This window comes from Balaenoptera physalus, assembly GCF_965194825.1.
Source record: "Balaenoptera physalus genome assembly, chromosome: 2".
Classification (NCBI taxonomy): domain Eukaryota; kingdom Metazoa; phylum Chordata; class Mammalia; order Artiodactyla; family Balaenopteridae; genus Balaenoptera; species Balaenoptera physalus.
In genome coordinates, this window is record NC_138883.1 from 10,973,257 (window position 1) to 11,529,284 (window position 556,028).

The following is a 556,028-nucleotide window of genomic DNA, read 5'->3' on the forward strand; positions in this document are numbered from 1 at the left end:
TCTGGGCTGCCATTTTTCCTTTCCAGCCCCTACCCTTTCAGTGGGCAGGGCCTGCCACCCAGGCAGCCCTGGGATCAATCCTGTTTGTGCCTATAACCCATTGCTGTTCCTTCCCCAGACAGTCCCAGTGCCCTCCAGAGGCCAGGCCTGGCTCTGTGGGCCTGAGGACACCCAGGCCAGAGTCCCTGGTCCCTGTTCTTTCCCGGGGTGCCCGTAGTTACTTCTGCCTTCTCTGTCTCTCTGCCTTTGACTGTGAGCCTCCTGAGGGCAAGAATGGGTCTCATCCAGTGGCATAGCCAGGCCCTGGCACTCACCCCAGGGCTGAGAAAGTGCCCAGTAGGCATTTGTACCATCTCTCCTCCATCCTGCCCTCCCTACCCACCAAGATGTCATGTGACCCCAAATCCAAGCCAAAGCGTTCTCTGGCTGGAGCAAGTCACAAAGCAGCTCTGAGCCTCACTTTTCTCAGCTGTAAAATAGGGATAAACCATCCCTGTTCCACCTTCCCTCCAGAGCTCTTGTAGGTGTCAGAACAAGATTACTCAGGTGAGAGACCTTTTGAAAAGTAAGCAGCCCTCTCAGTCTCTCTCTCTCTCTTTATATATGCACACAGGAAAAGTTTTTTAAAAATGAATTTTAAAATATTAGAATCCTTTGCTCACTTTTTGCCTATTGAATGTTTTGTTTTGCCAAATCCTTTAGAGCTTGAACTCTTGAATTAACTTTAGAATTTTGATAACTCTTTGTACGTTATCAAATGTCTTCACATTATCATCTACACTGACCCTCCCTACACGGCAATGGTTCACATTACCCCAATATTACAGCTGAGAAAACAGAGGATCAGAGAGGTTTAATGACCTACCCAAGGTCACACAGCAGGAAGAAGGCTTGAACCCACCCAGATCTTCTTATTTCTATTGTTGGATGAGCTTCCTTGCATCCTGCTGAGCTCTGAGCAGAATCCCAGCTGATTCCTCAGATCAGTAAATGCTCCCCCCAGCCCGTAACAATAATTCTGACTCTGCCAAGTCTCAAACCTAGGCTAACCTAACCTACGCTAAGAGGGTCTCCACAGCCAGCCTGTAGGCAGGGGTCACCCAGGGCCAGGCTGACCTCAGGGAGGAAGGCAAGGTCCCACTCTCGAGAGACTCCCAGGTGACAGGACACCGCCACAGAAGCCAAAGATCGCAGACTAGCGGTGGGAGGGCCTGCTCTAAATAGCTCCACCTCTAGAGGAGCGGCGCTTCTGCATAATTGAAGCCCCTGCGGAGCATGAATTACTCATCCCCGCAGTCGTCGGCCACCTTAAGTCTAGGCTACCTGGTATTTAAGTGGATGGGGGAGTGGTGTAAATGTTTACTTGTCCGCTTGTGCCCAGGACAAATGCAGGCGAAGTCACCTTTATCCTTATGGAAAGGGGACATTTGGACGCAGACACGCACACAGAGAGAACACCATGTGCTGAAGGTGGAGACTCAGTCTCCGTGATGCTTCTACAGCCAAGAATCCCCAAAGATTGCCCGCAAACCCTCAGGAGGCGGGTGGTGGCCTGGAGCGGATTCTCCCTCACAGCCTCAGAAGAACCAGCCCTGCTGATAACTTGATCCCAGACTCCTGGCCTCCAGAACTGTGAGATAATACGTTTCTGTTGTTAAGCCGCCCAGCCTGTGATGCTGTAATACTGCAGCCCCGGGAACTAATACACCTCCCTGTCAGACATCGTCAGTGTGAGAAACTCCCGTGAGATTGGAAGGGGCCCTTATTCTTGAAAAGCATGAGGGTTGGGACTGAAGTCTTCCGCAGACATAGGGCTCCTCAGACACCCCTGAGAGCCTGCTGTGGACCCCCTTGTCAACTACAAACTGTCACTTGCCATTGGCACCTGCCATCTAGCTCTACGAGGATTAAACCATGAACTGCTGCAGCTGCTGACTTTCAACACCCCTGAAAGGAGTTCAGGGTGGAGGGCAGAGATGAGGCCCTCTGTGCTCTGGGAAAAACTGGCAGAACAGGCCTCCAGATAGTTAGATATTTTCAGGAGACACTTTTATGAGCTCAATTCGTGCATCTCCTCATATCTAGAAAAGCACTAAAACCCTTCATGGTGATGACGTCTGCTTCTTCTGACTAGCAGCAACCTTCACGAGATTAGCAGAAACCTGCAAAAAAATATGTGCCTGATTGCATGCACTCCCCCTTCACCAGAATCACATGTATACTGACCTTCCTCCCACCTCTTTGGAGCAGTTTCTCAGAGCTATCTGAAATGCTGTCTCCCGGGCTATAGTCCTCATTTTGCCCCAAATAAAACTTAACTCACAACTCTCACATTGTGCATTTTTTTAAAGTCAGCACCCTTCACACTTGTGGATGTGGATGTGCCCTCCCCAGAGACCCCCTGGGATCTGGGGCTCCCCAGTCGCTCCGCCCCCTGGGGTCTCGGGCTCAGGCTTGGTGGCGTTTCTCCAGTGCCCCCAGCCCCCAGCCCCTGCCACACCGTGCAGGCCTCCCCTCCCTTGCTGCAGCCCTGATGCTCGTGTCACTGGCAGTGACTCTGGTTGCCTGACCAAACCCAGGCTGATCCAAATTTCAGAATGCCACGACGTGGGTGCTCTTGCTGGGCCAGATACCTGCCTAACGCTGCCCTTGGCTTCCAAGGTGACACTGTCTTCTTCAAAAAGGCAATAAACAGGCCACCAGGAGTGCCTGGCAGATCTCTGAGCAGTTCCATCACAGTGACAGTCAAGGTGACAGGCGCACTGACAGATGAATTTCCATCTCTCAGCTGTTACGGTGACCCCCGGTCATGTCCCCACCCCCGCCCCAAGAGAGCCCTCTTTCTGGGGCGACTTCATCATTCACCTGGCAGAAGCAAGGGCTGCATCCTAAAACACCCTGTCTCTGCTACTCACAAGCTGGGAGGGGTGAGAAAGCTTTCCTAGCCATGTGGGGGGGGACCTGCCACAGATGCCATCTGGGCTGGAGTGTGGCGAGGGCAGTGAGCTCCCGTCAGATCCCAAGCACACCCTGCCACTCGTCCTGGAAGAAGGTTCCAAGGAGAACCAAGCCATCAGGCAAGTCACCCGGTGAGGAAGGGTCAGTGCTGAAGTTTCTACAGATACCTTGAAGTCCTGGAAACCCAGAGGGAGCCGGATGGGTCTAACACAAAGCCCACAAGGGATCCTCAGACTCTGAAAGCACCCACACTTGCCCTTGACCTCCCTTCCACCACCCTGAGAGCCACTGTGGGCCAAGAGGCAAATATTATTATCCCCACTTCCCAGAGGGGAAACTGATTCCCAGAGGGGCTAAGTGATGTGCTTGACATCCCGCAGGGAGTAGGTAGTGAAACTGGGGACGAGCCTCTGCTTTCAACATCAGAGCCGTGGTTTTCAAGATTTGGTAAGTGGGAGGTCGTGCATAAAATGCAGATTCCTAGGCCCCGCCCAGTGATTTTGATTCAGAGGGTCTGGCTGAGTTTCAGGAACAGCTGAATCTGTTGCAGCCAGTCCATGGCCCACATCTGGGGAAGGGCTGTGCTAAATGCTTGTCTCCACAAGGACGTTCCGTCCGCACATGGCCGCCTTCTCCAAGCGGCTTGCTGGCAGGAATTTCTCCCTCTGCACATTCCAATAGTGCATTCTGGGTGAGCCCCCTTTTGTTGAAAGTGGTTCAAATCCCACCTCCTCCATTTATCACCTCTGTGATATTGTCCTGATTTTCTAATCTGTAAAATGGGAAAAATACCATGACCTGTCTCAGAGTTGTTGTAAGCATGAAATGAGTTCATATAGAGAAAATGCTTGGAACAGCACCCAGCACATAATAAGCGCTCAATAAATATTAGCTGTCATTATTATTGTAAACATTTCTGTGGTTATTATTACTACGGAACTATTTCAAGTGTATCTGTCTTGCCTACACAATAAGATTCTAAACTCCTGAAGGGCACAGGGCTTAGCACAGGCTGGGATATGCAGCATATACTCAATAAATACTCATTGAGTATATAAAGTAATCATTAAATGCTTAAGTAATCAAATCTTATCATTAATGTATGGAGGAATAGATAATAATGATCATGGTAACAATATTATGAAGAATAATATTATTGATCACTTGTTGATCACTTAATACATACCAGGATTCCCACTAAGTACTTTACATGAATATCTCATTTAATCATCCCATTACACATGAGGTGGGCACTACTTGCAGTGAGAAAATGGAGGCACATAGACGTTAAGCAATTTGAGCTACTAAGTAGTTGGGCTGGTATTTTACCCCAGATTTTCCTAAGGTAAGAGCTCATTAATGCAAGAGCACAACGTTGTGTGTTCCTTTTTTCTTGCTAGACTGGAAGCTTCTCCAGGGGAGTAACTGAATCTTGATCATCTTGTTTCCCTAGGGCCAGGCAAAGGACTTCATATAAAGTAGGTGCTCAAGGAAACTTCTGTTGGTTATGTTTGCATGTATGGATGGGTGGGTGATGGATGGATGAATGGATGGGTGCATGGGTGGATGGATGGATGGATGGGTGAATGGATGGGTGCATGGATAGATGGGTGAATGGGTAGATGGGTGGATGGATGGGTGCATGGGTGGATGGGTGCATGGATAGATGGGTGAATGGGTAGATGGGTGGATGGATGGGTGAATGGATGGATGCATGGGTGGATGAGTGCATGGATAGTTGGGTGGATGGGGGGATGGATAGGAGCATGGATAGATGGGTGAATGGATAGATGGGTGGATGGATGGATACGTGGATAGATGGATGGATGGGGGTATGGATGGGTGCATGGATGGATGGGTAAATGGATAGATGGGTAGATGGATGGGTGAATGGACGGGTGCATGGGTGGATGGGTGCATGGATAGATGGGTGAATGGATGGATGCGTGGATAGATGGGTGGATGGATGGGTGGGTGGATGGATGGATGCGTGGATGGATGGATGGATGGGGGGATGGATGGGTGCATGGATAGATGCGTAAATGGATAGATGGGTAGATGGATGGGTGAATGGACGGGTGCATGGGTGGATGGGTGCATGGATAGATGTGTGAATGGATTGATGCGTGGATAGACGGGTGGATGGATGGGTGGGGGGATGGATGGGTGCATGGATAGTTGGGTGAACGGATGGATGTGTGGATAGATGGGTGGATGGATAGGTAGGTAGGTGGATGCGTGGATGCATGGGTGGAATGATGGGTGGATAGCTGGGTAGATACTTAGGTGGGTTGGACGATTGGGTAGATACGTCTTTGGGAGAGCAGGTGGGTAAATGAATGAATGTTCAGACAGAAGGGTGGATGAATGGATGAATATGTGGGCAGATCGGAGAACGAATAAGTGCAAGAATGAGAAGGTGGGTGATTAGATGCATAAGTGAAAGAATACCCTCCCCATGTTACTCTGCAGAGTAACACTCATAGAATCATGAGACAGGGAAATGTAGGAAGCAGATGTGTATTTTTGGATAAAAGAAGCTGAGAAATAGTTGTTGGCAATGCTGTTCCTGGAAGGAAGATGGGGGCAGGGAAGGCACATCTGGGTTACAGGAAGAGGTGTCCCCTAGTTCGGCATCTTTAGTCTGAAAGGGCCAGGGCTCCACAGCGAAGGCACTAATTGGATTTCATTAAAGTGAAATAGATTTCCTAGCCCTGGAAAAGCTAGTTCATTAATTTAATACACGCTCTACTGGCAGAAGGCAGGGGGAGGGGCGGCCAGCCCCAGCTCACCTGGGCTAAGGTCAGAGCTGGGAACGCTGCAATGCGATGCCACACTAGGGTTCTGAGCACCTGCTCTCTGCTAGTGCCTGGGCTGGCCACTGGGTATGCAATGACAAATCAGGTACAATCACTACCTCCAGAAACGCCCAGTATCGGGAGAAGGCAAACACACAACAAGGTGGTTCGTGCGCAGTGGCAGGGCACTGGACAAAGGGCAAGCAACATAGAATGTCTGCTCTACGCCCCTGGGGGTCCTCGCAGTTGGGTGGAGGTATGGAGTGGGGAAGGATGAAGCTGGCACAGCCGGTATAAGCGTCATGGGCCATGGTTCGCAAGAGGAAAGCTGTTTGCCCAAAGTGGTGATGATGGTACAAAACCAGTGGAAAAGAGAAATGGGGTGGGGGGGGGTGGGACTTCTGTTCATCCAATTGTTCAAAAATATTTACTGAACACCCACTTTGTATCAGACATGTTGTAGATAGTACTGGACATTGGATGGGAAAAACGGACTTGATACTGGAGCTAAGGAGAGTGGTCTTGGTTGGAATTTAAAATTGGGGAGTTTTGAACATATAAAAGGTGGTTAATGCCCCAGCCCAGGTGCAGTCACCTGGGGAGAGAGTAGGAGGAGTGGTTCATCTGAGTTCATTCTTCCTCCCAGAGCAAGAATTACTTCCACAGCATCACTGACAGGTGGCCACCCAGCCTCTGTTTGCATGCTCCAGTGACAGGGAGCTCACTACCAGCCAAGGCAGTCCTGCCTACCTTTGGAAGTTCTGGTCGTTAGTAAATTCTTTCGCATGCGAGCCCAAACCTCCCTCCTGATTTCATTCCTTTGTCTTGTTTCTGTCTTCTGGAGACCAGCTCATCCAGTCAACTCCCTCATTGCCCTGATCTGCTAGAATCAACTGATGTGGTCCACCATATCTTCCTTCTTTTTTTTCCTGATGGCAGGGCCCCAGGTTTCTTCTGAGGGTGCCATGCCTTCCCCACTGCCATCTCCCATCTCAGGAAGTGACAAAGTCTTATTGTAATTTCTGAGTCGTCGCCTTAGAGACAAGAAGAAGAGACACTTAACAATAAGACTTTCTTGCTTGTTCCTTTACTAAACATGCAGTTCCTTCAGTCCCTCCTAGTGGTCTGAGGAGCTACCTCAGCTTGCTTTTTTCTCTGGGTTGGAGATCACCTCACATGCAACAGTGGCCATGCCAGGGGCCAAGGATGGCTAGCTGTGCCATCCACCTCAGCCCCCTCCTGGTTGCCCTTCTTCTTACACAGCATCTTTATAACAACATTTGACCCAGTTGAACATCCCTCCCTGAATGGAGGCGCTTTGGTCCTCCCAAGTGCTTTCCTGCTTTCAATCCTCCCTCGGGCTAATGCAGTCGCAGGTCTGGGTAAGCAGTTTTCTCCTGCCAGCTGTGGCCCAGCCGGACCAGCTTCTCTCCTGCCCTCTCTCTTCACCCAGTCTTACCCAGCAGGGGAAAGAAATCAGGCTCTGAGTTCTCTCTGAGTTCTGCTGGCAAAGGCTGACTTGCAGCAGATCAGGGTTGTCCACACCCTGAGAGGTCTGGCCTTGGACCAGCTCCTGAGAGATAACCTGTTCACCCTTGAAATATTCTTCCTGATGAGAGTGACTTTGGGCCATGCCAGGTAGTCTACACAAACAGTGTGATTTATGGTGGGGGCTTTGGGCCATGGGGTACCAGTTTGACCTCTGGAGGGGCTGGAGACTAAGGTCAGCCATGCCCACACAACTGATGCAGACACCAAAGCTCAGGTGAGCATCTTTGGTTGCCACGCGTTGCTACGTGAATTAGCTCTGTCTGTAGGACTCTGCCGGGAGAGGACAAATGGAAGCTCGTGCCTGGTCTCTCCTGACTCTACCCTGTGCCTCTTGACCCATTAATCTGTGTCCTTTCACTGTTATAAACCATAACCATGAATAAAATAGCTCTCTGAGTCATGTGAGTCTTAATTCTAAACCTAAGCGTGGCCTTGGGGACCCTTGAATGTTTCTGCCACCACAGCATTCATATCTGCTTTGTTACATGTCTGTACCCCGCTCCCACCCCCTCATCCCATGAGCTAGGATCCCAGGTATCCAGATCTTCATCCCAAGATCCCACCATCCACGTTGCTCCCTTGTACCTCAAGCTGGATTCAACAGACAAGGCTCTAGCTTACCATAGATTTTTCCTAAACTGCCTTCTGATTTTTGCTCGACAAATGATAAACCTGGGTTTCTCAGGCCAACACTGTATGTGAGGGGCAGTTACACGCAAGCACTGTGGATTTCATTCCGGGATAACAGCTCCGTTGACAGCTTTTATGGACCACTCCTTGGTCTGAGATCCTGGATGGAAATCCACAGTGAGCTAAGCTGTACAAGCTCAGCAGAGCCTTGGAGCCCTCCATCACCATCCCCGTCCTCATTGCTGATTGAGCCGCCTCCCTTCACCTCACAGCTCTGACCCCTGAAAAAGTCAGAGGCCCCTGGGAGCTCTGAATGGCACTTCCGCTCACATCCCAAGCCATCGAAGTCCAGAGGTGACCATGGCCCTGTCAGTATGGGAGCCCTTGGGTACCCCCAAAAGGAAGACCAGAACTCCCCTCTGTAGGATGGAAAGAGTGCAGAATCTTCCAAGAGCTGGTTTCCTTGGCAAGACGTAAAAAAAAAATGGGAAAGAGCCAAGTCTGAGAGCAAAGGAAATCTTATTTGGTGACTTCATAGCTGGGCCCGAGCCTGGCCTGGCCCCAGCACAGGCTGGCTGGAAAGGACAGCTGTCCTCATGACCCGTGGCTGTGACGAGGCTGTGTCCTCCCTGCCTCACCCCCACCCCTTCTCCCCGGCATCCCTGACCTCTCAGGGAGGAGACGGCCTGAGATGGTTTTGCCTGTCCCTGGTTAATGGAGGTCTGGGGATAGGAGAGGGGCGTATTCAGATTCTCCTTCTTTAATTTAATTTTTCTGTTTAGGCAACTAGCTCAGCTTCTAGAAGCAAGACTGGAATCTAAATAATATTTGTGTTTTATGAAACGTTTTTCCAACCATTATCCCACTTGATCTTCATCACAATCCTGGAAACTTGGCAGGAATTATCACCCGCTCCCCCCTCCCCCTCCGCTTTCCGCCCTTTTCCAGACAAGAAACAGGATCAGAGAGATTATGTGACTGAGAGGGCAGAGTCAGACTAGAATCTGGTGTCTTCATGCAGGTGCCATGGTGGACACTGCCATCAGATGCATTGGCTCCAGGAGAAAGGGAGCTGGAGGGGAAAACGGGTCCCAGCCCCCTGGAGAATGGCCCTGGGCTCTGCAGCTCTGCAGCATTTGCTCATGCTGTCCCCTCTGCCAGGACCCCTCTCCCTGTCTGCAAGTTGAGCTCCTACTTATCCTGCAGAGCCCCACCTAAATGTTAACCTCTTAATAAAAATCCCAGGGTACTTGCGGGCCAGCTGGATTATGTGATTCCCTGGGCCGTCACAACTCCTAGGATGACTTTATCACCCTGGAGTGTCATTCTTTGTTTGACATTTACTTTCCTCATTGGATCCTAAGCTCCATCTTTCATCTCTGCAGCTTCTGCCCCTAGACAGGGCCTGTCCCAAAGGATACACACTCTTTAATGTTTATTGGCTGAATGAGTGAATGAACGAATGAATCAATCAAACATATCAAGCTGCCACCCCACGTATTTATTATCCACAAAGCAGATTTGCTATTTGTTGTTATTATCTTATGCATTTATTTTTAATTATTCAAGAAGAACATAATTATATTTTTGCCGTAAGCAATTCAAACACCACAGAGAAATCCCAATTCCCCCTTGTCAACCCCCCCTCCAGCCATCACCCTATGCCCCCCTTCATTCCAGTGCTTTCCCTAGAGAACGCCATCATCACTTTGGGGTGTCTCTTTCCAGACTTCTTACTATGCATTGACACACACTTATAACTACATACAGAAACATAAGGCTTTGTGTGTCTTTTAATATAAATGACATCCCATTTTACATCATATTCTGCAACTTGCTTTCATCACAAAATGATATATCTTGGATTTCTCTCCTTGTCAGTTTCAGAGAGCTCCCTAAGCCTTTGTAGTTGCTGATCTATTGTTTATTTATCTAGACTCTTCTTGATGGGCACTTAGGCTTTCCCCAATTCTTCGCTCTGGTAAACGAAGTGGCGGTACCATGTTCAAGTCTTATAATTTCCGTTCCCAGGTGAGTTCCTTCCAGATCCACGCTGGAGCCCCAGGTAAACTCTGGTCCTCCTCCAGTCCATATGTGCAGCAAAGGCCCGGGCTCCGGCCACACTGGTGGTCTAAGGATGGTCAGAATCAAGTGCCTGAGACCAAAAGCATTTTGTGCAACCCTCCTCTGAGGTTTGTTGCCATTAATACAACAGCCCGAGTCATGGCTTCCACAGCCCAGGAACGAAGCCCTCGTCACCCGCCAAGGGAAAGTCGCTTCACTGCAGGACCAACAGGGTTTGCATTCAGACACACTTTGTTTGGGGGCCTTGGAGGCCTGGGGGCTCAGCCTTAGATCCCTGTTCTAAAGATCGAGGAGGCAGCCTGCAGGGCTGCTCTGAGGGTTAAAGGAGATGAGACGTCCACCGCGCCTCGCGCTGGGCCAGCTCTTCCCAGCCGCTCACCGCCATCAGCTACTGGCTCCATACCCGCCTTCTGAGGCTGCCCGTCTGAAGGCCAGCTTAGCCCCACCCCGAGACCCCTTCCTTCCCGGCCCACCCTGCTTCACCCACTCATCTCATCTTGTCCCTAACGAGGGCAGGTCATAGCTAAGGAACGGTTTTCTGGGATGTTTGGGAATATGAACTTTGTATTTCCTTATGTAAGACAGGATTGGAAACTCATCTGCCACCAAAGTGGCTGACGGTCAGTGTTCCAGGATCCAGAAAGATCTGTACAGGGGCCAGCTCCTTACCCCCAGCTCCTCCTGGCGTAATCGAGCCGAGGCTGGAGAAAAAGAAGATAGATCAGCAAAGAACCTGCCAGGGCCGGGGTGCGGACTCCCATCCCCATGGCCCGGGCCCCGACTCACCACAGGGGACTCTGGAGTCATCTGTTTGTCCGGAGTCACCAAGCTAAGAAGACTGGGGCCAGGAGGAGGGTGAGAGAAGTGACACTTTCCTCCTAGAGGGAAAGTCCCCTCCCCCGAGGAGGCCATAGGTGCATCGGGGCGGGGGAAGGTGGTCAGGTTGGCTGACTTGAGCTTCACTTGTTTACTGAGTGATGCTGGGCAAGTCACTCACTCTCTCTGGGTCTCGGTTTTCTCATCTGTGTAATGGGAGCAGGGCTGCTCTCTCACTGGGTTGTTGCAACAGCGCGTGTAAAGTTCTTGGTGACATCTAAAGTCTAAAGCATCAGGTAGATGCCAGGCCTACCTGCTAGGACACTCTCAGAGGGCAGAGACACGTGAATAGCTTGCAAAAGACCAAGGTAAAGGAAGTAGGGCCTCAGGCAGAAAATAAGGAGAGGAGTTATAGGGTAAGTGACAGGAGAGAGGGGAAGGAAAACTGTGGACAGCAAGACGATAGAGCAATGTGCTTTCCAAAGCCCATTTTCGCTCTTCCCCCGTTTTATTGCTGTTCATGGTACTCCTCGGCCCCTGTGGCCCGGGTTGATCTCTGGAGGTGTCTGGGGAAGCCAGCGGGGCCGGGCACCACCCCAGTCCTGCGGCAGGTGAGCTGACCCCACGTGCTTCCCACTGCACTTGCCGCTCGGGACTTGGAAGCACACGTGGTGGCCGCAACATCGTGATCCTCTGGCTCTCTTAGCGCTCCACTGGAGACTCCCCTCCACTCGGCCTCACCCTGACCCACATAGCTCACCACATCTCCCTCCCAGCCCCCTGGCTTCCGGGAGAGGCCAAGGAACCCCCATCCCACCCTGGGCCTCAGGCCAAGGCTGTCCCGAGGAGTAGGGGACACGAGACCGAGAGAGAAAAAGAGAGAGAGACAGAGAGATGGGGGTGGGCTGGGGGAAGGGCAGGTACTCAAGAAAGAAAGAAACAGAGACACAGAGACGAAGAAAGGAAAAAAGAGAACTGGAAAGGCAGAAATATCAACGAGCAGGGCCAGGGCACAGAGCAGAAAGTCTATGATTATTCTGCGGGTTGTTTGTAGGTGTTTGCGGGTGGGGATATGGTTCTGTTTTCAAACAAGTCAGGTGGAAAGCACAGGGTAAAACAGGAACCAGAAAGGCTTCTCTTCTGCAGGGCAATACTGTGCTTTTGACGTGCTAATGTGGGTGTCGCGAATCTCCAAGAGGGGGCTCTAGGGTTTCCCAATACATGTCACCAAAATCCGGCACCGTGACACACGCTGACACAGAGATTCAGAGGAAGACATGGACACAGAGAGACGGAGGCTCAAAGGTAAAGGGACAGGCAGACAGACAGAAGGACACAGAGAGACAGACATAAAGAGAGCGGGGACAGGGAGAGACAGAGACAGAGAAACGCACGCACAGTGATTCAGATTTCAATGCAGAGAGAGAGGCAGGGCCAAGACAAATGTGAAGGCACACGAAGAAAGAGAGGGGCAGAATCGCAGGGACAGAGGAATAATAAGAGAGAGACAGGGACCCAAAGAGAGAGAAGTGATGGGCAGTGCTGTCCTGAATTTAAACCCAGAAGGGCTCTCGCTTGTTCTGCAATGTAAAGCCCAGCAGGTCGGGCCCCTCCTGTAGCTGGCCCAAACACTTCTCCTCTCTCAGCAGGCAACACAGAGTCTGCCAGAACCAGAGGGCAGACTCCCTGGGGAAAGCCACTTGACCTGCCACAAATTCAGCCACCCCTACGGAGAAGGCCTGAAAACTACACAGCAGACTGAAGAGTGTTCCCTGCTTCTGGAAAACTAAGACGATGCATCAATAGTTGTCATCGCAGATGCGGCTTGGCTTCCGGAGGGCAAGGCTGAAATAAAGCTCCGAGAGTTAACTGAACTGATTTTAAATGATTTGCCATTCATTTTATGGGTTTGCAAGAGCTTTCGAGAGGAGAGATGGACTGCGAGACTTCAGAGACTGTATTTCACGGGCGTTAATGCCGATTCAACTCAACAGGCCACCAGCTCTTTTAATCCCTTGAATTTGTGCCTGTTCTGATGAAGAGCAGTCCTAGGGGATTTCTGTGGACACAAGTCCCCGCCACGTCGGATCTGCGTGGACCTTTGTCCCGAGCAGCCCCACCTGTCTCCATCTGTGCTCCAGGCAGGATGTACCGGTAGTCTGTCTGCTGCCCTGGGGTGAGGGTTCACGGTGGTCACACAGCTGCTCCCTTCCCCTCGTGAGATCTTTCCAAAGCACAGATGTAAACGGGCTTCTCCCCTGCTCAAATGCCTTCCAAGACTCCCAGTTACCGCTCTGTACGCCTGATCACCCTTCAGCCCTGGAGAGACGTTTAGGCAGAATTCTTCACTGCCCTACTGTTCTCTTACCTACTCTGAGGCCGGCGTCTCCCTTGTTCTCAATAAACTCTGGATCTTTCTTCTGCACTGGCTTCATGTTCTGTGTTATGGATTGACTTGTGTTCCTCTCTTCCTTGTCTCCTGGCCCTCTCAGGCTGGCCCCCTGTTTCTGGCCCCACTAGCCTCTTGGACACAGTGATGGGCATGGTGATGAGGTCCAGCTTCTCTGGCTCTGGTCTGCAGGCTCACCCTTCAGTGCTCCCCGATGCTGGCTGCTCTGGCGGGTATACGCTTGGTCTTGTATTAGGCTACAGGCCGAACTACTGTAACACGGCATCCAAAAAGACAGTGGCATCCAAAAAGACATGTGATAGAGGTTTCATTCTTTCTCATATAATTGTCTAAATGTAGGCAAACATAGTAAATTATTGGCCTACCTTATCACCGCTTTCTGTATTTGTCCTCTTTGCCTTGTGTCTTTACACTTTCCCCACTAGAGGTGCCAGGTATTTTACTTCCTTGCACCATGACTTAATAATACTCAGTGAGTTGACTTGCCATGGCCAATGGCATGTGGGTGGAAGCCACAATGCGCCAGTGAAACGAGCTCGTGAGAGGCCTTATGTGACTCTCAGCCAGCCTGCAGACACATGAATGGAATAAAAGCTGATTGCTGTGGGCCACGCAGATTTTGTGGTTATTACAGTGACAATCCAGGATGGGCAGACAGCTGTGCTTCATGAAGTTGTCCGTGGGCCCAGGTTAGCGGTGAGCTCCACCATCCTAACGTGTGACTTCCACCTGTGTCCAAGGCAGCTGCTCCAGGGCCACTGGGAGGGGAAAAACCAAAGACAGGCAGCTGCGTGGCTTGCCTTTAGGGAATTGACCCGGAAGCTGTAGGAAGCTGTGCACAGCACTTCTGTGCATAGCTCATAGGACTGAATTTAGTTACGTGGCTTGCAAGAGGGCTGGGGAATGTAGGCTTTTATGGGCTGAATTATGTCCCCTTAAATTCATATGTTGACGTCCCAACCCCCAGTACCTCACAATGTGACTGGATTTGGAGATAGGGCCTTTAAAGAGGTGATTAAGTTAAAATGAGGCCACTGGCGTGGGCCCTAACCCAGAATGACTGGTGTCCGTATATAAGAGGAGATTAGGACACAGACACACACAGAGGGAAGACCCTGTGAAGAAACAGGGAGAAGACGGCCGTCTGCAAGCCAAGCAGAGAGCCCTCAGAGGCAATCAACTCTGCAAAGACCTTGATCTGGCACTTCCAGCTTCCAGAATTGTGAGAAAATAAGTTTCTGTTATTTAAGCCTCCCAGTCTGTGGTGCTTTGGGATGGCAGCCCAAGCGAACGAATGCAGGCCACAACTGGGTGGCCTTGTTCCTCACTTAAACTTAGGGGAGAGTGGTGATTCTACTAGAAAGAAGAGAAAAGAGGATGCTGGGGGCAGTTAACAGTCGCCACCAGTCTCCCTCGTGTGTTGGATCTGACACATCACCCCCACCTTCCCGGCTCCAGGCCCTAGTGACATGGGGGTCTACCACGTATCCACTGGCTGTTTACCCAAAGCCAAAGTCATAATTCTCTGCACTTCACTGTGTGCATTTACAAACGCTATTCTGAGAAGGGGTCCGTAGGCGTCACCAGATTATGGTCAAGTGTCCATTGTTTGTGGTGCTCTTCCTGGGTCACAGACAGGCCCTGTGCTTGTGCGTTAGTGACATCATCTTTAATTTGGTGACATACGCGGCTTGGGGACCCCTCAGTCATTCCACCTCCATTATCCAGCCCCAGGATTAGGCAGAAAGAGAAGTTGAACTCTGATCTAGATGCAACAGGACCCCAACCGGTCCCACAGGGGCTCCAGAGCTGGGAGGCCCTCCGAGTGTTCCATACTGAGGCAAGGGGCTGGGCCTTCCCACCCCACAGGGACAGTCACTGGATGCAGCCCAGAGAGGAGGAGTGGCCTTAGGGGGGTCAGCTCGCTCCAGCTGAAGGCAGTGCCTGGCGAGGGACTCAGCTGTGAGCCCCAGCAGTCGGAAGTCCCGGCAGCCGGGAGAATGAGGGAATGCCTGGCTCCTGCACAAGCTCTTATTCTAGGCGCTAATTCCAGCTCTGACTACCCGAGCCAAATGTGTTTCTGTCTTTGTGTCCTTTTTGGCAGACCCGGGGCGAGCTTTGGCCCATGGCTCCAAGAGACACAAAAATACCTAGCCATCAGCCTCTTGGGCCTAGGAGGAAGCATTCCCTTTTGAATGTCAGATCCCTCGAAATGTCCACCTAAAGGACTCTTGCTGTTGGAGCTGCCACTGGCCCGGGTGCGGGTACTGAGGAGGGAGCCTGGCTCAGCTCGGGGCTCTCAGTGATGGGCTCTCCTCTCCTTCCACGTCCCGTGAGACTCGACTTCTGTGCGCTGGGCTCATAGGAGCAGTGGGTGAGAGCGGCCGAGCCAGCCAGGGCTGTCTAACCAGAGCTCAGCTCTCTTCCTGGGCTTCCGGACACTCTGGGGCTGCCCTTGTAGGCATTCTTAACCATCTCTGTCCATGGACCCCTGAGTAAAATGTGATGGACCCGGTTGACCCCTTCTCCGAGTAATATTTGTAAGTGCATACAATAAAATACACAGAATTACCAAAAAACCCTAAAACAATGATATTGGAATAAACTTATCAAAATATTGTAAAAGCCAATTTTGTGATCTAGTACTATATATGTTTTTTCAGTGCATTAATGGTAAGACTGGACAAGAGTAATCTATATCTAACACTATCTAATAACAGTCATAATATCAAAGTAGTGAGGAGCATAAATGATATTTTGAGATATCTGTGACAACTATAATATGACACAAAAATATCTGTGATTTTTCTTGGTTTCAAAGTACCACTGGTTATCAAAGTTACCGTGGTTTGTTGCCTATGATATAATTTTTCCCACCAAGTTCATGGACACCCCTGAATTCTATCTTCAGACCATTTGGGGGTCCAGAGAACCCAGACTGAGAACCCCTGTTCACTAGTGAGTTAATAGCTAGAAGAAGCTGAGCCCAGCCTTGGAGCCAGGAGCTGGATTCTGCAGCTTAGCTGCAGTTCCTTCCTCCTCTTGCTTGGCAGCTACAGAGCTCAGGATTGGCCATAGCAGTCATTTAGCATGCCTCAACGTGCTGCCTGGCACTGATCATTACTTGTGCACCCATGCATCCATCCATCTGTCCATCCATCCATCCATGCATCATTCAACAAATATTCATAGAGATGAGCTCTGGGCTGATATCTCTATCCCCAACATGCTGGGGAAATTTCAGGATGCAGGGGGCAAAAAGAGGAGATGTGAAAAGAGGGAAAAGGATGACAAATCCAAATGTTGTTGGATTTCTCAACAGCAACAACAGAAGCCAGGAATAATGGAGGAAGAGCTTCAAGATTCTGAAGAAAAATGACCTCCAATGTAGAAATGTGTAGCCAGTAGACTATCAGTTAAGTTTATTCCAGTTAGACTATCAGAAATGCAAAGTCTCAAGTTGTTTGCCTCCTGTGGTAGCCAATGCCCAAGATGACCCCCGTGATCCCTGCTTCCCGCTATTCCACCCCCTGGGGGAAGCCAGCTGCTCTGCTGTGAGGGCACTCATGCAGCACTGAGGAGAGGCTCATGTGATGGGCAAATCAGAGGACTTCCGCCAAGAGCCAGCAAGGAACTCAGGTCTCCTTCAACAGCCGTGTGAGCGGGCCTCTTGGCAATGCATCCCTGACCCCATGTCAAGCCTTCAGATGACTGCAGCTCTGCCCGACAGCTTTACTGCAACCTCATGAGAGACTGACCCAGAAGCACCCATCTAAGACACTCCTCGATTCCTGAACTGTAGAAACTGTATGAGATGACGCATTGCGGTAATTTGTATTATATATATATATTTATTTATTTATGATAAAGAATTAGCTCACACAATTAAGGATGAGCAAGTCCCAAGATCTGCAGGGTAAGGTGGCAAGCTGGAGACCAAGGAAAGCTGATGGTTTAGTTTCCATCCAAAGGCCGGCAGGCTCAAGACCCAGTCAAGTCTGAAGGCAGGAAAAAATCCAGTGTCCCAGCTCAAAGGCAGTTGGGCAGAAGGAATGCCTTCTAACTCAGCCTTTTTGTTGTATTCAGGCCTTCAGCTGATTGGATGAGGCCCACCCAACACACCAGGGAGTGCAATCTGCTTTATTTAGCCTACCAATTTTTTTTTTATATAATTATATTTATTTACTTTTGGCTGAGTTGGGTCCTTGTTGCTGCGTGAGGGCTTTCTCTAGTTGCCGTGAGCAGGGGCTGCTTTTCTTTGCTGTGTGCGTGCTTCTCACTGCGGTGGCTTCTCTTGTTGTGGAGCATGGGCCCTAGGCATGTGGGCTTCAGTAGTTGTGGTGCGTGGGCTCAGTAGTTGTGGCACTCGGGCTTAGTTGCTCCACGGCATGTGGGATCTTCCCAGACCAGGGATTGAACCTGTGTCCCCTGCATTGATAGGCGGATTCTAAACCACTGCGCCACCTGGGAATTCCCTAGACTACCAATTTAAATGCTAATCTCATCCAGTTATACCCTCACAGACACACCCAGAATAATGCTGGCCCAAATATCTGGGCACCTTGTAGCCTAGTCAAGCTAACACAAAATTAACCATCACAGATACCAATGGGGGAAAAGTCAGCTGAAAGAGTTGAAAGTGCTTGATTCAGGGCATTTGAAAATGGTGGTGAGAGGCATCAGGGGGCTGCCATTTCCATAGTAAGCTTTTTAGAACTACATAATTTCATAGATTCTAAGACATCTTTTTCACAAGTTAACATCTCTGAAACTAAGATTCTGTTTAACCGTCAATGGCATTGTACAGTTACAACTGGTAGCATTATTTTCTTTCTCACTGGTATATAAAATTCGAATTCACCTTGCAATCAATATCATCCTAGATTCAATGAGATACAGCATTTGACTCTTTATGTTCAAGGTATAAATTTAGTATCAAAACAAAAACTGAAAAAAGAAAAGATTGTGTCCATGAGACAATTCCCTCACTGACACATGCCTAGGCCAGCCTGGACCAGGATGGAGCAAAAGTGACAACACAGTACCAGTATAATGTAGAAGAATCACGACTTTTTTTTAAACCACTGGACTTTGTTCATATTTCTCTCATTATTAAGGGGATCACATAATTAGCAATCAAACCAGAACCCTTTTGAGAGTAAAGGAGGGCCACTATTAATGATTCACTCCAGGACAACAGGCATAAAATGAGACTGTCCCAAGCAAACTGGGACGTATGATCACCACTCAGAGTGCTTACCCCACACTAGCAGTTATCAGCCAGTTACAGATCTGCCTCCCAATCTCTGAAGCCTGTAATCTTTTGTAACTTTCATCTTTGTACTTCTCAGTGTCTAGCATGGTGTCAGGTACACAGTTGGTGCTCAATAAATAGTCACAGGATGAATGAACAAATGACAGGGTTAATGGACTCTGGTTAAGGAATTAGTGGTGGACCACAGAATCAGACTGTAGCTATTACTTTGCATCAGTTATTTCTATGTTGTTCACTACGTAATATTCATGCTCAAATGAAGTCTCTCTGAAAGCATGTATAAATACAGGTACACTCAGTTCTTGTGAGTTCAGTTTTTCTCATTTCTTTCTTTCTTTTTTTCTTTCTTTCTTTCTTTCTTTTCTTTCTTCTTTCTTTCTTTTCTTTCTTTTTCTTTCTTTCTTTCTTTCTTTCTTTCTTTCTTTCTCTCTCTTCCTCTCTTCCTCTCTTCCTCCCTTCCTCCCTTTCTTTCTTTCTTTCTTTCTTTCTTTCTTTCTTTCTTTCTTTCTCTCCAATTAAAAGAATTGCTCCAGGCCCCGATAAAGCCAGGTAACCCCCTACAGTGGAAACAATACCTCCTACAGATGCCAACACATCTGGATTGCACACCAGCTCTGCCACTAGAAGCCATGTGTCCTTGACAAGGCAGAAGCTCTCTGAGCCTCAGTCTTCCCTTCTGTAAAGTGGTCAGAGAACAGTGCTGGAGCAGGTCATAGGGTGAGGCTGGTGGTGGGTGAGTCGGGGGGCAGCACCCTGCACATCCCCTGTTGAGGAAAATCCTCAGGCACACGGTTTCTCTGGGCCTCAGATGCCCACAACAGCCGAGCAGTGGCTGCTGGTACCAGGAGTCTTCCTCCACTGTGACACTCTGATGTGACAGAGCTGGGGCAAGTAAGACAAGCCTGGAGTATTTCAGCCTTGGAAACTGTGTCCCAGTTGACCTCCATACTTTGAGAAACAGGAGCATGTCTTTTCCTTGATCTACCCGTGAAATTGCCACAGCTTCATTCTTCAAAGACAGGCAGTGTCTGAAACCCAGGCTTGACGAAGAGGAAAACCCCAGAGCATTCTCCCAGTGACAGTTCCTGGTCACCTCTGTGTGAGAAATCTCTGCTCCTCCATCTCCCTTTCCTGCTTTGGGCTATCTTCACCCCCAGGGACTTACCTGCTTAAATACTTGGTGTTAATAGCTCTCAGAATGTATCGTTAATGTGTCTGTAAGCCAGTGTGCCTTTTCTTCAGTCTTAACGAAGACTGATTTAAACACGACCACAGACCTGGGGAAAGTCTGGGGGAAAGGCGAGGAGGAAAACTTTCTTAAACTGTTTAGGCTCTGAGGACCCTCTGAATTGCATTTGAAAATCTCTTACACTTAAATCCATCTTAATTAGAATGGATTTGGTTGCAAGGAATCACCCAAACTCCCATTCCTTTAGTGAAGCTGTGAGCATGTTTGTATCTCACAGCAGGAAGTCCAGAGGTGGGTGGTTCTGGGTGAGTTAATCAGTGGTTCTGATGCTCCCAACAACATCAGCAAGAACTGGATTCTTCCCATCCTTCCCCTGGGCCATCCTCAGGGCACAGCTTTGGCCCTCAAGCTGCTGTCCTCTGGACACAGATGAGGAAGAGCAGACAGTGGATCTAAGGACAAACAGACAAATCACTGGCTTGGATTAGTTTCTGCACTTGGCAGAAGAAGAAACTGAAGCACAGAGCAGTTAAGTAACACGCTCAAGGTCACACAGCAGAACCGGATCAGTCTTCTTTTGAAGACCTCTTTCTACTGGATTATGTTGCCTCCCATCTCCTACCTGTCCTGTCTCCAACCAGAGCTCATCACCCAGCTCCTTGCCCAGGAAGGAGCAATGGAACAGGACAAGAATCTCCGAGATTTGGGAAATAGCACCCTCTTGTATCATATGACTATGGGTTTAATGCTGAATGTTTTAAAGTATCTCTACAGTTGCTGCCTCCTTTGTGTCTGAGAATATAGTGAGCCCAAATAAGGCCTCAGAGAAATGTAAATATGAACTGAATATCAGGCTATGTTGATGAATTATAGTTCATGTTATTAGATGAAACACCAAGGTTACGTAAGAAAACATCCACACACCCCTCTTTGCTGAGATGCAAATGCAAGTATTCATGAGTGAAATGCAATGAAGTTTGCAATCGGCTTTAAAATACTCCAGGGAAAGATGAGGTGGGACAAAGCTATGGTGGCAAAGTTCTGATGGCTGTTGAAGCTGGGTGTTGGGCACATGGCAGCTCACTGTTCTCTCTACTTTTGAATGTTTGGAAATTTCACAATAAAAATTAAACATAAATTTCTAAATAAATAACATAAGAGACTCCCAGCCAAGCTAGGAATTAGTCCTGTGGAGTTAGTCAATGGAAACAGAGGGGGCTAAAAATAGCAGAGAGATTTATTTGGTTTCTCCACATGACATCTTTGATAATTTATCATCCATGCTCACATTTACCACATTTGTTCTCTAGATGTCCTGGATGGAGCTTGGTTTCAAGGAGAGAAAGAAATATTCCCCCATCCCCACTTGAATAAGTGCTCCTGCAACTTCTGATGGTGGGTTGGAGGGAAGTGCCTTTCCCTGCCCCCCACTACTGTGAGCCTCAGTTTCCCCAAAGAACATTAAGCATGAGGGTACCTGCTTTGACTCTCCAGTAGGGTCCTTGAAAGGAGCAGAGGAAATGATATAACTGAAAATACTTTTTTTAAAAGCCTTAATTTTCTTGTTCATAAGTGAGACATACTCATTGTAGAATATTTAGGAAGCAAGATAATCAAAATAAAGAAAATAAAAATCACTCACAATACCACCTCCCAAATATAACCAGTATTATTTTAGCATATTACCTTAAGGTTGTTGTTTGCCATGCATATGTTCTTTTGTTGTTGTTAATTTACAAACAGGCTCAAATTATGTAACATTTTATTTTCTAACTTAACACATTGGGGACATCTTTTCATATTGTTACAAATTCTTCCACAATATTATTTTACATTTTAATCATTGGTATGTTTTCCATTATGTGCCTATACCATAATTTATTTAACCAGTCTCATTATATTAGTTTCCTAGGGCTGCCATTACAAAGTGCCAAAAACATGGTGGCTTAAAACAAAAGACATGTATTTTCTCACAATTTTGGAGGCCAGAATTCTGAAATCGAGGGTTGATTCCTTCCTGGGTATTCAAAGGGAGAATCTGTTCCATGCATGCCTCTTTCCTAGATTCTGGTGGTTGCAGGCAATCCTTGGGATTCCTTGGCTTGTGGCAGGATAACTCCACTCTCTGCCTCTGTCATCACATGACTTTCTTCCTTGTGTGTCGCTGTGTTTCTTCTTCTTTTCTTGTAAGGACACCAGTCATACAGGATTAAGGATCTATACTGCTTCTATATCATCTTAACTTAGCTAATTACATCTGCAGTGACTTTAATTCCAAACAAGTTCATTTTCTTTATTTTTTTATGTTTTATTTTTTTTGGCTGCATAGGGTCTTAGTTGAGGCACGCGGGATCTTTGTTGAGGCGTGCAGGATCTTTCGTTGCGGCGCGCGGACTTCTCTCTAGTTGTGACTCATGGGCTCCAGGGTGCGTTGCCTCTGTAGTTTGCGGCACGCAGACTCTCTCATTGAGGCTCGCGAGCTCAGTAGTTGTGGCATGCAGGCTTAGTTGCCCCGCAGGCATGTGGGATCTTAGTTCTCCAACCAGGGATCGAACCCGTGTCCTCTGCACTGGAAGGAGGATTCTTTACCACTGGACCACCAGGGAAGTCCACCAAACAAGTTCATATTTTGCAGTTCAAAGAGTTAGAACTTTAACATGTCTTTCTGGGGATAGAAATCGATCATATTGGTGGGCTTTTTAATTAGCTCATTTGCTTTACCTTTATTTCTTTTTGCTATTACTAATGTCTCAAAATTTTGAACACATCTATGATTATTTTCTTAAAGTAAATTCTTAGAAGTGGAATTTCTAGGATAAAGACTGTATCCGTCAAAGTTAGGTCATGAAAAGAGAAAGCATAGGTATTGCAAACAGAGGGGATTTAATATAAGGAATTAATTATATAGGTGTTAAGAAGATGAAAAGCAAAAAGATGCTGAGATAACTCAGAGATTAATAACTGCAGGAAGCAGTTACCATCCCCAGGACTTGGGGAACCAAAGGAAAGAGTTGATGTTATTAGAACTCAGGAGTGTGGAGGAGGAGCCCCCCTAAATCTCATGCTTAGATTCTTACAGGAGACACCACAATGTCAGTGCTTGGAACTCTCGAGGGAGCACTGACAACTGGTGCTCAGACATCTAAGAGGAGGGCCCACAAGTGATCTCTGATGGAGCACCACGTGTCTGATATTTAGACTTCCGGATGGTGCTACTCCAGAGGGTACAAATGGCATGGCTGCTGCTGGTGGGGTACAGACCTCAGGTGGAAGCCAAAAGACAGTCCTTTCTCTCCTCCTCTCACCTTCCAGTTTCCACTGGTTTTGAGGTCAGGCTTTTCAATTTATATGTGGTCAAACCTATTAATCTTTTTTTTATGGATTTGCCTTTGGTTTCATGCTTAGAAAGCTTTTCCCCAGGCCAAGATTACATAAATATTTATATTTTCTTTATTCTTCATGGTTTCTATATTTTTAACATTAACTTTTTAAAATTTTAGTCATTATATGGAATTTATTTGGGAATATATCAATAGTATAAAGTTAGAAATTATTGAATAGTCAATTTTCCTCTATTATTTGGAATGCCATCTTTATCCTTTATTAAATTTATATGCATATACATGTATCTGTGTCTATTTCTGGACAATGTCTTTTATTCCATTAGTCTGTCTGATCATTACATTTTATTACATTCTCATAAAAATGTAAACTCCATGACAGTCATCTTGGTACCACCAGTGGCTAGCTGGAACGGTGCCTATCAAAAAGTAATTACTCAAGAAGTACACATTGAATGATTGAGTGGACTATTTCTGTGCCAGAATCATGTTCTTTTTGTCTTAAAGTCAGATTTGTTGGGTATTAATTTACCTATAGTAAAATTTTCCCTTGTTAGTGTCCAGTTTAATGAGTTTGACAAACACATATAGTTGGGGAATCACCATCACAGTCAATGTATAGAATAGTTCCACTACCTCAAAACAAACTATCATGCTTTTTTAAAATTAATTTTTTTTAAGTTATTTATTTATTATTTTTAGCTGTGTTGGGTCTTCGTTTCTGTGCAAGGGTTTTCTTTAGTTGCGGCGAGCGGGGGCCACTCTTCATCGCGGTGCGCGGGTCTCTCACTGTCGCGGCCTCTCTTATTGCGGAGCACAGGCTCCAGACGCGCAGGCTCAGTAGTTGTGGCTCACGGGCTTAGTTGCTCCGCGGCATGTGGGATCTTCCCAGACCAGGGCTCGAACCCGTGTCCCCTGCATTGACAGGCAGATTCTCAACCACTGCGCCACCAGGGAAGCCCTAAAATTAATTTTTTAACTTTAAATTATAATTTTAAAAAACTCACGTAACATAAAATTTGCCATCTTAACTATTTTTTTAAGTGTTAAGTATAGTAGTACTATAGTACTAGCCAGTAGTGTTAAGTATATTTACATGGTTGTGCAATAGATCACCAGGACTTTTACAACTTGCACAACTGTAACTCTGTACCCATTAAATACAACTCCTCATTCCCTCTCCCTTCAACCCCTGGCTACCACCCTTCTACTTTCTGTTTCTACAAATTTGAAGACTTTAGATACCTCATATAAATGAGATCACACAGTATTTGTCTTTTTGTGACTGGCTTATTTCACTTAACCTATGTCCTCAAGGTTCATCCATGTTGTAGCAAATGTCAGAACTTCTTTCCTTTTTCAGGTTGAATAATATTCCATGCTGTCTACCAAGTCCTTTTGTAGTGAATGCCTTCCCCACCTCTCAGTCCTCTGTCTCAGCAGTTTGGCCTTTTCCAGGCTGTTACATAAATGGAATCTGACAGTTTGCAGCCTTTTGAGTCTGGCTTCTCCCACTCAGCATAAGGCATCTGAGGTTATCCATGTTGTTGTAACTATCAGTAGTTCATCTCTTCTTATAGTTGGGTAATACTTCATTGTATGCATGCATCACAGTTTGTTTATCCATTTCCCAGCTGAAAATAAATTTGGGTTGTTCTCAGTTTTAATAATTATGGTTTCATAATGCATTTTTATAGTGAAACCATTCAGTAAGATGCCAAACATATACCAATTGTAGCCAGAACTAGTGGAGAACCAGGTGTCCCTGGAACATGGAGATAAGATTTCTTTCTGGGAGTGAGAGCACGAAGAACTCACTTGTGATAAATGGGGAGAGCATCAGTGATAACAGAAGACTTGTGGGAAACAGCCAGGTCCTGCCAATAAAACTGGGCCAAGTGAGCTCACCAGCAGTGTCGTGGGGAGTAGGGCATTAAGGACATGAGCTCTGAAAACAAGGAGCTCTAGATGTGGCTCTTTCCTCTGACGCTGCCTCGCTGGTGATGGGGCGACCTCCTGGCCTGCTGGAAGCCTTGGTTTCCCATCTGTAAAATGGGAACACGATAGCACATTCCTCATGTGAAGTTGTTCGTGCAGCCAAAGTAAGTGCTTACTAATTGCTTCTTTTTCTTAGCTATTCTCTTGGGAAAGTGAGGCTGGATCATGAAAAAGAAAGCCACCTATGGATTCATTCAGCTGTGTTTTTTTTCTAAAGAAAGAATGTACAAACAATGCAGGTGATTACGGTGGTTTTGAAACACTGCTGTAAATTCTTCAACATTCTTCCTTTCAAGACATGAGTCTATATTCTCTCTGCTGGAATCCGGATGCACTTGCAACTGCTTCCACCAATAGAGTATAGCAGAAGTGATGGCATGTGACCTCTGAGGCTGAGCCGTGAACAGCGATGTGGCTTCTGCCTTGTTGGCTGGGCCTCCTGCTTTTGGAGCCCTGAGCCACCGTTAATTAGGAGTCTGACTCTCCTGACGCCTGAAGCTGCAGGGGTGAGACTGTGACTGAGCAGGACCCTATGGGGCCCTCCCAGAACAGGCCTTCCCCCATATCCTCTGCTTTAGCTCCTCTCTCTGAAGTACCTAGAAAACAGTATTGGATGCACATTTCCTGACTTGTTTTACAGATGGGAAACCATACCCCCTCCCGCCCCCCACCAAATGGAAGATGTTAACAACTTGATGACCATGAGCACACAGCCCCAGGCCTCCTGGAGCCTAAGGACTGGCAATGTGAACCCCTGTGACACTGTTCCCTCACCATCAACCAATCTGAGAATTGTGCACTAGCTGATCACGTATCCTCCCTCACCTGGCTTTTAAAAATGCTTTGCCAAAACCCTTCAGAGAGCTCGGGGCTTTTTAGGACATGAGCTACCCATCTCCTTGCTTGGCCCTGCAATAAACCTTTCTCTGCTCCAAACTCCAACGTTTCGGTTTGTTTGGCCTCACTGTGTGTCAGGCACATGAACTTGTGCTAACAAGACCACACGCAGACCACACAGAAAAAGAGACCCAAACAGGCACCCCAGCCCAGGAACCAGACGTGTGAGTAAAGAAGCTTCCAGATGATTCCAGCTCCCAGCCATTTGAGTCATCCCTAGCTTTGGGGACTCCCCAGCTGAGGCCCCAGACATCGTGGAGACAACCCATCCCCTCTGTGCCCTGTCCGAATTTTTGACCCACAGAATTTGTACTTGCAACAAAATAATGGGGATTTTGTCACTAAGTTTGGGTTGTTTTGTTACAGCCATAGATAGCCGGGACGGTGGTCTAGAAGGGATTTAGGAAAAAAAAAAAAAAAAAAAAAAGGAAGGCAAAGAGGGAAGATTTATCAGTGTTCCGCTAGCAGCTGGTGGAAGCCTCCACCCACCCACTAGAGGAGCCTCACACACGTGGTGGGAGAATTAATCAGGCTTTTCCACAGCCTCAGTGAAACATCCCCCAAGAATGTGTAACTTTGCTTCCTCTGCTTTTGTGCCTACTGAAAACCAGAGGCTGACTAACTCAGCCATGATGGCCAGGAGTATTCCGGAGCCTGGAGAAGTTATATCAAAGCGGTAAACCAATAACTCTGCGTTCTGGTTTGTACAACAGTCTCTTATGACTTCATATGTGTGAATCCCTTAAGCCCAAAGCTTCTGGACCTCCTCAGCGGCACAGTGGAAAGTCACGGGCTGAGGCTCTGGATCTAAATCCCAACTCAGTTACCGTACCACCTTGGCAAGGTGCTTGGCCTCTGTGAGTCTCAGTTTCCCTGTCTGTAAAACTGAGTCAAGAATGTCTCTTTCACCCAATTGTTATGGGGGTTAAATGAGATAGTAAATATCTGAAAAGGATCTAGCACAGAGTGTGACTCATAATGAACCAACTGCTGACATTATTTCTTTTTTTTTTTTAATTGCAGTATAGTATAAAAAAACCAAAAAGACAACCTACAGAATGGGAGAAAATATTTGCAAATGATTCAACTGACAAGGGCTGAATCTCCAAAATAGTATTTCTTAATTTCTCTCCCCACCTCCTAAAAAGCTTGAGGGCAAGTTCTAGACACAGTGATTCCTCCTAATTCCCCCTCCCCGTCTCCAGGCATTAATCCTCAGAAAACCTGGCAACGGGAGCCCAGCTTGCTCCTCTCCGACCCCTCCACCTCTGGCTACAGTGGTGCCCGCACAAGTGGAAACTCTTGGCCTGGCTGTTGGAGCCAGGCTGGCTTCCTCGGTGGACCCGGAGATGTGTCTTGACTCTGCTCCCAACCCCACAGGCTCCGAGTTGACAAGCTGAGGGAGAATCAAATAGGAGGCAACAGAGAACACATGGCTGGGATGACAGAGTATATAGTCCCTGAAGGTAAGCAGCCTTGTCCCATCAATTGGTAGGATGGGAGAGAAGATGGGGCGTGGGAAATTACAGCCCCATCAGGCTGCCATCATCTCTTGCCTCTCATGAAAGTGACCAACAGCCCTTCGACTCTCATTTTAAAGATTAAATGGGAGGAAGGATGACTCCATCAGATTTCAGCCCAGGCCGCTGGCAGCCCCAAATGCCAGAGAGTGTGATGGATTGAGTGCCCGAAACACAGAAAGAAAACATGAATCTCCATATATCACTGGAAGACGCCAGTCAGATCTAAGGAGGCACGTGGTCCCTGCATCTTCCGGCCTCAAGACAGATCCCTGTGCTCTATTGAGGGTCCAGGCCCAGGCTCTGGAACATCAGTTTCAGGAGAGCAGGGGACAAAATCCATTTTGTTCAGCACACATTAGGCACTCAGTAAATATTAGTTGAATGAGTGAATGAACGAACAAACACTTGTTCTGTCTTTCTAGCTATGTTTTGGTCAAGTCACTTTGCACAAATCAGATGGCCTGTCTTGGCCTCAGTTTCCTCATCTGTAAAATGGAACCAGGATTATCTACTTCTCCAGGGTTGTTGTGAAGATGAAATGACATCGTACAAAGAAAGCACAGTGGCTGACATCCAGTACAAGGTGCCCAGGCAAGGGAGAGGCCAGGTGGGAGAGTCAGGTCACGAGCCAAAGTCCAGACGGGTAGGATGAGAGCCAGAAGGCCAGGCAGGGCGGGGGGAGTGGCTCTGTGGGGCACAGTCCTGAGACGTTTGGGGCAAAGATGACTCAGCTCTGACTCATCATCTTCACTCTCCGCCCAGCTCTCTGTCTGTGTCCCGTCTGCCTCAGAGGAATCATGCAGAAGGCTGTGACGCGTGGTTAGCGAATCCTTCACTCCCGGTGACATGAGAATGGTATTCACAAAGGATTCACGGAAGGGGGTCCCTTTGTCAGGAACAGTTCTGAAGGCGTCGTGGAGGGAGGGACATCTGTACCCGTCTGTGACAGGCAGACAGGGCATGGCTGGTGGGGCTGGAACCCAGGAATGTTTGTGGGCTAGGTGCACCTTCTCTGGAGGTTCCAAAAGGCCAGGCTGAGGACTTCACACTTCACATCAAGGCAGTTGGGAGCTATGGAAGGTTCTAGAGCAGGAGTGATTACTCCAAAAAAATTCCTTACCTTTGTTAAACAATTAGTGTTTTGACTCCTCCACAGAAAGGGGTCAGCAGTTCAACATTAGCGCCTACCATCAAGGTGAAAGGAAATAGCAGGGACATGATGGCAAGAGTCACAAGCTCTGGGTTCAAGCCCCAGCTCTCCTGCTTATGGGCACCAGTCCCACAGGCAGGTCACTTCACTGCTCCAAGCCTCGGCCTCCTCATCTGATTACTGAGCTGGCTGCACAAGGATTCTATGTCGCAACGCCAGGCAGGCTCCAGCACGGTCCCCACTTGGCAGCAGAAGCAAGCAAGTCTCAGCTGGATTTTATTAGTATTCGTGTTAAACAGAGAAGGAGCGGGAAATGTGGTGAAATAAGTTATCTTGAAAGGGGAAAAAGAAGACTTCCCCGGTGGCGCAGTGGTTAAGAATCCGCCTGCCAATGCAGGGAACATGGGTTTGATCCCTGGTCTGGGAAGATCCCACATGCCACGGAGCAACTAAGCCCGTGAGCCACAACTACTGAGCCCACACGCCACAACTACTGAAGCCCACGCGCTCTAGGGCCTGCGTGCTGCAACTACTGAGCCCACGTGCTGCAACTACTGAAGACCGTGTGCCTAGAGCCGGTGCTCCGCAAGGAGAGAAGCCACCATAATGAGAAACCCGTGCACCGTAACAAAGAGTAGCCCCACGCTCGCCGCGGGCAACTAGAGAAAGCTCACATGCAGCAACGAAGACCCAGTGCAGCCAAAAATAACAAAATAAAATTAAAAAAGAAAGGGGGAAAAAGAGGGGCAGGCAGGACATTGAAGTTCAGGTTGTCAGATGTGGACGTCACCAGGGTGCCTTTTGGAAGTGTCCTGTGGGTGATGGCGCCAAAAAATAACTGACGCTGGGTAGGAGGTTAAGTTCTTCTTTGCCCCCAGGATTCTTCTCCTGCCCCTCCAATTTTTCCAAAGCCCTAAGGGGCCTATTGGCTGAAAGAGGCAAGGTGTGGGTTTCTTCTCTCAGTGGGAGACGGGCTGGTTTGTGGTTGAATCTTGGGTTTGCTCTGGCCAAGGGCTGCCTGGTTACAGATCCCATCTGAGCGAGGGGTTCCTGGAGATGCACCTTCACTCCCCATGGCCGACATGGCATCAGGATCATAAACTCACTTTGTTTCCCCATAGATGACAAACAGAGAAGGGGAAGGGAGCGAGGACGAAGCCCAGGCTGGTGCCTGGAATCTGGGATCGTGACGCAGCCTGTTGGAATGGGCTCCTTGGTCCAGAAGGCACACTCTGCAGCCCGGCAGCCACTGGCCTTGGCAGTTGGCCGATGTTCCCAGAGCCCCTGGCACTGACTGCCTTTCTGCTTAAACAGGCTGTGCCTTTGCAGAACGGGGAGAGGACTACAAGCCCAGTGTCCACCTCAGCTTAGCAGGACGTACCCAGTCCACAGGTCCAGGCAAGGTTGGCTTAAATAATCACAATGAGGAAAAAAATCTAACTGGTCACTCATGGCTTCTCACTGGGACCTCCCTGCCACAGCCCCGTAGCTGCTATTTCCTAGCCCTCCAGACTCACTCCTTGCCCCGTTTACACCTGAGCATGCTGCCAGATTTCTCTTCCCAAATTACAGCTCTGGTCAAGTTATTCCCCACCTCAAAATGTCTGCTGTGCCACTATGGAGAACAGTATGGAGGTTCCTTAAAGAACTAAAAATAGAATTACCATACGACCCAGCAATCCCACTACTAGGCATATACCCTGAGAAAACCATAATTCAAAAAGAGTCATGTACCATAGTGTTCATTGCAGCTCTATTTACAATAACCAGGACATGGAAGCAACCTAAGTGTCCATAGACAGATGAATGGATTAAGAAGATGTGGCACATATATACAATGGAATATTACTCAGCCATAAAAAGAAACAAAATTGAGTTATTTGCAGTGAGGTGGATGGACCTAGAGTCTGTCATACAGAGTGAAGTAAGTCAGAAAGAGAAAAACAAATACTGTATGCTAACACATATATATGGAATCTAAAAAAAAAAAAATGGTCATGAAGAACCTAGGGGCAAGATGGGAATAAACAATAAACAAGATGGGAATAAGCAGGCCTACTAGAGAATGGACTTGAGGATATGGGGAGGGGGAAGGATAAGCTGGGACAAAGTGAGAGAGTGGCATGGACATATATACACTACCAAATGTAAAATAGACAGCTAGTGGGAAGCAGCCGCATAGCACAGGGAGATCAGCTCGGTGCTTTGTGACCACCTAGAGGGGTGGGATAGGGAGGGTGGGAGGGAGGGAGATGCAAGAGGGAAGAGATATGGGGATATATGTATATGTATAACTGATTCACTTTGTTATAAAGCAGAAACTAACACACTATTGTAAAGCAATTAATTATACTCCAAGAAAGATGTTAAAAAAAAAAAGAAAACTGTCTGCTGTGGCTAAAAAGTACCTGCACACTCCTCACTGTTGTTTCCCAGGCCTCTCTGCCTCAAGGCCAATCGCAAATGCTGTCTCCTCCAGGAATTCTCTCCTGATTTATTTTTCTGAACTGCATGTGACTGCCCCCTTCACAATCCCCGTCAGCTTTCACTTATCAGAACCCGTCCCAAGGCCTGGGGTGTAACACACAGAGCCAAGGAAGAGAAGAGGCAGTCCTTCCCCAGGGAGAGCTGATGGCTTCCCCAAGAGCCTACAACCACACTGCCATCTGTCAAATAAAGAACATGGTCACACAGAGAGTTACCCACCAAAACTGAGAGGCCGGGGAGGCCAAGCACTGGGCAGCTTTGGTGTGTGTGTGAATGTGTGTGTGTGTGTGTGTGTGTGTGAGTACGTGTGTGTCAGGGAAGCCCGGGGGCTGGGAACATCCCAGGTTGACAAATTTAAATCAAATTAGAACGTTAGAACTGAAAGAGACCTCAGATCGTTCAGTCCAGCCCTTTATAAACAAGGAGGCTCCAGAGAAGGGGTGGGGTGGATTTCCAGTTAGAGATCACAAGAGTCATCATTTAGTTCATCCAATCACATGGTCATTTGTTCTTTCAGTTATTCAACAACTTTACTAAAGCCCTGATAGATTCCAGACCTCCTGCCACACTTTGGGAACCCAGAGCTGGAGAAGAAATGGCCCAGCCCGCACGAGGCTGAGAGTCCATGGGGAGTGACAAGTGCCAGTCTGGAGGTTAGCCCAAAGTGAGAAGAAGCAGAGAAGGGAGCAGAGGCCCTGTTGGGGGTGGCGAGGTGGGTGGACAAAAAGTGATCCCGGAAGGCTTCCCAGAGGAGGTGACATCTGGTCTGGGTGTGAGGAATGTGTAGGAGTTTCCTGCAGGGTCCAAAGTAGAGTTAGCAGAACCCACGCATAAGCACTCCCTGCCCACTGCTCTTCCCTACCCTGCACTGTAGGATTTTAACATCTGAGCACAGCCTGAAGCTAATGGGAAGAAATGGGCCCTCTGTCACCCCAGCTTGGCCCAGTCTCCACAGAGCCACAAGCCTGAGGCTGTGTAAGGTACGGCAATGATTGGTCCAGAGTGACTCTGAGAGAGTCTCTGCAAGGAGACAGAGAGACAAACAGCAACTCTGGGGCAGACCTTGTGTTCAATGATCCATCCACACTGCAGCGCTTGACCCGGAGTGGAAAAGACTGGGTCATTTTACAGACAAAGCAGCTGAGGTCTACGCAGAGAGAGCCTCCTGCTCAAGCTACGCAGCAAGTCAATAGCAGAGCCGGGACTCAGAACAGGCTTCTCAACTCCTAGGCCAGCGTGCTCCCCTGGCGGGGAGTCAAAGAAATCAGGGAAGCATCCCCTAGGGAGGCATCAGAACACATTATTTTAAAAGTCTTTATAAAACTCACAACCAAAAAAGATCGAGAGCCTGATAAGAAATACAACCAACACCAAATGTAGAGGTTAAGAGATGAGTCGAGACAATTTGTAAAAAAGTGGTTTTCAGGGCTTCCCTGGTGGCGCAGTGGTTAAGAATCTGCCTGCCAATGCAGGGGACATGGGTTCGAGCCCTGGTCCGGGAAGATTCCACATGCCGCGGAGCTACTAACCCTGTGTGCCACAACTACTGAATCTGTGCTCTAGAACACGGGAGCCACAACTACTGAGCCCACGTGCCACAACTACAGAAGCCCGCGAGCCTAGAGCCCGTGCTCTGCAACAAGAGAAGCCACCGCAATGAGAAGCCCTCACACCACAACGAAGAGTAGCCCCCGCTTGCCACAACTAGAGAAAGCCAGCGGGCAGCAACGAAGACCCAACACAGCCAAAAATAAATATATATATATTTTTTTAAAGGTGTTTTTCAGCCTGAGGGTCATTGATTCCCCTTCCTTCAAGAAGCATTCTCCCTTGAAGATTCCCCTCCGGTTGCACTGGGTGTCTCCACCAAGCAACCCGGGAACTGAGTACTGTGTATCCTCATCTACACTCGAACTTAACAGACCTCTTCTCCACAGCGGAGGAGAAGCTCCTTGAAGGCAGGAATGGTGTCTCTTTTATTGCTGTGTTCCAATTACTCAGCGTATTGTAGATGCTCAATAAACATTTGTTAAGTTAATGACTGCATTAAAAAAAAAAAGAGTAATGCTTCTTCCTAAAGACAAGGTCTCTGCTGTAAATTGAATTTCCATCCATCCATTCATCATCTCTCTATCCTCCCATCCCTCCTTCCAACCACCATCCTTCCATCCATCCATTCCTCCATCTTTCCATTCATCCATCATTCCCTGCCTAACCCCTTCCTCCCTCTCTCCTTTCCTCCCTTGCTCTGTCTCTCCATCCTTCATCATTTTCCTCCCTCTCTCCCTCCATCACCCATTTATCTATGTATCCAACACCATTTTTTGAGCACCACCATGGGCAGGCCGCTGAGTTAAACAAAGAGAAACGGAGTCCGGTCTCTGAAGTGAAAAGCTCTCTGTTGGCAGGGGCCTTCATAGAAAACCATCATCAATGTTTTGGAGAAGACAGCAGAGTAATTTAGAGATGTGATTTAATCAGTATTTCCTGGTCCCTGAAATCGATCTCTATTAAGTGACCAACAAAAGACGGAGGCCAGGGAAGTACCACTGACAAGTGAGAGGGGAGAAAACTCAGTGTGACATCTGATGGGGAAAAGATCCACCTGCTGGGTTAGGGCTGCTAAAACCACCAGACACCTTTGTTATTAGTAATCACTGTACAGGGGCTCCTGACAATGAATGCAGTGTCCCCATGCCTGAAGCTCTGCAGTGACAACAGGTCTCAGATAATCACCTGAAAATTCCTCCTTGTGGGAAGCTTTGCCTCCAGCTCGACTCCAGTCGGTCTCCACACAGGTCATCACCACTCAAGACCCTCTGCCCCCAGGGAACCTGCCCAAGGGCAGCAGTGATGGTAGTAGCTGCATATTCTTTGCAGCAGGACATGCCTTCACGTTCTTTTCTCCTTTGAGCCCTTTGAAGATCCTAACTGGGAAGTGGTATTAGTCTTCCCATTTCCCAGCTAAGAAAACAGAGGCACAGGAGGATGAACCGACTTGACAAGGTGATAAAGTTTGCAACTGTCAGAGGGAAGGCAGACTCGGTTCCCTGACAGACTGCTCCCCTCACCAGGCTTTCTGGGGACTTGACTCAGTATCAGGACATAATTAAAATCCTAAATGGCATTTTCCAGGTGACCCCCCAGAGTGAAAACAGCCCAGTGCTGGCCTGGAAACTAGGAACATTATTAGGACTTAAAGTCAACACCCCAGCACGGTGTCCCAGTACCCAAGCTCACGATGGGGGTGGATGGCCCCTGAGCCCCGACTGCCTTTCAGAGGCTAGTAGAGGCCTTAGTCAGAGTTTTGTATCATCCGTTTCAAAGCAAGAAGGCATTCACGAGGGCTGCCAGCTGTCATTTCTATAATGGAATTTGCTTTCAAAGCCCCAGGCCATGCTAATGACAAAATAAAGCAGACGCAGGAGAAGTCGGCTCAAGCAAGGCGGGTGGGAAATGCCAGGACACCTCCGGTGGGGGGCGGAGCACGGACAGTCGTGACTGAGTTGCCTACACTTGTGTCCTTGCACACACACACACACACACGCACATGTACTCACACACACTCCATGGGGAGGTTCTGGAAACCAGGGAGGGGGGATTTAACCTGGGATGGAGATCTTGGGGGGCACTCGAGAGCTGTAAGTACTTTAAGGGATTTTTACATGGGAGAGAAATTAGAATTAATTTGAACAACGGTTGCTGCTCATTGAATGCTTACGATGTGCCAAGCCCTGCACTGGGGGCTTTTATCTTCTCAGTCAATCCTCACGGCAAACGCAGGAGGGATCCTATTCATTCCCATTTTGTAGGTGACAAAGCAGCGGCTCAGATGTAAGACCTCTTGCCCAAAGTCAGAGCACGGGTAAGGAAGGGAGCTGGGATTTGAAAGCAGATCTGTCCTCCTCTCCTTACTACTCCACCTCCCTGCAGGTTGAAAAAACAAATACTATAATAAAACAAAAGGCTGGTGTCTCCCCAGGGCAGAACGGAATCTGATGGGGAGATGCCACAGAGATGAAGCCGCTGTCTCAATCCAAGAAAGAACTAAAAGCCAGGGCTGACCCCAAGTGGAACAAGTGGTGAGACAGCTGCCCCAGGAGGTATGCAAGAAGCAGCAGCAACCGGCCACTGGGATGACCCGAGGGTCTGTTGGCTCCTGAGGCTGAAGCCAAAAGAGCTGTTTTTCAGCCCCCGCACAGAGCACACCCCCTCATTGCCGACTAGCCCCCGAGCTCCCAGGCGGAGGCGTCGCCCACATCCCGCGCTGCATGGCTCAGGGAGCTGCCATGTGACAGTCCGCCTCCGAGGGCACCTCGACCCGTGGGTGGAGAGCCCCCCTCGCCAGGGAGTTCCCACGCAGGCTCCGCCCCGCAGTGGCTGAGTCAGGAGCCGCCTGCAGCCCCGCCCACGGCAGGCGCTGCGGGGAACTGCCCCCTGCTAACCGCCCCTGAGTGTCACGGTGCCACCCTCACGCACTCTGCCCCCGGCGCTGTCTCCTGCCTCCCGGCTCTGGAGCACTCTCTGAGTGCCTGCTGTATGCCGGGGCGGTGCTCAGGAAGCGGAGTCCGGACTTGGACTTGGAGCCCACCGGTGCATTGCCAATCCGGCTTCCCCAGGATCGCCTCATGACTCAGTTTCCCCATCAGCAAGACTGAGTAATCACAGCCATGACCCAGGCTGGCAGGAGGACTAGAGGCGCTGATGAACATGAAGGGCAGAGAAGGGTGCCCAGCACACACCGGACAGCAGTCACTACAGCCTCGCTTAGTGCCCCCAGCAGGCCAGTGAGATCTCGCTTTACAAAAGAAGAAACTGAGGCTCAGAGAGGCAACACCGTGCTCTCACGATCACACAGCTGGCAAGGGGAGGAGCCAGGACTGGAACCCGCAAAGTTCTGACACCAAGTCCAGGCTCCTCATCACTTCTCCTCTGCTCAGTCCCAAAGCCTGACCACGCCTCAGCCATAGCCAGCAGCCCACTCCCACCCCAAGCTTCGGGTCACACCTGGGGTGGCTTGCTGTGACCATTTCCTCTTGGCTCTCCCGACCTGCGGCCCCAGCAGGGGTTTCCCATCCAGCTGGAGGTGGGACTCTCATCAAAGAAGAAGCAGCGTGAAAGGTTTGGGCCAGATAGAGGACAACCACAGAGGGCAGACACTGGGGCAGGGGCACCAGGAGGGAGGGGGCCGAGGGCTGAGGCTCCTCCAGTTAGTCACTGGTAACTTGGGACAAGTCATTCCACAGTTTTTTCATCATAAAATGAAGACTAAGAATTCTTGCAGGGCTGTTGGGAGGATAAAACGGAACGATGAATAGAAAGTGCCTAGCATGGGGGCTGGTATAAAAAAGGTGCTCAGTAACTGAGAATTGGAATTAGGGGTGGAACAAGCAGGGCTCACCAGGTGATCAAAGGCACCATCTCTTAAACTTGCTCTGCCCCAGAGGCAGGTCCACGGCTGTTCTGCTCCCCATAAGTCAGTCTTCTCTTAGTACTCCGACCAGGGATTGAACCCGGGTCCTTGGCAGTGAAAGAGCAGAGTCCTAACCACTGGATCGCCAGGAGATTCCCTCCCCATAGGTCATTCTACTATTTATTGAGCACCTACTATGTGCAGGGTTTCACCATCTGCAGCATTCTGCATTGAGGCTATGGAGTGAATGAGGTGGGATTCCCAGCCTCAACAAGTGTCTATCTGGGGAGCTCAGACACACAAAAATAGCTCCAATACACCGTGTGATGCCTCCGTGAAAGAGAAGCAGGTAAAAAGCAGTGAGTACGTGGTGGAAGGAAAGCGCAATTCCAGCTGTGGGAGGAGGGGGGAAGTGGGGAGCTGGAGGTCAGGGAAGAACTCTAGCAGCTGGGCTTTAGGGGATAGGATTTGAATCAGGAGATGGGCGAGGGGCTTTCATCGTAGCAGGCACAGCCTCGACAAAGGTGTGGAGGCTGGAAGGGCTGATGGAGCTCCAGGAGGGCAGAGCCCTGCGCTGGGAGTCTCTGTCCTTCCAAGGCAGGTGAGGTATGTTGTGAATTCTGCACGTTCCATGTGGACAAGGCTGGGCCTGTACCCAGGGCCTGGCATGCATTAGGCACCCCACAGAGATCTGTGGAATGAATAAGACGTGAATCAGTGTCCATTTCCTCTGAGTTTCGTCCAGCTGTTTTCTAGAACACGTAGCTGAGTAGCTTATGGATTTAGTTTCTGGAAAAACTGCTCTGGTCAGAGTTCTGTGTCTGACTACCTTGAAGAGTTACCTAAATTCACCATTAGTAGTGAAAGCTAACATTTATGGAGCCCTGTGATGTGACTGGTTCTGTGCTAAGCGGGTTCAAGGATTACGCCTTTAAGTCTTTATCACGACCATTTAAAGCAAGGGCTGTTGTTTGGTTTAATTTACAGATGAAGAGATCAAGGCCCAGAGAAGCTAAGTAACTTACCCAAGGTCACACAGCTGATAAGGGCAGGAGAGAACTTGACTATAAATAAAGTGTTCATGCTTTTCACCACGACATGGTGTTGCCTTCTCTCTAAGTTGCTGTACTTTTGTGTCCAATATTATTTGGGCTGGAAAGAAAATGCATACTCAGAGAAATGTTTCTGCAGTGTAGATTTTTAATTATCTTTTTTTAGCTGTAAAGTAAAATAGAGGTATATGTAAAATACATAAACGTGTAATTATATGTAATATAAGTAAAATAATATGGAATAATAATTTGAAAGAAGAACTAAATGACACTCATTTAAAAAAAGATCGATTCACTCAGTCAACACTCAACATTATTTTGCGCCTACTGTGTGCCAGTGAGGCATTATTCTCAATGCAGTGGTGAACAAAGCAGACAGTGCCCTCAGAGTTTACATTCAAAAATAAATGATAAGTGGATGATGGAAAGAGAGAAAGATACAGAGTGTGATGAGTAAAAAACTAAATAAGAAAAATAAAAAGTAGAAATAAATCTGAAGTTTAGTATTGCAAAGTATTAATCTAGGGTGAAGTAACAAAAATAGGGTGAAGTGATACACAGTGACTCGGTGATTACTTCAGATGGGGTGGTCAGATCAGGGAGGCCCTCCTGGGGAGGGAACAGTTAAGCTGAGAGGTGACGAGAAGGCAGCTGTCTGACCATTCTAGAATACGGGAAAGGGCAGTGCAAAGGCCCTGAGGTCAGAACCACTTGGCACATTCCTGAAAGAGAGAAAGAGTTCTATGTGCCGAGGTTAAAGAGGTAGGTAGGGTACATCACGGGGGCTTCCTGTGCTGGACGAGGGGGCTGGATTCTGGTCCAAGTGCTGGGGGAGGTTTAGAGGGAGTTGATGGGTTTGACTTCCACTGTTTCAAGGTCACGCTGGTTGCTGTGTGAGGAGGATTGGACTGCAGAGGGCAGGAGAGGAAGCTGAGGTCCAGGTGAGGTCCAGAGTAGTGACAGTGGAGATGGAGGACAGGGTCACATTGGGGACACACTGCATTTTGGAGGTGAAGTCAATGGCTCCTCCTGATAGAGGAGATAGCAGACAAAGGGGAATGGAGATATTCTCCATTTCTAGGTGCTTTGCTCAAACCACCAGGGGGACGGTGTGCCTCCAAAGGCACATCTGGATTTGGGGAGGGGATGGTAATCAAGAGGACTCCTTCCGATGCCCACTTAAAGTCCATTCTGGAAATACCAGCCTAGAGCTATGGATCCAGTGGGGCAGAGACGTCCATTTGGGTGTCATTGGCATATGGATGGTTCTTAAAGCTGTGAGCCTGGGTGGGGTCCCCTCAGGAGGGAGGGAGTCAAACAAAGGAGGTGGCCCAGGTGTGCAGAAATAAACAAGAATGAGGGACCACGATGCCGTGGAGGGCTTCTCAGAGGAGGAAGGGCAGCACTGAGAGCTGAGCTGGGCCGCCAGAGAAGTAGGGAAGGCCAAGAGGAGAAGGAGGAAGCGGCCGGCTGAAGTCACTTGATGACCATCAGCAAGATGCTGGGAATGTGCTTGACTGGAGTGAGCTGGGGGGAAAAGGAGGTACTGAAGTAACAAAGATGGTAAATGGAGACTGAAACAAAGCTCAGCTGAGCTTTCCATAATTTTTGTGCCGTGAAGAGTAGCAGAGAAATGGGGTGACCCCTGCAGGGGGATGTGAAGTAAGGAGAGAACGTTTTAAAGCTTGGAGATACTAAAATATGTTCATGTGCTCCTGGGAATGATCCAGTAGTGAGGGAGGAATTGCCAATTTAGGAGATCATGGATAATCACAAAGCTGTACTGGGAGGGAAGGCAAAGGGTTTGGGCACGGAGTGTACCCATTGGTTGCTTTGAAGCCAAGACAAGGAGGGAACCCCTGTCCACTTGACTCCTGGCTGAGGCAAGGCCACCAGCTGAGAGAGGGAAAAGTATGCATTGTCAACTTAGAGAGCAAAGAGAAGTGTGGGAGGATTGGGGGCAGGGTGGAGGCACCCAGGGGCTCATGTGTGCCGATCACAGGCTTCCATGTGCTCAGAGCGGTCCTTGTATAAGTAACATTGCGGTGAACATCTTTGCGTATCGACCCGTTTCTATGTTATGCGCTGTTTTCTCAGAATTGAGTCCTCGAAGTGGCTGTGGATTAAGGCATGTGAACATTCCACAGACTTGTGACAGATGTTGGAAGCCTGTTGCCAGGTTGCTTCCCAAGCAGAGTTGCTCTGGCTTTCGCTTCCCCAGTGACTTAAGAGAGAGGGTTCTGGCCCCTGCCGCACCATCACCAGAACGCTGTCATGTTATTATTTTTTGAAATCCCTCCTAATTGGATAGCAAAGAGGAGTATTCCATTGTTGTGTGTACAGCTTTTCCATTTATCTGATTCATGTTGGAGTGAAGCATTTTTTCATAAGCTTTCTAGCTATTTGTCTTTTCTCTTACTGTAAATTGTCCTTTTGTGGCATATTTAAAGAGTCTCCGAGGTAATTCTCAGTGAAATGATGGCCACACAGCCCATTAGGAGTGAAACAGGGAGTAAGCTTGCAGAGAGGGATTTTGTGGCTATTTCTTTTCCCGACAGTTGCAAGGGGGTAAAAAAACAAAAAGCCTGTAAACTGAGTCAGGGCCATAAACAGCATATTTTGAAGCTAATTTAAAATAGGAGGCTTCTTTCAAACTGTCACCTCTCTCTTTCTTTCTTACATAAACACAAACACGCACACTTATGCTGATGATAGCGAGGGATTATTTACGGAGTTCTATCTCGGCTGAGCTTTTTGTGATGACTTTTATTAATTATTGAATCATTCGATAAATAATTCATGATTTTCCTGCTGGTGAAGGCATCATCAAAAACTCGTGAATACCTGTCAAGCCCACTCCTGGTCTTCCTGAAGCCGCAATAAACCCTGATTGTATTTCCATGAATGTGTGAATGTGTGTGTGTTTTGTGGGTGTGCCTGAGTGTGGGCCAATGAGTGTGGAAACCTGGTGTGAACAAGCATGCGAGTGGTTATGCGTATGAGTGTATATCGAGCATGTGGTGTGAGTGTGCCAGTGGGGCGGGGCGTCTATAGCTGGGTGAGAATGAGTTGAAAAGGAATTTCTCTGTGACTCTATTCTGCACATTGTTATAATTTCTTTGGCTTCTGGTGGTGGGAGCAATAGTTTTTTCCTTGTTATCTGTATAGATCGTTCCTTAATAAAAACAGATTTTGGATAGAGGAAATTGTAATAAAAAAATATGTGTGCCTTGGAGAGCAGTGAGGAGCTGGGAGGGCAGGGGAACGATGGGGAAAATAAGGAATGTCACTTCCACCAGGAAACTTTCCCTGATTCCCCAGGCTGGCCTTCTCAGTGCTTGGCACATAATAGTTTTGGACAAATCACTGAAGACTATAAAATATAAAGAAAAGGAGAAGCTCCTTTAAAAAGGGAGACAGACCAGGCCATCAATCTCATCAGCGGGGCTTCTAGTCTGACCCCTTTGGAGGAGGGGCCTGGGGCTCAGCCTGGAGACGGAAGGGAGATGGCTATGCTGGCCAATTTGAGTACCCTGTGTACTGGGGTTGTTAGTTAACATGTCTGTGCTTCTGCCTATAAAATTACAACAAGAAATCCCTGCCCTGTGACCACTGGGGGCTATTGTTAGAGCCTTGAAGAGAAGTGAGTGCTTTGTGCCCAGGGTCCCCAGGGCTTCGTGGGAGCGGAAAGAACAGGAGACAGAGGACAGTCTCAGTTCCTGCCTGGTCTCTCTACCACTAGCTGGCTGTGCAGTGAGGGGCAAGTCATCTTGTTTCAATTAGGCTCAGTTTCCTCAAGTGGAAAATGGGACACCATTAACTATGAGATGGGAGCAAATGAAATCAAGCAGGACCATGGTGAGAATTAAATGGCTAACCCTGGCACACAGGGTCTGCACACAGCTGGCTCGTGGTAACAGTTTATTCGTTCCCTGTTCATCCCCAGGGGGCAGCATCTGAGCCCACAGATTGCCATCTAGTTGCAGTATCAGCTACTGAGAAATAAGCATTACCATAACCAACTCTGACTGTGGATGTGTCCACTTCATTATGTTCTGGCCAGTTTTGTTTTATGCATTTGGAAGCTATTATGTGCCACCACATTTAGGATTGTTACGTCTTTTTGTTGTATAGACCTCTTTATCATTATGAAATGTCCCTCTTTCTCCCTAATAATAGGCTTTGTTCTGAAGTCTACTGTGTCTAACGTTAAGACAGTCACATATCAGCTTTTCTTTGGTTAGCATACACATGGTACATCTATTTCTGTCCTTTTAATTTAAACCTATGTCTTTATAGTTAAAGGACATCTTTTAAAGGCAGCATATAGTTGCTCTTTTATCCAGTCTGACAATCTCCGCCTTTTAATGGAAATTTCCATCCATTTACATTTAGTATAATTATTGCTGTGGTTGGGTCTATGCCTACAATCTTGCTTTCTTTTTTTTTTTCTATTTGTCTCAGCTTTTTTGCTTTTCTATTTCTCCTGTACTTTTGTTTTTCTACTTCTCCTGTTCTTTTGTATTAATTGATTTTTTTTTTTTAGTTTTCCATTCTATATCCTCTATTGCATTTTTAGCTATACTTCTTTTCATTATTTCTACTGATTGTTCTGAGGATTCTAATATACATCTTTAACTTACCACGTCCCCTTGGAATCAATATTGTACCACTTCATATTTCACTCTTCACATTTCAAATTTAAGAACATTACAAGACTACAATTGCGTTTATCTTCTTATCCTTTGTGATATTATTGCCATATATTTTACTTCTACATAAGTGATAAGCTTAACATTATAATGTTATCATTTTTACTTTAAGCTGTGATATTTTTTGTTAAAGAAATTAAGAGAAGAAAGTGAAAGCTAACGTGTTATATTTACCGACATCTCTGTCATTCTGGTGCTCATCATTCCTACCTTCAGATCTGAATTTCCCTCTAGATACATTTCCATCCAGCCAGAAAAACTCCCTTTAGTGTTTCTTACAGCACAGGTCTGGTGGTGAGAAATTTTCTCAGCTTTTGTTTACCTGAAAATATCTTTATTTTCCCCTCATTTTTAAACAGCTTTATTGAGATGTAATTCACATCCCACATGATTCACATATTTAAAGTGTACAATTCAGTGGTTTTTGGTATATTACATTATTGATTTTTTTAAACTGTGGTAAAATATATATGACATAGAATTTGCCATGTTAACCATTCTTAGTGGCATTAATTACATTCACAATCTGCGTGGCTATCTCCACTATTTCCAAAACTTTTTCATCACCTCAAATGGAAACTGTATCTATCAAGCAATAACTCCCCATTCCCCACCCCAGCCCCTCTAATCTATTTTCCGTCTCTATGAATTTGCCTTTTTAGGTACCACATATAAGTGGAATCATACAGTATCTGGCCTTTCGTCTATGCCTTATTTCACTTAGCATATGTTTTTAAAGTTCATCCATGTTGTAACATGTGTCAGTACTTTACTCCTTTTTAAGGCTGAGTAATATTCCATTGTGTGGATAGACCACATTTTGTTTATCCACTCATTTGTTGGTAAATACTTCGGTTGCTTCCACCTTCTGACAATTGTGAACAATGCTGCTATGAACATTAACATACAAGTATGTGTTTGAGTCCCTGCTTTCAATTCCTTTGAGTTCGTTCTTCTTTCTTAAAGATACAGAACTCTATGTTGACAGTTTATTATTTTCTGTGCTTTTAAGACCTTATTCCATTTTCCTTTGGGTTTCCATTGTTTCTGATGAGAAGTCAGCCTTGATTTTTGTTGTCCTCCTGTATGTGATATGTCATTTTTGCCTGGCTGCTTTTAAGATTTTTGTTTGTACCTTTGGTTCTCAGAAGTCTGACTATGATGTTTCTAGGTTTGCTGAGCTTCTTGGACCATTGACTGGTGATTTTCATCAAATTTAGGAATTTTCAACCATTATTTCTTCAAATATTTTTCTACCCTATTTTCTCTCTCCATGTCTTCTGGGACTTTAAATACATGTGTGTTACACTGCTTGATATTGGCTCCGAGGTCACTGGGGTACTCTTCATCAAAAAAAATTTTTGTCTCTCTGTTCTTTAAATAGGGTAATTTCTGTGAACTGTCTTCAAGTTCACAAACTCTCCAATCTGATGTTAAACCCGTCCAGTGAATGTTTCATTTCATTTCATGTTGTATTTTTCTGTTCTAAAACATTCATATGGTTCTTTTGCTTCCATTCCTCTGCTGAGATTCCTCATCTGTTTACTCAATCAGAGCATCTTTTCCTTTAAGTCCTTGAAAATATTTATAGTAGCTTCTTTAATGTTCTTCCCTGCTAATTCCAACATCAGGGTCATCTCTGGATCTGTTCCTACTCACTCCTTTTTTCTTTTTTCTTTCTTTCTTTCTTTATTTTTGGCTGCATTGGGTCTTTGTTGCTGCGTGAGGGCTTTCTCTAGTTTTGGTGAGCAGGGGCTACTCTTCACTTTGGTGCTTGGGCTTCTCATTTTTGGTGGCTTCTCTTGTGGCGCACAGGCTCTAGGTGCATGGGCTTCAGTAGTTGTGGCTCGCAGGCTCTAGAGCGCAGACTCAGTAGTTGTGGTGCATGGACTTAGTTGCTCTGTAGCATGTGGGATCTTCCCGGACCAGGGCTCAAACCCGTGTCCCCTGCATTGGCAGGCGGATTCTCAACCACTGCGCCACCAGGGAAGCCCCCACTTCTTTTTTCTTAATTATTGGACACACAGGGTTTCAAATCCCATCTCCTCCACTTTTTACATGTGTAACCTTGGGCAGATTAACATCTCTTAGAGTATTTCCCCTTCTATCTACTAGGAATAATAGCAGTTACTTTGCAGGATTGTCAAAGGATTGAATAAGATAATGTATGTGAAGAGCCTAGCACATAGTAGGCGTTTAATGCAAGGTGGCTATTATTGATCTTCAAGATTAGGCTCATGAGACATCTCTCCCACAAGAAGGTCTTTCTGATAACTCCATCTGGAGTTGGTTGCCTCTTCTCTGTGCCCCTCAATACCTTGGGCTTACCGCTCAATGGCACATTATTGTACTATCTACTCACCCCTGTCTCTCCTGCTAGACTATGATTCTTCCAAAGTAGGAACAGGTTGTATTCAGCTCTGTGTACCTGGCTCACAGTAGGTCCCAATGCACATTTGTTGCACCCAACCAAAGCAGCCCTTTTCTGAGAAGCCAGGAGCAGTTTCACAGGCAGCACAATTTACTACAGTCTGTAACGTGGTAGAGAGTTGCAGTAGTTCAGGAATTCCCCACGGGCCAGCAAACCTGGGGTCCCTTGTGCCTCCAGCCCTGTAAAACTATAATTGAAGCTCACGCTGCATTAAGCATTGCTTGTATTAGGCCTCGAGGCAGTGCAGTTGCTCCTTGCCTCTAATATGCTACTGACATTTCATTTTTGTAGCATCAGTGTCTCATTATTACTCACTGCTTCTGCCACGAGACCATAAATACCTGGTACATGCATCAGGCTTTTCTCGCCACGTGACACTCTCATATCTGAAATTGTTCCCGATCCTCCCCCTCCCCTGTAACTCAGATACCTGACGCCTGGTCCACTGTTCTTTCCAGTGAACTTGCGAGGCAGATATCAGTGATGGTGAGAATGATGATAAACGGGCTGATGAAGACTAAAGCTAATGAACTGAGGGATTACCGTGTCCCAGGCACTGTGCGTGTCATCCCACTTAATCCTCATCAACTCTGAGCAATGGGTGTCGTGATTCTCATATAACAGAGGAGGACTCTGGAGGCAAAGGGAGATGATGACTTGCCCAAGGTCATGTACATGGTAAGAGAAAACCCAAACTTGCTGACTCTTTGTCCAGTGGTCTTTTCTGTTGACCGTTGATGGTGCTCAGCAACCCCTGACTCCGTGGACAGGTGCATGTGCCCAATCTTACCAGTCACATCAAGATGCTCATGGCTCTGAAAGCTCTGGGGAGTGATGTTTTTTTAAAAAGGGATGTGCTTATCTGTGATGAGTAAGGTAGATGGGGTGACCTGGGAGATCTGGAGAGGGTGAGGTCCACAACAATTGTAATGACAGACTTGTTGAGGACCCATTGGAACCAAAGCATACGCTGGGCAACTGATTTATATTATCTCAGTCCTCACGACAATCCTGCAAGGTAACTATTATTCCCATTTCACAGATGTGGAACTGAGGCCTGAAGAGAGTCAGTAACTTGCAGCTCCCCAGTGGGCCTGCTCTCCCCTATCCCCAGGCCTGTGTCCAACCTCTGCCTCTTTCCCTGCCTGGTTCGCTCCTGGTCACCATTTGGTTGAACTGAGAAGTCACCTTCCTGGCCTGTGGCTCCCCTAGGCTGGGTCCGGGCCCACCTGGCCCCATAGCAACCTTGCCCTTCACCTCATCATGTAGCTTCACATACTGCACTGTTCTTACCCATTTTCTACCCCGAAATCGAAACTGTGAGTTTGGCTCAATATGTTTAAATGAACTAGTAAACGTGAAATGGCTGGCGCTGTCTCTGGCGCATATTTGGGGCTCAGTAAATGCTGTTACTTTTTTTTTTTTTTTTTTTTGGCCACGCTGTGTGGCATGTGGGAGCTTAGTTCCCTGACCAGGGATCAAACCCCCACCCCCTGCACTGGAAGGGTGGAGTCTTAACCACTGGACCACCAGGGAGGTCCCAATGCTGTTACTTTTATTGTCTCTGTTGCTTACCAAGATGCCAGGCACACAGCAGGCCAAGAAACATCTGTTAAATTAAGGAATGAATTACTACCGTACGGCTATGTGTTCACAGAGCCAGGGATATGATTCCTCTTATCCCCGAAATCCACACATGGCCTCTGTCACCCAGGCTGGATATGCGGGATGATCCCCATCTACCTGTTGCCGACGTGCCTTGACCTCCAGGCAGCGCCCCAACTCCTAACCCACCAGCAGAGGCAGGTGAACACATTGGGAGCAGAGCTCTCCGTGACAGAGCTCAGAGGCCTCAGGTCATGCCTAAGACCACTGCCAAAAGCACCTCGGGAATGGAGGGCCCAAGCTCTGTCCTCTGCAGGGCTCGCGGAGGGAAGGGGACTCTCTGCAATTTTTCTTGGAATTCTCCAACATAAAACGCTGACCTTTCTCTTCTGAAAGAACAGGGTTTTAAGGCTGGATTTGTTAATTGGCCTTCACTGGTCATCTAAGCAAGCTCCCTCCTCTCGCTCTCCTCCCCGAGCAAACCTTCATTGTGGTCCAGGCCCTACTCTCTGCCCATCCTCCATGCCCATGGCCTCTATCATCCTGAGGTAGCCCTTCTTCAGATGCAAATTCCAGGCTCCTTTGCTCCTTGTTCAATCTGCTCTAATGATGCATGCCCCACCTCCTGCAGTGAAGCCCAAGGGAATCCCAGCTCCTCCCACCCAAATACTCACTTTTTCATAAAAGGGGGCCACACCGCCAGATCCTTGGCCGGTCCCGACAAAAGCAGACCAACCAGCAGGAGGGGGCTATGACTGCATTTCTTGCCCAAGCTAGGAATCGTGTGTCCCAGGCATACGCCCTGGCACCTGGGGGTCCAATGGACCTCCTCCTTCAACCCCATTTCGTTGGCCAGTTCTCCTCTTCCTCTTCATCCTCCTCCTCATCACCACCACCATCATCATCATCATTATCATCACCATCACTGCTAACTCTTATTAAGGGCTTACACCGTGTCAGGCACTGTTTGGAACACATTACATAGGTAAACATCATTTCGTGTAACTAGATCCCTACGCTACTTTGGACAACTAGGGCCTGATCCTAGAAAACAGGTCCACTTGGTGGAGGTCCTGAGACCTCCACTCAGGTAACTAGACACTGTAACCATCATGGACAGAACACCTGGGACTTCATCCAAACTACCCTTCTAGAACCGAGGGTGTTGATTTGCCAGGTTCACCCACGAAACTGAATTCTCTTGAGCATTGGCACTAGACCAGATCGGGTCCAGGTGTGTTCTAATACCTGGATCCTGGATGTGGGTTGTGGGATCTGCCATTAGGGCCAGTCCAGCAGGCCAGGGCAGCTTTGGCTTCCTCCGCTTACCCAAGTCATGCCTGAGTTCCCAGCCTGCATCATGGCCAAGCCCACCTGGGTTAGGACATGAATTCTCCATTTGACCATCCACAGTGATCAAGTGTCCCTAGTAACTGAAGAACTACCTACTTGAATTGTCTTGGTGGCGACTGCCATCTTGAGCTGCCTCCCCAATTCTTTTCCTCCCTCTACCCTCTCAGCTTTTATAAAAGGCAGGATGGAAACATCATGGGTGTGACTCTTGTTAAAGCTGAAAAAGTCCATGTAGAGACATGGTTATCTTGTTAAACCTATTCCATTTTAGACCGAATTTGAGGGTCCCCCATGGAGAGGATGGTATTCCAGTTCCTATAGCTGCGAATCGAAGTATAGCAGCGTCAAACAGACCTTCGTTATGCTCATGGATTCTGTGGCTTGGGAATTTGGGAAGGGCTCAGTTGGGCAGTTCTTCCTTGGGGTCTCTAATGAAGGTGCAGTTAGATGTTGATTGGAGCTGCAGTCATCTGAGGGCTTGACAGGGCTGGAGGATCCACTTCTAAGGAGGATCATCACGTGGCTGGCAAGTTGGCACCAGCTGTTGGCTGGGAGCCTTGGTTTCTCTCCACAATGGCCTCTCCATGAAGCTGCTTGAGGGCTCTCATAGCATGGCAGCCAGCTTCCTCCAGAGTAAGATATCCAAGAGGCCAAGATGGAAGCTGCAACACATTTTATCACCCGGTATTAGAAGTCACACACTGTCACTTTCACCATATTCTATAGGTGACACAGGCCAGCCATGATTCAGTGGAGGACGTGTCTACACAGGCACAAATACCAGGAGGCAATGATCATTGGGACCATCTTGGAGGCTGGCTGCCATATACATCATTCCCAAGGAGGAAGCAGGTCCCCCAGGTGGGAATGGAATTGGGGGCCAAGAGAAGATGCCACATCCCTCCCTGGGTTCTGGATTTGAAGGTGTCAAGATGTCCAGCCATGATCTCCTAAACTGTGGGTGCCACAATCCTGTCCACCATGCGAAATAAGACTGAGGAGGAGATAAAAGGACCCTGGAATGGAACCCAAACTGGAAATGGGTAAATGTCACTGACATTTTTGGCACCTGCCCTACCCCCCCTCACTCACCTCTGATGCCAGCTGTAGCTGTGGTGGACAGTTCTGGGCACGCTGCAGAGTGTCAGCTACAGCGCCAGACACATGTTGCTTCCCTGCCTGGTGCTCACTTGGTCCCCACACAGGGCAGCCCAGAAATGCAGAGGGGTAAACAACTCCTACCAACAGGGGTGGTAGTCAGTGGGTACAAGCCCCTGCCTCCTTTCCCTTCTGGGAACAATGCTGGGCTCCTTAGGGGTCCTCAGTGAAGCTGAGCCCCGGTGGCCCACAGCAGTGTGATAAAGCACTTATTATTGCCTGTTTCTCCTTCCCTGTTCTCTCCCCTTCGGAATAAACACCTTTCACCCAACTCCTTGACTCAGACTCTACTTTGAGGGGAACTCAAACTAAGCTTCACCTCACATTCTTTGTGGGCCCCATTTCCTCAACTCATAATATCCTCTGCTGGTTCTTTTATTCAGCAGACGCTTTTTGAGCACTTGATCTGCACCAGACACTGGGACGCAAAGGGAATGATCTCAGTCCTTGAAGAACTCAGCCTTGCCCACGGCAGCCCTAGACAAAGGCACCGACTATCAGAGCACGTTGATGAAGTCAAGGACCCGTGTGTGAAAGGAGCCCAGAAGAGGGGTCTCTAAATCAGACAGGGGTCTGGAAGTCTTCTCAAGACAAATGATGCTCGAGCCGAGAGGTTCAAAGGATGAAAAGTTGTTAATGAGGCAAAGCATGGGGTGAGGTTGGTTTGAGCCAAGAGAATTAAAAGGGAACAGCATTGCCAAGGAACTACTGCTAAGGCTCTTTGTTGTTTTTTTGAACACTTCTGGAGAGCTTTTCCAAGTGCCCAGCCCTCATATGGATTATTTCACGGAATCCTCATGACACTTTATGCGCTAGGCATAATTGTCGCCATTTTACAGATGAGAAAACAGAGGTAAGAGTTAAGTAATTTGCCCATGGTTGCCCACCCAATAAGTGGCGGAACCATAATTCAAACATAGGTCAACCTGATTCCAGATCCCAAAGTCTCAGCCCTATGAATGCACTTGCTTGCACGGTCAGTGGTACATGTGGAGAGTGGTGGGGACAGAGCTGGGACAGGAGGCAGGTGCTAGATCACAGAGAGCAACAAACTCCGAGAGCTTAAACGAGGGAGTGACAAGCTCATGTTTGGTATTTTCCAAAGATAATTCTAGGCATTGTTAGAACATTCTCTTTCATGTTCCAGAGGATGAAAGAAAGGTTTTTGTCCATATTGGGCCCAGAGGGGTAAAGGGCAAGCAGCGCCCCTGTGAGGCTGGAGTTGGGTGGCAGCAGGTGGGTAGCACCATCCCCCTCCCAAGCACAGGTGACTTCTTCCCAGCAAAGCTCAGCAGTATCCCCCCACCTCACCCCGCCCCCGACCTTAAGAAAGTGCCCTCCAATGCGAACCTTCCAGGGTCCGGGATTTTATTAAGGAAAGTGGCATTTTCTTTCAGGTTTATCCCTCTTGGAAAGCCTAATAAGCATCACCTAATGAGCGTCAAGGGCCTCCAGGGTGCAATGCTATACACGATGACTATTTTTGACTCACCCTGTTTTTTTCCAGGACAATCTTAATTAAGTGGAAGGTGCCAGTAGCTCTAAAAGTATTTATCAACTGCCTCTCAAAGTGACTCTGATTAATAGCAGAGGCGCAAATGTGTCGCCATAACCAGGTCACATGACATAATACAAATGACTGTCTGTTGCTATTTTTAAATAATGTTTATTAGAATCCCTTGGTGCGTAATAAATTTAATTTACAGCAGCTTGCAGCCCAGCTTACACATGACCTCCTGTGGCTTAGCTCATTAACACACTCAGGGAAGAAATGAGTTTTCTCCTTAATTCTCCCATTCCATTTCTCCTTTCTAATGAGGCCAGATCGTGAAACTCTTCAGGAGAGAATTTCTCCACCGTCTGCAGTAAAAATCATTCCTAAATGTTCAAATTTTTTAATTATCACAGAGGTACACAGCACAAATTCATGTTAGACGGCTCGGGGCAGAGCTGGAGAAATAAACAATGAATCATCCATTCTCATGTGAGTGGGCGCGGGCCCTCAGAAGGGAGGATAAAAAGAGGAGGCCTGTGGGTACCAAGAACATGCCAGTTGGAGATTTGGAGGCTTTTAAACAAATCCAACTAGAAAGTCCCTCTAGAAAGCAGTAGAAGAGCTCTGGGCTAGGAGACCAGAGACCTTGAGTCTAATTCTGCCTCTGAGTTTTGATTAGAAGACCTCTGAGGACCTATCAAGCTCTTAACTGTCTGATTCTTTCCATTTCTGGGCCTGAGGACCAAATTCAAAGACCAAACATCTCAATCAAACTATCATATAGAACACGAGTGTACAAACTTGTTCTGTAAAGAGCCAGAGAGTAAATATTTTAGGCTTTGCAAGCTAAGAGGCAAAATCAAGGATATTGTATAGATACCTACATAATAAGAACAAATTTCCACAAGTAATTATTGATGAAATTAGAAATAGAATAATTAAGTATACATTTTGAATAATAAGTCTACCAATGAGAAGAATGGAATTCCTTTTTGTGGGGTAGCATTTGTTTAATTGAGGTTCAAAGTAACTGTTCCCTATCATCAAACCGATTGAAAATGTTCATCTATAATAACCATTCTTAGCTCATAGGCTATACAAAAACAGGGGGTGGACTGGATTTGGCTTGCAGGCCATGGTTTGCCAACAGCCAGAATAGAAGAGCATCTAAGAGTGTGGGCTCTGCAGGCAAACCACCTGGGTTCAACTCCTGGCTGTACCAATGACTGGCTGGGAATTTACGTAATCTCCTGTACAAGCTATCCAGTGTCACAATAATGCTGCTAAACCTCAGTGGTGTACACTGAGAAATATCTACCTAGCTCCCAGATCTGTGGAGGCCCCTCGATCTGGGTGGGCTCTGCTGATCTGGGTGGGTTTACTCATGCACCAGGAGTCAGTTGCAGTTTGGCTAAGTAGCTTTGCTGATCTTGGCTGGGCTCACCCACAGGTCTGAGGTTCAGTTGGCTGTTGGCTGATCTGGCCTCAGCTGGGAGCAACTCAACTCTGTTCCATGTGTCTTTCACCTCTGGCAAGCTAGCCAGGGCACCATGTGACCATGGGAAGAGAAGCAAAAGTAAGAAAACCCAGTTACACAGCACCCTCCAAGCTCTGCTTACACTACACTTTCCCATGGGTCCAAAGTAGGTCACAGAGGCCCAGAGTCAGTGGGAGGGCAATACCAAGTCACATGGCATAGAAGGTGGATGCCGTAAGGGGCACACTCTGGAACCACTGTTGCAGACTCATCATTCTTTCCCAGTTTCCTTATCTATAAAATGGTGACAAGAACAGTAACTACCTTGTAAGTTTGCCATGAAGATATAAGGAGTTAACACTGTAATATCTTTGAAACAGACCCTGGTGCTTAGTAAACAGCCAAGAAATGGTAGTCATTCTTATTGCCTGCTTTACCTAACTCTGGGTACCAGCATCTTAATTCTATGCATGCTAAGGATCTAAAGATAAAAGTACCTGGAAAGAATGATTTACTCTGGGGCTCTTTTAAAGCTTTCTCTATGCTCAGTGAGGTATAGACCATGGATGCCAGAAGAAGTCTGGCGGTGTCTGGTCTCAGCCTGCCACTCCACCCATTAAGGAAGTGCAGAGAGGCTGGGAGAGAGGAGCTGGGCTTTCAGGGAGACATCCCCGTGTGTTTCAGGTTGTGTGGCCCCATGCTGTCTACATGGGCTGGCTGCCTCTGGTTTAGAGCCTCTTTCACACTCTTGCAAAACTCAAAGGTTTGCCTCCCTCCTGACGGTCCACCTGGCCTGCTGCTGCCATGGGCCCCTCAGCCCCCTGCCTCTCTGACCTGAGCTCCATGAGGCTGCCCTCTGTCTTGCTCATCATGGTTGCATCAACACGAGGGGCTGCTCAAGCCTCCCCCAAGCAGGTAGGTGTCACTGTCTCCTCGGAATACGATCCAAAAGAGGGCCCCCATTACTGGGGAAAAAGGGACATCCTTGAACCTCTTATATAACATAATTAAGCACCCTTCCTGCAACACTGCCTCTGGGGTTGCTCTTTCTTGTCTAATGTCCTATGGGTGACATACATTTCACTTTTAAGAAATCTAACATATGAACTCCACAGTGCAAATCAAGAAATTGCTAGTTGTCTGGTTGTCCCCCAATATCAGTCTCTCTCTTATTCATCAGTAATGGCATCTCTGATTTTAAGCTGGGCACATAGCTGCTCTGAAATGTTTTTCCCAGCTTCCCTCGCAGCTAGGTGTTGTCATGTGATTATGCTCAGGTCCATAGGATGTAAGCAGAAATGTCATTTGATACTTCCAGAAAGTGTTCTTAAAGGGAGGAACCTACCCTTCTTTTTCTCTTCCTTTTCTCTGCTAGTTGGAATGTGGATCTGATGGCTGGAGTTCAAGCAGCTATATTGGACCATGAAGTAAAAAGAAACCTACATGCTGAGAATTGCAGATCAACAAGCTAGAAAAAACCTGGACCCTACTCTGTGGAGCACCATACTAGCCCCAGGCTTCCTTTTACCAGAAATAAACTAACATGTTTAAAGCCCCCACTGATTACTGATCATGTCTAGTACTTGCATGGTATTTTAGAGTTGACAAAACCCATTCCCATTTATGTTCTCTTGTGATCTTCCCAGGAAAAGAAAGTAATTTCATTGTTCCCATTTTACAGATGAGGAAACTGAGGCTCAGAGAGTGTAAATGATTGCCCAAGATCACACAGCTTGGTAAAAGCTGCTATTCAAACCTAAACCGTGTGACTCTAAGTCCAGGCTCTCAGCCATCCCTCGGCTTGCCCACCTTCCATCTGAGCACCTCTTCACTCATATCCCTCTTCCCCGTGATGCCAGCATGGTCTTTATAAGTCACAACTGTACGATGCCATTTTCTTGCTTAAAACTGTTAAATGCTTCCCTACTGCCCCCCAAATGAATTCCAGATATGTTAGCATGGCTCACGAGGCCCACCGCGGTCGAGTCTTTCCTTCCCGCAGCCTCTATCCTTGTACTTTCCCACCCTCTTCTCCAGCCATGCCCAGGAACACATAGCCAGGAAATAGCAGTACTGAGATCCAAACCCAGCTCTGTTTGATATCAGAGTCAATATGTTTTTCTCCCAAATCGTGCACCCCACCCCTACGCCATCAATTACTCATTGCTCACACAAGAGGCTAAAAAGGGCAGCTCCTAAGAGGCAGGCTACAGACAGCACGGGACAGGATGAGGTTAGTGGGGTGTTGGGATAGGGGAGGGAATCTTTCCTGGGCAAAGCGATGGAAGCCAGGATTTGAAGGATGACTAGGACTTTGCCAGGAAGATGGAGGGAAAGCATTCCAGGTAGAGGAAACAGTACATGCAAAGGCAGGGAGCTGTAAACAGCAAACGTGCGCAGAAAATCCCAGTTTGGTTAATCTAAAGCAGAAAGTACAATTATGCCGAGATGCTGAAAGCACTAGGTTCTTCCTGAAAGTTTGCAGCCTGTGCTCACCTCTATTACAGCCCTTCTCACACCATGTTTATAATCATCTCTTCCCTTCTCTGTCTCCCCCACTAGCCAGGAGCTCCCAGAGGGAGGGCAGGGACCCTCTCTCAGGCAATTCTGATCTCCAGTGCTCAAGTCTGGCACATAATCTGTATTCTATAAATGTTCGTTAAGTGCCTAAATGAGCACAGATTATCTCAATTATTTCAGGGACAAACACACCAAGGTAATCCTTCTCATCAAACTCTGAGGTAGGCATGCTCTTTGAAAAGTTATAACAAATAGCTGAGTGATGGGCCAGTCAACGCGGGTGTTAGCAGATCTTCAAGCTCCTGGATGCTTCTGACATTTCTGACTAAAGTAAATGGCAAAAATCCTCATTCCCTGAAAAATCTACAAAGCTCAAAGACAGGTTCCCAGGCAGAAGGCATTCTGTGAAAATCCTAGTGTAAACAAGAAGAAACAGGATTCAGCAAGTTCACCTTATGATAAAAAATAGCCACCCAAACATTTCATCAGAAAGCAAGACGCAAAATGTAAAATTCTGTTAAGTTGTCTCTCTTTCCATTCACTCCTTCAACAAATATGTACCGGGCGGTCGTAGGTCAAGCATGCTCTAGGCTTGGAGTGTGGTGGCCTCTTGGTCTGCGTTCTCCCAAAAGCAGAGCGTGAGACCAGGACGCATGTGGGTGATCTGTTGGGAAGGTGAGCCCAGAAGGAGGAGGGAGGAGCCACTTAAGGCTGTGTTGATGGAGACAGTGACCCGGCCCCTCCCCGCAGTCAAAAGGGCCTCAGTCCACTAAGGGGGGGACCCCCAAGGGACTGTAAGAATGAGCTTCAGAATAGTCTTCAAAGAAAGGCAGGCCAGGGTATGTGTCCACAACCCTACTCCGTTGTTCAGGTCCTTCTGGAGGCCCGGCCCCCTGCACTTCTGGTTTTTGCCTGCTTTCCTTGGCTCTCAGGCAGAAAAGTAGAGATAAGCAGCTTACTGGGGGAGGTGGGGGGCGGGGGTGGGGGAGGCGGAGGACCCCAGTGTGCAGAGGAGCTGCCATCGTGGCTGTGCTGAAACCAGCGGTGTGTTGAGCGGATATGGTGCAGAATGCAGGAAGTATCTGCTCCAGGCTACGAACAGAGGAGTCCAAACCCCCTGCCCTCAAGAAGCTTACATTTTAATAGGAGAGGAGACACATACTAATCACAGGAAACAAGTTTTAAAAGTGTGTATTAGGAAGCAATATATACTAGCGAGAAAAATAAAACAACGTGGGAGAATGGGGAAAGCCAGCAGGCATGGGCTATCAATTTAAATAGGGTGGTCAGCCTGGGTCTGGGTAGAAGAGTGACAGGCAAGCAAAGACTTGAGAGGTGTGAGGGAGTGTGCCCTGCTGAAACGGGGGAAGGGTGTTCAGGCGGAGGGAACAGCCAGGCCCAGGCCCTGGCCCTGAGGCATGCTTGGGTCTGAGTGTTTAAATAACAAGGAGGTTGGAGGCGGGGTAACAGGAGACAGTGAGAAGGGAGGTTGGAGAGTGAAGGAGACCCTTGCACAGAGGTCCAGTGGCACTGGGTTCTACAGTCACTCTCAAATATTTACAGAGCTCCTATTAGACGTGGGGGGCTGCCGGGTGTCTGAACTCAAAGATGAATAAAACAGAGCCCCTTCCCCCAAGGCCCGCACAATTAGGAGAGGAGACAAACTTGCACCTAGATGAGATGGACAGGATTTCTTGAGGGCCTGCGCTGTGAAGGCACTGGGCTCAACGCTTTACGTGCGTTATTTCTAGTATTTCCCACTGTAGCCCAGCAAAGTGAATGTCAGCATCCTTGTTTTGCAGACAGGAAAAGTGAGGCTTAGAGAGCTGAAGGGAACTTTCCAGATTCCTCCCATGGTCAAGCAACACCAATACCAGAGTTCTTTCCATTAAGTCCACGCCCTGCTGCATCCCTGACTGCCCACGTCCTAATAATTCGAGTGCCATGATGGAGAGGTGTGTAAGATCGGGAGAAGGGAGACAGGGATGACTGTATAGGAATTAGCCAAGTTAGCAAGAGGAGAAGGGATTCTCAGCACAGGAAACAGCGTGAGCTGAGCCGGGAGATGTGAAACAGCAGGAAGTGCTGGAGCACCAACGACAAAGGGGGGAGTGAGTGCGGAGTGGCAGGGGCTGAGGTTGCTTGGGTGCTGTGTGAGAGTCTTCTGGGGACCTGAAAGCAGAGAAGAGAAACGGTCCTATTTGCAGCTTAGGGATCATGTATGCTTCTCCTCCCTCTACTAGAATGTGAGACCTTGGGGAGGAGGATCTATCTCCTTCATCTTGATGGCTCCTGCTTGGCCCAGCACATGGAAGAGAAGAGATGAAGCCAGCTCTCCCAGCTGGGCTGGCATTTGGACTTGACCCACTGGGCCAGAGGGGTGGCCCACCAAGCAGTTCCAATCAAATGTTCTCTTGGATCATATCTGTTTGGACTCTCCTGTGACATTGGAAAATGGCACTGGACCAGGCTGTGCCACCAAGCATGCCCAGTCCTGACAATTTTTCCCAAAGTTTTGGTCCTTTCTTAGGATTTAAGAAAGGACAACAAATGAGGGAAGATACAAGTGGTTTTAAACAAAAGTTTAAAATCTGGGCTTCTTCCTGACTCTCCTCCATGTCCCCTCCATGTGTGTTCTTGCTGTTGGAGACACATCTATCAACTCACACTGCAACCAGGAGAACAATGGCCCAACCCCACAGGTGTTGTCTCCAAGCTGATGCCACAGCTCAGCCTTCAGCAGACCAAGCCATCGTTCAGGGAAGCGCTAAGATAGCCAGAGGGAGAGGCTGGCTGACTTCGCAGGCTGGGCCATCCTGTCCAACTGATTGCTGAGAGCCCCTCGGCAATGCGTGCTCCCTAGTGAGTATGAATACGAGGCAGGAACATCCGTACTTTTGTGTCCACTCCTATGAGTTCATCCATTGACTATTTACCTGCCCTCCATGCCCCTGAGCTTTCAGTATTGTTATTTCCATAAACAATTAGCTGAGCCACTTCCCCCTGCAGACCCAAGATTTTCAGTCTTGTTTGCCCAAATATTCCTATTCTAGATCACAAGGTCCAACTCTTTCCCTATCAGAGCCCTGATGTGAACAACTGGGTGGCTGCACGTGTCGTGTGCTTTCCAGTTCTGCCAGCCTTGCAATCAGATCCTGAGCCTATTTTTCAGCATAGTCTGCCTTGTGGATGTCAAGAGATGAGAGTGCCCTTAAAGCCTTCACAAAGTATGCCTCAAGTTGGCAAACAGCTTCCCTATCACTTTCTTTCTGCAGAATCTCCAGTGCTGTCAGAAGAAGCCATCTAACCTCACAATCCTTATAATTATCGTTGATCAAACACAGTGGCCACTTGACCTCCCATAGCCTTGCTTTTTACCCACATCTCATTTCACTTAGCCAGAGGTGAAGCTTTACAAATAGTAATGTCAAATATATGCGTGATTATGACCTGCTTCCCATCAGTAATGGGGCCCCTGTGGCTTCCAGATAGATGGGAAATCCAGCTCCAACATCTGATCCTGAAGACTTGCTTTCTGGACCACCTGTGGTACCCACTGCCCCTGGTTCCTTAGGAGACAAAGCATGAAGCAATGCTTGCTTGCTAACACTTTATTGAGGGCTACAATATACCCTGGCTGGCTTAAGTGGAAAGGCATTAAAATACCGTGTTATTTTGACCTCAGCTGACCAGTAGGGCTCATTTTGTGCCTCATTCTCCTGCTTCAAACCATTGGTGAAAGCAAGTCATCCAGGAAGCCCCTCCTGCCCCGACACCAATATTTTCTTCCCGTCCCTCCTCCCACTATAGTGGGCCCCTTAAAGGCAACAAGAAGATCTGATTTGTCCACTGTTGTATACCCAGCATCGAATGCTCTGTCTGGCCCTTAGTAGGTGTTCCGGACACTATGTATGGAATGAATGAACAAATGAACAAGCATCTCCACATCTTTGCCCAGGGGGTTCCCAATGCCTGAAATACTCCCCCACTCCCGGCCGGTCACCCAACCTTGGAAGCCTTTCCTGACCCTCCCTCCAGTTTTCACTGCTCTCTCCTCCCCTTATAGTGCTTTTGTCACACACAGCTGACAGCAGAACGCCAGTGGACAGTGGAATGGCTGGTTTTGTTATCTGTGCCCCAGATCAGACCTCAAGCTCTTGGAGGGAAGGGACAGGGCCTCATTCACGATTGCGTCCGAACATCTCGCTGGTTCAGATGCGGCTCTAAGGAGTTTGCATGGAGAAGAGCCTCGGGTCAGCACTCAGCATGAAAAAGGTCGCTAGGAAATTGGTCTGAAAGCCGGTTTGCAGAGCAGTTTATAGAGTGTGTGTTTACAGGGGGTGACTTAAGGGTGCCCAGAGAGGTTGGGGAAAGGAACTAAGTAAATGTTCCTTCGATGAATGAGCTATGGTGTCTGACTCTCCGCTCTCTGGTCCTGACCCCCTGGTTCCTTCACCCAACCTAAAAATAAGATTGTCCATGCCTTGGGGGCGGGGGCGCTCTGGAGAGCCCCTCTATCAATCAAAGCGCTCGCAAGGTGCTCCCACCCGATCAGCCGAGGCCGTGCATACCTGTGGCGCGGCCTGGCGGGGCCCGGGGCAGCTTGTTTGAAAGAAACGTAACGCGCTACTTCGCCACCGACTTGTTGATAATCTCGCCTCAAACAGGAGTTTGAGATGGCTGACGAAAAGCAGTGGTGGAGAGGTCCTCCCCGGGGCCGTCGGCAACTCCTTCCAAGGTGCAGTCGTGTGGCTGGAACGGTCCCCCCGCCCGGGACTACAGAAGGGAGAACACAGCATTTGGCCCCGAGAGTGGCGGCCTGCACCTCGAGCCCGGGCAACCGGGGCGCCTTCGGCCCCGTCCGAATGGGGTGGAGGAGGGGAGGGATTCCGCAGGGATCGAGCGCAAAAAGGGGTCTCCACGAGTCAGTCCTTACCCCCTTCCCGCCCCCTCGGAGAAACTTGGCGGGGGGGGACGGCAGGCAAGGAGCAAGACCCTCGGGAGCTGGAGTCCTCTGCCTCGCGGGTGGATAAATAAATTATTAAGCGCCCAATACACAATAGCCTCACTAGATGGAGACGAGGAATCACTGCAGCGGCGCTGGCGGCAGCTGCGGCGGCGGGGAGCGCGGGCGAGAGCGCAGCCCCGGGCGGGAGGCGGGCGAGCTCTGGCTCGGCTCACGTCTGTTTTCCTTTTTCGTGCATTATTTATTTCGCCTCCGCCCGCGGCCCTGCGGCCAGAACAGGCGCTCGCGGCCGGCGCCTCTAGCCCCTGCTGCTCGCGAGCCGGCGTGACGGGCGGCCCGAGCTCGGGCACCCCAGCGCCCCGGGCAGCCGCGCGGCGCCACCGGGGAGGAAGGGGACCCGGGGAGGGCACGCACCGCCCGCTCCAGGCGGCTAGGAGGAGACTTTCCCCGCCCTCCGCCTCCGCCTCGGCAGCCCGCCCAGGCCCTGGGCGCGGGGTGCCGCCCCTCCCGCCCCGCGCGCGGCCAGGCGCAGCCCGGAGCCACCGCGCCCTGCGCCCCGTGCGAGCGCGCCCTGCCGGGGCCCCCGGCTCAGCCGCCCCGGAGGCCCAAGCCGCGCGCAAACTTTTGCTCCAGTGCCCGGCGCTCCTCCCAGGCATGTGAAGCCCCCAGGCACCCGCGCAGTCGCCAGGGTGAGGACCGAGGCCCCGCCTAGAGGGCGGGGGACTGGGGAGGCGGCTGGCTTTAAATGGGGGCCGTCCGGCCGCTCGGGAACAGATTCTGCCGCGGGGGGAGCGAGCGCCTCCCTTCCTCGCGCCGAGGATCGGCTGGGGCCGCCGCCAGGCAAGGTGGCGTAAGGCCCCGGAGGGGTGCGGGCGGAGAAGGAGACGTGGGGGAAGCTCGTGCCCTGAGGCCGGAGGCCGGGGCTCGGCAGAGCGCGAGGGCAAACGGGGCGCGCCCTGAAGTGCATGTGTTGCAGTGTGCGCAGTGAGGGCCGGCGGGGCAGAGAGGGTGCACGCAGCGTGTACATGCGGGGTCAGCGAGCGTGCGGGCAGGAGTCGCTGGGTGTGCACGGCTGTTTCTGTGGGTGTGCACGCAGGGTGAATGGTGCCCGCCGGGTTTGAAGTGTGCTCACAGTGGGAGAGAGTTGTGCATGGCTGTTTCCGGGGAGGTGCACGGGGCTCGGTAAGCGTGCTTGGCTGTTTCTGGAGGTGTGCATGGGGCCAGGGTTTGCGCGCAGGATTCCGGGGGCGTGCACCACGACGGACTGTAAGTTCTTGGATGCCGGCCCCCGTGAGTGTGCATGAAGGGTCAGCGAGGATGCAAGCTGGAATGAAAGGCCAGGCTTGTTTTACGAGGGTGCGCCAGGGTGCGGGGCGTGCCCGCCCAACCTGGACTGCTACGTGTGTGTGCGGGTGCGCAACCACGATGGTGCCAGCGGCGCCCGCCTGACCCGAGCTTTGCTCCCCTGACAGTTCGCCCCGGGAGCGGGTGCCGCGGGCCGAGATGCTCCTCCGGGACCTGGTGCTGCGCCGTGGCTACTGCTGGCCCTCACTGCTGCTGCACTGCGCGCTCCACCCGCTCTGGGGCTTCGTGCAGGTGAGCGGTGGCGCGGGCTGCGCGCGCCCGAGGACCTCCTGGTCAGGACCGGGTAGGGGGTGGTTGTCACTTCACTCCCACGACCCTGGCTTCCTGCAGTCGCCCCTGTGATTGGTCCTGGGAAGAGTTGAGGAAAAGAAAGGATGCATACTCTCGCCCTGAAAAGATAAGAAACTCCGGAAGGAGGCTTCGGTCCTGGCCTGCTGAGGCCTGCAGGACAGCGCCTTGGAACTGAAAGGGCTGAGGGAATGCCTTCTTGATGACAATATTCTATTGCAGAAATGCAGACAACAAAACCTTAGAGCTTTTACAAACTTAAAAAGAAAAATGATACCAAGAATATACCTTCTTTATTTCCCATCAGAGCCACTAGTAAACTTCATATTAGCCTTCTTAAACTGGACTTCAACACAGAAGGGGTTGTTTCTTGTAGGTGGTAGAGTTGAGGATGTGGACAGATTTTGCGAGGGGGCCACTGGTGGGGGAATGTAAGAAGGAGCTGTCCATCTATAAGGACTGCCTGCAGATGGAGTCTTCACCCTGGGCCCCCCAGTCCCCAGGGCAGAGACCAGGTAGCCACCAACTCGAGGGACCTGTGTTAGGGTCAAAGAGATGGTAAGACGGGATGGTGCCTACTCCCTCCCAGAATGCACACAGTCAGCAGTACAGTGGAATGGTGAAGAGGTGGACTTTGGTGTCAGCTCTGAATTTTGAGCCCCAGCTCTGCCCCTTACCAGCTGGGGGACTTCAGACAGTGCGCTTAACCTCTCTGGGCTCTGGTTTCTTGTTCCTCACTGTGCTATTATAAGTACTTGATGAGATAAAGATTACTTAGCGCAGCTCCTGAACCATAATAAACACTAAATGGTAGCTGTTGCTGCCATTATTGATGGTAGTAATAGTAACGTCACTCATCTATCTGGCTAGCCAGGTACTCTGTTGATTGCTACGTAGTCTGATCAACAATTTTGAATTGTTTTGATCGGCATTTTTACCATTTCAGTCATTGAAATACCCACTCTGGGGTATTTGCAGCTTCATGTCCCCCTGGTGGCATTTTGGGGCTTGGGGACTATTCAGATAGTTGCCCTGAGTAGGAGGTGACAGTCTAGAGAAGATGGGATTGAGCAACACAGCTTGCCAGGCTGCCAAGGTTCATGAGCTGTCCCAAGTGATGGGGCGTTGCTGGGAACCAGGGTGGTCAGTCCTGCTTGTATGATAGCGCTGGTGACCCCTGGAGAGAACCAGGGGCTCTAATGCTGGAACCAGCCAGCTGGGGGGAGAGCTCGAGTAGGGGAGGGGCATACCCCCCTCCTGCAGCGCCAGGCCCATCTTCTGCTCTCTTCCCTGGCTTGCCTCTGTGTCACTCACAATTGTTTTCCTTTCGGAATTGACAGCTTTGTTTAATGTGTGAAATGGCACTTATTAAACCCAGCTGGGCCTCCTCGGGATTCAGAATTTTGTCACTTCTAAACACTTAGAAGTGGTTAGGGTGGTTTGGGACCAGTTTCTCTTGTTCAACTTTTAGCTGAACCTCAGGTGTTAAGCTCACTTCCTTTTTGTATTCATTTGTTTACAATTTTCCCTCTTCTGGGAGACTTTTTCAGCTAGTACGGAGAGCAACATGATGATGTTGTTAATCTCCAAGAACTGGAATTTTCTGCAGGAACTAGCAGGATAGAAACAGCAGATCCACCACCTCCCTACCCACTCCCACCACCAAAAGAAAGGATTTTGTAAAGTAGCTTCGTGTTTTAGCAGTGTTCTTGAGCCAGGTGGTACTCACACAAGCAAGTGTGTGTGTGAGTTTGTGTGTGTGTATTTCAGATGCCGTTACTCAATACAAATCAATTTTTGTGAAAATCAATTAGAAAAGAAATCCTCCAGACAAGTAGAATGGGCAAAATCTTGGCTGGAGGAGCTGGAAAGATTAATCTACAAATGATAAGGACTGAGAAGTCAAGGGAAAAGGGGCTTTGGAAGGAATGGATTTGGTTTTTGAGCAAAAGAGCTGAAACCAGGAGAAGAGAGGGGAGAAGAGGAAAAATCAAAGTGCACAAAGCCATGTGTTTCCCTTTAAGTGGAGAGAGTATCATTTGTCACGTCATAGGAGTTTCTTGAATATTAAGAAATCTATCTGTGCTTTCATGAGCTTTTTGCCAGAAGAATCCCTCTAAGTCGTAAACATCTGGAAGGGTGAGACCAGCACAATAATTGGTGAAGCAAGAGGTCTGTGGTCCCTCAAAGCACCGGGTTCCAACCTTGAGATCAGCCCGGAGTCTCTGGCTGCTGCCTGGATAATAAGAAACGTAATCATTACAGTCAGATGACATTAAGTAGCCACAAGGTTGGTGGGGGCGCTCTTTAGGCTCTTCCCTTTTTTCCTTCATGTGTCTGGAATTGAGATTTTGAGCTTTTGTGATTTAGGGTTCTTCTAAGTTCACTTCCAGATGAGTCCTTTTTTTTTTTTTTGCAAGTGAAGAGGATGACAGGCTGGTGAATTTATTAGGTGTGACAGGAGTGTGTCTCATCAAGTTACTGTGGTGCTGGCCTGTCTCGATAAAAGATACCAGAAGCCATCATCCTTGTGGGCGCCCCCCTAAAGCAATTGTCATGGAGACAGGCTCTGATCCGGGCCTGTGGGTCTCTGTGTGGCAATGAGGAGCCATCCCAGACCCAAGCGATGAAGCCATTACAGCTTCACTTATTTAGTCAGCTGCATTTATTGGGCACCTACTGTTTGCCAGGTCCCCCCGTGTTAAGTGCAAGGGATCTAAGGATCCCTGCCTTCATGGCATTGACAGTCTAGCACTGGAGAGATTGTTAGACAAGTCATAATAGGCAAGAGTGCTCAGTAGGAGCAAATAGCTTAGAAACAGGAGCTTGTGGAAGATTCAGAGAAACCTCGCAGATGCAGTGCTTCAGCTGAGACATGAACAAGGAGAAATCAGGAGTCAGGATGCTAGCGTGAGTGAAGTGTCCAGGCGGTGGAGGGAGCAGCCCCGAGGTGGGAGGAGAGGGCAAGGCATTGGAAGAACGCAGGTGAGGCCTCTGTTGTAAGCCACTAACATCGTGTCTTACAGTTTGGACTTGATCCTGAGGGCTCTGGGGACTGTGGAAAGTTTTAAGAAAGAGACGATACAATCTCAGATTGGCATTTTAGAAATCTCAGTCCAGCTCCAGCACAAAGTTTGGATTCAGGGAGCAGGCGAGGCAAGGGGCACAGGGGCTGGTGAGAGTAGGGTTGCCAGATTCAGCAAATAAAAATACAGGTGATCCAGTTAAATTTTCAGATGAACAATGGATCGTTCTTGAGCATTAAGTATATCCCATACAATATTTGGGACATATTTATACTTAAAAAATGTTGTTGTTTCTCTGAAACTTTACAGGGGTGTCCTGTATTTTATCTGGCAACCCTAGGAGAGAGGCAAGGCTACCCAGTGGAGGTGTGATGGTGTCCTGGTTTAGGGCTGTAGCACTGGGAGTGAGGCGAGGTGGATGGATTCAAGGACTATTTAGGAGGACTGGGCCAGAGAGCTACACTGGTTGGCCAGAAGTGGGAAGTGGCTGCCACAGCACCATGTCCCCCAGACCACAGTGCCAGGGACCAAATGCAGGTGAGTGCAGGACCTCTCTGTGCCTCAGGATTCTGGCCCCAGGAGAACGCTGCAGAGCAGGGACAGGAAGGCAGGAGATGGCACAACTGGAATAAAAAGTGTTCACAGGAAGTCGCGATACCAGCTTTAGGCGGGTCATTGACCTCTCTGGGCCTCTGCTCCTTCTTGGTCAAGTCTAGCTAAGAGCAAGTGACTTCAGGGGCAAGTTTCTTCTCCTTGTAAGACTCCCCAGGATGTAAACCAACCAAGCCAGGCCTTGAGACAAGCTCGTGGTACTGAGATTTCCTCTCTGCTGGTCTAAACACAACACTGCCGACCCGCAGAACCCCAAAGTGGACCCGGAGCTGAGGGATAGGGTAGATCCCATGTTTCTCCACTGCTGGGCAGACAATCCCCAGCACACATTTTTACTGAGCACCAGCGGAACGCCGGGCCCTGTGCAACTTTGGTGAATCACTTAGCCTTGCCAAGCCTGTCGTCCCAGCCAGTAAGTGTGGATGACAAGAGCTACCTCTCTTGATTATCCTCATGGTGAGAGGAGAGCCTGTTTCCCATGACTGACACACAGTAGGGCTCAGGAAGTCACACTTGGTCAGGTTTGATAAAGCACAGACCCACCCACCTTTCTGCTCCAAGATGCTCACAACTTAGTGTGGGAGGACATTAGCAGTGGGAAAGGTGCCCCAAAGGGGAGGGTTTACGAGGTGAAGGGGCAGCACTGGGCAGCTGGGTCTAATCTGGTGGGGCGTGGGGTTCAGGACAGCTTGCCTGGGAAAGCCATGTAAGAGCTGGGTTTGAAGGATGCATAGAAGTTGGCAAGTGGATAAAGGACCTGTGTAACCAGCTGTCAGTCTAGGGAGGCTCAGCGGCCACAGGCCTGCACTGGACCAAACCAGTGAGGAGCCCGAGGGGTCCCCGCCTCGGGGAGAAGGACAGCCCGCCCAGGCTGGCTAATTTTCTGATGACCTTTGGGTAAACAGTTGTGCCCGCTCACATTTCAGTGGGACCGTTATACGAGAGACCACAGATGTTTAACACACAGTGTGTGCCTTCACTTCCCCCACTTCAGCCTTGAAACTTGGCCCTGGTTTCCCTGCCTGTAATTTCATCACATTAAGCACTCTTATACGTATGTGCCCTTACAGCCTCTCACGGAAATAGGTCATTGTGTTGGGCCAGGTTAAAGAAACGTGCTCCCCTTGAACGCTCTTGCATAAATTGCACCTTGGAGAGTGGGAAAGTAATTGCTTTGGCAATGGCATTGCTTGAAGTTTGCACACTTGGTAGAGTTCAGCGGAGAAGCAATCTCAGAGGCCAGCCGTTGGGAGAAGGGAGATTTTGAGCAACCGCCATGGTCTTAGAAGGTCAGAATCCAGATGGTGATGGGAGGGCTGACAACTACGCTGGGGGAGAAGCCAGTGGATTTGCCATGACGTCTAAGGAGTTAACCATCTCCGTAAAATAACAGAAAAGGCTCACCGTCTGAGGATATGCTCTTCCCGGTGGGAGGTAAGATTGCCTTCCAGAGTTTGAAATGCAGTCAGTGGTCCTTTAAAAACACTAAAAGGTGGTGAGCAGGAGCTTCGTGGCCTCGTCAATATTAAGTCAGGGCTGTAAATCAGTCCACCGCCTGCTGCCATTCCGGTAGCCATTACCCATCCTGTTCACATCTGCCAAGTGGCAAGGGAGCAGCCGAGCCCTGCTGGCTCTCTCTGCAGGCCTGGAACACGTGCAGCAAAGGGTTTGCACTGGCCTCCAAAGACAGGCCTTCCGTGGCTGGTTGCAGGGAAATTGGGGTTCTGGGTTTCTACTCCCTGGAGATGACAGCCAGAGAAATGAACTGTGGGCATCACTGAAGTAGGGGGTGACCACCAACTCTTCCTTCATGTCTTTACATCAGCTGTTCTCTGGACAGGCAAAAAATGCTAGGTTCAAAGATTTATGGCACTCTGCCATAGAGAGGGATGCTGGCAGTTGGTCTAAGCCAGCCATTCTCTCACTGGCTACACGTTAGAAGTTTAACCTGGGATGCTTCAACAAAATACACATGCACAGCTCCACCTGTAGAAATTCTGACTTAACTGGCATGGGAAAAGCTCAAGCATGAGTATTTTTTAAAGCTGCCTGGAGATTCTAATGTGCAAGAAGGGCTGGGAACCACTGGGTGAACACAACCCACTTTTGCTCCCCTTTTTAGTTTACAGATGGGGAAAGTGGGACTGGTGTTGAAAGAACACCAGCCCAGGAATCAAGAGGTGTGGATTCTGGTGAATTCCAGGCATTTCCTTAGGTGTTATGATGGCGAGAGAAAAAATAAAAGGCCTGACCCCTGACCCCATAGACCTTAGAGTCCAGTGGTAGATAGGCGGATGAGCTAGCTGAACAGCCCAATGTGGATTTCTGCCACCCAGAGTGAAATCCGGTGCCAGGAGAACCTGTAAAATGGAGATCTGACCTGGTCGGGGGGGGTCAGAGACGCTTCCCTGAGGAGGTGAGAGCCAAGCTGAGTAATGGGTAAAGCAGAGGGGAAGGTGTCGGAGAAGATTCCAGGCCACTGGAGCAGCGTGCTCAAAGGGAGGGAGCATGACCAGGGGCCAGGCACTGGCAGGAGGGCTTCGAGAGCAGAGCAGGAGGGGAGGGGAGCCCTCCCTTGCAGGGCCCTGTGGCCTCATGATTCCCCTGAGCTGTGGGTGAGCGTTCGGGCATGGCGGGGCGGTGGGTGCAGGCAGTGTGGTCAGGTGTGTTTCCCTCAAGGCCACTCGGGTGGCTCGTGGATCACACTGGGGAGGTTGTTCTGCTCCCCTTCGTCACGTGCACCGCCAGAGCAGAGGCCTGGCCGGGTAAGGTTCCTCCCCCAAGATGGGGGGACCTTGGCCCAGAGTGGACATAGAGAGGCCATCAGGAACTGTGGCCGGAGAGGAGGCGAGGGCTTGGTCCTGCACCGTAGCCGGGCAGACGGGAGAAGCGGTTAGGTCAGGTTACGCAGAAGGTAAAATCAGTGCCCTGTCACCATCTGGGTGTGAGAACCTCAGGCGGCCACTTCTCCTGCCTGGGCCTCAGTTTCCTCATTTGCACGATGGGGAGATTCTAGAAGCCTCTCATGAATGCCCAAGCCAACTGCCCCAGTCCCACAGAGCTGGAAATACAACCTAGGTCTCCATCCCTGCCAGGCCAGCCCCGCATAACACTGTTCCCTGTGAACCAGCCCAGCTTCTGGCTCTTCTTTCTGCCTAGGTCTGCAGGGGTGGGTGGGCCGCGGTGGTTCCGTTTGGGCTCCCAGTTGCCGCATCGGCTTCTCTCGGGCGCCCGTGCCCATTCCTGCAGGTGACGCACGGGGAGCCCCGGAAGTCCTGCTCCAAGGTGACCGACAGCTGTCAACACATCTGCCAGTGCCGGCCCCCGCCCCCGCTGCCGCCGCCCCCGCCGCCCCCGCCGCCGCCCCGACTCCTCTCCGCCCCAGGTAAGTAAAGGCTCATCCCTGGTTCCGGTTTCTCTTCGCGTTTTCCGGGGCCCAGGAAGGACCTGGGAAGCAGGTTCCCGGGAAGCCAGGAAGCAGAGGGCAGCCTTGCTTCCTTTGTAATTTTCCACTGGCCGAGCAGGAGGGAAGCCAAGACCCAACTTTTCCCTGCAGTCTGCAAAACGCCTTTCCCACAGAATGTTCCTGTGAGATGGAGAAAGATGTTTCTCCATTGGTTAATCAGATAAAAGTCAATCTCCATTTGATGAGTGGCTCTGCCTGGACTGTTCCGAAGGCCAGACCTTGAAGGGGGGCAGCCATGGGCGCTGGTCTGAAATACCCCTCCCGTGAGCATGGTTTCATTTTTTGATTTTAATTCATGTGTAAGGGAGCAATTAGTATAGAACCGAAGTGGAGGCTCTGAGAGCAAAGTTACACGGGTGCCGTTTAGCTATTTGCAGCGAGTTCTGCTACACACACACACACACCCCCGCATCCCCTCCCCCGCCCGGGTCCCTTCTTTGCCTTGATTTCATCTCTGAACAATTTGATTGCAAACAAAGGAGGGTTTCTTTAGCCAGAAATGGCTTCAGTCCTGACCCGTAGGGGTTAAGTTCCCTGCTTACAATTGCCAGTTGATAAGGTCTCTAACAGGAGATTCTGTATTTTGGTTTGATCACTCCAGTTGCGCCTATAGAATGCCCAAGCTCATGTGTGGATCCACCTCATTAAACACATCTCCATTGAGTTACTTGGGGCCATATTTTAAATAACTTTGACGAGGCTTATTCTCTGGTAAGCCGTGTTTCCAAGCTTGCGGTGTGCAGGCAGGGATGCAGTGTTCTGGTGGAATCTTTTGCAGTTCACGTGTGTTTCTGCACTTTGTCTGCTAGGCCCCCACCTGTCTCCATTCTTCCCTGACACCCGTGGCTCAGTGCTTCTCAAAGTGTGGCCCTCAGCATCACCTGAAGCATTCGTTTTAAAGTGCAGCTGCACAGGGCCACTTCAACCCACTAAGTCAGAGCCTTTGGGGTGGGACTTAGGAAGTGGCATCCTAACAAGTTCTGAGATGATTCAAGTGCAAGTTAAAGTCAAGAACCTCAGCCTACCAGGCCCTCTGCTCCAGGCCTCTGCAGGATCCTGCCCTCCCAAGATTCTCACCCTCCTCCTCTCTCCTGAAGGAACCCCTGGGCTGTACTGTGGGGCCCCGCCTCAGGCCCCTGGCCCCTCACTCCCTTCCCTTCCATGAACTTCCTTCTCCCTCCGCTACTCAAGCTCCAGGCCCATGCTGCTTCCAGGTGTGTTTGTACCTGATGGATCCACATCCGCCAGTTACAGTCTGTTCAGTTCATCCTGTGCGAACCGAGCATCTGTGCCAGACACAGACCTGAAAGACCGTTCTGGTCTCTGGGATCTCTCGGCCTCAAGGAAGGCCTTCTGTCAGCAACCCACAAAAAGTGACCTGAGAGAGCACAGAAATTGTTCTCCAGGTGCACTGGAAATCCTTGAGTAGTTGGGCCAAACTACAGCCACAGTAAACAGCAACATTGACTTGGGTCTTCATGATAAATGGAATTGTTCTAGGTCATTGGAGGGGCGGTGGGGAAAGGGCGTCCAGGCAGAAGCAACAGCAAGAGCAAAGGCTTGGAGGTGTGACTCTATGGGACTTCTCATGGGAGGTCCAAGCCCCTCAGACTGTGAAGGGCCTTGTGTGCCTGGCCGAGTAGATCACATTTCATCCTGTGAATCGTTGTTTGCCAAACATTCACCTATCCAAATACCTCCTGTTGTTTGCCTTATTTTTTTTTTCTTTAAACAGACTCACTTTTGTGTTTATACAAATTAATCTCCAAAGAAAACTTTAATAACTACCATCAGTGAAAAACCAGAATCACTTGCGTAAGTAGAAGGTGACCATAAAAACAAATGCAAACAAACCAGTGTTTTAAAGTTCTAGCCTGTCGTGGAAAGTTCTGAGCTCGAGGCCTTCTTTCTTTCTGCTAAAAAGGGAGCGCAGCAGGTGATAGAGGGGTGGCAGAGCTGTAGTAGCCCCGTGCGGAGATATTTCTCAAGAAAGAAATCAGAAGGTTTGTGAAAGAATCAAAAGGGGCCTAAGTTTCTTGTTCTATGTTTCTGTGTGTCTGAGCACCAGGTCCAAGTGTCATCCAAAACCAGCTCACTTGCCTGCAGGGACACGTGTCCCATCCTTTAGGAAACTCTGCTCTGGGCAGCGATGAGCCCACGAAGGTATTAAGCAAAGAAGTGACACGATCCCACATCGTCCGCTTCAGAGTCAACTTTCCTGACAATGTGGAGGGTGGATTGGGGTGAGCTGCCCGACTGGGGTAAAGAGGGGACCACTGAGATACTTCAGGCCCCAGACCACCCACGAAGGCCTGAAGCCAGGTGGGGGGCTGTGGAGAAGGGGAGGCAGGTGGCGGTGCCAGGTGTGAGGGAACAGAGGCCTCCTGTGAGCTTGAGGCCTGAGGGCACTTCCAGGTTAGAGGACAGCAGGTGTAGTTTGATTCTATGGTAGGACTTTTTCAGTTACAAGTAGCAGAAACCCATCTTGAAGTGGTTTAAGTGATGCAAAAACTAGAGAGAGATGTTCGTTTTTTGGCTCATGTATTGGAATATTCCAGCAGCAGGTCTTATATGATGATGGTACTGGGTTTCCGTCTCCATCTCTCTCTTCTGATTTCTCCTGGGTCACCTTTTCTCTCGGGCAGGCCCAGTCTCTGTGGCTCCAGGCTCCTGGATTCCATCAACCTTACAGTTAGTAATCTCCCTACAAGGAGAGCTTCTCTTTCTCAATCATTCAACTAAAGACCCGGGGCTGACTTTCACTAGACCAGCTTGAGTCACACGTCCATCCTTGGACCAATCATGATGGCCTACGAGATGGAATGTGCTGATTGGTCAGGCCTGGGCCATGTGACCACGGTCGACAGTTGAGGTTTATGGATAGAGGTTAAGAGGGTGGTGGCTTCTGAAAGGAAAATCCAGGTAGAGGGGTTGTAACCCAAGGATGAGGACGTGGACACTGGGCAGGAGGACAGCGGACGCACCCCACAGCCATGGGGTTCCGGGCAGACGAGACCAGTGGCAGAGAATGTGTTTTGTGCACTGTCTTGGTCCTCACTGAGCTCAGCCCAGAACCCCGCACACAAGTACTGCCCGGTCAGACAGCTATGGCCACATCCACGACTTCTGCCTATTCTTTAATCCCTGAGGAATTAGCCTCTCCCAGAGGGCATGGGGCTTCAGCAGGTGTGCACGGAGCTCCCCAGGTGCTGGCAGGGGCTTGGAAGTCAGCTATGAGCAAGAGAGGAGCAGCTCCTGCCCACAGGGAGCTCACGGTCCAGTGGTCCATCATCTGCAGAGGGTGCACCTAGGAGTGTCCTTTCCTGCCATCTTTCTGGATCTGCCATCTTTCTGCTGGCTCCAGGCACATGCCAGCCTTTGCTCCTTTGGTCATCAGATGTGCCTGCATCCCTGCCGCTCACAAGGGCTTCTGATTTACCTGGTGAACGTTTGCCGAGTGTCTGCTCTGCGTCCAGCCCTGTGTTGGGTGCACTGGAGGCCCACGGAGAGTTGTTCTCAATGGCGGGGCCCGGGTAATGAAAAGACTGAGAACACGGCTTAAGAGGTCGAGACCCTGAGCCTGGGTTGGTGTGCTAGCCCTGCCACTTCCTCTGCGTGATTATAAGAGGGATGGTAAACTTTTTTTTTTTAATTTTTATTTTATACTGGACTATAGTTGATTTACAATGTTGTGTTAGTTTCAGGTGTACAGCAAAGTGAATTAGTCATACATATACATATATCTATTCTTTTTCAGATTCTTCTCCCATATACGTTATTATAGAATACTGAGTAGAGTTCCCTGTGCTATACAGTAGGTCCTTGTTGATTATCTATTTTATATATGGTAGTGTGTATATGTTAATCCCAACCTCCCAATTTATCCTTCCCCCGCAGCCTTTCCCCTTTGGTAACCAGAAGTTTGTTTTCTATGTCTGTGAGCCTATTTCCAGTTTGTAAATAAGTTCATTTACATCATTTTTTTAGATTCCACATATAAGTGATAGCATGTGATATTTGTCTTTCTCTGTCTGACTTACTTCACTTAGTATGATAAGCTCTAGGTCCATCCATGTTGCTGCACATGGCCTTATTTCATTCTTTTTTTATGGCCGAGTAATATTCCACTGTATATGTGTACCACATCTTCTTCATGCATTCATCTGTTGATGGGCATTTAGGTTGCTTCCATGTCTTGGCTATTGTAAATAGTGCTGCAGTGAACATTGGGGGTGCATGTATCTTTTCAAATTATGGTTTTCTTCAGATATATGCCCAGGAGTGGGATTGCAGGATCATATGGTAGGTCTATTTTTAGTTTTTTAAGGAATCTCCATACTTCTCCATAGTGGCTGTACCAATTCACATTCCCACCAACAGTGTAGGAGGGTTGCAATAGGGCTGGTAAGCTTAAGCCTGAGTTTTAGGCGTGAGGTTTTCACCCACCAATGGGGTTGACTGGAGGAGTCATGTAAACGGCAAGCGCTTTGGAAGACGGGACCGGTATCCACTGCTGCTAACCACTGTGTGAGAACCATTCTGATAAAGAGCAGCCTCTGAGTGTTAGACTTCGGGAAAAAAGAGGTGCTTCGGGGGAAAGGTACTTAGTTCCAAAAAGGGCAGGAAGGGAGGATCAGGACAACATGAGAGAATTTCCAAGTAGACCTTGGATAGGCAGGAGCACAGGGAGGCCGGACAGTCCGTGGAGGGGCTGAAGCAAAGGCCCGGAGTTCGGAGCCCGAGGATCAGGCAGGAGGCGCCCTGCTGCAGGAATGTCCTTCTGCAGGAGTGTGGACTTCGGTACATGTGTCAGGGGTAGAGGGAGAAAGAGGACACAGGGAAACCTCTGTACCTACTCACACAGACCTGTAAAGTCGCCTGTAAAAGGAAGGGCCAGAAACATTTGCCAGAATTGTTGGGCATCCTCCCCGTGGCCAGGCAGGCCTCCCTCTTCATCCAAACAGCACCTGCTGCTGCCCTGCTGCTCTGGGCTACCAACGTATCCCGAGTTGGCCGGGACTCTCCTGGTTTTAACCATGAAAGCCCTGCATCCCGGGAAACCCTGTAGTCCTGGGCAAACTGGGATGGTGGGTCACCTACTGCTGGGCCACCCTTCTGGCAGTGGCAACGTGGTTTTTCAATTTATTTCTTCTGTTTTATTTTGTTTTACTGTGAAACTTTCAAGAGCACTGTCCCCTCACCCCCCGCCTCCAGCTCCATTCTAGAATGTGTTGATCATGGGGGCAGCTCAGCCCCACATTTGTCTGTGGGTCCCCAGCTCGGCTGCCCCCCCCCCCAGCCGCCCTGGGACGTCTGTTGAGACAGCCTTGCCCTGAGTCCTACTTGCCACCGAGAAGGAACTTGGAAAGGGTTCTTGTGATGTAGAAGATTCTTGGCCAGCATCTCCAGTTTCTGCCCTTTGTTTCCCAAACTCTGCCCACGCCCTTCACACTTTAGGTGGCGACTGCCTAGGGCAGCTGCACTTTGTAAACTTTTGCAAACAGTGGGAGGCACTAGACTGGGTGATTCTCAAATGCAAGTGTGGTCCGAATCCCCTGGAGGGCTTGTCCAAACACAGGTTGCTGAATCCCATCCCCAGAATTCCTGATTCAGTAGGTCTGGGGTGGGGCGGAGGATTTGCATTTCTAATATATTCTCAGGTGACACTGATGCGCTGGCCGGCCAGGGCACACCCTTTGAGAACCAGCGTCCTAGAGAATGGCAATCAAGTCAAGGGACTTTGGAGTCACATGCAGGTCTTCCACTCCTAGCTCTGCGACCCTCGGCACATCTCATCCCTCTCAGCCTCAGTTTCCTCATCTGTAAAGTGGAGCTAATGATACTTAACCTCAGGAGGGATTGAAGTGAAGACTGGAAATTATACAGCCTGTACTTGGCAGAAACTACAAGCTGAAAAGTGGTGTTACAGCACAGTGGCTCAGCCTGGCTGTCCTGCCCTCTAGATCTGGGGTCCACCCTTGTTCATGAGCTAAGTGATTTGGGCAACGTGTCCTTAACAGCTTGGGACCTCAATTTCCACATCTGTAAAATGGGGCTAATGACAACACCCGCTGCATATGGGCTGGGCGGTTGTGAGAAATCCATGCCATGAAGTTAACACAGCGCAGAGCCTGGAACCCAAGTAACACTCACTGAATGGCAGCTAATAAGTAATACTAGTGATAACAGTAGTAGTAATAATAATAATACTAGGTCACTGACGTTCAGGTCGTGAGTTGTTTAAACATGGTTCTGGCACCTCGCTGCTGAGAAAGGAGCATCTGAATAGAAACTCAGGGAGGAAATGAGCGCTTTAAGGATGTGTAGATGCCCCTAGGTATTCAACAGAAAAGAAAAGGTCTACTGAGAACACCACTCTTCCCCCATTAGGGGCAGCTGTCACCAGGCTTGTGATCCCCAGGGTCAGCCCCAGAGTCCCTGGGTGAAAGTATTTCTGGAAGGCATGGGCAGGGGTGGACACTGGCAAAGCAAAGGAACAGACGTGCTCGAGGGCCCGACCAAAAAGCCCACGGCAGCTGCCAGGGCTCAGGACTGGGCCGACTTTGTAAATGTCAGCGATGGCCCACTCGTCCCCGCGCGTGACTCAGACGCTGCGGCCGAGGAAGGAGATGTGTACCAGCCCTCAAGGAAGAGCATGTACACCCCCTCCACGAGACCTGCTTCTGAGGCTGATGGGGCCAAAAATAGCTGTAGCAGAACAGAGGCGTGAGCCTGCATTCCCATAGTGCCTGTCTTTAAGGAGCTCAAAGCACTGAGATAGATTTGATTTTTTGCGTTTATTTTATTCTTAGAAAAACCCGAAGAGAGGTTGACTCCGCAAAGGTCACACAGCAGTGGCGGAGCGAGGAATGGGGTCACCTGGTTCCCCTCCTATGTGCCAAGGGCCACGTTTTAACAGAGAGAAGCAAATGGGACTGTGGAAGTTCTAGAAGGCTTTTTTTACTCAGCCAGAACACTAGGAGGAACTGGTACTCAGCCCCCGGTACTGAGGTGGAAGCTCTGTGCTTCTCTTCTCGTTTAATCCTCACGTACTCCTTTGTAGGAGGTCGTATCAGCCCCAATTTCCCTTAGGAGCCTGGGACTCAGAGAGGGTGACTTACTTGTTCCCAGCGGCCCAGCTGGGAAGGAGGGGAAGTACTTCCGGGTCACCGGATTACTTCCTGCTGAGTCCTCTGCCTAGCTCTCCTCCTCCATCTCTGAGAGTCAGCTTCAGGGGTCCCCTTTCCTTTCCTTGAATGGGCCTCGCTCCTTCCCGTCTCGGAGCCTCTTGTATATACTAGTCCTTGTGTCTGCCAGGCATCCCCTCGAAGTAGTTAACCTCAACTCAGGCAGATCTCAGCTCAAATATCCTCCAGGAAAACCTCCCCTGACTTCTACAGAGGTCACTCCGTTCCCTGTTCTGGTTCTCGATGGCTATGGAGTCAGTCACGCCAAAAGTTAGTGGTTAAAAAAGCAACCCAAGTGTACTGTCCTTTCCTCTCAGCAGCTATGGGGGGTGACGGGGCTCCACCAGGAGGGTCTTGCTCGGGGTCTCCATGCAATCGTCATCAGTTGGCTGGAGCTGGAGCCATCTCGAAGGCTCCCTTGCTCGTGCCTGGTGGCGGATGCTGGCTCCTGGGGGGGTCCCCAGCTGGTCTTGTTCCTCCACGTGGCCTGGGCTTCCTCACAGCATGGTGGCAGGGTTCCAAGCTTGAGAAGCAGGTAGAAGCTGTACGCCTTTGATGATGTAACTGAGGAAATCATGCGGCATCATTTCCGCTGCATTCTGTTCCTTGGAATCAAGTAACCGAGTCTGCTCAACTTCTAGGTTCAGGGAATTCGATTCCACCTCATGGTAGAGGAGTGTCAGGGAATTTGTGTACATTTTAAAACCACACACATACATACACACACTCTTTGAACTTTTTCTTTTCCTTTATAGCAATCATCCTACTCTTTAAATATCTAATTAATTATTTGACTAATGCCTGGGCCTTTTGCTAGATATAAATAATTGCGTGTGTCCGCCGTGTCCACTTATAGCCCCAGCTTGTTAGCATATGCCTGGCACATCATAGGTCCTCAGTAGCTACTAATTTGTTTCTTTTGCAAAGATTTTTATGCTCTACTGTATGCCAGGCACTGTGCAAGGTTCTGGGAGTGCAGTGGTGAACAGGATGGAAGGGTCCCTGTGTGTGGGACAGAAAATAAACAAACCAATAATATCGCCAGAAAAATAGAAGATAATGTATCCTACAAAGGTAATTAAAATCACAGGATCTGATAGGGGGTGACTGGGTGGTCACTTAGATTGTGTGGTCTGGGGACAGGAGATGACATTTCAGCTGAGACCCGATTGAAGGGAAGTTGTGGGCAAGGAAGACGTGGGGGAAGAGCGTTCTCAGCAGAGGGAACAGCAGCGCGAGTTCCTCGTGCGCTTAGGGTGTGTGAGGGACCACTGTGGCTGCTGGCTGAGGCGAGGCCCAGAGGGAGGGCCTGGGAGGCCAGGGAAGGGGTTGGGGCTTTATCTTAAGTGTAAGCAGAAGCTTCGAGAGGGTTTTGAGCAGGGCTGTGGCGTGACCTCACTTATACTTTACAGAGCCCGGCTCCCAGTGTGGAGACTGTCCCTTCAGTCCAGGTGGTGATGGGGGAGCCTGTGAGGTGGCCTGGATGGGGGGAGGGGAGAGGTGGCAGTGTCAAGGCCTGGTCTGATTTAAGATGGTTTCGGAGGTGAGGTGATGGCTGCGGTTGTAGGGAGCGAGGGCAGCAAGGATGCTGTTAGGTCCTGTGGAATGAACAAGCGGGGAAAGCCTGAGGACATCACTCACAAGCTCCCCCTCCTTGGTCCCCTCGGGTGTTTGTGATCTCAGCAGCGGGATACTGATGCAGACGCGGGTGGTGCCGGGAAGAGGTGAGCGTGTGACGAGGGACTTTGGATATCGAACACAGGCTGTGTCACTTGGGTCGTTTCTTGTTTCACGGGTCATGTTGGTGCCAAGCTGGTCTTCACTGCCGCCATTGATCTGGACCTTGGGGTATCGGATGTTCATCTTTTGCGGGAGGTGGGGTTTCTGTGCTGTTATCTTTGAGCCACTTGTCTGGTCTGTGAGTAGTAGGATCTGGTGGCTGGGCCCGGCTCTGTCTCTTACCAGCTGTGTGCTGGTCACTCAACCTCTCTGAGCTTCCGTTTCCTCATCTGCCAAAGGGCGCTCAGGATACCGTCCTCAGAAGGTACCTGTGGGAGCATGAATAATATGTGGGCCTGGCCCAGCACCCGCTACGTCCCCACTCCCAGTAAATGGGCTCTCTTGCCAATATAATCCTTGCTTGAGCAAATCTCTTATCCAAACCAGTCTCAGCTCTGCCATCACTAAAAAGGGCTGCCTGGCTCTGCCCTGCGTTCCCCTCGACACTAAGCATCACGTGTATGGTAGCGTGATTTTTTTGTGCCCAAACTTGAGTGTCTGATATCCGTAATATCTTTCAGTACATGGAATTGTTTGTCTTCCATGTATTTGGGCATATCCAGCAAATAAAAGATTACAAATTGATGTGGACTTTAATTTCTTAACAAACCTATATTCGTTGATTTATTGGACAAACGTTTGCCAAGAGGTTGTGCCCTGGCAGGTCTTGGGGCTGCAGAGATGAACTGTGCACGGCCCTGCCCTCGGGTAGCCTGCCTCTGGCTGGATGCCTGAGCCCTGCTGCGTATCGGCATCCCCTGGGAGCTTTAGAAACGACTGATGCCCGGGCCCGCCCTCAGTGGAGGTGCTTCTTGCATGAATCAAGGTCGAGACCCTCGGCTGTAACCAGAGGCCAGAGGCAGGAAGGGGTCTGTGCCAGAAGGAGGAAGAGGTGAGGGCCCAAAAGACTGGTGAGGCTTGCACGTGAGTGACCTCCTGGTACCGCTACGGGCGCTGTGATGACCCCAGAATTGGGGCCAAACAGGGCAGGGAGGGTGCGGCCCCCATAACGGAAGGGGAGCCTGCTGGGTGGGGGGCATGATCCTGGCTAAAGGGCCCCGCCTGTAGCATCGGGATGGAAGGCTGGTTCTGACGCCCTGTGACTCTGGCCTCACGTGGACCTCGTTTTCCTCATTGGGCTGTTGAGAGGGTCACATGAGTTTGAAGGTGACGGTGCTTAGAACAGTGCCAGCACGGGGTGATTGCCCTGCCAGACTTAGCTATTTCGTATTATTATGGAAGTCATCTAGAATGTCCCACTTACGTCCGGGTCAAAGCAGCCAGCCTGACCTGTTTAATTTCTGATCCAGTCCCTGAGGTCGGGGACTGTTGATTCGTCTTTGTCCCCAGAGACAGCTCAGAGCTTGACATGGAAAGTGCACACTGAGTGTTTGAATATATGAATGCATGTGTGACTAAATGAGGAAGACTGAAGAGAAACTGTCCAGGACAAGGGGGTAGAGAGGGGACTGACATTTTTTTTAAGAGTCTGCCATTTGCCAAGGAGCATTTGGGACCATGTCTTATTTAGGGCTCCATGGAGGGTGGGGTGTCGACTTACCCAGGCAGAGCTGCAGCCCTGGCCGTTGGAAGCCCAGCCAGCGAGCCCAGGAAGGGCACCAGCAGCACCTGGTACAAGCTGTCACCTTTTTCCACTGTGATTGCCACAGGTGACCTTGCCCCCTGTCAGACCCAGATGGATCCACACCTTCTAGCTAGGAGTCCACACCTCTCTTTAGCACCCAAGAAAGCACATCAGCGTTCAAGCAAGTGTTCTCCTTTCAGAAGGATACCTAATTTATATACTTAAAGAGCGGTAAATCACTCACAGACATTTACTCATTCAACAAATACATGGAGAGCTCTCCGCTGAGGCCACAGACTGAGGAGGACACAGTGGGTAAGACAGGGCGGACCCAGGGAAGCTTCAGTGGGGGACGATCGGGGCTCTGTTTTTTCTCATGTGGAGTTTGGGATGCCTGTGGACAGCCAGGAAAGGCAGAACACACAGGAATTGTAGACTAAACGGAGCACCAAGTGTCCGCAGGCCATCGGTCCCCTGAGAGGAGAGGGTCTGTCCTAGAGTAGGTGTGCTGCAGGAGGCGCTGGCTGAGCTGAGGGGGGATGATTCTCCAGGTGAGGGCTGGGCGTGCTCACAGCAGAGACAACAGCAGGGGCAAAGGATGGGAAGCCACGGTGATGGGAGGCATGGTGAGAGAGGAGTGGAGGCGTGGCAAAGCTTGACAGTGTGCGGGAATCTCAGACTCACTCCCCAGGCGGTGCGAGCCCTAGAGGGTCCGACTGGGTCCGACTGGAGAGCTGCCACCTAAGCTGCCTTTACTCAGCCCTGGCTGGGGACAAAGTAGAAGGAGGCTGAAGGCAGAGGGCAGGGAGGAGATGGTGGCCTGGGCCAGGGAGCAGCTATGGGGGGGCACGAGAAATTTCAGGGCTCAGTGACCAGCCGCTGTCCAGGGTGAGGGCAAAGGAAAACTCTGTCTGATCAGATCCCCCTTGTGGACACAGGACACGAGGGAGAGGGATGGCCTCAGGAGTTCCAGGCTTTGTCACGTGGCATTGGAGGTGGCACAGGACAGCAGGGGAGATGGTTGGCTGGTGGGTCTGGAGTTGAGGACAGAGGCCTGAGCTGGCCCTAAGAATGGGGTGGGAGCACCAACGGCCTTGGGGCCAAAGCCACTGGAGATCAATCACCTGGGGAGAGCATGGGGAGGACAGAGCCTGGGGTTCGGGGGAAGAGGAGCCCGAGAAAGGGCAGCCAGAGGGGAAGGAGGAAAACCGGGAGAGGGGAGGGGGCGAGGAGTCGAGGGCTGGGAGGGCTCACGCGATTCGTAACCAGGCGCTGGTATCCACCCTCCTGCACCCATTTACCTTCTCCTCCAGAGTGGAGAAGAATGAAGGAGGAAGAAGCTTAAGAACTGAAACAAATGCGTGGCTCCCACTTAGGGACCATTGGAAGTCAGGTGGTGATAAAGTTAGTCTAATCCAGGGAGGCTTCAGGGAGGAGGCGAGCTCATTGTGCACACCTGGAAGGTGGGGAGAGGTACGATTGGCCTCAGGAAGATGAGCTGAGTGGGAAAGGGCATGAGCAAGGTAGGGGAGCTAGTGTGGACGTGGCTGGGAGCAACGAGGGGCCCCCAGTGGAAGATCTGGTCTGCGTTGTCACAGGTGGGTGTGCTGATCAGGGTTCAGAGGCAGAGTCCCCGGGACGCTGGGAGCTGAGGCTGGAGGAGGGGATGGCAAGACCGGGAGACCTATATTCATTCAAACATTTCTTGAGCATTTCTACATTCCAAGAGCTTGGGCTACACTGTGGAACAAAGTAAATGCAGACCTGATACTCTGGCAGGGGAGAGAGAGCAGAGAACAATAAACTTGATGAAACTTTAGGCTGTAGAGTGTGCTAGAAATGTAAGTGCTGTGGGAAGAAAGTGAGCTAGAGCAAGCTGGGCTTGGGCCACGTGGCAACCTGGACGGAAGATGGCGGTGGAGCGAAGACTTGGAGGTGAGGGAGCGAAGCTCACTGGTACGTGGGGAGACTGTCCCTGGTGGAGAGCACAGCCAGGCTGAGGCCTGGGGTGGTTGAGGAGCAGCCGGTGGGGGCGCAGCGTGGCTGGGGCAGAGTCAGGTGAGGAACATGGTCAGATTCCAGATGTGGGCCCTTCACACTTCTGAATAAGCTGGGTTCCAACAGGTGGTGTCCTGGGGGACCAGGGCAGGGAGCAGCGAGGGGTGGCCGGACACTGCAGTTGCTACAAGGTGAGCAGCTCCAGTGGGGTCTGCCCCAGAGATGCCGAGGCCAGGGCTGTCCTGGAACCAGGACAGACCCATCTGATTGCAGGTCCCAGCCAGCCCCTCAATGAGCGCTCTGATTCGAACAAGGCTCTGGTGGAGGGCTTTGTAAGTGGGCTGGTACTGGTGTAATTAAAAGAGGGAAATGATTTATGCGTCTGCCAGGTGGGGGATGAACGCCTACCACCTGGTGCTTCCGGGTGAGAAGCCTGAGTCCTTCATCACTTTCATGGTGCTGTGATCGGCTATGCAGCCCAGATCTGCCCCACCTGTATCTCCAGGGCCCTGGGACTGGCATTCCCAAAGCCACCTCTTGGGTCTCAATCCTAGCGCCCAGGGCCGGCCCAGAGCAGAGGCCTATTGTGGAGGAACCATCATGGAGGTCGTTTCTGTGGATACAGGAAGAGAGTTGAACTCTGTAAGAAACATGGTGATAGTTTCTCTGAAGTGAATCAATGCTGACAAATGAAAATAACACTAAAGAGTCTAAATATACTCAGACACAAGAAGCCAGTCTCTCTTTTTTTTTTTTTTTTTACTGAAGTCTAGTTGATGTACAATATTATATGTTACAGGTGTACAATATAGTGATTCACAATTTTTAAAGGTTATACTCCATTTGTAGTTATTATAAAATATTGGCTATATTCCCTGTGTTGCACAGTATATCTTTGTAGCTTTTTTTTTTTTTTTTTTTGATTTATGGCTGTGTTGGGTCTTTGTTGCTACACGTGGGCTTTCTCTAGTTGCAGCTAGCGGGGGCTACTCTTCCTTGCAGTGCGCAGGCTTCTCATTGCAGTGGTTTCTCTTGTTACAGAGCACAGGCTCTAGGTGCGTGGGCTTCAGTAGTGGTGGCTTGCGGGCTCTACAACGCAGGCTCAGTAGTTGTGGCTCACGGGCTTAGTTGCTCCGCGGCATGTGGGATCTTCCCGGACCAGGGCTCAATCCCGTGTCCCCTGCATTGACATGTGGATTCTTAACCACTGTGCCACCAGGGAAGTCCCTGTAGCTTATTTTATACATAATAGTTTGTCCTCTTAATCCCCTACTCCTATATTGCCCCTTCCCCCCACTGGTAACCACTAGTTTGTTCTCTCTATCTGTGAGTCTGCTTCTCTTTTGTTACATTCACTAGTTTGTTGTATTTTTTAGATTCCACATATAAGTGATATCATATAGTATTTGTCTTTCTCTATCTGACTTATTTCACTTAGCATAATGCCCTCCAAGTCCACCCATGTTGCTGCAAATGGCAAAATTTCATTCTTTGTTCTTCTTTCTCTAGTTGCTTTAGATGTAACATTAGGTTGTTTATTTGAGATTTTTCTTGTTCCCTGAGGTAAGCTTGTATTGCTATAAACTTCCCTCTTAGAACTGCTTTTGCTGCACCCCATAGGTTTTGGATCATCGTGTTTTTGTTTTCATTTGTCTCTGGGTTTTTTTGATTTCCTCTTTGATTTCTTCAGTGATCCACTGGTTGTTTAGTAGCATATTGTTTAACCTCCACGTGTTTGTGGTTTTTGCAGTTTTTTTCATGTAGTTAATTTCTAATCTTGTAGTGTTGTGGTCGGAAAAGATACTTGATATGATTTCAATTTTCTTAAATTTACTGAAGCTTGCTTTGTGGCCCAGCATGTGATCTATCCTGGAGAATGTTCCATGTGCACTTGAAAAGACCGTGTATTCTGCTGCTTTCGGATGGAATGCTTTATAAATATCAATTAAGTCCATCTGGCCTAAGTATCATTTAAGGCCTGTGTTTCCTTATTGATTTTCTGTCTGGATGATCTGTCCATTGATGTAAGTGGGGTGTTAAACTCCCCCACTATTATTGTGTTACTGTCAATTTCTCCTTTTATGTCTGTTAACACTTGCCTTACATACTGAGGTGCTCCTATGTTGGGTGCATATATATTTACAATTGATATATCTTCTTCTTAGATTGATCCCTTGATCATAAAATTTCATTTTTTTGTGTGTGGCTCAGTAGTATTCCATTGTGTATATATACCACATCTTCTTTATCCATTCATCTGTTGGTGGACACTTAGGTTGCTTCCATATCTTGGCAATTGTAAATAATTGGGGTACATGGGATGAACACTGGGGTTCATGTATCTTTTAGAATTAGTGTTTTTGTATTTTTCAGATATATACCCAGGAGTGGAATTGCTGGGTCATATGGTAGTTCTATTTTTAGTTTTTTGAGAAACCTCCATCAAGAAGCCACTCTTGGTTTCTGCTATAAAAAAGCTCACAACCCAAAACCCTTCTAACTTTTTGGTCAAGAACCAAATGAAACTAGAGTCTGGATGCCCAGTGGGAGATTGTTGCAGGTGTTCAAACATCTGCTGAACTCTTGCTCTGGGGTGGATGCTGTGGCAGGAGCTGGGGATGTGAGCATATAGTGGTGATTACAGGGCAGAAACGGAGGCTACAGAGAGGGCCCTACCTTGGACAGAGTGGCCAGGATAGGTCTCTCCGAGCTGTCTGATATTTGAAGGAGAAGGAACTAGCCTTGTGAAGACTGGGGAGAGCATTCCAGGCAGAGAGAATAGCATGTACAAAGGCCCTGTGGTGGGAACAGCTGTTGTGCTGGGCATGGAGATCAAGGGGGAAAGTGGTTTAAAACGATGTTAGAGAGGTTAGTACCAAATCACGCAGGGACTTGAAAACCATACTTTACATACTACAGAGCTGGATTTTTTCCAAAGTGCCATGGAAAACCACTAAAGAAGTTTGGACCAATACGGTGGCACTAACAGGTTTACTTTTGAAGACAATCATTGGCGGCCGAGTGGAGAATGGGCTGGGGGGGCAAGAGAGTTATAGGGAAGACCAGCCAGGAAGCTATCGCTGTTGTCCAGGTGATGGGAGATGGTGTCCTGGACTGGGGCAGTGGCCAAGGGGAAGGAGAGGTGGACAGGCAGCTCCCAGACACAGTTTGGAGAGAGAGCCAGCAGGATTGGGTGGAGAAGGATGAAGAGGAAAAGGAGAGAGTCTAAGGAGGAGATACAAGGACGAGAAGTTGATGCCAACCAGTGTCTGCCAGCAGTTTGGTGGCCCTGGTACCATCTGCTGAGCAAGGATGCTGATTCACTCAGCTCATTTGTACGGAACACCTCCTCTACGGAACACTTACTGGGTGCTAGGTTGAGCAACATAGAGATAAGTAAGAACTGTTCCCTGCCCTGGAGGAGCTCACCAGCCAGGGGAGGGGGGATAAAAAGCTATCATCCAGCGCAGAGTACAATGGATACGAAGTGCTGCTGAGCCCAGAAGCGGGAGCTCTGAGCGGTCAAGGATGACTGCTTGGAGGAGGTGGCATGGAATTGAGAGCAGTTAGGATTTTGAAGAGCAGACGTGGGGAGGGGTATGAGGGTTGATGGAAAAGGTGCTCCAGGTGAAAGAAACAGCATGAGTCAGGAGTCTCAAGGCCTTTTGGGAACCTGAGCGTGGTCCCACTTGTTGGGAGCGTGGGATACCGGGGCAGGGTGATGGGAGTGGGCACTGTCTCGGGATGGACCGGCTGAGGGGTCTGGATGTGATTCGAGAAGAGCTAAAGCTTTTGAGCAGCTGAGTTAAGCCGACCAGGTGGTGTTTGAAGACTATTAATCTCACAGAGACGGGAAGGAGGCCGAGTCCACTGCACATTTGTGTGTCTCTTTCTAAGATTGTGCCAAGATGTTGGCCTTGTTTTGTTCCCCTTTACAGCCCAGTTTATGGGGACTTGATTTATGCTGGCTCTCCATCCCATTCCTCTCTCTAAATATGGTTAGGTTGCAAATGCGGATGGTATCTGTTAGTCCTGCAGCGTGGGCCTTCCTTCAGTTCATCAAGATTGGACAGGACCTGGCAGTGGCACCCATGCTCCCCTTTGCCCTTTGGCCTCCGAAGAAAGAACCCAGTAAAGGTTCAAGGTGTATGGGACCAGCCTGGCTGGGAAGCTTCCAGACCATGATGCTCGCACTGGGGCCTCTGCCAACAACCAGAGCAGGTGGTGACGGCAAGTACTTCTTCTTGGTCACTCCTCTTCCAGGAAGGCCTCCCCTCCTCCAGGTCTGGAAGTTGGGATTACAAATGGGTTGCTCCAGCTGGCTTGTCGGGCTGCCTGGGGAAGAGCTGGTTTTTTTTCCTTTCTTACTCGGCCAGGAGAATTGCTGGGCTTAAGAGATTCTAAACTCTGATTGTGCTGGAAATGCAGTTACCTTGACTACTCAAGAGTATTTTGATTCTTTGAAACAGGCACTTTTTCTCCTTCCCCTCACCTCCCTCTCCAGCCCTTTCCCTCGTACTCCAAGTTCATACTTTTCCAAGTTCAGATGAATCTCCCCCACCCAACACACACACACACACACACACACACACACACACACACACACACACAGAGGCAGTGCCCTGCCCTCCGACACCCTCTTTCCCTCTCTCACCTTGAGCTGACTTTGATCCTACCTGTGGTTCTCAGTCAGGGGTAAATCAGCCCCTTAGAGTCCATTTAGAAAAGTGGGGGAATTCCTGTTTGGGGGTGGGTGGGTGAGTGCTGCTGGCATTTGATGGTCAGGGGCCAGGGATAATAAATGTCATGCAGGGGACAATTGACACGACAAAGTCCCTCCCCATAATACTAATAGGGATCCTGCTGAGAAACTGCTTAGCCACCAAGCCTTGTTTTGAAGCAGCCAGACTTCAAGTCCTAACCCGGTGTCCCCAGGAGAGTTCACTCTTTCCATTTTTGGAAAACTCAGTGACCCGCATCGCTACCCTGGAAGACAGTTACTGTCTCTTTCAATGATTCTGTTTCACTTTGCATAATGGCTTGAGGCTTGTCCACATTCATGTATCAACCATTTATGAAACACCTTGCGAACAACAGAGAGATGCAGAATAGGCGAGACCTGGCGCAGGTCCTTAGAGAGCTTGTGTTTACATTGCTGAGTGACTCTAGTGGTCTTTGATGACCCCACCAACTCACAGTCCCCTGGAAGGCAGAGGATGGGTCTACTTCATTCCCACGTCCACCCCACAGAGCTGCTTCACAGTGGCCTGCTCACAGACAGGATGCCATTCATGCCTGTTGGCATTCTGGTTGGCTGGAGGACAGGGCCCTTGGTTGTCCATCACCAGGACTTTTGTTCTCCCCTATGCTGTCAATGCTGATGTATGAAATTGAACTTTGACGCATGGTCTTATGTGGTCAGGTACTTGTATTAGGCTGTGTCTTTATAGGCGTTATGTTTTTCTTGACTTTCATTGGTCATCTTGTCTTATATCGGGTGCCCTAGGGGCAGAGCCTGAGCTGGGTTCAGGTGTGTTATCATTGAAGGAGCATTCTCAGGAGGGAAGTGAGGGAAACAGGACCCAAAACAGAAGGAGCCAATCAAGGGTATGGTTTCAGGGCAACCCACAGGGAACTCAGGATGTGAGCAGCTCCATCGAGGAAGCCGTGAGGCAAGGGGGCAGCCTTTTATGCTTCCAAATCACTGACTGCCCCCGTGGTCCATGGGGGACCCCAGCAGCTTCTCCTACATCACTTAGAAGCAAGGAGCATCTCCATCAAGTTAGGTACCACACAACATGCTCTCAATTTCTTGGCCCAAATCTGGCAGAACCCTTTGCTATAAAGACCTACCCAATTTTGTCCTCCTACCTTTGAGATTTTTAAATGTTTCCCTCAGTGTTTCTCCACTTTTGTTCCTTTCATTCCCTTTGTCCCCCATTTCAACTGGTCTCCTGTTCCCACCAAGACAGAGCCCGGTGCCCTGAAGTGCCCAGCTCACCTCAGAGACTTGGAGAGCTTGAGGGGTGCACACAGAGGGGGATCAGTCACCCCAGCCCTTAGCCACAGCTGATTTGCAGCGCAAAGCCCCCTCCCTCAGGCCCCACCCCCAGGCCAGAACCCTGCATTCCTTTACAGTGAGAAATACACAAAAGATTTTTGTCTCATCTCTGAGAACATTCTGGACCTTATAACCAGTAAAGCAGTTTATCTCCTTTCTCAGCCCTAAGATGCTTTCTGCGGGCCCCTTAAAGCCCTGTGGGATTACCGGCTCTGACATTTACTGCTCCTCGTTCCGGGAGAGACTATAGGAGTGTGAGCGTGGTGCTGGCTGATGTTTATTAAGTGCTGCTGTCTCCGAGGTGCAGCCATTAAGTAATACCGCTAATTCCTTTCTTGCTTTTTTTTTTTTTTTTTTTTCTTTTAAACGCACATCCCACAACTTATCCATCCTCCCCTTGGAAGTTATCCCACTCTGTGCTGGCTCTGGCAGTTCCGTCACTGCCCGGAAAGTTTCTAGATTCTTCCCTATAAGGGTTTGAACCTGCGTGGCCAAAACGGGGAGCAAAGTTAGGCATTTGATTTACAATTTACAAGGAAGATTCTGGCAGCTGTGTGGAGGATGGATGGGGGGAAGGGAGAGACCAGTTAAGAGGCTGCTGTCAAGAGGGCAGGTGAGGGCGGAAGGGACGGGAGGCCAGATTCGAAGGAAGAAATGACGAGACTTTTGTTGCATTGAATGGAGGGAACGGTGAGGGGAGGGGGGATGTCAGGAAAGACCCCCCAGTTTCTGAATTGAGCAGCTGGGTGAATGGATGATTGGAGAAGGAGGGGGTTGAGGGGTGAAAAGTGAAGAGTTGGGTTTGGGACACGGACAGTCCAAGTTGGCCTTTGGACCACCTAAGTGGAGATGCTGAGTCAGGAGCTCAGGGAAGATGCTGGGTCTAAAACCGTAAATATGGGAGTGGCTGGCACCTGGCTGGTGTCTGAAGCCCTGGGACTGGATACATCTTCTGGGGAGAGAGACAGGCATGGGAGAGGCCGCCTGCAGCCCTAGGACCTAAGAACGCTGCATTCACTTTCTCTCTGTTTTTCAAGAAGACAGCTTCCTTTCCTTCCTTTATTCCCAGAGGAATAAATCTTTAAAGCTGATCCGTTACTGAGGCCATCACCTGGGTCATTGCCCCCCAGAAGGATGAGAATGGCAGCAATATCAGATACCACACTGATGGGCTGTGGCCTCACGGGCCACACCCAGTGTTTAAAAAGAGAAAGAAACAATATGTAATCATCAAAGATAGTTCACGTTTTAAAAATCCTGATTTCTGTGTTCTCTTAAAAATCAGCACCTCGCAGTGCTGTGGAATGGAAGTGTGAGCTAAGGCTCAGAGTGGAGTCCTCGAGGTGACGAGGGCAGTTTGAGGCAGTGTGGGGTTGGGAGGGGAGAAAAGTAGAGAGAAGGAGGCTGGAAGGACTTGGGGGGGCGGGGGCAGGGGGGGCCTGGAGGGACTGGAGTGAGTCTTTGTTCTTTGCTAAGCTTGGTGATCCCTTCGTGCTTCTCTAGGGAATCTTCGGTAAATGCTCGTTCCTCATTACTGCCTGTGGGTTGGCCCCGGGGGCTGGGGGCAGGAGATGCTGAGTTGGCCTCAGGGTGAATTTGGGACAGGACGCAAGGCCCCAGGAGCCCATGGCATCTGGTTTACCGTCTCTGTCTAACAGAAGTACTGGAAAGGCTCCGTATCCCTTATCTGAAACTTGGGACTGGCTGTGTTTTGGAAATCAGAATGCTTCAGATTTTACAAAAGCAGTAGCATATATCAATATATATCATATATCAATGGATTAAGTAACACCTCCAGGCAGTCCAGCACCCAATAATATTCCTGCAGTGAAACATGTGGATAGTCACACTAAATGAGACAAATCACAACCATAAAGAAACCCACTTCCCCACAGCTCAAGTTTTGCTACCAAATTAATTTTGGCAGCAAATGACAAAGAGTTGAGGTCCTGCATTTGAAAAACATCCTCTTCTGAACTGGCTAGATAAATCGTAGCATATCCATACCTTGGCACTCCATTCAGCAATTTTTTTAAAAAGGCAGCTCTGTTCATACTGACGTGAAAGCATTGCCAAAATATTTTAAGTGAAATATATATTATATCTGATAGCATCCCTGGTGTACGTATAGGATGCTGTCTTAGTCTGTTCTGGCTACTATAATGGAATAGACTGGGTGGTTTATAAACAACAGAAATTTAATTCTCACAGTTCCAGAGGCTGGAAGTCCAAGATCAAGTTGCTGGTAGATTTGGTGTTTGGTGAGAGCCCCTTTCCTGGTTCATAGAAGGTGCCTTCTTGCTCTGCCTTCACATGGCAGAAGGGGTGACAGATCTTTCTACAGTTTCTTTTATAAGGGCACTAATCCCGTTCATGAGGGCTCCACCCTCATGACCTAATCACCTCTCAGAGGCCCCAACTTTTAACACTGTCACTTTGGGGGTTAGGATTCTAACACATGAGTTTGGGAGGCACACAAACATGCAGTCCATAAATGGTGTTCTCACTTGGAATATGTATAAATACAATAGGCCTGGTGTCTTCAAGGGACACATAAGAAATCGGTTCCAGTAGTCTCTGGGGAAGGAAACTGGGTACCTGAGCTAACCCTTAGGCCTCCATTTCCTTTCACTGACCAGCATCTGGATGTCTTGAGAACCTTCAGGGTTATTGATCATATTTTACACTTCAGATTCCGTAGAACTGAGGAAATCTCAGCATCAGAAGAGCTTTTGAGACTCCACCTCATTCTCAGGTGAGGGGGCTGAGGCAGAGCTGGCCTCTGCCCAGGGCCGTGGCTACCATGGCATTTGTTTGTGGTACCTTGGATTTTCTGAAGCAGGTGGACACAGCTGGTTCCTAAAGTGTCACCCTGTCTGTATGAGGCAGCCCTTGCTTCAAGGCCCCATTGATGTCCCTGTCAAAGGCAGATGATGGGACAGTTGATTATGGTGACCTGTGTGGCCAGCTGTCATGAAAAATAAAGAACAGGCGACAGTGTCTGGGTTCTTGAGGTGCTCAACAGCCATTGGATTTTGGAACAATGTGTCCAGGGAGCTTGTGACTATAAGGAATTAAAGAGGGGAGTATTTATCCTGAATGTCGTATAAAGAGTTTCTCCCAATCTCTCCCTTGCTGAGAATTTTATTTCCCTTTTCCATCACTCCTGGGGTCCAGGGTGGGCATGATTGTGTTCCCAGGTCTTGTGCACATCTCACGGATCTTCGGTTGAGTAAGTCCTGCCCTCCACCCTTAAGAGGAGTGAGTAAAGGGCTAGAGAAGGCTGGGAGTGTGGCCGGGAACACTCCCCATGGAAGCCATGGGTCTGAGGTCGAGGCATCCCCCGGCAATGTTCCAATCTGTTCTTCCAGCCGGGCCAAGGTGCCCTGCCGCCAAAATCCAGTAACAGTGGTCTTTGCCTGGTTGGCAATAGGATGTGGTAGAAAGAAGACGGACTTTGACATCCGATGGTCCTGGAATCCTGGCTTCTCCGGTGACCTCTCCTCACTGAGCATCTGTAACTGGGGACAGTGACACCCATGTCTCCTGATGGGTCAGGAGACCTCAATCAGATGATACACACGCACGCAACGTGGCTTAACAAGCACTTAGCAAAGCAGGGGCTGTTATTATCATTATAGTTGTATTAAGCTCCTTGACATATTTTTAAGACATAAAAGTAGTCCTCCATAAAATTTTCTGAAACCTTAGGCATTTGCTTGTCTGCCAATAGATGACAAACACAAAACACTAGTGAAGGCTCAGAAACAGTCTGGCAGGCCCAGTCTGGAGGTCTGACGTGTGTGAACGCAGGCGATAGTGGCCGTGACTTTGTGTAGATGGCGATCACAGCACCTTTGTACGATGGGCAAGTTGTTCCTAGTTCACCTTGCGGGATTTAATGCATCCTGGACTGGACCTCCTGCACCCGGACTTTGAGTTGCTCTGCCCGGAACGGGACAGAGACACCCTGCTCCACTGTGCCTTCCACTCTCGAGGGAGTCCTGTTTGAAAAGAGGGTGGTATCATCTCTCCAGTTAAGAAAAGGACGGTGTCCAGTGGCTTTTGAGAAGAACCACTATCGTTAAGTCTCCTCCCCAGGAAAAATGACAAAGTTCTGCCTGGAGGGTCAGGGAGGTACGTCCATTAGTTTCTGTCCCCTTCTTTCACCAGAGAAAAAACAAGACAATATGAGCAGTGCCTATTCCCAGCTCGGAAGTTTCTGTGTCACCCTCACCAGCAATCAGAGAAGGCCAAAGGCTACCGTTTCCTGGAAGAGATGTCGGCCTGCCCCCCGCCCCTCCCGAGAGTGAATGGGCTCCTTGTTCTCCGATTTAGAATGAACTGGACTGTGGGTGGCAAGGGCACATTGTCTCCTGCCTTGGCAGAGAGAATTATGGATGCTTTGGAAAATAATGCCTTCGCCTCTTCTTGGATGCTGTTACGGGCAGTTCCGCTGGGCAGCCTCTCAGTAGCTGGGGGTCGTCGTGGAGGCAGTTGGCTTGGAATCTCAGGTTCCAGCTGGGAGGCCATCAGGCCTAACTCCTTCCGTTGGCTGGGACTGGTGTGCTGGACTCTGGGAGGCGGGTCAGGGCTGCACTATTGGCCGTGCCCGCGTTGGAGGCATCTATCTCTGCACCACGTGGTGGAGCCAGGGAACAGCCCTGGAGACCTTCCAGTCCCCTGGTTTTCAACCGGGAGATTTTGTTCCCCAGGGAACATTTGGTCATCACAGTTGGGAGAGGGCTGCTCCTGGCATCCAGCGGGTAGAGGCCGGCAGCTAGCGTGTCCAGTGCACAGGACAGTCCTCACAGCAAAGGATGATGCAGCCCAAAATGTCAACAGTGTCGAGGCTGAGGAACCCAGCTCTAGGCCAAGCTCAGCACTCCCATCTGGCCTATGGGCATTTGAAGTCCAGACTGGTGAAGTGACTTTCAAAAGTTCCAGGGGTTTCTAAGCAATGCCACCAGGTTGTGTGGCCTTGATCTTGAGAATGAGCTGCTTGTCCAGAAAGAGAACAGAATTCCCAGGCAGGAGCCAGCTGCCAAGTTGAGACCTTCCGCCCAGGGTCAGCTTGCCCCATCCTTCAGACAGGCCAGCGTCACGGAAGTTGTCCACGGGGAGTGTGATGGTGGGGTTCTCGTGGGCCTGGCCCCATTTCCCTGCAGTGAAACCACTGCACAGCTGCTCATCACGGAGGGCAGAGCCACTGGGCAGCCTTCTGCTTCATTATCTCAAAGACAGAGTGACCACTCGGGGTCACGTGTTCCACTCACCAAGCCACATGGCTGTCGAGTGTGCCTGCCAAGCGTGGGTGTTAGGCTGCGCCCCAGCACACTTACCGCTCTTCAGAGACCTGACCTCTTGGGCCTCCCAGCTGCTCTCATTGTCCTGGAACCTCCCAGCAGTGGCAGCGGAGGCCTTACAGCTCAGAAGCTCTGACTCTGTGACTCTGCCAGTGGTTCTGTGGCTCTGCCTCTTTGGTCCTTAGGAACCCTCAGTTTCCTTACCTATAAAATGATGCTCATAGTTCCTGCCTTGGCCTATTTGTGGGGGGAGGAGAAACGAGAATGAAATAAAAGAATCTGAAGAAAAAAGGGCTTTGAAAAGAGCACAGTCGTCATATGTGTGGCTATCTTATTTTGCTTTCCATGAGGTACGAAAACTACTCTCAGCTGCCTTTTTGGAAAGCGAAACACAACATCTCACCTCTCGTCACCCTGGACACCTGGAAGTGCCATCCAGTAGACTTCCTGCAATGATGTAAATGATCTGTATCTGTGCCGTCCAGTATGGTAGCCATTAGCTACCTGTGGCTACTGAGCACTTAAAATATGGCTAGTACAAGTGAGAAACTGGATTTTTAACTTAATTTAATTAAATTTAGGTGGTTACATGAGGCTAGTGGCTACTGTGTCAGAGCACAGCCATGGACCATCCGTATAGGTTTCCTTTCTTCTCAATACTATGGTTTTGCCCCAAAGCTACAGACATTGCAGGTTTCTTCCTTTTTTAACAAAGACCAACTGAGCAGCAGTGATCTTTGTCAGCTGTGTCACTGTCCCTTTGTAGTCGCATCCAGGACAAAAATCATCCTTAGGTTAACCCAACAGGGGCCTTTTAAACAGGACTTAGGCTCAGTCCAGAGAACTAGCAAAGGGTGGTTCTGGGAAGGAATCTTCCAGAACATAGAAATCACACATGAATCTCGTTGGGATGTAATTTTATTTATTTGAGGCCTTAGAAGGCAGGCCACGATCTTTCAGTACCATGGTGACCTCGAGTCTAGGGCTCCTGACGTGGAACCTGTCCTCAGAGACAAGGATTCTTAAAGGAGGCGTTCCCAGGGGAGACTGGAAGGCACCAGAGGAGGGGGGACAGGGCGGGGAGGAAGCCAAGTGAGAGTCCAAGAGGCCTGAGCCTGACCCCACAGGGGGCTCTGGAGGCTTAGTGATGTCTCACCATTGTCCCCAGCCGGTGGCAAAGGCTGACTGTCCCACCTGGTACCTGTCACTGGTTGAGGACTCTCTGGGCTTTGGGGGAGTAAATTCCCAGGTTCTCCGCCTGTGCTCGGCCACTCCAGCAGCCCCAGGCAGTCTTCTAAAGAAAGTACAGGTGCCCAGGAAAGTCAAGGTAGCTGCATGCCCCCTGCACCTCAGTGCAGGTGGGAAGCAGCTCCCACCTTACCTCCCACACCTTCACAGCCAAGTCTGGGCAAGGCAGCTGCAGCAGCTGATGTCCAAATGCCCAACTAATAAAAAGACCGCGAGATGTACCCATGAGAGGGGCCAGTGGGAGGAAGGAGGGGCCAGAGGCTCTTCTGTGCGCTTAGAACTGTCAGAGGAGGAATGGAACAGAGCCGCCTGTGCCACTGCTAAGCTGAGGCTAACCTTTCATCAGAGCAGGAGCCAGAAACGTCTTGGAGCCTGACGCCAAAGTGGCGGGCTGTCCCAGCCTTAGGAATCAGCCTGCTCCATTGAAGGACAGTTAGTGTAGGCAGCTCCTGGGGATGTCAGTCCTAAATCTGCCCCAGCCCCATTGCCTCTACTCACGGGCCCTAGACCTGACTTGAAGAACCACCAAACATGTTATGGTGGTAACCCTGCCCTTTGTTGTTTGCCCCTGCAGCAGGGCCCCGGATGATACCTAGCATATTACCACAGTAGATGCTCCCCACCAACCTTCCAGGGAATGTTGTCCCCCCGGCAACTGACCACTTAGCAGGTGTGGTGTGGCCAAGTCAAGACTGTCACTGTTAAAACTCCCAGACAGAACAGAGCCCCGTGTCACATGTCTAGACAACTCCCCACCAGGGCATTGGTGTGACATTTGAAGTAAAGGGACTTTCTAAAATATAAAATGGAAGGAGTGGAACGTTTACTTGTAAAATGCAAATATGCGGTATAATTTCAGGGCTCTCTCAGATCAATTTTCTAAGCTTGTCTGAGAATCTCAGGTGAAGACCACCAGAAGTTAGGGGGGGGTGGACACACTCATTCTATAAAAGGCCAGAGAGTAAATAACTTAGGCTTTGCAGGCCATACAGTCTCTGCTGCAGCTACTCAACTCTGCCGATGCAGCAAGAAAGCAGCCATGACAATATGTAAACAAATGGGCGTGTGTCTGTGTTTCAATAAAACTTTATTTACAAAAGCAGGTGGTGGGCCAGATTTGGCCTGTGGGCCCGAGTTTGTTGACCCTTGGTCTGAGTTGATCCTGAACCCCTCTTCACAGTGATGACAGCTGTTTGGACCGAGCAAATTCTACCTGACTGGGCAGTCATGGGACCCCATCATCTAAGTGCCCTCTGGAAGGGGAGAAAGTTATCCAACATGTATTGAGTATCAACTAGGTGCTGGGGCTCTGCTGGGCATTTAACATAAACCATCGGGAGCATGTTCCTGTCCCAAGGTCATGAGCCTCTCACGAAGATGAGCCCATTGTGCTCCGTCAACCTATGTTGGGTCTTCGTGTTCGGGGAATTCTTACTTTTTGTTCTGTAGTTTCCTGCTGTTTGTACCTAAGGCACATGCCCAGTATCTCGGTGAGGCAGGAATCAAATGTGCATTTAGCTGGTGGTTAGTGAATTAGTGTCCATTCTTCAGCAGACTGAACCACAAGGGCAGTGTGCCTGTGTGTCTTTGCCAACCTTCCTCTCCCCAGCACCTAGCCCAGTGCATGGCATGTTGTAGGCTCTTAGCAGATAGGTGTTGAGTGAGTGAATGGATTTGTCCTCGAACGATGAGGAGTCAGGGCAATGAGGGTGGGCTCAAGTGGTCCCCCAGAGCTTTCCCCTGTGGCACCGTCTCCTCACTTCTGGACAGCGCTGCGCTGTTCTAAGCTGGCTGAACGTAGCCCTTCCAGGCAGCAGTGCATCTGCAGCCCTGGGCGGGCACCGAAGGCTCAGCAGATCTGGGGAGGGTCCCCAGGGCAGGGCACAGAGAAAGGGTGGGCTGCAGCCCCTGAAAGACAGCAGTGCTGCGGAGTACAAGTCCCGGCCTTGAGGAGCCTCACAAAGAGGGATGTTTGGGCGAAGAACAAGGGGAGACGTGTTCTGCAGTCTCCATCAGAGGCAAAATTAATTGCCCCAGGCAGCGGCCTGCTGTTCTCAGCTCCTGCCCAGCCTCCACCCAGGCCTCTCCCTGGCATCGGGAAACACCAAGGCTGACCCCACCATAGACACTTCAATCCAATTCATAATTTTCCTCTCCTAATTAGGCATGGGAACGATGGAGACAATTATTAATAATGTATTGGGTTTTTTCTTAATGCCCCCCCCCCACCAGGAGCCGATCCTGAGAACCGTGTCCTTTATGATAAGCAGCCACACTGCCACCACGCTGGGCTCCATGCCCGGGACGCCGGGCAGAAATAAATAAATCAGAGGAGTGAGCATCTCGTGGAGCTCAGGGAACCAGCTGGGACTCACAGATGGAAGGGCCCGGAGCCCCTCACCAGGGCTTTAGCAGAGTGGTCCCATCACCAGGGGGGAAGCAGAGGCTTGGGGCACCAGCTGCCCATTCCCCATTCTTTCCCTTGCAGCCTAGGCCAACCCAGACAGGACCTTTCCGTAGGGCTGTCCCCTCTCCCTAACCCTATAGGGCTCAACCAAAATGTCACTTCCTCAAAGAGGCTTCCCCAAAGCCCAAGGTGACACCGATCTTCCCTTTCCACACCCGGCATTGCTCCCTCTGGATTTGCTTGCTCGCTGGCTTTTGGTCTGTGTAGCAGTTACGGGTTGGCCCTGGAGCCAGATGTCTGGGTTCAAATCCCAGCTCCACCACCCACCCAAGTGGAGTTGGGCGTCTTCACGTGACCAGGTTGTGTGCCTCAGTTCCGCCTCTGGTCCAGCACTGTCTTCACTCCCCGGGTGCACCCACTTCATCATACACGCTGGGCAAACCCGGCTGCCCACCCGTGGCAGCTGAAGGCGGCTGGGCACAGTGGCCAACCTGGAACTGGACTCGCTTTCACATCACTGGCCCTTCAAGCTCCTCCCTTCCCCAGCCAGACCAGTCACTCACCTGCCCTCCCAGAAAACCAGCTCACCTTCTCTGCTCCCCTGGAACGCCCCCCCGCCCCATCCTGCTCTCAGCCTCGTGGCGTTTGTCCGTCAGCTGCAGTGGACACAGCGGACTGTCCCCTCCTCCTTGACGTCCTGCTCTGACTTGGCCACAGGACCCCACATCGCCTTGGCCCCTGTCCCTGCTGGCCTCTCCTCCCAGCCTCCTTTGCTGCCTCCTTCTCTGTTCCTTGGCCTCTTCCCTTGGAGCTCCCCAGGGCTCAGGCCTGGACCCTCCTCTCCACTCTGCCCACGCTCCCTCACGTGATGATCTCATCCCCTCTCGGGACTGGGTGCTGACAGCTCCCAAATGTATGCCTCCAGCAGAGCCCTTGCTGCTGAACTCAGAATCTAGATCCCGCTGCTGGGTTGCCATCTCCCTTGGGTGTGTGATGGGAATTTCAGGCTTTACTCCCGACCTCCACACCCAGCAAGCCTGTCCTGCCCCAGCTTTCCCCATCCCTTGATGGCAGCTCCATCCTTCTGCTTGCTCAGCCCCAAATCCTTCAAGTCACCCTTACCTCTTCTCTGTCTCTCACACCCACATCCAAGCTTTCATGAACCCTACCTTCCAAACATATTCAGAATCTACCTTTTCCCACCGCCTCCACTGCTGACCCCCATCTGAGCCACCGTCAGCTCTCTCCTGGGCTATCGGCAGTATCCTCCCAGCTTCCCACACTGGCACACACCCCCTGCCACACACACACACACACACGGTCTATAGTCTACTCTAAACACAGAGTGATTGAGCCAACGTGTAAGTCACACCTCACCACCCCTCTCTCCAGACCCCTCAATGGCACCGCATTTCTCAGTGTAAAAGCCCAAACCTCTCTCATGGCCTCCAGACCCTGAGCCATCTCATCTCCTCCTGTCCTCCCCTTGCCCACGTCATGCCAACATGCCAGGCCCGCAGTGACCTCAGGGCCTTTGCTTTGGCTCTTCCCTCAGGTACCTGCATGATGAACTCCCTTACCAAATCCCAGTCTTTGCTCAAAAGTCGCCCCTGGAGGCCACCCTACTTCGCATTGCAATCCACCCACCCTGCACCCCGGCACCCTCAGCGCCCCCAAAGCTGCTCTGTTTGGTGGTAAAGAAGGGCATGGTAGTGTCCACAGGGAAAGAGGCCTGCCTGTTTCCATGCCTCTAACAGCAAGGAGACAGTTCTGGAAGCGCCCAGCAGACTGTTCCCCTCGTGTCATTGGCCAGAACTGCATGACGTGCCCACCTCTGACCCAATTAGGGGCAGAGGGCTGGAACAGCCAGGTCTGGCTGAGACCACTGAAAACCCACCTCCTGGGCTGGTCCCGCCTCCCCAAAGCCTGGGCCCTGTAGAGGGGATCAGGGACACAGGAGGAGAACTGGGGCTCTGCGAGGGAGAGGGGGAAGGATGCGGGGGCAGCCGAGGGGTGTCTGCTGCGAGCTCTCTGATCTCATATCTCATTTAATCCTTGCACCAGCCCCGTGGAGGGGGTGCTGTTGTTTCCTCCCAGTTTACAGTGGAATTGAAATTGAGATTAAATCTAAAAGATTAAATGATTTTCCCAGAGTCGGAATCTGGAATTTAACCCCAGATCCTTCCAGGTCCGTTGAAGAGCCGCCGTGCTGAGCTGGGGGAGGTACCGCAGGGAGGAGGGGCCTGGTTACAGTGATAACCAGACAGGGCTCCCCAGGAGTCAGGGAGAGGCAGGTGGAGAGGAGGTCGGAGCTCTCAGCCACACTGGCCGCTGGTGGCCTAGCTGCAGAGCAGAGGGCGTGCTGACTCCCGGGCTGGGGCCTGAGCCTGGGAGGAGGGCAGGACAGGAAGGGGGCAGCTCACCGATGGATGCTTCCCGCACAGAAGGTGGGGATTTGAGAGATGCTGTACACACGTAGCAGTGGCGGAAAAGAAGCCGAGGCGGAGAGGATGTTCGGGGGGCCACTGGTAGCGCAGTGAGGGGAGGGCCAGGGGCCCTGGGCAGCCCTCCCTGTGAAGCCCAGTGAGATGTCCAGCCCGGCTGGCCCTTGTGGCTCCAGCCCCTCTGGAGTCCTGGTGGCCAACTGAGGTCTGTCTTCTGGCAGAGCCCCTCACCAGAGGCTGGCCAAGGCCTCCCACGCTTCCGTAGACCAACGAAGTCCACCTACAGCGGACGAAAGCCGGGGAATGCTCAGCTGCAACAGCCCCCAGAGCCCGGCTGGCAGGAACAGGAAGGGGGCTCCCGGGCTGGGTGTGGGAGGCAGTGGAGACCAGCGATAGGACTACGGGAGGGGTAGTGGGCAAGACAGATGGCCCTCCGCGCGGGCCCGGCACACCACTGCTTCCCCGGAACACTGCCCCTCCCTGGCCGCCCTGGGCTGGAGGCCAGGGACCCCCATTCAGGCTGCAGTGTCCAACCTGCAGGGTAGAGAGGGAGGGGCCCTGGCTTCTGGAAAAGGCAAACTGCTGCGGCCCCCCAGGAGCAGGGAATTCACACCTTCTGCCTGCTCTTACTAGGCAGCCTGGGGCTTCCTGCTGTGGGAACCTTGGGTCTGGGGGAGGAAAGGGGAAGACTTATGGAAAAGGGGGGTCTCTGTGCTGCACCCAAAGCCAGATTCCCAGTGGCCGAGATGGGGTGGAAGGAGCCCCCAAGCTGAGGTGCCGATGCTCACTGTTTTCATCGGGAGCAACTCAAAGGAGACTTTTCTCCTTTCTCTGCAGAAATAGGGGCAGATTGCAGGGCGTTGTGTAAAGCATCAAGGTCTGAGCTTGTATCTGCGGTTTAAAGTCCGGCCACACACGCTGGCAACGTGCCGGTAGGAAACGAGTGAGCGCCTCACCCCAAGCTGGCCCAGGCAGGAGGGTGGACGCCCCTGGCACAGACCTCGCAGTGGAGGCCTGTGCCCGTGAATGGAGAGCAGCGGCCTGAGTTGGACCCTTGTGTCCCGGAGACAATGGGCTCTGTGTGGGGCGTGAGAGGGAGGGGCCGTCGCCCTTGGATTTGGGGTCTGTGTCAAGCAGCCCAACAGAGGTGGGGCTGGGGACCCCGAGGCAGTGAAGGGAAAGGGCCGTCAGCCCGTGAAGGGACTTCTGAGAATCCAGGTCCTTCACGGTCCTTGGGGGCAGCACATAAAGCAGGGCTGGGGGACGGGAAGCCCAGGTCTGCCCCTCCCCTCCTCCAGGCCTCGTGTCCCCCTTTGTCTGAAGGGTCTGGGGGCCGGGTGTTGCCACCACACAAACGTACTAGCAAAGTTCCTGGACCCCTTGCTGTCCTCGTGAGCCACATAAAACCAACAGGGGTTTCAGGCGAGCAGGCAGAGGCAAGACGAGAGTAAACATCCTCTTAAAGGCTCTTCAAACACGCCATCAACTTGCAGTGTGTGCACGATTCCTAGACATGCTGGGCAGAGTCTTCAAGACCCTCTACGGGGGCGGCAGGGTGTGGAAGTGAAACGGAGCCCACCCACCCTGAGGGCCAACTGTGCCCCGAGACTGTCCCTGGGATCAGGGCTGTGGGGCCCCCTTCGCATCTGCTCCCAAAGCCCAGGGCAGCACCTGACACCCAAGGGTGACGAGTCCCTGGCCGTGTCGTGAGGCCCGGGCCAGCTTCAGACCTCAGTTTCCGCAGCAAAGGCTGAGCGTGTCCGCTGTGGTTTGGGAAGCATGTTTACAGACATCAGCCCCTCGAAAGAGACCGGTCTCTGCAGCTCAGGGGACCCTTGACACTGCAGCCCACGCTCAGTGGCTGTGATCTGCCCAGTGGGCTGGGAGCTGAGCTGCGAGGGGCAGGAAGCAGAGTGGCAGCTCTCTGTGCAGGTCACACCTCCTCACCTGGCCGTGACCAAGGCCAGCTCCTGGGCATCAGTCAGGAAGCCACTCGGGTAGCCTGGGCCTGAGTCACCAGACTGTGAAAGTTAGAGATGTCTAAGGATGCCCTAGAGGCTACTGCATGCCCGTGGTGTCACCAGCAGGGCCTGGCAATCAGGCTGCGCTCAAGAAACACTGAGCCACGTGAGCATGGGGCTGGCCTCCGCAGGTGGCCACACGCGGGTCCAGAGGCCGAGCCAGGGATAAATCACAGCCTCCATCTCACAATGGAAACGTCAGGTTAAAACAAAGAACGTGGCTCTCACTCCCTCCCAGCAATCCTTGAAAAATATCTTGCAAAACTAAGGTTGTTTCCACCCAACTCGCTGTTCCTTTGATTCATTCATGCCCCACTCAGTTCCGCTCCTGTCAATCAAACATCTCCAGTGCACAGCGGGCTCTGAAGAAGAGATGGAAATGGCAGGTCCCAGGTCGAAGGCAAATATGCGCTGAGTTGGCCATGAGTGTTGTCACAAGGCACACCTGGTTCCAATTCTGGCAGGCCCCTGCCTCTGTGTCCCCACTGCAGAAGGGGGACTAATAGCGGCCTCAGAGTTGGTGCTGCGCAAATGATGGTGCTACTCCTGGTACCCTCGAGAACGCTGTCCCTGTCGTCCCATTCGATAGACACAAATACCCCAGTGAGGAATACAGGAAAGGCGCTTGTCCCAGAGAGCAGCTGACCTCACGCAGTTCCTCTGTGACAGCGGACCTCAGGCAGGTCCATGCGCCCCAACAGGAATCTCCTTGGTCTGCTCAGCCCCCGTGATACCGTTCAGATGGGGACATCCAAAGCGACCCCTCTGCCCCCAGTTGCTTCTTTTCCAGACACTTGTGGGGGCATCTTGGCCTCTTCTCCATTTCCTTTCTAGCACTTGCCATAATCTGTAATTATTTATTTGTGGCTGGAATTAACTTGCGTGCTGTTGGCTCCCTCTGCTTTTCTGCAAGTTCCCTTGGGGAGAGGCCTCATCTGTCTTGCTTACTCTCAGCCCCATTTCCTTGATGCTCTGAGTGGGCCGGACCTGGGCGGCATCTCCCTTCCAGGACTGATACTTAGAAACCGTCTCCAGGCAGTAAGCTGGGGCAGCTGTACAGCTCACCTCCTTTGTTTTTGTTTTGTTTTGTTTTTTGACTGCGCCACCCAGCTTGTGGAATCTCAGTTCCCCGACCAGGGATTGAACCCAGGCCACAGCAATGAAAGCCCGGAATCCCAATCACTAGGCCTCCAGGGAACTCCCACCTCCTTTGTTTCTTGTCTCTCACTGCCTTTTGTTCCCTTGATGTCCATTGTTTTGAAACCATTGTTTTGTATATTTGGTACATCTTTTAGATGTTGGGAGGGGATGGGTAGTGGTGCCAACTCTGGGCCTTGTTACTCCGTCTTGGCCAGAAGCTGAAGTCCCAAATATAAGCTTTTAACGATGCATTTCTTGACTGAAAAGATAGCGGCTACTTTGAAAAAGCAAAACTGAGTCCGTGTTGTTCTAAATCGCTCTCTGGTTGTCAGTCCCATTATCTTTACAGGCATCAGGAGTGTTTAATGAATACAGCAGACAAAGCCTCATTGAGTCCCAGGAGAGAGGGTGTCGTGACCCCTGATATATCATGACAGCTCCTGCCTTTCTGTCGTGTTTGCTGAACTTGGCGGGGAGCGAGGGGGAGTGACAGAGGAGTCAGCGCTGCGGCAGCCTCGTGTCTGGGACTTCACACTCTGGTGGCCTCAGCCTCCTCCTCCGTCTGACCACCTGTCTCTCACAAGGCATCACCCTGCCCCTTGAACCTTGGCACCAAGTGGCTTCCTCTCCTCGGCCACAAATGACCTTCACCTTGCACATCAGCACCTCCTGTGTCTCCTCTCCTCTTGGAGCCTGCTGGGTCCTTGAGCAAGGTGATCAGGTCTTGGGCAGCTGGCATTAGACCCGGGAAGGGCACAGTTTACATCTAATTCATCTTTGAACTCCCAGCTCCTAGCACGGTGCCAGGCACAGAGGGTGATTAGGAAATATTTGGTGAATGAATGAATGAATGAGTGAGAACCTTCATGATTCTGTCTTCTCGAATATGAGCCATCAGTCTGCCCACAGGGTAAACGGTCTTATCACATCTGGAAAGTAGTACTGGCCACGCCCAGTGAGAAGGAAGTTCGGGCAGGGGCAGACCTGGCCTGCAGCCTACAGATCCTGGGGTCCTAATCCTGGCCCCTGGGAAAGCTGCTTGATCCTGAGCCTCAGTATTTATTCTCTTTTCTGAAATGACACCTCCTAGGCTTCCTCAGACTCCAACATCCCCTGATCTTTTCTAATGTAAAAATAATGAGTCAAGCAAGGATAAATAAGGATGCATTCTTTGAACACAATAGCTGTTTTCTTGGCAAAATCCAAGATTTATGCCTTGGACTGTTTCACAAAACACCTGCCTCTTTTCATATCTGGTAGTATTTTTGCTTGGGGTAGTTTCCTCACATGCAAGTGGTGAGCAGTACACTGCTGAATATTAGAGGGGGACCCTCTGCAGAAGGACCCTCTAGAACAAACCTCCCTGCTTTCATTATCAACTGTGTTTGACAAAAGTCAGCAAGAAGGAAATTCCCACCTCATTAACAGCGAATGTAAAGAAAAGAACATCAAGAGAGGCACTCTGAAATTTAGCATCTAATTCCAAATGAAGTTTAGAATCAACCCTTTCTTCTGTTTCAAGTTGATGGAATTTCTCAACAGGGGCCCTGGTGGCATTCTGGAGGGACAAGTCTACCTTGTGTGGGAATATCCGGGTCACCGTTGGTAACATCCATAGCTGCTAGGCGACCAAAGACAGCCCCCACCCCCGGATTTCCAAATGCCCCCAGGAGGGGTGCTGCCCCTGGCTGAGACCACACACTGGTAGATGACTGCCCTGGCCATGGGAGTGCTGCGTAAATTGTGGGCCACTGGTGTGAGGGTTCCCAGGGGCTGCGGGCTTGGCCCTGGACACTTGCCCAGAGGTGTCATAGCCTGGGTAGAATCGACAGAAAACAAAACTGCTTCCCTTGGCAGTGAAAATGCAAACCATTTGGGGCCGGGACCCCGTGTATCTGGTTGCTCTTCTGATTCTCCAGCAATGACCACTGCTGTGGGGAATATCTGTGCCCAGTGACCCCGGGGAGACTCCGCGAAGCCAGAGACACCCCAAGATGAACAATTAGGGGGAAGGATTTTGTGTTTGATATTTCACAGAAAAAGCACTGAAGAAGTTCATCATGGGGAAAAATGAGAATCCTTTTGGATTGCCTCTCCGTTATTCTAGAGTTTATTCCCCTTTTGAATTCTATATTCTCTATCTTTTCAGTGTTGGGGTTTCTAAAGGTCTGCTTTCACCGGGCTGAGAGCAGCCACGTGGCTCAGTGACATCCTTGTCCCAGTCATTTCTTAGGATGCATTTCTGAATCTGCTTGGTCTCTGTGAGGCTCTGAGCTCCACCTCTGGGGACCTTGCATCTGTTAATGGGGCTTTAGTACCTGTTCCCTGGGAAGCACATAAAGGCTTCCTGGATCTCCTAATCCAGATGCAACAATGCCACAATTTGGTAACAGTTTGGTAACCTGTAACCACTCCCTTCTCTCCATCTTTCCTTGTTCCCAACACGAGTATACAAGAGTACAAGCACTTGGGGAAAACAGCATGGCAGTTCCTTACAAAGTTAACTATACACAAACCATAGGATCCAGTGATCCCACTCCTAGCTGTTTATCCAAGAGAAATAGGAACACATGTCTATATCAAGAAAGTAGGCCTATACCATGTTCGCAAATGTTTACAGGAGCTTTGTTCACAAAAGTCAAAACCTGGAAACAGCCTAGGTGTCCATCAGCAGGTGAACAGGATAAACAAATGGCGGTATATACATATAATGGAATACATCTCAGCTATAAAAGGAAGCAATTACTGAAATATGCAACGATGTGGGTGAATCACAAAACCACTGCTATACAAAGGAAGCAAACAAAAATACACACTGCATGATTCCATTTATGTGAATTTCAAGAACAAGCAAATCTAATCTGTGACTTTAGAAAGCAAAACAGGGTTTTGCTGGTTGCCAACAGGGTAGGGATTGACTAGAAGGAGGCACAGGGAAGCTTTCTGGGGTGATGGAAATATTCTATGTCATGATAAGAGGTGTGGCTTACACTGGTGGACGCATTTGTCAAAGCTGATCAGATGGTGCACTTAAGATGGGTGCATTTCACTATATGTAAATTACACCTTGATGATGATAACAATAAAAACATCATCAATAATAGTAATTTAATAATGAAGCCACCCATGGTATCCTTTGGGAAATCTGTCACTATTCCCTGTCATTTTCCTTTCGGAAATCTGTCACTGTTGTACCCTTCGAGGTGCCTATTATTAAGTCTGGGGCATAGTTTTGATTCTTTTGCATATATTCACATCTTGAAGAACTGCCCCAAAGTAGTAATGTCTGTATGTCTGTCTGTCCATCTGTCCTCCCTTACCAGCCCCCTGTTTCTTTCCCTCCCTTCCCCTTTTCCTCTCTCTCTTTCCCTCACTTCCATTCCTTTTGCAATTCCAGGCAATTCTTTCCAGGTGGGTCTAGGTGTTCCAGAGCCTCTGGGATAAGGCTGTGTGATGTCTCTGCTTTTCTCAGAGCAGAGGAAACCGGCTCTGCTGCGAGCCTCATCTACACCCGTGTGTGGGTCCACCCACACAGCTCATGCCAAGGGGGAGGACAGGTTCACCCCCAGGACCCCACGGACTGAGTAACGACAAGGGGGCCCTGCAGCACCCATGTCATATGCTTTCCAAATTGTGGCCGCCCTGTGCAGGCTGAGACAGCTGCGGAAACCCACCACATGGACCAAACCCAAGAAGGGAGAAAATCTGCCTCTTGCAAAAAATCAGCTTACGAAACGGATGTTGACAGGCCTCCCTTTCTCTGCCCCGCCCAGTGTGCTCTGCGAGCCCTGCTCCTCACCCTCACCTTCAGAGGAAGCAGATTTAATGCCCCAACTGAGAGAATGAGATGTTCTGTTATTTTTCATGGGAAATTAAACCCGACCCTGCTGTCAGTTAGCTCATGCCAAGGGAGGATGGATGGCCCGGGGTGCGGTGCTTAACCCCAGCTCGGAGCACGTTGCCTGGCTGGAGGCCAACCATGATGTCACCTGCCGCTGGGCGGGGGTGGGGACAGCAGGACAGGTTGGAGAGCCTTCACCCGGGTGATGGATGGCGGTGGTGTCACCCACAACGGTCCACCTCTGATGCCGGCTGGGACCCACTCATCCAGGGGACACTCAGGCTGCTCCCGTCTCTTTCAGCTCCCAACGCTACCTCGTGTCCCATTGAGGAAAGCTGGTGGTCAGGGCTGGTGATCATCGTCGCGGTATGTTGTGCCTCCCTGGTGTTTCTCACTGTGCTTGTCATCATTTGCTACAAAGCCATAAAGAGGTGAGTGCTCACCCAGCTCTGAGCCCAGAGGGGACCCCAGCTGGGCTCAGGGGTCCTCTGCCCACCCCCATTCTGGTTTTGGTTTTTTTTTTTAATAATAAAAATTGTTAAGCATTTAAGAAGCAGAAAGAATGTACAATGAACGCCCATCTACCTTCACCCTGATTCAACAGTTACCAAGATTTGGCTAATATTTACTCTCTTTCCTTTTCTTTGTATCTTTTTCTTTGCTGAAGTATTTAAAGTTGATCTCAGATATTATGCCCCTGCCATTTTAGGGGGTTCAGCGAGCATTTGATGAGCGCCAATTATATGTCAGGCTCGATGCAGTATAAAGCTCCCCTATCCGTAAGTCGCAGGCCCTGCTGTTAAGAGCTCTCTCCAGGCCTGGGAGTATGGAAATAATCCTTGCAGGGTGGGTGATGGAGCGGCTGGAGGGGGTGCCATGCTGGTTTGGAGTGGGAACTGGGTTTCGGAGTCCGATCTAAATTCAGACTCCAGTTCAAGCTGTGTGACCAGGAGGAAATCAGCTCTCTGGCCCTCAGTTTCCCTATTGGTAAAATGGGGATAAGTAGTAACGGTCTCACCCTGGGGAATGGTGAGATGCCTTCTGTGAATGGCCTGCATAATATGTATACTCTGCAGTGCCTGGTGTACAGTACGTGCTCACCAACTACTGCACCAACTTTCACTGTTTCCATAGTCAAAGACAGAGGAAGAAGGCTGACAGAGGAGGGAGTGAGGTTCTCTTGGGAGGAGAGGTAGCGATGCCTCAGAGAAGGTTTTCCGTGAATGTGCCACCTCAGCTGGGTTTTGAAGGATGAATAGGAGTGTTCCAGCAGGATCATGAATGATCCAAACAGCAAATTATCTTTCAATAACACTCGCCGTCATTTCTGTTAACTACCATCTCACTTGAGTTTGGGTGTGCAGCTCAGTATGGTTATTGTTGGGGCCTGAGGAGGTTTGAGGTGTGTCCAGGGCCCTAAGTACGGCAGAGTAGGCCACGGTGTGATACCCCCTGCAGTTACAATACAGTAGCTCTGGCTATGTCCTTTGATTTCCAGTTCTTAGCCTCCTCCAAAAAAATGGCCTCCCTGGCCTTGGGGGATGTTAGGGGAAGATAAAATCAAAAGACAAACAATAATGCTGCAAAACGCCAGCGGGCCATAGGGATTGTTAATATGTTTTTAAGAAAGTTTTTAAAAAATTCCCTAAGGCCCAAAGTTAGAGGATCTATTCAGAGCAATCGTAAGACCAAAGTTATTTAACTTTACCCGTTTAGTCCGTTGTTCTGTGTGATTTCACTTTAATAATTCAAAAGCAGAAAGAGTAAAATATCAAGTCAAAAGTCTTAAAACATGCATATATGGTCAGGCACACAGGGTGAAGGGCTGCATCAGGCCAACAGCGTGGGAGTGTCCTGGTGACCAGGCAGGAAAGGCAGAAGTCATGTGAACTCTGATGGGGGTGAAACAGCATTTGAGCTGAGAGCCTGCTGCAGCCAGAGGAGGATTTTAAGAAGCAGAGCAGGGGAGGCATTCCAGGCAAAGGCAGCTGTGTGCCCAAAAGCACCAGACGCCAGGAAGCCCCCGTGACGGGGCAGATGAGGCTGGAGGGAGCCCTGCGCCCGACGGGGGAGGCGTCTGCCCCACCAGGCGGAGCGTTGGCCCGTGATTCAGTAGACACAGGGAGCTACTGAAGGTTCTGGAGGAACAGTGTGCAAGATCCACCCGGGGCACTGCCAGAGAACGGGGCACTAGTCCCCTCAAGGACCCTCCTTCCCCCAGAGTCAGGCTGCACCATCTTTTTAATAAGCTCAGGCTCTTCCAAAAGATACAGCGTCGCTTCCGCCTCTCTCTCTCTGCCCCAAACTCTCCTGAAGAAACGGGCTACCTGCTCCAAGGGCAGGAGGGCAGGGCGAACCTATCAGAAGAAGCTGACGTTCACAGCTCCGCACTGTGGCGTTTCGGCCAGCGGTGGCCTTGTTTCGGCGGAGCGGCGGCCCTCACAGAAGGTGTGTGGAGGCCCCGCCCTCACCGCCCTTGGAGGTACCGGAGGGGCCTCCCGTCTCGTTCCGCCGGCTCTGGGCTCTTGGTTCCCGGGTCTGTCAGCCGCCTGGAAAGACAGAGAACTCGCCCCAGATGGCTCAGTGGGTCCCTTCCATGGTGTGGCTGAGACTCCTTCCCGGAGGGTGGGCGGGGCTTCCTCCCAGGGGTGTGGGCGGGGCCTCCTCCTAGGGTGTGGGCGGGGCTTCCTCCCAGGGGTGTGGGCGGGGCCTCCTCCTAGGGTGTGGGCGGCGGGGCTTCCTCCAGGGGGTGTGGGCAGGTCCACCGAGCGGTGGAATTCGTGAAGCGTTTCAGGACTAAAAGCGGTGGGAGCTCTTAGCACCCCTAGGACAACGGAAGTAACACACAGGGAACCTAGAGAGCCCAGAGACTGGAAAGAAGGGCTAATCAGCAGGACCTGTGGTTGGAACTGCTGGAGATGCAGCCCCAAAACAGCAAGTCGGGGGAGAAAACTCCCCACCCTTTCTTTCTCCAGGCTCCCAGGTCTCCTGAAGGTGCCTCCCATTGGCCAAACCCAAGAAACAGAGGAGCCCAGGAGATACTGCATAGGTGTCAGCCTCCCGGGCCCACGTAGTAAACGGAGCACAGTCCCTTTTCTGCCCCAGCGCCAAGATCAGCAGCCTCCTCTGGGTGAAGACCCAGCCCTCTGCCGTCCAGACCCTCACAGACCAGAGAGGGCATCCCTGGCGCAGGAGGACGGATAATCGGTGACCGGAGGGGCTGCTGCTCACGGTCAGTGGGGGCAGAAATAGAGGCCAGTTCTCCCAGAACCCTCCTGGAAGGAAGCTTGACCTGGGGAAGGTGGATCAGCCTCTCGTGGGTTGGGGGAGAAGGAGCAAGCAGAAGTTACACCCGGTGCAGGAGAGCAAATGCCCCCTCCCGGCTCCCCCAGTTGACCTCTGTAAGAGATAGCCTGGCGCAAGCAGCTGTCTGTATGCATTTCTCTCCCGAGTAAAGCGAAGATTTCTTGCTCACAGTCAATTCTTTTTGGTTAATAATTCATCTGAAACATGCCTTTTCTCTCAGGAGACAAAAGCATTGCATGTCGCTATAAAACCATTAAAAGGAAAATTCAGTGATAGACCCTGCTTTCTTAAAAAAAAACACTCTCACAGCCTGGAGTCCTAGGGGAGGATTTCCAAGAGATCTTTGTGAACGGCCACAACACAGCCTTTTGGAGCTAGATTGCTGGGAGGATCGTTCTAGGATCAGCTGGGATGGGAAGGAGATGATTCTGGAGATGCCAGCTCGGCTTGGCATGTGGGGTGTGGCCGCAAGGATGAGAGGAGACGGGGGTGGGGCAGATGCAGAAGGAGCCACCCCGATGGTGCCCTCACTGGGCATTGACCTTGATGGGAGGTGGGGTCTACTTAGCACTTTCCACACACAGACTCAGTGACTCAAACTTCATCCTGTGACTCAACAAATGTTCCCAAGGTCCCAACTCTGTGCTGGGAGGTAAGGTGCTCACAGGGCATCCAGGTTGGGGGATCCCAGAGGAGGGTGTGCCTCACCTAGATCTGGGGTCTTGAGAAGTTTTTTGGAAGGAGATGAGTATCCCACGTGTTAGTCAGTGGGACTAACACGTGCAGTGGCCCCCAAGTCCCCTGTCAATAACCCACATTCTGGAGGGTTTCCAGCCATGGGGAGCCCCCGCGGTCTGCATTCCAGTGGCTCCTTGCTCTGAGCTTGCTGTGACCACAGGATGGTCAGGCCCCAGAGCCCTTGGGCGTTCTGGACCTCGTGCTCCATCCAGGCCTCTTCCCCACCCCAAGCCTGGCATGTACCTGTCATCAGACAACAGGACAGCCTGGAGCTGTTAAAAGAACCCAGAACTGGGAGTCAAGACCCCCGCGTTCTGTTCCCAGCCCCAGCCCAGCTCAGTGGGTATCACTGCCCTCATCTTCAAAGTGAGGGTCCCTCAAGTCTCTGTCCAGTTCCCTGAGCCTTTGTTTCTCTGTCCTGGGATGGCAGGCGGACCACTGCCAGTAGGTCCTTCCACTGCCCGGACGTGTAAATACTGGGCCAGGTGCCGGGGCTGTGCTTGGCCTGGGCGCTTTGGTGGTGGGTGCTTCAGGCACAGCCCCTGCCTTCACTGCACACATCCCTGGGGGGAGAAGTGGGTGTTAGTCAGATTGCCCCCTGAAGGACCAGGAATTACAATGGGAGAGGACTGCCTGGAGGGAAGACCAAGGCTCTGTGAACAGGGACGACAGAAGAACCTCTTGATCCAGGGCGGGACAAGGACCTCAGACAAACCGGAGTCAGTGAGAGGCGTGGAGATCAAGCTCCAAAGTGCGGGGTGCCCAGTGCCTGAGTAGGAGGGCCAGGTGGCACCCCACAGGCCTGTGGGCCCTCAAGAGTGAGGTCGTTCTCCTAGGTGGGTTTGCAGCTTCTCTGCCGGCCACGCCCTTCATGCAGAGACCTGTGCTGCAGAGACGGCCTCACCCCTCCCAGCCCCCTCCCTTGAGCTACCCCCCCCACTCCCAAGGCACAAGAAGAACACCCTGCTTCCTTTGGTGGTGCATGGCACGGGTCCTTCACCCTCTGCCATCGATTTGCCATTAGCCACTTGACAGCCACTTCCTTCTAATTTACAGGGTATTGGCTGAAAGACCAATAAAAGGCTGCAGAACAGTTTGGCCCATCCTGCAGGCTGCTAATTGCAGCCAATAAGCAAGCATGCTGTTCCCTGGGAGTGCGCTGTGGTGTGCACACCTGAGAGTGCCTGGGCACCCACATCGTTGCTGGGCTCCCGTGCGCATCAGCTTTTCGTGGTTGAGTTGCTTCCAGGAGAACAGGCACTTCTGAACACCCAAGTCTCCTTGATGGGCCTTAGAACCCACTGACTGGCATAAGCTGCTCAGTGAGCCAGTGCTGGTCCACACATATTTATCGAGCACCTACTGTGTGCTGGGGCCTAGACTAGATGTCAGGGATGTAGCGATAAACAGGACTGGGTCCCTGCCCACCCCCTCCTTCTGGGGGAAGCAGATCAAACACACACACTGGCAAATTAATAAATGAAGTGCTTTAAAAGACTGAGTGCTATGAAGAGGAAAAAAGAGAACCTCGGGGTAATGAGGGAGAGGAAGAGAAGGGGGTGGGAGAGGTGCTTCCCCTACCCCAGTGTCAGGAGTGCCGTGCGTGCCTCTTGAGGCGGCTTTATGGTTAGAAAGTATGGTTAGGGCTTTGAACGTTCATTATCACTTTTTAATTTAATTTTTATTTTTATTAAAGCAACACATGCACATAGTTAAAAATGTCAAATGAGTCACAGCCTATTAAGAAAACCAGCAGCCCCCTGAGTGTCCCTCTTTCTCCCCAAATCTCATTCATAAGAGGCAACCACTTTTGAGTGTTAATTGTTCCTTCTGGTATTTCCCTCCATGTTCTAAGTGATGTGGATACTCTATTTACATTTTCTTTCAATTTGAAACATTATCAATTGACTTTTAACTATAGCAGATACAGGGTTCAGGACCCTAACACTACCCACAGACGTACAAAGCACTTCCCATCCACTTCCTATAGGTGTCTCCAGTGAGAGGTTCAGTGACTAGCCAGTGTCTCCCTTAGTAAGTGATAATGTAAATATTGATCACAGCTGAGTGTCCTATGATTTGTTTCCTTCCCTGGAGTTAGCGATGCCTCTTCCCAATATGGTCAAATACATCAGGTGATCAATCTGTCAGTTCCATGCTTGTCTTGGAGAATCCGTCCTCCTCTCCAGGTGGTTGGTAGCTCTCTGGACTTGATGCAGAGCCGTTGCGTTCTCCAACAGCCTTTCAAGCTCCCCTCTGGGAACTTGCTGCACTCAGCTCTCTCCCTCTCCTTCTTCCACTCCAGTTCTTTATTTCTTTAGCTTGACTCCATCGTGGAATTTGTCCAAGATCTTTCCTGAATCATAGACTTGATAGCAAGTCAGTTTAGTGAAGTTAGTTTTCTTTTTAGAATTGACTTTCTTTTTGGAGCTTTGGGATGGCCCAGAAGAGGGTTAGCTCTTACTGAGTGTATGGCAAGTCAAGAAGACCTGGTTCCCGGGCAGCTGGAATGCCATGGAGGAGGGCAAATGAGATTCCTGTGATGTCTGAGCCAGAATAAACCTCCATGGTCGTAGGAGGAAGCTGAGACCTGGATGGGGACGAGACGTGGCTCAGGTCACAGAGGTTTCCAGCTCTCCTCTCACATCCTTTGAGGACGCAGGGAGCTGCCCTCCTGGCTTCCAGCTGAGTCCTTACTGCTCACTCAAGACCCAGCTCAAACACACCTCCTCAGACATGGTGCCCTGGGCTGGGTTAGATCTTTCTTCCCCACCAAGTGCTAGAGTTGTAGCTCTCCCTGGATTTACATTTCCGCTTTCTGCTCTAGGTCGGTTAATGTCGGTGTTTGCATGTGCATGTGCTCGTGCACGAGTGCGTGAGTGACTGTGCACACGCACGCACACACAGGCACATTAGACGGGGGAGTGGTCGTCCTGTCTCACTCATCTCCTCTCTCTCCTCCACAGAGCCTGGCACACGCCTGGCACGTGGTAACTCTTCCATGACTTCCTGTGGTGCGAATGGAGGCTTGTTTGTACAGACTTGCCAGAGTCTGCCTTTAAAAATGACAAACTCTATGTAGAATTTCAGTAAACTTAGTCGTTTTGTTCCTCTCCCTCTGGGTGAGTGAAGTAGAATCTGCTATTAGAGTGAATAACGTGTGCACGGTTTTAATGCCTGGCCTCACCCCTTCATCAGTTTCCTGACCGTCTGCCATCTCCGCCCCCTCCCGCCAAGCCCCTGCCCAGTACCCAAGCTCCAGTGCACGCACACTGACTCAGCAGCCCGCTCTCCATGCCCGGAGAGGCCTGGCCACCCTTCCACCCGTACATGACACACTCTCGGCTGAGACTGCCTCAGAGGAGGCAGGCCCTGCCATCTGCTGCCTCCCCTGCCACCCCAGAGGACACACCTAGCAGCCCAGCCCTCTCTTCCCCGGCCTCTGCTGAACTGCCTAGTCGGGGTCAGAGCAGGGGCCAGAGGAAGACAGGGTGGGCTGGGTCCGGGATTCGGAACAGGAGTGGGACCTCTTCATCCAGCCTCAACTTGCCATGAACTTCCAGGAGCAAGAAATTCACCTCGAATGCATCTTGCATCCCTGGGGTCTTGAGACTGGGGTTATCTTTTGCACCAACACCTCTTGGGACAGGTGGGGGCCTAATGCAGTGATTGGGTGCTTGAGACCCAGCCTTTCCCATCTGCCACGTCTATAGCAATGCCACTCCCCACAGGCCCCCAAATCCAACCTCTCTGGCTGGAATTTGAGACTATCATGTCTGACTGTACCGTGAGTTAAGTTAGAAGTAGCATGCTCCGAGGAGGGACCCTTTTGGCATCGGTGCTGAGCACAGATGCGTGGCCTCGGCTGCTCAGAAACCATCTTACTTCCTTTGGGACCTGGGCTGGATTCGGAGAGCTGGTTCCAGTGCTTTGCTGCAGGACCAAGACTCAACCTTCTAACTCCTGGGCCAGCACTCCTTCCCCTGAGCCACGCTGCCATCCTCTCGGCTGTCCCAGCGGTGGGATCAACACACAGATTTCTTTTGAGTCCCAGATGCCACAGTATCTCTCATTGTTTTTACCATCACCACACTGCTCCCTCCAAGAAGAGATTGGGCCCAGAAGGGGCTGGGGCGCAGGGTGTCCTGACCTGCCTTGGGCTCAGATACTTACTTGGGCTTATTTGTGCTTCTCCCCCGCCCCAAGGGGTCCACATGCTGTGGTGGGTGATGAAATCCCATCCTGGTGGTAGGAGGCGGGCTGTAGGGACCAGCTGCTCTGTCTGCCCGGGATGCTTGGTTCAGGAGCCTTGCGGGGTGCACCAGCGGAAGGGAGACTCAGACGGGTCCCTGCTTCTTAGGCCTTCTTCTTTTGTCACCAAGAAGCTCCATCCTCCCTGAACTCGTCTCTCCAGACATGCCGGGTCAAGGTTATGGGCAGGGTGAGGGGATAGACAGGAATCCCCGACGCAAGGAGTCCTCTGATGGCTCCCACTGCACTCACAATAAGATCCAGATGCCTTGTCCTGCCAGCCGGGTCCCGAGGCGGACATGAGCCCCACAGCCTCCCCGGTGCCATCCTTCGACTTGCTCAGCAGATGTGGCCGAACAAGGACGCCCTGGTGGTTGGTGGGGGGACGGTGAGCACAGGGGACGCGACTGGAGTGTGAAGTTGTTCATCAGCCACGTGTCTGGCTCGCCTTCCCCTGGTGATGGCAGAGGATGTGGGGTGGGAAATGGGGCTGCTGCTTCTCAGTCAGGGACACCCTCTGTGGCCCAGAAAGGCTTGTCTTTGGCTTCTTGACGAGGTTTGGAGAAATCTGCAGTCTACAGAGGCGTCTCATGGTGGAACCCTGTGTGTGTGTGTATGTGTGTGTGTGTGTGAGAGAGCATGTATGTATGTGTGATATACATGTGCATGTATGTGTATGTGTGTGTAGTATGTGTATGTATGGGTGTGGGGAGAGCATGTATGAGTGTATATGTGTGCACGTATGTGTGGGTTTGTGTATTGTGTGTGTATATGGGTGTGTGTGTGTGATGTATGTACAGTGTGGTGTGTGTGTGTATGAGCGTGTGTGTGTGTGTGTGTGTGATATACGAGTGCATGTATGTGTATGTGTGTGTGTAGTGTGTATGTATGGGGGTGTGTGGGGGCATGTATGAGTGTATGTGTGTGCATGTATGTGTGGGTTTGTGTATTGTGTGTATATGGGTGTGTGTGTGATATACGTGTGCATGTATGTGTATATGTGTGTGTAGTGTGTGTATGTATGGGTGTGTGTGGGGGCATGTATGAGTGTATATGTGTGCATGTATGTGTATATGTGTGTGTGTAGTATGTGTATGTATGGGTGTGTGTGTGGGCATGTATGAGTGTATATGTATATGTGTGCATGTATGTGTGGGTTTGTGTATTGTGTGTGTATATGGGGGTGTGTGTGTGACGTACGTGTAGTGTGGTATGTGTGTGTGCGTCTGTGCGTAGGTGTGTGTGTGTGTGTCGGGAGTGGGCTGTGGGGAGGGTGAATGCCTTTGGAAGAGGGAGTCTGAGACTTTTAACCTCACTTTGCTGAGAATGACCCTCCGTGGGGTGCGCGAGACAAGAAAGCAGCCGGCAGCCCCCCCTCAAGCCCTCACAGCTGTTCTTCGCTTCCAGTTACCCCACAGAGCAGGGGCTGCGGGTGGGGCCTGTGGCAGCCTTGCCAGCGTTGACCGAGAGGGCTCCGCCCTGCCCAGGCTGGACCAGCCGGTGTTCTGCAGGCAGTGAGCCATCGGCGCCGCCCTCCAAGCAGAGAACGGGGGGCCCCCTGTGCGCCAGGCCGGGGTGGGGTGGGCGTGGGGTCTCAAGGTGGGAGACCTCACCCTCCGACAGCTGGGAGTCGGGCACAGGGCCAAGGAAGAGCTCACTTCCCTTTCTCTTGGTTTTAGGAACCAGGCCATGTAGGCAGCCATTTGCGCCCATCTCTTCCCACACGAACCGGGTGGAAAGGCCTCTCTTTGGTTTAGCGGGACCTCCCCGGCTGGCTCACGGAGGGGCCCGGCTGGGTCCGCACAAGCCTCCCTAGCACTTCAGGAGCCCTGCAGGGTGCACACTAGGTGGGAAGTCTGTACGGACTGGAGACCACTGGCTGCTCCCCGCTGACCCCTTTCCAACCGCAGTACTGAGAGCTAACACACACTTATGGAGCACTTACTGTACGCCAGATGCTTATCTAGGGGCTTGACACGCATTAACGTATTTAATCCTCCCAACGGGCCTATGAAATGGACACCGTTATTGTGCCCATTTTATAGACCAGGAAACTGAGGCCTAGAGAGGTTAAGTGGCTTGCCCAAAGTCACATGGCTAGAAAGTGGTGGAGCTGTGTTTACTGAGCCTGATTCTTCCTCCCAGCACTTCTGCAGCGTCACACTGAAGAGCCGTGCCTAGAGAGAGGATGGAGACAGGGTTCAAGGTAGAGCCTTGTCCTGCCGTTGGTAAAGCTCCAGCTTCCACCGGGCTCCAGTGAACCCCGGAAGGGCTTCAGGACTGGGCTGGGGCAGCAGCCCAGGGAGCAGAGTGGATGGGGGCTCAGCTCCAGTGGGGGAGGGGAGCAGGCCAAGTTCACATCTCAGAAAAGCCCTTGGGACAGCCACTTCTCCCCTCAGCGCACCCAGGCTCTTGGACTGCTCCTGAGGCAGTGCTGCGCCCGCCAAATGTTGCCTTCTTTGCTGGGTGGAGCCCCTGCCGAGACCCCCTTTCCTGTCTGGGAAGCTGGCTGAGTCACTGAGAAGGCCCTGGAGCTCTCTCCTGGCCCTGTCCCCAGTGTCCTCCCAGCCACGCCCTCTGAGCCACCGTTCCCCCCAAGGCCCCGGGAATGCAGAGGGGTCTCCCAGCCAGCAACCTGTGTTAGAAATCTCTCCTCTCCTCCTGGCAGAAGGAATCCTGCTCATTTCCTACCTACTCCCTAAAAAGCACAGGAACTCTGTGCCCCCCAGGCTTTGTCCATTTCCCTGTGAGTTCCAGACCCCCTTCATCTCTTCATTATCCACCCCTTGTTTTTTTTCTTTTTTTCTTTTTTTGGCTGTGCCACGAAGCATATGGGATCTTAGTTCCCTGTCCAGGGATCAAACCCGTGTCCCCTGCAGTGGAAGCGCAGTCTTAACCACTGGACCACCAGGGAAGTCCCTCATTATCCACCCTTGAAGGCCCTTAAGCCTCATCTCCCCTGCCCTGGACCCATTGCAGCTGACTTTTCAGACCTAGCCCAAGATTGAATATTTATTAGGGAGAAAAGCAGAAAAATCTTTGGGCCCAGAGATTTTTGCCTCTACTTTCTGGAACCCTGATTCTGATGAAATCCCTCTATATTAATGATGAATTTAGGAATCTCACTTAAGTCCATCGGTGGCCTCATGTTGGCAGCAACAAAGGATCTCACTGTAAGAATATGCATCCCCACACCCCATTTTCCAGGCCAGGTAAAACTCCCTGAGTCAGAAATCAAGCCCACCCAGCAAGGTCAGAGCTGCTTGAGGCCCCTGGAAAGGGGTGGGTGGGACAGGAGGAAAGGTAAAGGAGACAGAGGGAGAAAGGCCCAGGGGGAGAGGTCAACTCAGAGTCTGTCATTTCCAGGAGCCCATCACAAACACGGCAGCTTGTCTGAGCCCTTTCTGAATTCCAGAAAGTGTCTGTGAGCATCTACATAAATGGGGTTTTCAGACCCTAGAACATAGCATGTGCTGGGTTAAAGCAAAATGAGACAGGCTTCTGGGAGGACTCTTGAGAACTTTGGGGAATCTCCAAGAGGAGGATGGAGGAGGGCCTTCCTAAGGTGATTGGACCACAGAGCCCATTTGGGGGGGAATGCCTGCTTTATCATCAGTAGCAGCAGGATGCTGATTTAGCAGAAAGATGTCTGGACCAGGACATGGTAGTAGTGGGTGGTGCTTCAGGTCCCGCCACAAACTAGCTGGGAGGTCCTTGGGCAAGTCACAGCTCTCCCTAAGCCTCAGCTTCCCCATGAAATGAATCTCATAACTTCAGGCCTAGCTTCTTCAGGGGACTGTTGTGAGAGGGGACGAGAAAGTGTGTGGCTGATAGCCATGTTGCCTCTGAACAGGCCTGGTAGTCCCACCCCATGAAACTCCTGATAACCCGCTCACAGACCCTCCCTCCCCTAAACTAATCACCAAGGGCCTTATCCCATAGGTATCAAACTGTCACCACCTACCAGGCCTTCTCCTGATGGGTTTGGGGAGGCTCTGAGGACATTTGAGAAGGCAGATGCAATCAATCCCTAGGCTTTCAACCATGACCGCAAGCATTCAACTTAGACAACACACAATGAAAGCCAGTTCAGGTGCAGCCCCAGCGTTACTGGGGATACAGGAGGTGTCTGAGCTGCTGCCTCATGGGCCTCAGATCCACCCAAGAGACAGCAGGATTGTGGCATGGGGTCGGGCTACACAGCATGTATGGCATGGACCTGTTGGGAGGCTGTGGCCACTCAGGCCTGGGGCTGGGGGCCGAAGCCTTCCTGAACCATGCAGGAGAGGAGGTGGGATTTGAGCCAGGCCAGAAAGCAGTGCTGTGAATTCAGAGTCTCAGCGAGTGGGCACGAGCCTTCTCAGAGCCTCCCTCCCAGCCTTCCCGATGCCCTGCGTTTGTAAGAGGAATGGCTCCTGGGGTTAAAGGGCCTCTGGAGTGAGTTTCAAATGGCTCGATGTGAAGTGTTTGAGAACCACTGGGGTGCACTAGTTTAGTGCGGACATTCACCGTCACCACCACCACCACCGTTACCATCTCTACCATCATCATCATTACCACTACCATCAACTGCACCCCCATTACTATTACCACTGTCATGGTCATCATCACCGCCACCATGACCATCACTATCTTCACCACCATCAACTCCACCAGGACCTCCACCCCCATTACTATTACCACCGCTTCCACCCACCATCACTACCACCTTTACCATCACGGCCACCACCCCTGTCATCACCATCACCGCCTCCACCACCATTACCACCAGCACCACCATTACCACCAGCACCACCATTACCACCAGCACCACCATCCACTTCATCACATTTTCCACCTGCCTTTGATCACACAGAGATAAGATTATAAAGTCCAACCACTAGCACCTCTCCTCTTTTAACCGTCTGCACCCCAGATATTCATCGTCACGTCTGTTGGCTCATAATCAGAGAGACCAACCAAAGCCTGACCAGATATCCTACTAGGCTGAGCGTACATTCTGGTTTGTCCAGAACAGTCCAAATCATGCCTGTTGTCCCTGCTCCATTATTCCCGGCTCCCCTCTTTCACTGTCAGCTACGTGTGCATGACATTATATTGTCACCCTAGTTTAAGACCACATCCCGCTTCTGATTGAGTCCCACGAAGACTAGCACCCCAAGGGTGCTGACCTCGAACAGAGCCTGGCGGGAAAACTAGGAGGGTGAGACACCCCCCGCCAGGCATCGATAACTAATGGATGCCCCTGCCTCCCCCTCCCTTGCCTTCCCGCTGCTGCACCGGCCCCCAGGAAACCCCTGAGGAAAGAGGAAAACGGCACCGGTGTGGCTGAGTATCCCATGACCTCCTCGCACAGCAACAAAGGGGTGGACGTGAACAGCGCCGTGCTGTGAGTCTGCAGGCCCTGGGCCGCTGGCCAGAGGGGCACCTCGGCGGCACTAGTGGACACAGGAAAGCAGGTGGACACGAGCTGACACTGGGCCTGTCGGGACTTCATTGCCTTGCAGGCCTCGAGCCTCCCGAAGGAGAAACCATACTCTGCCCAGCCTCGCCCCTGGTCAGCCCATGGGCAGGGGCAGCGGACACCATGCTGAGCCGGGCTCACCTGCGTGCAGCACCCGGGGCGGCGCTGCCACCCGCGGCCCCGTCTCTTCCTTGTCTTGCGTTTGATCCGTTGACTGTCTCCGGGCTGCTGTCTAAAGCACACGCTCTGAGAAGGCAGGGAGTCTGTCTGCCGGGGCGGGGAGGCATCCCGCTTTAGCCAAAAGGAAACCTCTCCTCCTCCCCAGGAAGCCCGCCTGCTTCTTCCTTGACCAAGCTGTTCCCAACAGAAGCCATGGGCGCATCCGTGAGACGTCCCCGTTCAAAGGTGCTTCCCACACATCTGTCCGCCGCCCCATCTGCAGCTGTCTCAGTCTTCAGGGCCTGCCTTCTCCCCACCCCCGTCCCCACCGACGCCTGGGGCCCCTGACTGCTGACCCCCTGCCACGGAGGGCCGTGAGCCCAGCCTGCAGAGTCCTCTCCGGACCCAGCAGAGGGGCCCACTCACACCCCGGGGTGGAGTCTGGCCGTCCAGGGAAGAACGACTCACTGAACCTCAGGCCCGGGGCCCGGGAAGGACAGGGGCCACTACGCCGGTCCTCAGATTCATTCCCCCACCTGACCCTCGAGGAACCAACGCTTCCACGTGAGCCAGGCCCTGCCTTTGCCCCGGCAGAGGCCACCACTTGTGCCAAACCCACCGCCGGCCTCTGGGCTGGGCCCACCCTGCCTGGCGCCGGGGCCCCTGATGCTCCCCTGAGGCCTGGTACCCAGACCCTTCCCTGAGAGTCCCCAGGCCTCCCGTCACCCAGAAGGAGGCAGTGTTCTTCCTGTGGTTTGCTTTGAATGTCTTTTATGTTCTAAAAGCGCTGAGCCCTCCGGAGTGGTTGGTAGATGAAGGGAAGAAAAGGAGATGTGAGGAGAGGGACCCTCCAGGCCTGGGGACCCCCCTCTACTGGCCCAGTGACCCCCATCTGCCAGCCTCTTTGGCAGGTGGCCACCTGCCCCGTGGGCGCATTGCTAGGCCCTTGGAGACAGCAGCCTGTGGTTCTGCACAGCCCACGCGCTGGGAGAACACGCCCCGCGGTTCCCTCACTGCCACACACCTGCTGAGAAGGGACCCGACCCAGCCAGCGGCTCCACTGGCTGGCTATGTAGGGACTTAGCCTGGGGACCCTGACCGCCTCCTAAGCCATCAGTGTCGTTCTCTGGGGGGTGTTTGGGCCACAGGTGAGACTTTCCCATCCAGGGGAGACTGATAGACTGAAAACCAGTCCCCATTTGGGCTGAACCTTGAAACATCCATTGTCCAGGAGCCCTGGTGCCCACGGAATTGACTGTGGGCCGAGCGCAGGGGAAAAGGTGAGTGTGCTGTGACCCTGACCCAGGTCCTGCTCCCAGGTCAGCGGGTACAGGCTGAGGGCAGGTCCAGGGCAGACTCTCCCAGAAAGGATTTTTCCTGCTTTTCCATTTTCCCCGCGCGTGAGGCCTGGGTGTGGTGTGGATTGGGTTTTGCTCTCCCCGTGCACCTTAGCACAGGGCCACCTGTGGCCTTCGTCCCTGGAGAGCACTTGACAGTACCCATGGTTCATGCCCTCCAGTTCCCAAGGATGCAGATCTGGGTGACAAGCAGGCCAGAGGCTGTGGGTCCTCAGCGGGGCACACCCCACCCCAGCGCACTTCCCCCCACTGCCTGCAGCCTCCTGCTGAGTCTCCCCTGATCCCTGAACAGAGACCCAGGCAGGACCCCAGCCCTAAGCACAGGCCATCCTGGGTTCGGAAGTGATAGGAGAGCACCTTCAGCCAGAGGGAAGGATCCGGGCTGAGGGATCGTGGAGTGCCGGACAGCCAGTCTCGGGGGGGACCCCGAGGGGGGCAGGTCGCAGCCCGGCTTTTGCACAGACCTGCTGGTCCACCTTCCCCAACCTGAGCTTCAACTTAGGAGGCCCGGATTTTGCAATTAGCCTAATCCTCCAGCCCCGACGAAGCTCCCCACGAGGAACCCCGGTGAACCATCCATCCATCACCCTGGGGCCAGTACCCCCTTCCCTGGAGACACACAGCCAGGGCTCCATGAAAAGCTAACGTTTGTGCATAAATTCCCCCAAATTGGGTTTGTCAGATCTCCTCTCACCAGTTAGTGAAAACTGAGAGAAGGGCCCAGTTTTTAAAAGAGAATTCACTTGAGAACAAACCCAGAACCAGCCATTTGGAAGACAGCTCTCACGGGTGCAGGGGGAGAGCCCCACTGGATTTTCAGCTGAAGCAACAGAAGCAACCAAAACCGCCCCAGCCTGGTGTTTGAGCTTAGAACTTTAACTTAAGGAATGTATCTGCAGCCCCTAAACACGGACCAATCCTCAGACTAGTCTGAACTTTCGAGAACGAAATGCACATTCCTTCTCTGCATTTTCTCAAATAGATATTTTTCAACCGTCTCCTAGTTGAGCCCAACTTTAGAGTGGCCTATAGATCTCCCAGAGTTTTCAGGTGTTCCTTAGAAGCTTCTAAAGCAAGTTTTGGAAGAAAGACTAATAGCTGTAAAAATATAGACATATATATTATATATAGTTATATATATATTTAAAGAGATATCTATATCTATATATATATATAATTACTGTACTCTCTGAATCTGTACAAAGTATGATTTAAACAGCCCAGGTAGTGTGAGATATCTAATGCATGAATGTAAATACCCTGAGACCTGCCTTCCTAACCGTGTGCCGAGAGTGCCTGGGAAGATGGCCCTTATTCCCAGGAGTTCTGTCTCAATGGACAAATATACACATCGGTGCCGTCCTGCCCACCAACAAGCCACTGATGTCGACTCTGTGCTGAGATGTTGCACAGGAAGCAGCACCGGCAGCGCTGGGGGGGGCTCCATGATACTTATGAGGAAGAAAGCACCATGCCTTTTTATTTTCAATAAAAATATACTTATAAAGATGGCTGTCAGTTGTCATTTGTAGCAGAGTGGGGAAGGAGAGAGCGGACTGAGTGTGGCGGTGTGGTCCTTCCTTGAGGCCCTGCTAATAGACCCGGGTACCTTGGGTACCTGGTTGGCCGTGGTACTTTGCTTGCCTGGTTTCTATATGGTTTTATCGTAATGCCCCGAGGCTGGCATTTATGGGGATTCCAAGGTATCAAGCTCTTCCCTCGTCCCCAACCCGGCCATCTTGATCCTTGACTCAGTTGAGAGGAGGTTGGCCAACCATCCTAGTTCGCCTGGGACTGGGGGGTTTTCCTAAAATATGGAACGTTCAGAGCTGAAGCCGGAAAAGTGCCTGGCGGACTGGATGGTGTCTTCAGCATGCAGCCACTGGACACGACCGAGGGGGACCCCAACCCAGACTGTCTCCCCACAGTTGGGGTGCTGCTGGACCCCATCACCTCTGCCTGGGTTCCCCACGGCTTCAGAGTCAGCTCCGTGGAGGCAATTGGGAGGGCCCTGTGTGCCCGGAGTTGGGGGCCTGGAATTTCTCCAAGCTGACAGCCCAGGGGGATGTCGGCTCAGTGCAGCGGCTCTGGAGGAAAGGGCCTGTGTCTCAGGCATCTGGGGTCAAGGCAGCGGAGGGGAGCCGTGGAAGTCCCCGCTGAGAGTCAGGAGGCTGTCCTCTCAGTGGCACACAACCCCCCGACCTCCACCTGGGATTCCACAAGCTGTCTTTAGCCGAAACTTGACACGTGTCCTCGCAGACAGGAGGCGCACAGTGGGTGGTGGCCGTCATTGCTGTCACTGTCACTGCTGTCCTTAATAAAAGGCCGCCACGCAGGCCACAGGGAGAGCTCCTCCGCCCACTGGCCACCTACCCGGGTCCCCTCTTGGGGGCTGGTGAAGATTCGGTGGGACACCTCCGGCCTCGTACTCGCTCCCAAGCACCCCAGCCTGGCCAGACTCACAGCAGCAAACCCCGAGGCCAGCAGGGCATGAGGCAGGGAGCACCAGGCCTGGCTGTGAGGCTCTGCTGACCCCTGCAGGTGCCCGGCGGGCAGGAAGCGCACCAGCCTAGGAGAGGACAGGTGCTGGGGAGCCGTCAGCCTAGAGCGGCAGAGTCCCCCTGCCACTTCCCACCTCCACCCCGCCTTTCTGGGGCTTTTGGCCACGGTTCCAGCTCCGGATGGAGACCAACATGGCAAACAACAGCGAGTGCCCCGGCCGCCTGCCAGCCCCGTGCCCACCCGTGAGCCTCCCGCCTCCTGCTCGGGGTCCTGCTGCCGCCACCCAGGTGTGGGACACGGTGGGATCCACAGGTGACCGGGGTGGCCGCACGGACGTGTGCTGGAATGACTGCCCCTGGCCAGTGGGGGACAGCTCTTCCTCCTTCCTTCCCTCAGACGCCGCCCTGAGACTCACCGTGTGTGACCTCACGAAGACGGTCCTGTGAGGTGGAGGGAGCGGCGGCACTCTGTTCCAGGTGGTGGCCTCGCTAGGCCTCATCTTTGGGCTTGCCCACCCACCCCACCTGCCGAGTGACCGGCCCCACTGGACGTCCATTTCCGTCCTCCACCCTCCCCTGCCACCCCCCCCCCACCCCCGCCCAGGAGGGAGCCATTAAGCTCCCTCCTCCCGCTTCCCAAAGTAGCTGTCAGGAAAGCACCTGAACAATTCCTTGACATAGTAGTTTTGATGCCCTGTCTCCTGTTTCCATCCCTGGCACAAACAGTGCCACCAGCCCAGACTCCGGGTGCCATTGTGACTGCCCTTATCCAGCACATCCGACCCCTCGGGTCACCTCTCCTCCCCAACCTCTGCTGGGGAGCGGCTCTCCTGAATGTACAGCCTCAGGCTCCTGACTTCAGCTGTCAATCTTTTGCTCATTCATTCAGTCATTCCCCAAATACTAACAGAACATCTGATACATGGCAGGCAGCACACTGAACACTGGGGTTCAGCTTCCCCGATGCTTGAGGTCCCAGCTGGAAACCTCAGAGGTCCCAGTCCTCCCCGCCCTCAAATCCGGTGGGTCCTGCCCTGGCCCTCCAATCTGCTCTCCAGTCCCACCTCCGCTGTCCCAACCCCCAGCGCTGGTCCCACTCCCCACTCTCCCCAAACTCTGCCTCATTCCATCCAGCCTCTGTCTGCCCACAGGAACTTCCTCAAACCTACCCCACTGACGGCTAGGGACCGCTCCCTGGCCTGGCTGCCCTTCCCCGAGCCATCCCACACCTCTCCCCGCAGCGCCACTCCACGTGCACACCTCCCCGTCTGCAGGTTTCAGGCTCCCCTCCCCCACCCCTTGGCTTGGCTGCATGGCCACATCTGATGTGCTGTGCAGATCCTCTCAGAAGCTGCCTCTTCCCTGACCGCATGGACCAAAAGCCCACAGGTGCACGGAGCCCAGTGACTTCTGCCTCCTCTGGACGGCACAGACAGCCCTGCGTGCACAGCTCTCATGTCTGCCCTCTCCCGTGGACACTTCCAGAAGCTTTCTCCTCTCTTGTATGAACCTGTCAACCCCTGGAGAGCCTGCGTCCACGCCTACCCTAGGTGCTGACCATGCTGTGTCCTGGGGATTCAGAGAAACAGGGTAGGGCCCCGCCCCCAGGAGCAGTTTGGTGGTGGTGATGCAAACAGACAGTGACACCAGTGTGGAGATGGAGGGACACCCAGGGTCGACTTGCCAGCACTTCACATACATCATCTCTTTTAAGGCTTCCTGCAAGCCTAGGAGGATGTAGATCATCCCTGTTTCACGGAAGAGTAAACTGCGGTTCAGAGGGGTTCAGTGGCTCACCAAAGGTCAAAGAAGCAGTAAGTGGCAGAGGTGACATTCAGACCGAGTTCTGTGTGGCTATAAGTTCTAGGCCCTTCCAACCCAGACAGGCCCTCAGATTTCAAATGGTCCATCCCAGCTAGATTTACATCCAGTTATCTTCCCAGCCCATGAAAAGCAAACAGGACACTCAGCGTCCCCAGCCCCTGGAAGCTGGAGTCAGGGATTCATGGATCTAACATGGATCAATTTTTGTGATTTCTTTTTTTTTTTTTAATCGAAGTATAGTTGGTTTACAACGTTGTGTTAATTTCTGCTGTACAGCAAAGTGATTCAGTTCTACATATATATACATCCTTTTTTAAAAATATTCTTTTCCGTTATGGTTTATCATAGGATATTGATCATAGTTCTCTGTGCTACACAGTAGATTTTATTTTTTTATTTTTTTTAAATTTATTTATTTATTTATGGCTGTGCTATACAGTAGGACCTTGTTGTTTATCCATTATGTATATAACAGCTTCCATCCGCTGACCCCAACCTCCCACTCAATCCCTCCCCCAACCCCCTCCCCCTTGGCAACCACGAGTCTGTTCTCTATGTCCGTGATTCTGTTTCTGTTTCACAGACAGGTTCATTCGTGGCATGTTTTAGATTCCACATATAAGTGATATCATATGGTATTTGTCTTTCTCTTTCTGACTTACTTCATTTAGTACTAACATGAATCAATTAATATGTGATTCTGGCAAGTCCTCTCCCCTCTCAGAGCCTCAGTTTTCTCACCTGTAAAATAAGAGTAATAATCCCTGGCCAGCTACTTCTCCAGGATGTGCACATGGAAGGGACTGGAAGGGTCCCAGCATCACCAGATTGAGGTCACAGCAGTTGGGTCCTCATTCCAAGCCTGCAGGAGCCTGACGCTCTCCTGTCCTCTCTACCCATCCCTTGGGGACTTACATCTGGCTCCAGACTTCAGACCCTTCAGGGTTGCCCCTGGTCCCCAACAAGCCGGCCATCACGTGACACCCAGTCCCTGCTTCCTGGGTCTCCACAGAAGATTCTCCAAGTCCTGTGAGACATTCATGTACGGGACGACTTTAGGGGAGCTCTGTGTATGTGGGTGAGGGGAAAATCGCCCTCTCAATCAGTACTGGCACCTGGGCCCTGAGATGCCCCCCGCCCCAGGGAAGGAATCAGAGATGGGCCTGAGACCCAGGCAGCCCCTCCTTTCTCAGTCTTCAAGAAGGCCTCGTCACAGACTCGGGGAGCCCCTCCACCAAAGGTGGGGAGCCCACGCCAGGCCCCCCAGGGGTAGTAGGGACTCCCTGAAACCAGAGGGGCCTGCAGGGCTGTCCAGAACAATACGCATGGCAGCCCTGGACCTCCTGACTCCCCTTGGCTGATGCAAACAGCCTGCTTCCCGCCAGGCCCAGCTCAGTGCTCGCCGTTGGGCGTGGGGACCTGAGGCACCCTTGGCCTCGCATTTGATGGCTCCCTATCGGTGGCCGTGTGGCCTCAAGAGGGTCTTCCTGGGATGGCTCCTCAGGAACAGGAAGCAGAATCCTGCCCCCACAAGGTTGCACGGGGCTCTCATCCTCCCTGGCCCCTGGTGGGCATTGTCACCACTGCCTTGGCTGCAAGGTCGGTCATTCAGAGTCATTCCCTCAACAGAAGCCCTTGACCTTTGACCTCAGCCCCGTGCTCCTGCCCTCATGCCACATCCCTATTTCTTCTACTAAGTTTCCTCAGGGGGATGGGGGTCCGCTCCTGTCAGCTAACCACAGTCAGAGCCACCTGGAGCCAATAGAGAAGCTCTTCTAACAGTGAACCCCAGAAGGGATAGGGTTCAGGCTTAATTCTCTTCTCCCAGGAGCTTCCTGTGGGAAAGCATCCTCCTTGTTTTTTTTTTTACGAAGACAAACACAAGCCACCCTTTCCCATAGGAAATGAGCATCTACTGACTCCCAGCTAAGAGGGGCCCTCAGGAATTCCTCCCAGAGCAAAGAGGTAACTTGCTGTCTCCACCGTTAGAACTAGAAGAAATCAGGAGCTTTTGTTTGTTGCTCCTCAGGTCCCCGCCCTACACCCCTTAATTTAAAAAGAAATGTCCTCCTTTCCAGACTCGCTGATACATGGGGATAATGCAGTTATGAAAAGGGAGTCAGGCAAGGCCCCCCCCCCAAAGAAAGAGGCGCTCTGATGGTGGGCGTGCAGGTTGGGGGATGTCTGAGTAGGAGGCACTGCACCCCTGACGTGAGCGCAGCCCACGGAAGTCCAATCCCTGCCCAGGAAGACAGAGGGGTCCAGAGGATCGTGACGACACAGCTAAGCACACAGACGATGGCCAGTGAGGCCGCTCTGAACCTGTCCTCAAAGAGCAGCGCTGAGGAGGGTCTGGTGGAAGGAGCCCTTGTTCTGTGGAATTCCAGGGGGCTGGCTTCATGCCACTGACTTTTGCCTGGAGGTTTGCCCTCAACCTTTCAAATGGGACGTATTCTCAGCGGTAAGTATGTTCTCTGTGAGAACTTGATTTTTGATTTCATTTTTAGTCAAACCTAAAAAAAAAAGAGTATAATAAACATGTCTGGATCATAGAAATACATACTGAGATTTCAGGCCCACATGTGTGTTCACTGCCCGGTGACGACAAACAGCACCATTTTAGTCGTCGTGGGTGATGAGAAAAGAAGCCGGCTGGGCGCCGCGGCTGGCTGGCCTCCCCGCTGCCTGGCCTCTCCGTGCAATCCCCCTCCTCTGTCTGCCACACCCTCCCAGAGAGCTCATCCAGTCCTGGGCTTCACACCCCATCAAACGTGCATGACTCCCACGTTCGTACCTCCGGTCCCCACTTCCCAATCATCCCCAGACCTGAGTGCGTCCAACTGCACGCTTGCTGTACACGGGCATCTCGTCAGAGCCCGGAAGGACTCCTGGCTCTCTCCTTACGACCTCTCGTCACCCCATCGTCCTCACCTCCACACCTGGCCTCTTCACCACCACTGTTTCTCAGCCCAAACCCTGACAGTCAGCCTTTATTCCTCTTTGCCTCTCAAAAGGGACATGTTCTCAGGGGTGATCACTTGTCAGTGGCCAATAAACCGGCAAGGCCTATCAACTCAGTCTCCAAAACACTTAAATCCATCTGCTTAACTCGGCCCCCACCACCCCCATCCAAGCCACCATCACTTCCTGCCTGGACTACAGTGACAGCCCCTGCTTGGGCGCTCTGCTTCCACCCCTGCCGCCCCCAGGATCGTTCCCACGAAAGCCAGAGGGATCCTTACAAAACGTAAGTCAGACCATACGTGAGTTAAAAACCTGCCCATGACTTTTTTCATACTGAAAAGCCACACTCCGTACACTGGCTCACAAAGCCCTTCCTGACCTGGCCCCTGCTTCTCCTGTACCCACGCCCCCGTCACCTCTTCCCTTCTGTCACCCTCGCCTTCCTGAGCTCCTCACATGTGCCAGCGCCTTCTCATTTTAGGTCTTTTCAGCCACTCTTTCCCTGGTTATCACCTGCGGCTTTCTTCAACCAGCCCTAGTCCTTCTCTAATCTATCGCCTTAGTCTATTTTCAATACAGCACTTGTCGCCAGCTAAGGACACTTGTTGAGAAGTGTATGCACTTCCTGTCTTTCTCTTCTCACATGAATATAAGATGCGTGAGGACAGGGGCCTACTCTGCTTTTGGGTCTTAGTCATTGCCAGGTCTCTAGACCCCCAGTGTGACTGACACCAGAAACGTTTGTAGGATTAATTGATTAATTGTGGGTTACAAATTTAACACCGTACACGCAGTGTCAAGAAAAGAAACAGCATTTTATTTCCCAAAACTGTTCAGAGCCCCACCTCACTGGGTGTAGGGGGGCTGAGGCGGTAGAAAAACCTGAATTTGCAAATTGATGGTGCTTGGGCCTCTTCTGGTTTCACTAGTTCCTTTTGGATGACTCTGTGTCTTTGGGACAGATACTCAAACTGTGAGCCGCCTCCTCAGCCCGGCTCCCCTCCAGGAGGCTCCCAGGCGTGCCCCTGAGGGGGTAGCCGTGGTCTCGGGCACAGGCAGAGAGGCAGGTTCAGACCACGTGGTACCTTCGGGGTCCTGGCAGGTCTCGTGGCCGGCCTGGGCTGCTTCCGGGACGGGTGACTGCAGAACTGTGCCTGGGCCCTTCCGGTCTCCGAGGGTGACAGCGCCTCCAGCTGCAAATGTCCACACTGTGGCAGGCTCTTTCTCCTGACCACAGGCCCTGCCCATCTTCCTGCTCTCTCAGCTCCAGCCACGGGGACTCTGGGACCTGCACGCTCCCGCAAGCCGGGAGAGAGCTGCCGGAGCTGGGGTGCGGGGCTCTATTTGCAGCCCCGAGGCTGCCCAGGGCTGCCGGCTCTTCTCCTGGAGGCTTGTGCACCACCATGCGGTGGGGATCCCTGGGACATTCCCATCAGGGCATTTCTACAACGTTCTCACCCCCAGCAGGGAAGCTGCCGACATGCCCACCTGGCCTCTCTGCCCTGCCCTACATTTGTCTCCCTTTTTCTTTGGCCAACAGTCCACTAGGGTCCAGAAGAGGTGGGCTCTCCATTCCCTCATCCTGTCTGACCAGAACTTTCCCTGCATCTGAACCTCCTGCCACCCACGCCATCCATGGAGCTAGGCTGGGGAAGGCGATTTCCTGGAGAAGAACAAAAGACATATCCATTTATTATTTTCAAAATATTATCCCCATTACAAACACAAGGATGTGTTCACACCATGTGAAGTCCCAATGATGAGAGAACACACCATATGGAGGAGGATTTCCCAGTTGCTCATTCAAGCAGAGAAACGCGGGGGAGCCTTGAGTCACCACATGCAGCCCAGCAGCGTAGGAATGCCGCATTCCACAGGATGGGAGCCAAGGTCCCATTGCAAGCTGTGATTTCATCTCAGCAAAACACCAGCTGTCACATGGCATTACAGTTGGAAGAAGAAATGGCTGCGTGAATGTCGGCTGCTTAGCCCAGAGCCTGGCATTCCTAGGAGTAGCGAGGTTTCCTTAAAGTTTCACTCTTATTCCTGTTTATGACTCCCTCTCTGTGCTAAGTACCTGACAGACATCATTTTGTTTACTCTTCACAAAAACGTCAGCAGAGAGGAATTAGCATCTCCATTTTGCAGCTGATGAAACTGAGTCTTAGCGAGATGAAGTACTTGCTGGTGGTCATAGAGCGGGTCGGCGGGAACGTCCCCAACTGACCTGGCTGCAGAGCCTGTGTCTGTGTTCCCCTCCAGCTGCCCCCCAGCCCTGAGCCTAGCATTGGGCTCTCTAGATGAAGGCTCTGGGCACACCGTGCTGTCTGAAACTGGCCGATCCCCTCTTCGGAGCCTTCCCACCACCATCCCCCAGCACCCCACCTGGGCAGCGTGATTGTCCTCACCTGGAGTGTTTCTGTCCTTCATGCCTGATTACTTGCTTGTTCCTTTCTTTTCCAAGTGGCCACTTGAAGGAGCGGAAATCAGGGCATCTGCCAGGCAGCCCCAGGAGGCTCCCCTCTCCACCGGCCTGCGGGCGGGGGCCTGTCTGGACTGCGTGATTAAAAAGCCAGTTCTTTGTTCGACCAGATCCGTGCCTTCCGCCAATGTCCCGCGCACCCTGCAGGGAAGAGCTGCCGCCAGGGCTCACCTTGGAGGGACCAGCCCTGACTAGAAATGAGGTCGAACTGATGGGTCGGGGTGTGGAGGGGGCCCATGGCCATGCAGATGGGGTGTGAGTGATGCCAGGGAGAGGTGGGCCACTGTGGCTGAGAGCACGGCCCCAAGTCCTGCTTGGCCACTGGCTCGCTGAGTGACACTGGGTCAATCCCACCCCCTCTTAGGCCTGTAAAATGAGACGGTCGGTCTAAACTGGGCGGCAAACTCACAAGCCTGCAGGGTGGAGCAGGTGAATGAGTGAAGCACCAACTCAAAGGCAACAGGATTTCTGCCGAGAGGCAGTGGGGTCTTCCTGCTTGGGAGGCAGAGATCAGTAGTTAGTGGGAAACGGTACAAAACTGGAGACTGCATGCTCTAGCGGAAGTATTCAAACTGAAAGGGGAAATGGAAAGTTCAAGCTCATCAAACAAAATATGCTGTGGGCCAAGTTTCACCAGCAGGCTGCCGGCTACTGACTTCTGGTCTATGTGATTCTAGGTTACCTTGTGGTCAGGTGAGTAGCAAAGGACTCTACCTATCATTGACCTGCCAGAATTATGTAGTAGAAAGGGCCAAGGCTTTGGAGGCAGACATATCTGGATTCAAAGTTTGCTCTGCCTCTTACTGACTCCTGCAGATATTGTCTCTCCATGCCTCAGTTTCCTCATCTGTAATATGGGGTTAATAACAGAAGTACCTGCCTCACATCACTGTTGAGAAGACTAAATGAGATTACTGTATCTAAAGTGCCTGACATGCAGTAAGCCCACACAGAGGGTAGCTATGATTATTTGAATTAGGGACAAGTCTCAACAGGGCTGAGTGAACTCAGACCCCTAATCTAATAGAGTTCATCATCTCAATCTGATGAATTCAGAAAATTTTATTCTTTGCCATAAAACTATTAGATTAAGTGGGAAACTAAATGTGATTTAATTTGTGAGCTATAATTTTTTGGCAAGTAAATGAATTCCCAAAGTAAAGGAGAAAATGCCTTTGTCAGATGAAGTGACAGTGGCTCGATGGAAATTTATTATAGATGATTAATAAACAGAGAAACCAACAAGACTGAGCTTCCTCCAAAAGAGCCCTCAGATTGCTTTATCCCATGCTCTTGGCACATTTTAGCCAAAAGAGGCCAGAACCAAAAAAAGGGAGAGAGAAATTAACATTTACTGAGTGAAGCTCTGATGAAGTCAGATGGCCTTCTGGTCCTAATGCTACTACTACCAGCTTGACCTTGGATGAGTCATTTAACTTCTGGGCCTCAGTTGCCTCACCTGCAAAGTGGGAATATTAACGGGGAAGAGAGGGCTAAGAGGAGTAAAGATAATGTTTGTGAAGTGCTTAACACCTAGTAGATACTCAGTAAACGGTGGCTCTTGTGGTTTCTCTTGAACCCCCTTCAAAAGAGGCTCACTGCTGTCAGTGGAAGGAACTGGCCAGCCTCTTACTGATAACACTTCCCCTCCCAGAGGGTTTGACTCTCATAAAAACATAGTTTGGTTCTATTCCGTTGAGTTCCAACCACTCCCTTCATTCTTCTTAAGACCATTACTGTTAAAACACCCAATTTGCCCAAAATACATAGTTGCAAATTAATTCTATTAAAGAGGTATATTAAATGATCTGCATTGTCCGATTAATGCCAGAAGCCCTTGAGTCCCAGCTCACGAAAGAGTCTTGGTGGAAAACCCGTCTTCTCTGATCCAATCCAACCTTATTTGTCCTGTTGTAGCTTGGAAATGGAGACGAAGTTGCTGCGGTCACTTGGCCTCAGATGAGACTCTTAGGGAAGAGAGTTGCTGAAAATATCCCATTGTCAGGCAGAATGGCACGCTTGTAAAGACTGGCATACAACGAAGACTGGACACCCTTGGTTAATGAGCGTGTTTCAGCTCCCATGAGTCCTGTAGGTCTTGCTTCTGAGGGACTGGCTGAAGGAAAAACCAGATGAGCTGCAGCTGTGACCTGTCCCCTCGTTTGGTCTTCATAAGGTGGCACAGGTTTCCTTGGAGGTCCATAGAGTCTGGTACGGTCTCCCAAGCACCACCTCAGTCCTCCACTCATTTGCGCGTTCCATCCCCCCAGGGAGATGGGTAGACAGCTCCATTTTACAGATAAGGCAAAACAGAGGTCCAGAGAGGTTTAATAACGTGTCCAAGGTCACCCAACTAGTAAGAGGCATGCTCACTGCAAACAATCATGGAATCTATGCATTTGCAGATTTTGGCCCATTCCACCCTTGGGAATCTCAGAATGTTCTGTTCACATCCTGGAACCAGTAGGATTCCGTGAGGGAAGGAAAACTGAATTTATTCCTGGCTCTTCTCCAAGCCAATAATCAGAACTGGCCAAATCTGGATTGGAGTCTCTCTGCCCTCTCTGCTGCTGTCAGAGCTGTCACCCGGGGCTGGAGTGTGGGGTAGCAGGAGTCTATATGGACCGTGGTTGAGGGCACAGTCCCTGGGGTCAGACAACCTGGGGTCATGTTCCGGCTCTGCCTCTTACTAGCCGTAGACCTTGGGCAAGGAGCTTTACTTCTCTAGGCTTTAACATGAGAATAAAAACAGTAACCGATAACTTTTATTGAGTGCTTACCATGTGCCCGGCATTGCTTTAAGCTCTCTCCTTGCATTCTTTATTTCGTCATCTCAACAACCCTGTGAGGTAGAATGTGCCACTGTCCACATTTTACAGACGAGGAAACACTAGTAATGCAACTTCAAAAACCCTGAGGCTTTGGGGAAAATATACCCATGCAAGGGTTCAGCTCAGTGCTCCTCAGTGGCCTTCACCTAGGCCAGGGGTCAGGAGACTTTTTCTGTAAAGGGCCAGATGGTAAATGTTTTAGGCTTTCAGGACTATTCAGTCTCTTTCATGACCCTTCAACTCTGCCGTTGTAGCACAAACACAGCCAGAGACAATGTGTAAATGGCTGGTGTGGTTGTGTTCTAGTAGATTTTTTACAAAAACAGGCAGTGGGCTGCAGTTGTCTGACTCCTGACCTAGGCGAATGGCTTCTCCTCCTCCTTGTAAGGGCCAGTCCTGCTAAACTTCCATCTGTCCCTTCTTTTCCTGGCTTTTTTCTTCTAAGTGCCTGAGCCCCACTTGCTGGAGAGGCTACCACAATGACATAACAAAAGAAGATGAGGATACTGGGTAATGAAGTGGGCAGGGGGGAGTGAGTGTAAGCCAGAGAAGCTTGCTGGTCTCTATCAACCAGTGAAGTGGCAGGGTCCCAGCAGGGGCAGTATTTTGGTCAAGCTGGTAGGAAAACTGGTCCCACAGTTCTGAGGGGCAAGGAGGGAGACCTGCCTGGATGGGACCAAGGACCCAGCTTGTGACTGGGGAAAAGGAAACAGATCCAGATAGCAGGAAGCATTAGAGGCGACCCAGTCAGGAGGGCTGAGCTAAAGGGTCATCTCCAGCCCTTGGGGGGATGCAAATACAAAGGGAAATTGAGGCAGAAGTTCATTCAAGGAACTGGGCAAAGAAGATGGAGAAGAAGCTGTGGATGACTCTGGACCTTGTCTACTGGTAGAATAGGGCCACCAAGATCCTGGCCACCTGTGGCAGGGTGGGCTCAGGACCACTAAAGAGCTGGGCCTACAGCTGAGCCCAGATGGGGAAGTCAGTTAAACCTCCAGGGAGAGCAGCCAGGGCCGCCTGCTCCAGCCGGTTTCTGTAACCCCCTCTAGGAATCCCTGCATAAAAAAGAGAAAGTCACAATTTAGCCCTTGCTGAGCCCACTGGGTAGCTCAAGAAAGACCTGCTGCTTAATCAAATCCGTTCAATTCAATAGACACTAATTAAACATGTACTATGAGCCAAACCCTGGGGATACAGAGACAGGACATATCCTCAAAGCTGTCACAGTTTACAAGCGAGATAAGTACATGCGCAACTTTTTATAATACAAGACAAAATGTGCACAGAAGCATAACCAAGCACGACTGGGACAGAGGATAATTCTGAATAGGGGAAGGCCTTTCCAAAGAGTTCGTTAGCAAAATATGAAGAATAATCATTTCTATACTCTTACTATAAGGACCTATTGGTTCCCCACAAGTTTTCATAAGAATGGAGATCTGCCACCCTGTCTTTCTAGAACTCATGTGAAATACTTAACATTTGAGGACTTGTTTTCCCCTGAGAAGCATTAAGATATCAGACTTCCCAGAAGAAGAGAGAAGCTTCTTAAAAACCAACATAAAAAAAAAAAAAAAAAAGTCTCATGCCCTCAAAGTCCCTCCTAGAGAATGGACTTCAAATAAATTGTGTATTTCTCTCACCAAATGATCTTAAAGAAAGCCTTTTCCTCTTAAAATTGTACTTAGTCTTAATGGAAGTTAGAAGTTTTAAAAGTTTAGAAGAAATGGTTGTCAGGAACCAAACTCTAGCTCTATAAACTGATTTTAAAAAACCCCAGGCTCACAAAGATAATAAAAAATGCATTTAATAGCATGTCAATATACAGCTTAAATGTATATTAAGTCTTCTTTTAGTCAGTGCATTACAGGGATAGAGAAGAGAAATATCATTTGTGAATGCACAGTCAAATGCTAAATAGAAGTGCTGATAAATCTTGGTGCTCTTAACACTATTAAAATTCCGTTTTATGAAACATAGCTCCAGGTGCAGTGTTCTGTGCCAGCGTGGGGAATCGTCTGGTCCAGTATGCAATCTACAGTTTTAAATTGAATTGTATACAAGTATTAACAAAAGAATAAAATTTATTATTCACAAAACTAAAGTGGTTGTCATAAAGCTTACAAGAAAGTACAGCCTAGGACTAATGAGTTGAAAAACTAGTTTTAAAAATAATAAAACTTACTGGACAGTCCTGGAAAATGATATTATAAAACAAAGAAAACAGTTGGCACAGTTTAACCACCTAATTTCTAAGTGCACTTTGTAATGGTCCTTGCAAGCTGCCACTTTTCCCAGGATAATGACAAAAAGCTTCAGTCAAGTGTCACTGGCTTATGGTGACGGGGTTTTTTATTGCATTGCCAAGAGTGGATTTTAAGAAAAAACACTACAAAGGTTTCAAAAACCCTATTTATTCTCTATCATCAAAAATAGCAACAGGGGGACTTATACAACTTTTCTGTGAGTACCCACCAGTCTATTTTTTTTTTCTTAAAAAAAATAGAAGTTAGTTAAAGAAAAATGATTTGGTTTTTAAAAAATAATGTAAGGAAACACTTAATCAGATAGCCCAAGGAGTCATCAGAAATGTGTAGCAAGAAAGCTTCATTTTGGCCCTCTCCGGCCTTTGCACGTCTTTTACTAAACTAGAAAGAGAATGTACAGTACCAATATGTTCCCCAACCTGCCTGGATCGAATTGTTTTGTTTTGAAACCCATTATTGCTAAACCAGAGTGTTGACACTGAGAGCCGAGGAGTCCGCTCATAGAGGATAAAATTGAGAGGCTGCTTCTGAGGACTGGATCTCCACCTGGGCCATTTTGAACTGGGTGCACTGCAGCCACTTGCGCAGGGCCGCCAGGCTGGCACTGCTCTGGGTGGAGCCCGGCAGCGTCCTGAGGCTGTGGTGGTCCACGTTGTTCTGAATGGCCTGGAGGCGAAGCTGGAGTCCCGCAGATAAGTGCTGTAAGAAAGGGCAAGACGGTAGTTTAGTTTCTTTCCTGCTCGGGTTCCCGGTCAACCCAGGGAGTGCCGGCCTGGACTTCTTCTGCAGGCGGAACTTACACGTGGCACGGGGGCTGTCTGGCCTGAAAAAGGCCAACTCTCAAATTTTGGGAGGGCTCAGGACAGAGGGCGTGGGCCGGTGCCATGTCCTTAGAGCCCACCTGGCCCAAATCCATCCAAATAATGCCCCTCCCATCTCGACTCATTCATTGCAACACCAGTGCAGGGGCTGACACTTAGACTTGTCCCCCAAGAGCTGTTTGCTATGTGGGCCTGGTGTCGCGGGCTCTGCTGCCGGGCTCCCTGGGTTCAGATCCTCGGTCCCCCGTAAACAACTTGGGGAACAAGGTTTTTCGGTCTGTGTTTGGATTGCCTCATGGGCAAAGTGGGGATAGTAACACTCACCTGACGGGGTTATTGTAAGGATAAGTGAGTTAACAGAGGGGTCAGAACAGAAGCCGGCACATAGGAAGTGCTCAGGACATTTTCATCATGATTATAGTCTCTCTGTTCTCACGTTCATGCACACGAAGGAGCTAGGTTGTAAGCTTTTCTTATTCTTCTTAGCTTTTCATGAAGTTCTGTTGGCCTCCACTTAGCACTCTGGGCAATGTCAAATTGCCACAGATGACCGCCAAGCAGGGGGAGGGCAGTTTGGAATGCCTCGGGGTGAAAGTCCAAGCAGTTTTCACCATAGAGGCTAGTGGTGCAATGAGGTTTCCAGCAGAGCCATTGGCCCTACCGGTGGCCACAAACAGCAGTTAGGCCATGAACCAGTAGTCAAAGCCTGGGGGCACTGCTGACAGCTGTATATCTCTCTTGGTATCCCTTGAAGTCACCTCCCTTCCTTCCACAAGCATCCCTCCCCAACTCTGGGAGGAAATCCAGCAACAAGGCTTCCATCTTCTCCCCCTCCTCCCTGATACTCCCAGTGCCTTAGACGGGACCCAGTTTGGGATGGAGTGGGTGGTGAGCTTTGCCATCTTAATGTTAAGCCCCAGTAACTAGATTTATAGCCATGGAGTATGTCTGGCCCTGCAGTGACAATGAGTCACTCAAGGCGGGGCCTGGCAGTGAGAAATACATTCTGTCTTCCCCTCCCTGGCTGTGGGACCCTGTCCAAGTTACTCTTCCTTCTGAGCCTATGTTTCCTCTTATATAGAATGAGGGGGGGGAGTGGGCAGGTCCCTTCTAGTTCAATTCTGTCATTCACTGAATGTTATCCTCTCTTAATAGAATTCTTCCCATCACAAAAATTCAGTCCTAGTGGCCAGGAAATAGCACTGGACATGTCTGGGACCGGATCCCATGGGTGTCCTCTGAAGGTAGAGTAGCTTTTCAGCCTGTATTCTAGTCAGTAGCGGAGCCTCGCCCAGACTCTGGGATCCTCCCCCTTCAATCAACGATGAGTAGTAGGACAGCGGCTCCTGCTGTCACCTCGGCCCACAGGCCCCCTACCTGTCCCGCAGGGTCTCCTGCGTTATCAGCCCCCAGAGACCAGGAGGAGGTAACGAGCGGAGCATTGTGGAGCCCTGTGAATGTTACGAGCTTCTCTGGAGGGAACTGAGCTTCCAGTACACCCGGGGGTGGCTTACCTTGATATTTGACTGAATCATTGGCAACCACATAGGTATCAGCTGTATGGAGAAACACAGAAGGCCCATTACTACTGTTCCCCATTCTCCCACATAAGCTCCGCTTACTGCCTGGCAAAGCAAGGCACACGGAATCCCTTTAACATCACAAAAGGATGTGGGCCTCCACTGCAGAGTTCCCCGCTATCAGACAAACGTCTCTCTGAGGCCAAACCCTGCTGAGCTGGTGGCATTTGGAGGTTAATAAGCGCCCCATGAGTGCCTGAAACACACACTGTAAATGACTGATTGTCTCTTGAAAGCTACCAAGCATGGGAAATTAAATGTGTATTTATTTAATTAAATCCTCCCTTTCTAGAAATAGAATTTCCTCCACGGGATCTTTAGAACTGAGTCTCCAAGTAGCATGGCGAAGCTATCTGCCTGTGGTCGTTAAGAAAAGATCACTGGGAAGCGGTTAAAATGCTTAAGTGATGGACAAAGACAAGCCCTGAAGTTGCCTGGCTGTGATTTGGAAGACGGGACACAGCAGGAGTGAGTGCAGGCCGGGGTTTCAGCAGTGTGGGTGCACGGGCAGGCGAGCAGCGGGTCCCTGCTCCAGCCGGGAGCAAGGCTCTCAAATCCTGGGCATCTGGGGAGCCCTGCCCCTCCGCTGCCTCTGATTTGCCCTGAGACCCTTCCTAGGAGGTCACAGGTGCCCCGCCCGAGCTCCCCCAGCAGCGGCTCTCCTCTGTCCACTTTGGTCTCTCGCCACACTTCAGCCCTTCCTAACGCAAGTGTTGACTTGCGTTCGTGGCCTCATAAATCCGCAAGTCAGGGACAGAATACATTTCCCAAAGTGTATTCCACACAACTCTAGTTGGGTGGGATTTAAATGGGGAAGGAGGGCTATGATCTAATAACTCTGGAAATGTTAGTTTCTTTCAGGACTGCTCAGATCTTTAATATGCTCAAATGCATCATATCATTTCACTCCATGCTCTTTCTGACCCGACTCCAATAGAGTAGAGTTGATATGGATTGCATTGTGTCCTCTCATATAGCCGTTGTAGTCCTTGCCCACACAGCCTCAGATGTGACCTTATTTGGAAATGGGGTCATTGAAGATGTAGCGAGTTAAGATGAGGCCACTCTGGAGTAGGGGGGACCCCTAATCCAATATGACTGGTGTTCTTATAGAAAGGGGGAAATTTGGACACAGATAGATACACAGGGAGAGTGGCACATGAAGGTGAAGCAGAGATCTACAAGCCAAGGAACGCCAAAGATGGCCAGCAAACCCCCAGGAGCCAGGGGAGAGGCTGGGACAGATGCTCCCTCACAGCCTCAGAAGGAATCAATTCTGCCATCACCTTGGTCTCATAACTTCTTGCCTCCAGAACCATGAGACAATACATTTCTGTTGCTTCAGTCACCCAATTTGCAGTGCTCAGCAGCCTAGCAAACTAACACAAGGGCACTCAAGGAAGCAAAGCCCAGAGGTGGGAGCGTGCAGAGAGGTGAGGAAGCAGTGGAGGTTCACGTGATGCTGAAGGGTGAGGTTCTTAGCATAGGGTCATGAAAAACAAGTTTAGAAAAGCAGAGCAAGGCCTCTCCCCATCTACCCACAGATGATCTAGGATGCCACATAAGGAGATATGGGTTTTATTCCAAATTCAGTGTGCTTTCTGATGAGGGAAGCCCCATTCACCGTGAGGAGAACGGTGCTCCAGCAAGGTCACTGTGGCAGCAGTCTGGACACTAGGATGTGGAAGGACATGGAGAACGGAGGCAGGGTCCCAGTGTGGAGGCTGCCTTCATGGTCCAGATAAGACCAGGGACGGCTTCCGGGATGGAGAAGGTTGCTGCCTGCAGTGCCAACCTGTGAGGGTCTGAGGACTAGTTTGCTCTTTGGATAGGGGAAAAGGTTAAAAGTGAGCCTGGGATTTGTTCACAGCAATGCAATGACCAAAGCGAGAGGATCAGGAGGAGAGCCTGCTGGGACGGGGGATAGCATATAAATAAACTCTCTGTTCACTAGTCACGGCCATAGCTGCTAGTCTCATTTAATTCATCAAATCATTAAAAAAACAACTTGGTGAGGTGATGATAAATTATATTTCCTCTCTATTCTTTTTTTCCCAAGGCTAAATCTGGCGGCTGTTCTGCTTTCAACGTTCTATAGATACAAACAATTTGCTAATTTGACTTCCATTGATGTTTATTCCTAAACACAGTGTTTCTATCACAGCCATTTAATACTCTGTCGCTAACATGACTATTGTGTTTGGAAATGGAGGATGGTGTGTCCCAGAAGATGTGATGGGACTGAAACTCAATCAGAAAATGACACCCTTTCATGCCTCCCCTGCCACCCACCTTCATAATAAAACTGTGGGATTACGAAGGTTGGTGGCAGATAAGGGTGTACTCTCTGGCGTTTAAGAGGACCGGCTCATCTGGATATTCTGAATGGAAAAAATAAGTTAGTCTAACCGCCTTCTCCCTACTGTCTGCAGGGCAAAAACAAGCCCTGAGGGGTCCTAACGCCTACAGACTTTTGTTGTCCTTTGACCCATTTAATATGGAAGCAGGCCCCTATGCCTCTTGATGTTTGGGAAATACCTGAACTAACCTCTTGTTAAGAATCCTGAGGGACGGAGGAGGGTTGAGACCAGGGAACACTGAGTACTCTGCCCCTGGGTGGACACCTTTCCCAGGGTTGCCCCAGGGGCTAAGGGCCTTTATGAGGCAATCAAGGGGAACACTGAGGCTGATTTTAGAAGTGCTTTTGTTATTTCCCTATTGATGTAACACAAGACCATAAGATTCTAAATATACCTGCAAGGGGCCTTCAGGTTTGTGATTTACAAACCTGACTGAAGGCATCAGGTTAAAGTTCATTGCGAAGGACAGCACTATACAATCCAGCAGTCATCCTATTTCCGGAATGCTAATTTGACTTTTTTGAATAATGTTCATTTCAGTACCCTTTTGCTAGTGGCTCCTACAAAGCTGTCAGTAAGAATTAGATGTAATTTATTCTGGGCACTGTAATGTTATAATAAAATTGGTTGGTTTTTTTCTTCTCCAAAAACAATATCCAGAAAACTAAAGGACATTTAAAAAAATATGTTGTTTTTCATCAAAATCAAAGGGATACTTTTCCTCTTATCTCGGTTTATGTTATGGGATAAATTGAAGACTTCCTGCTCAGTTGGACTATATTCATTTCACTCCATGTTTTTTCCAGCCCTCAAAATAAAATTAGTCATGAAACTTTCTCTTTCACCCAAGATGGAGTAACAAAGACCAGATTTACAATCCTGCCTAAAACAAAACTAAAATTCCAGATGAAGGGTAATGAAACAATGATTTTCAGACATTAAGCATCAGCAATGCAGGACAGTGATCGCTGAGGGAGAGGAAACAGACAAGGTGACCCCTACAGTTATCCTAGCTCACTGCCTAGAAAGTGTTTTCAGGCAGTAGCACAGGGAGAAGGAACCCAGGTACAGTCTGGTGGTCTTCCTGAGGTAAGGAGATGGAGCTGGGAGTCCAGGGAGGCCAAGGGAGCTAGAGTTTGTAAGGCAGAGTAGTGGAAAGGAGAGAGCTATGTATAGAGAGAGAGAGCGCTAACTCTCTGAAGATCTGTAAAGGGTTCCCCTTGAGTCTTCAGCTCAATACTGACCAGTATACACATGTGAGAAAATTATCCAAGGCTGAAGAAAAAATAACCTAAAAAGATTAGAGGGAAAAATCCCTGGTAATCACATAACAATAGTTTGTGTTTCCACTAGTTACAGTAGAAAAATCTTGCAAATCATAGAACACCAAGTAGAGTACTCAGAAGGCTATTACCTTACCAGTGAAGAAATAGTAGCCCTAGACAAACTGCTGCTCCGATCCTACCTAACAAAGCTTAACACCAAGTTTCAAAGGCATAAAACTGTTTCTAAGTAATTTAACTATGTCATAGAATACAGCTCAAGAATGCTTGTAGGAATAAAAAATATCTAGCACCCAAAAAAGTCAAATTCAAACTGTCAAGAATCCAATAAAAAATTACCAGGCATGCTAAGAAGCAGGAAAATGTGATCCATAACAAGAAGAAAAATCAAGTAACTAGAAAAGACCCCCAAATGATACAGAGAACAGAACTGGTAAACAAGGACATTAAAACAGTTATTATAACTATATTCAATATGGTCAAGAAGGTAGAGGAAATACTGAGTATGTTAAATAGAGGTATGCAAGAAAATTTTAAAGAAACAATAGCTGATACTTTTCCAGATATAATGAAAACTATAAATTCACAGATCCAAGAAAGCCAACAAACTCAAGCACAAGAAACATGACGAAAACTACACCAAGGCATATCATCATCAAATTGCTTAGCAACAATGGTAAAGAAAAAAATCTTCAAAGCAGTCTGAGAAAAAAGACGTATCATATACAGAAGAAAAGAAATAAGAATGACAAAGATTTCTTCTCAGAAATAATGGAAGCAAAAAGACAGTGGATGAATAGCATCTTTAAAATACTAGGGGGAAAAAAATTTTTGAACCTAGAATTCAATAACCACTGAAAATAGCTTTCAAATATGAAGGCAAAGTAAAGACTTTCTCAGACATACAAAAGCTGAAGGAATTAAGCTTCAGCAGACCAACACAAGAAGCAGTAAAGAAAGTCCTTTGGGCAGAAGGAAGATGGAAGTTTAATTCTATAGAAAGGAATGAAGAAAACTGAAAAATGTAAATATGGCAATAATAGCAAATATAAATAAATATAAAACAAAATTTAAATTGCTTTGAGAGATAATTGTTTAAAGCAAAAAAATATTATGGTTTGGTTTATAACATATGTAGGAGTAAAATGGATGACAATCATAGCACAAAGTCTGGAAATGGAAGTATACTGTTGTACATTCTCATACTATACATGAAGTGGTATATTATTACTTGAAGGCAGATTGTGTTAAGTTAAAAATGTAAACTATAAACTCTTAAGTCAACCACTAAAACAACAACAGCTAAGACATATAGCTAATAAGATAACTGAAAAACACATTTAAATAACCCATGGGTCAAAGAAGAAGTCAAAAGGGAAATTAGAAAGTATTTTGAACTGAATGGAAATGAGAATATATCAAAATTCAGAGGAATACAGCCAAAGCAGTACTTAGGAGGAAATTCAGAAAACCAAACACTGACAGCTGAATAGAAAAAGGTTCTCAAATTAATGACCTCAGCTTCCACCTTAAGAATCTAGACCAAAAAGTGGAAATTGTATCCAAAATTTAATCACTAAAAACTCAATTAGTCAAAAAGAAGGTAGAAAAAGAGGGAATAAAGGACAAAGAATGGATGGGAAATAAAGAAAACAAACAGCAAGATATTTTAAGCCAAATAGTATCACAAAACACATTAAATGAAAATGGTTTAAAAATCCCAATTAAAAGGGATTGTCAGATTGGATTTTTAAAAAAGCCCAATACCCAACTACATTCTGCCTATAAGAAATATACTTTAAATATAAAGACACAAATAGGTTAAAAGGCTAGAAAAAGATATACCATACTAACACTAGTCAAAAGAAAGCTGGACTGCCTTTATTATTACCAAAGAATATTATCGAGGATAAAGAGAACCATTTCATAATTTCAATTCATTAAGAAGATATAACAATCCTAAACTTTTATGCACCTAATAAGAGTTTCATAATATGTGAAACAAAAACTGGTAGACCTGAAAAGATAAATTAGGGAGATATTTCAATACCCTTTTCAATAACTGACAGACTAAGTGGATAGAAAAAGAAGGAAGGACATGAAAAAATTGAACAATACTATCAACAAGCTTGAATCAACTGACATAGGAAACTATATTCAACAACAGCAGAAGACATATTCTTTTCTAGTACACACAGCATTTACCAAGATAGACAATATCCTAAACAAGACTCAATAAATTTAAAATGAGTCAAATTATACAAAGTATTGATATTTTCTCTGACCATAATGGGATTGGATTAAAAATCCATAACAGAAAATCTCTAGAAAAGCCTCAAATATTTGGAAACTAAATTATTGCCTCTAAATAAGGAATGGGTCAAAAAGGAAAGCAAAAGGGAAGATAGAAAGTATTCTGAACTGAACGAAAATGAGAACACAACTACCAAATTGTAGGAGGCTGCTAAACCAGTGCTTAGATGGAAATCTATAGCACTAATCACTTATGTTATAAAAGAAAAAAATCTCAAATCAGTGAATTCCACTTCCACCTTAAGAAACAAGAAAAAGAAGAGCAAATTAAATTGAAAGTCAACAGAAGAAAGAAAATAATAAAGAACAGAAATCAGTGAAACAAAAACTGCAGAAAAAATCTATGAAAACCAACCAAAAGCTGGTTATTGTTGTCATTGTTTTAAATCAAAAGCTCACTAAAATTGATAAACCTTTAACCAGATTGATCAGAAAAATAAAAGTGAGATCACAAATCACCATTATCAGGAATGAAAGAGGTGGCATAACTACTGATCCTACAAATATTAAAAGTATAATAAGGGAATATTATGAGTAACTTCATGCTAATAACATCAACTATTCTGATGAAATGGACAAATTCTTTGAAAGACACACTGTCAAAGATCACTCAAGAATAAGCAGATAACTTAAATAACCCTATATCTATTAAAGAAACTGAATCTGTAGTTTAACACCTTCCTGCAAAGAAAATTCCAAGCCCAAGCAGTTCCACTGGTGAATTTGACCAAATATTTAAGGAGAAAAAAAAATACCAAACATATACAAACTTTTCCAGAAATGGAAAAGAAAGGAATACTTCCTGACTTACTCTATAAGGCCACCATTACCCTGATACCAAAACCAAATATGGTTATTACAAGAAAAGAAAATTACAGTCCAATATCCCTCATAAACACTGATGCAAAAAAATTATTTTAAAGTGTTAGCAAATAGAATTCAGCAATACAGAAAAGAATAATACTTCAAGACCAAGTGGTTTGTCCCAGGAATATAAGGTTGGTTTAACATTCAAAAATCAATCCATGAAACTCACTGTTAATAGTCAAAAAAGAAAAATCAAATGACCATCTCAATAAATGTAGAAAAAGCATTTGACAAATCCTACATCTATTCCTGACAAAAATTCTTAGCAGACTAGGAATAGAAGAGACCCTTACTCAATCTGACAAAGGGTATCTATGAAAAACTAACAGCTAACATTTGTATTTAATGAATGCTTTCTTCCTAAGATCAGGAACAAGACAAGGTTTCCAACTCTCATGACTTCTATTCAACTTGTATTAGAGAATCTAGCCAGAGCAATGAGACAAGAAAAAGAAATTAAAAGTATAAAAATTCAAAAGAAAGAAAGAAAACTGCTTCTACTTGCACATGACATTATTGTCTACAGAGAAAATCTGATGAAAGCTACGAGAAAGCTACTAGAACTAATAAATGAGTTTAACAGATTGCAGGGTATAAAGGCATAAGTCAGTTATATTTCTAAATACTAACAATAAAATACCAAAAATTTAAATGTAAAAAACCATGTTATTTATAATACTATAAAATTACTATATACTTAGGGATAAATTTGACAAAATATTCTAGTCCTGTATATGGAAAACTATAAATATTGCTGAGAAAAATTAATGAAGACATAAATAAATAGAGTGATATACTCTGTTCATAGATTGGAAGACTCGATATTGTTAATATCTCAATTCTCCTTAAAGTGATGTATACATCAGTGCAACCCACATTCCCAGCAGGCTTTTCGTAGTAATTGACAAGTTGATTTTAAAACGTATCTAGAATGCAACGGACCTAAAATAGCCAAAACAACTTTGAAATAGGTGTAGAAATTTAGACGAGTAACACTACATGATTTCAAGGCATATTAGAAAGCTATAGTAACCTAGACAGCGTGGTACAAAGGTAGACAAACAGATCAATAGAAATGAATTGAGTATCCATTAATAGAACCATACATGAATGGTCAATTGATTTTTGACAAAAGTGCAAAAGCAATTCAATGGATAGAATTTTTAACAAATAATCCTAGAATAATTGGATAGCCACACACATAAAAAGTACCTCAATCCATACCACACACATCCACAAAAGTTAACTCAAAATGGATCATAGATATCAACTAACACCTAGAAGAAAACATATATAATACCTAGAAGAAAACACAAAGAAAACTCTTTGTGATCTTGGATTAGGCAAAGATTTTCTTAAATACAACATCAAAAGCATGATTCATAAAAGAAAAATTTGATAAATGGTATTTCATCAAAATTAAGACTTTCTGCTCTTCACAAGTCACTGTGAAAACAATGAGAAGACAAACACAGAAAAAAAATCTTTGCAAATGACATATCTGATAAAGGACTTGTATCTGAAAATTCAATAATAAGAAAAAAACCAACTTGAGTTTTTAAATGGGCAAATAATTTTAATAGACATTTTACCATGCAGATATATGGATAGCAAATAAGCACATGAAAAGATGTGTATCATTTGTCAACAAGAAAATGCAATTTTGCAGTACACAGTTCTTAGAACGACTAAAACTAAAGATTAACTACATTAAGTACTGACGAAGATGTGTAGGCACTGGAATGCGTACTGCTGGTGTGAATGTAACAGGGTACAATCACTTTGGAAAACAGTTTGCCAATTTCTTTAAAAGTTATACACATATCACACAGCCTAGCAATTCCACTCCTTGGTATTTATCCAACTCACATGAAAGCCTATAGCTACACAAAGATTTGTGTATGCATATTCATAACAGCTTTATTTGTAATAGCCTCAAACTTTTGGAAACAGCTCAGATGTCCATTAATTGATGAATGGATAAACGAAATGTGTTATATCCATATAATAGATACTACTCAGAAATAAAATAATCTACTGATACATGTAACATGGATTAATGGTAATATAATTATTCTGAGTGAAGGAAGGCAGAAAAAAAGCATAACTACTGTATGAATCTATTTATATGAAATTCTAGAAAATGCAAACTAAGCTATTATGACAGAAAGCAGATCAGTAGGTGCCTGGGGATGAGGAAGTGGGGTACAGGAAGCGGTGGAATAGAGACTAACAAGTGTGTATGAGAAAACTTTAGCTGGGGAGGACATTCATTATCTTGACTGTGGGGATGGATGGTTTCATGGGTATAATATGTGTGATGTGAAGATATCAAATTGTACATTTTACATATGTAAAGTTTACTGTGTATAAATTATACTTCAATAAAGCTGTAAAAAACAAAATCAGGTATGATCACCCAAGTGTCAGTCATGTAGTTTCTCTCATAGTGTTGACATTTGCTATTGACTGTCAAGCTAGATAAGCTATATCTATCCCATTTGAACCAACTACCTTGCAGTTTTCTGGTAACAGTCAAGTTTTCCCTAAAAATGTACTGCTTTTCTTCAGCACTGTGTGAGTTAACTTTACAAATGTCCTTTATTGAAGAGAGTCAAACCAAGGAGTGAAATAGGAAGTTATAAGGTTCTAAACTGATGCACTCTGTGGGGGGGGAGGGGGGAGGGGGGTGGTGATGGTGGCTGGGATAATGGAATATAGACTTGGAAGGCAAAGAAGGAAGTGGTACAAGAAGAGGAAGGACAAAGAATCAGTGAAACAGAGAGGTGGAATGATAGGAAGGAAAGGAAAAAGAATGGAAATAAAAAGAGAAAGTGAGTGAGCAACCACCTTTTCCTTTGTTCTTTTATCTTTTTATCACACTAGGATGTTTCTGATGTCCCTCGATAGATAACAAATACATGAATTACTTTCACACACTGTACAGTGATTTAGAATAGTAATATTAGAAACTAAATTAATTGATCTTAGAGAAAAGTATCAGCTACCAAGTCAAACAATGACAGAGTATTTTCCTTGGTTTTCTGGATATCTTGCAAGGTGAGGCTCCACCAAACAATTTCTATGACTCTAGGGTCATTTCCAGATCAACGTTTCTGGTAATATTTTAATTACTTATGTTGCATGCCATCATGGTGCGACATATTGAACCCAGCTAGAGTTGGTCACAGTGGTGGAGCAAGAGCAAAAATTATACTATAACTATTTGGTGAAGGCTTGTTATGTGAGCCCGATTCCTCCAGCCCCATCTTTGAATGTGAAAATTAAATCAGTTTTATTTTCCTCTTCAGAAGGTACATTCAAAATAAATCCACATTTGTTTTTAGAAGCAAGATACGGTCTATAGAAATCATAAGATTTTCCTACCTTGACAAAAATTGTTGAATTGCATTCTTGCAATGCCTCCATTAAACTAATCACATGGAGACACACCATTTCTACCATCTGAAACAACAAACAGGAAAATCAATTCCACTCAAGGTGATACGGAAACAGTCTGCAGCCACATGCCCTGTGCCCACGAGGACATTCTGCACAACAGCCAGGGGGGACCAGAGGTATTTATTCCTCTCTAAAACTTCAACCAGAAACTGAATTTTATAAGCTGCAGAGGTTTCGCAGTTGCCATGCCTTCCTCATCTAACTTGGGGCTGCCAATGAATTCAGGTATCAATCTCACTAATCTGCACCACACTGCGATTCACACCAGAGGATAAACAGTTTCTGCTTCCTTCATTTCCAACTGCAGAGCTCTTGGGTTTGGGTCTTTTCTCCATCTTGATCGATCCTTTCTCCAGTTTCTTCACTTGGAGCGGCTGTTTCATTTACTGCACCATCTGTGTTTGAGGCTTTATTCTCCGTGGAACAAGGCAGTCATATTTACGACAGTTCGAAAATACCATAGAAATGATATCCCTCATCAGAAATCCCTATGGCTAGGTTTTAAACACTCCAGGGGGGATTTTACCAGACTGGCTTATGTGACTTAACAAAATTTTCAGAATTTAAAATTAATTCAAATTCATTTGTAACACCATTTGTACAAGATTCACCAGTAATAAATTCATTTCCAACATTTGAATATTAAGAGAGGTTTGGAGGAGAGGTATTAATGGTATCAAAAAACTAGCGACAATAGAAGGAAACTCTGAATCTCTAGTTTAAATTTAAGGTCCCAGTTTCATCGTCCGTAAAAGAGCAGAATAGAATATTTGACCTCCAAGTGCTTCTTCAGTCCCAGACTCTATGATCTAATAAATGTAATTATCTATGCGCTGGTCAGAACTGTTGGTGCACCCTAAAGTTTTCACATAAATTTCCTTTAAGTTGAATTAAAACACCTCTTTCCATACAGAACTGCCTTATAATATCTGCTTCTCTAAAGAAAAGAAAGTGCTTCCCTAAAGGAAAAATATAATCCCCTTTCCAATTACAACAAAAAGAAAATGTTTCTTAGACTAATATTCAATCAGTCAAAACCATTCCAGAATGCATTTGTGAACAGTGCATTGTTGGGTTTCTGGGCACATTGGAATCATCATTATGGCATTCTTTCAGGCCCCTTGCCCTTCACAGATAAGAATTCTACTGATGAAGCCCCCATAACCAAGACACTGGATGCTGCTTTCCCAGCTGAGAATCTTCCACCAAAGTAGCAAACTAAACCAAAGGACTCCCTTGTAAATTCCTTCCATACACCCTCCAATCTTGACTCCACAGGACTAAGCTAAGCTTGTTCAATGAAGTGGGCTCATGCTATCCATACCTCAGATATTTTCCAACAAGGTGAGCCATCCACATTAAAATGGAACTGGATTTGAAGATTGAGGAGCCTAGGTCCTCAGAAGGCAACTCAAAATGGTGAGACTCTTTTCAGGTTTGGGCCCTAACTAGAATTAACACGTATAGTCAATCTGCTCTTAAACACCACAAAGAGATGACTTAACTGGCTATGGTTTTTCCAAATTGCCTTAGAATCCAAAAATAATATAAATCTCCCTCCTCACTCTCTGACTTTATAGCACAAGACAACTCTTAAAGGTAGAAGTTTCACATAAATTTCCTTTGGCACTAGGCAGAGAAAACAAAAACGGTTTTTACTGAATTTATTTGTCTGCATTGTTTTTCATCAAAATTATTATGCAGGTAGAACATCCAGGTTATAACGTAAAAATTCACCAATCCATTTATGTACTGTTACAACTGAGGTCTCTAAAGAAACATGTGATGTGAGGGCTGAGAGTGGTTTTTGAGATTCTGTCCAAGAGGGGAAACTCATTTGTGAACTCACCACTTTGTTATGGGCCATCAGCTGAAGGATGCTGGGTGTCACCCTACTCCAAAATTCTAGTGCTGTCAGTATCGCCGTGAAGCTGAATTCATTCTGACTTTGAACATTTGTAGCTACAGCACTTTGTTCACAATATACGGTCCAGAGCTGAGCAAAGATAAATGCGTGGAAAAGAGAACACATGTGCAACACGGAGGTCTGAAAAGGAAGAAAACAGGGAACCGTTACATTCTAGTGGGCTGTGGTGCTCCAAGGAGCCCTCCCCGCACGGCTTCGGCTTTCCAAGGAGCACAGCCAAAGTACATGTAATTCAAGTGATCCGAGGCTGGAGGAGTTGTTTCCAAGTTACAAACTCATGATTCATCACCTCCAAACAATCTGCTCTTCACTCAGTCAGTGGGAGTGCGCTTAGAGACCAAGCATCTTTTCAGAGAGAAGGCACCATAGTTTGCAGAATAAATCTACCCACCCCTTTGCCCTTTAATGAAACTGATGTTCCTATCCCTACACTAGATTACGAAGAACAATCATTCTACCATTTTAGGGTGTTTGCTCATCTGTAACATGGAGATAACAGTCCCCTCCTCAAAGAGTTGTAGTTAGGAGTAAATGAGGTGATATACATGAACGCACTGCCCAGCACTTAATAACTATACTACTACTAGTAGTGACAGCAGTAGCAGCAGCAGCAAAGATAGTATTCCTAACTAGCAGTACTGATAGTATTCCTAACTAGTAGTGAGTACTGATAGTATTCCTGACTAGTATAAGTGCTGATAGTATTCCTAACTTGTATAAGTGCTGATAGTATTCCTAACTAGTAGTAAGTACTGAGAGTATTCCTAACTAGTAATGAGTACTGCTTGAGTAAGCACCTATAATGTCCCAGACACTGTGGTAAAGACTTTTTATAGATCACCTCCATAATTCTCAAACCATTTCATCTATTTTACAGATGAAAACCTGGAGCTCAGAGAGGTTAAGTGACTTTTTCAATGTCACAGAATTATGAAGTGCCATCATTCGGAATCAAACACACATTGGGTTGAAATATTAGGAACTGACCGCCTAATTCCTTTTGCAAACATCGTTCAGGTCATTTGGATGGGTGTTCTATTTGATTTCAGGATAAATTTATTGCAGGTCAGCTTGCGCTGGCCTAAATCCCAGCTGTTCCCAAACCCACCGTGACCTCCTAGAGTCTGCCTAAGCTCTGTGAAGGGACCTTGGCTCCTCATAACTGATTAGTACCAGTGTGTCTAGTTTGCTTGTATAGGCTCATGATTGATGCTTGCCTTGGCTTGACTTTATTCTCTTAAGCACCTCATCTGTCTCTACAATTTATAAGTTCCTCTGTGTAAGTGATTCCAACATATACTTTAGTGAGCTCCCAACTGGCCTTATTTTCATTTTGTATCTTCATCTATCTCTAGAGATTTAAGTTGAAAGGCAGTGCATAAAAAATTAGAGTGTAAATTTTCCTCCTCTTCATATTTGGTTCTAAAAACCGATCACAGAATTTTTATTATATTTCTATCCTTGCACTGCTCTTCATTATTTTGAGACAGAAATGCCTAGGAAGCTAACTCTTGCTTGCCTCCATAATTTATCTTCATAAAAGTAAACCGAAAAACAATTTAAGGGGAAGAAAAGATAGGCTGGGAATTTGAACAACTTTAAATAAGGCATTAGCACAAAGTTGCTTTCCTAGCATCCACAGGAGGGCAAGTGATAAGATGCATTTTCTTCTCAGAAGAAACATAATTGGCTGATAAGGGTTTCCATTAGCAATTTTGATGCATATGGTTTTAATCTTGCAGAAATCACTTACCTTTGATTGCTCTGGAAATCCAATCAGGATAACAATAAGATGGTCTGCAATATGGGAACCTGCATCCAGAGGTATTGGCAGGCAGGGAAAGGAGGCATTTGGACACACTGCATTATGAGTGAGGGAACCCAGAAGCAGCCAGGACAGCAGCCGGATGTGAGAGACACACTCAATGAATTCTTTTGGTCTATTAGGGAGGAAGGAAGTGTTAGAGATGTTTTCGTGTTTTCGGTTTCGCTGGGAGCTTAACAAACGCTTACTGATGGAGGGGTTTAAAAGTGTGGTCTTGTAGGCAGTTACATGAAGTAAAACACCAAAGCAACAAAGTGAGAACAAAATGATAAATCTGTTTTTCTTGTTTTGCACTCTAATCCTGGATCTTAGCTTCTTGAGCAAAGAGCAGCCTTTGGCGACACAGGATTAAACATCATTCTTCCACAAACCTGGCTGCCATTCTGACTAGCTTCTCTTTCTAAACTCTTTCCTTTCTTCTCATTAGAAAGTTCTCGGATATCCCCACCAGAAGGGAAGGAATAGAAGAGGAGATAAAATACACAGCCACCCACATTCCTGTTCTCCAGTAATTTTCTCCCCCTGCCCCCCTTACACCCGACTCCAAACCTTTCCTCTAGCCGGGAAGCTGCCCATGCAAGATGGCAGGTCAAGCCTGCTCCAAGGTCCCAAGTAAACTAGCCCACGGGCACCTCTCTCTTCTCAGCCTCCCTTACGGGCAGGGTCAGGGGCTCACACCTCCTTGAACTCTATTTCATCTCTGATGTAGATTCTGTTCAAGCTATAATCTAAGCTCCCTGAAGGCAGAAGCTATGTTAAGTGCACAAATAAATACCTATCAATTTACTTAACTAGTGGATATTAAGAGTTAAAGTGATAGTTCTAAGCTCCAAGTTTTCATCATCCATCAGGATGACGGAGGTCTTTGTAGGAAGGCAACTTTTGTCAGCATGTCATGAAGTACTCGTGTTCAAAAAGGCTGCCGGGTCAGCAAATAAGTATGGAAATTGGTCTCAATTCCCATCTCCCTAACCAATCATATTCTATTCTCATAGATCTTCAATGCATTCAGTAGCTCTTACTGAGCCCCAGGACGCTCAGGGGCGTTTCCTGCCTCATGGCCCGAATAATAAGGGTCTTACCCTTGTTGCATTGCAGAAGGGGGATGATAGAGCCAAGGCAGATAGCGAATCACAGCTTTGTTATCTCTGTGGTTGCCCCGTGAGATTTCCATGGCTGCAATCTGAGCCAGCCCAACTTTGAGATGGCCACCAAAAGTATCTTCATGCAGAGGCTGGGAACATGTCTTCATGTGGCTCTACAAAACCAAGTGGTATTTTGTGACTTTGGCAGAGTGACTGGGGATGTTCCAGGGCACTCTTTAAGAAGATCAGGTTGTCATTTCCACACCTTCTATCACCACTCCCAAGCATACAACCCATTTAAACTTCTTCAGGGGCTTCCCATTGTTCTTAGGATAAAGGGGAAAAAAATTCCTTAGCATGGCCTAAACAACCTGGAATGATCTAGATACTGCAGATTTCTGCATCTTACCCCTTCATCCTTGTGGTCCAGCTACATTGGCTCTCCATGTTCCCTTCCATCACTGGCCTTTGCTTATGTTGTTCTCTCTGCCTGAAATACTGTTTCTGCCTCTCTTCGCCTAATTAACCCTATTCATTGTTCAGATTTTAGCTCAACTGTCACCCCCTCCAGGAAGCCTTCCCTGACCTACTCTAGGAGCCTTCCTAACCTCCCTGGTAGGTCATATCACCCTATTAGAAGCTCTCATGCTGCTGTCTACCTCTTCTTCATAGCAATTGTGAAAGTCACAATTTCACTTTAGTTTGTATGAAATTTTCATTTAAATTGGCCATCGCTGCCAGACTATAAATGAGGGCAGCCACTGTGTCTGTTTTTGCTGATCATCACATCCTTAAATGCCTAGAACAGTGTCAGGCATGTTATTGGTGCTCAATACATACTAGTTGAATTAATTCAGAAAAATTTCGTTGCTCAGTGTGGCTTAGTGGAAAGAGCACTGAACTGGGAGTTGAGACCTAGGTTCTAGACCCAGTTCTGTCCTAACAGTCACACGGCCTTAGCTAAGCCACTTGCCACTTGACCTTTCTGATCTGTTTCCTAATATGTAAAATCAGAGGGTTGGATTATGTCTACAGTCCCTAACCTTTTGGTCATCATGGATCCTTCTTATTATTTTTCTCTGTATTTTGGAAGTGGCTATAAAATTATTTAGGTAATATTGTTTCCTCTTCAGACATCAAAGTGGTTTCAGCGTGAGCAACCAGATTCAGCAATCAGTAACACGTGCGTGAGCAAACACTAGGGGAGCTTACTCAGAAATGACTGGATTTGGATATTGTGAGAAATCATCAATTTAAATTTTGATTCTACTCTCCACAGAGTATTTGCAAGTCTATCCCTATCCCAAGAAACACTTGGATCATCTGAGCAGAGTCTGGAAACTGAGTTGGGTGCTGAAGGGACCGTAGCTTTAGCTGATGAACTTCTGGGACGCCTAGATCCTATTTATCAAAAAGCCGCATTTAGTGCTGGGCTGCAATCTGGCTGCTCATCGGGCCATGTCTGGCTCCTCTTCCGCTCTTTGTCCGGGGCCTTCCTCAAATCTCTCGGACTATCAATCTTTTAGCTCCCTAGTCTTCTCGCGGCAGGGAAGTTGACTTGCATCAGCAATTCATTCCACCCTGCAAAGCAATCAACATCCTCAACAACCTCACTGGGATTTTATCCATATGCAAATTAAATGTTGTTCTGTCTTTAATTATCTTCTGGAAGGAGATAGCTTTAATGCAGATAAAAACCATGAACAACTTATGTTTGCATAATGTATACACATTTCATACAAACTAAAGTTTACAAAAGTGTCTTCACATGCATTGTTTCACACCAAATCTTGGAAGGGGCAGCAAAGGTAGTAGGTTGATTTAGGTGGGTTTATTAGACTTCCTTTGCTAATGAGGAAACTGAGGCTCAGGGTAGTTAAATGGGTGGCACAGTGAAAAGAGAATGGATTGGGGGTCACTACAGTCTTAGGTCACCCCTGTCTCCACCACTTAGCAGTAGCGTGATCTTGAGCAAATGACTGCACCACCTTAGGCCTCAGTGTCTACATTGGTAAAATGGGAATATTTTACAATAGGGGTGTTGCGAGAATTGAATAAATGGCAAAAGTAAAGGTATGCACAGAACTGGAGCCGCCATGGAAATATCCTTTCCTTTCTTCACTCCCTCTTCACAGAGGCGGAACTCGGTTCTTCAGAATCCCAGGACATGGGCTCATTCAACAGTGCCACCACGGCCTCTCCAGGTAATGATACATTTCCATCCAGTCTGCTTAATTCCCTAAAAATGCCTCTCCGCCTCGCTGACCTGAGGGATGAGGGGACGCAGGCCCTCTTACCTTCAGTTTGGTCAGCATGTGCATGTCTGCCATGAAGTCCAGCACGTCGCTGATGTACTGTCGCATGCACTCCATCGCCGCCGTCCCGCACTGAAACGCACAGAAGGACACGGAGGGGCACGCGCTCTGAGTCACGGCCTGCGCTTTTGCCCTGACTGCAGTGATTGTCTTGCTCTGGTTTCACGCTGTTTACTAATGAGTTGTTTCATTTTCTGGATTTCTGACTCACTTCGTTACTCTCAGCCATAACCTGTGATTGTCAGCCCCAACTTTGGACAAAAATTAATAAAAAGGTTTGTGGTGGAGAGCAAAGAAATGGGATGGCCTAGGGAAGACAGGGTTTACAGGCTTTTTTCCACTGGGTCATTGAACTGATTTTGTTTGCTTGTTTTTAAACTGGTTGGTATATAAAGATTTAGCCTATGTAAAAGTCATTAGTATCGGTCTTCATGACATGAATCACCCCAAAACAACAGTAACACTTTATCCCTCCAGGGAGTCTTAGACACACAAAAATATGTACCACCAAATTCTACCACCATAATCTTAGATGTCTTTATCTATCAAAAAAAAAAAAGGACATAAACAAATATCATGTTTGTTGAAAGAGTCAAAAATTCTTATAGTCAAGCACTTACAACTTCTTAGACATAGTAGGTACACTATTAAATAGAAAAATTTATCATTGTTGAATTCTTGCTAGGGATAATTAAAGAAACAAAATGGTCATCTTCCCCCCATACTAGCAGTGTGTTTGAGAAGTTTTAAAGGAAAAAAAAGCATACTTGTGTTTCAGGTTATTAAATGGAATAAACCTGCTCTCTCAGGGCAATGCAGTGAATTTAGGATTATAAACAAAGAAAAGGAAAATGGACAGACAGGCTGCTACATCAAAGCTGTATGAGAGAATCCATACATAAGACTGGATATAATGTGGATCAAAAGCAGGCCCTCTTTGAAGCCATCTGAATACTATGCTAAGGCCTTTCTTAGCTTTCTTTAGGAAAATCTGGAACATTATATACTTAACTAGCTCACCCAGTGGCTCTCATTTTCCCATATTCATGTAAATCTGCACAGCACTGAACTATATCACCTTCTATCTCTTCTAGAATGTTACGCCTGTCAGTTCCTCTGACAGGATAACAAACAGTAAAATAAGGTCATTGGCAGTTCTGTCAAGAGTGTTTTCCAAGCATTTCATATGTTTTAAGGTTTTCTTCTTTTAATTTAAATCAAGTGAAGGAATTATAAAAGGTTATTGAGCTCCTGCTTTGGGAATATTAGTCCCTTAGTGCAAGAAAGGATTTCCCCCCCAGTTTATTCCATTTTCTCTGACCTTTCACATGTCATGCAAATAAGAGCATATACTCTGCTCCTGAATTTCTTGAAAGGGATTTGTTTCTTTCATAGGCAATACTTTATACCATTTCAACTAGGCAAATGTCACAGAAAATAATTACTTGGAGCATTATTCAATATTTGTCTTTTACCTTTGAATTTCAAAAAATGAGAGGAAAGAATTTACTATTACCAGTTACTTTTGCTCTAGAGACAGTAATTACATCTAATAAAAGCCTTAAAATACACTTTCTAGTCAGGATAACTTCAGTGAGCCATCTACACTTATAAAACAAAGCATATAATTTCCAATCGCCCCCCTTTTTTCTTTTACTTTGCAAAACATAAGTATAACCTTAGTGTGTTATTTTAAAAAACCAAAAAACATAAAGAGTCTAGCTCAACTTGTTTCAAAAGACTTATGTTTATTTCAGTGGGAAAAACTGATGATAAAGGAGTTGAAAACATACTCTAATCTAAAAAACATGAATTGAAGTGAGCCATATCCAATTCTTTCTCAAAACTTGTATCTGATTTTAAAGTTACATTTCTTACATTATAAAGATAACACGTGTTCGATGTAGAAACCTTGAAAAATATAAATTAATAAAAAGAAAAATCACCATAATCCTAATTCCTGCTCTCCAACTCTGAGACAGCCACTGTTAATATTTCCAAATATTTTTAATGCATATAATACACACACATATATAATTTTTTATAAGATTGAGATAATTTTTTTCCAACCTGCTTTTTAATTAAATTCATCATAAGCATTTTCCAATTAATTAAATATTCTTTGAAAATTTGATTTGGTCCACATAATAGTCTATCTTATAGATGTACTTTATTTTATTTAAATAATACCCTACTGTTGCACATTAATTTTGTTTCCATATTTTTGCTATTTTAAATGCTACTTTAATAAATATACTTGTAGATAATTCTTTATGTGCTTGTAGATAATTCTATATTTAATTACTTTCTCAAACATATTCCTAGAAGTAGATTGTCAACTCTTTTTCAGCAAAACTGACTATCACCAGTAGCTTATAAGAATGCTTGTTTCACTTCATCATCAGTAAGTTTCTTTGTTAAGAAAAGCCTGCTGATTTGCTAGCTGATTTTAATTTTTATATTTTTAAATTTTTATATTTTATATTAATTTACAGCTCACTGATTGCTAGTGAGGGTAAAAGGCTTATTTTGAATGGCTTATTGGTCATTGGAAAGGGTTCTATATGTAGAGCTATAACTGTTGCTATTTTGTTGTTTTGGAATATTTGTCTTTTGCTGATTTCAATAAACCTTTATGTACTAGGGATATTATCTTTTAGCTATCGCATAAGTAGCATATATTGAGTTTTAGAGAATTAAATAAGGAAACCAGTGAGTGCTGGGCAGAGACTGGCTAGCTACTCACAGAACCATTTTTCTTCTTCCCTAGGATGCACTAGACCACATTTCCCATCCTCCTTTGCAGTCGGGTGTGGCGGAGTGACTGAGTTCTAGCCAATGGAACGTGAGTAGGAGAAATGTGCACCACCTTTAGACCTGGCCCATGAAAACCTTCCATGTACCATATTCCCTTCTCTTTCCCCAACCACCAGCTGATTGCAGAGGACTGCACATGACAGAAGAAACCTGATCCGCAAGTGCTCATGTGGAAGTCCTCCTCCCTTTGTTAATCAGGACACCCGTTTAAACTTCACTTGAGCAAACAATAAACTTTTTTGGAGCTAAGTTGCTAAGAACTGGTATTTTATCTCATAGCATCTTGCATTACCCCAACTATTGTCAAGAACCTTTAAAAAAACCCAGAATCTATTAATCTACTCCTAGAAACCTATTATAAAGAAATAGTCTAAAATATGAACAAAGATTTAAGCACAAAGATGTTTATCACACATTAGTTACAATTGCAGAATATTGAAAATAATGAAACTATCCAACAATAAGTAGTGTTTGTAATAGTATTTTTTTTACTTTTAGTTGTATTTTATTTTTTTATTGACATATGTTTGACATATAATGATGTAACTTTAAGGTGTATAACATGTTAATTTGATGCATTTATATATTGTAATATGACTGCCATCGTAACGCTGATTAGTACCTATATCACATTATGTAATTATCCTTTCTTTTTGGTAGGAATAATTAAGTTTTAGTCTCTTAGCAAGTTTGATTATTATAATACAATATTGTTGTCTATATTCACTGACCTGTGCATTACATCTCTAGGACTTTTTTACTGCTCATTGTAAGTCTGTACCCTTAAACATCACCTGTCCTGTCCCCCTACCTCCATTAATATTATTTTTAATAGTTAATGTTTACTCAGCACTTACTATATATTTAGCACCATGCTAATGTGCTTTACATGCATTATCTCATTCAATCCTCAACCTAGACCATAGGCCCTATTATATCCCAGTCTACAGATAATACAAATCAAAGCATCATGGGTTAAATAACCTTCCCGATCACACAGCTAGTAAATGTCAGGCTTCAAACTCAGGTGTGAATCAAAACCCATATTGTTAACCACTATTATATGGTGCAGTCACATGAGGTAATGTCACTTTGGGGAAAATGCTTATGACATATGAAGCCAAAGCTGCATCTATATTACAGTTCGATTATGTTTAAAAATATACATAGAAAAAGAAGAAAGAAAATACATTAACATGTTAGCAGTAAAATTATCTCTGGGTTGAATGACTGTTATTCTTCCTCTCTCATAATATTTCTCCACATCAAAAAAAAAAAAATGAAGTAATGTTTAGTGTGCTGTGGATAAAACTGGTATACTTATAAATGTAAATGAATAAAACCTTCTTGGAAAGCAACATGGGAATATGTATTGTGAAGATGTTCCTGCCCACTGACTAAGGAATTTATCCCAAGGATATCATTCAAAATAAACATGAAGAGGATCTTTGTGTATATGCTATATACTATGTTATGCTATACAAGCAAAGAAACTAGAAAGCATATAGATTTCCAACAATATGGGAATAAGCAAATTAGGATACTGAATAGATCAAAACATGTAAAAATTTTCTAGAACAATAGGGTTCTTATTTTAGGGCGGAAGGATTATAAGTCATCTTTTTTCCTTATTAAAATTTTTCTCAGACTTCCCTGGTGGTGCAGTGGTTAAGAATCCTCCTGCCAATGCAGGGGACACGGGTTCGAGCCCTGATCCGGGAGGATCCAACATGCCGCGGAGCAACTAAGCCCGCGAGCCACAACTACTGAGCCCACGTGCCACAACTACTGAAGCCCGCGCGCCTAGGGCCCGTTCTCCGCAACAAGAGAAGCCACCACAATGAGAAGCCCGTGAGCCACAACAAACAGTAGCCCCCGCTCGCCGCAACTAGAGGAAGCCCACGCGCAGCAACGAAGACCCAACGCAGCCAAAAATAAATACATAAATACGTAAACAAATAAACTAAAAAAAATTTTTTTCTCTACTGAAAATTTAAATAAATTTTTTCCATTAATAATTTATATCTCTAAGGTTTCTCAGTTTGTTGCAATAAGTTATTGTGGTTTCTCATATTCAATCCTATCTATAAGAATCTTAACATATTTCACCAAATAGTTCACTAGTTGATGATAATAAAAGTTTTTTCAATTTTCAGAGGAAATATTACGAAGGAAAACAAGGTATTAAATGCTTATTTCTTTCTGGCAGTAGTTAAATCAAATTGGTTAACAGAAGCCAGTGTAAGAAAATTGATTCTGGAAAAATTGAACTTTAATCAAATCTATTCTGTATGCCTGGTAATTTCTTCCCTCTCCTTAACTGGCTGCTTCAATTTTATTCATGTTTCCTGGAATTAAAAGTTTCCAGGGGCAGAGATTAATTTAAATTTTCACCAGTGCTCTTTCAAACAAGATACTAATGATTTCAATTTTACAGTGTTTGTTCTATCAAAAGTGAACCAGGACACAGGCCCAAAATACCTCTTGGCTAAATGAGGAAATGAGGAGTAACAGAAAATGTGGATAATTAATTCGGTCAGGACTTACTCCAGGTAGAGAGGCGATCATCTGCTTGCTCAGGATTGTTGACTCAGCTAGTTTGGTTCCAGCATCTGCACAAATAAACTAATAAGAAATTGAAAGGATAATTATTTTTAAGAGCATTTGGACAGTAATAAGTAATTTGTAATTTTATTAACTTGGCTTAAATTCATTAGCGTTTACTTTGGTGACAATCTGCCCTAGATATATGGGACTTGCTAGTCATGAAAGTTCATTCCTACCAGAAATTCAGAATCATAGTACTGGGACTAACACACAGATTCTCACTTTAACCAGACAGTAGTTCAGTGGCACTGAAATGCCACATTCAATCAAGGACGAAAGGAAAGATTTCAGCATTGTCAGATTTATTCTGAAGTCATGCTATTTATTCTTCAGCACTTTTTGACAGTTCCTGAATTTTCATAGATTTTCCGGACTTCTATCATTATACCATACATTTAGAATGAAAACAGAAAAACAGTCAACTTCAGAGTGAGGACTGTACCTGTTTCTTCCCCTCCGAGGCCCCTCAGTATCTGGTCTTTCTCTTCCCACTTCATTCACGCCTATCCTCTGTGCTGATAATGACCCCCGCTCCCGCTCTGTGTCCCCACAGGACTTTCCACACATTTCCATTGGAACAGTCATCACATCAGGTTGCAATGATCTACAAGTCTATTTCTCAACCGGCTACAAGCTCTTCGAGACCACAGATTTGATGCAGCTCGCTCCCGGCGCTAGCTTCATGCCTGACATCTCGGAGGGGCTCAGCAAGAGTTTGTGAAATGAGATGATTAATCAGGTATGACTCGAGATCATGGTGAGGATGGATTTGTCAGCTTACAACTTAATTTGCTTCATTACAGATTTTTACAGGTGTTTCCCACTTAATGCAATGCCCAACTATTTATTAATGGTTTTAGGGGAAAAGTTAAACATGAAGTCTGTAGAGTTTGCTATGAGCAGCTAGTTGCTGGTTAGTTTCTCTTTCCTGGCCTCTGGCCCCAGTGACTTGAGGATCCAAAGCTGCTGCTCTCCAGAGCTCAGAGGTTCTGAAAGAAGCTTTGACCCTGACAGCTCTTCCTTCTAATTCATTTCACTCTCATCCTGGAAGAGCATGGTAAATTTAGGTAGGTCAGCCAGGCAGGCATGGTCCCCGTCAAACTGAGGAGAAGCAGTACGGATCGGGGTAGTAGAAAAAGTCTCAAGGAGGACGAGGAACAAAACCCAGCATGTTGTCAGGTTAGCCAGAGATCGGAATCTAAGCGTTATTAACAGGCAGCAGATTTTGGCCAATAAGGTGAAGCTCTAACCTCAGAAGACTTTCTGAGGGTCAGGGGCCTGTAGACTTCTCATCTGGGGCCATGAGCTGGTTTTCAATTGTGGGAGAGGTGGTCCTCCCTGAAAGGTATTTCGGGACAGGTAACCGAGCTGGAGCTGAGACGACAGCAAGCAGAGCCGTCCCTGAAAGCCGCATGGCAGGAGGGGACACAAATCTCCAGGCTCACATTCTATCCTCTCCATTTGCCTCACAGACAGTTAGAGAAAGCTGAAGAATCTATTTGGCTATTAACTCTGAAGACCAGCTAGTAACATCTAGGGAACACCTAAAATTTTCTATTATTTTATTCCAGAATGCTTATGTCTGCTCTCCTAACTTGGACTTATTTCTAATAAGAAAAAGTAAATAAATGAGGATAAATAATAATAATGGAGCCTATAACCTTGGCAAACCTCTAAGTAAAAAAGGAAAATATTTGAGGGACTTCTCTGGTGGGCCAGTGGTTACGACTCCACACTTCCACTGATGGGGGCACGGGTTTGATCCTTGGTGGGGCAACTAGGCTCCCGCAAGCCACGCAGTGCGGCCAAAAAATTTAAAAAAAAAAAAAAAAGTAAAATATTTGATAGAGGTACATAGTGAAAAGAAGGAACACTCCCAACCTCCTGGCAGATACTGCATGTTCTCCCATAAAACGTATTTTCAAAAGCTATCAGAGTCTGCCATCTAAGACAAACGACTTATAAATAAGTTCCAAAACGTCCGTCAGGACTCCAACATTTTAATTAATTTCTTTACAGCAGAACCAAGAGACTGCACAGCTAAGAGAGGCCAAAAGAAGAGAGAGATGCATCTAAGCGTGAGAGAAGCGGGTAGGAGTCCTCTGCAGGGTCCTATGTAAGGATGGTGCAGACCCTGACCCCTAAAGTATGCTTGCAAGCCTGGCTGTACCCCTAAGGGCAAGAGAAAATTTGTGAAGAAGCAAAACTTCAAGTGTCTGTATCTCCCTCAGCAGAAGCCTTTCTCGCTCACCAAACTCAGCAAAGTGAAATGAGTAGCAAAACGTAAGCAGGTTGTCAGCCATGTGGTGTTAAGATTTGAGGCCAAATTCAAACGTCCGATCTGCGAGAGCTAATAGATAATTTCAGAAGTCAGAATTAATTTTTTTAAAAATCACTCTAAAAGTTATGGAGGTGTCTCAGAGAGTCTGGTGTACTAAAAGGCATAAAAGTACATAAACCTCTAAAATCATCTACTATTTTTTATCAATGTCTTTTCCTCCAGTGTAATTTTACATAATATGTATGACTAAAACCTTAATAAACCTTTCTGTCTTCATTTTATATAGCTGCCAACTGAAAAACTCCATTATTATTTTATAGAGTTGCTCCAGATATAAAGATATAACAAAATCAGAGGGAAAAAGAATGATGGCTATAGAAGGAAGAATTCTGTACTTTTAGATAGAAATAAATATGCCACTGAAATAGGTACTCCCGCATGAATACAAAAGAAACGCAATACCCATTATGTGTCATTACTAAAATCATTATCAAAATGACACTCAAAATAGGATCGCCACCTCTCATCCCAGAGAGTGATCAGATTATTACTAACGGAACAAATATTAATTACCCCACATCAGTAGTATTTGGGAATTAAAAACAACAGCCGTAACTCTGCCGTTTCTTTGTCCTCCAGCCCACAACTAAACTATCTTTAAAAGAAAACCTATCACCCACATGATTTCTCACAGCTTGAATATGCAGGTATATCCCACACAGTGGGAGTGCTACATGCAAATCAGCAGAATGTCTACTCTTGACACATAATAGGAGCTGAGGAAATTCTTTTGGATTTGAGCCTATATAGATTTTATGGTAGCTTTCAATGAGTTATCACTCTATTATGAAAACTCTAATCCATCTTGAGAACAATAATAATAGCTTATTACACATAAAATATCTACAGCATGCCAGCAGAAGAGAAAATGTTATAAGTGAAAGCAAAAATGTCAACAGATCTGAATTAAAACAAGATAGGGCATCTGTCCAAAGTATAAAAGGAGAACTACACCCTGATGGTCAACAATAGTAGATTCTGAAGAATACATATATTTTTTCTATTTGGAAAATTCTTTCCTGTCTCCATGCCTCTTTTTCCTTTTTTAAAAAATCCACTTGAGGGCTTCCTTGGTGGCGCAGTGGTTGAGAATCTGCCTGCCAATGCAGGGGACGCGGGTTCGAGCCCTGGTCTGGGAAGATCCCACATGCCGCGGAGCAACTAGGCCCGTGAGCCACAGTTACTGAGCCTGTGCGTCTGGAGCCTGTGCTACTCAACAAGAGAGGCCGCGATAATGAGAGGCCCGTGCACGGTGATGAAGAGTGGCCCCCACTTGCCACAACTAGAGAGAGCCCTGGCAAAGAAACGAAGACCCAACACAGCCATAAATAAATAAATAAATAAATAAAATTAAACTTAAAAAAAAAAAAATCATTCTCAAAAAAAGAAATAAAAAAAAATCCACTTGAACATTTAAGGCCACTTGATTGTATATGTAAGTTAAAACAAATAACAGGAGTGATCGCTGAACAACCATAATATAGCAGACTGGGAGACACCCCACAGTGCCAGGCCTCCAGGAAGAAGTTCTAGAAATTGAAAACCAGATTGGTACCTGTCACTGCCTTGAAATGTTTAGAACTTGAATGACCCTGCATCCCTTGGGCAAGTGTTCCATTGTCCTTTAAAGGAACACTCTTACTGCCAGAATATTTGGTAAACAACAAAAGTATGGTTTACCCATGAAAAGAATTCTAAACAGCATCTCATATCTGTGAACTCATCTATCTACTAAGTTATTAATTAGAGAAGTACAGTAGTAGAGGGAATATCCTAGTGGTTCCCTGTGGGGTGAAAGAACGAATGGTAAATCCAAGGTCTGAGCAACTGACTCTCTTCTCGCTAATGGGGCTAGTGTCACTCAGGACGGATCACCAGGGGACTTTTTTTTTGTTTTTTACTTCTAAACTTTAAGAAATTTATCTTTTTTAAAATTTTATACTGGAGTGTAGTTGATTAACAATGTTGTGTTAGTTTCAGGTGTACAGCAAAGTGATTCAGTTATACATATACATGTAGCTATTCTTTTTCAAATGCTTTTCCCATTTAGGTTGTTACATAATATTGAGTAGAGTTCCCTGTGCTAGACAGTAGGTCCTTGTTTTGGTTATCCATTTTAAATATAGCAGTGTGTACCTGTCAGTCCCAAACTCCCAATCTATCCCTCCCTCTCACCCTTCCCACCAGGGGACTTTTTCCTTCCAGTTGTTACTTTCTTTTCTTTTTCCAAGTTGCATTTTCAGTTAAACAGAGCTGCCTCCAGTGTCCTGAGATGACGGTCATGATATCCAAGAAGGAAGTCGCTGTCTGCCTCAGACACATTGTCTGTTCATATTGTGAATCTGGTCTTCCAGCTACCAGGAACTGACACTGCCCACCAGTAAAGGGGAAAACTTCTCTCTGACTCCATGCTAGATTCTCTGGTTTAAGAGAAACTACCAGAGAACAGGCTACCACTTCTGCTACCCGCTTGAACATTTGTCAAGGGCAAGAGAAAAAGGAACGGGGATACCCTGCAGAAAGATGCACCGCTTTCTGTAGAGAGACAAAAGATGCTTCTCCCTCATCCCATGAGTGGCCCCGTGGCAGACTTTTCTCCACGACTTAGCCAGGAAGCACAGCGGGGAAAAGGGAACTACTTTTGTTTTTTTTAAGGTATGCCTCACTTTTATTTCTCTCAGTAAGTTTTTCATTACTGGTTTATTCTGAGTTTATGGAACAAGGATATGTTACTTCAAAATGGCATGGTGTTTAATAGTTTTTGTTGGAGAAGGTCGAAATATTACTCACTAGGTTGTTCCTCATGGGCATGATCTCAAAATGTCCCCCCGGATATCTCTTTGATCTAAATAATTTTACAATTTGATTTTTAAATTTAACTTAATGACTCAATGACAAATACATATTTGTTTTTAAAGATGAAAATGTTATACATTTGAAATGGCATGAGAGAATCCAAAATACACAGAAGAATTTACTTTTTTGTCTTCTTTCTTCCTAAAGCTAATTTGTGTTTGTTATTTATTCACCTAGCTGTGATGCAATAATCACTGTTTTCATGGTCTCCTTAAGCACTGAGCAATTTAAACTGTCAGTGTTCTTTCACTGTCTTGTGACAAGTGCTTATTACAGCCAGCTAATGTACTTCAGAGAAAAACCCGCCCCCAGATGCAGTCACAAAGTGGGGTGCTAGAACCCAAGAAGATCAACCACACAGATCTGCTCTGCTCAAGACTGAGGGCAATCAAGGGATCAGCCTCCGATGCCTGTAGGAAAGTACCTTCAGGGCCTGGAAACTGAGGTTGTTTTGAGGTGGCATGTCCCCAATCTAAACGCTATCAGAAGCAAGTGACTTCCAGACACTGTCAACCTGCTGGCCTTAACTCTCTGGTGGGCTACTTCACCAAGCCTAGTTCACCTGCCCTCTCCTCCAAACCAGTGTTGATCTTATTAACCTTTATGGTCAGTTGCATCAAAGTTACTTGTACTCAAAAGTGATGTTGCTGCTGATGTGTGAAGAGGTAGGACTGGCCAATGGCAATCCACTGGAAGAGATTCAATCTGTCTCTTCTTAGGAACACAGATATTTCCTGGCTATGCTTTGCTTCTGTCTCCCTCTTGGGCTGTTCAGCATCTTGGTACAATGGGAGCCATTTCACTCTGACTATATCATGCCCAACATCCACTGCCATCATTTTCCAGCAGTCACTCCTCTCAGAAAGCATCATTGTGCCTGGGGAAAGTATACCAACTTTTTATTAAATCTCAAGCCTTTGAGAAAAACTCCGTTCTGTTCCCAAGGATTACTAGTATAAGGTGGGGGAAGATGGGGACCAGTTAGTGGATATTAAATGGTTAATGACAAGGGTGTTCCTCCTCTTCTCCCAGGTAAACCCCCAAACTTCTGCACGCCCTTCAAAAACATACAATCCCTTTTCTACACCACTCCCCTACTCAGTACACACCTCTGCTACCGTACCCATTACACTGCGCTGGGAATTTTTGTTTCGATGTCAGCTACTCCTATCAGACAGGAAACTCCTGGGAGGAAGGGGCCATGACTTATTCATCTCTGTTTCCCCAGCACCTGGGCCAGGTCAGGGCTCATAACGGTTAATGAGCTTTCCTCCATTTCCCAGGCTGAGCTGGCCACTCCCTCCTCTACAGTAGTTTATATACTGTACAGACTTTCAGTATACTGGTTAGCACGTTATAAGGGTAGGGCCTGTGCCTTTATATATCTATACCCCCAGAACCTAGCCGAAGATAGGTGGTCAGTAAATATCTGTAGTGGGAAATAATGCCGAATAGTCAAACATGGCCAGATGATGGAAGACCTTGACAATTCGGGTACCACAAGGTCACTGGAGGTTTTTGATGCACAGAGTGATATGATAAAAAGCAGAGCTTTAGCAAAATTCCTCTAGGCAGCCATAGGCTATAAGACTGGATTGACGTGGAGAGAAATGAACGGTGCAAAAAGCTAAGAGCTATTATGGTAATCCGGGCAAGTGATGTGCGGGGCCTGACTAGGCTGTGCTCTATACTGATTAGACCCTGTGGTCAGGTGCTTACGCTACTTATGCCAGCTGTGTGATCTTGGGCAAGTCACTGAACCCCCCTGAGCTGCAGTCTCCTCATCTGCGATACAGGACCAATTCCTCTCATGGTTGTAAGGAGTTAGCGAGGGGGATATATAAAGCCCAAGCATGTTGCCTGGCACTTAATAGATGCTCCATTAATTTCCCCTTCTCCCTCATCTCTCCAAATGGCACCCAAGGTACCTAAGATTCAGGGAAACCTGTCTAGTTCCTTGATATCAAGCTCCCATTTTCCTTCAGTCATTTAAGCTCAACCTTGTAGGCCCAGACTCTGGGACATAACACTCAGCAGGGAGAACTGAAACAGCTGTGACACACTTCCTGGGTACTTTGCACAAAGGCAGTCGGAATGATACCCTGATCCCAGCTGCAGCTCACGACCAAGTCTTTAAAACCAGGCTCAACCTTTGGGGTACGAGGCAGGATCCCAGTTTACCTGATCCCTTGCTGACACCCCTGGCATGGCCAGCCTTTTCCTAAACCCCATCCTCATGTCGTTATTCCTAAATTTATTCCACCTTTCTGCTGAAGCCTCCCTTTATTGCTTGAAGACGGTCAGCCTCTGAAGCTGAACTCCAACCCCAGGCAGAGTTTGGCCTGCACCCACCAGTCCTTTGCGACCCAGTTCAAACGCCACTTCCTTCATGAAGTCTTCCCTGATTTCACACCATATGAGGTAAGATGCCTCCTGCTCTTAACTCCCCCCTAGGACTTTATCTACGTCTCTTTCTCACTCATGGCACTCATTGCAGCCTGTCTTGTGTGATCAAAACCTGCACACTTGCCTAAGATGCTGAGCTAAGGATGCCAGGGATGGAGAGCTAGAGCCTCTCGTAAGCAGCCCTACAACCAAAAGCATTAATCTTTGCAAGTTCTCTAGAGCCTGTCTGGTATGTGTTCAAGCCCCGCCCCCTGCCTTAGGGCTCCTGTGGTGCTGGTTCTTTCACACCCACCTCCCACCCTGGTTGGACTCGGCTGGTCCTGCCTTTTGACCATATCTGGCTGGGCCCACCCTCACTTTCACTTCTGCTTCACAGAGATTTGGCGACCCATCCATACTCATGTGACTCCGCGATCTGACCTCAGCCTCCGGGTCACTCATTTTTGGCTCCCTTAGTCCTGCCTCAGCTCTGGTAGCCATTAATGAGCTGCCCCTCCAACCTACTGGACCATAAACTTCTCACGGACACATTGTCATTTCATTCTTCTTTTTTGTCTTTCACAGAACTAGTTCCACAGTAGGAACAAAATAAATACTCCTTTTCTGGTCTTTCTTAGCCAGTGGAAGTGCCAAGTGCATAGTGACAGACAGATCATGGCTTACGTAAGATATATTATTTCTTACCTCTGGACAGACATTTAATTTATGCGTATGTCCCACACCTTCCTTAAATTTTCCAAACGTAAGTGAATTTCATGAAAAGTGAAATGAGGCATAAGCCTACCTGCACAAGCAGAAGAAGGTTTGTATCCGGTAAAGGAGATTTAAGCTTCAGGGCCTGCAGGAGTTCTAGAACAACACTACGAGACAAATAGAATTTATCCCTCTCCTAAACAAAACAAGAGAGAAGAAGGTAAGCGATTTCTAAAAATTCAATTAGAATAGACCTATGTCAAAAGAGCTTCCAAAAGATTCACAGATCAGAAATAAGAAACAGTATTTTAAAATGCATAGTGAACTGTCCTTAAGAAATAAACCCAAGAAAAAAGAAAAAGGGCATTTTTGTGTTTGTAATGAGTTTAGTGAAGCACTGAGAACACATAATTTAATGGATAAGAAAAAGATAGGCTATCTCTTAAAGACTGAAACCACGAGATTTGGTTCTTATTCACAGGGGAGAGGTTCCAAAAACTGCAGAAACTAAACAAATCTAAAAGGATTTTTTTCAATAGAAAATGATTTAGAGAAAAACATGTAACACTGTTGAAAGGGTCTCATATCCTCTCAAAAGGAACTTACTTTTTAAGTGGACTATTTCAAGCATACAGAAAAATAGAGAGATGGAATATATCATATACCTATTACCCATCTTTGTTAAATCATAGCATTTTGCTTTATTTGATTTAATACTTTTTATCAAGAATCAAACATCACAGACATAGTTGAAGCTACCTATACAGTGCTCTCTTTTCTTTCTCCTTTCCTTGAAATAGCCACTATTTTGAATCTGGTGCTTATTATTTCATGTACTACACTTTTACTACATATGTATACCTCCATTATAAGGCTCACTATTATTTTTGCTTGTTTTTAACTTTCTATAATGGTATCATACAATGCATATCTTTCTGCAACTTATAATTTTTTACTCCATTATATTTTTGAAGTGAGTCCCTGTTGATACATATAGTTCTCATTCTTTCAACTAAACAGCTTAATGATGTTTTATTGTATGAACATACTGAAATTCATTGATCTGTCCTTGTTAATGCAATGCTAGAATATTTTCAATTTTGGAAGCTTTTTTTATTGTCAAATATAGCACACATGCAGCAAAGTACGTAAAATATAAGTGAACAGATAAACAGAGTAGCATAGATTGAACACTCATGAAATCAGCAGCCAAGTTGGGTACACATCACAAGCACCTTCAAAGTCCCCTACGTGTCCTTTCTTGATCACAACCAACTTATTGGAGACCCTGTAGGTCTGTATCCACTGTCTTTTCTTTCTACTCATTCTCACTTGTGGTGTCTTGCCTCCTCATATGTCCGGTTATCTTTGCATGGTGCATCCTTTATTTTTAAAATATTTTTAGAAATAATTTGAGGCCCGAAATGTTATCTTCCTCCAGAGAGCTTTCTGTTCATGTTTTACCAGGTACTGGAGGCACGAGTGATCCAGGGTTACCTTAATACACGTACAAACCTTGTACTATCTTATCCTGGGCCACCAAAGGTCTTGACAGGGATCTGTGTCCATGTGAGGACCACTTTACTTCTGGGTTACCTTTACTTAGTTGTCCCAGCCAAAAGGTGCGGGAGGTGCAGGATCAGAGAGTCTCCACTCTTGGAAGGTCCTGGATTCTGACTTTTTCCCCCTAGCCTCCTGGATCTTCCAGAATTGTCACATCTTTCAGATAGGCAAACACACCCCCAGGGCAAAAAAAGGTCTTCAGTGCTAGGCTCACATCTTTGCATTTCTGTGTTCTCTCAGATCTTAGCCTGGTAATTCTATATCTGGTTAGCATGTTGTTGATTTTTTAAAGTTTTCAGAAAATAGTTTGTTCACTTTTTTAAGAAACTTTTCAAATCCAGTGGGAGGATACGTTCAAATTATCTAGTCCATCAGTATCAGGAGAGAAAGTCTAGGATATTTATTGGAATTATACTAAATTTATAGGTTGTTTTGTGAGAATTAGCTATCTTTATTATGCTGGGTCCTCACTCATGAACATGAGATCTGTCTCCATTTATTTAACGTTGTTTAATAAAATTTTCTGGTTATCTCCATAAAATTCTTGCATATTTTTGTTAGATTCATTTTTTGTTGCCACAATAAATGCTATTTTTAAAGTATATTTTATAATCATTTGTAGCTGAATAATTAAAGGTAGATGATTTCTGTATGTTCATTTGTATCAGCATCCTTGCTGAATTCTCATAAAAGTTATAAAGAGGTGTCTATAGATAGATTCTCTTCAGTTCATTTGTAATCACATCATCTATGAAAAGGGAGAGTTTTTTTCCTTTCTAATCCTTATACTTTGATTTATTCTTCCTGTCTTACTCAACTGAGCAGGACTTCCAGAACCATAGCAAATAGAAGCAGTGATAACGGCCATTCTTGTCTTAACTTATGATTTTAAAGGGACTACTGTTGGCATTTCACCATAAGTATAATGTTTCCTAGAGATTTCTGGTAGACACCCTTTATCAAGTTATCCCTTTTACTCCTAGTTTGACAAGATTTACCATAAATGGATGTTGAATTATATAGAATGCTTCTTTTGTATCTCTTGAGATAATGATAAAAGCTTTTCCTCCTTTAATCTGGCAACATGGTAACATAAATAGATATTCTAATATTTAAACCAATTTTATATTATAAGAAAATCCTCACTAGGTCATGAGGCTTTAGTTTTTTTAAATTTTTTAAATTGAAGTATAGTTGGCGTACAATATTATATAAGTTCCAGGGGAACAATATATTTAGTCACAATTTTTAAAGGTTACACTCCATTTATAGTTATTATAAAATATTTCCTATATTCCCCATGTTGTACAATATATCCTTATATTTTATACATAATAGTTTGTACCTCTTAATCCCCTACCCCTATATTGCCCCTCCCCACTTCCCTCTCCCCACTGGTAACCACTAGTTTGTTCTCTGTATCTGTGAGTCTGCTTCTTTTTTGTTATATTCACTAGTTTGTCGTATTTTTAGATTCTACATATAAGTGATATCATACAGTATTTGTCTTTGTCTGATTTACTTCACTTAGCATAATGCCCTCCAAGTCCATCCATGTTGCTTCCAATGGCAGAATTTCATTCTTTTTTATGGCTGAGCGTGAGGCTTTATTTTTAATGCATTAACTTGGGATTATTCATTCAGAATTTTTGCATCTTTGAAGTATAACTGGCCTATAATTTTCCTTTCCCCTATTGCCCTTGTCTGGTTGGTATCAAAATTCTATTGGCCTCATAAAATATGTTGCAAATTGTTCCCTTTTTTTCTATTCTCTGTTTTAGTTTGCATAAAGTAGAGATCAATCTGTTCCTTAAATGTTTAATGAAAGTTGTCTTTAAAATTGGAATGGTTTTTAAACGTAAAATAGATAGCTAGTGGGAAGCAGCCGCATAGCACAGGGAGATCAGCTCGGTGCTTTGTGACCACCTAGGGGGGTGGGATAGGGAGGGTGGGAGGGTGGGAGGGAGGGAGATGCAAGAGGGAAGAGATATGGGAACATATGTATATGTATAACTGATTCACTTTGTTATAAAGCAGAAACTAACACACCATTGTAAAGCAATTATACTCCAATAAAGATGTTTAAAAAAAAATTGGAATGGTTTTTAACTACTGATTCCATTTTTTCATCATTTAAGTCTAGCCATCTTTTTTCTGATTGTTACATATTACATTTTTTCTAGAAAATTGTCCCTGTTTCCCAAGATTTCAAATTTACTGGCTAAATCTTCTCTTTATATTCTTCATCTCTTTATTTCCCTTTGCTGCATGCTGTATAATTTCTTCAGATCTATTTTCATTTCACTAAATCCCTCTTTGGCTATGTCTAATTTGCTCTCTAACCTGTCCACTGAGTTTTTTTTATGTCAATGATTATTTCATTTCTAGAATTTCTACTTTGTTCAAATCTATCTGGTTTTTTTTTTTTAAGTGACTACATCTTTTCTCATGTTTTTAATTCACCTTTTAATGCTTATCATTCAGAGTATGTCTTTATAGTCTCTATCACATTGTTCTAATATTGGAAGTTCTTAGGGGGAATAATCTTGATTTTTGTTGACTATGCTAAAGTAGCTCATGGTGGATTATTTCTTCACGTTTTGTAATTTTAGATCATGATCTCATGTTCATCCAGATTTTAATTATGGGAATCCTGTTGGGCCTAGGTTGAAGGCATATCCCTCCAGAGAGGTTTGAGGATTGATTTTGAGCTTGTTTCTGCCAGACACTCCAATGCAATTACTTGCCCAGCACCAATTTATTTGACTTTTGGGGGTTCACAGAGCATGCAGGTATTACAAATTCAAATTCTAAACATGTTCAAAGATAGGCTCATGTTTACTAATTCTCAAGGGAAACTACAAATCTTTCAGTTCCCAGGCTCAGACAGAGCCCATTCTTTGTCACCTCCATATAAGAATATATCCTTTCCAAATCAAACTTTTCTCAAACATATAGCCTTTCAAGGGTTCTGGCTTTCTCCTGGGGACAACTCAGCTCCAACTCTCAGCCTGAAATAGTCCCAAGACTTCATTTCCTTTCTCTGTATGGGCTTTAAAACTCAAGTCACTAAGGAATATAACAAAAAAGAAACAGACTCACAGACATAGAGAACCAACTAGTGGTTACCAGTGGAGAAAGGGAAAGGGGTAGGGGACTAAGAGGTACAAACTATTGGGTATAAAATAAGCTACAAGGATATATTGTACAACACAGGGAATATAGCCAATTTTTATAATAACTATAAATGGAGTATAACCTTTAAAAATTGTGAATCACTATATTGTACACCTGGAACTTATATAATATTGTATATCAACCATACTTCAATTAAAAACAAAAAACTCAAGCTACTAAATTACCAAAACAATCAACTTCTCTACCCCAAGACTGCTACAATATCAGCTTATATGCTTACCACTCTGGTTCTCAATTCCCTTTTCATTTTTGCAACTTTCATTCTTATAAAATTTGCTATATATTTAAAATCATGTTTATTACATTTCATCCATCACTTCTAGCATTTTAAGTGGGAGAGTTTTCAAGTTATTGGGACTGCCCGATTGCCAAATAGTCTCCAAAGTTATTACCTTTCCATGTCTTTTCTTGGGCACATGAAAAGATGCTCAACATCACTAATTATTAGAGAAATGTAAATCAAAACTACAATGAGGTATCACCTCACACCGGTCAGAATGGCCATTATCAAAAAAATCTAGAAACAATAAATGCTGGAAAGGGTGTGGTGAAAAGGGAACCCTCTTGCACTGTTGGTGGGAATGTAAATTGATACAACCACTATGGAAAACAGTATGGAGGTTCCTTAAAAAACTAAAAATAGAACTACCCTATGACCCAGCAATCCCACTACTGGGCATATACCCTGAGAAAACCATAATTCAAAAAGAGACATGTACCACAATGTTCGCTGCAGCACTATTTACAATAGCCAGGACATGGAACCAACCTAAATGTCCATCGACAGATGAATGGATAAAGAAGATATGGCACATATATATAATGGAATATTACCCAGCCATAAAAAGAAATGAAATTGAGTTATTTGTAGTGAGGTGGATGGACCTAGAGTCTGTCATACAGAGTGAAGTAAGTCAGAAAGAGAAAAACAAATACTGTATGCTAATGCATATATATGGAATCTTAAAAAAAAAAATGGTACTGATGAACCTAGTTGCAGGGCAGGAATAAAGAGGTAGACATAGAAAATGGACTTGAGGACATGAGGTGGGAGGGCGAAGCTGGGGCGAAGTGAGAGTAGCACTGACGTATATATACTACGGAATATAAAATAGTTGGCTGGTGGGAAGCAGCAGCATAGCACAGGGAAATCGGCTCAGTGCTTTGCGATGACCTAGAGGGGTGGGATAGGGAGGGTGGGAGGGAGGCTCAAGAGGGAGGGGATATGGGGATATATGTGTGCATGTGGCTGATTCACTTTGTTGTACAGCAGAAACTAACACAGTATTGTGAAGCAGTTGAGGAGAAGCCTCAATTAGATACTGCTATTTCTTTAGCTATTTCTTCTAGTTTCTCATTATCTGTGAAAAAGGCGGGAATGCCCTAGATCAAAGCTTTCTACAACTAATAGTCATTTTGAGTCGCAGAATGAAGAAGGGTCGATGACAACCGGAAGAGAGAGGGCACTAAAGTTATGATAGATTATGAGGGGATATAATGCATAATGAATATTTAAAACCAAAAATATCTTGAATTCAAAATAGTGGAAGGTCCTCTGTAATCAATACTTATAGTACACAGCATAGAAAGTACAAACTCATTATGATTCCTCCTCTATAAAATATATAATCTAAACAAATCAAACATAAAGAAAATTAAGAAATAAAGTGACTTCTAAAAATAGAATATCTTTTCATTGTATTTGCTGCTGTGTCTTACAGATCTATTTTTTTAAGTGAAAAAAAGACAAAGAAGTTATTTTTCAGGAAGGATTTGAAAGAAGAAAAAAATACTGATTATTTTGGTAGTTAGAAAACATATTGTTCCAGGCAGAGTAATAAACAGTTTATAATCAGAAAGATTAAAGAGAAGGTTATCATGAAACACTTAACATGGTGGAATGGACACAAGACGGTAAGAAAGGAGACAAGGGTGTTTTAAATAGAATGAAACCTTGATAAAAATTAGATTTTTAGGAGAAATTAAAGGGCTTGTAGAAGTGGACAACGTGAATAAAGGAGTATTCTGAATGTTTAAGAGGGAACAACAGAAACAGAAACCCCACTGAAAATAAACTTGGAAAATTTGGAAATTGGAAAAGTAACATTTGCACATTGTTCTTAAGGACAGAAATGCTCTCAATTTGTCCCGCCTTCTGCTTTTCCATTAGGATAGTGTCTATCAGCACCAACAAGGCTGCTATATGCGCTGGGCAAGCAGTACTTTTCCACTTCCTCAGTAGTGGGGCAAGGGAAACTAAAGATAATGCAATAGAGAAACCATTATCAAAGCAAGATGACAAAAGATGAGATTACAGTCTCAGAGGCCAAGAACCCAGAACTGGGGAGACAGACAAATGATGAGAATTAAGGAGCTCTCCACAGGCTTTTACAAATGACAAGCTGATATTTTTCTACTTTGGGTATAAAATTGATAGGTACTGATGGCTTGCCCACTAATCATAGGATGGTGAACTTGAAAAGGACATTAGAGGTCATTTAGACCATTATCTCATTTCATTCAAAATACCTCTTCTCCTCTAAACCATATGACCCTCAGTTCTCCAAATTTGCATATTTAACGTATAGTTTATATATTTGTGTGTGCAAAGTGTTTCCTTCTAATGATTTTTATTAGACCTCAGTAGAATTACTCACTTTTAACTATACTGAGGCAAATTAACCTAAGAGGGATTTGATACTGATTAGAAAGAATATGATTCTGCCAGTTTTTTGTTTCCCAGGGACACATAAACACACATGCAACCTTACCTTAGTGAAAGCTCGGTAACATAAGCCACACACCTCCACGAGGTAGGCCAAAGTGAAGATGGCATTCTGAATTACAAAGCTGAGCAGTTTTGAAAATGGTTCCAACAAACTCTGCAATGAGATTGGGGCCAAAATAAAACCAAAATCAATTGCTGATTCTTTCATTAAAAAAAAGTACTAAAGTCTAATGATACCTTAACTAATGGGATCACTCTTTCTTAATTTCAAATCTGTTGCCGGGTGGCTACTGTAGCAACCCTGTTTGTCTAACAAGAACAGAACTGAATCTTCAATCAATGGCTCAAAGAGCATGACGTAATCATTTTATTGCTAAAAAATAATCCACTTTTTCCATGTGGCATCATTTATAAACCTACCTAACTCCAATCTTATCCTCATACGCACCCCCAGCAATCAAGACTCTGTGAGGTTTGCTTTAGGATCTCCCACTCTATTTCTCTGAGTCTTTAGGCATGTGTGAGTTCATCAGACACAGCTCCTCTAGAAGCCTGTCATCTCAGTTAAGTAGCACAAACCACCCTTGCACGTAAGTACCAAAGCACTATTAGCTTAGATAAGACACATCAGGACCCAGCTTCCTGCCAGTGTTTACCAGGAAGGCTGTCAGTTTTGGTTTCCCCATCTGAATCCCACCCATAAAAGGTCAGTTTTAGATCCTTATGCTTTCTTAAGTCATTTAGAGACATTTATTGAGCACCTACTAAGTATCAGGCAGAGTTACACGCTTTTGTATCATTTATCTCATTTAAATTTCTTATAACAATCCTGGGGAGACAGTATATTATAATAATTAATGACACAAGCTCTAGAATTTCACACCAGTGTTTGCAAACTTGAGCTCTCTGTGACCTTGAATAAGTGATTTAACCTCTCTGGACTTAATTCTCTTCCCTGTAAAATGAGGATAATAATGACCTCCATCTCAATAGTGTTGTGAGAATTAAAGAAGATAATGTATGTAAAGCACTTGGCAATAGTAAGCCTTCCATCACTGTTAGTTATGAACTGCACCATAACTCTGAAGCTTTAATATCCCCATTCTTCAGCTGAGGCAGCTAAGTAGGCAAGTAACTTGCCTAAGGCCATACAGCCATTGAATGGAATTCAAACTCAAATTCCAGGGCAATTTTCCAGAGGGAGAATTGCTCTGTAGGGAAGACAGGATTTTAATTGGGCTCCAAAAGACTTCGATGCTGTGATTTCCACTACTTCTCAACCTCTATGGTCCTAACTATCTGGATTATGAAAGTAACACATGCTCAGTGTGCAAACGCAGGATCTGTAGCAAAGTACAGATAAGGAAATAAAAGTCATCCACATTCCCATCACCCAGTGATAACATTTTGATATATTTCTCTTCTTCATCACACACCAGTTTACTCAGTTGAAATCTTACACGTATATATAACACTACATTTTGTTAAGATAATAACGTACGAAATTTCCAATGCTATTTAATTCTTCATAAAGATCCATTTTAATGGCCACAAGAGTCAGATTTTATTATATAGAACATCTCAATAAATATGTTTTTGCATGAAATTTGCATTTTCTTCCTTAGAATAGATTCCCAGAAAAACAATGACTAAATCAAAGAATATGTGCATTTTTGAGGTCCTTTTTCCTTACGGATACAAAAATGAATTCATTACGTGTTAGCTGCCTCTGAGGATAGGAATTATGTTTGTTATTTGTATTACCCGCGAAACCATGTAGTGCTTTCCATACAGAAAATCTTAGAGACACTCTTTGAAACAGTACTATTGATTCAGTATTGTTTGCTTTGTATAAATGTTGTTGCCTTAAAACACTAATAATGAATGAACAGGGATAGGGATAGGAATATGTCTCTGGTTGATATACAACCTTATTGGTCAAAAAAAGAAACCTGAATTCAGACCTATATAGAAACTTGCTCTTTTATCTAGCAAAGCAGCGTGGTGATGGGGCAATACGGTACAACAGACAAATAAAAAAGCTTGAAATCAAAGGACCTAGATTCAAGTCTCAGATCTTCTAGTAACCAGCTACGTGACCTTGGCCAGGACACTTCATCTCTCTGAGCCTGTTTCCTTATCTGTAAATGAGCAGACTAAACCAAATGATCTCTATGCAATTTTCCAGCATAAACCATAAGCCTATGCAAGCACAGTCAAGGTAAAAAGTTACAGGGGATGTGCCTTCTTGGTATATTAACTAGTAGCTACAAGCCATTGCAATACAAACTATTGCACTATTGCATATAATGCAGCCTGGGAATGTAGCCAGGAATACAAAAGTAAATGAGACACAGTGCTGGACTTCATAAAGCTCACAGGCTCACTGGGGAGACTTCAGTATAATATAACTGCTCATATAGAGAGCTCTGTCAGGTATTGTGGGATCTGATATAGGAGGAAGTTGCTACAGAAAATGTGAGCTTTTTTAAAATTGGATTGGAATTCAGATTCTCATCTTGAAGAATGAGAAGGAGTTCACTCAGCAGCAAGGGTATAAAGCATTTCAGGCAAAGGAAATGGTCTAAGCAAAGGCAAGGAAGTATGAAATTAAATAAGATTATAAATGTACAGCAATTAGCACAATGTCTGCCATATGGTAAGTGCTCAACAAACAGTGGTTATTGTTTCGATGATGATAATGATGATGATTCTGAAAGTACGCAGGAAGCACAGGGATGGGACAAGTAGCCAGAGACTAACTAGGAAAGGTAGGCTTGCAAGTTAATGAAGTACCTTCTTGTATGCTCCATTAAGGGATTTGGACATTATCTTAAAAGAAGTGAGAAGTTATCAAAGATTTTAAACAAGGAAGCAGTGCGATGAGATCTGTGTTTGGAAGGATCATCTAGCTCATAGTACTGAGGATGAACTGGTGGACATGGCCCAGGACTAAGAGTTCATAGTACTGAGGATAAACTGGTGGACATGGCCCAGGACTAAGAGTTCATAGTACTGAGGATGAACTGGTGGACATGGCCCAGGACTAAAAGGACCAACGATACTGTAATCTATTAGAGTTCTTCATACTAGGCACTTTCAAAAGGTTGAAAGTGGCAACTAGAGATTATCATACCAAGTGAAATAAGTCAGAAAGAGAAAGACAAATACCATATGATATCACTTATATGTGGAATCTAAAATATGACAGTGAATCTATCTATGAAACAGAAACAGAACCAGGGACATAGAGAATAGACTGTTGGTTGCCAAGGGGTGGGTGGTGGGAGAGAGATGGATTGGGAGTTTGGGATTGGCAGATGATAACTGGTATATCTAGAATGGATAAACAACAAGGTCCTACTGTATAGCCCAGAGAACTATATTCAATAGGCTGTGATAAACCAAAATGGAAAATAATATGAAAAAGAATGTATATATATGTATAACTGAGTCACTTTGCTGTACAGCAATAATTAACACAACATTGTAATTCAACTATACTTCACTAAAAAATAAATTTAAAAAAAAAGGTTGAAAGTGAAGCATTCAGTATGTGATAACTATTTCTTCACTATTGCTTGCTATATGCCTGTCTTTTTAGGTTAAAAAAATAACCAAATAACCAATTGGTTATGTTTTTCTAAAACATACATACCCTTGTGGCATTGGTAGAGGGTATCTTCAAGAGGCAGATCATAATTCTCAAACTGGAATCTAAAGAACACTATGAACAAATACAAAAAAAGTAAAAGTCAGTACTCTTCTTAACATATCTTTTGCTTCAAATATTTCCTCTAAGCATTTATTTTAGGAAAAAAAAATCTGAAATATAGCTGCCTCCTTACAGTTTCCCATGCCATATATTCATGTTGAAAAAATAATAATTCTTAGCTTTAAAATTTTAATTAAACCATTAATTAAACAGTGTTAAACAGTTAAATAATATTAATTGATATTAAATGTGCCCAATCCTAAAGAGGTCTATTAATTTGTGAAAGGCCATGTTGAAAAAAAAAAACCTACTTAGATCAATTTAAAACCATTAGGCTTATTAGTCCAAATAAAGAACGTTTCATCTGTCATTTCTCTGCTACAAAAAGATATAACAATAACCTAAGAAAAAGCAGTAAAATTCCTACAAGAGAAAATCATGCCTCACAAATCAAGTAGCATATTTTGGCACAATTCCACATCAAAATGTACTTTTTAAATAATGTGTACTGGGTTCGGGGGAAAATGTTATAGCAAGAATAAGCAATGATATTATTTAACATTGTTAAATATATGAAAATAGCAGGTTACAGTGAAATCTCTGCAGCTGTGTACAATATGAACCTCTTTAAGAGAGTACAAACGAAGCCAGTGTTTCTCCAAGTATGACCCCTGGACCAGCAGCACCTCTATTACCTGGAAACTAGTTGGAATGCAAATCCTCAGGTCGCACCCCTACTGAACCAGAAGTTCTCAGAGTAAGGCCCAGGAGTCAGATTTTTAGCAAGTCCTTCAGGGACACTGACACACACTGATGTTTGAAATCCACTTCTCTACATTGATGAGAACAAACTACAGAAGGTCTTTCAATGGCTTAATATTTTCCCCAGAGATTAAATACACAGCATAGGATGATCAGAGGCAGTGCCCAGACAAAATCCAGCAGGGCAAGTTTTCAGGTAAATTCTGAAAGCATTTCACAAGTATCAATACCTTCTAAGGGAACCATTGGTCTATTTAATCTGCTCAATACCCATAGGAGTTGATGTGACATTTACATTACTTTAAACCAGGGGCTGAAAACCGGCTGCTCATCAGGTCCCCACAGTGACCTATGAAGGAAGTCAGGAAATATCTTAGAAAACATGGGGAGATGAGGACTGCATTCTCAAATAACAATTGGCTGGAGTGGAGGAGCAGCTGACCCCATTAGAAAGGACTGGTGCTTTCCAGTTCTCAAGGGTCTCCATTCTCCTTCTTATCTCACTCCGGTCCACTCATTAACCTTGCAGTCAGGGTCCCTTTGGACAGGACTGATTGTTACAAATCAGGTTTACTAATTGTTTCCAGCTGGCAATGCTTCCAACTAGTCCATGTTCAAGTTAAATATTTTCATTATAGCACCGCCCTACAGGCATTTGAATTTGCCATGCCTGCCCCACCCCTTCTCTAAAAGTGTGTAGCTCCTAAGCAATGAATGGCCCTGAATGGCTCTCTGCTCCTAGGGAGGGTCCATGTGGTCGTGTTAAAATGCATGCACTTCAATATTTTGGTACATGACTCTTTTTGAATTATGGTTTTCTCAGGGTATATGCCCAGTAGTGGAATTGCTGGGTCGTATGGTAGTTCTATTTTTATTTTTTTAAGGAACGTCCATACTGTTCTCCATAGTGGCTGTATCAATTTACATTCCCACCAACAGTGCAAGAGGGTTCCCTTTTCTCCACACCCTCTCCAGCATTTACTGTTTGTAGATTTTTTGAGGATGGCCATTCTGACCGGTGTGAGATGATATCTCATTGTAGTTTTGATATGCATTTCTCTAATGATTAATGATGTTGAGCATTCTTTCATGTGTCTGTTGGCAATCTGTATGTCTTCTTTGGAGAAATGTCTATTTAGGTCTTCTGCCCATTTTTTGGATTGGGTTGTTTGTTTTTTTAATGTTGAGCTGCATAAGCTGCTTGTAAATTTTGGAGATTAATCCTTTGTCAGTTGCTTCATGGACTTGAGGATACGGGGAAGGGGAAGGGTAAGCTGGGACAAAGTGAGAGAGTGGCATGGACATATATACACTACCAAACGTAAAATAGATAGCTAGTGGGAAGCAGCCACATAGCACAGGGAGATCAGCTTGGAGCTTTGTGACCACCTAGAGGGGTGGGATAGGGAGAGTGGGAGGGAGGGAGATGCAAGAGGGAAGAGATATGGGGACATATGTATATGTATAACTGATTCACTTTGTTATAAAGCAGAAACTAACACACAATTGTAAAGCAATTATACTCCAATAAAGATGTTTTTTAAAAAATGCAGGCACTTGATTTCCTAAGTGTATATGTACAATAGCTATGTACATGTATAGTTTCAAAGTACCAATTCTCTTTGCTTGGATTTATTCAACTACTCTAGATTTCTGGATAGACAAGAATCACAGGATGTGAGAGATGGCAAAGATCTCAGTATTCCTGCTTCTTACAGTAATTTCAAACTCAAAGAAACCAGCATACACCAAGGTAAGGGTCCCTGAATTATCATCCTTACAGACCTTATTTGGGGGTCGCATTTTCCAAATTTGCCAATTTGGGAAAAGGTATTATCAGAGGTGGTTGGTCTTTTTAAAACATTTTACATATATGTAATATTCATTTCAGAAGTAGTGCTGCCAACGTGTAACTTCACTTGTCAGATCCAGTTTTGCTGCAAGTTGAATATTTTTATCTGTGACCTGGATAAAGCACAAAAAGCTTGTGGAACCAATGAGGTTCAAAGACACAGCAATGGCCACTACCAGCTACCTCCTTTCTCCCTGCTATAGAGACCTGAATGCCTCTAATTCACCTTTGTTCTAGAAGGACTCTAGGAGTCTGCTAGTAAAAGGACACTGGATTGGGAGTCAAAAGACTTGAGTTCTAAACTTTACACTGCCACTATCTCTCTGAATTTGCAGTTCTCCATCTGGAAAATGGGAGCATTGGAAAGGATGGTTTTTATAGGTCTCTTCCAGTTTTGACAGTATAGGATTCTGTTTTTGCATTTAATGGGCTCATATTGAAAATGTTCCTTAGGCTACCAGATTTCTAGCTAGGTAATTTTGTGTGTATTCTTGGAGGGTGGTATGGCATTGGGCAGGGGGTGAGGGAGTAGGGGGAGGAGGGGTAAAGCTGTCAAATAGAAATATCATCTTGGTCTTTCAAGTACTTTATTCACACACACAAAAGCAATCACTTCCCTTAAGATAATGCTCTAAAATTGAAGCCTTACATTATATGTCTGGTCTCCTTTTAGATGAAACTATTAAGTTTTTATTTAATATCCTTTTGAGAACAATTTCTAGATAAACACAATCTACTAACCTCTTCCTGAACTTTTTTATTTTTTACTCAACTGGAAACATGAAATCACTAAGTCAAAATGTCCACTGCATATTACTGTCATTCTGTAACATTTGAAGAGAAAACCTAAATAACAATCTCTACTCTGTGGCTAACAGAGACTCCTTATAGCCCTTTATGAAACATTAAATCACCCAAGACCCAGATGATCTGCAAACAGTAAGGAAGTAATTTAAAATGAAATCCTGGGTTCAGCTTACCTTCAGAGGCAAAACACAAGGCAGCTTGGCAAAAAAAGTCTGAAACTGGTTGCTGATGATTGTCCAGAGGCTACTAGGAGAATCCATGGGCAAAGCTTCCATGAAGGTAGCAATGTTTTCCAAACAGCGTATCATAGCACCCCCTGCTGGTAAATTCTTTTTGTTATTTAGACCCTAAAAACACAAAGCATAGGCAATCAACTGCTGAAACAGTGTGGGAATTCATACAGCTATTTGGTGAAGATCAGTTTTTAAAAATCATATATTCACACTATAAACATGTGTCGTGTGCCTGCTATAAAGGCTAATCATTGTAACCAGCAGGAGTACAGGGAAAAATTGACGAATCCACACCAAGTTAGGGGGGAAAATTGTGATCTCTGACTCAGTGAGAAAGGGTGAAATGTGAGCAGGAAATTAGAAACACCTTTTAAGGATCTACAATTGGTGTGGTTAGGTGTTAAGAAACGCAGTGAATGATGCTTGTTGGAAACTCCACCGGCCAAAGACTGAGGATGACTACTATAGCAACAGCAAAGTCCCCACGGCAATCTGTCGACCCTCCAAGCTAACTGAAAAAAGCTAATAAGCAGAGGACAGGAGACAGACTCCAAGTAAAGCGATACAGCGAATAAGCCGTGGAGGTGAGAAGTGGCTTCAAGTCTCATGATACAGAAAATAAGCAGACCTCGAACCCAGATCTCGTGATACAACAAACAAACGGTGAAGCTGAAATCTGAATCCAAGTCTCGGGATACAATGCACATGGATCTACGCACCACCCATTTTGAAAGCTGGAGAGTTTTGTGGAGGTGAGTGCACCACGCCTGGCATTCGCCTCTTAGTGAAGGGGTCCAGAAGCTTCAAGTAAATTGTAAGTCCACACTAAACAGCAGTGTCCAACTGACACTATTCTACGTGTTGGCAATTTTCATTTTTTTAATGTTTTAATTTTAAATTACTTAAAATTTAATTTGACATTTAAAATTTAATACTTAAATTAAATGACTTTGAATTTCTCCCTCAGCAGTGATTTCGGCAGGGGCTCAGAGTGCCGAGAAAGCAAACCTACCTCCAAGAGCTGACTGAGGACGGCAACAGAGCTCAGCTCATTGAAGTCCATCAGAGACGTGGCCAAGGTCCGTAAAAAAGTCCCATCTGGAAAGACAACAATCAGATTTAGTAGCGTTTGGGTTTCAGCGACTAGCCACGTCTGTGGTGTCTGGATTCCCCACGGATGAATTACCTTTGATAGTGCTCTGGAACAGCTGCGGGAAGATGCCATTGGGAGCCAGCTGATGGAAGATACAGCGCAGGAACTGCTTGGCCACCCCCGCTGCATTGCCGGGGACCATCATGCTGGCGTTGACCAGGGAGAGAAAACACAAGGAATCTTGGAGCAACCAGCATGAGTTCAGGTATTTATTTACTTACTTATTCACATACACATCAGTCCTCTTACGGAATATCCCACTGTCATTTTCATTAGTAAGATGAAATATTCTAGTCACATGGAATCCCTGTTAACGATACATTTTTAGAAAGAGGGAACCAGGTAATGCCAGAGTTGGTCTCAGACTAATTCCAGCCACCCCACTGTACAGATGAGGGTTCCCAGGCCAGAGAGAAAAGGTGACCTACAGAGGCTACAAGTCCAGAGAATGGCAGAGTCAGGACTAGAATCCAGGATGGGGATTATCAGCAAGATCCTCTCAGAAAGTGTCCTTGGCTGAGAGAGAGAGGCAGCCCCTCTGAGGGAAAATGCAGGGAGGGAGATGTTCATTCCTCCTGGAAGATCTGGGACGTTTTCTTGGGGCATCTGAGCTGGTACTTGTAAAAAGGTTAGGACTTTGATATGTGCAGTTTTCCCCTTTACCGTCTGCACTACCACTGCATGTCAAAACAGGGAGCCAAGAGATGATTATTTGGCCTTTCCCCTTAGACCAAAGTATCAGAAAGGATGTTCCCAGAGGTGATTGTAGCTGAGTTGCTGAAAAGAAGAAGGAGGAAATCAAAGAGCCCAACTGGAAAACTAGTAAAAAATCCATCTTACCTAATTGTTTCTTTCTGCCTTGTCTACCCTGATATGCTGGCTCAAACTTATAGGTCAAAAATGTTCTTCAGGAAGAAATGACACCAAACCCTCACAAACTCTTTCGAAAATTAGAAAAGGAGGGAACCCTTCCCGGTTTATTTTATGAGGCCCTAAAACTAAAATCAGATAAAGCATTACAAATAAAACAAAACAAAAACCAAGAAGGAACAAAATGAAAAGAAAAAGGACAGACCAATAGTCCTCATGGACATTGACTCCAACTGTAGATAAAAAGGATGATTGACGATGACCAAGTAGAGTTTATCCCAGGAATGTAAGAATGACTTAATATTCAAAACCCAATCAATGCAATTCAATATCTTAAAGAATAAAGGGCAAAAACCATAGTTATTTCAATAGATAACAGAAAGTGCATTTGATAAAATTCAACATGCATTCATGACAAAAAACTCTCAGCGAACTAGAAATAGAAGGAACTATCCTCAGTCTGGTAAAGGGCACCTATGAAAACCTATAGCGAACATACTTAATGGTGAGATATTAAATGATTTTCTTGTAAGAGCAAGAACAAGGCAAGGGTGCTCATTCACATCTTTAGTATTATACTGGAGGTCCTAGCCAATGCAATAGGGTAACAAAAAAGTAAAAGGCATAAAACTCAGAAAGAGGTAAAACTGTCACTATTCACAGATGATATGACTTTTTACATACAATTGCCTTTACATTCTAAGGAATCTAAAAAACAGCTACTACAACTAATAAGTTAATTTAGTTTATTACATTACAGTATTAATACAAAAAATGGTATATTTGTATATCAGCAGCAAAAAGTTAGAAAACAAAAATTTTTTTAATTTCATTTACATTGGCATTAAAAAACCAAAATTCCTGGGAATAAATTTAACAAAAGCTATGCAAGATCCCTACAATGAAAACCATAAAACATTGCTGAGAGAAACAAAGACCAAATGAAATGACAATAGACACCATGTTTATTAACTGAAAGACTCAATATTTTTATGATATCATTTATCCCCAACCTGACTTAGAGTCTGAATACAATCCTAGGAGGCTTCCCCCCCAGATTGAGAAGCTTATTCTAAAATTTATGTGGAAATGTAAAGAATCTAGAATTTCCAAATCAACCTTCTTTGAAAGGATGACCAAAGTTGGAGAATTCACAATGACTTCAAGACTTACTATACGGCTACAGCAATCAAGACAGTGTGGTGCCAGCACAAGGATCAACATACAGATCAGTGAAACAGGATAGAGAGCCTAGAAATAGACTGAACCTAATACGGTTATTTGATTTTAACAGACACCAAAGTGATCCAATGGGGAAAGGGAAAGTCTTTTTTTTTTTTTTAATGGTGCTGAAATAACTAAGGTATTCACATGGATAAAATGGAACTTCAACCCCTACCTCACACCATACATAAAAATTAATTTGAGATGGACCATGTAAATGTTAAATATAAATGCTAAAACCATAAAACTTCTATTGGGAGACATTGGAAAATATATTCTTGACTTAAGGATAGGCAAAGGTTCCTTAGACAAACAATAAGAAGGAATAATCGTAAGTTGTTTTAATATTTTAAAACATTAGACTTCATCTAAATTAAAAACTTCTCATCAGAGCTTCCCTGGTGGCCCAGTGGTTAAGAATCCGCCTGCCAATGCAGGGGACATGGGTTCGAGCCCTGGTCCGGGACCACATGCCACGGAGCAACTAAGCCCGTGGGCTGCAACTACTGAGTGTGCGCTCTAGAGCCCGTAAGCCACAACTACTGAGCCCGCGTGCCACAACTACTGAAGCCTGTGCGCCTAGAGCCCATGCTCCGCAACAAGAGAAGCCACCACAATAAGAAGCCCACGCACCGCAACGAAGAGTAGCCCCCGCTCACTGCAACTAGAGAAAACCCGAGCGCAGCAACGAAGACCCAACACAGCCAAATAAATAAATAAATTTATTAAAAAAAAAAAAAAGTATTTGTTGACTGAAATGAGTGAATGCAGGATTGAATAAATGAAGGTGTGAACAGAAAATGAACGAGTGCCCTCTGGAGCTGCAACTGAACCTAACCATATTCCTCCTGTGGTAAACGCTCTGGTGTTTTAGAAATGGATGAACATGCTCAGGGGACAAAAAGAAAGTGAGATTGAGCTCATTTTAGGACCTTACCTTTCTGCCTGATTAGAAAAAGTTGTGCTGGATGCCAATCTAGGAAATAAAGTAAACAGAGTCACATGAGTATCTTAGGTTTTCATGATGAAATGCATGAGTACTGTATGCCGCATTGCAGCTCCCATTTAGATGGGGGACATGTAAAACCATTGACAATTCCCTTGACCAGGGACAGAGGATCCACTCAGGGGTCAATCTCCAGGGTTCAATTTAATCTAGTTTCTGAAATCTGCTTTCTGCATCAAATCAGATATTTCCATGGAGATGCATACAGTTGAGTTGGTTGAATAGCACCCAGTCAATCTACAAACATGTCCTTTGCAGCCAGGTTAGACAGATAACAGAACAGTATTTGACCCAGTCCATCCCCATATTAACTCAACTCAAAATTTATTTCTTTGTATACAACCTCTGAAACCTCACTGCAGACAAACCACAAACTGGAAAAGCCTCTGTAAGATAGCAAAATAGGTAATGGATATTTGTCAGCTAATTGTTGGGATGAAATGACATACTGAAAAGAGAAATGTATTAGGTTAAGTAATCAATATATAACACGTAATTTTTGAAAAATATAATTATATGGTTCTATATGCATGGACATATTCTAGATGTATAGAAAGAAAAAGAATGTAATAAATTCGTGGGTTTAGAAAAACATGTCTTGATCAGTGAGATATTGAAGAAACAAACAAGGAGAATGCTAAAAATTTATTTACTTAAGACCACAACAGTGAATCGAGTCAAGAATGCATTTGGACAGGAATAGAGGGTCCAGCACCAGTAACACCAGACATCATTCCCAGTTGCTTTGGTTATGGTCTCTCTCATACTAATGACACTACAATGAATAGATAAGCATTGGCAAATGAAATAAACAGTAATTAAGGGTGCAGCCAATGTGATCTTGAAGGCCGCATCTAGAAAAATGGGTGGGTAAATTTTAAGAGACATCTAAGTAGAGAGCAAAATATGAAATCATATGAAAAGGCTTGGGTGATAAATGAAAGGGATGTGCTGAACTTACTCTTAGAACACGCTGGGAATAGTTCCTGTGGGACTAGATAAACTTAAGTGCTCATAAATCCACATTGCCTCACCTGGAATTGAGGTATGCAAGGAAACCCTGAATCAGGTGACTACTGAATCTGCTTTCTTGGTAGGTTTGGTTGCTAAGAATTGGGCAGCTTGCTTTAATGCTCTCCCTGTCTCTTGCTAGTCTGCCCAAAGGAGGTACAGATTTAACGATTTTTATATGTAAGTATGTAAAAATGTATCTCTATTGTTTTTCCTTTGCTTTTCTTCAAAGCTTGTTTGTTTCCATCCTAAGAATTGGCAATGCTTGAACATGATTTATTCTCCCTTATGTTAAAACAAAAACAAAATAAAAACCCCTCTATGTATCTATTACAACTTAGACCAGCTATTTTAAGGAGATGGTAACAGACCAGAACAATAATTCTGTCTGTTCTAAAACTGAAAAGTATTGATAGTAGGAATCGAGACCTTGCATTAATAAAAAACTTTCAATTTCACAAGTATTGCTGATAGCTGGTATAACATTTATTCCACGTTTATTATGATTAGGTTAAAATCAAGGGCTTAACTCATCTTTTCTTATCTCTCTATCTCCCTGTGTTCATCACTTACTTTACACATTGGCTATTTCTAAGTATTAGAGATGAAATAGTTATACCAAGTCTGACTGCATACTCCTAAGGATACACACACCTAAGGATACTACAGAAAAATCTGGGGAAGGGTGATAAGGGAGTCACATACTTCTGGGGTTGAGGGGTTTTTAACGCTTCCCTGTTTGTCTTTAACTTGAAATCATCATTTTTTTCATTGAAAAGATTAAATTTTAGCTCCATGAAGATTCATTCTCTTTCTTCCATCAAATACCAGGAATTTGCAGAATCCAGTTTTTTTCTCCAACCTCCTCCATAGAGACCTTCCCTAAGAAATCATTTCCATCCTGACCTCCCATAGCACTCACCGCACATATCACTCATGAATACAGCTCTTAATCATGTCCCATCTTTTATGGCTACTCAGTTATTCCACACATCACTGTCCTCTTCAACAACTAAGCCATAAAGCATTTGAGGGCAAGAGCTAGGTGTAATGCCTGCAACCTAAAGCACCTAGCTCTGTGCTAGCACAGACTGGAAACTTAATACATTCACGGGGAATTAACTCAGTCCTCTCCTATACGCTGTGTATGCTAGGACTACAATTTGTTACTGAATTTGAACTTTACTTATATCCATGAGGTACATCACTTTTCTTCTAATGTCCTATCCACTAAAGGGAATTTTCTTAACATGAAAATTCTCAAAGCAGCTAAGTTTTAATCAGTCGGGCTGAAGGCTCTGTTCCCAAAATGTGTGCATCTTTCCTTTTTCTGAGTCAGAAGTATAAAACTACTATACTTCCATTTATCCCTTCACATGACAATGCCGCAAGTTGCATAATTAAGTGAGCCACCCTAAGATTACAAAGTGCCTAGAGAACCCATCTTAAAACAGGTAAAGAGAGGGACTTCCCTGGTGGCGCAGTGGTTAGGGCTCCACGCTCCCAATGCAGGGAGCCTGGGTTCGAGCCCTGGTCGGGGAACTAGATCTCACGTGTGTGCCGCAACTAAGAGTTTGCATGCCACAACTAAGGAGGCTGCCTGCAGCAACAAAGACCCGATGCAACCAAATAGATAAATAAATATTTTTTTTAAAAAACAGGTAAAGAGAGATAATAATAATAATATCTAAAAGTTACAAAGTGTTTAGTGTGAATTAGGCACAGTTCTGAGCACTGTAACATACATTGGCTCACATAGTATTTAATAGAGTACAACAAACAGTAGGGTTTTCTCAGTGCAGTTTCCTCTAGCTCCACTCTGACATTGTGACTCATGACCCTACACGGCTGTAGAATTCAACCAAAAGTTTGGTACATTCAGTTTGTGAAATTAGTCTGAGTTGATCCCACAAATATCACACATCTGTAAGGTTACAAAATGTTTCACTTTTGAACTGGTAGTTTTTATTTAAGGATACAGATTGAGTAAGGCTCCTTCCTACCAAACAAAACAGAAGCTGACATTCACCTTCCCACAGACTGCATGATATCCAGCAACAACGGGGCTGCCAAGTCTGGGCTTAAGTGAATGAAGGTGGAGAGGACCACAATGGCCAGCCCAAGGGTTTCCTCATCATACTCTTCAAGAATGGCCCCACAGTCATGGCATCTGCAAAGAAAACAGAGGAATGCTTTCCATGAAAGCCGACAATGGTTTCAAGGTGTAAGCACATGCAGCCATTTTTGGTGAGTCTTGGAAAAGTCCCCAAAAGGAGGTCAGCGGTCCCACTCTAACAATAAATAGAAAACTCCAGCACCACCGTCACCTTAGACACAGAAATAGCACACACACCAGAGATCAGAAAGGTTCCGCTGATCACTGAAAATGGTCTTTCAATTCATTACTATCTGGCCTCTACACGAATTAGTGCTCCCTTTTACAGTGAGCGCCAATTGGACTAATAGTTTGAAGTTCTGGTTGAAGGATTTTCTGCATGTGAAATTATTGCTGGGGATAGTCACTAACTAGATATTTTTTTCATTTGTTGAAATTAAAAGTGAAAAATGTCTAGACACAAATGGAAGCCTTCCCAATCTTTCAGATTTAAAAACATCCTATTAATAAAGACATAGACATAGAGAATGTACTTGAGGACACGGGGGCAGGGAGGGGGAAGCTGGGGAGAAGTGACAGTAGCATCGACATATATACACTACCGAATGTAAAATAGATAGCTAGTGGGAAGTAGCAGCATAGCACAGGGAGATCAGCTCGGTGCTTTGCGATGACCTAGAGCGGTGGGTTAGGGAGGGTAGGAGGGAGGCTCAAGAGGGAAGGGATATCGGGATATATGTGTGCATGTGGCTGATTCACTTTGGTGTACAACAGAAACTAACACAGCATTATGAAGCAATTATACTCCATAAAGATCTATTGAAAAAATAAATAAAACAAAAATAAATAAAAATTTAAAAATCCTATTTGTGGGTGAGAGACAGAATAGTCCAGTCAATAGAACCCTGTAGAAAGCCTAGGGAGTCTGGATCAAGTCTCTTCTGTACCAGTCACTCCGATCAGTTTATGAACTCACCACGCCTACTGAGAGTGCAGTCTGTAAAAACACAATGGTCCCTGCTCTTAAGGAACTTCCAGCTTATTGCTCTTTGTAGTATCTAATGTGGGTTCAACTGACGTCATCTCAACCAAAGCGGAGCTCTTTTTCTCAGTGGCCGCTGAACAGCTTTATACAGTGAAGGGAAAAGCAAGGGAGGCAGAGCAAAAATGGCTACTGTGACCTTTCCATCCGAAAACTTCCTGATATACATATATATCCCTCCTTACAAACTTCCCAATATACATGTATATCACTCCTTACAAACTTCCTGATATACATAAATATCATTCCTTACAAACTGACTTTTTAAAAAAATATAGGATTCACACTTGTAACTACAAACGAAGATAAATGGAGTACACACAAAGGCAACCGGGAAGACAACTAGGAAATACTGAGACTTGGAGGAGGACACAAAACGAGAAAATTATACCAAAGAAAGAGCTAAGAAGAGCCCTCCACAAGCAACTAGGTGCCCCCCACGTGGACATGGTAAGGAGCTGTTCAAGACGGGCCTTTCACTTCTTCACAAATGGTGGTCAGCTGCATGGATCCTCAGACCAGCCCCTTCCACCTCACCTCCCTCTCCTTTTATCACAAGCCTACTCAATTTCTCACATGGGTCACCTTTACCAGGAAGCCTCCCCGGCCCAAGGGATCCCTCCAAACTTGAAATCGTACAAGTCTAACTCTTTGTCATGTTCACTGAACAGCATTTATGTGCCAGGCAATGTATAGTGAGCTCAGAGTATAAAGTACAGAAGAAAGGGTACTAGTCCCTAAGGAACTCACAATCTATTACAGAACATGTGTGTATAAACACCTAACGATTAAAATACAGCGTGGTAAGTGGTAGAATAGAGAGATGTATCAAATACTGTGGAAACTTGGAGAAGGGCATGATGCATTCTGCCTTGTGAAATCAGGGAAACTTGGCCTCAAGCTGGGTCTTGATGCATGAATAGGAGTTCACCAGGCAGAGAAAGTACAGAGTGAAGGGCACCTATGAGATAACAGAGGAGAGAACACATCAGGCATGCTCTGGAGAAGGTGAGGGGTCTAAGGAAGGAGTTCCTGGTGAGGAGTGGTTAAGACCATACCTTCACAACCTAAAGGGCCTTTTACAATAAGCTAAAGCATTTGGACTTTATCCCATAAGAAATCTGGGGGTATTGAAGGCTGACAGACAGAGAGGCAACGTAACCAATCTGAGATTCAGAGAATGAATTCTACCAGCTGGATCATGTCTCAAACTTAGTCCCACTCTTAACAATTTGAAGCTTCTGGATGAGAGATTTTAGTTGTGTGAAATTATTGCTAGGAATAATCAGTAAGTGGACATTATTTGCATTCATACAAATTAAAAAAGAAAAATGCCTTGGCATAGATGAAAGCTGCCCATACAATACTGCATTTCTAAGGTAACAAATGCTTACCAACACTTATGGCTACAGCCATTTGAAGAACAAATTATGACTTAAAAGCATAGCATGCCTCCTCTGATATTTTCTCACAACCATGGTGAGCAACTTCTCAAATTCTGTAAACAGTGAAGAAAATAACTGTGAGCTTACTTGTCTGTCATCACCGTCGGCTGCTCATCTGTGAATTCTTCGGGTGCTGGTACAAACATACTCACAATGCTGGGTGCTGACAGCAGGCTGGATTTCGTGGCACCTGGGTAAGCAGCAAAGAAACAACTGGTGAATAAATATGTGTGTCTAGGGGCCAGGAAAAGCCCTATTCTCCTCTTATAAATCCTCCAAAGATCACATTCACAGGGACAGCCCAATTCCATTGTGAAAAACCGTCAGGAGTGAAATGAATTCAAGAAAGACTGATTTGTTTTGGCTTATAACATTTTAAGAGCTAGACTCCTATGGCTCATTTTGCTTCTTGACTCTGAAAAAAAATCAGAAAGAGTTCAGGTGTGCCAACAGGGTACTAAAACAGAGAGGAAAAAAAGTGTGTGCGTGGGATCTATTCAAGGGTACCCTTAAATGAGTTACAACCCTTAATTGCTAGGCATAAATGGAAGCCGCTCATACAATACTACATTTCTAAAATCACAAATCCATGCCAACACTAAAATGTTGCTAATTTGGAAAGGGAATCAGATCCTAGATCTCTACACACCTAAGCAAGGGGAGAAGTTTGAGCTAAGAAATATCTGGACAGTTTTCTACTTTGTAAATTAATATAAGCCCCAAAGCAAAAGACTTCATTTTTCAAACTGAAATCTTTATGAATGAAATATGAAGTTTTTTTGAATGAACCATCTGGCGACTTCAGCCAATCGATATCACAGAGTTTAATACTTTGGGTTTTGATGCCTTCAGAGAAATCTGAGGCAGGAATCTAGTGCTCTAGTGGTGAGTAAATCTGGAGATCCAGGAGACTGTTCTCCATTAAGAAAACCACCAGTGCTGGACAGATTCTCCAGGAACTGTGGAAATAAGGCACTTCAAGAAGAATCCCAGAGTGACAACTCAGAATAATACCATGTTCTACAAAGTAATAACTGAGACTCTGAGTTCTTCAAACAGGAAAGAAGGCAGAAAAACCCAATGGTCATTAAAGAATCTGTTTTTCATTAAGGAACTGCTAACTTTGTGCTGAAAAACAAAACAAAACTGTCTGGTCTTTCCTTAAATAGGAGAAAGATAATGATTCAGAGAATTGGTTTCTAAAGGAATCAACATAAAAAATTTTAGAAACCTCACCAAGTGGGCAAAGTATTTCAATCTGAGAGAGAAAAAAATGGTATCAAAGCCTTTGATGCTTCCATACTATACAGACTCCCTTGTCTGATCAAAGGCTACAAAATCTGTTTATAAGGAGACCTTCAGACCCAAACGGCAAAGGAAATTATCTGAAAATATCTTGCTGTCACTTCTGAAGATCCCAAATGGGAATCTAAACTTTGCTACTATATTTATCAGCTATCTCTGAGATAACACTCTTTCCAATTGTATCATTAACAAAGATCTCCAGCTGTTTCATAAAGATGATGCTTTGAAAGGAAGCAACATATTTATTATAAGCAAAATTACAAATCGATTAATAATAGAAAAGGCAAGAACTGGGCGAAGATAAAAGAAGACATGATTGATTATTAAAACAGTAAGGTAAACTGCATGAAGTTGCTTCAAGAAACCAAAACACAGAAAGTTCAACTCCAGTACTCCACATTTCTTGAACATTGACACACCACACCTGCCAGATGCCAAAATGCCTGTGCTAAAAGTGGAAACTCAGCCCACAAGATACATGGTGATATATATATATAGTCTTACTAGAAACATAAGCAACTGATTTTTTAAAAAACCAACAACTCTGAGTCAAGGCTTTCAGAAGATGCTTGCCAATTACTGTTGCATACATAGAAATCACAATTCAAGTCAAGAAAAGAGTGGGAGTCCAAGTCATTTGGGTGGTTTCAAGCCAATCCTTACCTAATACAAATGCCAAGGAACAGATATTTTTGACAATAGCATCATGAATTTGTTTTTCCACACGACAACACAGAATGTACAAGGCAATATTTATGACAGTCATTTATAAAAGCAGATAGGTTAAGTTATGAGACACTGGCCACCTTATGGCAACATTAGCTGTATCAATGGATTTCTAAATACTGCTTATGATAAGGGGGCAAAGAGTAAGATACAAGGAGAAGGTGGGCAATGCAAAAAGGAAGCCATTGGCCTCAGCCACCTTGTGCTATAGCTGAGTCAAAACTAAGTCTGCAGTATTAAGGGCAGTCCCATTATCTCCCATTATCTAGGGCAACACTTCTGGTGCCACCCCTACTGGTTCCCCTACTGAATACCCAAAGTGCACTGTATATGGAATTAGGAACAGACACAGAACATTCTTAGAAACTTGAATAAAGAGGGCACCTCCTCCAAAGCCCAACTTCATAGCTGGAGATTTTGGCAAAAGCTTCTTCGGGAGTCTTGGAGAAAGTATACGGGTGCTGGTTTGTCTCAAAGCGTAAATGCACACATCAGTCCCCTAGCTATATCAATGGACTCTTCAGTTTACCATGAAAGAGACTTTCTTTGTTCCCATTACCTCATTCCACTTTTGCTTCTATTGACTGAGTCACTAGATCATGGACAAGCACCAGAGTTTGTTCAACCACCCTGACTTCTGCTCATAAAACCTTTTCCTAAGCCCATAAATGAGAAGAGTCTCATCTCATTGGATAGGGGATAAAACTGCTACTCAATGCCAAATAAATGTTAGCCAAAGCTGGAGATAACTGTCTCCTCATTCCTAAGGAAAATTAGAAGTGATATGGTCCAGGATAATAAGTTTGCTTGATTTATGGGACTAGCTAAGAGATGTGGTCATAATTCATTTTTGCTTTTTGGTTGTCACAAATAATAGGTTAACCTGCCTTCTAAATTAAAAACAAAAAACAAAAAAAAAGAACAAAAGTAATGATTAACCAGACATAAGATGAATTTTAAAAATACATATTCTGATTATCTTAGCATAGATTTATTCTCAGCTTGCTCCTATGATCATCATAAAGTCAAGTGTATATTTTGTTCAGTTTCGGATAGCTGAAAAGAAGTTATTCATCTATGATCTCAATAATCTAGAAGGAACATAGATAAGCTGGGCCATGTTCAGAGAAGTAGATACAGGATGATATGGAAAACTGATACATATTAGTAGGAATATTAAATGACCCAGGGATGTGTGGTCTAGAAAAGCCTGAGGAAATAAGCAACTGGTGGCTTTCTTCAAATATCTAAAAATTACATGAGAGAGTCCAGATTTGCTTTGTGTGGCCCCAAAGGTTAAAAATTCACTATAAGGAAGAAATTTTTGTCAGTCATGTTCAAAGATGAGATGGCATACATTCCCAGGTCCTGCAAGCGTTTGAGCAAAGGTTGGATCCACTTCATGGAGCTGCTGAAGAAGAGATTTCAGCACCTGCTGGGTGACTAGATGATTGACATATACGGTTTCTTTCACCCTTTCAGTCTGAGATTCTGCGACTCAGCTCACCTCTCGTTCTCAGCGGCTGTCCCTCCAGGTCAGGGTTTAGGCACGTTGGCACATTACACTGGCGTTTCCCAGGCTGTATCTGTTCTGTGGATAAATAGAACATTTCAGTCTTCATTGCGATCAATTGCGCACAATTCACAATACAAAGAATTTAACCAATAATCTCTTGGGGCCATTTTTTGGCGATTGTTACTGTTGATTATTAACATTTACAGGAAACATCCTAGATTTTAGGGTAGGGTTGCTTGGGGTTTCACTACAAACCTGCCATTCAGGTGTATGAGATGTAGCTGAAAGCAGGAGAGTATCTAAAACCATCCCCAAAAGTCCAGATTCTCTAATCCCTCCCCCACAAAAGCTCAAATCCCAAATCTCTTGATATGAAATGAAAAAAATGAAAGGTTAATGTCACAGCCATGAAAGACATGTTTTATGCAAATCAATAAATACATAAGTGATCATTTGTGGCAATGACCAGATAGATCGTACAGAAAACATGTGGAACTGGTAGCAAGGAAATGACAGGCATTTGACTGAGGGCTGCAGAACAGGAATAAGGGGACAGGGGCAAATGGAGGAGTAGTGCTTCAGGAACATTTTTTTCATGTGAAAGATGAGGCAAAGAAGCAAGCCATCAGATACGCATGGGTGGAGAAGAGGCAGGTATTCTCTGAGCGAGCAGGTGCATGCTGAGGCGAGTTGATCGTGACCCATGCTTTAGGCTGCCTTTCTCTGTGTGTCTGCATGACCAGATTTGTTCTTTTGGAGACTAGCAAGTCACTGAATCAACGTATGTGGTATAAAGTGACATGCCACCTAATAAAAAACTCCACACTCATCGATTCTCTCTGGTCTTGGATTTGGGGAGAATTTTTATGACACTAATAAAAAAAAGAATATTGAGATGAAGCTCTAGTAGGACTTGGTGACTAGCGAACCAACTTGGAGGATGGAAAACAAGCCTAGGAAAACACAGATGAAAGAAATTCAGACAGCATGTAAATGGTAAGTATGAGATGATAAACCAGAGTGACATGAACAAGGCTGAGGTTTGGTTGAAAAGTGAAAAATTCAGTTAAATGGGTTATTTGGCATCATGTAGATTTTTTTTTAGATTAAAATTTGGATTAGAAATTGAGATCTATTTGCTTTTTTATAACTCTACAGAGTCAATCAAACTAAGTTGTAATTGTAGTCAGAATCTAAAATGGATAGCTTAGGCTGAGCTTGCTATAGAGAACAGCAGCATGGTAAAATAATCTTCAGGTCAACCTAACGAAAGATGGGCATTTAATTCTCAGAGAATGAACCTAACAAAAGCTTCCATTCTCAGTTTTACATAGCATGAGCTCAGTAAAGAGAGGAACAAAGTCCTCTTTGGTGTGAACAAAAAAGCTTCACCCAAACCCAGTAAACTCTCAAGGCTGGTTATTCAATGCCTTTCTCCTTGTCTCCCTTGCCCCTTGGCTTTTGGCCATTTCATTATTCATTACCACTTATCACTAAAAAGAAGACAAAACACTAAACCTTTAAAACGTTAAGAACCTTAATAAAGGCCAGGAGAGTTGAAATTATCTGTTAAATATAGGATTGGGTATGGTGTGTAGGATTTAGTTATCTAGACTAGCTCTCTTTTTTTTTTTTGAAGAACAGTGGGGAAAATAAGATGAAATATATGTAAATATTATGGTTATGAAAAATTAACAGTATCTCAATATTTTGGTTTTGTGGACATTGTAATTCCTGGTCATAAAGAAGGCTATTAAAATAATTTCATATAACTGTAGCCAGAAAGTATACTAACCAAGATACAAAGATAGTCCTATCCAAGTGCTGGCCCCCAGAGCATGTCACAGTAGTAAACCCTGACATTTTCACAGTGCATGCATCTTGCAAAAAGCTTTCACATATATAATCTTGTAATCAAATGACCCATTTAATTAAAAAAGAAAAAAAGAAAAGGCAGGCACTCAAAAGAGCAGAATTGCGGCAGTACTACTGGCTTGAGAAAGTAGTACGTGTGCAGAACGTGGTAACAAAGTTTAGAAAATGCAGAGTGATCATGTTTAAAATAGACATGTCATGGCAGTCAATTCTTACTTTAAAATTGAGGTTAGAGGCAGTTCCATCGTATGAGCATGAGGGTGTGCGGCTGCAACCTGGTGACCCTGCTGACTAAAACACAGAGCTCATATTCCCAAACCTACCGGCAGATCATGACGTCACTAAGCTGACATTTGTTACTACTGTTATTATTACTATCAATAGTCCCTTATTTTTGATAATTCAGAGTTTATAAAACAGAGAATATTGATAATCTGGTGTTTTGTTTTGTTTTCTAATTTGCATCATGAAATCATAGTTCCATTCCCTCCTTTATGCATTTATATCATTTAACCCCCAAAGAGATAGCCTAACATCTGGAATCTGGGTCTTAGAGGAAAACAAACAAACAAACAAACAAAAAAAGAGTTGGACCAGCTGAGATGGAAGAACCGGTGGCTCTAGAACACTTGGAAAGTTTAAATAGGCTTATTAATTACCTTAGGTTAAAATAATTGTTTGAACCACAGAATATGAGAAAAAATCTATTCCTTCACAAGGAAGCAGAGGGGACACAGAGAAAGTGGCATTCGCTAATCTGAGAGGTAAAACAAGAAGAAAAAGCTTGACCCACCAGTGTCCCAGTTGCTGATGTTATGGGGGGCGCTAGACTGATGTTCCAGCTGTCGCTTCATTAACTGGCTCATTGTCAGAGCTCCCAGGGATCCCCTTTTCATCTGCCTATACTGAGCTATATGGAGGAAATTAGGAGATAATTACTAGGGGGAATAAATTTGCACAGCACACAAAGGCTCTACACATCCATACAGAATCTTAATTGAACCTTCATTGGCTATTCGTCATTGTTTAGTAAGTTGTATGCTCCTGTCCAGGTGAAAAACTAAGGCACTATGCTACTTCTGGTGCCTGTCTTCACTCGATAAAGAAAGAAACGGTGCCTATGAGCACTTATCTGTAGCCTGTAAATATTTACCCCAGTTACAACAATATGATATTTTCATTTACTTTTGAATGTATATACTCTGCCTTGTTCCCAAAAGGATTCAAGACAGATACTACTACTTTGAATTTATAGCTTAACTTTCTTTAATGGAGCAGTGCATACATACATAGTTTCAGTCTCCATTATATCCCTCTGAGGCCCCCGTGCATGTGTGTGTGTTTGTGTATGTACATGCATATTTTGGAGTAGGATGACACATATCAACCCCAATTTTTAGAGAGAAATTGAAGCAAATGAAATTATGTTACTTGGAACCAACCAGCAAATGAGGTGGTCGTAAAACCAAAACATGTTGACTCCAAAGTCAATGCTGTTTTCAATCTCTGTATGAGCCTCTGCCTACTGTTGGAAAAATGTGAATTGAATAACATTCCACAAGTATATTCTAGTACACATCTTTGTTTTAAAAAAAAATAGTGGTAACATTTTTATCTTGCAATTAGGCATTGACAAATATCTCATGATTGATAAGTCACATACATAAGCATCTCCAAACCGGAAAAACAGTGAAAAGCACTTCTGCCAATAGACTGCTGAGTGAGAAAGCAACCTGCCTCCTACCCTCCTATTCCTCTTCAAGTGGTCCCACCAATCCCTGCCACCAGCCCAGTGAGAAAGGAAGAGCATCACTAACAGGCCTTTTATACATGATCCCAAACGACTGGATATTTGAGAACTTGTGGTTATTCACTCTCTTATAAGGACAATTTCAGAAACTGAAGCTCTGAAATACATTGTCTAGAAGGGGATGGTAGAAACCGAGATGTCTTTATGGCCCTAGAAAGCCTTGCATGTTATGCACAGGTTTCACAATCATGGTACCAGGGCAGCAACTTGGTGTGATGCAAAATCAATTATGACATTATTTTTAATGTAATTAGCATGCTGTTTGATTCATGGTGGTCATGGCATGTTTAGCTACAAAATAATCAGCTGATAAACTGAGCAAAAAAGAGGGGTGTGATGAGAATTCTTGTGTCTTGGAGTCCATGTTAACTGAATTCATGGAAATGACTATGCAAACTAATGAAAAACCTGATTCTTGTGGTTGATTGGTAAATTTTGCAATTTCATGGTTCACTTGAAAGTGCAGCTCCAGGTAAAATTCAAAGGCAGAAATCTTTTAGAAAATTTAACAAATTTCAAGTAAAATTCAAAAGCAGAAATCTTTTAGAAGATCCGACAAATTTAAAAATTAGCAGCATCTATCAGACAAAATCAAAGAAGGTGATTGGTTAATTTCTCCAGTCCGCAGTATTTTTTTAAAGACAGAAGAATTCCCTGAGAGTAAAGTCCCTTAATGTTTAGCTCAGTGTGTAAAGCACCTGGCATTATGTCTCTAAGAACACACCACCAAGAGCTATCCCATACATGCTTTAAATGGAGAGAAGGAGGAAGGTGGAAATTTAATGATGCACTGTGCTGAGTCCAAAAGGGCTAGATTCAATCATGACTTCACGATCATGATTCATTGATACATTTATTTTATGATACATGTAACTAGCACTGAAGTCAAACTGACTTGAGTCATCCTATCTCAAATTATATCCAACTTGGAATTCTAACTATAATTCACTTTTTTTCAGATGACTCATGCAAATTAGGAGAAGATACACTTTCATGATTTTAGTATGTGGACTTAAAAATGGGCATTTTTCATGTTATAAAACAGATTCTTTGTGATAAACGAAGAACAATTAGATTCAGAACGAGGCGTTTTTGTTTGCTGCCAAAAGGGCAAATAACTGTTACTTGAAAATGCTTTCTTAGAATTTCTGTAATCTCTATTATAACTGAATTTGAGTTAGTCTAAGGCAGTGTGGTATACTAAAAAACACCATGGGCTTGAAAAATCAAACAGACCTAGCGTCAATTCCTGTCTCTATCACTTAATAGCCGTATGACTTTAGGCAAGTCACTTAGCCTCTCTGAACCTCTGTTTCTTTAAAACTGGGTCAATAATACCTGCCATGCAGTGCTGACGCAAGGATTTAATAAAATAGCAAAGTGTGTAAACCACTTAGCACGGTGCCTGGAACATGGTGTCAAATAATTGGTAGCAATTATTACTATTATTTCTGTAAATGCCTGGAGAACAAGGGGTGTCTTATTTATTCACCTTTGATCACCAGTACCAAGCACAGTGCCTGGCACTCAGCAGACACTTAATAAATAGTTGCTGAATGAATGAAAGCATGAATAAATGAATGATGAAGATGATGATGTCGTTCCATACTACCAGTCCAGCATTTAAGTTAAGATCTTTATCTGGTTTTCAGGATCATCTTTATTTCAAAAGACTGTCAAAGGAAAATTCACTAGCCCTTGAGGCAGTGGCCACATGGAACACAAAATATACCAGCACAGATGACAAGGGTCTGCAGAAGTTGCACCACTGTTTGTATCTCTGATTCCTACTGAGAATTTCCCATGCTAAAGTCTTTTAATTGACTCCACTGAGCCAAGTGGACACCCTTATTTTCACCTCAATGGAACTCAAGCTCCTCATGGGCAAAATATAGGACCCAACAAACAAGGCAGTTTCAAAATACTGAATAGTTGCCTCCAGTAGGTCCAGTAATATTTCATGCCATTTTAATTTTCCAATCCAAACGCGCTACATTCAATAATAACTTTGGGATCATGATATATCTGATACATTTATTTGATGATAACTTAGATAAAAATTTTGTCAATGATGGAGGTGATTCAAATTAAACAAAGGTGTTTCATGTAAAATTCTGTCACAGACAATGTTTCTCACTTGTCCCAAAACCAGTTCCATGTTTTATGTTTAGGCTAGTCAAACATAATACTTATTTTATTGAATTATCCAGTGATTATACCTTAACAAATTAGGATTCTTGGCCTATCAGTAACTGTACTGATTTATCAAACACTTGAGATGCTGACAAAAGTGGGCCTATGTCTCAGGGTCTCTGAGAACATACAACATAGTGTTACCTAGGAAGCTAACACAACGTTAAAAAAAAAAGAAAACAACAATATCAAGAGTGTGAAAACTGAAAACAATGCAGCAGATAATGTTCCAAATCAATGTACAGGTGAAATGATCACCAAAGGAAGTCTTACTTGATATTGAAGAATGGCTACTTGTTTCTGGCACACCTGCTTCTAATGTAGGGGCAGATGAGGATTCTCGTGGCATTTCCAAAGTTGAAAGTCCTTTAGTAGCGGGATCTACAAACAGAAATATTATTTAAAACTCAGGACATTGATTAAAAGCAAGTTCAAGAAGCTTTTTCATATATTTTCCCCTCTTGCCCAATTCTCCCATTCAAATCATTATATACTTTCTGGCCCTACTAACTACTTTAATGGAATCACATACACACTGGTTTCAAAGTTCCATGGGAGTTGCTTCCACATTACACTCTGCATGTGTTGCTATGCCTCTCAGAGATTAACGACAGCACAATTACCAAGCTAGAGCTCGGCACGCTCATATCACGTATCCTTGGACCTTTCCAGAACTGAATTTCTTTTCATACAAAACCCAAAGACACCTACAGTTGATCCACCTATATCATTCCACCACTCCGCCTTTGGCTGGCAATTTCCTACTCATCACTTACATCTCAATTTATATAGACACTTCCTCCTCCAGAAAGGCATCCAGGACCCCCACCCCCAGATTCAAACAAAAAACGGAATCATGTGACCCTCTTATGCAACCCCAGAGCACCCTGTCCCAACCTGTACCAAAATGAACACGCCACAGTGTAATTGTCTGTTTACCTGTCTACAACCTTTGCTAAATCATAAGTAATTTCAGAGCAGGGACTGTATCTAACTTGGAATAATTACTTACCAATAACTCAGATTTTCGATTTTATTAGTTGAGCAAGAAAGACTTGTATCATTTGCTTCTGCTGTTGACAAATGCATCTAAGGTAAAATATTTTCTGCATATAATATTGTCTTTTTAATCTATGAATAAGGGGAAACAAGCTGTCCCACATTATTCTAGGTAAAGATTATCCTTTAAAGCTTTTTGAAAAGTTTAATGGTTTATCATGGCAAACCCCTAAAACTTTTTATAAACTTCCTTGACATCTTAAGCAACACTCACTGTATATTGAACTCAATGAGCAGCCTGGAATTACCACTATGGGCTTCTATGATTATAACACATCCACCCTAAATGGCTTCAAGTTCTTAAGCTTCATTATATCTGTCTCCTTCTTTTCATGTTATCAATTGTTTTTCTTGCCACAGAACAAGTCACCATACATTCACACATACATACAATATAAGTATGCAGATGCTATTCTACTATTGGGTGATCATTAAACTTATTAAACTGTCAGAAATCAAAGTAAAATAGATCCTAGGTGAGGGCTGAGGAGAAAAGCTTTTAAGCACTGATTTTGGAACATCTATTTTTGGTTCTCAGAGGTCTTTCTGAATAGATACATTTGCCAGATGAATACTTTCTTGGTAACAAAAAAAGTATAACTGTTACATGTTTCCCAAACTCTCCAAATAAAGCATAAAAATAACTACCCATTTAAAATTCCTTAGTCATTAAGATATTAAAGATTAAGCTATTGCTTTTCTCTTAGGTATTCTCCACAAACCACAAGTTTAAAACATGCATAATTACCTGCCTTTCCCTTATCTGCTTCTGTTTTACATTTGCTGCTACTATGGCATAATAATCCCACCGATAATGTAGAACAAGAAAGCTTAAAGACAAGAATTCTTTAACAGATTATTGAGACTTTTAGAGTCTCGATACGCTTATTAAAATCCTTGGTATCTTTAATTTTAAAGAAACGTCATAACTGTAAGATAGTTATTAATAATCATTAGTGTACCAAGATTCTTTAAGCCAGGCAATTTTTGCTCAGTCCTAAATCATTTTATGACGCCTTCCATTTGTATATAGTTTAAGACAACAAATATTTGAATAGAGCTATATACTTAGCTTAAAATTTTTCTATTCAATTTTTTATACTGATGTGAAGAAAATGTCATGTTATTGATTCATTCATTCATCAAATATTTGCCACCACTCTACTAGGTACTTGGGATACAATCAAAGAACAAACCAGAGAAAATTTCTTGCCTTTGAGAGAACAGTGGGGACAGACAGACAATAATTAACATACATAAAAGTAAATAAATTATTATATATTAGAAGAATAATTCTTTATAGAAGAGAAACAGAGCAGAGAAAGTGATTCTAAGATGCCAAGTAGGGGTGGAAAGGTGGGGTGTGGTCCAGGCCTCATGGGGAACCTGATGTTTGAACAGAGAATTAAAAGAAATGAGAGAGGGAGCCAGGCAGGTATCTGGAGAAGACAGTTTCAGGCTGAGGGACCAGCCGGTGCAAAGGCCCCAAGGTAAGAAAATGTAAGGAGTGTTCAAAAAATGGCAGGAGGCCACTGTGGCTGAATAGAAGAAATGTGGAGAGAACCATGCAAAATGAAGTCAGAGAACTAATGAGAATCAGGACCACGTAAAGCATCTTAGGAATTTAAAGGACTTGACTTTTTACTATGAAAGAAATGGGAGCCAATGGAGGGTTTTAAGCGGAGTAACGGTCTAATCTCATGTTTTAAAGGATCACGGTGGCTGCTGCGTTGGGAAGATACGAAGGCAATATGGGTAAAAGGCAGGAGCCCAGTTAGGAGGCTATCACAGTTGATCCACGTGAGAGACATTAATGGCTCAGACCAGGGTGGAAGCAGGGGAGATGGTGAGAAGGGGTAGATTTTGAAGGTAGATTAAGGTGGCCAGATAAAAGAGGACACCCAGTTAAAATTTAATTTGGGATAAACAACAGAAAATTTTTTAGTATGAGTATGTCCCATGCAATTTTTGGCAGATGAGGCCCCAATTCTTCACTCCTCTCTGAATCAATGACCGTTGCCATGTAACTTAAAATTTCCTCCCACTAAAGAGGCAGAGTGTATTTCCCCTCTTGACTTTGGCTCCAGCCAGGTGATTTGCTTTGGCTCATGGAATGTTTGCAGGCATAACATGACCAAAGGCTTGCAAAGCTCCTGTGCAGCGGGGCTTGCTCTCTTGTGCCTCTTCCATCACCCTAAGAAAAATATTTCCAGGCTTCATGGGTCCCAGGAGGAGGCTGGCCACACAGTCCAGCCTAGATTAGCTCATCTGCAGATAGCCAATAGCCCTTGAATTGAATAAATGCTTATTGTTATATGTTGCTGATATTTGTATGTTTATTTGTTACACAGCATTATTCCAGCAGTAGGTACCTAATAGAGTTGTCTCAGTATACAGACAGTATGTAAAACTACAAGAGTAGATGAGATCACCGACACACTGAGTGTAGACAGAACTGAGAAAAGGACCAAGGACAAAGACCCTGGGGCACTCCCTCATTAGGGAGTTAAGGAGGAACCGAAAAAAGAGATTGAGAAGGAGTGACCACTGAATATGCAGAAAACCAAGAGAATGTGTATCCCAGAAGCCAAGTGACGTGGGGGTGATCAACTCTGTTAACTATTGAGTCAGAAGATAATATCTAAGAGCTGACCATTGGATTTAGCAGTGGAGGCCACTGGTGACCTTGACAGGTGAGGTTTGGGTGAACTCTGGAAGCCTCATAGGAATGATGAGTACTTTTTAGAAAGAATAGTATGGGAGAAAATTGGGAATAGTGATAGTACAGATAACTCCTTAAAAAGTTTTGCTAAAACCTAGAGGGTATTATGCTAAGTAAAGTAAGCCAGACAGAGAAAAACAAATACTCTATGATTTCCCCTATATGTGGATTCTTAAAAACAAAACAAGTGAACAAGCAAAACAGAAACAGATTCATAGATACAGAGAACAAACTGGTGGTTGCCAGAGAGGAGGGGGATGGAGGGATGGACAAAATAGGTGAAGAGGATTAAGAGGCACAAACTTTCAGTTATATAAAATGAGTCATGGGGATGTAACACACAGAATAGGGAATATAGTCAACAATACTGTAGTAGCTTTAAATGGTGATAGATGGTAACTAGACTTATCATGGTGATTATTTTGTAATGCATATAAACATTGAATTGCTATGTTCTACACCTAAATTTAATATAATATTGTATGCCAATTATACTTCAATAAAAAGGGGGGAACTTTTTGCTAAAAGGGAAGAAGCAAATGGGATAATAATGGGGAGAATTAGGATCAAGAGCTTTTTTTAAAAGAGAGAAATAAGATGATGTTTGTATATTCAAGTCAAAGATACCTTAGAAAAAACTAAGGGAGGAGCAAGAGGGGAGATTTCTGGGCGTACATCCTTGAGTAAGTAAGAGAGATGGAATCATGTCCACATGTGGAAAGGCTGACTTCAGACCAAAACACAGTTCACTTGCAGCCCCAGCTAGGAAGGGCAGGTGTATGGGTGCAGATGATGGAAGGGAGGCAGAGGAAGGGGTAGGAGGATGTGGAAATCTCTTCAGATTATATCAAATAGGAACAGATACTGAAAGTTTGGAAAGAAAAGTAGCTATGAAATAATCAGGAGAATGGAAACGTGAATGGACCAGGGAAATATGGTGTGATGCCAGGTAGCTTTAAGGACCCAGTTGAGGTTCATGGTCATGAATTTAAAATAAGACCAGTCAATATTGTTATGCGTTTTTTTCTCCAGTCACACTCATCTGATAGGTACAGGTGTTGGTAGATGGAAAGGCAGATTTGACGAGGGTTGTGTTTAGCCAAGCAAGTCTGAAAAAGCAGAGGTCAGGAATGATGTAGGCAAGGGACTGTAATGATTGACTTGAGAAGGGAAGACATGAAGAAGGGGAGGAACAGTGAGAGGCAATAGGATCAATACAGTGCTGTCCAGAGAGAGAGGAAATGATAATCAGAGAATGGGAGACATTGGACTGACACCATGGACAGGCTGCAGTTATTGATAATAACAAGTTCTGTGACATGACCATAGGAATAAGTAACTGAGTGAGGGTGGAAGATGAAAAAAAAAAGTCTCTGGGGAAGACAAAGTCGAGGAACTGAGAAGCCAGAGTGTCAGAAAACACTGTACTAAGACACTTTACTATGTGTATTAATACTGAAATCAACAAGAATTAAGACAGGAATAGTTTAGGAAAGAGTAAAAAGAGCCAGGAATTAAAATTGTCAATAAATGAGAAAGTCAGGGTAAGTAATGTGAGATTCAGAGCTGGGTGTTTTTAAAGACAAGGTGGGAATGGTCTGAAGGGGGAAATGATGAGCAAGGAAGATGCCTACACCCTGGCCCTAGTCCAAGGACACTCTTCTTCAGGGAAGAGCTGGGTTTCCATTAGACTAAGAAGGGAAAGGAAACAGAGCACATGAAGGACCATGAATTTCTGATGGAGGAAAAGTTTCAGGAATTGCGATAAGGTGGGAGAAAGGATCTGGACAGGAGATGTGCAAGGCCTTATGGAAATTAGAGTGAGAGAGATGAAGGGTGATCTGGGGCTTCTTGCAGGGACTGACATGAACAAAAGGAAAGTACACAATGCCATTAGACTTGGTAGACTCAAGGCAATTAGCAATGGCAAGGCTGTGAGTCTGGGCCTCCCTTGACTACCACTGATAGAGGCAAGAAGGTCTGGGGAAGCCTGAGTCTTACTCTGAGCACATGGCCCTCCTTCTAACACTCAGCAAGGAAGGGTAGCTCTGCATGTCTGTGGCAGGTGGGACACTATGCAGATATAAAATGATTATGACAGTATAACCTATATTATAAAAATTTTAAATACATATCATCTTAATTGTCAGATGCTTTCCTTCTTGCTCTGGTAACAAATATATTAATATAATACCATTCTCCTCCCTGGTAGCCTGGGGAACAACCTGACATGAGGATGAATAAAGAAGGCAACACACACACACAAACATACATACCACAACCTATATACAACCTATATATCATATATACCCACCCTATTGACCTCATATAGTTTCTTATATACCCACCCTACAGACCTTATATGGTTTCTTATATACCCACCTGTAGACCTCTGTAGTTTCTAGGTCAGTGCTTCGCTCCATCTATATGCAACAATTTTCTTGGCTCCAAATAATAAAAAGGTGTCCCAGTTTCCCTAGATACCTTCTTACACTTTCTTGTTATTATGAGGATCTTTTTCTTCCCCCTGCCTGGCTGGAGCATTACCTCTTCCCAATACATTAATGTTCATTTGACAAGTTTTTACAGAGCCCCTCCGAGGTACACAGCTCTGTTCTATGAGGCAGAGAATGACTGGAAAGCTCAGGAAATGCCCGAGGCAAATAAAAGGGCTGAGCCCTTCTCTCAGGAGTTGCTTTTGTTATGCAGTAGGGGGAGAAGTGCTGTGTGACCTGGGGCGGGGCACATCACCTCCCCAGAGTGTCAGCGTCCTCTTATAGGAAATGAGGGATTATACTAGAGGTCCCCAAGATTTTTGCCAGTGCTCAATGTTCTGTAGTCTATGAATCTACTAAAATAATCATCCCTGGCCAATCCCATTTTTTCTAGAGATTCACATACTTTGTTTTTTTTTTAAAATATGGGCTGAGAAATGAAGAAACATTCTGATCAGTATTAATGATAACAGAGCAGAGAACTGTGTTTTAGGATGAGGTGGGCTATCAGCTTGTCACTTTTTCAAGTTAATCTTTCTTGGAAACAGTGCCTCCAAGGAAACACAAGAAACGGCATTTGAGGCAGGAAGTGCTCGTACTATAACAACTTCACCATCAACTGGTGACCATGGATTAGAGTCTAGGTTGTAACTGGGCTGTTTTTGGTTCCTGAGGGCACACAATGTCTGCCAGACTGCTGATATTTGCTTAGAATATGTAATCAGTATAGACCCTAAATGATTATACAGTCAATTCTTAATCATTCCAAGCACTCTTTGCTTTATTTTAGCCCTTCATGATATTTTAGCTGTATCATAATTCACTAAAGTATAGCAGGAAAAAACAGAAAGCAATAAGAGTTCAATGAATGACTTTTGCTGTTTGAGGAAAACAAAAATGATACTTGGGATGTCTTGATATGAATTAATCATTGCCTCTTGTTGTCAAGGATGATCAAGAATTGAGTGCAGAGTTTAGAAACAACCAATACAGAAACATTTATGGAGCCAACAGAACCACATCTGAATCCAACACACTCCAGTAAGCAGGAAGGGTTCAGAGTGATAATGAAGCAATTATAATGTCATTCCTTGACATTATAAAATTGAGAGTTTGATGCATATCCGTGCCAAGACCCTAACAAGTAAAATGCAGAAACTTGAACGTTAAGGCTGGGAGAAAGAAGAGAGACGCGCTCACCTGGATCTTTCTGATCTCCCAATTTGTCTAGAATGTTGAAGGAAATGTCAAGGTACTCTCTCTGGATGGCACTGACCGCAATCTTCCTCTGTTTCCTCTGCCTGGGGACAATCTGAATCTTAAATTCAGATTCCTCAGCTCCCTCCTCTTCTGCCTTCCTTTCAGGGTTCTGTTCTGCGTCTGATTCAGCACTGGCGTCCGGCTTCTCACTTTCCATCAGATTCTCCGAATCCTCAGGGACTTTGAGGAGGACAGTTTTTGCCCCTGAACTTGGCATCAGCTCACCGGGCTTCCCTTCCTCGGTGCTGGGCTCAGGGTTATCGTCCAGTGACATCTCAGGGAGAGCAAGCATCTTCTGAAGGAGGTCTCGTTTTTGCTTAAGCGTAAGCGGGCTGCCACAGGAAAACTCTTGCAGCTCCTCAGGCTTTGATAATTCTTCGGAGTCTCTGGGGTCTTCCAGAGCTATGAGAGGGGAGTCCCTGTCACCCACTGACTGGTTATTTCCTGAGTCCTTAGAAGAAAAGTCTTTGGAACAGTCTTCCACACTTACTTGCACGAGGGGCGTCGTACTGAGGCTGAGGACAGAGGGGTGGTTGCGGATGGAGGGAGAGGAAGCAGCATCCTTACCAGAGGTACCGTCGTCCCCTTGGTCCATGGTCTCCTCTTCATCACTCTCTACTATTCGGAGAGGGGGAAGAGGTTCAAACACAAGGGAGTCGCTGTCCGATGTTGAGAGCGTAGAGCGCTTTTCAGGCCCAGATGTTGAATCTGAGGACAAATCTATCAGATCTAAATCCTCTTTGGGAGCAGTCTTTATTGGGGAGTCCACTTTCACCTCAAATGTCTCCATGCAGTTTAACCTAACTTCTGGTATTACAGGCCTCCGAGCTTCTTGAAAACCTTCCATAGCCGGGTTCTCGGGGATTTCGGCATTGTCAGGCCTCGTAGCAGAATTCTGTCTAGACCGTCCATGGTCATGCTGTCTTTGCATGAAATAAGCAGCTTGGGCTGGAGGCTTGTCTATGTCACACCGGTCTATGCAGGACTTCCTACGGTGCTCATCTAGTGTAAACAAGAGGGAGTCTGCATTCCCTATATCAAGAGATTTTTGTTTTAAAGAGCGCAGCTTTTTTTTCTGAATGCTTTCTTCTCTCACACAGTGTAGAATGTTGTCTTGTAATGCACCCGTCTCTCTATATTCAGCCAGTTCTATTTCACCTGATTAAAACAGAAAAAGCTAGTACTATTTTACTTGGAGATTTCACCTTTCTATTCCCCTCAAACTTGGGCATACAATTGGCATCAACCATAATCATAATCCCAGCTCTACCAGAAGGTAAAACTGAGTTCCTGGCCAAATTTTCATAAGGTTCATTCTAATTGCAAAAACCAGAAAACTTTGGAATGAGAGAACCCCAAAAGGCAGTTTAAGATCTTATTTCTGAAATCAGGCTTCGGGATATTTCCTCAGCTCTGTTCGTTTGTGCACAGGAGAGGGGATCGCTTTTGGCTGAGGCGGATCTAGGAAACTTTATTCAAATTGTGTGGAAGAGAAGCAAACATTTTGCAACAAATCAAATCAAGCAATGGCCCTCTAAGACGATCATGACGTTAATGATGTACCTGTCAATTCACGTATATATATAAGAGCATATATATATATACTGGTTGTGCATACATATATATCAAATCAACGGTATTAAAAATGTGTAGTAACATAATAAAATTAAGATTTCACCCCCAAAAAACGGTAGAGTACAACATTTCTGCATAAAATTACTAAGAGGAAAAAATTCATACTTCTCTGAATATTCATCTCAACCGGCTGATATTTCACCATTTTGCTGCCGCCTATCCTTTTCAATCTTGCAAAAAAAGTTTGAGACTCTTTATTGCAGGGTCCAGTAGGTGTATCATGAATATCAGATTCATCAAAAACACTATCTTCTTCTAATTGGGGAGAGAAAGTCAAAATTACACTTAAGAGGTTATTCTCTCTTAGGCTGTATCTACACAAGCATTTCATTGAAAGCATTATGGAACACAGTCTGGGGTGGTTCTAAACCAGCCCAAGTCTAGCCTGGCTTGGCGTTTCATTCAGGTGTCAAATTATTCATACGTTGAACACAGCAACTGCTACAAGTCTGCCCCTCATACTCCATGTCACAGTGGGCAGCATTTTCAAGAGAGGCATCTCGATATTCCAATAGGACCTTCATGGGAAAACTTTTCCAATGTACTTAAAACCAGATAACCAATACATGTCAGGAATCTGGGACACTCCTTAAATGTGCCTGCTTTTGGTGAATTTTCAGGCTAATTTGGCAAAAGAAAATTAAACAAAATGAGTGGCTGTTGCCCCTTCCAAAAATATATGCCTTCCTGGGATTTGAGAACTGGCATAGACACAGCCTAACAGTACATGCACCTTAAACTTTGTCAATGCAAAATACTGTACTCTACATTTGGCAATGAAACACACAACGCACAGAAAAAGCTTAGAAAAGCCACTGGTCATCTCAAAAGCTCCACAAATGATTATGGACTGAGAGAGTAAACAAAGGAAAAAGAAAACAGAAAATAACATTTCCCCATATTAAAGTAAGAGTTTGCCACAGGTAGCTATTATGAATCCCAGAAAGAATCTTTGACTCTTATGGTCATGAGGCTCCATAAACAAACTGGTCACTTAGAGTCCTACCAAGCTTGTTTCTATGTTCTCTTCTATCCACATTTGGCTACTTTTAAATCAAAGAGAAACCCAAAAACACAGTAATGAGGAAAAGGTTGCTATTTTGCAACCCATGAAGTCCACTTAATAAATTTTCTTCTTGCATCCTTTAGAAAAGCCAAAGCCATGTACAAAGCAGCAAGAGAAAAGGCTACAAAAATGCATTTAATACCACAGTAAATGGAATCAACCTACTCTTCAAGTTGAACATCATTGAAATCATAGTATTTGGCCTATATTTATATCTACCTATCTGACAAAATGAGCCTCAGGTGTGATTATGATTAAGATTTCTTGAGTATAAGGGGAGTACAAGCATAGGGTTAAGTTTTAAGGACCGATCCTGTCTTAAAACACAAGATTCTATAAGTTAATGAAATTTGAAGCAGTAGATGTTAGACAAAGTAATCATAATAATCTTTTTGGTCAAATAAAAAAATAAGCGTTAATGATCAAAATGGATACAAAACTCCCAGTGAACTTCTGTGATGATGAGGAAGCCTATCAACACAATGATCTGTTTTATTTATTTCCTTTTTAAAAATACTCTCCTTTGAAAAATACAGTTTTTCGAAGAAATCATTGTGTAACTTCCCTTACATAACTTTGAAATAATTCTCAAAATGTACTGAATGAGAGAGATGGAAAGACTTCAAGATGGCTCCTCCCATCCAGAAACGTTCATCTGGGATTGGCCCAAATACTGAGCCCACATTGACGACATTCAGTTCAACTGAATCTGTCTAATTTCCCAGAAACTAGGACCTAAGATATTCTTCAGGAAGGATCTGAATGGTACCAGAACTTAATGAACTTAGTTCTGACAGCTCTATCTCTGGCCAACCTAGGCTCTTGGACCTTTTGGCAATAAATGAACAGTGGAACACTGGGTCCAATCCCTCCTATCCAGACATTTCCAGAGCAGTCCCACCAAAAAGGAATCTATTAACACCACAAAGGGCCATGGGGCACTTGGCTTTCTCCCAGGACTGGATTGATGTTGTCACCTTTTACGAGTCTAGTCACCCTGTGACATGCACTAAAGACACACACCTTGGCTCTTCAGCTCTCACCTGAAAACATCCAGGCTGGAAGTTTATCTAAAGTTTCATTCTACTGCCTCCTTTGCAGAAAAGCTATCAATATAAAGAGTGTTGATACTGGAAATAATTTAAACCTATGCAGCAAAAATGTTTCATTTCAGTTGCTTGAAATTAATTCTTATTGAATAAGGAGGCTAGGAAAAAGCACTTCAGCAAATTTAGACTCCATTCAAATCTATGAGCACAAGGTCAGGAGCAAACTAGAGATGGACAAGATTATGGCTCCACTGAGTGCCGACCAAGATTTACTTCACAGTCCAAAGCAAGATGTTTCCAACATGTAGGAAAAGGTTTACAAAGCCTCCTTAACTAAACAGCAGACAATTTTTTTTACAAAACACGATTTCTTATGAAGGGGGCTTTAGAAGCATATCAATTATTTCTCTTGAGTGTTCATTTTAAATAATGAAAGCAGCAACATTCATGGGAAAGTTGGAAAATTAATGAAGCAGTAGGTCATTTTTTGACTCCAGAATGATATCTGGGGGGGCTCCTCTATCATCTAAGAAAAACATTGTCCAGAAATGTATTACGTATGCAAGCTAAGTTTGAGATAGAATTGAGATATGTAAAGTACCTTTTTCTTTTTCGCTGTATCTGCTTATGTTACTGTTGTCACTGTACAAAGGTCCTGCCGTGGCATGGGGCTTGCAGCTATGATACTGTGCATTGAGTGTATTGACTGTTATGTGAATCAGATGCAGCAGAACCTTGCTGATATCACAGTCTCGGTATGGATACTGCTCAATGAAATGGAGGGAGAAAAATATAAATGGTTATTTTGAAGGGTAAGTTTTTCCACTTGATCTTGCTAGATATTTTTCTCAGTCTCTTCTGGGTATAATAAAAAGAAAAATATAGAAAGGCAAAAACATAAATTCTTATCATGGCCTTATTTTGACAAGGGACTGTATTCCCTTCCTCTTGTACCAAATCATGGATGGCAACGCATGCCATTTTGTAGTTATAATTCCTTTCAAGAAAATTACCTGGCATAAACATTTGGTGTATGAATACAATTTTAAATAGTTCTCTTGTTTTCTGACATAATAATTAATACATAGATAAAATATGAGGTTCTGAGCATTAAGGAGAGATTATTGATCAATATTCATCAGATTTTGCTTTAAGCATTTTGGAGTATACACTGGCATGGTCTACATTTCTATTTTCATTCCAATGGCTCTTTACTTCTCGACACTAATTGTGTATCATGCATCTTCCTCTGAAGGTCAAATTGCTATCCTACAAAGATCTCTTAAATGTTCTCTCTAAGAGAATCATTCCACCCAAAAAATGAGTGACTACAGCAACTCACCTTGTAAAGGATGACAAGCAAGGCCTTCAACCACATCTGCCGGATGTGAGGTTTTAGGGACCAGAGAGAACAACGAGGCGGCTGTTGGAAATAATGCCGCAGTTGAGGACAAGAGCAGTATTTGAGCACCTGAACCACCAAGGGGAGAAGGTGTTTTCCCAAATTAATGTTATAGTCCATAACCTGAAATAGGAAAAAAACGTAATAACTGAAGGAAAACTATAAAGAACATTTATAAGCCAAAAGGAAAACTTTGAACCATCAAAACACGGGCGAAATATTTTACAGGTATCTCACAAAATAGTAATAGTAATGGCCAGTACACATAGAGGGGGAAAAGTCCAACCTCACAAGAAATTTAAAAACTTGTAACTTAAATAGTTTTAATCTACTTACCTATTTAATTTATCTACTTAATTATCTGTTGAAAATAAATTTTATCTTTTAAAATGTCCTATTAAACTATTAACTAGAATTAAACTAGAATCAATGAAAACACATAGTATTGGTAATTATGTAGGGAAATGGGCATTCTCAGACACCACTGGCAAGAGTATTTCTCAATACGTTTCAGGAGAGCAATTTAGAAACATGTATTCAGAAGTAGGAAAAAGCACATAGCCTCTAATACAGCAATTAAATATATCCTAAGGAAATAATCTGACAGGCATTCCCAGATGTATGCATAAAGATATCCAGCATTATAGCCACCGCAAATTGAAAACAACCTCCATATTCAACAATATGGAATTAAATAAAAGATTGTTTATATGACAACAGAATACTGTGTAGCCATTAAATGGAACATGGTACAAATTTATTTACGTGATATGAACTTCATAATAAGTTTTAGGTTTAAAAGATACATATATGTATATATATACATATTCATACACACATCAGTCACATATATATATATATCAGTATGCATAAATGATCCCATTATTATAAAAAATATGTGCACATATACACACATATGTATGTATGCATGTATATATGAATGTATGTAAATCTGGAGCCAGCGACATACACCAAAATGTTAGTAAGTTGTATTTGTCATGGGTTTCCTGGAGATTTGCATTTTAATTTTTTTCTTATATATCTAAAATAAATATGCATAACGTGAATACGGAAAGAGAGAAGCGAGGGAGGAAGGGAGGTGAAGTTTGGTATCTGAAGTGCTGTACTCTCTCTCCGTCATAGACAGCTGAGGATTAGGGATGATCCATCTAGTTATCAACACCAGCAAGAGACGCACGTATTGCTCCCCCTTTGCTTCTCTGTGTTCATTGTATTAATGACCTATTTGAGCTAAATAATAACAGCTACCATCACTGAGTTCCTACCATGAGATAGGCACTGATTAAGGCGTTTGCAATATGTTGTCTCTAATCTTTCCCCCCAAAATCTATTACCAGTGAGCAAAGAAGCAAGGATGCTTAACAGTTAATAACAGTGGCAGAGCTGAAATTCATATCCATTTCTCTCTAGCCCCAAGTTCTACACCCTTTGCAGATTGGGACAGCCATTTCGGACAGTGAGATTTGTAGCACTGGTCAAATTAGGCATAGATATACCCAATGATCTGTTATGTCTGCTCCTGGACCCATATCCCACAGGAATTCTCACGCTGGTGAATAAGGTGCACGTACAGAATGTTCATTGCTGATCTGTATGGAGTGGTGAGGAGTTGGAAGCAATATAAGTGTCCATCACTGGGGGAATGGATAGTTAAATCATGGAAAATGTATACCATGATGTATAATACAGCAGTTAGAAGTAGCAGAGAAACATGAAAAAAACCAATGATGATAAGGTGACATGAAGTAAGTTGGATGATTAACTCAACTCTCCACTTGAAGCCAAAATAGGAAAACGATTTAAAAAAAAACACAACCTACAAACAAAAATTCCACACTCCTTTATTGTTTAATGGGTAGAGTTTCAGTTTAGGATGATGAAAAAGTTCTAGAGATGGACAGTGGTGATGGTTACCTAACAATGCGAATATACTTACTGCCGCTGAACTGTACTCTTAAAAATGATTAAAATGACAATGGAATATTACTCAGCCATAAAAAGAAACGAAATTGAGTTATTTGTAGTGAGGTGGATGGACCTAGAGTCTGTCTGAGTGAAGTAAGTCAGAAAGAGAAAAACAAATACCATATGCTAACACATATATATGGAATCTAAAAAAAAAAGGTTATGAAGAACCTAGGGGCAGGACGGGAATAAAGACGCAGACCTACTAGAGAATGGACTTGACACGGGAAGGGGGAAGGGTAAGCTGGGACAAAGTGAGAGAGTGGCATGGACTTATATATACTACCAAATGTAAAATAGATAGCTAGTGGGAAGCAGCCGCATAGCACAGGGAGAGAAGCTCGGTGCTTTGTGACCACCTAGAGGGGTGGGAGATAGGGAGGGTGGGAGGGAGGGAGATGCAAGAGGGAAGAGATATGGGGATATATTTATATGTATAGCTGATTCACTTTGTTATAAAGTAGAAACTAACACACCATTGTAAAGCAATTATACTCCAATAAAGATGTTAAAAAAAAAAAGATTAAAATGCTAAGTTTTCTGTATATTTTACCCCCCCAAAATCCCCAAATCCCTTTATGATGTCAGGCTGTTGATGTCCTCCACGTACCCCTGCCTAATAAAGTAACTTGTGCAAAACTTTACACTCAACCAATGTCAGCTAAATGGAATTTAATGACTTGTTTGTACTAAAAGCCTAACGGCATGACTCCTGAAAGCTTACACTTACTTGGGCAATTCCTGCAATAAACGCATTAAAACAAGTTGACAGGCGCATTTTTTGAGGTGCAATCATGAAGCAACCTTCCTGCTGGTCGTAGCCAAGTAAGACATACAGGTGCCGCTTGACCGTGTTGAAGGCCTTGGCGCTGCTGATGTCTGACTCGGCGCTGCTCTCATCCTTGGCCATGAACTTCATGAGCACTGTAATCAGCTGGTGCACTGTCTGGTGGTCGATCCCAGCGTCTTCGGGGAGCAGGTCCTTGATGGTGTTGTCATTCTCAGGGGATTGTTGGCCTGTCAGTACAAGAAAGGCCATCGGTGGGTGGTTCCCCCACAGGTAAGTTTACACTAAAATCTCACTGATCAGTGAAGCACCATAGCACCCTATTTCATTCTTTATATCGATAAAGCCTCTAAATATTTAAAGGTCTGTTCTAGACAAACTTAAAGGCACAATATGGCCTACTGAGCAAAGCACTGGTCCCAGGGTGGAAATTACAACGACCAAGTAATTTGGGAAGAATAAGAATAAGAATTACTTGGGAATTACTTCCCAAGTCATTTGGGAAGAATAAGGGAATGCAAAAAAAAAAGGGGACACTATAAAGCAAAGTTATCTTCAAACAGCAAGACAAATACCTACACAAACTTTGCACTTAGCAAATTTTTGAATATCTTGGCAAAGGTTTATCCTCACTAATAAAGAGAAGTTTCCCTTCCAGCTTTGTAAAATAAGCGTGTAAGAATAACCACAAAAATCATTTTCCTAAAATCTACTGAGCAACTAAAACATCCATTGAGTTATTTTGTTTAAATTATAATCTCAATTCAGTTATGTTCAAATATCAGCTGATGCAAAAAGAAAAGTTCTCTTCTCCAAATCCTAAGATATTAGCAATGTGTACTCTGAATGATATAGTCAAAATTAGAAATAGCAAATTATAAGCCCTGCTGTATGTAATGAGAAACATATAAGGGGTGGGAGGGCACAGACAGAAAGAAAGAAGCATGAACTTTTAAAAACAGAGAAAAACACCACATGAAGGTGAGCTGAAAGTTCACATGGAAAGAAAAAATATCTTAGCCCTTGACTTACTCTTAACCTAACAAATAATTATATCTGAGTAGGTCCCTGACATTGACTTTCTCTGTTATTTCTCAAGGTCAGAAATTATACCCTGTCTCCCCTTGTTTTCTGCCTTTTCTGATCTGGTTTAGTTTAGGACTTTGAGGGAAGGAAGAGTGAGATTTGCTCTTCCATATTTATGTTTATGTTTTGGGCCTTATTCAAAATACCCTATATGCATTCTTGTCCTTCCTTTGACAAGCAACATGAGAATTTCTAAATTGGAAACAAAGTTTTTGCCTGGTGGGTTAGATCCACACACCAGCATTCTCATCTCTCATCCTGAGAGGAAACGTTCTAAATGATGACAAGCTTTGGTTACAAATCATTACAAACCAAACTTTGATTCTATCCATTTTAATTATGGCATGCAGGATACAACCAAGAGCTAGGTAGTAATTTATATCCTTTAACGCCTCAACTAATTTGGCAAAAATCTCAATCTTCTAGGACTAGCCAAGAGAAGCAAGATAGAAGAAATGTTTCCTGGGGACCACAGATACTAGCTGTCTCAAGCCTAAACACTTTCTCTGAAGCAGTGGCATGAAGGTAATGTCAAATTCCGAATTTACTAGTTTAGAACTGCACATAAGGTTACATGCTTGGTTGTCTAGCTTTCCCCAGATGATCAGAAGAATGTTGATCTGTTCAAAAGTGATACACTGAGATGGGATAGTTGACAATGAGTGAAGAGGCAGCAGAATCAACTAAGTCTAAGAACCTCTAGTATAGGGGAAACCATCTAACAAACTTCAATATGACCCTCGGACATTAACAACATTTTTCGGTCTCATAGAGTCTGTTCATGAAGGAATAAATGTATGCAATGTACTTTAGAGAAGTTTTAACCAAAAATTATTCAAATAAAACCTAAGGATTTGTTTATTACACTGTTTCATATGCAGAAAGTGGTCAATAAATTGTTACTATTGTCATTATTTACTTGGCATGCATGACCCGTCAGGAAAAAAATCAATTCACGTGGAACAGCCTATTTCACGAAAGGTCATAAATGTAAAGCATTACTGTATATTATAATTAAATTAAATGTCTGAAATAGAAGATCAGACCAAATCCTTATTTTAAAAGTTTAAAGAACTATCTTTTCAGCATTGAAAAATATTTAGTCTTGATTTTTTTTTTTTTTCCCATCGGAATATTACTTTACAGCTAGCAGGAGGGTATTGCTCTGGGCAAGCTTGGGCCAAGAATGTGACAAGTGTGAGAATCTAGGTTACCTGCAGGGTTCAGTGTTATTGTAGCAGCAAGCAATGGCTGTTACGATGATATAGCTTCATTCCTCAATTTGTTTTAGCTCTGGGGGGCAAGGTTTAGGAGAGCGTGTATCACTCAGCCCTGCTCAGCCACCTCAAAGTCTAGACTGGCTTGACTCCAAAGTTAAAAACGGAACTGAGGAGCATTTGAGAAGGAGATGCACCTTTGTTTTATAGCCCTGAGAGTCTAGGGAACTCAAACAGAAGAAAGGGAGATCCAGACAAGGCCCAGCTAGGACACCGGCTCCCTATTTCCTCCTATCTAGTTCAAGTCTAGAAAATGAACAATCAGGCTTCAGCTTTAAATATTTCAAATCTCTTTGCCCCATTGCAAGTAGACATTCATTTTAAAAGTGTGTAACCTTAGTTTTTCCCATCAAATCATATTTTCCTAATGACTAAGTATCATTTCACAAAGGCCGCATCCTCATTTTGGATTCATCTTCATTGATCTGCAGTGCTTAGCTTTAAGTTTGCTGCTTTTTGCTTTCCCTGAACAGCCAGTAATGAGTGATTTTTCACAAACCATTAAATGTATTGAAAAAAGAACTAGTTAATGGAACTTTTTGCATAAAGTGAAAAAAATCTCTTTTCATTGCAATAATTTACCCCTCCAAGTGTGGGCTTTGCAAGTCTGTGCTTTGTATATTGTCTTTCTTTAAAAATAGTGTAAGCATGTGACTGACACCACTCTTCATCAAGAAAAGTTACCTTAATCAAATCCCTAAGAAAAATGAGCTTAGGAAAGCTGAAATTTTCTTTATGGATAAAGACAATATTACTATTTTAGTTATCTATAAAATATATAAAATTTCCATTTTAAAACTAAATGCCTATAATATTTTCTCTAAATGTGACACTTAAAACACTTACTTTTGAATTCTAGTCTGTGAAATTCCTATATCTGTTTTAACTATAGAGATTTAACAGGCTAAGGGATTTGATTTTATCATTTTTGTAAAGAAAAATGTAAAAATCTTTATTATTATGGGGGCAGAACTACCCTCACTTTAACATGGACGGGGTCCATCATGATCTGTCCACAGAGTGGCACAACTGATTGAAACGCCACAGTATAATACAATTTTATTTATTCAGAAGATTTGAAACCAGGCAGGATCAGGATCTGCTTTTCCAGACTTATCTGCTCTTGCTCCACCCTAAATGCTCCACATCCTCACACACTGGGCTACTCCTGGATCTCAGAACGGAGCCAGCCTTTCTCCACCTTGGTGTCTTGGCTCATGGTGCTCTCTTCATCTTGCAAGGTGGTCCTCCACCCACACCCCCAACTTTATCCCATGAATCTGGTCCCCAGAAGACATTCTTATTAATATGCCCACCCTCCTCTCAGCAACTGGGGTCCCTAAATTCTATACATCTCCAAAAACAAGAAAGGAGGGAAGATGGGTGGGAAAGAGGGACGAGTGCAGGAAAATTTCCTTTAGCATTTCCCAACTCTCATGTGGCAAATAACTATTATGCGAGGCAGAACTTTTTATTTATCCATTTGCTGTATTTCCCCTGTAAGAACAAAGACTCCTTGAAGGCAAGTGCTATGTCTTATCCAATTTTACATCCCTCACAGAATACGGGGCAGTGTTTGATATATAGTAGATGCTCATTATTCGTACATGTTTAAAGTGCATTGAATTCAAATAAATATTTCAGATCTTTTCTACATGGGCGAAAACCTGATGAAGTCCCCAAACAGCAAGGGAGTGGGTAGGGAAATAGGGAACATTCCTCTGTGTAAGTTGACTCACTGACCCCTCTGTCAAGCTGACAAGTGACAATTAGGTAGTGGAAGGAAGTTTCTATGAGTTTACTCTACATTTGGTCCAGAGAAACCAATGATCAAGCACTATAAATGAGTCTGCATTATGTTGGTAGTTCTAACTACACTGCCTCACCGGTCTCCGTGGCTATCCACCTGTCTAGGCCTGGCTGAGTCACCTGTCCACAAAACCTTCCTTGTTCCCTCCAACTCTCCTCCCATTGCATTTGACATGAACGATCCTATAGTACTATCACTTTCACACGAGATGAGAGTTCACCTATGTTCATACTTTATCTCCCTTACTTGACTATAAGCAAGTTGAGAGTACAAGAATTTCTGATGTATCTTTACATTCTTCATATTTTCTAGTACAGCAGGTGCCCAATAAGTGTTTGTTCAATAGAAACTGTCATTTTCCGAAACTATCATTTCAGTCAAGGGCATTCCTATAAAAACAATTGAATTCTTTGATTTATTGGCTCTTAATGATCAATAGGCATTTTGCAAGTTAGTGAAGACATGAAATGTAAACCACCTCTAGAAAGAAAGAGCCCAAAGAGAAGTAATTTGGAATTCTAGGCTGGACATTGAGGGAGGTGGGAAATACAAGAGAGTTTTACCAGTGCTACCCAGTACTGGGTACCTTCTCATGTTGACACAAATTCAGACCAAGAGATCTCAAGATTTCTCTGCAGGCTGGAGTAGAATTGAAAGTATATATGTCCCTTTAGGGATTAGGATAGCTCTAGACCAATCTATAAGTCCTAATTGGTCTGGACACTCATGGGCTTAAGTCACACTGTAGCAGGCCTGAATGCCCAAGTCAGCTCCCTAATAAGACTGGCATCCTCATGTACCCCAGGGCAGGAACACCCTAAGCCCAATTTATTGAGAGGTAGCTGTAGTGGAAAGAAAGCAAATAAAGTCTCCTGGACTCAAGTATCAGTCTCTATCTAACTAACTAGTTATATGTGATCATGAGCAAATTATATAAGCAGAGTTACTTAGTCCCTCAGGACCTCAGTCTTCCTGTCTGTACGTAAAGTGAAAAAAAAAAAAATACTTTATATATATGCAGAGTTGTTGTGAAATCGAAATTAGATGATTTGCATTAAAAACACTCTTTATAAAGAGGTACTATACATATATAAAGTGCTATTGCCGTTGTTATTAACATTATATACCTATTGTTTAATTATTCATCCCAGGGGATGAGGAATAAGATATAACTAAGTTTCCCGTGATCACATGGGGTTGATACCAATTTTCCAGTACGGTCCAATTGTAACCTACCATAACTGCTGCATTATATTCAATTAATATTCAACAGGTGTTCTGAATCACCAAAAACAAAGAATTCCTGGTTCTCACAGCATCAGTGAAAAAACAGCTAATATCTAATTATAATTATACCAAATTCAGACTAGCAGGTAAAATTGTATATTTCATCAATTGGGATTAAATGAAGGTGCTGAGCTCCTGCTAGCATTACCACACATGCCTTGCAAGAGAGATCAAGACATCTGGGCTTCAGACCCAGATCTGTCACCGACAAGCTTGTGAAACTTGTTCCTTTCTGGGAACCTCAGTTTCCTCTTCTGTAAAATGAGAATGTTAACATATCTCTAATGTTTCAGCTATGATAGTCTATGAATTTTACTTATATGCACAAAGGCCTTTGATTTGACTCATAAAAGTCACAGAGGAATGCAACTCTTCAGTAGCCTTGCAGAGTTTACCCTCTATACAAGTGCATTTCTGCTGCAAAATTTGCTGTGGGCAATATGTAAATGCTAAGATCAGAGAGCCATAAACTGTAAATCCAGTGTCCAAAAGTTCAGCCTAAACAGCAACTAAAATTAAGTCTTGCTGCATGATTAAAGGACATCTGCTTTATTTCAGGCCTGATCAATAAGAGGTGTTGCACAGAGGAGCTCATTACTTGTACCAAACAAAAGCTATTTCGTTAAATAGCAAGGTCTCCGGTTTCCATTTAATTACTATCTTAAACCACTCTGTACAATCTTGTGATTATCCTGGCGTATCTTTGCTTCCAAAGTTAAAACACTCAGTGTTCAGTAAATAATAATGCAAAAATGAAAAACTAGTTTGAAATTGCCTTATAAGCTGAGCCACATGTTTCCAAATCTAAGCAAGTTTTGTTTATGGTGGCGTCATGTAATTATCTTTCCAGAAGCTTTAGCTTTATATTTAATTTAGACAATACTGTTATCTGCCCCTTTTACATCTGATCACTTTTGATGGGACAATTAGACGCCTAAAGGCTTTTCTTCAAGAAACATATGTACATGTTTTTCCAAAGAGATGTGAGAGGACTCCTACGGTTGGATTGTTAAAATGGATAATAATAATTAAAGACTAGCTTTTCAACTAAGCCTTAAGACAAAAAGAAAAGACAGGGTAAAATAAAGGTAACTTACGAAATTGCATAAGACCAATCTCAAAAAGACCTAACTGAAGGGAAAATGGATATTTTCACATTTTAAATGAAGCTCAGGATCAGAAATTCTTATTTTTATTCTTTTTTTTTTTTAATCCCAGCACAATTGAGGCCCAAGTGATGCTCAAAACAAGGTAGAGGGACTCTGCCAAGTGTGTGCTCCCCTTTTCTCATCAATTTTAGAAATGAAAATGCACTTAGGCCAACATCTGCCATCTGCATTCATAGTATTTAGGGCTCTCCCTCTTCTCCTCGTCTCCCACGCCTAACTGCTTCTCTTTCTAGCATCGTTTTTATAACACGTTCTTGAAAGTCTCCTTACTTGAAATTGTCCTTCTGAGAGTATCGGTACCATTCTGAAAAGTTTATTTTAAAACTATTCTTAGATGAAAAGCCAAACGTTGTATAGCATGATACATAGGTGGTAGTTACCAGGTTTGTTTTGGACAAATAAGCAGGTATTCAGAACCTCCACAATTTTCCCAGCAAGTATGGCATCATGTGTATAGATAACATTCAGTCTGTAACAGGCTCGCAGCGTCCCTTCAACCCTTAAGAGACTTCATGATAAGTTAATCTATCAAGAACGTCAAAGGACAGTTACACTCTACCAAGCAGAATATGATCCCATGGTCCTCTAAACAATGGAAATCCTCCTTTCTCGAGAGACAGAAATGCATGTAAGAGTTGCAAAGAATCGGAAATGGCTAAGGGGATGAGTGAATGATGGTGGTTCAAATGTATAACCTTTTCAAATGTAAATGAAATGCTTTTCCTAGAGCAGATATATATGAACATAATATTTCTATGTGTAAAAACACATACAAATATAAGTACTAGGTATAGTTCTAGTCATACTGGCTCTCGGGGGAAAAGTGCATACTCAGGTAACATGATGCTTCTTACTGGACCATAAGTTAACAGGATCAAAAGTCATCTGCCAGTTTTAAGATGGAAAGAATTGCCATGTCAGGGGCTCAAACACTTGAGCATCTGGGGTAAAACCCTTCGAGCTTTCAAATCCTAAATACATCACTCTGGTCCAGTTAGAGACACCGCATTCTTTACCTTGTCCACCTGTGATAGACACTTGCACACGGCCCTTCAACGTCAGAAGTACCCACCTGGCATCTGTTCAGGTGTCCCACCGAGAGCTGGAGCAGACTGCTCATGCCTGGTCAACCTCACAGCTTAAAAATCAACAACAACTCTATTTAAATAAGCATTAAAAACAACTTGAGCCTAGAAAACATACTCAGTGCTAACTGGATAGCAGGAGCAAGTTTAGTTTTCGTATTTGTAATTAACATCACATACAAGATGTTTACGTCACAGAAGTTCTGTGGCTTTCTTTGAATCTAAAGAACATCCTTCAATGTCACTTCAATTCTTATTCTTCAAAATTGTCATGTGAATCAATTAACAAGAAATAACAATAAATAAACTTTATATCCCAAACTGATTAGTTAGGTTATAAAAGAGCTGGGAAATTCATATAGAAATTGTAACTTATTGAATCTAGGTACTGGTTTCTAGAATCTGATGCAGTTTCACTGGGCCTAGCAATGCTAAAGGTTATTCTTAAATGGCCATCTGTTATTATCTTTGCTCCCTGAAAAGCTGGGTCATTGATTGCTTAAAGGGCTTTCATTGACTCTTCCAAAGTTCAAAATACCACATTTCCGTAGCTTGTCATAAAATAGAGAGAAATGCAATAAACAAAATAAAATCATATTTATGATTAAAAATGGTTATGTTACATAAAGCTGTCTTCTAAGAAATGTCAATGAAAAAGCAAACATTTCAGCTTCTGACAGGATAAAAAAATATGTTCTATGGTGGTATTTTATTAACTTCATGACATTATTTAAAAATTAAATCATTTAATAAATGTTACAAGTTAGTATTATATTTAATGTACTCATTTGCTAATATGATTTAGTTATGAATTTTTAATTATTTGTCATTCATGAGCCATTGCTAATCATTACAGTTCATCTAGTCATTTGGTAATTTTTTGTTTTCTTTAAAAGTGCAATATAAAAAAAAGACATTTAGATAACAAGTATATATGGTCTTTTTTTAGCTGGCAATGATGTTTGTTTTTATTTATAAATTATCTGGTGAAGTTGGGCAGAAATTCAACTTCTTATTAGCCTGATTTTTCTTTTTTGAAAACACCATTATTATTGGTTTTCTAGGAGCTTGTTGGCTGCCTTTGTCATGCATGAAAAGAAAATGCATTCCAAATTTCTACTCTACCCTCTTAGTTGCCATGGGTCTTGACAAAGTCTCATCCAGGAAGCTCTTAGGTTATAATGGTGGTGGTGGAAACCTTCATATTCTAGGACTTAGGAGCAAACGCTTCTCCTGTGTCTCATGTCATGCATCAGTGGATTTACTGCCTTCTACATTTCAAAACAATCTACTGCTGGATCAGGGATTTGTTGTACCAGCAACTGGGAAAAGCCACCCAGGGCATTGACACACCTGGGGGGACCCTCTAGGGAATGTGAAGGCCAATGCAGCTGAAGGAGCTCAGTTTGCTAAATACACTACTCTCTGTGAACATTCAACAAGACATGTCAGCCTCAGAAAGACATCAAACAGACTTAAGGGAAGGATGGAAGAAGATACTCAACGGATTTTGGAGGTTAGGGTCTCAGGGAGGGAGAGCGCCCTCTTGGATTCCGCGGGCCCTTTCACGCTGTCTCTGAGGGAACGCACACTCTTCTGGCGGTTCCTTGCAAAACGAGCCCTCTTGATCTTCCACAATGCTGCATCACTGAGATTAGCGACATTGGTCCTCACAGCAGTGATAGCTTTGCAAAAGGAATTAAAGGTGATCATTTTCCTTAACTCGCTATGTTATACAAGTAGTTTGAAACAATCCATCTGCGTATATTTTCAATATTAAAAGTCATCTTCCATGGATACATTTCTCATTCATCTATCTCCCTCTATGATAATCCTTATATTAAAAAATCATGGCTATTACCTATTTTGACTATCGTTTATCATTTTTCTGTTTAGATCATAAGATTAAAGTATCTAATTTTGTTATCACTGGATAAATAGTTGAGTGACCAAAGTCTTTCCTCCATCTATTTAGAGCTCCAGGTAACTGATTACTAAGCATGGAAGAGTAAATTTACAAAGTGCAAATATATCTCACAAAATTGCTCACGGACATTACAAACATGATGGTTGAATAATATTTAAGGAACACAGAGTCACAAATGGTTCTCAACGGTCCTCGAATAAATGAGATTTTTTTTTTCTTTTTTTTTTTGGCCACGTGACATGGCATGTGGGATCTTAGTTCCCCGACCGGGGATTGAACCCATGCCCCCTGCATTGGGAGCGTGGAGTCTTAACCACTGGACCGTCAGGGAAGTCCCTAAATGAGAAAAATTTTGATGTTGGAATGCCAGAAAATAGTTAACCTGCAGATTACCACAGTAGATATTCAATAAACATTTGATGAACTGAGTACATGAAGTCAAGGTATCCTCCATAATGGGAAATTAAACTACATGCGGAGTATCTTCTGTTTATCCAGCAAGCACCAGAATAGGAACTGTGACTGTTTAAAGCAAGTTCTTTGTTTTGCTTACTTGTAGGAAAAGGAAATTCTTTGTTACAATCCAAATGTAGCTGAGCTTCCAAAGAAAGCGTTTCAAATCTGTTGACAAAGAACTCCCAACTCAAAGCAGGAATATCTTGCTTAAGAAAATGCAAGAGTAAAAGCTTGCTCAATATTGTGGGTCGATCTTTAACCACAGTATCAAACTGGAAGTCAAGACAAAGACACAGACCCTGGGAAAAGGTAAAAAAACAAAAACAAAAATGGAAAGTCAGATGTAAATACACCAAGCAAAGTCAGTGAAACAAGGCAGCCTCCTCAATCCATGCTTACAATGAAGAATGATTCAACTGAAATCTTCGATTGCATTTTTGGTAGGGGAAAAAAAAAACGCAGAAGAGGAGCTTCTCCTAATTGTTGAATATCTCTTGAATTTTGACTCAGAAATCTGAGCTAAATGTATATTATTGATTTTTCTGATGCATCGAATAATAACCACTTAATTCAAATACCCTCAGACCAGTGTTTCTTTCTTTAATGTCTGTAGTTTCTATTAAGAGAAGCGTACTTCCAAAACTACATTTTAGAATACACAAGAATATGGTCTTTAAATTCCCTTTCAATGCTAAATTCCATGAGTCTAAAAGAAAGGAAAGTCATCTTGTCTTCTTGGAATGTGAGTGGAACATAGAATCTTAAGAAATCAAAGTTGGAATGGACTAAGCACCTATTTCTCCAGTATGTGAGTCTACCATTTCCCTTTTTTTAACTGAATGAAATTTTAAAACTAATTCATCCAATTATGCTATTAATTCATTCAACTCTCATCTAATGAGTGCCTCCTATGTTCCAAGCCCTGAGGAGGGGTTAGACATACAACTACCTTGTCTTATTAAGACCAACAGAGAAGGACTATCCAGAAGACAACTGGGAATTTTTACATGGGGAGGTATGGGTCCACAAGCAGCATAGCTCTATAATTTTTCAGATTCTGCATAGTTTGATCTTTCTTCTTAGTCTTTTTTACAAGAGAAGCTCTTACACTGGTTTGGGAGACCTTGTGTACACACATGCACACACACACACACACACAATTAAGAACATGGACATTATTATGTCAGACCTAAGTTTGTGCTGCCACTTACTAGCCATGTGACTCTGAAAAAGTTACTTAACCTTTCTAACCCTCAACTTCTCTATCTGTAAAATGGGAACACACAAAATGTTATTGTAAGGATTAAATGAAGTAATGCATGATGGGACACTTCTAATACACTGCCCCGGAAACACAATACCTGTTTGACAAATGTTAGTTCTTGCCATTATTATTACTTTTAATAATAACAATATAATAATAAGTCAGGTGCCAATGTGGAAAAACAGTAGATCAGGACTTTAGAGGTTTTGTCTTTGTTCTCCCATGAATTCACTCTGTGTTCTTTAAAAAGTCCCATTATCTCTCTGAGACTTGGTTTCTTCAAGTATAAAATAAAGGTGCCAAATAAGATAAATAAACAACTCTCTCCAGGTCTCATATTTCATGTCTCTTTGATTTTACTTTGTGGTATTTCATTTCATTAGTATATTTACCATCTCTTGTTTTGCTTTGGTTTATATTATAATTCATCTGATTTCTCTTTGCATCTAGACTCAGTGACAAGGGCTTTTGGCCCAGGAGCCAGCTGAATGGTATAAAATAACCAACCTAGTTTAAAAATCTGCCACACACACAAAATTATACAATAATTACATCTGTCAGAAGCGATGGCAGCATAGGGACAAAGACTGGAAAGAAAGAATCAACAAATAAAAACAAGAGATCTGTTAATACAGTGCGGTTCTGGGATGCTTTTCTCAGAAATGGTAACAGTGGAAATTAAAAAATTTTTTAAAAAATTTAAAAATTTCCACTGTTACCATCATCATCAGTATTATGTGTGTTTATGTGACAAATAACTCAATGAATTAGTAGAGTAGAGCAGAGCACCATCCGCAGAGCAGATAATGCACATCTGAGGGACGTCACCTGCAAGGCTGGCCTCTTTATGGTGTCAAGCAGGAGACCAGCCCTCGTAGCCACCGCTGGGTTGACGTCCTCCACAGCCGTCAGAAAGCAGCAGAAGGCGTGTGCCAGGGAGTACTTCAGCAGGTGGTTTTTGGTCACTGAATGAATATCCAGAAATCTGCAAATTACAGCCACTTTTTCCACTGCAATGTCAAAGGCAGAGAACAAAAAAATTGACATTTATTTAGACGGTCTGAGAAATGAGCCCACAGAGAAAAAGCTAGCTCTGGGCCCCCCTACACTGACGTTAAATACCAAAAGGAAATTCTAATGCCACCTTCTTGAGTGTTCCATTTTATCCGTGCAGCAGAGACCATTTCTACGCAGTGTAGTATTTTTCTGCCAGGCAGCCTTGATTTAGTTCTGGGTTTTCTTTTCTTTTCTTTTTAATGGTCTTTACCTTTGTTTAACTTTCAGCCACATTTCAAACTTTTCAAAATGCCTCCATGCTCATTTCTTTGTCCATTCTATAGAGGCTCTGCAGACCACACAGGGATGTGGGATGTGCCCACCAGGGCTGGCTCTAAGTCCTTAATATGTCATGAAGTGATATGACAACCAGTCTTCCTGGGGCTATAGAAGCCACATATTTCTTCCATGAACCACATGCACCATTATTCTGCACATCTGTATTAAATTATTCCAGCCACTCTTTAAACATAGCTTTATAAAAAGTTATAATAACTAGTGAAGCAATATAGTTCCATGCAAAGACATTTCAGGACTTTACTTAAGCTGTTCCAGCAGCCTAGATAGAATATTCTTTCTATTCTTTTCTGCTTATTGACACTCTACCATCCTTAAAGAGTCTGCTGCTGAAATTCTACTATTCTGTAAAGTCACTCTGACTTCCTAGAGTGGCCTTTCCATCCCACGAACTCCTGCAAAAATACTATTCATTTACCTATGGCATTTGTGTGTTCATATATAGCTATATGACATATCTTCTGTTGTCTGAATTATATTTATACCATTATCTTCTGTTGTCTTGAATTATATTTATACTGTTATAGTTTCTTAACCTCTTACATGTTTATATTTGATCTCATCAATTAAATTAGGAGCTTCTTGAGGCAAGAATCTGCTCTTATACTCTTTTTATTGCTCCCATGATAACTAGTACATACAGTATTCAATAAATTCACTGATTCACTTACTTTTAAAATACAATTTAAGCACATTATATATACATAAGAGATCATTCTAGGTACTTGGGGAAGGTGGGAGTAAATGCAAAAATGAATTGTTATGGACTGAACGTTTGTGTCCCCTCTCCAAATTGATATGTTGGAGCCTTAATTCCCAATGTGATGGCATTCGGAGGTGGGACCTTGGGAGGTAATTAGGTTTAGACGAGGTCATGAGGGTAGGCTCCCATTATGGGATTCATGTCCTTATAATAAGAGGAAGGGAGACAAGAGTTCTCTCTCTCTCTCTACCATGTAAGGATACAGAGAGAAGAGAAGCCAGGAAGAGAGCCCTCACCGAGGAACCAAATAGGCTGGAGCCTTGATCTTGGACTTCCCAGCCCTTAAAACTGTGAGAAATAAATTTCTGTTGTTTAAGCTATCCAGTCTATGTTATTCTGTTATGGCAGCCCAAGCAGACTAATATGTGAATCATTCACAGGTCTTGACTTCAAAGTCAAGTCAACTAAAAGAGATAACACAGGTACAACTGTAACGGAAATGTAATACAACAGGCTGTAACTGCCACTAATGAGGTAGAAATAAAATGCTACGAGAGATCAAAGGATAAAGAAATGACTTTCCACCAATGGAACCGAGAAAGTGGAACTCAATAGGGGCATTTGAAGGTTCATGAAATGGAGGTGGCATTTATTTTATTATTTTTTTAAACATCTTTATTGGAGTATAATTGCTTTACAATGTTGTGTTAGTTTCTGCTCTATAACAAAGTGAATCAGCTATACATATACATATATCCCAATACCTTCTCCCTCTTGCGTCTCCCTCCCACCCTCCCTATCCCACCCCTCTACATGGTCCCAAAGCACCGAGCTGATCTCCCTGTGCTATGCGGCTGCTTCCCAATAGCTATCTACTTGACATTTGGTAGTGTATATATGTCCATGCCACTCTCTCACTTTGTCCCAGCTTACCCTTCCCCCTCCCCGTGTCCTCAAGTCGATTCTCTACGTCTGTGCCTTTATTCTCGTCCTGTCCCTGGGTTCTTCAGAACCATTTTTTTTTTTTTTTTAGATTCCATATATATGTGTTAGCATACGGTATTTGTTTCTCTCTTTCTGACTTACTTCACTCTGTATGACAGACTCTAGGTCCATCCACCTCACTACAAATAACTCAGTTTCATTTCTTTATATGGCTGAGTAATATTCCATTGTATATATGTGCCACATCTTCTTTATCCATTCATCTGTCGATGGACACTTAGGTTGCTTCCATGTCCTGGCTATTGTAAATAGAGCTGCAATGAACATTGTGGTACATGACTCTTTTTGAATTATGGTTTTCTCAGGGTATATGCCCAGTAGTGGGATTGCTGGGTCATATGGTAGTTCTATTTTTAGTTTCTTAAGGAACGTCCATACTGTTCTCCATAGTGGCTGTATCAATTTACATTCCCACCAGTAGTGCAAGAGGGTTCCCTTTGCTCCACACCCTCTCCAGCATTTATCGTTTGTAGATTTTTTGATGATGGCCATTCTGACGGGTGTGAGGTGATACCTCATTGTAGTTTTGACTTGCATTTCTCTAATGATTAGTGATGTTGAGCATTCTTTCATGTGTTTGTTGGTAATCCGTATATCTTCTTTGGAGAAATGTCTGTTTAAGTCTTCTGCTCATTTTTGGTTGGGGTTGTTTTTTTTTTGACATTGAGCTGCATGAGCTGCTTGTAAATTCTGGAGATTAATCCTCTGTCAGTTGCTTCATTTGCAAATATTTTCTCCCATTCTGAGGGTTGTCTTTTTGTCTTGTTTATGGTTTCCTTTGCTGTGCAAAAGCTTTTAAGTTTCATTAGGTTCCATTTGTTTATTTTTGGTTTTTTTTGTTTTTTTTAAATTAATTAATTTATTTTATTTTATATTTGGCTGTGTTGGGTCTTCGTTTCTGTGCAAGGGCTTTCTCTAGTTGCGGCAAGCGGGGGCCACTCTTCATTGCGGTGCGCGGGCCTCTCACTATTGTGGCCTCTCTTGTTGCGGAGCACAGGCTCCAGACGCGCAGGCTCAGTAGTTGTGGCTCATGGGCCTAGCCGCTCCGCGGCATGTGGAATCTTCCCAGACCAGGGCTCGAACCCGTGTCCCCTGCACTGGCAGGCAGATTCTCAACCACTGTGCCACCAGGGAAGCCCTATTTTTGTTTTTATTTCCATTTCTCTAGGAGTTGGGTCAAAAAAGATCTTGCTGTGATTTATGTCATAGAGTGTTCTACCCTTGTTTTCCTCTAAGAGTTGTATAGTGTCTGGCCTTACATTTAGGTCTTTAATCCATTTTGAGTTTATTTTTGTGTATGGTGTTAGGGAGTGTTCTAATTTCATCCTTTTACATGTAGCTGTCCAGTTTTCCCAGCACCACTTATTGAAGAGGCTGTCTTTTCTCCATTGTATATTCTTGCCTCCTTTATCAAAAATCAGGTGACCATATGTGCGTGGGTTTATCTCTGGGCTTTCTATCCTGTTCCATTGATCTATATTTCTGTTTTTGTGCCAGTACCATACTGTATTGATTATTGAAGCTTTGTAGTATAGTCTGAAGTCTGGGAATCTGATTCCTCCAGCTCCGTTTTTCTTTCTCAGGATTGCTTTGGCTATTTGGGGTCTTCTGTGTTTCCATACAAATTGTGAAATTTTTTGTTCTAGTTCTGTGAAAAAAGCCATTGGTAGTTTGATAGGGATTGCATTGAATCTATAGATTGCTTTGGGTAGTATAGTCATTTTCACAATGTTGATTCTTCCAATCCAAGACATGGTATATCTCTCCATCTGTTTGTAACATCTTTAATTTCTTTCATCTTTCTTATAGTTTTCTGCATACAGGTCTTTTGTCTCCCTAGGTAGGTTTATTCCTGGGTATTTTATTCTTTTTGTTGCAGTGGTAAATGGGAGTGTTTCCCTAATTTGTCTTTCAGATTTTTCATCATTAGTGTATAGGAATGCAAGAGATTTCTGTGCATTAATTTTGTATCCTGCTACTTTACCAAATTCATTGATTAGCTCTAGTAGTTTTCTGGTAGCATCTTTAGGATTCTCTATGTATAGTATCATGTCATCTGCAAACAGTGACAGCTTTACTTCTTCTTTTCTGATTTGGATTCCTTCTATTTCTTTTTCTTCTCTGATTGCTGTGGCTAAAACTTCCAAAACTATGTTGAATAATAGTGGTGAGAGTGGGCAACCTTGTCTTGTTCCTGATCTTAGTGGAAATGGTTTCAGTTTTTCACCACTGAGGACGATGTTGGCTGTGGTTTTGTCATATATGGCCTTTATTATGTTGAGGAAAGTTCCCTCTATGCCTACTTTCTGGAGGGTTTTTATCATAAATGAGTGTTGAATTTTGTCAAAAGCTTTTTCTGCATCTGTTAAGATGATCATATGGTTTTTCTCCTTCAGTTTGTTAATGTGGTGTATCACATTGATTGATTTGCATATATTGAAGAATCCTTGCACTCCTGGGATAAACCCCACTTGATTATGGTGTATGATCCTTTTAATGTGCTGTTGGATTCTGTTTGCTAGTGTTTTGTTGAGGATTTTTGCACCTATGTTCATCAGGGATATTGGCCTGTAGTTTTCTTTCTTTGTGACATCTTTGTCTGGTTTTGGCATCAGGGTGATGGTGACCTCGTGGAATGAGTTTGGGAGGGTTCCTCCCTCTGCTATATTTTGGAAGAGTTTGAGAAGGATAGGTGTTAGCTCTTCTCTAAATGTTTGATAGAATTCACCTGTGAAGCCATCTGGTCCTGGGCTTTTGTTTGTTGGAAGATTTTAAATCACAGTCTCAATTTCAGTGCTTGTCATTGGTCTGTTTATATTTTCCATTTCTTTCTGGTTCAGTCTCGGAAGGTTGTGCATTTCTAAGAATTTGTCCATTTCTTCCAGGTTGTCCATCTTATTGGCATATAGTTGCTTGTAGTAATCTCTCATGATCCTTTGTATTTCTGCAGTGTCGGTTGTTACTTCTCCTTTTTCATTTCTAATTCTATTGATCTGAGTCGTCTCTCTTTTTTTCTTGATGAGTCTGGCTAATGGTTTATCACTCTTGTTTATCTTCTCAAAGAGCCAGCTTTTACTTTTATTGATCTTTGCTATCGTTTCCATCATTTCATTTTCATTTATTTCTGATCTGATTTTTATGATTTCTTTCCTTCTGCTAACTTTGGGGTGTTTTTGTTCTTCTTTCTCTAATTGCTTTAGGTGTAAGGTTAGGTTGTTTATTTGAGATGTTTCTTGTTTCTTGAGGTAGGATTATATTGTTATAAACTTCCCTCTTAGAACTGCTTTTGCTGCAACCCATAGATTTTGGGTTGTCATGTTTTCATTGTCATTTGTTTCTAGGTATTTTTTGATTTCCCCTTTGATTTCTTCAGTGATCTCTTGGTTATTAAGTAGTGTATTGTTTAGCCTCCATGTGTTTGTATTTTTTACAGATTTTTTTCCTGTAATTGATATCTAGTCTCATAGCATTGTGGTCAGAAAAGATACTTGATACAATTTCAATTTTCTTAAATTTACCAAGGCTTGATTTGTGACCCAAGATATGATCTATCCTGGAGAATGTTCCATGAGTACTTGAGAAGAAAGTGTATTCTGTTGTTTTTGGATGGAACTTCCTATAAATATCAATTAAGTCCATCTTGTTTAATGTATCATTTAAAGCTTGTGTTTCCTTATTTATTTTCATTTTGGATGATCTGTCCATTGGTGAAAATGGGGTGTTAAAGTCCTCTACTATGATTGTGTTACTGTCGATTTCCCCTTTTATGGCTGTTAGCATTTGCCTTATGTATTGAGGTGCTCCTATGTTGGGTGCATAAATATTTACAATTGTTATATCTTCTTCTTGGATGGATCCCTTGATCATTATGTAGTGTCCTTCTTTGTCTCTTGTAATAGTCTTTATTTTAAAGTCTATTTTGTCTGATATGAGAATTGCTACTCCAGCTTTCTTTTGATTTCCATTTGCATGGAATATCTTTTTCCATCCCCTCACTTTCAGTCTGTATGTGTCCCTAGGTCTGAAGTGGGTCTCTTGTAGACGGCATATATATGGATCTTGTTTTTGTATCCATTGAGCCAGTCTATGTCTTTTGGTTGGAGCATTTAATCCATTTACATTTAAGGTAATTATCAATATGTATGTTCCTATTACCATTTTCTTCATTGTTTTGGGTTTGTTATCGTAGGTCTTTTCCTTCTCTTGTGTTTCCTGCCTAGAGAAGTTCCTTTAGCATTTGTTGTAAAGCTAGTTTGGTGGTGCTGAATTCTCTTAGCTTTTGCTTGTCTGTAAAGCTTTTAATTTCTCCATCGAATATGAATGAGATCCTTGCTGGGTAGAGTAATCTTGGTTGTAGGTTTTTCCCTTTCATCACTTTAAATATGTCCTGCCACTCCCTTCTGGCTTGCAGAGTTTCTGCTGAAAGATCAGCTGTTAACCTAATGGGGATTCCCTTATATGTTATTTGTTGCTTTTCTCTTGCTGCTTTTAATATTTTTTCTTTGTATTTAATTTTTGATAGTTTGATTAATATGTGTCTTGGCGTGTTTCTCCTTGTATTTATCCTGTATGGGACTCTCTGCGCTTCCTGGACTTGATTAACTATTCCTTTCCCATATTAGGGAAGTTTTCAACTACAGTCTCCTCAAATATTTTCTCAGTCCCTTTCTTTTTCTCTTCTTCTTCTGGGACCCCTATAATTTGAATGTTGGTGCGTTTAATGCTGTCCCAGAGGTCTCTAAGACTGTCCTCAATTCTTTTCATTCTTTTGTCTTTATTCTGCTCTGCGGTAGTTATTTTCACTATTTTATCTTCCAGGTCACTTATCCGTTCTTCTGCCTCAGTTATTCTGCAATTGATTCCTTCTAGAGAGTTTTTAATTTCATTTATTGTGCTGTTCATCATTGTTTGGGAAGTGGCATTTAAATGGAACCTTGAATAGAAGAGGATTTCAGATGGAGAGCACAGAATGGCCAACACATGGATGAAGGGAAACAGGAAGCAATGGAGAAATAGCAATGGTATATGTAGAAAGAAGAGTGGGAAATGAGGCTGCAAACACTTGCAGTTAGACCATGGAAAACTCTGAATGCCAGTTTAAGGAGTCTGAACTTTATTCTCTCGGCACTGAAAACCCATTAAAATTTTTTGAGTAGAAAAGCAACATAATCGGAGCTGTGATTCAGAAGATTAATTTGGCAATAATCTAATCCTTAAATTGTAATGAAAGAGTATAGTTAAATATTTACCTGCTTTATTTGTATTCAAATGCCTATAAAATGTGGCCAATACCATGTAGACTTTTGCTAGAAAGTTTTACTCTAATTTCGTACAACATCATGTGCTATCACATAAATAAACCAGCCCCTGGGATTCATGAGGCATTAAAAGCAAGAACTCTTTGAGGTGGTCAGATATTAGGGAACTGAACTCAAAGTACAGTAGTTAACTCACCTGATGGAACTTCCATTTCTCTGCAAAATTTTTGAGACACTAAAATATACGGAACCATTCTGATAAGGTACAGGTTGGTATGCCAACCCTGCTTGCTGCCCCCTGAGAATGGGAGTACCAGCAGATTAGGGTGACAGTGAGACCAGCAGATGTAAGACTAAGAGAACACATCCGATTCCTTCCTTACCATGTTCCTCAGGGAACTTGCCATTCTAAGCACTAGGAATTATACCCATCACTGCACCAGATTTGGTCACTGATGCTCCAATGACAAGAGTACAACAGCAGAGCTTCTCAAACTTCACTGAATTACCTGGAGAACTTGTTAGAAAATATAGATCTCTGGCCTCACCTCCTGAGATTCTGATTCAGTAGGTCTAGGATGAGGCCCAAAAATCTGCATTTTTAACAAACTTTCCCAGGTACTCAAATGCAAGTAACCTATTAGGTGACTACATAATTTATTATTCAAGCCAGGACCCATTTGAGAGTAAACAAGGGTGCAATTAATAAATACACCTGCACAACAGGCATAAACTAGGACTATCCCAGACAAACCTAGACATGGTCAACCTACCTAAGGACCACTCTGAAAAATTCTATTATCAAGGGAGCTCAACTAAGTAGAGCCACCAAAGAACACTAGCAAGCAGGACAATGCCTTCTAAAAAGAAGGGAGGGAAAGGGAGGGCCAAAAAGAGATGTCATGACTGGACATCTGGTTTACCTTGTGACCCAGAAAGAATTTTTAAGCTAATACAGAGGTACCTGCTTCAAACCTCATCTTCCAGTCTTTGCTGTTGAAATTGCCATTTATGATTGTCCAAAAGATGTCAGCACCATGAGGAAGTGACAAAGCGTGAAGAAGGAGAGGAACTGCCAATGAAGATAGCTGGGAGAATTCAGATTTGACGACTCTCCACAGGCTGGGGAATCAAGAAGAAGCAAAGTGGTTACAGTTATGATAATCTTTCTAGGAAAAAAATCTTATTATCTTAGTTTGTGGGAAGTATAGTTAACAGAGGGCTGGTAGGGATGCTTTTGGTGAAATTCCATTCATTCACAAGAGTATAATCCTTGGATAAACTGTTCCTGTGCTCTTTTCCTATGTTAATTTTTTTAAAGAAATTACTTTTATGTAATAACATAGGAAAACACTACCAGTTAACAGTGCATTTTTAACATAAAAAGTAAAAATTGTATATTATAAATGCAGGTACATAAATGAACAATGACTGTTAAATAATAACTGATATTAGTTACGTTAAGATGATGGGGTGATAAGTGATTTTTTAAATTTTTCTTATAGTGAACATCTGGAGAATTGTGTTGGTTTTGTCTGCCCAGCAGCCTTTTCCTCTTATTCTATCAAAGAACAACTCTTTTTCTATTAAGAACAGCCTCTCCACCAACTGGCAGGGCTGTCAATCAAGTTCCCCCACCTTCTCTATCCTAATAATGAACACAAAACCCAGGGTGTTCAAAATACTTCAATGTCATGAAGAGTGATTAGTCCAGGGGTGGGTAGGCCTGTGACCCAAGCATGAGAGTGCTAGCATCTTTTTTCCAGGTTTTGATATGTACTCTGAAATCTCAAAAATGAAGTGTAATGTCGATCTAGGGCTGCTAGCAACCCTCTCTCTTTCCCACCTCACAGGAACAGCCTGAGGAGAAGAAGCCAACACAGAGAGAACTAGGGAGGTGATGGGGAGGGAGAAAGGGGCGGGGAAAGAGAGAGAGAAAAAAACAGAGAGAGAGAGGTATCCCTGGTAACATCTTATGAGTACTTGCCATTCTTAAAACCAGACCACTACTGGTCAAAAACATACCTTAGCAAGTTTAAGCTAAGTCCCTATCATTGTATGCCAGAATAATGCTGAATATATATTTCTAGTAATAATGTTTTCAAACATTTTATTCAATTATTTAAAGTATGCCTTTTGTTTCTTTTTGTTTTGTTTTATTTTGTTTTGTTTTCTATTTGGCTCCAGAGTTAATATCAGAATCAAAACTATGTTCGACTTTAAAAACTTATAATGCAGCACTAAGAGAAAGGAGAAGTGACACATTATCTCCGTTTTACAGAGAACATATTGAGGTACATGTCACTAGAGAGCCTTGTTTTTGAGAAGACGTACTAAAGCTACGGAATGAAAAGGAGTAACTTTCAAACACTGTGTGCTTCATCTTAATAGTAGAAATCAGACAAATATAGATCTAATCCCAACCCTGCCATTAATTAGCTGTGTAACCAAGTGTAAATTTCTTAACTTCTCTGAACTTTTGTTTCCTCCCAATGCTGGTTGTATTAAATGAAATGATACATAGTACTTAACACATAGTAGGTACTCAAAAAGCTTGAGCTACTGTTATCATTGTGTGATGAAGGATGATGATGCTTCCAGAGCACAACAGTAGGTCTTATATAAGAAGAATGTCCAAAAAATTGCCCTCATGGAGCTTGCAATTTAGTTGAAGGAGGCAAAGCATATATATATATATATATATATATATACAGCAGTAGTAGAAAACCATCTCAGTGACAAAAAATTCTGGATTTGGCCAGTAACATATAGCTCTCCCAGTTCTCTAAGGCAGTCTTGTTTGAAAAATGGAAGAGTGTCCCTTCCCCAAATCCCTACATTGTCCACCATGGCTTTTGTGTCAGGGTGGTACTTTGGGGGAAAAACCTGGGCTACAAAGCCCAAAGGCTGAGGCAGAGATCCCACGGCATCAGCAATCCAAATGGCCTGGGTACATATTTGGTAGAGATCCCTTTAACAACAAAAGTCAGCCCACCTAGAGTACTCAGTATTCTTAAGCCATCTAACAACTGAAAGGCATAAAATAATCCTTATTTTCCTTTTCTACTTCTAAAGTACCTAGCAAAGACAATTACTATTCTTCATATCGACATACTCAAAAATTAGACTACATAAAAGCAATAAAAGTAGTTCCCATAGGTAATTAGCCTGTGCTGGCTAAGAGAAATAACCCAATGAGTTGGTAAGTCTTATTCTAAAATTGATTTTCACAGATAAAAGCCTAAAATATGAACAAACAAAAAACTACCAGAAAGACATACCTTGCAATCAACATGTGATCCTGAATGTAGGCTAAAAATTGAGGATGATCTTTTCTAGCACTGTATAAACACTCTCCATGTAGACAGAGGATCTTCAGGCAATTGAGCATATTAAAAAGAATGTCTGGCTCTTCAAACTTGGCCATTTCCTATGCAAAGAACCACAGGTTTACTGAGTTATCTAAAATGGCAATGCTACTAAATATAATATACAAATATTTCAAAAAATATACCTGGAAAATGGTGTATATTAGTCTCAGCGTTACTGGAAGCTGTTGGTAGCAAAACTTTCTTTCAGTATCATTCTTTATTGCTGGGAAGAAATAATTACACAAAAGTTAGCATAACTCCTTCCCTCCACCGTTCGTGAATTGATCAAGACCATAAAACAAAGAGGAGTAAAAACAGAAATGGAATATATTAAAAAGTGTTCATGGAATGTGTTTCTTTGTTCTCCAAGGTAGCATACATCCTTTCCATGATGCAAGTGCAGGAAACCTTCTAGATTTAGGATCCTCAGCTTCCACCTTCCACTGTGTATTCAGATGTCTTTGATTCCCTGAAGCAACCCCAGCCCAGCCCTATGCTCCCGTGGGCGGCTATTTCTGCTGATACCTGGAGGGGTCTTAGGGCCTGCCGAGGTTTGCCTTCCTAATTGAAAGGAAGATAAGCAGGTATTAAAGAGAGATATGCAACTTATACTAGCACCTAAGGAGGGATTTACCCCAGGACTCAAGTGTACAATATTCACACATGCACAGGACTCCCATGTGCAAAAAGGGAGCCTTTTAAAGCAGTTGAGCATATTCAAATCAGAACTACTCATGGTTTTATCTTCTTGTGAGAAGCTCTAAAAAGACCTTTGGGGACTTCCCTGGTGACGCAGTGGTTAAGAATCCGCCTGCCGATGCAGGGGACACGGGTTTGATCCCTGGACCGGGAAGATCTCACATGCCGCGGAGCAACTGAGCCCGTGAGCCACCACTACTGAGCCCACGTGCCACAACTACTGAGGCCGCGTGCTGCAACTACTGAAGCCCGAGCACCTAGAGCCCGTGCTCCACAACAAGAGAAGCCACCGCAATGAGAAGCCCGTGCACCGCAACGAAGAGTAGCCCCCGCTCACCGCAACTAGAAAAAGCCCGCTCGCCATAACTAGAAAAAGCCCGCGCACAGCACGAAGACCCAACGCAGCCAAAAATAAATAAATAAATTTATTAAAAATAAGTAAATAAATAAATAAAAAGACCTTTGCCTCTGTAGTGGGTAGTGGTGGTATATTTTACATGAGGCATGCTAGAGAAAAGAATTTACAAGTTAACCAGATATAGAAACTAATGTAAAATGTTTTCAAATCACCATTGTAAGTTTTGGCAATTCCTAGGATCACAGACAGTGAGAGTCAAACCCTCTTGGTATATATACTTGTTTATTGGGGATCTTCCACTCCGATGTATTTTATTTTATTTTATTTTATTTTATTATTATTATTTTTTATGTTGAAATGGACCTCAGGTTATTTCTCTTTTTATTTATTTATTTATTTATTTTTGGCTGTGTTGGGTCTTCGTTTCTGTGCGAGGGCTTTCTCTACTTGCGGCAAGCGGGGGCCACTCTTCATCGCGGTGTGCGGGCCTCTCACTATCATGGCCTCTCTTGTCGCGGAGCACAGGCTCCAGATGCGCAGGCTCAGCAGTTGTGGCTCACGGGCCTAGTTGCTCCGCGGCATGTGGGATCCTCCCAGACCAGGGCTCAAACCCGTGTCCCCTGCATTAGCAGGCAGACTCTCAACCACTGTGCCACCAGGGAAGCCCCCGATGTATTTTAAATACTTGTTATCGGCACTAAACTCTATTTTGTCTAGCATGAAAAAATTTTTTTAACATTTTTAGTGGAGGACATCTCTGACTGCTATAAGGAACAGGCACCAGGCCACAAAATGCAGAAACAGGAAATACTCTAGAATAAGAGAGGGAACCGCTGGACATGTGTCAGTACAGCACCCATCTGGTCTCTGACAGAGGAGCTCAAGACCGACACCTGAAGGCCCACAGAGCAGAAGCAGGGTCAGCGTACTTAGCAGCCAGGAAGGCCGGTCCTGGAAGAAAATTCCTCTTCCCTGAGGAGACAAGCGATAACTGTGTCCTGTAAGACAGCGGAAGGTAAAAGAAGGAAAACAGACCAGAAGCTGTGACCAGAGCCTGAAGTAGTGTTTGGGGGAGATGAATAGACCAAATGTTTAAATAAGTGGAGTTTACAACAATGAAGCAAAGGAAAGAGTAATTTATAAAAACAAATTGCTTAATTTTCACCATTGTTCAGATAAAATGTTACATATAAATAAAAATGGTAGTTAATTGATTTGTGTGCTATGTCAGGCTTAAAAATATATATTTAGGGGCTTCCCTGGTGGCCCAGTGGTTGAGAATCTGCCTGCCAATGCAGGGGACACGGGTTCGAGCCCTGGTCTGGGAAGATCCCACATGCCGCGGAGCAACTAAGCCCGTGAGCCATAACTACTGAGCCTGCACGTCTGGAGCCTGTGCTCCGCAACGAGAGGCCGCGATAGTGAGAGGCCCACGCACCGCGATGAAGAGTGGCCCCCACTTACCGCAACTAGAGAAAGCCCTCGCACAGAAACAAAGACCCAACACAGCCAAAAATAAATAAATAAATAAATAAATAAAATTTAAAAACCAAACCCATAAGACCAGAAAAAAAACTTACAAAAAAAAATATATATATATTTACATCTAAAGAGTACAGGTTATTGGATCGTAAGTGAAATCGTTGCTTCCCTTAGGCATCAATGCCTGATAGAAACATGGCCCTGGGATCTAGTCTCAACCCTGCCACTAACTAGTTGTACAATATTTGGGTTTCCAATTCCCAGTCCCCCACCCCCAAATATGCCCAGAATCAGGGATGAGCAGGTGGAGGTCATTTCATTCTGTGTTGCAACTCCTCAGATGATCCTGATGCTCTATTACAGTTTTGAAATCATGTTAAGCATAAAGCATAAACCAGGAATGAATAACTTGTGCTATACGACCATGGGCAAGTTGCTTAACCCACCTTGGATGTACTTTCCTCATCTGCAAAGTGAGAAGGCTGACCTAGATCAGCAGGTTTCAAATTCTTTGCTATGAAATCCTTTGTTGAAAGAGAATCTTACTTAGAACTCCAACATAGGAAATAGCGCAAGTCAGAACACTCTAGTTGAAGCAGGGAGGGGAGCCTGGGTCTTTATCATTTGCCCACATGTTCTCACCAATTGCCACCCCAATTAAGGAAAGTCAAAAGGAAACAACACAGAGATTTACAACTCCAAGTACACACTGAATACCAATGAAGTAGGTTATCTCAGGCGTTCCCTCATCTAAGTTTCAATGGTTCTAAATAGTGTGAGGCAACCTATACATCCTCAACTATTTACACAATCACGCTGAAGCAGTTAGTTTCAACCAAGCATTTTGTACTAATGATGTAGTTACCTTGGTCTGATAAGACACCCCATGACTTGCAACGAGCCCCACAAAACAGTCACTTAATAATGTTTGCTGTTCACTGAAGAAATGAGGGAAAGCTTCTCAAACTTTGGTTCTGGGGAGTAGGCTTCCCAGGGACCAGGTATTCTAACAATTCACGATAGTGGAAGCAAGAAGATACAAATTCCGAGAGTGTCACAGTGCAGATCCAGAAACCAGGCTTTCTCAGAGGCACGTGGATTCCCATCCTAAATTCCTGAAACTCCTTCAGAGCTTGAGGAGCTGGAGATGATTCCAGGCCCGCCTGCCATTTGCTGGTCCCAATACGCCTACATAGAGCCTCTAAGCAAAGTAGAAAGAGGTCATCTCTCTTCCCAGCTCTCAGCAGAGCCAACTAGCCTTAGAGTACGACTTGTACAGCTATTCACGGTGAGCCCATCCAGGGTCACAGCCATGCCCCTGGGGCTCAGAAGCTGCACGAGCTCAACTTTGGTCACCTCTATCCAAAAACACTGTGCTTTGGCCAAATGCCCTGAGTGGCTATCAAGAGTGTTGGCACCCTCCACTTGGGCCCTTCAGCCTTGGTTCACAGCTACTTCTCCACAGAGAACGTGATTCACTATATGTAGCGGTGATGCTTTCACGGACAGGGTAGGTTTTTATCGATAGCATGCTCCTGCTGCCAGAAATATGCTCAGTGACCTCTCTTCTATGACAAGCACATCCTGGACCTGTTCACTTCATAATCTTGAGAGAAATGGTTCATGTGCACAAGTCTGTACTGAGGCACCCGAGTCTGAGCTTGCCCAAGCCGATGGTGATCTAAGACATCCGGGTTCTGAGTGTTAGGCCTGTGCAAACTGGGATGTGCACACCTCTCTCCGCATCAGCCAGAGTTCACCTACCAGCATGTTCCATGGGCTCGGTGCGATTGCCTGGGTTCTCCTCATGCTTAGTTGCTGGATTCTCCTCCTCCTCACCTTCCGGGCCTATAATAAACTCTGGTCTGGAAGAAAGGAGGCTATCCTCAAGGCTGTCTGTGGGCTCCTGAAACAAATATGACAAGCAGCCAGGTGAGCAGCCCTTTGGGGATGTAAAGAACGGTTCCACTTAGTTCAACAAAGATGGGTGAGCGCCTGCTGTGGCCCAGGCCCTGTGCTGAGCCCCAGAGGGCAAACGCATGTGCCTCCATAGAGACTTGAGTTTATTGCCATAATGGTTAAAGGAAATTTGGATCAGCTGTTTTCTGAAATATTTTCATTCCCTTAAAATAAATATGGAAAAAATCTCAAAAACATCGTTAAATCTTCCTAGGCCTGCTTTCTCATCTCTGCTGTAATTCCTGTGAGCATGTCCCACTTGCCAGGTGATTCCAATCCATGCTCATTTTGTTTAATCACAGCACTTAATTAGCAGAGAATAATAAGGGGTTCACACCAATATATTCAGATACAAATACTGGTTGCTGGGGGAAGTCAGATTTTTAGGAGCAAGAAATGTCTATAATATGTGAGTTAAAGAGAGCAAGGTATGGCAACCCAGGTGTCCATCAACAGATGAACAGATAGACAAAATGCATACAACGGCATATTATTCACCCTTGAAAAGGAAGGAAATTCTGACACATGCTGCACATGAATGGACTTTGAGGACATTATGCTAAGTGAAATAAGCCAGTCAAAAAAGGACAAATTTTCTTTTTTAACATCTTTATTGGAGTATAACTGCTTTACAGTGTTGTGTTAGTTTCTGCTGTATAACAAAGTGAATCGGCTATATGCATATGTATATCCCCATATCCCCTCCCTCTTGCATCTCTCTCCCACCCTCTCTATCCCACCCCTCTAGGTGGACACACAGCACCGAGCTGATCTCCCTGTGCTATGTGGCTGCTTCCCACTAGCTATGATTTTACATTTGGTAGTGTATATATGTCCATGCCACTCTCTCACTTTGTCCCAGCTTTCCCTTCCCCCTCCCCACGTCCTCAAGTCCATTCTCTACGTCTGCATTTTTATTCCTGACCTGCCGTTAGGTTCTTCAGAACCATTTTTTTCTTTTTTTTTTTAGATTCCATATATATGTGTTAGCATACGGTATTTGTTTTTCTCTTCCTGTCTTACTTCACTCTGTATGACAGTCTCTAGGTCCATCCACCTCACTACAAATAACTCAATTTCATTTCTTTTTATGGCTGAGTAATATTCCATTGTATACATGTGCCACATCTTCTTTATCCATTCATCTGTCGATGGACACTTAGGTTGCTTTCATGTCCTGGCTATTGTAAATAGAGCTGCAATGAACATTGTGGTACGTGACTCTTTTTGAATTATGGTTTTCTCAGGGTATATGCCCAGTAGTAGGATTGCTAGGTCGTATGGTAATTCTATTTTTAGTTAAAAAAGGACAAATATTGGTTTATTGCACTTATGTGAGGTATCTACAGGAGTCAAACTCATAGAAACAGAAAGTAAAATGGTGGTCTCCAGGCGTTAAGGGGAGGGAGAAATGGGCATTATTGTTTGATGGGTATAGAGTTTCCATTTTGCAAGACAAAAAGATTGGTTGCACAACAATGTGAATATACTTAACACTATATCTGTATGTCTATATATAGATATATAACAAGCTGGAAAATGGGTGAAAAAGAAGATTTAAAGAGAGAGAGAGAATGTACTAGGAATAGCTACCGTTTAAAATATCCATCTCTAGTTATCCTCCTATTCCAGTTTTATTCTCTCTTTCAACTCCCACCTTCAAATGTCCTCTTTTAAAATCATCCTCTTTTAGGGGAAAGGTTGGGGGAGGGATAAATTAGGAGTTTGGAATTAACATATACACAGTACTATATATAAAATAGATAATCAACAAGGACCTACTGTATAGCACAGGGAACTGTACTCAATGATCTGTAATAACCTATATGGGACAAAAATCTGAAAAAGAATGGATATATGTATATGTATAACTGAATCACTTTGCTGTACACCTGAAACTAACACAGCATTGTAAATCAACTATACTCCAATATAAAATAAAAATTAAATTAAAAAAATTTTTAAATAAATAAAATTTTAAAATATCCTCTTTAGCTAACACTTTAACCAGTAATAACTTTAACCAGTAATTTGAAGAATTACTTGATAGCCAGCTGAAAGCAAGAAGGAGGTAAAGATTGTTGGGATACATGAAGGACACCAAGAAGAAAGAAACCAGTGCTAAAACGGTGTCTGGGAGGGTTCTGAAGAGTATCTTTGCCAACTTCGCAGTTTTGCTGAGGCTGGCCTTGTTCCTTGGTCACCCATGAACAAGACACTAAATCAAATTATAAACTGAGTTTCATAAAATTCGATATGGCAAAAAGTTTCCTGCTGCCTACACCCAGTTTTCTTCAGCGTGCACCCAGTAACTCACGTGTAATTTTCTGTAAATGGCAACATCATCAGCTCCCAAGCCAGAAAACATGGATTTGTCCTCAACTTTTCCATCGCTAAACGCTAACTAAACACCAAGTGCTGTTGATTCTCTTTCCTAAAAATCCATCAGGTCCACACCTTCTCTTCATCACCACCATCACTGCTTTAGTTCAGGCTCCCCTGTTTCTCCCCTGAGTGACAGTATTACCTTCTGACTAGATGCCTGTCCCTGGCCTCCAAATCCTCTAATCTCTCTCCTCCACTGGCAGAATTTCTCAAATTCATCAAATTATATCACCACCCTGATTAAAATTCTTCAGGATTCCCCCATTGTCGCCAAGACAAAATCCTTACCTCTTAGCTTGGCAGACAGAGCCCTTAATAAATGTGACTATAAAACTGATGATTTTATAGCATCAGGTCTACCTTTTACTCCTTTGCCATCCTCCTCACTGCTCTAGCAACGATGAACTACTTGTAGTTTCCTGAGTGTATCATCACCCCCTTTCCTCTGTATCATTTAAACAGAGTTTTCTGGGTCTCAACAGTCCTTCTCTCCTATCACCTTCATTTCATTAACCCCACTCCTCGTTCAAATATGCGCTCAGCAGACATCTCCTCCAGGAAGACCTTGCCGATCCCCATCACCTCTAACCTAGATTCATTCTCTCTCTGTCCTCCCATAGCTATCTTGTTCATCTCTTCCTCACTATGCTCATCATGAGCATCTTAGGTTTTTCATTTACGTAAACATCTTCCTGATTAGGCTCTAAGCTAGACGATGTTTTCGAACCATCTATTACTGTGACTGTTTTAGAACCATCTATTACTGTGACTGCTTTAGACTATATACCCAATGACGGTGTTAAAAGACCGTACTACAGGAACATTATGTTGTGGCAGGTAGGACTAATGAGTTACGTGGGCTGAAAGGTATTTAAAAACTGAAGAAACACTTTACTGCATATATACTATACATCCCCCAAAAAATTTTTTAAAGAGTCGCTTTCTACCTAGACAAACACTAGGGGAAGAAAAAGAGAAGATGGCGAACACTGGCTCAAATGATTCAGGTTCATCTACCTATGATGCTATGTGGGTATTTTGGTGATGTGTGTATCTTAGACGGAAAATAGGCTAAACAGGGAATAACTAATATATGGAGTAGATAATTCATGGCATATATTAGCTGTTCCCTATTTAAACAATTTTCTTAAAAAGCAGAAAATGAAATGAAAGCTTTATTGGTTGTTGATCAAGTCAATGGGTTTTACACACTGAGGTGACCAAGGAATTTTCAGTGTCCATATCCAATCTACTTACTCAATATTTGATGTCTATATTTTGCAGTATTCATTGTTATCTAAACTTTGTAACATAACTTTGTGATAAAAGTTATTTCAAGAATACCAGTAATGCCTTGTATTTATGAAAATTGTATGAGCGGATATACTACAACCCTAACTCATGACTCAAGAATTCTAACTCAAGAATTCTGTGTAATGTAGCTCCATCTCGTGTCTCTTTCCAGGAGCCTGAGTTAGCGGAAGGAACAGGGAAACTTTCCTTTAACGCAATCTCACATATAACCCAGCATGGAGCATAAGATAATACTGGAGGAAGACCGCATTACACCATCTACTGCAGTCTTTATTACCATTAGACATGCATCGTCTCATGTCTTCAACTGCTTACCACCAGCCGGCTTTCTTCTTTGGGAGCCAGTCTCTCCAGGAGCTCACAAGCAAGTTGATAGCAGAGAATACTAGACTGACATAAGTTACACTCAATTGCTTTTTCTTCCTTCTGGCAGGTGTGGGAGCCCCCCCAGGGGGCTTGGAAGACATTGTTTATAATGGAAATAATGTCCTTTGATAAGCTGTGCTCTAAGCCCATCGTGATCCCATCGTCTTGTAACTCCATCTGAAAGATACCCAAAAAAGGCCAAAAAAAAAAAAAAAGAAGAAGAAGAAGAAGGAGTTTGGTCTGTTTGTCCAATATTCCACTGGCACACTAACTGGAGACAATTTTCACTAACTGATGACAATATAAATTATTTAAAGATGATAAGGCTTACAGACCATGAGCATACATTACTTTCCATGGACTCTTCTAAAAAGAATATAAACACAATACAAAGTAATAGGAATTATTTTTTAAGTCATGTAGGACATTTAAAAGAGAGTTCTTTTTTAAAGCCATCAATTTGTGAGATTTTACACATTTAAAAAATGCTGTTCCTCACCTAGTGTCCAGATCTTGGTTTCTAAATACCATTATCCACTAAAGGAACCAGGACTCCTTGGAGAAATGGCTGATTCCAGGGTTGGGGCTAGGAAAATATAAAATGAGCCTGGAACATTCTGTCATGTGAGACATTAAGGAAGTGTTCGAAGAATGATGGGAATATTTCAAAAGAACACAGAAGCCAGCTTGAAGGGACTCTCATTAGCCAAATGTGGGATGAAATGAGCCTCAAAATAAATAATCATAGTAACAGATTTTAGCCCACTGAACAAAAGAATCCATGACTACATTCGGGTATAAGTAGATTAAACAAATAAATATATAAATGGGAGAGGCAGGGAACCTGTTCCTTCAGTAGAATGCCAGCTAATAAATTAAAAGAAATGATGGAATTAGAAAATTATCATTTGGTAACCAATAGAGTAAAAATTGATTCAGGCATGAATCATCCATGGATACTAAAACTAGAAGGTGAAAGAAAGTCTGATGAAAAACAGGAAATCTGTCTTAAAGTAGCTCCCTACTTAGTTATTAATTACAAAGGGGAAAATAGTGGCTTTGTAGTAGAGAAATCTGGCAGAAATCACCTTAACCAAGTTATTACCACCAGTAATGGGACATTATCATGTCATGTGCTCCCTGATATCATGCACTGAAAACAACATAACATCACATCTGTGGTATGACTGACAAAAATGCTTAACTCAAACTGATTCATAAGGAAACATCAGACAAACTCAAATTGAGAAATATTCTATAAAGTAACTGGACTGTACTCTTCAGAAATGTCAAGAATATGAAAGATAAACAAAGATTAAAGAACTAATGAGTGAGGACAAATCGTTGTAATGAGTGATGCTGGATTGTGTCCTCAGTCAAAAATAACTTTTTACTTTTGCTATAAATACGGTATGATTATTATATCAATTTTTAAAATGAATAATTTCTGTAAGTTTTATAATAGATAATAATATTATAACAATATTAATTTCCTGATTTTGATAACTGCACTTGGTTATGTAAAAGTATGTCATTTTTTTAGAAAATACACTCTGAAGTATTTAAGGATAAAGAGACATCCTGTTTGCAATTTACTTTCAAATGGTTCATTAAAAAATTCTATAATTCATACATACACATACAGATTAAGAGAGAGAGAGGAGAAATACATGTGGTAAATGTTGACATCTGGAGAATTTGGGGGAAAGTACTTGGGAATTTTTTGTACTATTCTTGCAACTTTTCTGCAAGTCTGAAATTATTTCAAAATAAAAAGTTAAGAAGAAATGTTCTCCTGACCAAAGCCTTTTTTAAACTTTTCTTTTAAAATTAACTTCAAAAATCAATTTATATAATATATTAAAATCAGCCCATCACTATAGAGTTGTACCTTGCTCTTCCCAAAAACAGTATTACCCAGTTTGTTCACCAAATTTGTTCAACAGAATCAATTCTAATGATGCTAGGGTGTTTCTAAAATTCATATCCATTCTCATGTGTCAACATCATTGCAGTTATTCATACAAGTATTTTTCAGACTCCTTAGGAAACCCCCATAGAAGTTTGTGAAATGTCTTGAGAGATGCTGCATCATTTCAGTAAGTGAGAAGATGCCCAACACATAGAAAGAATCACTATACGATGCCTTCCCTCATTCTTCACCTCTGAACTAAAGGAAGTTCATGCTTCAGCTACCTGCTTCAGGAGAAGATCAAACATGAGGATGAAACAATTTAGATTCATTTCATCGTCTTCACAATCAAAGTCAATAGTCCTTCCTCCTTGATGTCCAAAATTCTTGAAAGGACTACGAAACGGACTACGCATAGGACTCCGAAATGGACTCTGAAAAGGACTCTGAAATGGACTCAGCATATTGTGCTGAACTCGTCGACCAGGATCAGAGGCAACACTCACCTAGAAAAAAGAACATTAACACACATAAGTGAACTCACAGAAGCTCAAATATCTGTACAAAATATTTGCGGACTCTGTGGAAGGTATTTCCAGCTGTCACACTGATTTCCTTCCTTAGCCAATGGCATTAGTACCTCCAAATCCTATGAATCTTCTCAAAACATAAAAATAAGAAATAAAATATCCAAACTTTCTAATTGTCAGGTGAATGAAACATATGTACCCTGAAGAATGAAGGCAGCTCTCTTTGCCATTATATTTTTCATTCCGTCAAACATTTCCAATTAAACTAAACTGTCTGCATCTACTTAAAACCATAACCTGAAAAATGATAACTTACAGAAGTAAAGCATTGCAAGATCACTTTTTAAATCATTAGCACAGAATCTCAGATTGACATGACTGGTTAAAGAAAAATGGTCTCTGGGTATAATAAGTATGAAACTGTCATGAAAAAACAATATATGTCAAGACTGCTGTACTGTTTATTCTCAATTTGCCAACCCAACCCTTCCCCCCAAAAGGACCTCACTGCCCTTTTCCGCCCTGTTCTATGCCCAAGGATGCCAAGGACTGAGTCTCTCCTGGCCCTCTTGCTGGCTGGCTTCCAGTTGGGTTCAGTTAATGAGAGGCACCAGTGGAAGACCTGAAGCTGGAGAAGCGAGAGGTAGGAGTTATTTCTTCCCACCTCCTGCCTCCTTTGATGCTACATCTTTGGCAGTATCTCCATCCTCTATAGTTTCTCTAGCCAGCCTTTCCTTATAAGTTCAGCTCCCAAAAGGCCCAGGAACATTTTCCCTTGTTCCTTCAGCCCTAGGGGTATAAAGGCTTCCTAGTGAACTACTGCTGGCCTCTGGGTGCCTCACCAACCCCATCGCCCCCTTAACCTTTCCCATAACTCTATAGGCAGAGTATCCATTAAAATCTCTTCATTTGAACCATCTGGGATAAATTCTGTAGCAGGACGCTGACTGACATACCCGTACATCATTCTGAAATCGTATTTTTTCTCTTTAAGATCTCTCTAATGATCAGAAATCTCCTTGAACACCATATTTAAAATAAAAAAGAAGAGTACCCCCATTAAGAATCAGAATACCTGGATAATGATAGCGTTATCTACGGCAAATCACTTCAGTTCACTGAACCTCAGGTTAAGTAAAATGAGGATCATGAGTTCTTCCCAACTGCCTCAGACAATCCTGTGATGTCATTAAGTGTGAACACGTTACACAGTATAAAGTGCTAATAATGTACTGTAATATTAAAGGTTACTGAAGAAATAAATAAAATATAAATGTTTGGCAGCTGGCTCCTATGAGGCAGATGAGAAAAGAAGTAATGATTTTTTAAAAAGAAAGCACTGAATACAAACTATGATCCCACGATCATGTTATATTCTCATTTTCTAATCCCTAGAGAGCAGGTAGAATGACTGGGGGCCTGCAGTGTACAGCAGGGAAAATGCTATGGAGAGGCTTGGCAAGGAGACAGGTGAGAACAGTCCCTGCCTTGGAGATGTTGATGAGAGTCAACCTCTCCAAAACTGATCATGGTCTGGGAATGTCAGAACAACAGCAGAAACTTTATCAGGTCCTCCACAGAAAAATTATCACAGATGTCCAATAGTTCTCGTACACTGTAGACCAGACGATATTTTCTCATCCTCAAAGGTACAAAGGGGTCAATAAAATGGGCTCAGTTAGTTTACAGTGACAGCATCACTCACAATCACCCCTAGTTGATCATCTTTTCCCAAAACACAATAGGGAAAAACAAAAAGCAAGCAAACAAAAATATCCAAACTCCTCATTCCCAAAGTGAAGCAGTGATCTGCCCACTAGCTGGTAAAGAATTCTTATTCACCAGAAAACAAAACAAAACAAAACAAAATTGGAATAGTACCCCAAAAGCTCAAGCTACTCTTTTTGGTTTATCGAGGATGAGAGGTAGCTAGCAGAGATGTGTAGGAGAAAAACTCAAAGGAAAATGAAAACTCAATAACTTACTGATTACAGACTATACCAAACATGTCTTAGAACAGTGTTTTATGTTATTTAATGTGCTTAAAAGGTTAACAGAGTGAGTGGGATAGGATGAAGAAAGCATTTTCAGAGCAGTTTATGAGGATGTGACTTTAAGCCCCACTATAATTGACAAGAGTTTTCAAAATCTTAACAAGTAAGACAAAAACAATTGTGGCAATAATTACCCTTCGAGCTGCAAGGTTCCCTGCCAGTTCACTGACTCTTGATTTTCTTTGATTTGCCAGTTCTTTGACAGAATTAACTCCATCAGAAAACATACTGATTAATAGTTGAAGTGGAACCATGATGTCTAACTCTGATAATACCTGGGGAAAAAAAGCATATGTCCCCCAAAATATAAACATTAAAACTCAAAAAAACTACATTTAACATTTTTCCCTAAGGTGACCTATTGAACATAAGGACATTTAGCCTCACACATATTCTATCTGCAGTCATCCTCAATTATTCATACTAAAAAATTCAAAGCTATCATTGAACATTCCCGCTCCTCCACTCCCCACACCCGATAAATCGCCACGTTCTTTCTATTAAAACTTCTAAGTATCTCCTGGTGCTGTCCCCTCCTTTCCATACCACTGCTGTTGCCTTAGTTCATCACTTTTCTCCTGAACCAGTATAATCTGCGAGCAATCTTCCTCCAGTCCTTCCCCACTCTGACCTGATTGCCCCATCCGACCTTGCTCTCTGGTGCAAGCTCAGGTACCCTTCTGTCAAAATCATGTTACTTTATCTGTAATGAATTTTCTAGAAATAGATGCCTCCTTCCTTCAGACAGAATTAATCCATCTGTCTTCTCTGCTTTCTTAAAACTTTGTACATACCTTTATTAGAGCAATTATCACTTTTTATTATATTTGATTATTTGATACTATCTCCCCAACTGTGAGTTCCTTGAAAAAAGGAAGTATGAGGAAAGGATCATTTCTTATCCCATTTTTATCCTACTGCCTATTACTGTGCCTGGTACATAGGAGCTCTATAAATGTTTCTATAATTAATTAATAAATGAGTCAATCCAATCACTATATTGTTCACTCTATTCCCCAAATTGTTAGACCAGAGGTTTAAAACCTCCTTCAACTACAGCACTCTGTCTTCAAAGCAAAATTGTGTCAAAGCCCAGTCTGTAAAACATATAAGCTGTTATTGCTCTAGCTATGGAGAACCTCTACGTTCTGGAGGTTTACAGTCCTGTCTGCTCACCTCCAGATGGCACAGCTAAAGGGTGTATAACTGAATAACTGAGGCGATATCTAGCCATCTGTAGAAGGATGGGCTTTCCTAAAGTGGAAATTATCTTATGGAAGTCTACTTGGGGATGAAAAGTTAAAATTCTGAGTCCCAAAAGTGATTTTTTTTTTTTAAATCCCTTTACTACTTTTTTTTTAAATCCCTTTATTACTTGTCAGTTATGAAAAATATTATTCTTTAGTTTACAACCCAGAAAGGCATCTACAGAACTTGAAAAGCCTTTGGGATCACATGCTTCCATGATACAGAAATGTATCTGCATCCATAGCTAATCTAAATATTGACTCTGTCCTCCTTTTCTGAAATTGTCCAAATTTTATAACAGGAATTCAACTCAATTTAATAAATTTTTAAGAATGTACACTAAATAACAGATGCTGAGAGGAAAGGATGAGGGAGTTATAAATTCAAAAATGAAAAAGACCTGGACCCTGCACTCCAGGCATTTGTAATCAGGAAAAGAGACAAAAGTTAACTATAATATTAAACAGAAATAGAGTTTACACAGAGAACCTATATGAATACTGGGGGAAGGAATAATGAATTCTAATGGGAAGATAGGGGTGTGACATAGGGGGAAACTTCATAGATAATTTTGGAGCTGAATTTTAAAGAGTAAGCTAGAGTTCACATATGGAGACAGGAAATGAAGTCATTCCAGGCTGAGGGAATAGCATGAACTGCTCCCTAAATCAGTAACTTTCAACCTTTCCAAGTAAAGAACCTACTTAATATCAAAAAATTTATCAGAATCCCACAAGACACCTATTACACTTTTAGTATCTATTGATAGAAAAAATATAAGAACCAAAAGCTACTATGAATTCAGTAATAGTATTGCACAAATTTGTATTTTATTAACCACAACTATAGCTAATATATTTGAAATATAGCTATTTGTCTATGCATATGAGTTACTAGTCTACAGATAGTCCTGAGCAAACATACATGTTTAAGGATTCTTTGCAATAACTCTCTGCCCCTCTACCCAAGGAGCTAAAGTTCATAGGCTAAAAACTATTGCCCAAAATGATCAAAAGTATCATTTACTTACATGAAGCCACAGTAAAGCTTGTTCCTGCACAGAGGAAGGGTATCCTGTGAACCGACAACTAATAAAGCCAAACATCTCTTCCATTGAAAAAGGTAGAGGACAAAGCTCAATGTCAAACATTTTGCTGAAAAGCAGAGCAACAGAAGTAAATGACCAGTGGGCATATAGTAGGGTCTACTGTTGCATTTCCATCTATATCTTATTTGGGGAGCCAAACAGTTGAGTCTGTGTTCTGAACTATTAGCATGTTTCATTTTACTGAAAAAGCTTATGTCGTTGGAATAGATATAAATAATTCATACAGTTGTTAATAACATTGGGGTTCATACTCGTATCAGGTTTAACAGAAGGAATTGCATTCTAGGGAACTGCTCCCCAGCATCTAAAAACATTGTCCCTTTGTACTTTTCCCACTTTATCCAAATCATAGTTACATTTGAAAATAAACAGTATGGTGTATCTTTTTATTATCCCATAAGAATGAAATCCTTTCTGAACAATTACAAATCATCTTAGCACAATTTATAGCAACTATTTCATTTTGAACCCTCAAATTTTTCTATAGGATCATTTAAAAGTAAATGAGATTATATAAAATGCTTAGCACAGTGCCTGGCACACAGTACATGCTCAATAAATGGTAAATATCATAATTAACAGTGACTTCATTAAACTACTTACCCACCTTAATACTTCCCTGAATTCTTTTAACTGATTATCTGGGACTTCTGTTCTGATGGCTTCCAGCCATTCTGGCATGATACACTCCCAGACGGACTGACCGATCACATTGTAGGGAATCAGGCAGAGGATTCGGTTGAGACCTTCCTTCAACTGAGTCACTGTGCTACAGGACTTATCCCAGTATCCACCAACCTGATGGCATTTCCACAGCCACAGGGGAAAAGAACAAAGTGCACTTGTTACATTTATACTCAAGGAAATACTAAATGAAATGGGTACAAAGACCACTATCCATTACATCTGAAACCTGGGCCAAGTATATTGAGTAAGATTTGTAAAAAACTACAAACCACCAGGATCCCTTAGTTACCAAAAAGAAACCATAGTTACAAATAGGTCCAAATATTGATCACAGACTGAATTTGAACTATTCTACCACAGACTTCTCAAATCACACATGAATTAAAATTCCAAAGATTTATTCCTAGTAGGGTGAACAGGCTATTGGAGCATTTTCTCTAAGGTTTGACAAACCCACTGCAAATATGTGCAGTTATACCTGTGTTTCAAAGGAACACAGATTTCTACTACTGTACACTTTGTATTGAAGATTTTTCATTATGGAAAACGAAGTGACAGAGAGTACTTTTTTCCCCTATGCTGCATATTCTGCCACAATTTTTTCCCTAAGAATGTTCTAAGGCTGGTTGAATCCATGACTTTTTTAAAAGTTATATTTTTTACTAAATAAGATAGTATATTAATTTTCTAATGCAGAAAAACTTAAAATTACAAATTGAGGTTCTGTTTGTAATTCTGATTTTAAATAAAGATCCTATATTACTATTATATGTATCAAAGTAACAAAGGGTTGACTGGTCCTAGATGTTTACCATATAACACAAGATTTGTGGGAAAATACGTTATTTTTTCCTTCCAGTTTTATTGAGTTATAATTGCCATGCGGCATTGTATAAGTTTAAAGTGTACTGTACACCATAATGATTTGACTTACATACATCATGAAACGATTACCACAATAAGTTTGGTGAACATCTGTCACTATAGATACGAAATTAGAGCAATAGAAAGATATTTTTCCCTTGTGATGAGAACTCTTAGGATTTATTCTCTTAACAACTTTCACATGTAACATACAGCAGTGTTCATTGTATTTATCATGTTTTTACATTATATCCCTGGTACTTATTTATCTTATAACTGGAATTTTGTACCTTTTAGCTGCCTTCATCTAATTCCCCTTTCCCCCACTGCCCACCTCTGGTAACCACAAATCTGATCTCTTTTTCTATGAGTTTGTTTGTTCGTTTTTGAAGTATGATTGACCTAGAGCACCATATCAGTCCCTGTTACACGACATAGTGATTTGATATTTCTATATATTTCAAAATGATCACCCTAATAAGTCTAGTTATCATCTGTCACCATATAAAGATATTACATAGTTATTGACTATATTCCCCACACTGCACATTTCGTACCTGTGACTCATTCATTTTGCAACTGGAAGTTTATACCTCATAATCTCCCTCACCTATTTCTCTCTTCCCCCTAACCCTCCTCCCCTCTGGGAACCACCTGTTTCTTCTTTGTATCTACAACTCTGTTTCTGTTTTGTTATGTTTATTCATTTGTTTTGTTTTTTTAGATTCCACATATACGTGAAATCATACAATATTTGTCTTTCTCTAACTGACTTATTTGCGTCCATATCTTGTCTATTATAAATAATGCTGCAATGAACATAGGGATGCATGTATCTTTTCTAATTAGTGTTTTTGTTTTCTTTGGACAAATACCCAAGTGGAGTTGCTGGATCATATGGTAGTTCTATTTTTAATTTTTTTGAGGAACCTTCATACTGTTCTCCATAGTGGCTGCATCAATTTACATTCCCACCAACAGTGCAAGAGGGTTCCCTTTTCTCCACATCCTCACCAACACTTGCTATTTGTCGTCTTTTTGATAATAGCCATTCTGACAGGTGTGAGGTGATATCTCATTGTGGTTTTGATTTGCATTTCCTGATCATTAGTGATGTTGAGCATCTTTTCATGTGCCTATTGGCCATTTGTATGTCTTCTTTGGAAAAATGTCTATTCAGGTCCTCTGGTCAATTTTAATCGGATTTTTTTATAAGAGTTGTATGAGTACTTTGTACATTTTGGATATTAACCCCTTATTAGATATATCATTTACAAATAGCTCCTCCTATTCAGTACGTGGCCTTTTCCTTTTGTGAACATTTCCTTTGCTGTGCAAAAGCTTTTTAGTTTGATGTAGTCCCATTTGCTTATTTTTGCTTTTGTTTCCCTTGCTTGAGGGGACATGTCTAAAAAATATTGCTAAGACTGATGTCAAAGAGCATACTGCCTATGTTTTCCTCTAGACATTTTATGGTTTCAGGTCTTACATTTAAGTCTTTAATCCATTTTAAATTTATTTTTGTACACTGTGTGAGAAAGTAGTCCAGTTTGATTCTTTTGCATGTCTAGTGTTCCCAACACCATTTATTAAAGAGGCTGTCTTTTCCCCATTGTACATTCTTGCCTCCTTGGTCATAGATTAATTGCCCAAAAACTATCTTATTTTAAATGAATCCAATTTTAAATATTTAATTGTTATATCTAGAATTCCACATTATTCAAAACAAATAAACTCCATTTAAAGTTCAAGTATCTATTTGGTATCATATTGGCCAACACGCTAGATGATTGACTAGACATTTTCAGGAAGTGACTATATTTCTGGGGTTGTTGTTAGTTACACAGACTCAGAAGAGCTACCACTGATAATGTTGCGATTCTGGAATGTATCATTACTGAGGTCCCTTTGGCTATTTAATTTATGGTTAAGCCATATAAAGGCCTATTGGTTTTGGGTCACATTTTGGAACAGGTATCCCTATGGAGATACTAAATTGTCAGTGACCAGACAATGGATCCTTTGATTTGGAAAAGTTTTTATGTTTAAAAGGATTTTAGAGAGTTCTCACCCTAAATAAATGTCCTCTTACCAATGGGAAAGGATCCGATTGACAGAAGCACACCAAAAAAGGATCACAGTTAGCCTAAAAGACTCCCTTAACAAAACTGAAGAACAGAAATCTGATTTAGAAAGAAAATTAAAATCCACACCCACCATACACCTCCCCCCTCCACTACCTCCCTCCTACGAATGACCCAGTTGGAGGTTGACATTCGAGCCTGGTAGGAGCCATTATAAAGGCCTTCCCTCAGAAGTTTAATTGGGTTAAAATGGAATGATCTACTTGGAGAAAAGGAATACATCCTAAAACCTTTGTCACACAATTTATAAAAAATATTGCAAAGGCACATAGCTCTAAATCTACATATCTCAGATCATAGGAGTCTTTTGTTTTCTACTTTAGTTGAAAATCTCGTTTCTGACATAAAGAAGTTAGTTCAAAGTAATGTGGTTGCATGGGCAGGCCAGCTCCTTAACGTTATTATTGAGGCTGTCATCTAATTCTTTGAAGAATTAAAAATAAGCGGCCTTGCCTTACTAATTGAGTATTTACAAAAACAAAACTGTGGCTCTAGAAGAATCCCAAAGCTCATCCATCTTTCTTACCAGTACCAAAGCCTCCCCTATTCATCTCAAAATGCTTGCAGATACTGTAAAAAGTCAGGACATTGGAAAAGGGACTGCCCTGCCCTTCAGAAGAAGAAACAATTAAATAGCAATTGTCTTAGGCCTCAGCCTCCTCGGACAGCCTCCTTTGAGTCTTCTTCTCAACAAAGGCCTTGCCTTGGACCTGTTAAAAACTTCAGACTCTCAACACAAATAATTTTGTCCACCTCCCATGAACTTCCTCCCTCAAAATGCCTGCTTGTAAAAGCTCAATGCTGCCAAGAGAATTTATTGTTTGTCCCAGTCAAAACCTGTTAAGAGACAAATATGCCCTTGAAAACCCTCTTAGACTGTTATCTTACAAGCTTGCATCCTTCCTCTCTTTCTTCGAGATTTAAATCTTCTACCACCCAGCACTATCTTCTCAAGGACCTGAGAATCATCTCTTCAAAATGCAAATGTTCAAGGAATTAAATGTGGCTCTCTAAGGGGTGCCTTGCTTTTATTTGTACTATTGCCTCCTCTCATAAAATAGGAGAAATTTATTTCTCCTCCTGATAAGCATCAATTAACACTCCCCTTAACAAACCTCCAATGCCTTTTTCCTTAGCACACTCCAGCCTTTAAAAAGTAACTTCTTAGTCAACTAAAACAACTGTCTTAGGCTGAATCACAGCCTCCATAAGATTATATATCAGGGCAAATAAAAAGCTCTTAAGGGTCTCCCCCTACAAATATTGATTAAAAACTTTAACCCCTATATTGAACAGATTAACTAACAACTTGGTCCATCTGCTGGAAACACAATTTGAATAAAAGTGAGGTAAAGATGAAAACCAGCTCTTCTATAAACTAGTGAGTTTTGTATTAGGTCTGTATTTGTTATAAGGTCTGTATTTGTGTCTGCCTGTATGTTTATATCTGTATGGTATGTATATGTGGTATTTTCTTCCTCTGGATGGTTTTGCCAAATTAATTTATAAAACACATTAAAAGATCTCTACTCTAAATGAGCTTAAAAAAAATAAGAGCTTTTAAAAATTAAATATTTCTCCAGTCCCTCCCATCAGGAAACTTGCACAAGCCTCTTAGACAGCCTCATCCACCAGAGGGCAGACAGCAGAAGCAAGAAGAACTACAATCCTGCAGCCTGTGGAACAAAAACCACATTCACAGAAAGACAGACAAGATGAAAAGGCAGAGGGCTATGTACCAGATGAAGGAACAAGATAAAACCCCAGAAAAACAACTAAATGAAGTGGAGATAGGCAACCTTCCAGAAAAAGAATTCAGAATAATGATAGTGAAGATGATCCAGGACCTCGGAATAAGAATGGAGGCAAAGATCGAGAAGATGCAAGAAATGTTTAACAAAGACTTAGAAGAATTAAAGAACAAACAAACAGAGATGAACAATACAATAACTGAAATGAAAACTACACTAGAAGGAATCAATAGCAGAATAACTGAGGCAGAAGAACAGATAAGTGACCTGGAAGACAGAATGGTGGAATTCACTGCTGCGGAACAGAATAAAGAAAAAAGAATGAAAAGAAATGAAGACAGTCTAAGAGACCTCTGGGACAACATTAAACGCAACAACATTCACATTATAGGGGTCCCAGAAGGAGAAGAGACAGAGAAAGGACCCAAGAAAATATTTGAAGAGATTATAGTCGAAAACTTCCCTAACATGGGAAAGGAAATAGCCACCCAAGTCCAGGAAGCGCAGAGAGTCCCACACAGGATAAACCCAAGGAGAAACACGAGAAGACACATAGTAATCAAATTGGCAAAAATTAAAGACAAAGAAAAATTATTGAAAGCAGCAAGGGAAAAACGACAAATAACATACAAGGGAACTCCCATAAGGTTAACAGCTGATTTCTCAGCAGAAACTCTGCAAGCCAGAAGAGAGTGGCATGATATACTTAAAATGTTGAAAGGGAAGAACCTACAACCAAGATTACTCTACCTGGCAAGGATCTCATTCAGATTCGATGGAGAAATCAAAAACTTTACAGACAAGCAAAAGCTAAGAGAATTCAGCACCACACAACCAGCTATACAACAAATGCTAAAGGAACTTCTCTAAGTGGGAAACACAAGAGAAGAAAAGGACCTACAAAAACAAACCCAAAACAATTAAGAAAATGGTCATAGGAACATACATATGATAATTACCTTAAACGTGAATGGATTAAATGCTCCAACCAAAAGACACAGGCTTGCTGACTGGATACAAAAACAAAACCCATCTATATGCTGTCTACAAGAGACCCACTTCAGACCTAGCGACACATACAGACTCAAGTGCGCACGGAACATTCTCCAGGATAGATCACCTCTTGGGTCACAAATCAAACCACAGTAAATTTAAGAAAATTGAAATCATATCAAGCATCTTTTCTGACTACAACACTATGAGATTAGAAATGAATTACAGGAAAAAGAACGTAAAAAACACAAACACATGGAGGCTAAACAATACGTTACTAAATAACCAAGAGATCACTGAAGAAATCAAAGGGAAAATCAAAAAATACCTAGAGACAAATGACAATGAAAACACGACGATCCAAAACCTATGGGATGTGGCAAAAGCAGTTCTAAGAGGGAAGTTTATAGCTATACAAGCCTACCTAAAGAAACAAGAAAAATCTCAAATAAACAATCTAACCTTACACCTAAAGGAACTAGAGAAAGAAGAACAAACAAAACCCAAAGTTAGCAGAAGGAAAGAAATCATAAAGATCAGAGCAGAAATAAATGAAATAGAAACAAAGAAAACAATAGCAAAGATCAATAAAACTAAAAGAAAAAAAAATTAAATATTCCCAAAACTCTCAGAAATATAGGAAGTAACCCAAATGTTTTTCAAGTTCATGTGATCTTGAAACCAAGCAGAACTTTGAGCCCCCACCCCACCCCCAAGTACAAAGGCCCCTCTATGTCCCCTGCCTCTTGTTTGTAGAAAAGCTGAAGTCTCCCAGGCCTCCCTGAGTCACCAAAACCCAGGCTCAAGCAGTTAATGATTAGGACAAGAGAGTCACAGAATCTTTCAGTGTCTGGTGCACATTTCTGAGCTGTTTTACAGATACTATAACTGCCACCAGAGGGAAAAAGCTGACTGCATGATGACCAGACTGTAGCCATGACATAAGGTGCTCTACTTGAGCAGTACTGAATCTATGGCTAGCACATTTCTAAGAACTGGCCTCAAAAGAATGGGATTAACATTATTGCTCATAATAATCTATATCTTTGTGGGCATCAAATAATTGTAGCTTGCTCTGCCCATATATATAAGTGGGCAACTAAAATTGTCAGCAAAGAAATGCTACAGACCCATGTCGACATCTTTCACTCTGAGAATACAGTGCCCTATGTCAGCATGAAGAAGTTACAGAAAACAGACCTTCAACCCTAATCCCACAGAAATGGAATGATGTCTGAAAAGTGGGGATTTATAAGCAGCTCTTTTGCCCCTTTCCTGTTTGCCTATTTCTGTTCCCCTCAAACCTTATAGGAACGAGATCACTAGACAATTTAACCTAACTCCTGACTTATGCTCTCCTGAGTGCACACCATGCCTTGCCTAACTTGTTGATTCTTTTCCTAGATTAAAAGAAGCAAGAATGAAGAATTAAGGAGTTAAAGAATAACTAGCTCTCTACCCCCAGCAGCCCCCTTAGCAGTCCTGCAGGCAGATCATGCAGGCAATATAACATCTGAAGAAAGAGTCAGCCGGTCTGCCCCCAATGGGGAATGATGCAGAACCCAACTTCCTGCCTCAGTGATTCACTGAGATTCTTTCCCCTTTTTCCTTTTAAAAACTGTCATGGCTGAGCACAATCTTCCGACTTGGTCTTGGGACATGAGTTCACCTTCTCCCCAGATTGCTGGCTTTTCTAATTAAAGCAACTTTCCTTTCTACGAATACTTGCCTCTCAAGTATTGGCTTTTGAGCAGTGAGCAGCCAAATCTGAGTTCAGTAACAATTTGTGTAAATCTTTGATAAATAAGACTATTTTAATATTGTTGGTTTAATAAAAACAGCTGCATTTCTGAGTTATCAGCACTGAGTATGATATGAGCATACATTTTTATTCTACGTGGGTTTACTAGTCAAATAAGCTAATATTATATTTACTAGAGGTTTAAGATTATAAAATTTATAGATTTCATTTTAATCAAATTAAATTATTATTATGACAAACTTTATTTCAACAGTAATTGTGTGTTATAATATGTCTTCTTAGAAGTAGGTTCCAAAATCTTTTTGGTAACCTGAAATTAAATTTATATTGAGTTAAATAACAGATATTCATTGAATATCTAGATCATTTCTAAATAAGATAAAACACCAAAACATTAACTACTGAATATAAGTTTAATTTTATCTACTTTTGGCTTCTTATTTTTACAGAGAGCTAAAGCTGTTTGGATCTGTTAATAAATGTGTTCATTTTGCCACTCTGAGAAATTATACTATGAAGAAGCATATCCTCTAGAAGTTATGAGATGGTATAATCATAAAATTTGCTAGTATGCTACAAAATGCTGGTATGTGACAAGCAATTCACAATTGTTTACTTCCTGGTCTTCGCTGAAAAATAGAGGTTATTAAGTGTTGAAAATTATAATCAATATATAAATGAAGCTTCTAGAAATAATAAGGATGAAGTAAAAACCTCTTTATGCAAAATATTCAAGGAATGAGGGGTGTTCTTGTCAAGGAAAAAGATTGTAATTCTGTCCTAAAGTATCAATAGTGGTTTAGAGGTTGTATGAAGGCTTTCCAGATGAGAAAGAGGAAAGTGAAGGACAAAAACCTGAATGAAAATATGAAGTTGTAAAGGAACTGTGTGTGGGGAGGGGGGGAACATGTCTTCATCATGTCCTCAATTATTTAAAAGAACCGAGTCTTCTCAATTTTAAATTATGTTAGATCCCATATTTACTTTTGATATCTGTATTGCCATTTTGGTTAAATGGATAACTAAGTATTATTTCATAGTGACCTGTCATCCTGGTTAATTAAGTGTCCAAACCTTTTGACATTTTGAGAACTTCTGATATTTTGCTTCCCCAAATCAAATCCTTATGCTCGCTTCAGCAGCACATATACCAAAATCAAATCCTAAATAAAATCCTGATCTCAAATTGACTTTGAGACTTCTGAGAGGGCCTCTGGAAAACCTCAAAGGATTTGTTCTCTCCTAGTAAAAAGAGATGTTAAACTAATTAGGTCTATTTAATATGTTGAACTGCATGAAAATCATGGTCAAATAAGAAGAGATTCTTAACCTTCCCTAGCTTATATCTGTATAGGTAAATGTTTTTAACATAAATATTTCAGGAATTAGATGTAATTTCTAAAAATCTGTCAATGCCTTTTTTGTTCACTATTATATTCTTATGCTATTTTGCCTGATAGTATACAATAATGGCATAATTTTATCATCATAATTCCAGTTGCTCTCATCAGATCTTTAATACAGCCATTTTAAGAATTTTATCATTCACAGACAGTTATTGTTTTATTCCAGTGTTTTCCTGAAAGCTCTTGCAATCGGCTACTATCCAGAATGCTTCATCTTCAGCAAAAAGGACTGTCTCTGAGACCCATGGAAAGAGCTATAACAGGTAAATCTGGGGTACAGACTTCTGATGGCATCGCTCAAGTAACTTTGAGACCATACCACTGGACTGAGGAAAGATTCCAGAACTCTAGTGGAGAAGCCAATGCGTTCATAAAACTGCTAACCCAAGACCAAGCAGAACAAATAATTAATTACATGGGACTGAATGAACTGATGAAGGAAGATGATAATTTTTATGTGTTTTTTACTGCTGGTTCATTAATATTCTGTTTTATGGGTATAAGATTTCTATTAAGCTATCTATAACTCATGACTATTTAGTAGATTATACCTTTGTAAACAAAAGCAAAACATTTCTTCTTCTCCCTACCTGAACCTCCCAGAATTCAGAAACTCTTACAATACTCCTATTTATATGGCAATATAGCTATTTACACAAGTTCAGTAAGAATCTGTTCTCCTTGTAACAGGACATAATTGGAAAAATTGGTTATATTATCAAGGCTTTGACTGAAATGTCATATTTGAGAAAGATATGCATAGAATCAAATATGACCAGACAGCTTTAAGGAACTAAGGTTGACATAATGGAACCAATGCTTATAAAGCCCTCTTGGAAAAAACCAGCCTGGTACCTGACTTATGATGTTCCCAACCTACAGGCAAATAAGAAAAGTCACTTCTTGACAGGCCCAGGAAACAGAGTATTTTGGGGATCTCAAGAAGAGAAATTCACCCAAATCTATAGGTACTGCAGATAAGTATGATGACAGATTGGCTTCCTAGCGTGGAGAGGCTTTTAAAAGCCCAATTTGAGGGACCTTCCTGGTGGTCCAGTGGTTAAGACTTTGCCTTCCAATGCAGGGGGTGCAGGTTTCATCCCTGGTTGGGGAGCTAAGATCCCACATGCCTCACAGCCAAAAACCGAAACATAAAACAGAAGCAGTATTGTAACGAATTCAATAAAGTCTTTAAAAAATGGTCCACATCAAAAAAAATCTTAAAAAAAATAAATCAATAAAAGTCCAATCTGAGATTCTTTAAAAAAACTTCCAGCAAAGCAAATTTTTAAAGGCCCATGTGGTCAAATACCATTTTTGCTGCACTTATGCAAATAATCAGGCCAAATTTAACGAGACTAGACTTATTTTATGAACAAGAATCATCTTACTTTGTTTTCTTTGATCAAAATGTGGTAATTGAGAGAGAAATTTTATGTTTCAACAGAAAACTATAACCCATCCTTGCGGATTATCAGATTCTAGTCCTGTTCATTGTCCTTGAGCTATTTTTAACCTCTTTATAAACTGGATCCTGCTGTCTTGCACATTTTGTCAGTAATTAATGCTTCCAATTTTTCTACTACCCTCTTCACTTGGTGTCACTAAGAACTAAAACCTGACTGCCCAAATCCTTATTGAGACTCTAGGTTGTCTTGTCCCAAAGCCCTGTAAGCTGAAGCAGGAAACTTGACATAAACTTCAAAGGACTTATTGCTGCAACAGTTTAGGCCACTCAGGAAGTTCACCAAACATCTGCATCTTCCATGCTCTGCTCTAGGAAATAACCATGACCATGACACTGATGGTCTCATTCATCATCTAAAGATGCTTCAAGCCCAACATCTAGAAATCTTCTTGACTGGCTGCCCTTCAGACTCAGAAACTAGGTTTATAGTCTACTCTAACCACTAATCTTTGTTTTCTTTTTATTTCCTTGTTCTAATTTATGCTCTTTTCCTCCTTTTCAGATCTCTTACCTAGCATTTCCTAACCCAAATCTTCTGTCCAAGTCAATCAACCTAGATTCCTTTTTGTGTGAAACTTCTAGGGAAGTTACAGATAGGAGAAATGTGGGGACCCACTCAGACCCCCAGAGTTGGTATAAAGATTATTTTTCAGTGAAAACATTTGAGCTAAAGAAGATGTAGAGAGAAACCTTATCTGAACTTCCCTTAACTGACTAAAGCAGAGCCTCCAGAAAAATATGGCTGCCATTAACCCCCTTCAAAGGGAGTTTCCTGTGAATTCAGCTGCCTTGGAGACAGGCTGCCCATTTCCATTGGCATCAAAATGCCCAAAAGAACTTTCCATATCTTCCCATTCAAGCCTCCTCCCAAATGCCTCCTCCCACTCCCACCCCCCAGAAGTTTGGTATATAAACCTTTTATCTCTGGCTATTAAAGAAATTACCCGTCAATGAGGAGTACTCCTGTGCGTAAATGTTAATAAATATTGTCTCTTCTCTTGTTAATATGTCTCTTACCAATTAATATGCAGGCTCACAACCACTGGACCCAAGCTATAAGAGGAATAGTTTTCCTCCCAACATAATCATTTCTTCTTATCTTTCAGAATCAGATCACACCAGTCCTTTACTATTCCAAAAGAAACAATAATAGAAAACATATCAACACAGTCAAAGAATGCCAGGAAATGGCATTCTCTGCACATTTCCATCATGCAAAAATCTAATTTTATATATGAGTCAGTAGGTGGCACCAAAGAAGAAAGAAGTGTACCTTGGTAAATGCAAAGAACGCTCTGAGTCCTGGAAATCTAATAAAACCTACTCTTTAGAAGGTCTGTGTTCTGTTTTATCCTTAAATGTCTTATTTAAGCTGAAAACTGGGACTTCCCTGGTGGTGCAGTAGTTAACAATCCACCTGCCAATGCAGGGGACATGGGTTTGAGCCCTGGTCTGGGAAGATCCCACATGCCGCGGAGCAACTAAGCCCGTGCGTCACAACTACTGAGCCCACGTGCCACAACTACTGAAGCCCACGCGCCTAGAGCCCGTGCTCCGAAACAAGAGAAGCCACCGCAATGAGAAGCTGCGCACTTCAGTGACGAGTAGCCCCTGCTCACTGCAACTAGAGAAAGCCCGCGCGCACCAATGAAGACCCAATGCAGCCATAAATAAATAAATAAAATAAACTGAAAACTGCCTCAAGACTTCATTGAAAGTAAACCCAAAAATCACACACAAAAAATAAAACTTAGAAAATACCTTGAAAAAAATTTCATATATTGCTGCCAGAAACTGATTCTAGATATCCATCTTGCTGGGTTAGACACAAATCATATTGTATTCAAGAAATATGATGTCTTACCAGCTGTATATCTGAAGCCTGTGATCCACCGAGGCAGAAGCAAGAGGATAAGCACAGAGAAATTTGTCCTATAAGCCAGAGGAAAAGGAGCATTGTGGCAGTTCCTAAATCTTTTGGGCATTCCAGATGGGAGGGCAGGGACCATTCATTTCTAGAAATATATGTGAAACCACAGAAATTGCCCCTAGTCAAATGTTAGCCTTTCCACAGACTGTAAACCAGAAAAGGACTGAGCTCTTGCCACCTCATGGGAAGGCTTTTTTTTTTTTTCCTGTTTCTTAATAAAAATATTCAGCGATATCAGGAAAGAATATTCCCTTAAATTTCTTAAAGATACTTTGCACATTCCTCTTGCCATTCTTCCCCATCCCAAACTAACATCAAAGCAGCACATCACTTAAAATGTAGTTACTAAACTCACTTAGCTATAATAAAAATTAATATAAATAAATAAAAGACTAAGTTAAAGAGAGATGTCCCTCTTCTACAGTCACTGATAATACTCTAGTGGCTAAGGTAGTGTAAGCAGATAGGGTAGGGTGTCCCCAGAGAAAGAGAACCAGGCATGGCTTTCTTGACAGAAAAGAAGCCATTTCACCTAAGCTATTTTGTGATCTAAGCCTGGCCACAATGCTTGCCCTTGAACAGGTCTCAGTAATTAATGATTTTAAGGGCAGGAACAAAGGAAAAGCAGTCAAGAAACAACAGTTCAGCAATAAAACACAGTCCTAGTTCCTCCTCAAGGAATATACATCACAATCTGATACATATTTTTGAGTTCTGCAGGAACTAAGGCCTCCCCCCCCACCACCAGGTAGAGGATGGTGACTACATGCTGAGACCCCAGACTGGTCAGAACCTAAGGAATGATGATGGTGACCTTTGCTGACCCCCCTGACTTCTATCAACCAAAGTCTGGACTCTGTCCATCTTTGCCCCAATTCTATGCTGAATTCTCTGCTCAAGCCCCTTCATGAATATGCATGTACCCTTAGCTTAAAACTTCCCCAATTTTGCTGTTCGGAGAGACACTACTTTGGGAAAGATCCCTGGTGTTCTCCTCACTTGCTGCAAGTAATAAATCCCTCCTTCTCCCGCTCTTTGCCTTGGTTGTGTCTTTTGGCTCGACACCCACCAAGAGGCAAACCCAGTGTTTCTGTAACAACAGTGCTTCTCCCTAAGTCCTCCTCTCCAACAAGGTCCAAGCTGTAGGCCTTGATGAAAACAATTCATATTTTATAGCAAGACAAGAAAATTTTAAACATAAAATTTTTCTCTGCCCATTTGGGCCTCTTGCATCCCCTTTAGTGTATGTTGTGCAACTGCATTAACCAGACTTCCTTAGGAGATAACATTCCTTCTTAACCTCGTCAAGGGTCACAACTCCTTAGAAGATAACTTTCCTTCTTGATCTTGTAAAGGGCCATGATGACCCATGACCCACTACGTGCTTTGTATGTGTAGATCTGGATTCTGTAAACTGTCAATAATACATGATTTGACGTAAAACCCTTTGTCTCAAAATTTTACATACCTGGGCTCTGACCTCTAATGGGCGGGACAGTCCTCAGAACTTTCTGAAAGACTCTCTCCTGGGTTATAATCCTCAGGTTGGCTCAAATAACATTTTCCATTTCTTTCTTAGGTCAATTATTGATTAACTTTTTTCATCGACAGCCTCCACTTACCCTGGCAAATTCCATTGGTTTGGGAAGAAGGCACATGACCATGACATCAAAGCGAACATCACATACTGTCTTCAACCACTTGGTGACAAACTGAGGCTTCAGCTTTTCCACTAAACTTCCAACTTCATCATCCATCATATACGCTGTGGAGTGAAACCACTGAAACACCATGGCCACCAGCCTGGCCAAGCTTTCCGTAGGGGTGTTCTCACTGGGCGTGCAGAGGCTCACCTGGAAATAGGTAGATCAGACTCTCCTTCAGCCTCCTTACATAATTATTACATGTTTGGTTAAAGATGAAAAAAAAAAAAAAAGATACCCCATATAATCCATTTGAAATAGGCAGGGTTTTTTTGGGTTTTTTTTGTTGTTGTTGTTCTTTGAACCCTCTGAATGCCCATTTATTTCTTTAAATTTTTGAACCATTTTAAGAATTACTGAAATATGATTTTTTAAAATTCTTATTAAAAGTACATTTATGAGTAATTGAAATTTCCCCCCTTGACAGGAGTGAAATAATACCACTTTAGGGTAACTGTTTTACCTTGTCCTTCTCTTCTTGATATCTGCTGCAGCTTACTCGCTTAACAAGAGGTAGAGGCCTTTCCTGGTTTTTGTTTTTGTTTTTGTTTTGTTTTGTTTTTTAATCTACAACTTGTTAATATTTGGTCAGGGAAACAAGTCTCTGTAGCAATTGTATCTCTATCTTTTGGGCCAAAGCTTTTTTTTGTTTGTTTTTTGTTTTCTGTTTTTTGGTTTTTGGGTTTTTTTGAATTTTATTTTATTTATTTTTTTATACAGCAGATTCTTATTAGTCATCCATTTTATACACATCAGTGTATACATGTCAATCCCAATCTCCCAATTCATCACACCACCACCCCCACCACTTTCCCCCCTTGGTGTCCATACGTTTGTTCTCTACATCTGTGTCTCTATTTCCGCCCTGCAAACCGGTTCATCTGTACCATTTTTCTGGGTTCCACATATATGCGATAATATACGATATTTGTTTTTCTCTTTCTGACTTACTTCACTCTGTATGACAGTCTCTAGATCCATCCACGTCTCAACAAATGACCCAATATCGTTCCTTTTTATGGCTGAATAATATTCCATTGTATATATGTACCACAACTTCTTTATCCATTCGTCTGTCAATGGGCATTTAGGTTGCTTCCATGACCTGCCTATTGTAAAGAGTGCTGCAATGAACATTGGGGTGCATGTGTCTTTTTGAATAATGGTTTTCTCTGGGTATATGCCCAGTAGTGGGATTGCTGGGTCATACGGTAATTCTATTTTTAGTTTTTTAAGGAACCACCATACTGTTCTCCATGGTGGCTGCATCAATTTAGATTCCCACCAACAGTGCAAGAGGGTTCCCTTTTCTCCACACCCTCTCCAGCATTTGTTGTTTGTAGATTTTCTGATGATGCCCATTCTAACTGGTATGAGGGGATACCTCATTGTAGTTTTGATTTGCATTTCTCTAATAATTAGTGATGTTGAGCAGCTTTTCATGTACTTCTTCACCATCTGTATGTCTTCTTTGGAGAAATGTCTGTTTAGGTCTTCTATCCATTTTTGGATTGGGTTGTTTGTTTTTTTAATATTGAGCTGCATGAGCTGTTTATATATTTTGGAGATTAATCCTTTGTCCGTTGATTCGTTTGCAAATATTTTCTCCCATTCTGAGGGTTGTCTTTTCATCTTGTTTATGGTTTCCTTTGCTGTGCAAAAGCTTTCAAGTTTCATTAGGTCCCATTTGTTTATTTTTGTTTTTATTTCCATTACTCTAGGAGGTGGATCAAAAAAGATCTTGCTGTGATTTATGTCAAAGAGTGTTCTTCCTATGTTTTCCTCTAAGAGTTTTAGAGTGTCCGGTCTTACATTTAGGTCTCGAATCCATTTTGAGATTATTTTTGTGTATGGTGTTAGGGAGTGTTCTAATTTCATTCTTTTACATGTAGCTGTCCAGTTTTCCCAGCACTACTTATTGAAGAGACTGTCTTTTCTCCATTGTATATTTTTGCCTCCTTTGTCATAGATTAGTTGACCATAGGTACATGGGTTTATCTCTGGGATTTCTATCTTGTTCCATTGATCTACATTTCTGTTTTTGTGCCAGTACCATATTGTCTTGATTATTGTAGCTTTGTAGTATAGTCTGAAGTCAGGGAGTCTGATTCCTCCAGCTCCGTTTTTTTCCCTCAAGACTGCTTTGGCTATTCGGGGTCTTTTGTGTCTCCATACAAATTTTAAGATTTTTTGTTCTAGTTCCATAAAAAATGTCATTGGTAATTTGATAGGGATTGCATTGAATCTGTAGATCGCTTTGGGTAGTATAGTCATTTTCACAATATTGATTCTTCCAATCCAAGAACATGGTATATCTCGCCATCTGTTTGTATCATCTTTAATTTCTTTCATCAGTGTCTTATAGTTTTCTGCATACAGGTCTTTTGTCTCCCTAGGTAGGTTTATTCCAAGGTATTTTATTCTTTTTGTTGCAATGGTAAATGGGAGTGTTTCCTTAATTTCTCTTACAGATTTTTCATCATTAGTGTATAGGAATGCAAGAGATTTCTGTGCATTAATTTTGTATCCTACAACGTTACCAAATTCATTGATTAGCTCTAGTAGTTTTCTGGTGGCATCTTTAGGGTTCTCTATGTATAGTATCATGTCATCTGCAAACTGTGACAATTTTACTTCTTTTTTTCCAATTTGTATTCCTTTTATTTCTTTTTCTTCTCTGATTGCCATGGCTAGGACTTCAAAACTATGTTGAATAATAGTGGTGAGAGTGGACATCCTTGTCTTGTTCCTGATCTTAGAGGAAATACTTTCAGTTTTTCACCATTGACAATGATGTTTGCTGTGGGTTTGTCGTATATGGCCTTTATTATGTTGAGGTAGGTTCCCACTATGCCCACTTTCTGGAGAGTTTTTATCATAAATGGGTGTTGAATTTTGTCAAAAGCCTTTTCTGCATGTATTGAGATGATCATATGGTTTTTATTCTTCAATTTGTTAATATGGTGTATCACATTGATTGATTTACGTATATTGAAGAATCCTTGCATCTCTGGGATAAATCCCACTTGATCGTGGTGTGTGATCCTTTTAACGTGTTGTTGGATTCTGTTTGCTAGTATTTTGTTGAGGATTTTTGCTTCTATATTCATCAGTGATATTGGTCTGTAATTTTCTTTTTTTGTAGTATCTTTGTCTGGTTTTGATATCAGGGTGATGGTGGCCTCATAGAGTGAGTTTGGGAGTGTTCCTTCCTCTGCAATTTTTTGCAAGAGTTTGAGAAGGATGGGTGTTAGCTCTTCTCTAAATGTTTGATAGAATTCACCTGTGAAGCCATCTGGTCCTGGACTTTTGTTTGTTGGAAGATTTTTAATCACAGTTTCAATTTCATTACCTGTGATTGGTCTGTTCATATTTTCTGTTTCTTCCTGGTTCAGTCTTGGAAGGTTATACCTTTCTAAGAATTTGTCCATTTCTTCCAGGTTGTCCATTTTATTGGCATAAAGTTGCTTGTAGTAGTCTCTTAGGATGCTTTGTATTTCTGCGGTGTCTGTTGTAACTTCTCCTTTTTCATTTCTGATTTTATTGATATGAGTCCTCTCCCTCGTTTTCTTGATGAGTCTGGCTAATGGTTTATCAATTTTGTTTATCTTCTCAAAGAACCAGCTTTTAGTTTTATTGATCTTTGCTATTGTTTTCTTTGTTTCTATTTCATTTATTTCCGCTCTGATCTTTATGATTTCTTTCCTTCTGCTAACTTTGGGTTTTGTTTGTTCTTCTTTCTCTAGTTCCTATAGGTGTATGGTTAGATTGTTTATTTGAGATTTTTCTTGTTTCTTGAGGTAGGCTTGTATAGCTATAAACTTCCCTCTTAGAACTGCTTTTCCTGCAACCCATAGGTTTTGGATAGTCGTGTTTTCATTGTCATTTGTCCCTAGGTATTTTTTGATTTCCTCTTTAATTTCTTCAGTGATCTCTTGGTTATTTAGTAACGTATTGTTTAGCCTCCATGTATTTGTGTTTTTTACTTTTTTTCCCTGTAATTCATTTCTAATCTCATAATGTTGTAGTCAGAAAAGATGCTTGATATGATTTCAATTTTCTTAAATTTACTGAGGCTTGATTTGTGACCCAAGAGGTGATCTATCCTGGAGAATGTTCCGTGCGCACTTGAGAAGAAAGTGTAATCTGCTGTTTTTGGATGGAATGTCCTATATATATCAGTTAAGTCTATCTGGTCTATTGTGTCATTTAAAGCTTCTGTTTCCTTATTTATTTTCATTTTGGATGATCTGTCCGTTGGATAACTGAGGTGTTAAAGTCCCCCACTATTATTGTGTTACTGTCGATTTCCTGTTTTATAGCTGTTAGTAGTTGCCTTATGTATTGAGGTGCTCCTATGTTGCATGCATATATATTTATAATTGTTATATCTTCTTCTTGGTTTGATCCCTTGATCATTATGTAGTGTCCTTCCTTGTCTCTTGTAACATTCTTTATTTTAAAGTCTATTTTATCAGATATGAGTATTGCTACTCCACCTTTCTTTCGGTTTCCACTTGCATGGAATATCTTTTTCCATCCCCTCACTTTCAGTCTGTATGTGTCCCTAGGTGTGAAGTGGGTCTCTTGTAGACAGCATATATATGGATCTTGTTTTTGTATCCATTCAGCAAGCCTGTGTCTTTTGGTTGGAGCATTTAATCCATTCACGTTTAAGGTAATTATCATATGTATGTTCCTATGACCATTTTCTTAATTGTTTTGGGTTTGTTTTTGTAGGTCCTTTTCTTCTCTTGTGTTTCCCACTTAGAGAAGTTCCTTTAGCATTTGTTGTAGAGCTGGTTTGGTAGTGCTGAATTCTCTTAGCTTTTGCTTGTCTGTAAAGCTTTTGATTTCTCCATCGAATCTGAATGAGATCCTTGCCGGGTAGAGTAATCTCGATTGTAGGTTCTTCCCTTTCAACACTTTAAGTATATCAAGCCACTCCCTTCTGGCTTGTAGAGTTTCTGCTGAGAAATCAGCTGTTAACCTTATGGGAGTTCCCTTGTATGTTATTTGTCGTTTTTCCCTTGCTGCTTTCAATAATTTATCTTTGTCTTTAATTTTTGCCAATTTGATTATTATGTGTCTCGGCATGTTTCTCCTTGGGTTTATCCTGTGTGGGACTCTCTGCACTTCCTGGACTTGGGTGGCTATTTCCTTTCCCATGTTAGGGAAGTTTTCAACTATAATCTCTTCAAATATTTTCTCAGGTTCTTTCTCTCTCTCTTCTCCTTCTGGGACCCCTATAATGCGAATGTTGTTGCATTTAATGTTGTCCCAGAGGTCTCTTAGGCTGTCTTCATTTCTTTTCATTCTTTTTTCTTTAGTCTGTTCTGCAGCAATGAATTCCACCATTCTGTCTTCCAGGTCACTTATCCGTTCTTCTGCCTCAGTTATTCTGCTATTGATTCCTTCTAGTGTAGTTTTCATTTCAGTTATTGTATTGTTCATCTGTTTGTTTGTTCTTTAAGTCTTCTAAGTCTTTGTTAAACATTTCTTGCATCTTCTCGATCTTTGCCTCCATTGTTTTTCCAAGGTCCTGGATCATCTTCACTATCATTTTTCTGAATTCTTTTTCTGGAAGGTTGCCTATCTCCATTTCATTTAGTTGTTTTTTCTGGGGTTTTATCTTGTTCCTTCATCTGGTACATAGCCCTCTGCCTTTGCATCTTGTCTATATTTCTGCGAATGTGGTTTTTGTTCCACAGGCTGCAGGACTGTAGTTCTTCTTGCTTCTGCTGTCTGCCCTCTGGTGGATGAGGCTATCTAACAGGCTTGTGCAAGTTTCCTGATGGGAGGCACTGGTGGTGGGTAGAGCTGACTGTTGCTCTGGTGGACAGAGCTCAGTAAAACTTTAATCCGTTTGACTGCTGACGGGTGGGGCTGGGTACCCTCCCTGTTGGTTGTTTGGCCTGAGGTGATCCAACACTGGAGCCTACCTGGCTCTTTGGTGGGGCTAATGGCAGACTCTGGGAGTGCTCACGCCAAGGAGTACTTCCCAGAACTTCTGCTGCCAGTGTCCTTGTCCCCATGGTGAGCCACAGCCACCGCCTGCCTCTGCAGGACACCCTCCAACACTAGCAGGTAGGTCTGGTTCAGTCTCCCCTGGGGTCACTGCTCCTTCCCCTGGGTCCCAATGCACATACTACTTTGTGTGCGCCCTCCAAGACTGGAGTCTCTGTTTCTCCCAGTCCTGTCGAAATCCTGCAATCAAATCCCACTAGTCTTCAAAGTCTGATTCTCTAGGAATTCCTCCTCCCGTTGCTGGACCCCCAGGTTGGGAAGCCTGACGTGGGGCTCAGAACCTTCACTCCAGTGGGTGGACTTCTGTGGTATAAGTGTTCTCCAGTCTGTGAGTCACCCACCCAGCAGTTATGGGATTTGATTTTACTGTGATTGCACCCCTCCTACCGTCTCACTGTGGCTTCTCCTTTGTCTCTGGATGTGGGGTATCTTTTTTGGTGAGTTCCAGTGTCTTCCTGTCGATGACTGTCCAGCAGCTAGTAGTGATTCTGGTGTTCTCGCAAGAGGGAGTGAGAGCACGTCCTTCTACTCCGCCATCTTGGTTCCGATCTGTCCAAAGTTTTAAATGTACACTTTCCTTTTGGCTATTAGGAATTGTATGTTAAGAAGTCCAAGACTGGCCTTCAGAAGAAGCTGAATCAGGCACTCTCTGCCCCTCAGTCAGAGTTTGGGACTAGAGCTGTGTCCCAACCACCTTCTGCTACTAACTGGTTGTTAGCAGTGACTGTGGGCAAGTTGAACTGCCTCTCTGGGCTTCTCTGTCCTCATCAGAAAAATGAAGGGGCAAAATGGGCAGTTTTAAAATTGATGGAGGACCACTTAGCCTGGAAACTGTGTTCTCCTCTACAGAGAGAGATGGACTGTAAGAATTTCCCCTCAAGATTGCACCTCCCTATAAGCTTTTCCCATATAAGAAATCTGTTACATAATCTGCACTAGATACTTTTAAGAAGTTAAGTCTACAAAGTGAAATTTCATAAATATCTTCAGTAAAAAAATAATCTATATACATTTCAGTTCTAAAATGATCAGATTTAGCCAAGAATTTCCTATCAGTAATAATTCTGAAACCTTAGAGCCCCTCCAGTTCACCACATTATAAATAGACTTTCCAAAACTGCTCATCATTTAGTAATTCAATCATTCTGAAATAATCTCTTATTAAGCACTGAAGTAGCATTCAGGAATATAAAAAATAAGTAAAACACTATCTTTGCCTTCAGGAGTTCACAATAGTAGTCAGTATGTCATTAGATAATAAGTTCTAGGAGCAAGACATGCAAAATCAACAATTAAACCCCAATTTAGTAAAACAAAACAAAGCAAAACAAAACCAAAAAAATGTGTGAAAGCATAAAAGAGATGTATCACTTTGGAGACTTAGTCCATGTCTCCAATGGACAAAAACAAAAGTCTGCTTTTCTGCAGAACTGGCAAATTCAGCATGCCTGGAACTTTGGATCTGTATGTTTGATCTTTACTGAATGAATACTGCAGTTGAATCAGTCAATAGCAATCAAATTCCTTGCGTTGGTTTGGCTATAATTTTTCTGGCTGTATTGCAGACTTGCCGTAAATACACAAAGAGCTCCACACAGAGACTGAACTTTCAAGCAAAATTTCATGTCGATGGAATGAATGATCTGTAAATTATATTGAATCCAATATTTCACAATATACCCTAGCAACTTTCCCACTTGTTTATTGTCAAACTGTGCATTTCCAACAGTTTAGGGTCTGGCACAGTAGGTTTCAACACCTGGGTATTCATTAGAATCAACTAGGGAGCTTTTTAAAAAGTTCCCAAGATTCTGGGGTGGAATCTGGGCAATGGCATATTTTAAAAGCCTTCCCAGGTAAATGCAATGTGCAGTCACTGTCCTAGAGTAGAGTCCCTATGCTAAGTTTAATTTTTCACTATTTACTATTTACTTCTTTAAAAAGAACAGAAGAAATTCCTCATCAGCGCAATGTTGGAATGAAACATAAGAAAGCAGAGAAGAGTTAACTTCTTTTCTTACTAAGAACCATATTCCAAATTGACTGAGTAGCCGCTGGTCGTGTTTATCATCATCTTTGTTGTCAAAGTCAGCGTTATCCAGGGAATGGTGGGAAGAGGAGAGGCCCAGCTGCCGCCGGCGATTGAGCTCATGTTCCCGCTGCTCAGCATGGAACTCGGCTTCTTTCAACAAGCTGCCAAAGGAGACAGATTTCAAGTTAGACTGCCAAAAAACACATTCGAGATCATGACCTATTCAGAGCAATTACTTCATGAGTACTCAAGCATCACTCATTGCTCTCCTTTAAATTGGAAGGAGCCTAATTTCCATACTATTTTCTACTCCATCCCCATTTCAAAGATGAACAAACTGAGGCACAAAGAGGCTACTTCCTCCAATCAATTAGAATCAAGCAGAACTGATGCCTTCTGGCTTCTAGTTCACCAACCATCCCACTAGATATCAATGCTTCTCCTATATCTAATATGAAGCTGTGTGGACATCAAATGCATAATACAAGGAAAGACTGAGGAACTGGTACCCAGATGGAAAAATATTTAATATCTAGTATTCAAAGACCTGACAGTGAGCAACGAAGATTCCTTTTTCAACTTGCTAAGCAAATGACAATTTAAAAAAATAATACCCAATGTTAGCAAGGGTGTAGCAAAAACTATCAGTTTCATACAGTGATGTATGAAATTCACATACACTCTTTGAAAATCAGTTTGGTAATGTATCAAGCACCATTAAAATATTCAGACCCTTTGACCCAGTCAACCACATCTGGTCATCTACCCTAAGGAAAAAAATATAGGAACAGCACTATACACAAAAATAGTTATCAGAGTTATTTTTAACAGTAAAAAAAAAAAAAGGAAGAAATTGAAATATCTAATGGTGGAGGAAAATAATCTAGATAAATATTATGTACGCACTAAAAAGGGTAAATGTGGAAATACACAACATGGAAAAGAGCTAATGGTATAAGTTTACATCAAAAAGAATGTGGATACACTGTGATTACAGTTATATAAATAAAGTATGCATTGGAATAAACCTAGAAGAACATGTGCAAAAGTGATGATGATGACAGCAGTATGGCTGATTTTTTTTCTACTTCCAAACTTTCTGTAACGTTTTATTTAGCAAACATTTATTGCACTTCTACATGTGTCAGCCACTGGGATAAGAGAAACAGAGGACTTAGTCCCTAGCTTTAAAACTTGCATTCTAATATCGTTTCTTAATTTTTAAAAATCTTGCCTCAGTGCATATTATACAAAAAGAGAACAAATCTAGAGGTTATCACTTCTAAAGCTTCCTTTTTTGTGTGTGACAGAAGGAGAAAAAGCCAGAAGCCTGCAGGATCAGGCCCCTGTCTTACTCCACAGCCTTCTGGCTTACTCCAGTACCGAATTATCTAGAGCTCTCCCATCCCTCACTGCTATCAGTCATGTCTGGGACAGCCTTATTCCCACCCCTCACTCTGACTGGCGCCTCCACTTCATTCCCCTAAGACCCCCGACTCTGTGTTGGCACTGTGCTCACCATACTGGACTGCAATATCGTTCTTCTGTTTTTATAGTCCCTACCTGGGTAACTTGAAAGCAGAGGTTACACTTTACTCTCTTCTGTCTTCCAAGTGTCTGATACATGCCTGGCACATAACTGGCATTACATAAAAATATTTGTTGAATGAATGAATTAAAACATCGTCATTGCAACATTGTGGAAGGTGAGCTGCCCGGCTGAGGGCACTTGAAGTTGAATTAAATTTGCACATCTCGGACTTCCCTGGTGGCGCAGTGGTTAAGAATCCGCCTGCCAATGCAGGGGACATGGGTTCCAGCCCTGGTCCGGGAAAATCCCACATGCCACAGAGCCACTAAGCCTGTGCGTCACAACTACTGAGCCCGCGTGCCACAACTACTGAAGCCCACGCGCCTAGAGCCCGTGCTCCGCAACAAGAGAAGCCACCGCAATGAGAAGCCCGCGCACCGCAACGAAGAGTAGCCCCTGCTCGCTGCAACTAGAGAAAGCCCGTGTGCAGCAGCAAAGACCAAGGCAGCCAAAAATAAATAATTAATAAATAAATAATTTTTAAAATAAAAATAAATAAATTTGCACATCTCAATGTGAACAGGGTGGCTCAAAGCAAAGGCAGTGTTTTCAGGGTAAGTTTCTAATGAAGCTGTTACCTAATCACGGCCTCCACGGCGCAGACAAGTTCCTCGGCACCACATTCCCGAGTGTTGATGGGTGGAGGGGAGGTCTGATAGAGGTGGGTCTCCGAGGCAGCCCCCAGTTCGTTACTGTGATGATTTGAGTGGCATCTTTTGCAGTACCGAACAGGCCTGTTTCCATGACGACCACAACACCCTGCTGAAAAGCAGGTGACAACAGCTCTCCTAACGTGGGAACTGCAGTTCTAGAAGAAAAAGAGTGAAATCAATTAAAAGTCACCACTGAGGTAAATTTGGCTACTAATTGGAACAAATGGAAACTTAAAGGGCCACTGGAAGTGGCAGCACATTTCTGAAGTGCCACTAGTTTCCAAAATGCAGGTCATCTCTAACCAGTGAGATTTCGGCTATAGTTAAAAATAAAGGTGAGAAGTGGTTTCTATTAGTGTGAGTGGTAGAAACGTTCTAAATATGAGTGAAACTGTGTTGAAAAGTCCTCTGTAAAGTGACCTCAGCCATGGGGCATGGGGGGCTTCCTGGATTATTTCAAGTTAGCATTTCAAGAGTTTTCAGCAGAAATATGAAAAAAATTAAAACTGTGGTCCAGAGAGAATGCATCACGGCACATCAGAGTCGGAAACAAACAATTTTAACCCCTAAAATAAACTTTCAAAATTATTTTATCCACCACCTAAAGGGCCGATTTCCGCAGCTCATCTGTCCTTGGTGCATTCAAGGACAGGCAGGGAGCTGTGCTGCACGGAGCTGATGACCCCAAAGCTGGCCTGTCCATCCCCACCGGCACTGTTTCTATCAAGACCTAGAGAATATGTCAGTGGACACCACGGGAACCTCAAAACACAGCAAGAACCATTCACAGACTCAGTGGCTGACATCAACTAGAGGAAAGGAGTCAACAGATGAAGTGAGAAAAGTGGTGGAGTTTAAGAGAGATTCTGAAGCTCAGGGGGGTTTATTATCAGAGCTGCCCTGACACGAAGCAGGGGAGAAAGGCAGCGCCCACATAATGCAATTTGAGGAGCAATCAGGAAATATCCCTGACCTCTGCACAAAACTGTGCCCAAGCCTTTTAGAGATGTCACCACCACATAATCAATGTCTTGTGTCAAGAGAGCATTTCAGTCTTTCAGTAGAGCTTATTAAGATGGAACACACTGAAAAAGAATGAATATATGTATATGTATAACTGAATCACTTTGTTGTACATCTGAAACTAACACAACATTGTAAATCAACTATAATCCAATAAAATTTTTTTTAAAAGATGGAATATAATAGGGGAAATAATATCCTAAGCCATTATGAACTCAGGGCTTGGGGAAGACTGAGAACCTTCCAAGACAGATATCTTGGGAAGTGCGGAGACAGAAGAAGGAAGAAGGCAAGCACAAAACCTATATCCAAACATTGACAGTGTATTGAATTGCCTATCGGAACAACCATTTCAAAGTAAGGCTTGTTCCACTTCGATTTTAGCACAAGGCTTTGGATACGAGTGCTGGGAAATCTCATTTTCTGAACAGGACTCGGGTCAATAAATCATAAAAGCAAGTTTAAATTTTTTATGATCTTTTTTCCCTTTTATTAACAAGTTTTAAAAAATTATTTGTTAAAATACAGTGTGCTTCCTCTGCATCTGAAGCCCAAGTCTTCTTCAGCATCCAAGTCAGCCCTGACTTCTCCAAGTGAGGTATCTTTCCTGCTTTGTGCCTTTTCTTTCTCTTTCACATACTAAATTTCATTCTGGAAGCACATGAATCATTACTGGTTTGGGGTTTCTCCAAACCAAACCAAACCACATCACTAGCAGGGTGGATTATATCGGAGTATATTGTTAGTGTTTATTTCTTCCTTTCAGTTGTAGTTAGTCTTTGTTCCTCTGGGATTCCCACTGTTACATAAACAATAGGATGTGGATATGGGTTTAGTGGGTAGTTATTAGCTATAATAAAGTCCCGACGTTTAAGGCTTACAATTTCCAATCCTATTTTCTGGTCACAAATTATTTACATTCTTCCCACATGCAAATTCCTGGCTGGAGGTCCAAGGTCGTCTCATCTAAATTAAGTCCAGCTGTGGGTGAGGCTCTTTTGGTTTAGTTCCTCAGATATGCTTTCATGAGCCTTGAATCTGGATGGGCTGTGGCTGCTTCAACCAAGAGAGCATGGCAGCAGTGATACTCACACGACTCCCAAGGCAAATTCTAAAAGGACATGCAGCTTCCAACTTGCTGTCTTAGAATATTCTCTCTTCAGAAGCTTCCTCATCAGGATACTCTTCTCAGAACTGTGCCATGGCCAAGGCACATGGAGAGGCAATGTGTAAGTCTCTACTCTAAGCCCAGCCTTCAAGTCACCCCATCCCAGAGCCCAAACATACGATCTAGATGCCTCTAGATAATTCCAGCCCCTAACTATTCAAGTCTTCCCAGATGAGGCCCCAAACATCATCAAGCAGAGATAGGCTGTGGCCTGTGCCCTGTCCAAATCCCCGACCCTCAGAATCTGTAAACATAATTAAATAGTTGTTGTTTCATGCTGCTACATTTTGAGTGATTTCTTAGGTAGTATCTGGACATACTGCGTATGTTAGTATCTGGAATATCAACTAAAAGTCAACCTGCCTTATCCCCATGTGCCATCAATTCTAAATAATATCAGCAATAAAATACTTTGCCCCTAAATAACCTCTGGTTGGTCAAAGTTCTAAACAATTGCTGTGGTTCCTACTAAGTTTTAATAATATATTTCTAAGCTACAATCAGTCCTAAACCCTGCGGACTCAGCTACATGCATTCATTTCAAAAGTAAATTAGAGAGATTTCCCTTAGGTTCAGATTCAGCTGGGCATGTTTTCAAAGGTTCGCTCTAGCCACTCTGTTTCACTGCTTTGAATTTTAAACATAAATAAATAATTCCAAGTGGTCTCATAGAACAGCAGAATTGAAATAAAGCATCTGTCTCTTGATGCTTATTTGATACAAACTTTTTCTAATTTATTTTTTTATTGAAGTATAGCTGATTTACAATGCTGTATTTGATACAATCTTGATGTTTATCTCAAACCTACTATTCAAATGTAGGAATATGTAGTACTGAATATGTAGTACTGAAAGACACAAACTTTGCCCAAAGCAAGCTCAAACAATTCTGATCTATTAGGAACTTAAGGAAAGTTCTCCAAATTAACTTTCATATAAAACACAACATTTATTAAAGGATAAGTAATAAAAATGTGCTAATTTTAACCTTATTACTGAAAATAATTTTGTCATATAAAGGCGGGGAATGTTAAAAAATGATCCACCCTGGGTGTCAAGCATGTTACGTATAACACCAGAGCCAGGAAATGCCAATTTAGAAAGAAAACTGTTGCTCATCCTAGTCTCTCCAGCTTGTAAAAGATTCTCAAAGTAGGAAATAGCCTCGGAATAAAAATGAAATCAAAAGTATGCTGAATGACTATATGATCCCTTGTTAAAACTTCAGAAAGCTAGGTAAGGCGATGCCCAGTTGAGCCTCTCAGCTAGAACAGGGCTTCCAATAATGTTAAGGGCTGAAATGCCCAAAGTATAGAAGGCATTTCTATACTCAAAAAGAATTATAGATGTGGCTTTGAGGGCACTGAACCCCAATTAGATTCATTGAAAATCCACAAAGTTTTAAAGAGAGGCATACTAGCAAAAGCACCACCAGCAGACCAAACGGGACAGACACAGTTCAACACGAAAAGAGGTCTATGGAACCCCAACTTCTACATGCAGGAAGCAGACTGAGAGGGTTACTCAGCTGCAACATGGGCCATTTCTTATTATAAAGGAAAGATGTCTTAGAAAGTGGAGCAAAGATCCCAGGAAAGAAATGAATTAGGAAACTATTCCCAGGAAGCAAAATCAGATCCTAATCAAGGCACATTTGCTATTCCTTAAAGACAGAGGAACTGTTGACATGTTCATGGCTGGAACTGCTATTGACTAGTAACAGCTATCTGCTTCCCCTTCCTCTTTCTGAACAGAGGTCTACTGCTGTTATCCAATCCCTGTCTCACATTTTGTGTTGGGTATGTAACTTGCCTTTTTAGTTCACAGGTCTCTGGTTCAAGAAAATTCGTACCCGAGGGGTTTCATCAGTGACCAGACCAGATGCAGATCATAAGACAATGGACTTTAAGCCTGAAGCCATAAATGGGTAAGACTTTCGGAGGTCTTATAAGGTGCTGAGAGTATTTGGCACATGGAAAGAATGTAAGTAATGATGCCCAGGGGGTAGACTGTGGTACATTAAATATGACCACAAAATTCTTGCTGCTCCTTCTATAAAGAGGAGGAGTCTATTTCCCCACTCCTTGAAACCGAACTGTCCTTTGGACTTGTTTTGGCCAATGGAATGCAGCAGAAGAGATGCTGTGTTAGAATAAAAGGTATATGATACAAACTATGATTTAGAAATTAGTAATGAGTGTTCTTCTTTCTATAGTGTAATGCTTGGAAACGCAGCATCGTAAATGTGATAAAACATAACATTTAACATTGTAAAAAAAAAAAAAGAAGTGATGCTGTGTGACTACAGAGCTTCAGGCTCACAAGGCCTTGCAACCTCCCCTCTCACTTTCTCAGAACACTGATACCTTGTGAACAAATCCAGCCTAGCCTCCTGGAAGATGAGACACCTAATGGAAAGAGGGAGGGCCAGACACCCCTGTCATCCCAACCATTCCAGCCATCCCAGCTGAAGCCCCAGACATGGGAGTAAAGTCATCTGGGACCAACCAGTTGCCAGCAAACCCACTAAATGACTGCAAATATCAATACATGAGTGAGCCTAGAGGAGTTTACCAAGAGAACTACCCAGGCAAGCACAGGCAAAACTGCCGATCCACAGCATTGTGATCAAATAAATGTTTGTTGTTATAAGCCAGTACATTTCAGGATGGTTTATTAGCTGGCAATAGATAACTGAAACAGCCCTCCAAAGTTATCCACTCATAACCAACTCCCAGAAAGCTTAAATGACTTGCACATAGTGTCATAGCTAGGTGGGAATAGAGCTGACCAGAACCCAAGTATCAAAACCAACTAGTCCAAAGTTCTTTGGATGACACCATACTACCTTCTCTTGTACTTTTCAACAACTGGAGCAAGAAAAGAAGATGGAAATGGCTTAGGGAAACTGTCATGAACAGTGGCTATTCGAAAGTGGAATCGTTAACTAGAGATATCATTCAACTTACATATAAATTAATATTTTCCATATATACTTGGTCTGGGTATGTTTCTGACACACATATATTGGACTATTTGCATTCCACTTCCAAACAATAAAGACTTTTAGCAAACACGAGCATCCTTTACCAAAGTTAAGTTGCATGTATTGCATTGTCACTCAAACCTTTTTGTATTTAGACTTCTATCCCAGAGTTACACATATGCTTTTATTTCAGATTACTTTTCAAAAACACTGTGCATAGATGGGTAAGCAAAAGCAGAAATGTAAATAGAGACCATCCAGACACAGCAATCTTGCATGCTGAATTATTTCCTTTCCCCCATCACAAATACAGTGACATGTACATACTGGGAAACCATGGTGCAGAAATGAGGCAGATGTCAATGAATGAATTTACATACAAACACAGCAAATCATGCCCCACCACACAGATGGTTTGCTCTTACCTTCTTCTGACATATAGCAGATATTTCAGCTGTAAGGGGAAGGTACACAAAATATCAACAAAGAAAGAGAGCCCGTTTTAAATCAGGGCAGCCACCAAGGTGAGCAAAAACAAGCTTAGTTAACACAACCTCCAGACTTGGCCAAAACAGCTTCTCCCTTCTCTCATAAACTGTCATCTACTTATGTTTAATGAGGTTAAAAATACCTGTGGCATGTTTAATGAGGCTGCAAATATTTTCACCTATTCTTAGAAATAATTCAATCTTCTCAGACATGACTTAGAATTCAGATCAAATAACTTTAACGTCACCCCCTCATTTGACAGAGAACAAAATTGAGGGTTGCATGGTTTCTTCAGAGTCACACAGGCCATCAATGGTACAGGCCAATCTGGAGCAAATGTCCCTGGATTCCCTGTCTACTGTTCTTCCATTATGCTATGACACTGAGTTGATGTGATATACTTAGAGTTTCACCATGGAGATGATTTTCTATATTAGAACTATAGAAAAAAACTTAATAACTTGGATGAATTAGACTCAAACTATCAACTTACATCAGTCCTTAACTAGTACAAAACCAGCTGCAGGCTTATTTAAGAGAAAGCAATTTCAAACCCATGGATTGGCCAGCTGGAGTAAGGCTGTCAAATTACTTTAGTACTTCAGGATTGACTTTAATAAACGGATAAAAACTCTTTTCAGTGGGCATACCAATTATTTCCATGAAAACTGATGCTTGAGAGTAATTGAAAATAATTTTTCCAAGAATCTGTTATCATTTCCCCTGAAATAGGAAGTGCTCAAAAAATAGACTAAACGCCTATGTCACAATTTATTAAAAAGATCAAAGATAAATGTCTGCCAAACTCTGTCTGGAAATTATGAATTAGCGGATGTCAAATCAATGAAATTAACAACTCAGTTGTTAAAACTGATTCTGTATAATTAATGGTTATTTAACAGTTTGATATCTTGGAGTTTATCTTAACCTGAGGTTAATGGGTCACATCTCTGGATAAATAATGAAAAGTTATTATCAGTTTTCTTCCAAAGATGAATATCATCTGCAGATGATGGCCAGAATTCAGCAACATATCTGAGATTTAAAACGTAGTTTAGAACTTGACTATGGGTTTTACCTCAGAGCACTGGAAGTTCACTAATTTAAGGGGAAAAAAAGGTTACCTTTACCCATATAAGCCCAAATCTTTTTACAGATATTCTTATATAAAATTTTTAAATGTCTCTTTAAAGGATATAGAGGCTGACGTTATTGACCCATTTTACAGATGCAGAGCACTCACTAAACAATTTATTTCTTCAGGTTAAGATAACCTAATATTAAGAGTTAGACTAAAAAGAAGGAGTATAATTATCATCAGGCAAAGACCTTAAGTTTTGAAAAAAGTGTTTACCGAATTTAGTTAACATGAGGTTTTTACATTTCTTTTTAAATAAGGCCTTTCATAAAAATTCTTTTATTATCTACTTCTGAAGTTATACATCAAGTTCTTCCTGGGTGCCTGATCTGTGCTCAGTATGCCCCCAGCTTTTTCCACTTTTCATCTTTCCTCTGCTAAGTATTTTTCCTGGTCATTTCATCCTGCAATTAGGTGGCTGGAATACCTGCTTCCCCATGTGTAGGGAAACACTCTGTCTGCAACCTGCCAACTTATCAGGCACAGCTTTCAGAACTATAACAAACTGCAAGCATTACAATCTCGTCTTTTCATTGAGATGGTCAGATATATTTATCCCCATTTTACTGAAGGGGAAACTGACTCTCAGAGCGATTAAATAATTTTCCCTAAAAACACAGAGCTGGTAACCGTGGCAGGAGAAAGACCCGTTATTTGATGCTCTCCACACTGATGTTCCTTATTTCCTTTCTGACTCGCACAGCAAACGTATCATTGGCAACACCTGTTATATACACAGAAAACCCCTTAAGGCAGAATCCAGCTTTGGTCATACAGAATCCTAATTCCAACACCTACCTCTAATTGTGGTGGAGATGATACCTCTTCCCTCATTATTAAATGTGTGGGTATATTACAAGCAAGACTGATATCATGCTTCATATCAGTGAATATGCACAGAAAGTAATACTTTGGTTGCTGTCTTTGTAAAATAAAACAGTACAAAAGGAGAAAAATCAACGGTGCCATTAGTCATGATTACTCATTATTCATCCCTTCTGAAGTAAGCCATACCTTGTGGCAGAAGAACATCAATCAACCATTCACTGTGGTCCCTATAAAGAAAAACAGAATTCATTTTTGAACTTTGTTGCAATGTTACCCTTCCACATGAATGCTTATAAGCTGCACACTATTGCTAAAAGGCTTTTAATATAAAGGATGTGTAATTAAGAGCACTATCATAATAAACTTTTTAAATGTCTAATGCATTCCATCTAAATTATAAATTATAGGCATTTCATCATATTCAGTTATCTTTAAATGATACTTTCCAGATGCTAATTAAGTCAACCAAAATACAGCATGATTTGTACAAAGCTGAGTGTGATTCCGTGAAACGAACAAGCATAGAAAACCCATATGAATTTTATGTCATGTTTGAAAACCACAGCTTTCTTTTATTTTTCTCTGTGGCCTTTTTCACAGGGTCACTTGAAAAGTGGAGCTGCTTTATTAAGTGGAATTGCTTTCTCTTGTCACATGGAGAGAAATACTGCAATTTTTCAAAGCTGAAATCTTTTCAAAGGAAAGCTTGATATATATTAAATATCTGACAAACTAACCTTTAAAAAAACAGAGAGGCTAGTGTAAAATGAAGGTAACATAACCAATTTAAGTCGAAGTGATTATTCTTCTCTTCTCATTGTAGCCCTATTTTCTTTTCTTATACCTACCCTGCAATCCTCTGGCTGCATTCTTCACAGAGATACAATGGGGGTGGTTTATCACCCAAAGCTACAGACAGGGAGGGGTCTATACACATCTGAAACACATGAAAAGACAGAATGAACTCTCCTGTCCTGTTTTATCACGTTCCCTATATCAAGCGTACAAATGTTTCAATAATAGATTTTCAAAAGCAAAGTAGAATAAATATTTTCAGTAAAACCCATTCAACCTATAACTGTTTTCCCACATTGGAGGTTTAAATGTGGCTGCTGTGATTTTTCATTTCTCCTGTTATTTGCAATTCAAGTCACAAATAGTGTCAAGAAATCCACCCTCTGGACTTCCCTGGTGGCGCAGTGGTTAAGAATCTGCCTGCCAATGCAGGGGACACGAGTTCAAGCCCTGGTCCGGGAGGATCCCACATGCCGCGGAGCAACTAAGCCCGTGCACCACAACTACTGAGCCTGTGCTCTAGAGCCCGTGAGCCGCAGCTACTGAGCCACAACTACTGAAGCCCGTGCACCTAGAGCCCTTGCTCCACAACAAGAGAAGCCACTGCAATGAGAAGCCCGCGCACTGCAATGAAGAGTAGCTCCCACTTGCCACAACTAGAGAAAGTCCGCGCACAGCAATGAAGACGCAATGCAGCCAAAAATTAATTATTTATTTATTTATTTATTTATTTTAAAAAAAGAAATCTACCCTCATTCTATAAAGATAAAAAATCATCTTGTGGGTTTCCCTGGTGGCGCAGTGGTTAAGAATCCACCTGCCAATGCAGGGGACACAGGTTCGTGCCCTGGCCCGGGAAGATCCCACATGCTGCGGAGCAACTAAGCCCGTGCGCCACAACTACTGAGCCTGCACTCTAGAGCCTGCGAGCCACAACTACTGAGCCCACATGCCACAACTACTGAAGCCTGCATGCCTAGAGCCCATGCTCTGCAACAAGAGAAGCCACGACAATGAGAAGCCCGCGCACTGCAACAAACAGTAGCCCCGGCTCACCGCAACTAGAGAAAGCCTGCGCGCAGCAACGAAGACCCAACACAGCCAAAAATAAACTAAAAAAAAAAAAAAAATCATCTTGTTCAGTGGCTGCTCAAATTGCTTCTGTATTACTCATATAGTAACTCCTTCTTTAATGCAGTAAACACAGTAATCTCTCTTCGGGAAAAGGAAAATGTATTATTAAGATTTAAAAATCATAACTGTTACCAAAATGCTGGCAGTAGAGAATTTTGCTTCTCAAGACAGACCTCATTCAGAAAACTTAGCATTAAATCTAACATTCAGCGATTCACTTTTCTTACTCTGGAATAAGTTCTATATATCCAACTTTCAACTTCAGGTAGTTTGTTTTCTTCCACATATGAACTGTAGTTTCTTTTAACCCTGTAGTGCTCTGTTCAGTTTTGAGTTATTTACGCCTTTTTCATTAGTGTAAGTACAGAGATTAAAGTATTAATCTTAAGTTGATCATTAGGATATTTCAAATATCTGGATGTTTTAAATCAAATGGACAAAACATTCAAAGACTAGTAAAAAATGAATTTTGTACTTTGCATTGGTTTAAATGTCTATGACTTACCAAAGTCCTTTTTTTTTTTTTTTTTTTTTTTTTTTTTGGCTGTGCTGGTCTTCGTTGCTGTGCTTGGGCTTTCTCTAGTTGTGGCGAGTCGGGGCTACTCTTCGTTGTGGTGCTCGGGCTTCTCATTGCAGTGGCTTCTCTGGTTGCGGAGCACGGGCTCTAGGTGCGCAGGCTCCAGTAGTTGTGGCACGTGGGCTCAGTAGTTGTGGCTCGCGGGCTCTAGAGCACAGGCTCAGTAGTTGTGGTGCATGGGCTTAGTTGCTCTGCAGCATGTGGGATCTTCCCGGCCCAGGGCTCGAACCTGTGTTCCCTGCATTGGCAGGTGGATTCTTAATCACTGCGCCACCAGGGAAGTCCCACCACAGTGGTTTTTTTTTTTTTTTAATAAATTTATTTATTTATTTTATTTTTGGCTGTGTTGGGTCTTTGTTGCTTGCTGCACGTGGGCTTTCTCTAGTTGCGGTGAGCAGGGGCTACTTTTCATGCGGTGCACGGGCTTCTCATTGTGGTGGCTTCTCTTGTTGCAGAGCACGGGCTCTAGGCGCACGGGCTTCAATAGTTGTGGAGCACGGGCTCAGCAGTTGTGGCTCACAGGCTCTAAAGCTCAGGCAGTAGTTGTGGCGCACAGGCTTAGTTGCTCCGCGGCATGTGGGATATTCCTGAACCAGGGCTCAAACCTGTGTCCCCTGCATTGGCAGGCGGATTCTTAACCACTGCGCCACCAGGGAAGTCCCAAAGTCGTTTTGAATTCTGTTCCTGCCCTTCAAGAAATAATCAATCTATGCTACAGCTGAGTATGCAGTTAACATGCCTAGTACACAAATTCTTCTAGAACTTCACTCTGCCTTTTCTTTCGGCTTTTTTTTTTTTTAATTGATTTGAAGGGGATAAATGAACCGAACTTATGACCCAAGCAGCCTGTCGTTTAAAGTTAAAACCCTTAGGAGTTTCAATGGTTGGGGAAATAAGAGTTAGAATTCCTAAATTTAAATAATTATACCATCAAAATCTGTAAATTATATATTCCCTGGTGCTAAAGGCCCAGTGTGAAAATTTTCCTTAGGTAAGTTTCATGCTTCCTTTGGTACAGTGAATAACTACTTTCTGGTGTGTTAAATCAGGGATTGGCAAACTTTCTGTAAATGGCCAGGAAGTAAATATTTCAGGCTTCATGGGGCATAAGTTCTCTGTCACAACTACTCAACTCTGCTGTTGTAGCATAAAAGCAGCCAGAGACAATATGTAAGCAAAAGAGCACAGCTGTGTTCCAATAAAACTTTACTTGCAAAAACAGGCAGCAGGCCAAATTTAACTGCGGCCATAGTTTGCTGACTCCTGTGTTAGCTAATTACCTGGGATTCAAATATTTCATAAAGTGATTTTCAAATAGGACCAAGTAAAACCAAAAAGCAGAGTGGGCTATAATGAGCTATAATTTCCAACATACTTTCATTTTAGGATCCTATCATAACTTTTGGCTCTTGCCTTAAAAGTACTTTTTTGTATATATATATATATATATATATATATATATATATATATATATATTTAATGCTTTTCTATTTGGCAAATCATTATGTAACTGAGCAGGACCTTATGGGGCCTTCCCGAGACAGACCCTTCCCCCATATCCTCTGCTGTAGCTCCTCTCCGAAATACCTAGTTATATAACAGTATCTGATAAACATTTCCCGAGTTGTTTTACAGATACTAAAACCACCACTAAATGGAAGAAATTAACTACTTGATGATCACGAGCACTTTGTAGCCCCCAGACCTACTGGCACCTAAGGATTGATAATGTTAACCCCTGTGACATCGTCGTGTTACCTCACCATCAACCAATTGGAGAATTGTGCACAAGCTGTTCACAGACCCTGCGACCCCTCCCCCCCACCCCCACCTGGCCTTTATAAATAGTTTGCCCGCCAGAGAGTTTGGGTGTTTTCAGCACTAGCTGTCCCAGACTACTTGTATGGTGCCTTACAATAAATGCTGTGCTTTCCTTCACCACAAGCCAGTATCAGTAGATTGGCTTTACTGCACACAGGCGAGCAGACCCAAGTTTGGTTCATTACTGCCAAGAGGTATAACTCACTATTATGGAGATATTAGGCTTTTTGTGAAAATAAATCTATTTTCCCTGAGTTTTTCCCATGCACTGCATGTAGACCTCTTCTTCAGTATAGTTACTTTACTCTCATTTCTAATGAGTCATTGATACCTCCGTCAGGTAAAGATATTTTTTCATTCCATCCCAAAGGAAAAACTCCTAGGATGTTAGAACTATAAAGAGTCATTAGAGGTTAGCTAGTTGACCTCTGACATGTTAAATGAATTAACATGACCCTTCAGATTTGTGGCTAGTAGTGTCAATCCTGTTCCACACTGAACAGGTCAGTTTACATCCACATTAATATGTTCATATCTGACTGTTACATTTAAAAATAGTTATTTTCTGTCTACAAATATAATACATGCCCAAGGTAGAGGCTTCAGAAAATGAAGAAAAGGAAAGAAGAAAATTTAAATAACTCATTAACCCTCCATCTCAATGCAATCACTGGTAACATTTTGATGAGAATTACTGGTTGGTGTTCACTATGAAGATGAATATAAAATTCATACATGTAATTTTTAAACTACATTTGCATCATACTGTACACTTCATAATCTCCTTTTCATTTAACATTATTCTGTAAGCATCTGGATGTTGGGTACCCTTGATCTACATGTCATATGCTCATATTTCTGTGGGTTTGTGGAGTGCTCATATTGTAAAGAAAGAACAACCTTGAGCCAGACCTGTGGTCGTGCAAAAACAGCCCCTGCACAGGAAATGTCAACAAGAATATTCCCTTTCTGGGAAGCATAGAGTGAAAATGTAAAAGGAAGCCCTTTAAGAAAACTGGGGTTGAGAAAGTAAAATTTGGGGGGGGTGAGAAAAACGTTTACGAACTAGATAGAGGTAGTGGTTGTACAACATTGTAAATGTGATAAATGTCATTGAAATGTCCACTCTAAAATGGTTAGTTTTATGTTATGTGAATTTTACCTCAATTAAAAAATGACAGAAAGTGGGATGGTTTGGCTTATCCTGGAGGACTGGCTACAGGGAACAGCCTGTGAGAAAAGTGAGGCCAGGCCAGAGGAGTAGACTGGGCTGTTTGCCTAAAGAGAGGGAGAATTTCTAATTCATGATGACTTCTGTGGGAAGGAAGCCAAAAACCATTACTAATCAGGAAGTCAGAGGACTCCCGAGAATGCGGTCTGACATAAAATCAAGGAAAAAATAACTGGAAAAATTAAACAGATTTTCAGTACCTCCTTTCTGTTGATGTCTGGGTGAACGAAAAGAGGGCATTGTAACTTAGGCAGAAAGAAGAAAGGACAGATATAGAAACTACGGGAATTGTGAAAGTCTCACCACTGTGAAGAATTAAGCTGAATAATATAGGAACTCACCTGTGTTTAGCTCAAAATGTCCTCACACCAAAGAAAAGTACCTTTGAACCCCAAATGTTTATGGAAGTTCAGAGGAAGAGTACACATTGTAGAATGGGAGAGGACTAAGCTTCCATTGGTGGGTTACCCTCACCTGCTCTTTCTCATCATAAATTCATTCAATTTACTTTCATCAAAAGCAGAGATCAAGTATAATAATATAAGGATGTCCTTTGTTGGTAAGATATATCTAGATGACAATGTGATAATTGGCACTCCTGTGCCACTTTTGGTATATGAAATACATGTTTTATTCCATTTAGATTTCTTTTTGTTTCCATTTATATTTATATTTTTTATCTCATTTTACCTCTTCTACTCTGTTTCTATAAAATGAGAGTATTATTTTTCTATTATTTGATAATCTTTACAATCTACCTCTCTATAGAACAAGAGAGGCAAACTTCCTTGACAATAGGTTCTGAAAAGCAACTTGAACTCTAATCACTTGACCTAAATCCCACTCCTCAGAATATAAAAATTAACCCTTGTAAATCCAGACACAGGTCTCTCCAGCCAAGTGTTGTATCCGACAAATATACCATAAGTAATTTTGTTAAGTGGTGTGATTATTTTTCTCAATTTTCAACTTCAAAGATTCGGGATTATAACAGGACAGAACCAATTAGATGTGGTAGGAAAAGAATAAGGCTGAGAGTCAAGGTACCTAGTTCTGTCTGAGTGACCTTACGAGAGTGACTTGACCTCTCTAAACCACTGTTCCCTTACCTCCATTGTAATTTTCCATGTGTTTGCTGTCCAACTACCTCTCAGTCATTTTAACTAACTCACATCTGTGATCTGAGCTAAGACTTAACAATTTTCTGTTTTTGTCCTACGACTCTTGAATTCACATAGTCACACACTAGACCACTCATAACTTGTAGCAAACACATGAAAACAGGGCCAAAGTACATCTCCCTGAGTTTATTAGCCCAGACAGAAATCAGTCAAGGACTATGTAAGTGTTTCACCAGGATTATTCTGATAATTAGCCCAGTTCTCCACAGCACTTGGTTATGAACTCAGAGCCAAATCTGCAGATATCACTATTCATTGCTCTGTCTTGAACCAATCCGCCAGAGTACAGTCAGATCAAAGTAGAGTACAGTAATTTGAGATGACCACAGAGTACAGCCTTCTGCTTTACAGAGAAGGATGCAATCTCCATTTCATTCAGCAATTTGCTCCTGATAAGTTGACCACTGACAATATAATATAGCACCATGTCTAATAAAACAGTACCTTCACAGCTGGTTTGTTAATTGCGTTGTGGCATTCAGTGTGCTGGCAGTGGATGGGGTTCCAAGCTGTAAAGCAAAGCATAGCTGATGAGTATTTCTCACTGACATTATTCGTGCCCTGGGAAAAACACAGCAGATACTTCACTAGTTTTCCTTAAATAGAACCATCATCAGAAGGTTTCCTAAAATAATAATTTTTTTTTCAATCTATGAAGTATTTTTAAATTAAGCAAAGATATCACAACCCCATCCATTTTCCCATGGGGAGAGACAAGCTAATATAAGGTGGCATACCCAATACCATAATATTATTTCACAATGATATACCATTAGTAAATTCTTAGAAGTTTTTACATCTATGTTTTCACTTGATCCTCCCAACAACCCTGTGGGATAGATACAGCAGATTATTAACCTCATTTTATGTGTAAGTTAAAATTTAAAAGGTTAAGTAGTTTGCTATGGTCACAGAGTTAGTAAATGACAAGCTGCGACTAGAACATATATCTCTTGGTTCTCAAAACTGTGCTCTTTTCACTATAGTATACTATGCTAAACATCTAGATTTTTGGCATCAGGAAGTGTTTCAGATTAATAATAACTGAAATGAGTGTAAGGCAACCTCTACCATTCCATTTCCCACCCATCCCCATTAAATGTGGAGACTGAAAAGATGAGTTTCTTGCCCAAACGAAATGCATCTCTCTCACACATTACCCACAGTCTAAACCTCTGCTAGTTTGCTAATACCCAACTCCTCAACACAGTAAACACACAGAATGAGGACAAGAACCAAGTGATCTGAGACAGATCAGAAAGAGAATTACAATTACTTATCATCATCCAGATGATTCTGTAGCCCAAGGCACTTAGCTAACAATATTCTACCATATAAAAAAAAAAATGTAATAGGATTTTATGTTTGAAAGTAGGACATTTTTCTAAATCACCATATTCTAATCCTATAGGACCATGGTTGGCCTAATATATAAAAATCTGCAGATGAGAAGATAATCTTAGTTACATGTCTAATTATAATTCAAAAATATTTGTTATTAATGATCTGAGCCTAATTTGTGCTCTGAACATTTTATAAAATTTTCTAAGAGTGTCCCAACTTCAATTCTTCTATCCTATTGTTAGACCAGGAATAAGATTATGTGTCTGATTTGGAATTCAGGAAAATATGGTCAACAGAACCAGTGACCTTAAAAAAAATACACAATGGGTCTATTTATTTAAAAAGAAGTACAGACTAGAACTACTACTATAATAACATAATATCATATTGATTATATCTTTTGAGAGAGAGAAAGAGGAAATGAATGAGTAAGGAATGGATGAATGAAGAAATAATTTTAATAAAGACATTCCATATTTGTTTCCTACATGTGGAAAAGTCAAGATAGAGTAGCAACAAGTTTTCTTGTGTAATTAGAGAAATCTAGAGAAGAAAGAGTGCCTTCAACCAGTACAGAAGTTGCAAATACATGGAACGTGTACCCCATTCCTCCAATCCCAAACTCATGACAGGTATCACTAATCCATAAGAGCATTCTTTCCTGCTGAGTCCAGAACTGCCCTTAAAATCTTTCTCAACACTGAGCTCCAGGATGTCACCACTAATCAAAACAGAGTTGGCATACAAGATGAAATCTGCTAACCATCTCTGAATCCATGTATTATGAGAATATTTGCAGATCACTTTATAAATATTAAGAAAAAGTTCATGACATTTTTAGATAAAAGTAATATTTAAACTACATAACAACTGTTATGGCACAGGTACAAACAAATTAGAACGTGAAACAGCCATAGCACTTGATCAGAGCTCCAAAAACTCCTGCTCTGCCAGAAATTAATGCTTTATATGTGGATGGTGGGGATATCTAGGAGGTCCTACTCCTCTAACTTTTGATTCTATTTTTACAGGGTGTCACTAACTTAAGCACAGGTTGTAGAATACCTCCTTTAAGTTCACCAAAGTCACACTAGATTTAAGCTTACTAGACCAGTGATTATTGGTTTTGGTTGTGTATCAAAAATCACCTGTAAAGGTTTTTAAAATATGATGCCTGGAACCTCAAAACCCAGGTATCTGTAATTGGGAAAAGCACCACAGTTGATTCTGATGCAAGGACAATCTACATACCTTACCATATGGCAAATATTTTCAGGACAGACCTCCTTTTATTTGAAAATAAAAACAAAAATATAGCATAAACATGGCAGACAAGAATTCTGCTTCCAACAATGACAGAGTAACTGGTATTAGACTTGCCCTCTCACCATAAATAACTAGAAAATTAGAAAAATACATGAAACAACTGTTTTAAGAAACTTGACTACAGGTAGTACAGGACAATGACCTTCGAGAGAAGAACAATGAAGTGAGTCCTACAATTACCCTTGGTTTCTTCCTGGAAGCAAGTTCCAGGTCTTGGTCCTAGAGGTAGAAAGATAAGCACAGTAGGGTGGTTTCATTGAGTTGAGGGGACAAAAAAACAGAGTTTAGAAAGGCAAAGTGGCTTAAATTTGCTGGATAGAGTACCAAAGAAGAGGGATCTATGCAAACAAAGAGCTCCAGATATCTGAGTAGGAATCCTTTTGGGTCTTTGGCTTTACACTAAGCTGAGCATGTGTAAGGCAAAACTCCATTAAGCTGCTTAGAGAACAACTATGGGGGATCTGTAAACTTAATAATTCCTACATCTCATACAGGGCTGAGAGATATTTGAGCTTCAACCAGCTAGAGTGGAGGGAACTCAGTGAAAACCTGGGATAGTCAATTGAGACGCTAGGAGGTCACACCTTAGTAGTTGGGCTAAACTAACATTAGGGAAATGGCTAGCCCAGGTTCACCCTAAGAAAATATAAGAACAAGGCTTGAAAGGGTCAAGCTGATCCACCAGTAAGTTGGCTGCCAAAACAAACTTCAATGCACTGTAATGGAAGGCAGCAAAATCCAGACACTCAATAATGTAATGTTCATGAAGTCTAGCACCCAGTCAAAAATTACTTGATATTTGAAAGGGGAAGAAAATATTACCCACAATTAGGAAAAAAAAATTGGCCAATATAAACAAACCCAGAAACTACAGAGATGAGGTAATTAGCAAACAAAGACTTTAAAACAGCTATTATAGACATATTCAAAGTAAAACATGAACACAATGAGGACAGAGATGAAGGACATAATAAAACAACCAAATGGAATTTCTAAAAATTAAAAATACAGTATCAAAAATTAAAAATTCTCAGAATGGGCTTAAAGGAAGATTAGACAATGCAGAAGAAAAGATCAGTGAATTCAGAGATGTAACAACAGATCCTATCCAAACTGAAGTACTGGAAGAAAAATAAATAGAGCTTCAGTAAGCTGTGGGAAAATATCAGGCAATATACAGCACATGTGGTTAAAAGGCCAGAAGAAGCAAGGTTGTGGGGGTGGGGGTGGAGGCAAAAATTTGAACAAGCAATGGCCAAATTTTTTCAAGTTTGATGAAAACTATAAACCCACAGATCCAAGAAGCTCAATGAATCTTAGGCAAAATAAAAGCAAAGAAAATAACACCAAAACTCATTATAATCAAATTGATGAAAACCAATGATAAAGAGAAAAATCTTAAAAACAACCAGGGAAAAAAAGACACATTACTTACAGGGGGACAAAGATAAGAATGATCACTGGTTTCTCGTCAGAAACAATGCAAGCCAGAAGACAATGGAACGACATCTTTAATAGGCTGAAAGAAAAAAACTGTCAACCTATAATTCTAGACCCAGTGAAAATATCCTTCAAAAATGAATATGAAATAAAGACTCTTTGAAGACAAACACAAGATAAGAGAATTCATTGCTGCCTGAGTTCCACTAAAAGAAAAGCTAAAGGAAGGTCTTTAGGCTGATGGAAAATGATACCAGATGGATGCTAGGGCCTACACAAAGGCATAAAGAGTTCTGGGCATGATAAATATAGTGAATAACTACAAACAACTTTCTATATATATAGAAGTAAAATATTTGATAAAAAACTAAAAGGATGGGAAGGGGAAAATGAAAGTGCACAGGATTCTTGCATTACATGTAAACTAGTATAATATTACTTGAAGGTAGACTATGAAGTTAAAGGTGCATATTGTAATTGTAGAACTGTAGAGTATTCTTTTTAAAAAGAGGTATAACTAACAATTTAAAAAGAGAAACATGGAATAGTAAAAATTAACCAAAAGAAGGCAAGATATTAAAATGAAAAGGAACAAAGAATAGATGGGACAAATAGAAAACAAGCACAAGATGATAGACTCAAGCCCAACCATATCTGTAATTACACTAAGTATAAATAGCCTAAACAATAAATACATTACATGTAAATAGTCTAAAACACAGAGATTGTCAAATAGGATTTAAGTTTTTCAAAAAGCATGACCAAATATATGTTGCCTGTGAGAAACACACTTGAAATATAAAGGTAGAGAAGTTAAAAGTAAACGATAGAAAAACTTATACCATTTAAATGCTAGTCATAGGAAAGCTGGAGTGTCTATATAAATTCAGACAAGAAGACTCCAGGACAAAGAATATTACCAGGAACAAAGGAGGATGTTTCACACTGATGAAAATGTCAGTTCATCAAGATAACATAACAGTCATAAATATGTGTGCATCTAAAGATAGAGTTTCAATTTACATGAAGCAAAACTAACAGAACTAAAAGGAGAAATAAGTCATAATTAGTGTTGTAAATTTGAACAATCCTCTCTCAGTAATTGATAAAACAAGCAGACAAAAAAAGTCAATAAAAATAGAAGACTTGAACAACATTCTCAACAACTTGACTTAATTGATAACTATAGAATTCTCCACTCAGTCACTGTGGAACAGACATAGTGTCTAGGCAACATTTACTAAGACAATATTCTCATTCATAAAGTAAGCTCCAAAGATTTAGATGGAGTGATAGAATAAAGTATGTTCTCTGACCACAATAGGATTAAACTAGAAATAAATAACAAAAATATACCTGGAAAATCACCAAGTATTTGTACATTTAAAAAAATATACTTCTAATCAATCCATAAATCAAAGAAGAAATCACAAGGAATATTAGAAAATATTCTGTTCTGAAATACAATGAAACCACAGCATATCAAATTTGTAGGATGCAACTAAAAGAATGCTTAAAGGGAAATTTATAGCTTTAAATTCTTATTTTGGAAAATTTTAAAGGTCCAAAATAAATGATTCATGCTTCTACTTAATAAGATAGAAAAAGAGCAAATTAAATTAAATATTAGTAGAAGGAAGAAAATAATAAAGATAGAAGCAGAAATCAATAAAATTGAAAATGGAAAACCAACAGAGAAAATCATAAAACCAAATGCTGTGGGTTTTTTTGGAAAGTTCAATAAAATTGATAAGCCCCTATGTAGCCTGATGAATAAAAAAATAGAGAAGAAGCAAATTATCAATATCAGGAAGGAAAGGTAGGACATCACTGCAGATACTGCAAACATGCCAATAAATTGGATAAGTTGGATAAAATGCCCACATTCATCAAAAAACTTGGTTACACAATTACAAAATTCAACTCAATAAAAAGTAGACAGTTAAATGCCCCATAACTATTAATTTGAATTCATAATGTAAAACCTTCCCACAAAGAAAGCCCCAAGGCCAGATGGATTTACCAGATGGATTCACTATTAATTATTAAAGGAATAAATAATACAAATCTTACATAAACTCTTTCAGAAAATAGAAGAGGAGGAAACACTTTCCAACTCATTTTATGAAGCCAGCATTACTCTATAAACAAAACCAGACGAAAACATTACAATAAAAGAAAACTAGATCAATATCCCTCATAAATGCAGGACCAGAATCACTTAACAAAAAATTAGCAAATTGAACCTGGCAATATAATATAGCCAACAATGTGGAATTTATCCCAGGAATGCAAGGTTGGTTTAACATTGCAAAGTAAATCAATGTAATTCACCTTATTAACAGAATTAAGGGGGGAAGTCATATGATCATCTAATAGGAGAAAACACATTTGACCAAAATTGACATTCACTCATGATAAAAACTCTCAGCAAACTATGAATAGACGAGGACTTCCTCAATATGATAAAAAGCATCTATGAAAATCCTACAGCTAACATCATGTCTAATGGTGAATGTCTGAACACTTTCCCCCTACAGATGAAGGGAAAAAACAATGATATCCACTCTCAGCACTTCTATTCAATACTGAACTGGAGACATGAGCCAGTGCAATGAGAGAAAGAAAAGGAGAACGGAAGAAGGGAAGAAAGAAATGGAGGGAGGGAGAGAGAGAGAGAGGGAGGCAGGCAGGCAGGTAGGCAGGCAGACAGACATACAAATTAGAAGAAAAAAAGTTTTAATTATCTTTATTTGCAAGAAAGCATAATCATGTATACAGAAAATCATAATAAACTTACAAATAAGCTACAAAAATTAATAAGTGAATTTGGGAAGGTTGAAGAATATAAAAGTCAATATACAAAAATCGATTATATCTCTATATAAATAATGTCAATAAACAAGTAGAATATTACATTTTAAAACACTATTTACAATAGCACCCAAACTCATAAAATATTTAGGAATACCTTTAACAAAATATCTACAGGACCTGTACACTGAAAACTAGCAAATATTGCTAACAGAAATTAAATACGACCTAAATAAATGGCTAGAAATGCCACGTTTATGGATCAGAAGACTCAATATTGAGTCTTTTCTCAGGAGATCAATTCTCCCCCAGATTAAACCACATATTCAATGTAATCCCAGTCAAAATGCAAGCAGACTGTTTTGTAGAAACTGACAAGCTGATAGTAACATTTCTATGAAAATGCAAAGGTCCTAGAATAGTCAAACAATTTTGAAAAGGAACAAATCTGGAGGATTTACACTACATAATTTCGAGATTTATTATAAAACTATAGTAATCAAGATAGTGTGATATTGGTGAGAGGACAGACAATGAAATAAAATATGGGGTCTGCAAATTGATCCACACATATGCGGTCAATTGGTTTTCAACAAAACAGTCCAGGTAATTCAATGTGGAAAGAGTAATTTTTTCAACATATTGAACTGGAACAATCGGATATCCTTACAGGAAAAAGTCAACCCTTATGTCCCACCATATACAAAAATTAGTTCCAAATGGATCATATACTTAAATGTAAAAGCTTAAAGTATAAACTTCTAGAATAATACACAGGAGAATTTCTTTATAACCTTAGGAGAATTTCCTTATAACCTTAGGGGAGAGGAAAGAACCATAAAAGAAAAAAATTGATACATTGAAATTTACCAATATTTGAAAATTTTGCTCTTTGAAATACCTGAAAAGGAAATCCCCTGACTAAAAGAACATATTCACAATACATATATCTGAAAAAAGTCTTCTATTTTGAACATATAATAGACAAGCAACCCAATTTAAAAATGAACAAAAGATTTAATTGAGAACTTCAAAAATATATGTATACAAATGGCCAATAAGCACCTGTAAAGATGTTCATTATCATTAGTCATCAGAGAAATGCAAACTAAACAACGTGATATTACTACTTGGCCATCAGAATGTCTAACATTAAAAAGACCAACAATCCCAAGTGTTGATAATAATATAGAACTAGAACTCTCATATACTTCTGGAGGGAGTATAAAATGGTACAACCACTTTTGAAGAAGTGTTTGGACATTTCTTATAAAATTAAACACACACTTACCATATAATCCAGCATTTTCATTGCCAGGTATTTATCAAAATAAATAAATGTATATCTTCATAAAAACACTTTTATATGAATGTTTATAGCTTTACTCATAATAGGTAAAATGTTCATCAAGAAGTGAATGGATAAACTGTGATACAGCCATACAATGCATTACTACTCAACATTTTAAAAAATGAACTACTTGTATACCAACATGGATAAATTTTAAAAACATTATGCTGAGTGAAATAAGCAGACACAAAAATAGTACATTCTATACGATGCCATTCATATGAAATCCTAGGACAGACGAAACTAGTCTATAATGACAAAAAGCAGATCAGTGGTTGCCTATGGTGAATGGACTGAAAATAAAACTAGGAGATATTTATGGGGTGATGGAAATGTCCTGTATGTTGATTACAGCTTTGTTTCCATTAGTGTATACGTTTGTCAAAAGTTATCAAACTGTGATTAAAATGGGTTATTTTATTGCATGAAAATTATATCTCAAAAAAATTGATTTTTTTAAAAAATGAAGGACCAACCAAATGTATACTTCAAAGGAAATGAAATAGTATACTGAAACCTGAGAGAAAACATTTGTCTGAAAATTATCTAGTCAATGAATCAAAAGATTTTAGGAAAGTGTGTGGCATCTGCAACATGAAGCAAGAACATAAGACCTCTATAAAAACAGGAGTAGACAGTCACAGAAATTCAAGGTGACATAGGACACTAACAGAATGAGATAAAAATAGAGTTAGATAAAAGACATGATAAATGTAATTAAACTAAAAATGAGATAGCAAAATTAGAGACCCTCATTCAGTGCAATAAATAGAGCTGATTTGGGGAAAAAATGGAGTAAGTTATAGAGTAAACCAACCTGAAAAGCTAAGAATATAGAGGAAAAGATAAATGTATGGAAAATAGTGGCTATTAACAGCTACACAGCACAGAAAATGAAAACATGACCTATGAATTACAGGTGTTCCTGAGGAATAAACCAAGACAATTTGAAGAAAGCAATAATTTAAAATTTCATTAATGGGAAATTTCCTGAAAAAAGGACCTGAATTTGCAGATTGAAAGTGTTCTTCACATTATAGAAATGAATGAAAAGATACTTATATAGAAATATTTAAGAAAAGTTTTTTTTTAAATAAATAGATAAGGCTCCAAGAATTAAGAACAACAAAGGTTAACTCCTGTAACAGATAAAAATCACTGGTCTAAGATTTGTCTTCTATAACTCTGAAATGCCAGAAAACTATGAAGCAATTTTTACATATTTTTCACAGTGAGGCAGAGGCTTCTTTCATGTGTGAAGAAATAGAAAGACATTCTTAAATATGCCTGACCTCAAAAAATATATATGACCTACATTCCACCATTGAAAATATTACATAAAAAAAAAGTCTGGGTTCCATTTCTCCAGAAACAATAGACAAATAAATTCAAGTCAGTTCTCCTAATGAGAACAACTAGAAAACCAGACAAGATTAAATGCAAAAGCAAATAAACAAACAAAAACCCAGAGAATTGTATGGGAGAATTATGGGGCCATGATCCAAAAGAAAATGGGATTGCCAAAAGCTAGGCCTGGCATTTGAGGCCACTCTTTCTCCTTTGCCTATTTCTCTTTCTGCCAATTCCACAAGATGAGCAGATTTCAACAGACTCTCTGAAATAGGGGAACTAAATTTGGAATTGGGTGACTACCAAGGAATGGGAAACCTAAAAATCTCCCTGTGCTGTGGGTAGAGGTCCCAAAAGGCCACACCCTAGGAGTAAAGAGGAACCAGAAATAGACCAACCCTCACAGGGACTGAAAACCAGCTTCAAATCATCTCAAGAATTGACCACAGATTTTTTTTCAGCGCTGCATTAAAGTGACCTGGGTTACCAATGTCTACAGCCTCCTGCCAGCAGCAAACACACAAATACTCTCTGAAGAAACATAACTTAATCCTAAACCTCAAATTAACTCTATAGTTTTTCTATCTAATATCTTGCACACAATTATTTTTAAAAATACAAATAAGAAGACAAGAAAAAAAAAAAAGAAATGACAATAGAATCAGAATCTCCAGAGATCCGGAATATAGAGTTATCAGGAAAAGACTTTAAAATAACTATGCTTAATATATTCTATAAAGTAAGAGACAGTTAGAGAATATAATCAGATATTGGAATTTTTAAAGAACCAAACGGAAATCTAGAACTTAAAAATACAATTAACAAAATTAAGAATACATTTGGGGGCTTCCCTGGTGGCGCAGTGGTTGAGAATCTGCCTGCCAATGCAGGGGACACGGGTTTGAGCCCTGGTCTGGGAAGATCCCACATGCCACGGAGCAACTGGGCCCGTGAGCCACAATTACTGAGCCTGCGCGTCTGGAGCCTGTGCTCCGCAACAAGAGAGGCCGCGATGGTGAGAGGCCCGCGCACCGCGATGAAGAGTGGTCCCCACTTGCCGCAACTAGAGAAAGCCCTCGCACAGAAACGAAGACTCAACACAGTCATAAATAAATAAATAAATAAATAAAAGAACGTGAAAAAAAAAAAAAAAGAATACATTTGGGAAGTTAACAGTTAATGATGAGGAAGAAAAGTCAGACAAAAAGATTCAGAATGAAGCATAGAAAGATGAAATGAGAGAGGAGAATACAAAAAAATATTCATAGAAGACATGGGAGAAAAGATGTAACATATGTGTCATTGGAATTCCAGAAAGAAGGATGAGAATACGATATATGCCATTGTTGAAGAAATAAGAGAACTTCCAGTTACAGCCATGATGTTTTAAGAATGTATTGGACTTATCCTTCAACTGGACAAAATGTATAAAGCAACTCGTTTCCAACACTGGGCACAGATTTTAACACAAGGTTGCAATCCTCTGAAAAGAGAGGAGCACACAAATTAAGTTCTACATTCACCTTGGTTTTCTGCCTGGGAACACTTGCAAACTGCAGCAAAGAGAAGTGAAGCCCAATTAGTAATTAGCATTTTCAGTGGGTAGAGGAAACATCAGAGTGAAGAAGTGCTAATGCAACTGGAATTTGTGAGTAAAGTGAGAACAGCAGGGAGTGCCAGAGAAGAGGTCCCATAAATCTGTGTAAGGATGCTCCTCAGGTCCTTGGCCTAATCCTAAACTGCATGGTCTCACAGCAAAACTTTACAAGCACTAGCAGAGAACACATACTTAATGGCTGAAAGCTGAACAGAGATTTTATAGGTCACATTGTGCTAGACAGGCACTGTATTTCCAAGGTAGCCAAAGTGAGGAACTTTGGTGAACACACCAGATATTCAGGAGACCACAGATAGGTCACTACTAAAAAACTAAAGGTCAATATCCCTGATGAATATAGATACAAAAATTCTCAATAAAATACTAGCAAATGAATTCAGCAGCACATGAAAAGGACCATTCACAATGGTCAAGCGAGATTTATCTGTGGAATGCAAAAATAGTTCAACATACACAAATCAATAAATATGATACATTACATTATTAGAATGAAAGAAAAGAATCATATGATTACTTCAACAAATGCAGGAAAAGCATGTGATAAAACTCAAAATTCATGATAAAAACTCTTAACAAATTAAGCATAGAAGGAAAATATCTCAACATAATAAAGACCATATATAACAAGCCCATGGCTAACATCATACTCAATGGTGGAAGGTTGAAAGCTTTTCCTCTAAGATCAGGAACAAGACAAATTACCCACTCTCAACACTCTTATTCAACATAGTACTGAAAGTCCCAGCTAGAGCAATCAGGCAAGAAAAAGAAATAAAAGGTATGAGAATTGTAAAGGAAGACATAAACCTGTCTCTATTTGCAGATGACATTATTTTATATATATAAAATCCTAAAGACCCAACAAGAAAACTGTTAGATCAATGAATTCAGTAAAGGTGCAGGATACAAAATTAAGATACAAAAATCAGTTGCATTTCTATATACTAACAATGCATTTTATGAAAAAGAGATAAAGAAATCAATTTCATTTACAATAGCATCAAAAACTATAAAATACTTAGAATAAACTTAACCAAGAAGGTGAAAGATCTCTAGTGTGAAAACTACAAGACGTTGATGAAAGAAATCAAAGACACAAATAAATGGAAAGGCGTCCCATGTTAATGAACTGGAAGAATTAATATTGTTAAAATTTCAATACTCCCAAAAGTCATCTATAGATTCAATGCAATTCTATCAATATTACAATGGCATATTTTATGGATGTAAAAAACACTCCTAAAATTTATATGGAGCCACAAAAGACCTCAAACAGCCAAAGAAATTCTGTAAAAGAACAAAGCAGGAGGCATCACATTCCCTGATTTCAGGTTATACTATAAAGCTATAGTAATCAAAACAGTATGGTACCAGCATAGAAACAGACATACGACCAATGGAATAGAACTGAGAGCCCAGAAATAAACCCAAGCATATATGGTCAATTAATATTTGACAAAGGGAGCCAAGAGTACTCAAATGGAGAAAAGACAGTTTCTTCACTAAATAGTGCTAGGATAAGTGGATATTCACATGTAAAAGAATGAAACTGGTTCCCTATCTTACACTACTCACAAAAATTAACTTGAAATGGATTAAAGACTTAACTGTAAGACCTGAAACCATGAAAATCCTAGAAGAAAACATAGGAATAAAGCTCGTTGACATGGGTTTGGTAATCATTTTTTGGATATGACACCTAAAGCATAAGCAACAAAATCAGAAATAAACAAGTGGGACTACACCAAACTAAAAAGCTTCTGCACAGCAAAAGAAACCTTCAACAAAGTGAAAAACAACCTATGGAATGAGAATAAACATTTGTAAACCATATATCCAATAAGGGGTTAATATCCAAAATATATAAAGAACTCATACAGCTCAATAGCAAAAAAGAAGAGGAAAACAATTTAAAAATGGGCAAAAGACCTAAATAGATATTTTTCCAAAGAAGATATACAAAAGGCCAACAGGTACATGAAAAGGTGCCTAACATCACTAGTCATTAGGGAAATGCAAATTAAAACCACAAGGGGACTTGAGGACATGGTGGGGGAGGGGGAAGCTGGGGCGAAGTGAGAGTAGCATCAACATATATACACTACCGAATATAAAATGGTTAGCTAGTGGGAAGCAGCAGCATAGCACAGGGAGATCAGCTCCGTGCTTTGTGATGACTTAGAGAGGTGGGAGAGGGAGGGTGGGAGGGAGGTTCAAGAGGGAGGGGACATGGGGATATATGTATGCATATGGTGATTCACTATATGTATGCATATGGCTGATTCACTTTGTTGTACAACAGAAACTAACACAGTATTGTGAAGCAATTATACTCCAATAAAGATCTATTAAAAAAAAAAACACACAATGAGATACTACCTCACACCTGTTAGAATGACCAGCATCAAAAAGACAAGAGATAACAAATGCTGACATGGATGTAATGAAAAGGGAACCCTCGTGCACTATTGTAAATTAGTGCAGCCACTATGGAAAACAGTAAAAGGAACACTCAAAAAATTAAAAATAGAACTACCATTTCCACTTCTGGAAATATATCCAAAGGAGACAAAAATACTAACTTGAAAAGATATCTGCACCCCCATGTTCACAGCAGCATTATGACAATAGCCACGACATGGAAGCAACCTAAGTGTCCATCAATGGATAAACAGATAAAGAAGTTGTGAGTACAAATTTCCAGTTATAAGATAAATAAGTACTATGGGTGTAAGGTACAACATGATGATTATAGTTAACACTGCTGTATGATATATAAGAAAGTTGTTAAGAGAGTAAATGCTGATTTCTCATCACAAGGAGAAAAAATTTTTTTCCTTTCTTTCTTTTCTTTGTGTTGATATATGAGATGATGGATGCTAGTTAAACTTACTGCAATAATAGTTTCACAATATATACAAATCAAACAATCATGCTGTACACCTTAAACTTATACAGTGACATGTTAATTATTTCTCAATAAAACTGGAAAAAAAGAAAATTTCAATCAAACAGAAAAAAAAAGAGAACAGTTTTCAAAAGAAAAAAAGAAGGCAGTTTAACCTTCAAAAGGGCAACAACTTGGCATGAAAATAGAAATCAACCACAGAAAGGGAAATGAGAAAAAATGATCACATGGAGACTAAACAACCTGCTACTAAAAAACCAATGGGTCAACAATGGAATCAAAGAGGAAATTTTAAAAATACCTTGAGAAAAACAACAATGAAAACACAACCATACAAAATCTATGGGATGCAACAAAAGAAAAAAAAGATATATATATATATATATATATATATATATATATATATATTTATATGTATAACTGAATCATTTTACTGTACAGCAGAAATTAACACAACATTGTAAATCAACTATACTTCAATAAAATTTTTAAAATTAAAAAAAAAATCTATGGGATGCAGCAAAGGCAGTCCTAAGAAGGAAGTTTATAGCATTACAGGCCTTCCTCAAAAACAAGAAAAATCCCAAATAAACAACCTAACCCACCACCTAAAAGAATTAGAAAAAGAAGAAAAAACAAAACCTAACGTCAGCAGAAGGAAGGAAATAATAAAGATCAGAGAGAAAATAATAAAGATCAGAGAGGAAATAAATAAAATAGAGATTTTAAAAAAATAGAAAAAAATCAATAAAACCAAGAGGTAGTTTTTTGAAAGTATAAATAAAATCAACAAACCTCTGGCCAAGCTTACCAAGAAGAAAAGAGAGATGACCCAAATAAACAAAATAAGAAAAGAAAGAGGAGAAATAACAACCAATACCACAGAAATACAAAATAAGAAATCATAAGAAAATACTATGAACAGTTATATGCCAATAAAATAGAAAACCTAGAAGAAACGGACAAGTTTGTAGAAACATACAGCCTGCTAAAACTGAATCAAGAAGAAACAGATAATTTGAAAAGACCAATCACAAGAAGTAAAATAGAATCTGTAATTTTTTTTAAAAATCCCTGCAAACAAAAGTCCAGGACCAGATGGCTTCATTGGGGAATTCTATCAAACATACAAAGGAGAACTTATACCTATCCTTCTCAAACTCTCCCAAAAGAATGAAGATGAGGGAACACTCCTAAAGTCACTCTATGAATCCACCATCACTCTGATACCAAAACAAGACAAAGACACTACCAAAAAAGAAAATTACAGGTCAATATCTTTGACGAATAAAGATACAAAAATCCTCAACAAAGTATTTGCAAACTGAATCTGAGAACATATAAAAAGGATCATACAACATGATCAAGTTGGATTCATCCCAGGGTCTCAAGGATGATTCAATATACGCAAATCAATCAGTGTGATACACCACATCAACAAAAGACAAAAACCACATGATCATCTCAATAGATGCAGAAAATGCATTGGATAAAACTCAACTTCCTTTCATGATAAAAACTCTCCCCAAAGTGAGTATAGAGGGAACATATCTCAACATAATAAAAACCATTTATGACAAATCCACAGCCAACATAATACTCAGTGGTGAAAAGCTATAAGACTTCTTACCAAATTCTGGAACAAGACAAGGATGCCCACTCTCACCACTCTATTCAACATAGTATTAGAAGTCCTAGCCATAGCAATCAAACAAGAAAAAGAAATAAAAGGTATCCAAATCAGAAGGGAAGAGGTAAAATTGTCATTATATGCAGACAACATGATACTCTAAATAGAAAACCCTAAAGAGTCAACACAAAAACTATTAGAACTGATAAATGAATTCAGCAAGGTAGCAGGATACAAGATTAACATACAGAAATCTGTTGCATTTCTTTACATTAGCAATGAAATATCAGAAAGAGAAAGTTTTTTTAAAAACCCATTTAAATCTCATCCAAAAAAAACCCACCTAGGAATAAATCTAACCAAGCAAGTGTAAGACTTATACACTGAGAACTGTAAAACACTGATAAAGAAAATTGAAGATGATTCAAGGAAATGGAAAGATATCCCATGCTCCTGGATTGGAAGAATGAATATAGTTAAAATGGCCATACTACCCAAAGCAATTTACAGATTTAATGTGAACCCTATCAAATTACCCATGACATTTTTCACAGAACTAGAAGAAATAATCCTAAAATTTATATGGAACCACAAAAGACCCAGAATTGCCAAAGCAATCCTGAGGAAAAATAAAAAAGCTGGAGGCATAACCCTTCCAGACTTCAGACAATACTACAAAGCTACAGTGATCAAAACAGCATTGTGTTGGCACAAATGTTGGCACAAAAACAGACATATAGGTCACTGGAACAGAATAGAGAGGCCAGAAATAAACCCAAACACCTACGGTCAATTAATCTTCCACAAAGGAGGCAATGGAGAAAAGACAGTCTCTTCAGCAAGTGGTGTTGGGAAGGCTGAACAGCCACATGTAAATCAGTGAAGTTAGAACACTCCCTCATACCATACAAAAAAATAAACTCAAAATGGCTTAAAGACTTAAATATAAGACATGACACCATAAAACTCCTGGAAGAGAAGATAGGCAAAACATTCTCTGACATAAATCGTAGCAATATTTTCTTAAATCAGTCTTCCAAGGCAAAAGAAAGAAAAGAAAACATAAGCAAATAGGACCTAATCAAACTTATAAGCTTTTGCACAACGGAAGAAACCATAAATAGAATGAAAAGAGAATCTACAGAATGGGAGAAATTATTTGCAAATGAAGCGACCGACAAGGGCTTAATTTCCAAAATACACAAACAGCTCATACAGCTCAATAAAAAAAAAAAAAACCCAATCAAAAAATGGGCAGAAGACCTAAATAGACATTTCTCCAAAGAAGACATACAGATGGCCAACAGGCACATGAAAAGGTGCTCAACATCGCTAAAATTAGAGAAATGCAAATCAAAACTACAATGAGGTATCACCTCACACCAGTCAGAATGGCCATCATTGAAAAGTCTACAGATAAAAAATGCTGGAGAGGGTGTGGCGAAAAGGGAACCCTCCTACACTGTTGGTGGGAATGTAAATTAGTACAGCCACTATGGAAAACAGTATGGAGGTTCCTTAAAAAACTAAAAATAGAGTTACCGTATGATCCAGCAATCCTACTCCTGGGCATATATCCAGAAAAAACAAAAACCCTAATTTGGAAAGATACATGCACCAAAATGTTCATAGAAGTACTATTTATAATAGCCAAGACATGGAAGCAATCTAAGTGTCCATCAACAGATGAATGGACAAAGATGTGGTATATATATACAATGGAATATTAGTCATAAAAAAGAATGAAATATTACCATTTGCAGCAACATGGATGGACCTAGAGATTATCATACTAAGTGAAGTAAGTCAGACAGAGAAAGACAAATATTATATGCTATCACTTACACATGGAATCTAAAAAACAGCATAAATGAACATATTTACAAAACAGAAACAGACTCACAGACATAGAAAACAAACTTATGGTTACCAAAGGGGAAAGGTGGGGGAGGGATAAATTAGGAGGATGGGATGAACAGATACACATTACTATATACAAAATAGATAAACAACAAGGATTTACTGTATAGCACAGGGGACTATATTAATTATCTTGTAATAACCTATAATGGAAAAGAATCTGAAAAAGAATATATATATATGTATGCATATACATATATATATATGAAACTGAATCAGTTTGCTGTACACCTGAAACTAACACAGTATTGTAAATCAACTATACTTCAATTTAAAAAAGAGCAAAAACTGACAGCTCAACAGAAACAATGAAAACAAAAAGATCATTAAATACCTCCAAAGTACTGAAAGAAAATGCCAATCTAGAATTCTATACACTGAGAAAATATCTTTAAGAAATCAAGCCAAAACAAAGACATTTTCAGACAAACACTAACTGAGAAAATGCATCCCCAGTAGAAAGGCACTAAAGGAAACATAAAAGGATATTATTAAGGAAAAAAATTAAATCCTAGATGGGAGCTTACAGATATAAAAAGTGAAAAGAGCAAGAAAAAAATCTAACGAATACTGACTGCAAAGAACAATAATAATTATGTTTTGTGTAATTATTAAAAATAGAAAGAGCATAACAGCATAGCATGAAGGTCAGGAGTGCGTAAAAGAAGTTAAAAACTTCTGCCATTTTACAGAAAAAGGTAAAAGTACTATTTTATACTGGACACTGACAAGTCAAAAATGCATGGTGTATGGTAATCCACCCCCCCGCCCTTATCTATGGGGGATACGTTCCAAGACCCCCAGCAGATGCCTGAAGCCATGGATACTACTGAACCCTGTGTATAATATGATTTTCCTATACATATATATCTGTGATCAAGTTTAATTTATAAATTAGTAACAGGGTTTCCCTCGTGGCGCAGTGGTTGAGAATCCGCTTGCCGATGCAGGGGACACAGGTTCGATCCCTGGTCCGGGAAGATCCCACATGCCACGGAGCAACTAAGCACATGCGCCACAACTACTGAGGCTCTGCTCTAGAGCCCGTGAGCCACAACTACTGAGCCTATGTGCTGCATGCCTAGAGCTCGTGCACCACAAGAGAAGCCACTGCAATGAGAAGCCTGCACACCGCAACGAAGAGTAGCCCCTGCTCGCCGCAACTAGGAAAGCCCGCATGCAGCAACGAAGACCCAAAGCAGCCAAAAATAAATAAATAAATAAAATAAATTTGTTAAAAAAAAAATAGGCACAATAAAAGATTAACAATAATAACTAATAATGAAGTAGAACAATTATAACAATATACTGGGGCTTCCCTGGTGGCACAGTGGTTGAGAATCTGCCTGCCAACGCAGGGCACACGGGTTCGAGCCCTGGTCTGGGAAGATCCCACATGCCGCGGAGCAACTAGGCCCGTGAGCCACAATTACTGAGCCTGCGCGTCTGGAGCCTGTGCTCCGCAACAAGAGAGGCCGCGATAGTGAGAGGCCCGCGCACCGCGATGAAGACTGGCCCCCGCTTGCCGCAACTAGAGAAACCCCTCGCACAGAAACGAAGACCCAACACAGCCGAAAATAATAAATAAATAAATAAGAATTTTTTAAAAAAAGCACATTTATAAAAAAAAAATATATATATATATACTGTAATAAAAGTTATGTGAATGTGGTCTCTCCCTCTCAAAATATCTTATTGCACTGTACTCACCCTTCTTAAGATAATGTGAGATTAAAATGCCTACATGATGAGATGACTTGAGACGAATGATGTAGTAATTGTGTTGTAGTGTTAGACTACTATTGACCTTCTGACAATACATCAGAAGATGGACCTTCCGCTTGGGGTGATCCTGGATCATCAAGCCATGATGATGCTTATGACTGGATGTCAGGAGAATATGATGTCTATGGTTGGGAACCCCAGGTGGGACACTGCAGGAGGGTGTGAGATTTCATCATACCATTCAACACAGCACACGATTTTAAACTTATGAATTATTTCTGAAATTTTCCATTTAATATTTTCGGACTGCAGTTGACCGTGGGTAGCCAAAACCATGGAAAGCAAAACCATGGATAAGGGGGGACTACTGTAATCTCTAGGGTAATGTTTAAAATTAATGTTTAAAATGAATAACTCACCAGGACAAAGATGAAATATTTAAATATACTCAATTAGTGCAAAATAGGCAAAAAGAGAGAAAAAAGAGAACACAAAAGGCAGGAGAAATAGAAAATGGTGGATTTAAAATCAAATATCCTAGTAATTACATTGCATATGTATGGACTAAGTGTTTCAATTAAAAGACAAAGATCATGAAAACTGAGTTTAAAAGAAAAGAACTTACAAGACACACATGAAATAAATATACAAATCTTAAAAAGCTGAAAACAAAAGGGTGGGAAAATTTATACTACACACACACTCATGAAAGCTGATGTAGCTATATTAGAATAAAATAAAGTAGATTTTAATATTAAAAAAAGCATTATTAGAAATAAAGGCATGCATTTCATAATGGTAAAAGTTTCAATTCACCAGGAAGATAGTGTATTCTAAATTTGTCCACACCTAATAAAACAGCCTCCAAATTTATACAGCAAATACTGACAGAACTACAAGGAGAAATACACAAATCCACAATCATCAGTGGGCAAGTTTAACATTCTACTCTTAGTAACTGATGGAAGAAATATACAAAAATGCAATAAGAATATAGAATATTTGAACTACAGAATTAACAAATTTTATTTAATTAATATATGTATATAGAACACAGTATCAAACAACTGCCAAATACAAGTCTTTTTAAGTACACAGGAATGTTTACAAAAATGACCATAAGCTCAGCCCTAAAGAAAGTGTTAAAATTGTCAGAGGAATGAAATAATACAAAGTATGTTGTCTGACTATAGAGGAATCAAGCTATAAATCAATATAAAACTTCACTATGAAAATCCCCATATGATTAGAAATTAATCATCATCCTTCTAAATGACCCATGGGTCAAAGAGGAAACCGTGAAGGAACTTAGAACTCAGCATAGCACAGGAGGTTTTAGCCCATACAACAAGGCAAGAGACATAAAAGCCTTAAGGACTGAAAAGGAGACATTAAACTGTTATCATTCAACAATAATATAATTGCACACATGAAAAATTTTTTAAAAACAAAACTACAGATTCATTATTAGAATTAAAAAGTGATTTATCAAGGTTGCTGGATATAAGATCAATATACTAGAATTAATTGCATGTCTATATACTAGCAAAAAGAGTTAGAAAATGTAATTTCTAAAAGATATATCATTGACAATAACATCAAAATAAATAAATAAATACCTAACAACACACTACATGAGACATAGGCAAGACATCTACACAGAAAACTACAAAACAGCATTGAGGGAAACTAAAGAAAGCCTAAATAAATGAAGAGAGATACTATGTACATGGACTAGAAGATTCAATATTACAAAGATGTCAGTTCCCCAAAGTGATCTATAGATTCAAGGCAATTATCAATCAAATCCTAGTTGTTTAGGTATATGTTTGTGTGTGTTTAACTTGACAAACTCTTCAACTTAGCAAATAGCTAGGAATACCCTTGAAGGAGGAAGAGAAGAAGAAAGAACAGGAAGAAGAGAAAGCAGGGGAGACAAGCAAGAGATCAACAATTACAACAAGGTAGAAAGACTTGCACTGAAGGATATAAAATTTTATTATTAATGTACATTAATTCAGACAGTATAGCATTGTGAAAAGGAAAAATACACAAATAGAACTAAATAAAGAATCCACAGACAGAGCCATCCTCAAATAGACACCTGATTTATGACAAAAATGGTACAACAGAGCAGTAATAAAAGGACAATAGTTTCAATAAATGATGTTGAGTCGACTGGCTATCCATAAGAGGACAAAAAAAATTGTCCCTTACCTCACACCATACAGGAAAATTAGTCCCAGATACATCTAAATGTAAAATGTAAAAAAGAAATATTCTATAAGATAATGAAGAATATTGTCATAATTTTGCAGTAGGGAAAGATTTTCCTAGGATATAAAAAGCACTTTATATAATGAAAAAGATTGCTAATTTAATTACATTAAAAATAAGGAGCTCAGTTAATCAAAAGTCATCATTAAGAGAGAGAAAAAATAGGAAAATATATTTGTAACATATATAACTGACAAAGATTATATAAAGAGGATATCCAAATGGCCAATAAATATATGAAAAAGTGTTCAACTTCATTAGTAATCAGGGAAACATAAACTATAAGCACAATAAGATACTTCTACAAATCCTTGAAAATGACTACAATTTTGAAAACAAATAAAATTAAGTATTGCTCAAAATGTGAAATATAGACAAAAAGAACTCTCATACACTACTAATGGTAGTACAAACTAGTACAACCATTACTGGTTTTGGAAAACTGCCATTATCCATTAAAACTGGATAGATTCATACCCTCTGATCCAATAATTCTACCCTAGGCATATATCTAGCAGACATGTGTTCATGTGTGTATCAAAAGATATGTGGAAGGATGTTCATGGCAGCATTATTTGTAAGAGGCAAAAAGTGCAAATAACCCAAATATCCATTAATAGTAAAATGGATACATAAACTGTGGTACATACATTTGGTAAAATATTAAGATATATATATATATATATATATATATATAGCAATAAAAATGAACAAAGTGCAGTTATGCTCAACCCACAGATAAATCACACACACACAGACACACTGGCACACACACACAAATAATGTGTGATTCCATTTACATAAAATTAAAAACTAGGCAAGAATAATCTCTGATGTTAGAAGTCAGGCTATCAAAGAAATGGGAACAAACCAACCCTGGAACTGAAGATTAACTGTACTTAAGACAATCAAGGTGATGCTGGTCAGACCACCAATGACCAATTTCAAGATGACTGTCAGAGCTGACTGTGCTGTTTCTGCATGTAGCCCCCTCCCTCCGTCTATAAAAGCTCTTGCCCGCTGACTGTTGGCAGGGTGGGGTGGTGGGGAGGGAGGGAGTCAGCCTTTGGACAGGAGTCCCCCCGCCAACCCCCTTGTGTGCCGGCATCCAAAATAAAGCAAACTTTCCTTTCCAAAAAAAAAAAAAGAAGTCAGGCTAGTGGTTACCTGTGGGACAGGAGAAGGTAATCATGGTAGTAAACATGGTGGGAGGTGTTCCACATATACTTAAAATTTGTATTTTTTTACATGTCTATAATGCACCAATAAAATGGTTTAAAACATTTTAAATTATGTGGACATAAAATCAATATAATAAAAAGATAAATAAGAAGTCAATGAGGAGGAAGTTAGGACATAAAAGGACTGGTAGGCCTTCTTGTATTTTTAACTTGTATACAACTCAAGAATCCAACTCTACTACTGTAGGGTTAGATATCTGGTAGACTAGACCAAAGTTTAACTTTGTAGTGCTATCTTAAGTCATTCTCAATCTACTTTTGCCACAATCTTGGTCTTGGAAAAGTATATCTTGTGCCACATTTTTGTCCTCTAATTCAGATGGAAACTACACGATAACTCGTGTTCATCTTTGCGAACAAAGGCTAAATTATGTACTATTGGCACACTGTAGCAAGAAAATTGCTAAATAATTTCTTTCTCCCCCACAGCAGAGCTTTATAGAACAATATAATGGCTATTTCATTCCCAAGAAACTTGTAATTTTTGTATCTTTAAGATTTGTAGGGCTTCCCTGGTGGCGCAGTGGTTGAGAATCTGCCTGCCAATGCAGGGGACACGGGTTCGAGCCCTGGTCTGGGAAAATCCCACATGCCACGGAGCAACTGGGCCCGTGAGCCACAACTACTGAGCCTGCGCGTCTGGAGCCTGTGCTCTGCAACAAGAGAGGCCGCGATAGTGAGAGGCCCGCGCACCGCGATGAAGAGTGGCCCACGCTTGCCACAACTGGAGAAAGCCCACGCACAGAAACGAAGACCCAACACAGCCATAAATAAATAAATAAATAAAAATTTTTAAAAAAAAGAAAAAGAAAAGTCTTACAAATATATTAAAAATAAAAATTTTGTATTTAATAACCAAAACAATTGGGGTAGTTTTTGTTGTTGATAAATACTAATAATCTCAAAAGAAGCAAACATTGTGGATTACCAAATCCTCACTATTTGATCATCATCGTCATATGAGCTGTAAATATTCCCATGTTATTATGCTTTAAGAGCAATAAATAAATTAAATACATATATGTATAGTTAAAATTATGGTGAATTACTAACAATTATTAAATCTAGGTGGCTATATGTGTGTTCATAGTGTTACTCTTTAAACTTTTCTGTATTTGAAAAATGTCATAGTAAGGGGGGGGTAACTTTGTATAATTATATACAATATGACCTCTATTGTATTTTAAAATGCTCATCAAAAAAACTGGAGGGAAATATATCAAAATGTTAATAATGGTCATTTCTAGTTAGTATTTTTTCTTTCTTTCATATTTCTATAATTTTTCTAGAAGCAAATTTTCCTTTTATAAAAAATAAAATTTACTTTTTAAAAAGGAAATAAATCACTGGGAAGACATACAGTGTTGTTGGTCCCTAAGAAAGCATTTCATCTTTGAGCTTCCAAGTCCATAAAATTCTATCTCCACATAATTTTTTTATTGAGAATATTTAGGGTTTTAATGCCATCTAAATACCGAAGATACCCTTTAGTGCATATTTCATTGTCGAAAGCATTGCAGAAAATTTCTAGTGCTCCAGCTAAAGTGTAATTACAGAACTGAATTGAACAGAACAATGTGGGTTTTCAATTAAGATGATCTAGGATCAAATTCAAGCTGTGTTCCTTTATTATCTGTGTGAATTTAGTGCTGTTACTTAAATTCTCTGTCCTACGCTTCATCTGTAACATTGCAATAAGAAAACTACCTCTCAAGATTTTTGTGAGAATTAACTGAGAAAAAGGTCTATAAAACCCAATATGGCGCTTGGTCCATAAATTTTGTTCAACTAGAAGGCTAACGTATTAAATGAGATAATAAGCAGCTAGAATGACATCAGACAGACAGCCAGTGCTGGATAAATAGTAATACATAGATCAGAATGATTAATTTTTTTCCATGATCTCTTGTTTCCTGCACAAAACACCATGGTCGACTAGCATGGGAGTTCCAAGAGATCTGTTTACCAGGGCCTTGGACAGAGGCTGGCAGGTAGCAGACACATAATGACACACTGAAAGGATGGAAGTGTGTGGAAGTATGAGTAAAAGAATGGACTGGAGAATGAATGCCTTTAGACAGAGACATCTTGTTCAGATAAGCCAAGAGAAGATGAGAACGTCTCTTCTGATCTCAGTAAGCATAGGCTGAGCTATTCTGGGGAGAGAGGTTTGGCTGGGCCTTCCAAGAAGTTATGGTCACGGGGGTAAATGGAAGTGGCTGTCAGTTTGCCAGGCTTCTCGGATGCTCTGAACAGGCAAATCTCATCATGTGGTTTCTCCATTTAAAACCTGTGCATGGTTTCACTTTGCTGCTAGGATAAAATCCACACTCTTTCACAGGCCCTGTCAGACTTTCTGCTTCTCTCTGGCTTTTCTCCTCTTGTCCCTCCACTATCTGGCTGCATATGACTTTTTCCAGTTCCTAAATACAATCATGCTATCTTCGGCCTCCAAGTCTGAACCCATGCAGTTCCTTCTGCCTCAAACTCACATTTTAGCCGTTCATGATTCACTCCCCTTATGACTCTATCTATCGTGCGCATATCTTTCAGGCATCAGCTTACATGTCACACACTTGAGAACTTTCCTTGACAACTTAACCCTCCCCAAATTTGCCCATCATCAGGGTGAGTTCAAAGGCCTTTCCTGTGTGTTCCCACAGCTCTCTGTATTTTGCTCTACCTTAGTGCTTATTACACTGTCAGGTAGTTTCCTGGTCTTTCCCCCACAGCTGGAATGTTCGTATCAATGTTTTAGCCTGTTTTTTTTTACCACTGTATCGCCAGTGCTTAGGATAATGTCTGGCTAATAGTAGTAGATGCCCCATAAATATGTGTTGAGGAAATGAATGAATTTCCATATCTAGACTGCATTAAGCTCCATGAGGTCTAGTTTTGTGTCGGTTCTTCTATCATCAACACAAAGTATAGTGCCTAGCACTATACTTTCTCTTTCCTATAGTACTCTTCAAATATTTATCGAATGAATAAATTTCATTTGATACTAGTTACCCATTCATACATCACATAAACGCTTATTTCAGGGATCTATTGAGAAGGGATTGGTGTCAAATATTTCCGTCATTTCACCTTTTATTTTATTAGTGCTTCCAACTTCTTGCTTTTACACTCAAATTATCCACTCAGCAATGCTTAAACATTCTCCACTAGCAATGATATAAAACATCAATGATACCAATTTCCATTTTTTTAAATTTACCTACTATCTACTTTCATCATTTCAATTAATACTATTGTTACCACTAAGGCCAATATTATTTGTTCTGAGTTTAGAATAAGCCCACCAAGGACCATCAATACCTCTAACACTTGGCTTTAATCAGGAACATAAAACAGACACTTGAATTATGTTAAATTCCCTCTGAACTACCTCAAATCACCTTTGGAAAGATGAGTGATGCCAAGAAAAAAGTACTTTCTCAGAATATCAGTATACAACTCCAAAATAACTTGAATAAAAGCTATGCCAAAATATCCATCTCTTCCATTTTCAGAAAAATATGTATACAAATAAGTGGGGGGAAAGGGTAGTCAGGGGCATCAGAAACTCCATTAGCCATAGATTGCTTCTTTGATTTTATAACATATAAACATAAACTACATAAGGGTTAGTTTGTTTGGTTTTGGGTAAATATATGTCTTTACAATAAACTCAATGTTTACTTGTTGGTGATTAATTATACCAGTATTCACCAATGGTTGACTCTTCATGTCGACCTAGGCTTTCAGGGTCATTTAATTTTTATTTAATGCCTGAACTGGTAATGTTGAAAGCACTCCAAGCCTTCTCAACAGAGCAGAATTAGCCACTTGGGATTTTGCTAAATCTGAGCCAATCTGCAGCATTACTAACTGCTCATACCTTTGCAGTGATCAGCATTAGCAATGTTAAGACCAGAGGTCAGGTGTACAGCAAATGGGACTGGAACTTAACATGATTTGCTATGATGTCATAAAAGCTTTTGAAATTAATTTTAATTAATTTATTTTTATACCACCTAGTTTCAGAAACGATTTATGACAATGTCTAAAGGCACAGTAAATTTAATCTAGCAAGATTAAAAAATACAAGTAAGTGAGGCAAATGTGGCACAGAAGAAATAAAGATGGGGCATCACCGAGCTATTCTCCTCTTACCTGTGTACTGTAAGCCCCTGTACTCGCTTATTGCCCCAGGAGGTTTTAAATTGGGCCAGTAATGGAACAGCATTTGCACAGCTGGAGGTTTCACCTGTGAAGGCCCATAGGCTATCACATACAAAAGATCCTAAAGAAGACAAGAAGCATATTTTCACTAGCATCATCAAATAAAAATAAAGGTAGCTCATTCAATATTACCAAAGCAGTGAAAATTCTAATGGAGAGATTGAGGTGGTTAATTTCCCTGGAATCTCATCATCCAGGTGGGCTTTGCAGATTAAATCATATTATAATTTTTTTTTATTATTTTTATGGATCCTGTAAATAAGCCCCCCAGTAGTGTTCAGATGTACACTATCTTTTAACAAATTCTTCTCTCCTCAGAATAACGTGAAAGATTTTAGAATAGCATAAAGCCAGTTTGCCAAATACTGCATTTTTAAAAACATTTCCCTAAAACATATTTCTTAATAATTCACATCTCCTATTTGAAAGAAGAAAGTTTCCCAAGCAACCTTTCAAATCAAGTAAAACTGTCACATAATATAGTATTTGCTAAATTTCAAGAATAAGATATGTCCAATTACATTTTCTGTCAAGCCACTGCGTTCCTCAAGTATCATTTCTGCTCTAAATGGTAAATAATTAACCTGTAAGGAAAGGATTATAAGTTCTACCATACCAAAATAATAAGACATCAATAAATTTGATCTAAACAATAGTTTTAATATGCAAACAATTTTTACTGTATTATACAAATTGAACTTGTGACTATGAGTTTAATGTGGCCCCAAACTTACTTTCCAGACTTCTTGTTTATATTTCATGAGGCATTCCAATAATTGACAATGATATACTGTAAGGAAGAAAATATAATTTGAACATGAAATGTAAATACCAGACAAAAGATCCTTTAAAATAAACTATATTAGTCTAAATTATATTAGACTTTTCACGCTAATCATTAAATTAGAAATTACTTATTTTCATATATTCATGCCTTTCAAAAATCATATAAGCCCTTGACTTTATCAAGCTTTATTCCAAGATCCTTGAGAAGTATTTTATTCATCTTAACAAAGGAAATATTAAGAAAACTCCCTAGTAATCATACTTTTATAACATAAACTTATATCAATGTAATCAAGTACTACACGGGGAAAAAAATAGCCTAATAGGATCATAATAAAAGCTTACATTTATTGAGTGTTCATTATGTGCCAGGTACTGAGCTAAGAGCTTTATGTATTATGTATCTCATAACCACCATGTTGCAGTTAAAAAAGTGAGGTTTAGTTTCCTATCTTGCCCAAGGTTGGACAGATAGCAAGTGAAAGACTGATGGATTAGAATGGGAGTCTTTTATCACCACCTCCATCTTGTTGAGGAGTCCTTAAAAGCTATACAACAGCAATCTTCTTTGATTTGCCTATGTTTACTTGAGGAATAAAGATACTTTCACCCTAGTTAGATACCCGTTTTATACCTTCCCTAATCTATCTGCCAACCCTATCATGGCACTGAAGTAGGTCTCCCTTTCGTCACCGATGACCTCCATGTCGTTCAATTCTATGGACATTTATCAGTCTGCCTCCCACTTGACTTTCAGCAACATTTAGTACTGCTGACCACCCTCTTTCCTTGACTTCATGACTGACCCTCTCCTATTACCTGTGGCAGACACTGTTGTTGCTACTCAACTGCTATCAACAACCCTTTCTTCCTTGTTCAGCTCCCAGTACACAGACTGCCAAGCAAGACAATTTCCCAGATTCTGTTGCAGCTAGGGATGGCCATGTGACTCAGTGCTGGCCAGCAAGACCTAAGAAAGAATCTGCTGAGGAGCTTCTGAAACTCATTTTTCCTCTTTGACAGAAGGAAAAAGGCACACCAGGAGACCTTTCTCTGATTACCGTGACTGATCCTATTTTTGATAGGATTTGATAGGATATATTTTTGAAACCTGTTTTTAGAAGTAGTTATGTAAGAATATAATAACCTCCACTGTGGCATATCTTGCAAACATGAGAAGTTCAAGAGAAACACAAAGATGGCATCTCAGGCCCCTGATACTGCGGAGCTATCTCTAAGACTTCTTCTTCCACTGGCCAGTATCTGTTGGATTTACTGAAGGCCTGGTCATAAGTCAAATCCACTTTTCATTCTATGCTCTCTTGTAAGCAATGTCACACTCATATACAGCAATATCTCAGAGATATTGCAGGTTCCATTCAAAATCACAGCAAGAAAGCAAATACTGTAGTAACGTGAATCATACAAACTTTTTGGTTTCTCCATGCATATAACAGTTATGTTTGCACTATACAAACATTAAGTATATTAATGTATACTTTATATAAACATAAAGTATATATTAAGTAGTCTATTAAGTGTGCAATAGCAATATATCTTAAAAACCAATGTACACACCTCAGTTTTAAAATATTTCATTGCTAAAAAATGCTAAACATTGTCTGACAATGCAGGGTTGCCACAAAACTTCAATTTGTAAAAAACACAATATCTGTGAAGCACAGTAGAGCAAAGTGCACTAAAAGGAGGTATGCCTGTACAACTTCAGGTACCATCTATATGCAATTCAGTGAATAGCACTGGACACTTACATGAGGGCTCAAAGTTCATTACTTCTAGCCCAGAAGTCAGTTCTGAGTTCATAATACAACTTCCTAATTACTATTACCTCTTTTTTCTGAAGAAACCTGATTTATTTGCATTTTTGTGTTTTGGATATGTAGAACTATTACTGAGGTTATGTGTGATTTTTTTCCACAGTTTTATTAAGATATAATTGACATATGACATTGTATTAGTCTAAGGTATATCATCTCCTCTCAAAAGTCTCAGACACTTCTAACATAACATGTCCAAAGTAGACCTCATGATCTTCCCGTAGAAACCTGGTCTTTCTCTTCCAGTGGCTCTTTTTGCAGTGAATGGAACCACCATGCACCCAGTTCAGAAGCCAGAATGCAACCATATCCAATACATCACCACACCCTATCAGTTTTACTTCCTAAATAGCTCTCAGATGTATCCACTTTTCTCGGCCTCAACCAACCCTGACTTTTACATGGCTAGACAAATGCAATGGCCTCCTCATGGGTCAATCTGTCCCCACTCCGGCTCCTTCTTAATCCACTCTCAACTGCAGCTCAGGTGACACACACACCACCACTCAAAGTCCTTCAGCACTTTTCCATTAGACTTGGGATAAACGCAGGACTCCCAGAGCCTACGACATCCTGCATGTTCTGGCCCGCAGAAGTCTACAGTCTCATCTCACACCAGGCAGCCCTCACTCTGAGCTCCAGCTACAATGACCTTTCAGTCCCACCTGCTTGCCAGGCTCCCTTCTGACATATGAGATTCCTCTGCCTGGAAACCTCCATTCCCTGATAGGCCTTGTTAATGCTACTCATCCATCAGTCCTCAGACCAAAGGTTATATTCCCAGAAAAGCCCTCCCTGACCTCTTCAATAAAAGAAAAATCCCCTTTTATAGGGTCTCATCATAGCACAATGTACCTCTTTCGGAGAACTTGTCACAATTGAAACTGGGCATTTGCTGTTACAATTATTTGATTAATGTCTTCTCCTTCCACCACATGATAAGCTTTATGAAGAGAGGAAAGGGTCGGTTCTATTTTGCTAATTATGGTGTTCCCAGTGCCTGGCACATAGCAGATACTCAGTAACTGTTTGTTGAGTATATAAATGGTCCTCTAGACTTGGAATTTTGTGAAGCCATGACTGAGTTCTCAAGTGCAGATGCTCCGGGGTACTTTCTCTTACACGGTGTCTGCTATTCTCCATATGTTTGCTACACGAACCTTGCTCAGAGGAGTCCACTGACTGCCCATGAACAGACCTAGAGAGTCCCTTTATTTAAACTGCTTCCCTTCCTCAAAAATATACAATGGAGAAAAGACAGCCTCTTCAATAAGTGATGCTGGGAAAACTGGACAGCTACATGTAGAAGAATGAAATTAGAACACTCCCTAACACCATACACAAAAATAAACTCCAAATGGGTTAAAGACCTAAATGTAAGGCCAGACACTATAAAACTCTTAGACGAAAACATAGGCAGAACAATCTTTGACATAAATCGCAGCAAGATCTTTTTTGACCCACCTCCTAGAGTAATGAAAATGAAAACAAAAATAAACTAATGGGACCTAATGAAACTTAAAAGCTTTTGCACAGCAAAGGAAACCACGAACAAGACGAAGAGACAACCATCAGAATGGGAGAAAATATTTGCAAACAAAGCAACTGACAAAGGATTAAACTCCAAAATATACAAGCAGCTCATGCAGCTCAACGTCAAAAAAACAAACAACCCAATCAAAAAATGGGCAGAAGACCTAAATAGACATTTCTCCAAAGAAGACATACAGATGGCCAAGAAGCACATGAAAAGCTGCTCAACATCACTGATTATTAGAGACATGCAATCAAAACTACAGTAAGGTATCACCTTACACCGGTCAGAATGTGCATCATCAGAAAATCTACAAACAACAAATGCTGGAGAGGGTGTGGAGAAAAGAGAACTCTCTTGCACTGTTGGTGGGAATGTAAATTGATACAGCCACTATGAAGAACAGTATGGAGGTTCCTTAAAAAACTAAAAATAGAACTACCATATGACCCAGCAATCCCACTACTGGGCATATACCCTGAGAAAACCATAATTCAAAAAGACACATGCACCCCAACGTTCATAGCAGCACTATTTACAATAGCCAGGACATGGAAGCAACCTAAATGTCCATCAACAGAGGAATGGATAAAGAAGATGTGGAACATATATACAATGGAATATCACTCAGTCGTAAAAAGGAACAAAACTGGGTCACTTACAGAGATGTGGATGGACCTAGAGAGTGTCATACAGAGTGAAGTAAGTCAGAAAGAAAAAAACAAATATCGTATCTTAACACATATATGTGGAATCTAGAAAAATGGTACAGATGACCTTAATTGCCAAGCAGAAATAGAGACACAGACGTAGAGAACAAATGGATACCAAGGGGGAAAGGGATGGGGGTGGGAAGAACTGGGAGATTGGGATTGACTCCTATACACTGTTGATACTATGTATAAAATAGACAACTGATGGGAACATACTGTATAGAACAGGGAACTCTACTTAATGCACTGTAGTGTCCTAAATGGAGGGGATATATGTATATGTATGGCTGACTCATTTTGCTGTGCAGTAGTAGAAGCTAACACAACACTGCAAAGCAACTATACTCCAATGAAAATTAACAAATAAATAAATAAATAAATAAATTGCTTCCCCTCCCAGAACGCCCCACTTACCTTATCAATCAAAATTCTATCCGTATTTTAAGATCCATTCTTTGCTCAAGTGGCACAAAGCCTTTCCTGATTATTTCAACCCATAGAGTTCTCTTCTCTGATGAATTAATACAGTCTATAGTATTTATTTGGTACTTTTTACATCCTACTTTACATTGTAAATTAATGACTTATGTAAACATGCCTAATCTTCCCAATTAGACATAAGCTCCATAGCAAACATCATATCTTACATTTTAGGGTGGTTTTCGCAATGCCTAGCATGGAGTCACGTACACAGGAGTTTTACGCAATGAATTCCTGGTACCTGAGCAAGAACTCTGCTCTATCCTTGATACACAATCAGCTGCAAGGACCGGGCTGCCACTTGCTGTCTCCCCCAGTAAAAGTTCAAAGGATAATGATGCCCTACCTGCTTGATCTCAGAGAGTCCCCTGGTGGATAGCACCTCACTTCTTATGTTTCCCCCATCACAAGATTAACTTGGGGTCCCAAATGTCATTCTTAGTATAGAATAGCTGGCTATACACGTTCCCCCATGAACAGATGAAGATACAGATTAAGAAGTAACAGAAGTATTTGATCACAGTGGTTTCCCAATGAAACGTTCAACTCCAAGAAGACAATGGCAGATTGTAGTTGCTGTTTACTGAGCAGTGCTTATGATGTGTCAAATCACTATGCTAAGGAAGCACTTCACACACACTTAAGTCATTAAATCCTCACAACAACATTTTAAGGTACTAGAGGAAGAATCCCCATTTTATAGATGAGGGAACTTGGTCTTAGGGGAGTTAAAGAACTTGCTCAAGGTTAAGCTACCTGGCAATCTGCGCTGAGCTCAGATATGAACCCACATACCCTTAACCTCAAAGCACACTATTCTACCCAACCTGTTCTACTGCCTCCCAACTTAGCAATTAGGACCAAACCCTGATGATGAGACTTTAGTTAACTAATTAGATTCTATGTGAAGGGGTTTTTTTCAGGACATAAAATCTAATAAATATAAATGACATTATGAGGATCCTTTAAGCCAGAGTGAGACACGAGGTATAACTTCCCCAAAAATATACATTTTAATTAAATGCACATAATAATCATAAGGAATTTTATATTTAAAGGATGATACTCCAGGCTAAGAAGCATTAAGATTTTGAAATGAAAAAAATTGTTTTCCTCATGCTGAGTCAAAAACTCAATTATTATTCATTACGTAATTAAGTAGAAGGCTGAAAACAGGGCCACCAAATTTGTTTACTTTCCAAATGAAAATAAAAACTGAGTTCATATCTTAGCATGTGACTCCAACAGTCAGCCCCCTTTTAGGTCAGTTTCCCAAAGTTCATCTGCAATTACACTGATGAATGGAAATCCAACAGAATATATCAGATTAAATCTGTCCCACATTACTAGAAATCGAAGAAACACACATCAAAATGACATATTACTTTTTATCTGTCCATCTCTATACAAATGTTATAATAACACTCAATGACAGGTTACAATGTACTTTCACGTATAATTAGTGGGGATGTAACAAAAGATTTGTGTGCAAGGATATTCATGAAGTATTAGAGTAGCGAATTCACAAAATATTCCCAGTGGTTACCTTTAGTTGTTAGAACTTCAGGTGATTTTTATATTTCTAATTTAATTATTTCTATATATTTATATTCAAGCAATTTCCAGTCTGTTCTAAAATTGTGTTCTCAGACATTCTAAAAATATCACTAGTCAGCAAGATAACTGCTAATAGCAAGAGGCAAAGGAAATTTATTTCAATTTGAAAGTCTGTTTTCTAACACATCTCCAGTTTCTATTTACCAAGAGAAGTTCTTCTCACATGAGAATTTCTAGCTTGCTTATTTGATGTCTTATTTAATTATTGGTTTGGAATTAGTGAAGCCATCCAAATTTCCACTTACCTGGATTGGATGTGTACTGCATTGCAATCATTAGCATGGATGATGCGGAGAGATTAACATGGGCAGGAACACCTTCTCTCCTTGAGGAGCCCACTGAAATGAAAATTTTTTTGATTAGACACAATTTAGTTATATATATATTTATATATTTGTACATTTATATTTAGTTGCTACTTTACATAGAGCATGAGAGCTGAGAAGAAACTTGAAAAAAAAATCAGTAGAAGTTTTGCATAAATAAAACCACAAAATTTGTCCTAGCATACAAACGCTACAGTAGTCATTATCATAGGCACATTTAGGGAGAATCTTCAAGGCGCAGGAGTAATGCCAGAATGTAATGTAATCGTTTTATCAGAATTGTACTTAAATGTGATCTCTGTTTCCAAGATGTTTATATCTAGGTAGAAAAGAAAGAAAAAACAGAATCCTCCATGTACCCAAATATAAGGCATGTTGAAGGTTATCCAAATAAGAAGGTAAAAATAAAACGTTTTTGAACACGACTTGAATGTATTAACTTTAAGAGATGCAGATGAAAGAGTCTACTTTTAATGGGTACCATATGCATTTAGTTATATCAATTTTAAAATTATTTTCAACTCTCACCTATCATTAAACAATTTTATTCAAACCTTCACATGTAACTTCATCATCAGCATCTTAATCATCATGACAATCACTTTTTTAGTTTTCCAGAGCTTACCATCTTCACATCCACCTGAGCTGTTTGAAATACAGCACTTTTTGAATCTGTGAATAATGCTGTTGCTGGACATTTTATCCTATCCCGCAGTATTCAATCACAAAGCCAGTTGGTTTCTTCAAAATTCATCTTTTAGCCGTATAATTGTGATCTCCATGAGATAACCACTTACATACTGCTTTTAAGAGACATCTTTAAGTGTCTTGTTTAGGATGACATCCAATACTGTATTAACTTTCTTTCTCTTTCTTTTTGAATAGAGGGTATCAGGTAACCTCTATAAGCATCCAGAACTATCACTGATGGAGGTCATTTGGGGTAATATGTTGTCTCCAGAGTACTTTATTATTCTAAACACAGTAACTGAGAAAGGACCCACAATACTTTACAAGGACTCAAATATAAAATGAATTCTTTTTCTCAGGATAATTGCAGGAATAGCAGAAACCTCTCCTTATAGTTGGGCTCCTGTAGCAAATTGTCAAGAAAGCATGAACAGAACAGTAAACAGTGACTATAACACCCTCAAAAAGTCAACTCTCAATTTCCAACACATACTGCAGAAGACCATCAACATAGACAACAAGAAAAAAGCAGATAACCCTAAAATCTGCTTTATTTTAAAGTATTAAAGTGCAATGTGTGGGAATAGTATCTCACCTACAACCAACAAGAATAAGGCAGCTTATAATAAAACACAGGTATAAAAGAATCATTAAAGCACGAATAAAAGGTTTGTTGTATAGTAAAGTAGAGAAGACAAACAAAAATTTAACATGATTCTTCTTTTTAACGTAAAAAACTGAGCACCACAATGGACAGTGGCCTTTACAATAGCTTTACAGAAATAAACAAATAAAACAGATCTATAATTAAGTTCCATTTACCTGAGTTTGCTTCTATTAATAACTTACTGCTGGGCTGCTGCTAACCCACTAAGCAGGTGATATTCAGGTACATAAATTAGTTTGGTTATACAATATAAATAAGAATTAGTTATTATACAAAGATGTGAGGATCAGCTCGCTGCTCTTAGACGTTAAAGCTGATTAGTCAAATACGATTAATCAAAGAAAAAAATCTTTGTGCCAAATCCTAAAGAACAAGATTCAGTTTCTCTCAGAGTTTAGACAGGGAGATGGTTCAAATTCAGCTTCCGGGGCCCCATACCTAGAGAGTCTAACTCAATCAGTTTGGAAGCAGGAAAGCTACATGTTTAATAAGGACGTCAAGTGATTCTGACCAAGTGGGCCTTGGAGCTGCATTTGAGAAGTACTACTACAGGAATGAGAACAAGAAAGGAAATACTCAGTAAGGTGTCCAAGTGTGGGAGGAATAATTGCATGCCCTAGTGTTCTTTCTTTAAGGGGGAAAAAAAGCAAAAGAAAGTGTAGTCTTTGACATATGCAAGGAAAAATAATTATATGTATACTATATCCATTCCTTTTGGGACAAGTGTTTTCACCTTTGTTTAAACTCATTTCAAACTTTTAAACTATAAGTGTTTCTAAAAAATGAAAACTACTTATTAAGGTAGGCTGAGAATCACTGTGCCTGGAGGCCTTTAAAAATGGGAGAGATGGGACTTCCCTGGTGGTCCAGTGGGTGGGACTCCACGCGCCCAGTGCAGGGGGCCCGAGTTTGATCCCTGGTTGGGGAACTGGATCCCGCATGCATGCCACAGCTAGGAGTTCGTATGCTGCAACTAAAAGATCCCGTATGCTGCAGCTAAGACCCGGTACAGCCAAAATAAATAAATAAATAAATATTAAAAAAAAAAAATGGGAGAGATGCCCAAATGTCTCAGATGATTTAGATGAAGTTTATTTGGAGAACAGGACAAATGGCTCGGTGACCTCTGAATGTCCCCCCTACCCCTACAAATCTACGCTCTCCCTCAAGAATGGTCAGCCACAAAGCCAAAAGTGGTCCCGTGGCTCCAGCCCTCAGAAACTAGCTCCAATATTTCTATAAACAGACAGTGCCTTGCAATTTCATAGCTTCCTAACAGAACAAAATCACCACAATTCTAATTTAATAAACATGCAGAGGCACACATCATTTATTGAATCTTGTTAAAAAGGCACGAGGCAAACAGATGTGCAGCTTGTCCCCATGAGGGTGTCTAAGGTCAAAGCTACATACGATGGAAGGAAGCAGAGAAGTAATCAAAATAAGAAAATTTTACATTTAATGTTGTGCTCAGAAAATACAATTAAGTTTTAAGACCTATTCCCTGATTCTCCTAGCACCACCAAAACAATCATTACCACCATCCCCTCCTTCTATGAACAATAACAATTTCTTAATCTGTTTCTGCATTTTATAATTCCTAACGTGTTATCATGTATAGCTCTTATATGATTCTCATTAAAAAAAAAAAGTATATGGGAAAAGCCATTTTATAAAAGAGAAACCAAATTTTGCATGCGAACACCAACCTAATTATTAGGACTACAGCCTAAGTTACTTGACTTCACAGCTAATGTGCTAGTCACTTATTTATTCACAGAGTATTTTTTTTTCAGTATCCAGACATTGTTCTAGGCCCTTGAGACACCGCCATAAATAAGATAGGCAAGTCTTTGTCTTTATGAAGCTTAAATGCTAGAGCTGTGCTATCCAATATAGTAGCCACATGTGGTTAAATTTAAACTAATTAAAAGTAAACTAAATTAAAAATTCAGTATCTCTCACTAGATATTTTTTCAAGTGCTCAGTTGTCACATGTGGCTAGCGGGTATTCTATTGGACAGCACAGAATTTTATATAACATTTCCATCATTGCAGAAAGTTCTGTGGACAGCACGATTCCAGAGGAACAGGCAAACAAATACCTGTGAAGAAATATAAAGCAGGGCAAGGGAATATGTAGAAAGCAACGGAAGGTCCTATTTTAGCTTGAGAGTAAGGAAGGGCCTCTGGGAAGACTGTGATACTTGAGCTGAGACCTGAAGGGAGTGAGGAAGCAAATCATGTGACCATTTGCAAGAAGGGCTTTTGACACAGAGGAAAAAAGCCTGGAGCAAAAGCAAAAGCTTGGTGCCTTTATGAAACTGCAGAAAGGCCAATATGGACAGAGCAGAGTGAACATTAGCAGACACAAGTGATGAAGTAGTAAGATAAGCAGGGCCCACATCACAAGGCAGAGGGCCTTGTGGGCCACAGAAGGGTGTTGAATTTGATTTGTAGGAGTGATGGGAGGCTATTACACGTTTTTGAAGAGGGAAGTGACATAATCTGACTCACATGTTTGGAGGATAGCTCTGGCTTTTTGGTGGAGAGCAGGCTGTAGGAGGGCTAAGAGTAGAAGCATGGAGACCAGCTCAGAAGCTATTGGTCTGGTCCAGATGAGAGACAGTGGTAAGAAGTGGTCTGAATTGAAATATATTTAAATAAACCCCTCTAGCCTTATACCTTTTTAAGGGGTAAAGGTAAGGGAATCACCTGGGAAGAAGAAAAACATTCTGATGCCAGTTCTACCACATGACAGAACCATTTCCTGTGCTGCCTGGATTAGCAAGTGGCCTCTGTTTGTGTAAGCAGAGGTAACTGTGTTCCATGAGATAGGGTTTGAGCATAAGATACCTGTGCTGTCAGAAGGTCATATCAGTTCAACATAAAGGGAGGACTAAGACACCATGAACCTGAAGTCTATGTAGCATTAAAATATGTGCAGATTGGTAGATTAATAAAAAGTCATAGAGACAGGACTGCCCATCAACAATGCAGGTTCTATGAGATCAAAACCTGACATAACAATTACTGTTATTATACAACACACTCTAGGGTAAAAAAATCCCAAACCTCAGCAGATGGCCCGTTATTATTTCAAGCAATATTTAAGATGATAAAATTTCAGGACAACGTGATTTTGAGCAGAATATTGGAATTAGTTGCAATGGGATTTGACATGTCTGTTATTTGACTGAGTGTTATACACTGGTATAACATCAGACAATATTCAAAGGTCATTCCCATATGTTATGTCATGGTCTTCACAACAAACATTGTGATGTAGACAAGTGAGGTTACAATTATTCACAAATTTACAGCTAAAGAAACTAAAGTTTGATAAGGTTGAGAGATTCAGCCTACAATTCAGCCCTTCTGGATTCCTATTCCAAAACATTTCCCACAATTCAATAATAAAGCTCTTAAAGTAGAGTAAGATCTACTTTATAAAAACAATCATTAGCTAATAAAACAGATTTTATATATAAAAGATTATTTAAATACCATCAATATCTTGTGTTGGTATTTTACTGTCTTTTTTCTATTATCTTTACTTATTACTGTTTGGAAGATCATAGAACATAACACGCATCCTCTGTAGTAGCAATAGAACAAAAAAATGATACAGGGCCAATGGTTTGGAAGCAGACCTTCAATTAAATCATACAATTGCTTTTAATTCAATGTAAAGATCTAAATGAACCTCTTTTTTAACCTGAGGATGAGTGATTTTTGAGGAAATTTAAGTTGGAAAAGAAACTAGATGAGACTGCACAGTTCAGGATACCAAGATACCACTAGAAGGCTCTTTCACTGATTTAGTTGTTCAGCTTTACTATTCACTTTAAAATAATGTATCCTACATCACATAATGTTCATTTGGGACCCGCTTTTTCTTTTCTCTGCCAAAATATCATCTTCCCAACATCCATATTTCAATTTGGTCCACAAATCACAGAACCTTTGTGGAAAAAGAGAGGTTTCCATGGTGAAATGCAAATGACTTTTTCAATTCTTAGTAACTCCTTTAATATACATATATAAACAAAGCCTATTGCACACATGTGGAATAAAAACAAGTGTATCTTAATATATACACAAGGAAAGAGTTAACAAGAAAAGGTTATGTCAAAGGAAATTTTTATAATAAATTGCAGTTTGCTCTGCAGCACCTCAAAGGAGTTATTTAAAATAAAAACACAGTACTTGGTTTATTGACAAAAATGACATAAAAGACATAACTGATATACATGCAGGGCTCTTAAACTGAAGGAGCTGCAATACCTCATTAGGTCCACTTGAGAGCTCAGACTTTCATCTTCTAAGTCCTTAATGATACAATCGTTTAACACCTGAAAAACTGTCCATGTATTACATTTGACCTTGTGAATACCATACCAAAGAGATAAAAGCCTTTTTGTCTTAAAGATTTTATCAAGTCCTCAGAAAATGCAACATCCTTCATCTCAGGTCTGAAATAAAAATATTCTGGAAGAAGTTAAATGCTCCCCTCTTGTTCTGGTCAGAATTTCTACACACTGAAACAACTTCCAAAAATAAAACCAACATGGACGCAAACAAGAGACACACGTTCTCACATCAATTCAGTTTGACTTGATGAATCTGGAACCCAATCCCCTCCATCTTTGGATCTATGTCCTTTGTATCTACTCTATGAAGGAGTAAGTACAAAAGAAATGCCTGAATCGTTTAATAGAATTTGGCTTTAAAGGTTAGTACCACAATTTATTTTCAAAGATTTAAAGATGATAAAGATTGGCTACTGTTGAACTACAGGAATGGTGACGAGAAACGAGAAAGTCAGAACTAGGAGACTAAAACCAGAGCAACAAAATAAATGAACCAGATCAGCGATTGCATTGGAGGAAGATATGTGCCTCTTACGTAAAATAAGATTGATGTTATTTAACCTAGAATTATTAAGCCAGAAATAACCTTAGAGATGGAACATTATTTTCTAAACCTCTCCTTTACAGTAAAAAAAAAAAATGGAGACAGAAATGACTTGTCCCTACCCTTTAAACGAACACCAAGCTACTCCACTAATGAGCACTAAAATATTCACACAAGTTTTGTAAACCCAACTTACTATTTTGTTCTCCTTAGTTGCCAAGTTCACACATTTAAATAAGTAAGGATTCCAATGTGACTACAAGGCATGTTTTGGGGTCTGTTTCTAATTAAGCAGAAATTAATAATCAAGGGTGAAGAAACAAGTTGCCAGCTGTCACATGCTCGGTTGCTCTTTGTAACTTCAAGGGCCTGAAACATGCACTACATCTCCCAAAATTATTAACTTATTTCTAAGAAGGAAGGATACAGTGAATTTACACTCGTTATTAGAAAGATGCAGCCTCACCTGCTATTCTTAAAAGAAAAAAATTTCTATGCCTAAGTTTAACAGTTAACATACTTATTAAAAAAAAATACAACTATGCAATCCTAAGGCTGTATCCATAAGCAAGTACTTGCCAATAAGGTTACACAGAACCAAAAAAGAGAATGATCAAATATTCTGTTACTTGAACAGTATAATCAGTCTGCTAATTTTTTAAATAGCTATATAATTTAGGCAGAAGTCAGACTCTTTGTTTAAAAGACATGAAAATTACAATTCCATAGCTAAGATTAAACTCAATTGTAAAATAAGTAAATGTGGCTCAAAGGTACATATGTTTACCAATTGTTATTACAAAGCAACAACTTTAATAAGATCATAAGTACATAACATTAAAACAGTGACAAATGATCTCTAGGAATTGAATGTGACCAACACAGGCATTATTATAGAACAAGACTTGAGGGAAGGAGAGAAGTAAACTAACACTTATTGAACACTAGGCATTGTGCTAGCACTCTATCAATGTTCCAATTAATCATCTCAATTGTCACAGCGACCTTATGAGGCAGTATTATCATTATTCTCATTTTACAGGTAAGAAACAGAAAGGTTAGGTAACTTGCCTAAGCTCACACAGCTAGTTGGTAGCAGAGCTGTGATTTGAATCTAGATCTGTTTGACTCCTAAACCCATAATCTTTTCAGATTATCCACTGAAATGTAGATTAATTAATCACCCATTTCTTTTAAAAAATACTTTAACAGGATTTTGATCATAAAAAAACACAACCCAACTTATTTTTTTCTCTCTGTTATCACATCTGGAAAGCCTGCAGAATTAAGTTTATAAAAGTGAAACAGAATTCAAATCGATTCCACGTTTATAAGAGTACCTTGCACATGAGTTGTAAACTTCAGCTTTTTTCAAAGTGTTTTCATAAATTTTGACTCATTTTGTCATCACAACACCCCTGTGAGGGAAAGCTGATGATATCATCATTCTGGAGATGAAGTTTCAACTATGTCAGTTGCCCAACCTCACATCATACAGCAGATTACAGACAGAACTGAGACCACAGGAGATCTACATATCCTGATTCTATCCATTGCTCTTCCCTGCACACCCTACTGCTTTCAGATGCAAAAGATAAGAATTTCTACATCTAAGGCAACACTTCACTCCACGCTTTTTTCTAAAGTAGCCAAAAAATACCATAATTTATATGGAGGAAATACAGACTGTGCCTTGACATGTTCTTTCTTCCTATCCAATAAGATCAAACTATCTGAATACAACAGTTCTAAGGTATAATTGTCTTTTTCTTTCTTTGATGTTCACCATACTATTCATGATGAAATAACTGAATTTAAATCAAAGCACATGTATACAGCAAGTGATTCCATTATAATCTTGAAAATCTGTAGCCTAAACAGCAAAAGCAATTTCCATTCATACAACACATAAAAATCATCTAGTATTAGGTAAGACCGAACTTACATATAGCCATTGGTAGAAAAGATGTGCTGAGATATTCAATAATATCCTTGTGCAGAAACGGAGGAAAGGTAGCTAAAGTTGATATCATCGTGTAGGGCAAAGTACTCAGAATATCATCATTGAGAAAGGGGAGCAAACACGTAGTTGTATAAAATATTGACTGTCCAAGATCTACAAAACAAAATGAAGTAATCAGTCACTGAATATTTTGCCATTTAACAAAAAATGCTAATTTTACATTTTAAGTTCTTATGAACTGGTTTAAATTATAAGCAACCATCACTCCCTTCCTATCAAGAGTTCTGTAGAGTACGTACACAGTCTTTGATGAATGATTGCATTAAGAAATATACAGTTGATTCGTGAACAACACAAATTTTGAACTGTTGGGTTTCAACAAGGTTTAAACTGTGTGGGTCCACTTATATACATGGATTTTTTCAATAAATATAGTACCTGTATCTTCATTTTACAGATCTTTAAATCAACTAAGTGCGGGGAAAAGTTTGTGTTCAATTAGAGATCACAATAAGTGGAACCCAAAGAACTAGGGTTTGAGTCCTGATTCTATCCAAACTGTTTCAGCTCCCTGCCCTTAGGTGAGTCATTTATCAATTCCTTTGTTCTTGAGGCAGAGAGAGCAGCAGAGATTGCAGATTTTCAACTGTATGGGGGCTCAGTGCCCCTAACCCCACAAGTTGTTCAAAGGTCAACCGTATCTATGATGTGAGCTTTTCCTCAACACCTTATCCATCTTCAGTAGTACTTGGTATTCATATTACTCCCTGATTTCATAAATTAAAAGCACTTTCCAAGTGATAACGAATCTTGAAATCTTTCCAGCATTCTTACCTCTGTTACATTTTACACAAGATCACTGTAGCACAGCGATGTTAAATTATTTTCTCATGGGAATTTTTAGAAAAATCAAGGGCAAGACTGGAAATAAAACCATGCTATTTCTGCTCCATCGACCGAACAATCTTCCTACATCTGGAGTCCTGGGCAATGAAGTAATTTGCGTCTTCCAGCACAGCGGCAGATTCAGCACGCACCAAAGAAGGGAAGCCGTAAACTGATACTGCATGACCCTGCACACTTAGTTATCAATTATCACAGAAGGACGTGCCACCTCATAATAATCTTTCTATCAACACTTTTAAGTGATAGGAACAGTACCTACCTCACTTCATTAGAAGGATTGTTAGGAGGTTTAAATGAGAAAAACGTAAAGTGCTTAACATAGCACCTAATGTGTGCTCCACAAATATTAGATATTATTATGAATATTAATATTGTTATTATTATTATTACCTGCACAAGGAGTAAAAATAGAGGACATTCAAAAAATCATAACGATTTAGCTTTAGAATGCATGTAAACCAAATCCCATCACACTGAATACATATTTTGATGTTTCTGGATCTCCTGATACACAGTTCATCAGCCAAGACTTGACAATGAAGGCTTTTTCTCATTTTCATATCCATTATAAAAGAAAACTATTAGACTTGTTTGTCTTGTAGCAGATGCACCTTCTTTGTGCTATTTTCATGCCTAATGTTAATTCTGATTATCATTAGAATTAATATGCCACCTCAACAAGCACATCAACTGACAGCAGAGAGGATGTGGCCACACTGCCCACTGGGGAGTGAGGGTCAGTCAACCTTGGGCTCAAATTGATGAAACCGAAAATTCACAAGTGTATTCCTGAGAACTGACTGAGCCTGTGCACATAAGACACCTCAGCTGCCTTTTAGCCTAGTTACAGAACATTGGCACTGAAAGGAACCTGAAGCCCCCCTGGAATATTTTTCAAATGAGGAGACTGAGGCCCAGAGAAGGGAAGTGATTGCCCAAGAACACCTGAGAGTTAGTAGCTGAACTGCAACAAAAATGCAGCTCTGCTGGGTACAGTGCAGTGGTTCTCAAACTTGGTGTACAGAAGAATCACCCAGAGAGCTAGTTAAAAATTCAGATCCTCAGGACCCACCCCTCAGTCATTCTTGTTTAGAAGTTCCAGCTTGGGAACCAGAATTCCAAGTTCCAAACTCCCTCCCTCAGAAAGTCTGATGTCATTCAGATCAAAACAGGGTTGTATTGGTTTTTAACCTCTAAGGGATGGTCTAGTGAGTTTTTCCTATCTTCTGAGATCTGTTATGCAGAACAAGAACACAGCCTATAGATAACAGTAAAGAGGAAGGTCACAAAATAGCTGTGGGTAAAAGAGCAAAAATACAAATAATCCCCCCTGAAATTGTCACAATTTACACATTAACTGCAGTTAAATGGGCTGTGAGATACCAAACTGAATGCTTTTATCTTAATCAAGGGGCTCTAACTCAGTGGCCCATCCCAAGACCAGGCAGGTAGTCACAAAGGAAAAGCACTGACAAGTTCACCACCATGGTAAGCTCCGGGAATATTACATTCAAAGAGTCATCTCCTTTAAGTTCTGAGCTGAGATAGGATCACAATAAAAGTGACTAGACTCAAACAGCTACAAAATTGTACAATAAGCAAACTCACAAGTTTCTACATTTTTTATATTCACTGTTATACAGAATTGTAAATATAAAAAACAAATTAATAATCATTTCATCATTTTTATAAAAGAAGATTTTTTTTTAAGTTCAGAACACATCTTACTAAATAAACCATTAAGCATTCTCTTAGGAAAGTTAGCCATAACTAAAAGACAAGATAACCTCCACCACCCACCCATTTCTGAAATTCCAATTTTTTGGACAGTGAAACTTTAGTTATCATACCTCCATGGACCAAATTATCAGTGCTTTAAAGTTAAGACAACTGGTGTATTAAAAGCTCATTTGCTGCAAAAGTCATTTTTCTTACTGTATGATTTTTCATTTGATTCTCCCAAATATAATATTGAATACTTAAGCAGTAGATATTATTGTGCTCCTTTTTATGAGTTAGAAGAATTTGGTAAGCATGCAAGATAATGAAATTTACTAAAGACACACAGTAGAAAGAGGAAGAGTTAAGAAAAGAAGCATGCTCTTAGGCTTCTGTCCTAAAGCACCACTAAGACTGTGTAGTGTATACCATACACGGCATGCATATACTATATATGGCATAAAGCACCACTATACACTGTACCACTTGGTCAACATTTTCTAATAACTATTGATTGTTTGTTAAATTTGGAAGCGTTCTAGAGATTTCTTATTATCTAATCTCCTGGGTTTAAAGACAGGAAAAATGAGTCCCAGAGAGATTCTATGATTTGCTCCCCAAAATCACAGAATTAGTCAGTGGATATGATGTGCCCTTTAAGCTCCACCTCTTACATTTCCTGGGGGGCAAGTTTTTAAAACTTAACATCCAAATCGTAATTTCAACCAGAGTCTCCTTGATAAGCAGATCAGGGGAGAATAGTTAAGTTCCTTTTATAGTCTTCCTCCTTTCTCAAGCCCATTCCTCCCACCCATGCAGACCCACTTGGATAACACCTCTCTGGCCATAAAACAGAAAAAAATGATAATAAGTCAAACACCATAATTAAGCTTCAGTGTAAGAAAGGTTTTAGCCACACAAAGACCTTTCAAGCAATTTATTATAATAACAACAACAGTCTCTAGCATCTATAAACATACATGTACATTTTCAAAAGTTTCAATTAAATGCTCACCATGTTGGCCATGCTGTAGTAAAGGAACTAGATCCAGGAGAGTCACCAAAGTCACGTAGAGGCCTTGATAGTCCAAAGAAGGGTAGTCTGACAAGTGAGCATCACGACTTTGCAGGCCACGTTCAGAGGGAGCATCTCGCAGGACGCTGTAAAGGAGGGAGCGAGTAACAGTAGGGTTGATGGAACTGACCTGCGGTCTTAGAGATGGGGTGAGTGGGAATGGCACAGGAAAAAGACACATGGTCATGGGCACTGTCAAATTGGAGGCATCTTGGTTTTCCTTCTTCCCTGTGCGGGACAAAATGCTGTTGGGGGGACAAAGAAAAAAAAGAGACAACAAAGACACAAAGAACAGCACATTACATTGAAATGACACTCTAAAACAAATAATAAAACACCAGATACATCCCACATAAGATGCAATTGCCACACCAGCAGCATCTACAAATCTAGTACGGGTCGCAGAGCTTCATGCACAGAGATACCAATAACGTAAGGTTTATTTTGCGGAAGTTGCATTGCATCTCATGTGTTATCTGGCTAGTAAGGAGCAAAAATATAAAAATGCATGTTTCAGTGCCAAACCCATGTTTTACAGTTTATTGATTTGATGAAGGCGAGGTTTCCGGAAAGGAAGAATGATGGCTTTGTCTAATGAGTTAGAGCTTTCATTGCTAATTAAAAGGAGCTTTCAAAGCAAAGGAAGTTTTCAGCAAGACTGTCTTAATCAGGTAAAGAAAAACTTGCAAAATATAGGTATGGCACTTGCAGAAACATGTTTTAGCAAAGAATAAACATGTGTGTTTATTAAGAGAGTCTTAAAAATCACATGTTTATTGCATCAAAATAATGTCTATATGTATATTATGATACTGTTTCATGACATTCTGTCAGTATCATTTGAGATAATGAAGTTTAAACAGGCATATGAATTTAGAAATAATACATATTTCTAAAATGTTAGCTAAACTACATTGGAAAAGCTATAAAATAATATAGAGTAGATGGTCCATAGCATATGTTTGTGAACTAATGATAATGGTTATTTATGTGTGTTTTTTAAATTTTGCATGTTGGGGAGGAAACATTTTATTTTATGAATACAAACAGAGGTTTATTAAATAGTTACCTTCAAAATTCTAAAGACTAAGCAAGCAGTATCTGTCATATAGCTGCACGTCATACAATAAGATCTCATATATATATTACTGCTGCTACTTACGTTATTATTCAACAAAACTCACTAAAAACTAAAGGAAAGATAATTTACAAAGTTAAAAAAATTTTAATGGAAATAAAAAGAAATTCTTAAAAATAAATTGGCTTTCTTTTAGCACTAATTTTTAAATAAAAACCTTTTAGTAAAAGCAATAAAGCAGAAAAATTGCTAATTTAAAAATAGAAGAAATGACTGCTTAGCCAAATGTTTAGTTTTTTTAAATTAGGTTATACTATTTAATCATTAAAGACATTATAATGGTAATATCTATACATTATACTGGTAATATCTGCTGCACTTACAAAGTGCTTTGATATAGTACACTTCGATGTTAATCAAAATAGATAACAATTTATAAATGTTTCATTACATAGAAATAATCTTATCTTACACTTATTCTATGTGCATCAAACATTACTAAGTTCTTAGTTAATGATATTACATTTACAATTTTACAGTGGTGTGAAGAATTGGTTAGTGTCAAGCATGCTCGCTATTTCAAATTTACATTTATTTTTATTTACTCTTAGTGCAAAATATGTTACAATGTAAGAAAAATGACTACATGCTTTTTATTTTCCATGTGCCTAATTTACCTCGATTTCCTTTGTCTTCTGTTACCCAATGTCCAGGGAAAAACAATTAATAATAATAAAAATAACTTCAGAATAGTTATGTAATACTTCTTAGCAATAAATAACTTAAGATTTAGTGTAATTTTTTAATTTTTAAAGGGATTTAATTTACCTTTTTTGTGTGTGATGTATTTAACTTTGTAAGCTTATACTTTACAATGGGATAATATCAACATTCCAGTTACCCCTGCCTGCCTACATCTATTATAAATACCATCAGATTTTCCATCAGACTTTATACTTTCCTCATATAACTCAATTACTCCTAAAAGTACCCCCTTTAAATGCTATATTCTTGATAAACCCACTCACCAAAAATCTGTTTTAACCCTGTAGGATTTTATCCCACTGAAAATGCCCTTAAAATCACAATGGATGTAAGTCAGAAATATTATTTCCCAAACTTCAGCCCTAAATTAGCCTACTACCAGCATCCTTCCAAAATTGCAACATGTGGCTCTTATAGAAGTGGCACGGAAAAACAATACTTTGCCTTAGAGAATAAAATTAGCTGTAGAGCATACATTAATGCTTTTCTCTAAATTAAGTACATTGCTCTCATCAAACTTTTCCTTGGTGGGGGAAATATAGCACATTATTCTTTTCAAATACACAGTAGTATTTTTCCAAAGTTTGATATAATTTAACAAACACTAGTCAAATCAACTTTGGAGGCTCTACATTGATATTTTTCCTTTCCTGTATATGGAGGGTTTCCAAATGATAGCAGCACCAACTTCATATACGTAGGGAAGAAAAAACGTCAGCACTGAAACAGTAAACTTCTCTCTCACTGCCTTTAGATTTAATAAGTAGGTGAGGTTGAGAAAAAATGGCTGAAGATGAATAATCCATGAAACCAGTTTTAAATTATCATTCATGTTTCAATGTAAGGAAATGTTTTCATTTGTGGAAAAACTTAAGAAGGGCTCATGAATAAATGTACAATGCATTGTGATTTCATGATGTTTTGTGAAGTTTATTCATTAAAAAAAAGAAACTTATTTCCCCAACCAAACTGTCTAACTTGGGAATGATAAAACCATCTTCCCCATCTGAGATTCTTTCCCAGAGGTCTGTACACCCAACCAAAAAGAATATTAAGAATGCCCTGCTCAGAAGAGTTTGACCCAGCAGACAACTCTTCACCTTTCCTCTTCACTCCTGAGATCCTCTTTACCAAGCATTTACTTCCAACATCAAGAGAAACCAAGAGAAGAGGAACACTGTGGGTGTGGGGAAAGATGAGGAGTCGCCCTGAGGTATCTATAGCACAGAAAATTAATATGTCAAATAAACTTTCTATAAGATTATGAACTTTGACATTTGAATTAGATTTATGCACTTCATAAAATTTACTTGATTATGCTATGCTCTAAAGCTACTCTGTGGACAATAAATCAGTCATTTGAAGGTCTGTATTTTGTTCCTAAGCCATTAGAAATTAGAATTCAATTAAGATTATCGAACTGAAACTAGAATCTCTTTTAAAAACATATTAAACATTTTCTAAAGAGTTAGCAGCAAGTAGCTTTCCCCAAACTCAATGATTTTCTTAAAAAGATAGTATGTGCTAGCAGTTCGAATGGCACCAGAAGAGTGATCTGGGGCAAGGAATTCCAAAAGAATGTTTGAAATAGGAAGACTAGAAGAAAGCCTTTAAATGTTCTCCCAGATAAAAGGCAAGATCCCTACAGAAGACCTTAGATGTTTAAAATATGGTCCCAGAATGCTTCTAATATAAAATGAACAGATTCCTCTGCAGCCATGAGGGGAGATTAAACTAGTTGATCTTCATAGTCACTTCTAATGCTAAAAGCAAACAAAAAACTAAACTCTGAAGTTGTGTATAAACTGTGTGCCCATTGCCACACTTAGACCCCTACTAAGTTAAAATGAGGACACCTCAGCACTCACACAAAATCTTACCCAGGACCCTCGGTCACTGCTAGATTAAGTAAATGCTCTAGAAGAGTTCCTGTGATGGATGAAATTTGGACTCAAGTCAATTCAATTCAACAAATACTTACTGATCCCCTTCTAAGGACAGAACATTGCTCTAGACTCAAGGGCCAGCAAGCTGAGTAACACAGAGGACTTGCCTGCTGCTCACCTAGAGTTTGGGGAACCTCCATGAATCTGAGTCCAATAATAAACTAAGTGGACCTATGTGGACTGTTCAACTGCTGAGATAGTCAATTATGGTCTCTATATTTCTCCACAAGTAATCTCTCCTCTCCTATGGATTAAATTAATTGAAGTTAAACACCTAGCCTAATCTCTGCCTTTGAAAATGTGTACAAACCTCTACTGAAATCAGAGAGAGTTGCGTGCATGCATGAATACCAAAGGACTATTACTCTAAAAATGCAATTGTGACTTAAATGATGCTGCTGGAACTTCAAGTCACATATTTTAACCAAAATAATTTTAACTTCATTGAGAATACCCAAAGAGAAAGACAGAGGGTTACTCTGTGAGAATATATCTTTAATGCTTTCTTGTTTCTTTCCAAGAACCTGAATTCTGAAAGCAAGAAGTGCTTCTGAATGTATATGATAAATTATATAAAATGCAAAGGAAACCATCTTGTTTGTAAGTAGAAAGCATTACTGTCAAAGAATCTTGGACACCAAATACTTAGACCATCTTATTTGTCTTGAACTTTCTAACAGCATAAGTAAAATGAAGAATTATAAATATGATTATTACGGATGTATAAACCAACAATGAGAATGATGAAAATGACCATAACTTGGTCTAATACATAGGACAATAGTTGTAAGTTCTGTATTACTGGAATTATTGGAAAGTAAACAAAAGAGATGAAAAATTTTTTGAAACTGAGGTAGGCAAAGAGAAGAAAGAAAATGCATTGGGTTCAGCCCAAGAGTTGAACCTGTGAGTATTAAAGTCCAGCCAGGGACTTGTTACTCAGTGTCTTCTTTCTTCCTCCCACTTGATGTGTGTGTGTCCTATAGGCTGTCAACTCTGCTCTGACCTACTAGCCACAACGAATTGCTGAGTGGGAGATAGCACTAAAACATCTGGGAATTGAAACGCTGTCCATATCACCTCAGGTATAGCTCAATTTAACTTTCAAAAGGATGGGGACTTCCCTGGCGGTCCAGTGGTTAAGACTCCACGCTCCCACTGCAGGGGGCATGGGTTCAATCCCTAGTCAGGGAACTAAGATCCCACAGGCCAGGCAGCGCGGCCAAAAAAAAAAAGATGGTAAATCTTTGTGCCAAGCACTTCCTTTCCTCCCTAGATCTCAAAGAGAGCCAAAATTATACTCTATGGACTCATAATGGATGCCAGCATTCCCAAAGGCCAAACCAAGTTTTTACTAAAAGAAGTGCCCCTGGAATATGATAACCAGCAATAGTAAGGAGAAGCAGCATAGCCTAACTGTTCAGAGCGTGTGCCGTGGATTAGGACTCCCAGGGTCGAATTCTGGTTCCAGCGCTCACCAGATATGTAACTTTGAGCAATTTAACCACTCTGTGCTTTAATTTCATTATATATAAAAAGGGTATAATAGTATATTTATTTAATAGAATTAATATGAGGGGTTAAATGAGATGACACATGTAAAGTGCTTAGAAAAGTGCTTGACATATCATTACTATTACATATTATAATATAATTTTGCTATGATAATAATAGCTATTGGTTAGTACTACCATTCGTTGTGGCTGTTGATATTGTCTGCCTTTGAAAATGGACTCAATTGCATAGAGTCTTTCCCAACAGCACTTGAATAAACTATTTTAACACTAGTTTTACCATTAAAATGCTGTCACCCATGATCATATTCTAATGATTCACTGCTCAAGAAAATGGAATCCTCATGTCTTGCAAACATGACTTCAATATCCCAAATTTCTTAATTTTTTGGCACCATGACTAAGACCTAAGCAGCAAGTTTCAAAGTGCCAACTAGAATGTCACAGTTTCTTTGCAAATGGAATTCGGATTTGCTTCCTACTGAAAAGTGTCTCTCACTTAGAGAGCTTTCAGAATTTGTGATAAAGGAACGTGTTTCCCGTTGAGAAGCCTGACCTCAAAGACAAAAGGAGAATTCAAGAGGACAGAATCGGATGCCTTGGTGCCTTATCTGATTATTACTGTGAAAACTGAGCTAATTATTCCACTGCCATTGGAAAAGAGCAATGTCCTATAACAAGGTCCTAAACTTACTATGTAAGTATGAAATCTACGAATCTGATAAACAGAATCCTTTTAACATAGAACAAGGACACTAGGGGTTCTAAAGAAGAAGAGACATTCCAAAGAATAAGAACACAGAGATAGTGGCACTGAAGACTAGGAGCTGACTTGCTCTAGTGAGGCTTCTTTCTACAAGGCATTCAGTCCGCCCAGGGCAAAGCCTTAGACTGCTGGGAACTCCAGTGCCACTATAGTCGTTCTGAGCTGGTGTTCTTTCCCTAATGCCTATCTTACAAAACTTTTGCTGTTATATAGCTGAAAGAAATGTGTTTCTAAAATCAGATCTGGAGTGAGGAGATCATGATAATGGAAGAGACCAAGCCTTAGAATTTAATGGAAAGTGAAGTGTGCTCTCACTTCTTCGATGTTATTTCCCCTACAACTGAGTCTTTACCGGAAAGGCTCACCTTTGTCTGCCTGCTTTTCCTAATGAGAACTGTGAAGCAGATGGGTCCCCCCCGTCTCTACCTTACAGTCAAAGCAGACAGTATAAAAAGGGCTGCCGTGGTTTTGTTTGTTGTCCTCCATATCGACTGTAAAGCATATTGAACACTTGAAGTGTTACATGGATTAAAAATAATTGTTATTATCATAAATTATGCTTCGAGAAACAGGAAATACTACTGATGAACTTAAAAATGCTTCGTCATTCTGATTTTCTTTAAGACCATATGTGTTTCCTGTTCTTAATTTTAAGCAAATGTAGGTTCTCCTTTTAATTCCACTCTACATTAGTGCCAAACATATAACTTCTATCACTATATAAATCTCTTGAAAAGGCGTTCAACTGAGGAAAGCAGGCAGTAGCCATTTTTATCAGTTAGGCCTCTGATCTCATCTGCTATATACACCCAGAAAGCTTGAGTCCAGACTCTTCTGGCAGAGCACTAGAAAACGTAAGGCCCTTCAAGACTTTCAGTTCGATAAAAATTTAGGTCCCAATCAATTTAGTAGAACTACCTAATAATTCTTTCAAAGGACAGGATATTTTAAAGCTTACCTTAACAAGGTCTGAGAAAAGTATTTCAGGGTGTTTGCAATATCTGTTCCTGAAGGTACAGGATAAATGTTGTGGAGAACCCGGTTATGATATTCCTGTAAGTACCGGATCTTGGAAGCAACTAGATAAAAGCAAAAAAAAAAAAAAAAAAGAAAAAAAGAAGAATCATCTTGTAATATGTATTAGGCATACAGTTATTTTTTTTAATGATCAGATACAGGAAGTTAATCAGTATTTTAAGGAAAATATGTAAATTTTTACTGGAATTCCATGATGGAAACAATTATAAAAGACCTTTAATTTACTTATAATTGTATTCCACACACAAAATTACTTTTAGTTATCTGGCTTAATATCCTAGTCACAAATTAGCCATTACTTTTTATCACTAAGAAAGGCAGTACTCCAAATCATCCTATAATCACCCCCAAGTTAGCTTATTATTAGCAAAATAATAATAGATATATATCTCTGCCACCAGAAAATTATATTTAATAGTGCTTCACTAAAACTGGAGAAAACTCCAAAGGTCTTTCAACAACACTAAAACTCCTAAAATATAGGGAATCCGTTGCATAATAGCAACAATCAAAACCAGATTTTTAACACAATAAGTGATCATGAAGTGTGTTTAGTGAATGTTTGAACTGTGAGAATTGTTAACGTAGATTAATTTGGTGAGTATTAAGTAAGAATGCAATGACTGTGTGGTAACAAATCACAAAAAGTGAATGTCACATTTTTCTTCCAAGTAACTTCATAAATTAGGAGACTTCCTAATAGCTTTCTGAGCTTGGCTGCCCAGATCTTCTCAAGATTCAGGAGGGACTAAATAGGCTTATTTACCCTCCTAGACCTACCTGGAGTCACCAGCATTGTCCACATTCCTGACCTGACCTTTGACCTGGCAGCAGTGAATGGCCCAGTTCTAGTCATTCCTCTTTGCAAATCCCAAGGGGCCATGATGATCAACGTCTCTCAGGTCTCCTCTTCCACAGAGCTCTCAACACTGTCCATTTGTCCTTTCAATCTTTAAGGCTACCAAAGGAGCCTTTTAGGTGGTATGGCTCACTGTCAGCAGTTAACAGAAGACATATCAAGTCCTGGAGAAGCACGGCCTTGCTGTCCCCAACAGCCCATGGAAACAAGCTCCTGGATGCATTCTAACTGAAATGCTGGCTTAAGCAACTTGAAGAGAGTCAAAATGCTTTTGATAGGCATGGGACGTAGAATCACAGAATGATGAGATAGCAGAACTAGAAGGACCTTAGAGACCTTTGCCCATAACCATTTCATTTTAAAGGTGGGGAAAATGAGGCACATAGGGAGTCAACAGCCAAGCTAGACTAGAACTTATGAACCCTGACTCCCATCCAGTGCTCTTTCCACTATGATATACTCTAGAACACCATCTGAAATGAAGTCAGTATGCAGATAGTGGGTGTTCACTGCATGACATCAAAGCAGTTTTCAGTTGTTATTAGGTTAATTATAGATTCTAAATCTCACGTATACCATTTATCAGATTTGCCTTTTTTCCCTCCTACTATCTGCACTGTTTCCATAATATGGTTAGCATTTTCCCACACAAATAAGTCTACATTGCAGATAATAACACCTTGAGTTTATATAGCACATCACCTCTGAAGAAAGCAACAAGTTTAAATCCATTGTCTCAATTAATCCCAAAAAGTGTTTGGTTGTAAATAATTTTTTTCCTGAGATAAGGTAAAAGTAGATGATAGTTGAAAATGTTTCAGTTACATAATCTACAAAAATCCATTTTCTTCTCCATGTTTTTGATCTGCTATTCATCATCTTTTTTAAAATTACTTTACAGGGAACCCCTACATTAATACATAGTTCTGAGATCCAAGAATTTGAGATACGTGCTAGGCCAGCATACGCTTTCTGCATACCCACCATCACAATAATGCTTTGTTACTATGACTTTTCTCAAGCTTTAACATTCAGCAGGTTTCTGTCAAGTATTTCAGGAATACCATTAATCATTCTACCACCTTAAAAAGGTGTTGATAGTGCAGGTTTTGGACAATAAGCTCAAATGAGGAGAAAAGTCATAGATTCCCCCAACTCAATGCTTGCTCGTGATTCAAGAACTACAAAACTGTCACTACACAAAGACAGTGAGCATTCGAAAACGTGAAATGAACGAATGTGCTTTTTACAGTTCCTTTCATTAAAATGCAGCAAAGACTCCTTTCAATGGGTATCCAAATATGCAAGGGAAAGCACAGAGTCACTCCCTTCTTTGAGATCTTTTAACATTTTACAAATGTTACAATGTATTGCCTTTGTTTACTTACCTGTTTATTTTTCTTTACCAGGTTGTAAATTTCTTGAAGGCAAAAACTATACCTTATTCATGTCTCTATCCCAAGCCTAACACACTGCCTGGCACTTAATAGCAGGCACTCAATACATTTGCAGGATAAATGAACACATGAATTATTAATTTAATAACAGCACTATCACTTCGGGGTTTTTTGCATATATACCTGTCTCCCACACTAGATTGTGGACTCTTTTTATCCCTAGTGCCAGACATCTAGTAGGTGTTCAATAAATAATTGATGAGTGAAGATGGGGAAAAAAGGAAGAAAGAAAGGGGGAGAGAAAGAAGAACAAAAATAGTGGTGAGTAATCATTAAAAACAATTTTTTTTAATAGAACCGGTTGGAAAAATGTTCAAGTTAATTTGTTCATTGGTGAATGCAACAAAATCCTAGCAGTCACTGATTTATTTAACTTTCCTGTTTTCAACTATTTAAGAACAGCCAGAAAGGTCCCTGACATACAGTAATTTGTAATTGTGCTGAGGATGTGAATGAAATTCATTTACATTTCAACTTTGCACACAAGAGATGGTTGTTTGGCTGAGCACACAGTAGCCTCATGGCAGCAGAGAGTTCATATGTAATACTTTACTCCACCCATACGCCTAAATATTGCTGCAGAAACTCAGATAATTGGGTTGACTGGAGTAAACAAATCATCTCCAATCTCACCTGACCCTGAGGTTACATTTCTCTAGTAAGCTCCTTCTTCTACCCTCTTCAATCACTGTTTCATCTTTCTCCACGCTTTTCAAGACTACCCCTACAGCCAGTTTTTTCGTTATACTTTAAGAAAACAGAAGCCATCTGCTATGGACTGAATTTTGTCCCCAAAAATTCATATGTTGAAGTCCTAATCTCAAAATGTGACTGTATTTGGAGATCAGGCCTTTAAAGAGGTGATTAAGTTAAAATGAGGCCCTTAGAATGGGCCCTCATCCAGGCTGACTGGTGTCTTTATAACAAGAGGAGATGAGAGCCCAGGAGAGACACCAGAGATGTATGTGCACAGAGAAAGGGCCATATGAGGACACAGTAAAAAGTCAGCCATCTGCAAGCCAAGGAGACAGTCCTCAGGAGAAACCAAATCTGCCGACACCTTGGTCTTGGACTTCTGGCCTCCAGGACAGCAAGAAAATTAATTTCTGTTGTATATGCCATCCTGTCTGTGATACTTTGTTATGGCAGCCCTGGCAAACTGACTAAAATACCACATTAGAGGAAGTCCTCTAAGAGTATAAGTAAAAGCTAAGAGTCTGAGCTCTGAAATTAAACAGCTCTGGACTAAGAATTTGGTTCTCTCTCTACTCAACCTCAGTTTCCTCATCTGTAAAACGGGGATAATCATACCAACTTCATGGGGCTATTGTGAATAATAAATCACTTACTGTGCTAATTACTTAGCATATACCTAGTACATATTCAACATACAGTAAATATCAAACATCAGTCCCACCACGAGTGCCCTCCATCCATCAGTTGTCTCTCCTACATCATTAATTTCTCCCTCCCTACGAAATTATTTCCATAACCATTCAAATAAACTCTAGAATCTCCCTTGTCAAAGGGAAACAAAAAACTTTCCCTCAACTTGACAATCCTTTCCAGCTATTGGCCTCTCTTCAGAGCCAAGATAATAAAGAGTTGTGTACACTCTCTCATCTCTCCATCATTTCTATTCTTACTTCTACTCACTCTCCAGTCTGGCTTCTACCTGCACCACTGCTCAGAATTTGTTTTTTCCACCATCGTCTAGAGTCTCCATGTTGCCAAATCCAATGGGCACTTCCCAGCCATCATTTTACTAGACCTTTCAGCACATTCCATCCGGCCAATCCCTCCTTCCTTGAAACTCTCTCGTTGGTTTCCCTGACAACCACATTCTTTTAGTCTTCCTCCTACCTCCCTAGTGTATGCCTCTCAACACACTTTGCCACCTCCCTTATTACTTAAAGTTTAAATGTTGGAATTCCTCAGCACTCAGATTCTCTGCTCCTCTCTCAATAGTCTCTCCACAGTTCCATCCATCCAAAGGGCTTGAAGCACCATCTGTACCAACTACTCTTGAATGTATATCTCGGGACTTCCCTGGTCGTCCAGCAGTTAAGAATCCTCCTTCCAATACAGGGGACGCGAGTTCGATCCCTGGTCGGGGAAATAAGATCCCACATGCCACGGGGCAACTAAGTCCGCGTGCCACAACTAAGACCTGATGCAGCCAAATTAATTAATTAATTAAAAAGAAAACTACACTGAAAAGAAAATTGTATATCTCCATCCCAGATGGGGATGGATCGCTCTTCTGAGTAACAGACCTTATCTATTCAATTTCTCTTACAGATATTACACAGCAAACATGTCCAACACTAAACTCTTATCTCTTCCCTCACCACCATCCATGTAATCCACCAAGTCACCCCAGCAAAGTGTCCTCGACAGCTCCTATTCCCTCTCCCCCACTCCTTAATCCAATCTATCACTAAGTCCTGTCAATGCTACCACCAAAATACACCTCCACCTGTCTTCTGTTCTTTATCTTCACTGTAATCACTGGGCACCATCATCTCCCGATCAATTCTAAAAGCCTCCTTACTCACCTTTCTGCTTATATCTCGCCTCTCTCCAGTTCTTTCTCCTCAGAGCAAACAAAGAGATATTTTTAAAATATAAACTGTTTCACGCAACTCCCTCAGTGGCTATCCATTGCCCTCAGAATAAAATCCAAAATCCTTAACCAGGTCCCTGCCTATCTTCCAACCCGTCGTACCACAAAGGCCAGACACATTGGCTCTTGCCCCAGTTTTTCTGAACACACAAAGCTATTTTTTGCCTGAAAATCTTTATATGTGCTTGTCCCTCTTCCTACTATGCTTTTCCTTCCATATTTTGTCTGTCTAACCCCTTCTCATGCATCAAGGCTGACTTTAAATGTCACTTCCCCATGGAAGTCTTATGTCTAAATTGATTCCCTCTCCTCCACCCTTATTTTCCTCTCTCACAACACCCTATTCTTTTTTTCACAGTAGTTAGCACAATTCTTAGTTATATACTTATCTGGGTGATTGTTGACTATCTCTCCCAAGCGGACAGTAGGCTCCAAGAACTATGTCCCCTGTTCACCACTGTATATGCCCAGTGACTAGTGAATAGTGGGTGCTGAATTTACTGGATCCTAGTAAGAATGAAAGGAAGAGCAGGAAGGAGGTAGAAAGTGGCTTTTTGCAGTGGTTAAATGGGTTACACTTTGTTTCTTTATGAAAATAGCCAAGGAAGCCAAAGGTTAAAGCTGTGATGAAAATGAAGAAAACATGAAAGGGGGTCTAAGAAAGTGATGATTTTTATCCAGGCAAACACAAGTCTAATCTCTGCTCTCTGCTTCTTCATTGTTCATCCTATCCCTACCATTTTGGAAACTGCTACATTTTGAGAGAAAGAGCCACAGAAACAAAATTCAGTCATTCATTTTAGGCATAGATATAAAACTACAAAAATACTTTAACAAAAATAAACTAATAACTTGCTTTTCTTTAAATCTTAAGCATTTTCCTATGTCTCTAAATATTTTAATTAGCAATCCATTCCTATTTTTAAAATTTTAATTATCTATGCTTATTACCATAAAAGTAAAAAATTCGGGTAAGAAGATAAAAATTACCTGAAGGCCCACTATTCAGAGACAGCCACAGACAACATTTTTGGTATATTATCCTTCCTGAAAATTTTCTCTTCATAAATATACATCTACAAAAATGGAGTTATACTGTATACAGATTTAGAATCTGCTTTCCTCACTTTCTATATCCGAAATATATTTCTACATCATTTCAATAGCTTTATAATTGTCTTTTTTGTAAGTGAATCATAATTTATTTACCAATCATCTATTTGTGAACTTTTGGGTTATTTTTACTATTCTATTCAATGCTGCAAAGAATACCCTTTTAAATATGTGCACACATCTTTATTCCTTAGAATAAATTTTTAATTGTGTAATTGCTGAGTCAAACAGGAAATACTCATTTTAAAGCTTTCGGTAAGAACTGAGACATTACCCTTCAGAAAGACAGTATCTCTTTACATACCAATAGTATATGTATAACTAATAATGAATAATAATGTTTATTGAATGTCCACTATTTATCAGGCAGTCTATATACATTATTTCTTAATATACATTATTTTTAATCCTCACAATAACTTTTCAAAGTGGTTATTATCATCTCCACTTAAGCTAAATAAACCAAAGCTCAGAAAGAGTAAATGACTTGCCCAAAAGCACAAAGCTAGGAAGTAGTAGAACTGACAGTTTAACTGGTTACAAGCCAGGCTTCTCCACCAGATCACATTGTTCCTTAATGATTCTTACTAGTTTAATAATATTTAATTATTAAATATGATATAGCATGATATATTGACATTTCCCCTATTCTATTGTTTGACATTTAGGTTGTTTCCAATATTTCATTAAGTAACACTAGAGTGAACAGACGAAATATTAGACTAAATCTGTTTACTTTTTTAGGAAATACAAAATGAAACTTGCTTACTTCACCAGTCCCACACTTTTCTGCTTGAAAAACCAAATCCCTTTAGTCCTTGAAGACCCACCTTAAGAGTCACACCATTCAAGAAACCTTCTAACTGATGCTTATCACTGCCTCCCTTTCGGAAGACTTAAAGCACTCGTTATCTGCCTCAAAAATTTTGCCACTTAATTATATAAATTTTTCACTGATAATAAACTGTTCTGGATGGTTCTAAATGAGTTTCATGTTTGCAAATCTAGTCTCCCTAACAACACTTTAAGATCTTTGAGGACAGAACTCTCTTATATATCATTTGTAATGCCCTTAGATCTTGTCACAATGCTGGGCATATAACAGATGGTCATGTTAACACAGGGGTTGAAAGGAATTAAAAGTTTAAACGTCAGCTATCTTACATCTTATTAACGTCCTCCAGATAAATTCTTTAACATTCTAGTATCATTTACACAAATAAGTAATTTCCAGATAAAATTTGTTTGTACAACATGTAATTAACCCAGAACTCTTTTCCTGATTTATTTTCCCCTCATCTCTCATTCAATAGAACTCCAAATAATCATTTCACTTTATATATTCCAAAGATTTTTATAGGTTCTTCATTATTTTTTGCAGTATTTACTCTTTTTTTTTTTTTCTTCAAATAGGCCACTTATTGTACTTTTCCTGACTTGGACCCAAAACATGCTGGGTAAATGTTGTGGAGCCATCACAATGTCTTGCAGAGAGCTCTGGGATGCAGTGAGTTCCAACCTACAGCTATGTGTGAGCCTCAGGGGTTCCTGTTTGCTTGTTTGTTTGTTTGTTTGCTTGTTTTGTTCTGTTCCTTTTTTGCCAAGTGAGAAATTAAAATAATACTTCCTCCACATTCTTTGCAAAAGTTGATTATTAACGTTGTAGATTTGAAAGCATATATCTTAAATCCATCTTATTTTTTTATTGGTTTCCTCTCCCACTCCATAAAGTCTAAGACTTTATGGATTTGCTGTCATTGCCTCCTTTTAAACTATTCATCTTCTTTTCAGTTTAACCTTTCATTGAGAAATGACAGACATAAACACAGAGTATTTGGACATACTTCACAAATTTGGATTGCTATAAATATTCACTTCAGTGGTTAAAGTAAGAATTATGCCTGGTTCCTTTTCCACTTCTTTTTTTTTAAATTTATTTTTGGCTGCTTTGGGTCTTCATTGCTGTGCGCGGGCTTTCTCTAGTTGCGGCAAGCGGGGGCTACTCTTCGTTGCGCTGCACGGGCTTCTCATTGCAGTGGCTTCTCTTGTTGCGGAGCATGGGCTCTAGGCATGCGGGCTTCAGTAGTTGTGGCTCACGGGTTCTAGAGTGCAGGCTCAGTAGTTGTGGCGCATGGGCTTAGTTGCTCCATGGCAAGTGGGATCTTCCCGGACAAGGGCTCAAACCCGTAACCCCTGCATTGGCAGGCAGATTCTTAACCACTGCGCCGCCAGGGAAGTCCCTCACTTCTTCTCTTGATTAGAACATCAGACGCCTTAATCACCCTACATATCTGTCCTAACTTACTATTTTTGTCTCTCAAAGTGTTTGTCGTGTCCAGTAGATTCTACTCCTTGGCCCAATTGGCTCTACCTAGAAATAGTCTCTAAAATCTATTCTCTTCTCCATCTACATTTACATCACCTTAGTTCAAGCCTGCACATCTCTTTCCTAGATTATTGCTGTCACATCCAGACTGATTCCCTTCTGATCCTTTTTTTACATGACATCCAGAGAAATCTTTCCAATATGCAAGTCTTCCTCCTTTCCTGCTGGTTGAAATCCAGATAATTAACTTAGCATATAGAGTCCAGAATGAATGGATCCCTGCTCATCTGTCAAGCTTCATCTTCTGTCTTTTCACTATGTACCACACTTCAGCCATAATGACGCAAAAACCCCGACATGACGCTCTCACCCTTCCATGGTTTTGCACACACTATTCTCTCTACAGGAATGCAACCCATACTTCTCTGTCTGGCCACCTCCTAAGAATTCTTCATACCTCAGCTATAACCACTTCCGCTGTAGACAACTAACCCTCCCTACCACGAGCTGCATTAAATGGTCTCATTGGCACTCTCACAGCACACAGGGCTTCCCTCTATCATAGCCCTTATCGCCATATGCTATCGATATAATTACTAACTAACTGCCTCCTCCACTGCTCTGAGCCTCAATTTCTTAACCTATAAAACAGGGATAATGATATCTCTCTCGCAGGGTTGCTAAAGGATTTAAAATATTACATATATAAACTGTTTAGCACAATGACTGGCACATAGTGGATAATAAATTGCTACTAAAATTAGCAGTTACATGTGAGATCCTTCTGCTTCCCCCTTCCCAGTCCAATACTCTGTCCCTCGAAATGGAATGACTGTAGAGTAAGGAAAACACAGCAGTGATCTTTCATCAACAAAATCAAGCATAACCCCCTACACACACACACACAATATAAATACTGCGTTTGGTACTAAAACCCAGTTCTATATTCAGAAACTCATCTTTTTTAAAGAATAAATACAGCTAATAATAAAGATATTCAGAAATGGAGATGTGGGGAGAACAATGCAACAACGCATGGCTTGGGAGTTCTAATGAAGAACCAGAGTTCTTTGCAAATCCTTGATCAAAGAATGATCCTCCTTCTTTGAGGAAGGTCACCCTCTTGAACTGAAATCTCCTAAAAGTAACAAATGAAGGGATATGGGAAAGGATACACGTATTTAAAGAGCCAAACAGTGAAATCTCCCCTCAAAAGCAAAAGGATGTCACTTGTCACAAATCTCATTGTTAATTCTTCCAAATATTCTTATACTTACATATATAATCTTCAGTGAGTTTTAGTTCCAGGAGGCAAACTTTATCTGGCACTTTCAGCAGACAGGAGAGGTCAGCGAATACTCCCATTCTTGGGCAAGTGATTCCAACACCACCATCATCATCGTCATTATCATCATCATCATCAATCACACTTGTATAGCCATTTACATTTTTCCAAGCATTTCCACATACATTATTTGTTACATTTTTTGAACAGTTAACTTGTGAAAAACAATACATCAGGAGTTCTAAGGAATTTCTGACATTAAGCAAAAGTTAAGCAGCAAAGGTGAAGGGAAAGATACTAGTGTTCTTATTCATTCATCAGATATTGTTGATTGAACACTCACTGTGTGCTAGGCACCTTGAGGCATGGGTAAATCAACAATAAGAAAAAGACATAATCCTCATCCTCTGCGTCACAATCACAATAATAATTCTAAATTCTGAGTGTTTACTTTGTGCCAGTGAACATAAAAATAATAGTTCTTTTGTTATTATTATTGCCATATTACCAATGAGAAAACCAAGGCTTAGAGAGGTTAAGTAACTTGACAAAGGTCACACGGGAGGTAAATGATAGAGCACTTACATGTCACCTATAAAGAGAAATAATTGAACAAATTGTGGCCTCCCATACATTTTTTAGCATATTTTTAAAAACACATAGATACATAAAATCATCCAATGCTTTCACACATGAATTAGTGAGACCTGACCACTTGCCAACTAGAAAAGGTCTTAACATGGAAAAACCTCATTTGTCAGAAATGGGGCACTGGAAATAAAGAAAGGGGGAAAAACAATTTATTCAAGTGAAAACTGAAGATTCCTGTTTCGTTCCTATTGCACTGTTGGTCCTGAGAGCTTGTGCTAGGAACTATGAAAGTCAGATTCATTTCATATTGTGATGGAGAAAGTGATAAAGGCAGTGAATCTTCTTCAAGTTGAGTGTTTGTTGGATATTAGTAATATTTGAAATGGAATATGAATCTCTATTTTATTTTAATACAATCAGGTTAGGTTATAGAAGTTTGTTTTTAGAAGTTTACTGGATAGCTTCCTCAGATCAAGATTTTGAAATCGAAGAATCTAAGAGGTCAAAATTTAAGTACCTCACATTCCATCTGAAGAGGTACTCACAAGCTTGTACTTTCTTTCTGATGTGATGAGACCTCTGAATACTGTACTTGAAACTGCAAGGATGGGGGGAACAAGAGTATTACCGATTTGTTCAAGGAAGTATAAATCTGGACATACGACTTTAGCAGAAGAAAACTAGAGAATATTTTAACTCTCATTGCTAAACTGTACTGAGCTGTCTATAAGCATAGATTTTTGAGGAACTGAGGAGATATTTGGTAGAAATTTCAGAGATATGCCAAGGTTGATGACTATGAATCATTCTCTAAGTTTCTACATCTAAGTGCAATACCCAAGACATATCTGAATTATCAACCATCTATCCAGTCAGTGTGGTTCCATCTCAAAAGAAAATGATTGTACCGAAAATAAATTATACTCCTTAAGAATATGCAGATATCGCACAACTGCCTAAATAAGAACCTGACTTACAGACAGCACTGTCCTGAAACTTAAGTAAGTGTCTGGTTACATGGACAAACTCGAGAATATTTGGGATCCTGTTTTCCTGATAAAGTACACTCTCTTCCATGACAGTGCTACAGTCCAAATTGAGATTCATGATCAACCTGGAGTTAAAATTCAGATGTGCTGTGACTCAGAACATACTACACAATACTCAAGAACAATTCAGTCCATCACACAACAACATTTTCTCTAACCTGATCAAAACTGAACACCAGTTAAATATAAAATGATAACTCTTTAGAGACTCTTTTTTTAAGACTCTTAAAAATATAATGTCTCCTTAGTATTTACCATGTGCAAGGCAATGCTCTAAGCACTTTACCTTTTTAATCCTTGTAAGCCTCACAACAATCCAATGAGGTAGGAGCTATTTTATTCCCCTGTCCTTCTTTTTCTACATATGAAAAAACTGAAGGCATTGCTATCAAGTTTAAAAATTCAGGCCTACATGTAATTTGTACTTTCAATCATTCAGCAAATATTTACTGAAGGTCAACTATGTGCCAAACACTAGGGATATAACAATGCATGAGACAGCTGCAGCCCTTGATCTCATGTTGCTTATGATAAAGTGTGAAAGATGAACGGAAAGGACAAAAAAAATTGCTTTAAAGGTCTATAAATATATGGGAACTAAAATAGAGAATAAAGCAAAGGATAAGGAATGCCTCCTTTACATAGGGTGGTTTGGGAAAGCCTCTCAGAAGAGATTATATTTAAGTTAAGACATAAAAAAATGAGAAGACAATAGCCATGAAAAGGTGGAAGAAAGTTTCTAGGTTAAGACCACAAAAGTGAACACAAGCATCTAAATCACGCACACTTGAAATGCTACCAAACGACAGTAAAAGATTTTTTTTAAGACAAGAAGAAAGGGGCAATAAGCAAGAAGACACACAGCAACATAATTCTGGAAGCTTGAAAACCAATAGACAAGTAGCCATTGACTTGGCAGATCAAACAAAGTCAAATCCCAGGCCAGCAGTGAGGAAAGCTGAGAAACAATGATGTGCATCTCAGAATTTTCAAAAGGCATGGAATTGGCAGCACTGGTTAGCTCTGGAACTGGGGTGGGGGGGGGGGGAGGCTGGGGGGTATGAATAGGAACTTTTAAAAAGAGGGATTGGTTGAAAGCTGTTTAAGAAGCAATTGGGGGACTTCCCTGGTGGCGCAGTAGTTAAGAATCCACCTGCCAATGCAAGGGACACAGGTTAGAGCCCTGGTCCGGGAAGATCCCACATGCCGCGGAGCAACTAAGCCCGTGTGCCACAACTACTGAGCCTGCGCCCTAGAGCCCGCGAGCCACAACTACTGAAGCCCACGCGCCTAGAGCCCGTGCTCCGCAACAAGAGAAGCCACCGAAACGAAGAGTAGCCCCCGTTCACCACAACCAGAGGAAGCCCACATGCAACAACGAAGACCCAGCGCAGCCAAAAATAAATAAATAAATATTTTTTAAAAGAAGCAATTGGATCCCTAAATTCTCTCCCTACCTCACATCCCTGAGGGAGCACCTCTCCACAACTCAGCAGAGCTGAAGTTTATTGTCTAAAGAGAGTGTACACCAGAGGGTCTCTGGAATGGAAGAAACCAAACACAATTGAAGACCAGGGTAACCTACTTAAACACAAGGAACTGGTGGTTATATGAAGTGTGAATACTGAACAGAGAGTAAGTCAAACTCTGCCCCCTCCCCACACACACACCTAGCAGCCAGACCCTTACTCTTCAAGCTGGAGATTAGAAGCCTCTTTTTTTCTCCTTCCTTCTGTGAATCTGACCAGTCAAAGAGGAAAGACCTAAAGACAGACAGTGACATCAGGGGTTCCCCCAATAAGTGGCCCACCGACATGCTCAGGTCAGCTCCTTAGTCCCAACTCGTAATCATGAGTGGATACCAAAGGATGTCCAGCCCTCTAAAAAAAAAGCCTCTAGCATGAAAGACAAACCGAAGGAACAAAATATCAACTTGGAGAAAAAGAATCTATGTAAGAGAAGGAAACCTTTTTAAAAAAACTGTCATTAATATCAGAAATATGAGACTCTACCCACAAATGATAAAAAACGCAATATACAGAGAACAAAACAAAACAGAAAACAGTTCTTAAAATTAAAAACATGATCCCAGAAATAAATAATCAATACTCAATAGAAGGGTTAGAAGATGCAGTTGAGGAAATTTCCCAAAGTACAGCAAAAAGAGAGACAAAATAAGAGGGAAATGATCAATCCTAGAAATCTAACATGAGAATAAAAGGAGTTTCAGGAGAAAAAGCAACAGCAAAACCAAAAGGGTTAAAAAATTAACATGGGAATTCCCTGGAGGTCCAGTGGTTAGGACTCCGTGCTTCCACTGCAGGAGGCCCGAGTTCAATCCCTTTTTGGGGAACTAGGATCCCACAAGCCACGCGGCACAGCAGAAAAAAAAAATTAACAAAATTATTTTTAAAAAATTTAGAAATGGCAGATTAAGAAGGTCCACCAAAATGAATAAAAATAGACATATTAACAAAGCGCATCTTTATGAAATGTCAGAAACTGGTGACAAAAAATTCCACGTGCTTCTAGAGGTTTTTTTTAAAGCAACATCACTTAGGAAAGATCAGGAATTTTGGACTTCTCAAAAGCAACACTGGAAGCAAGACAATGATGAAGCAATGCCTTTAAAACCCTGGGAGAAAATGGTCCTCAAAGTAGAATTCTATATTCAGGCAAACTATAAATCAAGAGCAAAGACATGTTTATACATTCCTGGTTTCAAAAAATTTATTTCCCATGCATCCTTTCTCCTGGGAAAGACCCAACTGCGCATCAGGCATAGACAGCAACCGGACAAGATCAGAGCACTGTGGTCCAAGACAGAGTGCTGAAAGCTGTCATCACAAAGAGCCCCATACCTATATACAGGGTTTTTAACACAAGGCAGAAGGCCTGGGTGAGTGTGCCCCAGACTCTTATTTGTTCTTGAGCCAGCAAAGCGCCTACTCTCTTCCACAGTCTCCTGGAACAGCTAAGAACCCTCATTTTACTCCCAAAGAAGTGTCCCTTGACCTACTTCTAAGGGCTAGGGGTAGGTCATGTTGAGCTTAAGCAGAAAATACAGAGTAACCCACTGCTCAACCATATTTTTGCCAGAGGTCCAGTACCTGGCTCACACTTCTGCATCCGGCAAAAGCCGCAGCTGTCATGAACCCTTGTTTTTCTGGACTCACTCCTGACCTTGCTCAGTGATGTCCCTGGAAGGGACTCTCATGAATACTGAATTTGGACTGTTTTCCAGAGACTCTATTTAGTTTCTCTTGATGTTATGAAAGAGGACATAAAATTATATATACAGATTCAAAATAATATTAAATGCATACTCATGTACCCACCACCCAGATTAAAATATGGAACATTTCCTGTATCTTATGTGTATCTATCTCTAATTTCATCCCTCTCACTCACCATAAAGGTAAATACTTTTCTAAATTTTCTGAATCACTTCTTTGCTTTTCTTTATAGTTTCATCCCCTGAGCATGTATATAGTGTATATAAACATTATATTATTTCATTTCAGAAGACTGAAGAGCAAGCCTAAGCCTAGTGGTATAAGGAAAGCTCAATATTGCCATTGATTAGGAGGTTCCCATATTTACAAGTTTTGGTCATCTCCTCTTAATGGCAACAGGAAAAAAGAAAGGACTAAAGGGACTGCTGTGACTTCGTCTTGATACAGACGTAGAGAGTGGGTGAGTAGTCACAAGCCTGGTTCTAAAGGCAACAGCCATTTATCCAAGAAACGGATCTTAAATACCAGAGAATAGGGTTTTTCAAAGAGTCACTTTAAATACCCTAAAAGAGGAGGATTCCAGGAAGAGGGCAACGGCAGCAGCATAGGTCGCGAATAAACCCAAGTCCCTCCAATAAAAACGGAAAGGTCAATGAGGGCGACAAACCCAAAGACTGGCTGACAAAACTATCTACAACAAAACGAGGTGACAAGGTAGTCCCATGAACCAATTACAAGTGGGTAGGGACAAACTTCTGTTAGCTACACTTCCATGCAATATCAGTATCCATGTTGGAAGACACATAGGAAAGACACATAAGGGCCTCTGATGGTCCTCCGGTCAAGAGAACTCCCAAATCATCCATAGGTACTCACTGGAAACTGTGGTGTCCCAATCTGAAAACAGAAGTCAAAGCAAGGAGGGAGTTCTTCAGATGATAAGATCTGATAATGATGGAACAGACTCTCAGCTCTAACAACTAACAAGCCAAGCCTAACCTCGAGATAAAGCTCTGTGTTCAGAAGAAACTGCTGGGAAGAGAATCCCAATCCCAAGGCAGAACAGTGTAAGGATATTAGATGCAAAGAAAGTCCAAATTAAAATGGGAAAGAAAACCAAAGAAAGCAGGTCTCAGAAAGTACACGAGTATATTGTTTTATCACTCTGCCCAAAAAATGAAAAATAAAAGAGGAGCCCTAAAGTTATCCTGAACCACCCCCTCTGTCTTTAAAATTGTAGAAAAACCTATTTCACTTTAAAAATGAGCAATGGAAAATCCCATGTGAATTTATCATAAGAGAAAGAGAATAAGAAGCAGAGGCACGTGCACTAAGCAGATGAAAACTGTAACCCAATACTTCAGAGCAAGCTAAAAGAAATTAAGAAAATGAAACTGTGTTGTTAACACACTGAAATTAGGTGACTAAAGAAGAGAGAGATTGTGACAATCAAGGTGAAAGAACTCTGGAGAGAATTAGAAATAAAAGAAAAAATATTTTTTAAATGAAGACTAAACCAGTAGAAACACAGGAGTAAATAAATGCAATGGATAATGCTTAAGAAAGATAAAGCATGGAAAGGAGGAACTCTTTAAAATTAAAAAGAAGGGCTTCCCTGGTGGCGCAGTGGTTAAGAATCTGCCTGCCAATGCGGGGGACACATGGTCTGGGAAGTTCCCACATGCCGCAGAGTAACTAAGCCAGTGTGCCACAACTACTGAGCCTGCGTTCTAGAGTCCGTGAGCCACAACTGCTGAAGCCTGCACGCCTAGAGCCCGTGCTCCGCAACAAGAGAAGCCACCGCAATGAGAAGCCCGCGCACCGCAACGAACAGTAGCCCCTGCTCACCGCAACTAGAGACAGCCCGCGCACAGCAACGAAGACCCAACACAGCCAAATAAATAAATTTATTAAAAAAAAGAAAAGAAATGAAGAGGCTCTAGGTTATGATAAAATAAACCTCTACCTACAATCCCTCTTCCTCTCACAGAAAACAACTAAGAAGCTTGTACATAATGAAAAAGCAACCCCCTGAAGGTACAGGAGAATGAACAGAAGCAGAGAGACTCTGATAGGGGAATTCCAGCTACCAAGGAGGAGGGAAGACAGGCAACTATACCAGCAGGCTCCTGTCTCCATGGGCCTGGAGCTAAGTGCAGCCCGTGCAGTGTGCACAGTGGTGAGAGCAGACATAGAAAAACCCACAAGCTTTCTGGCCTGGGGAAACAGAAAAGCAAAACTGGCAAACTGTGAATGTTGAAGAGAGTAGGGGAATCTACCTCCCTGACTGACCCCTGAACAACACGAGTACAAAACAAACTCTAAGCAGCCCAGCAAAAGGCAAAAGATTTGAGCAGAGTAAGGATTTACTGCATAAGCAACAGAGTTTTACAGTTCAAGTCCAGCCAAGAAAATGACCCATTAAAACAAAGGAAACACTATTTGCCAGTGGGAAATAACAGAATCCAAAGTCTTCACAACTTAACATTCATAATGTCCAGGACACAATCGAAAATTACCCAACATATGAAGAAGCAAGAAAATAAAACACATTCTCAGAAGAAAAGAAAATCAAACTAGTTTGATCACTAAATGAAACAGAGGTTGGAATAACAGACAAGGTTTATGTAACTACTATAATATCCTCAATGAAGTAAAACAAAACATGCTTTCAATGCATGAAACTCTCATCAGAGAAATGAGAAGTCCCAGCAGAAAAATAAAAATAATAAAAGAAGAACGAGATGGAAATTCTAGAACTGAACAACATAATTTCTGAAATAAAAACGTGACTCGATAGACTTAACAGCCAAATGGACATGACAGAAGGAAGAGTACATGAACTTGAAAATAGAGCAATAGAAAGCATCCAAGGTGAAGAACAGAGGAAAAAAAAGATTGAAAAAACCAAAGTGAACAGGGCCCAGAAACCTGTTAGATAACATCAAACAGTAAAATTAAGGATATGTAATTGGAATATCAGAAAAGGAGAATGGAAAGAATAGAGCAGAAAAAAATGTTTAAAGAAATAATGGCCAAAGATTTCCCAAATTTGATAAAAGACAGAAATTTTCAGACACAGAATGATAAGCAAACATCAAGCAGAATAAAATCTAGCAACCTATGCTAACAGAAGCCCATATGATATTCAAACTATTAAAGACAAAGATAAACAGTATATCTTGAAAGCAGCGAGAAAAACAATATATTTTATACATATTATGGGAATAATACAACTGATGGCTGAATTCCCCTCTGAAACCATGAAGGCCAGATGGAATAATATCTTTATAGTACTGAAAAAACCAAGAAAAGCTTTCAAAGCAGAACTCTATATTCAGCACAATTATTATTCAAAAATAAAAGCAAAATGGAGGGGATGAATTGGGAGATTGGGATTGACATATATACACTAATATGTATAAAATAGACAACTAATAAGAACCTGCTGTAAAAAAAAAAAAAGAAGCAAAATGAAGACATTTTCAGGCAAAAGAAATCTAAGAAATTTGGTCATAAGCAGAGTTGCAATTACAGTTTTTGGGCTGAAGAGAAAAGATACCAGATAGAAACTTGGATCCTCAGAAAAGAAAGAAGAGCATCAGGAATGGCAACTCTCTTGGTAAATACAAAAGACTATGTTTTCTTTTTCCTCTTAATTTCCTTATTAACTATACAACTTTAAAATTAAAGTTATAACATTGTCCTGTGTTGTATATAACATATGTAAATGTATTACATATAACTACAAATTAAAGAGGGATATGAGACTATAAGGTTGCAAGGTTTCTATATTTTAAATAAAGTAGTACATTATTAACTGCAAATCAACTGTGAAAATTAAAGGTGTACGTTATAATTGCTAGGAAGCCAATAGGAAACTATAAAACATTAAAAGAAAATGGATGGAAAACATACGCCACACAAACAGTAAACAAAAGTAGGCTGGAGTAGCATTATTAATATTAGATAAAACAGATTCCAAAACAAACTACATTAACAAGGATAAAAAAGACACTTCATAATGTTAAAATGGATGATTCAACAGGGAAACATAACAATCATAAATGAGTATGAACCCAGTATCCGAGCTTCAAAACACAAGAAGCAAAAAATGACAGTTTTAAAGGGAAAAATAGAGAGTTCTATAATCATAGTTAGAAACTACAATATGCTTTCATCAGCAACTGACAGAAAAACTAGACAAAAAACAGCAAGGACATAGACGACTTGAACACATCAACAAACAACTGCAGAATATACATTCTTTTCAAGTGCTTATGGAATGTTTACCGGTCAGTGTAGACCACGTTTTGGGCCATAAAACAAGTCTCAATTAATGTCAAAATACTGAGGCATATAGAATATGTTCTCTGACAAAAGTGGAATTAAGTTAGAAATTGAAAACAATAAATAAGATAATCGGGCAAAATCCCAAATATTTAGAAATTAAACAACACCCTTCTAAAGAAACTTTGGGTCAATGAAAAATATTACAAGATAAATTAGAGAATATTTTGAACTGAACTATAACAACAATAGAACCTATCAAAATTTGTGGAGTGCAGTTAAAGTAAGGCTTACATGGAAATTTAGGGATTTAAGTGCCTATATTCAAAAACAAGAAAGGTCTCAAATCAATAAACTTTCACTCTAAGAAGATGGAAAAAGAAGAGCAAATTAAACCCAAAGCAAACCAAAGGAAGGAAATAGTATAGATAGTAACAGAAATCAATAAAATAGAAAACAGAAAACAATCAAAATCAAATGCTGGTTCATTGAGAAGATCAATAAAACTGATAAGCCTCTAACTAGACAGATCAAGAAAAAAAGAGAGGAACATAAAATGTAATATCAGAAATAAAAGATAGGGGACTTCCCTGGTGGTCCAGTGGTTAAGAATCTGCCTTCCAATGCAGGGGATGCGGGTTCCATCACTGGTCAGGGAACTAAGATCCCACATGCCGCGGGGCAACTAAGCCCACGGGCCTCAACTAGAGAGCCCGTGTACCACAAACTACAGAGCCCACGTGCTCTGGAGCCCACACGCCACAACTACTGAGAAGCCCGTGCACCACAGTTACAGAGAAGCCCACGGGCTGCAATAAAGATCCTGAGTGCCGCAACTAAGACCTGACCCAGCCAAAAATAAAATAAGATAAATAAATATTTTTTTAAAAAAAGAAATAAAAGACAGACAGCAACAGATTCTACAGATATAAAAAAGGGTAATAAAGGATTATTACAAACAACTTTAAGACAGTATATTGACAACTGGACAAATTTGTCAAATGGTCAAAATAGACAAATTCCTTGAAAGACACAAATAACAAAACTAAGAATAAATTAAAGCAACAACAACAAAAAAAAACTTGAAGAGTTCTATATCAATTAGATAAATTCAATTTAAAATTTAAAACCTTTGTTAAAAAGGAAAGAAAAAACCTTCAGGCCCTGATGGCTTCAAAGGTCAATTTTATCAAAAATTTAAGGGAAAATGAATATCAGCTCTATACAAACTCTTTCAGAAAATGTAGAAAAAAGGAACATTTCCTAACTCATGAGGTCAATTTTACCCTGATCCAAAAACCAGACAAAAATATTACAAGAAAATAAAACTGCAGACCAACATCTCTCAAGAGCATAGACACAAAAATCCTTAACAAAATATTAGCAAATATGGAGTTTCTTGGTGGTCTAGTGGTTAGAATTTGGTGCTTTCACTGCCGTGGCCCAGGTTCAATCCCTGACCGGGGAACTGAGATACCACAAGCCATGCTGCGCAGCCAAAAAGAAAAAAAATTAGCAAATAGAACCCAACAAAATTTTAAAAGGATATACATTATGACCAAATGTGGTTTATTTCAGGAATGCAAGGTTGTTCGATATTGTGAAAGGCTCAAAGCTTTCTACCTAAGACCAAGAACAAGGCCAGGATATCCACTCATACCACTTTTAATTAACACTGTCCTGGAGGTCCTAACCAGTGCTATAAGACAATGAAAAGAAATAAAAGGCATAAAGATTTGAAAGGTAGATGTAAAACAATCTTTATTCACAGATGACATGATGATGGGGTGTGTTGAAAACCTTAAATAATCCCCAAAAAGGCTACTAAACTAATAAGTGAACATTGCAGGGGTGCAGAATATAAGATCAACATACAAAAATCAATCGTATTTCTCTAAACTAACACCAAATAATTAGAAAATGAAATTTGAAAAACAACTACATTCACAAAAATACTTAGGAATAAATTTAATGAATGACGTGACAACTATAAGACATTACGAAGGGGAATTAAACAAGACCTAAATAAGTATACATATATATCATTCCAAGGATTGGAAGACTCTATGTTGTTAAGATACTAATCCTGCCCAAATTGATCCATAGACCAAAATTCAAATAAGCTTCTTTTGAAAAAAATGACAGGTTGATTTCAAAATTTATATAAGAAAACAGAGAACCGAAAACAGCTAAAATAATTTTGAAAAATAAGAGCAAAGTTAGAGGACTTACACTACTCGATTTCAAGGCTTACTATAAATTTACAAAATAAAGACAGTATGTCACTGGCATAAGGATAGACATATAGATGGATAAACAGAATTGAGTCCAGAGATAGACCCACACACACACGGTCAATCGATTTTCAACAAAGGTACCAAAGTAATTCAATGGAGACAAGACAGCTTTTATAAGAAATGGTGTTGGGACAACTGGATATTATACATGGAAATAATGAACGTCAAGCCTCACCTCATACCATACATAAAAAGTGACCCAAAAATGTTCATTGACCTAAATATTAGAGATAAAACTATTATATTTCTAGAAGTAAACACTGGTAAAAATCTTTATGTCCTTGAGTTCGGCAAAGATTTCTTAAACAGGAGACCAAAACACAAATGATAAAAGAAAAAATTAATAAAATGGATTTCATGGTTTAAAAGTTTCACTTCTCAAAAGTCATAGTTAAGAAAACACAAAGGTAAGCCACAGAGCAAAAGCGAAATTTTTCAGAACAAAGGCCTTCTACTCAGAATATGTAAAGAACTCTTACAACTCGATAAGAAGACAACCAAAAAAAAGCTAATAAAAATGGACAAAACATTGGAACAAACATTTCCCAAAAGATATACATATGGCCAATAAGCACATGAAAATATGTTCAACACTGCTAGTCCTCAGAGAAATGCTAATCAAAACCACAATGAAATACAGCTACACACACACTAGAATGACTAAGGTTAAAAAGACTGTCAATACCAAGTGTTGGTGAGGATGGGAGATGGAGCAGCTATATTGCTGGTGGAAATGCAAAACGTTACAGCCACTTTGTAAAACAATATGGCAATACCTTATAACACTAAATACCATATTGTCAAGCAATTCCATTCCTTGGCATTCACCCTAGAGAAATAAAAACATATGTCCCCATGAAAATATGTATGCAGATATTTTAGCAGCATTATTCATAATGGCCAAAAACTAGAAACAACCCAAATAATATATACAAACCATGGAACACTACAGAGCAATAAAAAGAAACAAAATATTAATATATGCAACAACATGAACGAATCTCAAAAACATTATGCTAAATAAAAGTAGTCAATTAGAAAGACTATGTACTGAATGATTCCATTTATATGAAATTCTAGAAAAGGCAAACTATAGTGATGGAAAGCAGATCAATGTCTGCCTGGGGCTGGGGGTACAGGAAGGAGATCAAGAGCAAAGGGGCACAAGGAATCTTCTTAAGGTAAGAGAACTGTTTCATATACTGGTTAAGGTGGTGGTTACACGATTCTATCTGCTTTGCAAAAGTCATTAAACTGTGCTTTGAAAATGGGTGAATTTTATTATATGTAACTATTTCCACAATAAACAAAAAGAGGACAAAGCTACATGCATTCCAATATGTAGGTATTTGGGCATGTCTACACTAGAAGACAGAATGATGTAGTCAGATGCTTGTACTTACTTACAATGAATAAGTTTGGATTTATGAGAAATAAGGTAATATTCAACTGAATAGTGTCAATTTTATTTATATTTGACATTTCAAGTTAAGAGCTAAATAAATGTATATACATGTGGAATCACCATGAATAGGCTAGCTCATATAAAGACTAATAAAGATATACTGCACAGGTAACTCTTTTAAAAACACAAAAGAGGGGGCTTCCCTGGTGGTGCAGTGGTTAAGAATCTGCCTGCCAATTCAGGGGACACAGGTTTGAGCCCTGGTCCGGGAAGATCCCACATGCCGCAGAGCAACTAAGCCCGTGTGTCACAACTACTGAGCCTGCGCTCTAGAGCCTGCAAGCCACAACTACTGAAGCCCACATGCCTAGAGCCCGTGCTCTGCAACAAGAGAAGCCCCCGCAATGAGAAGCCCGCACACTGCAACGAAGAGTAGCCCCTGCTCACCGCAACTAGAGAAAGCCCGCACACAACAACAACAAAGACCCAACTCAGCCAAAAATTAATTAATTAATTAATTAATTAATTAATTTTTTTTAAAAAACTCAAAAGAAATACAGAAAGAGATTTTAAAAACATTCAATAGAAAGTGATCCATACAGAAGATAAGCAAAAAAGACCCAACATACATATGATAGGGATCTCAAAGAAGAATGTCAAACAATAGACCAAAATAAATATTAAATTATATTCTATAATTTCAGAACATTTTCCTAAAATTAAAAAAAAATCTTGAATTTATACATTGAAAGGATACACCACAATCACTTCAGCATGACCAACACTGAATCCTATTACAGTGAAAATTACTTCAAAAAGAAAATAAAACATCATTTGGGCAACTAGGCAAAAAGGCTAAGACACTAATAAGGGAAAGAAAACAAGATTGTCCCCTGACTTTTCAACCAATTCCTAATACCCAAAGAACATGGTGTAACAAATTTAAGACACTCAAGGAAGGGGAATATGAATCAAGGATTTTACATGTACCCAAACTGGCCTCCAAGTAAAAAGCTGCAAACAAACTATTATAAACTTGCCAAAACTCAAGGTACATTGATCCTGTGAGCCCTTCCAAAAGAATCTCTCAGAAAAGAACACTCAGACAACCAAAAAGACTGAGAGAGACAGTGATATAAGAATCATTGGTGAGCACTAAATATAAATATTCCTATAGAACAAAGATAACCCATGGTCATAAAAGAGAGAATATAGCAGACAAGTATAATTATCAAAAATTGGGGTCGGGAGAATAAGGAGTGCATATGGATATGACTGTCCATTAAACATTAACTGGAAATAATAGGATATTACTTTAGATCAGATACTGGGATAGAAGGAGCAAGGGAGAAGAGGTTACAAGCTAATTTCAATATTTTTCAACGTAGGGAACTAGTAAGTCCAAAAAAAAAAAAAGTGGACTAATGGTATTATATAGAGGTATTAGTATAAAGTTAACCAACAGAACGAACAAGCAGGTAAAAGCAACTGCATAATGAAAAAACGTAGATACAAAAGACAAAAAAAAAAAAGTATGATAGAACTGAGGGCAAACATATTAATCATATCAATAGATGTAAATGGGCTTAACTCACCTACTGAAAGAAAAGGATTTTCAGATTGGCTAATAAATCAAAATTCAACACTATGCAGAATACAAGAGACACACCTAAAACAAAGAGATTCAAAAGAGTTAAAAATAAAAGGATGGAGAAAGACATATCAGGCAAACACAAAAAGAAAACAGGAGTCTTAATCTTGATACTGACAAGGTGGAATTGAGACCAAAAAGCATTGCCATATATTAAAAAGGCCACTTCATAATGCTTAAGGCTACAATTCACAATGAGGATATTACAGTTATTAATATTTATGAACCCAATAACAAAGCAATAACTTTAATTAAGCTGAAACCTACAGGAGATGCAACTAGAAATAGACAAAAACACACTAACAATAGGAGATTTAACATACCTCTCAAAATCCAAGATCAAGCAGACTAAAAATTAATAAGGGTATAGAAGACCAAAACAACATAAATCAGGTGGATCTTTTAGATCTATATCAAACTTTGAATACCAATAATAGAGATTACAATTTCTTTTCAAGTACACGTGGAACATTCATAAAAACTGACCTAATCTTACGCCACAGAGAAAAGCTCAATAATTTCCAAAGAATAGAAATAATGCAAATATCATCCTCAGACTATAATGCAGTAAAACTCAAAATCAATAACAAAATAAAAAGATGTCAACTAGACTTGTGGTGATCTTTTGCAATATACACAAATATTGAATTATGTGCACACCTTAAACTAATGTTATATTTTAATTATACCTCAACTTAAAAAGAAATGAAAACGCACACACAAAATAACAAAATAAACAAAAATGCCCTTCCAAGTGGAAATTTACAAGCACACGTTTAAACAACACTTGAGTCAAAGGCAAAATACAAAATTAAATTGCAGAACTTTGTGAAAATAATAATAAAAACCTGACATTATCAGAATCTGTAGCCTACAGCTAAAGGAAGTGTCAAATAAAATATATTGCATGAAATGCCTGATCAAAAATATTAAAATAAATAAACACCCAACTCAAGAAGCTAGAAAATAAAACACCAAAGTTTCAAAAAACGATGTCTGGGACTTCCTGGTGGTCCAGTGGTTAAGACTCCAGGCTTCCACTGCAGGGAGCATGGGTTCGGTCCCTGGTCGGGGAAGTTCTTCATGCTGTGCAGTGCAGCCAAAAAAAAAAAGAAAAGACGTCTGGGGAAAAGGGAATTAATAATAAAAGTAGAAATTAATTTACAAACCAAAAAAAAACACAAACAAACAGTGGAATTAATAAATAAATCTAAAACTGGTTCCTTAGAAAAGAAATTAATAAAACAGACAAACCACTAACTAGATCAGGAAAAAAGGGGATAGGGATGGGGAGAGAAAACACAAGTATACAACATTAAATATATAACATTAGAAATGACAAGGAGAAAATAAACATCAAAATAGGGGAAATTTTAAATTTTCTAAAAGACTCTTCTGCATAATTCTATGCAAACAAATTTGAAAACTTAGATGAAATGAAAAAAAATTTAGAGAAATAAAACTTACCAAAATTGACCCCAGTAGAAACAGAAAGTCTAAATAGAACAAGGGTCATAGAGGAAATAAAGGAAGAAGTTAAAAATTTCCACTACAAAAAAGCAGCAGGCCAGATGATTTCACAGGGGAACCCTAACAAACTTTTTAAAGATCAGAAAACCTCAATATTACTTTAATTATTCCAGAGCATAGAAAAAGAAGGAAATCTTCCAAACTCATTTTATGTAGTCAGTATAACATTGTTCCCAGAACCTGACTAGAATTACTCCCCACCCCCCCAAAAAATGAACCAATCTAACTTGTGAATATCACTGCAAATATTATTAAATAAAACATAAAATCCAATCCAGCATATTAATAAAGTTAAGAAGTCATATGGTCTCCATAGATACAGAAAATAAACTTGACAAAATTCAACACCATTCAAGTTTTTTTTAACTCAATAAAAAAGAATTGATGGACACTTCCTTAGAATATTACCTCAGCCCCCCCCTAAATCTTACTTAATAGAGAAATACTAGACGCTTTGCTACTAAAATTCAAAACCACATAAGAATACGCTCTATGCTATATTTAACATTGCGTGGAAATATTTGCCAATGCAATTAGAAAAGAGAAGGTAATTAGAGATATAAGAATTGGATGGAAAAGAATAAAATTATTTTCTATTTGCAGATTATATAATTATATATCTTGAAAACCCAAAGAATAGATGGACAAGCAATTACAAAAAGAAAATAATTTGGTAAAGTAAGGTTACAAAATAGGCATACAAAAATCAATAGCCTTCGTGTATAAAAATAAAAATATAGAAGAAAAGACAAACCTCAATTATGATAGAAAAAAAAGAATTTCAAAAAACACTAAGCAGGGGCTTCCCTGGTGGCACAGTGGTTAAGAATCCACCTTCCAATGCAGGGACACGGGTTCGAGCCCTGGTCTCAGAAGATCCCACATGCCGCGGAGCAACTAAGCCCGTGTGCCACAACTACTGAGCCTGTGCTCCAGAGCCCACAAGCCACAACTCCTGAAGCCCGGCACCTAGAGCCCGTGCTCTGCAACAAGAGAAGCCACCGCAATGAGAAGCCCGTGCATCACAACGAAGGGTAGTCCCCGCTCACCGCCAACTAGGGAAAGCCCGCGCACAGCAACAAAGACCCAACGCAGCCAAAAATAAATAAATAAAATAACTAATAATAAAAATGTTTAAAACAAAAGAAACACTAAGCATAAGCTTAACAAGAAATTCTAAAAGCACCCCCTCTAAAAGCACCTTTTCGGAAAGGCACAGAAAGACTTGAAAATAATTGGAAAGACATACAATGTTCTTAGATAGTGAGATTCAACATCCTGAAGATGTCAGTTCTCCCTAAGTTATTTTATAAATTTAATGTGATACTCAAAAATACCATCAAGCTTTTTTCTGGACCTATGCAACTTGATTGTGAGATTAGTTTGGAAGAATGAAAAAGAATAGCCAGAAAAACCTGGAAAATAAGAAAAATGTTGAATGGGGGAGAGGGGATTCCAATACAACTCTCTACCAAAAAAAAAAAAAAATTTAGCCTACAGTTTAAAAAAAAAGGAGAGAGTGCAATAATGATCCTAAGGAGCAAGTATTGGCTGTCTGTGAATAAGTCATGCCAAGTTCACTTCTATTTCTTATTTCTTTGGGGGAATCTGGACAGAGTAACAAAGGAAAGCTAAAGATAGAGTATATACATCTCAGCAGAGTAGACTCAACTGTAAGCTCCTCTAGAGCCTGGTACAGAGCCTGACACACTGCAGACACCCAATAGATATTTGTTGAATAAGAGAACAGACAAGTTGATAAAATATGGATTGGGTAGTAGCACAAGAGGATGCATTTGCAGTTGGTGAAACTGTCTTATCTAAAATGTATTGATCAATGGCTCAAAAGCAACTTGAAACAAGCTATTTAATGGCACACCACATTCTTTTTTTACTTCTTTTCTCCTGATCAACATTTTTATTTTGAATATTTTATATAGGGATGCATATCATTTTGGTAGTTGATGCAAAACTAATGGAGAAATGTCTATTATGTTGAATGATAAAATCAGGCATAACAATGAGATGACACTAAAAAGATGAAATTAGTAGTTTGTAGTGAGTTGAATCATGTTCCCCAAAAAGTTATGTTCAAGTCCTAAACCCTGATACTCATAAATGTAACCTTATTTGGAAATAGGGCCTTTGTAGATGTAATCGGATTAAAATGAGGTCATACTGGATTAGGCGAGGCCTTAAATCCAATGACTGGGGTATTTATAAGAGAAAAGAGAGGGAGATTGGATACAGAGACACAGAGGAGACACAGGCCATGTGAAGACGGAGGCAGAGATTGGAGTGATACAGCACAAGCCGAGGAACACCAAGGGATACCAGCAACCGCCAGAAGGTAAGAGAGAGGCAAAGAAGGCCTGCAGAGGAAGCAAGGCCTTGCCAACACCTTTATTTTGGACTTTTAGCCTCCAGAATTGTGAGAGAATAAATTTCTCTTGTTTTAATCCACCCAGTTTGTGGTAATTTGTTACAGCAGCCCTAGGAAACTAACACAGGGTTAAACAAAGCTCTATTATCGTCCCACTGCACAGCTGGAGAATGAAGGAAAACAGGCTTAACAGGTATTCCTATGGAAAAGATCTGGCAGTTTCAGCAGACCAGAGGCTTGACATTATAATACAAAGAGCTAAAGGAATCTTTACATTTTGAAATATAGATTCCTGTACTCTGCACTAGTGAAGGTATATATAAGGTATTGAGTCCTTGTCAAGTGCCACATTTAAAGGACGACATAAGAAGGACCTGGAACGCATATTAAAATGTAATGTAGGGCTTCCCTGGTGGCACAGCGGTTAGGAATCCGCCTGCCAATGCAGGGGACACAGGTTCAAGCCCTGGTTCAGGAAGATTCCCCCATGCCACGGAACAACTAAGCCCGTGCGCCACAACTACTAAGCCTGCGCTCTAGAGCCCGTGGGCCACAACTACTGAGCCCATGTGCCACAACTACTGAAGCCCGTGCACCTAGAGCCTGTGCTCCACAATGAGAGAGGCCACTGCAATGAGAAGCCTGCGCACTGCAACGAGGAGTGGCCCCCGCTTGCTGCAACCAGAGAAAAGCCCGCGTGCAGCAACGAAGACCCAATGCAGCCAAAAATAAAATAAATAAAATTTTAAAAAAAATTTTAAATGTAATGTAAAAGTAAAGTGCCTCGAAATTAAGTCATGCTATCATCCAACATTAGTGAGCAGTTACTCTACGTATATGGTATATAGTCTAACATCTAGGAAGAGCTCACCCAACTCGCAAAGAGGTGGAGCTCTAACGTGGGTCAAAGGTGATAGTAAGGTATTTAAAGATAGGAAGTGTTTTAAAGAAGAGAATGATGAAAATGACACGATAGCCTCTGTATTTTAGATGGATCACTAAGGGGACTACGTGAGGATAGATTTGATGGGGACAAAAGCAGACACAGGGAGATAAATTAAAAGGCTGTTATAATAAAGAAATGATAAATTCCATAATTAGGATGGTGATGGTACGAATAAAGAGGACGTGAGGTACCTAAGGAATATTTAAGACAGAAAACCAGAGTTTTACATAATACAATAACACTTGACTCTCAAAAGTATTATGAGAATGAATTAAGCTAATATATGTCAAAGTGCTTAATACATAATAGGCACAAACAATAGATATCTAAACCCTCCTTTCTAGAGATCTTAAGATTCAAATACATATAATTCTGACATGTTTAATTGGTTATATGATTAGGAGTTATCTATTTTCACTTCTGAGGCAAGCTCATTTCTTCTTAAAATAGCATTTTATATATACATATATATATATATATATATATAAATGTATAGGTATATAAACACACATGTGCATATATATACATAAGTACCTATGTACACACACACATATCCTTTAAGTTTTGTTCTAGTGTCAGACCAAGCTTCTAAGACCAATGAATTTGAAATACACTCTGAAATGCTGAATATCCCTCCAATTTTAATCCCACATCAAATAGTAAATAAGACTCACACGATAAACTATATACTGTTTAGAAGCATTGTCCTTTCAAGAAATGTCCAGAAGGAGAGAAAAACAAGACAGAAATAGAACGTATGGGTTGAAAAAAGCTAAAAATTCTAAATGAAATGATTGAGCTTTCCACACTACAGGAAGCGAGCTTGTTGATAAGGGTACATTTTTGCTTAATGTAGTTTTTTTATGCAATAAACATTTCATTTCTAAGCCAATGTATGTGTTCGTTTATGCAGAGCTACCCATATCTTTTCAGAATATGAGAAACAAATGCATGTGAATTTCCAACATAATAATACTGCAAAATGAAAATCCCAATTTAAAGCCTATTTATTGGTTGAGTAATCAATACAGAAAATTTGCACAGGTATACTACCAAAGGATCCAAGTCAAGTTACAACATGAAGAGTCCCTGACTTCAGATGTATTGTCACTTTATCTCAAAAGAAAAAAGAAGAAGCTGGCTGCGTGCTAAGATTGTCTACCAATTAGGAATCGTGATTATTATGCTGAACATACTAAGAGAAAATTTTAACTAAGAGAAAGAACCAAAAATATAATGAACATTCAGGAAAAGTGTAAGTTGTTATATAAATACTATAAAATTTGATTTAGCAAATATGTTTTAAGTACTTTGGACAGCTATATTTTTATTTACCTGTAAATCCATTTGAAAAGCATGTGAACATTGTATATAGTACAGAACTTCACATTAATGAAAATATGAAATCTTCAGGTGAATGATATCCAAAACATAATTATGTAATCCTTCTTTATGAAAGACATTTACTTCACCTTCATTCATTTTCACTTATTCAAGAAACAGTTTTTGTGCAAACACTGCCCTAGACAATGATTTGCATGCTGAAGACACAGAGATGAACATAATACCGTCTACACACAAATTAGGGCAACTAACAAGAAGACTAATGATTGCAATACAGTGTGAGCACACGAGTAGGGCATACAGGGGAAGAGTGACAATCACGCAGGGCTTCCAAGCTAAATAATGAACAATAAGTAAGCATTAGGAAGGCAAAGAAAAGGGCCAAAAGAGAAAGAAAGCATATCAGGCAAAAAGAACATCGTGCACTGGAAGAACTGGAAAAAAATAGTCCAATGTAACTAGATCAAGGAGCTAGTGCAGGGATTTAGTTGGATGGGCAAGAACCATTAGGGCTTAAATAGTAATGGTAGAGAGTAGGAGAAGTTTAGGAACACTCCCAATTTTTTGACTTAGGTGAATGGGTGGATAGATCATGGAGCCATTCACCAAAATGAGTATTATAAAAAAGAAGTACAAGTTTGGGACAGAAGACAATGAGTTTGGGTTTGAGTTGCCTATAGGACGCTTCGATAGGCATAGAGGCCATAGTTCAAGAAACACGTTTAGACTAGAAAATTGAATTTGGGTGTCATCCACATAGAGGTGATAGTTAATACCACAAGAGTGAATGAGAGAAAGAGTCTGTGGGATTTTTTTTTAAAAAAAGAGAGAACTAATGACAGAATCCTGTTTTTAAAGATAGGGAGAAGAAAGGTAGCCCTAAGAAAAAATCTGAGTAGGAACGGCCAGCAAAGAAAGAAGAAAAGGAGAGTTTAAATAAGGAATAGAAAAGCTAGTGTCAAATCATGAAGAGAAATCAGAGCTAAAAACCTGGTGTTCTTTTTGCTACCACAAATATGGTTAATAGGTACACTCTAATTTTTACACATGTGAATAAAACTAGAGTTCCATCTATAAGAAGTCAGCAATGTTGTTGTGCAAAGATTTCTAAATGGCTACAGGTTGCAATGTTATTCAAAGGAGAAGTGCTTTTATATTTTAGTCACATTACCAAATAATGTACATAAAAATAAATAAAACTCCCTATTGATTTCTCTAAGTATGACCCTTAAATATGTAGGGGATAGGGGAAAGTTCAACTTCAAATCATACTGCTAATTAGCTATACTCTTAAAACTGTTTGTTTTGACGTAATCAAAAGATTTTTAGTTATTGAGATAAAGACATTGAGTAGGGTAAATACATTAAAAATGGCACACATTCACATTTCTATAATTAGCTATACTGAGTTTATACCCCAAATATCAGCAGGTTAATTTCCAAATTTGACAAACATTTTGATGGATATTTATATGAGTGATTTATGTTAACCAGATGCTACACTGTCATCATAATACAAAAGGTGATGGATAGGCAGTTCATGCCCTAGAAATGTTCTGTTTAGGTGATCAGCCAGTTCCGTGCTAGATATATCAAGTCAAGGAATTGCCATGCAGGGATCCACTCCCACCCAAATGGGTTAGGTTGATTGTTGTAGAAGAGACTTGGAGACAAGCAAAGGAGAAAAAAAATAGCCCAAGAGCCCATGTCCCATTTAAACAATGGCTACTTTTTTTTCTGCTCCACTCTGGGCTGGTGGGGGGTGGGGGGGACTAGATCCAAACTTTATAATTATCCTTATTTTAGCAGTAAGTACAAGGTTTTATACTTGATGATAATGATGATAATAATGAGCTAACTTATTTATTAACTCCTCATTATATGCCAGGATTCTGTGCTATGCACTTTTCATGGATCACCTCATTTAATCTTCACAACTATGACTATCCCCATTTTACAAACAATGCAGTTGAGGCTTAGAGAGGTAGAGTTAACTTGTCCAAGGGCACAGAGAATGCAAGAAGCAGAGCCAGGATTTAAACCCAAGCAGCAGTCTGATTCTAGAACCCTGACTCTTAACTTCTGCTGTTATCAAAAGCAAGCTTCTTTTGAAAGAGCACACCCAAAGTACCCCAGATTGGTCAATTTTAACTCTTAAAAGACAGGGAAAACTGGGGGGCGGGGGGTAGATTCCTCTTTCTCCTCTTTAGAATCCCAAATGAAAGAACTATAAATTCTTATTTTTATCATTCTATATCAGCTACATAAACATTTTCATAACAGTGAAATTTGACTTTAAGAAAAAGAAGCATTTCAAGGAAAAAGCCTGTAACTCTTGTGCAATCGCCTGAGAAACTGCTAGGAAGCTTTCACCTCCTGTTATGATGTTCTGCACAAAGCACAGGAAACTGACTGAACATATAAAACAAGCTCCAAAGTATATCTTAACTATACCTAGACTCTCTTTCATCATTATCACTTATTTTATTAAAGAAAATGCTACTACATAAAAATAAGATCATCTTTCACATAACTGGGATATGTTACATTTCAAAGGTTAAGTCACGTAATTTGTTTGGTTGAAATGCAATACTTCCTCTTGCTGGCTCAACCAAACTATGTCCACTTCCTGTACCAAAGAAGCCTGTACCTACATCAAGAGGTCTCAGGAAGAAGAGTAACAGAAATATCATTTTGACACTGCATTAAGCCTCCATCTCCCCCTTGGTCCTTAGGCAAACGGTACTATGCACACTCCTCCTGAATGCAGAAACGAAATGAAGTCTCTCGTTCTCTCATGTTCTGGTGGCCTTCACATCCAGTAGAAGAGAAAAATCTCACGGCCCTCCCTTCTCTTTCTCCTTCCTCCTAGCCGTACTCCTACAGAGTCCAAGGATCACAGATCTGCAACTTCACTTTATTATAAAAAGTATTCACCCTTCATAATCAGTAACCATGCAGCCTTTCATGTATGTGCTCTATTTTCGGGTATATAATGTGCACTGGAGTGTCAGCTCATCCATGTTAGTGCACGTCAGAGAGAGAGAGAAAAGAGATTCTTAACTTCCCTCCACCCTAGATAAAGATACCGAAAAACACCCAAAGCACCCTTATCATTTTCACAGCCTACTCCCGTGTTACCTCCTTTGCCCTCCAAAATGCTAACGGCTAAACAAAGAGAGCTGCTACTCCTACTCCTTACTTTACAGATGGAAACTCTGAGGCACAAAACTATTAAGTTAATTGCCCAGTTATTTGTGTCTCACAGTTAATCAGAAGGACATGAAAAACTCAAATCCATATGTCCTAGCTTCAAATATGGTATCTTTCCATCTACAGATAAAAAAACAAAACAAAACCTGTTTTACAAAAAATTCTAAACTACCTCCTAAACTACACACTATGTGCACTACACAACCAAGTCCACAGATAGATTTTTATCCATCTTGGCACTAACTGCCCAGGAAAGAGACAAGACAAAGCATCCAGTGCATCTCAATATATAACAAGGAAGAGGACAGTAATACTCACTAGCTTTAACCTGATATTTCTTACATAATACGTAACTGTAAAAGCAAATGACAGGTAGTGGTCTTTTTAACAACTGTACTAAAATAAAATCTTTAAGGGTGTGATATCCTCAAGTTCTGCACCGATTCCAACTATGTTACCATTACTCAAAACGTAATGCATAATTTTTTCAAAAGCCTCTGTAGAAGCCAAATTTATCTTTGAGGTTTAGATTTAACTAAAACAGGCCAAAAAATCACAAAAGAACTTCCTAATGATTTAGAAGAGATGGACTAATAAGTGGGAAATGATTGTCAATATCATAACTGTCATTTATTGAGTACTTGCTATATGCTGGACTCACTACTCAACATTTGATGTGTATTCTCTCACCTATAATCACAACCACCCCACTGGCATTATTACCCCAGGTCTACAGATGAGGAAATAAAGTTCATAGAAGTCAATTATTTTGCCCAAGGTCAAACAGTAAACGGCAGAACTAGGATTCAAACTCAGGTGTTCCAGATTCCAAAAAAAAAGAAAAAATTTATGTAGAGGTACAAGCACTGGATGGTAGGTGCTCATAAAGGATCTCTAATGAAGCATCAATCTGGGAATTCTATGAGTCTTCAGTTCATTTAATCTACCTGGTGAATAAGTGACATACTGCATTTTAACAAATTCAAGCTACTGTCCCAAAATAATGAGACTACTGTTTTTTGGTGTCTCACAAAATGGCTTTAATAGCTATTCCAAAGAAGAATTAAAAAGACTTTCAAGCAGTGACAACATAACCTTGTGCTGTTCTGAAAGAAACTAGAGTCAATTCGATGAATAGGTTTTGGTATACTTGTCAAAAATTCAAACTCATTGCTTAATAAAAACACCTTTTATTTACAGAAGTTTAAGTTCCTGAATCCTTCAAGTGCACTCAGGAAAAGCTTTCATGTTAATCAACCTACCAAGTACATACCAAAGGCCTACTAATGCGCACTGCAATACGAAAGGCTATAGGGAGCCTATTAGAAACTTCTTCTGTCCACAAGGAGTTAGCAGCTTGTTTCCAACCAAACACACAGCCAATCATTCCTGGGACAACTACAATCCTCCTGCTATTTTTTATAGTTTGTGTGAGCTGCCCTACAAAGGAAACCTCTCTGGAAAAATAATTAGATCATTTTTCCAGAACCCCTTTCACTTTCTTGCAAGCACTGACTCTGGCTTTAACCTCTGGTTGTGGTTAGTTTTAGCATTAGTGCTGGTGTTATTGAGCTGATTTTCCTCACACTGAATCCAGGATTCAGACTCCAGAATCCTCCCTCCCCCTTCTCTGCCTTCTAGCCTCTCCAACCCAAAGTGGAAACTGCAGACTCGAACTCCCCTATGGCTCCAGCACCGAGAACTGGGCATGCTCAGAAGGCCCGGCAGACTCGGGTGGCACTGACAGTTCCCCGCCCCTGATGTGCTGCTGCCCCCTTCCCCCACTCCAACAAGAGATACCGAAATATTTATCTGAAAGATACGAGGCCCCTTCTTCCCGAAAATGACCCCATTTTAATTTCGTTTCGTAGGGTCTTTCGGTCTTGCCAAACCCCGCCACCAGCCGAGGAAGCCCGCATAATTTTTCAGCACCAGGGACAGCGCCGCGTTCCCATTAGCGTCCGCCCTCCCCCCACCTTCTCTTCCCCCCCCCCACGCCCCACCCCCCCACCAACTTCAGCCCCCACCCCCGCACCAGCACGAGGCCAAGGTCTCCCAGCAGCTGCAAACGCTGCAGCTGCAATAGCTCCCAGCCGGAGGCCGGGCCGGAACGGCGGGCCGGCTGCTACTTACACTGCTCCGCTTTGGTGGACATGGTGCTGTCCAGATGCAAAGGCTTTGCCCCAAAATCTGTGTCGTGTGAGCTCCCTCGCTCCGCCAGCGATGTTGCGAGGAAAAGAGCGCATACCCCCCACCCCCACCCCCTCGCTTTCCCCCTCCCTTAGGCCCGTGTCGCTACCATTCGGACAAAACGCACATCAAATTGCAGAATTCGGTCCCGGAAGGTTAGGAAATCGCCCCCGGAGAAATGGGTGGGATTTAATAGGCGGCCAAAGGCTTCCTGTCCGTCCCCTCCTGGAGCTGCCCGCGTTGATGTGGGCGGGGAGACCGAAAGGAGGGAGCAAGCTGCGGCTCCTGGTGAAATGGGAGAATGGGCTCGACCGGGGGAGGAGGATTTCCATTCATAAGGCTCACGGAGGGGACGGGTGTTTCCCAGAGAAAAGCCTCTTAAAGTGCCGGAGTCCCCGACCATTTGGATCTCCCATTGGCGTTCTCCGGGCCTGTAAATCCTGTTCCGGGAGCAGCCTCGGTGTCTCAACGGGGTGACCGGAGAGGGACACAGGTGCGTCCCACTCCTGGTCTCAGCCTCCGTGCGGAAGGAGAGGGAGGCGGATCAGGGGCGGGCTGGAGAGAGCCGGGGCCGGAGGGCGGCGAGGACGCTCCTGAGGACCGCGAGGAAGGAAATGCAGAAGTAACCCTCAGCATGGCTTCCCGGCGTGCTGCGGTCCGTGCCCTCTGTCTCCCCTCTCTGATGGGCTCTCCTGCTGATGATCAGGATGGGAGGTCCCAATGCCAGGGGGCTGTGAGAAGACTTTGGAAGTCGAGTCTAGGGAAGGAGGAGATTTCCACGGATGGTGAAGCTGGAAGAGCCACAGAAAAGGAAAATGCAAGATTGGAAACAGGAGGAACCTAGGTGGGCTCCCATGCAGTCACCCAGGAGGGAGACAGGCACGTTAGGAAGCCCCTCTGCTGGGAAACCAAATGAAGCCAGTAGAAAAAGAAGGCAATGGAAACACACCTCAAGCATATTAATAGGAAAATACTTAAAGAATCAAGTAGTGGAAAGACATTCTGAGCCTGGACTTGGAGTCAGGAAGAATCAGATTCAAGACTCAGTTCTACCACTTATTCATTCTAGGACAATCCTAATCTCCCTAAGCCTCAATTTCTGTAAAATGGGAACAATAAAACCTGCCCTGTCACCTAAAGAGTTAGTGGGTGGATCAAATGATATAATGGATGTGAAAGTCCTTTAAAAATTCAAGTACTATGCAAGTGTCAACCATTATGACCATTCTTAATTCAAATAATTTAAATAGCAGGTGAAAGCTGAGGAGCAATGATCAAAGCAGGTTAATATAGCAAAAAGCTTTGGGAACAGAACTGAAAGAGGTGACCAATTATTTTTAATACTGATAACTGTGGTGACTAAATCAATGTTTTTCCACCTCAACAACAACAACAAAAATCCTTAGTTTAGGTAAAAGAATGTTAAATTATATATGATATAGGCAAAATATTCAAAAGAAATCTTTGACAATTATGAAAAAAAATAAAGATCATGGCATCAGCAGTTGCGGTGTCTGGTCAGGACCTGCTTCCTGGTTCATAACTGGTGTCTTTTTGACATGACCTCACATGGCAGAAGGGGCGAGTGAGCTCTGTGGGGCCTCTTTTATAAAGGCACTAGACCCAATCCACCTCCTGAAGGCCCACGTCCTAATACCATCACCTCGGGGACTAGGATTTCAACATATGATTTTGGGGGGGACAGAAACATTCAGTCCATGGCCATGTCTGTCTGCAATCTCTACCCTCAGGCTAGGGTCCTGGTTGGGTAATATTCCATGGGTTCTACTTTCTCTGCCTGGGCTGAGAACACTCCCTCTATTTCTTGAAAACCTCTAACTTTGTAGCATTCAAATTTCCTTTTCAACGAAAAGCTCTTCCCTCGACAACCTTTAGTCATTCAGTAAACCCTTTTTGGGCTTTGAATACAATCTTCATGGGGACAGCTCCCTAAATTTACCTCCAGCCTAGACTTTTCCCTCCATTCCAGACTTGGTCCCCTACTGTCTACTCAACATCTGCTATTGTGTGTCTAATGGGCACTTCAAACCACGTGTGGCCCGAACTAACTCCTTGTCTGACCCAAGCCAACTTAATGTCTCACATGGCTCACTGTATAGAATCCTCACTAGTCCCCCCTCCATGATTTTCAATACAGTTTCCTGAGTGGTCCTATTAAAATCTAAGACAGAACATCCTTCTTCTCGGCACAGAACCCTGCAGGTGCTTTCCATCCCATTCAGAGTAAAAGCCAAAGTCCTTATAATGGAGAACAAACCCTGAATGGTCTTTCCTTCCCAACTCCCGTCATCCTCTCTGAGCCCATCTTATCCCACTCCCTTGGCCCCAGTGACCCTGAGCCTGCTCCTTGGAAACTGCAGGATCACTCTCATCTCAAGATGTTGGTCCTCGCTATTGCCTCTGCCTAAATGCTACTCCCCCTGTAAGCTGGCCTCATGTAAAAACTGTGCCCAGCGATCATCCCTTGGGGGAATTTTAATTTGAAGCTAAGATCATTGGGTTTTGGGGAGCAATTAAAATGATGATTCTAAAACTGTTTTATTTAGCCTTGAATAAAATTAAATTTCCAATCAAGTCGGACATTTTTAATAGCAACTTAAGAAAAAGGGAAATTTTGAACTGTGAATGCAAGTACTTCAAAATACAAGGCATTGAGACAGCTGTTATATTTAGTTATCTAAATAAAGGTGAAAACTTTTGGATGCCTGTAAAAAAAAAATGAACAAATGTCAAGGAGAGTTGTTACTGAGTAACGTAAAATAGTCTATGGACAACAAAGAAGCTGCCCATTATGATACACACAGTGGCCAAGTTTCATGATACTGGTGAAAATGTTCATAAAATGTTAGTGACTTGGCTCTTTAGGATGTATACACAACTGGACTGTGTCACCTCAGTGATTGCCGGGTTGGTCTGGCTAATCAAGCCGATCATCCTATACTATTGTTCATTCCTAAAAACACATCCCAAAGAGAAGTTCCAAGCTTCAAAGATAAATGATGATGTAAAGAATGATGCTGAAGAGTTAATTTCAAGTAAAAAATTGGAATCATTCTGAAAGAAAATGTGACTATAATATAAATTTCTGAGAAGATGACAAACGTTCTGTGTGAATAAAAGAAAGCTCAATGATTTATTCAGAAATTTCCGGGAGGCTTGAGGCTTTGATAAAGAAAATAATAATTGAATTTTTTTCAAGTGGTATCTTGGATAACCCAGAAACAAAGTAACAAAGTACATTACTCTCTCTTGGCCTGTTTTACTAACCCTGCTGTTTGTCATCAATTAAACCTTCTACTGCCTCATTGAGAGCGTATAATATTATCAAGGAATGGACTCAGGAGTTAGACAGCCTGGGTTTGAATTCCAGCTCTGCCTGGGTGTGACCTTGAACACGTTACTTCCCTATGTCTCAATTTCCTCACCTGCAAAATGCACATAACATAGCTATGTCAAAGGTTGTTGTCAGGATTAAATGGATGCACATAAAGAATCTAGAACAGACAAAACTATAATTCAAAAAGATACATGCACCCCTATGTTCATAGCAGCACTATTTACAATAGTCAAGACATGGAAACAACCTAAATGTCCATCGACAGAGGAATGGATAAAGAAGATATGGTATATATATGTGCAATGGACTATTACTCAGCCATTAAAAAGAACGAAATAATGCCATTTGCGGCAACATGGATGGACCTAGAGATTATCATACTAAGTGAAGTAAGTCAGAAAGAGAAAGACAAATACCATATGATATCACTTATATGTGGAACCTAAAATACGACACAAATGAACATATCTGCAAAACAAAAACAGACTCAGATATAGAGAGCAGACTTGTGGTTGCTAAGTGGGGGTGGGGCAGGTGGGGGGGAGAGGGAAGGATTGGGGGTTTGGGATTAGCAGATGCAGATTATTATGTATAGGATGGATAAACAACAAGGTCCTACTGTACAACATAGGGAACTATATTCAGCATCCTGTGATAAACTATAATGGAAAAGAATATGAAAAAGAATATATATATGTATAACTGAGTCACTGTACTATACAGCAGAAATTAAACACAACATTGTAAATCAACTATACTTCAATAAATGTTTTTTAAAAAGAATCTAGAACAATCCCTGGCACGTGTTAAATGACATACGAGAATCTAGAATAATCCCTGGAACATATGAGTGTTTGCTTTTGTTAGCATTACTGTCCAAGCCACTCAAATGCACTCATTCCATTAAGGTTTATGCTGACTATTTCAAACCATTCAAAGCCTGAAATCATCCATATTATTGATACCCTAATTATCAACCTAGGCTCTTACAACTTCAACCTCCTAACATGTCCACTGGGCTAATTCACTAACCTGAACCATGTCCATTATCCAGTTTCTCCATTCCAACAGATGGACTGACTTACTATTTCAAAGAAACAAATAGGAACTCCCTCACCGTTCCTTCTCTTTGTCTCCATCGATCTTCATCAACCTTTCTTTCTTTTCTTCTATTTCAGAAGTACTGCCTCTCTACATTGCCAAGTGAAGGGCCCTTTTCTTGCCTCTAATTATAAATGCATCCATTAATTGCCCTTTCTTTCCAGCATTTTAAGTCTCTGTCTTTTCAATGGATTGTTCCATTCTGCTCACAAACATGAATAAATTTTCCACTCTGGAAAAGCTCTACTTGGCATCACACTGAATAAGTGATCTCCATTTCTCCACCCACTGTCTCTATTTCTTCAGCATCTCACCTATTATCATCTCCTTGCTGAAACAGTTTCTTGCAATAGTCACTAATAATTTCCTAATAGTCAATTACAATTATCTCTTGGTGACTAATTCCACATTTTAAATATCTCCCTATCCATTTTTGAAACTCCCTCTTCCCTTAAGTTCAATGCTATAATGTTCTGAAAAATCTTCTCCAAACTTTTTGGTGTTTGTATTGTTTAAGGAAGTATTTCCAACATAGAAATATAAAAAATAATGATGTCATAAACACTAATTTTGCCTCTACCCAGTGCTATCAGATCTTAATACTTTGTCATATTTACACTAGATACTTTACTTTTAAGAAATAAAACATTTTAGATTCATTAGAAGCCCCCAGAAAACTTACCTAATTTGTGGTTAATCAAACCTTCATATTTTTATACTATCTATTTATTCATTCAGCAAATACTTATTGAGTACCTATTATATGCCAAACAGTGTTCTAGGCACTGGGGATACTGTCGTGAACAAAGAAGACACAAATCTCTGCTTTCATGTCTTCTAGTGGGGAAGACAATCCGAAAAAATTTAAATAAGTAAAACATATAGTGCATTAAGTACTGGTAAATACATAAAAGAAAAAATAGCCAGGGAAAAGAGACAGGAAATGTTGAAAGAGGTTGTAATTTTGGATAGGGTACATTTCAGATAAGGTAGCTACATACACTATATATATCTATATCCAAAACAATATGTATTGTTTCACATATTTTTAACTTTATATAATTAATACTATACATATATTTCTGAAACTTACATCTTTTAACTTAATTATATTGATATATATATATATATATATATCTCACTAGTTTATTCATCTTTACTACTGTATAGTATTTCATTTTATAAATATCTCACTGTCTATTCACCTACTGTCTTGTTGATGAACATTTAGGTTATTTGAAATTTTTACCTATTACAAAAAAAATGCAATGGTCATTCTTATACATATGTACTTCTGCAAAAAACTCTCTAAGATATTCTCAACTTCAGCTTTTACTAGATACTGCCAAATTCCTTAACAAAATGATTGTTATCAATGTATATATTCTCTCCAGTTTCCACTTCCAATGTGCCCAAATAAACTACGGCTGGTCCTACTCTCCCAAAAATAATAATTACAAACTCAACACTTGGAAGAAGGGAATGGCACAGGAATATGAGTTTCCACTCTTTATGGCTTTTAGCCTGAGGGATGGCTTTAGTTGGTGCTGTACAGGGTGGCTAAAACTCCAATAGCATACTCACAGCCTTTTTAGTCTGAATTACCAAAGCACATAGTTTAGAACAACCATATCTACTGGAAAGGGAAAGGGTAACTCCTAGAAAAAGAGAGCCTGAAAGGAAGAAATGTAAATTATGTGTTTCTGCCCAAATCTCTGATCCCTGAACAATACACATGCAGGGGATGTGCAAACAACAATCTAGCTAGGGATAAAAGAAATAAATTCAGATTTAAGCTACCACCTAAGAGTTAGTTTGTGGTTTAAATTGAATTAAATTAGTTATCTGCTAAAACAAAAAAATCAACACCTTTCAGAGGAAAATAACAAAGTTCAATCTTTACAACATAACATTCACAATCTCCAAAATACAATTCAAACTTCCCTGACACATAAAGAAATGTGACCTATTCTTAAGAAAAAAGACAATCAACAGAAAAAAACTCAAGATGACCCAGATGTTGGAATTAGCAAACAAGGAATTTAAAGCTTAATTCTGCTCACTGAGGTAAAAGAAAATATGCTCATAATGAGTGAAAAGATAGGCATGTCAGCAGAGAAATAGAAAGTATTTTTTTTTAAAAGCCAACTGGAAATTTTAGAACATAAAAATACAGCATTTTAAATTAAACACTCACTAGATGGACTTAATAGATGAAATAGTAAAGTGAATATAAATCCAAGGAAATTATCCAATATGAAGAATGATGGGGGCAGGGGGGAATTGGAACAAAATAAACAAAGCCTTAGGCCTGAGGGTCAAATAGCAAAAGGTTTAACATATATGTGATGTTAGTCACAGAAGGAAAGGATAGAAAGAACAGGCAGAAAAAATATTTTAAGAAATAATGGCTGAAAATTTTCCAAATTTGCTACAATAAAATTTACAGATTTAAGAAGCCATGCAAACCTCTAAACAGGAGAAATACAAAGAAAATCATGTCCAGATACATCAAATTCCAACTGCCAAAAAACAAAGATAAAAAAGAAATCTTAGAAGAAACTAGAGAAAAATGACAAATTACATACAAGGGAATATCAATTCTTAGCCACTGACTAATAATGGAGATCAGAAGATAATGAATAAATGAACACTGTCAGGATATTTATAGCCAGCAAAAATATCCACCAGAATGAAAACAAAATAAAAAATGCTCAGGGCTTCCCTGGTGATGCAGTGGTTAAGAATCCGCCTGCCAATGCAGGGGTCATGGGTTCGAGTCCTGGTCCGGGAAGATCCCACATGCCGCAGAGCAACTAAGCCCATGCACCACAACTACTGAGCCTGCAAGCCACAACTACTGAGCCCGCGAGCCTAGAGCCCATGCTCCGCAGCAAGAGAAGCCACTGCAATGAGAAGCCTGTGCACTGCAATGTAGAGTAGCCCCCACTCACCACAACTAGAGGAAGCCCACGCACAGCAACGAAGACCCAACGCAGCCAAAATAAATAAATAAAATAAATTAATTTAAAAAAATTGTTTTTCAAAAAACGAAGAGAATTTGTCACCAGCAGACTTTCACTATAAGAAATGCTAAACAAAATCTTCAGGCTGAAGGAAAATGACACCAAATGAAAACTCATATGTTCACCCAAGCTCTAGTTTGCTTTTCATTCTTTCTTTTTTTTTTAAAGAAGGATATTTATTTTACTTTTTTTTTTTAAAGGAATTCCTTTATTTTTATTTTTTATTTATTTATTTATGGCTGTGTTGGATCTTAGTTTCTGTGCGAGGGCTTTCTCTAGTTGCAGCAACTCTGGGGACCACTCTTCATCGCGGTGCGCGGGCCTCTCACCATCGCGGCCTCTCCTATTGCGGAGCACAGGCTCCAGACGCACAGGCTCAGTAGTTGTGGCTCACGGGCCCAGCCGCTCCGCGGCATGTGGGATCCTCCCAGACCAGGGCCCGAACCCGTGTCCCCTGCACCGGCAGGCAGACTCCCAACCACTGTGCCACCAGGGAAGCCCTTATTCTTTCTTTACAGAGTTTTATTGAACAGAAGTTTTAAAATGTAAACATAGCCAAATTTATCAATGCTTTTCTTCATAATTTGTGCTTTTTATATTTTAAGAAATTCTTTCCTATCCCCAACATTGTAAAGATTATCTTATATTTCATTCTAAAAGTTTCAAGGTTTTACTTTTTACATTTAAGTGTAAATAAAATTAATTTTTGTGTATAGTGTGAGGTAGGGTTTACTTTTTCCTGTATGGATAAGTATCATCCTAAACCACTTATTAAATTCTCCTCCAACAATTTCTAATACCATGTCAACCTTGTCATAAAACAACTTTTTATATATGCCTGAGGCTGTTTGCTAACAGTTTTCTCCTTTACTCCCATATTACTTTTTTTTTTTCACTTTAAGGGTTCTTTTTTTTTTTTTTTTTTTACTTTAAAATTTAAAACATTCTCTGAGGTAATGCATCTATTTTTTTAACTTTTCATTTTATATTGGAGTACAGTTGATTAACAATATTGTGTTAGTTTCAGGTGTACAGCAAAGTGATTCAGTTATATATATACATGCATCTATTCTTTCTCACATTCTTTTCCCATTTAGGTTGTTACATAATATTGAGCACAGTTCCCTGTGCTATACAGTAGGTCCTTGTTGGTTATCAGTTTTAAATATAGCAGTGTGTACATGTCAACCCCAAACTCCCTAACTATCCCTGCCCCCCACCCCTACCCCTGGCAACTGTAAGTTCATTCTCTAAGTCTGTGAGTCTGTTTCTTCCTAGTAAATAAGTTTATCTGTATCATTTTTTTTTAGGTTCTGCATATAAGCGATATTATATGATATTTCTCTTTCTCTGTCTGACTTACTTCATTCAGTATGAAAATCTCTAGGTCCATCTATGTTGCTGCAAACGGCATTATTTTATTCTTGTTAATGGCTGAGTAATATTCCATTGTGTATAGGTACCACATCTTCTCTATCCATTCCTCTGCTGATGGACATTTAGGTTGCTTCCATGTCTTGGCTATTGTAGACAGTGCTGCAATGAACATTGGGTTGTATCCTTTTGGACCATGTTTTTCTCTGGATATATGCCCAGGAGTGGGATTGCAAGATCATGTGGTAGCTCAATTTTTAGTTTTTTAAGGAACCTCCATAGTGGCTGTACCAATTTATCTTCCCACCAACAGTGTCAGGAAGGTTCCCTTTCCTCCACATCCTCTCCAGCATTTATTGTTTGTAGATTTTTTTAAAAAAATACTTAGTAGTAATTTGATATATTTTTTTATTATTATTATTAGCATGATTTAAATTAATTGATATAGTACAGGAACAAATTTTATTATGTATGTGACTTGTTTTTCATATGATGTTATACAATTAACTTTTTTTTTTTAAAGGAACTCCTTTATTTATTTATTTATTTATTTATTTATTTATTATTTTTGGCTGTGTTGGGTCTTCATTTCTGTGCGAGGGCTTTCTCTAGTTGTGGCAAGCGGGGGCCACTCTTTATCGCGGTGCATGGCCCTCTCACTATCGTGGCCTCTCTTGTTGCGGAGCACAGGCTCCAGACACGCAGGCTCAGTAGTTGTGGCTCACGGGCCTAGTTGCTCCACGGCATGTGGGATATTCCCAGACCGGGGCTTGAACCCGTGTCCCCTGCGTTGGCAGGCAGATTCTCAACCACTGCACCACCAGGGAAGCCCAGTTTGTAGATTTTTTGATGAGAGCCATTCTGACTGGTGTGAGGTGATATCTCATTGTAGTTTTGATTTGCATTTCTCTAATAATTAGCGATGTTAAACATCTTTTCATGTGTCTCTTGGCCATCTGTATGTCTTCTTTGGAGAAATGTCTATTTAGGTCTTCTGCCCATTTTTTGATTGGGTTTGTTTTAATGAGATTAAGCTGCATGAGCTGTAATTTTGGAGACTAATCCCTTGTCCATCATTTTCAAATACATCATTTGAAAATATTTTCTCCCATTCTCTGGGTTGTCTTCCCATTTTGTTTATGGTTTCCTTCCCTGTACAAAAGCTTTTGAGTTTAATTAGGTCCCATTTGTTTATTTTTGTTTTTATTTCCATTACTCTGGGAGATGGATCAAAAAAGACACTGCCACAGTTTTGGTCAGAGAGTGTTCTCCCTATGTTTTCCTCTAAGAGTTTTATAGTGTCCAGTCTCACATGTAGGTCTTTACTCCATTTTGAGCTTATTTTTGCGTATGGTGCTAAAGAATGTTCTAATTTCATTTTTTACATGTAGCTGTCCAGTTTTCCCAGCACCATTTATTGAAGAGACTGTCTTTCCTCCATTGTATAGTCTCGCCTCCCTTGTCATAGATTAATTGACCACAGGTGCATGGGTATTTTTCTGGGTTTTCTATCCTGTTCTATTGATCTATATTTCTATTTTTGTGCCATACTGTTTTGGTGACTGTAGCTTTGTAGTATAGTCTGAAGTCAGGGAGCCTTATTCCTCCAGATCCATTTTTCTTTCTCAAGATTGCTTTGGCTATTCGGGGTCTTTTGTGTCTCCATACAAATTTTAAGATTTTTTGTTCTAGTTCTGTGAAAAATGCCGTTGGTAATTTGATAAGGATTGCATTGACTCTGTAGGTTGCCTCGGGCAGTATAGTCATTTTGACAATATTGATTCTTCCAGTCCAAGAACATGATATATCTTTCCATGTATTTGTGTTGTCTTCGATTTCTTTCATCAGTGTCTTATAGTTTTCAGGGTTCAGGTCCTTTGTCTCCTTAGGTAGGTTTATTACTAGATGTTTTATTCTTTTTGATGTGATGGTAAATCGGATTGTTTCTGGAGTTTCTCTTTCTGATCTTTCATTGTTGGTGTATAGAAAGGCAACAGATTTCTGTGTATTAATTTTGTAACCTGCAACTATACCAAATTAATTGATGAGCTCTAGTAGTTTTCTGGTAGTGTCTTTAGGGTTTTCTATATATAGTATCATGTCATCTGCAAACAGTGACAGTTTAACTTCTTTTTTTCCTGTTTGGATTCCTTTTATGTTTTTCCTCTCTGACTGCCGTAGCTAGGATTTCCAAAACTATGTTGAATAAAAGTGGTGAGAGTAGACATCCTTGTCTTGTTCCTGATCTTAGATGAAATGCTTCCAGCTTTTCACCATTGAGTATGATGTTAGCTGTAGGTTTGTCATATATTGCCTTTACTATGTTGAGGTAGGTTCCCTCTATGCCCACCTTCTGGAGAGTTTTTATCATAAATGGGTGCTGAATTTTGTCAAAAGCTTTTTCTGCATCTATTGGGATGATCATATGGTTTTTATTCTTCAGTTTGTTGATGTGGTATATCACACTGATTGGTTTGCAGATACTGAAAAATCCTTGCATCCCTGGAATAAATCCCACTTGATCATGGCGTATGATCCTTTTAACGTATTGTTGGATTCGGATTGCTAGTATTTTGTTGAGGATTTTTGCATCTGTGGTCATCAGTGATATTAGCCTGTAATTTTCTTTTCTTGTCTCGTTGTGGTATCAGGGTGATGGCGACCTCATAGAATGAGTTTGGGAGTTTTCCCTCCTCTGTAACTTTTGGAACAGTTTCAGAAGGATAGTGTTACCTCTTCTTTAAATGTTTGATAGAATTCTCCTGTGAACCCATCTGGTTCTGGACTTCTGTTTCTTGGGAGTTTTTTTTCTTTCTTTTTTTTTTATATTTATTTATTTATCTATTTATTTGGCTGTTCTGGGTCTTAGTTGTGGCACACAGGATCTTTGTTCCTGCATGTGGGACACTCGTTGCAACATGTGGGATCTTTTTAGTTGCAGCATGTGGGATCTTCTGGTTGCAGCATGTGGGCTCTTAGTTGTGGCATGCAGGATCTAGTTCCCTGACCAGGGATCGAACCCAGGCCCCTTGCATTGGGAGCACAGAGTCTTAACCACTGGACCACCAGGGAAGTCCCTGTTGGGAGTTTTTAAATCACAGTTTCAATTTCAGCATTTGTGATTGGTTTGTTTATATTTTCTATTTCTTCCTGGTTCAGTCTTGGGAGATTGTACCTTTCTAAGAATTTGTCCATTTCTTCCAGGTTGTCCATTTTATTGGCATACAGTTGCTTGTAGTAGTATCTTATGATCCTTTGTATTTCTGTGTTGTCTGTTGTAACTTCTCCTTTTTCAATTCTAATTTTATTGATTTGAGTCCTCTCCCTTTATTTCTTGATGAGTCCGGCTAAAGGTTTATCAATTTTGTTTATCTTTTCAAAGAACCAGCTTTTAGTTTCATTGATCTTTGCTATTGTTTTCTTCATCTCTAATTATTTCTGCTCTGATTTTATCATTTCTTTCCTTCTACTAACTTTAGGTTTTGTTTGTTCTTCTTTCTCTAGCTGCTTTAGGTATAAGGTTAGGTTGTTTATTTGAGATTTTTCTTCTTTCCTGAGGTAAGATTGTATCACTATAAACTTCCCTCTTAGAACTGCTTTTGCTGCATCCCATAGGTTTTAGATCATTGTGCTTTCATTTTCATTTGTCTCTAGGTATATTTTGATTTCCTCTTTGACTTCTTCAGTGATACATTGGTAGCATATTGTTTAGCCTCCACGTGTTTGTGTTTTTTACAGTTTTTTTTCTTGTAGTTGATTTCTAATCTCATAGCGTTGTGGTTGGAAAAGATGCTTGATATGGTTTCAATTTTCTTAAATTTACCGAGGCTCACTTTGTGGCCCAGCATGTGGTAAATCCTGGAGAATGTTCCATGTGCACATAAGAAGAGTGTGTATTCTGCTACTTTTGGATGGAATGCTCTATAAATATCAGTTAAATTCATCTGGTCTAATGTGTCATTTAAGACCTGTGTTTCCTTATTGATTTTCTGTCTAGATGATCTGTCCATTGATGACAGTGGGGTGTTAAAATCCCCCATTATTATTGTGTTACTGTAGATTTCTCCTTTTATGGCTGTTAGTATTTGCCTTATATATTGAGTTGCTCCTATGTTGGGGCATATATATTTACAATTGTTATATCTTCTTTCTGGATTGATCCCTTGATCATTATGTAGTGTCCTTGTCTCTTATAACAGTCTTTAAAATGTATTCTGTCTGATATGAGTATTGCTATTCCATCTCTCTTTTGATTTCTGTTGGCATGGAATACCTTTTTCCATCTCCTCACTTTCAGTCTGTATGTGTCCCTAGGTCTGAAGTGGGTCTCTTGTAGACAGCATATATATGGGTCTTGTTTTTGTATCCATTTAGCCAGTCTACGTCTTTTGGTTGGAGCATTTAATCCATTTACATTTCAGGTAATGATCAATATGTAAGTTCCTATTGCCATTTTCTTAATTGTTTTGGGTTTGTTTTTGTAGGTCTTTTTTCTTCCCTTCCTCTCTTGTTCTCTTCTCTTGTGGGGTTTTTTTCTTTTTAAGATTTATTTGTTATTTATTTATTTTAGGCTGCATCAGGTCTTAGTTGCAGCACATGGGCTCTTTGTTGCAGCCCATGGACTTCTCTCCAGTTGTGGTGTGTGGGTTTTTATTTTCTCTCTCTAGCTGTGGTGTGCAGGCTCCAGGGTGTGTGGGCTCCAGAGCGTGTGGGCTCTGTAGTTTGCAGCACACGGGCTGTAGTTGAGGTGCATGAGCTCAGTGGTTGTGACATGCAGGCTTTAGTTACCCCACAGCATGTGGGATCTTAGTTTCCTGACCAGGGGTCGAACCCACATCCCCTGCACTGTAAGGCAGATTCTTTACCACTGGACCACCAGGGAAGTCCCTTCTCTTGTGGTTTGATGATCATCTTTAGTGTTGTGTTGCTTTTTCTTTTTTGTGTGTTTATCTATTGTAGTTTTGGGGTCTGCTATTCCCATGAGGTTTTGATACAGCAGTCTATATATGTACAAGGTCGTTCTGAGTCACTGGTTCCTTTAGCATCTGTTGCAAAGCTGGTCTGGTTGTGCTGAATTCTCTTAGCTTTTGCTTGTCTGTAAAGCTTTTGATTTCTCCATCACATCTGAATGAGAGTCTTGCTGGTACAGTATTCTTGGTTGTAGGTTCTTCCCTTTCATCACTTTAAATATATAGTGCCACTCCCTTTTGACCTGAAGAATTTCTGCTGAGAAATCAGCTGATAACCTTATGGCAGTTCCCTTGTATGTTGTCATTTTTCCCTTGTTGCTTTTAATATTTTTTCTTTGTCTTTAATTTTTGTCAATTTGATTACTATGTGTCTCGATGTGTTCCTCCTTGGGTTTATCCTGCCTGGAACTCTCTGCACTTCCTGGACTTGGGTGACTGTTTCCTTTCCCATGTTAGGGAATTTTACAGCAATTATCTCTTCAAATATTTTCTCAAGACCTTTCTCTCTCTCTTCTCCTTCTGGGACCCCTATAATGCGAATGTTGGTGCATTTAATGTTGTCCCAGAGGTCTCTTAGACTGTCTTCATTTCTTTTCATTCTTTTTTCTTTATTATGTGCTGCAGCAGTGATTTCCACCATTCTGTCTTCCATGTCACTTATCCGTTCTTCTGCCTCAGTTATTCTGCTATTGATTCCTTCTAGTGTATTTTTCATTTCAGTTATTGTACTCTTCATCTCTGTTTGTTTGTTCTTTAGTTCTTCTAGGTCTTTGTTAAACATTTCTTGCATCTTCTTGATCTTTGCCTCCATTCTTTTTCTGAGATCCTGGATCATCTTCACTATCATTATTCTGAATTCTTTTTCCAGAAGGTTGCCTATCTCCACTCCACTTAGTTGTTTTTCTGGGGTTTTATCTTGTTCTTTCATCTGGGACATATTCCTCTGCCGTTTCATTTTGTCTAACGTTCTGTGATTGTGGTTTCTGTTCTGTAGGCTGCAGGACTGTAGTTCTTCTTGCTTCTGTGGTCTACCCTCTGGTGGATGAGGCTATCTAAGAGGCTTGTGCAAGCTTCCTGATTGGAGGGACTGGTGGTGGGTGGAGCTGGGACTTGTCCCTCTGATGTGCAGAGCCATGCTCAGTAAAACTTTAATCCACTTGTCTGCTGATGGGTGGGTCTGTGTTCCCACCCTGTTGTTCATTTGGCCTGAGGCAACCCAGGGTGAAAACACAACTATCAGCAGAGCTTCAGCTACCTCATGGGAATGTGCTGCCCTTGGTGACACCAAGGTTTGGCTTTTAATGGCTGGAAAGAGCACAAATGAACATGGAGCAGGTTCCTGTGGAAGGAAAGCTACACTCAGAACTGTGGCTAGGGTCACAAGAGAGAAGGACCTCAGGAAAAAGGCCAGCACAGCCACTTGACATGCTAACCGAGAGCAGCACCTCGGCTTTTGCTCACACACAGCAGAGCCCCCATGCACCATCTCATCCTGCATGGCTCAGCCTGGGCGTCCTCCTGAGACAGAGCGTCCATCCTGCTGTCTCCTCACAGAACAGCAACCTGATTCTCATAATGTGAAGCTGCTGTTGGTTGACTTCCTCCTCATACATCATGCAGCCCTTGGGCATTTTTCTCATGGAACATCCTCTCACAAGTTAAACATCTCAAGAAACTGAAAAACACTGAAAGATATAATATTGTCTCACACGTGAATTCTTAAAAAGCCAAATCCATAGATGTGAAAAAACAAAAACAAAAACAAAACCCTACAGGCTGTTTGGTGGAGCTAATGGTGGCCTCCCAGAGGGCTCACGCCAATGTGTACTACCCAGAACTGCTGCTGCCAGTGTCCTCGTGCCCGCAGTTAGCCACAGCCACTCCTCGCCTCTGCAGGAGACCCTCCAGTACTGGCAGGTAGGTCTGGCCCAGTCTTTTATGGGATCATGCTTTTTTCCCCTGGGTCCTGGTGCTCATGAGTCTGTGTGCGCCCTGTAAGAGTGGAGTCCTGTGATCAAACCCCACTAGCTTTCAAAGCCAGATTCTCTAGGGAATCCTCCTCCCATTGCCAGACCCCCAGGCTGGGAAGCCTGACGTGGGGCTCAGAACTTTCACTCCTGTGGGATAACCTCTGTGGTACAGTTGTTCTCTAGTGTGTGGGTTGCCCACCTGGCAGGTATGGGATTTGATTCTATCGCAATTGCACCCCTACCATCTCACTGTGGCTTCCTCTTTGTCTTTGGTTGTAGGGTATCCCTTTTTGGTAGGTTCCAGCAGTTTTTGGTGAAGGCTGTTCAGCAGCTAGTTGTAATTTTGGTGTTCTTGCAATTAGGGGGTAAGCTCATGTCCTTCTACTCTGCCATCTTGAGCTTCCCATATTGCTTTAATAAAAAAATTTCTGTAATCCTCTTTTTCCCTCTGCTCATTTGAAAGATATAGATTGTGTTTTCAGTCTTTTACTGATTACTTTTGCAGATTTTAAAATAAAATGTTTAATTATGAATTTTTCTAACAAATCTAAGCTATTCAGTATTTCTATCCTCCTTGTAACTGGACACAATTCCCTGTTTTGTTATTGTTGTCTAGCGTTTCAGTTTGCCTTTAAAAATAAAACATCATTCATTTGATCAATAGCTAAGTAAATTTAACAACATATTTTGTCCATTTCTGTGTTCACAATTATTTCTTGTATACCATACCTTCCTTCTTGGTCCACTTTTCTTTCTTACTGAAGTACATCCTTTATTCTTTCTTTTAGAAAAGCTATGTAGCTAGAGAACTCTCATATGCTGAAATGTTTCTCTTTTGCCCCACACTATCGTGTGGTAGTTAGCTGCGTATAAGATTCTAGTCCAAAATCATTTTCTACTCAGTATTTTGAAGGTATCATTTCATTGTTTTCTGAAATCCTTTATTGATGAGAAGAAGTCTGTTGTCACTCTAATTGCCTTTATTAAATAATACATTTTTTCCTCTCATTTCAGACATTATTTTGATCATCAATGCTCTGCAGATCCACTATGATGTATCTACATGTAGATTTATTTTATTCTGTTTGGTATTGAGAGTGCACTTTCTATCTGAGAAGTCATGACATTTTTTAATTCTGGAAAACTGTCTGCATTTTCTCTTAAATATTTCTTCTCTACCATCTCTTCCCTTTTCTTGTTGTGGAACTTCTATTTCTATTTCATAACCTCTCATTCAATTCATATCTCTTAACTGCTTATTCTTATTCCTTATCTTTTTACCTCTGAGTTAATTCCTCAGAATTGTCTTTTGTATATATATATATATATATATATATATATATATATATATATATACACTTTTTTATGACTGTGTTTGGGTCTTCGTTTCTGTGCACGGGCTTTCTCTAGTTGTGGCAAGCGGAGGCCAGTCTTCATCGCGGTGCGCGGGCCTCTCACCATCGCGGCCTCTCCTGTTGCGGAGCACAGGCTCCAGACGCGCAGGTTCAGTAATTGTGGCTCACGGGTCCAGTTGCTCCACGGCATGTGAGATCTTCCCAGACCAGGGCTCGAACCCATGTCCCCTGCATTGGCAGGCAGACTCTCAACCACTGCGCCACCAGGGAAGCCCCAGAATTGTCTTTTAATTCACTGATTCTCTTTGTGTTCAATCTTGTTTGTGTCCCAACAATTGAATTTTTTATTTCAAAGATGTAAATATTTCATTTTCATATATCTAGTTGTATTATTCATTTTCTACTGTTCTCGTTTAGTGTATGCTTGATTTTTTTCATAATTTTTTCCTCTTTATGGATTTTATTCCTTCATTCAATCCCAAACATCCTGTTTTAAGGTTTTTGACAGCTCTTTCCATAAAAAATAATTTTATTTATATTGAATTCATATTATCATAATTTATTGTCTTGGCCATGTTTCTTGTGGATTTATTTGTGGAATCTTTGTTTGGATGCATCTTGTATAAGAGGCTTTTGTTCTTATCTTTATTTTTCTCTGTCTTCTTTTCCCCTGTATTCAACCCTCTCCATCTAGCAATTTGTGATTTGTTTGTTTGTTTCTACCTAACGCCCTGGAGAGCAAGTCCTGAACCAGATCCTATTATACTAGCAGATAAGATTGTTAAATAGAGGTATCACAAATCTGGTCAGAAGTCTTTGGGCAGTTTGATTCAGTCCCAAGTCTCAAGGCTATATCAGTATCTTTCTGAATCTCTAGGCTTACAGTGTGCTCTAAACTGTACGTATCCCAAGTAAGAGCCAACAGTTTTTTTCAGATTCTTTTCTCGAGATGGAGTGAGGCTAAGGAAAGTATAAGACTTCAAGCAGTAAGTGTGGTTCTAGTTCCTGTCTTACATGGACCACTTTAACCCCCATTATCCTGCAGGAGCTAAATCCAAAATACCATTGCTTTCTTTCAGCCTGGAGTCCAGCAGACTTGTGACATCAACCCTACTCACAAATTTGCATTTCTGCTCAGTTTCCAATACAAATTGATATTTATCTTGTTTTGAACTCAGCCATGTCCTATCTATCATTACTATGAGTTTAGGCCCAACGCATGTACATACAACCATCTTGGATGAGTAGTATCTGTCTACTCCATTTGACCCTTCCTTCATCTTCTGATTCTACTCCCCCAAAATATGAGTTGTTTCTCAAAGCTTCGGCCTCAGAATTCTTATGTTTTCTCTAAATCTCTCTTCTTTGGGTATACTATCTATTCCCATGCTTCAACTATAACTTACATGTTGAAGATTCTCAAATCTTTAATTTTTTTGTCCCAACCAGTCTACCAAGATTCAAGCTCATAATTTTAACTGATACATGTTTATTTCTGGATGTCCCATTAGTACCTTAAACTCAGTATACATAAACTACGCATTATTTTCCTATCCCCACCAACACCTCTTCCTGAAGCCATTATTCTCACTGTTACCCAGACTTGAAATCTCAATGTTGTCTTACTCACCACTATATCTCATCCATATAATCTAATCACAGGCTTTGCTACAGGCTGGGTTTTGTCTTCCTCCCTCTCCAATGCATATGTTGAAACCCTAACTCCCAATAGGATGGTATTGGGAAGTGGGGCCTTTGAGAGGTAATCGGGATTAGATGAGGCCATGAGGTGGAGGCTCTCATAATGGCATTATTAGTGCCCTTATAAGAACAGGAAGAGAGATCAGAGCTCATGCTCTCTCTCACTCTTGCTCTTGCTCTCAAACTCACTCTCTCCCCCATGTAAGGAAACAGTGAGAAGGTGGCCCAGGAAGAGAGCCCTCACCAGGGAAATGAATCTGCCAGCACATTGATCTTGGACTTCCCAGCCTCCAGAACTGTAAGAAATAAATTCCTATTGTTTAAGCCACCCAGTCTATGGTATTCTATAGTATTAGCAGACTAATATAGGCTTCAACTCTCGCCATTTCTTTCAGAGTTGTCCTTGAATTCGATTCTTTCTTTCCACACTTTTTGCCATAATACTAATATATTTCTTCTTGATCTCACATCTGAATTATTGAAACTCCTTCCTTAGTAGTTCCCCTAGTGCTAATCTCACTCCACTCTAATCTATCCTTCATGCTGTTCCCAGATTAATCATCCTAAAGTAGGCTGTACCATAAATTCCAGTACCCTATCCTATAGTCAAATTTATCCTTGCAACTTCCTCATCATTAAGCCTTTACTTATGTCATTCCCTTTGCCTGGAATTCATTTCCTTACATTCCCATCTTTAAAAATCTCGGGGGCTTCCATGGTGGCACAGTGGTTAAGAATCCGCCTGCCAATGCAGGGGAACACCCTGCCTGTACCATTCATATGGCACTTATGACTTATGACTGCTAACTTATACCACATTTATCTACTTACTGTCAGCTCCTTGTGAACAGGGGTTATTTACATAGCCTCATCAAGCCTAAAACAAACTCTTGCCCAAAAGAACAGTAAAAAGAATATAATCTTTGAGATAAATTGTCATTCAAATCCTGGCTCTGCCACTGCTTGACCTTGGGCATACTAAATTTCTCTAAGTATTAAACCTGTCAAATACTGTGCCTGATACCCCCCCAGTTTCTTCTCAGGTAAACTGACCCAAAACAGCACCTGCTGAAAGAGTATAAGAAGTTCCTCCCCCAGGACTTCCCTGATGGCACAATGGTTAAGAATCCGCCTGCTGATGCAGGGGACACAGGTTTGAGCCCTGGTCTGGGAATATCCCACATGCCACGGAGCAACTAAGCCCGTGTGCCACAACTAGTGAGCCTGCGCTCTAGAGCCCGTGAGCCACAACTACTGAGACCACATGCCACAACTACTGAAGCCTGCGTGCCTAGAACCCATGCTCCTCAACAAGAGAAGCCACCGCAATGAGAAACCCGCGCACCACAACAAAGAGTAGCCCCCACTCACCACAACTAGAGAAAGCCTGCGCACAGCAACAAAGACCCAACGCAGCCAAAAATAAATAAATTAAAATAAATAAATTTTTTTTTTAAAAGTTCCTCCCCAAAAGATCTCCCCTCACAGAAATGTAAATAAGAAAGCAAAAGAATCAGCCAGTTAGTCATAAGAAGAGAAGAGCAAAGATACGTAAATAGGCAAGTAGGGTTGCCTGAGTTAGGTCAATGATAGACAACTGCACAAAGACTCACAGACTGCTTCTAAGGTCCCTAAAACTCCCAAGGACTATGAATGACCTTCTCACTCCAGGCTCTATCTCAGCCCGTCATGGTTCCCATTCTTCCTGAGGACTACTAATTCAGCTTTTCTAACCAAAAAGTTTAAAAGGAAAAGATGGAGACTGAGATATTACAGGGGCTTTGAAAAGCTCCAACATATTCCTAGGAATCTAGAAGACCATCCACACGTATAGGACTATGCACACGCCTGAGGTGTGCACATTCTCAGGAAAAACCCAAGAAGGCCCTAAGCTCTCACCTCTGGCTAACCTTAAGACATTGTACAGGAAGTGAAGACTAAGACAGAGTTGTCTATTGCTCAGCTGAGAGTTGAAGGCATACCCACAACACACACACACACACACACACACACACACACACACACACACACCCTCAGCAAAGACTGGGAGACTTATTGGTTCTAGGCAGTTAGGAAAATCTCCATCCAATAATTAGCTGACCACTAAGCTAACCAAGAACAGACTTCAGTGGCCACACACAACAAAGAATATAGACTTTACAAAATTAATTCAGAAAACTCACTAAACAAACAAACTATAAAAAACAACAATTAACCCTAGGGAAGGAGAAAAATCTGATTTCCAGAGTTACCACATTATATTATATTGTGTCCAGTTTTCAACAAAAAAAACTGATACAAGAAAGTACAACACACACAGGGAAAAAAGCAACCAATAGAAACTGGCCATGAGAAAGCCAGAAAAAAGAAAGTAAGAAAGCCTTTCTTACTGGAGAAAGACAAATCAGCTATTTTAAATATGTTCAAAGAACTAAAGGAAACCATACCTAAAGGATAAAGGAAAGTATGAGAGCAATGTCTCACTAATTAGAAAATAGCAATAAAAAGATTGAAAAAGTTTTAAAGTACCACAGAGAAATTCTGGAGTTGAAAATGATAATAACTGAAATAAAAAATTCAGTAGACAATCTTAAACAGAAGATTCAAGCAGACAGAAGAAAAACATCAGTGAGCTTGAATACAGGTTAACTGAGAGCATCCAGTCTGAGGTAACAAAAAAAATTTTTTTTAAGTGAACAGAGCCTCAGAGCCATGTGAGATATCATCAAGCATATCAACATATGCATAATGGAAGTCCCAAAAGGAGAGGAGAGAAAGGTACAGAAATATCTAAAGAAATAATGGCTGAAAACTTCCCAAATAGGGTGTAAAATATTAATCTACATATCCAAGAAGCTCAACAAACTCCTAGTGGAATAAATTCAAAAAGATCCACACCTAGACACATCACAGTCAAACTGTCAAAAGCCAAAGATAAAGAGAATCTTGAAAGTAGTAAGAGAGAAGCAACTCATCACTTATACGTGAAACTCAGCAAGATTAACGGCTGATTTCCTATCAGAAGCCATGGATACCAAAAACAGTGGGATGATATAGTCAAAGTGCTGAAAGAAAAAAAAAACTATCAACCAAGAATTCTACACCCAGAAGAGCTATCTTCAAAAATGAAGGCAAAATTAAGACATTCATAGAGAAACAAAAACCTAGGGAATTTATTACTAGTAGATCATCCCTAAAAGAAGTATTAAAGAGAGGCCTTGAGAATGAAATGAAAGTACTCACATCCACAAGAAGTAAAGAGCATTGAAAAGGTAATTACATAGATGAATATAAAAGACAGTGAAAATGTATTTTTTTGGTTTTAACTCTTTTTTCCCCTCTATGATTTAAAAATACAGCTGCATAAAGCCACAATTGTAAATGCTATGAAGATAAAATGAGTTAATACAAATAAAGCTCTTAGAAGAGTACCTGGCACCTAGTAAGTACTTAATAATGTGAAGTATCATTATTATTATTTATTATTCCAATGTGTGTGAAACTTCAGTGGAGATAACCACTTAGCAAGATAAGGTAAAACAAACCTGATGATAAATGGATAGTAGACTTCACAGCCAATCAATGGGATAATAGACTTCACAGCCAAAGAGCCTTAATTTCCCCTTTAAAGTATGGTAGAACTAACTACTGGTAGAAACTGTGAGTTTAAGAGAAGTCAGTCATTTGTTCTAAGAATTCTTTTAGAAGACGTTTAGCTTGAAGTAATGGTGGATCATTCAAACATCTTAAAGGAATCTACCAAAATTGGACTGGAGTTTGAATAGGAGATAAAGCCTGGAAATTATCATCATAAAAGTGATAGTTGAAGTAAAGGGACAACAGTAGCTCCCTAAATGAAATAACATGCATAGAGAATAGCAGAGTACCAAGGACTGAGCCTTTTTTTTTTTTAACATCTTTATTGGAGTATAATTGCTTTATAATGGTGTGTTAGTTTCTGCTTTATAACAAAGTGAATCAGCTATACATATAGGACTGAGACTTTAAAGAAAACAGAAGAATGAAGGAAAGGCCAGCCAAAATATAAATATTTTCTAGGTGAAAAACAGCCAATCACACAACCAGAGAAAAAGAATTCTTGAATTTCTAATAATAATGTGACTTTTAAAAATTGGTTCCATTTAATTGTTTCTATGAAAAGAAATTTCTAAGGAAAATACAAAAATAAAAGATTCTATCCAGTCTACCTAGAAGAGTTTATACAAACATACTTCATGTGACTGCTCCTGAAATGTAATTTCACCTAGAAAAATAGCAAGCATCCTTAAGTAATGCTTTAATGTCTTTATCTCTAAATTACTCTTGTCAGCTAAAAATTTTGGAAATAAGTCTATGTCATTTGGCTCACTTTAATAAAGAAGAGAATCCTATTTCCTATGTGAATTATGAAGAACTGTAACCTTTATTCTCAATAAAATATTAATGGAGGAACAGTTTCTGAAAAGAGCCCCATTTAATGACTGAGTCCCAGGTTAATTCAAGAAACATTTACTGAATCCTACTATATGCAATAGATTCTGCTCCTCATTCTCTGGAAGATCAAAGACTTTCTCTGCTATCCCATATGTGGATATCTAACCACAAGCTGCTATGCTATTTATTATCCATCTTTCTTCAAAGAATGCTCATATTTCAAGAATACCAACCATTCTACCTCTTTATCCTTGATGAAACTGATTCTAATAAATCAAATTTGCCAAAGGTCTAGAGGACCATTCTAACTTCTATCTAAGAAGATAACATATAAAACACATAAACTACAATTATTTTCTCCCAGGTTCTTTAAGGCCATTTATAGTGTGAAAAAATGACATACAGGAAAGTATGTAAAACATAAACGTGCAGCTTAATGAATTGTTCTATAAGCAAACACTGGTATAATCACCACCTAGGTCAAGAAACAGGACATTGTCAACATTACAAAGCCTCTAACTTGCCCTTCTCACTTAGAACTCTCTCCCCTACCCCCAAAGGTTACATTAATTACCTGCCTTTTGGAGTAATTACCTTTGCACTTCTTATACAGGATGATTTTAAAAGAACATAAAACTATCAAAATTTTATTTCGTATATATATTCAGTATATAGTATATTTAGTATATATATACTTAGAATATATGTTTACTATATATATAGGAACATATAGTCAAAACCAATTTTTAAAGGAATTATCACAATATTTTTTCTGATTTTACTAATCTTCAAAATTATCCCCACAACATATATAAGTCCTAAGGTCTAATTTATCCCAAACCCTTGGTAGCCTATCACCAATGATTAAATGGTAGCCATAATGCAGTGCTTCATTTCTTCAAGAATGTGAGTAATATGTGGTACAAACACAAAGTTCTCAGTATATTCCAAGAGATTTGGGTGGTCATTCATCCAGACAGTCAATGTTTCAAACAAAACACTCAACCTTGATCCAAGGAAAATGCTTATTAAGGAACTGCTGGAACGTGTGATGGAAATGAAGTGGAAAATGAAGTTATTAGAGACTTCCTGTGGCTACAGGGGAAAAGCTCACTTCCTTAGCTTTTTGAATATGGGATCACTGTCATTACGGTCTCCATAAAAAAGAATGGACTGAAGATTCATTATGGTCAGCCCTCTGTATCTACAGGTTCCGCATCTGAGGATTCAACAAACCACTGATCATAATGTTTTTTTTTAATTCCAGAAAGCAAAATTTGAATTTGCCGTGCACTGGTAACTATTTACATAGCATTTACATTGTGTTAGGATATCCACTTGTTCATACAATTTATTGGAAAAAACTATCCTTAATCCACTGCTATGCAGTAGCACCATTGTCTAATCAAGTTTCCATGTATTGACAGCTGTATTTCTAGACTCTATTTTGTGCTGTCAATTTATTGTCTCTTCTTGCGCAGATAATAGTTACTCTCTCGTGGTTAGAGGTGGAAGTTTATCTTTAATTTTATTTCCATTATCTCAGATTTAAGCAACTTGTTTTAGCTCCCTCAGTATCTTTTCTCAATTTTTTTTTTTTTTTTTTGGTTACAGCACCCTGATTTTAATGTGGGGAACCATCCTATCCCCCTTTTCATGTAGTCTTACTGGGACTGTTAATTGAGGTGCCCACCCTTCCCTGACCAAGAAATAGTAATATAACTCAAAATGTTTTTCAGACTCTCTCTCTAGTAAGAAACTGAATCATAAACTCAGTGATACAAGGATAAAAAGTTTGAGCTGATCCGTTCCAATCCATTCCTAAAGAGATTATCCATTAGTCCTTATACACCACGAATATTAGCCAGTTAATTTTATTAGAAAAAGCCAATCTGGACACATTGAAACACAAAACAATTTATCAAGTCTTCTCTGAATCGAAGATGTAAAGATATATTACCTCCAACAGTCCACTACAAAGCTATGGATGAAAAACGAAGATCAGATTTCTTATAAGAAAGAAGATTAAGAGTTCAATATTTTTCAAAAGAAGTGCCGCCATCCAGGTACTAAGGATAAAACACTGGAAAAGGAAAAAAGACTGCTTTACTTAGGAGGTAGTCTCAATCTAAAAGTGTTCATCCATCAAACTGGGAAAAAAATTTTTTTTTAAGCAGTGCTATCCATTATTGATGACGGTACAGAGTAATGTGCACTCTCATGCATTGCTGATTGGAATATGAATTGCTGCAACCTCTTTTGGAAACTAATCAGGTAATATCTACTAAGATTCAAAATACATATTCTCTCCACCAGAAATCCTGTGTTGGAGAAATGTATCCTTTAGAAATAACAGCAACAGTATCTAAAACGCATATACAAAGATGTTTCTTTCAACTTTGTCTGAAGTAACAAAACAGAGGAAGGGGGCTTCCCTGGTGGCACAGTGTTTAAAAATCCGCCTGCCAATGCAGGCGACACGGGTTCAAGCCCTGGTCTGGGAAGATTCCACATGTCACGGAGCAACTAAGCCCGTGTGCCACAACTACTGAGCCTGTGCTCTAGAGCCCACGAGCCACAACTACTGAAGCCTGCACGCTTAGAGCCTGTGCTCCGCAACGAGAAGCCACCGCAATGAGAAGCCCACACACCGCAACTAAGAGTAGCCCCCGCTCACGGCAACTAGAGAAAGCCTGCGCGCAGCAACGAAGACCCAACGCCGCCATAAATAAATAAATATATATATATTTTTTTAAATGGAGGGAGGGAGGGAGGATGTGCGTGCCTATCAAAAGGAGAATGAATATATTGTGGTATATTCATGCTATGCAATAGTAGTTTTTAAAAAGAATAAGTCAACACTACTGAACTGTACACTTAAAATGGCTAAGATGGTAAATTTTGTATTATGTGGTTTTTAACAAAAAAAAAAAGGAAAAAAAAAAAGAGTCATATCCACACATAATGATCTAGAGAAACGGTTAGTTGACATGGAAGCATAGAAAAAGGAGTACCACATCACTAGCAGTACCCTAGCACAGGGATTCAAACTGCTTGGTCTTAGTGAATCCTTTTACGGAAGCTGCTGTATCAGATTATCTCAGCTTGACGGCAGCAAGCAGTCCAATGACATAATTATGTCCGTTGTTTTTATTTTCATGGTTACTTCCCCCCCCCAAAAAAACACTTCTTTTTATAACTTGCCTGTAAGTGTTGTGACCAAAGGATGCTATTATTCAGTCCCTTTGACAGCCATATTTCTCACTGTAAATTAAGAAATTGGCTTTTTGGTTTTAAAACAAATACCAAACAATAGACTCTGTCTAAAGGCAGAGCTTCCTCCCCACCAACCGTCCCCAATCATCACACATACATAGCCCCAAAGATCTTCCTGCTTTCTCCTCCTCAACATTCTAAAACTCCTCATAAACTTTCTAAAATTCAGATTCTTCTCATGTGTGGCAGAAGAACTCAGAATTGGGGAAGTCAGAAAGAGAATCCATAACAAAGTAAATGCATGAAACTGGTCAGAACTTACTTAAAAGAAAAAAAGACAATTTGGGACTCAGAGATCAGAACGCTGATTTCTGCTCTTTCTACAATGAATTAAAAATCAATTATGTTAGACATTTTCTACCCTACCCACTCACAACTATTTCCCTCAACAACCCCAACTCCCACCTCTCCCCATCCTCTCACAGAAGGAAACTGAAACTACATTTCAGAAGCAAAGTAGATAATGGTGAATGCTAAGCATAGAAGGAAATTATTATAGTTAATTTTCCTATTTATATCACACAATATAAGCAAGACCTCGTTGGTTGAGCCTTCAGAATGTGTCCCAGGTAATCACACCTATTCTCCAACTCCTGTCTTCTCTCCAACACTTTCCCTCTTCCCCTTGCATCTGTGCTTTTTAAGTCCTCATCCTTCAGTATACCTACCATCTCCTTTGTGAAACAACTATGCTCACCCCACTCCTTTCTTGCATCTTGCAAACTCCACTGCCTCAGCTGCAGCGAATGTCAATGGAGTCTCTGCTCAGTCCTCTACGGATCCCACAAACAGAAATGGAAAGCTCTCATCATTTGTATGCTCACTTGTGTGTGTAAGTGAGTGCATGAGAGAAAGGTAGAGAAAATGAGAGGGAACAAAAGTAGGAGAGGGAGGGAGAGGGAGAGAGAGATAGAGAGAGAGATCTTGAGTTCAAACTGTCTCCACCACCCAAGGCTGCTGGGCCAGGGGTTCATTCTAAACAAATACAAATATATCTAAATGCAATGCGGTACCCTGGATTGGATCCTAGACCAGAAAAAGGCCTTTATTTAAAAGAAAAAAAAACCTGCTGAAATCCAAAAACATTTAGAGTTCAGTTAATAGTAATGTACCAATTTTCATCTGTTAGTTTTGACACGTGTCCCACGGTTATATAATGTGTTAACATGAGGGAAAACCGGATAAGAGTATACGGAAACTCTCGGCATCATCTTTGCAATTTTTCTGTAAATCTAAAATAACTCTAAAAGTTTACTTAAAGATATGTACACATATATATGTATATATAACACACACATATAGCTATATATGTACATATAAGATTAGATAGATAGACAGATAGATTGGAATTGTGAGAATTTTTTTTTCCTTCAGGAAACCACCAACTCTAGTTTACTCCAGAATGTGTTAGTGAATGATGACAATTTCCCAGAAGATTGTGAGGAAAGATGAGGGAAAGATGAGGAAAAGATTTTACATCATTACACAGCACATGAAAAAACTTAAATCTCTATAAGATTATTGTTCTTCCCCCAAAATCTCTCTAGCTGCCTCAGTACTCTCTTCTCCCAATACTATTAAGTGTTCTGGTTATCATTACCGCAAAACAAACTACCAAAAACTTAATGACTTAAACAGTCAATTATTATAACTCACAATTTTGTTCGTCAGGAATATGGGCAGAATATCAGCAGGGTGATTTTTCTGTTCCACATGTCATTAATTGAGGTCACTGGGTCGCTCAGCTAGCAGATGGAATGGTCTGGAGGGTCCAAGATGGCGTCCCAAACATGCCTGGCACCTTGGCAGGAATGACTAGAAGGTTGGGCACAGCTTTGGTTTTGAACCATGTGCCTACATAGAGCCTCTCCACCAAGGTAGCCTCCAAGTAGTTGGACTTTTTACATGGCAACTGAGGCATCCTAGAATGTTCCAAAAATAAGAAGTGGAAACTGTCAGTACATTAAGGACCATCCCAAGAAACTAACATACCATCACTTGTGCCATATTCTAGTCATCAGCGTAGTCACTGATTCGAAAGGAAGAGGCTTAGACTGCACCTCTCAATGGGAGGAGTGTCAAAGAATTTGTGGCTGTCCTTAATCTGCCACACTAAGCATTTAATACACATTTCAGACTTATTTTTCTAATGAATGAGAAAATTAAAAGTTTCTACCTTCAAAAAGCTAGCTCAGTATGTAGGCCAAGTGGCAGATGCATAGATAGTTATTAAGCTATAGAGATATATTTTATTGTGTAAAAGTGATTGTTTTGCTTTCATTTCCTGGGAATTGATTAAAAATAGAATTATCATTGACTCGTAGGAGTTTATCTCATTCTTTCATTCAAGTTGGAATATGGTTTCACTATGAAAACATTTTCTATATTAGCACTAGTACATTAAAATAAGGTAGTTTTTTTCTTTAATCCCAAATTCAAGAGTTAAGATGATAGGTTAAAAGGTACTGAGTGTGCCAAATTTTCTTTCAAAGAATATATGAACATCTAATAAAATGGCAAAAAAAATTTTTTAAATAACAAGTAATGACAAGGATACAGAGCAACTGGAACATTCACACATTACTGGTGGGGATACAAATGGTACAGCCACTCTGGAAAAACTGTTGAGAAGTTTCTCATAAAGTTAAACAAACACCAGCAAACTCTCACTCCTAGAGCAGAGGTTGGCAAACTATTTCTGTAAAGGTCAGGTAGAAAATATTATATAGGCTTTGTGAGACAAACAGTCTCTATTGCAACTACTCAATTTTGTCATTATAGCATGAAAGTCACCACAGACAATTTGTAAATGAATGAGCATGGCTGTGTTTCAATAAAACTCTATTTACAAAAACAGGCAGTGGGGGGCTTCCCTGGTGGCGCAGTGGTTGAGAATCCGCCTGCCAATGCAGAGGACACGGGTTCGAGCCCTGGTCTGGGAAGATCCCACATGCCGCAGAGCGGCTGGGCCCGTGAGCCACAATTACTGAGCCTGCGCATCTGGAGCCTGTGCTCCGCAACAAGAGAGGCCGCAATAGTGAGAGGCCTGCGCACCGCGATGAAGAGTGGCCCCCGCTTGCCACAACTGGAGAAAGCCCTCGCACAGAAACGAAGACCCAACACAGCCATAAATAAATAAAAATTAAAAAAAAAAAAAAGAACCAAATCCCCATCTTTCATGGGAATAAATCAAAAAAAAAAAAAAACAGGCAGTGGGCTGGATTTAGCCCTTGGACCTAGAAAAATTAAAATATGTTCACACAAAAACCTGCACACAAATGTTTACAGCAACTCTTTTCATAACTGACAAAAACTGTCCTTCAATAGATTAATGCATAAACAAACTGTGGTACATCCATAAAATGGAATTCTACTCAGCAATTAAAGTGAAGTATTGCTATTCAATACATACAACAAAATGGATGAATCTCAAAGGCATTATGCTAAGTGAAAGAAGCCAGTCTCAAACAGTTGCTTACTGGTATGAGTCTATTTATATGAAATTCTAAAAAAGACAAAACTATAGGGACAGAGAATAGATTAGTGGTTGACAAGGGTTAGGAGTGGGGGGAGAATGTACCTACAAAGGGTCAGCACAGGGAGTTTTTTGAGGTGAAAGAACACTTCTGTATTCTGATTGTGGAGGGGGTTACACAAATTTATACATGTGTTAAAACTAAGAACTGTACACACCTCCCAAAAAAGTCAATGTTAACATGTTTTTTTTTTTAACATGTTATTTTAAAAATAAATAATATGAAGAAAAGTATTTTCTCCACTATAAATTCATCAAACAAAAAGACTATTTCTGTAAACAGAGAACTGGAGTAGAGAGATTATGACTAGAACAATATTTAAATTCCCACTCAAAATTTTGAATAATTTATAATAACATAATAAATATCATTATATAATACTATATATAATTTATTTATACTTGCCTTGCTTTTTTTCACCTTTATCCTTCAAGTTCAGAAACTTCTCAACTATCCCAGCTACTATATGCCTGAATGTATTTTCAGCAGTGTCTATTCTTTTTGTTGCTTCTCACATGGTTTTCATCATTTCATTATTTTACATTCTTCTTTCATTCATTTCTTCATTGTACTCTTCCAGCCCATTTTTCGCCTCCTTCTGTTGACTTTCTTTGAGCCTTTTGCTAAATCTCTTTCTCCCACGAAGAAACAGGGAACAGGTTTTCTGTAATTTTTTTGAGAGTATGTAGAACAATTATCCAAACACTTCCTGTTTTCCCATGCCTCCTTTGAGGTATTTTCTTTTTTTTAAAGATTTATTTCTTATTTATTTTTATTTATTTTATTTATTTTTGGCTGCGTCAGGTCTTAGTTGCAGCATGCGGGATCTTTCGTTGCTGCATGTGGGCTCTTTTTTGCGGTGCGCAGGCTTCTCTCTAGTTGTGGCATGTGGGCTTTCTCTTCTCTAGTTGTGGCGCACAGGCTCCAAGGCACGTGGGCTCTGTAGTTGTGCCGCGAGGGTTCCGGAGTGCGTGGGCTCTGTAGTTTGCGGAACGCAGTCTCTCTAGTTGAGGTGCACCAGCTCAGTAGTTGGGGCACACGGGCTTAGTTGCCCCACGGCATGTGGGATCTTAGTCCCCTGCATTGTAAGGCGGATTCTTTACCACTGGACCACCAGGGAAGTCCCTGAGGCATTTTCTTAACCTGTCTTTTGTTGGGGTTCTTTTCTGAACACCTCCTGCAAAGAGTTTAGTCAACTTTGAAGTCAACGAGCACAGCCCACGTAAGAATGTCCTCACTTCTGACATCTTTGCAAGTTCGGAGGTTCCCAAAACCACCCTTAGTTCCAATGATTCATGAGGAAGACTCACAGAACTCAGCAAAAGCTATTATACTCCCAGTTATGGTTTATTACAGCTAAAGGCTACAGATTAAAATCAGCCAAGGGAAGAAGTGCACAAGACAGAGGCCAGGAGGGCTCCAAATACAGATCTTCCAGTTGACATTTCCTCCATGGAGTCAGGACAGCATTAGTCTCCTGGCACTGACGTGTAACAATGCACACAGAATATTGCCAACCAGGAAAGTTCATGCAAATCTCCATGTTCATAGCAGTCTCCGGTCCCCGGCCTCTTCCAGAGGTGAGCTGATACTGCATGATCCAAAGCCCTCACCATAAATCACATTATTATCTGCTGTGGCCAGCCCCCACCCTAATCACATTAACTACCTAGTGTGATCCAAGGGCCCCATGCAAATAAGACATTCCTATTAGGCACGATTTTCCAAAGGCTTAGAGACCTTTCCAAGCTGAGGACAAGGTCAGACCTCTTTGGGGGTAAGGTTAAATTCTTTACTATACATTCTCCAATATATTTTAATTTTTAAAAAAGTTTTCATGCAGAGTCTAGTTTTTGAAGTGGGCTAGGTACATGTTGAAGAAAAGTATAAGCAGGAGTAATGGGAATCAAGCTGGAGAATTTCACACAGATTTGATGTCTGTAACACCCTTCCATGTAATCTATTTTCTTTGCTGCCACCAGTTTTTTGCAGAGGATCACAGCAGCATCCTTTGGGTTAAGGTATTTTGTGTTGTGATTTACTAATCACTTCTCCTTCCTCCACTTCACTTCCCTTCTAGCAATCTCCTCTTTACTAGGACACAAAATCATAGAAATACCAAGTAAACTAACACCCCTGTAATCGGCAGTTTTCTAAAGAGATATCTGTCACTTCTCCTGTGACTCATTCCAACCCCTCTAAACAAAGAATCAATGTATATACCTGTGAAAACTTTCAATGAGATCTCAATTCTGCTTAGAGAATAAAGAGACAGCTCCCTTGCTTCAGTCTTTGTTTCAGGATCCCTTGTTTACAGTATTTGGTAAGGTATGCTATTTTATAGTTTGTGTCTTACAGTTATGGATTTTATAATTCATTAAAAATGGCACTTTTTCTCTACATTCTCATGTTTGTCATTTTCAACGAGTTTCAAAGGAGAAGAGATTTTTTTCCATCATCTTTTGCAAAAGACCCCTCACTTATTTTCAGTTTTGGGGGTGTATGTCTCTAGTAATATAGGTGGATTTTTTTTTTTTAATGAATACTCCAATAGAGGAATTTGATTAATTAAAATTTTGACTTGGTGAGTAAAATAAATTATAAATGTCTCAGTGTATAAGAAACACTGATATCCTTGAGCAGAATGCAGATATAAATTGAAAATAAGCAAAGAAAAATGCAGATATAATGAAAAGGTAATACTTAACTAATTTTATGACTGCAAAATAAACAAAATTAGAAGAATGGGCCTAAAGTGGTTCCAGGGTGGGTGGTACAGTAGAATCACTCTGAGAAAGTATTAAATAGAAACAAAGGAAGGAGTCTGGATTTTGCATAAATACATAAATCTAAACCTGTGTCACAGGAGTGCTGTGTCCCTATTGCTTTTCATATTGACTCCAATCAGGGCATTGTAATAAATCATGTAGCTACTGTGTTCAAATTAATTTCTTTAATTATTCCCATCCCTAGAAGAAATCATGGACTAGAAAAAGACAAACGGTCACTCTTCTGCTGCCCTGAGTAAGAGCTGACTAGGGCAAATTGTGCAGCCTGTTACTTAGATTGGTCTGCCTACCCTTCCCACTGTCCAGGACGGCTGAGCTTGCCCAGACAAGGGACTAACACAGGGAGTCAACACATTTACTGTAATTACTAATATTTTTAAACTTATTCCTGCCCTCTTATGCCATTTTTCCAATTTGTCATTCTTGTTACTGTTTTTTCTTTCCTACCTTTATTCAGATTCATTTTCTTTTCCATTTTATCCTCCAGAAATTTGGAAAATATATAGCCTATTTCTATTCTTCTTATAATTACCCTTAAATTTTGAAAGAATATAACTTTCATTTAAATATTACCACCATGGCCAATATACAATTCTCCATCAGTTTCAGTATCTAGAGCCTTCCCTGCTGGTCACCATCCACCCTTACCCCAACACATACCTTAGCATCTGAGGCAATCATTTGAGGGTCCAGTTGCAGATTATTAAGCTGTTTTACTTTACAGATAAAAAATGACTCAGACTTAATTATTTTGTTTGACTGGTCTTTTTCAGTACTATTTTATCAAACCATCTCTTCCTCTTCCCTGGATTCATTTTGCAGGAATAAAGCTTCTAATAACTATTTAACAGGAGAAAGGTAGACAAATGGATTTAAGATAGTCTTCAAGTCAAAATCAGTATAAAAGTCACCCAGATAAGAGTCAGTGGTGAGGGCTATGGAAAAAATAAATAGATTTCTATGAAACAAGAGGCTTGGGAACACTGGACTCCAGCTGGAGAGAAGCCCAAACCAGGAGCAGTAAGATGCAAGTCATACCTCCTCTCACCGGCCCCCCACCCCGCCAAGGGTCTATGGGGGCTATGGTTGGGGGGGGCAGCTAGCAGGTGTGGAGGAAGGGAGGAAAACATTAGGCTGGGGCTTTCCCCTCCTGAATAAACCACTGATCACTCACAAACAAAAGCAAAAAATGCTTTCTCTTCCCAGAGGAAAATGCACCCTTGGTAATGCTGTCTTTTGGTTAAGAATCAAGAGAGATGAGTATTTGTTCCCACTAATGGAAGCACGTACATTAAGTTATATCTGAAGGGTGACTTCAGCCCCAAATATAAATGGGCAAAAGCATAGGTAGACTTTGGTTTTCCCAGCTCCAAAAGCACCTTTTTCTGCCTGGACATCATCTCCAGCAGCTACAAATCCCATTAAGATTCTGAGGGCCATGAAAAGATGCACTAAGATATGCCGTATCTGATCTGCTCTGTGCCGTCACCTCATTTGTAATAACATGTTATATCCTTAGTTAATTAAATCAGAAACTTAAAAAAACATGTATTTGCATGGGCAAGGAGGACAAGGGTCATTTTCCACAACCCACCTGAAATACCCCAAATGGTAAATTTGAGGCCTTGCACATCTAAAAATTATCTTTATTTTTCTCTTCCATTGAAATGCTTCTTTGGCTAGGTACAGTATTCTGATCAGTTAAAGAAAATCTTTTCCCCCCCTATCTTTCAAAGTGCTGTTTCATTGCCTTCAAAGATTGCATTACAACAAGAGATCTGATTATTTCTTTGTAGACTTTTTTTTTTTTCTGTCTGAAAGCTTTTTAGAAATTTCTCTTTATCCTTTGTCATCTCAGATTTCATCATAATGTATCTAGGTGTAGGCCTCTTATAATTTATTCTGTTATTTATTTATTTAGGCTTTATTTGAGTTTTTCTCCAGATATATTTGTAGGTGGAACATGTGCGATACGTGCTGCGTCCACCTTCTTTATCTAATCCTACCCCACATACAATAAATCTAGTAAGATAAATACCTAAGATACAATATGGATAAATGTCACATACATAACATCATTGAGCCAAAGGTAACAATACATTCTCTACTATTCCATTTATATAAAGTTCAAACAGGCAAAACTAATCTATGCTGTTAGAAGTCAGGATGGGGGTTATCTTTAGGGAGCTACTTGGATCTTGGTAATATTCTGTTTCTTGGTCTGGGTACTGATTACATAGCTGTATTAACTCTGTGCAATTAATTGAGCCATATACTTACAACTTAACACACTTTTATGTATGTTGTACTTCAATTAAAAGTTTTTTTTTTTTAAACTGGATTTATTTTGAATTCTCCATTCTTTTTATATAGAGATAACTTTTCACTTACTTTAACCATAATTTAAAAAACAGATTAGGGACTTCCCTGGTGGCGCAGTGATTAAGAATCTGCCTGCCAATGCAGGGGTCACGGGTTCGAGCCCTGGTCCGGGAAGATTCCACGTGCCACGGAGCAACTAAGCCCGTGCGCCACAACTACTGAGCCTGCGCTCTAGAGCCCTCGAGCCACAACTACTGAGCCCGCGAGCCACAACTACTGAAGCCCTCATGCCTAGAGTCCGTGCTCCGCAACAAGAGAAGCCACAATGAGAAGCCCGCGCACCGCAACGAAGAGTAGCCCCCGCTAGCCACAACTAGAGAAAGCCCACACACAGCAACGAAGACCCAATGCAGCCAAAAATAAATAAGTAAAAAATAAATAAATTTATTTTTAAAAAAAGACAGGAGTTGTTAAGAGGTGAAGCTGGAGCTGGATGAAAAGAAGGTCAAATGTAAGAAAAGTTAAAAATGTACAATTAGTAAGACTTTGTAAGATCATAACTATAGTTAAGAAAAAGACTGCCAAGGAGGGTTCCTACACTTATTTCCGGTATAGGCAGCTGAAAGAGACCATAGTATCTTACTTTTCAGATTCAACGCAAACACGATTCACTTCTCATTACATTTACTTTCATAAGCCTAAATTACTTGTGCTACCTTCCTAAAACCAGATCCTATCACTTTCCTGTTCAAAAACCCTTTAGTAGCTTTCCTGTACATATAAAAAAAATTTTTTTTAATTCAAACATGGTCAATAATGCCATCTGTGATTTGGCTCCCACCTACTCCCTCATCATCTTCTCACAACACTTTCCTTCTCACCCACAACACTTAAAGCTATGTAGCTTTCCTCAGTTCTATAAAATATCCAGATCTTGGTCTCCTCAGGGTCTCAGACATGACTTCCTTCTAAAATTTTAATTTCCTTCCCCACTGTTCACCTCTTTAGGTCTCAGCTTAAATATCATTCCAGCAAACACACCTTCAATGACTGCCCTTCCCCCAACTTAAGTTAGGTCCCCTAGTTATTCTTCATATCCTATTTGTGATTATGTATTTGACATGTTTGTCTACCTCCCCCTCTAGACTAAGTTAGGGCAGCGACTTTATCTATTTGATTCTCCTGTATATATCCAGTTCCTAGCACAGTGTACAGTGGTATGCAGGAGGTGCTCAAACATTCAATGAATGAATGCACACAGGATGAATAGCAGATTTGAGGGGAGAAAGATTTCAGGTTTGGGTATTTTTAATCTGAAATGTCTATGCATTATCAAAGAGGAAATGCTAGGCACACAGAAATAACTACCTGGATTTCAGGAGAAAGATCTAGGACAGAAAGACTGATTTGGGAGTAACCAATAAGTAAATGAAGCCATCCAAAGGCTGAGAATATACAGAGAGCAGAAATTTTAAGCAGAAGGGGAAGGAGGCTAAGACTAAGAACAATCAAATTGATGGGAGATAAATGAGAAGTTTGTGATACCGTTAAGTGTGATACCACTGAGGAGATTATTTCAAAACCAGAGTAAATAATGCGAAATACTGCAAAAAGGTAAGGACTAAGAGCTATCTACTAGATTTAGTGACAAAGCTACTGATGATCTTGGATAGCATATCAATGGAATGATGAGTAGAAATAAGCATTCAGTTAATTGAAAACTCAATCAGTGGAGCAGAAGTTGAGAAAGCTACCAAAAACTTGGATGCTTATGTTAAAGGAGATGGAAGGGCGTCTTCCCCTTTTTTAAAGAATGAAAGCTGAGCATATTTAAATTATCACGAGATGGAGTCAGTAAAGAGAAGTCTAAGTTAGACAATTGCTAGAGCTTTGTATCCCATTGGGTAGGAAAGATGTAGGACCCAGAGCACAGGAAAGGGGGTCAGCCCTAGAATGGTAATTCTCCATTCCACTGCAATTAGAGGAAAGATGGGTTGGATTCAGTTACATTTGTAGATAAGGGGGCAATAATTAAGGAATAGTTTCAATTTCCTCTGTGAAGGAGATAAGGTACTCTGCTAAGATTAAGTAGAGGGCTAATATAATAAATCAATAGAACATGAGATTTAAAATGGCCACTATCATGAAAAGTAAAGGAAAAGAGAAAGGAATTTCAAGAAGCACTACAGGCTTATGAGTTTGGAGACAATGAATTTCTAATAGCAGTAACAGTGTGATTCTTTCATTTCCTTTGCAGCTCTTGCCTGAGCCAAAATCGGGGGACTAAGACTGATATAGGATTTGTATTTTGGAGGGCACATGAACAAAAAGATAAAAGGGCAAAGAAGTTAGAGGTATTGCCAATAGAACACTTAAATGAGAGTGGGTAAGGTGGGAAGGGTGGATAAGGAAAAAGGAAAAACAACAGGTTCCTCACAGAAGAGAATGGAGAAGTCCAAATGATGCCAAGTAAAGGTGTGGTGGGAACAACGGAGTAATAAAGCTGAGAGAAGTGTAGGCTGACAAAATGAATATGACATTAGAGAAGTGATTTTCCCCATGATAGGCCTACCCCAAGTATCATACTGAATGTATATATGTACACATATGTGCATAAATTATAGGATCTATTTTAATCAGTACTTGATTTACAAAGTTTAATTCTGACTAACCTCAGGTTACTATTTAAAAAAAAAATTTTTTTTAATGCCCTGCTTACACGGTAGGCCACAAAATCTTTCAATGACGACATACTGCTTTGAATAAAGCAAAAAAGTTAAAAATCACTGGTCTAGGTCAACCTGCTGATTTTACAGAAAAGGAAACAGCCTTCCAGAAGTAAAGTGATTTATCCAAATTCAGCAACTTGCCATAGCAACAGAACTTTAAAAATAAATAGAACTTCGCAGAAAATGTTTTTTCTGTATTGAAAAATGGCTTACCCCTGATCTTTCTGAATAAAAGTATTTCATAATCATCAATCTTTCTTAAAATCTTTGACAGAAATATTTGCCACAAATATTATATTTATCATGCTTACAAATTAAATACTGTGTTCATCATGCTTATAAATTAAATGTTATAAATGATTTATAAGTCCTTGTCTAAAGACCTGAATTTATAATTTCTATAAATTTCTTTGCCAAAAATTATCAAGGAAAAAGGACAAGCTTAGTCGATATAAATGCTACACTTTACTTATACTGTTAATTTAAATTATTCCATTATTCCATTTCTTCTATAATCTTCCTCAACACAGCATTACACACAGCCACTACTAGAAAGGACTGAAATTGGCAACAGAGATGAACCCTTTTTGTCTCATCAGCAGTTTAACCACTCAACAGGTTATATTTAAAAAAAAAAAAAAAAAAAAAAAGAGCTCAGAATATTTGCCAGCCTTTGAGCTAAATGTCAGAAAAACAATAAGATAGGAACTATCTGTTTTCCCATCTACAGACCACATAATAGATGCTCACTGTTCACATGAAGGAGCAATTTCAGTCTTCTGATCAAAGAGTAAATATTTTGATTTATCTACCACCCTACACCTAAGGATTAAAAAATTATCACACCTCACACTTCCTCAAGGAATTTTAAATCTGGCTATGGAGATTAGATAGATAGGCAGTATATGTATATGGTGATGATCAGATACCGGAACTTTATACCTACTGAATGTTAGCCAATAAAGTACTCATCTGGGAAATAGACAGTGAAAGTTCTACCAATGATATCACTGTCAAAATATTTTATAATCAGCTGTTTCACCAAGAAAATCATTAGTTTATTGTCAGATCTCACTTTTTTTTTTTTTTTAATTTATTTATTTATTTGGTTGCCCCGGGTCTTAGTTGCGGCACGTGGGCTCCTTAGTTGTAGCACGTGACCTCTTAGTTGTGGCGTTCGAACTCTTAGCTGCGGCAGGCATGTGGGATCTAGTTCCCTGACCAGGGATCGAACCCGGGCCCCCTGCATTGGGAGCACAGAGTCTTAACCACTGCGCCGCCAGGGAAGTCCTTGTCAGATCTCACTTTTAAACCAAGAGTTGAACTACTTCATTTATTCCCTAAACTCACATTTTAAAACTATTCCACAAAAATTTAACCTGAAGACATGAAAGTTTCTACACACTAATTCTTCTCCAAAGAACATCCTGTAAATTCTTAAGGTTTCAAAATAAAAACTTCCAAAACACCTCACAAATAGGAGCAAGACCTCCTCCAAGAAATTCCACTTGATCCTCATTATTTGTAGAGTCCATATTTGCAAATTCTCCTACTTGCTAAAATTGATTAGCAATCCCCAAATCAATACTCACAACACTTTCACATCATTCACAGACATGCAGCGGCGGTGAAAAATTTGAATTGCCCAACGCTAAGGTCAAACAAGGCTATGTTCTAACTTATTTCAGTTCTCATACTGTAAACAAGTGTCCTTTCCATGGTCTACTTAGTGTCACATTTTTTACATTTTTGTATTTTTGTTGGCGATTTCACTGTTTAAAATGGCCCCCAAGCAAACCAATATATACAGCATGGACAAACAAGGTCCTACTGTATAGCACAGGGAACTATATTCCATATCCTGTGATAAACCACAATGGAAAGGAATATGAAAAAATGTATATATGTGTAAATGAATCACTTTGCTGTACAGCAGAAATTAACACAACACTGTAAATCAACTGTACTTGAATAAATTTTTAAAAATAAAATTAAAATTAAAAAATAAAATGGTCCCCAAGCATAGTGCTGAAGTGCTGTCTAGAGTGTCTAAGCACGAGACCGTGATGTGCCTTAGAGGAAAAATATACGTATTAGATAAGCTTCAATCCGACATGAGTTATAGTGCAGTCGGCCATGAGTACAATACTTACGAATCAATAATATATCATAAATACGGTGTCCTTAAATAAAACACACATAAAACCAGCTTATATATTGATAGGTTGAGAAATATATTGGGACCAGAGGCTCACAGGAACCTAAGCCTGTATTTCCCCTAGGAGCAGTGGTTCAGTGTATACTAATTCAGCATTCACAGTGACTACATAATAAAACTACCCCAAATAACAAGAATCCACTCTACTTTGAAAGTGACACCTTTATGCATGTAAAACTAACAAGACAGGGCAACAGAGTTTGTTCACCAAAATGAACTACCATTTCCCAACATATAGCATTATTCCATGAGAATACTCAATAAATACGTGTGTCAAGTAAATGGTTCAGAAAATTAAGCGCTCCAGTTTTATGGCAAAGACCCCTCCAGTGCAATATTCTTCCCCAGCCAGCACAAAGGCAGCCCATTCCTTTGTCATTAGCCGGAGCACATGGAGGCAGCCATTAGAAGCTTAAGCGCCCAATCACCGGAGTCAGAGAAGAAAAACGTTCAGCAAGTCTGGTCTTACGTTGCAGTTCTCATTAGTGTACAACTGACCCCTGAACAACACAGGTCCACTTACACAGGGATTTTTTTCAACAAATATATACTACAAGATCCGAGGTTGGCTGAACCCTCGGAGGCAGAACCTCAGATACTGGAGGGCGACTGTAAAGCTACGGAGGGAATTTCGACCGCAGGGAGGGTCAGCACTCCGAATTCCGCTCGCACTGCCCCCTCCCCTCCGGAGGCCCGCACCTCCCCACCTTTCAAGGGTCAACTCTATTTTCCTTCAGATTTCGTCGGCTTTCACGACGTTTAGAAAATAACCTGTGACCACACATTAATACCAAGCATGAACAAGTGTCTCAATTTTATTTAACATTTTTAAGCAACTGTGTAACTCTTTCTCTGAGGCACAATACCAAAAAAGTGCAAAATATTCACCATAAGCATGCGGTTATGAAAGCGAATACCCACAATGGGTGCATCATCAACTCAACCAAGAACTTTTGCGCATTTAAAGAAGCCACAGCGTTTTCTGAAAGTTTGCTGGACGTAAACAGCTGCTCTACATCTTCTCCCACTAGTGTCTTCGGGACTGGTTCATATTGCTCCGCATATACCCACTGCGGGTTAAGAAGGCGGTGAAAAACACCGCGAGGGCAATAGCCACCGCCTGGAAGAGAAGATGAAAAACGCTGTTAGCGACGGCTTCCGGGAACAGTCACTCGCTGCCGAACGAAAGAAAGAACGAAAACCGCCCTAAACGTTTTGAGGAGTTTGGCTGTTGTCATCGAAACGGGGGCCGGGGGCCTGGTGAAACCTAAAAAGCGGAAGCTCCCTTCCTAGGCGACCCAATAGAAATTTTTGAGGAAAACTCATTTTCCTTCTCATGGCGCCCCAGTTCTGACCTTTGAACTCTGGAAGCTAGACGCTGCCCACGATTTCCAACGTTTTAGGGAAAATACTACGTCTTGGCAATTTAGAGGGCGGTCGAAGGTGGCATATTCTGAGATGGGCAACGACAGCTCTGCCCCTCGGACTTCGCGCCCATAAAAGGTACCGACGACGAAGGCTCGGTCCTCTGAGGCCCGCGCGCTCTTCCAGGTCCCCGCTTCCCGCCGCCTCAGGCCCAACCCCGGCGCCCTCACCGCGACGCCGCCCCGGCCCCCCACCGGGCCTCTGAGCCCTCCAACTGCGGCCCGGCCACCGAAGCCTCCCACCCGAGCGGCGGCCGCGTCCTCCCCGCCTCGGCCACGCGCTCCCGTCCGTCGCGTCCCGCCTGCGCCGCCCCAGCGGGTGGGCCCCAACTCACGATGGTCGACGCGGGGCGCTGGCGCGGAGGCGCCGAGTGCACCAGGCGCTGGCCGGGCTGCAGGACCGGCTGTAGGACCAGCAGGGTCACACGACGGCGGGGAAGTAGGCAGACAATCGGCAGGCGCGGCATGACTCTCGGCTGAGGCGAAGACGCGACGCTCGGCGAGGCGAAGACGCGAGGCGAAGTGAGGTGAGGTGAAGCGAAATGACGCGAGGCAAGGTTTGGGCGCGCGAGCTCCAGAACTGGGCGGGCAACTGGTCTGCGCAGGCGCCCGGGCCACAGGGTGGGGGGCCTGCTCCCCTTCTGCCCGCTAAGCCACGCCCCTGCCACGCCCCTTCCGCTCCGCACCCTGCTGTGCCGCGCCCACTCACACGTCCTCCCCACTCCCAGTCCTTGTGCACCTCTTCTCGCGCCGCACGTGCAATACCCGCGTCCCGGTGCCCCTAGGCCCTGCTTCCTGCCCCTCCCACAGTACCCTCTCCCTTACCTACCTTGCCCAGCCCCCCAGCGCTACAGCACACAGTATCTCGATTTTCTGCTGGTGAGGTGCTGAACACCTCTGTACTTACTTACCCTTATCTTTCATTCCTCCCTACCTATACCTCTCAACATGCCATTACTTCTGTTCCTGTAATTTATAACATTTATACTCTGTTCTCTAATGTTAATTACATTTTCCATACATTGTCTATAACTTAATTCCCAACATTGAAAACCAAGAATAAGTATCTGCTGTGTGCTGATGATATAAAAATATTCATGGCAGGATCAAATAGAGTGTTTGGATCCAGTAAAGAAGGTGATATAATTATATGTCACTAGACTTGTAGCTCTTGAAGGAGAAATGGAATATATTGTGATTTTCAAATTTAATACTATAATAATCCTATATCTACTCTCTAAGATGATCTAGTTTCTTCACACTATTTCACTTTTAGTCTTATTGCACAACCAGCATTCTAGGGTTTCTTTTAATTGCCTTGATTCGACTTCCTGAATTCTTTCTCTGTTTTTGGATTCCTATTTCATTTTGCTGTAGTACATCCTTAAGCACTTCTTTCAGGAAGGGTCTGTGGTTGATAAATTTCCTCAGTCCTTGGAAGTCAAAAAAATATTTTGCTCCATACTTAAATGCTAATTTGGCTGAGTATAGAACTCTGGGCTCAAAATCATTTTTCTTCAGGAATTTTAAAGCCATTATTCCCTTGTTTTCTAGCAGCTAGTGTAACTGATGTGAGCCAATATAATTCTCATTCCTTTGATGTAGCCTCTTGTTTCTTCTTGGAATCTTTTTATCTTTGGACTTGTGAAGTTTCTCCAAGTTAGGGCTAGATATGGTTCTTTCTTTCATTCATTCATGAGACTTTTTAATTTGAAGACTTGGATCTTTCTTTAGCTCTGGGAGATCTACTTCTATGTATTATTTATGTCTTTCCCTCTATTTTGTCTGTCTTCTCCTTGTGTCTTTACATGGGGTGGCAAGAGCAAGGGAGCTCTCTGTGGTCTCTCTTATGAGACAGAATACCATTCACCAGGGCTCTACTCTTGACCTAATCATCTCTCAGAGGCTATACCTCCTAATACCATCACATTGGGAATTAGGATTTCAACATATGAATCTGGAAGGAACATAAATATGCAGTCCATTGCATTTAGTAAAAAAAAGAATGCAAAACATCTCATTAAGAAGTTGTAGGACTTCCCTGGTGGCGCAGTGGTTGAGAATCTGCCTGCCAATGCAGGGGACACGGGTTCGAGCCCTGGTCTGGGAAGATCCCACATGCCACGGAGCAACTAGGCCCGTGAGCCACAGCTGCTGAGCCTGCGCGTCTGGAGCCTGTGCCCCGCAGCAGGAGAGGCCGCGACAGTGAAAGGCCCGCGCACCGCGATGAAGAGTGGCGCCCGCTCACCGCAACTAGAGAAAGCCCTCGCACAGAAACGAAGACCCAACACAGACAAAAATAAAAATAAATAAATAAATAAAAACAAAGTGCAACCAGTAACACATCAGTAGATTTTGAGATATTAAAAAAAAAAAAGTTTTAGTTCTTAAAAATTATCATCACAAGAAAAAAGATTTTGTAACTGTGTGTGGTAACAGATGTTAACTAGACTTATTGTAGAGATCATTTCTCAATATGAAACCGCACACCTCAGTTGGGACTTGAACCCACAATCTTCCACCTGAAACCACACAACTCGTCTCAGGACTTAATGAAGCTCAGGTTCTTTATGTTTCAGTGCAGAAGGAATTCAGCGAGAGGCAAAGTGATAGGTAAGAAGTAGATTATTAATATCCTTTGTAAAGAGGTTGCAGGAACATGGGGCATGAGAGGATGGTCATGTCCCAGGTCTCAGGTGAGTTATTGGGGTGGGCCACCAAGTGAGGGTCCTTGGCTTCTCGCAGGAAAGCATTCAAGAGCAAACTACAGTAAAGGGAAAGCAGAGATACACATTCCATAGACAGAATATGATCTATCCCAGAAGGTAAGGGCAGCCCTGGGAGATACACCCTCCATAGACAGAGTGTGGGCTGTCTCAGAAGGTGAGAGCAGCCCTGAAATATGGGGTGGTTAGTTTTTATGGGCTGGGTAATTTCATAGGCTAATGAGTGGGAGGATTATTCCAACTATTTTGGGTAAGGGGCGGGGATTTCCAGGAGTTGGGCCACTGCCCACTTTTTGGTCTTTTATGGTCTGCCTCAGCACTGTCATGGCACTTGTGGGTGTGTCATTTAGCATGCTAATGTATTACAATGAGCATATAATGAGGCTCAAGGTCTACTGGAAATTGAATCTTCTGCCATCTTGGACCTAGTAGCTTCTAACCAGTTATTGTTGTGTCCTCAATGGCTGTGTCATTCTTTTAATGGTTGTGCCCTGCCCCCTTCCCTCTTGTCTCATTTATATACAAATAGCAAATCATTATATTATACACCTGAAACTAAAATAATGTTATATGTCAATTATATCTAATTTAATTTTTAAATTTTTACTTATCTTTTTACTGAGTATACTTGATTTATAATATTATTTTAGTTTCAGGTATACAACATAGTGATTCAAAATTTTATAGATTATACTCCATTTAAAGTTATTAAAAATAAATAAATAAAATAAAGTTATTATAAAATATTGGCCATATTCCCTGTGCTGCACTATATATCCTTGTAACTTATTTATTTTATACATAGTAGTTTGTATCTCTTAATCCCCTACCCTTCTTTTGCCCATTGCTCTTTCCCTCTCCCCAGTGGTAACCACTAGTTTGTTCTCTATATCTGTAAGTCTGTTTCTTTTTTTTATACTCACTACTTTATTTTTTAGATTCCACATGTAAGTAACATCATACAGAATTTGTCTTTATCTGACCTATTTCACTTAGCATAATACCCTCCAAGTCCATCCATGTTGTTGCAAATGGCAAAATTTCATTCTTTTTTATGGCTGAGTAGTATTTCATTATATATATATATATATATATATATATATATATATATATATATATATATATACACACATACACCCACCTCACATCTTCTTTATCCATTCATCTGTTCATAGACACTTAGGTTGCTTCCATATCTTGGCAATTGTAAATAATGCTGCTATGAACATTGGGGTGCATGTAGTTTTTTGAATTCAGTATTTTCATTTTTGTTGGACGTATACCCAACCATGGAATTGCTGGGTCATATGGTAGTTCTATTTTTAGCTTTTTGAGAAACCTCTAGACAGTTTTCCACAGTAGCTGCACCAATGTACATTCCCACCAACAGTGTATGAGGGTTCCCTTTTCTCCACATCCTTGCCAACATTTGTTATTTGTGGTGTTTTTGATGATAGCCTTTCTGACAGGGGTGAGGTAATATCTCATTGTGGTTTTGATTTGCATTTCTCTGATGATTAGTGATGAAGAGCATCTTTTCATATGCCTGTTGGCCATCCGTATGTCTTCTTTGGAAAAATGTCTCTCCAGATCTTCTGTCCATTTTTTAATTAGCTTGTTTTTTTTTTGATGTTGAGTTGTATAAGCTGTTTATATATTTCGGATATTAATCCCTTATCAGTCATATCATTTGCAAATATTTTCTCCCATACAGTAGGTTGTCTTTTTGCTTTGTTTATGATTTCCTTTGCTGTGCAAAAGCTTTTAAGTTTGATTAGGTCCCATTTGTTTAGTTTTTCTTTTGTTTCCTTTGCTTTAGGAGACAGATCCAAAAAATGTTGCTATGATTTATGTCAAAGAGTGTTCTGCCTATGTTTTCTTCTAGGAGTTTCATGGTTTCCAGTCTTACATTTAGGTCTTCAATCCATTTTGAGTTTATTTTTGTGTATGTTGTGAGAAAATGTTTTAATTTCATTCTTTAACGTGTTACTGTCCAGTTCTCCCAGCACAACTTATTCAACAGACTGTCTTTTCCCCATTATATATTTTTGCCTCCTTTGTCGTAGATTAATTGACCATAACTATGTGGGTTTATTTCTGGACTCTCTATTCTGTTCCATTAATAAATGTGTCTGTTTTTGCACCAGTACCATACTGTTTTGATCACTGTAGCTTTGTAGTATAGTCTGAAGTCAGGGAGCATGATACCTCCAGCTCTATTCTTCTTTCTCAAGATTGTTTTGGCTAATTAAAAAAAATAAAAGGACTATCTACTTCCTTAGTTTAGGGGACAGCAATCTATGGCCCACAACCTGTTTTTCTAAGCAAAGTTTTTTGAAAGTCACACGCAAAGTTTTTATATTGATTGCATACTGAAATGATACAATTTTGGTATATCTGGTTAAAACAATACAGTATAAAAATTAATTGTACCCATTTGTTTTTAGTTCTTTTAACATAGTGACAGAAAGTTTGAAATTACACATAGGTTTCATATCAACCCAATGTTTTCTTGGACAGCTCTGCTCTAGAATCTTACCCTGAGCAATCAGATCCTGCACGAATGTGCCTAGCTACCTCCCTAACCTCATCTCCTTATCTTCACTCTCCTCTTTGTACATCATGCTGAGTCACACCAGTCTCTTGAATCTACATGGCTTCATTCTGTCTCACTTACGGGTCCCTGCCTGAGAAATCTCCCCTGGACATTACCACAGCTTACTCACGTACATCATTCCATTCTTGTACTACCCTGCAAAAATACAGCCCTCACCCTATTCCCCATGGCTCTCTTTCCCCTTCTCTGAACTATTTTCTTCATGGCCCATCAGGACCATCTGCACATGGTAATTGTGTATCTCCTTCACTAGGAGGTGAGCACTGCAAGAGCAGGAGTCTTGTCTGACTTGCTCACCCCGAAGCACCCCAAGAGGCACCTCACACATGGTAGGTACTCAATAAATATATGTTGAGTGAATGAATAATGAATGCTCACATCTCTTTGCTCTCTTTTCCTTCCCTACTAAAGACACTGTCTGGAGAGAGTAGCCTCTCCGACACAGTAGAAATTGACAACATAGGCAAGGGAGGCACTAGATTGTGAATGAATGCACAATGGCACATTTCAATATTGGTCACCTATTTGTAGCTGTGATATGGGAGAGCACAGCTGGACGAGAGATATTAATGTATAATTGTTCCCAGACGTTTCTCTCCCGCTATGGGCCAAAGAAAACTCGAGTTTTGCCTAGTCAGTTTCTTTCTCTCCCTCATCCTTCAAGATGAGACGTCAGAACTATCCCTTTGAACTCCTGTAATGCAGAATCAGGAGGAAACAGAAGGGGCAAAGGACAGGAAGCTCAAGACACCATTGGGTGCAATTTTCTGAAGAGTTGAAAAAAAAGTGTTGCAAAGAATTGCACTGTGTGAGTAAAGTAGAAGGAAAAATGAAAGGGAATCTTTAGACAGAGTGCTGTAGTCGATATATCCCATTTAGGACATCTGAAAAATTGAAATAAAAAACTTGAAATTTTGAAACTGTTTTGGGGTGACAAACTATATATCTCAATTGACATATCTGAGCCTGGACCACATGGTTGATGATTGTATGTTTAGACCATTTACATTAAATGTAAATAAATGTGAGTAATAAGAGGCAAAGTTTATCATATTAACTTTTTTTAAAGATCCAACTATATACTGCCTAAAGAAAACCCCCTTAAAGATGAAGATATAGATAGACTAAAAGTAAAAAGATGGAAAAAGATATACATGCAAATATTAACTACAGAAAGCTGGATTTGCTATACTCTCAAAGTAAATGTCCTCGCAAAGAATTTTTGCACAGATGAAGAGAGACATTTCCTAATGAGTAAGGGATCAATTAATTAGAGGACATTAAATTCCTAAATGTTTATGCACTTAATAACAAAGCTTCAAAATAGTTGAAGAAGAAACTGATAGACGCAAAAGAAAAAAATAGACAAATCTAAAATTATAGTTGGAGAATTTAAAACTCCTCTTTCAATAATGTTTGTTTTCAACAAAACAAGTACACAGAAAATCAGTAAGGATATGGAAGACTTGAACACCACCATCATATTGAAGTAACTGATGTTTATAGAACACTCTATTTATCAGTACCCAAACACACATTCTTTCCAAGTGTACATGCAATATTTACCAAGATAGAATATATTCTGCGCTATAAAACAAGTCACAATAATTTGAAAGGATTGAGCTCATACACAGTACATCATTTGACGACAATGAGATTAAATTAGAAATCAAAACCAGAAAAGTATCTGAAAAAAAATCCTCGAATATTTGGAAATTGAACAACACACTTCTAAGTAACCCATGGGTCAAAGAAGAAATCACAAGGGAAAATAGAAAATATTTTCAACTGAATGAAAATTAAAATACATCAAATTTTGTGGGATGTAGCTCAAGCAGTACTCAGAGGGAAATTTTTGGCATTAAACGCATGTATTAGAAAAGAGGAGAGGTGTAGTTAAGTCTTTCATTTCTAATTGTGAAATGCGAGACTTTGTTTATTATTAAAGACTTTCTTTCTTTCTCTCTAGATAGGAGACTGGAGGGAATACTGGAAAGATGTTGGACTTCAACATCCTACAAATCTAGGTTCAATTCCTGGCTTTGTTATTTTTTAACTGTGTCACATTGGGCCACTTACATCTTCTCTCAGCCTTAGTTTCCTCACTTGTGAAACTGAATTAATAACACCTATAGTTCAGGAATACTTCAAGGATTAAATGTGCCTTTGGTACATAGAGGGTCACACAATGATATCATGCTTTCCCATGTATCGCCAACAGGGGAGGGCAAACTGTGGGTTAGGGAACAACAAATAGTCAAAGTAGATCTAAAGTGCCATGTACAATACAGGGGTAGGGAAGTAAGAGGTACAAACTAGTAGGTATAAAATAAGCTACAAGGATATATGTACAACATGGGGAATATAGCTAATATTTTTAATAACTATAAATGGAGTATAACCTTTAAAAATTGTGAATCACTGTATTGTACACCTGTAACTTATATAATATTGTACATCAACTATACATCAATAAAAAATAAAAATTTTTTGAAAACAAAAACAAAAAGGAGAACCATGTAGGAAAGTTGCTAACCCTGAGACACAGAATCAGCTATCATATTGTTAGAGAAACTCAAACTACGGAATGACCTAAATCAAGATATATAAAGCCCAAGTAATGAGATAATTTCTACCCTTGTACTTCTTTTTTCTGTAGTACCTGCCTTACCATAAAACCCTAGACATTTTCATACAGTTTTCTCTGATTGGTTATTTTTTGATTCCAATGTTGTTGACCTCTGGCATAGTCTGTGAACCTCTTTTAATAGCAGTAGTAGTAGTAGTAGTAGTAGTAGTAGTATTTAACCCTTCTAAAGCACCTATTATGTGCCTGGAACTGCTCTAAGCACTTAACAAAGTATTAACTCTCTTAATCCTCCCATACCCCTATAAGGTAGGCCCTATTATTATCCCCATTTACAGATGAAGAAACTGAGGCACAGAAAAATCAAGCAAGTTGCCCATAGTTATATCAGTGGTTCGGGAGCTTTTTCTTTTTTTTTTTAACATCTTTCTTGGAGTATAATTGCTTTACAATGGTGTGTTACTTTCTGCTTTATAACAGAGTGAATATGTCCCCATATCTCTTCCCTCTTGCGTCTCCCTCCCTCCCACCCTCATCGGGAGCTTTTTTAATCTCAGGAACTCCTTAGAGATTATTGATGCCTCTAAAGAGCTTTTGTTTATGTAGGTTATAACTATTAATATTTACTATATTAGAAATACTTAAATATTTAAAATATTTATTAATTCACTTAAAAATAGCAATAACAAGCCTATCACATACTAACATAAACAACATTTTTATGAAATATAAATATATGTTTTTTAAATAGTGAGATGAGTGGCATTGTTTTACATTTTTAAATCTCTTTACTGTCAGGCTTAACAGAAGACTAAACTACCTGAAAAAAATAAAAAATAAAAATAAACTACCTGGATTCCACATCTGTTTTTGTGTTCAATCTGTTGTGATGTCCCATGTCAAGTAACCTCTGGAAAATTCCACCATACGCTCTCCAGAGAATGAGTGAAAAAGTCAAATATCTTAGTGTTATTATGAAAAGAATTTTTTTTTAATGAAAATAACGGTGACATTGTGGGCCCCCTAAAAGGGTCTATGGGACTCCTAAATCCCCATAGTTTGAGCACCAGTGTGTTACATGAGTCGTGTAAGATCTGATTTAATACAGCCTGTCCCCACTTCCTGGCCACTGTTGATTGGTTTGAAGTTTGGCTCCTGCCTCAAATATTGGGCCAAAGCGCCCCTCTCCAGGGATGTTATGCTTGGGATCAGCAGACTGAAACTCAGACTCTTTTATGCAATGAATGGTCTAACTTGGGAGCCATGTTGTTTTTCAACCCACAGAGAAAGCCCTTCCACGGTGAGTTAATAATGAAGCCAAGCTGTTGAAAGCAGCAGAGGTAAGCAACAGAAGGAACATCCTGACCAAGTTCAAATCCCTGGTTCTCACTGTTCCTGAAGCTCTGATACTTTCCTGTCCTTGAGTTCTGGGCCACTCTTTATTTTCTCTATGATAAATCCTGCTTTGGGCTTAACTAATCGGAGCTGGATTTCTATCACTTGCAACCCAAAGAGTCTTAACAAAGGCTGTTAGTCAAGTCTTTTTTTTCCTCAGGTTTTCCCCCACTTTTTAATAAAAAAGTTAACAAAAATGCTGAAGTAAGCTAAGAAAGAGCTCTGTAAGAGACAAGCCTGGCTGAACTAATCCAAATCATGAAAAGTTTAGACTGGGGTGCAGCTGATGTGAGAATCAAGCCTCTTAGGTCTTTCTCTGTGACAAAAACCTTAAATTACTTATGACAGTGTCAGTAAATCTGACTCCAAATTCAGCCACAATGCAATTAAGCTCCCTGCCGGCCCACCCCTACCCCAGGAGGTGGCACTTTTAGCTTCTCAAATTACAGGTACAAACAAACTTCCTCCTTTGATAGCTCCAAGTCACAAGAGACTAGCACTGTTGACTTAAACCTCTCCAATTTTCAATAAAGGGCTTAGTGAGCCCCGGATTCAATATATTCTCAGTGACCTACAATGTGGAACCTTCCTGCTACAGTTATATAAAAGGGCTTGATTAGAGCTATAGCCTAGAGATCAGGTTTTTGAGCTCTGTGTATACAATGAAAAAGGCACACTCGCCCACTTCTTTTTAATGCGATTTTTATAAATGTTCATGCTCTAAATGAACTGGTGTTAGGGTTCTAGAAAATTATATAATGTACTAAGACTGCAGTACCTCAGGCTCAAACATCTTCAATTCTCTCCTCTCCAGAAAAAACTTTTAATTGCTGTTCCAGGACCGAAGGTCTTTGAGGAATGCAGTGCCTCTCTCTGGGTCTGTTTGTGTCTATCTTTACAATTGCATGACCTCAAAGAGAAACTCAAGAAAGTGGCAAGAGCAGACAGCTGCAAAGGTGGGAAAAACACTGAGAGTTATGCAACTGGTAACATCAGTAACACACTTTTGAACTGAAAGCACAATGCTAATATAAGATCCAACAAAAGCTGCCATCCATTATTACAAAGAATCCTGAGAAAGAACTGCCCTTCTGCAGTTCAAAAGATAATCTTGGTGTTCCAAGTTCACTCTTTTAAATTTGTACAACATTATTTTTTTAATAGAGTCTTTCTTCAAAAAAAATTATAAGCGATGAAAAGTTTTAGTTTTCTTACATCTCTTTTTCATTTTTAAATCCAACATTCCTCTTCCTCTCCTGAGGCACACCCAGATATTCTTCAATGGACTTCTGTTATGCTGGAGTGAAGAGAGATTGTCGGTTGGAGCCAACGGATCAAAGGACAGACCTCAGCACTATCCTTTACTAGCTGCAGAGCTTTAGACAAATAAAGTAAGTATGATAATACTTCTCTTAGAATGCTGATATGGAGGAAATAGAATTTTCCTTTTCTTCATGATTTCAAAAACTCAGCTTCTATATTGTATTTCCAGAAAGATGAGCCTAGGGAGAGGCTTTGGTGGATCGTTACGTATGGTAGAAAAATGAAGGATCAGATTGGAGTAACAGAAAATGGGGTGACATTCACTGATGGAGGGAGCAGGGAGTGGAAGAACAGAACACTTGATTGCAAGTGACAGAAATGTACTGCTTTTATCCACCTCCAACTAGTTTAAGATGAAAAAAGGGGAGTTAGGCAACTTAATGGCTCATAAAAACTAAAAGACCAAGGATGGATTGGTTTAGGGCACAGCTATGCCCAGGAATTCAAATGATGTCAGGGCTTCCATTTTTCTCAACTTCTGTTTCTTTCTGCTTGTGGTCCCCATTCTCTCCTATTGCTCCTGTCTTTCTCCTTATAGCTAAGGAGGACAATTTACATTGTCCTTTAAGGTCATAATTCCAGAGAAATAGATTAAGAACAAACATCTCCTAGGAGAGCCTGCCAGAAATTTCCAGAATAGATTCTCATTGGCTGGCTTGTGTCACATGCCCACCCAGATCTGTCTGACTCTAGAACCCATACTCTTCACTGCTCCTGAATACTGTCTTAGCACTTTTTTAAAAAAATTATTTTTTAGTCTGTCTTCCTATTAGAGTCTAAGCTCCTCGAGGGCAAAGAATCATTTATTTTTTACCCTGAGCATCTAGCATTGTGCTTGGCACATGGTATTGGAGGCTTTAAAAAAATGTGTGTAGGACTGAACTGAAATAGAGAAATCTAAACTCTGACATATGATGTGTAAACCAAGTTAATTCAGTATCTAGTAAGTACACCTAAGTGGTATGATAAGAAAACACAAAGTAGATGACTTAAAGGGTGGAAAAAAATCATGGAACACTTACGCATGATTTCTGTAAAGGTAAATCATACCGAACTAGCATACTAGAGTTCTCCTAGTGTGCAGATAGACAAAAGGACAAGGTGAAACCAGCAGACCTTATTTGGCTTTTCAAAAAGTCTTTGATAGATTTACACATCAAAAGCTTTTAGAAAAATGGTGTTAACCCTCGGATTTTAGAATGATATTGTTGGTATTGTTTTAATTTTGTTTGTTATATTGTGTCTAGGAAACAGAATCAAAATCAAGCAATGAAGGTTAGGAATAAATGAGAAAGCGTAAATAGTGGGGACCGATCTTATTTCATGTTTAATAAATTATCAAGAGGTGGTTTGGACAACGTAATTTTTAGTTTGCATATAACAGCTCTTTCAGTTAATGCAGTATTTAGCTGAAGACAAAGGCAAAATAATAGAAAATAATGGTAGGTGCCTTGAATTTAAATAAAATTCAATTGTGCATTTAGGGGGAGGTATAACAGTACAGGGGAATTGGAGGTGGGCACACAGAGCCAAACCGTTGCTCCAACTAGATGGGCCTATTTCCCTTGCATTTTTTCACTTTTCCATGCACTTCTTGTCTCCTGTCCACACGTGTGCTCAGTTGAAGAGCCCCTTACCAGCTAGAAGGGACCTTTTTTTTGGACAAGGGAATACTACAATCTCTGCTACAATCTCCAAACCTTCGAGGATTGGGGTTGGGAAGAGATGCATGGGGTGAAAGGGGGAAAAATGAAATAACACAAATTGGAAAGAAATAATCTTTCCAAGGAAGTAAGGAGGTGATGAATGAGCACAAGAAAGATACATCAAATCTGAAGAAAGTCCAGAGAAAAGTAACGATCATATTCAAAGAGATAAAATACTTCCATTGAAGGATGTTAAAAAAAAAAACTTAAATCTTCCAACCAAATGCAAAACGTATAAAATAATAAAGGACCAAGAGATGGTTAAAAACACATCACAAAATTGGAAATTGCTCTTATTCTTTTAAGCTTAGAGATGGTTTGAGAGCAACAAAAAGACTTGGTGGCATGACTTGGAAAACTTGTTTCTCAAAGGGTGGGGACAGATTGAAAATGCAAATACTTTAAAGGGGGTTTTAAATAAATTCCCAGAGGACCAATATAGGATGTATTATTGCTAGGGCCTGTCATAGAACTGTGAGAGATAATGTGTCTGATGACCAGGGTCAGAATGTCTGGTTTCTAGTCTTGTCTTGCCTACTTACTAATGCTGCATGTGCGCCCCGGGGCAAACGACTTAGTATTTTTGAGCCTATTTCCTTAGCTGTAAAAGGGCGATAATAATACCTGTCCGGACTACCTCAAAGGGCGGTTTTGGTGTTCAAAGGAAGCCATGCATTTACCAGTATTTTGCGAACTGTAAGGTGCTCCATAAACATGTGTTTTTTTGTTAGTGCATCGCTAAACTTACTGCGAACTCCCAGACAAGGGGCATCTAGGGAGAGCGATTTGGCTCTCCCAAGCGGCGACTGTGTTTTCATCAATCCTTATCCCACGTTTATGGGGGTATCTTGCTGAGGAAAACTTTTCGGTGCCTGATGAAAAAAAAACAAATCCACTGTACAACTAGCAAGGTGGTGTCTGTAAAAGTACCATACAGACAGGGCTTAAGATAAACTGCCAAGAAAACGCCAAGACTGTCAAAAAGGACTTCTCCATGGAAGCGCAGTCTTCGCTTTACGAAAGATGCATCGTGAGCGATAGATCATGATGCCGGCCGCCGAATGGAAACATGAATTGGTAGAACCGGTCGTGCGGTAACGTAGTTATTATAATTCCACTCTGACAGATTTAACGATTTGCCACAATTCCCCGGAATAAGCAAGATGCTGCAACGAGCTTCAGACTCCGAGCGGAGAGCGGGAATAATGCGCGCGCACTCGGCCCCAACCGATCCCGCGTCCCGTGAACGCGCCTCCCCGGCCAGCCAGGGCGCGCGCGCCGCCGCCGGCCCACGTGACCCCGGGCGCGGCGACGGCGGGGAAGGGCGGGGGCTCGGGCCGGCTCCGCAGCGCCGCGCAGGCGCCCCAGGCCCGCGCCGAGCCGAGCCCCTCCTGCTCGCTCCAGGCGTCAAAATGGCGGCGAGGGAAACCTGGAGAAGCCCCGGAGCCTGAGCCACTGACAGGAGCGGAGACGGGAGGTGGCGGCGGCGACGGCAGGAGGAGGATGGCCGGGGGCGCTGGCGCCGGTGCGGACGGCGGTGCAGGCGGCGGCGGCGGCGGGGGCGACGGCCGCGGTCCCAGCGGTGGCAGCAGCAGCAGCGGCGGGAGGAGCCTCCGGGGTGAGTGTCCCTCGATGTCTCTGAGGCTGTGAGCCGAGGCTGTTACCGGCGCGGTGCAGGGCGTCCCGACGAGGAAGGGGCTGTGCGGGGGCCGTGGGGGCGCAGGGCTGGGGCCCGGCCGCCGCGGGGGGCGCGGGGCTGGGGCCGGGGAAGGGTTACTGGTCCGTCTGGGGCTGAGGTGGCGGTGGCAGACTGACCGGTCCCGGTGCGCTGCGCGGGGCGGGCTGGGCAGTGCGCCGCCGTCCCGGGGGCAGGGGCGCGAGGTGTGGCGCTTGGGGCGGGGAGAGCGGCCCGAGGTGGCCGCGGTGGCGGCCCGGCCGGCTCCCGTCTCGGGGCTACGAGGGGCGGGAATCGCCGCTCCCAGGACGCCGGGAAACCACTCCCTAGACTCGGGCGCGTGTTTACCCGGCTGCGGGGCTGCGACCGCCCCGGGGTGGGCGTGAGAGCTGCCGGCCGGAATCAGGGGTCGAGGAGTGCAGGCCTGTGGACGGCTGCTCCCCCGGGGAGAAGTTAAATTGTCCGGGTAAGTTACTGTTTCGGGATCAAACTGGAATTGCGCTTTGACAGGTTGGGAGAGAGACAATACGGAGTCTTTGGTAAAGGATCCTGTGCTTGGAGTACTTGAAAGGCTAAAAGCGTGCATTTTTCAGCGTCTCATCATTTGCACAGCTGTTTATTAGCCTTACCCCGAAGATGAGAACTTTCTCACCGTTTGGGGGGAGAAGCCCTGAGTGTTGCTTCTGCTTTGAACTACAATAGCATCTCTTCACATACCAGCACAGATAATAAGTACTCTGGATTAGGCCTAATTTGCAGAAGCAGTCCTGGTTTTACCAGAGAACTGTTTCCTCTGCTAAAACATCTTACTGTAATGAGGAAATAGGCAATTTTACAGAATTACTTCGTTTTTTCAAGTAGCAGAATCTTTTGTCTCTGAATAGCATCCATTTCTTTTAGATTGCTGAAATCAATTACTTTCTCCCGGAAATGTGGAAGAAAGATTTGAAATTGCAAGAATCATACATGTTAATGGCAGCTGTGATTAAACTTGTCCTGGAATTTTGAAGTCAGAAAAACCTTTAGCGATCTGATGTGACTTGTTTTAGAACTGGGAAACTAGGCCCAGGGAGATGAGTGACTCGCTGTGGGTTCTGCAGCTGGCCAGGGATTGGACCAAAACTAGGATCTAGGCCTCTCTCCGCCCTATTTAGAGAGCTCTTTTCACTACACTCCTGAGCCTCGTATTCTTCATTGATTGCATTCTTCACCACCATCCTCATCCTTGGGTCTTTGTACAATGTAGTTGAAAGGAGAAATCAGAGAGAGCGCCTCACTCTGATTCTTGACAGTTACTGTCAGTTACCACAAGTAACTGATGAATATTTTTTTCCCTGACCTGAATTTAATAAAAACCAACTGACATTTCATTTAGAGTTTTCATAGGTCTGCGACTGACTGTATTTCTGTCCAGTTATAGCATTGCTTATTTATGCATGCATTCAGTAAAACCAGTATTCTGTCCCACAAAACCTAACTACTATATTGTTTTGTCCCTCATTACCAGCATTTAAACAGGTTCTTTGTATCAGGCTCTAATTTTAGGATTTAAAACACCTGTGTTGTATTTGCCAGGTTGTACCACCTGGTTTCCACATAGCCACTTGAGTCACAGCAGTTTTCTGTGTTGTGTGTCACAGGTTAACCTTCAGAAATACAGTCATGTCAAATGCTTCTGATTTCATATTCTAATCATTGAGACTCACACCAGAGTTGTACCTTGTGTTCAGTTACACAGGTGATTATTGAAGATCTGCTTTGTATTTTGCAATACTAGGTGCTACAGGAGAAAGAAACAAGTGAAATATGTAGACTTTGCCCTCAGAAAAGATAAGATGTACCCCTCTGAGTCTAGAAAACAATCTATCAATACAAAGAATGCTGTTCGTGTTCTGGTTAGAGGGAGATGAGTGAGGCCCCAGGAGTCTAAATAACTTCCTGGAACACTTGGGACTTGAGCTAGCTTCTGTGAGGGTTTAGATTTACAGAGAGATTGGAGCAGCTACTTTGTGAGGGAAAAGCAAGAGTGTAATGTGGACATTAGCTTTGGGGGAGGGGAATAGAGAGGGAAACTAGGATGAGTTGACAACTGAATTTCCTTGGGAAGACATTAGACAGTTGAAAAGATATGTTTGTAGAAGGGTTTGAGTACCGGATTGAGGAGATTTGGATTTTTATCCTCTTGTGCAGGATATGGGGAGCCTTTTAAAGTTTGGAGGCCACACATTAATATGATAAAACTGCCAAGACGCACCTGTCAGTGATCTGTTGGTTGAGTTAGAATGAGAAGAGAGTGGAATGAACCAGGGACAATAGTAGCTATTGCAGTTACCTGGGTATGAAGAGATGAGATCCTACACTAAGATAGAGTCACTAGGAAAGATGCATAGCGGGTATCATTTTTTTTGTTGCTGTTTTTATCGTGGTAAAATATACATAACATAAAATTTGCCATTTTAACCAGTTTTAAGTGTACAGTTCTGTGGCATTAAGTGTATTCACATTGTTGTGCAACCATTATCACCATCCATCTCTAGAACTCCATTCATCTTCTGCAGCTGAAACTCTATACCCTGTAAACACTAACTCCCCACTTCCCTTTACTCTTAGCCCCTGACAACCACTATTCTACTTTGTCTCTACGAATTTGATTACTCTAGGTATTTCATGTAAGTAGAATCATACAATGTTTGTCCTCTTGTGACTGGCTTATTTCACTTAGCATAATGTTCATCCATGTTGCAGCATTTGTCAGAATTTCCTTCATTTTTAAGGCTGAATAATATTCCATTGTATGTATATACTGCATTTTGTTCATCCATTTATCTGTCGGTTGGTACTTCATATGCTTCCACTTTTTGGCTTTTGGAATAATGTTGCCATGAACATAGGTGTGCTCATATCTGTTTGAGTCCCTGCTTTCATTTCATTTGGGTATATATCCAGAAAATTTTACATTTTCACCAGCATGCGTCAGGGTTCCAGTTTCTCCACATCCTCACCAACACTTGTTGTTTTTATTATTTTGATAACAGCCATCCTAATGGGCGTGAAGTGATATCTCATTGTGGTTTTCACTTGCGTTTCTCTAATGATTAGTGATGTTAGCATCTCTAAAGCTTATCAGCCTTTTTGTATATCTTCTTTGGAGAAATAATCTATTTAAGTTCTTTGCCCATTTTTTTAATTTAGTTGTTTTTTGTTGTTGTTGTTGACTTGTAGGAGCTCTTTATGTATTATGGATACCAATCCCTTATCAGATAGATGATTTGCAAATATTTTTGCCATTCCATGCATTGCCTTTTCACTCTGTCGAGTGTACTTTGATGCACAAAAGGTTTTTTTTGGTAAGTTTTTAATGTTAATGAAGTCCAGCTGATCTAGTTTGTCTTTTGTTGCTTATACTTTTGGTGTTACATCTGAGAAATTATTGCCAAATCCAGTGTCATGAAGCTTTCCCCCTTTAAAAATCTTCTAAGAGTTTTCCCCTCAAAAAAATCATGTTTTATGTTTAGGTCTTATGTTTAGGTCTTTGCATGTGGATATCCAGTTTTTCCAATGCCATTTGTTGAAAAGACTGTCTTTTTTCCATTGAATGGTCTGGCCATCTTTGTTGAAAATTACTTGATCATACATTCGAGGGTTTATTTCTGAAATCTGTTCTGTTCCATTGGTCTGTAAGTCTGTCTTTGTGCTGTCACCGTACTGTTTTGATTACTCTAGCTTTATAGTGGTTTTGAAATCAGAAGTGTGAGGCCTCCAACATTGTTCTTTTTCAAAATTGTTTTGGCTATTTGGGGTCCCTTGAGATTCCATATGAATTTTAGGATAGATTTTTCTATTTCTGCAAAAAATGTCATTGGGATTTTTTTGATAGGGATTGCACTGAATCTGTAGATTGTTTGGAGTAGTGTTGACATCTCTTCCAGTCTTCCAGTCCGTAAACACCAGATGTCTTTCCATTTATTTGTGTTTAATTTCTTCCCACAACATTTTGTAGTTTTCAGTGTAAAATTCTTTCATCTCCTTGGTTAAGTTTACTCCCAAGTATTTTATTGTTTTTGGTACTATTGTAAACGTGATTGATTTCTTAATTTCCTTTGCGGATTGTTCATTGTTAGTGTATAAACACAACTCATTTTTGTGTGTTGATTTTGTATCCTGCAACTTTACTGAATTCATTTATTCTAACGGGGTGTGTGTGTGTGTAATCTTTAGAATTTTCTACATAAAGGTAAGGTTGTTTTCTAACAAAGATAATTTTATGTCTTCTTTTCCAGTTTGAATGACTTTTCTTTCTTTTTCTTGCCTAATTGCTCTGGCTAGGACTTCTAGTACTGTATTGAATAGAAATGGTGAAAATGTACATCCTTGTCTTGTTCCTCATCTTAGAGGGAAAGCTTTCAGTCTTTGACCATTGAGTATGATGTTAGCTGTGGATTTTCCGTACATAACCTTTATTATGTTGAGCTAGTTTCCTTATATTCCTGGTTTGTTGAGTGTTTTAGCAGGTATGTTTTAAGAAAAAAATTCAGTTATGGGTGCTGTGTTTCTACCTGGTGAAAGAAAATTCTTGTGTCATTGGTGGAATGTTATTGTCAAGTTGTTTTTTTTAAGCATCATCTTTGTACATTTGCAGTTATGTTCTGGCTGAAAAAAATAGTGCTATAGTTATTCAGTGGGGAAGACTGACACTAATCAAATAATCATACAAATATATGCCTGAGTAACTGTAGTACTATTTTGCTTCCAGCTGTATTCCCAGCATCTAGCATAGTGCCAGGCACATAGGTGCTCATTAAAGTTATTAATTGAGTTTAAAAGCAGAAGACTAAGATTTAACCCAATAAGCTAAAAAATATATTGTTTATAATTTTTATAGAAAGTGTTTATTCTAAACCACCTTCCCTCTTAACCCAGTCTTGGTACAGTGGTAATAAAACAAAATCAGACTTCTCCACTCTAAAAAGAAACAGGCAAGTGACTTTTTCTAAAACAATTATCTTTTTAAAGATGAGACAACATTTTTCTTTTTAAGTTGATGCTAATGGAAGTTGGTTATCAGAATCCAAAATTTCAAAGGGAAGCATAATTTAAAGGAAACTTTTCATGTACCTACTAACTTCAGATTTATAATGAAATTCAAACATTCAGTACCTAGTTTATTTACAAAACAAGTTCAAATTTTTTAATGCAAGCTTCAGTTCTTTTAATTTTTAAAATTTTGGCAGTCTAAATTTGACATTACAGGTTGAGTCTTTCACAGCATCCTTACTATCTCAAATAATGTAGAAACTTCAAAAACATATAATGTACTAAGTTTTATAAACTGACATTAAATCCATATAATGAACATTACGTTAAAGTTGGAATAAACAGAAATCACTTTAATTCAATACACAACATCCTTTAAATCACAAGATTCAAAAAAATCTGCTTTTTTGAGCATTGTTGGAGTTTTTAGACATAGTTGTGATGTGTCAGAACACTGGACTGGGAATCAAACCTCAATTCAGATTCTGATTACTATTTATAGTTTTGCAATCTTAAGCAATCCATTTTACCTGTCTGAGGCTTAATTTTTCCTCATCTGTAAGAGGGAAAACACACACACACACACAGTGTTTTACATAGCAGCTTTGCCACCTTGTATTTTTCATTCCATTCTTTCCCTCTCTGTTACCACTTACTTGCTAGTCTGGACTATTTATTGAACAGCCTACCAGTGGAGTCTCTGCCATTTGTTCTCCCACTTTTCCTCTCCTTCTCTGGCTGTTCTCTGTATTGCTACCACACTTTTTAAAAAATGCAATTGGAGGATGTTACTTCCCTACCCAAAAAACTTGTGTTGACTTCCCATTGTCTATTGGATAAAGTCCAAACTCAAAACAGTTTGTAGACTGTGTCTAACGTTAGATTTCCCATTACTCTAGTCATACTAAGCTGTTTCTTGTTCTTTCTACTTCTGTTTTTCATGTGTTTATCCCAGTGCTTGGAGTTCTCCTGTTCTTTGCCATCCAGGAGACTCTGAGAAGATGACTCATTACCCATTTCAGCGGTGGATTTTGATTACTCCAAGCCAGTCAGCTCAAGGCAGTTCCCTGTAAATTATTATTTGTCCCAGTTAGATAGAAAGGAAAGAGACATTCTCTTTCTGGGGGAGAGGATTTTTTCCCCTCTTGTTTGTGAGCAAGAGAACATGTGGCCCCAGTCGCCACTGGCAGCTGTCCTGTGACCACAGGGGATGATGAAACATGCTCTGAGGCTGGCAGAACAGAGAGGTAGAATGAATGCAGGTGCGTGACAACATTATTTTAGACACGTATTGTGCTGGGCCTGGGGCTTTCCCTACCGTGGGATGTCTCCTCGTGAATAAATTCCTATTGTTTAAGCCAATTCTTTGGGGTTATTTGCCATCAGAAATCTCCTGATTCTTACAGTCGTCTTTATTCTTCAAGACCCAGTTCAAAAGTTAGTTTTACCAGTAATCATACACTCACTCCCTTAGTACTTTGGACCTTTCTTCCAGTCCTTATTTACTATATTATCATCAGTTGCTTGTGTGTCTAACTCCTCCATGTAACTCTTTGTACTTTGAGCCAAAGCCTGTAGGATGTAGCACAGTGTCTGGTAAATTACAGATACTCAGTGAGTTGTTAGGATGAAATAATAACATGAATAAGTGCTTTGTAAACAATTTTTTAATAAATATGAGGTATTTTATTGAGTTTAAAACTAAAGTGAGATGGAAAAATCAATTAGGCCAGTCATGCAAAGTGTTCTTTGCTTGCCCTTAATTGTTTTCTAAAAATATGCACTTAGATAAAAAGTTTTTGACAGTCTCTTCTGGCTACAGTTCCTTAAATTTTATGAACACTCTTACCTACTTAAAGCAGGAATCATGGAAGGAGCAATAATGAATTGTGTTGTTAGTGTGCAGTTTCCTTCCTTCTTTAGGGGGAGACTGAATGCCAGAAGAATTTCAAGTATAGTGTCTTTTTTTCCCTATATTCTGAAATTATACTTATTTAATTTGTTTTATCTGGAATTTACTTGTGAGTTGTTCTTTAGAGAAAAATTCCATAACATGCTTCATAAGACTTAATTATGCTTGTCTTCAGACTTTCCCAAAATATTTCTTGCTTGCTTGAGACTAGACATGAGAATTTTCTGGTTAGGAAAAAAGCTTTGTGGCAGAACTAGATGAGTTTGTAGTGAATGTTAGTAATAGCTTATGACAGAGAAATCTCATTATAGCCTTAATTATGAAGTCATAGTTCTGTCACATGCTTCAACGATAAAGTCTGACAAGGGAGGAAGGATAGGGAAGGAGAGTTAAAATTCCTAACTTGGTGTACCTCACCATTTGTTGGCTTCAGTCAAATAAAACTTTGACATAGTAATTTGTAGTTATTTTTAAAACAAGGTAAGGAGGAATACAGTACACATTAGAAATTGTAAAATCATCTGTTGGGATGAGTATGAAAAGACAAATTTGTCTATGAAGAACAGCCTTCTTCTTTTGATGTCTAGTTGTTAGTTCCCTTGGTACCTTAGTTTCCACATCTGTAAAATGAACAGTATCACCCTCTTTAGGGTTCTTTGATTAATTAAGGTAATCTATGTGAAAACACAATATAGTGTTCTGAGCATAGATGCTCAGGCATTCCTTTTTTTTTTTTTTAAGCAGAGATTATTTTATTTTTTATTTTTAAAAAAATATGTATTTATTTGGCTGCACCGGGTCTTCCTTGTGGCACGTGGGATCTTTAGTTATGGCACACAGGATCCTTAGTTGCGGCATGCGGGATCTAGTTCCCTGACCAGGGATCAAACCTGGGCCCCCTGCATTGGGAGCGCGGAGTCTTAACTGCTGGACCACCTTGGGAAGTCCCTCAGGCATTCCTTTTAATATTGAGCTGCATGAGCCGCTTGTATATTTTGGAGATTAATCCTTTGCCAGTTGCTTCCTTTGCAAATCTTTTCTCCCATTCTGAGGGTTGTCTTTTTGTCTTGTTTATGGTTTTCTTTGCTGTGCAAAAGCTTTTAAGTTTCATTAGGTGCCATTTGTTTATTTTTGTTTTTATTTCCATTTCTGTAGGAGGTGATTCAAAAAGGATTTTGCTGTGATTTATGTCATAGAGTGTTCTGCCTATGTTTTCCTCTAAGAGTTTTATAGTGTCTGGCCTTACATTAAGTCTTTAATACATTTTGAGTTTATTTTTGTGTATGGTGTTAAGAAGTGTTCTAATTTCATTCTTTTACATGTAGCTGTCCAGTTTTCCCAGCACGGGCTTATTAATTCTTGAATGAGAAAAAGTCTGTCGATTTGTGTGTGTGTGTGTATGTGTATGTGTGTGGGTTTAAGTAACAAAAACTCTCTAGAATAAAGTTCAAACTCCCTTTCATGGATCATATGGCTTTTTGTTATCTAGGCTCTGTTGCTTCTCTGGGCTCATACCTTATTACTGCCAAATACCTTCTTGTTAAACTCTGCATGTAGAATTGCTTTAATTTCCTTAGTGAGCCAGGTTTTGTTCTTTCCTTGGGCCTTCACATAGTCAGTTTCCTCTGCCTTTTAGAGTATTATTTTGGCATCCCAACCCCTCCCCACCATTACCTTCACCAAGAAAAAAGTTCACACTTACTGTCAGTCTTAGATCTTATCTCAGATGTCACTTTCTCAACAGCCCCATAAGGTAAATACTTTTAAATATTATCATCAGATACAGAAAAGATAAACAATTTGACCAAGATCACAAAGCTTATAAATGGCAGATCTGGATCCAAACCTAGACAGTTTGGCTCCAGAGTTCATCTTCACTAATCTGTGCTTCCTCTACATTGTAACTGCCTATTTATCAGCTTGTCCCTAAGTAATTTAAAAGCAAAAATTATGTCTATCTAGTTCATTGTTATATCCTCATGTGCCTATTATCAGCACATAATAGGTGCTCAGAAAATGTTTAAATGAGTGACTGTCTCTTATTTGAGAGCAGAATTTGTGATTAAACTCCTCTTTGTACCTTTCACATAATACATGTCAGTAAATAAGTCTTTTCATGCTTATGATACAAAGTGAAATTTATATGATCAAGTTCATTGTGGCTTTGAAATATATTGCACTTTATAACCAAAGATAGTTACAGCCCCATTTTTATAATCACTGTTAACTCATTTTATCCTTTTATAGCAATGTTACTTGGCATCTTAAACTGGTGCTTTTCTAGGCTTCCTTTTCACATGGTATCCCTATGAACTGTTAAAATACAGATTATTTGTAACTCATTTCTAAATGGTACATGGGAGATTTTACAAAATAAAATTACACTAGTATATGCACTCTGATCATTTATATCTATTAACCTTTTAATGGACGTGATTGCCGAACATATATGGAACTTAGAAAAAAATAGAAGTACCCACATTTTAAACCTTGATCGTATCCCGAAAGATAAATGGTTTATCTATATAGAATAGTCACAGGGTAAATAATGATTTAAGGCATGCACTTTGTCGTTCATGTTGATGGGAGAAATTGGAATGTTGTATTTCAGTACACTTTTCAAATAAGTAATGCCTGAAGCTACTTCCAGGTTCATGCTCTCATCAGGGTCAGTAGGTTAAAGAACCAGAAAAGTCTTCCTCCTCCATGAATGTTCTCACTTTACCAAAGACTTTGCTTCTTTGGTTAATCATTCTCTCTTCCGTATCCCCTATGCTCTGGTACAGGGTTTCTCAACTTTGACACTACTGACATGTTGGGCCAGATAATGCTTTGTTGTGGGGCGCTGTCCTGTACTTGCAAAATGTTTAGCAGCATCCCCAGCCTCTACTCAACTAGGTTCCGGTAGTACCCTTCTTCACTCCTAGTTATGGCAACCAAAAATGTCTCCAGGCATTGCCAAATGTCTCCAGGGGAGCAGAGTCACCCAGTTGAAAACTGATGCTTTACTGCATCATCCCTACTCATTTGTTACAATATCTCCCTCTCTTTCATACACGCACCTTTCCAGACTTTCACATCCTCTCTATTACTGCCTCACTTCTTGGCACCTTTTGCAGTCTTTTTTGAAAAGAGTTATAAAACATTTGCTCACTCCAATTTTACTTCCAGTTCAGTTTCCTCTCTTCAGTTCTATGAAACCACATTTTTCTGGTTTTCCTTTACATCTGTGGCTGCTCCATTTTGGTCTCCTTTATCAGCTCTACTCACTGGACAATGGCATAATTTTTGCTTCTTTCTTACTTTTTCTTATCTCGTCAGCTCCTGCCTTTCTTGCCTCATTTCTTTGTATGTTGCCCCTCATATACCTATTAATTCTTAAGCTGTTCTCTCTGTTGAAATGCCCTTACCTATGTTTCTCCCTATTTAAATTCTAACATCCTTCAAGAACCAAAGCAGATGTCATCTTTCCATGAAAGCCTTTTCTAATCACTAAAGCCTTTTCTAGTCCTCTAACTTCCATGCCATGTTCCTATTCTTTCTCTCTGTCTTCCACTTGCAGCTTTGTGTTATTTATGTATTGGAATATGTCCTGCACTAGACAGTAAGCTCATCTTTGTATCCCTGACATTACCTGGCTAAGTGCCCTGCACATAGTTGGTGTTTAGATAGTTGTTGCAACAATGATGAGGAGGTAGCAGTAGAGTGGAAAGGATTTAGTAAAAACAGTAATGACCTGAAAGGTTGTTAAAAGTAGGAGAAAAAGAAGAAAACTGAAGAAAGTTTAAAACTGCTCATGGAATTCTTTACATTCTCTCCTTTCATGGTTTCTTTGATATGGGCCTTTTCTGGTTTCATTCTGCATTTCTAAGCACCTTATTTGTTAAGGACCCATTATGAGCCAGGCACTCTTCAAGATACTTGGAATACAGTTACTGGAAAAGGAAACAGTCCCAGTACTGTAGGAACTTAGTCTCTTTGAGGATGTAGAAATCTTAACAATTAATTGCCCCTACAGAGTGGAAAGTACTGAAATTGAAGTGTATCCAAAACTTTCCGGTAGCACAGAGGAAAGTGGTGACTTCTCAATTTGAAATAAACCTCATTCAGATGCCACTTCTTACATGCAACCTATTCTGGTCACTACCCAGCCTGATTAGTGTTTTCCATGCTTTCCTTTACTCTGTTCTCTTTCAGCTACCAAATTATAAGCATTTCCTGTGCCTCAGTACTTAGCCTTCCGGTCATTCTTTTATATCCTTTTCTTTAGGAAATGGATTTAGTTTTGAGGCTTCAGCTGACAAGTTTCAAAGCCATACCAGCTACAACAAAACATTTTTTTGTTGTGAAATAATACACATGCAAAGAAGCATAGTAAACAAATTTAAGTTTAACTTATTATTTTAACAAATTATTTTAAAGCTGACACCACCATGGTCACGAAATAGAACAGTGGAAGCATGCTCAAAGCCCCACTCATGCCTCTTCTCAATCACAACCACCGTAAAGGTCACCCCTATTCTGCTTTCTATGGTAATTGCTTCTAAGATTTAAAAAAAAAAGAAGAAGAAGAAGGAGCCCTGTACCTGAATACCAACTAGATATTTATTCCAAAACAATATAGTTTCATTTTGGGAGACTGGGAGACAGAGGTGGAGGGAGACATTCCACAGTATTCTGTCTTGTTCTTGCACTGAAACCCCGGAGAACATCCCCAGGTTCACTAGGAGGACTCACCTGACAGAGCATATAGTCATACTCATGGAGATCATTTATTACAGCACAGGATACAAAACAAAATCCGCAAAGAAAAAAGACACATGAGGCGAAGTCCAAAGAAAAGCAGGTGCAAGTTTCCAAGAGGTCTCTTCAGGTGGAGTCACACAGGTCACACTTAGTTCCTCCAGCATTGACTTGTGACAGCACAAGTGAAATATTGTCTACCAGGGAAGCTCATTAGAGACTCGGCACCTAGGGTTTTTACTGATGGCTGGTCACACAGGCATCTACTACCTAACGTGTATCAAAATTCCAGGCTCCCAGAAGGAAAGCAAATATGCAGCATAAACCATACTGTTTGCACAAACAGTTTAGGTACAGTGAGCTGTCCTTATCAGTTAAGGAATGGTAAAAACACGGAAAGTCCAAGTTCCCAAAGACCAACCAGGGCCAGCCTTTCAAGCAGGCCTTTCTAAGGATAGCAGTTTCAGGCCTCCTGTGGCTAACTTTTTTCTGCGTGATATTTTTCAATTCAAAATTTAAATAAATAAAAACTCAGCTTTCATATTGTGTCATTTTCTCTTAAAATGTATCAACACTAACCCAGTGCAAACCTTCACTTTATACCTCCACTACTATCATATGATTGAAAGTATGTTCTGTGGAACATTGGACATGGCCTATTATTGGTTTTTCTTAGATTAAAGTTCAGCAATACTGAATTAAGCAAAGTTATACAGGTTACTTAGCTGCAGGACTCTCAGCCTTTTGCAGTGATGTGTGTGACCTGGCCTCTATCTACCTGTCTTGCCTCATCTTACATTATCTCCCTTCCCTACTTCCCCTGCGTCAGCCACCTTGGCCTTCTTGCTCTTCCTAGAATTTGCTAAACTATTGACTCTGCTGTAACTCTCCAGCATCACATCACTACTACCTCTGTCAATAAATAATATCAAGCTTTATTTATTTATTTATTTATTTATTATTTGGTTGCACTGGGTGTTGGTTGCGGCAGGCAGGCTCCCTAGTTGCGGCTCACGGGCTCCTTAGTTGTGGCATGTGAACTCTTAGTTGCAGCATGCATGTGGGATCTAGTTCCCTGACCAGGGATCGAACCCGGGTCTGCTGCACTGGGAGCGCAGAGTCTTATCCACTGCACCACCAGGGAAGTCCCTCAAGCATTATTTATGTTTATGTACTATTTATATTTATGTATGTGTTTAAGATCTTTCTTCTGTATGCTATATGTGTTCTTTATGTCTTGTGGGCTTATTAATGTCAATAAATCAACTTATTCTTTCTCATAGCAGCCCACGCCTTTCATGGTATTTATCTCAGTGTATGATTTTATTTTTGTAATTATTTGTTTAAATGTCCATTTCTCTCACTTGATTGTAAGCAACATGAAAACCAAGACTATTTTGTTCACAACTATAACCTTCAACACTTAGCATAGAACACATAATTGGTACTCAGATTCTTAATGAATAATATAAATAATTCTACAAAACTAGGCTATAGTAAACAGTGTTTCCCAAACGAACCAGGATTTTTTTTTAAGGCTCATTTCATTGTATTTTGCAGGACTGATGTTGTGTAGAATACACTTTGGGAAATACTGATATACTTTAAAGTGTAAAATACTTTACATAGGTAGGATTTGTAGCTAGGAGTTTGTATTTATTGTATATTCTTGATTGAACCTCTGCTGGGAAGATTAGTTCAGTGTTGGTGTGCTAGATGAATTAGACTGGAAGCAGAGACCAAGATTGATTTTTGTGACAATTCAAGAGAGATAATAAATAGTGACTTAGTCTAAGTGATTTGTAGCGGGATTGGTGCACCAGTTTGATACAGAGGAGAAGGATGAGGGAAAGACGCCTGCAGTTCTGACACTGGATGCCCAGGATATCTTCAGCAAACGACATTTGAATAGATTGGAGTAATTGAGTTTCTTCTTCCGGAAAGCATCCTCCTGTTAATCTGGAAAATACATCCATCTTGTTTCCAGGCAACACCAGATAATTAAATTATCTTCATATTTAGGAATTAATAAACTTTTTAAAATTAGCATACTGAATTACTTAATAATAACTGTGCTGTAAACTCTTTAACTATCTAATGACAGCTTTCTGCTGTGGTTGAAGAGTGTGTTTACCTACATAATCTAATTTGGAGATGACAACAAAAATTGAGAACTTTTTTGTATATTGTTCTAACTACTTACATATGTATATAGAAATCTGTTTTCTGATGTAAAAATGTTTACAGGAAGGAGCATGAAACTCAGACGTTACTAAAGGAAAAGACTGAAACAAGTGACTATTTAAAAAATTTAAACATTTATGACAAAAGCCATCATAGTTTTAAAAGGCTAATATGAATATTCTCCCTTGATATTTTAACATTAATATAAAAAGTGTCGCAAATTAATAAAAAGAGCAGCCACATAGAAGAATGGGCAAAGATTATAAAGAAACACAGAGGCTAATAAATATATTGAGATTCAGTTTCACTTATAATTTTTTTTTTTAAATGAAGATTAAAATAATGAGATCATTTTTTCCTCCATCAGATTGGCAAAGATTAATAATGACCAGAGTTTTGATGTTCTCATGCAAAGTTGATAGGAATGTAAATTGCAACTTTTCTGACCAATACATCTCCAAATTAGAAATATATATACCCATTTATCCAGTAATACTATTTCTTTTTTTTTTTTTGGCCGCACCTAGCGGCGTGTGGGATCTTAGTTCCCCGAACAGGGTTCAAACCCGTGCCCCCTGCGTTGGAAGCACAGAGTCTTAACCACTGGACCGCCAGGGAAGTCCCAGTAATATTATTTCTTGATATTTATTCTAATGGCATAGTTTACAGTGGTTAAAGATAGAGGTAAAAGGATTGCAGGACTGTTCATAATATTGAAAAATTGGAAATGATTCTCAGTACGTTTTGGTGAAGTAAACTATGGCATATTTATACAGTACAGTTCTATTTAGGGGTCTTTAAAAGATAAAGTAAAATTTGTATGTACACATGTTTCTATATCCCTGGTATATTATGAAATGAAAATAGTTTTTTACAGAACTCTTTGTTAAATATCCCTACTTAAAACTATTTAAAGTTAATTTATGTCAAAAATGCTAGAAAAGCAGAAATCAAATTGTTACTAGTTGTCTGTGTGGGAAGGGAGGCAGATATTAGGGAATTGCCTTTTGTCATACTCTCCTGTGTAGGTTTTTTGGTTTTTTTGTTTTTAATTTAAACAACAAACGTATAATTCTCATAAGTGAATGGGGAAACATTAAGGTTATGGGGTGGGTAGGATAGAGAAAATTTAACATGTATCTTGTTCTTTGTATATTATGATCTGTTCTACAGTCTTTAAAATGCTTTTGAGTCAACAGTGTAACTCTCAACTTTTCAAACTCTAGTAATAGAAGGCAAAAACACTTCTGGGGAGAGAAAGAAATACAGCTAAAAATTACAGAGATGCTAAAAATTATTTTTTTCCTATTTTCAATAAAGAAAATAAACTCATATTTTAATCTTGTAAAACAGTAAAACTAAGAGAGGGAAGGGGATGTACAGTGCTTGATGGTGGTGCTTGTGTACTGTCACCAAATAGTATGATTAGTTTTCTATTCAAATTAGATACCCCATCTGAAAATGTTCTTAGGAGCACAATGACTTTTCATCAGAAATTTAATAATTAAACATAAACGTTGAATAATTATTTAGGGGTTTAAAATTCAACAAAACTAATGGTCTCTTCTTTATGCAGAGGAAATGTGTGGGTATGGAGAAAAATAATTAGGTTAATAATACGGAGTCCTGTAGCTAATCATCAAATTTGGAAACAACCCCCTAAAATATTGTTCTTAAATTTAAACTAATTCAAATGTCTAGCAGTGAAACATCTGTAACGTGGTTTGATGTCTAGCAGTGAAACATCTGTAACGTGGTTCACTTTAACTTTTTGTTTTTAATGACTATTTACACTAAATGTTAGCCATTTCTATTCTTGGATAACCTACTTAAATATTGGTATTAATTTTACATTTAACACACATCCGAATGCATAATAGTTTTCAAGTTTAACATTAAATGTACGTTTAAAATTATTTCGAAGAATTTAGTATCTCTTAATGATTCTTTCACTGGTTTTGGTTTTCTTATCCTATTTAGAATGATCATCGCTAGTTTTCCCTAGTGATTATTCCTAGGCTGTTCATGACTCCTTGAAGATTATCGTTTAAAAATCGTTTAAAAAACGAAGAGATAACATATTTCTGACCATGCTGAATGTGCATGTATGAAGCAGGTATTTTATTTAGGAAGTATTTTATAACTAGAAATATTAAGAATACCAAGAATATATAGTATCAATATGAATCCGCACTGTAGCCAGAGTTCTAAGAACCAGGCTCACCTCATTTATCTACATTTTTCCCCTCATTTTCTAGCTTAAAAAATTTTAATGGTTACCCTTAAAAGAATGTTGCATAAACTGGTGAAATGGGATGTACTTTTAAAAATATTCTTTTAAGAATACATTTTTAATCGGAAAAAAAAAGTAGCAGCAGGAGACTGACAGCTGTTTTGAATTATAATAGGTTCTGTTAGAAGAAGCCCACATGGGCTTAATAAGATTCTCCTAAGCAGAACTCTAACAAGTAATCTCTATTTGCAGTAACACAACTTAATTTTATAATGCAATTTAAAATATATCTTTGCTTAATATGAACAAAAATGTTTTCTGACTTGCCTTTTATTGGTGGTGGATAGGTAAGGAAAATACTATTCTTATACATGATCTTGAGCTACTAATTACAGGTGTACAATGTCTTATTTATAATTTGAAATTCTAAGAGTTCTGATAACCATTTCTTTAGGGAGACTCACTTGATGGCAAACAATGATGTGACCTGAATTCATTTGGCAACAAAACCTAACCTGAACTAACACAGCTTAGTTTAAATGTTTAATATATTTTATTGCAAAATATGGGGTAATATGACTAATCTCACTGGGTGTGTTTACATAGTATACAGTAAATGTTTCATATACCATATTACTTTCTTTTAAAAGAGAGAGAGCATGAGAGAAAGAGAGAGAGAAGGAAAAGAGTCTGAATTTTAGAATGTATCTAGCTCCAAAAGTTTCTCCCTGGTGGGGAATTGTGGACTTGTATTCTGAATAACACTCTTAAACTGGTGTTTTAAATTGGTGATGAACATTAAATAAAATTTTTATTGGTAGAACTAAGATTGAGAAACAGTGTAGTATGTAACACTTTATCGTTTAATTCTGTAGATAGAGTTTAATTACCAAATATGCAGGAAGAATATATGAAAAGTAGAATAAGCTAACAGATTATAGATATCAACTGTAAATTAAAACATATTACTTAAAATTAGATACTGGAGGAGAGAGATAGGAGGAAGAAGATACTAGCTAATTTCAGTATTGCTCATAGTAGGGAGCCAGTGGATAGTAGCCAGAAAACAGGGAATTTGGAGTATTATATAAAAAAAAATATTAGTAAAGTTACTTGTGGGGTAGGGAGAGACTAGGTTGAAGTAGACAGGGGGAGCAACTAGTCTTTGAATATATCTTATTTTGTGGTTTTGACTTTAGACTCATCTAAACATTTTACAGAATTATGTAGCAAAAGTTAATTAAAAATGCTGTGCCTAAAAATCAAAAGTGAAATAAAAGTGTGCTTCCAGTTAGTGATGTAATCACCCAGAGCAAACTATTCCAAGTGACTTACATACACAGTAATTTATAGGATATCCTGAGTTGGGTATATCCTAAGGGTAAAAAAGAATTGCCAAAAAAAAAAGATTTTCATTTATCGTAATGTTGATGATAGTGTTGACATTTTAATTCTTGGCTATTGTGTGTGTATTGTGGGATAAAATAAATGAACAATTATGTAGGCAGTGTTGAGAACGGGGTTTTGACATGTGAGAAAGGAGAAACACATGTAAAGTTAATGAGATTAAGTAAAAACTCTCTAAACCTGAATTTGAATTGGAAGCATCAGTATACACTCATGATATATGTGTATGTATCTAAATACACATGTGTAGAAAACTCCCTAACTCTGTGTACTAAAAAGGCAGTCAGCACCCCCTAGCACCCAGACTGTGGTTTCTAAATACCATTTCTCACTGAAAGGAATTAGGGCTCCTTTAAAGAGATGGTTGATTACAGGTCTAAGGTAAGAAAAATACAAGATATGCCTAGAATAAGGTATAACCCTAGAAAGCAAAGAAGCTCTCAGAGACAAGTAGTGTTGTGTCATGTGTGATCTCAGGGACCAATTTGAATAAGCTTCCACTGTCCAAATATGGGACAATTTGAGCCTCAATTGGGATAAATACAAATAATTGAAACCCATCAAATATATTTAAATCCATGAACACATAATTTTTTTAACTTGCTGATCATCTTTAGAGAATGCTAGGATGTTAATTGTTTTGAAAATTAGTAAATAAAGGTAAAGAATCATTTATTCTTACCTTTCTGTGCAAACAACTGAATAGTTGATGAGTTCCTCTTACGGAAGTATTCCAGCTAATGAATAAAGAAGGAGTGATAGAATATCACCATGTTGCAGCCCCTAATGAATTAATGACTCTAGTTGGTGATTACTGATAATTGTTAATATTAGAGAATGAGAAGTAGACGTTTGGTACCTACTGTTGGAAGTACACATCACCACATGTGAAGCAGTCTTGACAAAATAAACTTTAAAAGTACAAAAATGACACTAAATCTGATTAAGTTGTTAGATCTATAAATTTCTGTAAATACAGGGCTGCATCATGGTGATGCATTTGCCAGAATTCAGACTATGGGAAACTACCATATAACCTGATTTCTTCAACAACAACAAGGAAAAAAAAATTGCAAGGGGGAAAGGGTTGGGGAGGGACCTTTTAAAGGAGATTTAAGAGACATAGTCGTCCAGTCACAGTGCATGGGCCTTATTTGGATCCTGATTCAAACAAACTAAGAAAAAATAAACCAGTGGTGGAAATGTCAGCACTGCCTGGGAAGTTCATATTAAGGGATTGTTGTTCATAATTTTAGATGTGATAATGGTACTGTAGTTGCTCTTTTGTATCCTTTCTTTTAGAGATTCATAAAGAAGTATTTACAGATGAAATAATATGCTATCTGGAGTTTGCTTCAAAATAATCCAGAGAGATTGGGTAGAGAGTGGATTGGGATGTAGTGATACAGGACTGCCACAAATTGGTAATTACTGAAACTTGGTAATTCTTGAGCTTTGTCTTACTATTCTCTCTACTTTTGTTATATTTTTCTGTCCTTTATTACAGAAGCTGCAAAAGTATCTCCTGCACAGGAGGAAAAAATAAGTGATAGATTGGAAGGAGTGAAAATACAGAGGCATAGTCATATTTGTCTTTGGTGTTTGAATGCTAAGGGGTTTGATATTTATGGAGTATAATCCACAATCCAGAAACTTTTTTTTTTTTTAAGTTGAATTCATACTGTATTTTCAGTTTTGTTTTTTTTTTAAAACTTTGGGTTTATTTATATATTTATTATTTATTTATGGCTGTGTTGGGTCTTCGTTTCTGTGCGAGGGCTTTCTCTGGTTGCAGCAAGTGGGGGCCACTCTTCATCGCGATGTGCGGGCCTCTCATTATCGTGGCCTCTCTTGTTGCAGAGCACAGGCTCCAGACGCGCAGGCTCAGTAATTGTGGCTCACGGGCCTAGTTGCTCCGTGGCATGTGGGATCTTCCCAGACCAGGGCTCGAACCCGTGTCCCCTGCATTAGCAGGCAGACTCTCAACCACTGCGCCACCAGGGAAGCCCCAGAATTTCCTTCATTTTTAAGGCTGAATATCCCACTGTACATATATACCATACTTTGTTCATCCGTTTGTCTGTCGATGGACATTTAGTTTGATTCCACCTTTTGGGTGTACCACCCTGTTTGAGCCCCTGTTTTCTTTGGGGGGGTTATATAGCCAGAGGTGGAATTGCTGGATCACATGGTAATTCTACATTTATTTTTTTTTGTTTTTACATTTAATTTTTTGATGGATCATGGTGCTTTTTTTTTTAAACAATACTGTTTATATATTTTGAAACATCTCAACAGAGTCATATTTGAGGCTGTATGCACACTGTGATCTATACTTTTTTTTTTCCCTGAGAAATGTTTTTTTTACTCCCAAGAAGTAGTGCAGTTTTAAAATCACACTCTTGTAAGAGGCTTAGGCTGTATATGTGGAATATGGATCCTGAGAAACAATTTTTGGACTGAAGAGCTCAAAGAATGATTACAAACAAGTCTTTCCTTATTAAATGGTTATTTTTTTAAAAACTGATTTCATTCAGCTGTTTTCAGCTCAATACTTCCTATATGCTAGGCACTGTTCTATGTGCTGAGGATTTCGTGTCAAATAAATGAAGTTCTGGCTCAGTGTAAGTGGAGCTTACATTGTAGCATGAGACAGTTAAGCAAACAAGTATATATTCAGTAATTTCAAGTGCTGAAAAGTGCTACAAAGAAAAATAAAGTGAAGAAAGGGGATAGAGAATGATGGGATGGGACAGGATGTTGTTTTTAGACGATGATTAGGGAAGGCATCTTTGAGGAGATGGCATTTGAGCAAAGGCCTGAATAAAGTGAGAGAGTGAACCATGCGAAGACTTTGTGGAAAAGTGTTCCAGATGAAGGGAATAGCAGGTCCCAAGGTGGGAGCTTTTAAAGGAGACAACTCAGAAGTTAAATGAAGATCTATCTCAACCAGTACCCAGTACCCATATGAGGAAATGGATTGGTTTAAGGTATCTCATTGGAAAGAAAAGTAAGAGAAAAATAAAGATGGAAAAAATGTTAGGGAAATTGATTTGTATATTCTGTTAAAGATTTTCAAAAATATTATATATCTATTTGTGGGGTGGGAGATGCTGGGAAGATATTGTGGCTGACAAGACGTTTCACTGATGATTACCACATAGAGGATGTACCGTCTTCCTCTGAGGTGTAGTTTCCTTGGCACAGTGAACCCAAAGGCTCTTATCTTCTGTTCAGAGAAGAAAGAAATGAAACAACTGATAAAGAGAGTCTCAGTTTCAGGAAGTGATCTCTAAAAATCTTAGCTAATAGGGACTTCCCTGGCGGTCCAGTGGTTAAGGCTCTGAGCTTCCACTGCAGGAGGCGCAGGTTCAATCCCTGGTTGGGGAACTGAGATCCTGCGTGCTGCGAGTTGTGGCCAAAAAAAAAAATCTTAGCTAATAAAATACTTTAATATCCAAGGTATCTTACTGATAGTATATATGACAATAATACAAATACTACTGGGAGAAATCATAGGCTCAGGCACGTTAAGGATTGGAAGAAAGCTTGGATATCACCTTTGTTTCCCCATGTGCTGTGCAGTAATGCCAAGTTATTCCAGAAATGACTTTGGACGTCAAGGAATAAGCATTGTTACTTTTGAGACTCTCCATTTATCTTTTGCAAACATTGATAGGACATTTATAAATAATATCGTCAATCAGAAGTAGATGAATTATCATATTGAGGTAATGCCGTATTATAATGTATATCTGAGTGTTACCTCTAGAACTATGAAAATATTATAGTCATCCCTCGATATCCAAGCGGGATTGGTTCCAGTATCACCACAGATACCAAAATCTGTGGAGGCTCAAGTCCCTTACGTAAAACGGCATAGTACTTGCGTATAACATACACATATCCTCCCATATCCTTCAAATCATCTCTGGATTACTTATAATACCTAATATAATATAAATGCTATGTAAATAGTTGAGAGCATGTGTCAAATTCAAGTTTTGCTTTTTGGAACTTTCTGGAATTTTTTTTTTCTGAATATTTTCCATCTGTAGTTGGTTGAATCTGTGGATGTAGAACTTGCGGATGCAGAACATGCAGATACAGAAGGCCAACTATATTAGGAAACTCTTGTTTTTAGATTTCTTTTTTTATGTATTCTCTGTTTGCATTATTTCTTCCTTGGTATGTCTTTCTGGGACCTCTAGCCCATTATCCTTATTACTCCCAATTCACCCACAAATTGCTGGTCCTGTGTTTCTTCTTGGTTCACAGCATGGCTAACCACCCGGTCATGCAGAGTAGACCTCATCATCATTCCCTTCTTCCTCTCCACCACCACCCTCACCAATTAGGTGAGCATTTACTAAGTGTTCTGTAATAAGGACTTCATCTGGGTTATCTTAATTTTTGTTATAGATGTCCTAAACAAATGCAAAACATCTTAAAAGTGTTTTAAGATGTAGACTTGTATTGCATAAATAGGACCTAGAATATCTGTTCCAGTCTGATATATTTGGACTATAATATCCTTGTCCAGTGTTTCTGCTACAACAAGTAGGTGCACAGGATAAGCAGTGGGGTTGAGGAAAGAAAGAGGAAAATATTTTATCATAGTTCCAAGAAAGGCCTCATAAAATCCTTACGAGGGGAAGAGTTTTGTCTGATTTTCTACTTCTTGTTTTACCTAAGAGGCATTGTTGTTGTCTCTGTAAGAAGGTCCTTCATAACGGAAGTTTCTTAAAGCATACTCATAATCAAGCCCACAGATACTTCTTTCACTAGGACTTCTGTCTACAACATTCTTTCTAACTGAGGACTTCAGGAGAATTTTAGAAGGAGAAACACATCTTCATTTGACATCCCAACAAAGATTCTGTAAGTATTAGAGGTATTCTGATGGGCAGAAGCCTATTAGAATGGAGTGAGTGGCTATTGTTAAGGCTAATGCCACATTATATATAGCTTGCTCTTTGCTGAAAATTTAAACTAGTGGGTTTTCCCCCCGTATTTATTTGGACTCTCTTACTCTGAGTGATGTGAGGAAAAATAGAATTTTAGTACAGAATTAGCTCCAGCTCCTAAACCGTTATTATCTTCCCATTTATAAGAACTTGAATAATTCAGGGACCATTCACATTACTATTCCCTTGATGATCTAGTAGTTTTCGTTTGGCATTTGATGTCCTTATGAAGACTGCCCTGGATGAAGATACCTTTGAGTGTTTGTATTCATGTTTCTGTTTTGTTCTTTATTCTTCTCTTCTCCATGTGCAGCCGTAGTCTCAGGCTTACTGTCAGGTTCACCAGCATGTTTTCTTCTCCAGCTCTTCCCGTGGAGCCCACAGAAACTCATTAACAAGAAATGCGCTCTTGTATTTTTTTTTTTTTTTTTTTTAACATTTGCTAAGTTGGGTCAGAAAATCTGAATTTTTTGTCTTTTTGTCTTTTGTCTTTTTTTGAGTGAAGTTTATGAGAAATTCCATGTTTTTCTTTTAAATTCAGTTGCTTTGAATGTGTTCTCTGATTTCAGCTATAGTTCTCTCTGCAAATCCTCTGTAGATTCAAATCTAGACTCAGATTTGTCATTGCCTTCTCCATATCTTCCAGAGCTCCTTTGTCTAATTGTCCCCAATTAGGACAGTGATTTCATTTATTCACTAAAATATTGTGTTCCTGGCTCAAAACTAGTCTTCCTATCATGAACACAGAAGTTCCAAATGGCACCATTTACCATAACAGTTGATTGAGCAAGTTCTACAGTCTATCTTGGAGGGCCTCATAATAATTTTCCACCCTCTGTTTATAGGCCCTTTTTCCTACCTGTTAGAGAAAATTTATCCTGCTGCTTCTAGAGCGGCCTCAGTTTGGGGGAATATAGTTGCTAGGAGAAGACAACATAGGCTTTGGTGTTGGGGATAGCTGGGCCAAGCAGCTCCTGCAGCAGCTGCTGTGGGTGTCGCTGCTGTGGCCCACGCTGCCCCATTGGGTCTCACTTAACCTCTGCCAGAGACCCAGGCAAGGGGACAAGCAAGGCTCAGGGGCTGAGGATCAGGCTTTCCTCTGGGAGCAACCATTTCAGCCCTCTGTTCTCATTTTCCACCCATTACTTCAGAAGGATCTTATTCTGAGGTTTTAGGTCCAGGTGAAGCATTTTGAGTATGAGCTCTGAGGTAAAGGTGGTGGAGTAAGAGTCTTCACAGGGTAGCCACATAGGTCCTTCACCCACCAATTTCCAGGAATTGATCCTCAGCTTTAAATGTCTAGAAACTGAGTCTTTCAGAATACCTTAACCTCTGTAAGATGTATTGCAGTCCAGGCCAGATCAGTCCTGGCACAAGGCCCGGCCCCTCACATGAGAGCCCTTATCTTGTGGTGGGCTACTTCTGCTTTCCAATGTCAGTCCATATTATCTTATTTAGTTCTTAAACCAACCTTTTGGTATTATCCCCATTTTAGAGATATGAAAAGCCAGATCCTTATTAACACTTGCCTGGACTGCAGCGAGAATCCGCTAAAAAGTCTGCGTCAAGTGTCTTCTGCATTCAGGCCATCTCGTAGTCTTCCTAAGACACAAATGTCATGGTGCTTCTCTCCTACTATTCTGTGCTTTGCTCCAGTAGTTCCCCCATTGTTCTGAATAAAGGGCCATACCTTAGTATGGGATTTGAGGCTTTTTGATCCAACTGCTACTCATACACTCAAACATATGTACTCCCTAGGCCTTAAACACATTATTGATCCACATTCATGATAATAGCAAACATTTATTCACTCAAATGTGTGTATACTTTGTGTTCTGTGGTGGATGGTAAGGATTCTAATAAGATAAATAAGCTGAAGACCTACCCTGGGAAACTTAATAGTTCAGAGGAAATGTAAGTAATTATGCTGCAGGATTGGTAGATAATCGAGGATTGGGGTTATGAGAACTGAGAGTTGGATGCAGACTGGGATGGGAAGTATTCCTATTTATTCATTCTATTTCTTCTACCTTAAATGACCTTTCCTTTTTTACTTGATGCGTTGCTATTAATTCTTGAAGGTCTGGCTCTAAACTAGGAAGCCAGATCAGTAGTCTTTTTAATTTCATAAGAAATGCTACTTAGGATGCAGTCACTGATAGGCCTGTATTCCTAGGCCTATCAAAAGTGCTTATTAGCACATGGCAGGTGCTCAGAATTGGGTGGTTGGATGGGTGGGTGGATGGATGGATGACCAAGCATAAAAAATGTTCCTCATCTTGCCATCAAGGAACATGTAGTGTAGCTATAAATATCCAGAAAGGCACTCTTGCTATGATTTCATAAGCTGTACTTTCAGTTAAGTCATTTTTTGCTTTATATGAGAGATCCTTTTAAGTGCCAAAAGTAACACTGTCAGGTGTGTACTCACGTCCGGTTTCTGGATTGGAACTATATTTGCTCTGGAAATTTTCCTTCAAACATTTAGGGGAAAAAAAATTGAAAGGTAACATTGTTCATGGATATTGATACATAAAGAGCCTGAATGCAAAGCCTGATTCTGCAACTTACTAGCTCTGTGACCTTGGGTAAGTAACTAAGCCTTCCATGCTTGCTTTACCTGACCTCCCAAGTCTCTGCTTATGTAAAGTGGGGATAATAATAGACCTGTACCTCACATTATTGAGACTATTAAAGGAGTTAATTCATGTAAACTGCTCAGTACTCAATAACTGATGGATGTTATGGTAATTAAATCACAATTTACAGGTATCTCTTCAGATTTTTATTTCTGTGAAGCTGATAACAAACATTTAAATTCTAGCCATAAGCTTTACACGTCAAATTTAAGCATTTAATATAAACTAAAATGACTTTGGGGACTTCCCTGGTGGTCCAGTGGGTAAGACTCCACACTCCCCGGGTTCCATCCCTGGTCGGGGAGATAGATCCCACATGCATGCCGCAACGAAGATCCGGCACAGCCAAAATAAATAAATAAATAAATAGAGAGATAGACAGATACATACATACATACATACGACTTTGATAATTCTGGAATCACGGTGGGTGATGGAGGCTTAAGGGCTTGTATACTATTCCCTTATGTATATTTTTGAAATTTTTCATGCTACAGTTTAAAATCAGAAATACATAAATATGAAAGAGCAAATAACATTTTTTCTAAATATAAAAATTAAAATGTACTACATTATTTCTGGCAAACGTTATAATTTTATAAAATACTGTTTATTTCATTTGATGTTGAAATATTTATATATATATTATTAATGGGTGATAAAATGAAACATTCCTGAAATGGAAGGATTTTGCCTGTCTAAATATTTTTTCAAATGAGCTCTGTGATGCTTGAAGAGAAATATAATAATAACTAATCTATTTTACTTTACCTGGAAGAGATTTCCTTAGATAAGTGAATTTTTAACCTTAGCCATAAAGCTTCACAAATGTATATTTTCTGATGACAATAGTTTTTTGATGGCAATGTTTGTAAATTTTTTCAGACTTTAAATTGTGGTAAAATAGAACATAAAATTTACCGTCTTAACCATTTGTAAGTGTACAATTCAATGGTATTACATATTGTTGTGCGTACATACTGTTGTTCATCTGTCACCACCACCCATCTCTCTTCATCTTTCAAAACTGAAACTCTCTACCCATTAAACACTAACTCCGCATTCCCTTCCTCCCGCCTCCAGCCCGTGGACACTACCATTCTGTTTTCTGTCTCTATGATTTTTACTACTTTAATTGCCTCATGTAAGTGGACTCATACAGTATTTGTCTTTTTGTAACTGACATTTCACAGCATAATGTCTTTAAAGTTCATCCATGTTTGTAGCATGTATCAGAATTTCCTTCCTTTTTAAGCCTGAATAATATTCCATTGTATATACATACCATATTTTGCTTTTCATCAGTTGATGGACATTTGGGTTGCTGCCACGTTTTAGCTGCTGTGAATAATGCTACTATGGACATGGGTGTACAAATATGTCTTTGAGACCCTGCTTTTAGTTCTTTTGGGTATATAGCCAGAAGTTAAATTGCTGGATCATATGGTAAATCTGTTTTTAATATTTTGAGGAACTTCTGTACTGTTTGCCACAGTAGCCATTTCCACAGTGCACAGCAGTGCCTGAAGTTTCCAGCTCTCCACATCCTTGCCCAACATTTGTTATTTTCTGTTTCATTGATAATAGCCATCCTAATAGGTTTGAGGTGGTATCTCATTGCCGTTTTGATTTGCATTTCCCTAATGATTAGTGATGTTGTCTTTTTGTGTGCTTATTTGGCTAGTCATATATCTTCTTTGGAAAAATGTCTATTCAAGTCCTTATCCCATTTTCTAATCAGGTTTTTTTGTTGTTGAGTTGTAGGAAATCTCTGTATATTCTGGATATTAATCCCTTATCAGATATATGATTTGCAAATATTTTCCCCCATTCTGTGGGTTTATAATTAATTCACTTTCAAAAACGAGGTTGGCCAAAATAAAATTGAAGTCCCTTTCAGCTCCATGAGTCTGACTTCTCTGCCTTAATAAGTATGTTTAATGGAACATAATTTCACCTCAGTGAGTTGCTGCTATCATAAACATTCTTGTTCTGTGTCACTGGAATGAATAGGGTTTGTGGTACTGGGTGGAGGTCATCTGCCTCTGTGTTAGATGGCCCTAGAGAGACATATGAGCCTAGTTGGTGGCTTTCTAAACTCTCATTCTGATCTCATCTATTTGAAGATGCCTTCAAAAGGCAAAGGTCTCTTGCTGACTGCTTTTGATTTACTGTTCACAGTCTCTTTTTGTTTTGTTGTTCTTATTAGGTGTCCAAGGATAGAACTGAAGGTTACAATATCTGTGACTTTAGCCAAGTTACTAACCTCTCAGACTCATCAGTTTAAAAAAGCGGGGAGGAGTATTTGGAGAATTAAATGGGTTTAATACATATAAAGGCTCTAAGAACAGAGTCTGGCATATAGTAAACCCTCAATAAATGTTAGTTGTTATGTTAAGTAAAACATGTTTGGGTAATGAGAATGGGCATACGAAGTTATATTCTTTTAACTTAGTTTTTTTCTTTTTTTTTTTTCTTTTTAAGCTTTATTTCTGGCTGCTCTGGAAATGTGAGATTTGGCTATAGAACTGATCATTCATCCCACTTTGCCTCATTAGGCCTGGGCTGTACCCCTTTTCACTCTCAAGCCATCCTGATTTGAATGATATGATTTGAATGATGTGGTCACCTTAGATTTGACAGAAGTGAAATATTACTATGGTTTTGCATTTCTTTTTAATTATAATTGTTTTTCATATTCACATATGTCCCACATTCCTGTTCTTCTATAATTATCCATAAAAATCAGACTAAGTGGAAAGCATGTTTAAATTCCAAAGTCCAATTGCCTTTTTTTTCTCTGTACACTAACGTTTAATATAGAAGTAACCCCCCTCCCCATCCTCATTTTCCAAATCAATAAGTATTACAGCTTCAACGAATTTTAGGAACCCTATTTTGACATAATTTATAGATGTTGCAATCCATACATTTCAGTTTAGGTTTATAAAAACTGAGACTCATAGAAGTTAAATGTAGCTTATCCTGTGTAAGTGGTAAATTAGTGACAAGAGGGAGAACTCTATCCCAGATACCTGACACTCATTGTTCTCTCTACTGCCTAAAGTGTAACAAGTATTTTTATGCAAAGGTCAGAGTTTTCTAAAGTGTGTTCTGCAAGTCCATTCTTTTAATGCTCTGTGGGGCAAAGGGCCTCCTTTAGATTATGCTGAATACTTCCTCTTGGAGGTTCACAATGCCCCTTACCACTTTAAAGATGCTAAAAAGTTCTGAAGTAAAGAAAAGTAAAGCTTTGTTTAATACTGCATTTTCCAAACACTGCGAAAACTGTTTGGAAATGCTAGCCTAGGGATTTGGGGAGGAGAGAGAGGTTGATTTTTGGTTTTGAAACTTTTTTCATAGGGTTGTTAATTCTCTCTGTTGCATTCAGCATGATTTTTCTCCCTTAGTTGGGTCTACTACAATCACTGAAGCTTATTTTAAGCCAGTTGGATCCTCTGATTGAGATTGGTCATGTCAACTATTAACAGAAGGAGCTCCCCCAGAAAGGTGATTCTAGGAAAAGGGTTTATGAGCTCTCTAGGGCTATTTGCATCCTCTGGGCCTCTCCCAATCCCATAGGCCCTCTCTTTCCCTTTCCTTTCCTGTCATATCATCCAAAGATTAGATTTCATCTTGTTCCATGTAGGAGACAGACAAAGCTTGCCTGGAATGAAAACATCCCTGGAGAGGTGAGACTGTGACTGACTGTCACTTCCAGCATTTAAAGGCAGTGGATTTGATTAAGAAATAAATAACGTCATACTGTGTTCCATTTGGCATGAGGTTTTGGTTACCTAAGAAATAAATTGTTCTCTGAGAATTTTGAGAGATACAGCTTTAGTAACTTAGGGTTACCCCCAGGATTTGGAATTGGGGACACAGGGTGGACTTAAGGGTTGTATCTGATCCAGAAAAGATTCTCCCACCAAGTCTTTCCAAGGCCTATGTTTATTTTAGTATTAGAGCTCTAGTAGAAGATATTAATGTCACCCAAATCAGTTCATCTTGAAGGGGGGATTTCCATTGACTAGCAGCTACCGGGAAGAGACTCTGTCCCTAAGTCCCAAAGACATTTTTATTTGAAGCCACTTCACCAGAGTGAGACCCCAGCTGTCCCGGTGGTGCTAATTATAGTGGCAAATGGCCAAGCATCTGTATCTCAGCTGTGGCTTCTCTAGTGCTTGCTAGGTGTTCTTGTGTCTTCAGTGGGTCTGGTGATGTCTTCTAACCCTTTTATGGTTGCTTTAGAATATCTAATTGTGCTCATCACAAAATTGAGATTTTTTTAAGGCATTTTTGGCATGGTTTAAATCTCAAACAGACCAATGTAATAATGTTTGGTGTCCCTGCAAACTGTACAAAATTCTCAGATGAAGATAGTTCTCGTATATGTGTGTGCGCGCATTTATGTGACAAAGTGAGAACAGTTAACTCTGTCCACTTCTATAGATGCTCTGACTTTTCTTCATCTGGAAGCAAGCCTCCATTCTTCCTTGGTTTGTTTCGACAGCATACTTTGTGCTATGTTAGCGGGTTTACTCTGCAGTCATTAGAAATCAAAAAGCAAAACAGAACAACAACAAAAAATGAAGCAACATGGAACTTCAAGAATTGAAGTTGGAAGAATGGGACTTCCTTCCTTAAAGAAGGAAGTGAGACGAGGACTACCATTAGAGTGACACTTTATTATTTATTTTTTTAACATCTTTATTGGAGTATAATTGCTTTACAATGGTGTGTTAGTTTCTGCTGTATAACAAAGTGAATCAGTTATACATAAACATACATCCCCATATCTCCTCCCTCTTGCGTCTCCCTCCCACCCTCCCCATCCCACCCCTCTAGGTGATCACAAAGCACCGAGCTGATCTCCCTGTGCAATGCAGCTGCTTCCCACAGCTATCTATTTTACATTTGGTAGTGTATATATGTCCATGACACTCTCTCACTTCGTAGAGTGACACTTTAGAAACACTTTATCAGCACTTTCCACCATCCACCATTACTTCCAGATTTAAAGCTCATCTTTTTAATCTTTTTTTTTTTCTCATTTTGGTAAAGGCTTTTATTTTGCATGTTTTTATTCTGGATTTTTCTTAATATATTTCAAACTTTTTTTGAGAAAGGATTGCCTATGCTGTTTTTATGTTTTAAATACAAATCTTTAGTGACTGAGAATAGGATTTGACCTGTAAATGAGGCCACAGACTTGGCTTTCCAGGATCCTATTTTCTTTTCCTTTTTTTTTTTTTTAAATATTTAACTATGGTTGATTTACAATATTGTGTTAGTTTCAGGTGTACATCTTCAGTTTCTTTTCCATTATAGGTTATTACAAGATACTGAATATAGTTTCCTGTGATATACAGTAAATCCTTGTTGTTTATCTATTTTATATATAGTGGTGTGTATTTGTTAATCCCTTATCCCTCCCCTTCCCTTTTCCCCTTTGGTAACCATAAGTTTGTTTTCTGTGTCTGTGCGTCTGTATCTGGTTTGTAAATAAGTTGATTTGTATTGTTTTTTAGAGACCCTATTTTCTTTTAAAGAACCAGTAAAAATGCCTGATAGGACCTTGAAACTTTTTAAGGAGCTCAATTTGAAACCTAAGATTTATTACTTAGACTTACTGTTTTTTAAAGTTTGAACTGAAATTAACACAGGCACATTTAGTTTCCGTTTTATGAAAGTTGACAACATTCAAAGTGAATTACCAAAAAATTGCTTTTTCTACATTTTTAATATTTAAGAATAGAAAACTGTGAATTTACGTACACTGAGCATCAGCCTTTAAGAAAACTGACTTTTCTGGAAGAAGTAATTTTCTTGATTAAACCCTCTGGATTCCTTGCTGGGTAGTTCTTAACAGAATGTACTGTCGGGCTTCCCTGGTGGCACAGTGGTTAAGAATCTGCCTGCCAATGCAGGGGACACGGGTTCAAGCCCTGGTCCGGGAAGATCCCACATGCCATGGAGCAACTAAACCTGTGCGCTACAACTACTGAGCCTGCTCTCTAGAGCCCGCAAGCCACAACTACTGAGCCCTCGTGCCACAACTACTGAAGCCCGCGCACCTAGAGCCCGTGCTCCGCAACAAGAGAAGCCACCGCAACGAGAAGCCAGCACAGCACAACGAAGAGTAGCCCCTGCTCGCTGCAACTAGAGAAGGCCCGTGTGCAGCAATGAAGACCCAATGCAGCCAAAAATAATAATAATAAATAAAATAAATATTTCTTAAAAATCTAAAAAAAAAAACCAGAACGTACTGTCACATCTCTTGCTGCCGTGCATCAGTAACGTGCACTGAAGTAAAAAGTCTGTAATGTGCTGTGTTCTCCTAGGGTAGGTAGGTAAATTTCAAATAGGAAATTAAATTTGCTCATGTGAGCATACGATTTGATTGAAGTTACTGCTACTTTGCATAATATCTAATTAGTAGAAAGTTTCCCAGTTTTCTCTTGAACACTATAGGTAGATAATTCTATGCTTAGATAAACAAATTTCCACATATTTATAGTAGGAAAAGATTGAAGGAAAGCACAAATGTTGAGTGATTTTCTTAAACTTGAATTCCTAATGTTACACTGTGTAACAGAGATGAAAATAAATTCCATGAATCTTGACATAGTTCTGTTTTCCAGCAGGTTTTTTGTGATGTGTGTGTGTGTGTGTTTAACTCTTATTTGTTAAAACGTTTCATCCTTCGTTATGAGGCCAGATTGACTGCCTACTGGTTGGTTTCCTAACAGTTCCAATAATAGATTTTAAATTGTGTTTTCTCTTAAGCCATTATTGCTTTTGGTCAAATAAATTTTATATATCTGTATGGTATAAATATTTTGAAGCATTCCTGTTAACACTCAGAGAATTTCTTCTCTTTGCGCTTATATCTTCTGCTTGCAGCTCTGAGAGTTAAGGTTCCGTGATGTAGAATTTATTCTATAATTGTTAAAATTATCTCTTAAACTGGTACTACCCTGTCCCTGTTAACTCATAATATCAGGTAAAAGAAAGTAGTGTTTTTATTTCAGGGCTTTATGGAGAGGAGAGATAAAAGTTTTTGTTTTTCCTTGTGTCTCCTCACTGTACTTATTATAACTTCTCTCAAAATTGCTATAGAACAAGTAGCCTAAAAATAATTTAGTTTGAACTGTCCACCTTTCCTTCCCCCTCTTTCAGTAAAATGCCTAATTACACAGATTAAGGATCAATTTAAACAATTTTATCTAAGGTAGAAAAACAACAAACCATTCAACTATCTGTTCTCTGTATGTCTGCATCAATATACATGCATTTGCACTACTAGTATCAAACACCTCTTAAGTGTTTGTAAATTGCTTAGAATGTTAGATTATATTGACTGGTGGTTGCTTCTAAGGAGTAAAAAAATTTTTTGAGAAGTTTCTTTTTAGTCTAAATACTTTTCCCTGTGATTTGAAATATTCTTTCTGTAACTATATTTAAATAAGTCTGATATGTTACTTTTTACTTTCTTAGAAAGTATATAATTGGTACCTTTTATGGCTCAAGATTGCAGATAGCACTGATTCATAGTTCAACTATTTGTTTACATTTTCTGAAATTTTCACATGTGAATTTGACAGCATGTCATTATTTGCAAATAAAAGCAGTTTTCAGTAGCTTGCTTTTTTTTTTAACTGTACAATTTGAGATACATTTGAAAAAATGAATAAAATTATTTCTGTTTCATATCAAGAAATGGATGAAAAGAGGCTACTGGATCCAGGGTTGAAAGTTCGTAAAGGCCTCTGGGATTATACTCTGAAGAACCAGCAGATGGAATGCCTGAGTGACTGAAGAAAATGGGTGCTAATGCATCTAGCTATCCTCATTCATGCTCCCCGAGGGTAGGGGGAAATTCTCAAGCCCAACAGACTTTCATAGGTAACTGTTTCAGTTTTTCTAATTTCATTTTCTTTTGTGAATATAAATAGAATCGGGTTTTCGGTGGTCTTTTTGGATTAAAAAAGGATTAAGCTATGGAAAAGGTTATTACAGATAATAATTCTGTAGCATCCAGATTTTTTCCCATCAAATGTAAATCTGGCTTATATGATTTTTATCCTAAGCAAGCTGCTACAGCACGGTTGAGCTTTTCTTTGGTTGTCTTAACCATAATTGCCAGTTACCCTAGGAAAACTGGGACTCTCCATTGGTGTGGAAATAGCAAAATGTTTCTTGTGTCTTGGTCCATTTCTTTTGCCCATACAAATGCAGCATTTTTTTACAATTAATAATCTGCTTTGTTAGTCCCTATTCTTTATTTAATATAAAAATGAGTTATTTGAACTCTTCAGTCTTCCTTTATGAAAACAGAAATCAGTTTTATTTGAATGGTTCAGAAATGTCTGTAAATATTTTTAGCACAAAATGCGTATTAAATTGAATGTTGAAAATCACTGTCACGAAAAAAGAGACAAGTTTTCATTTGTTTAATTTCCTTCTTAGGGACATCATCCTATTCTCAGCAAGGCTATGGTTGTGAATCAAAATTATATAGCCTTGACCATGGCCATGAGAAACCACAAGACAAAAAAAAGAGAACCTCTGGCCTTGCCACTCTCAAGAAGAAGTTTATCAAGCGTCGAAAATCTAATAGGTCTGCTGATCACGCCAAGCAGATGCGAGAACTCCTCTCTGGGTGGGATGTTCGAGATGTCAATGCATTAGTGGAGGAATATGAGGGAACTTCAGCCTTAAAGGAGCTTTCTCTACAAGCCAGTTTGGCTAGACCAGAAGCCCGGACGTTGCAGAAAGATATGGCCGATCTTTATGAGTACAAGTATTGTACTGATGTAGACTTAATATTTCAAGAAACTTGTTTTCCTGTTCATCGTGCCATTTTGGCGGCAAGATGTCCATTTTTTAAAACACTACTTTCTTCCTCACCCGAGTATGGGGCAGAGATCATAATGGACATCAGTACAGCTGGTATAGATATGCCCATGTTTTCTGCGTTGTTACACTACCTTTATACGGGAGAGTTTGGAATGGAGGACTCAAGGTTTCAAAATGTTGATATCCTCGTTCAGCTTAGTGAAGAATTTGGAACACCAAATTCCCTTGATGTAGATATGCGTGGACTCTTTGATTACATGTGTTATTATGATGTCGTCCTTAGTTTTTCTTCAGACTCTGAACTGGTTGAAGCTTTTGGTGGAAATCAGAACTGTTTAGATGAAGAGCTCAAAGCTCATAAGGCTATAATTTCAGCACGGTCCCCATTTTTTCGAAATTTATTACAAAGGAGGATACGGACGGGTGAAGAAATCACAGACCGAACTTTAAGGACTCCCACAAGAATTATATTAGATGAGTCCATTATACCAAAAAAATATGCGAAAGTTATATTACACTGTATGTATACTGACGTGGTGGACCTCTCCGTTTTGCACTGTAGCCCCTCTGTGGGGAGTCTCAGTGAAGTTCAGGCTCTCGTCGCAGGGAAGCCAAACATGACTAGGGCAGAAGAAGCCATGGAACTTTACCACATAGCACTGTTCTTGGAATTTAACATGCTTGCACAAGGTATGAAATTCTGATTTTTAATCTTGATCTCTAGAATGACATATTTGTCTTCCAAATTGAAAACACAACCAATATGTTCCATGATTTCAGTGTCTGGGATGTAACAGGGTCAGTTTTTCAAATCTGTAGTTATGACATCTGAGACAGAATGCGGGTTAGTGTTAATGTGGCTCTTCATTTGGTATTAAAACCAAGCATTCAAAACTAATGACTAAGCAATAGATGAGACTTGAGGCTCTTTCTTCCCTAGTGTAAGATGATAGGTGTGGGAATATATAATTACCCAGCTACCACCCACCTACACCCTGTCTGCTCTTGAGCTTTGAGCTAGCCCTGTTTCCCAGATTTCAAGGTTATTCTTGATCTAAGACTCCTTAGGTGACTTAGATTCTCATATTTACACCAGTGCCTTATTGATTCTTAAATATTTAGAATAAGAATGAAAGTTAATTACAGAAATGAAGATAGTCCCATTTGGATACAAATTAATTGAATCAAAGAATTGGGCAAGGTTTCTGACTTAAATTTTAAAATATTCTATATATTTTCAAGTTCAACTTGTACCTCAAGCAACAGTTTACAGGGCATAAGGCAGAGTTAGTGCTTAGACTCGTGCCTTCATTTAATTTAAACTAAAACTAAGTTAGAATGGCACATTTTTTGTGTTACAGGCAAATAAATACATGAAAATTACATTAAAATAATTGTATATCTGTTGGTAAACGTTAGAATCTTAACATTTCAGAGCTGGAAAGAGATCTTCCATGGGAGAGCAAAGGGAATTTGCTGGCTTGACAGAATGCACTCTTAGCTTTCTATGGCTGTATATTAAAAGAAAACAAGCTATATGACATGAAACTACTTGTGAAATTTAGCTGATGAGTGTTTGCTAAAAGAACACTACAAGTTGCCAATTAGAAGAGAATGTTAATGGTTTGGGTAAAAGACATTAATTTAAATAAGGAAAGCTAAGCACATTTTTCTAACTTGAAAAAAATGTATGGCTAAATCAACAAATTAATAAGACTTTGAGAAATAAAAATAAAAGCCCCAGTTAAATAACAACGTCAGTGACAAAAAGAGAGATTATCAGAAGACGTTATAAACATGAGTGAAAAAGTTTAGATTTCTGTTACATAAAGAATCTTTTAAAATCTTATTTTACCATTACCTGTGTAGTAACAGTACTAATTTTGTTTTATTACCATAATCAAAATGTCATTAAAATATTTTCTTACTGGTTTAAAACAAAAATTATTAGTAATAGTAGACTATTAGACATCAGAATATAGGAAAATATGTCACAAAAGTAACCTAGCAGCTTGACCTACCATTCTTTCATTCTGTAAAACCATATTTGTCAGAAAATTCCTCTACAGAAAAATTTAAAGGTTGCAACATTACCAAAAAGATATAATAATCTCTATTTTCTCAAAATGGCTTTACTTTTTTGACAAGTTTAAATAATAAGAAACCAAAATGTACTGTGTATACTTTACTGTTTTTAAAAATGGGAAAGCATCCCTTAATGTTTTTTTGTTTTGTTGCTGTTAAGTTTTTAATGGAAAGTAAAATGGTGAGCCAGTTCTCGGATCTTGGCTAATACTTGATCTAGAGTTCTTTTATGTTAAGTGAGTTAAATTTTTTATATATATAATTTAGCTAGAAATTGTATTTTTTGGAGCACATTTAAAGCTATAAAACAACACTCCTTGCAGAACCTTAATTTTGGTTACTTAAAACAAGCAAACAAATATTCCCTTAAATTTGGGTGTACATGACTCTCTGTTTCCTTTCATTATTCAAAATATAGAGTTTGGGTTATTTGGTGTTTTGTTTTTCGCACACCATGTAGGCCTTATCTTTCTCCCATACCCATTATACTGTTCATACTAGGGTTTATAGCAGACCATAACTTCAAGGTAATTTTTACCTATTCCCATGGGAAGGAGAATATTTAGTCACTTGGAGAGGGATTTAATATCATAAAGCCTAAGACCTCAGGCTCTGGTACCAGACAGGCTGGATTTGAATCCTTTACTATTGTGTTTTAACTCGTTTGACCTTATAAGTCATCTCTCTAAGCCCCTGTTTTCTCATTTGTAAAATAAGAATAGTAATGCTGTAAGGTAGGTTTATGAGGATTAAAGGAAATAATATATGTTAAGTGATCTGAATAGTGCCCAGTACATAGTAAGCATTCAATAAATGTTAGCTGCTAAATGATAATCATCACAACATACATTGTTCACTACCACAGTCTTTTCTAAAACTAACTTTTTAAGTTTTAAAAAATAATTTTATAATTATATTGACTAAACCGCATATTGAGAATAGTTTACAGATTTTTTTTTTTAAGTAATTACTGTTGTTAAGATTTTCTTATAATTTTATCACTAGTGAGTTAATGCATACCACTTATCAAACTGTCGTATCTGGCTGTTTGTCACTCAGCTCTCAGCCAGAGTTCTGCAAGCAGATTAAACCTCTAATCCTCTGAGGCATCTGTTATGTGTAATGAATTAGCATCTCTCCCATGCATCCAGCATGATACTAGTTACATACCATTTTGGAGAGAATTAAGAAAACAGTCACCGAAATAATTTTCTGTGTTCTATGATTCAGACGAGGACTCCCAGTTAAGAAAGGCTGTGAGACTAGACTGGCAACTTGAGGATAGGACCATATTGTTTTCATCTTTGTGCCCCCAGTGCCTGGGGCATACTAGGCACTCAGTAAATGTTTATGAATTAATGACTGTTACCTTTTATTCCAAATTAGATTTAACTTTAAAAGTTAAAGCCCAGTTTCAAAAGGAGACAAATTCTATCAAGGGAGGCTAGGACCTTGAGACAGCATATGCCCTTAAAGGTGCAGAGGTGATTTAATAGTTTTAAGAACATCATAGGGCTTCCCTGGTGGCGCAGTGGTTAAGAATCCGCCTGCCAGTGCAGGGGTCACGGGTTCGAGCCCTGGTCCGGGAAGATCCCACGTGCCGCGGAGCAGCCAAGCCCGTGCACCACAACTACTGAGCCTATGCTCTAGAGTCCACGAGCCACAACTACTGAAGCCCACGTGCCACAACTACTGAAGCCCACGCGCCGAGAGCCCATGCTCCGCAACAAGAGGTGCCACCGCAATGAGAAGCCCGCGCACCGTAACGAAGAGTAGCCCCCTCTCGCCACAACTAGAGAAAACCCACGCACAGCAACGAAGACCCAACGCAGCCAAAAATTAAATAAATAAATAAATTTCTTTTAAAAAATTAAAAAAAAAAAAATAACATCATAAAAAGAGGCAATATAGGCAGACAGCCGAAGTGGTTTGGCAAGTAGATAAAAGGGAGTATTCCTGGCCTACATTGAGAATGTGTTTTATTCAGACAAGTAGGCAATCACTGTTAAGGAGGTGAATTAACAGGTAATGAGGCCTCAACTTACTGTGTGCCACCCTTTATTAAGCTCCCATGAATACATGGGTTAGTACTTTCTCATTTTGTTTCAGTGGTCCATCTGTCTGTTCTTGCATTAATATCACTTGCAGCCATGTGGCAAATCCTGACCTCTGCCCCCTCAATTCCCTTCTAAACACAAGAGACCTGAGGTTTATTTTCAAACGAAGTGAACTAGAGAGATTCCACATCTGGAAATAATGATAAAGAAGGGTGGGGGTAAGGCACAAGGTTGAAATCTAGGATTATGTGAAAGCCTACAAACTAAATGGTGAAGTCATTCCCTGACCTTCACCTGCTCTGGTCCAAGCCCGGACAGATACAAGGCAATAAATCGGGCTCCAGAAGTGGTGAACAGCCCAAGAGCATATAGACCTGTTTTAGGGTTTCATGATGAAATTATACAGTGAAAAAGCCAGTATACCTTCCAGTGGTTCTACAGAGAAGACTACAGTCAGCAAGCCTCCTTCTGCAAGAGCTTCCAAGTAGGTATTTACTGCCTCATTCTTAAATATAAAAACCCTGGACATTTGAGGAAAGCTTCCAAACTGAGACAGAAATAAGAACAAATGCTAGAAGAAACAGACAATGAAGGGAGCAGAAGAAAACATCAGTAGAATCAAGATATCCTTACATAAAAGAGCATTTTATTGAACAATGAGACATAAATAGAATGCTATAAAAGTAAAAACAGGAGCTTTTGGAAATGAAAACTGTAATAGAAGGATTGAAAGGGAAAGTTAAGAAATCTAGAAAGTAAAATAACAAAGAGATGGACAACAGTGGAGACAAATAAGAAAACTAGAGTATTCATCCAGAAAGTGTAACATCTTAAATAATGGCTTTAGAAATATATACTAGAGAAAATGGAAGAGAAGACAGTATCTAAGGAATAATACAATCAATATTGCCAAAGCAAAAGGGATTTCTATATTAAAAGTTTCATCCCTTTCACTAGAAAACACCAGGGAAAAAGAGAAGATTCTGAAATGATTTAGAGAGGAAAGAATCAGTTTCCATACAAGAAATAGGAATCAGAATGGTATTGAACACTTCGGTAGCAACAACTGAATTACATATTGCCTTTAAAGAGCTGATGGAAAATTGTTTTAAACACAAAATTCTATGCTTAGCCACACTGTCAATCAAGTGTCAGGCTAAATAAATGCATTTTTCAGTCCTGCCTCGAAAAACTTACCTCCCCTGTACCCCTACTCAGGAAATTACCAAGGATGTGTTCCACTAAATGATGAAGTAAACCAAGAACAAGGAAGTGTGGGATCCAGTAAATGGGGTCTAACACCAGAAAGAAGAAAAGAAAATCCTAGGTACGAGCTGTATATTCGGTGTAGTGGGCATCTAGTCTAGACTGGACTCGGAGGAGGAGGAAAGGCTCCAAGAAGTAAATATCTAGGAAGAAATCAATTACCTGAATGTTTGAACATTAAGTGACAAGTGACATTGAAAAAGGTGTTACAGATCTTTTGGTACATTTATGAAGAATTAGCTATTGTTAATTTATAAAAAATGAAGCAAGTGAGAAAAGAGGAAATTAATATTTGCCAGAAAAATTTAAAGTTACATATGGAAGAAAATGTAATTCTAGTACACAGCCTGGCTCAGCAGTTAGTAGTATTTAAATAGTCATCATAGGGACTTCCCTGGTGGTCCAGTAGTTAAGGTTACATGCTTCCACTGCAGGGGGTGTGGGTTGAGTCCCTGGTGGGAGAGCCAAGATCCCACATGCCTTGTGGCCAAAAAATCAAAACATAAAACAGAAGCAATATTGTAACAAATTCAATAAAGACTTTAAAAATGGTCCACATCAAGAAAAAAAAATAGTCATCATAATTTGAACATTGAATGTTAGTTTAATAAAATTTCTAAAAGTTTATTTTCATAAAATTTTATAAAAATTATAATAGAAAGAGATAAATACCAGAAGATACTAAAATACTAAAAAACTGAGAGTAGTTGCCTCTGGGAAGCAGGACTGGTGTGGAAGAGAGATAGGGCAGGAGGTTTTATTTTTAGAGTAAGCTTTTTATTGCTAAGTAGAAGACTTTCTAAATTATGAGTATACACTGCTTTGACTACAAAACTGATTTTTTATAATAAAATAAAGATACGACGTCAGTACCCAGAAGAACCAGAGAGATCTAGATTGGCCACAATCCTGAAGAACTGGGGAATTTATCATATCTATCAGGACTGTTAACTAATGAGATCATGCTTATACTTTTGGTCTACACAGGGCTTTTACTTTCCTTCTCATTTGGTTATCTTGACAACCTATAAGTATAGTAGGGCTTAGAGATTAATAACTGGCCTTTTCCTAAGCTTGTAAGTGATGAAGTTGTGACTCATAACCAGCTCTTCCAACCCCAAGCCCAGGAATTTGGGCATGGTGAGGCACGGGAGCAGTATGAGAACCAGTTTTCAAGGATGATGGTGGGAGGCCACTGTGGCCTAGCTGCAGGAACAAATCAGCAGACTAGTGATTGAAGCATCAACTCAGAGGAGCCTCAGCTGTAAGCCTGGTGGGACTGAACCGCTTGCGGATGGGGCTAAACACATATGTGGGGGAATTGTGGGCCAGCTGGAGATTTAAATACCTGGGTAGGTCACCACTCAGACTGCTTCAGAGCACTTTGCCAGAGAACAGAGGGCTTTGTACTGAGTGGGCCATTCTTTCCTGAATAGGCAAGTATTCCCATATCAGTTATTTGACTTCTTCAGCTGCCCAGAGTAAGGAACTCCTTCCTAATGTTGGGAAATTCCTCACTGTGTAGGTCTTCATAGAAGGCAGAGCCCACCTCCCAGTGTAAAAACCTAAAAGGTCGGATACTTGCTTTCTCAGCCTTCTCTGTGTTTAGGGCTTCAGCACATGACCTAGGCTTTTTGAATCTAGAGCTGATGGCACAGAGAATCGGGGACTGTAGAGAATTCTTTCTGGAAGCAGGGTAGGAGCAGCAACACCTAGTGGAAAAGGAGAGAAGTCAGCGACAGTGGTACCAATGATGGCATTCGCTGTCCAGGAGTGGTTTTGGCCAGGGTCCCAAGGCTGCACAAGGTGCTCACTGGACTGTTTCTGTGATGTAGTACTCACTCGCAGCCTTCCTTTGTTGTTTGTTTTCTGAGCCTGCATTCCAACTTTCCCAGCAGCTCTGTACTAACAGTATCCTTTCAAATAAATTCCGTTTCTGCTTAAGCCGACTAGAGTTGTTTTCTGTGGTTGCAGCTTAGAAGCCTAGTTCATAACAGTACCTATATTAAAAAGACTAGTGTATAAAATTCCAAAATAGATGACTAGATTGGAAGAGCCTCAAAAGAAGGACCAGGTGTTTGATCACTGACTTTGCACAATGACCTTAGCATACACTGTGTAAACAGCTCTGAAAATGTGAGAACAGTGAGAATATACTATTGATTCATAATTTTTTTTTAGTAAAAATCCACTCTTTAGGAGAACTGTAGGTTTTCTCATGAACTTTAACAACCCACAGGCCTACAGTAAGAACTTCTGTTTCCGTGTCATAAATAACCATTGACCTCAGAACAAAATAGCCCAGAATTAGCACCAACATCTGCATATTCCAGTCCAGGACATTTTACAGTAATATGCTTTAAACTGCAGATTTATTTTTTCATATTAATCAAAACTGTATTTTTCAATCTTTGGAATATGAAATTTATGACTTTAGTTCCAAAATAGCTTCTGAAATGCATTGTCCATATTTTTAGTCATAATGCATGTGATTATATTTTATTGAATTAAAAATCTAACAGAGAAACAACTGAGAGCAATGACCTAATTTTTTCCCTTAGCAGCTTGGTCAGATTCCAAGAGTGTGTGACTTGAAACGAATGCAAAATAGCAAAGACTAACTGTCCCCACTCTAATCCATTCCTCCCTCCTCCCATCCTCTCCATTGTCCCCATGTTGACACTCTTCCTTCTGTCTCGGTTTGGTTGAGCTGACAGTTCATTTTGCTTCTGTCTGTAGTTGTTTCCTCTTCAGCAGATTAGTCTGGATATACTTCCTAGAGAACAATGGAGCTAAGTTAAAGACCATTATCAACAGATCAGAGTAGTAAATATAGGTTTCAGTTAAATATGTGACATAGGTGAAGAATTAATCTCAGTTTCAGGAATGGCAGTTCAAAAGACTCAAGTTATACGTCTCTAATCCCAATAAAATGTAGCTTACAAAACTTACTCAAAATTGTAACATGTAATATTTAAAATATTTAATTGCACATTTTATTTTAGAACTTAAACCGTTTTTCATATAAACTATAAACCTTTCACCTCTGACCCTCTGCTCACACTTTTCTTTGGTTTTGTAATATCTTTGACTTTGTTCACTAAATGTTCAAATTCTACGCTTGTCTTTAAGACCAAACTCACGTGCTACTTCCCTTGTTTGGTCTTAAGCATTATAAATTAAAAGTATTTTCTGCTTCTTGCAAACTTCTAAAACACTTTGATTATTCTTTTAGGTTTTTACATCTTCTGACTTATTTTGAAATTAACCTATGTAACTGTTTCATTTCCTCTACCAACTAGTATCAACTATATTCTCTAAAGACAAGATCAAAATCTGGGTCATCTTTGAATCACCCAAAAAACCTAGCACAGGGCTTTGCTCCTGGTAGACTCTCAGTTATATATTTTGAATTATGTTTAGTACCTATGAAAACTGAGTAACTTTTTCTTTTAAAAGGGGGGGAGGGGTATAATAAATGTTTAACCCTAGAAGTTGCAAATAAAATGAAAGCAGTGAGCCTCAGTCGAGGAGATAAATATGAAGTATTATTTATAAAAGTAAATTTAGATGTGGTCCAAATGATGTATAACTCTGTACTGTTAAATGCAGTTTTAAGTTAAATTTCAAGTAAAATTGTCTCATCAGCTCTTTGTTGGTCCATTGATATGAAATAGAATATCAGTTGAATTTAGAATATTCTTGGAAGCCAGTCAAGGCTATTAATCTTTTGAAGCCAAAAAAGTTTAATCCAAGTATAATCTTACCTTTTGTGCTAATTATAATTTAGATCAAAGAACTAATTATGTATCTAAAATCTCACTAATAAAAACATATTTACAGTAATAATGCAAATATAATTCAAAATGTTAAAGTAACTTGGAAATTCTTATTCTAAATTAGACATCTTTTTACTTCTTATTTATCCTGTTTTATTAAAGGAAAATAAAATTGTAAAGGAGTTGCCATTTTCTTGTCTATTGAAAGTAGAGTGTTTATTCACCCTTATTTTATATACTTAGAAGACAGTGAGTGTAAATATAATGGCTTGTTATATGACTTTTTGAATGTAAATGTACACCAGGCACTTTGCAGTCATAGCAAGTGTTATTTTTAAATACATACAGTTTATTTGAAGTAAAGTCTATCAAATGTCTGTTCCTTTTTATTTAAAATTATGCGGAGTTTAATTAGAAGCCTTTTCTCAACACTAAGCACAACCTTTTTTCTGTAATACTGAAATTCCAAGGATGCCACAGTGAAGGGAAATGAAATAGAGGAAGATTGGTTTGGTTTGGTTTTTTTCCCCAACCCAAGTTGTGTGTTTATTTCAGTCAGTATCTAAGCAATTGGATTTAATTTGAACTTTATAGATATTAATCAGATAAAAGATGAAATGCTATACTCAGGTCAGTATGGATATGAACACAAAACTTTGAACAACAGTACTACTTCTCTGGGATAAGAAAGAGCTGAGCATTTATATTATTTAAAGAGTATGTTGAATTCTGGCCACTTGGAGGATAGCAGATAGCACCTGCAGTGTATTCTGAAACAGAGATACTTGATTTCAGGTTAACATTTTTTTGAACACTGTTGCTATACAAGATGCAGTGCCAGGGAGAAGAGAATTACAGTTTTCAAATGCCGCTGTGTACCTAGCAGGCACTTCAAATATGCTGATTCATGTCATCTCCCATTTGCTCAGAGAGGTTCGGAGATAAATAACAGTGCCCAAATTTAATGGTATTTTATAAACACCATTAGATGGGGTTAGATCTGTGTTCTAATCCTGCCTCTGCCACATACTAACCATATAAATTCTGTCCGGGTTCCTCAACTTGAGCTCGTTTATTCCTCTTCATAGAAGTGCAGGCACCAAGCACTGTGCCTGGCTAACAGTTGGGCTTTAACAAATGGTTTTAAAACTGGATTACATTAACTCTTAAGTAGACAATTTCTAAAGATAAGAATTGAGTTATTTTCCTTACACATCATTTGACAGCACAGTTCCAAGTTTCCGAAGTCTAAAAAAATTACCAGATTCAGACTTTTTTTAAACACAATGATGCAATTGCAAGAAACGTCCAATGTTAGATGGCAAAACAGAGCCATTACAAAAAATGGTCCATAGAACTTTCTCTATGGTGGTGGGCTATTTGGTGTATACTCCCATTTTGCTTTGATTCAGTTATAGTTGCCTTTTCTCTTAGAAACACTAAGAAAAACGGCCTAAGTTGTGGCCTTTTCCTAAAGCCCCAACTTATTTTTATTTTTCTGACTCTGCCATCGTCAGATTTTGACCTTCCTCTTATACCTTCTATTGCCAAGGAGTGCAGAAACTAATGCAGTCTAAGATGCAGGTTATACCAGTACAAGGAAAATAGGATTGGGAGAGGGCATTATTAGTGAGTTAGGAGGGGAAATGACAGGAGGAAGAGCCTCTGTATTGTACAAGTATCCTGGCTTTTCAAACTCAGTGTTGACATACATAGTTGACGTTTCTGCCTTAAAACCAAATATTGCACTTAACTCCTAAAATATCCAGAGTAGAAGGACTCTGCCCAGATGCAAGTATTCTGTCTACTTCTGGTTTTAAAAGTGGCTGGAGGAAACTATTCCAGGAATTAAGGTAGATTAGATGTTTTAGCTATTACAGTGTGCAAAACATTGAGCTAAGCTCTTTTTGTGTAAGACCTCCCTTAATCTTTACAATAGCTCGTATGGTAGCTGCTGCTATCATCCTGCCTGTTTTAGAGATGAGATGAGTAACTTAAGTTGTTACTTCCCCAAGGCCACTTCTGCTGATCAAAAGATGGACTTCAAAACAAGAATTTACCGACCACCAACTCTATACACGGTAGCTAAGCTTCCTATATACTTTGGTTTTTTGGGGTTTTTTTGGCCGCCCCGAGCGGCATGCCAGATCTTAGTTCCCCAACAAGGGATCAAATCCATACCCCCTGCAGTAGAAGGGCGGAATCCTAACCACTGGACCTCCAGGGAATTCCCTATACTTTGTACTTTAAAAAAGTTTATAGGCAGTGTGTTTGGTAACATTCATAAGTAAACCATTCCTTGTAACAACTTTAAATTTGAATGAATTTATTTCAAAAGCAGTGTATGCTCATTGTTGAAAAAAAAAGAGAATAGTACAGAAACATAGCCTAAAGTGTATTTTCACCTATTACCACTCCTTTCCCCAAATCCTTATTGATGACATGCTTTGAACAGTTTGAGTTTCCTTGCAAACCTTTGCGTGTGTATGAGTGTGTGTGTGTATTTCACATGCATATCTTGTTCTGTTGTAATATAATAGTACCACACTATACATGTTATCCTGTGTCTCGCTTTTTACATACTTAATAAACTTTGGGAAAATTATGTCGTTACATAATAGTTACTTTCTTTTAATAACTATTTTTGTTTGTTTCTAAAAATGTAAGGATGCCCTGGTTGGATATTCAGATAATAAAAATAATACAAAAGGTGTTGAAGAACCCTTCAGAATCACTACTCAGTGAAAAACACTTAACAAATAGTACCTTTTTATAAATATCTCCAGAAGACTGAATCGGAGTTTGAAGTGTTAATTTATGAGCCTGCTAAAACATGCAGTGAATATAAACTGACTAGAAAGTTCTTCCATCCAGCTATTTTTTCATATATGTAGATGAAAAGGAGTATCAATTCCTATTATAAATTAACATGGGCTAGCCTCACTAAATATGTCTCCACGAAGGGGGTAGCTTTGGTATATTAAAAGGCTTTGAGCCCTGGTTTTGTTCTCTCCACTGAAACATGCCTCATACTTAGCAGTGATGTGTCCATAAGACTTCGAGTAAATGTTTTTACATGTCAAAGTACTTGAAGGTGAAATATCCACACATCTGAAAGTCATGCCAGAAAACTGAAAACACTATTTGCACACTTACATGGCTTTGTTTTTAACCATGTTCTTCAACCATAATAGACCCCTGAAGTGGGTTTGTTTTAATACTAAGTTTTTGCTGTCAGTGTTCCTTCCTAACGAAGTTTACATTGAAGAACAACGCTGGAACTTCCCTGGTGGTCCAGTGGTTAAGACTCCGCGCTTCCACTGCAGGGGGTGAGGGCTCAATCCCTGGTCGGGGAACTAAGATCCCACATGCCGTGTGGCGCGGCCAAAAAAAGAAAAAAAAACCAATGCTGAATTTTGGAACCTGATTCACTAAACTATTTCTAGAAAATACGTGGGCATCACCTTGGTTTTCTAAACCTTGATATCTGTCTGAGCTTGTATATAATTATGAGAGGTTCAGAAATGTATGATTAAATAATTTCTTTGTTATTTTTATGCTTCATCGTAAATTCTAGATTGATAGTTTTTTGTTTATAAGTGTAAAGAAAAATATTAAGTATCTAAAGTCTTCAGTGGTGTGAACTCCCCCTCCTAACCTAGTTAAATAGAAGGTAGTAAGTACTAAGTTAAATAGAAGTAGATAGATACAGTGTCGTAAATCTGGTCATCATGATAGGTCTGTAAACCTGAGAGACCAGCAGCTGCCTGAGTTTTCAAGCAAATAAAGGTAACAATGGGACATTATGGGGGGAGGGAGGAATATAACCTGTTGATTCAAATGGATCCTTGTTATAGAATTAGCACTGTGACTCCTATACTTCATTCATTTAGCAAACACTTATTGACTTCTTACTATATGCCAGACCCTGAGAGTAGAGAAATGAATAGGATAGTCCAGTGGTGAGTGCCAATAGGCAATTCCAGTGTCAGTGGTGAGTGCCAATAGGCAATTCCAGTGTAAGTGCCCTAATAGAGTAAAGCACTGAATGGTAGGGAGCACATAGGAAAAAGAGGAGCCTCAAACCTCAATATAGGGAGTTAGGGAAGGAGGGACAGTATCAAGAACTATACAAGAACTTTACAGAGAAGTGACCTGGAGAATGAAGGGAGTTAAGTAAATAAAGGTTGGAGATAAAGAGGCACATATCAGGCAGAAGGAACTGCAGGTAGCAAGGCCTAGAGATAAATGAGAGCGAGGCACTTTTGCCTGGTGCCGAGGGGAGGGGTTGCAGAGATAAGAGAGGTGTGGTATGGAGAAATGAGGCTATAGCAGCCGGCAGTGCTGTGTAATGAAGAACTTGGTGTACCATGCTGAGACATTTGGCTTTATCCTGAGCCTGTGGCCCGATTAAATTTACATTTCTGAACGGCTCTCTTTGGTTGCAGCATGCAGAGACCATAAGAAATGTTCCAGAAATAGTGTTTTTATTTTAAATGCATACATTCTTTAAGCAGATAAAATCTATTAATTACGCATCAAAAATTACTAATTCTTTTTAAAAAGTTCCTTACTCTATTTATTCATTTATTTAGTAGAATTTTTTGAGCACCTATTTTTTGCCAGGCACTGTGTAAGCTCTTAGCTCACATTATCCTCTGTGGTAGGTATTACCTCCATCTTACAGATAAACTGAGGCTTGAAAATATTGTCACCTGGGGTTACAACTAGAAAGTGTTAAGGCCTAAATTTGAATCCTGGTTTTTCCAACTCTAGAGCTACTCTTTCCCATTTGAGGGGGAGAGGGAATATGATCTCTGTAAGAAGAAATCATCTATGAGGTACACTGTTTCAAAGGGAGTGCACGATTATATTGAAGAGATAAAAACCAGTAGATACCAAAAAGTTTTCTGAAAGTCATAATTACTTGGCTCTACCCCAAGAGCTTTGGACTTTTCCTTTATTATGATAATGGAATTAAGGATACTAGCTTACTGTTTTGTTACTAGTGGGAAAATGGTTTAAGAATAATAAACATGGTATAGGTATAAATGGGTATTTTTTGTTTTTAGATAAAGAGGCATAAACTTCTGAGTTTCTCACGTAATAAGTACTAGGACTGTTTATGTAGCATTTTAATAAATGATCTGTGAGAGAAAAGTGCACAAACATTTAGGTTGTCACTGACCCTTTCTGTTCCCTTTATGACCTTTGACTTGCTCTGCTGTCTTAAGATTATGCTCCCTTCCTACCCTCTCCTACCCCCGCAAATCCCCATACTTGCTTTTGAATTAGAATACACCAGTACAGTGGGTGCCCTCTTCAAGGGAACTTAATTATAGTAATAGCTGCCATTTATTTAATGTTTATCGTAAGTTAATGTGCTAGATGCTGTGTGTATATTTTCTTATTTAATCTTCAAAATAACCCGATGAGGGAGATTTTTAGGATTAGGAAACATTTTTCAGTTGAGGAAACAGGCAAAATTTCATACATCACACAGCTAAAGGGAGTTGGGATTGGGTCTCGGATCAGTCCGACTCTAGTGGTGTATCTTGGCATCTCTCTTCCAGTAAGATGCCTGCACGTGAGAACGTGTGTTCAATTTCAAGGAGTTCAGGCATCCTGTAGGTCCCAGAATTAGATCCCCTCGCATTTTAGTTTAGCAGAGGCTTATATATAGTGTCTGTGTCCAGAGAACGGACAACCCCTTGAATGCTTCTCCCTTTCATTATGCTATTCTCACCCCAAAAAACACTTAAGCACAAATATTAAAAATGTCATATTAGAAATGTTAATTTATAACAGACATTAAAGAAATATAAATCTATATTCAACTAAGTATCTTAGGAATTCTTAGTCTTTTTTTTTTTTTCCTTTCATGGTGTAAAGAGAAATCTTCAGTCTTTTGTCAGTTGTTGTCTGTGTGCTTTAACCTCCTCCTTTAGTTACTAAAGTTGTTCTTTAGACATTTTCAGCTTCTTTCCCATCTTTGTTTTTCCCTTCCACACAGCTTGGCAGAGCTGTAAGAGTAAAGAGTACAAGCACTCTTTGTACATTTTCACACACAAGTTACATGAATCTCAGTGATTGTGTCTTTCCCATCAGAAGGGAGGAATGTTCTCAAAGCAGCAAACCTTCTCATTTCCTTCCCAATATTTGCTTGGATTTTGTGGCCATTGATTGATTTTGTATTGAGCACTGAGGGAAGGAACTCCTGGCACCTTCCATAGCCTGGTGTTTTTTGTTATTTTTTTTATTATTTGATTTTTTGAATAGGTAATCATTCAAATGGAATAGAATTCAAAAGGTACAAAAGGGTCCTCAGCGAAAGGTCTCCTGTCCTCTCAACTTTTTGTCCCCCAGCCCCTCAGTTCCTCTTCACAGAGGCAACCAGTGTTATCAGTTTCTTGTATATCCATCCAGATAGACAATCCAGAGATTGTATTAGAACATAACTTTTAAAATATACTGAAAGGGAATTTTAAAAGATATTTGGAATGGATCTATAATACTAGTAATGCTTTCTGGCATTTAGCTATTACAAGAAAATCTTACAAGGCTATTAAAAGGGGCAGAAGTTTGAAAGATATACTTCCACATAGATAAATATGTTGCACTTAAGTCTCTGCCTGTATGTTAATGCCCTTCTACCCAACAGGGACATCCAGGTTCTGAACATTAGCCAAAAGAGTATAAGAAGTAAAACCCAGAAAAACTCAGCCTACTTTTTTTTTTATAATGAAAATAGTTTTTAATCCAGAGTTATTTTCCCTCCAGCTTTATTGAGCTATAATTGACTTATAGCATTGTGTAAATTTAAGGTATACAATGCAATGATTTGATACATGTGTACATTGCAAAATGTTTACCACAATAAGATTAGTTAGCATATTCTTTATCTCACATAATTAACATTTTGTTGTTGTTATAGTGAGAACATCAAAGCTGTGCTCTCACAGCAACTTTCAAGTATACAGTACAATATTGTTAACTAGTCTCCATGCTTTACATTAGATCTCTGGACCTTATTCATCTTATAACTGGAAGTTTGTACCCTTTGACCAACATCTTATTTTCCCTGCCTCTCAGCCTCTAGAAACCACCGTTCTATTCTGTTTTATGAGTTTGATGTTTTTTGATTCCATGTATAAGTGATATCATATTTTTCTTTCTCTGACTTATTTCACTTAGCATAATCCTCTCAGGGTCCATCCATGTTGTTGCAAATGGCAGGATTTCTTTCTTTTTATGGCTGAATACTAGATATAGATATAGATTATAGATATAGATATCTCACATTTCCTCTATCCATTCATCTGTTGATAGACACTTAGGTTGTTTCTGTGTCTTGGATTGGCTATTGTGAATATTGATGTGATGAACATGGGAGTGCAGATATCTCTTCAAGATAGTGATTTCATATCTTCAGATATATATACCCAGAAGTGGGATTGCTGGATCATATGATAGTTTTATTTATAATTTTGTGAGGAACCTCTCTACCGTTCTCTGTGGCTGTACCAATGCACATTCCCACCAGCAGTGCACAAGGGTTCCCTTTCTCTCCAACCTTGCCAGCATTTGTTGTCTCTTGTCTTTTTGATAATAGTCATTCTAACAGGTGTGAAATGATGTCTCATTGTGGTTTTGATTTGCATTTCCCTGATGATTAATGATGTTCAGCACCTATTCATGTACTTGTTGGCCATTTGTATGTCTTTGGAAAAGTGCCTGTTAAGTCCTTTGCCCAGTTTTTACTCAGATTGCTTGCTATTGAGTTGTATGAGTTCCTTATATATTTTGGATATTAACCCCTTGTTATTTATGGCTTGCAAATATTTTCTCCCATTCCGTAAGTTACCTTTTTATTTTGTCAATTGTTTCTTTTGCTATGCAGACACTTTTTAGTTTGTTGTAGTCCCACTTGTTGATTTTTGTTTTTGTTGCTTGTGCTTTTGGTGTCATATCCAAAAATACTTGCTGAGACTGATGTCAAGTAGCTTTTTCCCAGTGTTTTCTTCTAGGAGTTTTACAGTTTAAAGTCTTTAAGTCCTTAATCCATTTTGAGTTAATTTTTTGAGTGGTATTAGATAGGGGTCCAGTTTCATTCTTTTGCATGTAGGTGTCTAGTTTTCCCTGTACCATTTATTGAAGAGACTATCCTTTCCCTCACTGAGTATTCTTGGCTTTCTTATCAGTCCTTTTTTTTTTTTTTTTTTTTGGCCAAACTATGATACACCTTTACCTGAATTATTGATTGCAGTTCTTACTGCTCTTCAGAAATGTAGTAACGTTAGACATGTTCTGAGAAAACGCAGCTAAAGCAGATCAAAGAAATGAGTACTATGGCAGACTAAAATGATTAGGATTGTCCAGTATGTCAGAAAGGATATTGCTAAGATGCTTACAAACTTACTGTGACCCCTAATGATCCTCACCTTCAGGTATTCATACCATTATGCAACCCCCTCCCCTTAAGTGTGAGTGCAACGTAAGACTTGTTTCTAACTAATACAATATGGCAAAGATGATGGGATATCACTCCCATGGTTACATAAGATTATATAAGACTCCATCTTCATAGTAGACTTACACTAGAGACTTTTTACCTTGCCAGCTGTGAAGAAGTAAGCTACTATGTGGTGAGATGGCCTGTTGAGTGGACCGCATGGCAAGAACTGCAGGCAGCCTCTTGGAGCTGAGTGTGAACCCCGCAGCTAATAGCCAGCAAGAAGCTGGGCCTTTAGTTATACGGCTGCAGGGAAATGATTTCTGCCAGCAACCCAAATGAGCTTGGAAGCAAATTCTTCCCCAGCCTTCAGATGAGAATGTAAACCCAGTTGGCACCTTGATTGCAGCCTTAAGAAACCCTGACTAAGGACCCAGGTGACCTGTGCCCAGACTCCTGACCCACAGAAAATATGGGATGATATGTTGGTTGTTTTAATCCACTAAGTTTGTGATAATTTGTTACATAGAAACGGAAAACAAATACATTATTTAATCTTCTGATTTTCATAGGTTAGAATGGTTTAATATCAACAATTCCATGTGATTTAACTTAATTAGGGGAAATCAGTAATTTAAATCTAATTTATCACAGAGCCTTCAAGGTGATAACCAGCCACACCTCTAATAAAAGACTCGGTTCAGGAAAGATGGTGCTGTCAGCCACAGTCCCAGCTGCTACAACTGGCTGGAGGCTATAATTGATACTCTCATTGTAACTATATCACTCAGAGTTCAGTCAGGGAAGCTGAGCAACTCTGACTTACGGGGTAGGGGAATTATTATAGGAATTGGGCCTTACACAATTGTGGAAGAAGCTGGGGAAGTGAAGGTCTGAAAGGGAGAGGAGTTAGACCCCAAGGAGTTAATAATCAGTCAACCTGGGAAGTCAAGGACATTGAGCCACTAAGGTGGAGCTGCAAAGGGGGAAGCATGAGGACAGTGGCAGTTGTATCCGTGGATCTGCAGCCAATCATCTGGTGGTTGCCTGGGGCCAGTGTTGTCACCAGGGCTGCAGTTGGGAGGGAGAGCTGGATGCAGAGCTGAGGAGAGCAAGGACAAGCTAGAATCCACGGGCACCTCTGTGTCTGCCTGTCACCACATCTAGCTACAGTGACTTTTTTTGTTGTTTGTTTTTGAGTTTTTTTGTTGTTTTTTTTTCTGGTTTTTTTTTTTTTGGCTGCGTTGGGTCTTCGTTGCTGCGCGTGGGCCTTCTCTAGTTGCAGCAAGCAGGGGCTACTCTTTGTTGCGGTGCGCGGGCTTCTCATTGCGGTGGCTTCTCTTGTTGCGGAGCACGGACTCTAGGCACACGGGCTTCAGTAGTTGGGGTGTGTGGGCTCAGTAGTTGTCACGCACGGGCTTAGTTGCTCCACGGCATGTGGGATCTTCCCAGACCAGGGATTGAACCCACGTCAATCCCTGCATTGGCAGGCGGATTCTTAACCACTGCGCCACCAGGGAAGTCCCTACAGTGACTTTTAGAGAGTAACGGCTGCTGCTGCTGCTCCCTTTCAAATCACACATTTCTGTTTTGGCCAACTTTAGCTTAGAAACAGACAGGGATGGAGATCGTGGAAAAGAGTTTTAGCTTAAGCAACTTTAAACAGTACAGGTCAGCACAGTCTCCCTCTTCCATCACCCAACCTAGATTTTCTTCATGCTTTACCAACATTTCAGCAGGTCTAGATAGCCTGCCAGGTGAGATGACCCAGACCTTCATCCCAGAAGTATCTGCAGTTGCCCAGCCTCCGTTATCACTGAGCAAGGAAGCACCAGAAGGTACTGCAGTCGAGTCCCTCGGATTCTGGACGAACACCTTCCTGCTCCTTTTGTACTGCCCCAAACCTAGCGCCCTGGCACAGCACTCTCAATATGCACTCTCACCGTATTTATATCCAGGTCTTGTAATTCCCTGGGTGTGTGTGCTTTCTTCCCGGAACAGGGACTGTACTTTCTCTCTCAGAATGTGATTATGCTTGAACAGATCCTGATTATTGGTTTGGAGCTAGTGAGAGGAGGCAGGGGCAGATGTTGAAGAAGACAAACCCTGTCTTTTCAGGCACCTCCAGGGTCTTCTGGCAAGAGAACACTACTGTCCTCTAGCAAGGAGTTGGGAGGTGCTGCTCCTCCCAGCCCGGAAAGTTCAAGTGAATCTTGGGGTTTAGCATTCCTAGCTCATCCACCCAAATATCCCCCTTCCAGGTTTCTGTGTCCACCTGTTCCTATCGAGACCCAGATTTTGTCAGAGGTTTGCCAAGACTTTGCTCAAGTCTTCTTTGTAGTTCTGATATCCTTAAAATTAAATCTTGAGCCTGAGTTTTGGCAGTCTTTTCTGCAGCTGCAGGAAATAAGGGTCTCTTTGAACACTGATCTAGAAGTTTCCTGATTTTGACAGAATTCTCAGACTTGAGGGGTGACTAACTGTCATTTTCTTTTTTTCATGACTTTTCATCCAGCCACATCAGGTCCTTCGAATTACTAATGTTTCCATTCAAGTTCAACCACTACTACTGAACTAATACTTCACTTAGTGAAAAATCTTAGTATTGTCACGCTGCTACAGGCAGGGGTTATCACCACCCCACTTGTCATTAGGAATGGGGTCCTCTTCGCCATCTTACCAGTGAGTGATTTAGTTCCAGAATCTCACTCAAGAATCTTATTTCCTAGGGCCACTTACCTTACTATCATAGTGTGGGTGTCTCCTCTCATTCCCCCATAACCTGTGCTGAAACAGCCTAAAACAAAGGCTTGCTTGCAGGTAGTTTATTTGGTAAGGAATCCCATGAACAAGAGTGAGAATTGGGGGGATTGAAAAAGGGGAGGAAGGAAAGCAGCATAAGAGTGGGCCATTGTGTTGGTTACCACTGGAGGCTGCTGGGCTTCAAGCCTACCAGGATCCTTGAGGAGTTTTGTAGAATCTTCTTCAGAATGGTCCTCCTGAAGGATAACAGAGAGGAGCCTTTATCCAGCCAGCTCTCAGATGTTGCAGAGTCCAAGGACTAGCAATGAAAAACACTAAGGCATAGATTGACTTGTCTTCTAACCCCCATGTCTGATGCTTATTCTCTGCCTTGGATCTGGAATTCTGGTTGCCTTTTTAAAATAGATGTGCAGGGATGATATGTTGATGGTGGTGTTTTAGAAAGCAAACCTTTCGGCTGCGTGATCATTATGGATTAGAATACTGAAGGGACAGAGATAGTGGGAAGCTTTTCTATAATTAATGTGTGAGGTACTGAGGATTTGAACCAAGGTGGTGTTAATAGGAATGGAAAACAAAGCTAATCAAAGAGCATTTTGAAGGAAGAATCAGTAAGAAACATTAACTAGTTTGTTTTGTGTGAGTGTATGTGAGAGAGAGAGAGAAAGAGAGTTGGCACAGCTGATTTAAGATGTCTTGCCTAGAAAAAGGATAGTGTTCATGGACACATTGGCTCCCCAATATTATTTAACATAATCCTCAGAACTCTGATGGGATTATTTCATCCTGGATGTGAGGAAATGAGACTAGCAGAGGGTGGTGTGCTTTGATCCAGTACAGGCTGGTAGGTGAGAGCCAAGAGTTAGTGATATAATTACCTGAATTCAAAGCCTTATATGCTCTTCCTGCTACTTCATGCTGCCCTCACTTCCCTCTTGTTTCATAATTCCTTTCCTTAGGATTTGGAATCAGTCATGTACGGGTTAGTAGGAAAGAACTGAAACAACTTTTCTCTCAAGCCTATTTGCACTTGAAGTTGTAATTCTAACTCTGGTGCCACTGAAGAGTCACTATGCCTGCTCTAAGGCCAGCCTTCCTCTAACCTTATTATATTGTTTTATGTTGCATGGCAAGCCGTAATCTCCTCCATAATTCCTTTTCTTTCTTCCCACTTGTCTGTTTCTTTCTTCCTCTTACCACCTCAAACCCAATATGAAACTTTAAATTTGGAAGCAGCTTACACATTTCCTGTTGGATATGAGCCAACGAAAAGGTTTCCCACTGATATTGGTGAAACATGTATGAGGGTATACCTAGGAATAACGAAGAGTATGAGAGTGGCAGTAAAGACAGATGCTGACAGTGTATTATTCAGGAAATCTGTCAACGTTGAAGTGCATTTTAGTAATCAGAGGAACACGAAGAGGAGAAAAACAAAAATGTTCATAATAAAAACAGAAAGTGGTCCTATTTAACACGCAGCAGTAACAATCATTTGTATTACTAAATGTCAAATTAATTTGTTTCACTTCTTTGTATTTCTGCCTTGATCATTCATGTTATATAGCTCAAATTTTTGAAGAGAGGCATTTTTGCCACCGTTAAAGATTAGAAAGAAGATATTCTGGTGAAAGAGAATAGAAGAAAGGATTTAAAAAATTGGAGATGGATCTGTAAAATGGGGTTATCACACAAGCAAAAAGAATTGTAAATTGCAAGAAGACAGACTTCATACTGTCTGCCAACCTCACAACAGCATCGTTGAAAATCTGCTACCTGAGCAAAATACATGGGCATCTTTGAGCCATTACATGGCTAGGCTACAGATGAGTTTTTCTGTTACAAGGAAATTGTTAAAAGCTTTGATTCATCCAAAAAGGTGTATGGGTTATTAGTCATTGCTGTGTGACAACCACCAGAGAATCTCAGTGGCATTTAATAAAAAACATGTATTTCTCACAAATTTCCAGGTCAGTTGAAATCACAGATTTAAATTTGCAACCCTGGAGTCACTCTGATTGCCACCGTGGTTGAGTAGGGCCGGTGGCTCTGTTCCCACTGCTGCTCATTTTCCTCCTGGGACCAACAAGCTAGCCACAGTGTGTTCTTCCCATGGCAGTAGCAGAAGGTGAGAGGGCAAGTCTAGTTCCCAAAAGTACTTTTGAAGCCTTTTGTCACATCACATTCACTAACATTTAATTGGCCAAAGCAGATCTCATGGCCAATTCCAAAGTCTTGGGGCAGGGAAGTACACTCTGCCCGTGGAGGTGGCGGGGCACGGGGATCAGAAGGCTGGTAGTAGTGAATATGTCTAAACAGTAATCGAGCACGTGTGGGTAATAGTCTAATAAGCTCCAAAGTTCTAGTTTAAAAAGATAAAGTAGCCATTCTGACTGTGTCGTTTAGTTGTCTTTAAAGAAATATATGTACTGTTTAATCTGTAGTTAGGAAATGGAGTCAGTAAGCTGTACAGGGGAAAAAACAGAGAGCGTGCCCTCTGTAAGTTAATTAGTACTGAATGGGAGGAAACAAACCTGACTTCCATATATCCTGAAACTGGCAAAGGGGAAGGAATTTTAGCACAGTGCTACTCAAAGTGTGTCTACAATGAGATAAGTACAGAAATTGAGAGTATGAATTTTAAATCTTTTGTAGCAATTTGACATTGCCACAGTATTTAAGCAGTGTTTTTTACTGAATTTTACTAAAGTATTGGTCCATGGCAGATCAGAAACTTAAAAAGAGGCAAAAACAAAAAACTGTTCCTTGACCCAAGATAGTTTGAGAAGAGCTAAGATAGATTATGACTTTCAGCTCGCTAGAAATGAATACCTGCACTGCACATAAATGGACCTTGTGATTTATACATTGGTCTTTTGGGATTTGGGTTATTATCACTTTGTCACCAAGGATCTGACCATCTTTCAGTGTGCTACTAATGTTTTTGGACTTACGAGACTGGTCCAGATTTTACCAAGGAAATGGCATTGTGTGAAGCCTCTTTGCATCTTACTTGCTAGCCTTTCCCTGCCAGCATCCCTTTGGCCTTGCTGCTACAGTATTTACATTTTCATTCCATTATTGACAAGCTTGACAAAAGGCAAATTACCACTAATTGATATTCTTTGCTATAATATGAAAATACTAATTTTGACAAAATTAGATAAATCTCTTTAAAATATACCTTCCACCTTTTTTGGGGGGAACCTAATTGTCTTTCTTTTACTTTTGTGAGTTAATATTACCATGTTCGGTGTATTTGTAAGGTGCTTTTGTATTCATGAGAGAGGCAGTTCTAAGTGAAGTTCTGATGAGCATTGATTAGTAGAAGACCTAAAGTTAGAGGCATAAGAAGGAGATGGAAAGAGATTTATAGGATAGAAGGGAAGGGAAGGATGTGTTTCATTAAGTATGACTTGTCCTCTTCCTAGCTGTATGACCTTGGCAGATTAATTAATCTTTGTGAGTCTTAGTTTTCTTATCTGTAAAATGGGAATCATAATATACCTTCTTTAAGAAGAAGTGCTAGGATTAAATATTATCTAAATTAAGCACAGAGCTTGGTACATAATAAATTTCAAAAATGTTAGCTATTATGTTTGTTTTTAATTAATTATTTACCAGGTGTCGGGTAGATAGATAGAATCAGAGATAAGATGGGGCCACTACCAGGACTTTCCTGGTGGCGCAGTGGTTAAGAATTCGCCTGCCAATGCAGGGGACACGGGTTTGAGCCCTGGTCTGGGAAGATCCCACATGCCATGGAGCAACTAAGCCCATGCGCCACAACTACTGAACCTATGCTCTAGAGCCCATGAGCGACAACTACTGAGCCTGCGTGCCACAATTACCGAAGGCCGCACACCTAGAACCCGTGCTCCACAGCAAGAGAAACCACCACAATGAGAAGCCCACGCACCTCAACGAAGAGTAGCCCCCTCTCACTGCAACTAGAGAAAGCCTGTGCACAGCAATGAAGACCCAACGCAGCCATAAATAAATAAATAAATAAATATATTAAAAAAAGAAAAAGATGGGGCCACTACCCCAAAGGAGCGCTCAGTTTGATAGAGGATTCAGACAAATATATCAGAAAGATAAACTAGTATGAGAGTTTAATGCTATTACAGAGAGAAACACAGGGCACTATGGAAACTTTTAGGTAAGAGGAACACCTGACTTTTGACTTAGGCTTTGGGGAGCGGGTTCAAGATAGGCTTTTGAAAGAGGCAATATCTAAGCTGAGTCTAAAAGATGTGGAGGAGTTACAAAGGAAAATTAAGAGCATTTCAGAAAAATGGAACAACATATGTAAAGGCCTAGAGGTGAGAGAGTTCAGTGGTATTCTAGGAAATTGTAAGTAATGCAGTATGATTAGAGTACAGAATATGAGCCGAGTAGGGGCTGGAGAAGTTGGCAGAGGCCAGATCATCCAAAAAACTGCAGTTTGGATTTTATCTTGAAGTCAAGCTACTGAATAATTTGTTACATATATAACAAAGGTGTGTGTGTGTGTATATATATGAGGAGGGAAGTGCTAGAGGAGGGAGGAGGAAGGGCTAGATTTCCCAGAGGAAACGAAGTGACTTTTGGATGAAAGATGTCTGCAGAATATCCATGTGAACTCTGGGAAGTTAAGGAATGAGTCTGGGAAGTTTAAGAAATGAGTCTGGGTGTCAGGAGAGAGCTCTAGGTTGGACCTTGAAAGACATAAGGATACAATGGGAGTTAAGACCATGGGGACAGGTGACATTACCCAGGAAATTGTGCAGTAGAAAGAGCTTTGTAATTACAGCACTTGGCAAGTAGGTACTCCAGAATGTTCGAATGAAGGAAGAATATCATCAAGGATACGGTCTCATTTAAGTCTCATATAATAACCCTGAGTTAGGAATATAATCCCAGTTTTACAGATGAAAACATTTCAGGCTCAGGGAGGGTAAGTGATTTGCCCAAAGTGACTTTTCTGCTAAATGGTCAAGCTGGGATTTCAAGTCAATTTGATTTCAAAGTCCATTTTTCCTATCATGTCTAGCTTCTTTGTAAACCTCAGAAGTTTAAACATATGATGTTATCTTTAATTCCCTTTCTTCCCTCTGCCAATATCCTAGGATTGTGACACATTTTTTTAAAAACCACGTTTTCTCTAATTTGCCTGGCTTTGTCCCCAAACATGTCTACCAGATTGCCTTTCCTGTCATGTTGACTCATACTACTTGACTCCACTTCAGTGCCTGCTTTGGAACAGCAGACTGACAGAAGTCCTCCACTGGCTACGGGCGAGGCCTGTCCTCCTCAGCTTGGCTTTCACGGCTTACAGTAAAATCTTGAGAACTGTTCAGAACTTTTCCATATTTCCCACTTCTCATTAGCACACATTCATGCCTTTGGTGTTGTTTACATGCAGATTTCATTTATAAGGATCTCATTTTAATGTTTAGATTAAATAAATTAATCTTTAATCTTTAGATTTAATTACTCTTATGCTTACTCTGTTATTTCTAAAAACACTTTTATCTTTGTGGCAGAAAAAGCTTGGATGTCATCCTACCTTAGTTCCATACCCAGTGTAAGGGTTCTTGGTACTCTACCCGTAATGCGATGAGCTAGCCTCTGCTCCTGCCTTTTTCTAGAAGGATCCTTGAGGGGAGGTAAGGAGAGCAGTTCTAATTGTTAGAAATTTCTTAATAATGAGTCAAAAATCTCTCTTCTTTTACCATCATGTGTTTCCCAGGATTTGCCCTTGCAACCACAGAGAATGGGTCATTTCTTTTCTGCCTCATGAGGTTCCATCAAACATTGAAAGATAGCTCTTATGTCTCTCCTCGGATTTCTCTTACGTAAATCAATAATAATCTTGTTTGTTCAGAGCTTTTCTTCAGTAACAGGTCTCAAACTCTCCACTGTACTTACACCCTCCTCTGAGAATTCTGGAGTTTTGTCATTGCCCGTCCAAACACAGGGCTCAGAACAGAACACAGCACCCCACAGGAGAGCAATGCAACATTATTCCTTTGATTATGACTCTATGCTTGTATCTTAAAAGCCTGAGATTGCTTTAGTTTTATAGCAGCCATGTCACATTTTGCATTTGTTCAGTTAACATACCCAGATATTATCTTTAAATAAGCGGTTATAGTTAAGCTAGCTCGCCCCTGTCTTCTACTGTGCCGTTGCTTTTCTTTAATCTAAATGTAGAACTTTCTGATTTTTTTGGTTAGATTTCATCTTCATTTCGATGCATCTTTTTAGCTAATTATGATCATTTTATCCAGTGTATTTTTAACTGCGTTTCCCAGCTTTAGGTCATCTCAAGACTTTGAAGCATACTTTCCACAACTTAATTCAAATTCTTGATTAACATCGGAAAGACAGAGACTCTCCACTCCATCCCGGGAGTTAATCAGTGCTACTTGCAAATGGTTCTGTTAGCCACTGTTCTGTCATCCCTCCACATCTTTTTGTCTTATCTTCAAAGATCTCATTTGTACATTCAGCAAATTTTTATTTAATGCCAACCAGGTGGTAGAAGGTGCTAGAGATACAGTGAAGACAGCGGTCCCCGTCTTCTGTAGCTAACAGTCTAGAGACATCATGAAGTGTTTTGTTAAATGCTTTGCAGAAATCAGGTTATACAATTCTCTATGATTTTCTGCTTATCTGGTACCATATCAGAAAAGGGGAGGAAGCATTACTTTTTACAAACTCTATATTGGCTCCTAATGATCTTATATCACCTGAAAATGGGAATTGTTATCTTTCTCTTTTCACTTTTCATAGGTTCACAAGAGCTTTGAGCTTTGGAAGTCTCCAGGGTTCACTGCTGCCCTTTCTGTCTTTTACTACTATATCTTTTAAACCTCTGAGCTCATTAGAGAGCAGCCTGTTTAGCTACATTTTTGTTGTTGTTGGTGGTGGTGGTGTTTAAACAACCCCCCCATTACTGGGGTTCTTTTTTTATTTTATAGTAAACTTCGTTGTGAAGAATTTCTGTCCAACTTTAGCCATTTTCCTTTACACAGTCTTTGTCACTCTAATTTTACTTATATTTTATCTTTGTATTTTGAAATTATCTTTCCTAAAGAAAATAGATGACTATCCTCAGATTTTCTTCTTCTCTTCTTTGAGCTCTTAAGGTGCCATAGTCACTTTCTCCAGGATCCTGGTCCTTTTCACTTAAACCACATATTTCTTTTTAGTTCACCAGATGAACAAAAAACTGCAGTATTTTATCTGTATTCTGAGGGATTAAACTGTCGACGATGCAAAGTGTTGTTTTTTTTATTAGAATAATACAAAAAACAGATGTCCTCATAGTTCCTAGAAGATAGCCCACCTGTCTTACCCCCAAGGGTGGATTCTCTTATCAATCAGGTGTCATCCAAGCCTTCCTCTTGCCAGTTCCCACAACTGTACCATTTCTACCTATTCTTCTTTCTTTCGCCTTTGGTCCAGTGCCCTCCACTATAATGTCTTATACAAATTGTTGAGTTGCACATAGATGTTTATTTTCTTAAACAATTATGAGAGTTCCTTGCCTTTTTCTATGGATCTGTCTTTATGGAACAGCAGATTTCCTATAGATGTCATAATCTATTATAGTTACCAATTGTTACCCCATCCCACCAAGTCTTGGTGATTACCATGAGATTTTATTTATCTCCTTGTTCTTTTTTACCATTGCTGCTTTTAAGGTTGGTGTCTAACACACTGATGTTCAATAAGTAATATTTATGATTAATCTCAAGAAGTATTTGCCTTCTCTTTTAGGCTGTGAGGATATCATTGCTGAAAGCATCTCATTAGATACCTTAATTGCCATCCTCAAGTGGAGCTCTCATCCATATGGCTCTAAATGGGTACACCGACAAGCTTTGCATTTCCTCTGTGAGGAATTTTCCCAGGTCATGACTTCGGATGTTTTTTATGAACTCAGCAAAGACCATCTGCTTACTGCTATCCAGTCTGACTACCTACAGGTAACCATTTATACGCCTCTCAAATTCAGTGTCATTCATAGGTGCACCAAGCAACCCATCTGTGCTCTGTTACTCTCCCATCTAGGGAGATCAGCCCACCCGGGGATGCCCTCTTCATATTTGTACAGCCACAGCCTTCTAGCTCTCTGGCCCTTTGTGCGCTCTGCCGCCATGATTCAGCATTGTGAACCGGCCCAGGTCCTAACCAACCACGCCAAAGGGGTTGTGCCAGTAGGCAAAAGGCAGGGTCAGAAGCATATCCCAATGGTGACTCTCTTGGCTTCTGTTAATAGTAGATTCACTGTAACGGTTTCGTTTATTTGGTGAAGTATCAGAAGATACTTAGTTAGTTTAAGCAGCACAAAGTAAGAATAATATTCAATTTCTGACCTACTCAAATGCTTATAAAAACTCAATGTGTGTGTCCTGCTGAAGTATAATAATGCTTTCAACTACTTATTTTTAGTCAGAAGTACTTTTAAGCAAATTCTTGTGCCCTTGACTTATATGTCCTTTATAATTAGGTAATTTAAACTAACAATAGATTTAAAATATTGTAAAAAAATACTTTCAGGTAGAATATGTTCAAGCTTTTTTTTTTTCTTTTTTTTTCTTTTTGCATTGGCTGTATGAATTTTATGCTAGAAGCTGTACAACAGTTTTAATGTTATGAAGTCATAAACTCATTGAGCCATTTCCTGTTTCTTTGTATTTGTACCAGAAAAATTATGAAATGCTTCCATCTCAGTCAGAAATGAAGATTTTAAAAATCCACTTAGCATCTGTGTTTTTCCTTCATATATCGCTTTGATTGCAGTACAAATGTTGTCATAATTGGTTTTGATTTATTTAGGATCTGTGTTCATTAACCTTGTATTTCACTGTCCTGATGCAGACATTATGGGAGTTAGGATTTGTCAGTTCTCTCAATTATTGTTTTTAGAAGCTTTGCATTTCTTCTTAGAAAGTAAAAACCTTGGACAGCAGCCTAGATTTTGCCCTCAGATTTTAAATAGAGTACAGAAGAGGGGCTTCCCTCGTGGCACAGTGCTTAAGAATCCGCCTGCCAATGCAGGGGACACGGGTTCAAGCCCTGGTCCGGGAAGATCCCACATGCCGCGGAACAGCTGAGCCCATGCGCCACAGCTACTGAGCCTGCACTCTAGACCCCGCGAGCCACAACTACTGAGCCTGCGCTCTAGAGCCTGCACTCTAGAGCCCGCGAGCCACAACTACTGAGCCTGCGCTCTAGAGCCCGCGAGCCACAACTACTGAGCCCGCGCGCCACAATTATGGAGCCTGCGCGCCTAGAGCCTGTGCTCCGCAACAAGAGAAGCCACTGCAATGAGAAGCCCGCGCACTGAAATGAAGAGTAACCCCCACTCCCTGCAACTAGAGAAAGCCCGCACATAGCAACGAAGACCCAACACAGCCCAAAAAAAAAAAAAAAAAAAAAGTACAGAAGAATGAGGGGCACATTGCCATTTCACAGACAGTGCTTGAGGGGTCCTTCACCAGTCAGTAGCATACTTTGTGGAGATTGTAGTGTCTTCTGCCAAAACAAGTTGCCATAGTTGTTTTTTTCTGCTCCTGCAGGAGATATCGGTCACACTGTATCCTTACACTTTTACTTTCATCTGTTTATCTCCATATTGTCCCAGAAAGAATTTAAGCCAGCTCTATCGAAACCGTATAGTAAGATAAATTTAAAACAGGGGAAGAAAACAGGATAAAGAAAAAAATAAAGATGGAAATAAGAATAAAAATGTAATTAGAGCCAAGAGTGAGGTTACTGGACAAAACACATGTCATTCGGTCTTGTGTATTTGCTGCTGATACACCACAGGTTTAGCTCAGACATTGGAAACAGCCAGTGTAAAGAGTGAAGCGTGGCAAGTTGCACATTGTATTTACTTTATGACCTAGGAGGAGTCATTAATGAGATTAACCATCTATCTGATTGCACTGAAATAAATGTAAACCGTTTTTTATTATAGGCAAGTGAACAAGATATCCTTAAATATCTGATTAAATGGGGTGAGCATCAGTTAATGAAGAGAATAGCAGACAGAGGTAAGCTCAGAAAACTAGCTTGCAACTGTAAGCTTTTCCTGAAAGTTACTGAAGTGTGTGCTGCACATCAGTCTTTTGACAGTTGCCACTGTTGCCTGGTGAAAACAGAAATTTTTACAATCAGTAGAATCCTTTAGTGGAAAGGGTATACTTTGTTAGAAATAAATATACCAGAAAATTTAATTTTGCAACTTTAAAGCGATACTCTTAATGCTATCTTTCTATGTGTTTAATAATATATGTTGACTGATTTATGAAAGTATTAGAGTGAAATTTTTCATTTAATTAAAGTGTTACAAAAGCATGTCGTTGATGAAAATGATCTAGAATTAGATAGTGGTGATAGGTGCACAACATTCTAAATGTACTAAAAGTCCCACTAAGTTGTACACTTTAAGATGGTTAAAATGGTGAGTTTTATGTTATGTGAATGTGAATTTTACCTCAAGGGAAAAAAAAATATATGACTACCAAAAGAGAGTATATTTGTTTATTTTAAATTTTTGTGGAAGGTAAAGGAGAAATGATCCTTTTGAATGGCCTCCAGCCGGGGATACTGCAGAAGAGATAGAAGCATCATATGTAGCTTATGATTTTAACTGAACTTTGGAAGCTTATGATTCTATAGCAGTCTTATATTTATATCTAGGGTTAGCCCACCCACCTGTGCTCCGTCTTTCATAGAATATTGTGTTCCTCTATGTAGTGAACCCAAATCAAAATATTAGAAAAATTAAATGCAGGTTTCCCTTTCCTGTCATTTTCAACAGCTTTATATAAATATAATTTACATACCATAAAGTTCACCTTTTTAAAGTGTTCAAGTCAGTGTTTTTTAGTACACTTACAGAGTTGTTCTGCCCACATTTTAAAATATATTTTAAAAAATCAAGCTAAACCTGCCTTCAAATCTTTTTATAGTGTCCCTTTAATATACTACAACCCAAGCGTGCCAGGGAACAAAAGCAGTCCTCCTATCTTATTTCTCCTAATTTATCTTTTGCTAAAAGCCTTTAGCAATTTCATATTTGAAATTTTTTAAATACAAATACCACTACTATTAATTTGGGACATTTTTGAAATGCCATTATACAGTCTATCCTTATTTGCAGATTCTATATTTTCAAATTCACCTACTTGCTAAAATTTATTTGTGATCCCCAAATCAGTACTCATGACACTTGCATGTTCATTTGCAGAGATGTGCAGAGTGACACAAAATTTGAGTCATACGTTTCCAGCTTAAGGTAGAACAGAGTGACACTCTCCCGTCTTATTTCAGCTCTCAAACCACTGTCCTTTTCATAATCTTTTTAGTGCCGTGTTTTTCACATCTTTATGGGTTTTTCTGGTGATCCCACGGTCTAAAATGGCCTCCTAGTGTAATGCTTAGTACTGTCTAGTGTTCCTAAGTCCACGAGTGCTGTGATGTGCCTTACGGAGAAAATGTATGTGTTGATAAGCATAGTTCAGGCACGAGTTACAGTGCTGTTGGCAATGAGTTCATTGTTAATGAATCAACAATATGTACCAATAAGGTGTCTTTAAACAGAAACACACGTAAAGCAAGGTTATGTCTTGATTGGTTAACAAAACTAATGTGACCAGAGGCTCTCAGGGACCGAACCCTGTGTTTCCCTAAGAAGCAGTGGTTCAGTGTTCACTAACTGTGGCGGCTTTAGAGAACAAAACCACCCCAGATAACAAGAGTTGATTGTATATAATGCTACATAATCATCACAGGCTTGTTCGTTGATGTAAGGCTGGTAATGATGAAATGTCATATTTATTTTGAGCAGATAATGAACATCCTTGATAAAATTTCCTTACAAAACAGTGGTTTTCAGGCTGGGTTAGAATGGAAGGCTCTTTCACAGGGATGAGGAAGGAGGACGCTGCATGAACCAGGGTGCCCTTTGTCTCAGTCCCCTTCATACATAAGGTTTCTGCCCTTACCTGTTACATATTTGGGAATTTCTTGTAATATTTCGTTTGAAACCAGGACACCACTGCTTTGAGAAAAAATTTCTTTTGAAAAGCAGTGCCTTTTATAAGTACTGAAGCCAAAGCATAACAAGACAAGAGAAAAAAAAAAAAAACCTTTTTCCACACACGTGCAATAATTTTATTTTGAATGACTCCAAAAATATCTTACCCTCTCAAAAAACAGTATCTCTTTATCTATCTATCACGTGATTTAAGGGGAATACCAGTTTGCCTGTAGTGTTTGCAAAAAATCCAGCATTTATATTTGTGAATGATAAAGATCTTATTTTTTTAAGCAAGAAAAAGATACAGCCCCCTGGTTTAAAGATATGATTAAAAATTCCCCAAATATGAAATTTTCCTTCCCACCTCAATATCAAAAGCATATATATACACTTCAGAGTTTCCCCTTTCACTAATACTCAATGAAGAAAACATTTTATTCTCTGCTCCGGACAGTGGTATTACACATCAGATGTCAAAAGGTTCACTTTTATGCATTAACATTCCCATATTACGGAAATTTAGGAGGCTCATAAAATTCTTAAAGTCAGATAGAGTGTACATTAGGTTTTGCTGCTTTAAGATACCAGGTGATATAATTTTAGAATCTCATTAAATTGCTGTTAAATATACATAGTAGCCTAATGAGCATACTGATAACCTACAGTGATCAGAAATAACATTTGACCTGCATTGCCCTTATTGTACTTTTTAAAAAACTGGTCACAAAAGTGAGAAACCTTAAGAAAAAGCCCTTGGTCAAACTAGATTTTAATAGATTGTCGTTTTTTCTCCTTTGAGTTAGTATATGGAAAAGAATTCTGTATTCTTTAATGCAGAACAATCATAAAGAATGTTATTGTACTGTTGACACCATGCTTTTTTCTTTGTCTGAGAGTATCTCTATTATGAAAACTTAAGACATAAAAATAATTTATTTATAATGCTTTTTGAAGCAGATATACTTAATATAAAGAGTGTTACTGAAAGTGTACTGGAGAAGAAAGAAAGCCTTTCTCTGAAAATTTGGATTTGGTTGGAGACTTCTCATTTTCTGTCTCTATCATAGAGCCAAACTTACTGAGTGGCACTGCTCACAGTGTGAACAAGAGAGGTGTAAAAAGACGAGACCTGGACATCGAAGAGCTTAGAGAGATCCTTTCTTCTCTCTTACCTTTTGTGCGAATTGAACATATTTTACCTATAAACAGTGAAGTCCTAAGTGATGCAGTAAGTGTCTTTTTTCATTTATCCCTTTCATGAAAAGAAAGTGTTTTTTTTTTTTAAATCATTGTAAATAATTTCTACTAATGGAGCATCATTAAACTAAATTCCATGAGGACAGAGACAGATGTCTCTTTTGTGCTGTATCGTGTCCCCAGTGTCTGGCATGTGGCACAAATAAATGTTTGGTGGATGAGAGTTGAGTGGATATATCAGTCTTACTTTTGCAAGAGGATTGTTTCTAGTGGAGTTGATCCAGCCATTTATCAGTGTAGATCAAGTAATCCTTATTAAAAAAGGAAAGGGTAGAAATTACCTTTGGAGACTAAGAATAGCAGTAAATCAGAGAGCAAGAGAGAAGGAGATTAGTTCAGTGTAAAAGGGATGAATGAATCTTATAATTGTATTTCAGGTAAAAATTAATGGAGCTGACTGATTATGTTACTTTCATAATTTTTTAAGTGAATTTTTTAGACTGTAAGAATTGCTGTAATTAATGGATGGGGAAAATAAATATTCTTCACATATTGGTTTATAACTTTAATATGATGTTGTAAACATCATAATAGTTTATTATTCAACTGCACAGAAACATTATAAAAGTCATTCGGAAAAAAACTGATAAGAATTTTTTTAAGTTCTCTAAAAAGAACATAATTAAGGAGGGATAACTCTTCCATAATATAAAGTATATTTTAAAACTCTAACTGTTAATCTGTGGTGCTAGCATAATAGAGAAGACAAAATAGCCCAGAAAAAGATCCCAATTAATATAAGAATTAAACATATAATAAGCGAGCTATCACAAATCACTGCAGTACTATACTAACCATCAGTGGGAGAGGGAAGAAATGTGCTTAAGTTAAACCCTCATTTCACTTGCACACAAAATTAATCCCTGTTAGATTGAAGAATTAAATATTAAGTTGAAATATGGAAAAACTAGAAGAAAATAATTAAATATTTATGGACTCTCTGATTAGAAAAATGTTCAGTCTCACTAGTCATCACACACACACCAAAGAAAGCAAAATAAAACAGTAAGTTATCATTTTTTTACCTATTAGGTCACTGATTTTTGAAATAATATTACTGTTCCATAGGGGAAGTATAGCTGGTACATGGGTAGCACCATCATTAAATTTTGGGAAATAGCCTAAATATCTAATAACAGGGAAAATAAATTATAGCACGACTACTTGACAAAATATTTTGCTGCCTGCCCTGACCAATGGTTGTAAAGACTAATATAGCAACATAATAATGGAATATAATTTTAGAAAGAAGAATAAAAAATGTGTTTCTTTTTTACTTCTTTTTTTTTTAACATCTTTATTGGAGTATAATTGCTTTACAATGGTGTGTTAGTTTCTGCTTTATAACAAAGTGAATCAGCTATACGTATACATATATCCGCATATCTCCTCCCTCTTGCATCTCCCTCCCACCCTCCCTATCCCACCCCTCTAGGTGGTCACAAAGCACCGAGCTGATCTCCCTGTGCTATGCGGCTGCTTCCCACTAGCTATCTATTTTACGTTTGGTAGTATATATAAGTCCATGCCACTCTCTCACTTTGTCCCAGCTTACCTTTCCCCCTCCCCATATCCTCAAGTCCATTCTCTAGTAGGTCTGCGTCTTTATTCCCGTCCTGCCCCTAGGTTCTTCATGACCATTTTTTTTTTTTTGGATTCCATATATATATGTGTTAGCATATGAAAAATGTGTATTTTTATGTATTCTAAAATTTAGTTAGGTAAAAATTTATTTGAAAAAGACTGGAAGGAAATATATCAACATTATTACAGTTGTAACAGATTAGAGTTGTGGGTTTTCTTTCCTATTTTCAAAATATGTCTATTGCTATATTTTATTTGTTCAACATGATTTTAATGCAGCAATTAGACGTTTATTATATTTAACAAGAATAATATTAAAGAAACAATGTTTGGTTTTGTTTAAAACCTGGGACTCAAACCAAATTGATCCCTGAATTTGGTTTAGAAAAAAATTTTAGAACTTTTGTTTAATAGACTTAGAAAATATATATCTCTGCTCTTAATCCCCTGCCTAACACATAGCAAGTCCCCAGTAAAAGTTTGCTAATAATGGCTGTGAACCATAATGCTCTTCTAGTGTATGCTGAGCACTGTGCCAGGCGCCGCTTACCTTCCTTACCTTCATTCACTCCTCACAATCACCTCATGGGCTCTAAGGACTTGATTTATAGTCTCCTAGCGTAGATGTGGGAACAACAGGGCCACCACATTTAGTTAGTTGTGCAGTGTCCCATCTCCAGGGCTATCTAGGGGCCCTTAAGGTGAGGCCCAGGTAAAAGGAGATGTCCATGGTCACGTGGCTGTTAAATGGAGAGTTAGGGTTTGAGCCAAGTTCGCCTTCCCTTAGAGCCCCTGCCCCTAATCACCATGCAGACTGTCCATCTTTGTACTGTAGATACAGGCCCAGGAATGTGCTTGTTTTGTCTTGAGGAGGGGAGGGTGGGGAGGAATCAGTTCCCAGATGAGTAAGGAAAAAAACAAATTGGTTCTCATTAAGAGTTCTGAAAGTTAGTCTGACTCATTATATTTTTAATTAGTATAGCTCTTGTTTTTAAAACATCATTCCTCTATGTAGAGAAAAATGGAAAATTGTAGTACCTTTTTATGGCTTGCTGAATCCTTTAAATATTATTGAACATTTGAAGTATTTTTAAATTTCACATATATTCCTAAATTTGTATTTAAATGCTAAAGTTCTAACATTTTGATTTATAGGTATAATTATTTTTATCTTTGTAATATTGTGGTGCTACACAAATCTCTGTTTCTGTAAAAAAAAAAATTTTTTTTTCAAGATGAAAAGAGGCTTGATTAGTACTCCTCCGTCAGATATGCTTCCTACAACAGAAGGTGGAAAGTCAAATGCCTGGTTACGGCAAAAAAATGCTGGAATATATGTTCGTCCTCGACTGTTCTCTCCCTATGTAGAAGAAGCAAAGGTAATAAAAACCATTTTAAGATGTTAGACTACTTTGTTACAAACTATAAACACAAAGACATTTATTGTGATATTACTTAAATATTTGGAAATAGTCTAAATGTCCAATAATAGGGAAAGTGAAAGTAAATTCTAGTTTGACTACTCACCAGAGTAGTTTTCCAAATGTTGAGTTATCAAGCATGTTTTTATCTTTATAACTTAGGTCATATTAAATTGCATTTTATATTTTTCTCATCTCAGTTTTTCTTGCAAACTGTTAGCTTGGAAAAAATTTTTCATTTTACTGAAATGGTCATCAGTATTTTGTGATCTTCAGGGTGGGAAAAATGTTTGAAAGAAGATTGCACACATATTTTCTTCCTTTTGTAAACTAAAGAAATGCCATGACTTCTTGTAACATATTTTTGTAGTGGCTGCTGGAAATTGTGTTTAGTTTTGGAATAAGTATACAAACTTAAGACAAAATTTTAGGCCTATTCAGTAAAAAGTTGGCATTATGTATATTATAACATAAAGAACTCGCCACATAAATATGGTAATGGAAAATGAAATACTGTAATTTTTATTAGAAATGTTCAGCCGTAAGATCTTTGGGGTGACCTTTTGAGGAACTGACAGTCTTTGAAAGTCAGAAATCACCAGTAAGCTTAATGAAATGAATTAACAGGCAAAACAATGTGTTTGGGTATAGAAACATAGTTATCTTAAAATTTTCTCATTTTTATTGTTGGAGTCCCTAGTTTAAGATATGTCTATGAAAGGATTTGTGAGAGGTTTATTTTATTGAATAGGATGATAATCTATCCCTTATTGAGTAGTTGACACTTTTTTTTTTTCCAGTTTACCAATTTTATTTTATTTTTAACTAATTTGTATTGGAGTATAGTTGATTTACAATGCTGTGGTAGTTCCTGCTGTACAGCAAAGTGAATCAGTTACACGTATGTCCACTCTTTTATTTATTTATTCATTTTTTATTTTTATTTTTTGGCCGCACCGCACAGCACACAGGATCTTAGTTCCCTGACCAGGAATCGAACCCGTGCCCCCTGCATTGGAAGCACAAAGTCTTAACCAGTGGACTGCCAGAGAAGTCCCTATCCACTCTTGTTTAGGTTCTTTTCCCATATGTCACTGCAGAGTATTGAATAGAGTTCCCTGTACTATACAGTAGGTTCTTATTAGTTGTCTATTTTATATATAGTAGTGTGTATATGCCAATCCCAATCTCCCAATTTATCCCTCCCCGCCCCGAGTAGTTGACACTTTAAATAGTTGTAAAACAGAGGAAAAAAGCAGAATGGTTGGGTCTGCTCTTTCTGAAGTAAGTTCGATGATTAAAGTCACTCAAGCAGCTGAGGCCTCTTGGAAGGTTGAGTCTGGTGATGAAAGGCCCATAATAAACTAGATCTACCCTCCCTTCTGCTCTGTCTCAAAACGGAGCAGCAGTAAGCTGATCAGACAGTCCTCCTGTACCCATGCATAAGCAGAAAAATGCCCCCAGTAAATGCAGAAAATGTTTTTACATGATGCCATTTTGACCGTTCTGCAGTTTGTTGAGATAGAGTCATCTGAAACTTACTTAACAGTTAGGTCTGTTGAATTTAATATCAGTCTTTAATATTTTATATTTTGAGCATTTCTTATTGGCTCTGATATTTATATACATTGTTGTATATACATACATATAAATATGTACATAATAAATATGTACATACATATAAATATGTACATAGTAATATACATATAAATATATATGTATATTTATATACATATATACATTGTTTTCTTTATAGTAACTTTATGTATAAGTTACTTCTGATTAATTTTATATCCCTTCTTCAAATTTCAAATACTTCAATTAAAAGCAGATTTTTCAGGCTTCCTTGGTGGCGGAGTGGTTAAGAATCTGCCTGCCAATGCAGGGGACACAAGTTCGAGCCCTGGTCCGGGAAGATCCCACATGCCTCGGAGCAACTAAGCCCGTGCACCACAACTACTGAGCCTGTGCTCTAGAGCCCATGAGCCACAACTACTGAGCCCGTGTGCCTAGAGCCCGTGCTCCACAACAAGAGAAGACACTGCAATGAGAAGCCCACGCACCACAACAAAGAGGAGCGCCCGCTCGCCGCAACTAGAGAAAGCCCGTGCATAGCAACGAAGACCCAATGTAGCAAAAAATAAATACAAGTAAATTAAAAAAAAAAAACACCGATTTTTCAGAAAATGATTCTTTCTTTTCAAAGATGCTCCAAAAAGATCCTTTAAAAATTAAAGAGGTAGGAAAAAATTAAAGAGATTAGGGTACTTTTTCCTTTCACCACTAATTTTAAGCGTCATACACTGGAAACAATAAATTAATTCCCTTTTTATATGATGATGGCGGTAATCTTTCTCTAAATGTGATTTAACAGAGGTGTAAGGTTGACTAATTCTGTTAATACTGAATTGTTTTCAGTCAGTGCTAGACGAGATGATGGTGGAACAAACAGATCTTGTGCGTTTGAGAATGGTTAGAATGTCCAATGTGCCAGACACACTTTACATGGTCAATAACGCCGTGCCACAGTGCTGTCACATGATCAGCCACCAGCAGATCAGCAGTAACCAGTCAAGCCCTCCTTCGGTTGTAGCAAATGAAATCCCAGGTAAGGCAGTAACCTTGTTTCAGGCATTGTATTTAAATGAATAATCTGATCATATTTTGCATAGTCAGGGCTCAAAAAATTATTTGAATAAATCAGTGAGTATATTTAAAAGACTTTTGAAATATCCTGAGATTCAGAAGAGAATATATGCTAGTAAAATTTTATTTGGACTGTGAACTAATAATGCAGTTCAGGAGCTGTTTGGTATTACCAAGAGCCTTTTGGACACAGTGAAATTTTAAAACCTTAAGAAATAATTAGAAGTATATAAATTACTATCTTTCCAGGAAATTAAAATACTATCAAAAATTTATGAGAAGATTCTGATGCAAAACACATGCTTTTTTTCTTGCATTCAACAGGTGGTCTTTTGTATAGCTCAGGTATTGTGCCTACAAACTATTTCTCTTCTTCCAGTTCCTCGTCTCCTCATTATGAAAGACATGGTCAGACGTCTGCAGGAGCTACGACACACAGAGCAGGTGCAGAGGGCCTACGCGCTTAACTGTGGGGAAGGCGCCACAGTCAGCTATGAAATTCAGATTCGAGTATTGAGGGAGTTCGGGCTCGCAGATGCCGCTGCAGAGCTCTTGCAGGTGGGAAACGGCACTAAACCATTTAAAATAGGGAGCCATGTGTTAGATTGTCAGTTATTATTAACAATGAAAACATTATGGTATTCTTTTGGATTTTGTGATGTTGTGTTATATGTCATATTTTAAAATTTGCAATTTGTGATTTCGAATTCTAAATAAATATTCAATTTTTTATACTTGAAAAAAAATTAAAATATAGGGAGCCTTGACTGTCACGCAGGCAGTGTTTTAGGTATCCCAAGGAGCCCTCGTAGCATGTCTTTTTCTTTGTACGTGCTCTCTGACTGTCCCTGGTGCCTTGGATGACCTGAAAGCCCCCAGTGGGAGGCAGTGTGGTAGAGTGGGCAGGACACAGGTTCGCGTGAGAACTGGGTTTATATCCTGGCTCTGCTGCTTTTACCAATTGGTTAACTTGGAGCAAGTTACTTAACCACTCTGCGCACCAGTTTCCTTACCTGTAAAATGAATTGTTGTGAAGATAAGAGCTGCTGTATGTAAAGCAACTATGCATCTTGTATATATTAAGCACATAAATGCTAACTGCTAGAAGTTCATGGTGTGTACGCCCAACAGAAGTGGAAGAGAAAGTAGAAAATTCTGGCCTTCCGCTGCTTTCTGTCCCTGGTTTGGTCACTAGATTTCAGGTTTTAGCCTACTACATACTTAACAGACCTTCCATATACCCCTCTTTTTCCCTCTCTCCTCCCCTTTATTATAAGAATTTTTTTTTGCATGATGGTTCAAACCCTATAAGCATGAGAATCAAGGAATGAGTGCTTTTTTTTTTTTTAAACTAGCACAGAGAAACCCATTTCTAGTAATTATTTGGTACAAAAAACAGTAGCATTTTTGTATAAAATGTGTAAAGTAGTCTTCACAGCAACTAAAGTAGAGCCTAAAATAAAATTTAATTTCATCTGGTCAGGTGATTGAATTGTTTTCTTGCCACTGACTGCAAACCACTTTAGCCTGAGTTTTCAAAGGGGAACGTGGTATGGTGGCCTTAGGCAAGGAGCAGGCCATTTTTAGGTTCTTGATTTTCAATTTTTACTGTGGTTTCCATCTCTAAAACAGGCTTGTTTTCTGTTCATTTCTATTCTCTTTGCCATTCTAAATTGTATCTTAATTTGATCTCTTAAATTGTGTAAGTTTTACAATTTAAGAATTTCCATATAGTGTTTATCAAAATATTAATCAAACTTATTTCTATATAATAGGTAAGGAATAGTATTTTGTAGTTTTTATTTCAGACTGAAAGTGTACGAATGTTTTGTCAGAAAGTTCTAGAATCCTCACTTATATGCCTTTTCCTCCTTTTTTTAAAACTTTTTTATCTTTTTTATCTTTTTAACATCTTTATTGGAATATAATTGCTTTACAGTAGTGTGTTAGTTCCTCCTTTTGTTTTTAATGGTAATTTTATTTTCTTAGCAAAGACATAGTTGCATTAGGTTTTATTTCCTGTTTTTGATTATCACATAATCTTGCAAGAGATTACTGACCTGCCTTCTGGAGTATTCAGTTAAGCTGCTCTCCTTGATAGCTGCTGCACTCTACCCTTTTATACTGTTTTTAAGGTAATTTTTCCTTGGGCTTCTGGCCTAGAAAAGTCTGTTGTGCCTTTTACTGTTGCTGAATGTGGTTTTCCTAGGTACTCGCTTAACTCTCTCTGCCTGTAAATTTCTGTCCAGGAAATCTGCTAACAAATATCCTACCTTTTTTCCCCCCCCATTCTTTCTTAGAATCCTCACAAGTTCTTTCCTGATGAACGTTTTGGAGATGAAAGTCCACTCTTGACAATGAGGCAGTCTGGGAGATGTCGAGTTAGCAGTACCCCCGCTGCGGAAACCGTGTTTACAGATCCGGACTCTTTTGTGGCCTTCCATCCACCCTTGCCACCTCCACCACCGCCGTACCATCCCCCAGCTACCCCAGTCCATCACCACCTCAAAGCGGGCTGGAGACAAAGGCCTCCCAGCCAACACCCTTCACGTTCGTTCTCTTATCCCTGTAATCATTCACTGTTTCACTCCAGAGCAGCTCCTAAAGCAGTGCCCCCTCCAGTCTGTTTGCCAGGTGTTCAAGCAGCAGGACCTGACTGTGCCGGCACCACAGGGCTGGGGAGACAGACGGTAGCCGCCGCCGCCTCAGCAGCAGTAACATCTGAGAGACAAGTGGTAAGTTTGCACCTCAGTAGCTTGCCTAAAATTACAAGCTTCTGGAATGTTAGAAGCAGTTTCCTTGGCCCCAGGAGCCCTACTGGGACACAGCGGTGTCCAGAAGTGTTACTGACAAGCTGAAAGCATAGACTTAAGGGGGTATGGAAAAGGGAGAGAAAAAGAGAGTGTAGGGGGATGAGAAAGGACGGAGAAGAGAGGCGAAGTGTTTGCGGCGAGAGTAGGCCAGGGCCTTCCCTTATGTTCGCGTGCAGGTGTACAGAAGGGTGGGGTTACTGGACAATGCAGATGACGTTACCGGTTTCATAGTGTGCTGTTCAAGCACGTGTCTGGAGTCTGGCCCTGACCTCTATTCTGTAGAGTCTACTCTTCTACCAAAGGCTTTGATGGGGCAGGAAGGGGAAGCTACTTGTAGCTGAGTATACCGTCGGGAACAGTGTGGCAGAAGACTCCTCATTCATAAAATGGGCAGAAAATTAACCCGCATGCATGTCTCTGCCTCGAGCAAGCTATTCCATCAGAACACTCATTTGACTGGAAATCACAGTCGCTAGCACTAGTAGGTAGTAAATTAAGCAAGAATTCTTTGCTTGATCTTGCACTGCATTAGAGGTTGAATTTCTGTTTTATATAATACATTTGGGAAAAAAAGTGGTGATTTTTAAGTCTGCCTGCTTAGTCACATACTGTCAATAGCGTTCAATATAGAGAAGAACAAAAGATACATATATTAGTTAAGGGAATCTTCATTAAAAGATGGCCTTTTGGAAGCTGTGGACTGGTGTACGCCTTGGGTCAAATTATGGTCCTTCCTCACCTTATACCCTTCTATCCGCTTTCCCTGCTGTCCCCCCCAACCCCTCCAAAAAGAAGAAACAGCAAAGGTTGATAGTGTTGAATAAACCAAATTCCCATCTTATTGGCCTGGCCCTCAGTTCTACAGTTACAAAAGTTCTACTACTGTATATTTTATTTATTTATTTTTTTTTTTATAAATTTATTTATTCTTGGCTGCGTTGGGTCTTTGTTGCTCCACATGGGCTTTCTCTAGTGGCGGCGAGCAGGGGCTACTTTTCATTGCGGCGCACAGGCTTCTCATTGCAGTGGCTTCTCTTGTTGCGGAGCATGGGCTCTAGGTGCGTGGGCTTCAGTAGTTGTGGCTCGCGGGTTCTAGAGCACAGGCTCAGTAGTTGTGATGTGCGGGCTTAGTTGCTCCGCGGCATGTGGGATCTTCCCGGAACAGGGATCGAACCCATGTCCCCTGTATTGACAGGCAGATTCTTAACCGCTGCACCACCAGGGAAGTCCTACTTTATATTTTAAATAAAACTCCCTCCAAAGGTGTTTTATCTGTATGTTCATTACAGTCTTGATTATAATAATGAAAAATTGGAAACAACCTTAAGGTCCAACAGTGGAAGAATGGTTAAGAAGTCATGCCTCATCAATACAGTGGAGAATAGTATGCAGTAATTTAAATAGTATTAGTGGCAGTGTTATATATGCACTAAATTTTATGAAAATATGTGTGCAAAATATAAAAGGTGAGATAACTGCTTCAAAATGCTAGTAACAATGGTTATCTCAAGTAGGGAAGGTTAGGGTTTTTGTGGGGTTTTTGCCTTATAGTTTTCTATATTTTTATCATTTAAAAAATAAGCAGGGGAATTCCCTGATGGTCCATGGAGTCCAGGTTAAGACTCCATGCTTCCACTGCCGGGGGCCTGGGTTCGACCCCTGGTCGGGGAACTAAGATCCCACAAGCTGCATGGCACAGCCAAAAAAAAAAAAAAAATCCCCCCCAAATAAAGCATGTGTCACTTTTCTAATGAGGAAACAAAAATCAGTGAATGTCATTTGAAAAAGAGGGAGTCTCGGGCCTTTTTCTTTTAACCCTTCCCCTGTTTTGTTTCTGTTTGCAGTGTACACAACCTGTGCTAAATGATCTAATGCCAGATATCGCCATGGGAGTGTCCACACTGTCACTGAAGGACAGGAGGCTTCCCGAACTTGCTGTAGACACAGAATTAAGCCAGTCAGTTTCTGAAGTAGGACCAGGGCCTCCTCAGCATCTATCGTGTATTCCACAGAGGCATACACACACATCTCGAAAGAAACACACACTAGAGCAAAAAACAGACACTCGAGAAAATCAGCAGGAATATCCAGATTTCTATGACTTCTCGAATGCTGCTTGCAGACCGTCTACTCCGGCTCCTGGCAGACGCACCCCTTCCCCTTCGCAAGGTGGATATTTTGGTCCTGATTTGTATAGCCACAATAAGGCATCACCAAGTGGCTTAAAGTCAGCCTACCTACCTGGCCAGACCTCTCCTAAAAAGCAGGAAGAAGCTAGGAGAGAATATCCACTTTCCCCCGATGGGCATCCGCACAGACAAAAGAATGAGCCGGTGCACCTCGATGTTGTTGAGCAGCCTCCCCAGCGGTCGGACTTTCCTTTGGCAGCCCCAGAAAATGCCGGCAACGGTCCAGCCCATGTCAGGGGGCGAACAGCAGTGGAAACTGACTTGACTTTTGGGCTGACTCCTAACAGACCTTCACATTCTGCATGTAGCTCTGAAGCTCCAGAAGAGAGATCTGGTAGAAGACTGGCAGACAGTGAGTCCTTGGGCCATGGAGCTCAGCGAAATACAGATTTGGAAAGGGAAGATTCAATCAGCAGAGGAAGGAGGTCACCAAGCAAGCCAGACTTCCTCTACAAAAAGTCTGCCCTTTGAGAGCAACCTCCAAGTCGTCTGTGCCTGAGATGTGAAACATCCCATTTTATGATGTAACCCAACAACTTAGAGTATTGATGCCAGCTGATAACTCAGTTTCACATTATTTTATTCTAGTTTTTGTATATACATGTTTATTAGACATGGCATGCTAAGAGGGTTATTTTGAATGCTGCATCTGTCTATTTTGTGTTTGGACAATTGTGTGGGGAAGCATTTTTAAGAGCAAGCAAGCTGGCACTTTTTTTTTTTTTTCTCTTTACAAATGATGGAATTTTTTTGCACTTGTACTTTTATCTGTATTGTTTTTATATCAGTATGTTAAACTTTATTGCCACATTTAAAGGACTGTATTTTCATACTTTTTTGCATTTTACCTTTCATCTAGCAATTTCCACGTGCATTGGATTGCACACTAAGATGTATTTTCTTATGAAATAGTTCTGTGTTTATTTTTTAATTATAGAAATTCCAAAGAACAGCACATCAAAATGCTCCTCTCTTTTCAGTAATTGCTTTAGTTCAGAAATCTTCCTGCTCAATCTTCATAAATCTAATGTTGTACTTTTTAAAAAAGTCTTGGGAGCTGGTCTTCATTCCTCCAGCAGGAGTCCAATCAGGATCCTGAAGTTTCCTGGTTCAGTAAAGAACAAGAAGGAGAAAAGCCTTTTGTGTCCAGACTAAAGCTATTGCTTTATTCACAGTGCAGATGCTGTTAGAATCACTGCAGATTCTGGTAGTGTGGATTAGAGTTTCACTAGATGAGGTTCTAAAGCGATCGGCTTTTCTGGAATCCTAAAGAAGTGGAATTAGCGAAGTAACTTAAGCTTGCCCTATGGGATTGCTGGTTCTGAGCTGCGACTCTCCAGATGAGTCGGGGGAGTGACTGCTTGCTGCCTTCAGTTGTCTTGCTCTCTGTGGGAAAAAAAAACAAAAAACAAAAGGGCTTCAGCCTTACGGATGTCATTTGGTGTTTGTAAGCATATATTTTCTTTTAAGTGTTTTTCAAAGTGTGTCTGAATTTTGGTGTCCTTTAAAAAAGTTGTTGTATAATGCATAATGCTTTGTCACCAAAAAAGAAAAAGAAACCTTTTTTTTTTTTCTTCGGTGAAACACTACATGTCCTACTTGAACTCCACTGGGGACGCTGGTTTGGGATTTTACTGAACCACTGAGCACATGGGATCTTTTGAGATCCTCTCCCTTAGAAGGGCAATGTGTGAGCTAAGGACTGTTTTTTTCTTACTCTCCAATGTAAATACATTAGTATTTGAGTTTTTAAATCACTTCAACATTATTTGAGCATTCACTTTCTATTTTTACACATACACACACAGCCGTAGCACTTAGAAGAAAAGAGACTTTCTGAACACTCCCTCCCGTGAAGGATGTTTGGGAGCCTCTTCTCTGTGTATGTATATATATATAAAACTCTGAATCACTCACACTCACTCTAAAACTATGCAGGGCTAGGGAGCCTTTACAAGCTACCATATAAATGAATGACATGCACTTTTAAGTAAATAGGTTTCTATTGGGTGTCAAGAACTCTGATTTCTCCCGAAACTGTAGTTTCTCTTACAATCTTTTCCTACTTTTACCCTGTGGATATACACTCAGGAATAATCTGACATTTAAAAAAATCCTAACAGTAGATAGTCTTAAAGATGGGAACACATCAGTTTGTCTGTCTACACCGGCAAACCGCTGCCACTCGCTCTGCTGCCTGGCTAGTTAGCTGCTGCCCGTGCGTCCCTCGATGTCGGCCAAGCTGCACACCGAGCCCCAGATCTCCCAGAGTCAACACCAGGCTACTGTGAGGTCGGCTACACATCGTCGCCTTTGAGGCTCCTTTTTTTAAAGATGAAAAACGTTAGGACTCTGTTCTCGTTTTTAGGAGGTTTTTGACTTTGTAATAGATGACGGTATCTTTTGAAGCCAATCTCAGTCTGTCTCTCCTCAGAAACACAAAGTGTTAATTCCATCATATTCCTTAATGTGTATTTATATACATGTGTTGACATGAATTATTTTGATACAGTTTTAAATTTCTATTCTGAATTCAGACTGTGCTGTGCTGGTACTGCAAATAAGAGTGAGTAGACATAGTTGGTGGGGGAAATCTTTCTCATCTCCAACCTGTTTTTTTTAAAAATGTTAGACAAGAGCTATTGGTGCCACACATGCATTTTTCTGAAAATTTATTAAATATTCTTTCACGTCCCTAAAATATAATTATAAAAGAAGTGGCCACTGTTCATAGTTTTATTTAATTTATGAAGTTTGCTTTTAATAATTTAGTAGCATACCTGGCTAAACTCTATGTGTAGAGAGAAACGTGCTGTGGATCGTGGACTGTTGCAGAAGGTAAACAGATGTGGGTTTTGTGTTAGGGCAGGTGTTAGTGGACTTTTAATGTATCTTGTGAAGTATGGTCAGTAGGGTAGTGTCAGTCGTGCCTCTGGCTTTTGAACCCATCTCTTCAGTTTTCTTTAATGCTTACTAAGCATTAAAATCTTTCAGTGCTGTACGAAGATAAATGTGAAGTCTGAGTAAGATTGCTCTCAGAAATAAACATGTATAATATAAAATTTAGGCCACGGGACCTAGCATTTTACTCGGTGTAGAAATTTCATGAGAACCAAATCTCAACACACCAGATCTCCTCTCGAGGCCGCGGACAATCAGGCCATTTAGACAATCGCCACCTTTGGTGTCCGCCGTGTTGAGGTTAGCGAATACCAGTTAGATCCTGGAGCGGAAGGAGAAGATCTACGTTTCTTCAAGATGCTGTTGGTCTGTTTCTTATATTTCTGTTTTAGTTTTGTGATTTTGATTAGTAATTTCAGTTCAGAGTCACCTGTGACTCCTAAGGGAAAAAGATAGCAGCATGAAAGGCAAAAATTATTCCTGAAAAAAATCATTGTTTGAATTTACCATGTACTATACATACTCTTTCTCACACGCCCCTGTAGCTTTTTCTAGGCGTGTCCCTAGACCTAATCTCTCCTGCCATTTTGGTAACCAGGTAGATTTTAAGGATTTTAAATGAGTTCTTTTTATTTGAGTTTTGTTTTGTTTTTTTTTTTGGTTGAACTCTCTATGAAACTTTACTTAATTCTTGTTTATGCTTCCTTAAAAAACTGTTCTTTATTGGGTCTTCTTTGGATTTGTTGTTCAAGCTCTAGTAGCAGTGGACCATACCTGTCCCTTAGGATTTAGGTGATGATGGAGGGGAAACAGCATAGACGGCATCAGAAGCAGGGTGCAAAGATGACCCCCACGTGTTGGCAGCAGCGGGACGCAAAGATGATCCCCGCGTGTTGGCAGCAGCGGGACGCAAAGATGATCCCCGCGTGTTGGTCTCTAGAGGTGAAAGGTGAACACTTCTCAGTAACTACTCATCAAAATATGTATTTTCATGTTTAAATCCGCCTTTTAGGGGAAAATATGTTTCGTGAAACACTTGTAAGATACAGGTTTTGCAATTCTAAGACATTTATGTTTTTATCTTAGGACTGAACTCAAAGGGAAATGTTTGACTTTTTTTTTTTTTTTAATTACTTGGTTGACCTTCAACTTACTGTTGAAAGTTACTATTAAAGCAGCAGTGATGGGTGCTATTCCCCGTTCTGCAATGGTTTACTTTGTCTACTAAGGAGTTTACTTTAAAACCTCATTACAGATAACCTTACTAAAAGAATTAGTGTCACACACTAAAGGGTATTGTATTATGTTCCATTCACACTGTCGTACAAACAGTGTTTTATGAAATGTTAAGTTGTCTTTTTGTCCTGTCGATTGCAATAGGTGTTATGTAATTGTTGTATTGGCAAGTTTTTTGATTTTTCTTTTCCTCTAGAAAAGCCTCAGACCATGAGTCAATCTTCCATATTCTGAATATTATAATGCTGTGGCCGTTTCTATAGAAAGATTACTTGCAAGTGTGCGTCTTGAAAATAACTTCTTGTGTCTGTGTGTTTACGTGGGTTCTGTCTAAGAGCTGAAATGAGCTCTGGAAGCTTCATCGTGTACCTGCACGTGACTGTGTATCTGGGTTCCGTGGGCACGTGGGACGGAATCCTGCTCTTAGGTGGGGTGGCTGAACGATAAAGATTCCTGAACTCCACTTGCTGTTTATGTACCACGTCTGTGCATCAGAGAGGTGGTATCTTCTACAACACTGCATTTCTTGTGGTTGTGCTGTTACTGGTATAAAGTCAAGTGCCTTCAATGCTAAAGGCTCAGAAATTTTTCTTAAACTGATTTCATGTCCTATGCAAGTGTTTTCTACAACCTGCATAACCAGTACTTTGTAAAACTTGTTTACGCTTCAAATGTACATAGTGTTTTTTAAAGAAATATATAGTATTTTTATTTAGGTACCTCCAAACTTGAATTCGTCTGTGTGAAGCATTGTAAAATGATACATTTCTCTTTTGAGTATCATTACAGTTGTACAAAGGTTTTCACTGGTTCTATTTTTCTACTGTTACTGACAAGCATGTAACACTGACTTTATCCTACATATAGTTGGCGTTTCAAATAAATGGCTTGGATAGAACCCGCTGAGTTGGATACAGTCTGTTTTAGCAGGTAGCACACAGCCCTCAGTTACAGAAGCGATGTTGTCCCCACCACTAGGGTAGAAGTGGGAGGTTTTCTAGGTGGACTTCTCTGTCTCTATGCTTTCAGTTATTCAGAGGCTTTTTTAAAGTATTACGGATTTCTTGGAAATACCGTGTTTCATTTGATTCAAGTTCAAAATTTTCTGTGATTTCATTGGGGCATTTCTGAGAGATTTCATTTTACAATTTGAGCAAAAAAGTAACTTGCACAGGGGTCTCCAGAGGAAGTTCAGCATTCCCAACACAGGGACCCAGCAACTGGAATGAATCAGTCACTGGAAGGGCTGTGGTCAGTCGGTGAGAGACCCAAATGCACCCCAAGATTCACAGGCCTCCAAGTGTCAGACACCTGGCTTAGATTCAAACTCAGGAGCATTAATATTTTTCAATTTGAAAGGGAAATGGAGTCATGATCTAGACTCTAGTTTTACCAAAAAAACATGCAAAATAGAAAGTTTTCCAATTTCCGTTTTTTAAAATCACTATTTAAAATTTTTACTTTAATCATTTCACTAATAAGTTCCATCCTAGCATTTCACCCTTTGTGCCTCACTGTGGCAGTTCTCTTTTTATATTTCGTAACCATCTTAGGTTTAACTGTGGAATATAAAGATAAAATAAAACCTAAGGTTTCTGGAGGTGAGCTTCCTCAAAATCTAAAACAGGAAATTGAGTAAGTCAACTTTCACTTCTGTTCTTGTGGATTCCCCTGGAAGAGTGAGTTCAGGCCAGCTTCCCTAGCTACTTGAGGCCTTACCTCTCCTCAGTGCATTAAGGAATATTTCTTGAGTCCACTCTTCTCAGAGTTTGGGAATGTGGAGCAGCAGATAAAGCAGACAGGATACCTATTCTCAGAAGCTTTAAACTAGGGAGAGACTTCCCTGGTGGTCCCGTGGTTAAGAATCTGCCTTCCAATGCAGGGGACGCGGGTTCGATCCCCGGTCGGGGAACTAAGATACCACGTGCCGCGGGGCAACTAAGCCCTCCCAGGGCAACTAAGACCCGACGCAGACAAAAAAAAAAAAAAAAAAAAAAAAAAAAACTAGCTAGAGAGACAATTGGAACAGTACATAGCAATAGAAGGTTACTGTGGCTGAGGGGAAGGCTGGCTTGACATGGCCCAGGAATGAATGGGAGGAGAAACACGCTGGATTCAGTGCAAAGCACTTTATTTTTTTTTTTCCTGTAATCAGTGAGTTAAGTATTGTTTTCTTTAATCCTCTGTGAATCACGTATTATTATTAGTGCATTTTACAAATGAGAAAACCAAAGCACAGAGATATCGAGTGACTTGTCCAAGGTCACACAGCTAGTAAGTTGACAGAGCCTGAGTTCAAACCCAGGCATTGTGGCTACAGAGCCCAAGTTCTCAACCACGGTGTTGTACTGCACACCAGAAAGCATGGTGGCCCAGGCAGGGGGACCGTAGTGTGCAGAGAGTGGAGGTAGGTACAAGCATGGCATTTACTTGTTCAAACATTTATCCAATAAGTAAGCAACTTCTACCCGCCAGACCCTGCTAGGCCCTGAGGTGACAGGAATGAACGAGACAGTCACAGCCCCACCCATAAGAACGTTAGGGTCTCAAGGAAGAAAAGACATCGTACCATTACAGAGGTAAGGCTGGGGGTCTTACTGGTCCTGGGATTGGGAAGGCTTCCCTGTGGAAGTGACCTTCAAAGTGCAGGGGAAGGCAGAGTCATGGGGCTAGAAGGAGCGGGCTTCCCGGGAGGTTTCCAGGACGAGGCAGAGCCTGAGGCAGGAGGGGCTGAGCCCTGGGGAAACCAGTGTGGGCTGGGACGAGGGTTGAGCCCATCTTGCCAGCCCTTCCAGGGCAGGCCAAGGATTTTGAAGTTGATCCTAACAGGATCAAAGGGAAACCGCTATAGGGTTTTAAGCAGGGGCATAAATGTAATCAGATTTGCATGCCCCACATCACTGGATTGAGGAGGAGCAGGAGTGGGTCAGGAAACCAGGCAGGAGGCTGGCACAGCCACCCAGGGGACAGCTGGAGTAGCCAACAGAGAGCAGAGAGGAATATGGCTAGGGCGTAATATCTACAGGACTTGGGCATTGCTTGGACGTGGGGAGAGAGCAGGAGGCGTCAGATCTAGGGGAAAGACCATGAGTTTAACATTGCTTGTGTTCACTTGGTGGTGGTTCCAGGTAAGCTGGGAACTCAGAAGCAAGGGGCCAAGCTGGAGGTGCCAGGTGGGAATTGTCCACACACATGGGTGGCACTGAAATCCTCGGGAGTAGATAAGGTGACTTAGTGGGGAAGGTTTAAAGATGAAAAGAGAGCCTAGGAATGAACTTTGAGGAACTCCGACCTTTATAGGTCAGCTTGAGGGAGCTGCTGACCAAGGGCAGCCTACCAGGTAGAAAGAGAACTAGTGTGGTACTCAGAAGGCCAGGCAGGGGCTGTTCAAAAAGGACGGAATATGATCTTCAGAATTTATAAAGTGAAAGAAGTAAGATACAAAACAGGGCATATGGACGCTCCCACTTGTGGAGAAGACAAGAAAAAGGAGCTACATAATAAACTTGTATATTCATAAAAACGTCTGCAAAGACCTATGAGAACATTTGCAGGGCTGCCTCTGGAGAGAGAAGGGCATTGTAATCGGGTGGGGGGAACTTAGTTGTATACTTTTTGTACTGGTTGAATTTTTAAATTACCTGCATGTATTACTTTTTCAAGTTAAAGGTTACGAGATGAAGGATCCATTCCACCCCTCCCCAAAAGTTAACTCAGCGGCTGCTGCTCGGAGATTTTGGAAAATCAGGCTCAAAAGATGCTTTGGGTCGGCACCATGGAGAAGGTGAGGTTGGCAAGAGCGGTTTGGTGGCGGGATAGGGAGAGAAGCCAGGTGGGGTCGGGTTGGTGCGGGAGTGTGCGTGGGAGATGAGGCGATGGCCTGGGTGAGGAGCTCAGGGTGGAGAGGCGTGCGGAGAGCACGGAGGCTGGGGCAGTAGTGAGGCGTGGGGAGTCATGGCCAACCCCCCTTCTTCACCTCCACACGTCCCTCATGAGAGACTGTCACACGCCCATGTGCAGCCCAGCTGGGGTCTATCCCCCATGGAAGAGGAGGAGGCCAGCTCAGCATAATTTGTTCTTAAAAGACTCTTAGTTCCGGGAATTCCCTGGCGGTCCAGTGGTTAGGACTCCGTGCTCTCGCTGCTGAGGGCCCAGGTTCAACCCCTGGTTGGGGAACTAAGATCCCACAAGATATGCAGCACGGCCAAAAAAAAAAAAAAAAAAAAAATACTGTTAGTTCCTAATCACAGCTACTTTCTCCAAGTATCAGAAATCATTCAGGGACTTCCCTGGTGGCCCAGTGGTTAAGAATCCGCCTGCCAATGCAGGGGACACGGGTTCGAGCCCTGGTCCGGGAAGATCCCACATGCCGCGGAGCAGCTAAGCCCGTGCGCCACAACTACTGAGCCTGCACTCTAGAGCCCGTGAGCCACAACTACTGAGCCCGCGTGCCTAGAGCTTGTGCTCCGAAACAAGAGAAGCCACCACAATGAGAAGCCCCTGCATCGCAATGAAGAGTAGCCCCCGCTCGCCGCAACTAGAGAAGAGCCCGCACGCAGCAACAAAGAGCCAATGAAGCAAAAGATAAATACATAAATTTATTTAAAAAAATCATTCTTTGTCTTAAAAAAAAAAAAAGAAATCATTCAGCGGTAGCAGGAGTTCATTTTAGAATCCTCTAGGGAGGGGCTTCCCTGGCAGTCCAGTGGCTAAGACTCCGAGCTCCCAATGCACGGGGCCCGGGTTCGATTCCTGGTCAGGGAACTAGATCCTGCATGTGGCAAGTAAAGATCTCACGTGCGGCAATGAAGATCCCACACACTGCAGCTAATACCTGGTGCAGCCAAAATAAATAAATAAGTGTTTTTTAAAAAAAACCTCTAGAGAACCCCAGTGAAGGTCCCTGTCCTTAGTTGCCAGAACCTGCCATCCCCCTTGTAACAGGACCAAAGCAGATGAACTGAGACATTTGGTCATTTCTAGTATTGGTCATCTGTCCGATTGACAGTAACGTGACAGCTCCCCGGAAGGGAACCTCACACTCCCCAGACCCTCCCAGACCTTTGCCTCCACGTTTGCTTATTTGTCCGAGTTTGAGGGATGCTCCCTTCACAGAAAGTATGGAAGTGAATCGTGGGTCTGCTCTCCATCATCCGCTAAGCCTACATTAAATGTCCCAGCTCCAAACGCAGCTTTACACTTGACAGTGATAACGACACTGGGACCATGGGCCTCACCTCGGTCTTGACTTCACCTCAAGGACCCACCGACACGTCCCTTGTCTGCAAACCTTTTGCCCTTGGGCTCCTTTTTATTTGGTCTCTAAACCCCCGGAGCTCACCATTCCGAATAGCCTCAGATGCCGGCCCTGAGCCTTTCCGTCAGCGTCAGGGTTAAGACGTCCTCCTCTGAGGTCTTCCCGGTGGGTGAGCCTCACATCTTGCAGAGCCTCGGATTTGGGGCCAGCGTCACTTGTCTGTAAACTTCGAGGCATCTGCATCCACAAGTCTGGTGTCCAAGCATGCTTGTGACCACTGCTGGATGGTGGCCGAGCTTGGGAGAGAGTGAGGAAGCCGAGACCAGAAACCCCGAGGGAGGAAGGGCTCGTGTTCCGGAGGGAGACTTGCCTAGTGGGGACCGTCACCGGGGCGCCACGAGGAGCCTACGGGTCCTCATCCTTAAATGGGGTGACAGGAGTTCACGGAGTTCACGGAGTGAGCTTTGACTGTGGACTTTAAGTATTTTGCCTCATAATCCTCGAGTCACCCTGAGTCTTCTCCCCATTCTCAGGTGAAGAAGCTCCTCAACACCCCTGGCAGGCCTGCTGTGAGGGTCTGTGGGCAGCTGTTGCCTTTCGCACTCTCCTCCTGAAATTCCTCACCTTAAACCCACGTAAACATCCTCCATTTCTGGAACCTTCCATCAGATGAACCAAATACCTCACCACCCTCTGTGACCAAACTAAAAATATTTGTTCTTCCCATTTCCCCACATTCTGACAGATCCACCCAAACTCTGGTTAGTCCAGGTGTGGGTGGCCCTGAGAGGCCCGAGTGCCCCGACTTCCCAGCATCCCCGCGGGGCTTCCAGGACTGTGCCCTTTGCAGCGATGGGGTCTGTTGTCCCCCTGGACCTGCTGTCCCCGCTCTCCCAGGTCGCTTGCACAGCCCCCTGGATTCCCAGGCCGTCCCCCGACCCCATCTGTGTTGCCCACCTTTCCTGCATGCTTCCCCCACCTTCCCACTCTCTCCTCTCCTGCCTCTTGCCTTAGCTGAGGTCCAGCCCTCCTCCTGCCCTGCAGGCCTCTCCCGAGAACTGGCATCTCGCACTTTCCACGCTTGAGGGTCAGGGTGGGCAGTGTGTGGCGGCCCCCCTGTAACACCCCTAGCACCTCTGCAGTCCCTGCCATCTGGCTGTCCCACTCTCAGCTCGTGACCGTCACCCTGTCACTCGTTTCATACCCCGAGGCCTTGTCGCAGCCTCGCTGTTGTCCTCTTGTTCCAGGCCCGGCCATCAACCTGGGTAGCACCAGGGACCATCTCCAGCTACCTGCTCTTCTATTCCCCTCCCCCCTACTCTGTGACCCTTCCCCTTTTCCCCAGAAGGGCTCCACCTTTGAAACCTTAGCTCACTTCCTGCTCTCAGGCCACCATGTCCCAGATGCCCCTCCTGTCTTCCTCTGGAACCTCTGACCTCTGGCCTCCTTGCTCCCCTCTCAAGGACAGCCCAACGTCCCTAGGTGTCGGCCTCCTCAATTTGCTCACCTTCCCACCAATTTTCTGGCCAAACTCAACCCATAAACAATGGACACGTCCATCTCCTAGGTCTGGACCCAGCTTTGGGGGACAACTGAAGACAGTTGTACAGCCACGGTCCCCATGGTCCCCATGGTGCCCGGGCTCCCGGCCTCAGTGCCCAGGCCAGCTGAGTCGGCCCTCACCCAGCTCCCGGCCACTTTCCACCCTCGCCTCCTCTCATGGGGGCCACCCTCCAGCTCGCTCCTCACTCCCGGACCTCATGGGCAAAACAGGCTGCCACCGTTTCCCTCGTCCTCTCTTCTGGATACTCCTTGTGGGCGAAGGCACCACACTCTCCTCTGGGGTCGCCATCCGTTCCCAGCCTCTCGTCTGGGGACGCTGCGCTCGGGTCGTGTTTCTTGGAAGGCTTAGGAAACCCTCCCTGTAGTGGTTTAGATGCTGGAAGACAGTCCAGTTCTGTCATGTAAGTATAAGTGAATTTACCAAAACAAAACCCAGAAAAGAGTCAATGTCCCTCCTATCCCAGGGCAAAATACGACATCCTGTGATTTATGCAAAAGCTATTGATATCGTCCATCATTTCTGCTCCAAGAATTTTTTTGGCCGCACCACACAGCATGCAGGATCTTTGTTCCCCGACCAGGGATCGAACCTGAGCGCCCTGCAGTGAAAGTACGAAGTCTTAACCACTGGACTGCCAGGATAGTCCCTGCCCCAAGATTCTTAACTGTTCCTGGTGCCCCACTTGAATGAGGCCGGACTGTGGAATGAAATGAGCTGGGAGTCACCCCTGGCAAGCTGTGGACCCCTGGTTTCTCAGAGCCTCAGTTTTCACATCTGTAAAACGGGGACGGACAATCATACTCTTCAGGCTGCTGTGGGTGGGTGAATGAGATCAGGCGCACAAACGCGTGCAGCCTGCAGCTGTGCAGTCACCTGACAGCGGGGCAGGCGGCCCCCAGGTTCCAGCCCTTTAACCATGAGCTGGAAGGACAGTCCCTGACCTCGCGGAATTTACCGTTTAGTGGGGAGGACAGATACTAAGCAAATAAACTCACGAATATGTCATCACTAACAGGGCTAAGTGTTGTTACGAAGTGAAGTAATGATTTGAATATTAGCCACACGGCGGTGTCTCTCCATCCATAGTGAAGAGTTCGTGGAGGGGAGGGGAGGGGAGGCTGGGCAGGAGAGAGCCGGAGGCCTCCGTCACAGCAGCTGACCTGCCGATGCACCGAGAACAGAACCTGAGGATGGAATCAGTGGCTGGCTCCACAGCTTTGTGAAGAAACTGGTGGGGAAGGTGCGTCTGTCATTCTCAGCAGCTTCTCTCTGCTCAGCTGCTGCCCCATTTTATTCACAGCTCCAGGCCCGAGGGAGCGGAGAGCCCCTTCCCTCGCGGCTGGGGTGCTGTGACCCCAGCGTGGTCTCAGGGGGCCTCTTACAACGGGAACGGCCTGAGCGGCACCTGGGGCCCAGAGAACGTAACAGCCGGGGGCACAGGCCACGGCTCCAGACCCCGGGCGGCCTCTCTCACTCTACAGGTGCTGCTCAGAGTGGAACGAGACAAACGGGTCGCTTGTTGTGGTGGCTGATTTTCTGTGTCAACTTGACTGGGCCGTGGGGTGCCCAGACATCTGGCTAAACATTATCCTGGTGTCTAGGAGAGTGTTTCTGAGTTAGATTAGCGTTTGTACCTGCAGTCCGAGTAAAGCAGGTGAGCCTCCCAGTGTGGTGGGCATCATTCAGTCCACTGAGGGCCTGAATAGAACAAAAAAGCGGAGGGAAAATTTACTCTCTGCCCGTCTGAGCTCAGGCACCGGTCTCCTATGGCACTAGGACTGACCCTGACTTACATCATCAGCTCCCCTGGTTCTTGGACCTTCGGGCTGGGACTGGAACTACCCCCACTGTCTTTCTTGGGTCTCCAGCTTGCAGACCTTAGATCATGGGACTTCTCAGCCTCCACAGTCATGTGAATCAATTCCTTGTTTTATAGATTTATATATAGAGACACAGAGAGAGAGAGAGAGAGAGAGAGAGATGGGTGTATATATCCGCTATTGGTTCTGTTTCTCTGGATAACCCAATACAGCTGTAGAACTTTTCAATTTGGCTCATTTAACTACAGGTCAGCTGCATCCAGGAGCCTTAAGGCCTGAGGCAGAGGCAAGAGAGGGAAGCCAGGAGTTGGGGACGTGAGTGGGAGAAACAGAGCAGCACAAGCCCCAGGCTCCACACAGGAGGATAGATGGCTGAGGAGAAACCCAGCCATCTCCAGGGGGATGGGAGTCTCCAGGTGGGGCAGTTGAGGCAAAGTTAAGCAGGGGCTGGAGAACACCAGGAACAGCCAAGGAATCCCTGGGAGAAGACCAGAACAAAGATTTGGATGGGAGGCCAGTGGAAAAGGCCAGAAGCGTCCAGACTTTTTCCACAGGAAAAGGCACCAAGACTGGGAGAGCAGGGGACGAGCGCCGCGTGCGGTAGGGAGCGCCCCGTCACTAGAAGCGCTCAGAAGCAGCAGCTAGAGAACCGCAGAAGTGCTCCCGGCTACAGAAACGTCTACAAGTCGTATGAGCTTCAGACGAGACTTACCCAGTGGCTCAGTGCGCGAATCACCGAGGGCCTGGTTTTCTCTCCTCTCCACCTTCCAGGGCGCTGGCTTCTCCTAAGCCGGGCTCCACAGGGCTCACAGGATTTACGCCCGCAGCTGAGAGAGAAGAAAGGCCAAGGCGCCTCAAGTTGCCCGGCAGGGAAGGGGAGGCGTTGCCACCAAGAGCATGGAGGCATGGAAGCCCGGTGGCCGAGACCAGCACTGGTCCCCTATGGGGTCACCCGCCAGGGAGGGACCCCATCCCGAGAGGTGAGGCTGGGTGACTCCTCAGATCCCTTCCAACCTAGGGATCCTGTGACTAAGTATGGAACGCAAGCTGTCTAATGCCCAGTGGTTCAGGGCACAAGTGAGGTAGAGTGGCTTTGGGCCGGTGCCGAATGCCGGATGCCCCTCAGGCCACAGCTTGTGTCTCCGGGCGCTTCCAGGCGAGCTGACTGGGGGCAGCCTCGCTGGTGCTGGGAGCGCTGCTGGGTTGGCTTCCTGCGCTCCCCGCCTTCCCCAGAGCACACTCACCCTCCGTGGGAGCTTAACTAGGTCGCTGCCGAGGTCCGGTTATCACTGGGATTGCTCTTTCCATTTCCTTCCAGTCCACGGGGGTCCTCTGGGGGAGCTGGGAGAACTGCTGTCTTCCCGGCATCGATGGTTATATAATCCTGCGTGTTCAGAGATGAGGGCAGCTCCGGGCCTACACAGAGCACTTCATTCACTTGAGCTTAACTCACCACAGGTGATGACCTCAAGCGTGAATCATTTCCAAGCAAGAGCTGCGGGGAGGCCAAAGATGGGCCTCTACACTGGCTTCTTGGTTTGTTCTCACATTTACTTTTGAAATAATGGCTATGGAATGGCTATGGATGAGGTGGACCTCATCTCCTCCTTGGCCTGTGGGCTCCCAGCCCTCTCCGCTGCACACAGCAGCACCTGAACCCATTGCGATAGGTCATGACCCACGCCCATTTCTTTGTTCTCTGTTCATCTAGGCCCCAGAGGGAATCATGGGCCCCTCCCTCCTCAGAGGTGCCGTAAAGTGGGGGTGGGGAGGGGAGTGAAGGAGCTCTGCCGGAGGGACCTGGGATCAGGCCTAATTGGATAGAACAGCAGGAGAGACAGAAACCATCCCCGCTGCTGGAGCAGGGCCCCAGGGCAGGCAGAGCTGCCGAGTGGGCCCATTTTCTTACAGCCTGCCAAGGGACGCTGTGTACGTTTAAAAGTGACTAAAAACAATCTGAAAAACCACTATTCTGAATTGGTTTATTTAAATTTTACAGAAACCTGACTAGAGTTAAGTATGTAATTATAAGTCCAGTAACAATTCTACAAAAATGCACATACAATGCCAGAATTCCTTAAAAGTAACTAATATCATATTCTTGTTTTGCATAAAACATGCATTAATATCAACTGCCACATGTTGGCCAAAATCAGTCTCTACAAGAAGAGACGGTCCAATACAGTCAATAAGAAAACTAGTTGTTAACAATAGGTAAAAAAAAGAGGTTTTCTGGTTAATGTAAAAGGAACAGCACCTTCCCTAAGACAAGCCCTTCACCACTGGGTGACTTGTGTTGTGCTGCACAGTAATGCGTCACCTCCAAGACTGGGTCCTGGCCTGTCATAAGGAAGGAAGGAACTTTCTGATAGTTAAATCCAATGTCTGAGAAGATATAAACTTTCAGGCCACAACGGTACACAACTAGTACCACCTTGCAGAGGGGGTTCAAAAATCCTCAGACTTGGGACAGAGTTCCCAAGCTGGGGATGTAAACCATCTTGAAGACGCCGCGAGCTCTCACCCTAGCCTTTCCATCCTTTCTACAAGGCCAGCTCAGAGCACGCAGGCATCTCCTGTGGCCACAAGACCTTCCAGCTCCACGCGTCACTCTTCATGAGGATCTGTAATTAGGAGGTTTGATGCAGAAAAACGAGTTGTACTATTTCTTTAAGTCCTTGACTTTCTGTAGGCCTAGTTCAACTTATCCAGGGATCGGTGGGCACTTGTGACTGCTGGACACACAAAAAATATTAATATACACTTGTGGCCCCAAAGCCTCAAATGCGTATAGTCTCACACCTCAAAGTGTGTCGTCTCCTGTCAGGAAAGACCACGCTCCTCCAGAGGGAGAGAGCAACTGAGGGCTCTTTGTTTATCAAAAGGTGTTTTCCACATAGACTGAGGGGCTTTAAAGAGATTTCAAACCAACTGAAAGGACATCCCCTCAAATATGGGGTTTTATACAACATCCCATGAGGTTCTTCAAAAGATCTCACAGTCATTAGGGACTCAGCTGTGGACAGTAACGTTTATATACATAAAGCTCATCATGTGCACAGCCTAGGGCCTTGCTTGGGATCTCTTCCACATAGTCCCCCAACACAGAGCACTCACTGCCCTGCTCGCTACAAGTAAGCTAAGCCAGTATCTTTTTTCTTCAGCACAGATTTAAGGGGAAAAATAATAATTTATTGGGGGTTCTAATACCATTTTCTTAACATAACAATATCAAAATAGGTCTGTTTATAATCTAGGCTTATGAATATCCCTGATAATATAAAGAAACCCAGAGGACTTTGTAAACCACCAAGATTTCACAGGGTAGTACCCGGTCTATTTTCTAGGCAGCAGAGAGGGACCAGTATAATGGCAGATTTTCTCCAGGAAGCCCTGTGAGCACTACAGTACTGAAATTCTAATATTCTAGTGCCAGTAGACTTGTGAATGAAATTTTCACTTTAAATTTATTAGTAAAATTTGTAACAAAGGTAGGCTTCCTCAATCCTGCCATCAGCCAATCTCCTTGCCTGTGATAAACATCTAGGACAGGAAACCATCAGCCCTGGCTACTCCGGAGGTTTGGCCTGGAGGAAGCAAGCTCTGAGATCCCTTCTAAGCTGTGACCAAACCTCAGAAAACAGGGATGTGGGAGAAGGGGCAGAACAGGCTTGAGGAAGCTTTGACCCAAGGCACCACGATCGTAGGGGTGGGGGGATCTATGGAGGTTGGAGCTGACAGGAAGAGAACTTCACAGAGCCGGTCCTGGAAGACGGCGGCTCTGTGACAGGGCAGACACACTTGGGAGTTAAAGAGCAAATCATAAGGGAAAAAAAAACCAAACTAGTTTACTTTCTCAAAACCAAATCAAACTTCTTGAAACTCATGAGCAAATAACCCTGGCTGGACTGGCGTGGTGGGGCTCAAGTCTGTGGAATGAGCTGCATTTAGCTGAGTCAGAAAGAAGAATGCTGGTTGTGAAATCAGCAGGAGGAGGCCTCTCCAAGGAGAGGACAGAAAGGGGACCAAAGGTGAAATATGCCTCTTTTATTCCTGGAACAGTAAGTGGCATCTTCACTGGCTGGACGAGGAGGCGCCACACTCCAGTCTAGCTGCAATAATACTGCATCCCATCCACTCTTCTTCTCTTTTTTGACTGAAATTCTTCAAAGAACTGCTGGATGTCCTCTCTCTTAACCACCTGTTGAGGGAGAGCAAAGATTAGGACAGGGAACATCACAGAACAGCACTAACTGGCTGTAACATTCACAGTCAAGTCCAACAATACTGCTGATAAGGACTGTTTTAACGTGTAATTAATTATCCTAGCTCCATCGCATAGACAAGCTCGTCCTGGCTCAGAGACCGGCCAGAGTCACGCGGCAGGCAGACAGCACACTGGTACAGAGCGTGGGTTCCACCACCGGCCTCGGTTTCCTCATTAAAATGAGAGGAAAGCAGCACCCATCTAACAGGGCCGTTTGAAGAGCAGATGAGATGCAAGGCCTGTAAAACACTGCCCAGCACAGAGCAAGTTCTCAATGAATCTCAGCCGAAGAGAAAAGTGGCGGAGCCAGGACGAAAACTGAGGGGACTAATGGTCGCCTGAGGCCGCTGCCCTCCCGCAGGACACAGCTGTCTTGGGAATGTCCTTCAGTTCCGCAGAAGCACCCACAGCAAACAAAATCTGCTTTTTTTGAGATGTGTGCTCTCTCCTTTACTGAAAAAAAAGGAACCCCCAAACTCTTCCCTCTTCAAGAGTCCAAAATTACAGATGTTTGCTATATAAATAGAAAAATAATTGGCAAAAACTATGGAAGCAGTACTCCCAGTAAATGGAATATCCATGTTATGCAATAAAAATGAGAAATTTATCTTGTATTTTATCGGAAAAAGGACTAGAACATCACATAAAAGTGTTTCTATTAGCAAAATAAAATATCAAAAATAAGAAAATAAGGGGAAATATGGATAAAAAAGTAAACCAGGCCTACCCGGAAGGAGTCCCTGCTCACCCCAAGAGTGAGTTCTGTGCCGAAATTGACAGGTTTGTTAACATGGTTTTTAATTACAAAGGTAACACATTCTTATTATTATAAAGGAATAAAGGTGGGGCAGGGAGAGGGAGGGAAAGAGAAAAAGAAACAGAAAGCACTGGAATACAGTGAGCAAGAGGGAGAGAGGAGAAAGAGAAGTAAGAAAGAGGACAAATACTTGTGTGTAAAGCGAAAACCTCCCTCTCCACTCCCCAGGGGTAAGAGCGCGACATCCCCAAATGGCACAGGCAACCTGGATAACCCACTGGGGTGAGACATGATCTGACAACTCCTCGAAATGAAAGAACTCCACACCAGACTGGCAGCTGACACACCAGTCTCACAGGCACCAAGAGCCAGCTGGGGATCAACCTGTGAGGAACGAGAACCCCTCGCAGACTCAAGATCGAGATGCTCACGCACTCGGAGGCAACCACAGCTCAGAGCTCTAAGGCGCTGGGCTTGGGAACGCACACTTACTAATGCTAGTAGATAGGATACTGGGGAGTTCCAATGTGAAGGACCTGTCCCTAGCTCGGATCACAAACATTAAACGCTGAAAGGCAATACAAGGACATTTCTCTGGCAAGGATATAGTAGGAGGAGACCTAAAAGCCCACAAATTACACAAACTAGAGTGTGTAATCTTTAGTTTCTAGGCATCCTCAAATGGTCACAGCCAACATGCAGAGTAGAAATGTTAAAGAATAAATACCTGGGTCCAATAATGAATCATTTTATTGGTTTGTCCTAGAAAATGTGTAGTGTCTAAGTGTTATTATTATTTTTTAGTCAGACACAAACATTAAATAAAGGGCAGTCCATCATTTGACAACACCCAGACCTTATTAGCATTCTCTTCTATAGCCAAATACAACCAAAGCAGACGAGCTTTATGACAACTTAAGGTGTTTGTAAAGATCTAGTTAGTAATGTCAAAAACAAACATAAAAAATATTTTTCCGTCCTTTTCAATCATCGCATCAGATTATCTCAGACTCATGAAGAACGGCTCTGCTGTCACAAAGATCCACACACTGAAGACACATGTGAAGACTCCGGATACAATTGTTTCAAATGTGAATGGAAAACGACAATATACCTACTTTTTTTCTTCTATGTGAATTTAAGTGTGTGTCTAATAAAATCAATAAAGAGCACAGCAACCACAAACTACACAAAAGCAGAGGCAAGAGCATGTGCTTTGACACAACTGAAAGACCCTGAACGTCCACTAACAGTGCCGAGGTTAAAACAGTTACACCCGGGGCTTCCCTGGTGGCGCAGTGGGTGAGAGTCTGCCTGCCAATCCAGGGGACACGGGTTCGATCCCTGGTCCGGGAGGATCCCACATGCTGTGGAGCAACTAGACCCATGAGCCACAACTACTGAGCCTGCGCTCTGGAGCCCGTGAGCCACAACTACTGAGCCCATGTGCCACAGCTACTGAAGCCCACGTGCCTAGAACCCATGCTCTGCAAAAGGATAAGCCACCACAATGAGAGGCCCGCATGCAGCAACGAGGACCCAATGCAGCCAAAAATAAATAAATAAATTTATAAAAAAAAAAAACCCAAAACAGTTACACCCATGGACCCTCTTAGTTCCAGTGAGAGAGAAGCCTGAGGCTGCATTAAGCAGAGGACAGCCTTTGCAACAGAAATGAGAATAACTGTCTGTTAAGAGCTGCTGGGAAGCAGGAAGACGTCCGTCCCTAGTGACAGTGAGGAACATTCTCTAAAAAATGAGAAAACCATTTAGGAAGTCTCTTTAACTTTGGACTTCACAATTCATTTTGCAGAAAGGCAGCATTGCCAGATATCCAGGCAGCTACAAGTTCTTCCCACATTTACGAGAAAGCACTCGGTTGGCAGAGACTTCTTCCAAGAAAGCAAGTTTCCGGGCATGTCCCGAGTGTCCGTCAGACCCATGTCTGACTTCATTTGTCTGTCTGGCTATAGCAGAGCAAAACATTTTTTGTCCAGAAGGACAACTGTAGGCCATGAAAAGAAAAGTTTTGCTTTATATCTGCCTTTGGAAGATAGAAAAGTATTTTAGAAGAGAAAGTCCATCATAAATGTATGAGTAGTAAAGGGCTAGGAAGTATTTGTAAATTCAACTGGAAAACTATTTTATAAATTAATTAATTTATTTATTTATTTTTTGGCCTCACCCCGTGACATGTGGGATCTTAGTTCCCTGATCAGGGATCGAACCCACGCCCCCTGCAGTGGAAGTGCGTTGTCTTAACCACTGGACCAGCAGGGAAGTCCCTGGAAAACTATTTTAAAAGATTACATGGGAATTCCCTGGCGGTCCAGTGGTTAGGACTCCTTGCTTACACTGCAGGGGGCATGGGCTCATACCTGGTTGGGGAACTAAGATCCCATGTGCCACGTGGCCAAAAAAAAAAAAAATTTACACATTATACAATTAGTGTCACCCTTAAAAGCATATAGACTGTCCTAACCAGCAAGAGAAATGTTTTAGCCCCCCAATATAAAGTTCTTTTATTTTAAACTAGAACTCAAAAATCACAGAAAAGGGGTCTGGCTTTCCTTTTTTTCTGCCTGGTCATTTTTCTTTCCTTCTCCAAAAATCCCTGCTTGAAGGTCGGGACTGGGAGAATCAGTGTGGCTGATCCCACGGCCGCTCCTAAGTGACAACTGTTCTCGCCAGATCACGGATGACTGCTCCGTCCCTCATGCGGAGGGTTGGGAAGGACTCCTGCTGTGGCTAGTCCACTGCTGTTTCACTACTATTGATTTCCCTTTCCTCTGCCTGCATTAAGCTCTCAGTCATCTTTTTCATCAAAGAAAATGAACTATGGAAAACAGTATGGAGGTTCCTCAAAAACCTAAAAATAGAACTACCATATGATCCAGCAATCCCACTTCTGGGTATGTATACAAGAAACCGAAAACACTAATTCGAAAAGATACATGCACCCTAATGTTCCCAGCAGCATGATGTACAATAGCCAAGATATGGAAGCAACCTAAGTGTCCATCAACAGAAGAATGGTTAAAGAAGATGTGGCACGCACGCGCGCGCACACACACAGACACAATGGAATATTAGCCATAAAAAAGAATGAAATTCTGCCATTTGCAACAACATGGATGGACCTAGAGGGTATTATGTTTAGTGAAATAAGTCAGATAGAGAAAGACAAATATTACATGTTATCATTTATATGTGGAGTCTAAAAAATAAAACAAACAAATGAATATAACAAAACAGAAACAGACTCAGATATAAAGATCAAACTAGTAGTTACCAGTGGAGAGAGGGAGGGGGAGGGGCAAGTGAAGGGTAGGGGATTAAGTGGCATAAACTACTATGTATAAAATAAATAAGCTACAGGGATATATTGTACAGCACAAGGAATGTAGCCAATATTTTGTAATAACTTTAAATGGAGTATAATCTATAAACATGTTGAATCACTATGTTATACACCTGAAACTAAAATAGTACTGTGTATCAACTATACTTCACTAAAAAAAAAAGGTACTTTATTCAAAACATACAAGGCTATGATTAAAACTCTAACTCAACTTACTGTGCCTTCATCAGCAAATCTCTTGAGATAGTCTTTAAGTTCAGTCTTCAAGTCATTGTATTCTAAATCAAAACAACAAAAAAGGACATAAACTTTAGATAAGCCATTTGCATTTAGAAACAAAATATTTCTTACCATTGACATTTGAGTATGTTAGTCTAAACCACATTTTTCTTTAAGTGAAATCTGCATAGAAACGTGTTCTCAATTTCTCTCAAATTCCTCCATTTTGACATCTGGGACCCTTTTTCATTTAAAAACCCTCAAAAAACAGAGATATCCTCATTCCCAAAAAGATTAGCTAAGAATTTTTTTAAAAGTTTTCCATCTCTCTGGAATTCTAGTGCTTGAAATATCTTGCACTTGTCAAACATTAAGTTTTTTTTTTTTTAATTAATTTATTTTATTTATTTATTTTTGGCTGCATTGGGTCTTCGTTGCTGTGCGCGGGCTTTCTCTAGTTGTGGTGAGCGGGGGCTATTCTTTTGTTGCGGTGCGCGGGCTTCTCACTGCGGTGGCTTCTCTTGTTGCGGAGCACAGGCTCTAGGCACCACGGGCTTCAGTAGTTGTGGCACGTGGGCTCAGTAGTTGTGGCTCGCGGGCTCTAGAGCACAGGCTCAGTAGTTGTGACGCACGGGCTTAGCTGCTCCGCGGCATGTGGGATCTTCCCGGCCCAGGGCTCGAACCCATGTTCCCTGCATTGGCAGGCAGATTCTTAACCACTGCGCCACCAGGGAAGCCCCAAACATTAAGTTTTAAAACTCGTGTACTCACTCAACAATTTATATTATGTACAAGGCACCTTGAGGGCTACAAAAATGTTTTAGATGCAGCCTCTATCCTCGGAAAGCTTTCAGTCCAATAAAGGCAAAAGGAAATTAATCAAACAGTTACAAATACAAGACCGGAATAATCAATGTCAAAAAAGGGGCACAAAAGTGGTTGCATCCGAGTAGAAATGGCTAGGATAGAAATCACTAAAATAAGTTGGGCATACTGGGGGAAAAAATGTAAAAGCCTGTAATTAAGGGTTTGGGAATGTTTCCCTTCTAGTGGTTTCCTGTGAACCACTGAAGCATCCTCAAGAACTGTCAAAAAGATGGCATGGTTTGCTCAAAAAGATGACACGTAATGTTCAATGAAAATTATTTCAGTGGATGGAAAAAGAAATTGATTTCCTTTTATTGTTTACTCATACATCTACCCTTAAGCAAAAGAGCATGTTACGGTTTCTCAAGCATGTAATTATTCTAGCATGTAACCCTAATTCAATGAAAATAGCAGCTAAATACCCAGCAACATTACAATCAAGCAAGTGTAGGTGAGGCCTACTATAAAATTCCAAACTTAAACCATCTTTGTGTTAAATTAAAATAGGTATTAGTTGTCCTCCTTATATGTAACTGTTTTTAATAGTGAAGGAAACTTCATGAACTTCATGAACTTTCACAAACAATATTTACCACAAATAAGTTCCACTTGCTGGACTCTGTTCATGCTGTTAAGGGTGTCCATTAGAGGGTCTCTCCTGTCAGCTGCCTGGTCAACCTTGCCTTTGTTTTCATAAGCCAGAACTGTGTCACATTCATCTGTCAGGAACAGGATATCTAGATCGCCATACATTTTCTTTAAAAAATAAAACCAGTTTCCCCATTAGAACTGTATGTCATTCTCAGAAAGTCAACCTCATGAGAATCACTAAAAATTTATTTAATTAATACCCAGAAAAACCTGAGCCTTTTAGCAGAGTTGCTTGAACGTTTTATTCTTTTTGCCCAAATCTCTTTTAGAAACCTCCCAACTTCCCAGTAGATATTGTACGATCTAAGAGATCTTTATTTAAAAACCACTGACTTACTGTAACTTTCAAGTAATATGTTTCCAAGCAATTCTATGATATAAAAAAGATAAGCTATTTTCCACTGAAATGAAGCTAAGTAAATAAAAAGTATTGCATAATTCTTAATTTCTTCCATAAGCATTAGGACTGCAAATACTATTTCATAAATTTGCTTAATATAAAAAAATGTTCAGTTCTCTATACTCTAATATCAGTTTTTTAAATATACTTTTCAGGTGCTCTTATTTTAGGCATCAGTCCACAAAACATACTAATATTGAACTTGATCAGGTACTTACCATACAGTCTTTGCAGGTACATAACTTGCTACGCCAGTTCAGGGGCCAATAGGTGGCGGTGTCTTTCTTTATAAACTGCTTAGCTTTAAGCTCCTGAAGTCTGCAGCCGGACTGTGATTCTGTGTTGAGATGTTGATTCTTAAATGCTGTCTGAAATTAAATTAAGTTTTGAAGTGTGTTTTTTACACTATCATAGTTTTCATACTTTAGATTTTGTCAAAGAATTTCTTTAGGCAAAGGGTACAACTGAAACCCAAAGCTATATCGCTTAGAGAATTAATTTTGCTTAAGTTTTATTTCTTTTATACCTCAGATTTCATGTTACCTGGAGATCAGCTTCAGAACTAGAGCTGGTACATGGTTCGTTCATCTGCTCTGCTTTAAATTCCTTCTCAGCAGCCTTTCCACGTTCTGGAACATCCTCTTTGAGGGCACCATCATGATGAGCTCCATTTTCAGGTTGGATAACTTCCTGGTCACCTACCGCATCAACATTCAGCACCAACCCATCATCTTCAGCAGTTACTTTGGTTACTGTGGGTTCATTGAAAAAACACACACACATATCCACAGACCAGTTAGCCAATGAAATCACTTAGTCTGATTAAAACATACTTCAGAATCTGGAAAAGGAGAAAGTCAACCTTAATCTCTGGAATAATAAGAAAGGAAATAACACTTTTTTAGGTTATGCCTGCCTAATCCAAAGAGTCAAACAACTGAAAAGATCATTTAAAAATACCAATCACTACTTAAGCACTTTCTATGTAAAAGAGAAAAAAAATACTATACATGTTAAAGACAGAGGGACACCTCAAGAAGCAAGAGGCAACAGGAAGAGATTTAACTGCAAATACAGGTAGAAGGGCAGTTTTAGAAAAAACAACAGCTTTTCTTTATGAGAGAAGGAAATCAGAAAGGGTGCGTGTAGAGACAGAAATACTGTGAAGGAGAGAAGAGAAATGATAAGGGAACTCAGTTTGCATGATGGCATTTCAGTTTAGTAGGAAATGAGGCCATCTGCTGACAGGGAAGGAAATGAAGGAGGGGCAGAGGGGAACGGTTAAGAAAACCTGATGAATGCGAAATAAATTCAGGTCCAGCAGAAAGTGAGATTTAATTGGAAAGGGTATGAACAGAAAGAAAGCACACCAAGTTTAAGAATTTTGAGACAAATCAAAAATGTCTGATGCTGCTTGTGGTTTGTATGGTGAAGTGTTCCCTAAAGGTGAGAAGGGCAAGAAATTATGAGGCCAGAGCAGCAGGTAACTGCCACTTTAAAAATAAACACATATAGCATTACAAATAAAATAAAATATTTAATGCCTCAAGAACATTCACTGCTGATTAGTGGTTTGGGGTCAATTTCTTAGAGTATAATAAAAGCACTATATGACAAACTATACCACCACCCTCTCCCCAACCAATAGCATGTCTTACATTTAAGAACAATGTTTATCTCTTTATCTTTCAAAATCCCATTCAAAACTGCTTCCTCCATTTTCTCTAATTCTGGTCTCACCCATACTCTGCATCATGCCATTTAAGTACAAATTTGTTCTTGGTAGTCTCCCAATCTATCTATAAGCACCTTGTGGAGAAGGAACAGATCTTATACTTTTTTCCACAGAGTCCAGTTAAAACTAGTTGATAAAAATTATGTACTGAACATACAAATTGTTCTGAACATACAGCACAAGTTGGTGGAATACCAACTCCACAGAGACATTTACCTGCCAAATGTGCAGCATAAGCCCACAAGAAAGAACAGCGTTTCATGCAAGCCTGGCACACCATCTCTTGGAAATCTCCACTCTCAGGGGGAATGGCACCAAGATGCTGTGAACACAGAAAACCGAACATTTTCCTTGTGATCACTAAGTTGTCCAAAAAGCCCATTATTTTATAAAATATTGCAGGACTTCCCTGGTGGTGCAGTGGTTAAGAATCCGCCTGCCAATGCAGGGGCACGGGTTCGGTCCCTGACCCGGGAAGATCCCACACGCCGTGGAGCAACTAAGCCAGTGTACCATAACCACTGAGCCTGCACCCTAGAGCCCACGCGCCACAACTACTAAGCCCACACGTCGCAACTGCTGAAGCCCAAGTGCCTAAAGCCCGTGCTCCGCAACAAGAGAAGCCACCACAATGAGAAGCCCGCGCACCATAACAAAGAGTAGCCCCCACTCGCCGCAACTAGAGAAAGCCCGCGTGCAGCAACGAAGACCAAACGCAGCCAGGGGGAAAAATATATTGCACTAGTATGCTGATCATATCTTTACTGTATTTTTAGAAGAGTAATTATAACGTAAAATATAGTAAATTCCAAAAGACAAGATCTTTTCTCTTTTTGTAAAGACAATGTCTTTAAAAGGTAAAAGCTCTCCTTACCCTTCCATGGAACCAGTCTTCACAGACTACACACTGGATCATCTCATCTGGAATCTAACACGGGAAAGCCATTTGTTTGTTAATGATTACAGCGAATTCTGGGATACCAAAGTAAATCTGGCACATGTTAGAATTAGACATTAAATAATTCTCTACCAATTCTGTAAAACTGCTATCCACATGCCAGAAGTCAAGGGGACAGGGAGTAACAGCAATTTAAGGGGCCAAGGAAGTTCATTCTCCATGAACTGGTGTTACAGAAGGAATACATTAAGTTAAGCACTTTGTGAGCAATTATCAAAGCTTTCATATCAGTTACTTAATATCTGACTCCCATAAAACTTTATAAATAAGTAATGTATTCTCACTTCAGACATAAACCCAGGCCCAGGGAGGTAATGTGAATTGCAGCAAGTTGCAGAAGTGAATGCACAGAATTTTCACTTTTGTCAAAATAAAGGGAAACTAGAAATTAAAATTCACATTCACTCACTTATAAGTGCACAGAAAAAGGTTTAAAAATACATATACCAAAAAGTGTTAACAGTGGTTGTTTCTGGGAGGTAAGAAGGTACACGAGTGAGGAAGAAGAAAAATTCTTTTTAAATTTTGTGTGTACTTCTAATTGAAATTTTTAAGAGGATCCAGTTTGTACACCCTATTTCTTTCCTTGCAGAGATGCAAGAAATTGAAGGTCACTTTCTGGAAAGTGTTCAGGGGAATGGAGCAAACAGGCAGGCAAAGAGGGGGAGGAAGGAAAAAAATTCTGGCCTTGAGAAAGTCCTGTCCAATATTTCATTCTCATGATACAAGAATGAGAAGAATAGTTGGGATCTGTTCTGGTTGTAGCTCCAGCCCAGATTCATAAGAAGGGATAAATCTAGAATCCTTTCACAATCCCCAAATCCCTGCTGAACAGCTAAAGGGTCAAATATGACAAAAGGCTGAGGAGTGAAGGCTAGAGATGACACAGTCCCGGTGCTAACCTCTAAATCTCTTACCTCATCTTCAGGATCAGGATAAGGTCTCTTGCAAATGCAGTACAATCCAAAAAAGTTGTCATTGTACTTATTGCCACAATTTATCTTTGCTTTGTCCTGAAAGATATTAATTTCAATATATAATATGGTCTAACTTTAACTATAATTTCATGCATCATGAAATTTATGCGTTCAATAAATTTGTGCATTAAATATCTCCCCCCCCCCCAGAAGCTGGTCTTTAACTTTCAAAGTACAAAGGAAAAAAATTCATTCCTATTAAAGGGATACTTTTTCCAGGATACAGGGAAAAAATAAAATTTATTTTCTATGCCTTCTTTGTAGCAATTGGGGGAAAATGAATCATAAATATTAATTATCAACCTATGTAAGCTGACATTGGCCTAGAATTTCAAAAGACTTCTTAATGCCCAGCTGTGATAGCCAAAGCCCCCAGGTTACTAGGAGGTAAAAAGCAGGCAAGGAAATTGTCTAAAAATAATCTTTGAGGAGGGAAAAAGCATGACAGTTTTAGCAATGACTGAACAATGTAAAGTCCCTTATTTTCTCTTTCATTTCTGTTATTTCATTGAAAGCGTATAAGCATAGTTTTTATTATCCAAAAAGCACTGAAAAACTTCTGAGTGCACATAACCCACTCATTATTACCAAGTTTTATTTATTCAGTTTTTAAAGTCATCCCTTTTGCTTTAAAAACCTTAAAGCATAAGCACAATCAACATAATTAAACCTGAATCACTTTAGAACATTCCCCCCCAAATCCTTCATATTAATTACAATCTATACTGTAGGCTCCGAAAAGGTTACTTAGTTTTCCAAAAAGTAATAAATGGGATACAGTCTAATATTGATTTGTCCATTTACAAAGAATAAGCATAACAACTGCCTTTTTGGAAAATACTTGGTTTTTATCCACTCGGACAAATATCGATCACAGCTACCTTTCATGCATTTATAGTTACCGTGCTTACTTACAGGAAATAATTTGCATTCCAAATTTTTAAACTTGTTGTTTCCACAATCACAACGAAAATTTCTGAAACAAAGGAGGAAGAGCCGATTTTAATTTTTTTTTTAAATCTAATGACTTACTCTTTAAATTCATGTCACAGCCTCTTTCAACTGGCTTCTAGGATCTAAAAAGTGACCTTGGTTGTTGTTCATGTAGCCATCCAGAATTTCTCCAAGCACATAACAATAAAAGATTTAATAATTCTAGAGATTAACATGCATAAAGACAAATATCTATATTACACAAACACTAATAAAATAATGGCAGAGCAGCAGGAGTAGTTTGAGTTTGCACCATAATTTTATTTTAAAAGGCCCTCTGGGGACTTCCCTGGTGGCACAGTGGTTGAGAATCTGCCTGCCAATGCAGGGGACACGGGTTCAAGCCCTGGTCCGGGAAGATCCCACATGCCGCGGAGCAACTAAGTCCATGCGCCACAACTACTGAGCCCACGTGCCACAACTACTGAAGCCTACGCTCCTAGAGCCTGTGCTCTGCAGCAAAAGCCACTGCAATAAGAAGTCCATGCACCGCAACAAAGAGTAGCCCCTGCTCTCCACAACTAGAGAAAGCCTGCGTGCAGCAACAAAGACCCAACACAGCCAAAAATAAATAAATAAAATAAATAAATTTATTAAAAAAAAAAAAAAAGGCCCTCTGGAAAAACTGCTCTCTCCAATTATATTATATAAAAACACATCACATTTTACCAGTGCACAACTACTTTGAATGCCCAAAAAAAAAGATTAAGAAAAAAAAGTGCAGCTGGAAAAGAATCTAAATATTTGAAAAGCATTCAGCATCAATTTCTGACCGTTTTACCTTTTTGTGTATAGCTCAAAAAGTTTATGACTTCCATGACATTCATAACTGCAAGCTAGGCAAATTCCTGCTGGTTCTTCTCCCTCTGGGGTGCAGGTACTACAGGCATATAGTGCTTGTCTCTTTACTGAGCCCTAAAAGACAGCCCCAAAATGGAAAAAGAGAGAGAAAAAATGGAAGAAACATGGCAGAGTCACCTAATGCCCATACTATGATCTAAGAAATAACTGAAATCAGATTACCTGTGGTCAAGATTTTCCTGTAAAAAACACTGAGGCTAATAAAAAAGCTTATTCAACAGAATACCAAAACACTGTTGCATGTTTCATACACTAGTGCTTGTTTTCATATAATTTTTTCTTAAAGTGATAGAAAGAAGTTTAATATTTTCAGTCAGCTGTGAAAAAGCTGGTCTGCTTAATCATTTCAACACATAAAAATGTAGGAGAATGTGTGTAAGTTTATGTAAGTAATAATCATACTTAATTTTGGAAAATGCTTGTGGTTCCACCAAAGAGAAAACCAATGCATTAAATGAATCCCTTTGATTTTTAGATGTATGCTGAAGTATTCAGAGGTGTGGTGTCATGGTCTGCAACTTATTTTCAAGTGGTTGAGGAAAAAAGAAAGTCTATTACAATGAAGGGGTAAAAGAAAAAACAAATGTTGTAAAATGTTAAAAAGTGAATATATGTGAAAGTACACAGATGTTCATACTATTATTTTTTCAACTTATCTGTAGACTTAAAATGTTTCAAAGTAAAAAGCTAAAAGAAAAACAAGCAAATCCTGATGATGGATAGTACCCTCTTCTGGGAAGAGGGGAGACACAAGGAAGATACAAGGAAGCTTCTGGTATGCCGGTAATGTTCTATTTCTTGATCTGGGCAGTACGTACCTGCATGTGTTTTTGTTTATGCTTTCCCAACACTTATACATGGTTTGTGCACTTTTCCACATATTTCACTACAATAAAAAAAAAGTTAAGGAAGTCTGTTTCAAAAACCTAACTACATTTCGAAGGTAACTTACATACAGACTTTTTAAAAAAAGGAAAGCAGAGAAAAAGTTGTTTCAGTGGTGACCAAAGGTTTTTAAATACCAGCCAACATTAAACACAGCTGACACAAGGTGTATTAAAAAAATGTAACCACTTTGCAGTGTAAACTCAACCGGACAACGATGACAACTGGTATTATGATTTCAGTCCACACCACAGAATGACCCCAAGTCTCCCTCCCCATCCTTCAGTGTTCCACTCCACCCCCTTGGAAGGTAACCTTCTTCCTCCTACCAATTCTCACCTCTTATTAGTTTTCTTCTACCCACCTTTCTCCATTTTTGTACCTAGAAATATAGGATGAGTCACCAAACACGACATCACACCCCCTCAAACCCTTGTTCACAACATCTTCCAAATGCTTTCCCTCCTCCCCTCCCCTCCTCTGCCAGTGCCACCAGCTGTTCGGGTCCCGGTCTATCCCCCTGGGGGGCAGACTGCAGACAGATGCGGTACTTGCTTTTTCTCTCCAAAAAACCAGCTAGCACTTGTCAAACTAAATTGCAGAGGAACCAGCTGTCCAGGAGCCCAGCCCACACGGGGAGATTTTCAAATCCCGAGCTCTCTCCTTTAACTCTGTTTTGACTCTCCCATTCGATTCCTAATAAATGCTCTGAGGATGGGAAAAGTAGGGACAAAGATGTCTGGATATGAGAGGTCACGGGGACGGTTTCGTGAAAAGCAGCTGAGGCACCGAGAAGAGACGGGAAAGGAAGGAAAGAGCAACCGCTCCAGGGCCAAAGCCTGGAGAATCGTGGGGGGCCGGACGGAGGAAGACGGAGAAAGAAGGAGAGCCCTGCTGGACACAGGCTGAGGAAGGGGGCTCAGGAGACTAAGGGTAATAGGACAACTGAGCCTGCGATGGGGAAACGTACGACGAACAGCGGCCCCGGACCACCACGGGGGTGCCGGCCGCGGTAGGCGGGAAGAGGGTAAGTCCAGCGGGAGAGAGAAGGTGCAGGGGAGCCTGTGGAAGGCGAGGCCCGGGCCGCGCGCCCACCTGCGAGTAGGAGCACTTCTCCGAGTCGCTGCCGCCCAAGACGGCGCACGCCTCATTCTCCAGCTCCTCGTCCTCCTCAAGTACGTCGACCAACGATACCACGGGCTCCAGCTCCGCCTGCCGCCCCGCTGGCTCCTCGGCTCCGGCCATGCTCAACTGTCACCCAAACCGCCTCTCGGCCCCGGCGGAGGCGGGAAAAGCGGCCGCGAGGGGCGGGGCCGGAGGAAGCGGGGCCGCAGTGCCAGGCACCAATCCCAGAGACGGGGAGCGAAGGAAGGGGGAGGAGCGACTTCCGACAAACGGAAGTTACTCCTCTCCCTTCTCCCGCCTGCGCCGGCGGCGAGCTGGCTTCCGCTTCCGGGTGGCGCGTCACCGTGGCGCGTTCTGGAAGCTCGGCGGTGTCCATGGAGTTGTTGGCCGAGTATGTCGGGCAGGAAGGTCAGCGACAGCAGCTGAGGGTGCCCTGTGAGGCGCCGGACGTCGCCGACCCTTTCCAGGGCTTGTTATCGGGCGTGGCTAAGATGAGGGAGCTGGTGACCGACCTCCTCGGCTCCCCGGTACAGCGGGAAGCACAGGACCGGGTGGCGGCGGCTCCAGACGAGGCGTTGGACGGTGAGCTCTGAGACGGTGCTGGAGCGACAGATGGGCGGGCAGGGGCGCCCGGGGAAAGTCGGCTCAGGGAGCCCGCGTGGAGTGGCAAACTTGGAGAAAGTGAGCCTGGGGGGAAGAACTCCAACTAAAAATTGTTAGCATCTTCCGCCAGATCTGGGCTGTACTTGGGCTCATTTACTAGGGCTGCTTTTCACGATTCTCTTTGCATTTATATCACACACACACAAAAACGTGCTGAACGTCTACTGCTCTATGCCAGTCATTGGGCTGAGCTCTGGAGAAGGAATGAAACTCAGTTCCTGTCCTCGTGGAACTCTGACCGCTGAGGGGTTAGACAGAAAAACACTCTTATTAAAGAGTAGGAGGATGACCCTAGGCTCCTCTGTAGCTATTGCAAACCTAGAGAACCCAAGAAGACTTCAGAGAGGGCGTGACTTCTAAGCTGGGTGTTGAAGGATGGAAAGGAGTTTTCCCCGGTGTGAAATTACAAACAAGTTTGGAAGACTGCCATCTGTCACAGAATAGGAGCAGGTTCCGAAGATTGCAACAGATTTAAGATGAACAAGTCTTAACTCTCAGGGACTCCTTTCCTTTCCCAGTTTTGTAGGTGCAGTTTGAAAGTAGAAACGGGAAATTTAAGTGTATTCGTTTTTTTTTAAGTCTTGACTACCCTGAGCTGAAGAACTTAAGAACTAAATATTAGAATCAGGACTTAATTCCTCTGTAGAGGAGCTTAAACTGTACTGTACTTTCCTTTCCTTTCCATCTTGTTTCCATCTTGACTGCCAGATAATGTGAAGGAACCAATTCAGAATATTACACGAACTTCAGATAATAGATTGTTTCCATGAGAGAGAAGTCCTGGTTCTTGGCTCCAAAAGTTCCTCTCTAATCCGTTGAAAATATTATCATTGGAATAAGGACAGGTATAGGTAGAGCCATTTAAAATATATATATATATATATATATATATATATCATTACTTACTGAAAAAGTAACTGCTGCCTGTTCTACTAATAGTGGGTCAGGAATATCTTCATACAGGAAGAAATGCTTTTGTATGTTTAATGAGGTCCCCATAAAGCTTCGGTTTGAATTTCCTTTGTTAAAAGATGTAGAGGTTAAAATGACAAATTTTATCTTATATGAATCATATCTCAACATATACAAAATTTCAAAAATGTAACAATTATGAAAGAAAAGTGATAGAACGCAACACTAGAAAGACAAATAGTGGTGATCATTTTGTGATGTACAGAAATATTGAGTCACTGTGTTGTGCACCTGGAGCTAACAGTGTTGTGGGTCAGTTATACTTCAATTGAAAAAAAATCATCATAATGACCAAAAAAAAAAAAAAAAAAGAATCCAGTTACCAAACGTGCAGAAGACTTGAATAGACAGTACTCCAGATAAGATATACAAATGGCCAGAAAGCACATGAAAAGATGCTCAGCATCATTGACTTTCAGGGAAAGGCAAATCAAAGCCACAGTGACATACCATGTCATGCCCACTAGGAAGGCTGTAATCAGAAAGAACCATAACAAGTCTTGGCTAGGATGTGGAGAAATTGGAGCCCTCATACATTGCTGGTGGAAATGCAAAATGGTGTACCTTCTTTGGAAAACACTTTGGCAGTTCCTCAAAAAGTTAAACATAAAGTTGTCGTACGACCCAGCAATTCTACTCCTAGGGATTCCTAGTTCCACTCCTAGTTCTCCCAAGAGAACTGGAAACGTGTTCCCATTAAAAACAAATGCACAAATGTTCATAGCTGCATTATTCGTAATAGCTAAAAAGTGGAAACAACACAGATGTTCATCAGCTCATGAGTAGATAAACAAAATATATATCCATACGATGGAATATTATTCAGCAACAAAAAGGAATGAAGTACTGATAAATGCTATACAACATGAATGAACTCTGAAAACATGATAAGTGAAAGAAGGCAGACACAAAAGGCCACATGTTTTATGATTCATTTTTATGAAATGTCCAGAATAGACAAATCTAAGAGATAGGAAAGTAGATTAGTGGCTGCCAAGGGCTGAGGGGAATGGGAAGTGACTGCTAATTTGTATGAGATTTCTTTCTGGGAAGATGAGGAGTGTTCTGGAACACTGGAATTAGTGATGATGGTTGCACAACCTAGTGAATATCTAAATCAATATACTGTTCACTTTGAAAGTGAATTTTATATGAATATGAATATGTATATGAATCATATCTCCAAAAAAACTGATAGAAAAGAAAGGTTTTAAACACCAAAATTCCCAAAGTCTTTTTAACTGTACATATTTCTAATTTGATATATCCATTGTTTTATTAATCCCTAAAGTGAAATGGTCTCATTATCAACTGCTTTAGCTATGTATATTTCTTTCAACCAATGAACATATTGTCATACAACAAATATTTATTTTAAAAGGTGATGATGAAGATGATGCAGAAGATGAAAATAACGTTGATAACAGAACTAACTCAGATGGACCATCTGCAAAACGGCCAAAAACACCAACTTAACTGTAGCTTTTATGAAATTTAAAAGACTGCTACGATATCTTATTTATCACACACTGACATTTAAGGAAGACTTGTGCTCTAATTTGGAAAGCATTTGTTTTGTTCCCCTGGGACAGTTTTTTCAAAGAAGAAACTTTTCTGTTGTTTCCATCAAAGAAAGATAGAATAAATGTTTAGAAAGGAATCTTTTTTCTTGAGTGAGAAGTAAGTTTCAGACCATGGAGATAAAATAGACATTTAATAATGTATAAAATCTGCTATGTTGGCAACTGAATTCTTTCTTTATACTTTTTAAATAGCCTCTGGATTAAATTGTGTGATGTCTACATCTTTTAGCTTCTGCGTCTGTTATAAAAAGTACATGTCAAGGCTCATGGACAATTACATTTCAAGGAACTGACATGAACAAGTGGTGAAAATTGGGTATTAAATTTAAGAATGGCAGTTCTGTATGAGTAGAAGGAAAATGGGAACGGAGAGAAATACTGAAGAGAAAGGAGAGCCCTTGAGAGAGACCCAAGGAAACCTTGAATCCACACTCAAACACAGTACACAGGCTTCTGGAGACAATACCACTCAATGGATATATGTTTAACCTGTACCTTAAGAGAGTTAAATGGGGTGTGTTTTTATGCTGTGATTTGCTATTTATGTTAACACAAATATAAGTCTTTAGGTAAGCAACCTGTGTTGAATATAAAAAGATATTTTGTGTCATCCTGTAGTCAAACTTTGATTTTGCTTAGCAAAGGACTATCAAATCCTTTAAATATATATATGTATATATTCCTAAAATATATGTGTGTGTGTATGTATTCCTTTTCTGCTTGTCGAGGGACTAAGGCATTTTTCATTTACTCTGCGTGTTTCCTGATTCATTTAGATAGCTAAACTGCAGAGAAATCAAGTAGCATGTACCTACTGAAACACAAATTGTCATAGAATTTTAGAGTTGGAAGTAACCTTACAGATTATATGATTTATTTCAGAGGTGAATCAAATGTTAGGTATTTGCCCTGAGTTACAGAGCTTATTGGCAGAGCTTGGGTTATACACTTAGCCTTTGAAAGATTCCCATAGCACTTTCCCAGTTACACATTCTGAAACCTATAGCTTACAAAGTACATGCTATTAAGGAAACTGAATTTACACACCTTTTCATATCTTTAAAGTATTGTTTTACTTGGAACATCAGCCTTCCACTAAGTACTCTTATGTAATTAAAACAATACCAACTAGAAAAAGTTTTATAAATGGTCAGAAATGACCTTGTTTAGTTTGTGATAATGTCTCTAATATTGGGACTTTAGCTCAGTTACTGATTTATAATAATCTTTCATCTTTATACAATCCTTAAAAAAACTTAACCTGTATAATTAAAATAGTTCATATTTTTAAAGTAGTAGCTGAACTTTGCTCCTGAACATTTTGTCTCCGTCTGTGTTTAGTAAGTATGTTTATGAAGAAGAAATGTCAACATATTTTTGCTTGTGGTCTAGTGTTTGGAGGTCTGGGTTATAGGTCTGATCGATCTTTTTCTGATTCTAATACTGTCTTCCTAAGTGAGCCACATGCATGAGAAAAAAGATTTTGAAGGTTTGAGGGACCAGCTTGAAGGACCAGTAGAAAAGAAATGCCTTGACTGGTTTTCTAATCTGCTGCCTTCTAAAGGTAAAAAAGTTGGCCACAGGCTGTATGCAGGATACAGTTATTCTCTGAAACAGCTCCAACTTTACTGTTATACAAGAAAGTCAACCCCACAATCCTACCTAAAAATAAGCTTGATGCTAGACTTAGATAATCTTTTAAAATATGAAACATGTGGAGTTCTAAATATGAAATATATGGACATATGCAAATATGTATGTATGTAAGTGCTTTTGTGTCACATTAAGTACTTATTTTAATAGAGTTCTGTGGCCAAGGACAAGAACTTTTACTCTTTTATAATAGGTTGCTGTTGCTTGGCTGTAATATTAGTTAGGAAGTTTGAACATTTAAACATTTCCTTCAGCAGAACTTTCTCAGCTTCTGAGACAATGTTAGGTCCCCATACTATATGTTTCTGTGGAATCTGGCCCCCTGTACTTACCCCCTCATAAAATGTACTTTATTAGAATTATTTCTTCAAGCTGCTCAAAATTTTTTTTTTTAATAAATTTATTTTTTGGCAGCGTTGGGTCTTCGTTGCTGTGCACGGGCTCTCTGTAGTTGTGGTGAGCGGGGGCTACTCTTCGTTGCAGTGCACAGGCTTCTCATTGCGGTGGCTTCTCTTTGTTGTGGAACACGGGCTCTAGGCGCGCGGGCTTCAGTAGTTGTGGCTTGCGGGCTCTAGAACGCAGGCTCAGTAGTTGTGGCGCACGGGCTTAGTTGCTCCGCAGCATGTGGGATCTTCCCAGACAAGGGCTCAAATCCGTGTCCCCTGCATTGGCAGGCGGATTCTTAACCACTGCGCCACCAGGGAAGTCCCTCAAAATTTTTTTTAAACTTTTATTGAGAAGGCTTGTATTTTTAAGGAAATAAAGTTTGTTTTCTTCCAAATGGGAAAATCAGAGACATCTGTGGCCCTCAATTTATTATGTAGTACTTTTCCCTAGATCCTATTTAGC

The 556,028-nt window shown here is 41.4% G+C and overlaps 6 protein-coding genes and 3 long non-coding RNA genes across 22 annotated transcripts; 6 read left to right on the forward strand and 3 right to left on the reverse strand.

Moving 5' to 3' along the window:
- The first annotated feature begins 24,022 nt into the window (after positions 1 to 24,022).
- Positions 24,023 to 29,352, forward strand: LOC309655593. Its single transcript, XR_014260904.1, has 2 exons — positions 24,023 to 25,155; positions 27,329 to 29,352. It is a non-coding gene; the product is annotated as an uncharacterized lncRNA (long non-coding RNA).
- A 16,845-nt stretch (positions 29,353 to 46,197) lies between these two features.
- Positions 46,198 to 59,946, reverse strand: LOC309655755 (uncharacterized protein; the record flags this gene model as incomplete). Its single annotated transcript, XM_082451412.1, has 2 exons — positions 46,198 to 59,100; positions 59,394 to 59,946. 2 exons carry the CDS (start codon positions 59,944 to 59,946, stop codon positions 58,730 to 58,732), a joined length of 924 nt encoding a protein of 307 aa, XP_082307538.1. The 3' UTR covers positions 46,198 to 58,729.
- Positions 59,811 to 121,847, forward strand: PRIMA1 (proline rich membrane anchor 1). 3 transcript variants are annotated; one of them, XM_082451461.1, is made up of 5 exons: positions 59,811 to 59,979; positions 60,763 to 60,886; positions 67,831 to 67,966; positions 105,366 to 105,495; positions 108,040 to 108,645. In XM_082451461.1, the coding sequence occupies exons 2-5, from the start codon at positions 60,794 to 60,796 to the stop codon at positions 108,266 to 108,268; spliced, it is 588 nt and encodes a 195-aa protein (XP_082307587.1). In that variant the 5' UTR covers positions 59,811 to 59,979; positions 60,763 to 60,793; the 3' UTR covers positions 108,269 to 108,645. The 3 variants fall into 3 exon arrangements, with proteins under 3 accessions (XP_082307587.1, XP_082307589.1, XP_082307588.1); XM_082451463.1 differs by lacking the exon at positions 108,040 to 108,645 and adding an exon at positions 118,650 to 121,847 and having other exon boundaries at positions 59,824 to 59,979; XM_082451462.1 differs by lacking the exon at positions 59,811 to 59,979 and adding an exon at positions 60,027 to 60,135.
- Positions 121,848 to 123,777: 1,930 nt separating this feature from the next.
- Positions 123,778 to 385,548, reverse strand: UNC79 (unc-79 homolog, NALCN channel complex subunit). 8 transcript variants are annotated; one of them, XM_082451150.1, is made up of 52 exons: positions 385,470 to 385,548; positions 349,656 to 349,776; positions 342,569 to 342,714; positions 338,911 to 339,081; positions 330,611 to 330,703; positions 324,132 to 324,187; positions 323,329 to 323,458; positions 296,671 to 296,735; positions 290,336 to 290,424; positions 289,674 to 289,714; positions 287,458 to 287,486; positions 281,781 to 282,010; positions 279,601 to 279,772; positions 271,472 to 271,702; positions 257,452 to 257,642; positions 256,767 to 256,890; positions 254,623 to 254,763; positions 252,189 to 252,410; positions 249,942 to 250,169; positions 245,733 to 245,874; positions 241,573 to 241,652; positions 241,340 to 241,488; positions 239,023 to 239,180; positions 230,568 to 230,749; positions 228,573 to 228,774; positions 227,598 to 227,777; positions 226,080 to 226,145; positions 218,322 to 218,608; positions 215,546 to 215,728; positions 214,805 to 214,967; positions 212,194 to 212,343; positions 210,394 to 211,455; positions 203,191 to 203,298; positions 199,708 to 199,824; positions 197,031 to 197,114; positions 193,580 to 193,682; positions 190,919 to 191,059; positions 187,810 to 187,848; positions 184,812 to 184,924; positions 184,638 to 184,723; positions 183,566 to 183,739; positions 179,915 to 179,983; positions 176,300 to 176,410; positions 168,859 to 168,963; positions 160,412 to 160,489; positions 155,030 to 155,119; positions 152,730 to 152,905; positions 151,576 to 151,762; positions 149,745 to 149,942; positions 147,821 to 147,898; positions 137,545 to 137,586; positions 123,778 to 135,908 (listed from the first exon to the last, which is right to left on the reverse strand). In XM_082451150.1, exons 1-52 carry the CDS (start codon positions 385,489 to 385,491, stop codon positions 135,708 to 135,710), a joined length of 7,806 nt encoding a protein of 2,601 aa, XP_082307276.1. In that variant the 5' UTR covers positions 385,492 to 385,548; the 3' UTR covers positions 123,778 to 135,707. The 8 variants fall into 8 exon arrangements, with proteins under 8 accessions (XP_082307276.1, XP_082307274.1, XP_082307271.1 ...); XM_082451148.1 differs by having other exon boundaries at positions 210,394 to 211,611; XM_082451145.1 differs by having other exon boundaries at positions 210,394 to 211,611; positions 342,569 to 342,873.
- LOC309655799 lies at positions 259,179 to 267,694 on the forward strand. The gene is made up of 2 exons (XR_014261004.1): positions 259,179 to 265,631; positions 266,618 to 267,694. It is a non-coding gene; the product is annotated as an uncharacterized lncRNA (long non-coding RNA).
- A 28,573-nt stretch (positions 385,549 to 414,121) lies between the features above and the next one.
- On the forward strand, positions 414,122 to 415,817 carry LOC309654753. The gene is made up of 2 exons (XR_014260436.1): positions 414,122 to 414,948; positions 415,301 to 415,817. It is a non-coding gene; the product is annotated as an uncharacterized lncRNA (long non-coding RNA).
- A 24,395-nt stretch (positions 415,818 to 440,212) lies between these two features.
- BTBD7 (BTB domain containing 7) lies at positions 440,213 to 524,509 on the forward strand. Of its 4 annotated transcripts, none has more exons than XM_082451225.1 (11): positions 440,213 to 441,081; positions 473,978 to 474,165; positions 474,730 to 475,809; positions 503,292 to 503,500; positions 505,498 to 505,573; positions 508,632 to 508,792; positions 511,641 to 511,784; positions 514,245 to 514,434; positions 514,852 to 515,030; positions 516,773 to 517,207; positions 519,130 to 524,509. In XM_082451225.1, the coding sequence occupies exons 2-11, from the start codon at positions 474,084 to 474,086 to the stop codon at positions 519,943 to 519,945; spliced, it is 3,372 nt and encodes a 1,123-aa protein (XP_082307351.1). In that variant the 5' UTR covers positions 440,213 to 441,081; positions 473,978 to 474,083; the 3' UTR covers positions 519,946 to 524,509. The 4 variants fall into 4 exon arrangements, with proteins under 4 accessions (XP_082307351.1, XP_082307353.1, XP_082307354.1 ...); XM_082451226.1 differs by lacking the exon at positions 440,213 to 441,081 and adding an exon at positions 441,293 to 441,604; XM_082451227.1 differs by lacking the exons at positions 473,978 to 474,165; positions 474,730 to 475,809.
- An 11,775-nt stretch (positions 524,510 to 536,284) lies between these two features.
- UBR7 (ubiquitin protein ligase E3 component n-recognin 7) lies at positions 536,285 to 550,491 on the reverse strand. Of its 2 annotated transcripts, XM_082451387.1 has the most exons (11): positions 550,279 to 550,491; positions 548,219 to 548,352; positions 547,360 to 547,420; positions 546,385 to 546,480; positions 545,384 to 545,437; positions 544,726 to 544,831; positions 543,318 to 543,526; positions 542,993 to 543,142; positions 542,317 to 542,479; positions 540,854 to 540,915; positions 536,285 to 536,453 (listed from the first exon to the last, which is right to left on the reverse strand). In XM_082451387.1, exons 1-11 carry the CDS (start codon positions 550,426 to 550,428, stop codon positions 536,361 to 536,363), a joined length of 1,278 nt encoding a protein of 425 aa, XP_082307513.1. In that variant the 5' UTR covers positions 550,429 to 550,491; the 3' UTR covers positions 536,285 to 536,360. The 2 variants fall into 2 exon arrangements, with proteins under 2 accessions (XP_082307513.1, XP_082307514.1); XM_082451388.1 differs by lacking the exon at positions 548,219 to 548,352 and having other exon boundaries at positions 550,279 to 550,472.
- A 127-nt stretch (positions 550,492 to 550,618) lies between these two features.
- On the forward strand, positions 550,619 to 554,218 carry GON7 (GON7 subunit of KEOPS complex). The gene is made up of 2 exons (XM_082451479.1): positions 550,619 to 550,890; positions 553,325 to 554,218. The coding sequence occupies exons 1-2, from the start codon at positions 550,683 to 550,685 to the stop codon at positions 553,417 to 553,419; spliced, it is 303 nt and encodes a 100-aa protein (XP_082307605.1). The 5' UTR covers positions 550,619 to 550,682; the 3' UTR covers positions 553,420 to 554,218.
- The last annotated feature ends 1,810 nt before the right edge of the window (positions 554,219 to 556,028 follow it).

Excerpts from the sequence above, each read along its gene's own strand:
- UBR7 (XM_082451387.1), bottom strand. The coding sequence starts at position 550,428 with ATGGCCGGAGCCGAGGAGCCAGCGGGGCGGCAGGCGGAGCTGGAGCCC. Across the intron at positions 544,832-545,383 it reads AAGACTGGTTCCATGGAAGG|CATCTTGGTGCCATTCCCCC; the intron begins GTAAGGAGAGCT and ends CTGTGTTCACAG. Across the intron at positions 536,454-540,853 it reads GATTTGCTGATGAAGGCACA|GTGGTTAAGAGAGAGGACAT; the intron begins GTAAGTTGAGTT and ends CTCCCTCAACAG.
- UNC79 (XM_082451145.1), bottom strand. The coding sequence starts at position 385,491 with ATGTCCACCAAAGCGGAGCAGT. Across the intron at positions 282,011-287,457 it reads CTGCTATATGTCAGAAGAAG|AACTGCAGTTCCCACGTTAG; the intron begins GTAAGAGCAAAC and ends TTTTTCTTCTAG. Across the intron at positions 179,984-183,565 it reads CTTGTGTTTTGCCTCTGAAG|TGTTCTTTAGATTCCAGTTT; the intron begins GTAAGCTGAACC and ends ATTTGTTCATAG.
- GON7 (XM_082451479.1), top strand. The coding sequence starts at position 550,683 with ATGGAGTTGTTGGCCGAGTATGTCGGGCAGGAAGGTCAGCGACAGCAG. Across the intron at positions 550,891-553,324 it reads TCCAGACGAGGCGTTGGACG|GTGATGATGAAGATGATGCA; the intron begins GTGAGCTCTGAG and ends TTATTTTAAAAG.
- PRIMA1 (XM_082451461.1), top strand. The coding sequence starts at position 60,794 with ATGCTCCTCCGGGACCTGGTGCTGCGCCGTGGCTACTGCTGGCCCTCA. Across the intron at positions 60,887-67,830 it reads CGCTCTGGGGCTTCGTGCAG|GTGACGCACGGGGAGCCCCG; the intron begins GTGAGCGGTGGC and ends CCATTCCTGCAG. Across the intron at positions 105,496-108,039 it reads TGCTACAAAGCCATAAAGAG|GCTCCCAGGTCTCCTGAAGG; the intron begins GTGAGTGCTCAC and ends TTCTTTCTCCAG.
- BTBD7 (XM_082451225.1), top strand. The coding sequence starts at position 474,084 with ATGGGTGCTAATGCATCTAGCTATCCTCATTCATGCTCCCCGAGGGTA. Across the intron at positions 505,574-508,631 it reads GAAGAGAATAGCAGACAGAG|AGCCAAACTTACTGAGTGGC; the intron begins GTAAGCTCAGAA and ends TCTCTATCATAG. Across the intron at positions 515,031-516,772 it reads CCGCTGCAGAGCTCTTGCAG|AATCCTCACAAGTTCTTTCC; the intron begins GTGGGAAACGGC and ends ATTCTTTCTTAG.